Source organism: Oncorhynchus gorbuscha, linkage group LG01 (assembly GCF_021184085.1).
Source record: "Oncorhynchus gorbuscha isolate QuinsamMale2020 ecotype Even-year linkage group LG01, OgorEven_v1.0, whole genome shotgun sequence".
Lineage (NCBI taxonomy): Eukaryota > Metazoa > Chordata > Actinopteri > Salmoniformes > Salmonidae > Oncorhynchus > Oncorhynchus gorbuscha.
Window position 1 is genome coordinate 84,704,467 of NC_060173.1, and position 453,816 is coordinate 85,158,282.

General features: G+C 42.8%; 9 protein-coding genes across 46 annotated transcripts; 4 read left to right on the forward strand and 5 right to left on the reverse strand.

The window, feature by feature from the left end:
- The first annotated feature begins 12,260 nt into the window (after positions 1-12,260).
- caska (calcium/calmodulin-dependent serine protein kinase a) lies at positions 12,261-221,256 on the forward strand. 20 transcript variants are annotated; one of them, XM_046363152.1, is made up of 30 exons: positions 12,261-13,111; positions 98,391-98,503; positions 118,738-118,843; positions 123,040-123,117; positions 123,916-123,988; positions 166,903-167,005; positions 178,985-179,163; positions 179,301-179,423; positions 180,177-180,260; positions 180,378-180,477; positions 181,114-181,131; positions 181,457-181,578; positions 185,372-185,449; positions 189,094-189,141; positions 190,066-190,146; positions 192,167-192,355; positions 193,986-194,064; positions 199,028-199,113; positions 199,205-199,273; positions 204,023-204,097; positions 204,977-205,012; positions 208,556-208,600; positions 212,767-212,963; positions 213,211-213,326; positions 217,025-217,090; positions 217,198-217,278; positions 217,591-217,793; positions 217,908-217,991; positions 218,183-218,209; positions 218,484-221,256. In XM_046363152.1, the coding sequence occupies exons 1-30, from the start codon at positions 13,053-13,055 to the stop codon at positions 218,658-218,660; spliced, it is 2,895 nt and encodes a 964-aa protein (XP_046219108.1). In that variant the 5' UTR covers positions 12,261-13,052; the 3' UTR covers positions 218,661-221,256. The 20 variants fall into 20 exon arrangements, with proteins under 20 accessions (XP_046219108.1, XP_046219161.1, XP_046219092.1 ...); XM_046363136.1 differs by having other exon boundaries at positions 12,264-13,111; positions 217,010-217,090; XM_046363144.1 differs by having other exon boundaries at positions 12,264-13,111; positions 178,985-179,160; positions 217,010-217,090.
- On the reverse strand, positions 158,763-163,669 carry gpr34b (G protein-coupled receptor 34b). Its single transcript, XM_046363321.1, has 3 exons — positions 163,242-163,669; positions 160,532-161,157; positions 158,763-160,396 (listed from the first exon to the last, which is right to left on the reverse strand). The coding sequence occupies exons 1-3, from the start codon at positions 163,257-163,259 to the stop codon at positions 159,829-159,831; spliced, it is 1,212 nt and encodes a 403-aa protein (XP_046219277.1). The 5' UTR covers positions 163,260-163,669; the 3' UTR covers positions 158,763-159,828.
- A 9,624-nt stretch (positions 221,257-230,880) lies between the features above and the next one.
- On the reverse strand, positions 230,881-253,737 carry LOC124044022 (ATP-dependent RNA helicase DDX3X-like). Of its 7 annotated transcripts, none has more exons than XM_046363360.1 (20): positions 253,429-253,737; positions 249,625-249,673; positions 249,451-249,498; positions 245,568-245,627; positions 242,935-243,045; positions 242,295-242,421; positions 242,081-242,188; positions 241,740-241,839; positions 241,461-241,596; positions 241,144-241,238; positions 240,883-240,981; positions 240,280-240,440; positions 239,921-240,065; positions 239,683-239,827; positions 238,765-238,812; positions 235,455-235,636; positions 235,156-235,273; positions 234,287-234,443; positions 234,022-234,158; positions 230,881-233,837 (listed from the first exon to the last, which is right to left on the reverse strand). In XM_046363360.1, the coding sequence occupies exons 1-20, from the start codon at positions 253,471-253,473 to the stop codon at positions 233,740-233,742; spliced, it is 2,169 nt and encodes a 722-aa protein (XP_046219316.1). In that variant the 5' UTR covers positions 253,474-253,737; the 3' UTR covers positions 230,881-233,739. The 7 variants fall into 7 exon arrangements, with proteins under 7 accessions (XP_046219316.1, XP_046219290.1, XP_046219325.1 ...); XM_046363334.1 differs by having other exon boundaries at positions 242,866-243,045; XM_046363369.1 differs by lacking the exon at positions 245,568-245,627.
- Positions 253,738-257,695: 3,958 nt separating this feature from the next.
- Positions 257,696-259,523, forward strand: rpl8 (ribosomal protein L8). The gene is made up of 5 exons (XM_046363468.1): positions 257,696-257,859; positions 257,993-258,134; positions 258,300-258,518; positions 259,047-259,162; positions 259,336-259,523. The coding sequence occupies exons 1-5, from the start codon at positions 257,722-257,724 to the stop codon at positions 259,492-259,494; spliced, it is 774 nt and encodes a 257-aa protein (XP_046219424.1). The 5' UTR covers positions 257,696-257,721; the 3' UTR covers positions 259,495-259,523.
- A 589-nt stretch (positions 259,524-260,112) lies between these two features.
- Positions 260,113-346,109, reverse strand: LOC124044045 (probable ubiquitin carboxyl-terminal hydrolase FAF-X). Of its 7 annotated transcripts, none has more exons than XM_046363428.1 (50): positions 345,632-346,109; positions 329,774-330,065; positions 327,831-327,976; positions 327,622-327,701; positions 321,814-321,926; positions 317,410-317,628; positions 315,708-315,823; positions 311,799-312,050; positions 311,461-311,599; positions 311,150-311,302; positions 310,151-310,255; positions 309,876-309,974; positions 307,033-307,140; positions 306,727-306,863; positions 306,027-306,065; positions 304,962-305,095; positions 302,764-302,854; positions 302,294-302,407; positions 301,883-302,111; positions 296,460-296,555; positions 295,966-296,177; positions 295,605-295,845; positions 295,324-295,473; positions 294,975-295,095; positions 294,591-294,721; positions 294,178-294,456; positions 293,908-294,033; positions 293,572-293,709; positions 293,008-293,174; positions 292,564-292,672; positions 291,952-292,098; positions 286,933-287,079; positions 286,482-286,689; positions 285,949-286,169; positions 278,759-278,949; positions 278,258-278,431; positions 277,420-277,561; positions 277,006-277,209; positions 276,153-276,723; positions 274,875-274,998; positions 274,380-274,614; positions 273,981-274,110; positions 273,653-273,838; positions 273,315-273,535; positions 272,017-272,105; positions 270,694-270,850; positions 265,015-265,227; positions 264,081-264,191; positions 261,777-261,881; positions 260,113-261,613 (listed from the first exon to the last, which is right to left on the reverse strand). In XM_046363428.1, the coding sequence occupies exons 2-50, from the start codon at positions 329,876-329,878 to the stop codon at positions 261,422-261,424; spliced, it is 7,917 nt and encodes a 2,638-aa protein (XP_046219384.1). In that variant the 5' UTR covers positions 329,879-330,065; positions 345,632-346,109; the 3' UTR covers positions 260,113-261,421. The 7 variants fall into 7 exon arrangements, with proteins under 7 accessions (XP_046219384.1, XP_046219375.1, XP_046219366.1 ...); XM_046363419.1 differs by having other exon boundaries at positions 272,017-272,102; positions 302,258-302,407; XM_046363410.1 differs by having other exon boundaries at positions 260,113-261,610; positions 302,258-302,407.
- A 5,408-nt stretch (positions 346,110-351,517) lies between these two features.
- On the forward strand, positions 351,518-386,091 carry LOC124044078 (mediator of RNA polymerase II transcription subunit 14-like). Of its 2 annotated transcripts, XM_046363482.1 has the most exons (29): positions 351,518-351,949; positions 352,089-352,115; positions 352,232-352,337; positions 352,565-352,738; positions 353,122-353,251; positions 353,520-353,648; positions 356,300-356,407; positions 356,949-357,081; positions 357,207-357,357; positions 357,455-357,566; positions 357,705-357,830; positions 357,958-358,036; positions 359,604-359,763; positions 359,945-360,139; positions 364,285-364,419; positions 364,716-364,792; positions 365,644-365,804; positions 365,934-366,172; positions 368,070-368,222; positions 368,375-368,644; positions 368,753-368,996; positions 372,870-372,992; positions 373,536-373,715; positions 374,902-375,140; positions 376,881-377,060; positions 380,412-380,519; positions 382,237-382,362; positions 384,825-385,014; positions 385,132-386,091. In XM_046363482.1, the coding sequence occupies exons 1-29, from the start codon at positions 351,777-351,779 to the stop codon at positions 385,203-385,205; spliced, it is 4,302 nt and encodes a 1,433-aa protein (XP_046219438.1). In that variant the 5' UTR covers positions 351,518-351,776; the 3' UTR covers positions 385,206-386,091. The 2 variants fall into 2 exon arrangements, with proteins under 2 accessions (XP_046219438.1, XP_046219445.1); XM_046363489.1 differs by lacking the exon at positions 372,870-372,992.
- A 304-nt stretch (positions 386,092-386,395) lies between these two features.
- On the forward strand, positions 386,396-395,890 carry si:ch211-218d20.15. 3 transcript variants are annotated; one of them, XM_046336460.1, is made up of 8 exons: positions 386,396-386,683; positions 386,976-387,046; positions 387,251-387,311; positions 387,448-387,515; positions 391,210-391,312; positions 394,636-394,754; positions 394,933-395,078; positions 395,279-395,890. In XM_046336460.1, the coding sequence occupies exons 1-8, from the start codon at positions 386,620-386,622 to the stop codon at positions 395,379-395,381; spliced, it is 735 nt and encodes a 244-aa protein (XP_046192416.1). In that variant the 5' UTR covers positions 386,396-386,619; the 3' UTR covers positions 395,382-395,890. The 3 variants fall into 3 exon arrangements, with proteins under 3 accessions (XP_046192416.1, XP_046192346.1, XP_046192278.1); XM_046336390.1 differs by having other exon boundaries at positions 386,397-386,683; positions 386,928-387,046; positions 387,454-387,515; XM_046336322.1 differs by having other exon boundaries at positions 386,399-386,683; positions 386,928-387,046.
- Positions 395,891-411,139: 15,249 nt separating this feature from the next.
- Positions 411,140-421,395, reverse strand: prmt2 (protein arginine methyltransferase 2). 3 transcript variants are annotated; one of them, XM_046363524.1, is made up of 9 exons: positions 421,084-421,395; positions 416,529-416,750; positions 416,135-416,296; positions 415,707-415,871; positions 415,068-415,243; positions 414,194-414,323; positions 413,400-413,536; positions 413,138-413,309; positions 411,140-411,516 (listed from the first exon to the last, which is right to left on the reverse strand). In XM_046363524.1, the coding sequence occupies exons 1-9, from the start codon at positions 421,195-421,197 to the stop codon at positions 411,484-411,486; spliced, it is 1,311 nt and encodes a 436-aa protein (XP_046219480.1). In that variant the 5' UTR covers positions 421,198-421,395; the 3' UTR covers positions 411,140-411,483. The 3 variants fall into 3 exon arrangements, with proteins under 3 accessions (XP_046219480.1, XP_046219469.1, XP_046219459.1); XM_046363513.1 differs by lacking the exon at positions 411,140-411,516 and having other exon boundaries at positions 412,432-413,309; positions 413,400-413,533; XM_046363503.1 differs by lacking the exon at positions 411,140-411,516 and having other exon boundaries at positions 412,432-413,309.
- A 13,111-nt stretch (positions 421,396-434,506) lies between these two features.
- LOC124044094 (UDP-glucuronosyltransferase-like) lies at positions 434,507-442,774 on the reverse strand. Of its 2 annotated transcripts, none has more exons than XM_046363538.1 (5): positions 441,667-442,774; positions 440,056-440,187; positions 437,965-438,052; positions 437,573-437,792; positions 434,507-436,312 (listed from the first exon to the last, which is right to left on the reverse strand). In XM_046363538.1, exons 1-5 carry the CDS (start codon positions 442,672-442,674, stop codon positions 436,027-436,029), a joined length of 1,734 nt encoding a protein of 577 aa, XP_046219494.1. In that variant the 5' UTR covers positions 442,675-442,774; the 3' UTR covers positions 434,507-436,026. The 2 variants fall into 2 exon arrangements, with proteins under 2 accessions (XP_046219494.1, XP_046219504.1); XM_046363548.1 differs by having other exon boundaries at positions 441,736-442,772.
- Between the last annotated feature and the right edge of the window lie 11,042 nt (positions 442,775-453,816).

The following is a 453,816-nucleotide window of genomic DNA, read 5'->3' on the forward strand; positions in this document are numbered from 1 at the left end:
TTTTCTAGATATTATAGTTCTATGTTGGTGTGTGAGTATGATTCCCAATTGGAGGCAGCTGAATATTGTTGCCTCTAATTGGGGATCATACTTAGTGTGTCCCTTTTCCCACCTGCGTTGTGGGATATTGTTTTGTTTAGTGCCTATGTGTGCTACGTATGGCACGGTCGTTAATTCTTTGTTGTTTTGAAGTTGCACTGTAATAAATATGTGGAGACTCTACTCACGCTGTGCCTTGGTCCGATTATTTAAACGATGGTCGTGACAGAATATCCCACCACTACAGGAACAAGCAGCGTGCCCAGGAGGTAAAGGAGAGTTGGACATGGGAGGAAATACTGGGTGGATGCGAGACCCTTCCTTGGTGGTAGTCGCCAAAGAAGTATAGGAGGACAGCGATTTTTGTGGGGGGGCGCAAGGGGCAGTCGGCTGAGCCGGGGAGAGAGCCAGAGACCGTCTGGGAGTCAATGGAGGAGTTTGAGGAGGGATACCGGAGAGCTGTGTTGGCTAGTAATATGCTGCACACGTTTTGAAGAGCGTGTCATCAGTCCGGTGAAACCTGTGCCGGCTCCACGCACCAGGCCTCCAGTGCGCCTTCCCAGCCCGGTACGTCTTGTGCCGGCTCCCCGTACTCACCCTGAAGAGCGTGTCATCAGTCCGGTGAAACTTGTGCCGTCTCCACGGACCAGGCCTCCAGTGCGCCTTCTCAGCCCAGTACATCCTGTGCCGGCTCCCCGCACTCGCCCTGAAGAGTGTGTCACCAGCCCTGAGTCTCCAGCGATGGTCTACAGCCCGGCATCTCCAGCGACGGTTCACAGTCCGGAGCTTCCAACGACAGTCCATGGCTGGAGCCTTCCTCTGAGCCGGTGCCCAGTCCAGGCACGGCGTCCAGTCCCGCTCCATGGCCAGAGCCTTTCTCTGCGCTGGTTCCCAGTCCAGGCACGGTGCCCAGTCCCCCTCCATGGCTGGAGCCTTCCTCTGTGCCGGTGCCCAGTCCAGGCACGGCGTCCAGTCCCGCTCCATGGCCGGAACCTTTCTCTGAGCCGGTTTCCAGTCCAGACACAGCGCCCAGTCCCGCTCCATGGCTGGAGCCTTCCTCTGTGCCGGTGCCCAGTCCAGGCACAGCGCCCAGTCCCGCTCCATGGCTAGAGCCTTCCTCTGCTCCGGTGCCCAGTCCGGGCACGGCATTCAGCCCGGCTTCATGGCCGGACGCTAGTTGCCCACTCTAACCCTCCCATCTAGGTTCAGGTTTTGCGGTCGGAGTCCGCAACTTTGTGGGGAGGTACTGTCACTCCCTGACCATAGAGAGCCCTCGGGGTTCTCTATGGTGTAATAGGTTAGAGCGTGACTGGGGGGGTTTCTAGTGTTTCCCTTTTCCCACCTGCGTTGTGGGATATTGTTTTGTTTAGTGCCTATGTGCGCTACGTATGGAACGTTATTAATTATTTGTTTTGAAGTTGCACTGTAATAAATATGTCGAACTCTACTCACGCTGCGCCCTGGTCCGATTATAGAAACGACAGTCGTGACAGAATATCCCACCACTACAGGACCAAGCAGCGTGCCCAGGAGATAAAGGAGAGTTGGACATGTGAGGATACTGCTTAACAAGTTACATATGTTGCATGGATTCACTCTGTGTTTATCATGATTTTTGACTTACTACCTCATCTCCCTACCTCACACATTCAATTATCTGTAAGGTTCCTCAGTCGAGCAGTGAATTTCAAACACAGATTCAACTACAAAGACCAGAGGTTTTCCAATGCCTTACAAAGAAGGGCACCTATTGGTAGATGGGTAAAAATAAAAAGCAGACATTGAATATCCCGTGAGCATGGTGAATTTTTTAATTACCCTGTGTTTGGATTACCAGTCAATACAAAGATACAGCTATCCTTCCTAACTCAGTTGCCAGAGAGGAAGGAAACTGCTCAGGCCAACTGTGACTTTAAAACAGTTACTTTTAATGGCTCTGATAGGAGAAAACTGAGGATTGATCAACAACATTGTAGTTACTCCACAATACTAACCTAATTGACAGAATGAAAAGAAAGAAGCCATGAAATTAATAAAAATATTCCAAAGCATGCATCCTGTTTGCAACAAGGCACTAAAGTAATACTGCAAAAAATGTGGCGAAGCAATTCACTTTTTGTCCTGAATACAAGTGTTATGTTTGTAGCAAATCCAATACACCCTCCATATTTTCAAGCATAGTGGTGGCTGAATCATGTTATGGGTATGCTTATCATCGTTAAGGACAGGTGAGTTTTTCAGGATAAAAATGAAACGGAATGGAGCTAAGCACAGGCAAAATCCTTGAGGTAACCCTGGTTCAGTGTGCTTTCCACCAAACACAGGGAGATGATTTAACCTTTTAGCAGGACAATAACCTAAACCACAAGGTCAAATCTACACTGGAGTTGGTTACCAAGAAGACAGTAAATGTTCCTGAGTGGGATACCTAGTCAGTTGTACAACTGAGAGGTGTGGGGGGCTGCATTAATCAACAGCTTCAGTATCCAGGTTAACTGCCTTGCTCAGAGGCAGAACGACAGATTTTTATCTTTTTAGCTTGGGGAGTCGAGCCAGCAACCTTTCAGTTACTGGTCCAACGCGGCAAACACTAGGCTACCTGGCCGTGTTACATTTGGATTTAAATCTACTTTAACATTTATGGCAAGACCTGAAAATGGTTGTCTAGCAATGATCAACAACCAATTTGACAGAGCTTGAAGAATTCTTGAAAAGAATAATGGGCAAATGTTGCACAATCCAGGTGTGTAAAGCTATTAGAGATTTATCCAGAATGAGTCATGGCTGTAATCGATACAAAGGTATTGACTCAGGGGTGTGAATATGAGATATATCTGTATTTAATTTTCAATAAATTAGCAGACATTTCTAAAAACACGTTTTCACTTTGTCATTATTATTGAATTCCCTTTTGAATTCAGGCTGTAACACAACAAATTGTGGAATTGTTTATTTTGCTAGGCAAGTCAGTTAAGAACAAATTCTTATTTTCAATGACAGCCTAGGAACTTTGGGTTACCTGCCTGTTCAGTGGCGGAATGACAGATTTGTTCTTTGTCAGCTTGGGCGATGCGAACTTGCAACCTCTCAGTTACTAGCCCAACGCTCTAACCACTAGGTTACCCTGCCGCCCCATAATAAGTAATGGTGTATAAACACTTTCTGAAGGCACTGTATGTTGTAGTATGCATTTTATATACATGTGCTATTCATATATTTACATGTATTTCTTGAAACTATATTTAACAGTATGCATTCTAGCTTCCGGTTTGGAGCGAGTGGTCGCATCGGCGCTTTGCTCCCGCAGGTAGTATAACTTTTTACATTTCATTATATTTCATTATAGCACAACGGTTTGATTTGTCTAATCTTAGCAATTTCTTCTCAGCTAGCTACATAGCCGTCTTTGTATCAAAGATAATTGCGTAATTATCGTATTTCGCCGTCCTAACGTAGTCTTCACTAGCCAGCTAGCTAACGTCCACTGATTAGCTGCACTGGGAAAACTATTACACTCAACTGAACGACTTGATCAGTGTAGTGTTAGCTAGCTACATAGCTGTCTTTGCTGTCTTCGTATCTTCGTTCCAAGATAATTGTGTTGTTTAGGTTTAGAGTGTGTAGTCTTAGAGTGATTATCTTAATTTACCGAGGTTAGCTAGCCAGCTATTTGTCGTCCTTAACGTAGGAGACTCTGCTAGCTAGCCAACAGCTAGCCAACGCTAGCCAACGTCTTCTGAATAGAACTCAACAACCCGGTCTCATTCACAGGTAGTATCACATTTTAATTTCATTTCATTACAGTACAACGGTTTGATTTGTTTGATCGTAGCTAGCTACATAACTAGCTACATAGCCGTCTTTGTATCAAAGATAATTGTGTAGTCTAGAGCGATTTTCTAGGTTAGCTAGCCAGCTATTGTCGTTCTTTTAACGCAACGTAACGTAAACAACACTACTAGCTAGCCAGCTAGCCCCCGAATAGCAGCACTGTAGAAACTATTACACTCAACGGAACGACTTGATTAGTGTAGTGTCAACAACGCACCCACTGCCAGCTAGCCTACTTCAGCAGTACTGTATCATTTTAATCATTTTAGTCAATAAGATTCTTGCCACGTAGCTTAACTTTCTGAACATTCGAGACGTGTAGTCCACTTGTCATTCCAATCTCCTTTGCAGTAGCGTAGCCTCTTCTGTAGCCTGTTAACTATGTGTCTGTTTATCCCTGTTCTCTCCTCTCTGCACAGACCATACAAACGCTCCACACCGCGTGGCCGCGGCCACCCTAATCTGGTGGTCCCAGCGCGCACGACCCACGTGGAGTTCCAGGTCTCCGGTAGCCTCTGGAATTGCCGATCTGCGGTCAACAAGGCAGAGTTCATCTCAGCCTATGCCTCCCTCCAGTCCCTCGACTTCTTGGCACTAACGGAAACATGGATCACCACAGACAACACTGCTACTCCTACTGCTCTCTCTTCGTCCGCCCACGTGTTCTCGCACACCCCGAGAGCTTCTGGTCAGCGGGGTGGTGGCACCGGGATCCTCATCTCTCCCAAGTGGTCATTCTCTCTTTCTCCCCTTACCCATCTGTCTATCGCCTCCTTTGAATTCCATGCTGTCACAGTTACCAGCCCTTTCAAGCTTAACATCCTTATCATTTATCGCCCTCCAGGTTCCCTCGGAGAGTTCATCAATGAGCTTGATGCCTTGATAAGCTCCTTTCCTGAGGACGGCTCACCTCTCACAGTTCTGGGCGACTTTAACCTCCCCACGTCTACCTTTGACTCATTCCTCTCTGCCTCCTTCTTTCCACTCCTCTCCTCTTTTGACCTCACGCTCTCACCTTCCCCCCCTACTCACAGGGCAGGCAATACGCTCGACCTCATCTTTACTAGATGCTGTTCTTCCACTAACCTCATTGCAACTCCCCTCCAAGTCTCCGACCACTACCTTGTATCCTTTTCCCTCTCGCTCTCATCCAACACCTCCCACACTGCCCCTACTTGGATGGTATCGCGCCGTCCCAACCTTCGCTCTCTCTCCCCCCGCTACTCTCTCCTCTTCCATCCTATCATCTCTTCCCTCCGCTCAAACCTTCTCCAACCTATCTCCTGATTCTGCCTCCTCAACCCTCCTCTCCTCCCTCTCTGCATCCTTTGACTCTCTATGTCCCCTATCGTCCAGGCCGGCTCGGTCCTCCCCTCCCGCTCCGTGGCTCGATGACTCATTGCGAGCTCACAGAACAGGGCTCCGGGCAGCCGAGCGGAAATGGAGGAAAACTCGCCTCCCTGCGGACCTGGCATCCTTTCACTCCCTCCTCTCTACATTTTCCTCCTCTGTCTCTGCTGCTAAAGCCACTTTCTACCACGCTAAATTCCAAGCATCTGCCTCTAACCCTAGGAAGCTCTTTGCCACCTTCTCCTCCCTCCTGAATCCTCCTCCCCCTCCCCCTCCTCCCTCTCTGCAGACGACTTCGTCAACCATTTTGAAAAGAAGGTCGACGACATCCGATCCTCGTTTGCTAAGTCAAACGACACCGCTGGTTCTGCTCACACTGCCCTACCCTGTGCTCTGACCTCTTTCTCCCCTCTCTCTCCAGATGAAATCTCGCGTCTTGTGACGGCCGGCCGCCCAACAACCTGCCCGCTTGACCCTATCCCCTCCCCTCTTCTCCAGACCATTTCCGGAGACCTTCTCCCTTACCTCACCTCGCTCATCAACTCATCACTGACCTCTGGCTACGTCCCTTCCGTCTTCAAGAGAGCGAGAGTTGCACCCCTTCTGAAAAAACCTACACTCGATCCCTCCGATGTCAACAATTACAGACCAGTATCCCTTCTTTCTTTTCTCTCCAAAACTCTTGAACGTGCCGTCCTTGGCCAGCTCTCCCGCTATCTCTCTCTGAATGACCTTCTTGATCCAAATCAGTCAGGTTTCAAGACTAGTCATTCAACTGAGACTGCTCTCCTCTGTATCACGGAGGCGCTCCGCACTGCTAAAGCTAACTCTCTCTCCTCTGCTCTCATCCTTCTAGATCTATCGGCTGCCTTCGATACTGTGAACCATCAGATCCTCCTCTCCACCCTCTCCGAGTTGGGCATCTCCGGCGCGGCCCACGCTTGGATTGCGTCCTACCTGACAGGTCGCTCCTACCAGGTGGCGTGGCGAGAATCTGTCTCCTCACCACGCGCTCTCACCACTGGTGTCCCCCAGGGCTCTGTTCTAGGCCCTCTCCTATTCTCGCTATACACCAAGTCACTTGGCTCTGTCATAACCTCACATGGTCTCTCCTATCATTGCTATGCAGACGACACACAACTAATCTTCTCCTTTCCCCCTTCTGATGACCAGGTGGCGAATCGCATCTCTGCATGTCTGGCAGACATATCAGTGTGGATGACGGATCACCACCTCAAGCTGAACCTCGGCAAGACGGAGCTACTCTTCCTCCCGGGGAAGGACTGCCCGTTCCATGATCTCGCCATCACGGTTGACAACTCCATTGTGTCCTCCTCCCAGAGCGCTAAGAACCTTGGTGTGATCCTGGACAACACCCTGTCGTTCTCAACCAACATCAAGGCGGTGGCCCGTTCCCGTAGGTTCATGCTCTACAACATCCGCAGAGTACGACCCTGCCTCACACAGGAAGCGGCGCAGGTCCTAATCCAGGCACTTGTCATCTCCCGTCTGGATTACTGCAACTCGCTGTTGGCTGGGCTCCCTGCCTGTGCCATTAAACCCCTTCAACCCATCCAGAACGCCGCAGCCCGTCTGGTGTTCAACCTTCCCAAGTTCTCTCACGTCACCCCGCTCCTCCGTTCTCTCCACTGGCTTCCAGTTGAAGCTCGCATCCGCTACAAGACCATGGTGCTTGCCTACGGAGCTGTGAGGGGAACGGCACCTCAGTACCTCCAGGCTCTGATCAGGCCCTACACCCAAACAAGGGCACTGCGTTCATCCACCTCTGGCCTGCTCGCCTCCCTACCACTGAGGAAGTACAGCTCCCGCTCAGCCCAGTCAAAACTGTTCGCTGCTCTGGCCCCCCAATGGTGGAACAAACTCCCTCACGACGCCAGGACAGCGGAGTCAATCACCACCTTCCGGAGACACCTGAAACCCCACCTCTTTAAGGAATACCTAGGATAGGATAAGTATCCCCCCCCCCTTTAAGATTTAGATGCACTATTGTAAAGTGACTGTTCCACTGGATGTCATAAGGTGAATGCACCAATTTGTAAGTCGCTCTGGATAAGAGCGTCTGCTAAATGACTTAAATGTAAATGTAAATGCATGAGTAAAACATGAGTAAAACATGAGTAAAACATAGCTCATGATATATGGTGATACTGTATATGTGCAAGAAATGGAATGGAATGCATGTCAAGTGCATCAGAAAAGAGGCACACAACACAGACAATTAAGACTCAAAAATGTATTGTTTCCCTTTGTGAGCTCAGAAAGTCACTGGAAGATCACATCTGAAAAACGAAATATAATGAACAAATTACTTTTGTGCACTTATCTGTATTTGAAAAGAAGGTATTTAAACAAGTTCACAGTTACCCTGAGGATAATGCGCCAGAGAGCAAAAAGAAATCCACACAAGATGAAGAATTAGGGATTAATGTGTCACTACCCAATGCCGTCGGTCTACCTGATTTGTTCGGGCTCCACTGTTAGCAGAGTGATACGAATTTGTGCTTCAATAAGTTTGGCTTCTTAGCATTCATTGTCATGGTTATCAACTGTACCGCAGAAATGTAAATCCCAGAAAATAGATGTTGTGGTGGCAGCTGCAGAGAAGTACTCGGGCGTACGAGATTTTACTGCAGGAGAGTTACAAGGTGTTTGAAATAAATAGTCCCGTCCTCCCATGCCGTCGCCCTGGTGTAGGATCAGTTAGCGTCAAAGAAGTGGAATGGGGTGCTGTTTTATCTCTTTATTGAATTTCAGTGTTTTATGAAATAGTGGTGTATGGCTAGTTGGTGGTGCACTTTTTTTCATTTCCCCATTATTTTTCAATTTTGTTTCACAAAATGTAACGTGATCGACCACACACTCCCGCACAGTAGGTGGATCCACGCAGAAGAAGAAGAAGAATAATAAGAAGAAGGCCTATCTCAGGTGTTCAACTTAACTTTGGGCTCTATTCAGATAGACATTATTCAGTCTGAATTGGGGAATTTCAGGTTTACAGCGTGATTGAAATTTAAAGGCAATGTTCCAGCTTTATCGAAGACTGCATCCCATGGTAAACGCAGCTTATGTCACTCAATCGGAAATTGCTTATCAATTTCTATCACGGAATCTGTAACACATCAGCTTTACAGATTGAATAGGGCCCTTGATCATTCCTGTGTCTGCCAGACAGGGGGACATGTTGGTGTGCTGCCAGGTTTATGGCATGAAAAAGCCTGGGTTTTCTTTTGAGAGCACTATTAAGATTTGATGTCCTTTATACCATGTGCTGTTTGTTAGTTTTGTTGTATATATTTTGTACAGCTCCCAGATTTATTCCTCCCACTGTTAATAAAAACCCCATCCTGAGCATTGCACCTGGGGTGTATTCATTAGTGCACACCAGAGCAAAATGTTTTGCACGGTTGCACCATGGCAAAATAAAACTTAAAGTAAGTGTCTGTTATTGGACGAATTTAAGTCACAATTTCTGCTTGTTTACCTCTGTTTGGTTCCTAATGTGTGTGTGTGGCGAGGGGTGATATAGGCTTGTTTTTCGGGACAATGGTAGTTGAGGAAACAGACGCAATTTCACAGGCAATTCAACACAGGAAGCAGTGACCTAAATTCTCCAGCTTTATACATAACCATAAAAAATAACCTACTGTATACATCAGCAGCGGTCAGTGCCGTTTAAGATGAGGGAGGACAACTTTTTTTTTCATGAGCATGGCCTTATTTATTTTACAGCATATTGGATGACGCTCATTCATATGCCATTCACCCAGTTCAAAGTAACTGGTGATTGGTTTATGCTAGTACATGATGCACACAAGTCTAGAGACAAATTTGAGGTGACAGACAGGGACACATGGACAGACAGTGACATTCAATACCGCCTTGAACACTCTTGCCTGCATCTAGCTGATATAGAGTGTAATCATTAGTCCAACAGTTGCAAACAAGAGTTTATATCGGACAAATTCAGGTATGTTTATCTCTGTTTTATTCTGTTTGCTTCCATTTAAGAATTTGTTTTCAACAGAATTGGCAGAATGAATACACCGTTCACTTTCATAGCAGCCATGTTTGTTAAAGAATGTCTAGTTGATAGGTAATCAACTAGCCAGACTGTTCCCCGGACTCCGCGTGTAGGGATTTGTACAATGCATGAACAAGGCTATTGAACTTGACATTGGTGTCTGTCTTTATTCCTTTATCCAACACATCATACTGAAGCAACGTTGTATTGCTATGCTCTCTCCTCCTGGACTTCAATGTGGACTTCAATGCACAAGACATTAGCTACAGGCGAAAAAACCTTTCCAAGCCAAACCACTACACACAGCCTACATTTTTGTCACCGTATTAGCTAAAGTAACATCATAGTCAGGATAGCTAATAGAACTAACGCAATAGTAAACTCTCTACAATCATGCAGTAACGTTACAGTGTAAAGCCAGTAAGCAGTTACACCGGCAGGCCCCAGTGGCAGTAAATGAATAAAAACCAAAAGCTTACCTTGACCTGGAAGAGTTCCAGTGTTGTGTTGGAAAGTCATAGCCAGCTAGCTAAAATAGCATCCTTTTGAGCAGGGTGTTTCATCTCTTTGAGCAGGGTGTTTCATTAGGCTAAACTAGCTAGGTTAATTTGCTGGCCAAGTAAGTGAAACTGAAAGCGAAAAGAAATGACAATCTCTCGCTCTTTCTCTCTTGCTTCTCCTTCATTTTGGAAGAAATGAATTTGTTCAAAGCTGTTCAACTATTGTCTTTCTCTCTCTTTGAGACAACTACTCACCACACTGCAGTGCTAGGTAGCAGTAGCTTATGCTTTCAGTACTAGATTAATTCTCTGATCCTTTGATTGGGTGGACAACAAAAGTCAGTTGATGCTGCAAGTACTCTGATAGTCTGGAGGACACCCTCTGGAAGTTGTCATGGTTACTTGTGTATGTCTATTGAAGGGGGTGAGAACCATGAACCTCCTACGTTTTGTATTGAAGTCAATGTACCCAGAGAACAGAAGCTAGCTGTCCTCCGGCTACACCATGGTGCTACCCTACAGAGTGCTGTGGAGGCTACTGTAGACCTTCATTGCAAAATAGTGTTATTTAATCAATTATTTGGTGACATGTGATTATATTTAGTATAGTTGTATCTAAAAGGAATACATTTTAAAATATTTTACCGTTTGTATTGTTATGAAATGGTCCTCCCCTTCCTCCTCTGAGGAGCCTCCACTGGTATACATTACCTGTCTTGCCACCAAATGAGTATCAATTCAGAATTGGCAGCAAGGTTATAGCATGGGCAACCACAGAGAAAGAGAGACAAAAATGATTTATATTTCATCATTCTCCTTCAATTCGCAGAGGCTGAATGTATCTCACCAGACAAAGCATCCGAGTGCGTGAAACAGCGCCCCCTTGTCTCTGTATGTGTAGCCCATGTATCGGATACTGTGTAGTCCTAAAGAGTATGGCATTGTTGCCGCCTGTAGCACTGAATGCATGGGAAGCCAGAAAGCATTTGGCCTCCCTTGATAACAAAAAGCAGAAAAGAATAACCAATCAGCATTGAGATAAACTGAGTGAGCTGAACTGTGAATTGTACTGGCACACCAAAAAAAAGGGTCAAGGGATTTGACTTGAAACCAATCACATCATATCAAGAGCAAAAAGTAATTGACAGAAAAAACTAGAATTTTTGCATCTTGTTGTGTTGTTGTCCTCTGCTGGCTAGCTAGCTAGCTAGCTAAAATTGTCCCTTTCCGAAATTAGCCATGGATGGTGAGAGGGATTTGGACTTGTGGTTTTATCTAATTCTCCGTACTGGCCAATGATTATAATGGCGATTCTGATCCAATCATAAATTCATACGTTAGCCTAGGACAACAGAATCTAAAAGCTTGTTCTCTAATGACAGCGGATTGCAAGTATATTGAGTCAACATGTTTTTTTCTACTTGCACTAATGCACGCACGCACACACACTAACACAAACACACAGATATATCAGAACCATGGACAGCCACATCATATTTAACTGACTGTTTTTGGTATCTTTTAGTTGTCACAATATTAGACTAAGCATAGGTGATTTGATGATGTTGAAATGTTGAAGTTGAAATGGTGCTGGAATAGTGGAGCTCCTGTTTTCTTTGCGACTTGCTGTAACTCTCCGTGGTTCTAAATCAATATGGGTTTAGTAGTCCAAAAATGTCATAAACATTAACTTGCTTGATTATGCTGTAGGTTATGTAACTGTTTGTTACGTGCAAAATGCTTTGTGGACTCCACCGGACAGATGATGCTCTCCGGTTTTGTGATGAAACAAAGGTGTGTTTGAATTTATTCTGCCACTGTGTCTTCTTATTGTCTCGGCCTTAAGCTTATTTATCACGGTCGCAAGGCATATTACCTAACAGTTATAGAGCAAATAACCAATTATCACAACACATAGGTTGTAATATGGCAATTTTTTTCTGGCTTGCTTTCCTCTGAGACTTTACCCACACACCACTACTGCCATTCAATAGCACCGAATGAGTTCTGTTTGAGTTAAATAATGAATACTGCTGTGAAATATATTTTCCATAACCAAAAATATTTATTTTCAGCTGTTGTACAAAACCGAAAGTAAAAGACACAAAAATGTAATTTAAGCAGAGGAAGCATAGAAATAGTGCACATAGAACAGCTCTACTGCTTCTTAGACTTGCTTTCAATGAGAATGACAGATCTATAACACACATTTCTATGTTGATTTGGTTGTGTCGCCAAAAAAGTGGCATATAGCAGGTTTACATGCCTAAGTGTGCATGCTGTGTTGTCATTTGCACTTTGAAAAGGTACACCTTGTTGTGATTTATTGTTATTTAAAAGTGAATCTGGAAACTGCGACTCGAAAACTACCACAAAGGCGCTCTTGCTACGTCATCTTGGCTCAAGCACCGTGTGTTTCAATTGTGGGATCCCGGTACGCAGCCGCTCCTGCGGAACCATAATGGTGGTTTGCTGGGCAGTTTCATAACCTTGGGTGGGAGGAGCTTGGCTATGCTGGACGAGGAGCAATGAAGGAAGAGAGGAAAATTGGAGCAACGATAAAGTGAAAGGGCGAGAGAGAGAGGATTAGAGCACGCCCCTGAAGCCCGTTTTCAGTTAATAGTTTTACCTTCCCGATCGAGTCGCGTGTGCACGGGAACCATGCGCGCTTTTCAAGGGGGACGAAACTAACCTTTTCACCTCTTTTGGGATGTGAAGAATGTAGCTAGACTACACGTATGTGTTATTTACATTAAACAGTATTTTGAGTAAATAGTTCGTTTTGTTGATGAACTCTGCAAGATACACAGAGTATAGCTGTAGTTTTTGCAGCGGGTTGTAGCCTACGTGCGTTCTGGACGGTTGACTAATGTGGATCAGCGGACAGGGCACGCGACTCGAGTTGTTTATTATAACGTTTTACAATACCACCGTAGGCTTCGAGGAGGAGTAGCCTACATAGGAAACCGGGAAACCTGGGCAAGGTGGGGCAGAACCGGAGACCGTAAACGGGATTATTGAAAAACTCACGTTGCCTTGAAGCTTCGCACAGTAGTTGAACCACCGCAGCTACGCAGCGTTTTGGGGAAAAAATATTTTTCTAACCCATTGGAATTGGGGAAGCTTTATTCCCAACTCTTTGATGATTAGTCTACGCTTCAAGTAGCCTAGGCTACAGAGAGCAGAACAGTTTGTATTCACAAAAACGTCCATTTGTTGTGATTATTTGCTTTGGAACATACGTTTCAGGACGGATTTGGGGGGAATTATTTCCCCAGCCTCGCTGGACCATGGCGGACGACGACGTACTGTTTGAAGATGTGTACGAGCTGTGTGAGGTCATTGGAAAGTACGTGTAATGTTTGTTGCCTTTTATTACACGATGCGGTTACATTGTATCTCCCCGAATGTGTCCCCTGTCTAGAGTATTTTCTCTCTCTCTCTTTCTTTCTCTCTCTCTCTGTGTGTGTGTGTGTGTGTGTGTGTGTGTGTGTGTGTGTGTGTGTGTGTGTGTGTGTGTGTGTGTGTGTGTGTGTGTGTGTGTGTGTGTGTGTGTGTGTGTGTGTGTGTGTGTGTGTGTGTGTGTGTGTGTGTGTGTGACAACATGCACGGGAGACACTTCACAGTTCATCATGGTGTGGTGGAGAGTGAACACACACCCTGTATCGGTCATGACAGCTGAGCTGTAGTGCATATTACCACGTCTTGAGTTGCAGATTTTAATTCATAGCCTTCAATCTCCTGTGCAAGATGCAAGTCTCCCATGTTACACATTCCTCCATTAGCAACGTCAGATAGGTAATAACCTGTGATTTCTTATAGGTATGAGACGATCGCATGAGTCATGTGCAATCAATGTGTCATGTTGTACTAGAAGGCTATCTGCATATTGTCACTTGCGGTTGTGACTAGGCTACATGCAAATGTGACAATATAATCTTTCCTCATTTGCTCACTCCCAGGAAATCCAATTATTTCAGAGCCAATGAAAATGCATGATTACTTCTCTGTGGATGAATTTATCTTCCTTCTTATGTTGTGGGTGCATACTTCTTTCCTGCAGTGACAGCAAATGTCTGTTCTATGTTCTTTATTCTATTCTACATGTTGTAAGTGAGCCTCCTCCACAGCTGCTGTGTGGGTCTGATTCTCTCAGCCTGGGATGATGAGGACACATCAGAATGATGATTATGGTGAATGAATAGGGATTCGGCAGGCTTCAAGTCCCAATGCATTACAACCCTGTCGGTCTGTATAGTCAATCATTGGTGTCCTGTTTAGATGTAGGCTATTCCACTCTAATTTGCATAATAGTTGCACTGTAATTACATAGTCATTAGGTTGAGTGTAATTACACAATTGGAAAGGGACTTTTATATTACTCTAAACAACAGCAAAACGCGGTTTCATAAATACACTATACAGAAGTCTATCCATGCATTAGATTTAGTACATTGGATAGTAGGTTTTCAGGCAGTTAGCAAGAGCCTCTCCCTGAAAATCAGGTCTTGAAAATCAGGTGTAAAACCAAAGGCGGAAACACATCAATCATCATATTGACGGGGATCCGGGCTGGGTTGGCTTTGTTGACAGTGGCCACTGTGTGTGTGTGTTGTGTGTACTGACACTGTGTTTTAGGGTTGGGCGGTATCCAGATTTCCATACCTTCACAACGTGACTGCCCCCCCCCCCCCCCCCCCACACACACACACACAAAGAAAAATGTCACTTACCAGTATACTAACAACACACTAACAAGTACTAAGGAATCCCCAAGTACTAAGGAATCCCCATAGCAGATGCAAGGTAAATGCTAACGAGCGCATGCAAACATTTACCACTAAGAGAGACGTGACCCAGCTTATAAAGTTATCCAAGTATATAAAAAGGCAGTTTGCACCATGCACAAAACATATATTAGACAGCAGGATCTTTATCCAGGAGGCGATTGTCTCTGCTGCTCTTACGAAAAAGCTTGATCTTGCAAGCTAACATTAGCCACTTATGTTAGCAAAATCTAGCTGTAGAGAGTTTATTTTACACACCGTAGATAGTTAACTTAATGGTTATATGATATCTAGCTGGCAAACTTTAGTAGTGGATTTCAGACAAATGTAACTTGATCACCTCACTAAGTTGCGCTGCAGGAGTGACTCCCCTCACAGAGCTCCCGTTTTGCTTGTCCCTCTTTGTAAAAAAAAACACATGTGACTGGCTCAAACATCTGTTTTGGGAAACTAGTAACGGAACGCTTCATAATGAAAAATAATCTAACAGGCGAAATGTTGAGAGCAATCTACTTGATGTTTTACCTAGTGCACAAGTGGACTGCAGGTATTTCTGTAAAAAGTTTAAATAACGTCAAAGGCGGTATTGGAAAAGTCATGCCGAGGGTTTTTCAAAATACCCGAGTTACGGAAATTAACGCCCAACCCTAGTGTGTACTGACTGGGCACTGGGCCTACTGTAACATGTTTAGGCAGGCCTGAAACCTGTGTGAGAAATGTAAAAGACACTGACAGACAAAATACCTGTCTCTGTACTTGATATCTGGGGGAGTTAGGTACACAGACATTAAACAAACATTTGTAGGGTGAAGTTTCCCCTAGACACTGGTATATGGTCAGTTAAGCATTTTACCCCCGATGGTTAAGGTCAGGATTGGGGATAGCGTTATCTGATCCACGATCTGTGTTTTGTGGCAGCTGCTATCATACCAGCCTAGTCCCAATCCTGCCCAACAGCCGATCGGTCAGAACAGATATTGAAAGAGACAAGACTACAATAGTAAAGTCGAACACTTCAAATCTCCGCTGTTAGCTGCACTCACAGACACACACTCATTTTGTTTCTGTCAATTCCTGTGTGGTTTAAAACACTTGAACAACATTTGAATAATCAACATCAGTCTTTGGTTCCTGCTAGACTACAGAGCTTTGTTTAATGGAGCGGTGAAGTAGACTGTTGATTTGATCCTGTGAGAAAAGAGATTAACAAAGGGAATGGGGAAACCCTAGCAAATAACCACACAGCCGTTTGCAGAGGCGTCACTTTAAAAGCCTAATGCTCCAGATCGGCAGGGTTTTATGTCGAGGTTAGATGCACAGTGATACTATAGGCCTATATATAGGTCAGCTTAACGCTGGACTGTGTGTGGAAGAGTAGGGTTTTTGCAGTGTGCTTTCCCAGAGTATGTGTGTGAATGAGATTTTGGCACGTGTGTGTGTGTGTGTGTGTGTGTGTGTGTGAGCGGGATTTAGGCCTAAGCTCTCAATTTTAGACCTCAGGCACAAATCCTGTCTGTCTGTCAGCGAGTGTGTTGGTGTTTGTATGTGAGAGTGCACGTTTGTGTGTGCATGTGGCATGTTGCTGTTAGATTGATTCACTCTGTTCCCAAGGCTGCAGGGGAATGGGAGGTGAAGAAGGGAGAAGGGAGGGAGGGAAAAGGGGGATGTGCTGGGAGTTTGTAGCAGAAAGAAGTCCAATAGTTTTACTTTGAGATGTACTCTTCCTTCAGGCTACTCTCTTTTATTATCAGGCCTCTGATCAACTCAGAACAATGGATGGGTGTGAGCGTGCGCATGTGTGGGTTGTGTGGTGAGGGGCCATAATTAGTGCTCTGTAATAGAGGTCGACCGATTTATGATTTTTCAACACCGATAGCGATTATTGGAGGACCAAAAAAGCCAATACCGATTAATCAGCCGTTTAAAAAAATAAAAAAGTTTTTGTAATAATGACAATTACATCAATACTGAATGAACACTTATTTTAACTTAATATAATACCTCAATAAAATCAATTGAGCCTCAAGTAAATAATGAAACATGTTCAATTTGGCTTAAATAATGCAAACATGCTATGTAAGACAGCTAACGTTTCAGTTCCTTGCTCAGAACATGAGAACATATGAAAGCTGGTGGTTCCTTTTAACACAAGTCTTCAATATTCCCAGGTAAGAAATTTTAGGTTGTAATTATTATAGGAATTATAGGACTATTTCCCTCTATACCATTTGTATTTAATTAACCTTTGACTATTGGATGTTCTTATAGGGACTTTAGTATTTCCAGTGTAACAGTATAGCTTCTCCTTGCTCCTCACTGGGCTCGAACCAGCAACACAACGACAACAGCCACCATTGAAGCAGCGTTACCCATGCAGAGCAAAGGAAACAACAACTAGAAGGCTCAGAACGAGTGATGTTTGAAACGATATTAGCGTGCGCTAACTAGCTAGCCATTTCACTTTGATTACACCAGCCTCATCTCGGGAGTTGATAGGCTTGAAGTCATAAACAGCGCAATGCTTGACGCACAACGAAGAGCTGCTGACAAAACGCACAAAAGTGCTGTTTGAATGAATGTTTACGAGCCTGCTTCTGCCTACCACCGCTCAGTCAGATATTTAGATACTTGTATGCTTGTATGCTCAGTCAGATTATATGCAACGCAAGACACGCTAGATAATATCTAGTAATATCATCAACCATGTGTAGTTAACTAGTGATTATGATTGATAGTTTTTTATAAGATAAGTTTAATGCTAGCTAGCAACTTACCTTGGCTTACTGCATTCTCGTAACAGGCAGTCTCCTTGTGGAGTGCAACGAGAGAGAGGCAGGTCGTTATTGCGTTGGACTAGTTAACTGTAAGGTTGCAAGATTGAATCCCCTGAGCTGACAAGGTGAACATCTGTCTTTCTGCCCCTGAACAAGGCAGTTAACCCACCGTTCCTAGGCCGTCATTGAAAATAATAATGTGTTCTTAACTGACTTGCCTAGTTAAATAAAGGTTTAATTGTTATTATTATTTTAAATCGGCAAACAAATACTGATTTCCGATTGTTATGAAAACATGAAATCGGCCCTAATTAATCGGCCATTAAGGTTTGTGTATGGTTGTGGCTGTGTCTGGTTATGGGTGGGCCAGTTGCATGTGACAGCTCAGGGAGATGATGTCAGTGTCAATATGGACTGTAGAATAAGAGCTTGCATACAGTTCTGCTTATCCTGCTGTTTGGACCTCAGCCTTATTTCATTAGAACAGCCTTTATTTACAAGTGTTGCGTGATGCCTACATGCTACGCACTATCTCTTTCGCACTCGCTCACAGACAGACAGACAGACAGGAGTCAGTAGTCAGTAGGCCATGCAGTAGTCTCAGGCCTCGTACAGTAAACTATAATCCGGTGTAGTTCAACCCAGCCCAGCTCCATCAAGCCTCTTATCCATCTCAGCATGGGCAGCTTCAAAGGAGACTGAATAGGAAGTAATATACTCCTCTCAATGAATCAATGCACTCAAAGGCCTGCCTACAGTCTCATTGTATATTTAACAATGTCCTCATTGTGGATTTAACAATGGGGCGTGTCCTTTACCGCACAGTGAAGTGGGTCTACTTTAAATTGAATAGTGAATTACTGTCCATTTGCATTACCTTTAGTCAGGGACTCAGACAGGCTTAATAAAGAGCCAATATGTAATCACTTTGCAGGGTGTGGGCACGAGTGTGGAAGTGTGTGTAATGGGAGTCAGTAATGTGTGTGTGTGTGTGGCCATACAATAGCCTGCCAGTCCTGCCCTCGGGCCCTACTCCACAAGGGGCTAAAGGGGGCTTACCCTCTCAGTTCAACTTGAGCCCCCTCAGTTGTAGTTTTATGTCCCTATTTAAGGACTCCTGAGTGGCACAGTGGTCTAAGGCACTGCATTACAGTGCTAGAGGTGTCACTACAGACCTGGGTTCGATCCTGGGCTGTATCACAACCGCCCGTGATCAGGAGTCCCATAGAGCGGCGCACAATTGGCCAGGCCACCTCAAACCACCTAATCTGCCACAATGGATATCAGTAATGAACTTTGCCAAGTACCCCCAAAAAAAGAGAAGGAGAGCAACAGCAGCAGCATCAAACCACTGAGGCTGCCGCCAAGCTCAGCAGCGATGATGCTGTGTGTGCAGTGCCTACAAACCCTTCCACAAGCGGCGCAAGGATAATGGCTCCACAGCTGCCTTCATCTCCGACTGTTCATGATGATCTTGGAACAGAGGAGCCAGCCCAGGTTAAATCCTACCCTAGCCACAGGTTTTCTGTCCAAAAACATTCATTGAATAACAACTGGTTCATAGGAAGAGAATGACTGGAATACTTGGTTACTGCTGATACAGCATTTTGTTTCTCAATGTCGAAAGTTTTGTGTTTACCAATGCTAACACAGACAAGGCCTTCACCCAAGCTGGCTATTCTTACTGGAAGAAAGCTGTTGATAGTACCAAAGGATTTGCTATGCACGCATCAAGCAAAGAGCCTTAGAGGCGGCACTTGGATGCTGTCATCGGTGAAATGTCAGAACGATTCAGGGAGGCCATGTGTGCCCTTGACCCCGAGAGTTATGACTTTCCAGATGTTGAAAAAGGTGAAACCATTGCTGGATCTAAGCAAAATAGATTTGGTGGAAGCTGAGATTGGTGTTGCTCCGCCCCTCTGGCTCCGATGAGGACAAATGGACCCCACTTGATATGCTGCAACGATTCTCTGAGCCTCTCTCCTCTATGCCGACCGTGCTTACTGCACTGAAACATGGACTGACTTTTGGGGTGTCCACAGCTACATGCGAGAACTCATTTTCCACTTTGACAAACGTGTTCAGTCAGCACAGAAGAGGCATGCTACACCCGAGGAAAGCTCAACAAATCCAACTGGCATTTGAGGGGGATATTACAAGAAGATTTCAGGGAAAATGGAATGATCGATTACTCAGGAATTTCCACAGAGCATCAAGGAGGCTGCTACCCTTTTGAAAAGGTAAGATTGTTTCAATCTAGCTGTTTGTTTATTATAAAAATCTGTCTTTTAGTGTGTAGTCCGCTGTCCATGGTGCTGATAGAGCGCAGTGGCAATTTCTTGCCATTGAACCTGTCACTTCATAGTCAAAAGCGTTTGAACTTTTATGTTTATTGTGGTATAGTGTGATATAAGCAGAATTCAATATAATTCCAATGAAGAACCCAAATGATGTCCCTGTGTGTAGCTACAAATGTACATATGTTTCATTATAGAAATGGATACATTCAATTATGGTTTACTTGATAGCCTATTGGTTTTCGTTTCTGTACTTGTAGGAAGCGTGTTTATGGTAGGCTGGCATTGCTTAATTAATTAGGTGGTTTCAAATTTGATTCACATAAGTGTATTGTGCCGTATGACAACATGTTGAACTCATGAGCGAGCTGAATGATTTTCCATGTTTGCCTTTATAGGGTTATTCATTTGGCAAGCAGCTGTGCATGGCTGCATCTCATTGTAGTAGGCTGTAGGCTATTTGGATCTCAATTCTCCTTTTGTTTACTGCGTTTGTTTATTGTTAATGTAACTAGCCTACATATAGATTGTGTCATGCATTTATCGATCTGATATTTTGTTTACTAGGACTACTACTTGGTACCACTGTTTTGTTCTGTTCTCATTCATTCGTTCACATTTGCAGATGTTGGTATTCTAAGCCAAAACTGCTATTTAGTATATTTGTTTCCATGCATGAATAACTAGGCTACTAATTTTAGCATCAAATTAGATGCCATGGTTGCCCTTAGTTTGAAGATGTAATCCAGAGACAGGTGTTGGACCAGCCTGTCACTCAATCAATGTAATTTTTTTGCTATTTTTATATAGGGACAAAAAAATAAAACTGAGGGAGTAAGCACCCTTGTGGTGCCGGCCTGAGGGCAGGACTGACAGACTTATGTATGGCCACACACACACACTCCTTCCTACTATTAACACACACTTCCACACTCGTGCCCACACCCTGCACAGTGATTACATATTGGCTTTTTATTAAGCCTGCCTGAGTCCCTGACTAAGGTAATGCAAATGGACAGTAATTCACTCTATTCATTTTAAAGTAGACCCACTTCACAGCGTGGTAAAGGACAAGCCCCATGGTTAAATCCACAGTGAAGACATTGTTAAATATACAGTGAGACTTTAGGCAGGCCTGTGAGTGCACTGATCCATTGAGGGGAGCATATTACTTCCTATTCAGTCTCCATTGAAGCTGCCCATGCAGAGATGGATAAGAGGCTTGATGGAGCTGGGCTGGGTTGAAATAGTGACTTGCGACATATGCCTAGCTTCTTGAAATGGGTCACGTATTCATTACCAAAAGGGGCCTTGCTGTAGGACACTGTCCATTGTGCTGGTACAGCGCAGCAGAGATAGGCTACAGATTTCAAAAGCACTCAATGATCTTGGAGTCTTGGCATTTGAACTTTATGCTGCAGCCGAACACACCATTGGGTGCACACTGCCTGCCCTACAGGACATCTTCAACAGCAGGTGTCGCAGGAAGGCTAAGAAGATCATCAGGGACCCAAGCCATGCCCTGTTCTCCCCACTTCAATCTCTGCACACAGGCAGTGCAGGAGCATCATGGCAAAAACTGAAAGACTGGCCAATAGTTTCTACCCTCAGACCATCAGGCGGCTGAATAGCCACCACTAGTCAGCTACTGCTCCACCCTCCCCTGCTACTCCCCCTATGGACATGAATCTGAACCAGATTTTTTTGTATAGTGTGATTATATAAGTAGAATTCAATATAATTTCAGTGCAAGAATCCCCCTAAAAATGGACCTCTCGCTGATTAAATTAAACATTTAAAAAACACCCACACACCAACATTTTCTGGGGATCAAAAAGGGGCTTAGGTGGTGGGCTTGGCAGGGGGCGTGGCAATGGGTGTTGTCGGCCCGGGTACATTTTTGAGAGATTTTTAGTAGTCCCAATCTTAATGGTGTAGAGGAATTTTTGCGTTTTTAAGTAAATTTCATGCAATTTTACACATTTCTCTATGTAGCTCAGATAATTATATTGTGGTTTTAAAGCTAATTTCCTGCAATTCCTGTGCCAAGTGGAGGGTCAGAGGTTAGCTTGGTATAAACAGTGTTATGGAAGAGCAGAAGTCCATTTGCATTAGCATTAGTGTAGGTGATTAGGTTAGCAACAATATTATGACTCAAAGCAGACATGTGTCCCCCATTGAATGCATAAGATTCCTTGCTGACAGCAGGAAAGCTGTGAACAGCTTGTTGACGGATGTCACTATGGTGACCCAAGGCTCTTTGGCACTGGGATCCAGTGGGATCACTGGCACCACTGGGATCCAGGCCCTACAGATAATCACATGATAGTTAAGAGAAACCAAACGTCTCTTGCATTGATAAGAATGCACATTTCTTGTGTTGTGCATCTATTATTTGCCATGCAATTAACATGCCCATATTGGAATTGATTGAATATGTGACCCATTTCAAGAAGCTAGGCGTTGAAAGATATAACTTTAGCCATCGGGAATTTTACGACTTTTCTCAAGAACGTTGATGCCCTGAATTTAGCAGACACTATCGACAGATAAGTTGGGAAGGTTGTGGTGGGCTACTTTCTGCACACGGTCAGCGTGAACCGGAGTGACTTGGCACAATGCTGGCCAAAGAAGATGTAGCTACAAACATAACTAGAGGTCGATCAATTATGATTTTTCAAAGCCCATACCGATTAATCGGACGATTGTTTTATTATTATTATTTTTGTTTTCTTGTAACAATGACAATTACAACAATACTGAATGAACTCTTATTTGAACTTAGTATAATACATCAATAAAATCAATTTAGCCTCAAATAAATAATGAAACATGTTCCATTTGGTTTAAATAATGCAAATTAATGTTGAAGAAGAAAGTAAAAGTGCAATATGTGCCATGTAAAAACACTAACGTTTAAGTTCCTTGCTCAGAACATGAGAACATATGAAAGCTGGTGGTTCCTTTTAACATGAGTCTTCAATATTCCCAGGTAAGAAGTTTTAGGTTGTAGTTATAATAGGAATTATAGGACTATTTCTCTGTATACCATTTGTATTTCATATACCTTTGACTATTGGATGTTCTTATAGGCACATTAGTATTGCCAGTGGAACAGTATAGCTTCCGTCCCTCTCCTTGCCCCTACCTGGGCTCGAACCAAGAACACATCGACAACAGCCACCCTCGAAGCATCGTTACCATTTCACTCCACAAAAGCCGTGGCCCTTGCTGAGCAAGGGGAACAACTACTCCAAGTCTGAGCTTAGTGATGTCACCGATTGAAACGCTATAAGCGCGCACCCCGCTAACTAGCTAGCCATTTCACATCGGTTACACCAACCTAATCTCGGGAGTTGATAGGCTTGAAGTCATAAACAGCTCAATGCTTGCAGCATTGCGAAGAGCTGCTGGCAAACCCACAAAAGTGCTGTTTGAATAAATGCGTACGAGCCTGCTGCTGCCTACCATCGCTCAGTCAGACTGCTCTATCAAATCATAGACTTAATTATAACATAATAACACAGAGAAATACAAGCCTTTGGTCATTAATATGGTCGAATCCGGAAACTATCATTTCGAAAAGAAAAAAAAGTTTATACTTTCAGTGAAATATGGAACCGTTCCGGGTGGCATCCCTAAGTCTAAATATTCCTGTTACATTGTACAACCTTCAATGTTATGTCATAATTATGTACAATTCTGGCAAATTAATTACGGTCTTTGTTAGGAATAAATGGACATCACACAGTTTGCAACGAGCCAGGCGGCCCAAACTGCTGTATATACCCCGACTGCTTGCACGGAATGCAAGAGAAGTGACACAATTATAAGAAATTCATGTTAGCAGGCAATATTAACTAAATATGCAGGTTTAAAAATATATACTTCTGTATTGATTTTAAAGAAAGGCATTGATATTTATGGTTAGGTTTGGTGCAACGACAGTGCTAAATCATCACAAGTAGGCTGTGATTCGATGAGAAATTAACAAATCAAATCAAATCAAGTGTATTTATATAGCCCTTCGTACATCAGCTGATATCTCAAAGTGCTGTACAGAAACCCAGCCTAAAACCCCAAACAGCAAGCAATGCAGGCGTAGAAGCACCGCAGACACCGCATCGATTATATGCAACGCAGGACACACTAGATAAACTAGTAATCATCAACCATGTGTAGTTAACTAGTGATTATGTGAAGATTGATTGTTTTTTGTAAGTTTAATGCTAGCTAGCAACTTACCTTGGCTTCTTGCTGCCCTTGCGTAACAGGTAGTCAGCCTGCCACGCAGGCTCCTCGTGAAGTGCAATGTAAGGCAGGTGGTTAGAGTGTTGGACTAGAAACCGGAAGGTTGCAAAAACGAATCCCTGAGCTGACAAGGTAAAAATCTGTCATTCTGCCCCTGAACAAGGCAGTTAATCCACCGTTCCTAGGCCGTCATTGAAAATATGAATGTGTTCTTAACTGACTTGCCTAGTTAAATAAATGTGTTTAAAAAAATTGGGTCAAATCCGTGTCCAAAAATACCAATTTCCCATTGTTATGAAAACTTGAAATCGGCCATTCCAATTAATCGGTCGACCTCTAAACAAAATGGTTAAAGGGTTCCAGTCTGCCGTGATTCGTTCAGCCATGTATACTGGTAAGAGTCTAGCTACATTTTCAGATATTATTTGTTTATCATTTTGTGAAAGTCGTTTTCATTGCAAGTTAAAGCGTACTGTTAGCTAGCTAGCGAGCGTTAGCTAGCTAACATTGAACCTAGTTGGTTAGCTTTAGATACCTGCAGATTCATACTACAGCTATGACAATGTTTGTATTGGTAGTAGTATGAGTTGGGATTATGCTGGTTGATTGTTTCACTTTGCCAGATGATTACGACCCATGAAGTTAGCCAGGTATGTGTGTCTGGGGGTGATTACGGCCATCTATTGTATTTCATGAACATGTGTACAAGTCTAGACAATAGTGACCCATATACTTAGCAAGATGTGGCTGGGGGATGGTTATAGCATTTCTTTCACGTGACCCATCAATTTAGACAAATGTGTCGGGTAATCATCTAATAATGATAAAATACTTGTACAATATTTTTATCTGGACACTTTGTTTGTGATATTCCTACTATGCAAGTAACCGTTTCACTGAACCATTTACACCTTCTGTATCCTGTGCATGTGACACATAAACATCCATTTTATTTTATATGGTGTGTGTTTAGCAGAGATGATAATGTGAAGAACAACATGACCTGCACCAAAGTCGTATTAGGATATAGGCCAAGGACTAGAAAATGTATATTTTTATCTGGAGTTTTTCCTTATTGTAGGCTACACTTTTACCACTTTTAGTCTTGAAGTCTTTGGTTGTTTACTACACTACTCACTCTGTTTAGCACATGGCCTCTCATGTGAATCCTTGAAGAGATGGGTGGGGCTAAGGCTTAAGCGGGTGTGAACGATGCTGAATGGGTGTAGACAAAGAAGAGCTCTCCAGTAGGTATACCAAAATATTAAAGGCAAATGTTCTCAATAGTGGGGTCACGAGTTTATCAACTTTCAAAGCAGAATTACTTTCCCATTGTTCCTCAACTGCAGTGTATGATGTACACTTTTCTAGCTTTGAGTCTCTACTTTAAAGTAAAAAAACCATTTAAAATCTTGCTGCATTATACCGAATTTAGGTGGTGGGTCACATATGGCCCTTAGCCTAGAGTTCAGGTGAATTTGTTAATATTTTTTATTTATTTAACCCCTATTGAACTAGGCAAGTCAGATAAGAAAAAAAATCTTATTTACAATGACGGCCAAACCCAGACAACATTGGGCCAATTGTGCACCGCCCTGTGGGACTCCCAATCACGGCCGGATGTGACGCAGCCTGGAATCGAACCAGGGTGATGCCTCTTGCACTGAGATGAAGTGCCATAGACCGCTGCGCAACTCGGGAGCTCAACATCCTCAAACACACAGCCTTTATAAGGGGCCTTCATCCACACTGTGTGCAGTTGAAGTCGGAAGTTTACATACACCTTAGCAAAATACATTTAAATTCCCTGTCTTAGGTCAGTTAGGATCACCACTTTATTTTAAGAATGTGAAATGCTTTGTGATGGCCACTCCAATACCTTGACTTTGTTGTCCTTAAGCCATTTTGCCACAACTTTGGAAGTATGCTTGGGGTCATTGTCCATTTGCAAGACCTATTTGCGCCCAAGCTTTAACTTCCTGACTGACTGTCTTGAGATGTTGCTTCAATATATCCACATAATTTTCCATCCTCGTGATGCCGTCTGTTTTTTCTGTCCCTCCTGCAGTGAAGCAAATCAAATCAAATTTTATTTGTCACATACACATGGTTAGCAGATGTTAATGCGAGTGTAGCGAAATGCTTGTGCTTCTAGTTCCGACAATGCAGTGATAACCAACAAGTAATCTAACTAACAATTCCAAAACTACTGTCTTATACACAGTGTAAGGGGATAAGGAATATGTACATAAGGATATATGAATGAGTGATGGTACAGAGCAGCATACAGTAGATGGTATCGAGTACAGTATATACATATGAGATGAGTGTGTAGACAAAGTAAACAAAGTGGCATAGTTAAAGTGGCTAGTGATACATGTATTACATAAGGATGCAGTCGATGATGTAGAGTACAGTATATACATATGCATATGAGATGAATAATGTAGGGTAAGTAACATTATATAAGGTAGCATTGTTTAAAGTGGCTAGTGATATATTTACATCATTTCCCATCAATTCCCATTATTAAAATGGCTGGAGTTGGGTCAGTGTCAATGACAGTGTGTTGGCAGCAGCCACTCAATGTTAGTGGTGGCTGTTTAACAGTCTGATGACCTTGAGATAGAAGCTGTTTTTCAGTCTCTCGGTCCCAGCTTTGATGCACCTGTACTGACCTCGCCTTCTGGATGATAGCGGGGTGAACAGGCAGTGGTTCGGGTGGTTGATGTCCTTGATGATCTTTATGACCTTCCTGTAACAACGGGTGGTGTAGGTGTCCTGGAGGGCAGGTAGTTTGCCCCCGGTGATGCGTTGTGCAGTCCTCACTACCCTCTGGAGAGCCTTACGGTTGAGGGCGGAGCAGTTGCCGTACCAGGCGGTGATACAGCCCGCCAGGATGCTCTCGATTGTGCATCTGTAGAAGTTTGTGAGTGCTTTTGGTGACAAGCCGAATTTCTTCAGCCTCCTGAGGTTGAATAGGCGCTGCTGCGCCTTCTTCACGACGCTGTCAGTGTGAGTGGACCAATTCAGTTTGTCTGTGATGTGTATGCCGAGGAACTTAAAACTAGCTACCCTCTCCACTACTGTTCCATCGATGTGGATAGGGGGGAGTTCCCTCTGCTGTTTCCAACATGATGCTGCCACATCTGTGCTTCACGGTCGGGATGTTGTTCTTCGGCTTGCAAGCCTCCCCCTTTTTCCTCTAAATATAATTATGGTCATTATGGCCAAACAGTTCTATTTTTGATTCATCAGACCAGAGGACATTTCTCCAAAAAGTAGGATATTTGTCCCCATGTGCATTAGCAAACCGTAGTCTGGCTTTTTTATGGCGGTTTTGGAGCAGTGGATTCTTCCTTGCGGAGCGGCCTTTCAGGTTATGTCAATACAGGACTCGTTTTACTGTGGATATAGATACTTTTGTACCTGTTTCCTCCAGCATCTCCACAAGGTCCTTTGCTGTTGTTCTGGGATTGATTTGCACTTTTTGCACCAATGTATGTTCATCTCTATGAGACAGAATGTGTCTCCTTCCTGAGCGATATGACGGCTGTGTGGTCCCATGGTGTTTATACTTGCTCCCACGGATGAACCAGACTTGTGTAGGTCTACAATGTTTTTTTCTGAAGTCTTGGCTGATTTCCCCTTGATGTCAAGCAAAGAGGCACTGCGTTTGAAGGTAGGCCTTGAAATACATCCACAGGTACACCTCTAATTGACTCAAATTATGTCATCAGAAGCTTCTGAAGCCATGACATCATTTTCTGTAATTTTCCAAACTGTTTAAAGGCACAGTCAACTAAGTTTATGTAAACTTCTGACCCACTGGAATTGTGATAAAGTGAATTATAAGTGAAATAATCTGTCTGTAAACAATTGTTGGACAAATGACTTGTGTCATGCACAAAGTAGATGTCCTAACCGACTTTCCAAAACTATATTTTGTTAACAAGAAATCTGTGGAGTGGTTGAAAGATGAGTTTTAATGACTCCAACCTAAGTGTATGTAAACGTCTGACTTCAACTGTATGTGTCAAGCACAGCCTCTCTGTTAGTTGTTTTCTGATGGGATAGGGGAGAATTCTGCTGAGAGGGTAGTTTTAGCACGCACAATTACCCAAAGACACTAGTGCAGTGTTCTCACATTTAGCTCCTGAAATCTTTATCCCTCATGTCAAGTCCATGAAAACATGGTCTCTTGCAGCTCTATGTGTGCCGCCGACAAGAAACATGCTCCTTCCATCATGTTCACACATCCCTCTTAGGAACATATTAGGAAATTAAAGGTCCAATGTAGCCATTTTTATGTTTTTTGCTTCCATCCAGCTACAAGGATTAGTGAGGTGGATTAGGCTGTTAGGCGATTAGGCTCGCAGTTGACGTTCCAATTCATCCCAAAGGTGTTTGATGGGGTTGAGGTCAGGGCTCTGTGCAAGCCAGTCAAGTTCTTCAATACTGATCTCGACAAACCACTTCTGTATGGACCTCGCTTTGTGCACGGGGGGCATTATCATGCTCAAAAAGGAAAGGGCCTTCAGCAAACTGTTTCCACAAGTTGGAAGCACAGAATCGTCTAGAATGTCATTGTATGCTGTAGCGTTGAGATTTCCCTTCCCTGGAACTAAGATCTCCCTTCACTGGAACCTAGTACGAACCATGAAACAGCCCCAGACCATTATTCCCCCTCCCCAAAACTTTAGAGTTGGCACTATACATTGGGGCAGGTAGCGTTCTCTTGGCATCTGCCCCACCCAGATTCGTCCATCTGACTGCCAGATGGTGAAACGTGCTTCATCACTCCAGAGAACACGTTTCCACCACTCCAGAGTCCAAAGGTGGTGAGCTTTACACCACTCCAGCCGACACTTGGCATTGCGCATGGTGATCTTAGGCTTGTTTGCGGCTGCTCAGCCATGGAAACCCATTTCATGCAGCCCCCGCAAACAGTTTTTGTGCTGACGTTGCTTCAAGAGGCAGTTTGGAACTCGGTAGTGAGTGTTTCAACCGAGGACAGACAATTTATTCGTGCTGCGCACTTCAGCACTCGACAGTCCCGTTTTGTGAGCTTGTGTGGCCTACCACTTTGCGACTGAACCGGTGTTGCTCCTAGACGTTTCCACTTCACAATAACAGAACTTACAGTTCTAGCAGGGCAGAAGTTTGATAAACCGACTTGTTGGAAAGGGGGCATCCTATGACGGTGCCACATTGAAAGTCACTGAGCTCTCAGTAAGGCCATTCTACAGCCAATGTTTGTCTATGGAGATTACATGGCTGTGTGTTCGATTTTATACACCTGTCAGCAAGGGGTGTGGCAGAAGTAGCCGAATCCACTCATTTGAAGGGGTGTCCACATACTGTTGCATAACATAGTGTATATATAAAACATGAAAATCAAGTTTTGGACTGCACTTGGCCTTTAACATTGATTAAACGTTTTTCCAATTCCCATCATAATGCTTGAGACAGTCTGACAGTTGGCTACGTGATTTAGCTTAGCAGCTAGCTTAGGAAGCCAGTGAAGAAATCCCCCCCTCCCCCTACTTTCAGTTTCAGTGAAGAAGACACAATCATTACTGTCTGTCTAGCCAGGCTGAACTGAATGCTAGGCTAATGCAGACAGACAGCAGCACTTTTTCAGGTCACTAACCTCAACGCTTCATTACAGATAACGGCACACACTGTCTGATTGCTTTTTGCCGACATGATCGGAATTTGGAATTTTTATAATTTTTTAAAATTCTCCGGAACTTACAGAAGTATTTTACAATAACATCACAGGACTAGTTAGGAGGGAGGGAAGTGACAAGGCTGTGTCCTGATATTGTAATATGTTTTTTCTCACTTGTCTGCTGAGTGAAAAAACTTTGTCTTTATACTAAAGTGCATCATAGTGCATTATAGTTCAGTGGAGGTAAAGAAAGGAAAGGAGGCTTTTTAGGAAGGGACAGGGATTACTTCAAGGGTAAATCCAGTTGAATTCAGTCACTTTTTGCCTGTGGAAGAAGTGAATTCATGTTTGCCTGTGGAAGAAGTGGTCAGAAAGTGACTTTTTGGACCTGAATGTCAAAACATTTAGTTGATAAAAATGCTAAGAATTGACCCATTTTGCATACTCCACCATACCACGAGACATCCATGTCTTTATCACTGGAAAATATAACAGTTGAGGTTGATGTAATTTAGAAGCTAGAGGTCTTCACAGGTTCAACAAGTTGGATAATAGTAATGGTCATACCACACCAAACCATCACAAAAGTTTCTTAAAGCCATTCCAAATTCACTTAAAATGTGAGTTATAGATTTGTCATTGAAAGCAAGTCTAAGAAGTGGTAGATCTGGTTTGTGTGCGCTATATCTGTGTGTGCGCTATTTCATCTTTTTACTTTTTGCTTTTGTATAATAGCTCGAAACAGCTGAAAATACAATATTTTTGGTTGTCGAAAATATTTTTCACAGTGGTTTAGATGGTACAATTATTTTGTCACAAACTGTAATTAGACACTATTATTTGCAACCAGGAAATGGCGGAGCGATTTCTGAATATTGTTGTTATGTAGGTGAATGAGGACCCAAAAGCGACTTGGCGAAAACAGAGTCTTTATTCCAGTAAAGGATAAAAGCAATACTCCTGGACAAACAAAGCAGAAAACAAAACATGAAAAAACTTAAATCCACTCGTAGTGACGAGGACAGACTGGAGACTCGACCATTAACTGCAGGTTGCCTCGGGAAGGCACCGACCGTAGCAGACTCAGACACCTGCTCACACGCAGCATCTGAAGGAGACAAGACACGACAGGGCGAGACAATGACACAGCACAGCGAACATCATACAAGGATCGGGACTCTAATCAGACGACAAAATAGGGGACAGGTGTGAAAAGACTAAATGAGTGAGTTAGGAGAATGAGGAACAGCTGGGAGCAGGAACGGAACGATAGAGAGAGGAGAGAGAGGGAGGGGGAGAGAGAGGGATAGAAAAAGGGAACGAACCTAATAAGACCAGCAGGGGGAAACGAACAGAAGGGAAAGCATAATGACAAGACAATATAAGACAAAACATGACAATTGTACCTTTACTTTATTAGGGTTATATCAAAGTAAGTCAAGTCATTATTTATAGGGAAAAAATCGAATAGGTTATTATATTGAGTCATTACATTATGTTTTTCATCTTGCCCTCTTTGGTTTTTCCTTTTCATGGTTTGAGTGTGAGTAGCTAAAAAAAGTACGCCTACATGTAATTCTATTCTGTTGAGGCAAAACAGTTGGAACTTAATTTTTCCAATTGTTTCCAGAATGAAACAAAACACATTATTTAAAGAACTGGTTTAAACCTTCACAGCAGCAATTTCCAACACAGGTGAGCGTTCTACCGTAGGCCTACCCAACAGATGACAGTAATAGGTTAATGTTATTTATTTTACAAAAGGCCTGCTTTTAACCTATTTTAAACTAAATACGGAGAACAATATTAAAAAGACAGTTCAAACTTAATTTAGCCAACAAAAATGTCTCAGGAAAACAGATCCTGCTTATTGTTTGAGAATTAAAAAATGTATAAGCACCACGCAACCACACGTTGGATGAACAATTTCAGAAATTCAGCTGTTTTTCATCTTTATGCAGTAATAAAGGTTTTACACTATTCTTTGTTGGAACAGCCTCTCTGGTATTGCTTATAATTTATTTAGTGTTTACACTCTTCCAAATTGTCTGAAATTATAACACTCCTTTTTCTTGATCTTCCTGTTGTTGTTATTATTATGATCATCAGTATCATCAGGGCTTTCACGGAGTGGACGCGAGATTGCTCGGGGAGGTGTGTAGGGGTTTCCGTTGGTGCTACCACGGTGGAAAGTCCAGACCAGGTCTCCACCGTGCACAGTAGCGTCTGTCTGTTTTATTTGCCTCTGCCTTAATAAAGTGTGCGCCTGTTCACAACTCTCTGCTCTCCTGCACCTGACTTCTACACTAGTAGCGCACACCTTGACAGTACTCTTTCTCCTCTAACTATTGTTTTACTTTAATGTAAAATGCCTCCATGTTTGCAATCAACAGTAGCCTAGGCTCCTTTCACTCGCTCTTTGTTGCGCCTCTGATTTTTTTAGATTAGATTTTTTTTTTAGATAATTCACTTTAAAAGTTACATTTGTTTTTATTTAACACCATTTTTCCCCTTCAGAAATGTGAAAATAGTTTCACAACCCTGCTTGTAAGCTTTTAAATGATATCAATCTCAACTGTTTATCTTTTCCGGTGATGAAGGCTCATGGTCTGCAAAATTGGGAGTGGGGAAGAAAGTACCCAATTGTCATACTTGAGTAAAAGTGAAGATGCTTTAATAGAAAATGACTCAAGTAAAAGTTACTCTGTAAAATACTGCTTGAGTAAAAGTTCAAAAGTATTTGGTTAAAAATATACTTAAGTATCAAAAGTAAATGTAATTGCTAAAATATACTTAAGTATCAAAAGTAAAATGACAAGTATAAATAATTTCAAAGCAAAACAGACGGCCACATTTTCAACTTTTTTTATTTATTTACGGATACCCAGGGGCACGCTCCAACTCTGAGACATCATTTACAAACGAAGCATGTGTTTAATGAGTCCGCCAAATCAGAGGCAGTAGGGATGACCAGGGATGTTATCTTTCTTGATAAGTGTGTGAAATTGACAATTTTCCTGTCCTGCTAAGCATTCAAAATGTAATGAGTACTTTTGGGTATTAGGGAAGATGTATGGAGTAGAAAGTACTTAATTTTCTTTACGAATGTAGTGAAGTAAAAGTTGTCAAAAATATGAATAGTAAAATACAGATACCCCAAAAACCTTTTAAGTAGTACTTCAAAGTATTTTTACTTAAGTACTTTACACCACTGAAATAGATCACCTTTATATCTTGAATGTTTTATCATTCAGGTCCAAAAAGTCACTTTCTGAGCACTTATACAAAGGGCAAATATGTATGGTAGGTTTCATTCAAATCAAAAGGGATGCTGTCATAGTGATTGAATTCAAATAGATTTACCCTCAAGGAAGGGATGAAGGATGGGCCATTGTCACAGATTCAGACCAGTGAAGCATGGAAGACGGTGGCAGGCAGAAACAGGCCAGTGTTCTTTTGTCTCTGTGTGTCTGTGGGTGTGTGGTCCAGAGACTGCATGCCCAGCAGGTCCTGTTGTCTGACGAGATGATTCATTTATTCATGAATTATTAATTCATTATCTTCCAGCTGCTCTAACAGTGTGTCATATGTGCATAATCTACAAGCAGATCACCCACATACCAGGAGTAAAATGTGGGGAATGAAAACATACACATACACACATTCCCATAAAGACACACTTACACACTCGTGCCCACCACCTAAGGTAATGCCAATGGACAGACAGACAGACACACACTGTGTCACTAAGGACCACCTCCCAACTCCTTGCATACTATCTATCCCATGCCTGCTGTTCTCCCATGGCTCAAACATTGAGATCATTCCCTGCTCTCGTGTCCGGCCTCATCGTCCCTCAATGACAACTCAGACTTTGACGCCTCGTCCATATGGACAAAATGACATAATCATTTGGGGACCAAAATGGCACTTTATCCTGAGTGATTCTGGTGGTGTCTGGCTCGGAGTAAAATTGGGCAAGACATCCATCTGTCCAAGCTGCTAATGCAGCCAGTTGTATTTTAGGAATAATTTCCCCTCCTTTCTTCCATCCCTCTCTGTTTATTTTCTTTCTTCCATTTCCGGTGGGCCCTTTGAATCTCAAGTCATCTCCTCCCTCCCTGCCAAAACACACAGTAACCTGGGTTACCACCCTGGCTGCATACACACACACCCTAACTAACCTCGAGAAGCCATTTCCAAGGAAACCATCACTTTTCAGGATTGGAGCTATAATTCCCCTGCAAAAACACAAAAACACCAAATCACCATCCCTACAACCCACACAGATTTTGAAGGACATTCAGACCACTCCTTATAAATCCACATGGAATAAAGAACGTTTAAGTGCATTCCCAATTCAACTATTTTTTGTTCCCTGATATCTGCGTAATCTGATTGAGTTTACTCACATTCACAACGATCCTAGACATTCATTGTGTAGCCTACATCATGAGTTGCCTGTGTTATTGTCATTGATTGGCCATCTTGGAAAAACAACCGGCTGGCGGCCACCCGGCTCAAAAGCCCAGTGTTGGAGTGAGCTGCAGGAGTAAGTAAGAAGGCAGTGAAATAAAAATTTAGCAAGTTCAGTTGTTTTTTGAGTCATCATTGTCGTGCGTGTCAGTAAAGGCTTCCGAGGGCAACAAAAAACAACATGTGGCTCCAATCAGCGAGCTATTTGTTTATGCGGAGTGAGAAGAGGAAAGTGAAAATATGTGCTGTGTTTGAGAGAGGCTTCCCAGTTCCCACACTAGTGATGGTGGCTTTCGGGTTCTGAGAAGAAATGCAACAAGTCCATCTGCATAGCCTCAGCTCTGTTTAGAGTTACTTCAAAATCTAAAGTGATAAGCTAAAGGTGTTTTAAAATAGGGTATGCGTGTGTCGTGACGTGACTATCATTAATTATTTCATAATCATTTAACTAGGTTGCATTATTACGTGGTTACATTAATCATGTTACAATTAACTCATTAGTAACTTGGGGCACCACAGAAAAACGTATTTAGCGGGTTACTATCTTCGATTTAAACTCTTAAGATATATTCATATCTATAGATAACAGTCACTTATTTATGTATTATTACCTCATCAGTCTCATTCTGAATGTTGTTGACCTCATAAACCTGCACAAACCCTAGCCTTAGTGATGATTCAGCGATACACAAATTGTCTTAATTATTTATTTACTAACTAAATGATCACACAGCAATACATAAACACACACACAGTATAGATGGTTGATTACTAACGTAATGCAATGAAACACAGTCCCTAGTGGACTAACCCGATATCAGGGCTTGTTACACAATAGAAAGGGGGTGTGGAAAGACAAGGAGCGGGAGAGAGGAAGAGAGTGGACTTATCATACATACAGTTGAAAAATACGCTCACCGTAAATATGGATATTTAGCACCCTAACAACTGCTCATTCAGAAAAGGAATGCAATAAATATTTACGCATAGATGTGTTTCTCTGTCGTCTCTCTGTTGAACTTGATTGTTCAGTGTGATGGTTCAATGTAAGTCTCTGGTGGTCCACCAGAGGTCACAATGTTCTTCGTAGTTGTAGGCTTCTTCTGTTCGGGAGTGTTCATTAGAATGGTTCCATCAGAGGTGTATCACACGGTGGTGATAGGGAACAGTTCTTCTTTCCTGTCTGGGTTAATTGTTCTAGACTACTCTACTTTACATTACATTAGCTGCAGACTGACAATGTTTGGTATAGTCTTTGCCTTCAGAGGGTCTTACCATTTCCTGGTCTTGTAGTTTTAACCATTTCCAGCCATTTAGCCACCGCTCCACGCTGTCTGGTCTGTAGAGATTTAACCATTGGTAACGTATTCAGCTCGCACTGCACGTAGACTGGTCTCAGTGGCTGATTATTCAAGGTACAGCTAGAACCACTTTACACACCAGCAGCAACCTGGCATGTGTTGGTTTAATGTAAATTCTTCAGCGCCGACACAATGTCTGTGCTCACATGGGCGTGGTTACTGACTGGATAAAACTTTGACAACAATGATCTAATTTAGAAGGCTAAAATCACATTGTTATCACAAAAGTATTCTTATACTTAATAATTTATTTTATACAACATTTAGATGCAAACCTGACAACTCGGATGTGTACACTTTCAGAGTTACAGATATCGTCTTATACCATCCTTAAAACCTCTTTGGGCTGCAATCCCGTTAACGGGATGACATGACAACAGCCAGTGAAAGTGCAGGGCGCCAAATTCAAAACAACAGAAATCTCACAATTAAAACTCCTCAAATATACATGTATCTTATACCGTTTTAAAGGTAGTATTGTTGTTAATCCCACCACAGTGTCCGATTTTAAATAGGCTTTACGGTGAAAGCACCACAAACGATTATGTTAGGTCACCACCAAGCCACAGAAAATCACAGCCATTTTCCCAGCCAAAGAGAGGAGTCACAAAAAGCACAAATAGAGAACATGAATCGGTAACCTTTGATGATCTTCATCAGATGACACTCATAGGACTTCATGTTACACAATACATGTATGTTTTGTTTGATAAAGTTCATATTTATATAAAAAAATCTGAGTTTACATTGGCGCATTACATTTACTAGTTCCAAAAACATCCAGTGATTTTGCATAGCCACATCGATTCAACAGAAATACTCATCATAAATGTAGATCATACAAGTTAGACACATGGAATTATAGATATACCTGTCCTTAATGGAACCGCTGTGTCAGATTTCCCAAAAACTTTACGGAAAAAGCAAACCATGCAATAATCTGACACGGAGCTCAGAACAATCAAGTCAAATTAGCCGTCAAGTTGTAGTCAACATAAACCATAAATTACATGAAGAAACATTTACACGAAGAAACATTTCAAACTAAGTACAGAATCAATCATTAGGATGTTTTTATCATTAATCTTCAATAAAGTTCCAACCGGAGTATTCCTTTGTGTCTTGAGGAGCCAAAGAACGCAGGTCGCTATCATGTGAAATGCGCGTGACCAGGAAATGGCTGACTGCCAGACACCTGATTCATTCTGCTGTCATTCAGTCCCACAACACAGTAGAAGCCTCTTTCAAATTTCTATAGATGGTTGACATCTATTGGAAGCCCTAGGAAGTGCAACTTCATTAATAGCTCAAGGGGATTTGAATGAGAACTGTGTTGAATACATACCAACCTCAGTTTTCTCACTTCCTGTTTTGATTTCTCCTCAGGTTTTTGCCTGCCATATGAGTTCTGTTATACTCACAGACATCATTCAAACAGTTTTAGAAACTTCAGAGTGTTTTCAATCCAATACCAATAATAATATGCATATATTTGCAATTGAGACTGAGGAGCAGGCCATTTACTTTGGGCACCTTATTCATCCAAGCTACTCAATACTGCCCACCAGCCATAAGAAGTTAATGACATCACAAAATACTAAATGATATGACATGATTATTGTTTGGATCCCCACCAACTATTCCAAACGTTTGGACATTGGAACATTAGTTTTGAAATCCAATCTTTTGATGTTGACGGCACAGTCTCTGTGACACTCAGACATTCCATTCTCAATACTGCAGAGCCAATGGCAGCGTTTCTGCAAGGTATTTACGATCTTGTTGTTAAGTCATAAAACCAGACCAACTCCCCCAGGAGAGAGAGATAGTTTGGCTATCTGTCAGCCATTGGCCTGGTTGATCCAGCACCTTTGATCCTCACCCAGCAAAGAGAGTCATGACACGTGCCTTCACGTACGCAAGTTTGTGTGTGCTCGTGTGTGTGTGTGTCCGCGTGCATGTGTGCGTGTGTGTATTGTATTGGTGTAGACAAAGCCACCGCCTAAGCAGGTTTGACAGAATCCTGTCCTGAAGGTAGTTGTCCCTAACCCCTGACTGGCTGCACAGTGGCAGCCTGTCTGCAACTGCCTCCAGGGAAGGAAGTGCTAGCAGTTTATCCACAGCAACACATCACACTATCTGTTGTATCCTAGGCCTGGTTCTTACACTGGCAGCCAGATAACCAGTAGTGGATTGTTATAATGGATGGCATTTATACAAAGGCTCAATGAGGTTTACATAACATTATATACCGTGCTTCTACACCTGCATTGCTTGCTGTTTGGCGTTTTAGGCTGGGTTCCTGTACAGCATTTGGTGACATCAGCTGATGTAAGAAGGGCTTTATAAATAAATGTGATTGACATCTATAGGCTTCGGTAGATACAGTGAGGGAAAAAAGTATTTGATCCCCTGCTGATTTTGTACGTTTGCCCACTGACAAAGAAATTATCAGTCTATAATTTTGGTTTATTTTAACAGGTTTATTTGAACAGTGAGAGATGGAATAACAACAAAATATCCATAACAATCCATGTAAAAAATGTTATGAATTAATTTGCATTTTAATGAGGGAATTACGTATTTGACCCCCTCTCAATCAGAAAGATTTCTGGCTCCCAGGTGTCTTTTATACAGGTAACAAGCTGAGATTAGGAGCACACTCTTAAAGGGAGTGCTCCTAATCTCAGCTTGTTACCTGTATAAAAGACATTTGTCCACAGAAGCAATCAATCAGATTCCAAACTCTCCACCATGGCCAAGACCAAAGAGCTCTCCAAGGATGTCAGGGACAAGATTGTAGACCTACACAAGGCTGGAATGGGCTACAAGACCATCACCAAGCAGCTTGGTGAGAAGGTGAAAACAGTTGGTGCGATTATTCGCAAATGGAAGAAACACAAAAGAACTGTCAATGCAAGATCTCACCTCGTGGAGTTGCAATGATCATGAGAACGGTGAAGAATCAGCCCAGAACTACACGGGGGGATCTTGTCATTGATCTCAAGGCAGCTGGGACCATAGTCACCAAGAAAACAATTGGTAACACACTACGCCGTGAAGGTCCCCCTGCTCAAGAAAGCACATATACATGCCCGTCTGAAGTTCGCCAATGAGCATCTGAATGATTCAGAGGACAACTGGGTGAAAGTGTTGTAGTCAGATGAGACCAAAATGGAGCTCTTTGGCATCAACTTAACTCGCCGTGTTTGGAGGAGGAGGAATGCTGCCTATGACCCCAAGAACACCATCCCCACTGTCAAACATGGAGGTGGAAACATTATGCTTTGAGGGTTTTCTGCTAAAGGGACAGGACAACTTCACTGCATCAAAGGGACGATGGATGGGGCCATGTACCGGCAAATATTGGGTGAGAACCTCCTTCCCTCAGCCAGGGCATTGAAAATGTGTCATGGATGGATATTCCAGCATGACATTGACCCAAAACAGACGGCCAAGGCATCAAAGGAGTGGTTCAAGAAGAAGCACATTAAGGTCCTGGAGTGGCCTAGCCAGTCTCCAGACCTTAATCCCATAGAAAATCTGTGGAGGGAGCTGAAGGTTCGAGTTGCCAAACGTCAGCCTCGAAACCTTAATGACTTGGAGAACATCTGCAAAGAGGAGTGGGACAAAATCCCTCCTGAGATATGTGCAAACCTGGTGACCAACTACAAGAAACGTCTGATCTCTATGATTGCCAACAAGGGGTTTGCCACCAAGTACTAAGTCATGTTTTGCATAGGGGTCAAATACTTATTTCCCTCCATTAAAATGCAAATCCATTTATAAAATTTTTGACATGCTTTTTTCTGGATTCTTTTGTTGTTATTCTGTCTCTCACTGTTCAAATAAACCTACCATTAAAATAATAGTCTGATAATTTCTTTGTCAGTGGGCAAACGTACAAAATCAGCAGGGATCAAATACTTTTCCCCCTCACTATACATACATGGACTCATCCCTAATCTCCATATGAATATTGTCTCCCATATCTCTCTCTCTTGCCAGGGCTGTAGTTTAAGGAGCTCTCCTACCAATATGTCATCATCACACCAAGAGAATATACTCAATGTGCTCCTCTACACACACACACACACACACACACACACACACACACACACACACACACACACACACACACACACACACACACACACACACACACACACACACACACACACACACACACACACACACACACACACACACACACACACACACACACACACACACACACACATCTGTGTTAGCAGTAGGCTGGGACAAGCCAAAACCCCCTCCAATTATCAGGCAATAATCTCCTTTCCTCTTATCTCTTCTCCCCATCCTATCTTCCTGTCCCCTGTACGTCTGCCAATAACCCCTTTAGCAACCTCATAAAAGTTCCTTGTCTGTCAGAAGCTATTACTCCATTACAGCTCATATTAAACCTCATATTGCCTGGTAATTACTACTACCACAGACCTTTGTGTGTGTATGAGGCAATGAGGCCCATAGATCCTCTTACTCAGTTCTATATACTTCATCCAGTATTTGTAAAGTATCTAGCTGTGTTCGAATACCCATACTAACATACTACATACTTCATGAGTTTAAACTATATACTAGTAGTTAATTCTAGTATAATGTAAACGAATGGTATCCTTTCAGTTGAGTGTACTAGCGCTTCGCCTGTCTACCGGAAGTTGATGCTGTTGCTATGCAACGTCTTGCTAGCCATTACTAGCCAAGTAGCTTACGTCATCACCGCTAAGCTAAGAATGATGTGAATAAATCAAGTTAATATATGGGCAAGTTCGATGTATTAGTAGCCAACTAACGTTCGGTATCTAGCTAACATACCGGTACATATGTAACAGTGTTGCTTCCGTCACTCTCCTCACCCCAACTTGGGCTTGAACCAGGGACCCTCTGCACACATCAACAACTGCCTCCCACGAAGCATCGTTACCTATCGCTCCACAAAAGCCACAGCCCTTACAGAGCAAGGGGAATAAATACTTCAAGGTCTCAGAGCGAGTGACGTCACCGTTTGAAACACTGTTAGCGCGCATCCCACTAACTAGCTAGCCATTTCACACCTGCTGTAATAGTATGCTATGTCATTACTTTATTGCATTGCTCATTATTTTCTTAACATATGTCGTAATTATTTAAAGCAATGAATTTGTATCCGCTCTTCTCGGATGTCGACTGCATATTTTCCGCCATTTTCTTTCAATCTGAAAATGTTCTTAATTATGCCATGCCATTTTCGGAAGAATTGCATAATACGCTTAAAAAATGCACAGAAATAGTGTCCACTTGTAATTTTGGCAAATGTTGTACAACATCTGGGAACTTTTGGCATACTAACTATTTATTTTACTAGGCAGGTCAGTTAAGAACAAATCCTTATTTTCAATGACAACCTAGGAACGGTGGATTTAACTGCCTTGTTCAGGGACAGAACAACAGATTTGTACCTTGTCTGCTTGGGGATTTGAACTTGCAACCTCCCGGTCACTAGCACAACGCTCTAACCACCAGGCTACCCTGGCACCCTATATCCATACTATGACCAATAGGCATACTACCAGTAGGGATCAGTGCAGTTTAAGATGGAGAACATTTATTTTAATGAGCATGGCCTTATTTCTTTTACAGCATATTGGATGACTCTCTAACATATTCCATTCACCCAGTTCAATGTAACAGCGATCGGTTTAGGCTACTAATCACACACATGTTTTTTCCCCCATTTGCTTCCATTTAAGAAACATTTTTCAACAGAATCGGCGGAATGAATACACCCCTGATCACGCTTTAACAGAGGACACACTCATAACAGCCACATTGTATTCCTTCTCTTCCCTTCACTTGTGGACTTCAATGCACAACAAGTCAGCTGTATGTGACCAAGTGAAAAAACCTTTCAGAGCCAAACCTCTATAAACAGCCTACTGTCACCATATTAGCTAAAGTAACGTCATAGTCAACATAGCCAATAGAACTAATAAATAAATCCACAGCCGTACACACAGACTCAAATCAGTTGATGTTAGGACTTAGACAAGTTGTAAATGCAACAAGTACTGATCATATAATGTATCATATAATAGCACTCACAGCTTTATAAAAAACTAAATCTGAGACATTTATAGTCTGTTTACATATATTTTAGAGGCTATTTATACAGGAATTTGGTATAAAACCTGTATCAACTGTAAACTGTATTTATCATCCTATGACAATATTTTTATAATCTATAATTCCATTACATCATTTAGGATACATCGCATACGTGCATAAATAAAAGCAGGAAATGCATCACCTATGTCTCTGCTGCCATTCATTCCAATTAGACTGGTTTTGGATTTCTCCCTGACCAAGATGCTGCCATTCATTCCAATTAGACTGGTTTTGGATTTCTCCCTGACCAAGATGCTGCCATTCATTCCAATTAGACTGGTTTTGGGTTTCTCCCTGACCAAGATGCTGCCATTCATTCCAATTAGACTGGTTTTGGGTTTCTCCCTGACCAAGATGCTGCCATTCATTCCAATTAGACTGGTTTTGGGTTTCTCCCTGACCAAGATGCTGCCATTCATTCCAATTAGACTGGTTTTGGATTTCTCCCTGACCAAGATGCTGCCATTCATTCCAATTAGACTGGTTTTGGATTTCTCCCTGACCAAGATGCTGCCATTCATTCCAATTAGACTGGTTTTGGATTTCTCCCTGACCAAGATGCTGCCATTCATTCCAATTAGACTGGTTTTGGATTTCTCCCTGACCAAGATGCTGCCATTCATTCCAATTAGACTGGTTTTGGATTTCTCCCTGACCAAGATGCTGCCATTCATTCCAATTAGACTGGTTTTGGATTTCTCCCTGACCAAGATGCTGCCATTCATTCCAATTAGACTGGTTTTGGATTTCTCCCTGACCAAGATGCTGCCATTCATTCCAATTAGACTGTTTTTGGATTTCTCCCTGACCAAGATGCTGCCATTCATTCCAATTAGACTGGTTTTGGATTTCTCCCTGACCAAGATGCTGCCATTCATTCCAATTAGACTGGTTTTGGGTTTCTCCCTGACCAAGATGCTGCCATTTTTGTCCCCTTATGGAACTTTGAGGTTTATCCCCTCTCGTAAATTAATAGGATCTCTATGGTGCTGTGGCTGTATCACCTCCTCTGATACACACACACACACACACACACACACACACACACACACACACACACACACACACACACACACACACACACACACACACACACACACACACACACACAATTCCTAAATCAGTGTTACACAAGCATTTTATTTTGGGTTTGTTGTGCTGATTCACTCATGACTGCCTATTGAACCATGCACATACTACTACAGGCCATGTAGTAATACATGGCCTGTAGTAGTAATGGCTCCTCTGTGGCAGGGAGATGTATGTGGGAATGAGCTGAGAATATTGCAGACAGTAATCATTTTGTCCCCGCATTCTCTCCCAAATAAAATTTCCCTTGGGGCCCCTCAAAGGCTAGGGCCGACTCTGTATGGATGTGGGTACGCAGACCCGCGAGCCCCTCATGAGTTCACATTTTTTTGTGGCCCCTACCCCCATCAAAGTTTCCTGTCCCTTCTCTATTGTCTCTGTGGTTATCCGTACCATCGCTGATGGTACGTATCCCTCTAAGAAATTCCCAACAGCAGGAATGAGAAAACAGGATCGAGCAGGGAACTGAGTTATATTGACGGTGTAAGCCTCTATCTGATGCAGTGCGACACACATCATGTTGTTTACCAGGTCATTTTGTAATGTGACAGGCCGTTATGACAGAGAGAGAGAGAGAGACAGATGGACGCAGGGCTTGATGTGGCTCCTCTGTGGTGAGCTGAGAGGGAAGTCACAATTCAAACCACACAGGATTCACACAACAATACATTGCAGACTGGAAACAGCTCTCTGTGTTTGTATCTCCCCATCTCCCCATTTTCTTTGTCCCCCTAGCACTCTATTGTCGCTGCCTCTTTCGCTCTCTTTATTCCACCCTATCTCTCTTTCTCTGTTCCGTGCATCTTGTCCACCCCTGCAGAATAATCTGAGCAGTGAAATCCTAACTCTGTATTACCATATCAGCATCATTAGACTGAGAGATAGACAGAGAGACAGACAGAGAGACAGACAGAGACAGAGAGAGAGCGAGACAGAGAGAGACAGACCGACCATTTCTCACCTCGCTCTCACCTACTGTCTTTTCTCTCTGCTCCCTTCTCCTTTTTCATTCCCTTTTTCACTCTTCCACTCGTTCTTCCTTTCCTCTCTCCTGTTGAGTTGTTGCAGAGCCCCAGGCACAGTTCATCCATGCAGACAATGGTGTGTGTGTGTGTGTGTGTGTGTGTGTGTGTGTGTGTGTGTGTGTGTGTGTGTGTGTGTGTGTGTGTGTGTGTGTGTGTGTGTGTGTGTGTGTGTGTGTGTGTGTGTGAGCGCGAGCGAGCATAGCATGCTATTTCTGATCTGTGTGAGTTGCTCCCAGGCCCCCTCTCCCTGCCTCTGACGAGCTGCAGTGTGTGTTTGCACGGCCACCTTTGCTGTTCCTGTCATGACCATGCAGAGCTGTGCCTTTGATCCTGGTGCTGATAGCACTGGCCACACGCACGCCCATACCTGCACATTGGTCAATTCACACACCCAGTTAGTGTTATCGCTTTCCACCCTGTGTGTCAACACACAATAAATGTACCATACGTAGACAGACTTGTGTCCGCCCTGAGATTGTAAGGTTGAGAGGTTGGTCATGCCAAAGACTGTAAAAATGGAACCCGATGCGTCTCTGCTTGGCACTCAGCATAAAGAGAAATAGAATGGGTGTAGAGCCCTGCGATAGACTCGTGTCCTGTCCAGGTGGTGTAGATCCAGCTGCCTCACGCCACAGAAACAGGATATGCGTTCAGGCTGCTTACAGTCAGACAGAACACAGACCTTTGGTTCTTTTTCTATCTCTCTCTACACACACAGGTCATGCAGTCTTTACTCTATTTATTTTCTAATAGCAGCCCCTCGCTCTCTCTCTCTCCCACACACTGGCTACTGCCACGTCTCTACAGCCGGTCTTCTCTCAGCCACCCACACATAGAGTTAGGACATGGACAGACATTCCAGTCTTTCCACACACAGTTCCAGTGACATATTGACTCTGTGGAGGGAGCCCTAAAGATTGGGCCTCTCAATCCAGTCTAAAGGTTAATGCAAGTGATGGGTCATGTCTTATTAGCCTGCAGTCCTCTAGTTCCTCTGCAGGTTTATTTCTTCTAGGGCGCCTAGGCATTCTTTGTCATGGTTGTCAGTGTGCTGACTGCTTGCCCTTTGGGGATCTGAGCTGAGTTACTGAAAAGCACTTTGTGACAAATGTTGTAAACAGGGCTAGATACAAATGTGATTGATTGGGCCTTGACAGCCTGCAAGCTATGTTCTGTTTCTCAGGACAGCATGGCCATCCTTCTCTCACGATGGAGGGATGAAGAAAGGGCAATGGGGGAGGAATGGAGGGATAAAGGAGGAGAGGAACTGTTCTCACCTCTCTGCTGTGTCTGCCCCTCCCTCCATCTGTGTCACTATAGGGGAGAGGGGGCAAGTTGTTGTTGTTGGCCTCAGTGAGCATATGGGTATGTGTCTGTGTGCACGCATGTGTGTTATTTTAGCAGTGTATGTTTTGTCTAGTATTGTCTTTCTGTTGGGTTTTAGCCCACACTGCAGACGGTCAGCCAACAGCATGCAGGGATGTGTGTACTATAGGCCTGCTCGACTCTGCATTATTGTATGAACACACGCACACACAAACACTCAGCCGCCTCAAATATTTACAATCCAATTCTGCGGATGGACATTATCTGTTTGTTTCTGGGACTGAATGAGGGAGGGAGGGTGAGACGGTTATGAGTCAGCTATTCGAGTTGTTTGGGCACATTTTGAATCGTTGACTTGAGTACATGTTCATATTGTAAGAGCAAGGTACTGTCTACTGACACACACACAAACCAGGGTTTCCGTTAGACAACGCCGGACAACGTGACTGGGAAGATGTTAACTTTACCGTACCCATATTGTTACGCCTGCTCCCGCTCTCCCGTCTCTGGCGCTCGAGGGTGCCAGGCTGCCCATTACGCACACCTGTCACCATCATTATGCGCATCTGTGCTCATTGGACTCACCTGGACTCCTTCACGTTGTTGATTGCCTCCTCTATCTGTCTGTTCCTCAGTTTTATTCCCCGTGTCAGCATTGTTGTCGTAATGTCGTTTTGTTCCCCCTGTCCTTCCTCTGTTTGATGTCCGTTTTCCGTTAAATGTTCACTCCCTGTACTTGCTTCTCGTCTCCAGCGTCGGTCCTTACACTGGGCGCATAACCCATTAGGGCGTCTACCCACGGGGCTCAGAATGACAGAATTCACATTTACATTATGGTAATTCATATTTTTTTATTTACATTTTATTTAACTAGGCATGTCAGTTTAAGAACAAATTCTTATTTACAATGACAGCCTACCCTGGCCAAACCCGGACGATGCTGGGCCAATTGTGTGCCATCCTATGGGACACGGCTGGATGTGATACAGCCTGGATTTTAACCAGGGACTGTAGTGACGCCTCTTGCACTGAGATGCAGTGCCTTAGACCACTGCTCCACTCGGGATCTTAACAGAACATACAACTTATGTAATGTAGTAGCCAATAAAATGTCATTTTAAAACGTGTGTCAAAATGGGGGAAACACCATTCTAAACAGTGTCCCTGGGAAAACACCATTCTAAACAGTGTCCCTGGGAAAACACCATTCTAAACAGTGTCCCTGGGAAAACACCATTCTAAACAGTGTCCCTGGGAAAACACCATTCTAAACAGTGTCCCTGGGAAAACACCATTCTAAACAGTGTCCCTGGGAAAACACCATTCTAAACAGTGTCCTTGGGAAAGCACCATTCTAAACAGTGTCCCTGGGAAAGCACCATTCTAAACAGTGCCCCTTGGAAAGCACCATTCTAAACAGTGTCCCTGGGAAAGCACCATTCTAAACAGTGCCCCTTGGAAAGCACCATTCTAAACAGTGTCCCTGGGAAAGCACCATTCCAAACAGTGTCCCTGGGAAAGCACCATTCTAAACAGTGCCCCTTGGAAAGCACCATTCTAAGCAGTGTCCCTGGGAAAGCACCATTCTAAACAGTGTCCCTGGGAAAACACCATTCTAAGCAGTGTCCCTGGGAAAGCACCATTCTAAACAGTGTCCCTGGGAAAACACCATTCTAAGCAGTGTCCCTGGGAAAACACCATTCTAAGCAGTGTCCCTGGGAAAACACCATTCTAAGCAGTGTCCCTGGGAAAGCACCATTCTAAACAGTGTCCCTGGGAAAGCACCATTCTAAACAGTGCCCCTGATAGCGGTTCCATATGTGACTGAGATGAAAATCTCTTTTAGAAACTTAGAGGGGGGGATCTAAAGATGCAACAACTAGGATGGGTTGCTAATATAATTAGGATTGTGCCTCTGACTTCTGGACAACAAAAGGAAGTTGATATGAAAAGCAACAGAACGGGGGAGAAATGGCATAGCTGTGGGTCCAATAGGGAAGGAAATGGAAATACATTTGCCAAAATGATATAATACCTCCAGTCTATACAGAAAAAAATCAAATACTTAGAAAGCATAACTTGGCCACAGAGGAATTGAAGATTATTAGCTTCTGTGGATTGTTTCAAATCACAAGTTTGTAGACCTATGCCTGTTTGGAAAGCCCACAATGTGGGCAGTGTGCATGGCAATAGGCCTAGCTCAATACTCAGTTGTGGCTGTCAGTGAAAATAATCTAAAATACATTGCATTCGGAAAGTATTCAGACCCCTTCACTTTTTCCACATTTTGTTACATTACAGCCTTTTTCTAAAATTGATTAAATTGTGTTTTTCCCTGATCAATCTGCACACAATACCTCATAATGACAAAGCAAAAACAGGTTTATATACATTTTTGTGCATTTTATAAAAAATAAAAACTGAAATATGACATTTACATAAGTATTCAGACCCTTTACTCAGTACTTTGTTGAAGCACCTTTGGCAGCGGTTACAGCCTCGAGTCTTCTTAGGTATGACACTACAAGCTTGGCACACCTGTATTTGGGGAGTTTCTCCCATTCTTCTCTGCAGATCCACTCAAGCTCTGTCAGGTCTGATGGGGAGCGTCGCTGCACAGCTATTTTCAGGTCTCTCCAGAAATGTTAGATCGGGTTCAAGCCCAGGCTTTGGCTGTGCCACTCAAGGACATTGGTGAATGGGAGGCACGCTTCAATGACCAGTTGAGAAATAAAAATAGTAGCTATTTTTAATCGCGCACCAAAACTGTTTTTAACATGCAATTACATTTAGAATTGTTGCGCAATGAATGCACATGTTTTACTCCAGCAGCAACCAGCTGAGGAGCTGCAGGACAAATCCCCTTCAAAATAGGCTCTGTATGCTGTGCACATGTGATTAGTTGTGTTGGATAAATAAGATACATGATGACTAACAAAAATACACAGTCCAATTTAATTCCACTAAATTATGAACATTAACCTATAGACCGATAAGCATGACGGTCAAATGTATTTACATCGCCTGGTATTTCCATCAATGAATAAGAAGCATTATTTAGCAATGGGATTTTTTTTCTCCCGGTGATTTATTATTATTGGTCAAAAGCCGGCAATTGCCGCTAAGGGAAACCCTGACAAGCACATATACATACACATACTCCCTCTCCCTTTCTCTGTTTGCAGCTCCCAAGCCTGGGCTTATTTATCTAGAGTAGTGTGTGGCACAGCTTAGCCATGTGCCACGTGTGTAGTGCTGTAAAATGCTAGTGTCAGTGTTTTATACACTCGGCAACCGTAACACAGTGATAACAGGAACACTCACACACACAAAACACATACACAGTGATAACAGGAACACTCACACACACAAAACACATACACTGTGATAACAGCTCCTCAGCAGTTTTCACAAGCCCCTTTATAACAGCATACTGAGCTCTCTGCTACCTTCTGCCAAAGCAACACACCACGCCAAGCTCAACGCTCTATCTGTCAACACACACGCACGTCCTGCTTTTCCTTATATTTCAATGTAATTTCCAGTTACTCATACTGCATGCTATGTGCTGGCAACTTACAGTAGGCCTAGTCTGAACATATGGCTGTCAGTGTACATAAGTACACATATTGTAAACCCAGTAAAACTGAAGGCTGAGTGGATATTGAGTTGACTGAGAGGTCAAGTTTGGTTTACACACTTCTTTACAACCTCCTCTCCTCTTCCTCTCCCCTCTATTTATTTAGAAAGTAAACAACAGGCACATTCTGTTGAATTGGTTTAAACCAACACCGGATTCCAAATGGTTGCCCTGGCAACCTCGTTACATCTCGTTTACCTTTATGTTGACTCGGATGTCATCGCGTGCACGTGCATGTGCTGATGCAGGCGCTAGGCAGGATGGATCGGAAAGTGTAGTGGCTTCGCACTCTGGGCTAGAATTCAAAACCTCTTCTTTGCGACAGGACAGAGAGTGCTGTGACAGCGACACACACACACACACACACACACACACACACACACACACACGAGAGAAAATCTTGGCACTGAACTAAATGTTCCCGGGATAATGTGGAACAGAGGAGAAGCACTGTCTTGTCTTCATTATGCACTCAGACTGACACACACACACACCCCTGGTTGTGGGAATCATCTAATGACTCTACTGACCGTTTATAGTACTGATGGCAGTGCCACTAGACAAACTTTCTGATGGTGTGTGTGTGTGTGTGTGTGTGTGTGTGTGTGTGTGAGGAGGTTGGAATCGCACTGGGGGTGTTTTGCTGTACTGCCGTTTTGTTTACTCAGATGTTGCTGTGGCTCCATTTCATTAGCATTGCTAAACGTGCTAGGTCCCACCACTACTTTGTGTGTGTGTGTGTGTGTGTGTGTGTACACGTTTTACTATACTTGGAAGTACCAGAAGTCTTCACAAGAATAGTAAACCAATAAAAATTCAGAGAAGTGTGGACATTTTGCCAGTTCTCACTTGTTAAAAGGGTATTTTAGGCTTAGGGGTTAGAGTTAGTGGTAAGGGTTTGAATGGGAATCAATTATTGGTCCCCAAAAAGTCTAGCTGTGTGTGTGTGTGTGTGTGTGTGTGTGTGTGTGTGTGTGTGTGTGTGTGTGTGTGTGTGTGTGTGTGTGTGTGTGTGGTATCCAGATTTCATCATACCATCCTTCTCTCATCCCGGGATTTGCGGTATTACTGGGGCGGCAGGGTAGCCTAGTGGTTAGAGCGTTGGACTAGTAACCGGAAGGCTGCAAGTTCAAACCCCCGAGCTGACAAGGTACAAATCTGTCATTGAAAATAAGAAAATAAGAATTTGTTCTTAACTGACTTGCCTGGTAAAAATAAATAAAAAATAAGTACACAAGGTGCCATAAACCCACAAAAAAACAGAAATTACCAGAATGCTAACTACATTTGCACAAGAAATGGTGCATTTCCAGGAGGCTGCTAACTAATTATACTAATGAGTGCAAACGAAAATAAACTAATTTCAAAGACCGTCAATCTAGCTCTTAAAGTTGTACATACATTTGAAGTTGGAAGTTTACATACACCTTAGCCAAATACATTTAAACTGTTTTTCACAATTCCTGACATTGAGTCCTAGTAAAAATTCCCTGTTTTAGGTCAGTTAGGATCACCACTTTATTTTAAGAATGTGAAATGTCAGAATAATAGTAAAGAAAATTATTTATTTCAGCTTTAATTTCATCACATTCCCAGTGGGTCAAAAGTTTACATACAATCAATTAGTATTTGGTAGCATTGCCTTTAAATTGTTTAACTTGGGTGAAATGTTTCAGGTAGCTTCCCACAAAAAGTTGGGTGAATTTTGTCCCATTCCTCCTGACAGAACTGGTGTAAATTAATCAGGTTTGTAGGCCTCCTTGCTCGCACACACCTTTTCAGTTCTTCCCACAAATTTTATATCGGATTGAGGTCAGAGCTTTGTGATGGCCACTCCAATACCTTGACTTTTTTGTCCTTAACCTCTCTGGGATATATGGTACGTTAGAGTCCCACCTCGCCAAGAGCCAGTGTAAGTGCAGGGTGCCAAATTCAAAACAACAGAAATCTCATAATTAATATTCCTCAAGGATACAAGTATTTTACACAATTTCAAAGATAACATTCTCGTTAATCCAGCCACAGTGTCTGATTTCAAAAAGGCTTTACAGCGAAAGCACCACAAACGATTGTTAGGTCACCACCAAGTCACAGAAAAACACAGCCATTTTTCCAGCCAAAGCGAACAAATAGAGATAAAAATTAACCACTAACCTTTGATGATCTTTATCAGATGACACTCATAGGACTTCATGTTACACAAGACATGTATGTTTTGTTCGCTAAAGTGCATATTTCTATAAAAAAACACCTCATTTTACATTGGCGCGTTACGTTCAGTAGTTCTAAAACATGCAGTGATTGTGCAGAGAGCCACATCAATTTACAGAAATACTCATCATAAATGTTGATGAAAATACAAGTGTTATACATGGAATTAGAGATATACTTCTCCTTAATGCAACCGCTGCGTCAGATTTCAAAAAAACATTACGTAAAAAGCAAACCATGCAATAATCTGAGTACAGTGTTCAGACAACAAAGCAGCCAAAAAGATATCCACCATATTGTGTAGTCAACATTAGTCAGAAATAGCATTATAAATATTTACTTACCTTTGATGATCTTCATCAGAATGCACTCCCAGGAATCCCAGTTCCACAATAAATGTTTTATTTGTTCGATAAAGTTAATAATTTATGTCCAAATAGCTTCTTTTGTTAGGGCTTTTGGTAAACAAATCCAAATGCGTGTTCAGGTCTCGCTTAACGTCGGACGAAAAGTTCAAAAAGTTATATTACAAGTCGTAGAAACTTGTCAAACTATGTATAGAATCAATCTTTATGATGTTTTTATCATAAATCTTCAATAATGTTCCAACCGGAGAATTCCATTGTCTGTAGAAAAGCAATGGAACAAGAGCTAACTCTCTCGTGACCGCGCGTCACTAACCTGTGGCACTCTACCAGACACCTGGCTCAATCCCCTCTCATTCGCCCCCACTTCACAGTAGAAGCCTCAAACAAAGTTCTAAAGACTGTTGACATCTAGTGGAAGCAATATGACCCCATTTACAAAGAGTTGAAAAACTACAAAGCTCAGATTTCCCACTTCCTGGTTCGATTTTTCTCACATTTTGCCTGCCATATGAGTTCTGTTATACTCACAGACATCATTCAAACAGTTTTAGAAACGTCAGAGTGTTTTCTATCCAATACTACTAATAATATGCATATATTAGCATCTGGGACAGAGTAGCAGGCAGTTTACTCTGGGCACCTTATTCATCCAAGCAACTCAATACTGCCCCCGTCACCAAGAAGTTAAGCCATTTTGCCACAACTTTGGAAGTATGTATGGTGTCATTGTTCATTTGTAAGACCCATTTTGGTGACCAAGTTTGAACTTCCTGACTGAAGTCTTGAGATGTTGCTTCAATATATCCACACAATTTTCCCTCTCATGATGCCATCTATTTTGTGAAGTGCACCAGTCCCCCCTGCAGCAAAAAAACCCACACAACATGGTTCTGCCACCCCCATGCTTCATGGCTGGGATGGTGTTCTTCGGCTTGCAAGCCTCCCCCTTTTTCCTCCAAACACAACGATGGTCATTATGGCCAAACAGTTCTATTTTTGTTTCATCAGACCAGAGGACATTTCTCCAAAAATAACAATCTCTGTCCCCATGTGCAGTTACAAACCGTAGTCTGGCTTTTTTATGGCGGTCTTGGAGCAGTGGCTTCTTCCTTGCTGATCGACCTTTCAGGTTATGTCGATATAGGACTCGTTTTACTATGGATATAGATATTTTTGTACCTGTTTCCTCCAGCATCTTCAGAAGGTCCTTTGCTGTTGTTCTGGGATTCATTTGCAATTTTTGCAAAAAAGTATGTTAATCTCTAGGAGACAGAACGGGCCAACTTCCTGAGCGGTATGACGGCTGTGTGGTCCCATGGTGTTTATTCCCGTCTACTCTTGTGAATTGTGGTACCTTCAGGCATTTGGAAATTGCTCCTAAGGATGAACCAGACTTGTGGCGGTCTACATTTCTTTTTCTGAGGTCATGGCTGATTTCTTATGATTTTCCCATGATTTCAAGCAAAAAGGCACCGAGTTTGAAGGTAGGCCTTGAAATGCATCCACAGGTACACCTCAAATGGACTCAAATTATGTCAATTAGCCTATCAGAAGCTTCTAAAGCCATGACATAATTTTTTTTTTTTTTACAAGTTGTAAAGGCACAGTGAACTTTGTATGTAAACTTCATAATGTAACAATATGACAGATGAAATGAACACGACTGGCTTTATCTCTTAACGTATTGCACACATTGACTGCAGGTCAATACTTAAAAAGTAGCTACAAGTAATACAAAATGAATTGAAACACTTCAAATAAATAGTTAACGGTATTGACGGTATTGTGAAACCATCCTGTGGCTATTTCCAAATACCCCGGTATAAAAGCCTAGTGTGTGTGTGTGTAGAGGTTTATTAAAGGAATCCCATTCACTCTCAATGCACATCAGGCTGTTGACTAATTGTATCAGGTGTGCCAGTTTAGGGTTAAAAAAAAGGTGAAATGTCTGAGGGGCCTGAGGAGAGGGTTGGGAAACCCTTAGAGACAGTCCCTGTATTCTAAAAGTGTAGTAGACTAGTAGTAGTAGGTGTGGACAGATCATGACAGCTACAGTCTAGTTGCTGACTTTGATTGACATATGTCATCTCCTCAAATCCAGCAACCCCAAGCGTGCGTTTGTGTGTGTGTGTGTGTGTGTGTGTGTTTTATGTCATCGTTGGCCAGTGTGAGAGAGCCTATACATCAGTATATGAGTAATATTTGGTGCTAGCTCCAGCCAACTAGAACAGATTAAAACAAACAAGCAGGCAGACTTCTGCCTCCATACAGCAATACAGACTGAGCAATGAGTCTGTCCGTCATGTATTCCCTTATTCAAACATGGATCCCACTAACTACCTCTCTCTTCCCCACACAGCTCAGTGTTTCTCTTAGGATTTGTTTCAGCAGTGGTGGAAAAGTTAGCCGGGGGAGGGGGGTAATGGGCGGGCGGGCAGGCATGCTCAATGGCACTGTTACGAATCCCTTTTGGCCCGACAGTCTAGGGGGGATGGTAATGAGACCCGTAACATAACTCATGCAAATTATTATTGTGACAAAGTAAAAGTGTGCACGAAATAACCACGACAACAGAAATCTACCGTCAAACTCTAGGTTTATTTATAAACACACGGTAATGGGGGGAGCAGAAAAAGGGGCTGAGCTGGACCCAAGGAAAGAAACAATAAATATACAAAAACACACCCCTAAGCTAGACTAGCCTACTTTAACAGCTAACTAACTAACCAAAAATACAGTGGGTGGTCCGCCCAGTTCTACCTAGTGTATTTAACAAAGTTCACCTACGGGTAGTGTATGCCCATGGGCGACTTGTCTTGGTTTCCCCTTTTTCCCACCAGCAACAAACAAACACCATAACCAAAAACAATACTCACAGGTGATGACAAAGTGCTATGGAGGTGCTTTAAACAAAAGAGAGGTTAAGACACAAAGCGAGAGTGAAACACAGAGACCTACAGACATGGCATTTACAGAGAGATTGAGCTAGAGATTGAGCTCTCAAACCAATGATGGGGTTTTTAAACCATGGGGAAGGAACTGTGATAGGTCAGGAAATAGGAGGAGGTGTGTCTTCTGATTGATGATTGATTGTTGACTGCTTGGGGAGTGATGGTTTTCACCTGTGAGGGGAGAAGGAGAGAAAAGAAACACACACACAGGATACACACACACACAGGATAACTGTATCCATAACAGGCACGGTTTTAGAAGCCCTCCTTTTGGCAGCAGAGACAACATTTTAAAGCTATTTTTTTTAAAGCTAATTTCCTGCAATTGTACATGTTGATTGTTAGTTCTCAAAGATCTTGTTTAAAAAATATACTGCACCATTTTCTTTTTTACGTACTTTATATCTGGTTTTCGTCATTTAAGTTTACAGTAAAAAAGTTTTATCATCCTGAAAAGTAAAATATATATATATATATAAAACATGTAATTGTGGCCGCTGCTAAGTGCATATAGGGGAAACACTGATAGACATACAACTGTAGGCTGGTGGTATCTCCTACATGCTGCTGTATGGCACCTAAGGCATTTAAGTTCATTCCATGTCATTTCAGCAAGCCATGACACCCACCATCTCAGATTGTTCTGAAAACGTTTCAGTAGTTAGAAACAGATAAGATTAGTGTTCCTGAAACATTTTTTTTTTAAATATAATTTGGTCTCTGAGAAATTAAGCAAATTGATCGTACACAAATTTGCCATTTGAATATATAGGATTAAAATGATCTTCAATAAATATAGTACCTCACATCCGGTTTGGATGTGAGGTAAGACATGAGGAATCAAGTAAAATTGTCAAAGCCACCCACGGACCCCCCACAATCCACATCAATAACACCCCAACAACCAGTATATACTGCATTGGGAAAGTATTCAGACCCCTTGACTTTTTCCACATTTTGTTATGTTACAGCCTTATTCTCCAATTTATCAACAATCTTTTTTTCAGCAATCTACACACAATATCCAAAATGACAAAGCGAAAACAGTTTTTTAGAAGAAAAAAAACAGAAACCTTATTTACATAAGTATTCAGACCCTTTGCTGTGAGACTAGAAATTGAGCTCAGGTGCATCCTGTTTCCATTGATCATCCTTGAGATGTTTCTACAACTTGGATTGGAGTACACCTGTGGTCAATTCAATTGATTGGACATATAAGGTCCCACAGTTGACAGTGCATGTCAGAGCAAAACCCAAAGCCATGACGTCGAAGGAATTGTCAATAGAGCGCCGAGACAGGATTGTGTCGAGGCAGAGATCTGGGGAAGGGTACCAAAACATTTCTGCAGCATGGAAGGTCACCAAGAACACAGTGGCCACAATCATTCTTAAATGGAAGAAGTTTGGAACTACCAAGACTCTTCCTAAAGCTGGCCAGCCGGCCAAACTGAGCAATCAGGGGAGAAGGGCCTTGGTCAGAGAGGTATCAGAGAAGATCACTCTGACGGATCCTCAGAGTTCCTCTGTGGAAATGGACGACCATCTCTGTAGCACTCCACCAATGAGGCCTTTATGTTAGAGTGACCAGATGGAAGCCACTCCTCAGTAAAATAAACATGACAGCCCACTTGGAGTTTGCCAAAAGACACATAAAGGACTCTGACCGTGAGAAACAAGATTCTCTGGTCTGATGAAACCAAGAGTGAACTCTTTGGCCTGAATGCCAAGCGTCACACCTGGAGAAAAACTGGCACCATCCCTACTGTGAAGCATGGTGGTGGCAGAATCATGCTGTGGGGATGTTTTCAGGGGAAGGGACTGGGAAACTAGTTAGGATCGAGGGAAAGATGAACGGAGCAAAGTACATGATGAAAACCTGCTCCAGAGCGCTCAGGACCTCACACTGGGGTGAAGGTTCACCTTCCAACAGGACAACGACCCTAAGCACACAGCCAAGACAACACAGGAATGGCTTTGGGACAAGTCTCTGAATGTCCTTGTGTGGCCAGCCAGAGCCCGGACTTGAACCTAATAGAACATCTCTGGAGACCTGAAAATTACTGTGTAGTGACACTTCCCATCCAACCTGACTGAGCTTGAGAGGATCTACAGAGAGGAATGGGAGAAACTCCCCAAATACAGGTGTGCAAAGCTTGTAGCGTCATACCCAAGAAGACTCGCTGTATCCGCTGCCAAAGGTGCTTCAACAAAGTACTGAGTAAAGGGTCTGAATACTTATGTAAATGTGATATTTCCTTTTTTTTTTTGTGCAAAAATTCTAAAGACCTGTTTTTGCTTTGTCATTATGGGGTATTGTTTGCGGATTGATGAGGGGAAAATACTATTTAATACATTTTAGAATAAGGCTGTAATGTAACAAAATGTGGAAAAGGTGAAGGGGTCTGAATACTTTCCGAGTGCACGGTAGAGTATCAGTTCTCTCTGTCTGACAAGTAGTATGGAGCTGCTGCTTGGAGTATTGCTTCTTCAACCTTTGATATGCTCTCTGTGATTCTGGTTTTGTTTATTTATTTCTGTTCAGAGAAATTAGCCATTGAAGTCTTGCATTCTATACCATAAATGAGTGTGAAGGTGCCAATATTTGCCCAATAGATACAGCTCTTCCTGCTACTGCCACCACACCATATTACCCATGTTGCTGGTCTCTTGTGTTTATTCAATGGATCACAACATTTTCTTTGCAACTTTGGGTAGAAAACCAATAGCTTTTGCTCACGATGAAAATGAATGTTGTGGTGGAATCAATTAGCTTACTTTCTCAGAGTTCAAAATAAAGTTTCAGGAATGCTAATCTTATCTGTTTCTAACTACAGAAACAATTTCAGTATAGTCTCTCCCAGTGTGCTCTGCTGTACCATACAGTAATATTAACATAGGGAGTAATCCTAGATACGTCTGCCTACTGTTACTGTATGGCTTTAATGGGATCCTATAGACACACTGACTGACAGTGGAAAACCAGTCCCCCAGGGGGTGGGGGGTGGAAAGGGAAGAGAAAAAGGGATAGGGAGACTGGAGAGGAAGAGAGACCTGATGAAGGAAACAGGAGAGTAGAGAAGGAGAGATGTGGAGAGAGAGAGTATGTATTGATGGGTTTATCTCCTCTCTTCGTCCAGATGTCTGTGTAGAGCTGAAGGGACTATTACTACAGGTCTGTCTGTCTGTCTGTCTGTCTGTCTGTCTGTCTGTCTGTCTGTCTGTCTGTCTGTCTGTCTGTCTGTCTGTCTGTCTGTCTGTCTGTCTGTCTGTCTGTCTGTCTGTCTGTCTGTCTGTCTGTCTGTCTGTCTGTCTGTCTGTCTGTCTGTCTGTCTGTCTGTCTGTCTGTCTGTCTACTTTAAAAAAAACATTTTTAGGTATTTTCTTAAAACTGCATTGTTGGTTAAGAGTTTGTAAGTAAGCATTTCACTGTAAGGTCTACCTACACCTGTTGTATTCGGCGCATGTGACAAATAAAGTGAGTGTGTGTGTGTCTGTGTTTAATAAGCTGCTGGTTCAGTATCCCAGCAGGACAGCAGGGTGATGGGAAAGACATGACCTTCTTGGTTGTTAAGAGGGAGACACAGAAACAAACGAACGGACTGCCTTTCCCATCACCCTGCTGTCTTGCTGGGATACTGAGTCTAAACCAGCAGCTTATTAAACACAAACACACACACTCACTCATACAGAAAAACATATACGCATGCACACACACAAACAAACACACACATCCACACTTTTCTTTCTAGTGGCTAGAGTAGTAGATGGCCTATATAGTCACAGAGGAGCTCATTGTGTAAAATAAAGGCCTTGCTGAGAGCTTTCTACTGAGTATTGAGTTTCCTTACACACACACACACACACACACAGAGCAGACTCCCCAGTCAGACTATTGACTGTGAAGAGCTAGGGATCAAATAAATAAATAATTTGTCACATGCGCCGAATACAGCAGGTGTAGTAGACCTTACAGTGAAATGCTTACTTTACAAGCCCTTAAACTTCTTGACGCTACCCATCCCTGTAGCGGGATCATTTACGTCAGCAACCGCTGAATAGCATAGCGCAACAGTCAAATAATATTACAAAAAATATTCATATTCATGAAATCACAAGTGCAATATTGCGAAACACAGCTTAGCCTTTTGTTAATCACCCTGTCGTCTCAGATTTTGAAATTATGCTTTACAGCGAAAGCAATCCAAGCGTTTGTGTAAGTTTATTGTTAGCATAGCATTATCTACACCTAGCATCAGGAAGCTTGGTCACGAAAATCAGAAAAGCAATCAAATTAACAGTTTACCTCTGATGATCTTCGGATGTTTTCACTCACAAGACTCCCAGTTACACAGCAAATTTGTATACCCAAAATACCGACGTTTGTTTGTCGCGTTATGTTCAGAAATCCACATGAAAGAGCGGTCACGAAAACGCAGACGGAAATTCCTAATAGTCTTCATAATGTCCACAGAAACATGTCAAATGTTTTTTATAATCATTCCTCAGGTAGTTTTTAAAATATATATTCGATGATATATCAACCGAGTGTGTAGCTTTTTCCATAACAGCGGGAGGAACAATGGCGGCTTTACTCAATTGCGCACAAACTCTCTCTGAGAGCCCCCACCTCTCCACTTACGCAATGTGATCTTTCACGCTAAGTTTTCAATATAAAAGCCTGAAACTATGTCTAAAGACTGTTGACACCTTAGGGAAGCCACAGAAAAAGGAATCTGGTTGATATCCCTTTAATTAAATGGAGGATAGGCATGCATAGGAACACAGAGGTTTCAAAATAAGAGGCACTTCCTAATTGGATTTTCCTCAGGCTTTTGCCTGCAATATCAGTTCTGTTATACTCAGACAATACTTTTACAGTTTTGGAAACTTAAGAGTGTTTTCTATCCTAATCTGTCAATTATATGCATATTCTAGCATCTGGTCCTGAGAAATAGGCCATTTACTTTGGTGGGGGGGGGGTGCAAATAGTGGGTCAGTGAGAGTTTGAACAGGGCAAATCAAATAAAATAACATTTTATTTGTCACATACACATGGTTAGCAGATGTTAATGCGAGTGTAGCGAAATGCTTGTGCTTCTAGTTCCGACAATGCAGTAATAACCAACAAGTAATCTAACTAACAATTCCAAAACTACTGTGTTATACACAGTGTAAGGGGATAAAGAATATGTACATAAAGATATATGAATGAGTGATGGTACAGAGCAGCATAGGCAAGATACAGTAGATGGTATCGAGTACAGTATATGCATATGAGATGAGTATGTAAACAAAGTGGCATAGTTAAAGTGGCTAGTGATACATGTATTACGTAAGGATGCAGTAGATGATATAGAGTACAGTATATACGTATGCATATGAGATGAATAATGTAGCGTATGTAACATTATATTAGGTAGCATTGTTTAAAGTGGCTAGTGATATATTTGACATAATTTCCCATCAATTCCCATTATTAAAGTGGCTGGAGTTGAGTCAGTGTCAGTGTGTTGGCAGCAGCCACTCAATGCTGCCAGAGTGTCTACCACAGGGGTCTCCAACCTTTTCTAGCATGAGAGCTACTCATATATATTTTTATATTGCTTTCATTTAGGCACATTCTTCTCTTCTTTTTTCATCTACCCTGCTTCTCTTTCCTAGGTCCTTGATGTTCAAGAGCTATGTTTTCTGTCAGTATACCCTTCCCCCAGTATACCTGGTACAATACTGAATAATAAACAACTCACATTTTATTGGGTCCCATTATAGGTTCTTTTTTTTACTCTCAGTATTGCAATTATTAATAGAGAAACAACGAAAATTGATCTTCTGAGTCCATGACAATGCTTTAAATCCCATCAGAAAACAAAACTAAAACAAAAAAGATTTTTGAACAAAACCTGACAAAGCTTGAGAGGATCTGCAGAGAATAATTTGATGGTAAATAATGTAAGCTACTTCAATGACTAATTTCGCTGCACAGGGGGGAAAACATCCCCAGATTCAGAGGGAATACATTACATAGTACGGAAAAGCAATACTTCAAGCCACAGCTTCATACTACTTGTCAAACATGGAGAACTGATACTGTATACTGGTTGTTGGGGTGAGATTGGTACAGTATGGAGTGTGGGGTTCTGTGGGTGGCTTTGGCAAAACATTTTTGATTCCTCATCTTACCCATTCCAACCATTCCAGTGTTTTACTTGCTATATTGTATTTACTTTGCCACCATGGCCTTGTTTTGCCTTTACCTCCCTTATCTCACCTCACTTGCTCACATTGTATAGACTTATTTTTCTACTGTATTATTGACTGTATGTTTGTTTTACTCCATGTGTAACTCTGTGTTGTTGTTTGTGTCGATCTGCTTTACTTTATATTGGCCAGGTCGCAATTTTAAATGAGAACTTGTTCTCAACTTGCCTACCTGGTTAAATAAAGGTGAAATAAAAACAATTGGCAGGAATTGGTTTGGTCCAGATTGGATGTTGGTACAACATTTATTGAATATTATCTGAATCCTATACATTTAAAATTGCCAGTTTGGGTGCAATTAATTAGCTTAATTTCTCAGATATTACATTTCAACCAAATGATGTTTCAGGAATGCCAGTCTTAACCTGTTTGTAACTACAGAAACATTTCCAGAACAATCTGAGATGGTGGGTTTCATGGAATGACTCAATGGTAAAACGTTTGATATAATTTTTTTCCTGATTCGATCACTCTTTTTCGACCAACTCTGATGGGTGTTTTTAGAAGTAGAATTTTGACAATATTACCGTCATATCAACGCACTCATCACTCACGTTAAACTACTCTAAATCGCTTTAGCACAGTAGGCATCAAGTCACTTGCCGATAATGTTGCAAACAATGTTTGAAAGGTTGTGTCATTTTCATTGAACACATTCAAAGTTAACATAAGCCCTAGATGCCAAACTGATAGCCATGTTCAATTTAGTCATCTTTTTAACAATGTGAAGTTGCTCTCCAAAGGGATAACACGATGTAGGTAATTGAATAATCGAAAGAAAAACTTGTTTATTTGTGAGCCAAGTGGTTCTAAGTATTTCTGCATATCATGTGAAATTGGTCCAGAGATAGCGCAAGAGATACTGTTGCATGAACTGTAGGTATAGAACTATCAAAACGTTATTTGAACAACTCCAAAGAAATTCCATGTGGCAAAGGAACCACTGGCTCCCTGCAATTTTCTATTATCAAGACACCTGCTGCCAACTCTTCACTAGTTAGGACAGCTCACGAGGGCTCCTAAATATCGGTTGACTAGGTGGGACTCTTATGATTAGAGAGGTTTCATGCATAGCTTTCATTTCTACCCAAGTAGGAGTAAAATGTCTCTATTCTCAGCACTTGCGACCAATTTCTTACCCCGAGAGACTTTGTGGCTACGGGCCTAGGCTTCTAGTAACCTCAGGGTTAAGCTTACGACTTGACTCGACAGAATCTGGGGAAACTCTGACTCATACTATATGTTGCCACATGCTGTCCCGTCCTGCTCCTAGCCAGCTCCAAGCCACTGGCCTGAGCAGCCTTTTACACTAGTCAGGAACAGACACCACGGAGCCGGTACTGGTACTTCCCTCCCCACAGCTATCCAGTCACAGAGCCAGGCTTGGAAAAGGGTTCTCACTAGATCTCCTGCCAAGTCAACATGGGCTATATCGGCAGAATTGATGAGGAACTAAATCGGCTATTCGTTTTTGATTTATGGTTCAGGATAAGCATAATGTTACCATTAGTTGAAAGGTCTGTGGAGTGGAAGACCAGGGAGCCATACTAGCTGACAGACATGTCATCCGTTCTGACTTGCAGAATCAGCCATCTTGCGTTGCTGTAAACGGGTTGCTTTACATTGGCTTTGAGCAGAGCATTTGGGGGCTGAGAAGGACATGTGTATTGGCTACTTTTACTTCTCTTTGGGAGGTCCAGTCAGAGGAACAAACATCTACAGGCAATTTAAACTTCTATAAAAAAAACCTCTGTATTTATCTCTAAGAGTGCAGCTGCATGGCTGGCCTGACGTTGACCACTGGTTTGGAGTTTGTACAGAGAGAGAGAGTTCATGCCAGTATAATTCTACAGTCAGTGCTATTCTAGTTCTGACCTCCCACAGTAATCCAATGACATCATAGTTTAAACCCACAAAGGAAACTGTTGGTAGAATAAGCATTTTACTGGGTGGTAGCAGGCCTCAGGTTCTATAGTATCTTCGCTACACTAATGCCAGCTAGCTCTACTATGCAATACTGCTTTACCTTTGACCTTAAAGCGCCGTAGTGCATTGATTAGAAATCCTATATACGCTGTTAAACAAATCATGTTTACCTGAAACTTGACTTTTCTAGTTGGACCTGTGTGTGTGTTCAAACCCAATATACCAGTTTTACCATTCATCCAGGGGTCTCTCTCTCTCTCTCTCTCTCTCTCTCTCTCTCTCTCTCTCTCTCTCTCTCTCTCTCTCGCTCTCTCGCTCTCTCGCTCTCTCTCTCTCTCTGTGTGTTTGTTTACAAGGACGTAAGACTCTTGACCCCTCCTAGATCAATATAGAATGTTTGTTTTGTGTGTGCAGCAAAGTGAGTAGCATTTTTTTAGTATGCCTGTCCTACAAATAGTTTAAGTCAGAGACTGTATAAAAAGTTCACAATCGGGATACCACCCAAGCCTAGTGGGTGTGTCAGTGCCAGAATCCCTAGCCTAATAGCCCCTCTCCCACAACACAGAGCGGTGTCTCATTATGGCAACCAACCACAGTGTATTTTAGAGACACACACACACACACACACACACACACACACACACACACACACACACACACACACACACACACACACACACACACACACACACACACACACACACACACAGTTTTGATATGCCCCCAAGATAGAGAAAGAGTGAGTAAGAGTAGGGAACGGGAGAGATGGAGTGTATCTGTGTGTGTGTTGTCTGTAGTGAGAATTTGTGATGTATGGATAGTAGATGGATGGTATTGCAGATCATCGCCTATTTAACATAATCATGCTGCTTCTCTGTGTGGAGTTAAATGCTTGCTAATGCCCCCCCCCATGCTCTCTGCTGCTCTGCCGTGGTTATGGGCCTGCAGCTTATCAATGATTTACTAGGGGGAGAATGGGAGGAGGGGAGGATTGAGAGAGGATGAGAGGGGAACTAATGGAGCATTGTCTATTCTAAACCATTAATGTTTCATCTGCTTGGCAGCAACACTGGTAAAATCAGTGAAGAGTTTGTGTTATTGTGTCACTGACTGTACAGTGTTCTCCTGGTAACACTTTACTAAATGCAAAATGTCAACTTACTGTATGTCAGCGACCCCCTAGTTAATTTTGTCATTATGTCTTGCGGTTGTTGACATTATGTACAGTACTGCTGATGAATGGAGGTCTGGACCTTTATGGCACAGGAGGCTGTGTTTTTGCATTGCAACAGCAGGACTGCTGCTTCAAGCCCCACTCCGGCTCTTCCCCCTCAATCACTACATATACCAGTGACCCTCAGACTTTGTGTGTGGTGTGTGAATCTATTCTACTAGTCACAGAGGAACAGTAGTGCCAATTGTCTGATGCGTGGGACTTGGAATGGAAGATAGAATGCTGGTGGATTCTTTCTTTTATGGCCTTACAGATTTCATCCAGTCCACTGCTGAGGTCTCTCTCCAAAGTGTCAGCATTCTAGCATTAACACTGTTTACAATGTCTATACAATCACTTGTGATTCAGAGTATCTGCACTTTTGTATACTGTACTGGTGAATATACACACTGGTGGAGTAGCAGAGATACTGTAGTGCAACTTGGAGCTGTTGGTGTGCGTGATTAAATGGCAGCTAGTGACACTTTTTGGAGAACACATGTCAGGAACGAGGGAGGGAGAAAGGGGAGGAAAAGAAAGAATGCATTGCAAGGCATAGTCTGAGTGTAGGGGTAAATTTGCAGAATTAGCCGTCTTGCTGTTTTTTAGTGACATACAGACAGACACTTGGTGGATTAGCTAGTTGATTTGGTACCTTACATTAGCCAAATAGCTAATCAATTCTCAGCCAACGCTCTGTTCAGTTAGCGTCGTGCCATATGACTGATGGGAACCTTTAGCTGATAAATCCATCCGATGGAATGACTCTTAACGGAAGCACAGAAATGTGTAGGCTGAGGAGAGGGACCATATCTCAATGCATCCTCTATGGCTTGTAGCTCCCTTTCTCTCTCTGGAGGAAAACAAGGGAATGCATCCTTATTGATGTTTAAAACCCACTGCTCTGTTCTCCTTATTGATGTTTAAAACCCACTGCTCTGTTCTCCTTATTGATGTTTAAAACCCACTGCTCTGTTCTCCTTATTGATGTTTAAAACCCACTGCTCTGTTCTCCTTATTGATGTTTAAAACCCACTGCTCTGTTCTCCTTATTGATGTTTAAAACCCACTGCTCTGTTCTCTTTATTGATGTTTAAAACCCACTGCTCTGTTCTCCTTATTGATGTTTAAAACCCACTGCTCTGTTCTCCTTATTGATGTTTAAAACCCACTGCTCTGTTCTCTTTATTGATGTTTAAAACTCACTGCTCTGTTCTCCTTATTGATGTTTAAAACCCACTGCTCTGTTCTCCTTATTGATGTTTAAAACCCACTGCTCTGTTCTCCTTATTGATGTTTAAAACCCACTGCTCTGTTCTCCTTATTGATGTTTAAAACCCACTGCTCTGTTCTCCTTATTGATGTTTAAAACCCACTGCTCTGTTCTCCTTATTGATGTTTAAAACCCACTGCTCTGTTCTCCTTATTGATGTTTAAAACCCACTGCTCTGTTCTCCTTATTGATGTTTAAAACCCACTGCTCTGTTCTCCTTATTGATGTTTAAAACCCACTGCTCTGTTCTCCTTATTGATGTTTAAAACCCACTGCTCTGTTCTCTTTATTGATGTTTAAAACCCACTGCTCTGTTCTCCTTATTGATGTTTAAAACCCACTGCTCTGTTCTCTTTATTGATGTTTAAAACCCACTGCTCTGTTCTCTTTATTGATGTTTAAAACCCACTGCTCTGTTTTCCTTATTGATGTTTAAAACCCACTGCTCTGTTCTCCTTATTGATGTTTAAAACCCACTGCTCTGTTCTCCTTATTGATGTTTAAAACCCACTGCTCTGTTCTCCTTATTGATGTTTAAAACCCACTGCTCTGTTCTCCTTATTGATGTTTCAAACCCACTGCTCTGTTCTCCTTATTGATGTTTAAAACCCACTGCTCTGTTCTCCTTATTGATGTTTAAAACCCACTGCTCTGTTCTCCTTATTGATGTTTAAAACCCACTGCTCTGTTCTCCTTATTGATGTTTAAAACCCACTGCTCTGTTCTCCTTATTGATGTTTAAAACCCACTGCTCTGTTCTCCTTATTGATGTTTAAAACTCACTGCTCTGTTCTCCTTATTGATGTTTAAAACCCACTGCTCTGTTCTCCTTATTGATGTTTAAAACCCACTGCTCTGTTCTCCTTATTGATGTTTAAAACTCACTGCTCTGTTCTCCTTATTGATGTTTAAAGCCCACTGCTCTGTTCTCAGCAGAGATTGCATTCATTAATTAATTAATTGAATAATTGAATGAGTGAATGAGTGAATGAGTGAATGCGACTGAGCTATTTAGTACCATCCGCCTTAGAAATTCATACACATCTATTATGGGCCTGGCTGAATATGAGTTTAGTTCATTACACTAAGTAATGCTGCGTTGTCAGTTTAGGGAGAGATTCATTTCATATTAAATGCCAAATATGTTTAAGGGATTGAGTACACCACTGTAGTCTAGATCAGAGGGGAAAGCCAGAGAGGAGCAGGACATTGAGGAGGGGGTAGACAGGGTAAGGGGTGGTTGGAGGGTTGAAGACCCTGTCACATTCCATAGAGGCTACAGTGTCCCCTCTCTCCCCCTCTGTGTTCCCTCTGGGGCCCGGCATAGCGGTTAGGGGCCAGCTCTGGACCCCCGTGGCCCTGGCGCTCACTAATTGTGTGTTTGTTATTGTTCTGGTCCCATTCCCAACAGAAAATCTCCCACTTCCTCAGCGTGTGTGACAGGTCGGATAGAGGCAGGATCAGACAGGGTTAGAGTTGGTTTTAGGTTTCGGGCTTTAATTCCAGAGAAGACATAATCGGCAGCAATCAATCATTAGAAGTAGGTCTCCTGAAAATATTCTAAAAACAAATTTTAGACATGTAACTGCGTCTAAATGGCAGTTATTTGCCCCCTCACATCTCTCTCCAGTGTTTGTTTGAGTTTGGTTTGCTCTGTGGGGTTTTGTGAGTTACTGTGCTGTCCAGACTTGGTATGCTGGTCCACTGGCTGAACCCAAGCTGTATTTTACATTTTTTTAAATTCAGAAATGTTCAGAATCAAACACATTTTACATAGAAAAAAGACACTTGTTAAAAGAAACAGGCCAAGGATGTTGTACCCAACAAGATAGTTGAAATAATATCAGTGCATATCTGGGCAGATGCTGGTGAGTGTCAGGCGTTTAATTGAATTTGTAGCACTGTTGGAACCACTTAGACTGATCAGCAGCAGCAGAATACTGCATCACACACACAGAGATGCATCAGATAGATGTGACGTGATACTGAGTGTGTGCGTGGGTATCTGAATGGGCAGAGAGTGACGTGTGTGTGTGTGTGTGTGTGTGTGTGTGTGTGTGTGTGTGTGGTGTGTGTGTGTGTGTGGAGGTGTGGCTCATGTGTGTGTGTGTGTGTGATAAAATGGAATGTGTATCAAACACCCCTGTGTGTGTGTGTGTGTGTGTGTGTGTGTGTGTGTGTGTCGCTGGTGGTACCTTATTTGGGAGGGCTGGCTCATAGTAATGGCTGGAACGGATAAAATGGAATGGTATCAAACACCCCTCAACAGCTGTGTGTGTGTGTGTGTGTGTGTGTGTGTGTGTGTGTGTGTGTGTGTGTGTGTGTGTGCGTGCGTGCGTGCGTGCGTGCGTGCGTGCGTGCGTGCGTGCGTGGACTAATCGCAAGGCTACTCTGCCACTGTTACCTAGGAGAAACGTGTTTGTACTATACACTCAGTCAAGGGCAAACTGAGGAGAGGAGAAGAGATAGACACTCTCCATGCAGTCTCAGATGGTGCTTTGATGTGCCCCACGCACCTGTGTGCACACACAAAATCTCCTTCCTCTGATACCCTACTGTGTGGATTGTCCTCAATGACCTCACTGGATTAAGAATGTGCTATTTGCAATGCACGGTATTCACACACCAAGGCCTCTTAATTTAGACCTGCTTACTTCTCCCCGAAATATACCTTACCAAAGTTCTCTCTCTACCTCTCTCTTCTCTCACTTTTCTTTTTCTCTCTTTCTGTTCTTAATTCATTAGAAATATTGCCTTGGGCCTTGAAATTCCGTTACCAAAAAGGCACATATCTTTAAGTTGTTTTCTAATGAAATTTCACAGAAGTAACAGGTAAAGGTAAACCTATCAATGAGTTATTTTGTTTTTATTGATATCAGTTGTGTTTATGATTTATTAAGTGGTTAAAACAAATTCTGTTACCAAAAATCGGTAACGGAATTCCTGCAATTGAATTGGCTATAATGGGAATCATTGTAGTCACAAACCACAGTTGGGTTCACAAGTTCGGACCTTACAGCACAGTAGAATACAGTAAACAAAAGTATAGTTTAGTACAGTATACAGAGCACACTAGAGTTGTGTACACTATAATGTATTGTACTGTACTAAACTATACTGTACTCTACTTTGATGTCCAAACGTGTGAAACATAGACTCCTATGATTGGTTCAGATTTGGTCTGGTCCGCACCAACCACATTTGGTCTCGGTTGGGGGTCAGAGCTCATTAAAAATAATAGCCAATATGTAGAATAATACCCAAATATGCAAAGGAGTATATCGCATACAGTTGAAGTCGATATCATAACTGCCATCAATAAGAGACATTACTGTGCAGCAGTAACCATCGACCTGTCTAAGGCTTTCGACTCTGTCAATCACACCATTCTTATTGGCTGACTCAACAGCCTTGGTTTCTCAAATGATTGCCTCGCCTGGTTCACCAAATACTCCTCTGATAGAGTTCAGTGTGTCAAATCGGAGGGCCTGTTGTCCGGACCTCTGGCAGTCTTTATGTGGGTGCCACAGGGTTCAATTCTTGGACAGACTCTTTTCTCTGTATACATCAATGATGTCGCTCTTGTTGCTGTTGGTTCTTTAATCCACATCTACGCAGACGACACCATTCTGTATATCTCTGGCCCTTCTTTGAACACTGTGTTAACTAACCTCCAGACAAGCTTCAATGCCATACAACCCTCCTTCTGTGGCCTCCAACTGCTCTTAAATGCAAGTAAAACTAAATACATGCTCTTCAACCGATTGCTGCCCGCACCCGCCCGCCCGTCCAGCATCACTACTCTGGACGGTTCTGACTTGGAATATGTGGACAACTACAAATACCTAGGTGTCTGGTTAGACTGTAAACTCTCCTTCCAGACTCACATTAAACATCTCCAATCCAAAATGAAATCTAGAATCGGCTTCCTATTTCGCAACAAAGCATCCTTCACTCATGCTGCAAAACATACCCTCGTAATACTGACCATCCTACCGATCCTCGACTTCGGCAATGTCATTTGCTAAATAGCCTCCAACACTCTACTCAACATATTGGATACAGTCTATCACAGTGCCATCCGTTTTGTCACCAAAGCCCCATATACTACCCACCACTGCGACCTGTACGCTCTCGTTGGCTGGCCCTCGCTTCATACTCGTCGCCAAACCCACTGGTTCCAGGTAATCTACAAGTCTCTGCTAGGTAAAGCCTCGCCTTATCTCAGCTCACTGGTCACCATAGCAGTACCCACCCGTAGCACATGCTCCAGCAGGTATATCTCACTGGTCACCCCCAATGCCAATTCTTCCTTCCGCCTCTCCTTCCAGTTCTCTGCTGTCAATGACTGGAACAAACTGCAAAAATCACTAATGCTGGAGACTCTTATCTCTCTCACTAGCTTTAAGCACCAGCTCTTGTCAGAACATCACTACCAACCAGTGCCCGGTTAGCCAATGTGCGGGAGCACTGGAAAACGTGGTTACAGAAAGAACTGAGGGAGATTTTACTGAAATTATCATATCAAAAGTTGCATCTGCAGAGTACTTCCAGTGAATGTGGTTTTGTAAAAGTTAGGGCTGTCCTCGACCACAAAAAAATAAGTTGACCGAGAGTCGTTTAAAATGTTTAAACGTGTATTTTTCCATATATAGACACAACCTATGTTTGAATAAAATCTTGTCTGATGCTTTAAGCAATGCGATTAAAAATGAAGACACACAAATTACTGAAGAATAATAGCTTATCCAGAAGGAAAAAAAACGGTTCCCAACCCGAAACAACCCTCCTCCTCTCGCAGCCCGCTGCTGCTGGCCTTTGCAGATGCTGCCTTTATGCTTCTGAAGTTGCTGGTAATAGGCTACACCAGCGATCGGGAACCTTTTCCATTTGGAGTGCCAAGTTATTATACCATTTCTACATTTCTTTCATTTAATTTATAATAAAGTCTTTATCTCAAAATCAACGTCTTATAAGAAAACAGAATTCCGTAACTTCCATTGCCAATATGTAGAAATAGCCTACTTAAAGCCAGCAAATTAATAAAAACCTTGCAGCCCGCAGGTAGAAAATATCCTGATAAAAATAAATATTCTATCAACTATAAATTTGGTCCGGCTCAAAGCTCCTGCTAGCAGACTTGCAGCATTATATAAAATATTCTGGGCTCTCGGTTTCTTGCACCAGTGGGCTCCGGACAAACAGACACAGCTGTAGGCCATTTGCGCAAGGGATAAGAAGTAATCAGGTAGGCCTATCTTATGATGTTTCCACCGGATCAGAGCACAACATTTTTTTTTACTCCTTTCATGCTGAGTGGTTATTGAAAGGGAAAGAGTTGGAAAGATTTTTCAAATAGGCTACATTTAGGAACTATTTTCAATGGATGTAAAAACAGACTTTGTTGACTTGCTGTTTGAGGCAAAGAAAAAATATATTTGAGAAGCTCCACGGTGATGGTGAGTTAAGACAATCAGGAATAGTGTCAGATCCCCAAATGGGCACGTTTATAGGCCTACATTTGCACGCAGGTCAGGTAGCCTCGGCCTACTTCTGTGCATAATCAGGAGCACGTCCTTACTCAAGATTGAAAGGAGCGCTCCAAACAAAAGACAATGAATAAATTGACAACTCGTAAATAGAGTGAAATAAACCACAACTTTCTTCTCACATGTGTAGCTACAAACAACGTGTCCACTCCTACAATGAAAACGGTAAGACTGTCATAATAGTATATTGAATGCATTAACAGAAATGACCGTAACCAAACAAATTGTAGATGAGAAATGATGGTTATTAAGGGTAAATGTACTACTGGTGATACTGGTGTGCCATCCCCGCAGCCTCCACGCAGACAGGCGTGAATCAGACAGATGTGCCATAAATGATTTTTTATATGTTTGTTACACTTTGAAATTAATAGATTTTAGTTGACATATCATTTTTTTGTGAATATCAGCGCATTCCTTTGCCGTGGATTTGCTCAGTACTGGCTGGTTCTTCGATTGCTCTAATGTTGTTAAAGAGCTACACTCACTGACAGAGAGGTATGTTAACCTTCACCTTGTCTGCTGGATAGATCACAATCACACACAGACAGCTACCTACCTCTGACCAGGTGTTATGACCAGCTAATGTTTCCTGCTACATTGTGTTCCTTAAGGTGAAAGGTCATGGCCTTTCCTACCTGTGTGTTACTATGGGGTGGTGTTAAGAGATATGACAGTTATATAATATCCTGTAAGAAGTGCAGAAATAGACCCTCCAGACTGGACGGGGTGTGTATCACTGGGAGTAGCTTAAAAAGGATTTGAACAGAGGCAGAATCTCAAGATGGGGAACTCTTTGATTTAAGTAGGCTAGTCTCTTAACAGTACTGGGGAAGGCATGATAAGAATTAAACAGTCATCACTAGTCGGCCACCACACGGTTAGGGCCCTGCACTGGCATTAATTTTAAGCCCGAGCCCTACTCATGTCTGTGATGTTCAGACCCTAGAATATAACACATTCGATCTGGTAAAAGATGATTAAAAATAAAAAACGTTTTTTTTTTGTACTATCTTTGAAATGCAAGAGCAAGGCTATAATGTTTTATTCCAGCACAGGCACAATTTAGATTTCGGCCACGAGATGGCAGAAGTGTATGTGCAATCTGTCAGACTGATCAAATGAACCATTGCATTTCTGTTCAACATTTTGTATCAAGATATGCCTAATTGGAATATTAATAACTGTGCACTCTCCTCAAACAATAGCATGATATTCTTTCACTGTAATAGCTACTCTAAATTGAACAGTGCAGTTAGATTAACAAGAATTTTATCTTTCTGCCAATATCAGATATGTCTATGTCCTGGGAAATTACTTACAACCACATGCTAATCGCAGAGAAAAATAAGAGTTAAGAAAACGCAATAAAATAACAATAACGAGGTTATATATACAGAGAGTACCGGTACATAGTCAATGTGCGTGGGTATAGGTTAGTCGAGGTAATATGTACATGTATGTAGGGGTTAAGTGACCATGCCTAGATAATGAACAGCAAGTAGCAACCGTGTAAAAAAGGGGTAGGGTCAATACAAATAGTCTGGGTAGCCATTTGATTAACTGTTCAGCAGTCTTACCGCTTGGGGGTAGAAGCTGGCGCTCCGGTACAGCATGTATTGGGTCTTACGCACTACCTTCTGTAGAGTCTTGGGGTTGGATGCAGAGCAGTTCCCATACCAGGAAGTGATGCAATCAGTCAGGATGCTCTCGATGTTGCATCTGTTGAACTCTTTGAGGATCTGAGGACCAATGATAAATCTTTTCAGTCTCCTGAGGGGGAATAGGTGTTGTCGTGCCCTCTTCCCAACTGTCTTAGTGTGTTTGGACCATAGTAGTTTGTTGGTGATGTGGCCCCATTAGAATGGCCCTCCTTTTCCTGTTGTCCACGATAATCTCTTTTGTCTTGATCACGTTGAGGGAGAGGTTGTTGTCCTGGCACCACACTGCCAGGTCTCTGACCTTCTCCCTGTAGTCTCATTATTGTCGGTGATCAGGCCTACCACCCTTGTGTCGTCTGCAAACTTAATGTTGGTGTTGGAGTCGTGCTAGGTCACGCAGTCGTGGGTGAACAGGGGGTACAGGAGGGGACTAACCATGCACCCCTGAGAGGCCCCTGTGTTGAGAATCAGGAAGTCCAGGATCCAGTTGCAGAGGGAGGTGTTTAGTCCCAGGGTCCTTAGCTTTGTGATGAGCTTCAAGGGCGCTATGGTGTTGAACGCTGAGCGTTAGTCAATTAAAAGTATTCTCACGTAGGTGTTCCTTTTGTCCAGGTGGGAAAGGGCAGTGTGGAGTGCAATAGAGATTGTGTCATCTGTGGATCTGTTGGGGCGGTATGCGAATTGGAGTTGATCTAGTGTTTTTGGGATGATGGTTTTGACATGATCAGTGCCAAGCCTTTCAAAGCACTTCATACAGATGTGAGTGCTATGGGTTGGTAGTCATTTAGGCAGGTTACCTTGGTGTTCTTGAGCGCAGGGACCATGTTGGTCTGCTTGAAACATGTCGGCATTACAGACTCGGTCAGGGACAGATTGAAAAGGTCAATGAAGACATTTGCCAGTTGGTCAACGCATGCTCTGAGTACACGTTCTGGTAATCCGTCTGGCCCTGTAACCTTGTAAATGTTTCCCTGTTTTAAGGTCTTATTCGCATCGGTTTCGGAGAGCAGAATCACACAGACGTCCAGAACAGCTGGTGCTCTTAAGCTTCAGTGTTGCTTGCCCCGAAGAGCACATAGAAGTCATTTTGCTCGTCTGGTAGGCTCGTGTCACTGAGCAGCTCGCTGCTGGGCTTCCCTGTGTAGTCCGTAATAGTTTGCAAGCCCTGACACATTTGACGAGCTTCAGAGCCGGTGTAGTAGGATTCAATCTTAGTCTTGAATTGACGCTTTGCCTGTTTGATGGTTCGTCAGAATTTTGCGGAATTTCTTATAAGTGCTCTTGTTCTTGAAAGTGTCAGCTCTACCCTTTTAGCTCAGTGCGGATGTTGCCTGGTTGGGTTATGTACGTATGGTCACTGTGGGGACGACGTCATCGATGCACTTATTGATGAAGCCAGTGACTGATGTGATATGCTACTGTTTGCTTCTGCAAAATTAAAGGCCCGAGCTTTCCCAAAACCTGAAACAAAAATAACTTCTTCCGTTAGTAAATCCATTAGCTGCTCCTCTCTGTCTGTCACTCAGTCGCTCCCTGCATGCAGGAGCTCGCTGTGCATGCACTCTGCTCATGGCGGCTCTGAGTCTGTGTATCCATAGCATCAGTCCCGCTTGGGCTGCTCTGCCAGAGATATTAGAGACGGGAGGAGATCGGAATCCCATTGGGCAATGAACGAAGGAACATATAACACCCCATCTAGCAGACAGTCGACCAATCACATTTACGTTATCATACTGTGTCATACGGTTGCTAAGCTAATCGTCACGCAATCCCATCTCACAGTAAGGGTATGCGTCGAGAAACGTGTCTATTTTCCTCTAAAGTATGTAATGTTACGATTCCAAAGCTATACCGTATTACAGGGAGCAATTTAACTATCTCAAATCTTGGAAAAAATGTGTAATGTTGTGCTCCTTGTTGACGAAATTCATGCTAATGTTGGGTTTTTGAGTTAGCGCCTGACTCCCATTCACTCTTTGAAGGAGAGCTCCAAAATTGGCCAGAATGCACCACGTGGTCCGTTGTCATAGCATGGGCAATGCACACAATGGGTGTTATTACGATTCCAATGGAATTCTCTCCTCAAAAGTATCTCTGGCTCTGCTCAGTGAACGAATAGACACGAGATAGCAGTTAGCTGTTAGCTACTTTTGGTCGGTAAATGCTGACAAAACTCAAGAAACAAACTATTTGACACAGTTGAAGCACTTCTGACACAATGTGATGGACCTAGATATTACTGTACTGTGCAGCAGAGCACAAGCAAATGGCTCAGCTGATCAATTTAGTGATATCCGAGCCCTATCCGTACCCTAGTTATTGATGAAAAAACAGGCCCCACTGGGCTCTAACCCGATGCATAATGTTGAGGCCCGTAGGGCGCGGGTCAGGTAGCAGAGCTCTACAACCGGTATCCTACCTTACTTGATTAAGTGAGTGCTACTTGCAACTCACAGTACACAAACACCAAGGCCTCTCAATGCAGACCTGCTTAACTCCCACCTCCCCTTCCTCCACCTCATCTTCTCTGTGTTAATGGGACTTCGTTCTACTTTCTCTGCTCATTAGCATCTGACCTCTAATGGACAGTGACCTGTGAGCTAGACAGGCAGAGAGGGGGCTTGGGGGCTGGGGCATTAACCCTTGGCCTTCTGTAATGGGTTAGTAGTACTGGCTGGATCTTATATAGCTCAAATGGTGTTAAAGAACTACGCTCACTGACAGGGAAGTATGTTAACCTTCACCTTGTCTGCTGGATAGATCACACACACACATCGTCATCATCATCATAATCAAGACTGGGTGAGTGGTGGGCCTTAGAACTAGAGGTTACAGTTCAGACAGATGTCTACGTGTGACCAGGTGTTATGACCAGCTAATGTTTCCTGCTACATTGTGTTCCTCAAGGTGGAAGGTCATGGCATTTCCCACCTGTGTTACTATGGGGTGGTGCTAAGAGATATGACTGGGAGTAGCTCATAAAGGATTTGAACTGAGGCAGAATCTCAAGATGGGGAACTCTTTGATAGCCGTACTGGGGAAGGCAGAGATGAAAGTTTTAACTTTGCATGGTAAGAATTAAACAGTTATCACGAGACGGCCTCTGTGCAGTACCCTGCCCTGAACCTTAGACACGGTCACTTTCCAGCTACTAGGGATGTAAAGATTCACCTATACACATCGGTCCTGGTTCAAATGTTCAAGTTGTAAGTGCATCGGTCCGCGGACCCCAAACCGATCCAAATGTAGCATGCATCGGTCAGAAAATCTATTCAAGTGTTACAAATCGCCGGTTCACTAAAATGTTTTGCTCATATTGCTTTCTTTCTAACTTCCGAAAATACCTCATCTTTTGTGACAACTGATGTGTCCTCTCCTTCAGTGTGGAACTAAGCATATAACTGTGCTGACAGTTATTGATCAACAAGTCATTTGACCGAACCACCCAGGCAATGTCAGTAGCCTAATCAAACTGCACAAACTGCACTGCTTTGCACAGTGAGGTAGGCCGCACGTCAACATTCAAATGTTTGTAAAAATGGTTTGTGCAATATAAGGCTTTATTAGTTGAGTGACAGCCAGTGTAATTGGGCTATTGTTATCAAATGCCCTGTTGAAAATGATGTTCTACCTGAATAAAGTGGCCTAAACAACCGCCTGAGACACGACTCTCATCTGGCTACGTAGCCTACCTGCTGATTGGGGCTCAGGCTGCATTAGATTTTACTTCAGTTGTTCAGGTTCCCCATCAGCAATAGTTTTGGTAGTTTTGCTTTAAACAATCAGTGTATATGGTCACTTTTAGATATACAGGATAAAGTTGATACATTTCATAACGAGGACCACAATTGCTTTCTTTACCCACACTGCCCTGTTGAAGCAGGAAGAACTTCCAAATGTCTGAACCATACCATTTTGATTTGGGGAGGAGGGGTGAAATCCAAGTTGTGCTATATATTCATTGGCTATGTCATGCATCATAAATATTGATACATTGCTGGCTCACTACTTTGAATCTGCAAACATGACATTCATTAGTGGGTGATGGTGATTTCAGATCAAAAGTTGGGGTCGAAAAAGCGAACATTGCCCCCGTTATCTGATAGTGTGTTTGTAGATGCCCAGTTTCCCTTATGTCTCAGCTCAAGTGCCTACATAAATCATTTACACACACACACACACACACACACACGCACACACACACACACACACACACACACACACACACACACACACACACACACACACACACACACACACACACACACACACACACACACACACACACACACACACAGGGAAAAGTCAGCTCAGACAGATCAAGCTCAGAGCGGCCCAGCTCATGAGCTCCATCAGCAGCATATTTGAATTTAGGATGGAAAACGAATGTGTTTATGCAACAAATGTTAGTGCACCAACTGTATCGCATTGATTTGTTCCTCTACTCAAACCGAATCGCTCCGACTCGTTTCAAACTAAAACTTTTTGTTACTGAATCGTATCGTAGACCATGTGTTTAGATACGTATCGAATATTCTTGAAAGGGAAAGATGCATATCTCTACCGGCTACCGGCTACTCTACCCTGAACCTGAGGCTGCTGTCCTATGTATATAGTCATTGAACACTGTTTACTTGAATTATGTTTACATACTGTTTTACCCACTTTATATGTATATACTGTATTCTAGTCATGACTCATCCCATATACAGTTGAAGTCAGAAGTTTACATACACCTTGGCCAAATACATTTAAACTCCATTTTTATTTTATTTATTTTTTTATATTTATTTTTTACAATTCCTAACATTTAATCCTAGTAAAAATTCCCTGTTTTAGGTCAGTTAGGATCAAGAATGTGAAATGTCAGAATAATAGCAGAGAGAATGATTTATTTAAGCTTATTTCTTTCATCACATTCCCAGTGGGTCAGATGTTTACATACACTCAATTAGTATTTGGTAGCATTGCCTGTAATTGTTTAATTTGGGTCAAATGTTTTGGGTAGCCTTCCACAAGCTTCCCACAATAAGTTGGGTGAATTTTGGCCCATTCCTCCTGACAAGAGCTGGTGATTCCAAGAACACAGGATGAGATGTTACTATCCTTTGTGCAAGCACTTCTAAGAGTTAATGAACAGTGAGCGTGGTGAAATTTGGGGAGCGCATCGTCAGTAGTGTACCTTTGGTTCCTAGGGTGTTTCGGCCTTTCACACTATACACCCTCCTCAAAGGCGGCCAGCGACAGGGTGATCAATCCTACGCTTGCGTCCCATTCCCAATTAGTCATAGGAGTTGCCTTGTTGTTGATAGCAAACATCCCATGGGACTATGCATGGCAGGGGCGTCCTCCTCCCTGAGTCAATCATTGTTGACCGCATACCTCCTGGCCCTCTCACTTCGGGGCCCAGCTGGGGTCTTTCCTCTTCATCCAGAGCCACTGACTGCTGCCTTCTGCCGCCTCTGATACAGCTTTGATTGCCGAACGCTGGCTCTGGCCCTTAATTCCCAGGTCTCTAAGCAGTCTGGTTGTAGATGTTGCCACAAAACCTCTGCAGCCCACCTCCACTGGTCGGACTTCTGTGTTCCAGCCATGATGCCGTGCTTCGGCAGCTAGATCAGCATAGCGCAGATGTTTTCGCTCATAAGCCTCATCTACTGAGTTTTCCCAGGGTACTGTGAGCTCAATGATGAAGACCTTATTGAGTGAACGGGACCAGAGCACCATGTCAGGTCTTAGGGTGGTGGTTGCGATCTCCGGAGGAAACACAAGTTGCCGGCCAATGTCAGCTAGCATTTTCCAGTCGCGGGCCAAGCGCAGCTGGTCTCGCTCTAATGGTGTAGAGCCGCTCTTCGGTGGTTTAGCCCCTTCGCGGACAAAGTTTGTCCGTAAGGAGTGTGATGCTGCTGTGGGTGGTAGGGAGTTGGTGGCAGCTCGCTTGTCCTCCAGGGCAGACGCAAGGTTTTTAAGGACTTGGTTGTGACGCCAAGTGTAGCGTCCTTGGGCGAGGCTTGTTTTACAGCCTGTGAGAATGTGTAACTGAGTCAGGTTTGTAAGCCTCCTTGTTCGCACACGGTTTTTCAGTTCTGCCCACACATTTTCTATGGGATTGAAGTCAGGGCTTTGTGATGGCCACTCCAATACCTTGACGTTGTTGTCCTTAAGCCATGTTGCCACAACTTTGGAAGTATGCTTGGTGTCATTGTCCATTTGGTGTCCATTGTCCATTTGATGTCTTGAGATGTTGCTTCAATATATCCACATAATTCTACTTCCTCGTGATGCCATCTATTTTGTGAAGTGCACCAGTCCCTCCTGCAGCAAAGCACCGCCACAACATGATGATACCACACCCCGTGCTTCATGGATGGGATGGTGTTCTTCAGCTTGCAAGCCTCCCCCTTTTTCCTCCAAACATAACGATGGTCATTATGGCCAAACATTTCTATTTTTGTTTCATCAGACCAGAGGACATTTCTCCAAAAAGTACAATCTTTGTCCCCATGTGCAGTTGCCAACCGTATTCTGGCTTTTTTATTGCGGTTTTGGAGCAGTGGCTTATTCCTTGCTGAGCGGCCTTTCAGGTTATGTCAATATAGGACTCGTTTTACTGTGGATATAGACACTTTTGTACCTGTTTCATCCAGCAACCTCAATAGGTCCTAAACTTAGTGTATGTAAACTTCTGACCCACTAGAATTGTGATACACTGAATTTTAAAATAAATAATCTGTCTGTAAACAATTATTAGAAAAATGACTTGTGTCATACACAAAGTAGATGTCCTAACCGACTTGCCAAAACTATAGTTTGTAAACAAGAAATGTGTGGAGTCGTTGAAAAACAAGTCTTAATGACTCCAACCTAAGTGTATGTACATTTCTGTACATAACTTTTCTATTGACATACTGTCTACAGTATACACACCATTCACATACATATAGATTTATATTCCGGACTCTAGTCCACATATAAATACCTGCAATTCTATCCATTTTGCCAGCGGTTTTGTGCTGTTTATTTAAATTGTAACGGTCGTCGTCGTCTGATGAGGAAGAATCGGACCAAAGCGCAGCGTGGTAAGTGTTCATGACTTTTATTAAACTGAACACTGAAACAAAAATAACAAAGTGCAAAACGAAACCGAAACAGTCCTGTCAGGTGCAGAACAGAAAACAACTACCCACAAAACATAGGTGGGAAAAAGCTACCAATCAGAGACAACGATAGTCAGCTGTCCCTGATTGAGAACCATACCCGGCCAAAACAAAGAAATACAAAACATAGAAACAAGAACATAGAATGCCCACCCCAAATCACACCCTGACCAAACCAAAATAGAGACATAAAAAGCTCTCTAAGGTCAGGGCGTGACATAAATACTATTTTTTCGACCACACTTTTATTATTTCTACTACTGTTCATTTTAGTTACACTGTTTGTACACACCATATTCATTTATTTATATACTGGATTCTTGACATAGCTCATTCCAATATGTCTACTGCTGTACATATAAGTAAGTCTTGTTTTAAATCATCCAGTGTATGGCATTTGGATTACTGCTACAGTGCTATTTGGGCTAATTGGATTCGTTTCGACGTTTTCAAGATTCTTTTTGTATTATTTGTGTACTTGTTTGGCATTTTTCTGCATTGTTAGGAGGATTTTGCTGCACCAACAGAACATCTCAGTAGGAGGCAAAATTATGGCTGCACGATATGGGTAAAAATTTAAATAGCATTTTATTTGTATTACCAAATATTGCGATTGAAATTTGACTTGCGAAATAGATCAAAACACTTGGGTGAACTGTTGGAATCAAATAAACAATATGATTTATATTAAGAAGCAAAGTGGAAAGCGGCTTGGTTGTTTGGAACAATCTGTTGACTGCATTGTTCCAAACAGCATGCAAATTTACAGTGAATCTAAAAGCGGGGGCTGGGGCTTTGTGTGTGGAAAGGAGAAGCAAGAGGAGTGAGGGAGAGCGCAGACAATCAGAATAAGCTATAAAAAACGAACGTTGTTGTTTCAAAATATTGCATGCTATATGGATCTCTTGCGATATGGATATTGCACAATATTGCGATTTCGATGAGAATTCTATACATTTTGCAGCCCTAGTGAGAATGACATTAGAAATGCAGCTCTGAGAATTGAGGACACACACACACAAACACACACAAACAGGGCTCATCATCACAGTCTGACATGGTCGTGACCTGTATCTGAAGAGCAAAGTGGAGAGAGAGGGCAACACACACGCACAAAATCTGGTACAGGATCAAGTGTAGGTTATTGAAGAGAGTTGTCATACATAGGAAACCGTTTCTGTACTATACTGTACTATACTGGGGTATATGGTATTACCAGAAGGACACACTAAGGGCGCTATTTCAATAAAAATGTTGGACATACAAAACTATTTAGGTTGTGTCTGTAGTCTGGGTAACAGACCTTTTAGCTAACATTCCGCTCCTTGTGTCTGTAGTCTGGGTAACAGACCTTTTAGCTAACATTCTGCTCCTTGTGTCTGTAGTCTGGGTAACAGACCTTTTAGCTAACATTCTGCTCTCTGCTCCTTGTGTCTGTAGTCTGGGTAACAGACCTTTTAGCTAAATCAAATCAAATTGTATTTGTCACATACACATGGTTAGCAGATGTTAATGCGAGTGTAGCGAAATGCTTGTGCTTCTAGTTCCGACAATGCAGTAATAACCAACAAGTAATCTAACTAACAATTCCAAAACTACTGTCTTATACACAGTGTAAGGGGATAAAGAATATGTACATAAGGATATATGAATGAGTGATGGTACAGAGCATCATAGGCAAGATACAGTAGATGGTATGGAGTACAGTATATACATATGAGATGAGTATGTAAACAAAGTGGCATAGTTAAAGTGGCTAGTGATACATGTATTACATAAGGATGCAGTCGATGATATAGAGTACAGTATATACGTATGCATATGAGATGAATAATGTAGGGTAAGTAACATTATATAAGGTAGCATTGTTTAAAATGGCTAGTGATATATTTACATCATTTCCCATCAATTCCCATTATTAAAGTGGCTGGAGTTGAGTCAGTGTCAGTGAGTTGGCAGCAGCCACTCAATGTTAGTGGTGGCTGTTTAACAGTCTGATGGCCTTGAGATAGAAGCTGTTTTTCAGTCTCTCGCTCCCTGCTTTGATGCACCTCTACTGACCTCGCCTTCTGGATGATAGCAGGGTGAACAGGCAGTGGCTCGGGTGGTTGATGTCCTTGATGATCTTTATGGCCTTCCTGTAACATCGGGTGGTGTAGGTGTCCTGGAGGGCAGGTAGTTTGCCCCCGGTGATGCGTTGTGCAGACCTCACTACCCTCTGGAGAGGCTTACGGTTGAGGGCGGAGCAGTTGCCGTACCAGGCGGTGATACAGCCCGCCAGGATGCTCTCGATTGTGCATCTGTAGAAGTTTGTGAGTGCTTTTGGTGACAAGCCAAATTTCTTCAGCCTCCTGAGGTTGAAGAGGCGCTGCTGCGCCTTCTTCACGATGCTGTCTGTGTGAGTGGACCAATTCAGTTTGTCTGTGATGTGTATGCCGAGGAACTTAAAACTTGCTACCCTCTCCACTACTCTTCCATTGATGTGGATAGGGGAGTGTTCCCTCTGCTGTTTCCTGAAGTCCACAATCATCTCCTTAGTTTTGTTGACATTGAGTGTGAGGTTACATTCCGCTCCTTGTGTCTGTAGTCTGGGTAACAGACCTTTTAGCTAACATTCCGCTCCTTGTGTCTGTAGTCTGGGTAACATACCTTTTAGCTAACATTCCGCTCCTTGTGTCTGTAGTCTGGGTAACAGACCTTTTAGCTAACATTCCGCTCCTTGTGTCTGTAGTCTGGGTAACAGACCTTTTAGCTAACATTCCGCTCCTTGTGTCTGTAGTCTGGGTAACAGACCTTTTAGCTAACATTCCGCTCCTTGTGTCTGTAGTCTGGGTAACAGACCTTTTAGCTAACATTCCGCTCCTTGCCATTCCAAAGAGACTGGCCTTTCGCCAATCTCAATGTTCAATATGCAGTTGGATTTGGGGCAGAGTTGCTCATTGGTTGTTGGAAATAACATTAATATATTCCATGACAATTTATAGAGCCTTGAAAATAGAATCAGAATTATAACAAAGTCAAAAAGAAACATTTAGCTGTTAGCTTGGCAAGTTGTTGTATTTTGAGGCTTAAAATCAAAGAGGTTTTGTGGTTGGAATTGATGGTACTCAGGCTAGAACAGCATTTCCCAAGCTCGGTCCTCGGGACCTCAAGGGGTGCACAGTTTGTTACCTTAACACTACACAGCTGATTCAAATTATCAAAGTTTGATGATTAGTTTGTTATTTGAATCAGCTGTGTAGTGCTCGGGCAAAAACCAAACGTGCACCCCTTGAGGTTCCGAGGACCGGGTTTGGGAATCCGTGGGCCAGAATGTCTCTGACGTAACCAAGAAGCTTAATCTTGACATCTAGCCGCTTAGTTAGCATGTTAGCAAACCAAATGCAAAGCTGGAGCCCTAAGCTGGATATCATTTATTTGACACATCTTAGATTTCTTATAGTTCTACTTAATGTATAGTTAGCCTAGTCATTATTCTACAGTGGAGGTATGGTAATAGTATGATAACTAGAGGGTTCATCTTGCATCAATGTCTGTCCCTTGTAAAGTCTGTCCCCATCACCAAATTACAGTATCCTCTTCCTGTCTCTCCTCTCTTCTTCACTCCTCTCTCTCCTTGTCTCTCGCTCTCATTGTAGAGGGACCTCTTTCTCTCCTTTAACATCTGTGACTGGACTTGACAGACTGTATTAAAGGCTTGTATTGTTTTATGTTCCTTTTAGTTCATAAACAACTTGCCCCTTTCCTGTCTCCCTTTGTAGTGAAATAAGTCTTTTCTTCTGTCAATTTGAATTTCTTTCCAAACGTACTCATTTTATTGTGTGTGTGTGTGTGTGTGTGTGTGTGTGTGTGTGTGTGTGTGTGTGTGTGTGTGTGTGTGTGTGTGTGTGTGTGTGTGTGTGTGTGTGTGTGTGTGTGTGTGTGTGTGTGTGTGTGTGTGTGTGTGTGTGTGTGTGTGTGTGTGTGTGTGCGCGCGCGCTCCTCAGCATGGCTTAGTCAGGCTATAGCTGACTGAAACCTGACGTCTGACTGCTTCCCACCAAATCCCTCTGGATCATAGCTCAGACACACTCCTAACCAACAGCCTTTACACAATACCACTACTTACTCTATCCCTTTCACGCTCTCTCTCTCTTTTTATCTCTCGCTATCTCGCCTCGCCCTCGTTCTTTTTCACTTTCTTTTTCTCTTTCTCTTACTCATTCCCTCTCTCTCTCTCTCTTGTCTCTACCTCCAGTGTTTTCTAAACGGTAGGGAGAACAAGAGGGAATTATACTATAATGCATTGAATGACACTTGAGAAACACACACACATACAGGACACAATGTTGATGCCACCACCAACAACAGGGTTAAGTCTCCTGGGCTTCTCTGTCTGTCTCTATATCCACAGAATCAGACCCTATCATAGTTGTGTAACAATATTCTCTACTTAACTTCTACATAGAATTAGTTTAACTGATGTTGGCTTTAGAAAGTAAAGAGGATCACATGGACTGTACTGGCAGAGACCATACACAGGAGCTTGAATAGAAATCTATCAATTTAATTTGCATTTATTAAGGATCTCTGTCAGTTCCTGCCAAGGCAGCAGCTACTCTTCCTGGGGTCCAGCAACATTAAGGCAGTTAAATACAATTGCAAATATTACATGACATTACATTTTAATAACGCTTTTCACAACACTTGAAGTGTGTTCCCTCACGCAACTACTCACTCTACTACTACATGTCTATCTCACACGCACACACACACAGAGACACATCGATAGCCCCAACCTACCATAGATCTATTATAATGTATAACTGCTCTTTATATTGATAGACTGATCCTATACTCTAAATGTCAGAAAGGGATTCGGTTGGAAGAGTTTAGCAACCGTGACTGAATGACTGCAGTATCACAGATCCACAAACACACACACACACACACACACACACACACACACACACACACACACACACACACACACACACACACACACACACACACACACACACACACACACACACACACACACACACACACACACACACATAATAACATGCTCATGCCGTTTATACATATTTTACCACGCACACCCATATTGAAACAAGCTCTCTTCCACACATACACAGAGGGTCATCCTTTCCCTAGGGGTTAGCCCATTATGTGAAGTAATGAGAGTATGTGAGTGATGTTGGTCACGCTTGTGTGCATTTGAGGGTGTGTGTGTGTGTGTGTGTTGTAAAACTGCTGACATTTACGGAATGAGATCCAGAGTGATGGATGCACTCTGAAGTAAGTGAGGAGTACTGACTGCAAATCACCTTCACTACACGTACATACTGTACACACATGCACGCACGCACACACACAAACACGTACATACACACACACACTTGTTACTGGCTCTGTTCTGTCGTACTAGGAGTCTGTTTCCTGACGGGTCAGGGGTCATTACAAAGGTCATCGGGAGGTTAAAGTGGGTTTTGGTTCAGCTTGTCAAACACATGTCCTGTCCCACACTACTACTTTTACATTTAAACAGACATACGCACACACTCCTCTCTGCAGCTGCACATCACCTCTCCTTTCTCTCGCTCTACTCACTCCCGCTCTTCTCCCTTCCTGTCTCCTATGTGAAGGAGGAGGAAGAGTATAATTCCATCTGATAACAGTTATACTGCATCAATTAGACCTGAGTCTGTGTGCAGCTGAACTCTATCCATTCAGACCTCTAATGGCTGGCTCTGTACGCAGCTGCACTCTATTCAACCCCAGAGTGGTGGACTTTCTGTGCAGCTGAACCCCATTCAGACACATAATGGCGGCTTCTATGTACAGTCAGTCTCAAAGTCTCAAGGATACAGAGTTCCTGCCTCTCAATCTGTTTAAGATTCTCTTTTTCCATCTCATTCTCTTCCTCCTTCGTTTATTCCTTCTCTCTCTCTGATTTCCTCTCCACAGACCAATTTTGAAAGTTGGGCTAATCGTGTGTGAATGTGAAATGAAGATTTGAAGATTGAAATGAAGATTTGAATATCATTTTGAAGATATTTACATGAGAGGTTCTCTCAATGAATCCTCCTCTCCTCTGCTTTCACAGTTCTTCACTCAACACACACACAAACAGACACACACGGTTTACAGTTTCACTTTTCTCTCTGGGTCTGCGTGTGAACTCACTCTTATCTGTCTGTATATCACTCAGTCATCTTTGTTTTTGTCTTGCCTACTTCTCTCATGAATAAGAGATATAACGCTACTGGTGTTTTTTCCCAGAGACAATTCTATCCTTATTGGTATGCTGAGGTTTCTCTTGTGCACCCTTTCGTTTCTCTGTTGTTTTTCTGTCCAGAGTTGACATTTAGCGTGTAGCTCCAGCAGACCTCACAGTCAGACAGTGAGCGAGGGACGGCCGGAGAGGGAGACTGAGACAGAGAAGGGGAGAGACGTGCCTGTAAAGGTAGACTGCATCAGATAAGGAAGGAGGACACAGCATTTGTCTTACGAAGCTGTGCCACAAATGCCCCCCCCCCCCCGGCTCTCTTTGTACCATTCCCTCCCTGCTGGATATTACCTGCACGATCCCAGTGAGATATCAGGAACATTGTCTGTTTTCTCTGTGTTTCAATAAAGCATGATACGAGTTACAGATTGATTGTAAAGCAGACTGACTGTATTGTTTTGTAGTTGAGAGGCCGTGTGGAGGGCTCTGTCCTTACTTATTTTCTTGATTCTTTCCTTGGTCTTTTCTTTCAATTTGTTTTTCTATGGTGGAGGGTTAAAGCACTGTTAGTTTAGCGGTACCCACAGATCTTTTTTTAAGTTAGGGAGGAAGAGGAGAGTTTTAGTTTCCTGGGGTTTGAACGGTGTGGTTGGCGCGATGGCTTCACAGCCTAGCGCGGGGGAGACGCTGTTGTTACAGCACGGATTCAGGTGTGTTCCTGAGATTGGAGTTAAGGTGGAGGAGGTTCTGCTCGCGAATGATGTTGCCGATTTCTCCTCTTTCGACACCTTTGTCTAAGGTGGTAGTTGCAAAACTGCCTCTGTTTATTTTGGTTGATCAAATACGGAAAGAGAGGAGTTGGTTTGGTAAGCGGTTTTGTGTGCTGTCGGAAGGTTTTCAGGCAGATGCCTTTAAGCATGTTGTTTCGTTCTGGAGGCAAGTGTTCGTGTTTCTGAATAACAATGACCAACAGCTAAATGTGCATTTTAAGGTGAGGCATGGGGAGGGGCTCTGTGCGTTGTTTGCCAGCACAGATAGCCTATGGTGCTTTGAGTGTGGGGATTTGGGGCATAAATGCTTTGTGTGCCCATATAAAGGCCATAAACAAGGTGAGGATACAAGCGCCAGTGGGGGAAATCGAGGTCACCGTGCAGGGGGTCATGAAATGCAGGCAGCAGAGGCTGGGCCTAGTTATGCTATGGTGGTGTAGTTGAGGCCCGGGTCTAGTCATGCTATAGATGGTGATGTAGATGAGGCTGGGTCTAGTCATACTATAGATGGTTGTGTAGATGAGGCTGGGTCTAGTCATGGTATAGATGGTGGTGTAGTTGAGGCTGGGTCTAGTCAGGTTATGGATGGTAGTGTAGATGAGACTGGGTCTAGTCAGGTTATGTATGGTAGTGTAGATGAGACTGGGTCTAGTCAGGTTATGTATGGTGGTGTAGATGAGGCTGGGTCTAGTCAGGTTATGTATGGTGGTGTAGATGAGGCTGGGTCTAGTCAGGTTATGTATGGTGGTGTAGATGAGGCTGGGTCTAGTCAGGTTATGTATGGTAGTGTAGATGAGACTGGGTCTAGTCAGGTTATGTATGGTGGTGTAGATGAGGCTGGGTCTAATCAGGTTATGTATGGTAGTGTAGATGTGGCTGGGTCTAGTCAGGTTATGTATGGTGGTGTAGATGATACTGGGTCTAGTCAGGTTATGTATGGTGGTGTAGATGAGGCTGGGTCTAATCAGGTTATGTATGGTAGGTGTAGATGTGACTGGGTCTTATGTATGGTTAGATGTATGGTGGTGTAGATGATACTGGGTCTAGTCAGGTTATGTATGGTGGTGTAGATGAGGCTGGGACTAGTCAGGTTATGTATGGTGGTGTAGATGATACTGGGTCTAGTCAGGTTATGTATGGTGGTGTAGATGAGGCTGGGTCTAGTCAGGTTATGTATGGTAGTGTGGATGAGGCTGGGTCTAGTCAGGTTATGTATGGTAGTGTAGATGAGGCTGGGTCTAGTCAGGTTATGCTTGTGAATGAGGAGAGTATAGTGGGGAAGGGCAAGTGACTAGGGGGGAGGAGGAGGGAAGAGCGGAAGAGGAAAAAGGGGGAGAACAAAGTTTTATTTGTCACATGCGCCAAATACAGCAGGTCTAGTAGACCTTACAGTGAAATGCTTACTTATAAACCCTTAACCAACAATGCAGTTTTAAGAAAAATAAGTGTTAAGTAGATAAGTAACATTTAAAAAAATAAAAGTAACAATAATGATAAAGCAGCAGTGAAATAACAATAGTGAGGATATATACAGGAGGTACCAGTACAGAGTCTAAATATGTGGGGGCACCGGTTAGTCAAGGTAATTGAGGTGATATGTAAACTCAGCAAAAAAATAAATGTCCTCTCACTGTCAACTGTGTAAATATTATAACTGAGACATAAACTGAACAAGTTCCACAGACATAATGTGTCCCTGAACAAAGTGGGGGTCAAAATCAAAGTAACAGGCATTTCGCTACACTCGCATTAACATCTGCTAACCATGTGTATGTGACAAATAAAATTTGATTTGATTTATCTGGTGTGGCCACCAGCTGCATTAAGTACTGCAGTGCATCTCCTCCTCATGGACTGCACCTGTCGTTCCGTCTTCACGACTGTCTTAGTGTGTTTGGACCATCATAGTTTGTTGTTGATGTGGTCACTACAGCCCTGTCGATGAGAATGGGGTGTGCTCGGTCCTCCTTTTCCTGTCATCCACAATCAGTACAACACGCTATGAAAAATGAGGGGCATGGTGTCCTCTCACCCATGAAACATTTTAGGTTGAGGAAGTTGGTCACAACCTTGCGTAAGGGTCTTCCTTCAGATGCTGTTTAGATGAATGTTATTTTTTCTGGCACTAGGGCTTTGCTATTGGTCTCTTTCCTTGATGGCTTTTCTCCCACTTCTTATGGAAACTCTTTGGGTATGCTCGCTTAATATAAATGGCACCAGAGATGTGGGAAAGAGGAGTCTGTTGGGTGAATATGTAAAACAAAAAAAGTACAGGTGTTGTTTCTGCAAGAGACGCATAGTGATGTGGTGAATGAAGTCGTTTGGGGGCTCCGGTGGAAAGGGGAAAGTGTGCTGAGCCATGGAACAAATGTTAATGCAGGGGTGGCAGTCCTTTTTGCAACGGGTATGGCCGTAAAAATGTGCTCCTCAAAGGAGGTGTATAGGAGTAGACTGCTTGTAGTAAAAGCAGAAATTAACAACGGGTTTTGTCCTTAGAAACGTGTAGGCACCTAACACAAGGAGAGAGAGGGGTCGTCTGTTTGGGTGTATGTTAAGGGAATTTTTTATCAATGATGACTAATTATGTATACATTTCAATCAGGACTGACTAATCAGAATACTATTATGTTACTGTATATGTACTAATCAGAATACTATTATGTTGCTGTATATGTATGAGTTTTCTTTCTTGATCCCAGTACTGAATATAATGTGTGTGAATGTGGTCAAGAATTAGAACAATGACTGTCTGTTCCTTGGTAGGAATGAATGAACGATATCTTCAGACTGGCTAGAATGCTTATCTACACGTAAATTATATTTAATTGGTAGGGAGACGGATGTGGGAAGGCTTGAGATACAGCCTTTGTACTGGAACGGAGATGGCACGGGTTGGTGCTGAAACTAATGACGTCATTTTCAGTTTATAATCTGTGGTAAACTGTATCGTATTCAGTACTCTCGTGAATAAACTCTGCTGATTGACTTTAAGACTGGGCTCTGTCCATTATTATAGAATAAGGGTCTTACAAATCCTTATGAATTGACAGTGTTTAATTTTAATTGGGTATTAAAACAGAGCAATTTAATCCCTGTAACAGTGTATCAGGAACTCTCACAGGTAACGCTTGAGGAGACGCCGGTGGTCGGCGGGGACTAGAACTGTACAATGTATTTTACGAAGATTGAAATGGGGAGGAGTGTTATGCAGGTGAATGAGGACCCAAAAGCGATTTAACAGAAACCGAGTTTATTCCAGTTTTAACAAAAAACGATTAATCCTGAATTCTTTCACTGGTAATGTCCAAACAGGAATAACTGAAATCCTCTAGTCAGTAGAGGGGAACAACAGGAGATGTGACCACAGACTGCAGGTCGCTTCGGGTTGGCGCAGGCCGTAGCTGATAGAGACACCTGCTCACACGCAGCATCTGAAGAAGGCAAAAACACGACAGGACGGAACAAGGACACAGCACAGCAAACAAGGATCCGACACGGACAGAAGCGGAAACAGAGGGAGAAATAGGGACTCTAATCAGAGGGCAAAATAGGGGACAGGTGTGAAAGAGTAAACGAGGTAGTTAGGAGAATGAGGAACAGCTGGGAGCAGGAACGGAACGATAGAGAGAGAGAGAGAGAGATAGAGAGAGGGAAAGAACCTAATAAGACCAGCAGGGGGAAACGAATAGAAGAGAAAGCACAGGGACAAGACATGACAATCTATGACAAAACATGACAAGGAGCCTGATTCAAGCTCAGTGAGGGGTGTTAAGGGACATAATTAAGCAGTTTGACCGAGTGGATGTTTGAAGAACTAGACATCACAAAACAGTATACATGGGTGAAGGTTTTTGGGGCTAAGGTGAGTGCAGCCAGACTAGATCGGTTTTACATGTCCAAGAATCAGAGCAATAGGCTGCTGAGCGCTACCATTCTCCCAGTGGGTTTTTCGGATCACCACATAACCACGGCTCGGCTCTCTATTTCACCAGGGCCTCGGCAGATATCCTATTAGAAGTTTAATGTAAAGCTCTTACAAGATTCCAGTTTTTGCTCAGGTTTCCAGACTTTTTGGGGGAAGGAGGGGGCAGCTAAGAGAGTATGAGTCTGGGTCAATGGTGGGATGTGGGAAAATTCCAAATGTGGTATACAGCTCTCTCATCCTCAGAGGCTAGGAGGGTATTGGGAGAACTCGAGCACAGTATCAGTGAAGTGGTGGTAGAGATGGTGGGGCAAGGCAATGTAGGCCTCAAGGCTAATTTAGCTGAATTACGTAGGGACCTGGGCAGTTTTTTCCCAGGTTAAAGCAAAGGCAGCACTTGTAAGAGCTAGGTTCTCCATGCTCAAGGAGATAGATATTCCCAGATCCTTCTTCTTTGGTTTGGGAAGACAGAGCGGTGAAGCTAAGGGTATGCATTGTCTGTGGCTGTCGGATGGGCGGGTGACCTCTGAGGTGGGGGAGATGCGTGATCAGACTGTGGAGTTTTATACTGAGTTGTATAGAAAGCAACTGTGTGATCCTATGTGTGCTCAGGTTTTTTTTTTTTACCTTTATTTAACCAGGCAAGTCAGTTAAGAACATATTCTTATTTTCAATGACGGCCTGGGAACAGTGGGTTAACTGCCTGTTCAGGGGCAGAACGACAGATTTGTACCTTGTCAGCTCGGGGGTTTGAACTCGCAACCTTCCGGTTACTAGTCCAACGCTCTAACCACTAGGCTACGCTGCCGCCCCGTTTGCAGAACTCCCTCCCTAAGCTCTCTCTGACACAGAGGGATGAAATGGATATTCCCCTGTTGCACCATGAACTAGCAGAGGCTGTAACCCAGATGTCCCAAGGCCTTGCACCGGGGGTCGATGGACTCCCAGTGGAGTTTTATAAAAACATCTGGGTAGGAGAGTTGCCGATAAGCTGCCGTCGGGCGGCTCTGACTCTCCTGCCCAAAAAGGAGACTTGTGTGAACTTAAGAATTGGAGTCCTGTGGCATTGAACTGAAGGTCCATCTGGACATAGTACACAAGGACCAGACATATTGTGTACCGGGACGCTCAATCATGAACAACTTTTTCTTAATCAGGGACATGTTGGACTTGTTGAGAGTTTCTAATGTGAACTTTGGACTGGTCTCTTTAGACCAAGAGACGGCTTTTGATAGAGTGGACTGTGAGTATCTGTTTGATGTGATGTTTGGATTTGGGGAAAGGTTTTTGGCTTGTGTGAAGATGTTGTATGCTGGAGCGTCATGTATGGTCAAGGTGGGAGGGGGCTTAGTAGGCCAGTCTGGGAGAGGCGGGGTATTAGACAAGCATGCCCTCTATCTGGGCAGTTATGTACACTAGCCATTGAGCCCTTTATTGGGCCAATTTATCGGCTATTAGTGGCCAGGGCTCCATGTTGAACCCTCCACTGGAGGTCCCCTGACCTCTTTGGTACTGGGGCTTTGTAGAGCCCCCTCCATCTAAAACCGACCATACTCTCCTCCCCACATATAATAATAAAATAATAAAAAAAATAATCACCTACCACTGATGTGTATCACCTACCACTGATATCACCTACCACTGATGTGCCTTCACTCTTGTTAGGTTCCTAATGTTCCTCACCTTAATGGAAAGGTTGTAGAGGGCTTTACCTCCCACCCCCAAAACTTCCCCAGGCTCGGAGTGTAAAAGTCCAACAAGTCCTCCAGACCCCCTTGCCAGTCCCCAGTCTCTGCCGTCACCTGCAGTGGCGGAAACAGTGGTGGCCGCTCAAACACCCGCCTTACCGGCTCAGACACTGCCTCCTCGACCTCGCCCAGGAATCTCTCCAACAGCCTAAGAGATGTTAGTCCTGTTTGTTGTGCCAGGACTTCCTGGGTTTTCAACCCCTCCTTCCCCAGCAGCCGCAGGTTACCCGGCCTTAGTAAACCCGCTGCCATCAGTCGCTTCTGCAGGGGGGCTGATTGAACCAATCTCAAAAGAAGGGCTGGATTGTGGATGATTATAGGCTCCTCCCACAACCACAGCCCAGTCTCCCCCTTCTCGTGTCGGCCTTAGCATCTTCCAGGTCCTCAGCACTGCAGAGTAAAAATCAGAGAAACCTGCTGTACTCAGCCTCTCCAGCCTCATGAGGAACAACTGCCGATCCAACCCTATTCCGCCAGCTCTCCTCAGCAGCACGCATGCTGGTGACCAGCGCGAACCCCTGCATTTAACCAGGGCAAGGTGACCGGAAACATGACCGAATACAAACAGTGTAGCTATTCCCTCCGTAAGGCAATCAAACAAGCGAAGTGTCAGTATAGAGCAGAGGTCACCCGACTGTGATTTTTCAACGCCGATACCGATACCGATTATTGGAGGACCAAAAAAGCCGATACAGATTTATCGACTGATTTTAAAAATAATAATAAAAAACAGCAAAAAAAAATGTATTTGTAATAATGACAATTAGAACAATACTGAATTAACACTTTATTTTTATTATTATTATTATTTTATTATATTAACACCATAATTTGCAAATAAATTAATAAAAAATCCTACAATGTGTTTTTCTGTATTTTTTTCCTTCTCATTTTGTCTGTCATAGTTGAAGTGTACCTATGATGAAAATTACAGGCCTCTCTCATATTTTTTAAGTGGGAAAACTTGCACAATTGGTGACTGACTAAATACTTTTTTGCCCCACTGTATTTCACCCAATAGATATGGGAGTTTATCAAAATTAGATTTGTGGGTCTGTGTAACCTGAGGGAAATATGTGTCTCGATGGTCATACATTTGGAGGTTAGGATGTGCAGCTCAGTTTCCACCTCATTGTGTGGATATAGCCTGTCTTCTCTTGAGAACAAGCTCTGCCTTCTGCTGCCATTGATAATAATAATAATATATGCCATTTAGCAGACGCTTTTATCCAAAGCGACTTACAGTCATGTGTGCATACATTCTACGTATGGGTTTCTCAATAGCAAGGCTATGCTTTGTACTGAGTCTGTACATAGTCAAACATTTCCTTCATTTTGGGTCAGTCACAGTGGTCAGGTATTCTGCCACTGTGTACTCTCTGTTTAGGGCCAAATAGCTTTATAGTTTGCTCTGTTTTTTTTTGTCAATTCTTTCCAATGTTATCTTTTTGTTTTCTCGTCATTTGGTCGGGTCTAAATGTGTTGCTGTCCTGGTGCTCTGTGGGGTCTGTTTGTGTTTGTGAACAGAGCCCCAGAACCAGCTTGCTTAGGGGGTCTTGTCCAGGTTCATTTCTGTGAAACTGATGGTTTGGGAATCGCTTCCTTTTAGGTGGTTGTCAAATTTACGTTTGTACATGGAGGATATTTTTGAAGAATTATGCATGCAGTCTCAATTTGGTGTTTGTTCTGTTTTGAGCTGAGGATGATGTTAGAGTTTAAGTATAGCTCTCGCTCGCTCCTCTCTCTGGCCACAACATTAGAGCACATCTGCCTGGTTTCAGATGCATGAGCTGAGCTGAGGAGGAATTTACAGTGTGTGTTTTCAGTGGCTAACACCGTTGCTAATTACCGATCAAACAACCGTTAAATCCAAATGTCTTTCATGTGACTTCAGCCGTGGAAACCTCGGAATGTTTCCTTTCGCTAAGCTGTTGACCCAGGAGCTCTGCCAGGAGTTATGCTGTGTGTGTATTTATATTCTTTATTTATTGCATTATAAATGTCCCTGTTATGCTCAGAGAGACTTCTGCAGTACCCTCGGTCTCACCAGCTCTCTCTTGCTGTCACACACACACACACACACACACACACACACACACACACACACACACACACACACACACACACACACACACACACACACACACACACACACACACACACACACACACACACACACACACACACACACACACACACACACACACACACAAATGTAGACTTCACCATCCCACTTCCTCAGAGGATGTAGGCGTTTCTGTCTCTGCTCCCTGACCAACGTCCAAAGGGAGCAATCCTATACACTAATCCTCATCTTCCCCTCTATCTCTCTCTCTCTCTCTCTCTCTCTCTGATTCTTTCTCTTCCACACTCCCTACTCTCTCTATTCCTTCCTCTCTCCTGTAGGCTATATCTCCTTTCTCTTGGAGGGGAAGCTGTGGTCATTGTTTATTCATTAACTGTAACTGTATGCTATTGGGTTTCTCGCTTTCAGAGAGAAGGTGCTGCCTTGTTTCTAAGGGAACTCCAGCAGAGAATAAAGAACTTGAACAAATGCACTAACTCTACTTCTCATATACAGTGTTCCTGTGTGCCTGAATGTGCACGCGTGTGTGTGTGTGTGTGTGTGAGCGTGGTTATTGGAATGGATTTTGACCTCCATAAAAAATGACAGACAGCCAGGTCAAAATGATTACACTTTACTCAGCGTTATTGCTATCTAAGTGTGTGTGTGTGTGTGTGTGTGTGTGTGTGTGTGTGTGTGTGTGTGTGTGTGTGTGTGTGTGTGTGTGTGTGTGTGTGTGTGTGTGTGTGTGTGTGTGTGTGTGTGTGTGTGTGTGTGTGTGTGTGTGTGTGTGTGTGTGTGTGTGTGTAGCAGATGGTTGATCAGATTAACGCTGCTTAGCTTCAGAGGGGTGATGTACAGAGAAACACTGCCCAGAGATGGTCAGACACACACACACAGGCAGGCTGGAGAGCTGTTCATCGAACTAGTTTTGACTGCCGCTTGGTGATGACATTGATTGTGTGTGTTTAGTAGAATATTCCCAAATGCTCAACGGGAAATATGTGTCAATAGGTTTTCTCTGTCCCCTGGTTAAAAGCTCACTAACAGTTCAGACAGATGGGGGTAGAGAGAGATGGTGAGGCATAGAGAAAGACCCCTTATTTTCCCATTCGTTTTGCACATCGTTACATTGCACATTGTTACATTGGACATTGTATATAGTCAATAATATACCATTTGAAACGTCTATATTATTTAAAAACGTGTGTGTGTGTGTGTGTGTGTGTGTGTGTGTGTGTGTGTGTGTGTGTGTGTGTGTGTGTGTGTGTGTGTGTGTGTGTGTGTGTGTGTGTGTGTGTGTGTGTGTGTGTGTGTGTGTGTGTGTGTGTGTGTGTGTGTAATGTTTACTGTTCACTTCTGATTGTTTGTTCATTTATCTTATTTCCCTTTTGTTTTGTTGATTTCACTTGCTTTGGCAATGTAAACATATGTTTCTCATGCCAACAAAGCCCTTTTAATTGAATTGAATAGATGGGAAGTGGAGGGGAGGAGGAGAGAAGTGGGGAGAGGGAGAGAGATGGGGGAGTCGGACAGGGAGGGAATATGAAAGGAGAGCGACAGCAATACGCTCAAACTGTCCCACACGCAGCACAAACGCACCCACCCATACGCACTCACACTCATATTCAGTCTCTTTGTATTCTCTGAGGGTGTGTGTGAACTGGGTCATCTTTAATCAGACGTTGTCTAGCATACACACACCTGAGGCAGGAGAGGCTCTGCTTTCCAAGGAATGTGTGTGTGTGTGTGTGTGTGTCTCTCTCTCTGTGTGTGTGTGTGAGGGTGTGTGTGTGCCTTCTGCTCTGTGCCAACTGCCAAGCTACTGTGAGAGGTCTGCGAGGGCAGTGGAAACCTTGTATTCACTAAACACCTCTCACTGACTCAGGGTCAACTCCATCTGTGTTAAGATCACTGGTGTGGTTTACATTTTCCTCATCTTAGAATGATTCAACATCAGAACTGACTGAAGCTGATGGAACTGACCTCAACTCTCTTATCTAAACTAGAGCGCTTGGGTTGTGTGTGTTTTATATAGTGTAATCATATTCAGCCTCAATGTCTTGCTTTTGGGTACTGCAGAGATGTTAAGGAACAATTGAATGAATACATTAGTCTGTTAAAGACTATACTTGTACTAGGGTCTTTCTATTTGATTTCAATCACTTTTTGACCGCACTCCTTCAAACTCAAACATTTCTCTTTTCCAGTGTTGAAGACATGGATGTCTCATGGGGTTTGCAAAATTGGTCAGCTTTGAGCACATCTATCTCCTAATTGTTTTGGCAATAAATGCTTCACAGAGTTCAAGTAACAGACACATCTCAACATCAACTATTCAGAGGAGACTGCGTGAATCAGGCCTTCATGGTCGATTTGCTGCAAAGAAACCACTGCTAAAAGACACCAATAAGAAGAAGAGACTTGCTTGGGCCAAGAAACACAAGCAATGGACATTAGACCAGAGGAAATGTGTCCTTTGGTCTGACATTTGAGATGTTTGGTTCCAACCGCCGTGTCTTTGTGAGACGCAGAGAGGTGAACAGATGATCTCCGCATGTGAGGTTCCAACCGTGAAGCATGGAGGGAGAGGTGTGATGGTGCTGATGGTGACACTGTCAGTGATTTATTTAGAATTCAAGGCACACTTAATAAGGATGACTACCACAGCATTCTGCAGCGATACTCCATCCCATCTGGTTAGAGCTTAGTGGGACTATCATTTGTTTTTCAACAGGACAATGACCCAACACACCTCAAGGCTGTGTAAGGGCTATTTGACCAAGAAGGAGAGTGACGGAGTGTTGAATCAGATGACCTGGCCTCCACAATCACCTGACCTCAACCCAATTGAGATGGTTTGGGATGAGTTGGACCACAGAGTGAAGGAAAAGCAGCCAACAAGTGCTCAGCAAATGTGGGAACTCCTTCAAGATTGTTGGAAAAGTATTCCATGTGAAGCTGGTTGAGAGAATGCCAAGAGTGTGCAAAGCTGTCCTCAATGCAAAGGGTGGCTACTTTGAAGAATCTCAAATCTAAAATATATTTTGATTTATTTAACACTTTTTTGGTTACTACATGATTCCATGTGTGTTGTTTCATAGTTTTGATGTGTACACTATTATTTTACAATGTAGAAAATAGTCCAAATAAAGAAAAACCCTTGAATGTGTAGGTGTGTCCCAACTTTTGACTGGTACTGTAAATCAAAAGGGGTACAGTTAAAAGGCTCTTACAATATATGCAAAATGGAACAACCCACTATTTGTGTTTCTTTTGTATTTAGTGATGAGATGGTAAGGTGTTCAGTCCTATGTATAAAGGTATGAGATGTTAAGGTGTTCTGTCCTATGTATAAAGGTATGAGATGTTAAGGTGTTCTGTCCTATGTATAAAGGTATGAGATGTTAAGGTGTTCTGTCCTAGGTATGACGGTATGAGATGTTAAGGTGTTCTGTCCTATGTATAAAGGTATGAGATATTAAGGTGTTCGGTCCTATGTATAAAGGTATGAGATGTTAAGGTGTTCTGTCCTAGGTATGACGGTATGAGATGTTAAGGTGTTCTGTCCTAGGTATGACGGTATGAGATGTTAAGGTGTTCTGTCCTAGGTATGATGGTATGAGATGTTAAGGTGTTCTGTCCTATGTATAAAGGTATGAGATATTAAGGTGTTCTGTCCTATGTATAAAGGTATGAGATGTTAAGGTGTTCTGTAGAAAGGGAAAAAAGGTATGAGATGTTAAGGTGTTCTGTCCTAGGTATGACGGTATGAGATGTTAAGGTGTTCTGTCCTATGTATAAAGGTATGAGATGTTAAGGTGTTCTGTCCTAGGTATAAAGGTATGAGATTTTAAGGTGTTCTGTCCTTGGTATAAATGTATGAGATGTTAAGGTGTTCTGTCCTAGGTATGACGGTATGAGATGTTAAGGTGTTCTGTCCTAGGTATAAAGGTATGAGATTTTAAGGTGTTCTGTCCTTGGTATAAATGTATGAGATGTTAAGGTGTTCTGTCCTAGGTATGACGGTATGAGATGTTAAGGTGTTCTGTCCTAGGTATGACGGTATGAGATGTTAAGGTGTTCTGTCCTAGGTATGACGGTATGAGATGTTAAGGTGTTCTGTCCTAGGTATGATGGTATGAGATGTTAAGGTGTTCTGTCCTATGTATGATGGTATGAGATGTTAAAGTGTTCTGTCCTAGGTATGATGGTATGAGATGTTAAGGTGTTCTGTCCTATGTATGACGGTATGAGATGTTAAGGTGTTCTGTCCTATGTATGACGGTATGAGATGTTAAGGTGTTCTGTCCTTGGTATAAATGTATGAGATGTTAAGGTGTTCTGTCCTAGGTATGACGGTATGAGATGTTAAGGTGTTCTGTCCTAGGTATGACGGTATGAGATGTTAAGGTGTTCTGTCCTAGGTATGACGGTATGAGATGTTAAGGTGTGTGTGTTCTTTCCTGTGCAGGGGTCCGTTCAGCGTGGTGAGGAGATGTATCAACAGAGACACAGGACAGCAGTTTGCTGTGAAGATTGTAGATGTGGCCCAGTTTACCTCCAGCCCTGGACTCAGCACAGAGGGTAAGAAAACACACGCACACACTATATCACTCTCTCTCTGTTGTGTGTGGATGCTGATGGTTATAGAGACAAATGTACACACTTATCAGCTGGGTGTAAGGTGATGTGGGAGGCGTGTGTGTGTGTGTGTGTGTGTGTGTGTGTGTGTGTGTGTGTGTGTGTGTGTGTGTGTGTGTGTGTGTGTGTGTGTGTGTGTGTGTGTGTGTGTGTGTGTGTGTGTGTGTGTGTGTGTGTGTGTGTGTGTGTGTGTGTGTGTGTGTGTGTGTGTGTGTGTGTGTGTTCTCACTCTGAATCTGTACTCCAAATAACCCTTTAGCCCTGCCTCTGAGGTATAAAAAAAAAAAAAATAGGCATAGACATCTTGGTACTTTGTTTTGTTCAGAAAGCAAACTAATCACAAAGAGGCCAGTGAGTCATGAAATTGTCTGCACAAAGCACCAGACGCAGGGCACAGGCCTCATATCAAATCTAATGTTATTTGTCACATGCTTCGTAAACAACAGGTGGAGACTAACAGAGAAATGCTTTCTTACGGGCCCTTACCAACAATGCAGAGAGAGAGAAAATAGAGAAATAATAGAAAAGTAATAACCCATAATAATAAAAGTAATAATAAATGCACAATGAGTAATGACAACTTATATACACAGGGTACCAGTACCTAGTCAATGTGCAGGGGTACGAGGTAATTCAAGTAGATATGTACTGTACATATAACTATGAATAGAGTGACTAGGCAACAGGATAGATAATTAGCAGTAACAGCAGAGTATGTGATGAGTAAAACAAGTTAGTGCAAAAAAGACAATGCATATAGTCCGAGTAGCTATTTGGTTGACTGTTTTTCCAACTATTTAGCAGTATTATCGCTTGGGGGTTGAAGCTGTTCAGGGTCCTGTTGGTTCCAGACATGGTGCATCGGTACCGCTTGCCTTGCGGTAGGAAGGGGATCAGTCTATGACCTGGGTGGCTGGAATCTTTGACCATTTTTAAGGCCTTCCTCTGACACCGCTAGGATAGAGGTCCTGGATGGCAGGGAACTCGGGCCCCAGGATCCAGTTTCAGCGGGAGGTGTTCAGTCCCAAAGTCCTTAGCTTAGTGATGAACTTAGAGGGCACTATGGTGTGGAACTCTGAGCTGTAGATAATGAACAACATTCTCACATAGATGTTCGTTATGCCCAGGTGTTAGATGGTAGTATGTAGTGCAATAGAGATTGTGTCATCTGTGGATCTGTTGGGGCGGTATGCGAATTGGAGTGGGTCCAGGGTGTCTGGGATGATGGTGTTGATGTGAGCCATGACCGGCCTTTCAAAGCATTTCATGGCTACAGACGTGATAGTCATTTAGACAGGTTACCTTCGCATTCTTGCAGTGATGTGTCCAATAAGAAGCATTGGTGGCAAATCTGACCACTGCCAGTCACGTTCTGTTAAAGGTCCCCACAGCACACACATCCCCGGGTCACTCCTCTTTTCAGTTCGCTTCAGTTAGCGACTGGATCGAGCTGCAGAAAACACTCAACCTGGGCAGCTTTTATCTCCCATCTTTTCATTCAAAGACTCAATTATGGACATTCTTACTGACAGTTGTGGCTGCATTTTTGCAAATGTATCAACAATAAAAAACGGAAGTATTACATTTATATAAGTATTCAGACCCTTTACTCACTACTTTGCACCTTTGGCAGCGATTGCAGTCTCGAGTCTTCTTGGGTATGACGCTACAGGCTTGGCACACCTGTATTTGGTGAGTTTCTCGCATTCTTAATCGCAGATCCTCTCAAGCTCTGTCAGGTTGCATGGGGAGCGTTGCTGGACAGCTATTTTCAGGTCTCTCCGATCGGGTTCAAGTCCGGACTCTGGCTGGGCCACTCAAGGACATTCAGAGACTTGTCCCAAGCCACTCCTGTGTTGTCTTGGCTGTGTGCTTAGGGTCGTTGTCCTGTTGGAAGATGAACCTTCACCCCAGGCTGAGGTCCTGAGCACTCTGGAGCAGGTTTTCATCAAGGATCTCTCTGTACTTTGCTCCATTCATCTTTCCCTCTATCTTGACTAGTCTCCCAGTCCCTGCCGCTGAAAAACATCCCCACAGCATGAGGCTGCCACCACCATGCTTCACCATAGCCATGGTATTGGCCAGGTGATGAGCGGTGCCTGGTTTCCTCCAGACGTGACATATTCAGGCCCAATAGTTAAATCTTGGGTTTCATCAGACCAGAGAATCTTGTTTCTCATGGTCTGAGAGTACTTTAGGTGCCTTTTGGAAAACTCCAAGCGGCTGTCATGTGCCTTTTACTGAGGAGTGGTTTCCGTCTGGACACTTTACCATAAAGGCCTGATTGGTGCTGCAGAGATGGATGAGGATTGATATTTCTTTCCAATAAGTAGTTTTCAAAATGCTTGCCATTGTGATTTTTCCTGAAAGGGTCATAAGGGAGATAAATAACAGAAAACAGAAAAATGTAGTATTGTGGTTGATATGTACTTTTTTAAAACAGTATTACCATTTCTAAAAAAAATCCAGTGAGATTGTCCTTTCGTGATCCGTATTAAGTTTTACATAGAGTTTAAAACGGCAAAGCTGACAAATTGCACTCAGTGCTTTGAGCAGCGCTCTCCATAGACAGACTGGGGAGAGCAGAGTACCGACCACCCTACTAAGGCCAAGGTTAGCAGAGTAAAAGTGAAATAAATGAGCCCATTTGGGGATCTGTGTCAGATTTGTGTCACGCCCTGACCTTAGTATTCTTTGTTTTCTTTATTATTTTGGTTAGGTCAGGTTGTGACATGGGTGATATGTGTGTTTTTGTCTCATTCTAGGGTGTTTGTGCTGTCATGGAGTTTTTGTAGATTTATGGGGTTGTTTTCATCTAGGTGTTTATGTTGGTCTATGGTTGCCTAGATTGGTTCTCAATTAGAGGCAGGTGTTTATCGTTGTTTCTGATTGGGAGCCATATTTAGGCAGCCATCTTCTTTGGGTATTTCGTGGGTTATTGTCTATGTTATGTTGCATGTTAGCACATTGTTTATATCACGGTCGTCGTCGTCTTCGTTTTGTTGTTTTTGTGTAAGTGTTCTTCGTGTTCTTCATTAATAAAGAAGAATGTATTCTAACCACGCTGCGCTTTGGTCTACTCCATACGACGATCGTGACAATCTGATAGTATTTCTGATTGGCATAACGCCCCACCACTAATGAGCTGTGGCGCTTCTCAAACTAATGTTTTCTTCACCTCAAACATCAAGCAAACTGTTTTTTCCTCCTCAATGTATTTGAAAATCTTTCCAAGTCTCCGAGGGCGCAGGATATTTGATAAAATATTGCAAGTTTGCTAGTTCAAGCTTTGGGCCGGACCAATTAGTAAATAGTTTACACAATGTTTCAAGTTTGTTGCAGACAGGCCATGCAAAGCCAATGTGATTGATAGGAAATACATTTTTATCAGGATAATTTCTACCTGCAGGCTGCAATGTTTTTAATTGTTGGCTTTATATGCTATTTTTACATAGTTGGCAACAAACGTCACTTTTTAGGTTTGTAATCATTTTCTTTTAGGTTTGGATATAATTTGGATTAATTACAATCATTATACAATGGATATAAATAAACAGATGCCTCACAAGTCCTCAACTGGCAGCTTCATTAAATAGTACCCGCAAAACACCAGTCTCAACGTCGAAGAGGCGACGGGATGTTGCCTTCTAGGCAGAGTTGCAAAGAAAAAGCCATATCTCAGACTGGCCAATAAAAAGAAAAGATTAAGATGGTTAAAAGAACACAGACACTGGACAGAGGAACTCTACCTAGAAGGCCAGCATCCCGGAGTTGCCTCTTCACTGTTGACATTGAGACTGGTGTTTCGCGTGTACTATTTAATGAAGCTGCCAGTTTAGGACTTGTGAGGCGTCTGTTTCTCAAACTAGACACTCTAATGTACTTGTCCTCTTGCTCAGTTGTGCAGAGGCTGTCTTTAACACAATGGACTTCTACTGTACCTGGGCTCTGGGGGACTGGCCTGGGATGGGTGAGTTGGTGTGACCACTGATGGGGCAGCTGCCATGACGGGAAAGCACTCCAGAGTAGTAAAGCGAATCATTGAGAGAGCACAAAGTGCGAAGTGGAACCACTGCTTCCTACACAGGGAGGCATTGGCAGCTAAATACATGGTGCCTGACCTCCACGCCACTCTCCAGGATGTGATCAAGTGTGTCAACTATATCAAAAACAGTTCCACGAAAAGCAGGTGTTTCCAGGCCTTCTGCAGGTATATGGGGAGCGAGCACCAGCAGGTGTTTCCTAGCCTTCTGCAGGTATATGGGGAGCGAGCACCAGCAGGTGTTTCCAGGCCTTCTGCAGGTATATGGGGAGCGAGCACCAGCAGGTGTTTCCTAGCCTTCTGCAGGTATATGGGGAGCGAGCACCAGCAGGTGTTTCCTAGCCTTCTGCATGTATATGGGGAGCGAGCACCAGCAGGTGTTTCCAGGCCTTCTGCAGGTATATGGGGAGCGAGCACCAGCAGGTATTTCCAGGCTTTCTGCAGGTATATGGGGAGCGAGCACCAGCAGGTGTTTCCAGGCCTTCTGCAGGTATATGGGGAGCGAGCACCAGCAGGTGTTTCCAGGCCTTCTGCAGGGATATGGGGAGCGAGCACCAGCAGGTGTTTCCAGGCCTTCTGCAGGGATATGGGGAGCGAGCACCAGCAGGTGTTTCCAGGCCTTCTGCAGGGATATGGGGAGCGAGCACCAGCAGGTGTTTCCAGGCCTTCTGCAGGTATATGGGGAGCGAGCACCAGCAGGTGTTTCCAGGCCTTCTGCAGGTATATGGGGAGCGAGCACCAGCAGGTGTTTCCAGGCCGTCTGCAGGGATATGGGGAGCGAGCACCAGCAGGTGCTTTATCATGCAGAGGTCCGCTGGCTCAGGGGTAAAGTGTTGGGTCGCTTTTATGAGCTTCACGTGGAGATTGCTTCGTATCTTTCGGAAAACAAGTCACCTCTGGCCGAACATGTCGATTGTGAGTTCTCTCAATGTGTCAATGCAAGGGAGGGGGCACAATCAATTTGAACAGATGGATAAAGTGGATGCCTTCAAATGAAGCTTACCGTTTTGTCAAAGCATGTTCCTAACGGGAAGATTGACATGTTTCCAAATGCTGATTTTGAGATTCAGAATCTGATCAACAAGTTGCACGGCGACACACTTAAAAACAACATTAAACAGTATCTTGTCAAGCTGCAGGGAAAGTTTTGCGACTACTCCCCGGAGGAGAACAGGAGACAAGATGACTGGATGCGTGACCCCATTTTGAATGGGATGCGTCATGTTGCCAAGCAATTAAGATGACAGCTGTTGGAACTGTCATTTTGATCGCGGACTGAGCATGTGCCCTGGAAATGACACTGCCACAGTTCTGGAGCAGCGTAGTGGGAGAGTATCCTGCTCTTGCCTGTCGTGCAATCAGAACCTTGCTATCGTTCAGCACTACATATCTGTGTGAAAGTGGCTTCTCTGCTATGGCCATGCTGAAAACTAAAAGAAGAAACAAACTGGACAGCCAGAATGACCTCCGAGTGTCCCTGTCAACCCCGGACTTCAATAAACTTATCAAACTGAAGAAACACCCCCAGTTTTCCCACTGATAGGCCCCGTACACAATAAATAAACAGGTTCATGAGTTCACTATGTCAATTGTTATTGTTAATTAATTATGACATTCATATGACATTTTATTGAACTGGTTAACTTACACCTTTTAAAAAACTTCAAGGTTGTGAAACTATTCACATGGTAATTGATTGTTTTCTATTTTAAACACTTATGTGTTACTGTTCATTAACATTATTGGACTGGTGTGTGTTACTGTTAACATTATAGGACTGGTGTGTTACTGTTCATTAACATTATTGGACTGGTGTGTGTTACTGCTCATTAACATTATAGGACTGGTGTGTGTTACTGCTCATTAACATTATTGGACTGGTGTGTGTTACTGTTAATTAACATTATTGGACTGGTGTGTGTTACTGTTAACATTATAGGACTGGTGTGTGTTACTGTTAACATTATTGGACTGGTGTGTGTTACTGTTCATTAACATTATTGGACTGGTGTGTGTTACTGTTCATTAACATTATTGGACTGGTGTGTGTTACTGTTCATTAACATTATTGGACTGGTGTGTGTTACTGTTAACATTATAGGACTGGTGTGTTACTGTTCATTAACATTATTGGACTGGTGTGTGTTACTGCTCATTAACATTATAGGACTGGTGTGTGTTACTGCTCATTAACATTATTGGACTGGTGTGTGTTACTGTTAATTAACATTATTGGACTGGTGTGTGTTACTGTTAACATTATAGGACTGGTGTGTGTTACTGTTAACATTATTGGACTGGTGTGTCTTACTGTTAATTAACATTATTGGACTGGTGTGTCTTACTGTTAATTAACATTATTGGACTGGTGTGTGTTACTGTTAACATTATTGGACTGGTGTGTGTTACTGTTAACGTTATTGGACTGGTGTGTGTTACTGTTAACATTATTGGACTGGTGTGTGTTACTGTTCATTAACATTATTGGACTGGTGTGTGTTACTGTTCATTAACATTATTGGACTGGTGTGTGTTACTGTTCATTAACATTATTGGACTGGTGTGTGTTACTGTTAACATTATTGGACTGGTGTGTGTTACTGTTCATTAACATTATTGGACTGGTGTGTGTTACTGTTAACATTATTGGACTGGTGTGTGTTACTGTTCATTAACATTATTGGACTGGTGTGTGTTACTGTTAACATTATTGGACTGGTGTGTGTTACTGTTCATTAACATTATTGGACTGGTGTGTGTTACTGTTCATTAACATTATTGGACTGGTGTGTGTTACTGTTCATTAACATTATAGGACTGGTGTGTGTTACTGCTCATTAACATTATTGGACTGGTGTGTGTTATTGTTAACATTATTGGACTGGTGTGTGTTACTGCTCATTAACATTATTGGACTGGTGTGTGGTACTGTTCATTAACATTATATGACTGGTGTGTGGTACTGTTCATTAACATTATTGGACTGGTGTGTGTTACTGCTCATTAACATTATTGGACTGGTGTGTGTTACTGTTCATTAACATTATTGGACTGGTGTGTGTTACTGTTCATTAACATTATTGGACTGGTGTGTGTTACTGTTAACATTATAGGACTGGTGTGTGTTACTGTTCATTAACATTATAGGACTGGTGTGTGTTACTGTTAACATTATAGGACTGGTGTGTGTTACTGTTCATTAACATTATTGGACTGGTGTGTGTTACTGTTCATTAACATTATTGGACTGGTGTGTGTTACTGTTAACATTATAGGACTGGTGTGTGTTACTGTTCATTAACATTATTGGACTGGTGTGTGTTACTGTTCATTAACATTATTGGACTGGTGTGTGTTACTGCTCATTAACATTATTGGACTGGTGTGTGTTATTGTTAACATTATTGGACTGGTGTGTGTTACTGCTCATTAACATTATTGGACTGGTGTGTGTTACTGTTCATTAACATTATTGGACTGGTGTGTGGTACTGTTCATTAACATTATTGGACTGGTGTGTGTTACTGTTCATTAACATTATTGGACTGGTGTGTGTTACTGTTCATTAACATTATTGGACTGGTGTGTGTTACTGTTAACATTATAGGACTGGTGTGTTACTGTTCATTAACATTATTGGACTGGTGTGTGTTACTGCTCATTAACATTATAGGACTGGTGTGTGTTACTGCTCATTAACATTATTGGACTGGTGTGTGTTACTGTTAACATTATTGGACTGGTGTGTGTTACTGTTAACATTATTGGACTGGTGTGTGTTACTGTTCATTAACATTATTGGACTGGTGTGTGTTACTGTTAACATTATTGGACTGGTGTGTGTTACTGTTCATTAACATTATAGGACTGGTGTGTGTTACTGTTCATTAACATTATTGGACTGGTGTGTGTTACTGTTCATTAACATTATTGGACTGGTGTGTGTTACTGTTAACATTATAGGACTGGTGTGTGTTACTGTTAACATTATAGGACTGGTGTGTGTTACTGTTCATTAACATTATTGGACTGGTGTGTGTTACTGTTCATTAACATTATTGGACTGGTGTGTGTTACTGTTCATTAACATTATTGGACTGGTGTGTGGTACTGTTCATTAACATTATTGGACTGGTGTGTGTTACTGTTAACATTATAGGACTGGTGTGTTACTGTTCACTAACATTATTGGACTGGTGTGTGTTACTCTTAACATTATAGGACTGGTGTGTGTTACTGTTAACATTATTGGACTGGTGTGTTACTGTTCATTAACATTATTGGACTGGTGTGTGTTACTGCTCATTAACATTATTGGACTGGTGTGTGTTACTGTTAACATTATAGGACTGGTGTGTGTTACTGTTCATTAACATTATAGGACTGGTGTGTGTTACTGCTCATTAACATTATTGGACTGGTTGTCCGGATTTGGCCAGGGTTGTTCCGGTTTTTGGTCACTAGATGCCCCCATTGTGCCTTTTGACCTTTTGTTTTCCCTTGATCCTCATTATTATTTGCACCTGTGCCTCGTTTCCCCTGATTGTATTTTAACCCTTTGTTTTCCTCTGTTCTTTGCTCTATGTTTGTATGTTAGCACCCAGCCCTAGTACTCTGAGAACTCTTGTTGATCCCGGTGGACTCTCTTGTGGAATTCTGTTTTTTGTTCTTGTTTGTTTGTTTTTTGAGTATCTTTTGAAGCTTTTTGTGCTTTACCTTCCACCTTGTGGATTTACCTTTTTTGTCTTGGAGGATTACCTTTGTTCTTGTAGGATTCCTTTTGAGGTTGTGGAGTTACATGTTTTCCTGAAGAACTTCACTTTTTACTTCATTAAATACACCGTCTCAAGTACTGCTGTGTCTGCCTCATCTTCTGGGTTCTGCCGACTATTCGTGGCTCAGTTGGTTAAGTGACTGTTTCTCACTCCGGAGACCCGGGTTCGTAACCGGGTTCTGACACTGGTGTGTGTTACTGCTCATTAACATTATTGGACTGGTGTGTGTTACTGTTAACATTATAGGACTGGTGTGTGTTACTGTTCATTAACATTATTGGACTGGTGTGTGTTACTGCTCATTAACATTATTGGACTGGTGTGTTACTGTTAACATTATTTGACTGGTGTGTGTTACTGTTCATTAACATTATTGGACTGGTGTGTGTTACTGCTCATTAACATTATTGGACTGGTGTGTTACTGTTAACATTATTTGACTGGTGTGTGTTACTGTTCATTAACATTATTGGACTGGTGTGTGTTACTGTTCACTAACATTATTGGACTGGTGTGTGTTACTGTTCACTAACATTATTGGACTGGTGTGTGTTACTGTTCATTAACATTATTGGACTGGTGTGTGTTACTGTTAACATTATTGGACTGGTGTGTGTTACTGTTCATTAACATTATTGGACTGGTGTGTGTTACTGTTAACATTATTGGACTGGTGTGTGTTACTGTTCATTAACATTATTGGACTGGTTTTAATGTCATGTTCTGAGTCTGATCATTTATTACACCCCACCCCTGAACTGGTCGCCTAATTAAAAGGCTTATTCTCTTGAATTGGTTAGAAATGTTTTCTCAGCTAATATGTCTGTGTAATGATTTTCTTTAATACCATAATGGTAGCCCAGTGAGACAGAGTCTATTTTGCAAGTGAAGCCTGCCCAAGAAGGCAGCTGCAATACAACATTACAAAATGCAATCATTAACAGTCCATAATATTGGTTTGTGAATAAATTGTCCTTGTCAAATTTGGGGCCCCAGGCAAAATCAGTTGAGAACCACTGGTCTACAGCTTATCTAACTCAAAGGGAGCTCGTCCAGTTCTCCAGTGATTGCACATTGGCGATTTATTTACTCGCCGACGTAGTTTCGCCTGGGTGCCCGCACGTTGGCCTCTCTTACACCATCACTTCCTGTTCCTGAGTGTCGGGGATAGTCCACCATAATTTGCAAATAAATTCATTAAAAAATCCTACAATGTGATTTTCTGGATTTGTTTTTCTCATTTTGTCTGTCATAGTTGAAGTGTACCTATGATGACAATTACAGGCCTCTCTTATCTTTTTAGTGGGAGAACTTTCACAATTGGTGGTTGACTAAATACTTTTTTGCCCCACTGTATGTACAATTCAGACCAGTTCAGACCAGTGGAAAAAAACCCACAACATCAGAATTGGTCAGCAGCTCATAAAACTGCAGCACCATTCATCCACTCTGAAAGAGAGAGAAATAGAGGTGTTCTATTGTTTTACCCCCTTCTCATGGTATCCTATTGTTAGTAGTTACTATCTTGTCTCATCGCTACAACTCCTGTACGGCTCGGGAGAGACGAAGGTCAAAAGTCATGCGTCCTCCAATACACAACCCAACCAAGCCGCACTGCTTCTTAAGACAGCACGCATCCAACCCGACCAATGTGTCGGAGGAAACACTGTGCACTACCGGCCAAACCCTCCCTAACCCGGACGACGCTAGGCCAATTGTGCGTCGCCCCACGGACCCCCTGGTTGCAGCCAGCTGCGACAGTGCCTGGGCGCAAACCCAGAGTCTCTGGTGGCACAGCTAGCACTGCGATGCAGACCACTGCGCCACCCGGGAGGTTCTATTTGTTTTTAAGAGGGGAAGATTGCAGGGTTCAATCTCGGTGAAGTCTGCCACTTTATTTTAGAGGAGCACATATGGACTGTAGTTACTTCAACCACCCATTATGATATATCTTCCTTTTCTTGTCTCAGGCAAACACACACACACACACACACACACACACACACACACACACACACACACACACACACACACACACACACACACACACACACACACACACACACACACACACACACACACACACACACACACACACACTGAGCCAATTGAGGGTAAATTGGCAGCAGAGTATGTGCCTATTCTTTGCATAATTGCCTAACACACACATAGGTAACTGATGGCATCTCATCTGCAATGGAGACTCATACATCTACATTATATTACATTACCACTGTGTTCTGCCTTACCATTACCTCAACCACTGGCACGTTATACTTAGTGACCATTACAGCTCTAACGCCTACCTTCAATGAGAAGGAGAGAGAGAGACAGGCAGGCAGACCTGTAGAGTGAGAGATTAGGAAATGGATAAAGAGAGCGAGGGAGAAATAATGGTTTGAATTTGGAGGGCGAGAGAGAAAAGGAAACAAAGAGGGAGGTTCTGTGAGATCGGTCTTTCTGTGCTCTATGAAGGCTGTCTAATGAGACTGTTCTTTCCTGTCCGCTGAGCACATCCTCTGCTCTGTCATTAGGAACCTTCTTGAAAAATATAGGCTTTTAATGCCTGATTCTGATCTCAAAGCACATTCCACATTCATGTAGGCTATCCTGGTACTAGCTGCTATGTTTAATTTACACATTTAATTTACACATTGCTGGAAATATATCATTTTTTGCTGAACAATTACAATGAGAAAAGTGAAACAAGGTTATTGATTTATATTGCTGGGCCCTCAAGTCCCGTCAGTAATGAATCAAGTTGATCAGAACTGCCATCTCTAAGTGTGTGTGGTCTGCGCGTGTCAGACTCAAGCTTTCATACGTGAATACTGACAACAGTAAAACAATTGCACTGTCCAATATCTCCGGAGAAAAACTGGGACGGTCCTCTTGTCTTTTGTCTGTTGTCTTGAGTGTCATACAGTTGCACATTTTGTCACTCCACTCTCACGTTTCCATCTCCAGTCTCATTTCTTCCCACTGGGGTGAATATGGACTAGCAGGAGATTTGACAGAGAGATATGTGTGGCTCAGTATAGTCACAGATGGGTGTTGAATGGTAGATTTCACTACAGTGAAGTATGATATGTCACTGTGTTGTTAGGTAGCTGATCCGGCCTGTTCTCCTGATGCAGGACACATCTGTGGTTTCCCCAGACAACACTGCTCCCCTCCGTGCTAGTCGGTTTGGCATAACAATTCCAATTGTTATTACTAGTATTATTTCTTATTTCTGTAGTAGTGTGTGTGAGTGAGTGTGTGCGTGCGTGCGTGCTATGAAAACTCACTGTCAGGTTAAGTCCTTTTCTAAGTCTGCATGAGTATTTGAGCTTAGCTTCTCTTCCTACCACACTCCACAGACAATCCCCTACAAACCCCTTCTGAACGAGGGACCGTGTACCCCGGTCCGCGGAGGAGAAATATCTTTTTTCTACCAGAGCCAGGGATTTCTGTCATCCCTCCCTTCTCATAAAGCGAGTGATGGAAACGACTGAGAAAAACACAAATGAAACGTTCACTAGGCCTCCCATTCCTCTCCATCACCCTACCACCTGTTTGTATCCAATCACAAGCCTTGGCTGGAGCTCTGAGAAATCTATCGACCGTACACTCACACACACACACACACACACAACACACACACACACAAACTCTAGATGGCAGTAACACTGTTCCCTTTGTTGATTTGTTTTTATATTTCACATTTGTTGGGTGATAGAAAATAGAACAGTTACTCTTGAACAAGCAGCTTTAATACAGGAGAGTAGTCACACACACTGCTGCACAACAACTAGGGACGGGCCTGAAGGACCCAGAAATGGTGTGGGCCGGCGATCGATTGGCCAGCAGGGGTCAGACACACACTAAAGCTTTCACACACACACATGCTTACACATTTTCAACCTCTACAAACACACGCTTGCTGAGGCCCCCTGTCCCAGTGGTGTGTGATGAATAGGTCAGACTGCAGAAGAGATAAGAGAGAAAAGCAGCCCTGAGAACCAGAGATTCATCACTTTCAGTCTCCCCATCCCTCTCCCCATCCCTCTCCCCATCCCTCTCCCCATCCCTCTCCCCATCCCTCTCCCCATCCCTCTCCCCATCCCTCTCCCCATCCCTCCCTCCCTATCTCCCCATCCCTCTCCCCATCCCTCTCCCCATCCCTCCCTCCCTATCTCCCCATCCCTCTCCCCATCCCTCTCCCCATCCCTCCCTCCCTATCTCCCCATCCCTCTCCCCATCCCTCTCCCCATCCCTCTCCCCATCCCTCTCCCCATCCCTCTCCCCATCCCTCTCCCCATCCCTCCCTCCCTATCTCCCCATCCCTCTCCCCATCCCTCTCCCCATCCCTCTCCCCATCCCTCTCCCCATCCCTCTCCCCATCCCTCTCCCCATCCCTCCCCCATCCCTATCTCCCCATCCCTCCCTCCCCATCCCTCTCCCCATCCCTCTCCCCATCCCTCTCCCCATCCCTCTCCCCATCCCTCTCCCCATCCCTCTCCCCATCCCTCTCCCCATCCCTCCCTCCCTCCCCATCCCTCCCCCATCCCTCCCCATCCCTCTCCCCATCCCTCTCCCCATCCCTCTCCCCATCCCTCTCCCCCATCCCTCTCTCCCCCCATCCCTCCCCATCCCTCTCCCCATCCCTCTCCCCATCCCTCTCCCCATCCCTCCCTCCCTATCCCTCCCCCATCCCTCTCCCCATCCCTCTCCCCATCCCTCCCTCCCTCCCCATCCCTCCCCATCCCTCCCCATCCCTCTCCCCATCCCTCTCCCCATCCCTCTCCCCCCTCCCCCATCCCTCTCCCATCCCCTCTCCCCCTCTCCCATCCCTCTCCCCATCCCTCCCTCCCCATCCCTCCCTCCCCATCCCTCTCCCCATCCCTCTCCCCCATCCCTCCCCATCCCTCTCCCCATCCCTCTCCCCATCCCTCTCCCCCATCCCTCTCCCCATCCCTCTCCCCATCCCTCCCCATCCCCATCCCTCTCCCCATCCCTCTCCCCATCCCTCTCCCCATCCCTCTCCCCATCCCTCTCCCCATCCCTCTCTCCCTATCCCTCCCCATCCCTCTCCCCATCCCTCTCTCCCTCATCCCTCTCCCCATCCCTCCCTCCCTATCTCCCCCATCCCTCTCCCCCATCCCTCTCCCCATCCCTCTCCCCATCCCTCTCCCCATCCCTCTCCCCATCCCTCTCCCCATCCCTCTCCCCATCCCTCTCCCCATCCCTATCTCCCCATCCCTCTCCCCATCCCTCTCCCCATCCCTCTCCCCATCCCTCTCCCCATCCCTCTCCCCATCCCTCTCCCCATCCCTCTCCCCATCCCTCTCCCCATCCCTCCCTCCCTCCCTCTCCCCATCCCTCTCCCCATCCCTCTCCCCATCCCTCTCCCCATCCCTCTCCCCATCCCTCTCCCCATCCCTCTCCCCATCCCTCTCCCCATCCCTCCCCCTCTCCCCATCCCTCTCCCCATCCCTCTCCCCCCATCCCTCTCCCCCATCCCTCTCCCCATCCCTCTCCCCATCCCTCTCCCCATCCCTCCCTCCCCCATCCCTCCCCCATCCCTCTCCCCATCCCCATCCCTCTCCCCATCCCTCTCCCCATCCCTCTCCCCATCCCTCCCTCCCTATCCCTCCCCATCCCTCTCCCCATCCCTCTCCCCATCCCTCTCCCCCATCCCTCTCCCCATCCCTCCCCCATCCCTCTCCCCATCCCTCCCTCCCTCTCTCCCCATCCCTCTCCCCCATCCCTCCCCATCCCTCTCCCCATCCCTCTCCCCATCCCTCTCCCCATCCCTCTCCCCATCCCTCTCCCCATCCCTCCCCATCCCCCTCCCCATCCCTCTCCCCATCCCTCTCCCCATCCCTCCCTCCCTATCTCCCCATCCCTCTCCCCATCCCTCTCCCCATCCCTCTCCCCATCCCTCTCCCCATCCCTCTCCCCATCCCTCTCCCCATCCCTCTCCCCATCCCTCTCCCCATCCCTCTCCCCATCCCTCTCCCCATCCCTCCCTCCCATCCCTCCCTCCCCATCCCTCTCCCCATCCCTCTCCCCATCCCTCCCTCCCTCCCTCCCCCATCCCTCTCCCCATCCCTCCCCTCCCCCCCATCCCTCTCCCCATCCCTCCCTCCCTCCCTCCCCATCCCTCTCCCCATCCCTCCCTCCCCATCCCTCCCCATCCCTCTCCCCATCCCTCTCCCCATCCCTCTCCCCATCCCTCCCTCCCTCCCTCCCCATCCCTCTCCCCATCCCTCCCTCCCTCCCCCATCCCTCTCCCCATCCCTCCCTCCCCATCCCTCTCCCCATCCCTCCCTCCCTCCCCCCCATCCCTCTCCCCATCCCTCCCTCCCTCCCCATCCCTCTCCCCATCCCTCCCTCCCCATCCCTCTCCCTATCCCTATCCGTCCCTCCCCCTCTCACCATTCCTCCCTCCCTCTCACCATCCCTCCCTCCCTCTCACCATCCCTCCCTCCCTCTCACCATCCCTCCTCCTCCTCTCCAGGTGGTAGCTATAGTAATGGGGCACCTGGCACCTAGAGCTCTACTACATGTACCAAGGCCTCTCTCTGCTGCCCCTTTGGAGCAGGTATTGACTACCAGCAGCAGCAGAAACATCACACAGCGCCCGTGCGCACACACACACACACACACACACACACACACACACACACACACACACACACACACACACACACACACACACACACACACACACACACACACACACACACACACAGACACACAGACACACATATCAGGGCCTCCTCCAGAACAGGCTTTAACTCCCAGCTGGAGAAACTGGGACCTCTATTGAGATCTCCCCCTCTCCTCCCCTCCCCTCCTAACTGCTTTATATGTGGTGAGTCATTGAACATGGCACTGTTTGACATGCCCCCTGCAGTGTGCATGCGTGTCAAAGCCATATGGAGGTTTGTGCTTTCCTCTTATGGGTTTTGATCTGGCTTTGAAGAAAGGCCTTGTTGTGTGTGATCTATATCCATCTCCCTCCCTCCCTCCCTCTCTCCCTCCCTCCCTCCCTCTCTCCCTCCCAATTTTCATTCATTTAATCTCTTTCATTCAACCACACTTATGCAATCTCTCTCTCTCTCTCTCTCTCTCTCTCTCTCTCTCTCTCTCTCTCTCTCTCTCTCTCTCTCTCTCTCTCGCTCTCTCTCTCTCTCTCTCTCGCTCCCTCCCTCACGCTCCCTCCCTCACGCTCCCTCCCTCCTCATTTATTACCTCTATTCTGAGGTCAGCTGTAATACTGATGCAGTGATCTGAGAATAATTTCCATTCAGTCACTTCCAACACACACACACACACACACACACACACACACACACACACACACACACACACACACACACACACACACACACACACACACACACACACACACACACACACACACACACACACACACACACACACACACACACACACACACACACACAGAGAGAGATCGAGAGAGAGAGGATGAGAGGAAGGGAGGAAAAAATCTAGCTGGGAGCTGAAACATTGTTTCTTTTGGTATTTGTTTCATTAGTCCACACATCATACTGTTTCTCTATATCTGTAAATCTTGATTGCTGACATGCAAAACATTTTGCGACTGTATCAACAGTGGACGAGTGAAACAAATACCAAAGGATATCTTTTGAGCTGTATTTCGCTATTATCTTAATCGTTATCTTAGGACAAACAGTGAATTATCTTCGGACAAACACTCCCCGCTAGGCTAGCGCTAATAAACGTTTTACTAAACCCACCAGGAGGCCTACAAGAGCCACGTGTCTCTCTGATTCTCACAGTGAAGCCATTTAGTGTTGTTATTCCAAGTTCATTCTCTGATTATATAGCACGATGTAATCACGAGTCCTGTTGCTATTAAATTCCCTTCTTGTCATTAGCCTACGTTTGCTGGTCAAGTGAAGTCATTTTCCTTCAGTTTGGGGATTTATTTTGAGTGCTTACTGTATGTTTGTTCTTGTTTGTGTCCGCTTCTCACTCCCACTGACATTTCCTTGTAGATGTGGGTTTGCTCAAGAGGTGTGCACCCCTTTTTCCTGCCAGTTCTGTCATTTTGTTTATCTGTTCATTGAGATCACGGCTATTGAAGATGTGGACCGGTTTGATTTGAAGGCCTATGGATAATGTGATGTTATGGTGGTCTGTTTATTAGACGTTTCTATAGCCTCTGTGTTGTGTAAATACATGTTTAACCAGTTTATGTGCAGTGTGCGCCCCTACTCATTGTGGCTATGGTTTAGCCTAGAACATGGCCCAAGGTATTTCTACCTGGCTTTGCCAGAGTTCTGTAAGCTTGGAAGTGGAGCGTGTCCGCGTTGGTCTTATTTGGTTTTCTCAGTACCTGTAGTCTTTTAGATAAACTACTACCACTTGAATAAAGAACAGTATCATCTGCATAAAAAGGAACATTCGCTGTTTCAATAAGATCCCCAATGTTGTTGATATACAAAATGAACAACAGTGGGCCCAAAATAGAACCTTGCAGAACACCTGAGCACACCTTTATGGACTCAGATTTACAACTATCCACCATTACACGTTGTGTACGATTTGATAGGTACTTTATAAACCAATCTAGAGCATGACCAGTAATTCCACAACATTTGAACCTTTGCACTAACACAGCGTGGTCCACGGTGTCAAAAGCCTTCGACAAATCAATAAAGACAGACAACACAATGTAACTTCTAAATCAAGAGCACAGTGGATGTCATTTAAAACCTTCAATGTTGCTGAAACAGTGCTGTGGCCAGACCTAAAACCTGATTGCATTCCATTTAAGAGGTTGTTTTCTTGGAGGTAGCCCTTCAGCTGCCTACTAACTAAGGACTCCAGTACCTTTGACAGTACAGACAATTTTGCTATGGGACGGATAGTTGACAAGTAGCGAAGGATCTCCATTATTATTTCTCCAGTGTACGGAATGCCAACCACACTATCCGATATCTCCTTTCACATTGCGTCCTTTCCTTGCTTTCTTTCTCCTGGAGCTCTGACATTGGCACTGCTGATGAATGTTAAATGTCCTCCGGCTGCATCAAAATGTATTGCAGGCTGTACTGTATGAATGAGAATTTGTGTGTAGCGGTATTTGTGTGTCTGCATAGTTTGGTTTTATGTGTGTGATAGTGCAGAGAAGGATATTAAAAGTGAATGCTGTTAAGAGTGAGGAGTAATGTGTTTTCCTGGAGTGTGTGCATAAAGCTGAAAAGTTAGGTACTCGTGTGTGTGTGTGTGTGTGTGTGTGTGTGTGTGTGTGTGTGTGTGTGTGTGTGTGTGTGTGTGTGTGTGTGTGTGTGTGTGTGTGTGTGTGTGTGTGTGTGTGTGTGTGTGTGTGTGTGTGTGTGTGTGTGTGTGTGTGTGTGTGTGTGTGTGTGTGTGTGTGTGCACAAGATTACATATGATATCTCACTCGTCTTGCTTCAATATTCCCTCCCAGAATAGCTGTTGCCTGGAGGTGGGTGGGTGTTAAGGTAAGTGCCTGCTGTAGGGGATGGATGGATGAGGAGAGGAGCTGAGACGGGGCTCTTCAGTGCGACCATTTCCACCCGCATATGTGCCTAAATATTATGCTGTGCGACCTGTCATTTTTATTTAGGAGCACCAGAGTGAGTACCTAGAAACATTTAAAGGATTTTAGCTTTATTACCTCAAATATGTTTCATTGTGCTCCTAAATATCTTTGAGTTGCATCTACATTTTCCAATGTAGGTGCACACGTGCTCCTTGTTGAAAAAGGTTAGCGTGGAGCCCAGGGCAAGGCAAAAACAGGAGAGGGAAAGGGAAGAAAGAGGAGAGAGGAAAATGGATCAGAGCAACGCTGGTCCATTGTGTCTGTAGAACCAAGAAGTTCTACAGTCTAACAATCCAGTGCTTGATGAAGATGGTGCTGTGGTCAAAGCAACATGCAGCATGTTTGTGTTGATCTATTGGTTCTATCACTCTGTAGTATACACTGAGTGTACCAAACATTACGGACACCTTCTCTTTCCGTGACATAGGCTGACCAGGGGAATCCAGGTGAAAGCTACAGTGTGATCCCTTACTGATGTCACTTGTTAAATCCACTTCAGTGTAGTTGAAGGGGAGGAGACAGGTTAAAGAAGGATTTTTTAACCTTGACACAATTAAGATTTGGATTATGTATGCCATTCAGAGAGTGAATATAAGAGAAAATATTTAGGTGCCATTTGAACGGGGTATGGTAGTCGGTGCCAGGCGCACCCATTTGAGTTTCAAGAACTGCAACGCTGCTGGGTTTTTCACACTCAACAGTTTCCCATGTGTATCAAGAATGGTCCACCACCCAAAGGACAGCCAGACAACTTGATACAACTGTGGGAAGCATTGAGTCGACTTGGGCCGGAGGGAGGGGGGGAGGGAGGGAGGGAGGGAGGGAGGGAGGGAGGGAGGGGGAGGGAGGGGGAGGGAGGGAGGGAGGGGAGGGAGGGGGAGGGAGGGAGGGAGGGTGGAGAGGAGGGGAGGAGGAGGGAGGGAGGGAGGGAGGGTGGGGAGGAGGGGAGGAGGGAGGGAGGGAGATGGCACGGTAGGACCTCACATTGGACACAGGGAAGGCGTGGCGAGAGTAACAGTAACACACATTGCCTGTTTGGATGAAGCTTCATGTAAGCTCCTGATAGCTCCCCTAGTGTTGGCTAGTCTTAACAGCAGACACACACACTCATTCACTCAGGCTTATTTCATCAAGGCACGAGAGGGTGTGAAATATGGCCAATATACCACAGCTAAGGGCTGTTCTTATGCACGACACAGCGATGGGTGCCTGGATACAACCTTTAGCCGTGGAATATTGGCCATATACCACAACCTCCCGAGGTGCCTTATTGCTATTATAAACAGGTTACCAGTGTAATATATAAATATTTTTCATACCCGTGGTATACTGTCTGACATGCCACGGCTTTCAGCCAATCAGCATTCAGGGCTCGAACCACCAGGTTTATAATACCTGTTTGAGTTTATACCTTCAATTCATCTTGTTTAGGGTGACAGTGCAATACCCCATTTGCATCCCTGTTGAAGAATCAGAATATTGATTTGTTCAATCAATCAAATTTTCTCCCCGTGCACCTCACTCTCCCCAAAACTCAAGCTCTCACATGATCTTCACCACATGTATTTTTCAGATTGAATGGTTCTAGTGATGAGGAGGCGTGTCTACTGATCTAGCCTAACGTAGAGCATCGTTTTTTCCTCTCATTTACCGTCCATGAGTTCTTCTGATGCTTTTCTCTCGAAAGCCAGAGACCGTGAATTCTAACCCCTGACCTCTCTCCTTTCCCTCTCTCCTTCACTTACCTCCACAGATCTGAAGAGAGAGGCCAGTATCTGCCACATGCTGAAGCACCCTCACATCGTAGAGCTGGTGGAGACATACAGCTCAGATGGCATGCTCTACATGGTCTTCGAGTTGTAAGTCTGTCACACACTCTGTAACTTATGACTCAAATGTATGATGATCACACACACACACACACACACACACACACACACACACACACACACACACACACACACACACACACACACACACACACACACACACACACACACACACACACACACACACACACACACACACACACACACACACACACACTCATTCACTTATATGTTCTGCAAGCATTTTTTTTGTGACATCAAAGTATTTTATTTTGTTGCAGCGCAGTCATGCTAGAATGGTATTATTGATGTGACAGCTGGTAATGGGATTCCTACTGCTCTCTAACGCCAGCATAGTTATGCTAGTTATCAGGCCAAAATATGGGTACAGGGTAAAGAGGTGTGTGTATCAGTCTAGGAAGTTGTTCTAGAATGTGTTGGAAGTGAGTGGTGATAATAGGAGTGGAGAAAGCAGAGAGAAGGACGGAGTAAGAAGAGGGAGAAAGAGATGGTAGAGGGCTGGAAGGATGACGGAGCCCGAGCAGGTGGTAGAGGACAGGTGGTAGAGGAAGTGATAGAGAAAATAAGAGAGGGAGAGATGGAGAGAGAGGGAAAGGGAGTGAGCATTAATGCCATAATACTGGGTTATTTCAAAATACAGACAGTATGATTTTCAATACCGTTTAAAAAAGATATATTGTGGGTTGGGGGGGTTTATACCATTTCTTAGAAGTTAAGTAGAACTATAAGAAATCTAAGATGTATCAAATAAATGATATCCAGCTTAGGGCTCCAGCTTTGCATTTGGTTTGCTAACTTGCTAGCAAAGCGGCTAGATGTCAAGATTAAGCTTCTTGGTTACAGCAGAGACATTCAATCCCCTCCTGGATCTAGATCCCTGTTGTCTAAATTGTCTTGTGCTGTTTGTTTTAAATAGAACCCCTTGTGGGCACTTCCGCTAATACCGTATACCCCGGTATGGTACAGAAACAGTATGACTGCATGAACATCTGGATACCACCCAGCCCTAGTGAGAGAGGCCGGGCTGTAGAAGAGACAGTGTCAGCAGAAAAATAAGAAAGAGAGAGAACGAGAGAACGAAGACAAAAAGCACAACCAATGTGGAATATGAAGAAACAGAGATAGAGACAAAGATTCCACACCAGAGGAGCCTCCCCTTAGGTCCCTGAAGACTCCACAGACACACACACACACACACACACGCGTGCACGAACACACACCATGGCAAATTCCTTTATGTGAAATCAGAAATATGAAATGTCCTGTTTCACATCTCTCTCATGTGCGTCAAAGAAATTGATTAAAAATGAACAAGTTTCATTTTGGGGAACTTCCATAGCTTTATCACACACAAATATGCAGACCCACAAACACATGCGACAGACACACAGCTTTCAAACCGGCTCATAGCAGTGGTGTCTATTGAGTATTGGATAGATAAAGTAAAGAAAGTAACAGTAAAGATAAAGTAAAGACAGTAACACACACATCAAACTGTAATAAGCCTTTTCACCTCCTGAAGTCTGGACATTTACATTGACCTTTATGCTAAACTGACCTCTCTTCTTCCCCTCTCTCGCTCTCCCTCCCTCTCCTTCCCCCTGTATCTCCCTCGACCTCTCTCGCTCTCCCTCCCTCTCCTTCCCCCTGTATCTCCCTCTGCCTCTCTCGCTCTCCCTCCCTCTCCTTCCCCCTGTATCTCCCTCTGCCTCTCTCGCTCACCCTCCCTCTCCTTCCCCCTGTATCTCCCTCGGCCTCTCTCGCTCTCCCTCCCTCTCCTTCCCCCTGTATCTCCCTCTGCCTCTCTCGCTCACCCTCCCTCTCCTTCCCCCTGTATCTCCCTCGGCCTCTCTCGCTCACCCTCCCTCTCCTTCCCCTGTATCTCCCTCGGCCTCTCTCGCTCTCCCTCCCTCTCCTTCCCCCTGTATCTCCCTCGGCCTCTCTCGCTCTCCCTCCCTCTCCTTCCCCCTGTATCTCCCTCGGCCTCTCTCGCTCTCCCTCCCCCTCTCCTTCCCCCTGTATCTCCCTCGGCCTCTCTCGCTCTCCCTCCCTCTCCTTCCCCCTGTATTTCCCTCGACCTCTCCCTCCCTCTCCTTCCCCCTGTATCTTCCTCTACCTCGGCCTCTGTCACTCTCCCCCTCTCCTTCCCCCTGTATCTCCCTCGGCCTCTGTCACTCTCCCCCCTCTCCTTCCCCCTGTATCTCCCTCGGCCTCTGTCACTCTCCCCCCTCTCCTTCCCCCTGTATCTCCCTCGGCCTCTCTCACCCCCCCTCCCTTCCTTCCCTGTATCTCCCTCTGCCTCCCTCCCTCTCCTTCTCCCTCCCCCTCTCCTTCCCCTGTATCTCCCTCTGCCTCTCTCGCTCTCCCTCCCTCTCCTTCCCCTGTATCTCCCTCTGCCTCTCTCACTCTCCCCCTCTCCTTCCCCCTGTATCTCCCTCGACCTCTCTCGCTCTCCCCCTTCCTCTCCTTCCCCCTGTATCTCTCTCTCCCTCTGCCTCTCTCACTCTTCCCCCTCTCCTTCCCCCCCTCGGCCTCTCTCACTCTCCCCCCCTCCCTTCCCCCTGTATCTCCCTCGACCTCTCTCGCTCTCGCTCCCTCTCCTTCCCCCTGTATCTCCCTCTCCCTCGGCCTCTCTCGCTCTCCCTCCCTCTCCTTCCCCCTGTATCTCCCTCGGCCTCTCTCGCTCTCCCTCCCTCCCTATCCCTCTCCTTCCCCCTGTATCTCCCTCTCCCTCGGCCTCTCTCGCTCTCCCTCTCCCTCTCCTTCCCCCTGTATCTCCCTCTCCCTCGGCCTCTCTCGCTCTCCCTCCCTCTCCTTACCCCTGTATCTCCCTCTCCCTCGGCCTCTCCCTCTCGCTCTCCCTCCCTCTCCCTCTCCTTCCCCCTGTATCTCCCTCTCCCTCGGCCTCTCTCGCTCTCCCTCCCTCTCCTTCCCCTGTATCTCCCTCTCCCCTCGGCCTCTCTCGCTCTCCCTCCCTCTCCTTCCCCCTGTATCTCTCTCTCCCTCTGCCTCTCTCACTCTTCCCCCTCTCCTTCCCCCTGTATCTCCCTCGACCTCTCTCGCTCTCCCTCCCTCTCCTTCCCCCTGTATCTCCCTCTCCCTCGGCCTCTCTCGCTCTCCCTCCCTCTCCTTCCCCCTGTATCTCCCTCGGCCTCTCTCGCTCTCCCTCCCTCCCTATCCCTCTCCTTCCCCCTGTATCTCCCTCTCCCTCGGCCTCTCTCGCTCTCCCTCCCTCTCCTTCCCCCTGTATCTCCCTCTGCCTCGGCCTCTCTCGCTCTCCCTCCCTCTCCTTACCCCTGTATCTCCCTCTCCCTCGGCCTCTCTCGCTCTCCCTCCCTCTCCCTCTCCTTCCCCCTGTATCTCCCTCTCCCTCGGCCTCTCTCGCTCTCCCTCCCTCTCCTTCCCCCTGTATCTCCCTCTCCCTCGGCCTCTCTCGCTCTCCCTCCCTCTCCTTCCCCCTGTATCTCCCTCTCCCTCTGCCTCTCTCGCTCTCCCTCCCTCTCCTTACCCCTGTATCTCCCTCTCCCTCGGCCTCTCTCGCTCTCCCTCCCTCTCCTTCCCCCTGTATCTCCCTCGGCCTCTCTCGCTCTCCCTCCCTCTCCTTCCCCCTGTATCTCCCTCTGCCTCTCTCGCTCTCCCTCCCTCTCCTTACCCCTGTATCTCCCTCTCCCTCGGCCTCTCTCGCTCTCCCTCCCTCTCCCTCTCCTTCCCCCTTTATATCCCTCTCCCTCGGCCTATCTCGCTCTCCCTCCCTCTCCCTCTCCTTCCCCCTGTATCTCCCTCTCCCTCGGCCTCTCTCGCTCTCCCTCCCCCTCCTTACCCCTGTATCTCCCTCTCCCTCGGCCTCTCTCGCTCTCCCTCCCTCCCTCTCCCTCTCCTTTCCCCTGTATCTCCCTCTCCCTCGGCCTCTCTCGCTCTCCGTCCCTCTCCTTCCTCCTGTATCTCCCTCTCCCTCCCTCTCCTTCCTCCTGTATCTCCCTCTGCCTCTCTCGCTCTCCCTCCCTCTCCTTCCCCCTGTATCTCCCTCGACCTCTCTCGCTCTCCCTCCCTCTCCTTCCCCCTGTATCTCCCTCTCCCTCGGCCTCTCTCGCTCTCTCTCCCTCTCCTTCCTCCTGTATCTCCCTCTCCCTCGGCCTCTCTCGCTCTCCCTCCCTCTCCTTCCTCCTGTATCTCACTCTCCCTCTACCTCTCTCGCTCTCCTACAGTATGGATGGAGCAGACCTGTGTTTTGAGATCGTGAAGAGGGCAGATGCTGGCTTTGTGTACAGTGAAGCAGTGGCCAGGTAAGACCACTTCCCATGATTCTCTGCCTGAAGAGTTCCGCCTCTCAAGGCCATACTTCGATGTGGCATTCAGCATTTCAAAACACAGCACTAGTGAAAAATACATTTGGAGAAGAATAGAAAAACACACGATACTAAAAACAACAGTATCCACTTGTTGCTATTACAGTGTTGACATTATAACCAGTGGTGGAAAAAGTACCCCATTTTCATACTTGATTAAAAGTAAAGATACCTTAATAGAAAATGACGAAAGTGAAAGTCACCCAGTAAAATTATACTTGAGTAAAAGTAAAAAAATATTTTTAAATATACTGAAGTATCAAAAGTATAAATAATTTAATATTCCTTATATTAAAGGCACAATTTTATTATTTTTTTATTTACAGATAGCCAGGGGCACTCTCCAACACTCAGACATAATTTACAAACGAAGCATTTATGTTTAGTGAGTCCGCCAGATCAGAGGCAGTAGCGACGACCAGGGATGTTCTCTTGATAAGTGTGTGAATTGGACCAGTTTCCTGTCCTGCTAAGCATTCAAAATGTAACGAGTACTTTTGGGTGTCAAGGAAAATGTAAGGAGTAGAAAGTACATTATTTTCTTTAGGAAGGTAGTGGAGTAAAAGTAAAACTTGTCCAAAATATGAATAGTAAATTACAGATACCCCCAAAAAACAACTTAAGTAGTACTTTGAAGTATTTTTTACTTACTTTAAGTACTATACATCACTGATTACAACAATGTTGTATCGAATCAACAGTCATGGTGTTTTATTGCTCTCTATCCCTCTCCAGTCACTACATGAGACAGATCCTAGAGGCACTACGGTATTGTCATGACAACAACGTCATCCATCGAGACGTGAAGGTAAGCCGGAGTGTCTCTTTGATAGTGTGTGTGTGTTTACTCTGAGTTGGGAACTTGCTCTGATTTTACCGACAGTGCTAAACTCACCCCAGTCCTCTCCTCAGCCATCATGGCCCAGACTACAACAGCTAAGGAGGGAATTCTCTCCGTTTTCCCGTCTTGGCCCAGACTTTTGAGTCTCTGTCTGAACAATGAATAAGTGATAAGTTGTGCTTCTTGTCTTCTCGATATTTTGTCTTCTGTCTGTCTGGCGGCCTTGTTCTGGGTCTGTGATGTGCCGGGCAGATTATTTGATTTTTCAGGGATTTTCAACTCCACTCCTGGAGACTTAAAGCAAATATACCTAAGCCAAAAACACCAGTGCAGTTCCTACTCTCACAGCATGCTATTGCCAGTATCACTACTGTTTCATACAGTTAGTTGTTTTTGTATTTCATAAAAAACCTTCTGTGACAATATTCCTGTTATTACAGAAATGAATATAAGTGTTAGTTTGATCAGGCTCGTTAATGGTGAACCACACAGCTGGTGTTATCTGGTCAGGGTGGAAGCAGTGAGAAACCAGGCAGCTAGCTGGCACCCTGGGTGAGAACGTGAAGGCGCAGTGGTTTTATTAGGGTTGAAATGTAGCTGCTAAAAAGCACTGCATCCTTTACGTCTCATGTGAGCTGATGATATGGTGGAGGTTTTGTTGTTGTTATTGTTGTCCTGGTTACATGATGAACTTTTCAACATTGACTATATTGCTCCATAACCATGAGTCAACGTCAGACATTTTATCTTTGGAGATAAATAGCAATAACTATGAGTAGTGTGTAGTCATGGTACGAGCTTCCTGAGTTGAAGCTGGTGTAGTTATGTTTGAAACCCCAAACAGTCTTATCATATACACTGAGTATACAAAACATTAGGAACACCTTCCTAATATTGAGTTCCACCCACCTCTACCAGGTGTATAAAGTGTTCCACAGGGATGCTGGCCCATGTTGACTCCAATGCTTCCCACAGTTGTCATGTTGGCTGGATGTCCTTTGGTTGGTGGAAAGTTCTTGATACACACAGGAAACTGTTGTGCGTGAAAAACCCAGCAGCGTTGCAGTTCTTGACACAAACCGGTGCGCCTGGCACCTACTACCATACCCCATTCAAAAGCACTTAAATATTTTCTCTTGCCAATTCACCCTCTGAATGGCACAGATACACAATCCATGTCTCAAGGCTTAATACTTCTTTAACTTGTCTCCTCCCCTTCATCTACACTGATTAGAAGTGGATTTAACAAGTAACATGGATAACGGATCATAGATTTCACCTGGATTCACCTGGTCAGTCTAATTCGTGGAAAAGAAAGTGTTATTAATGTTTTGTATACTCGGTGTATATCCCTTTCAGAGAAAGAAGTAGTTTTCTCAGCAGGCACAGACAGAGTGAGACGGAAATAGCCTAAAGCACAGGCTGTTAAAACACTGCTGACAGTTTCCACACCAGACACTGCTGGGTACTGATATAGATCCCCCCCTTCTATCTCTCTCCCCTTCCTCCTCATCTCTCTCTCTCTCTCTCTCTCTCTCTCTCTCTCTCTCTCTCTCTCTCTCTCTCTCTCTCTCTCTCTCTCTCTCTCTCTCTCTCTCTCTCTCTCTCTCTCTCCTCTCTCTCCTCTCTCTCTCCTCTCTCTCAATCTCTGTTAAAAAGCTTGACAAACACTGTTCTCTACACATTGGCCATTATATATCAGCACTGATAAAACATTGGGGTTTACAAGATCACAGCATAGTTTTAGTCCGCTACGTCTGTACCCAGTCTGCATGAAGATGCTCAGATATGTTATATACATACATTTCTTTGTTTGTAACCATGTTTTGAGGGTGACCCAGCTTTTGGCTCAATGGCTATGGGTTGTGATTAATGCCAGACGAGCACAGATCAGAGACCTAGACCTATCTCTGGTTTCTCATTGGTGGAGATTGGTATCGAGTAGCTCTTACTTTATCATATGTAGCTTACGCTCTGATTAAGGGTTAACTCAACAGGGGTCACACACACGGGTTGTATGGCAACGCTGTCCTTGTTGTATAGGGAGCAGCCTGTGCGCCTCAGTGTATCGTGTGTGTCCCCCATGTGTGAAAGTCAAAAGTCATTGAATTCATTTCAATCCCAAGAAGCATAAATCACAGAGCCTCTCTTTTTATCTCCTATTATTCACAATAACCCCTTCTACTCATCACGCTGCATGTGTGCGCGAGTGAGAGATTGGAACCACAGACGAGCAGTCACATGCCTGATTACAAAGAATAAGGCATTCTGAAAAGGAATGTTGACAAAATGATGGGAATGTGAATTTTGTGGAGAGAATCCGGAATCTTGATGTTGATGTTTTCATTCTAGTTCTGGAAGCAGAGATAATAAGGCAGTTTGGAATGTCAAATTGATAACCTTGTGATAATGGACTAGATTACAGGCTATTAACACTTGTGGACCTACTCAGATAAATGTCTACATGTTTCAGGTAGGTGCAGTCGATGGAGGGATGCCTTACTGTATATTTACTGTGGAAGGGTCCAAAAACATTATCAGACACAGTGTCTTCAGAAAGTATCCACACCTCTTGACTGTTTATACATTTTGTTGTGTTGCAGCCTGAATTTAAAATGGATTTACATTTAAGATTTTGTGTCAATAGCCTACACATAATACCCCATAATCTCACAGTGGAATTGTTTTTCGACATTTTTACAAATTAATAAAACATGAAAAGCTGAAATGTCTTGCGTCAATAAGTATTCAACCTCTTTGCTATGGCCAGACTAAATAAGTTCAGGTGTAGAAATGTGCCTAATAAGTCACGTAATAAGTTGCATGGACTCACTCCTTGTGCAATAATAGTGTTTAACATGATTTTTGAATGACACCCTCATCTCTGTATCCCACACAATTATCTGTAAGTTCCCTCGGTCAAGCAATGAATTTGAAACACTGATTCAACCACAAAGACCGGGGAGGTTTTCCAATGCCTCGCAAAGAAGGTCAACTATCTGGAGATAAAACGTCTTCTTTTTTTTAAAGCAGACATTGAATATCCCTTTGCGCATGGTGAAGCTATGAATTACATTTTGGATGGCGTATCAATACACCCAGTCACTACAAAGATACAGGCATCCTTCCTAACTTAGTTGCTGGAGATTAAGGAAACGGCTCAGGGATTTCACAATGGTGACTTTTAAACAGTTACAGATTTTAATGGCTTTGATAAGAGAAAACTGATTATGGATCAACAACATTGTAGTTACTCCACAATACCTAAATGACAGAAGGAAGGAAGGAAGCCTGTACAGAATTAAAAAGAAAGATGCATCCTTTTTGCAAAAGGCACTAAATTAAAACTGCAAAAAAATTATGCTAAGAAATTATCTGTCCTGAATACAAAGCATTAAGTTTGGGGCAAATCCAACACATCACTGAGTACCACTCTTCATATGTTCAAGCATGGTGGGGCTGCATCATGTTATGGGTATGCTTGTTATAGAGTTAAGCACACTGGGAGATAAATTCCCCTTTCAGCAGGGCAATAACCTCAAACATGAGGCCAAATTTTGCAGGAAATGCTTACCAACACGGCATTGAATGTTCCTGAGTGGTATAATAACTGTTTTGACTTAAATCGTTTTGAAAATCTATGGCAAGACTTGAAAATGGCTGTCTAGCAATGATCAACAACCAACTTGACAGAGCTCGAAAAAAATGTCAAATTCAATCCAGGTCTGAAAAGCTCTTAGAGATTTACCCAGAAAGACTCACAACTGTAATTGATCACTGCCAAAGGTGATTCTAATATGTATTGACTCGGGTGTGAATATTTAAGTACATTTTGTTTTCACTTTGTCATTATGGGTTTTGAATTCGGGTTGTAACAAAATGTGGACTAAGTTAAGGGGTATGAATACTTTCTGAAAGCATTGTATCTCTTGCAATCAAACAGTAGCTACGTCTGCGTTCCGTGTGCACTCTATGCTATAGAGAGAAATAGTAGCGGCGTCTTTTTTGTGGGCACAAACTCCGCCATGGTTCGTTGGACAAAGTCTATAGGGAAATGAATGCCGTTTTTGAGTAAACGCCGAAATAAGGTCTATGGTAAACACAGGCTTAGGAGATCTTATATGTTTTGTTCTACGAGATAATCTTCATCAGCTAATGTATTTTCTTTGTGCATTTTGAAGCATTTATGTAATTAAAAAAAGCACAAAAAGGCTTGTGTTAATTAACTGATATTATCGCATAGAACCAAACGTATTAGATCTCCTTGTCACGTCCTGGCCATGGAGAGGCTTTTTATACTCTATTTTGGTTAGGCCAGGGTGTGACTAGGGAGGGCGTTCTATGTTCTTTTTTCTATGTTTTTGTATTTCTTTGTTTTTGGCCGGGTATGGGTCTCAATCAGGGACAGCTATCAGTTGTTGTCTCTGGTTGAGAACCATACTCAGGTAGCTCTTGCCTACATGGGTTTTATGGGTAGTTATTTTCTGTTTCGTATCTGTACCAGAGAGAACTGTTTCAGTTTCATTTCGTTCTCTTGTTATTTTTGTTTTAGTGTTCTGTGTTTAATAAATTCATCATGAACACGTACCACGCTGCACATTAGTCCTCCGATCCTTCCTACTACTCCTCCTCAGAAGAGGAGGAAGACGAGCGTTACAGAATCACCCACCACCAAAGGACCAAGCAGCGTGGTGAGGAGCAGAAGAGCTATCTGGAGAAAGGGACATGGGAGGAGATACTGGAAGGCAAGGGACCCTGAGCACAGGCTAGGGAGTATCGCCGTCCACAGGAGGAACTGGAGGCAGCTTAAGGCTGAGAGTTGACACGGCGGGCAAGGAAGCCCGAGAGGCAGCCCCAAAAATGTATTGGGGGGAGGCACACGAGGAGTGTGGCAAAGTCAGGAGTCAGACCTGAGCCAACTCCCCGTGCTTATCGTAAGGAGCCAAGGATGGAACCAGAGCCGGTCAGGGCGAAATTGGAGGTGAGCGACGGGAGCGAAGAAGAGACGGTGAAGGAGTTAATGGGGAGATTGGAGGAGAGAGTAATGAGGGAGTTGCTGTGTTGGTTTTGAGGCACGGCATCCGCCCGATGGAGCGGGTCTGGGATTTGATGTCACCTGAGTCAGCTCTCCATACTCGTCCTAAGGTAAGTGCTAGCCGTCTGGTGACGACTGTGCCAGCCCCACACACCAGGCCTCCTGTGCACCTCCCTAGCCCTGCACGTCCCGTGCCAGCTCGGCGCTACAGCTCTCCAAGACGTGCTTACCATGGCTGGTCAAGCACCGTGTTATGCGGTGAAGCGCACGGTGTCTCCAACACGTGTTCTTAGCCCGGTGCGCTACATCCCAGCTCCCTGCATCTGCCGGGCTAGGGTGAGCATCCAGCCAGGGCGGATGGTGCCAGCCCTGCTCTCCAGACCTCCAGTACGTCTCCTCTCCATGAACACGTACCACCTCAGAAGAGGAGGAAGACGGGCGTTACACTCCTAAGCCTGTGTTAACCTCAGACCTGATTTTCAGAGTTTATCCCAAAACTTTCCACAATCATTTTCCCCATAGGGATGGCTGAACAAACCAGAGGTAACTCCGGGTTTTAGGGCTACAAGCTCTATTTGTTGTAGAGTAATGCAGAAACAAGCCATATGCATTGTTCCATGGCAAGCACTGTCTCTTTCCCTTCAAATACTGCATACTCGCTATGTCCACTGAACTGAATAGTTTATTGTCGAAACTGTAACTGTATGTTGTCTCTGGTTTGTGTTCTTTGTGTGTGTGGTGTTATCTCTTCACAAAGACCAAACATACGCACGCACACACACAACAAAGCCTTCACCTCGCTATGTGTGGTGTCAGCACTGTGGGCAGTGAGCCACTGAGGCATAGACTATACACGTAATTACTGGATCAGCAATATAGTGGTAGGCAAACAAGCTCTGTTGATATACATAACAAAACTGAACTCTACTCTTCAAACTGTAGCAACAGAGAGAAGTGAATGTTTGCTGCTTCCGAAAGTTATGTTATTTCTATTCACTAGGCTGTAAGAGGGGCCAGTGGGACTAATCTACACTCTGATAAACAACCAGACAGTGAATTGAAGAGAGATGGGTCTTATCTGTAACGGCTGATAGCTCAATATGGAGGAAATGTCACATTCTCCATATGAATGGAGAGAAGAAAGAGACTGTGAGAGGGATGGAGGGACGAAAGAGAACGAGGGAAGGACGAAAGAGAACGAGGGAGGGACGAAAGCGGCAGCACTAGCAGAGCGATCTTAATAGGCTTTTCCTTTTCCTACTGTATACATTAGCTGGTAGAGTGACATTGACCCTCTCAGGTCTATGTGTGTTAGTGGCCACAGAAGCTTCTTAAAAGTATGATTCATGTTGTTTATGACTGGGTGGAATGGGGTGTGTCTACTGATCACTATCATGTAATGGGAACCGAGGGTTCCTGGCATTTGGATATAGACAATCCAGCTCTGATAATGTGCAACAGCCACTGTAGTGGCGCACACTAGGGCTGGGCAATATGGCCAAAATATCATATATGAGTAGTGTGTGACCACGTTGGCACTTTGAATACGGTGTTGTTTGACATGATAACGAATGAAAATTCCATGGGCGAGTTATTGTGACACGGTAAGAACCAAAGTGATGTTCAGTGTTTTCCTTGGGGACCCTATAATCTTTGGCTACATTAAATCTTCATTCATGTAGCCAACATATTCATGCTTCGCCTATTCCTCTTTGATTTAGAAGATACTGTTGCACCGTGCTGATTTAGGCCTCCACCAGCACTGGTATCAGGCTGTATTAAGCCCCCACCCCCCCCCAACCCCTCTTTTTACGCTGCTGCTACTCTCTGTTGATCATATATGCATAGTCCCTTTAACTATATATTCATGTACATACTATACTAAATATGGTACACCACCCAGTCCTAACGCACACTCACTCTCTCTCTCTTTCTCCCCCCCGTGGACCACTGGCATAGTTAATGAGTGTGAGCCATGGTAGAGATATTGTGAATTACAGCCCTAATCTGCTATAAACAGCCAGGATAAATCAGGTTTAAAGTGGAGCCAAAATAAATGCCTTTGATTAAAATGCTGTGTTGGTTACCTTAATTGAGCTTAATATGTGTGAAAGTGTATATGCTTGACTGAAGGACACTTTTCTATTTTTTTTTAAATCACAGGCTTGTATGCACACACATACACACTCACGTGTGCGACCGTACACATTCTGTAAGCAGCTCTGGATGTACAGAAGTGTCTGCTGAATGACTCAATATCAAGTGTCAATGTGGTGGTCACTCTTTTTAGCATAAACTCAGAGACGTGATTATTGTTGTTTGAAAAGGTAGCACTTTGACTATTATATTCAGACAAGGAAATACAAACAGTGTGCACTCTGCATAAAGGGTACAGGTTATTGAATTGAAGAAGGCAGAAGTCTTCTGCTGAAGCTAGTGTAGGTTAGCAATTATTGCTGCCTCTGGGCAATACCAGTGGGGATTTTTTCCTCCCTTCCTCTCATCCTCTCTCTCTCGATCTCTCTTTCTGTGTGTGTGTGTGTGTGTGTGTGTGTGTGTGTGTGTGTGTGTGTGTGTGTGTGTGTGTGTGTGTGTGTGTGTGTGTGTGTGTGTGTGTGTGTGTGTGTGTGTGTGTGTGTGTGTGTGTGTGTGTGTGTGTGTGTGTGTGTGTGTGTGTGTACAGTGGAGTGTGGCAGATTCTCTCGCCTGTCTGCCTTTGTCTAGTCCTCCCAGGGCACAGCCATCTGCAAGACCCACACTTCACAGAGCAATACACACTCACATCCTGCAGGATTAAACACATACCGCTTTACACCTATAAGATTTATAATACACATTTTTACATATGTATTACACAAGCACACCGCACACTGTATAAGTCACTCCTGCTCCCCCTCCCTGGCACTCGAGGGCCCCCGTCATCATACACACCTGTTACCATCAGTACGCGCAGCTGCACTCATTGGACTTACCTGGACTTCCTCACTTTGTTGATTGCCCCTGCGTCTATGTCTGCTCCTCTGGGTTGTTCCCTGTAGTAGCATTGTTTGCCGTGTCGTGTTTATGTCCAGGCGCTGTTCCTGTTCCGCTGCATGTCCGTCTGTATTAAATGTTCGCTCCCTGTCCCTGCTTCTCATCTCCTGTGTTGAGCCTTACAGTATCAGTTCCACATTTATTCTCCCTAATAAATATACAAGGTTCTCTTTGAATAAAGTAGGAAGAAAAAAACCAGCAGCACATGGTAAAAACATTGGTCTCACTTCTCCTGAAGTGATGAAAGTGGTCAATGTAACAAGTCTTTACAGAGCACTGCCCAGACTCCAGTTCCCCCTGGGTGACTCTTTCCATGGCCCCTGACCCTTATGACACAGTCACCTCCAACCCCCCACAATTCGGATTGACTCTGGTGGTGGCCTGCATGGTAGGCCCGCCTGATGATTGTTTTCTGGGCTTCTGTGGGCGGGTCTTGTCCAACAGGAAATACATTTACGAGTTGGTGGCACTCCGCAGCGCAGCGAGACAAAGCAGGAAGTTCTTGACCTGAATCAAAAATCAACATACTGTTTCGATGTTTGACGGCTTCAAACTTTCCTTCATGTATACCTATGACTGATGATAACTCCACAAAACATGATGTTCTTCTGGAAGTGCTCTTGAACCGAAAATAAAATGTGACAAATATTGCCTATAGTTATCTAATAGTCTATTGAAAATGCTGCGTAGTGCACCTTTCATTTAAAGGATAAAAGATGATGGCAGAGAGAGGATGGCAGGGCCCCCTGGTGGCGGTGGTGGCTGGGTCAACTTTGTGCTGGACCATAGAGATAAAGATTAACTTGTGATGAGGAAGCAGGCACACTATCAGAACCACCTGAGAGGAGGAAAGGAGAAAAGGGTTTAGATGAGACGTAAAAACCCTGGATAAAACCGGTCATAAACTAAACAACTATATCAGTGAATTGAAGTCTACTTCATTTGTAAAAATTAAAACCAAAACAAACAGAAAACAGAACTCCCACCTGGATCACTACAATGTTCCGAAACACTTTTCCCAGCAGCCTCTGGGAGTCGTTGATGATGGTGCACCGCCGCGACCTCCATATGCTTGGCCACGTACAAAGTCAGCACCAGCAGGAAACACACAAAGAAGATCACAATGGCCGCCACCATCGTCCCCATCGACAGGCTGCCCCGCACCTCCACCGCCACACTGGAGCATATTCCCCTCCCCTCCTTCTCTCCCTTCATCCTCGCCCCCTCCCTCCACCTCTGTCTCTCTCACTAAACAGTAAACTGCCACGGGTACTCTGGCCAGCACCACCACCCGGGTGCACACGGCCTTGGTGAAGCCCACCCTCCTCAGTCTGGTGAAGAAGGCGTGGGGAAGCAGGGTCGGTGCAGGTGCTGGGGCGGGTGGCATATGTGTGCTAGATGAGGATGGCGAAGCGGGTGAGCGGCACCCAGGTCAGGATTAAGACACTGACGTAGATATTGATATTCTGGACAAGTGTGACCCCGTGGAGGACTAGGCAGACCAGGCTCTGGGAAGGAATTGACGAGGGATCTTTTGGTGCTTTTCTTCCCTTTAAAAACATTTTAAGATTATTATTATTTTCGTGTCTTGTCACATACAGTATATGACCAATCCCCTTTGAGAAAAATAAGAATCAATCCAAATGTCAGTAAAAGATGGATGTACCTGTGAGCAGTAGTTGGCCAGGAAAGAGGTGGTGAGGGAGAAGAGTAAGTTGGACAGGTAGAAGTCTGGGTCGGGATACACCTCAGGAACACACAGTGAGAAAGAGCATTGCCCAAGAGACCTGTGGGGAAGAGGAGGGCGTAGAGGGAGGCGCGGACGAAGCTTGGGAGGGGAGGATTAAGTGTGTAGCGGAAGGAGGGAGAAATGGAGGTGGGAAAGAGGTAGGAGGTGTTGGACACAGATGAGAATGGTTGGGATGTGTTCTCCATCGATCTGTGAGACTAACTGAGACTGGAAGCATTAAATACGAATGTTGCACCAGAGCTAGACAAGATAACCATTATGGCTATAAACACAGTGACACTTCTTGTATCACTAAGATAATAGATTGCTGCAGGGACTTTCTTCCATTTAGCCATGAGCATTAATGAGGTCGGGCACAGACGTTGGGCGATTAGGCCTGGTTCACAGTCGTCGTTCCAATTAATCCCAAAGGTGTTTGATGGGTGTTCGATGTAATTTTATGCTGTAGAGTTAAGATTTCCCTTCCCTGGAATTAAGGGGCCTAGTTCGAACCATGGAAAATAGCCCCAGACAATTATTCCTTCTCCTCCAAACTTTACAGTGTGCACTATTCATTCGGGAAGGTAGCGTTTTCCTGGCATCCGCCAAACCCAGATTTGTCCATCGGATTGCCAGATGGTGAAGCATAATTCATCACTGATTGATGAGGGATTTTTTTTACATTTTTAAAATCCATTTTAGAATAAAGCTGTAACGTAACAAAAAGGTCTGAATAATTTCCAAACGCACTGTATTTCACATTTCGTTGTGTTACAGCCTGAATTCAAAATATAAATACATTTAGTTTTCTCTCCCACATCTACACACAACACCCCATACTCACAAAGTGAAAACGTGTTTTTAGACATTTTTGCAAATGTATTGAAAATTAAATACAGAAATATCTCATTTACATAAGTATTCACACCCCTGAGTCAATACTTTGTAGAAGCACCTTTGGCGGTGATTACAGCTGTGAGTGTTTTTGAGTAACTCTCTAAGAGCTTTGCACACCTGGATTGTACAATATTTGCCCATTATTCTTTTTAAAATTCTTCAAGCTGTGTCAAGTTGATTGTTCATAATTTCTAGACATCAATTTTCAGGTCTCGCCATAGATTTTCAAGCTGATTTAAGTCAAAACTGTAACTAGGCCACTTGGCTAACACAATCACATTCAGTGTCGTCTTGGTAAGCAACTTGTGTATATTTGGCCTTGTATTTTAGATTATTCTCCTGCTGAAAGGTGAATTCATCTCCCAGTGTCACGTGGAAAGCAGACTGCACCAAGCTCCGTTCTTTTTTATCCTGAAAAACACCCCACTCAGTAATGATTACAAGCATTTCAATAACATGGTGCAGCCACCACCATGCTTGAAAATATGAAGCTGTACTCCATGATGTGTTGGATTTGCCCCAAACATAATGCTTTGTATTCATGACATAGTTAATTTCTTTGCCAATTGTTTTGCAGTTTTACTTTAGTCCTTTATTGCAAACAGGATGCATGTTTTGGAATATTTTTATACTGTACAGTCTTTCTTCTGTCATTTAGGTTAGTATTGTGGAGTAAATACACTGTTGTTGATCCATCCTCAATTTTCTCCTATCACAGCCATTAAACTCTATAACTGTTTTAAAGTCACCTTTGGCCTGATGGTGAAATCCCTGAGTGGTTTCCTTCCTCTCTGGCAACTGAGTTAGGAAGTCACCTGTAAAGTGTAATTAATAACTTCACTATATTCAATATCTGCTTTCTTTATTTGAATAATCTACCAACAGGTGCCATTCTTTGCGAGGTATTGGGAAATCTCCCTGGTCTTTGTGGTTGCATCTGTGTTTGAAATTCACTGCTTGACTAAGGGGCCTTAATTGTATAATTGTATGTGTCGGGTACAGAGATGAGGTAGTCATTCAAAAATCATGTTAAACACTATTATTGCACACAGAGTGAGTCCATGCATGGGGTATTGTGTGTAGGCCAGTGACACACAATCTCAATTTAGTCCATTTAAAATTGAGGCTGTGACATTACAAATTGTGGAAAATGTTCAAGTGGAGTGAGTACTTTCTGAAGGCACTGTAGTTGTATGATATGTTGAAATAAGGAAGGTGTATGTGTAGCATCCTTTTTCCTGTTTGTCGCTTTTGCGTTTGTATTATTGACTGTGTTTCTATGGTATTACATTTGAGGAGAGGAAGTGTGTGAGAGAGTTGGTGTGTTTGAGTTTGTGACTGAGTGTTTCTGACGCTGTTTGCATGCATGGTTTGTGCGAGTTATTTTCAGTTGTCTGGGTGAGAGGTGGTGAGAGGAAGACCGTAGGGAACCAAGTTACAGGCTGAGGGCCACCGACGTCTGCTGAGAAACACTCATGTAGCTGAAGAGAAAATATAGCCAAATAATGCATGTTGTTGTTGTGTTGAAAATGTATATATTGTTAAAAGATCCGTGTTACATTCTTATGTGTTTTTGTGATGTGACAGCTATTATCAGCTGTGTTTGTGCTGTATATCGGTCAGAGGCAGTACTCCCAGATAGCACATAACGTTCTGAGAACCATATGTTTCTTAGAGCTTGGTGAGAGTGTGGATGTCCTATGGTTATTTTGCATACAACCTTCCCACAACTTTCTGGGAATGGTGCAGGATAGTTGCTTGCGGTGGTGATTTTAGCATGTAAATCTTGATTGGCCAGACTTCCCCAATTTGTTTTCGATGCATGCCAGCCAAGCCACAGCACAACACTAAACAAAACACGAATTGCACTATAACGGACCATGTTTGTATGTGGCTTTGTTAACCTGTTGCGATGAGCAATCCCGTATCCGGGATCCTATTTATAGCCTCAAGCTCATTACCATAACGCAACGTTAACGATTCATGAAAATCGCAAATTAAATGAAATAAATATATTTGCTCTCAAGCTTAGCCTTTTGTTAACAACACTGTCATCTCAGATTTTCAAAATATGCTTTTGAACCATAGCTAAACAAGCATTTGTGTAAGAGTATTGATAGCCTAGCATAGCATTAAGCCTAGCATTCAGCATTCAACATTTTCACAAAAACAAGAAAAGCATTCAAATAAAATCATTTACCTTTGAAAAACTTCAGATGTTTTCAATGTGGAGACTCTCAGTTAGATAGCAAATGTTCAGTTTTTCCAAAAATATTATTTGTGTAGGACAAATCGCTCCGTTTTGTTCATCACGTTTGGGTAAGAAAAAAAAAGAAATTAAGTCATTACAACGCAAACTTTTTTCCAAATTAACTCCATAATATCGACAGAAACATGGCAAACGTTGTTTAGAATCAACCCTCAAGGTGTTTTTCACATATCTATCGATGATAAATCATTCGTGGCAGTTTGGTTTCTCCTCTGAAGAAATGGAACGCGCATGGACCTGGAGATTACGCAATAATTTCGACGCAGGACACCGGGCGGACACCTGGTAAATGTAGTCTCTTATGGTCAATCTTCCAATGATATGCCTACAAATACGTCACAATGCTGCAGACACCTTGGAGAAATGACAGAAAGTGCAGGCTCATTCCTGGCGCATTCACAGCCATATAAGGAGACATTGAAACACAGCGCCTTCAGAATCTGGGTCATTTCCTGTATGCAATTTAATCTTGGTTTCGCCTGTAGCATTAGTTCTGGGGCACTCACAGATACTATCTTTGCAGTTTTGGAAACGTCAGAGTTTTTTCTGTCCAAAGCTGTCAATTACATGCATAGTCGAGCATCTTTTTGTGACAAAATATCTTGTTTAAAACGGGAACGTTTTTTATCCAAAAATTAAAAGAGCGCCCCCTATCTCGAAGAAGTTAACTTAATTATTATTTTTTTTTTACAATGTTTGCAAACTGATGTGTGACACGTATTAATGACAAAATAACACGCAGAACAGGCAAAACATTTTTAAATAGTAATAATTACATGTACAGGGCGTTTAGAACATATTCAGATGCCTTCACTTTTTCCACATTTTGTTACTTTACAGCCTTATTCTAAAAGGGATTATATTGTTTTTTTCCCCCTCAATCTACACACAATACCCCATATTGGCAAAGGAAAAACAGGTTTCTATAAATGTTTGCAAAAAGAATGACAAAGTATTACGACTTTTTACAACGATTACAGCCTTGAGTCTTCTTGGGTATGACACTACAAACTTGGCACACCTGTATTTGGGGAGTTTCTCCCATTCTTCTCTGCAGATCCTCTCAAGGTCTGTCAGGTTGGATGGGTAACGTTGCTGCACAGATATTTTCAGGTCTCTCCAGAGATGTTCGATCAGGTTCAAGTCCGGGCTCTGGCTGGGCCACTCAAGGACATTCAGAGACTTGTCCCAAAGCCACTCCTGCGCTGTCTTGGCTGTGTGCTTAAGGCCATTGTCCTGTTGGAAGGTGAATCTTCACCCCAGTCTGAGCTCCTGAGCACTCTAGAGCAGTTTTTTATCAAGGATTTTTCTATAATTTGCTCCATTCATCTTTCCCTCAATCCTGACTATTCTCGCAGTCCCTGACGCTGACAAACATCCTCACAGCATGATGCTGCCACCACCATGCTTCACTATAGGGATGGTGCCAGGTTTCCTCCAGGCATGACGTTTGGCATTCAGGCCAAAGAGTTCAATCTTGGTTTCATCAGACCAGAGAATCTTGTAGAAAATACTGTTCTTTTTGCAAACTCCAAGTGGGCTGTCATGTGCCTTTTACTGAGGAATGGCTTCAGTCTGGCCACTCTACCATAAAGGCCTGATTGGTGAAGTGCTGCAGAGATGGGTTGTCCTTCTGGAAGGTTCTCCCATCTCCACAGAGGAACTCTGGAGCTCTGTCAGAGTGACCATTGGGTTCTTGTCTCCTCCCTGACCAAGGCCATTCTCCCACAATTGCTCAGTTTGGCCGGGTGGCCAGTTCTAGGAAGAGTCTTGTTGGTTCCAAACTTCTTCCATTTAAGGATGATGGAGGTCACGGTGTTCTTGGTGACCTTCAATGCTGAATAATTTTTTAAGCACCCTTCCCCAGATCTGTGCCTCAACACAATCCTGTCTCGGAGCTCTATGGACAATTCCTTCAACTTCATGGCTTGGTTTTTGCTCTGACATGCACTGTCAACTGTGGGACCCTAAAAAGACAAGTGTGTGCCATTCCAAATCATGTCCAATCAATTGATTTTAACACAGGTGGACTCGAATCAAGTTGTAGAAACATCTCAAGGATGATCAATGGAAACAGGATGCATCTGAGCTCAATTTTGAGTCTCATAGTAAAGGGTTTGAATGTAAATAAGGTATTAATTTGATTTTATATAAATTTGCTAAAAAAATAATAATTAAGTTTTTGCTTTGTCATCGTTGGGTATTGAGTGTAGATTGATGAGGATTTTTTTTTATTTCATACATTTTAGAATAAGGCTGTAACGTAACAAAATAAGTCAAGGGGTCTGAATACTTTCCGAATGCACTGTGTATATATACAGTACCAATCAAAAGTTTGGACACACCTACTCATTCAATGGTTTTCTTTATTTTTACTAAAAATATGAAATGACACATATAGAATCATGTAGTAACCAAAAAAGTGTTAAACAAATCAAATATATATTTTAGATTTTAGATTCTTCAAAGTAGCCACCCTATGCCTTGATGACAGCTTTGCGCACTCTTGGCATTCTCTCAACCAACTAGGCCTCTTACAGTTGCCCACAGCAGTGAGTGGCTGGGTGGGTTCGGTCTGTATCTTTTACTGTAGTCTTCTGCAGCTGGCGCAAGGCCAACTGCACGCTGGACCCAAAACATGCCACAAACACCACAACCACAGCTAGGATCTTCCTTCGTACTCTCAGACTACCACACTTAATTCTCTGCCTCTCTCCTGCCCCTGAATGCACCTGTTTACACCCTTATGTTCTCCCCCCTGCCCCCGTCTCCCCTAAACTTAACAAGCAACCACACCTACCTTAGGCACATGTCCCCTCAGATTTTTCCTGTTTTTAACATTTACAGGTGTTAAATTAATTAATTAATGTTTTAAATAATTATTCATAAAAATATCTGTCCGCTGTATTTTGCAGAGGGGACACACTGACTGGACAAAGCAAAGAGTACAACCCCCCCATTTTCCCTAGTAAGTGGTTCCTTCCAAGGTGCACCATGGAACAAAGATATGCTAGGCAGGATGCTATATACTCTAGTCAGTGCATGCAGACAGTATTGTCAGTGGAGGACAAGAGAGAGAGTGTCGAGTGACACAGCATTTTAATTGATTTTAGCTGCCGGTGATGGGCAGGACTTGCAGGGGGAATGTTTGTAAATTAATTTGATCAAGCTGTGTAGCCTATTGATTCCTTTATTGATGAATAAATAAAATACTAGCCACCTAGCAATTATATGAAGTTGGCTTTAGCTAGTCAGCTAGATAGGTTTGTATTTATTTTCCAAAGCAGCAGCTACTCTTCCTGGGCTCCAGCAAAATTAAGGCAGTTTATACAATTTTGAAACTTTACAATACATTCACAGATTTTACAACACACTGTGTGCTCCCAGGCCCCTGTTCCACCACTACCACATACAGTTGAAGTTGGAAGTTTACATACAATCAGGTTGGAGTCATCAACCACTCCACAAATTTCTTGTTAACAAACTATTGTTTTGGCAAGTCGGTTAGGATATCTACTTTGTGCATGACACAAGTAATTTTTCCAACAATGGTTTACAGACAGATTATTTCACTTATAATTCACTGTATCACAATTCCAGTGGGTCAGAAGTGTACATATACTAAGTTGACTGTGCCTTTAAACAGCTTGGAAAATTCCAGAAAATTATGCCATGGCTTTAGAAGCTTCTGTTAGGCTAATTGACATAATTTGAGTCAATTGGAGGTGTACATGGATATGTATTTCAAGGCCTACCTTCAAACTGAGTGCCTCTTGCTTGACATCATGGGAAAATCAGAAGAAATCGAAGAAAAAAATTGTAGACCTCCACAAGTCTGGTTCATCCTTGGGAGCAATTTCCAAACCCCTGAAGGTACCACGTTCATCTGTACAAACAATAGTACACAAGTATAAACACCATGGGACCAGGCAGCCATCACACCGGTCAGGAAGGAGACGCGTTCTGTCTCCTAGAGATGAACGTACTTTGGTGCGAAAAGTGCAAATCAATCCCAGAACAACAGCAAAGGATCTTGTGAAGATGCTGGAGGAAACAAGTACAAAGTATATATATCCACAGTAAAACGAGTCATATATCGACATAACCTGAAAGGCCGCACAGCAAGGAAGAAGCCACTGCTCCAAAACAGCTATAAAAAAGCCAGACTACGGTTTGCAACTGCACATGGGGACAAAGATCATACTTTTTGGAGAAATGTCCTCTGGTCTGATGAAACAAAAATAGAATGACCATCGTTATGTTTGGAGGAAAAAGGGGAAGGCTTGCAAGTTGAAGAACACCATTCCAACCGTGAAGCACGGGGGTGGCAGCATCATGTTGTGAGGGTGCTTTGCTGTAGGAGGGACTGGTGCACTTCACAAAATAGATGGCTTCATGAGGAAGTTAAAATTATGTGGATTTATTGAAGCAACATCTTAAGACATCAGTCAGGAAGTTAAAGCTTGGTCTCAAATGGGTCTTCCAAATGGACAATGACCCCAAGCACTTCCAAAGTTGTGGCAAAATGGCTTAAGGACAACAAAGTTAAGGTATTGGAGTGGCCATCACAGCGTCCTGACCTCAATCCGATAGAACAAGTGTGTGCGAGCAAGGAGGCCTACAAACCTGACTCAGTTACACCAGCTCTAGCTCTGTCAGGAAGAATGGGCCAAAATTCACCCAACTTTTTGTGGGAAGCTTGTGGAACGCCACCCAAAATGTTTGACCCAGGTCAATGCTACCAAATACTAATTGAATGTATGTAACATTCTGGCCCACTGGGAATGTGATGAAAGAAATCAAAGATGAATTAAATAATTATCTCTTCTATTATTCTGACATTTCACATTCTTAAAATAAAGTGGGGATCCTAACTGACCTAAGACAGGGCATTTTACTAGGATTAAATGTCAGGAATTGTGAAAAACTGAGTTTAAATGTATTTGGCTAAGGTGTATGTAAACTTCCGACTTCAACTGTATCTACAGTACTAAATCCCTGTGTATATAGTTTGAATGTTATCGGGTGTGTGTGCTGATGTTTGTAAGGTGTTGTTCCACAAGGTGTTTTTTCATCTGTTTTTTTAAATCTAGTTTTACTGCTTGCATCAGTTACTGGATGTGGAATAGAGTTCCATGTATTCATGGCTCTATGTAGTACTGTGTGCCTCCCATAATCTGATCTGGACTTGGGGACTGTGAAGAGACCTCTTGTGGCATGTCTTATTGGGTAATCATAGGTGTCCGAGCTGTGTGCCAGTAGTTTAGACAGTAGTTTAGACAGACAGTTCGGTGCTTTCAACATGTCAATAGTAGTGATGAAGTCAATCTCTCCTCCACTTTCAGCTGGAGAGATTGACATGCATATTATTAATGTTAGCTCTCTGTGTACATCCAAGGGCCGTGCTACCCTGTTCTGAGTCAATTGCACTTTTCCTAAGTCCTTTTTTATGGCACCTGACCACACGACTGAACAGTTGTCAAGGTGCGACAAAACTAGGGCCTATAGTACCTGCCTTGTTGATAGTGTTGTTAAGAAGGCAGAGCATCGCTTTATTATAGACCGACTTCTCCCCATCTTGGCTACTACTGCATCAATATGTTTTGACCATGACAGTTTACAATCTAGTTTTTCTCCAAGCAGTTTAGTCATCTCAACTTGCTCAATTTCTACATAATTTATTACAATATTTAGTTGATGTTTAGGGTTTAGTGAGTGTTTTGTTCCTAATACATTGCTTTTAGTTTTAGAAATATTTAGGGCTAACTTATTCCTTGCCACCCACTCTGAAACTAACTGCAGCTCTTTATTGAGTGTTACAGTAATTTCAGTCGCTGTATTTGCTGACGTGTATAGTGTTGAGTCATCCACATACGTATAAAATCTGGCTTTACTCAAAGTCAGTGGCATGTCGTTAGTAAAAATTTTAAAAAGCAAGGAGAATTCCTTAAACAGCTACCCTGGGGAATTCCTGATTCTACCTGAATTATGTTTGAGGCTTCCATTAAAGAACACTGTTCTGTTAGACAAGTAACTCTTTATCAACATTATAGCAGGGGGTGTAAAGCCATAACACATCAGTTTTTCCAGCAGCAGTCTATGATCGATAATGTCAAAAGCTGCACTGAAGTCTAACAAGACAGCCCCCACAATCATTTTATCATCAATTTTTCTCTCATCCAATCATCAGTCATTTGTGTAAGAGCTGTTCTTGTTGAGTGTCCTTCCCTATAAGCATGCTGAAATTCTGTTGTCAATTTATTTACTGTAAAATAGCATTGTATCTGGTCAAACATAATTTTACTAAGGGTTGGTGACAGGCTGATTGGTCAGCTATTTGAGCCAGTAAAGGGGGCTTTACTATTCTTGGGTAGCAGAATGACTTTACCTTCCCTCCAGGCCTGAGGTCAGACATTTTCCTGTAGACTTTGAAGAGGTGACAAATAGGAGTGGCAATATTGTCTGCTATCATCCTCAGTCATTTTCCATCTAAGTTGTCAGACCCTGGTGGCTTGTCATTGTTGATAGAAAACAATACTATTTTCACCTCTTCCACACTGACTTTATGGAATTCAAATGTTATTTAAGGTGCCACAAAGCTTTTTCTATCATTCTTTATATAATTGATTTGGTTCATAGTGTAGTTTCTTTTTATTTAGTTCAGTCACATGATTTCTTAATTTGCAGTACGTTTGCCAAACAGTTGGGCTGCCAGATTTAATTGCCATACCTTTTTCCTCATCCCTCTCAACCATACAATTGTTCAATTCCTCAACAGTCCAAGGGGATTTAACAGTTTTTACAGTAATTGTTTTAATGGGTGTGTGCTTGTTAGTAACTGGAATAAGTAGTTTCATAAATGCGTCAAGTGCAGCATCTGGTTGCTTCTCATTACACACCACAGACCAGCAAATATTCTTTACATCACAAACATATCAATCACAACAACACTTCTTGTATGATTTCTTATACATTATATTAGGCCCAGTCTTTGGAACTTTGGTTTTCCTAGATAAGGCTAATTATATTGTGATCACTACATCCTATGGATTTGGATACTGCTTTAAAGCAAATATCTGCAGTGTTAGTAAAAATGTGATCAATACATGTTGATGATTTAATTCCTGTGCTGTTTGTAACAACCCTGGTAGGTTGACTAACAACCCGATTCAGGTTGCAGGCACTGGTTACAGTTGGAAGTTTTTTCCTGAGTGGGAGGCTTGATGATAGCCAGTCAATATTTAAATCACCCAGAAAATATTATTCTCTGTTGATATCACATACATTATCAAGCATTTCACACACATTATCCAGATACTGACTGTTAACACTTGGTGGTCTATAGCAGCTTCCCACCAGAATGGGCTTTAGGTGAGGCAGATGAACGTGTAGCCATATTACTTCAACAGTATTTAACATTCTATCGTCTCTAAGCTTTACAGGAATGTTGTTCTGAATATAGACCGCAACACCGCCTCCGTTGGAATATCTGTCTTTTCGGTAGATGTTATAACCATGTATTGCTACCACTGTATCATCAAAGGTATTATCTAAGTGAGTTATAGAGAAAGTCAGAATATGAATCTGTTACAAGCAAGTTGACTTCATGGACCTTGTTTCTTAGGCTACATATGTTAATATTGACTATGTTTTAGCACTTTTCTGGGTTGCTTGATTGTTTTTAATGCTGTTATTTACATTGGAGCTGATAGTGTAGGGTGAGCTGCATGAAGTGGTCTTCCTACTATTGCACACCGCCTCAGTGCTAACAGTGTAACTCTGGTTTATAGGCTCATAATTACTGCTTACAATAGCTGGAGGATAAACAGATGTATTCGGTGCAATTAGGAGTACATCAATTAAATGTGTTTACCAATGCCCTTAAGATCATGTACATTTGGTGCAGCATTATGACGACTCATTGTCGCAATGGTATGGATTAACTGAGCTGGTCTTGGATCATTTACCAGTCGTTGTTTCAACGCAGCCTTGAAATGTGTGGACAGAGTCCAGGAGGCCAGATGATTTGGATGGACTCCATCAATCATGTAAAGTATCTTCTGTTTCCAGAAGGTGACAAAGTTATCAATAAAAGTGACTCCAGCAGAGATACAGTAGCCTTTAGCCAGATGTGTAATACCAGTAGTCTGCTGAATCTTTCACACCCACGAGGGTACTGGACCTAAAATGATGGGCCGTTTCTGTTCCGAGCTAGCCCCTCTGATGTCGTTTGACCCCACATGGACTACGCAGTGTCAGGTCAGTCGAAAGCAGCCTTGTTATGTCCTGTACTCTTGCTCTTAGGTAGCACAGGGTTTTTTCCTTGGCGACCGAGATGTTTCTCTCACCATAGAGCTGCCTATGATGACAGCTGGTGATGTTGAATTGGGCCGGTCTCTCAGGCAGCCTCGCAGTCTGGTGAGGCTGGGAGCTCCGGGGATCTGAACCCGAGGAAGAAGCCACCGGAGAGGGAGACAGAGCCGAGGACGAAGACACAGGTACCTCCGGATCCGATCTTGATTGGGAAGCCACCACTGACGAAGACGCCGGAACCTCTGGATCCAGGGCGGCAAAGCTGTTTCTGGTCTGTGTCAGTTCCGGGCTCAACATCTCCATGGAGACCCCCGTTGCCAGAGGACGCCTTCTTCGACTTCCACGGTGAGTGATGTACCTCCATGGCTGGTTGGTTGGATCGAGATCAACTCCGTTCTCCAGGGAAGGGGGAGACCGCGTCGGGGATGGAACCCTGCCTAGCACCGGCCAGTCGGCTGTGGAGAGCCGAAGCGACGGTGAAACTTCCACCAGACCAGAGTGGCATCCGGCTCCTGGGTTGGAAGAAAAATAAAAAGTAGGTGGTCGTGGGTTCCCCAGTAGCTTATGTAGATTAACTACTTGCTTGCTAAGAGTAGCTAATTCGCTCCTGTAGTCCTCCACAAGCAAGCAGTTGCTACATTGAAAGTCAAGGAGGTCCAAACGAGGTCCAAACGAGGTCCAAACAAGGTCCAAACGACGTCCAAACGAGGTCCAAAAAGCAAAGTAAACAGCTCCTGCAACGCTGGAAACGTTCAATAGCGGCCTCCATTTGAGACCGCCGAGCCAGCTAGGCTAGCTGGGCTTTCACGTCTCTCCCCCTATATGGAATCTGGTAGGACAGATAGCAGCGCTCACAGCAAATTTAGCCCAACAGAGCCGCAGGATTCCAAATAAAATAAAAGTATATAAAAACACTGTCAGCTTTTAAACCGAGGTCTTTAATTCAGGTTTCAGCGTTCAACAGCAAACATACGTCGCGCTCTGATGTCAGATGATTGTTACTGAGGTTGAACAGGTTCCCAACCTCAACTACAGTGTATCTTTGCTGGCATGCCTGTTGGCAAGGTTGATAGCCTTTAGAAAATACAAAAATTGCTTCAATTATTGGGATATGATACTATATTCCAGTTGTACTAAACTCCTAAGGCATAACAGTTCTTAAAGAATCGATGTGCATGTCCTAAATTGTCCTAAATGTCCTAAATTCAAATGACAAATGAACAGGTTAAAAGGTATGCTTAGATAACATGCAGAAAAATGTACGTATTTATTTACATAGAATCAGGCATAAGGATGGTGGCTCTAGGTTGCAGGAAAGGTTGTTTCAGGTGCATGACGCCCTGGTACCATAGGCAGGGAAAGCTAAACTTTCCTTAAGTAAATTGAATTGCCAAAATTATATAGCCTAATTAGCCTACTCCTGTCTATACAGAAATAATTACAATTATTAAAATAGGCTAGAAAAGCATGATTTGGCCACAGAGAATCATTAGCTTCTTTAAAAAACAACAACAATTGGTTACAGTCGGAAGGAAAGGCAGCGCTCGCAATTTGGGCAGCACGCGCAGCAAATACCAAATACATGATTGTTAAGTTGCGACTATTAGTGAAAAGTAGAGGCCCAGCCAGGGATATCACAATATTTCAAAATGCAATCGCTGGTAAACATAGTTTGAAAAGCAAATGGTTATTGCTGTAAATAGAAGACAATTGCACCAGCGGAGAGCATCGGCAATATCCCGATTGAGTGCACACAATACATATTCACTCTTTATCATTGACTGGTTAGTGCCACTTAAGTAAGTTTTTGTCCAATAATTTCCTTCTCTAGTTTAGATGGACGTCATATTCTATTTGTGTCTCCCCTTCTCGTGGGCCTATTATATGGGCAATGTTTTGTTTTATTGATATGTTTGTAATTGTCAGCAGAGTTGGCTACCCAGTCATTTGTCGTATAAAAAAACTGTCTGCTAAGGTCTCCGATCGTACACTGCTCAGGGGAACACTAAAATAACACATCCTAGATCTGAATTAATGAAATATTCTTATTAAATACCTTTTTCTTTACATAGTTGAATGTGCTGACAACAAAACCACACAAAAATTATCAATGGAAATCAAATGTATCAACCCATGGATGTCTGGATTTGGAGTCACACTCAAAGTGGAAAACCATACTACAGGCTGATCCAACTTTGATGTAATGTCCTTAAAACAAGTCAAAATGAGGCTCAGTAGTGTGTGTGGCCTCCATGTGCCTGTATGACCTCCCTACAACGCCTGGGCATGCTCCTAATGAGGTGGCGGATGGTCTCCTGAGGGATCTCCTCCCAGACCTGGACTAAAGCATCCGCCAACTCCTGGACAGTCTGTGGTGCAACATGGCGTTGGTGGATGGAGCGAGACGTGATGTCCCAGACGTGCTCAATTGGATTCAGGTCTGGGGAACGGACGGGCCAGTCCATAGCATCAATGCCTTCCTCTTGCAGGAACTGCTGACACACTCCAGCCACATGAGGTCATTGTCTTGCATTAGGAGGAACCCAGGGCCAACCGCACCAGCATATGGTCTCACAAGGGGGTCTGAGGATTTCATCTCGGTACCTAATGGCAGTCAGGCTACCTCTGGCGAGCACATGGAGGGTTGTGCGGCCCCCCCAAAGAAATGCCACCCCACACCATGACTGACCCACCGCCAAACCGGTCATGCTGGGGGATGTTGCAGGCAGCAGAACGTTCTCCACGGCATCTCCAGACTGTCACGTCTGTCACATGTGCTCAGTGTGAACCTGCTTTCATCTGTGAAGAGCACAGGGCGCCAGTGGCGAATTTGCCAATCTTGGTGTTCTCTGGCAAATGCCAAACGTTCTGCACAATGTTGGACTGTAAGCACAACCCCCACCTGTGGACGTCGGGCCCTCATACCACCCTCATGGAGTCTGTTTCTGACCGTTTGAGCAGACACATGCACATTTGTGGCCTGCTGGAGGTAATTTTGCAGGGCACTGGCAGTGCTCCTCCTGCTCCTCCTTGCACAAAGGTGGAGGTAGTGGACCTGCTGCTGGGTTGTTGCCTTCCTACGGCCTCCTCCACATCTCCTGATGTACTGGCCTGTCTCCTGGTAGCGCCTCCATGCTCTGGACACTACGCTGACAGACACAGCAAACCTACTTGCCACAGCTCGCATTGATGTGCCATCCTGGATGAGCTGCACTACCTGAGCCACTTGTGTGGGTTGTAGACTCCGTCTCATGCTACCACTAGTGTGAAAGCACCGCCCGCATTCAAAAGTGACCAAAACATCAGCCAGGAAGCATAGGAACTGAGAGGTGGTCTGTGATTACCACCTGCAGAACCACTCCTTTATTGGGGGTGTCTTGCTAATTGCCTATCATTTCCACATGTTGTCTATTCCATTTTCACAACAGCATGTGAAATTTATGGTCAATCATTGTTGCTTCCTAAGTGGACAGTTTGATTTCACAGAAGTGTGATTGACTTGGAGTTACATTGTGTTGTTTAAGTGTTCCCTTTATTTTTTTGAGCAGTGTATAAAGTGTAGTAGAATTGCATGAAATGTGTTTTTAAAATGCCACATTTTTCCTGCACAAAGAAAGAAGAGACATATCTGGTATAGCCTATACTAGCCTAGGCCTACTCTACACGTGCTCAGCTATGCATTGAAATGTATTTTTTTGCAAACAGTGTTTGAGTTATATTATTAGCCTAAATGATGACTATCCAATTTACTCATACTACTCAATAGTAGGCTATCTTGCAGTCTGAAAATGCAATGATGCATGGAAAGCATGGTGAAAATGAAGGTCCCCAAACTTGACACTCATGCGCCTCCTATGCCTGATACCAACTGTAGATGTGTTGAATATAGAAATCTTACCTTTGTGAATCGTTGCTGGTTCCGTTGAGCCAGTGAACAGATGTGTTGACGGAAGACATTTGTTGTATATCATGTGTTGTTATATTCATCTTTCACTAGCATCAGACATGAACACTTCCTTTTAACTTTGTCTATCCGTCTTCCGGTTACGACCTCTCTACCTCACTCAAGGTCTCTCTCTCTCTCTCTCTCTCTCTCTCTCTCTCTCTCTCTCTCTCTCTCTCTCTCTCTCTCTCGCATCCTGTGTTGATAATAGTAATTTGTTGCATTTATATAGTTCCTCTCCAGATTCTCAAAGCTCTGTTAGGGAGGAGGAAAATCACCTCATCCACCACAAATGTGCACCCACTACACTCAAAATAATGCTCGATTAAAAAGCAACCCAGTGCTGGGTAAATAGTGGACAGAACACATTTTGGGTTATTCTTGACCCAGCAGTTGGGTCACATAGTTGGGTTATTGAGCTATGACCATATGGACAGTATTTCTGTTGCATGTATTGGAAACGCATGTTTTAATTACTTCTAATGTATTTTGTAACAAGATCATTTCGAAAGCTGTAATTTATATTTTCAGAATGCAAAATACTTTTCTATACCATTTCTTTATAGTGGTTCACAATGTTGTGGCCCCCTTTCACTACATTGGTATCAAAGTCTGATGGCACTATGGTGTGGTAAAAGTGTCTGTAAAAATTAACAATTGCAAAGCGTGTGGAGTTTTATTCTAATGAGCTCCACCCTGAAACAAGGCAAATGACAATACTAGTGTTAGCGCAAGTATTAGAAGTCTATGGGTATCTACTAGCATGCTAGCAGATACCCATAGACTTCCAGTCATTGCGCTAACCCTAGTTAGCACTGGTAGCACTGGCTCGTGAAACTACCTCTGTCTTCCTTCATACTGGACACAGAGACATAAAACATATCCACAAGTTTGTCTGACTCTGGGAAGTAGATAAAGGGACTAATTGTCAAAATCCAGAAGTATTGCTACTGCTACAGCACTTTGCTTCAGTGTCTACTTATTGTATTCTCATTCTATGATGTAACAGGTCGTGTGTGTCAATGTGCAGGTCTTTGTGTGTGTGTGTGTGTGTGTGTGTGTGTGTGTGTGTGTGTGTGTGTGTGTGTGTGTGTGTGTGTGTGTGTGTGTGTGTGTGTGTGTGTGTGTGTGTGTGTGTGTGTGTGTGTGTGTGTGTGTGTGTGTGTGTGTGTGTGTGTGTGTGGTGTGTGTGGTGTGTGTGTGTGTGTGTGTGTGTGTGTGTGTGTGTGTGCTTGCATGCATGCATTCATTGGTTGACCACCTTACAAGCTGAATACTCACCCACTGACTTCTGCTGAGAAACACTTATGTAGCTGAAGAGAAAATAAAGCTTATTGTTGTGTTGAAAATGTATTTATTGGTAGATCAGTACAACACAGCTCAGCGCTGCTATGGTTATGGTTGCGTTTGTCACACTCCATCATGTTTTCCCCTTCTCACAGTCGCCCCTGTGTGGTGAGAGCAGGGTCACTGCACACTGGACATGGTAGGGAAGGAAACACGCCACAAACACCACAACCGCTGCCAGGATCTTCCTTCGTACCCTCAGGCTACCACCCTTCACCCCCTGCCTCTCTCCTGCCCCTGAATGCACCCCCAAGTCTACACCCCGTCTGTTCTCCTCCTGCCCTCCCTCTCCCCTAAACACACCACACACCTCTCTTCCACCCCGCAACTCAACCACCTCCGTCACCCCTCCTTCACTGGTGTGTTTGTTCCTGGCCCCCCTGACACTCTGTAGATACAACACTAGTCCCCCATAGCCGACCAGAATAAAGGTGAGAATCATGAAAAACAGCACCACCCTCAGGCAGTGTTGGTTGTTGAACTCTTCTCTGTGGTGATTCTCCAACATGTCAAAGCAGCTGTCTCCTCTTCTTCCAATCTGAACTACCACACTGGCACTCACCACCGTTGCCACAGTTACCCAGGTGATGAGGCAGAGTACCCAGCATCCTCTGGACCTGGTGAGGAGAGTAAGGAGGGCAGGGTGAGGCCGCACCTACAACCAGGGAAACATTTTAGAGCAAAATTGAGTGGTTGAGTAATTTATTAATTTAAAAATGTATTTTAAAACAAGAGGTCAATTAAAATAACCTCATTAAAAATCTATCAATTTCAGTTTGAAGACTTGTTGTTGTAGGTATCCATACCACGGTGGCGTAGCGCATCACACTGGTCCAGAGAAGCAGCATTATGTTACAATAGAGGTTGACGTAGAAGACTGTTATCATGGTTAGCATGGCGGCCTGACACACCTTGTCCCCTCCAGACCAGATATGACCCCTCCGGTAGTATACCACCCGGAACAGGAAGCTGGTGCACAGCAAGAGGTCATAGGTCACCATGTTGAGGGTCAGGATGATGGTGGGGGTCCACACCGACCTCCAGAGTTCATGCAGGGTCAGGCTGTTGGCTAGGAAACCCAGGAGTGACAGAGCCTGGTAGAGCCAGAGTTTGACTTGTATGACAACAAAATCAGGGTATAGCCAACACTGTCTGGAAGAGGAGAGAGAGGAAGGGAGGAGGAGGATTTGAGAGAGAGGAAAAGAGGAGGATGTAGTTGGAGGGAGGGGATATGTAGGGAGTAGGGAGGTAGATGAGCTAAAGGTGTGCGTGCGTGCTTATGCTTGTCTGAGTTCTCACATCACATTTTTATCTGACATGGCGCCACAAACAAAACCAAGTAGAGTTCAAATAAATGTCTCCACTTATTAAGGTCTGGAGAAAACACCCAGGTTTCTTTGGAATTATCATTCATTTAATAATATCAAGGAATAAAGTTAGCAGATGTACAGTAAACAATGCATCCAGTACAATATCACACTGCATGTAGATAACTTCCACATGGGGAACTCTGTATTTGTATGGACAAACAACAACACACAAAAAACTATTCTCACGTTTCATAGATTTGTAAGATCACACAGAAATATCAGCATCATTAGCATCATAGCTCAAAAACTATTGATGGCAGGATTATTTTGTCACTGGTCTGCACAAAATACTCCATAATGTCAAATTAATTAATAATGAAAAGCTGAAATATCTTGAGTCAATAAGTATTCAGCCCCTTTGTTATAGCAAGCCTAAAAAGTTCAGGAGTAAAAATGTGCTTAACAAGTCACATAATACATTGCATGGACTCACTCTGTGTGCAGTAAGTGTTTAACATGATTTTTGAATGACTATGAATGAATCTCTGTACCCCTATACTGTCACGTGTGCTCCCTCTCCGGTCTCTAGGTCACCTGTCTGCTCGTCATGGCGCACACCTGTCACCATTGTTACGTGTAATTGCGCAATATGACACACACCTGGAGGCCATCACCTCCTTGATTAAAACACAATCCCTGAACTTGCTTCCCGACTCTCAGCTCACTCGTTACACATCTGTAAGGTCCCTCAGTCAAACAGTGAATTTCAAACCAATTTAACCACAAAGACCAAGGAGGTTTTCCAGTGCCTCGTAAAGAAGGGCAGCTATTGGTAGATGGGTAAAAATAAATACATTGAATATCCCTTTGAGCACGGTAAAATGATTAATTACACCGCAGGGATTTCACCATGAGACCAACGGTGACTTTAAAACAGTTTGAATATAATGGCTGTGATAGGAGAAAACTGAGCATGGATCAACATTGTAGTTACTCAACAATAGTAACCAAATTGACAGAGTGAAAAAAGGAAGCCTGTACAGAATACAGGGCACTAATGTAATAATGCAAAAAATGTGACAAAGCAGTTGACTCCTGAATATAAAGTGCTTGGGGCAAATCCAATACAACACATTTCTGAGTTCCACTCTCCATATTTTCAAGCATGTTTACTTTGCCATTATGGGGTATTGTGTGTAGATGGGTGAGAAAACAAATCAATGTAATCAATTTTCAATTCAGTCTGTAAGACAAAATGTGTAATATGTCGAGGGGTATCAATACTTTCTGAAGACACTGTAGAAATCATACCTGTGTGGATGATTGCTGGTTCCATTGAGCCTGTGAACAGATAGATTGACAGAGGACATATGTTGGGTATTATCTATTGTTAGATCCATCTTTGACTAAAATCAGACATAAACACTTCCTTTTAACTTGGTCACCCTCTCTCGATGCTTATATCTAATTTCCTGTTACTAACTTCAGATTCTCACCTAAAACTCAGTCACTCAGTCTCTCTCTCTCTCTCTCTAATTCAGTTCGAGGGCTTTATTGGCATAGGAAACGTATGTTTACAATGCCAAAGCAAGTGAAATAGATCAACAAAAGTGGAAAAAAAAAAAAAAGTACAGTAAACACACTTCAAAAAGTTCCAAATATTATGTATACATACAGTGATGTAATGATGTGCAAATAGTTAAAGTACGAAAGGGAAAATAAATAAACATAAATGCAAGTTGTATTTACAATGGTATTTGTTCTTCACTGGTTGCCCTTTTGGATTGAGTAGAATGTAATAACTTTATTGTGCCAAGGACGCAAGTCCTATATACTGTAGTTATTACCACGCATGAGATTCCCACATTGTAGCCTGTACATTTGAATGTATTCACTGATTATGTACTCTTCCTTGGTGCAGTTCAGGTATGAATCTCTGAGACATTGTTTTTCAGTCATATCAAACTCCATTTTTTGAATGATGCTGTGTCTGCATGTAAACTCAGCAAAAAAAGACATGTCCTCTCACTATCAACTGCATTTATTTTCAGCAAACTTAACATGTGTAAATATTTGTGTCAACATAACAAGATTCAACAACTGAGACATAAACTGAACAAGTTCCAGGGACATGTGACTAACAGAAATGGAATAATGTGTCCCTGAACAAAGGTGGTCAAAATCAAAAGTAACAGCCAGTATCTGGTATGGCCACTCGCTGCAAGTACTGCAGTGCATCTCCTCCTCATGCACTGCACCAGATTTGACCGTTCTTGCTGTGAGATGTTACCCCACTCAGACATTTCTGGTGGGAATGGCCCTAGCCCTGATCCTCAGATCCAACAGTTCCCAGACGTGCTCAATGGGATTGAGATCTGGGCTCTTCGCTGGCCATGGCAGAACACTGACATTCCTGTCTTGCAGGAAATGACGCACAGAACGAGTAGTTTGGCTGGTGGTGTTGTCATGCTGGAGGGTCATGTCAGGATGATCCTGCAGTAAGGGTACCACATGAGGGAGGAGGATGTCTTCCCTGTAACGCACAGCATTGAGACTGCCTGCAATGACAACAAGCTCAGTCCGATGATGCTGTGATATACCACCCCAGACCATGAAGTACCCTCCACCTCCAAATCAATCCCGCTCTAGAGGACAGGCCTCGGAGTAATGCTCATTCCTTCGATGATAAACGCGAATCTGACCATCACCCCTGGTGAGACAAAACCACGACTCGTCAGTGAAGAGCACTTTTTACCAGTCCTGTCTGGTCGAGCGATGGTGGGTTTGTGCCCATAGGCGACGTTGTTGCCGGTGATGTCTGTTGAGGACCTGCCTTACAACAGGCCTACAAGCCCTCAGTCCAGCCTCTCTCAGCCTATTGCATACAGTCTGAGCACTGATGGAGGGATTGCGCATTCCTGGTGTAACTCGGGCAGTTGTTGTTGCCATCCTGTACCTGTCCCGCAGGTGTGATGTTCAGATGTACCAATCCTGTGCAGGTGTTGTTACACATGATCTGCCACTGCGAGGACGATCAGCTGTCCGTCCTGTCTCCCTGTAGTGCTGTCGTAGGCATGTCACAGTACGGTCATTGCAATGTTTTGCCCTGGCCACATCTGCAGTCCTCATGCCTCCTTGCAACATGCCTAAGGCACGTTCTCGCAGATGAGCAGGGACCCTGGGCATCTTTCTTTTGGTGTTTTTCAGAGTCAGTAGAAAGGCCTCTTTCGTGTCCTATGTTTTTATAACTGTGACCTTAATTGCCTACCATCTGTAAACTGTTAGTGTCTTAACCTCTCTGGGATATTCGGGACGGTAGCGTCCCACCTCAACAACAGCCAGTGAAAGTGCAGGGCACCAAATTCAAAACAACAGAAATCTCATAATTAAAATTCCTCAAGCATACAAGTATTTTACGACGTTTTAAAGATAAACTTCTTGTTAATCCAGCCACAGTGTCTAATTTCAAAAAGGCTTTACGGCGAAAGCACACCAAACAATTATGTTCGGTAAGCACCTAGTCACAGTAAAACACAGCCATTTTTCCAGCCAAAGAGAGGAGTCACAAAAAGCAGAAATAGAGATAAAATGAATCACTAACCTTTGATGATCTTCATCAGATGACACTCATAGGACTTCATGTTACACAATACATGTACAGTGGAGCAAAAAAAGTATTTAGTTAGCCACCAATTGTGCAAGTTCTCCCACGTAAAAAGATGAGAGAGGCCTGTAATTTTCATCATAGTTACACTTCAACTATGACAGACAAAATGAGAAAAGAAAATTTAGAAAATTGTAGGATTTTTTATGAATTTATTTGCAAATTATGGTGGGAAATAAGTATTTGGTCACCTACAATCGAGCAAGATTTCTGGCTCTCACGGACCTGTAACTTCTTCTTTAAGAGGCTCCTCTGTCCTCCACTCGTTACCTGTATTAATGGCACCTGTTTGAACTTGTTATCAGTATAAAAGACACCTGTCCACAACCTCAAACAGTCACACTCCAAACTCCACTATGGCCAAGACCAAAGAGCTGTCAAAGGACACCAGAAACAAAATTGTAGACCTGCACCAGGCTGGGAAGACTGAATCTGCAATAGGTAAGCAGCTTGGTTTGAAGAAATCAACTGTGGGAGCAATTATTAGGAAATGGAAGACATACAAGACCACTGATAATCTCCCTCGATCTGGGGCTCCACACAAGATCTCACCCCGTGGGGTCAAAATGATCACAAGAACGGTGAGCAAAAATCCCAGAACCACACGGGGGGACCTAGTGAATGACCTGCAGAGAGCTGGGACCAAAGTAACAAAGCCTACCATCAGTAACACACTACGCCTCCAGGGACTCCAATCCTGCAGTGCCAGACGTGTCCCCCTGTTTAAGCCAGTACATGTCCAGGCCCATCTGAAGTTTGCTAGAGAGCATTTGGATGATCCAGAAGAAGATTGGGAGAATGTCATATGGTCAGATGAATCCAAAATATAACTTTTTGGTAAAAACTCAACTCGTCGTGTTTGGAGGACAAAGAATGCTGAGTTGCAGCCAAAGAACACCATACCTACTGTGAAGCATGGGGGTGGAAACATCATGCTTTGGGGCTGTTTTTCTGCAAAGGGACCAGGACAACTGATCCGTGTAAAGGAAATAATGAATGGGGCCATATTGTGAGATTTTGAGTGAAAACCTCATTAGCAAGGGCATTGAAGATGAAACGTGGCTGGGTCTTTCAGCATGACAATGATCCCAAACAAACCGCCCGGGCAACAAAGGAGTGGCTTCGTAAGAAGCATTTCAAGGTCCTGGAGTGGCCTAGCGAGTCTCCAGATCTCAACCGCATTGAAAATCTTTGGAGGGAGTTGAAGGTCCGTGTTGCCCAGCAACAGCCCCAAAAAATCACTGCTCTAGAGGAGATCTGCATGGAGGAATGGGCCAAAATACCAGCAACAGTGTGTGAAAACCTTGTGAAGACTTACAGAAAACGGTTGACCTCTGTCATTGCCAACAAAGGTTATATAACAAAGTATTGAGATAAACTTTTGTTATTGAGCAAATACTTATTTTCCACCATAATTTGCAAATAAATTCATTAAAAATCCTACGATGTGATTTTCTTGATATTTTTTTTTTGTCTGTCATTGTTGAAGTGTACTTATGATGAAAATTCCAGGCCTCTCTCATCTTTTTAAGTGGGAGAACTTACACAATTGGTGGCTGACTAAATACTTTTTTGCCCCACTTTATGTTTTGTTTGATTAAGTTCATATTTATATTAACAAAATATATTTTAAAAAATATTTATATTGGCGCGTTTGTTCAGTGATTTTGCAGAGAGCCACATCAATTTACAGAAATACAGAAAAACAGCCAAACAGATATCCGCCATGTTGTACAGTCAACATAAGTCCAGACCAGAATGCCTCTCCATAGGAAAACAATGGGGGCAGCTCAGTGTTCCAAGGGAAAAAAGTATTTTAGGGCTAGCATTTGATGACAACCAAGCTAGCTGCCCAGGCTTACATAATTAGAAAGAAGAGATTCTCATGGTTAAAATGGCGTCCGACTTGAAAAAAAAAAGAAATATACACATTACGGGATATTTGGCGGAATAGACAGACATGCCTATATTTCCTTCCCCCTTAGGAAACAATGGGAAGACCGCAGATCAAATGTTCCAATCAAATGTTTTTGTGTTTACATTTTAACTAAAAAACAACATGAGCAGGTCTCATTGCCAACAATAGCGAAGCAGGCATTGTGACGTTGAACAATAAGCTGGGAATAGAACATTCGGAAGGTGAGTTGTTGCCACGTTGCTCAATAGAAATAATAGGAGCTGGCAGGGTGAAAAATGCTCTAAAATAAGGCCTGTTTTTTGCAATTACTTCAAAATGACAGCAAGCAGCTAGGAAATATGGTCATATTATGAAACTGGGCTCCACGGCGGATGCAATTAACTAGTTTTTATCAGCAAAGAAAATGAAAAATGTCATGTGTCCAGCCTACTATCTATATGGATTTCAGAGCACTCTCGTCTGAGTGTACCAGAGCGCAGAATAATTCATTAACGAGCGCCCAACACCCGTTGAATATGACCGGTGTCAGTAAATGTCGGAAAAAAAGATAATTAAATTGTTTCCAGCAGCACATTTACAGTCACCAACGCTCTGGTTAACACAAAAACTGCCTTACCACTTCTGCTAGGCCGAGTAAAATGGTCAGAGTGGTCTCATTTGTGTCTGGAAGTAGCTAGCCAAGCTTGGGTGCTTGACTGCTGTTGTAAGGCCAGAACGCTCAAATCAACCCTACTCAGCTCGAACGTCCAGTGTGCGCTCCGAGAGCGAAACGGTCTGAATTTACAAACTGACAATGCTCTGAATTTATGAGCCTCACGTTGTACAGCGCCATATTTTCTGTTCCATCCTAACGGAAACCTAGAGGATTTTTCATTATTCATGGAATAGAAACACCATAATATTAATCAAATGAATTTAGCAAGTACCAGTCAAAAGTTTGGACACACCTACTCATTCCAGGATTTTTCTTTATTTTTACTATTTTCAATATTGTAGAATAATAGTGAAGACATCACAACTATGAAATAACACCGGTCTCCTGCGTGCCCTGCATTCTGTAGTACAGACATGGCCTGCTCTCCCTTATGTAAGGAATTAGACACTTTCCCATGTTTACTACAGTATATATTCTCTCTCTCTCTCTCTCTCTCTCTCTCTCTCTCTCTCTCTCTCTCTCTCTCTCTCTCTCTCTCTCTCTCTCTCTCTCTCTCTCTCTCTCTCTCTCTCTCTCTCTCTCTCTCTCTCTCTCTCTCTCTCTCTCTCTCTCTCTCTCTCTCTCTCTCTCTCTCTCTCTCTCTCTCTCTCTCTCTCTCTCTCTCTCTCTCTCTCATGCATCCTATGTTACTGTCGTCAAAGACTTTAAATCTTCTTATCATCGCTGGTAATACCATCGCTACACACTCCACCTTAATGAATAATAAAGTGGAGGGCGCCTTATAGTGGCCTCATACAGAGGTTGTTGTACTCTTCCCTGTCCATGCTAGACCTGCCTGACCTGCCTGAACTTGGGATTTTGCTATTCAGCACTTTCAGTGTCTACTTGTTTTAGTCTGTAATTCACATTGTCTGATGTAACAAGTCTTTATAAATCCATTCATATGAGTACATGACAAATCAATGCTTTGGTTTTTACTGAGGGCCAACCAAGGCCCAATGTTGCAATATGTACAGTATACCAGTAGTATAACAACAATGCCATTTTCATTACATTGTTCAGTTTATTAATTTTTTTATGTTAATTATTCAATATAGTTTCTAATGTCTCAAAATGTATCTGTTACAGGCAATATATGAAACATTGAAACAGGCAAAAGCTGTTACAAAACCACTCAACAACCATCCAGTAGCCTCTTCACAATGAATAGTAATATTTGATGTTTTGTTATCATAGTCCCACATATTTTATTTTAGCATAGCGTGTCTTCATGGCTTTTATAAGTGAGATTGGGTATTGTCTTTGTTGTTTTCCACCAGCATGTCATGACCAAGTGATTCAATTTCCTCATTTATAAAAGTCCCATTATGCTCTCAGTAATGTCACTGTGGTGTCTGTATGGTCCTCTTAATGTCTGTGCAGTCCTTTAACATGACATATACCCTGCAAAAACTGTCATCTGACTGGATGCTAATGCTTCCTTTATGATAAAGAATCTAATAGTTAATGCCCCAATTCCACGGAGTCGTGTTCATGCTCTCCCGGACTGTCCCTCTTCAAGTTGTTCTTGGCACAAAATGGCTTATGCTGGCTGGTCCTGATACCTGAAGGAGGATGGACTTTGCTGCTATTTTGTGGCCCAACAAAGTCCAAAACTGACCTCGGATCAGTGTCTAGTGACAACTTCATCTTATTTATATCTGAAGGAGGGAGGGCTGGACAGTTATTTTTCTCCTCAGATTACTGATGAAACTAACGGTTGGCTGCTCCTCAAGGCTCCTCCCACAATCCACACTGGAGCCACTCCCACTGCCACCCGAGTCACTCAGTCGGAATATGTTATTGACCAATCGGAGTGTCTCTTTCCTCACGGACTCCGACAACAGGAAGTACATCACGGGGTCTAGGCAACTGTTGAGGGCAGAGAGTAGCAACACCACTTCGTTGGCTTGGTCTACCACACCCCTCCAGAAGCAGGAAGTTTCGCTGATCTGGGAGACGACGTAGAACACCCGAACCATGTGATAGGGTACGAAGCAGATGGTAAACAGAAAGAGGACAAAGAAGGACTTCCTGGCAGTACGGTTGTAGCGGGTCGCGTTGGGGAGGTCCGGTTTATCTCTCGACGCCCTCAGCAGCTTGAGTGCAATTTTCCCATAAGACACCACAAGGCAGACAAACACAAACCAGAACACAGCAACCAGGAAGAGGTTGAAATAGGCCTTCCCCTGCGCATGCTTTCGCTGTTTATACTGGAAACACCTGGGGGATTGGGAGAAAATAAAATTACTATTAGTGTAATTGTTCAAAATGTTGGACCCTACTCAAATAAAGCATATCAACAAAGTTCTCCTCGAAAAATTTGTAAATTCATTTTTCTTGAAAAATAAAACCCACTTGTTCAATTCCTCGTTGCCCTCGGAGAGGAGGATCATGGGTATGACAGAGGCGAGGGCCAGGATCCAGATGGTCCCACAGACGGTGGAGCTCCATTTGGTGGCCTGGAGGCGATACTGCCCCACGACGGTACGCTGGATCTTCAGATAGCGATCCACACTGATCAACCCTAATAAGGTGATACTGATATACATGTTCATATAAAAGAGGTTTCCCACGACCTTACAGAGGGTGGGGCCCATGTCCCAGTGGTTCCCTTTACTGTGGTAGAGGACTCTGAATGGGAGACAGATGACCAGTAGCAGGTCAGCTAACGCTACGTTGATGAGGAATACTCGGACAGAGTTCTTCTTGGAGTGGACGTATAGAAAGACCCAGAGAGCCAGTATGTTGCCGGCCAGGCCCAAGACGAATAGGACAGAGTAGAGGACTGCTAGAGGGATCTGAAGGGAGCTGTCGTCAAGTTGACAGTGTTCCCTGGGGTCAGGGGTTGTGGCGGTCAAGAGGTTCTTGAAGGTAGTCTCCGTGGCGATGAGTGAGTGGGAGGACTTGGGAAAGGGAAAGAATGTGATGTTGGTAGGGAAGTTGGTTGTCATAGCATCGGTTTCCCTCTTCAATCCCGAGTCCTGCATAGGGGGGAAAGTCAGGGAAAATAACATTTCATTCAGAAACTTTGTCTACTTCCTCGAATCATAAACCATCATAATAAAGTCAGACACATTCCATATAGTGCACAAGCTCGTTTAAAAAAAATCTACTTCCTTAAATCAACCAAAAGTGTTTCTTGGTTCTTACAGAATGTTCTCTTGGGAAAGTTATTCGCTCTAATTAGTTCTGGTCTGTTTTGATGGCAGGAGGCCAAGCTGGATGATTTAGGTCCAGATCAGCACCTAATCCACGAATAATTAATTATACTGTACATTACTCAGGTCCTGTACAAATCTCTGGCCAGCTGATTGACCACCTGACAAACAACTACAGACTACACTACCTGGCCTACATTATAGAGGAACAAACAACTACAGACTACACTACCTGGCCTACCTTATAGAGGAACAAACAACTACAGACTACACTACCTGGCCTACCTTATAGAGGAACAAACAACTACAGACTACACTACCTGGCCTACCTTATAGAGGAACAAACAACTACAGACTACACTACCTGGCCTACCTTATAGAGGAACAAACAACTACAGACTACACTACCTGGCCTACCTTATAGAGGAACAAACAACTACAGACTACACTACCTGGCCTACCTTATAGAGGAACAAACAACTACAGACTACACTACCTGGCCTACCTTATAGAGGAACAAACAACTACAGACTACACTACCTGGCCTACCTTATAGAGGAACAAACAACTACAGACTACACTACCTGGCCTACCTTATAGAGGAACAAACAACTACAGACTACACTACCTGGCCTACCTTATAGAGGACCAAACAACTACAGACTACACCACCTGGCCTACCTTATAGAGGAACAAACAACTACAGACGACACTACCTGGCCTACCTTATATAGGAACAAACAACTATAGACGACACTACCTGGCCTACCTTATAGAGGAACAAACAACTACAGACGACACTACCTGGCCTACCTTATAGAGGAACAAACAACTACAGACTACACTACCTGGCCTACCTTATAGAGGAACAAACAACTACAGACTACACTACCTGGCCTACCTTATAGAGGAACAAACAACTACAGACGACACTACCTGGCCTACCTTATATAGGAACAAACAACTACAGACGACACTACCTGGCCTACCTTATAGAGGAACAAACAACTACAGACGACACTACCTGGCCTACCTTATAGAGGAACAAACAACTACAGACGACACTACCTGGCCTACCTTATAGAGGAACAAACAACTACAGACTACACTACCTGGCCTACCTTATAGAGGAACAAACAACTACAGACTACACTACCTGGCCTACCTTATAGAGGAACAAACAACTACAGACTACACTACCTGGCCTACCTTATAGAGGAACAAACAACTACAGACGACACTACCTGGCCTACCTTATAGAGGAACAAACAACTACAGACTACACTACCTGGCCTACCTTATAGAGGAACAAACAACTACAGACTACACTACCTGGCCTACCTTATAGAGGAACAAACAACTACAGACTACACTACCTGGCCTACCTTATAGAGGAACAAACAACTACAGACTACACTACCTGGCCTACCTTATATAGGAACAAACAACTACAGACTACACTACCTGGCCTACCTTATAGAGGAACAAACAACTACAGACTACACTACCTGGCCTACTTTATAGAGGAACAAACAACTACAGACTACACTACCTGGCCTACCTTATAGAGGAACATGCAGGGAATAACAGACTTTACTTTTCAAATTAACTCAGTGATACTTTTCCACTTTGCTAAATACTTCAGAGACCTGCCAGTTAAACCTTGATTGGAAATGTTGCGGGTGGTATTTTGTAATTCCATCACTCAGGGCTCTATCCAGTATATGGAAATCATTTTGTCTTTGCACTGTGAGAATATGATTTAGAATTTACATAATCAATACGATCGGTTTGAAACAAAAATGGCAACACAAGAATTCACAACACAATCACTCACAGCACATAAAATTATTTTGCCTTACCCTTAATCTGGAAACAGCTTTTCATTGAATACACACTGTACTCACCCAGTGAATTGTGACCATTGTAGATGTTGTTTCTCTTCACTCTTTGTGAATGTGCTTGTGTGGCACATTCATGTGTGGCACATTCTCTCCCTCTCTTTCATTCTCTTTCAGATTTGTAGTTCTGTTTTTAGCATAAATTGTATTTTCTTAATCCAGTCTGTTTTGCTCCAGCTTTTCTCCCCGTTTCATAGAAAGTTGGAGCTGCCATAAATAGATGCCTGTAGATGAAGGTTCCAGGTCTCTAGGTTCTCAGTATCTGCCTTTCTACGACTTCAACTATTCTCTGGAGAACTGTGACTAACAGGTCGTAAAAGCCTCAGGATGCCCAGAATCTCTCTCACTTTCTCTCTATTTCCTCTCCTTCTCTGCATTCCCTTCAGCTGCGATCTACTCTCGAAAGCTGTGAAATGCCAAAGTACAGAGTCTTAACTGAGAAAACTTCAAGGAAAAAGGGGGGGGGGGGTTGACTACAGCTTTAAACCACAGTGACCGAGATACAGGGCAGAGCGCGCGCACACTTTTGCTCACACGTACACACAGGGCAGGGCCCAGCCCACTGCTGATGACACATGCTAGAGCAACCGCTAGGACCACAGAGCATAGACCGCCTGTGTATACAGGGAACTCTGCATGAACACAATTTATAAAATGTATACACTGATTATATAGCATACCTGAATTATACATGTTACCTATATAGGACAGCGGTTGACCCACGTACAGGCTTTCTCATTTTTATTAGGTTGTCAAAAAAATGTTTCTGTAGCCACTATGGTTCAAGCTTCAACCTGATTTTAATTTACCACTCAGGAGAACTATCTTCGGCCTAACCCTTGGCCCAACCCAGCATTTTGGGAAAAACTGAAAACTAGTAATATATGGAGACAAAAGTAACTTCAGAATGTGTTCAGAATGAGACAGGAAGAGTCTGTGGTGGTGGTGGCGTCATGTACAACTCTTGTTAACAGATTTACACATGTATGTGTCAGCGATTCATTGGAGCAAGTCTTCAAACTGTCTTTGATGTGTAGGTTTCTGTAATGATGTTTTCATGGCTGTAGCCCTACTCAGACCATAGTAAATTAGACACACACACATACACTATATATACAAAAGTATCTGGACACCCCTAATTTGAGAAGTAGAGGAAAATCTGTTCTTCCCCACATGTTGCTGACAGGTATATAAAATCGAGCACACAGCCATGCAGTCTCCATAGACAAACATTGGCAGTAGAATGGCCTTACCGAAGAGCTCAGTGACTTTCAACAATTGCACAGTTATAGGATGCCACCTTTCCAACAAGTCAGTTTGTCAAATTTCTGCCCTGCTAGAGCTGTCCCGGTCAACCGTAAATTCTGTTATTGTGAAGTGGAAAGGTCTAGGAGCAACAACGGCTCAGCCGCGAAGTGGTAGGCTCACAGAAAGGGACCACTGAGCACTGACCACTGAGCGCTGAAGAACGTAGCGCGTAAAAATCGTCATCCCTTGGTTGCAACACTGACTGAGTTCCAAACTGCATCTGGAAGCAAGAAGAACTGTGTCATTAAATGTGTTTCCATGGCCGAGCAGCCTCACACAAGCCTAAGATCACCATGCGCAAAGCCAAGCGTCGGCTGGAGTGGTGTAAAGCTCGCCGCCATTGGAACAGTGGAAACGCGCTCTCTGGAGTGATGAATCACGCTTCACCATTTGGCAGATCCTGACTGACAAATTTGGGTTTGGTGGATGCCAGGAGAACGCTACCTGCCCCAATGCATAGTGCAAACTGTAAAGTTTGGTGGAGGTGGAATAATGGTTGGGGCCTGGCCTGGGCCTTAGTTCCAGTGGAGGGGAATCTTAACGCTACAGCATACAATGACATTCTAGACGATTCTGTGCTTCCAACTTTGTGGCAACAGTTTGTAGAAGGCCCTTTCCTGTTTCTGCATGATAATGCCCCTGTGCACAAAGCAAGGCTGGCATTTTCGAGATCGGTGTGGAAGAACTTGACTGGCCTGCACAGAGCCCTGAGCTCAACCGCATCGTACACCTTTGGGATGAATTGGAACACCGACTGCGAGCCAGGCCTAATCGCCCAACATCAGTGCCCGACCTCCCTAATGCTTGTGGCTGAATGGAAGCTGGTCCCCACACGAACAGCAGTTGTCCACATACTTCTGGTCATGTAGTGTACATACTCAAAGGATTTAGTTAGGCAGCCAAACACCCACACACACACACATCACAGAACAGCACAGGAGTCAGTAGTCTGCCAGACAGGGTGGAGGGATAATGGATTTACCAGGGTGTTTTGCAGTGTTTATGATTATGTTGTTGTTTTAATATGCTCATATTAAAAGAGCCTATTTTATTGGAAGTAAGATGTTAACCCTACAGATACACTTGTAGATTGCGCTTACAGCTTGACAAGAGCTGATGGAATTCTTAGCAAGTCCTATACCTAGATCCTATACCTAGATCCTATACCTAGATCCTATACCTAGATCCTATACCGAGATCCTATCCCTAGATCCTATACCTAGATCCTATTCCTAGATCCTATCCCTAGATCCTATACCTAGATCCTGTACCTAGATCCTATACCTAGATCCTATACCTAGATCCTATACCTAGATCCTATCCCTAGATCCTATACCTAGATCCTATCCCTAAATCCTATACCTAGATCCTATCCCTAGATCCTATCCCTAGATCCTATACCTCGATCCTATCCCTAGATCCTATACCTAGATCCTATACCTAGATCCTATACCTAGATCCTATCCCTAGATCCTATACCTAGATCCTATACCTAGATCCTATCCCTAGATCCTATACCTAGATCCTAATACCTAGATCCTATACCGAGACAGCTTCTCATTTGCTCAAACTTTTTTCTTTGTTTCCCGATGTACAATATTATGTCTGACTTTCCACTGTAGTGGGGTACTTCTGGGTTTCAGGGTGGGTGTGAGGGTGTGTCTTGTATTTAGATTATATTTTATTGGTGGGTGTCTCCTTTAATGGTTTAAAATAGAACATCCTTCTGAGGTCGCTATGTGTGTCTTTAAGCGTCATTGTGAAGTCAAAGGCAATTTTTGGGATTGTGTGCACAATTACTTATTTTATTTGACCAAGGCCTCTTTTTCAAGAGAACCCTTCATGAACACAATGTATAAAAAATGTACAACATGCGAACATACAGCACAATACAAACATACCATACTACAAGCCGTTTCAGAACAAACACATTCTTCAACAATGAGGACCTTCATTAGCAACTTGAACTGCCCTTTGATGCGCCAGAGCATCTGTAGATCATTCCATTTACGGAGCGATTTCCCTAATTCTGTAGTGGTCAACAGGACCTCTAGAGTTATAGCCATCCCTGTGATCAGGTCTGGTGGCTCGTATGTCTGTAATTTAAAGTAAAGTCAAATATGGCGGAAGTTTGCACAATTGGGCTTTATGAACCAAAAAGAGAGCTGTGCATGATCTGCGAGACTTAAGCGATGTGCGATGTGTACTGAACCTATTGCCAATAATGAAGCGTAGATCACTATGATAAGCCATTGGATGCATTTTAAATATCATACTGGCTATTTCATCAAAAATGTAATATATTGTTCTCTCTCTCTCTCTCTCTCTCTCTCTCTCTCTCTCTCCATTTGTCCTCCAGCCCCACTGTGTCCTCCTGGCGTCTAAAGAGAACAGCGCTCCAGTGAAGCTGGGAGGGTTCGGCGTGGCCATCCAACTGGGAGAGTCAGGACTGGTGGCTGGAGGTACACAACACATTGCATGCTGGGAATGTCCCTGTGCATCACTCAGATGTTTGCAGATCTGAATTGGGACTGGCTGTCAGGCTCCGTCCAATATCCACACTAAAATACCACATGGAACCAAGCAGAATGTACCGGCCATGCATTCTACATGGTTTTCCTACTATGGATATTGGAAAAGAGGCTATATCGAGTTAATGTTCCACAATGCTCTCTTACCCACTAACACAGGATACACAGCTGCAGTTGTTGCGCTCTATCCAATCCTACCGCAGAACACACAGACAGTGAGACAAACCTGCCCATCAGCGCAGAGGATCAGACTTTGTTTACGTAAGACAACAGGTCTCACATTTTTTAGTTGAGAAATACTGCACCAAACACCTTAGCTAGATGTACAATTGCATGACTTAAACCTCCTTGGCGAAAACGTTAAAATGAATTACAAGATTTCTTAAATTAGATTCATTCAGAATATTCTGAGGAAGTAATACTGGCTTTGTTCCTATGGTGTCTCATGGGGGACAGATATCAGTAACTGCCACATTGAACCACACCAAGACTTAAATCAAGTTGTTTTTAATGAGCAACAGAGAAACACATGCGTAATCAGTGTGTTCAGTCGCTCCAAGGGTAACGCCACATGTAGTGTACCAGATGTATGAATGAATTGTTAGGTTAACATTTCATTTGAATGAGTGTTTTCACAGCAGACAAGATAAACCAACAAAATATGCTCCCCGGTGCCTGAATCAGGGAGGGAAATATATTTATCTTCATCCCTGATGCATTGTAATGCATTACTCATGTTTTTGACACATCAGCCATCAGCTTTCGTCACACATTGGTTTGACCCAACAATCAAATTTCCTCTTACTAACAAATCAAATTGTATTTTTTCACATGAGCCAAATACAACAGGTTCCCTACACCTTACAGTGAAATGCTTACTTACAAGCCCTTAACCAACAATGCTGACACGTGTGTTTTAACAGGACGTTGAAACTACACACCTGTGTACGTGGGCTGACCTTAAAATAGGATTTAGACCTGACTTTGTCTGGTCAATCATGTTAGCACACACAAACAAATTGCCAAAGACTCCAGCCACCCAAGACTGTTCACCATGTTCCGTCCAGCAGGCAGTACCGGTGCATCAAGGCTCAGTCCAACAGACTCCTAAACAACTTCTATCCCCTGGCCATAAGGCTGTTAAATGGCTAATAACTACTGCTCTCCCTCTCCCACAGACTATCCACACGGACTCTATGCCCATCCACAGGCTCTACCCACTCACTGCCACTCTTACTCACACGCACCTACTCACATACACACACCCTCACTCACAGACTCATTACTAATTACCACATGCTTACACCCAGTAAGCAGGACAGGAAAATTGTACAATTCACACACAAAATAGTACAATTCACACACTTGTCAAGAGAACATCCCTGGTCATCCCTACTGCCTCTGATCTGGCAGACTCACTAAACACAAATGCTCCGATTGTAGATTAAGTTTCACTGTTGAAGTGAATTTAAAAAACAAGAAAACCCTTCCGTCTGGGTTGCTTAAAAGGATCGGACCCTTTGTTTCAATTTTCACCTAAAATAACATATCCAAATCTAACTGCCTGTAGCTCAGGACATAATGCAAGGATATGCATATTCTTGATACCATTTGAAAGGAAACACTTTTACATTTGTGGAAATGAGAAATGAATGTAGGAGAATATAACACATTAGATCTGGTAAAATATAATACAAAGAAAAAAACATGCTTTTTTTAATCATCTTTGAAATGCAAGAGAAAGGCCACAATGTAAACTCAGCAAAAAAAATAAACGTCCTCTCACTGTCAACTGCGTTTATTTTCAGCAAACTTAACATGTGTAAATATTTGTATGAACATAAGATTCAACAACTGAGACATAAACTGAACAAGTTCCACAGAAATGTGACTAACAGAAATTGAATAATGTGTCCCTGAACAAAGGGGGGTCAAAATCAAAAGTAACAGTCGGTATCTGCTGTGGCCACCAACTGTATTAAGTACTGCAGTGCATCTCCTCCTCATGGACTTCACCAGATTTGCCAGTTCTTGCTGAGATGTTACCCCATTCTTCCACAAAGGCACCTGCAAGTTCCCAGACATTTCTGGGGGGAATGGCCCTAGCCCTCACCCTCCGATCCAACAGGTCCCAGAAGCGCTCAATGGGATTGAGATTCGGCTCTTCGCTGGCCATGGCAGAACACTGACATTCCTGTCTTGCAGGAAATCACGCACAGAACGAGCAGTATGGCTGGTGGCATTGTCATGCTGGAGGGTCATGTCAGGATGAGCCTGCAGGAGGGGTACCACATGAGGGAGGACGATATCTTCCCTGTAACACACAGCGTTGAGATTGCCTGCAATGACAACAAGCTCAATCTGATGATGCTGTGCCACACCGCCCCAGACCATGAAGGACCATGAAGGACCCTCCACCTCCAATTCGATCCCGCTCCAGAGTACAGGCCTCAGGGTAACGCTCATTCCTTTGACGATAATTGCGAATCCGACCATCACCCCTGGTGAGACAAAACTGCGACTCGTCGGTGAAGAGCACTTTTTGCCAGTCCTGTCTGGTCCAGCGATGGTGGGTTTTTGTTGTTGCCATCCTGTACCTGTCCCACAGGTGTGATGTTCGGATGTACCGATCCTGTGCAGGTGTTGTACACGTGGTCTTCCACTGCGAGGACGATCAGCTGTCCGTCCTGTCTCCCTGTAGCGATATTTTAGGTGTCTCACAGTACGGACATTGCAATTTATTGCCCTGGACACAATTTATTGCCCATGCCTCCTCGCATGCCTAAGGCACGTTCACGAAGATGAGCAGGGAACCTGGGCATCTTTTGGTGTTTTTCAGAGTCAGTAGAAAGGCTTCTTTAGTGTCCCTAATGTTTTCATAACTGTGACCTTAATTGCCTACCGTTTGTAATTTGAAGGAGTTTGAAATGATTTATACTTTTACTTTAGATACTTAAGTAGATTTTAGTGATTACATTTACTTTTCATACTTAAGTAGATTTAAAATCAAATAGTTTATACTTTTACTCAAGTAGTATTTTACTGGGTGACTTTTGCTTGAGTCATTTTCTTTTAAGGTATCTTTACTTTTACTCAAGTATGACAATTGAGTACTTTTTCCACCACTGCTTACACCACACGCACACAACCCCTCACACCTACACTGCTGCTAAAATTATTATTGATTAGATGTATTACTACCATTAAGCTGCTGTTAATTGGTTATTGATTGCCATTTACAATTGCTTCTATCTATTTATCCTGCTCCTGGTCACTATTATTCCTGTTTATATATTAGTATCTACTGTATCTACCTCAACTACTCCAGTGTCCTTGCACACTGTACATTTGGTACTGGTACTCACCCTGTATATAACTTACACTGTCTTTATTCTTCCTTTCTTGTCTCATTTTTGGGGGGGAGGTGCAAGTAAAGCATTAAAGCATTTCACTGTACTTCAAATCAAACTTTATTTGCCACATGCGCCGAATACAAGTGTAGACTTTACCGTAAAATGCTGAATACAACAAGTGTAGACTTTACCGTGAAATGCTGAATACAACAAGTGTAGACTTTACCGTGAAATGCTGAATACAACAAGTGTAGACTTTACCGTGAAATGCTGAATACAACAAGTGTAGACTTTACCGTAAAATGCTGAATACAACAAGTGTAGACTTTACCGTGAAATGCTGAATACAACAAGTGTAGACTTTACCGTGAAATGCTTACTTACAAGTCCTTAACCAACAGTGTAGACTTTACCGTGAAATGCTTACTTACAAGTCCTTAACCAACAGTGTAGACTTTACCGTGAAATGCTGAATACAACAAGTGTAGACTTTACCGTGAAATGCTGACTTACAAGCCCTTAACCAACAGTGTAGACTTTACCTTGAAATGCTGACTTACAAGTCCTTAACCAACAGTGTAGACTTTACCGTGAAATGCTTTACTTACAAGTCCTTAACCAACAGTGTAGACTTTACCGTGAAATGCTGAATACAACAAGTGTAGACTTTACCGTGAAATGCTGAATACAACAAGTGTAGACTTTACCGTGAAATGCTGAATACAACAAGTGTAGACTTTACCGTGAAATACTTACTTACAAGCCCTTAACCAACAGTGTAGACTTTACCGTGAAATGCTGAATACAACAAGTGTAGACTTTACCATGAAATGCTTTACTTACAAGTCCTTAACCAACAGTGTAGACTTTATCGTGAAATGCTTCCTTACAAGTCCTTAACCAACAGTGTAGACTTTACCGTGAAATGCTGAATACAACAAGTGTAGACTTTACCGTGAAATGCTTTACATACAAGCCCTTAACCAACAGTGTAGACTTTACCGTGAAATGCTTTACTTACAAGTCCTTAACCAACAGTGTAGACTTTACCGTGAAATGCTTTACTTACAAGTCCTTAACCAACAGTGTAGACTTTACCGTGAAATGCTGACTTACAAGCCCTTAACCAACAGTGTAGACTTTACCGTGAAATGCTTTACTTACAAGTCCTTAACCAACAGTGTAGACTTTACCGTGAAATGCTTTACTTACAAGTCCTTAACCAACAGTGTAGACTTTACCGTGAAATGCTTTACTTACAAGCCCTTAACCAACAGTGTAGACTTTACCGTGAAATGCTTTACTTACAAGTCCTTAACCAACAGTGTAGACTTTACCGTGAAATGCTTTACTTACAAGTCCTTAACCAACAGTGTAGACTTTACCGTGAAATGCTTACTTACAAGTCCTTAACCAACAGTGTAGACTTTACCATGAAATGCTTACTTACAAGTCCTTAACCAACAGTGTAGACTTTACCGTGAAATGCTTTACTTATAAGTCCTTAACCAACAGTGTAGACTTTACCATGAAATGCTTACTTACAAGTCCTTAACCAACAGTGTAGACTTTACCATGAAATGCTTACTTACAAGTCCTTAACCAACAGTGTCGACTTTACCGTGAAATGCTTACTTACAAGTCCTTAACCAACAGTGTAGACTTTACCGTGAAATGCTTACTTACAAGTCCTTAACCAACAGCTCAGTTCAAGAAGAAAATATTTACCAAGTAGGCTGAAATAAAAAGTAATAATAAAAAGTTACAAATTAAGAATATAAATAACGAGGCTATATACAGGGGGCAGTGATAACGAGTCAGTGTGCAGGGGTACAGGCTAGTTGAGGTGATCTTGTAGGTGGGGGCGAAGTGACTGCATAGGTAACAATCAAACAGCTAGAGGCAGCAGTGTACGGGGGGGGGGGTGTCTATGTAAATTGTCCGGTGGCGATTTTTATGAATTGTTCAGCAGTCTAATGGCTTGGGGGTAGAAGCTGTTGAGGAGCCTTTTGATCCTAGACTAGGCGCTCCAGTACTGCTTGCCGTGCGGTAGCAGAGAAAACAGTCTATAACTTCTGTGACTGGAGTCTCTGACAATTTTATGGTCTTTCCTCTGACACCAACTATTATATAGGTCCTGGATGGCAGCAAGCTTGTCCTCAGTGATGTACTGGGCCGTTTGCATTACCCTGTGTAGCACCTTACAGTCAGATGCAGAGCAGTTGCCATACCAGGCGGTAATGCAACCGGTCAGGATGCTCTCGATGGTGCAGCTTTTGAGGATCTCATGACCCATGGCAATTTTTTTCAGGCTCCTGAGGGGGAAAAGGTTTTGTCATGCCCTCTTAACAACTGTCTTGGTATGTTTGGACCATGATAGTTCGTTGGTGATGTGGACACCAAGGAACTTGAAACTCTCGACCCACTCCACTACAGCCCCATCGATGTTAATGGGGGCCTGTTCGGCCCACATTTTCCTGAAGTCCACGACCAGCTCCTTTGTCTTGTTCACATTGAGGGAGAGGTTGTTGTCCTGGCACCACACTGCCTGTTCTCTGACCTCCTCCCTATAGGCCAATAATTTTGCACGCCCAATTTGTCATTTTTTGATTTGTAAAAAAAGTTTGAAATATCCAATAAATGTCGTTCCACTTCATGATTGTGTCCCACTTGTTGTTGATTCTTCACAAAAAAATACAATAATGTTTGAAGCCTGAAATGTGGCAAAAGGTCGCAAAGTTCAAGGGGGCCGAATACTTTCGCAAAGCACTGTAAATAGTCATATTAAACATTCATGAAAATACAAGTGTCTCACATGTATCGAAAGCCTAGAATCTTGCTAATCCAACTGCATTGTCAGATTTAAAAAATGATTTACTGCGAAAGGATACGATGCGATTATCTGAGCATAGAGCCCCATAAAAAAAATAAAACATTTAAACAGCACAGGCGTAACATAAGCACAAACTGCATTAAAATCAATCGTTTACCTTTAATGATCTTCGTCTGTTTGCAATTCCAATGCTCATTGTTACACAATGAATGATCTTTTGTTTGATCAAATTTGTTTTTATAGCCTAACACGAAACATTTTGTGAACCGCTTGTGTCGTGAATTCCGTCTCATTCCATTTTTGACGACACATTCCAGGTAAATAACGCACACAGAACGTGACTTTTCCAGTCATGTTTGGTTTCACTGCAATCAACTGGTTTGTTTGTAACACAATCAAACCTGATGGGCCATTTCGAGGGACGTATTGACTGAAAGAAACCGATTTGAAGACAACAAGTCATGACATCATTGTGCACCAATGATTTGCCCGCTGTTTCGTTGATTGACTGTCTTTTAACCCAATGACCACAGATCGTCTTGAAATCTAGCTGGGTAGATAGCCAATGAGTTGAGCTAAACGGCAATACGCCATGTTTATGTGTTGCAAGACCAACCCATGTAGTAAGCTTCAGCGTAAAGTGAGTCATTCGCTATTGAAGTTTCATACCGGAAGAAGCTGCGCATATTACACACTGCAGTGTTTGGTGAATGTGCAGATTCAGCTGTTTATATATCAATCAGTATGGCGACTAAGTCAAGGAAAGCTAAATCTAAGTCTAGATATACAGATGTACACACCATTTTTGAATAAATTGATTGGGAAGGTGAGACAGAGATTGTTGTAGGACGCTTCATTTAGAGATTGTGGAGGAATATTTTTTGAACGGGAGAGGACATCGTTTCGGACTGGTAAGTTCTTATCATGCTAATGCCCTTGTTTGAAAATAATAATATAAAATATTATTTGTGATTTATTTTATTTTATTTAGAAGCAATATATAAACATGCAATGTCATGAAATGTGAGATGCGTGTGTCTGCCGCCCCACCCCAACCCACATGACATAGCCTATTTGAGGCTGTTGAGGAGAGGGCAGGACCACATCAATGGCCAAAGTGAAATGGCGACAGTAGATACAGCTGGTCTGTTGTAATATAATAAAGCAGTAGATCTAGCTGGTCTGTCATAATATAATAGAGACAGTAGATCTAGCTGAAATGTCATAATATAAAAGAGACAGTATATCTAGCAGGTAACAATAATATTATAATATATTCAACTGTCAACCTTCAACTCTCTATATATATATCTGTTTATTATACCTGTTGATACAGGGCTCATATGTGAAACTATTCTAACTGAACTTTTTCTTTCACAGTGACACTGACTCCGAATGGGAGTCTTATCCGGTGTCCTGTGTGAATTTAGGTATGCTCTCTCTAATTCTCTCTTTCTCTCTCTCGGAGGACCTGAGCCCTAGGACCATGCGTCAGGACTACCTGGCATGATGACTCCTTGCTGTCCCCAGTCCACCTGGCCTTGCCGCTGTTCCAGTTTCAACTGTTCTGCCTGCGGCTATGGAACCCTAAACTGTTCATTTTTACTCTTGAGGTGCTGTCCTGTTGCACCCTCTACAACCACTGTGATCTCCACCCGGCACAGCCAGAAGAGGACTGGCCACCCCTCAGAGCCTGGTTCCTCTCTAGGTTTCTGCCTTTCTTGGGAGTTTTTCCTAGCCACCGTGCTTCTACACCTGCATTGCTTGCTGTTTGGGGTTTTAGGATGGGGCTATATAAATAGATTTGATTTGATAGACGACTGAGGGTCTTCCAAATATTGAAAGTGTGTAAATAGTTACCCATTTTATTTTGTAAATGTATATATATATTTTTTCATATATTTTTTAATCAATTATTTATTTTTTTCAACCAATTTTTTTTCTTCATATTTTTTCTCAATTCTTTGGGTGGGGGGGTGTTAGAATACCATTTTGGTATTTTGTATATAGTTATTTGTTTTAAAATGTATACCTTCACCAATTTGGCCACTTGGGTACATTTGGGCTACTTGTGTGAGTACTGTTGCCCTCTTATATTTTTCACTGAAATTGTCCCCATCTGAATGTTTGTTTTATCTTGTTCATTTTAAAGATGATGATACAAAAATAAATGTAAAAAACGTATGGTTTCTTTCATTGTTTTATCTAAACCAGATGTATTGTGTGTTATTATCCTACATTGAAATCACATTTCCACAAACTTCAGAGTGTTGTCTTTCAAATGGTACCAAGAATATGCATATCCTTGGTTCTGTGCCTGAGCTACAGGCTGTTAGATTTGGGTATGTCTTCAGGTGGAAATTGCACAAAGTAGGAGGGGAGCTGCAATAGGTTTTAAGAGACGGTATCAGCAACATTATGCACACAATAAGTTAAAAATAACGTATACCAAATACTTAATTTTTTTACAAAATTGCACAATTGGTTGGGAGAATGTAGAACGTCAGCCATGTTCTTCGGCACCATCTTCCAGTGTGCATGTGACATATAACTTCAAACTTGAAAACGCACACTCAGAAGCGTAGTAAAGAGTTGTAGTAGAATATTAATATCAATGATGTTCCAATTTCTTTGGTAGTTTGTGGCTTCTGAAGCCAGAAGAAAGACCACTTCTTCTTTCCTATTCAGTAGAATTGACATTCTGTTCAGAAAAAAGAAGTGATATTCTGTGTGTGAGCATGTGTGTGTGCGCATTCATGTGTCCATGACTTACTTGACTTAAAGGGGAACTGCACCTGCTGATTTGGCCTAGTTTTTTTTTTGCTTTCTCCTCAAGAAATGGGGGTGGCCAGCAAGAAATGGGGGTGGCCAGCAAGAAATGGGGGTGGCCAGCAAGAAATGGGGGTGGCCAGCAAGAAATCCTTGCCAACACCAAGACACACCCATCTGTCAGAACCTTGCCCGCAGCTGTTTCCCCCGACTCAATCACAGCAAACAAACCTCCTGCCGGTTGAGTTCATTTAGATTTTCTAAACTAAGTGTTTTGATAGCTTCCTGACCAGGTTAGGTGGTCTTTTTGTGATGTTTCGGGGATATCCTAGCAAATAATTGTTGTTGGCAGGGCTGTTGCTGGCACAATGTCTGTGGTTAAGTCAGGTGGAGGCTTGTTTGGAATTTCCTCAAAGTGTTATCGCCAGCACTCCATTTCTTGGGATTTTTTGGTAAGAGGGTTTCCCGTTTATCTCTAATGGGGTGGCTTCGGCTCCTGTTCTTCCCAGCCAGCTGTCCGGTGATCTTGTACAGCTCCTTGGAATTTTGTTGCTTTGGCTGCTGCCTCCACCTCGCTAGAAAGCTGTTCCTTGTGTGCTTTCTTTTCCCTCTTTCTGACCAACTTATTTCTATGTCTGTATTCCTGCTGCAGACTTCCTCTCTTGGTGCCTTCCATTTCCCATTTGAGTTTGGTCTCCCTCCTTGCCTATTTCTATCCAGGTGTCATCTGACACTTGTCTTTTCCCACTAAAACTGACTTTGCATAGATCCATTGTTGAGGGAAAATGTTGATACGATTGGGATGTTTTGTTGTCTCACTTAGCTATCTTAAGATGAATACGCTAATTGTATGTCGCTCTGGCTAAAAGCGTCTGCTAAATGACTAAAATGTACCTGTGATTGTCTTTTCTCCTAACTTCCCTGTGGCCTTGTACTTCTTCACCAGTTCTTGTGATGGCATTCTTGCATCTTGACCACTTGTCATCTATGTTTTCTCCCAATACTCAAAATATTTGACATACGCCAGGAACGGGGAATACTGTATCTGGCTATTTTGTACTTTTCTCATCTCAAATCGCCCCTGTGTCCAACTGCCAACTTCATCCTGAATTATCCTATCAGTCGATGTCGGCCCCTCTTTTGACTGACATCCAGGAGCAGTCTCCCCCATTTCCTGGTTATTGTTATGTGATCAATCTGTTTTTTTGTGGGCCAGGCATACCCATGTGGCTTTATGGGTGGGTTTTTGTGGGAAGAGACTTCCGCAAATTGTTCATTAAAAGTAATTTCCTCAGCATCTTAAATAAGCATGCCCCTTTCAATAAAATGTAGAGCTAAGAACAGATTTTGCCCTTAGTTCACTTCAGACCTGATTGCCCTTGACCAGCACAAAAACACCCTGTGGCGTACTGCACTTAGCATCCAATAGTCCCCACGATATGCAACTTTTCAGGGAAGTCAGAACCAATACACACATTCAGTTAGGAAAGCAAAGGCTAGCTTTTTCAAACAGAAATGTGCGTTCTGTAGCTCTAACTCCAAAATGTTCTGGGACACTGTCAAGTCCATGGAGAATAAGAGCACCTCCTCCCAGCACTAAAGCTAGGAAACACTGTCACCGCCGATAAATCCATGATAATTGAGAATTTCAACAAGCATTTCTCTTCGGCTGGCCATGCCTTCCTCCTGCCTACCCCAACAGCTCCCCTGCAGCTACTTGCCCAAGCCTCCCCAGCTTCTCCTTCACCCGAATCCAGATAACTCATGTTCTGAAAGAGCTGCAAAACCTGGACCCCTACAAATCAGCTGGGCTAGACAATCTGGACCCTCTCTTTCTAAAATTATCCGCCGCCATTGTTGCAACCCCTATTACTAGTCTGTTCAACCTCGTCCAAGATTCCTAAAGATTGGAAAGCTGCTGCGGTCATCCCCCTCTTCAAAGGGGGTGACCCTCTAGACCCAAACTGTTACAGACCTATATCCATCCTGCCCTACCTTTCTAAAGGCTTCGAGAGCCAAGTTAACAAACAGATCAGTGATAATTTTGAATCCGTTGTGCAATCCGGTTTCCGAGCTGGTCACCGGTGCACCTCAGCCACGCTCAAGGTACTAAACTATATCATAACCGCCATCGATAAAAGACAATACATAACCACCATCGATAAAAGACAATGCTGTGCTGTCAGACTTCAACAATGCTCAGGTTGTATCTTCTCATCTCTCTAGCTAGTTGTGACAGCTTTCCTGTCTGGTAAAATGTTCTGACATTCCAGCATCCAATTCTCATTCTTGACTGTTCTTTCAGTTGAGTTTGGGCACCCTTTTAGAGTAGTCTGTTCGGCTAAGGTGAGGTGAGGTTGTGTTTCCGTAGTTTTGCTTTCTGAAATAGTTTTTGAACTGAATGGGTGACTAGAAATTTTCAAACTACCAGATCTTTGGTAACTTTCAAGGATTTTATGCAATCTATCACAAGACGGGTACTTCAGATTTTCACAGGTGTCTGTAATTACCTCTAACCCTCTGTGGCCTTTTCACATGTAAAATATAAGTAATTAAATAAGATTATCCCCAAAATTACCAGTTACAATAGATTGCCATAGATTTTCTGTTAATTACCAAAATAACCAAAGATTCCGGTAACTGTGGTAAATTACCAGTAGCTTCGCAACCCTTTCCAGGCTGCTGTGCCCACTGTTATCTTCAGTGGTCGTAGATCATTTTCCTTTGTAAGGCTCCATGATCAATAGGCGGACTGTGCTTCGTCTGACCCCTCACCCTAGACCTGTCCGGTTTGGTCAGAACTGCTGGGAGTTACCTCCCACCTGCATAGCTCTGAGGGGTCATTGAGGTACATAAGCCCCCTCACCACGACAAGGTGACAGTCCCAGAGGAGGGCCACTTGTCCACACGTGTGTATGACTGAATGCGTGTCTACCCTTTGTCTCTTCCCTACAGGTCGTGTAGGAACACCCCACTTCATGGCCCCAGAGGTGGTGAAGAGGGAGCCTTATGGTAAGCCAGTAGATGTGTGGGGCTGTGGCGTCATTCTCTTCATCCTGCTCTCTGGCTGCCTGCCCTTCTACGGCACAAAGGAACGCCTGTTTGAAGCCATCTGCAGAGGCAAATACAAGGTAGTAGTTGATTTACAAAACGCCACCACACAATGATGTGTACAATAATAACTCCAGTCTGTGCCTATGGTATTAGTAGCCTTACCCCACCTGAAAACGTGTGTGTGCTTTTCTCTCTCTCTGTGTGCGTGTCTCTCCAGTTAAACCCCAGGCAATGGGGCCATATCTCGGAGAGCGCTAAAGACCTGGTGAGACGGATGCTCATGCTGGACCCTGCAGAGAGAATCACTGTCTACGAGGCACTCAACCACCCCTGGCTCAAGGTACACACACTATCTGCCTCAAACTCCACTGGATCACAGCATACTGTAAATGATGGTGCATTATGTGAACATTTTGGGGGGGGTGTATTTCAAATGGTACTGTAATTCCACCCCACAGAATACAGTACCGTATTTTTACAGTAGCAAACATGTTTTGACCACGAGTGGATGCATCGTACTCTTGTGTGGCTCGAGGCTGTATCTGTTGCACCCATTCGGGAAAGGGCTGTACAAAGTTAACTGGTATGTTGTATTATGGGAGCATTGATGTTTTTACAGTACTTTTTATAAGGTATTGTACTGTTCCATTACACGGTACTTGCTTTGGTACTGTAATATGGAATACAGTCACTTGCCAGTGACCTGCCTGTAAGTTACTGTCAAATTTACTGCAACCCCTTTTACAGTGTACAAACACACAATTCATTCCCATTCAAAACCCTAACCTGTACTCTTACCCTAACCTTACCCCTAACCCTAGATCCTAACCCTAAAACTAACCCTAGCTCCTAACCCTTAAAGTAATTCTAACACTAATTCTAACCTTAACCCTAAACCCACTAGAAATAGCATGTTGACCTCATGGGGACTAACAAAATGTCCGCAGTTGGTCAAATGATTGTTAGTTTACTATTCTTGTGGGGACTTCTGCTCCCCAAAATAATAGTTAAACATGTCCACACACACACACACACATTGTCTTCTTGGGATACCGAAAGGCTAGTAAAGTGAGATTGTGATTGTATTGATCAGGAGAGAGACCGTTATGCCTATAAGATCCACCTGCTAGAGACAGTGGAACAGCTGAGGAAGTTCAACGCCAGGAGAAAGCTCAAGGTAAAGCTCCCCAAATTCTACTCTCCTTTTCTAGTTGGAATGACAATAGGAGTGTTCATGTTTTAAAACATTTGGTGCTGACAGGGAAGATGGTTTGTCTAACTGTCTCTGTCTCAGGGAGCCGTACTGGCAGCAGTCTCCAGCCACAAGTTTAACTCCTTCTACGGAGATCCACCAGAGGAGATGCCTGACTTCTCTGAAGACCCCACATCCTCGGGTAGGAGTAACATACACACACACACACGTTTGCATGTGCGCACACACAATTATTTACAACTCTGGGTTCCTGTTCCCCGGGCACCGATGATGTCGATTAAGGCAGCCCCCCGCACCTCTCTGATTCCGAGGGGTTGGATTAAATGCGGAAGACACATTTCAGTTGAATACATTCAGTTGTACAACTGACGAGGTATCCCCCATTGTCTTATGTCTTTTTCAATGTATTGTTTTCACAAAGAAAATATCTTCTCTAGTGCTCTAACTCTTACACCGGCTTCTGAAACGTCATCCTGGAGAGCGACTGTACTGGGCTTGCAGGCTTTTGTTCCAGCCCAACACTTGATTAAACATTATCTGTAAAACATGGACTCTACTGAAGACATACACACACACACAGTTTAGAATTACTCTAACCTCTGACACAGTACTGCTGTTATTTTTGTTGGACTAACAAGTCAATTCAGCACCTCTGAAATCTTTGGATGGGCTGCACTGTTTTCAGACAATGTTTCAGCCACAATTCTAGTTATTCTTTACCTTTGTTGTGTCCATGTAGTCCCTATATGAGGATGATAACTCCGTTTGTCTCACCGTAAACTCTGTATTGTTTGTGTTAATGCTGCCTTCCTGATAGGACTACTTGCAGCAGAAAGTAGGTATCCCTCCTCTAGGTATATACTGCTCTGTGTCTGTGTTGTGTTGTCCCTAGTTCTCCAGCAATCAACTCTCACACACCTAGATCCTGCCTGCGTGCGCTTTGTGTCCATTTGTTGTTTTGTCTTGCATTATTTGACACTTTTTTCCCCCATTTCCAGTTCAATGTATTCTTTTTTATTGTACTGTTGCCTACATAACTGTCTTACTGATTATGGATTGTCTGGTTTGACGTGTGTGTGTGTGTGTGTGTGTGTGTGTGTGTGTGTGTGTGTGTGTGTGTGTGTGTGTGTGTGTGTGTGTGTGTGTGTGTGTGTGTACAGGGGCTGTGTCTCAGGTGCTGGACAGTCTTGAGGAGATCCATGCGTTGACCGACTGCAGTGAGAAAGATATGGACTTCCTACACAGTGTCTTCCAAGACGAGCATCTACACACACTACTAGATGTGAGTAGACCACACACACACACACACACACAGAATGAGACCAACACATAGGCAGACATACTGCTAGTCGGGCCACTAAAATGTAAGTCAGACAGATGTGGTGTTTCTGTCATTAGATGACGATCGGCACCAGCTGTCATTGAGTCATCTTTAACCTCCTCTCTCTGACTGACTGACTCATGTCTATGGCGGAGGGGAGTTTAGCTGGAGGTCAGACACTCAGAAACTTGATCAGCTGACTCCCACGGCTCTGTCTGCCTCTGACAGTTAGGCTACTGCTCCATTCCAATACTCTTAACTCTAGCTGACTACATTAATGGCTCATTTCCTTTAGCTAGCTAGCTATCTAGCCCGTTTGTAGACACCTTCCCTTGTTGACATGAAAATAAGTGAATATATGTGGGAGAAAGATTGTGCAAATCCATATAGTTTATCAGAGGGTTATGTGGTGTTATACGCATGTTGTCATGTTGTTCTTACAGAAAGAGAAGTGGAAGATGGACAGATTAGTCTCTCACTCACTCTCTCTGTCCCTCTCTCTTGCCAGTGTTTTCTGTGTTTTGTCTGTCACCCAGAACTCAGAGCAGCCAGCCAAACACCAAACCTCTCTGCTCCAGAGGGCACCAGCAGCTCACTGCCAAAACACACACCCTGCAGAGGAAACTATGCTGCACTCATGATTTCATGCCACATTAGGAGTGTGTGTGTGTGTGTGTGTGTGTGTGTGTGTGTGTGTGTGTGTGTGTGTGTGTGTGTGTGTGTGTGTGTGTGTGTGTGTGTGTGTGTGTGTGTGTTACTGAAGGCTATCTGGCTGGGGGAAACCGGGTTTTACTAAAGGGCTTACTTTGAGGCCTGTTGACTCTAAAAGCTCTTATCTTAATCCTGAAGGGGTCTTGGTAACACTTGAATCACACCCTTCATCACAAAGTATAACAGCTTATGCAACTTCTGGAAACTGACTTGACAGTCATAACACAAACTGTTATCTAGGTTGGTTGTGTGTGTGCGCACGCATTCATGCGTTTTATGAACTTATAAGGCCTACAATATCTTAAGTTGAGGATGTGAGGTTTGGAGGGGGTTGGGAAAGGGAGTTAACAAATAGAGTGTTAGAAAAGGGTTAGTGGAAAATGAAGGAAGGGGGAGGATGAGGCAGTTGCTTACGGACCCTGCCCCATTTGCCAGGGGCTGAATGGGTCAAGAAGAGAAAGAGGGAGACTTGTCTCCAACTCTCTCTCCCTAGGAAGGCCTTTCACTAGAAACCTGTTGCTGCAGATGCCCATTAGGGAGAGCAAGAGAGATCACACTGCTTCACTGAAAATTGAAAGAAAGAGGAGACCCAGACTCCATCACTGAAGAGAGAGAGAGACCCCCACAATCCAGCTCTGAAAAGCGACAGAAACAAGGAGAGCGAGAGAGACCCAGACTTCTGCACTGAAAAGAGCGTGAACAATGGGTGCTATTGTCAGGCCTTAGCCCCTTTCACTGCTGTGTGACTCCAGACTCCTGCAGTAGGCTGTGAGTACATCTGTAGGGCTGATGTTACCATCCTCTCCACTCATACACAGAGAGGCTCAGGGAAACTACAGATCCACGGGAAACGGAATGGATGTACTGTAACGGTAGCCTAGTCTGGATGCTAAGCTAGCTTAGAGCTTGTTGTGCATATTCTCTTCTGGGTTAGGGTGTTTGGGTACTGCTTGGGACCTAGTTGGTAAGTCGGTCTTGTTGTTTCAGTGTGTGTCTGTGTGTCTGTGAGTGTGTGTCAGTGGTCCTTACTTGGGATGGAGTAAGGCTTTTATTTCACTCCTTTTAGGGAGAACTGTAACTTCAGACAACAGTTTGACAGTTAGGCAAATGAGTGATATGTTAAATGACAATATTTGAAGGTATGCATATACACTTGATTCTGAAAATGTCAAGTTTTAATAAGCAATCTGTAAGATCTTTTTATAATGGTAGCATTAGTAGTTTGAAGTAAGTGCCAAGTGTAAAGTTCATCCAGTATGTCCTACAGTCTATACTTAAGGCAGTTTTATAAGACCGTCTGTATCGTCACACCTAAACATTGCAAGCAGATCTGAAAATAGAATTTCCTGTTAGCTACCGAGACTTCATACACCTACTCAAAATGAAGCAGGCACTGTGTGTGCCTTGGTGGGTGTCATTGTGTGGGTGGGTGTGGTTTCTATGACCCTGCAGATGGCTATGTCAGGAGATGTAAAACCACAGTGCAGTCCTTTTATCATTTTATCGTTATTATTTGAATTGATTTATTACTTCAGATTTTTCACCCCAGCACCCCTACTTCCCGCAGCTATGCCCCATGTCATGACAAAAATATTCCCGAATGCATCTTTTTTTTTTCAATTTTAGATTCTAGCTTTTGTTTTGGTTATTGTTAGTTCTCAAAGATCTTATTGAAAAAATATACATGATCCTTTCTACATACTTTATATCTGGGTTTTACTTGTTTAAATTTACACTAAAAAAAGTTGTTCCATCACTGTACTGTTGGAACATGGGTGGCCCAAAGAAAACACTGATGCGGACCGCCCAAGACTTTTCTATGCAGAAAAAACCCTGGACCCTGGTTCTCATGTCAGCCTCCCACAGTAGGAGCGGACAGAGAAAGACAGAGCCTCTGAACTTTCCCAGGAACAGCAGGTGTCTAGTGCTCAGCCTCCCCATGCACTCCCCACACATACATCACACAGGCATCTGTCCAAACATGGTTGACTCCCACTGCAGACCCAGGCACCACAGACATCTCAAACATTCAGAATATTCTCCTCCTTTTCCCATCACATACTCAGGAAGGACACACACAGCAGACTTAGCATGATAATACTGTCTGAATATCACTGTGTTAGTGTTCATACAAATAACACACACATTTAGTCAAATAAGTTCACGGAAGGATAGCCACAGAATGTAAGTTTCTAGACAAACGGGACCGTTCCCAGCTGTAGTTTCGACTTCTAAATGAGGAATACACATTAACTAAATGTTAGCTGTTTTCGTACCATGTTTCTGATTGTTGCCTAAACCAGCGGCTGAGAACTGCTACTTGTGATAGTACTATTGGTCTGCCTTTTGTCTCTGGCCAGGAGCTATGGGGAAATGCCTCTTTTGAAAGAGAGGTGTGTGTGTGTGTGTGTGTGTGTGTGTGTGTGTGTGTGTGTGTGTGTGCGTGCGTGCGTGCGTGCACCTGTACATGTACGTGCTGTCTTATGTCAGCTGCTCTCCTTTGATGTCCAGAAAAATATGTACATTATCCAACACACATTCTTATGAAGATCATGAGTTACATTTTTCTATCCTAAGTTATTTTATCGCTGACTTTTCAACCGAGCTCTCTTTTTCTCCTCTCAATAGTGTGAACAATGAACCCGACTTTTATTTGTGTCTGACACACAACTCCTCTGCTTGTCTTGGTTGGTTAGTGGAGACTACTCAACTGTGTGTACATTGTGTTTACACACTGATTCATACGCACACAACCTCAACAGTTGATCTTGTATAGTCAGCTGGTTCATTGCATACAGAACCAAAGTGTTGCTCCTCTTTCAGTCTGCATCATAAACTATATAATAAATGTTCCCTACATTGTAAATCTTCTGTAATGCTTAAATGAAAGCAAGCAATTGTCCACATTGACGAGAGCCTGGCACTAAAGACAACCGGTCATTCTGAGTACAGAGAGAAGGAACAAAATGTATCATTCAGCCATTGAAATGATTCACCATGAGCCATTCATTGTTGTTCGGTGTTGTGTGTCGTGTTGTTTCAGCTTTACGACAAGATCAACACCAAGTCCTCCCCCCAGATCAGAAACCCCTCTAGCGATGCTGTGCAGAGAGCCAAAGAGGTGAGCGCACACACGCACACACTGATATGTTGTGTGCTTGTCACCATGCTTGTGAAGACCTATATGATTGATCACATGATCAACTCTCTATCACATGCTGCTTCCTATGCCTCTGCCCTGATCAGTCTTCTTTACCAACACAGCTCTAGTTATTAACACATCTCTCATCACCATCATTCTACTATTCATTATGTTCACATCGCAAATAACTCCCTATTTTCCATATAGTGCACTCCTTGGACCACAGCCCTATGTGGCTCTGATCAGAAGTAGTCAAAAGTAGTGACCTATATGGGGAATAGGGTGTAATTTGAGACATCCTATCTAACTCTTCAATGCTGTTATCTACTTCCTAAGCATTCTTTGGGTATCTGCTGTTTGTTTAACATTGGGTCAATCTGGCCTGGGGTCAGGTTTTGAAAGAAACAGATTAAGAAGGTATTGACCAGAAGGGTCTCTCTGATCTTGAATCAGATTCTAGGGGTCAGGTGTGTTTATAAACTGGGTCTATAGTAGGTCAGCCAACATGGCTTATTTGTTAAGAAGATTGAAGGAACAACAGCTAGTCAATATCGGAGGTAGTCATTTGATCAAGACAGTTTGAAACTACTAAACTGTCAAAGAGTGAGGTCCTGTGTTTCATTCTAAACGGTTTCTACCCTGAAAGAAAAGTGGACAGGGGCAGTCCGAGTGGGGGATAACAGTTTTGGAGTGGAATGCATTCTATTAGATAGAGTACAGTGCATTCGTAAAGTATTCAGACCCCTTGACTTTTTCCACATTTTGTTACGTTACAGCTTTATTCTAAAATGGATTAAATTGTTTTTTTCCCTCATCAATCTACAATTTTTTTTGCAAATGTATTACAAATACAAAACTGATATCACATTTACATAAGTATTCAAACCCTTTATACAATACTTTGTTGAAGCACCTTTGGCAGTGATTAAAGCCTTGTCTTCTTGGGTATGAGGCTATAAGCTTGGTTCACCTGTATTTGGGGAGTTTCTCCCATTCTTCTCTGCAGATCCTCTCAAGCTCTGTCAGGTTGGATGGGGAGCGTCGCTGCACAGCAATTTTCAGGTCTCTCCACAGATGTTCAATCAAGTTGAAGTCCGGGCTCTGGCTGGGCCACTCAAGGACATTCAGAGACTTGTCCCGAAGCCACTCCTGCGTTGTCTTGGCTGTGTGCTTAGGGTCGTTGTCCTGTTGGAAGGTGAACCTTCGCCCCAGTCTGAGGTCCTGAGAGATCTGGATCAGGTTTTCATTAAGGATCTCCCTGTACTTTGCTCTATTCATCTTTCCCTCGATCCTGACTAGACTCCGTCCCTGACGCTGAAAAACATCCCCACATCATGATGCTGCCACCACCATGCTTCACCACCATGCTTCACCACCAAAAATGGATTATTCCATCAACCTCATGGCTTGGTATTTTCTCTGACATGCACCGTCAACTGTAGGACCTTATATAGACAGGTGTGTGCCTTTCCAAATCATATCCACTCAATTTAATCGACCACAGGTGGACTCCAATCAAGTTGTAGAAACATCTCAAAGATGATCAATGGAAACAGGATGCACCTGAGCTCAATTTCGTGTCTCATAGCAAAGGGTCTGAATACTTATGTAAATAACAATTTTTTTAAACATTTTTTTCTTTGTCATTATGGGGTATTGTGTGTAGATTGATGAGGTAAATGTTTTATTTAATACATTTTAGAATAAGGCTGTAACATAACAAAATGTGGAAAAAGTCAAGGGGTCTGAATACTTTCCGAATGCACTGTATGTAGCCTTTTCCACAAACTTAAAAGACCTATTAATTTTGCGGGTTTTCCACACCCATTGTTAGTGAAGCTATTCCACAGTCTGTTTGACCATTTATAGACCGTATTAAAATAATAACGAGCTCAGTGCTTGTTTATTTACACTTTCTCAGTTGTGTGTGTGTCAGAACTACACACACATATACATCAAAAAGACACCCACACACACATTTCCCTGTTATTTGTTGTCTATGCTGTAGTTGTTTGTGGAACAGTGGAGTGTATTGGGGTGGGCTGTTTTGTGACCTCTGGCGCCATTACTTCCTTTATACACCATTGGTACCAAACAGCCCAGTGGCCTCGCATACTCTGGTGCATAGTGTTTACCTCAAGCCAACTAGCTGCACTCACACACTCTCAATGAACCAGCCTAGAGTGGAAGTAGCTACTTAACAGGAGATGGCGAGCCGGGGGTGTGCATCACTAGCTTGTGTATGGACTTTGACAAAACAAGCGCACGTTTTGTAAGTGTGAAATGTTTGTATTAGGCTCTTTTGTATGTGGAGGGCTATTAAAATGTATGTCTGACTAAGAAGAAGAGGAAGTGGATGTAAAAACAACACCGCTCTATTAACACTGGAAAAGACCTTTTAGAGCAGTGTTAGGACTCTTTATGTGGCGTTGGAGTCTAAAGGACTTCAGTAATGAACCAACTCGAGTTGACCCAGTCTGGTCCTGGAGGGGACATAGTCATGGCCTACTTATCATTGTGTCTGGGTCATAGTTTTCCCTTTTTGAACTAGTCTAGTTGGATTAGGTTATATGGAGGGAGACTGAACAGATGTGTGGGCGAGTGCATGCTTGTGTGTGTCTTTTTTTATGCACGTGTGCGTGTAATGTTTCTTTAGTTGCCATACTTCCTCTAGAAGTGGGTCCTTTTATTTTGTCTATGCTGAAATCCTTACTTTTTTCCTGAGTTCTGATCTGAGTGTCTTTCTAGTCAATGTTGTACACATTGATCCAGTATTTCACCACAGAACAAAACCTCTCTTCTTTCTTTCCCACCGTTGACTTAAAGGGACTTCCGCTGAAATACTCTGCTTGGCTTCCTGCTACTGATCCCCACTGGGGACGTTGAAATACTCTGCTTGGCTTCCTGCTACTGATCCCCACTGGGGACACTGAAATACTCTGCTTGGCTTCCTGCTACTGATCCCCACTGTGGACACTGAAATACTCTGCTTGGCTTCCTGCTACTGATCCCCACTGGGGACACTGAAATACTCTGCTTGGCTTCCTGCTACTGATCCCCACTGGGGACGCTGAAATACTCTGCTTGGCTTCCTGCTACTGATCCCCACTGGGGACACTGAAATACTCTGCTTGGCTTCCTGCTACTGATCCCCACTGTGGACACTGAAATACTCTGCTTGGCTTCCTGCTACTGATCCCCACTGGGGACACTGAAATACTCTGCTTGGCTTCCTGCTACTGATCCCCACTGGGGACACTGAAATATTCTGCTTGGCTTCCTGCTACTGATCCCCACTGGCGACACTGAAATACTAAATACTCTGCTTGGCTTCCTGCTACTGATCCCCACTGGTGACACTGAAATGCTTTAAAATGATACTATACTAGCACAGATTTGACCCTCGTCTCTGTGGCTCTACTACGCGTATAGACACTAACCTTTCACCCCCCCCCCCCTCGATGCCATCATCTTTTACCTTTATCAAACTTTACTCCCCCGACCCTCCTGACATCCCCTGATCTTTGACCCAATCACCCCTGACTCCTCCTATGAGGAGCAACAACGTCATCAGAGGTCACATGTATAACTGTCCCTCCCTGTGTCCTCCTCCTGGTCTAAAGAGCTCCACCCAAGACGACGCAAGTGCCGCTTTGAAACACCTGGAATATGTAAGCCCCCCGACGTCTTTCACAACCCAACACAAACACAAACACAAACAAAATAGACAGGAAAACCAGTTGGTTTTGTTTTAAAGCATTTTGGTATTTGACAGAGGGAGACTGGGCAAAGCGTAGAGCTGTCTGACTCTGCATACGTGAGGCTGCAGCTCGACCCATGTAGGCTGTAGTTCAGTGTGTGAGTCCATAAAGGAGTCTGTAGTGTGGCTGTGAGTGTGTTCTCTCTAAAAGAGGTTGTAAATTGTTCTGGGTCTGTTCGTGTTTTAACTCAGAATGTTGGTAATAGCCTACTAGTACTGTATGTAAACTGTTTGTATCTGTTGATTTTAGGTTTGGGTCTGAGAGGTGTGAATGTCTTTAAATTGATCAGAGATGATGAGTCAATGGATACAACAGTATTGAACACACACACACACACTGATTGATCAATGGCGATGGCACTGGATTCATGTTTTGCGATGAATACAAATGTCATACACCTTCCATTTGCCACACACACACACACATACGCACACACCTCTATGCGCCAGGCCTCTCCATCACCTCATTCAGCAGGCAGATGGGACATAGCAGATGCCAAATCAAGTCACTCAGAGAAGCAGGGGGCGTGATGAAGCCCTAAGGTGGACTCTGATTGGTTAAGAGAAGCCATGAGGGGGGAGTTCATGGACTGCCATATTTCAAAGTGACGATTTTACTGGTTGAAGTGATTCTAAAGGGGTGTGTTTTAGGAACTGTTGAGAGGGTATGTATGTGTGTATAATCAGGTCAGAGGTTGATGTACTGTGTCACTCAATAGTCCACACATATACTCTCCTGCATTTGTGTGGTTGGAACAGGCATTGAGCAGGACTACTTTAACTCTACAGAAAGGCCACCTGACTGACACCCTGCGCTGTTGTCTCTACCTTACAGGTATTGGAAGAGATCTCTTGTTACCCGGAGAACCACGACGTCAAGGAGCTCAGACGGATACTGACCCAGCCGCACTTTATGGTCAGTGAAACCCCACACACACACACACCTCGACTTGGCTGTGTTTAGGCGCCATGACTGAAGCTATAGCAGAGAGGGGGGAGCAGATGAAGGAAGATGGACAGGGAGGGAGGGTGGTAGAGTGACCGAAAGCAAGAGAAAATATAAAAGAAAGAGGAAGGTTTATTTATGTCAATCCCCCTGTGGGATGCCGTAGGCAAGACTGAAACGCCATGCAGACAGACAGAGAGAATAGTGTGCTAAATCAGGTCCTTTACATCTCTAGAGACCCTCACAGAGAAAGAGGGGAACAGAAGAGATAGGAAGACTCCATAGGGACGTGTGTGTGTGTGTGTGTGTGCGTGTGCGTGTGCGTGTGTATGTGTTCCCAGTGTTAAAGACAGAAAAACAGTCTCACTTCTCAAGGTGCTTTAAAAGCTTCACTGTTAATCTCATCACGTCACTGTGTCTTATCCTCCCCTCTGATCAATGAAGAGGTCAATACTACAAAGAGAGAAGGGGGTGGGGGAAGCGGAGGAGGGAGGAGTCATCCTCTTATCACTGAGGCATTATTAATCACACACTTCCACAGGATGGATAGAGAAAGGAGAGAGAGAAAGAGAGAGAGCGGTGTATATGTTGGAGTTGAATTGGGACATTTGGAGGAGAAGAACATTAGATTGCAGTTGGAACGGGGGTAGAGTGAGCGATTAGTCAGAGAGAGTAAGAGAAAGAAATGGGGAGAAATAGGGGTGGAGATTTTGGGGGAGAATGTGTCTGATGTAATGTGTCCATGTAGAGCGGAGCCTGTCGTGGAGGCAGGAAGAGAGAAAGTTGGGGCCTAGCACTACAGGCTGTAGTGTGGAGGGAGAGATGGAAGGGACGTTTTGGAAAGAGGGAGAGATTATGTGAGAACCAGAGCGGTCAGTGAGTCGTATCTGATTTGGGGCCATGCTTTACCCAGTCTGACAAGAAGGGAGAGGGGATGGAGAGAGGTGGGGGTGGGGGGGCAGAGGAGGTGAGACGAGGGAGGGAGGCACCATTAGGTACAAGCAGCCACATTCCTAGAGACACACACACACAAAGGGAAAGGTATGTGTGTCCCCAGCCTGCCACCAGTCTCTCAGGAGCATGCTACAGACAGCCCAGCTTTTTCACTTCGTCTACCAGCTATTAAGACTGGTGAGGAACTAACATTCTCATTCTAACTGTTGAATTACATTTTTCTATTTTCCTCAAACTCTACTGTTGACCAGATATTCTAGAACTCTGGGTTTGACTTCAGAAATGCTTTTGTTTGGGAATTCTGTTTTTTTCTCTTGTAACTTGAGTATAGGAGTGTCTAGCTTTTAAGTACCTGTTGTAGTAGCGTAGTTTGCTGAAGGTATAATCATTTTCTGCTAACCTGAATCCTGCCTAATATAAAGTAGTTATTACACTGTTACAGCACTCGTCTATGTTGTGTCCATAGCATTGTTCGACTGAAGTTAGCATGCACTTTATAACTGTGCTGAAATCACCTCTGACCTGGGTGTTGAGAAAGTTAGTGGTGGAATGTCACTTTAAAGCCTATCTGCGGGTGGGGGGGGATTAATTCTCTTCAAACCCATGAGCCTGCTCTCATTAGTGGGCTCTTGTGGTAAAGTGTGTGTGTGTGTGTGCGCGTGCATGTGTGTGTTTTTAAACTTTCGATGAGTGTATGCACTAGGGGAAGCCAGAGGCAGGTTAGTCTTTGTTGGGGTTTTATGCTTGCATGTCTTATGACGTTCCTAGTTTTTTGGTAAAGTACTTCTCTGTCATTGAATAAAGCTATCAGTCTGTGATGGGTGTCTGTATATAGGTTTTTAGGAGGCGGTAGGGTTGGCTTCTCCTGTCTGTGGTATGTTATGAAGCCTTCAAGAAAATACTGTTTGTGTGCGAGAATCTATTACTTGCTGGGTGTCTAGGTGAGCCTTGCTGCAGACCCTTGATGACGTTCTGTCTTGCTCCCACTCCCTCCCTCCATCTCCCAATCCCCCTTTTTCTGTTCCCCTGCCTCTAGGCCTTGCTCCAGACCCATGACGTGGTGGCCCATGAGGTGTACAGTGATGAGGCTCTGAGGGTTACGCCCCCGCCCACCTCGCCCTACCTGAACGGAGAATCGCCCGAGAGCACCAACGGGGACATGGACCTGGAGAACGTGACTCGAGTACGACTGGTGCAGTTCCAGAAGAACACTGACGAACCTATGGTACGACACGATCACGGGCTATATACACACACATTGGGTCATTTGGGTTGACGTGCTCAGTGAGTAGATATATTTACTAGTCTTGATGATCCACTGATGAAAGCTCCATATCATATAAAATATTAAAGTAGATTTACCAAATATACACGGAGAACAGCCCAAAAGAAAACAAGTCTATATCAGACTTAACTTGTCCTATCTTAACGGACACAGGTAGAGGACAAGACTGTAGTCTCCCCTTGAGAAACCATATTGAAGCTATCTAACAACTTGCTCAGTTGTGCACCTGGGCCTCCAACTCCTCTTTCAATTACGGCTAATGCCAGTTTGCGCTGTTCTGTGAAGGGAGTAGTACCCAGCGTTGTACGAGATCTTTAGTTTCTTGGCAATTTCTCGATGGAATAGCCTTCATTTCTCAGAACAAGAATAAACTGACGAGATTCAGAAGAAAGTGCTTTGTTTCTGGCCATTTTGAGCCTGTAATCGAAACCACAAATGCTGATGCTCCAGATACTCAACTAGTCTAAAGAAGGCCAGTTTTATTGCTTCTTTAATCAGAACAGTTTTCAGCTGTGCTAACATAATTGCAAATGGGTATTCTAATGATCAGTTAGCCTTTTCAAATGATAAACTTGGATTAGTTAACACAACGTGCCACTGGAACACAGGAGTGATGATTGCTGATAATGGGCCTCTGTACGCCTATATAGATATTCTATAAAAAAAATTATCAGCTGTTTCCAGCTACAATAGTCATTTTCAACATTAACAATGTCTACACTGTGTTTCTGATTAATTTTGTTATTTTAATGCACAAAAAATGTGCTTTTCTTTCAAAAACAAGGACATTTTTAAGTGACCCCAAACTTTTGTGTGTCTGTGTGTACAGCAAATCAGGAATCTGTTCGCTAGCTTACCTGACCTGTGTTGATTGACAATTTGCAATGAGAGGGCCAAGTGTGCGTTTCGCTAGCCAATCTGTTGTTGAATTACACATTTTTTGGCACGGGTGATTTTGAGACTACTATCTCTGGCTGCGTGGAGAGTAATCCACGGATTCTGTGCCACAAAATGAGTGACAAAACATTACAAAATATGGCCAGACAATTTCAAGTCAAAGTCGAGTCTTGAGGCTCCAAGTCCTAGTCAATTCTCAAATTATTTTCTATCAAGTCGAGTCTCAATCATCAAATTGTGACTTGAGTCCACAACTCTGCTAAACCTATGGACAATATGAACACATCTATAAACAAGTAATACTTTATATGAAAACCTTTAAGTTATTCAAGTACAAATGACCAAAGTTACCATATTACAATAGATTTTCTGTTCATTACCGAAGATTCTGGTAACTTTGGTAAATTACCGGTAGCTTTGCAACCTTAGACACTGCAATTACACGCTCAAAAGCTGACTGTATTTATTATCCCGCACAGCAGTCCCACAAGCATAGTCATACACCGTCTGTTCTTACACACACATTCTATCGACTCTAGCTTTTTCTCCCTTCTCTTCCCTGTCTGTGTGAGATCAGCCTAGCGCCTCAGTCCCTGAACCTGAGCTTAACCCTATACGACCTTTCCATGACCTCGATGTTTGCTGACCTCTGACCCCTGTCCTCTCTCTCCAGGGCATCACGCTGAAGATGAACGATCTGAACCACTGTATCGTAGCCAGGATAATGCACGGAGGAATGATCCACAGACAAGGTAGCGAGCCATCTCTTTCTATTACACTAGCAGCTATTACTGGTTATCAGACTATACTATTATAAATTATTACTGCATATTATCACACACACGGTTCAGAAAGTCTCCCCAATATGTGCACGTAGCAGGGGATATCTGGACATTACGTTAGAGCTGGGACGGTAAACCGAAAATAATGGACACAAATGACCACTTATCGTGAACATTTCGCTGATATCGTTCACCACGATAAATAGCCTTTAGGGCCCTACTAGAGGAATGTGTTTACATGAAATAAGGTTGCTAATATGGGGATTGTTAATGGGACAATTGATAGTGTGATCAGTCCAGAGAAGTTCCGATCTATGCAGTAGCGAGGTGTGCCGTAAGCAGAGGAAGAGTCGTCTTTTTTAAGTTGTAGAAATTATATATTTACTGTTCACAGAATGGCACTCGGGCCGGTTCATATATTTACTGTTCACAGAATGGCACTCGGGCCGGTTCATATATTTACTGTTCACAGAATGGCACTCGGGCCGGTTCATATATTTACTGTTCACAGAATGGCACTCGGGCCGGTTCATATATTTACTGTTCACAGAATGGCACTCGGGCCGGTTCATATATTTACTGTTCACAGAATGGCACTCGGGCCGGTTCATATATTTACTGTTCACAGAATGGCACTCGGGCCGATTCATATATTTACTGTTCACAGAATGGCACTCGGGCCGATTCATATATTTACTGTTCACAGAATGGCACTCGGGCCGGTTCATATATTTACTGTTCACAGAATGGCACTCGGCTGGTTCAAGAAAGGGGAAACAAAATCCTAGCTTGGTTTAGAGCACTTCACTTATATACCAAAGAGTCTTTAGATAACAAATTAAAATACTCTTTTGTGGCTAGGCTAGGCGTTGGCTCTTCGCTACGGGCATTATTCATGCATGTTATTCGTCTCTTAATCCGTTCTTTGTCTCTCAATGTCGTCCTCGTTTCTTTTTCTTGTTTATATTCCTCCGTGTTTCTTTGTCCATGTGTTTCTCTCCTCCCGCGTCTCCCTTCTTTCCCTTCTGTCCGTGCGCAATTGCCCTGTTCCTTTTTTTAGTAAGGTGTGTGTTTGGGGAGTCCTGTGATGTCGGCCAGGATTCCCTACACCCCTCTGACTCCCATTAATTCCCGCCCCTCGGGTTGGTTCACAATAGCTACAACATTCAAAGTAGTAGATTTAAGGGTGATATAAAAAACAACTGTGGTGCACATTAATGTTATAAACGTACCGTTATCGCGATAATTCAGTCAATTTATTGTGATACGTTTTTTTTTTGTCCATATCGCCCAGCTATACATTGCATTGTCCCAATACTGAAGCATTAGCACCAGTCTACCTCACACACACATACAGTTGAAGTTGGAAGTTTACATACATCTCAGCCAAATACATTTACACTCAGTTTTTCACAATTCCTGACGTTTAATCCTAGTAAAAATTCCCTGTCTTAGGTCAGTTAGGATCACCACTTTATTTTAAGAATGTGAAATGTCAGAATAATAGTAGTGATTTATTTCAGCTTTTAATTATTTTATCACACTCCCAGTGGGTCAGAAGTTTATATACACTCAATTAGTATTTGGTATCGGTGCCTTTAAATTATTTAACTTGGGTCAAATGTTTCTGTAGCCTTCCACACGCTTCCCACAATAAGTTGGGAGAATTTTGGCCCAATCCTCCTGACAGAGCTGCTGTAACCGAGTCAGGTTTATAGGGCTCCTTGCTCAAACACACTTTTTCAGTTCTGCCCACAAATGTTCTATAGGATTAAGGTCAGGGCTTTGTGATGGCCACTCCAATACCTTGACTTTTCTGTCCTTAAGCCATTTTGCCACAACTTTGTAAGGATGCTTGGGGTCATTGTCCATTTGGAAGACCCATTTTCGACCAAGCTTTAACTTCCTGGCTGATGTCTTGAGATGTTGCTTCAATGTATCCACATAATTTTACTTCCTCAGGATGCCATCTATTTTGTGAATTGCACCAGTCCCTCCTGCAGCAAAGCACCCCCACGACATGATGCTGCCACCCCCGTGCTTCACTGTTGGGATGGTGTTCTTCGGCTTGCAAGCTTCCCCTTTTTCCTCCAAACATAATGATGCTCATTATGGCCAAACATTTCTATTTTTGTTTCATCAAAGCAGAGGACATTTCTCCAAAAAGTATGATCTTTGTCCCCATGTGCAGTTCCAAACCGTAGCCTGGCTTTTTAATGGCGGCTTTGGAGCAGTGGCTTCTTCCTTGCTGAGTGGCCTTTCAGGTTATGTCGATATAGGACTCGTTTTACTGTAGATATAGACACTTTTGTACCTGTTTCCTCCAGCGTCTTCACAAGGTCTTTTGCTGCTGTTCTGGGATTGATTTGCACTTTTTGCACCAAAGTACGTTCATCTCTAGGAGACAGAAAGCGTCTCCGTCCTGAGCGGTATGACGGCAGCATGGTCCCATGGTGTTTATACTTGCGTACTATTGTTTGTAAGATGAACGTGGTACCTTCAGGCGTTTGGAAATTGCTTCCAAGGATGAACCAGACTTGTGGTCTACATTTTTTTTTCTGATGTCTTGGCCGATATCTTTTTATTTTCCCATGATGTCGAGCAAAGAGGCACTGTGTTTGAAGGTAGGCTTTGCAACACATCCATAGGTACACCTCCAATTGACTCAAATTATCAATTAGCCTATCAGAAGCTTCTAAAGCCATGACATAATTTTCTGGAATTTTCCTAGCTGTTTAAAGGCACAGTCAACTTACTGTATGTAAACTTCTGACCCACTGGAATTGTGATACAGTGAATTATAAATTAAATAATCTGTCTGTGTCATGCACAAAGTAGATGTCCTAACCGACTTGCCAAAACTCAAATCAAATCAAATTTATTTATATAGCCCTTTGTACATCAGCTGATATCTCAAAGTGCTGTACAGAAACCCAGCCTGAAACCCCAAACAGCAAGCAATGCAGGTGTGGAAGCATGTTGGCTAGGAAAAACTCCCTAGAAAGGCCAGAACCTAAGAAGAAACCTAGAGAGGATCCAGGCTATGAGGGGTGGCCAGTCCTCTTCTGGCTGTGCCGGGTGGAGATTATAACAGAACGTGGCCAAGATGCTCAAATATTCATAAATGACCAGCATGGTCAAATAATAATAATCACAGTAGTTGTCGAGGGTGCAGCAAGTCAGCACCTCAGGAGTAAATGTCAGTTTGCTTTTCATAGCCGATCATTAAGAGTACCTCTACCACTCCTGCTGTCTCTAGAGAGTTGAAAACAGCAGGTCTGGGACAGGTAGCACGTCCGGTGAACAGGTCAGGATTCCATAGCCGCAGACAGAACAGTTGAAACTTGAGCAGCAGCACGGCCAGGTGGACTGGGGACAGCAAAGAGTCATCATGCCAGGAAGTCCTGAGGCATGGTTCTAGGGATCAGGTCCTCCGAGAGAGAGAGAGAGAATTAGAGAGAGCATACTTAAATTCACACAGGACACCAGAAAAGACAGGAGAAGTACTCCAGATATAACAAACTGACCCGAGCCCCCGACACACAAACTACTGCATCATAAAAACTGGAGGCTGAGACAGGAGGGGTCAGGAGACACTGTGGACCAATCCGATGATACCCCCGGACAGGGCCAAACGGGAAGGATATAACAAAAAATTTGTGGAGTGGTTGAAAAACGAGTTTTATTGACACCAACCTATATGTAAACTACCGACGTCAACTGTACCTCACAAACACGTTATACACAGGAAACAAGCCACGTCTGTATCAAACACTCGCTTAGAGCAAGGCAGTTAACCCCTCCGGGTCTCTAGACCTACAGACGAGAGTTAGTGTGGGTTCATTATCAGCTCTGTACAAAAAAATAGAAACATGTCGTCAGACATGACACCTTGGACACTGTGCCCCTGTCCACATATCACAGAGGGTTAGTTGGAAGTAGTGTCACTGGAGTTGTTCCAGGTCATCGTCATGGCGGTCTCTGTAGATTGCTAGATCATACTAATGTGGCTCTTGAGCAGTCAAACACTTCTCCAGACTTTGTGAAATCTGGGCCTACTGTGCATTCGGGAAGTATTCAGACCACTTGACTTTTTCCACATTTTACTACATTAGTCTTATTCTAAATTTGATTAAATTGTTTTATTCCGTCATCATTCTACACACAATATTCCATAACTACAAAGCCAAAACACGTTTAGACATTTTTTCAAATTTGTTAAAAATAAAAAGCTGAAATATCCGTATATTCTTATCTAAAAAGGCAGAACTGATCCCAGTCGTGGCCAAAAGTTTTGAGAATGACACAAATATTAATTTTCACAAAGTCTGCTGCTTCAGTGTCTTTAGATATTTTTGTCAGATGTTACTATGGAATACTGAAGTATAATTACAAGCATTTCATAAGTGTCAAAGGCTTTGGTTGAAAATTACATGAAGTTGATACAAAGAGTCAATATTTGCAGTGTTGGCCCTTCTTTTTCAAGACCTCTGCAATCCGCCCTGGCATGTTGGTGGTGCCACATCCTGACTGATGGCAGCCCATTCTTGCATAATCGATGCTTGGAGTTTGTCAGAATTTGTGGGTTTTTGTTTGTCCACCCGTCTCTTGAGGATTGGCCATCAGTTCTCAATGGGATTAAGGTCTGGGGAGTTTCCTGGCCATGGATCCAAAATATCGATGTTTGTTCCCCTAGCCATCATACACACTGAGGCAGCAGACTTTGAAAATTAATATGTGTCATTCTCAAAACATTTGGCCACGACTGTATTCAGAGTCCATGTAGGAGTGCTGATCTAGGATCAGTTCTGCCTTTTTAGATAAGAATATATGGACAGTGGGAACCTGATCCTAGATCAGCACTCTGAGACTCATAATGAATACTGCAATAAGGACAAACTGTAACAAAGATTGTCTGCTGTGTGTGTTGTAGGAACACTGCATGTAGGAGATGAGATCCGAGAGATCAACAGCATCAGTGTGGCCAACCAGACCGTAGAGCAACTCCAGAGGATGTTGGTGAGTGGACATTGTGTATGTACGTGTGTGTGTGTGTGTGTGCTGCGTGCCTGTGTACTTAAATGCTGAGTATGTATGTTTGTGTCCACAGAAAGAGATGCGAGGCAGCATCACCTTTAAGATAGTGCCAAGCTACCGGACACAAGGATCCTCCTGTGAGGTAACGCACCGCCATTTCCCCCTCCCTTCTCTCTTTACCCACATCCTCTGTTGATGTTGTGAATGTTTAAATTCCTGACAAGTTGACTAACCAACCGCCTGCCTGGTGGCTGTGTGTGTGTGTGTTAACGCTTTCTCTCGGGTGAGGTTCTGTGTGCTCTACTGTGTTCTGCTCAAGGCTGGGTCAGACCTGCTGCACACCAATTTCACAACCAAGATACCGGAACTCCCCATAATGCCCCCCACCCTGAACCCTGGAACTCTGTGATCTTGCACCAACCACGCACACACACAGACCCCGCACCGCTGGCCAGTCAGTCACACAGAGACCAGAATTCCCTGTTGATACTCTGTAATGCCAAGTGGGAGCTAGTGATGATTTAGCCTGGCAAATAACATTCCAGCCTGACCTTGATGAGCCAGTCTTTGTGAGTCTACTGCCCCTCTGTGGCGAGATAGGGATGTGCAGGGATCATTGCTATTACGATTAGTAAGTAGGATAATCATGTTGATTTGATTGCACATCCTATGAGCTCATTGAAGACATTGATGATGGTAATTTGGACTTGTTTATTGTGGAGTGTGAAATGTGATTTTTATTGTATTGGTGTTACTAGATGTTAACTAGATGATGTGTAACCCCATCTCTAATGTAAGGCTGTTGTCGATGTGTAGTACTTTTGACCCCAGACTCCTCTCCTGAAATAGCAACAGTTATGTTATGGTGGCTTTGGTGTCTGTGTGTCTGTCTGTGTGTGTGTGTGTGTCTGTCTGTGTGTGTCGGTCGTATATTTACGAAATGTGCGCGCAGAGGCCTCGTGCCCATAGGGGGCACAAGGGCACGTGCTCCCTCAGATTTGTCCTGTTTTTACATTTTTCAGACATAAAATGAATTACTAAATTCTATTTTAAGGCTAAGTTTTATCATAATTTTTGAGAAAAAGTTGGTTTGCGGAGGGAGCACACTGACTACAAGACCAGGCAAGCAGAGTACCCTCCTAGTGCTGTGACTATTACCACACCGGCAGTCATGAGTCATGACCGCAGAACAATTCCACATGATGTAATCTCCTTTTATATCCTCTGGACATACCTTTGTAACTAGCTAACTACCATCAGCTCTTAATGGCCTGCTACTCAGGGCTCTATTCTTCCTCGAAACACTCTGACATCAATGCAAATGCCATTGAAAATCACATCAAACACTTATCAAAACAGTAGGCATATCATACTTTTAAAACTCACCTCACTGTGATGATAAAATTTAAGAACTTCAGCAGCAGGTTGAAACAGTGTAAAACATAGTGGTTGTGGATGTTTTTTCAAAGCCTAACACAACGAAATGGACTGAGCTTTCTAAGGGGATGATGATGACTCATTCAAATCGCTTATGAGCCCGAGCCCCCCCCCTCCCAAAAAAACAGATTTAAAATTGTGATTTTGCTGTTATACAATACAGAGCATACTACCGCATATTAGGCATGGCATAAAAACATAAAACAAAATATATTTAAGATGTGGTACATAATTGGTCTAGCCTATACTTAAAAATTAAACAAATTTGAGTAATCGACGGTTGAGTGTGGGGTTGTATAATTATTCATACTGGATGGACTGGTTATCTTATGCTTTGTCACATCCGGCCATGATTGGGAGTCCCAAAGGGCGGTGCACAATTGGCCCAGCGTCCTCCGGGGTAGGTCGTCATTGTAAATAAGAATTTGTTCTTAACTGACTTGCCTAGTTAAATCAAATAAAATGAATATGCTATGCTACAAAATGTCTGTCCATGAGTCTGGGAGAGAACGTTTAGCCCTAGGCGATGCTGTTGGTTCATTGATTGTGCAGGGCGGCTTACAGTTAGCCTACAATTATAGTACATTTGTATTTGATTTTGAATAGCCTAGTAATAGGACATTTTTTTGTATTTTCAGAATTAAGTGAGTGACACATTACATTCAGCTATACAGACTATCACCACCATGCGTTTCCATCTCCTCTCTCTCCTTTACTCCTTTCTGGAGCGTGCAGAGGGGCTGTCAACAGTGTAGTGAAATATGTTTTGTTGTTACATGTTACTATTGATGTTACCGCACAGATTTAACCTGGTTTCCCAATTTGTTTTATTTATTTAACCTTTATTTAACTAGGCAAGTCAGTTAATAACAAATTATTATTTACAATTACGGCCTACCTTGGTTAAGCCCAAACCCGGACGATGCTGGGCCAATTGTGCGCCGCCGTATGGGACTCCCAATCACTGCCGATTGTGATACAGCCTGGAATCGAATCTGGGTCTGTAGTGACGCCTCTAGCACTGAGATTCAGTGCCTTAGACCACTGGGCCACTCGGGAGCCCACTCGGGTAGCTGAAGGAGCAAGGTTGGAGAGCCCATGGCACACAGTCGGACAGCGAGCGCATGCTCCTCAAACAGTGGTTGATGCGTGGAGTGAAACAAGTATTATATTTATACAGAGCCTTCAGAAAGTATTCCGACCCCTGGACTTTATCCACGCTTTGTTACGTTACAGCCTTATTCTAAAATGTATTCAATAGGTTTTTTTCCCTCATTAATCTAAACACAATACCCCATAATGACAAAGCAAAAACAGTTTTTTAGAAAATAAAATTAATCTATTTAATCCATTTTAGAATTAGGTTGTAGCGTGACAAAATGTGGAAAAGGGGAAGGGGTCTGAATACTTTCAGAATGCACTGTATATGTTTTGATTTTCTAAGACTTTCTAAGATTTGTATGATTCACAAATAAAGTTGCTAAAAAACTCAATCTAGCATATAGGACCTGTTTCAAATGATCACTTTTATGCTCAACATAGCCACTTCATATGTGCACTCGCTTAAAAAAAATATTTCAAAAACTTTTATTCAGCTAAATTCAATTATATTCTTCTTACTAAAATCAGATATAATCAAATTAATGGCATGGGACTTATCTTGTCAACTAAATGAACAAGCCTAGGCCCATGTGGTTTCCACAGAGTTGGGTATGGCTGCCTTTTCCTGTTACGCTACTTGCCTATGGAATAGCCTGCAGACTAAACTTAAACATGAGACTCTTGTCGCCCATTTTAAACATTTATTGGAGGATTTCTATTTTTGTATTTCTTGTAACTTTTTCTGGTAATGCAAGTTATTGTGCTGTTAGGGGAATTACCTGTTAGGTTATTCCACTAACAGGTTATTCCACTGTGTAAATGTAACAATCTGTTGCTGTATTTTTTTGTGTTATCTGTGATGGTTTTGTTTGTCTTCTATAGTTTCTTAATCATTGTACCTAAACTGTACGTGTAAACAGGAATATGCAGGGCCCAGCTGTAAAAGAGAACTTGGTCTCAGTCTGTGTTCCTTGTTGACATAAAGGTGTAATAATAGCATGGAGACGAGTAACATGGGCCTACAGTAGGCCAACTTATATTCTGTTCTTCTGGAATAAATTATCTTCATATCATACAGTTTCTTAAGACCTGACTAAAACACATCATGGATTTATTGTGACTGTGTAAATTAAACTGATTTTATTAGACTTTTAATGTAGATGTCCCAAAGGCGTGCATCAGCGGCTTGTATCCATGGAGCTCTGGAGATGCTAAACCCGTTTATGTTAATTAAAGGTCCATTACTGTGAGACACGCCTTTATGTGACGACAAACGTCTGGCAAAATGTCATGACTGCCACAGCCCTATCCCAAGTTAGAGTAGCTTGTCTAGCTTTCTTAGCTGGCATGCCTGCTGGAAAATGGCTTTACTTCTTGGGTTATGACACCCTATACCAGTGTGGTAGGATGTAAAGATTTATTGATACACATTGGTCTCCATTTTCAAATGTTTAAGAGAAAAGTGCTACGGTCCGTGGACGCCAGACCGATCCAAGTGGAGCATCGGTCAGAAAATCTATTCAAACGTTATGAATTGTCGGTGCACAAATATTACATTATTTTTACCTTATGAAAACACCATCTTTTGTAACAACTGATGCGTCCTCTCTCCTTCAGTGTCAAAATGCATTTGTTGACAGTCATTGTTCCACAAGTCATTTTGCATGCCAAACAACATGAGGCAATATCAGTAGCCTAGTCAAACTGCTCACTGTGCCCAGCTTCGCACGCTGACCAACGAGCTGTTCCCGATGTTGCACATCTGCATGACAACTTCAGCATTCAAATACTAAAATGGCTAGCGTGATATTAGGCTTTATTAGTCGAGTTCCGGTTCACCATCAGCAATAGTCTTGGTAGTTTGGCTTGATAATTTCACAACGAGGACAGCAATCACTTTTACAATGCCAAAATCATTTGATTTTTGATATTCAAAGTTGTACTTTGAGTATCAGGTTACATCCCCCCCAGGTCTGATTGTGGTAGTGGGTTGGTTGATGCCGAGTCTTCCTCATGGTTCAGCTCAGGTGCCTACATAGTACATGCACCATAGACATGCATCATTTAGTCTACTACACCTGTTATTTATGAAGCATGTGTCAAATATGTTAAGTTTATTTGAAACTCCTAAGGCATAACAGTTCTTAAAGAATCAGTGTACATCATTAACGTGACAATTGAACAGGTCAAGAGATGACCTATGTAGAGAAATATACCTGCTAAATCTGGACCCCCCTCCCCTTATTGTCCCCTCTAAAATAATGGGTGCATGTAGCCCCTGTGCGCGCACGTGCACACGCGTTTGTGTGCTTAAGTTTGTGAGTGTGTGTCTGACCTGTGTGTCTTGTTACAGAGAGAGTCCCCCTCCACCTCCAGGCAATCCCCTGCCAATGGCACTGGCCACTCCAGTGTTAACAGTTCTATCTTGGTAAGGACCCCCACCCCTAAACACCCAAGCAAACACCGAAACTGTCCCCTTCTCCCTCAAGTCGACCGACCCAGACCTTTCACTCTCTTCCCCCAGCTGTTGTCTATTATCATTGTCCTGTATATCTTTTTTCAGTTTGAAACCCCTCTCCCATATTTTATGTATTTTTCTTTTCAGTTGTATATCACATTAAGTTATGATGCTGGTTGTTCAGACCAACCTTTGACTATGACCACATTTCCGATATCTCTGTTTACAAATTGGTGTGCTGTAAAACGCTGCCATGTGCTGTAAAAATGCTGCTGTGTGCTGTGCCTTTCTGCTGGCATCCTTTTAGTATGCAGAGGAGCTGGGAATCCTCAGTCAGTCACAGAAAAGGCTCCGGTCCTTTACAACTCTGTTCCTATACAACTACCTCCAACCTTATCCACTGCTAGACCTACTTACCTAACTACCTACTCACTCACGTACTTGCCTACCTACCCCGTACTTCTTACTTACCTACCTATTTATGAACCTACCTCTTACCTACTTCTTACATACCTACCTACTTACGAACCTACCTCTTACCCATCTAACTATGAACTTACCTACCTACCTACTAGCTGTACACCTTGGGTATTGAAGCTGCTTTGCTTGCTTTCTGCTTCCTCTCTCTTTGAGTGTGAGAGAGAGAGACTGCCGATGCTCTTCTCGAACACTCATTAAAGTGCAACTCTGTTTGACTGTACCCTCTCTCTCTCTTTAAAACGTTGACAGGAGTGGAGGGAATATTTATGTCTGTATGTGTGTTGTGTTCCGTATACAGTGTTATGGTTGTCTACATGCCTGTCTCTGGTGTAAACTCTCTCTCTGTCACTGGTGGGCTTTTCTCTACAGGATCTGCCGTCTACCATCCAACCCAAAGGTCGACAGGTGAATACCAGTGCTCTCTACCCCGTAAAACAAACACACACTCACACACACACACACTGAACTGTAACTCACAACCCCTCCATCCCTTCCCTAACATTTAACTTCTACACCTGTGTGTGTGTGTGACGTGTGTGTGTGACGCGTGTGTGTGACGTGTGTGTGTGTCGTGTGAGTAAGTAAGCATTTGTGCACACGCGCAGTGTGCTTGCGAGTTCACATGCCGCCCTCCATTGACTAATTGCCCAGATCAACCCATATGAGTACACTCCGTTCACTTACAATGTTGTTCATATTCTGTGGCTCCAGATCTCCAAGCTGTTCCTGCATGTGTTTAGAGCAGGATAGTGCCTGCTGTGTCGGAGTCTGGCTTAGTGGTTAGCCCACCAGACTCTGGACCATATATATATATATATATACACACACCCGGCGACATGGGTACGAATCCCGTCTAAGCCCTTTCTCTGTCTCCCTCTGTATCTGTCTACATTCCAACTTTCACTGTCTGTAAAACAATCAAATACCCCCCAATATATATTTTTTAAGAATAGTGTCTGTTAGACTGGATAGTGGAAAGTATGTAGAACTACTGTAAGCTATGACCTCACCCGAAGACTACTGGATATTGGCCTCAATCCAAAACACATTAGACTCCGAATCTGCTCCAGCTGCTCAAACATGTGTGACCTAAAAAGAGCACAGACTGAATTCAAATTGATTCAATCCGATGCTTTTTGCCGAGTTTTTATTAAGATTTTGAAAGATTCCACCTGGTCCCATAACTCTGAGTTGAACTCCCCTGTGGTAGAGAAAATGTTCTGTCTGGAAAGGCTGATATATTTCAATGAAACTAGACTTCAAATATACTGTCAGGTCCATAATTATTGTCACCTTTGATAAAGATTAGCAAAAATCTTTGTTAAATAACATTAAAATGTGGCACTTAATTCACTGGTCGTATGGCAAATACAGCTATTTGCCGTGACCATAAATAATACAATGCTGAGCTATATTGTACGCTACAAAATATATATAATATCATTAAATACTAATACAATTGCTCAAGGTAATTTTTTTCCCTCAAAATTTAGGTGTCAAAATTATTGGAACCCCTCAAGTTTGAATGAATCTCAGTTTATGGAACTGTATAATGTCCTTCCATGGCTTCTTGTGTCACTGGGGTATAAAAATGAGGTAACATGCATGTAAAATCCCCTTTTCATCCATCACCATGGGAAAAGGCAAAAAAAACAGAGACAAATGGTTGTTGACCTTCATAAATCAGGCAATGGGTACAAACAATTGCTAAAAAACAAATACCACTTACCATTATTATGGCAACAATTAAGAAGTTTAAAACCACTGGGACAGGGGTAAACTTGCCTGGTATTGGACGCATGTTTATCTTATCTCCACAGTGAGGAATATGGTTTGCGAGGCAAAGAACAGTTCAAGGGCCATAGCTGGAGAATTAGAGCACTTAGTAACATCTTCGGGTCACCAAGTCTCCAAATCTACAATTAGATGCCACCTCTATGCCAATAGGCTCTTTGGTTGCCAGAACAAAATGCCTTTATTGTGAGCAACCAACAAATGTAAACTGTCGTTTGTTAAACGACATTGGCACTTGGATTGGAGCCGGTGCTATGGTCAGATTACATGAAAATACAGCTCTTTGGTCACGCATAACCAATAGTGGGTTTGGCGTCAAAAGAATTTGATAAATGGCATTTATTATTATTATTATTATGTTATGGGGTTATTTTGCTCCACTGGTCATGGGGCCCTTGTTAAGGTCAATGACATCATGAACTTAGCCACAAACCTGGTTGTCTCTGCTAGGAAGCTGAAACTTTGCCGCAAGTAGATCTTCCAGCAAGATCAATAACCTGTGATTGGAGGAATGGTCCCTGCCAATGTGTTCTCCAGTCTCATTGAAAATGGGTGATAATATTTTTTTGTATTACTTGTAAAACAAATCTCTTTATCTGAGCAATTTTATAATATAATTGTCCCTTTTTTTGCATACATAATATAGATCAGTATTTGTATTGTTAATTTGATACTTTTTTCAAATGGTGCAAATAATTTTGGACCTGACTGTAAATGAAAATATTGAAATACAGCTATTCTTTCCTAAATCATCTCATATTCTATTCACATTCTGTTCATATTCTCCTAGATATTTTTTTATCTTCCAATTAAATCATAATATAGTCGCATGGAGGAGTGAGTCCCCCCCCCCCCCCCCACCCTGGTTCCTCTCGCTCCCCAGCTCCCCTGCCTAGCCCAGGGACTCAGTGGCATGTCACCAACACCCAGATCCTCCCCTTAAGAGTTAACAGATTGTGATTGGGCATCCCAAAATCAGATCACTTAGTAGACTGGTGATCACCAGCCCTGGTCCTTGATGGCTATAGGGTAGTACAGGCTTTTGTTCCAGCCCAGCAATAACACTCCTGACTCTACTTATCAAGGTGTCTATGATTATTGTTGATGGCTAGTAGATATAGTACATGCTGGTTTGGCATTTAAGTCTGCTCACCCTGTGGGCCTATAGGACGATAGCTGGTGACTAACTGTAACTGTGTAACTCAAGAGTATATACCCAGTTAGTAAGGGCAATCCTAGCTGTAAACTAAGGACAGAGGCATTGTTAAAACAGTGGTCATAACCCTCCATCACCCTCTATTGTCATCTTTGTGAACCCCAAACCAAAAGAAACACCATCACTGTCAAACACCCATCCTAAACCCATAAACCAACGGAAACCCAACAAATAACTTGACTTTAGCTTAATCTAATAAGGCTGAACCTAACCAAGGATAGTGACATTGCGTACATGCAGTGTGTAGATTCCACCGGTAGAGGCCGCCCACAGTAGCACTATCTCACAGAGACATGGCTGCAGTTACAGCACTGGACTGCAGTCACACATTAAACAGCATTACACAGTCATTCTCTACTCAGATAACTAAGATGCATGCATAGGTGGGATTGGGGGGGTACTGATCCCCCCCCCCAAGCCTCCTATAATCTCGCCCATCACCATGTAATATAATCATCAATTATGACCATTCTGTTTGAAAAACCCATAACATAGATCACTGATCTCCGTGTTGGATAGGTTAAAGCTCTTCCATGTCTTTCACCAATCCAGTCATTCCAGATCTTTTCAAATCAAGCCAGGAAGAAATGCGTGTTAAAAAGCATTCTAACGGACCTGTCTTGTCGTCATAACCAGGGTTGGGGTCAATTCCATTTCATGAATTGAACTTTTTATTTGCGAATTGTACAATTGTCATCGACAGCAATAGCCTATTCATGAAATGAAAACTTCAATTCATCGCAATGAACTGAAGTAAAGTTGAATTGACCTCCAACACTGAAGTGGCATAATCCACGTCAATCCCCTCCCATCACCATCACAAAAGTAGAGTTAACGCTTAAGTCTCCATCTCCCCCGCGCTCTGCTCACCATGCTGTGTGTGTAGACACTCTGTAGTCATTTTACTGCATGATGTGTGTGATGCTTTCACATCCTAGATGGTCGTACCCAGACCTCCAATCAAGGATAAAATGTCCATCAAGGTAAGATATAATGTAGCCTCCATAGTGCTAATCCATAGAGATAAAAACAGCAGACATCCTAGGAAATGTTTATCTCTATGGCTAAACCATAGATATTCCCTTTAGATGACCTGTAATGGCAATAGTTGGTAACCAAAACACCATCCCATACAGAACAATCTAACTTAGACTAAGACCACTAAAACTACAATGCAAAAACCATAGTGTTTGGATTGTTGTAAAAAGTCTAGTCAAACTGTATTCAAAATGCATTATCATACAATTCTCTGAGAAAATGAATGAAATCAACATATTGCCTCATACATTATTTTATCAGACATACTTACTTTATCAGACATACTTACTTTATCAGACATACTTACTTTATCAGACATACTTACTTTATCAGACATACTTACTTTATCAGACAAGAATGGTAGCACAAGACTGGTTGTCAGTTTGTAAAGGTGCTAAATCAGTCAGTGATACAGAAAATGTAGATTGTGATTTAACAAGACCTATGGCTAATTCTAAAGAGTAACCTATGGCTAATTCTAAAGAGTAACCTATGGCTAATTCTAAAGAGTAACCTATGGCTAATTCTAAAGAGTAGCCTATGGCTAATTCTAAAGAGTAACCTATGGCTAATTCTAAAGAGTAACCTATGGCTAATTCTAAAGAGTAACCTATGGCTAATTCTAAACAGTAACCTATGGCTAATTCTAAACAGTAACCTATGGCTAATTCTAAACAGTAACCTATGGCTAATTCTAAAGAGTAACCTATGGCTAATTCTAAAGAGTAACCTATGGCTAATTCTAAAGAGTAACCTATGGCTAATTCTAAAGAGTAACCTATGGCTAATTCTAAAGAGTAGCCTATGGCTAATTCTAAAGAGTAACCTATGGCTATGGCTAATTCTAAAGAGTAACCTATGGCTAATTCTAAAGAGTAACCTATGGCTAATTCTAAAGAGTAACCTATGGCTAATTCTAAAGAGTAACCTATGGCTAATTCTAAAGAGTAACCTATGGCTAATTCTAAAGAGTAACCTATGGCTAATTCTAAAGAGTAACCTATGGCTAATTCTAAAGAGTAACCTATGGCTAATTCTAAAGAGTAACCTATGGCTAATTCTAAAGAGTAACCTATGGCTAATTCTAAAGAGTAACCTATGGCTAATTCTAAAGAGTAACCTATGGCTAATTCTAAAGAGTAACCTATGGCTAATTCTAAAGAGTAACCTATGGCTAATTCTAAAGAGTAACCTATGGCTAATTCTAAAGAGTAACCTATGGCTAATTCTAAAGAGTAACCTATGGCTAATTCTAAAGAGTAACCTATGGCTAATTCTAAAGAGTAACCTATGGCTAATTCTAAAGAGTAACCTATGGCTAATTCTAAAGAGTAACCTATGGCTAATTCTAAAGAGTAACCTATGGCTAATTCTAAAGAGTAACCTATGGCTAATTCTAAAGAGTAACCTATGGCTAATTCTAAAGAGTAACCTATGGCTAATTCTAAAGAGTAACCTATGGCTAAATTCTAAAGAGTAACCTATGGCTAATTCTAAAGAGTAACCTATGGCTAATTCTAAAGAGTAACCTATGGCTAATTCTAAAGAGTAACCTATGGCTAATTCTAAAGAGTAACCTATGGCTAATTCTAAAGAGTAACCTATGGCTAATTCTAAAGAGTAACCTATGGCTAATTCTAAAGAGTAACCTATGGCTAATTCTAAAGAGTAACCTATGGCTAATTCTAAAGAGTAACCTATGGCTAATTCTAAAGAGTAACCTATGGCTAATTCTAAAGAGTAACCTAAAGAGTAACCTATGGCTAATTCTAAAGAGTAACCTATGGCTAATTCTAAAGAGTAACCTATGGCTAATTCTAAAGAGTAACCTATGGCTAATTCTAAAGAGTAACCTATGGCTAATTCTAAAGAGCAGCCTATGGCTAATTCTAAAGAGCAGCCTATGGCTAATTCTAAAGAGTAGCCTATGGCTAATTCTAAAGAGCAGCCTATGGCTAATTCTAAAGAGTAGCCTATGGCTAATTCTAAAGAGTAGCCTATGGCTAATTCTAAAGAGTAGCCTATGGCTAATTCTAAAGAGTAGCCTATGGATAATTCTAAAGAGTAACCTATGGCTAATTCTAAAGAGTAGCCTATGGCTAATTCTAAAGAGTAGCCTATGGCTAATTCTAAAGAGACAACCCTGTGTTAACGATCCCTGTGCGATTTACAGTGCCTTTGGACAGTATTCATACCCCTTGACTTATTTCACATTTTGTTGTGTTACAGCCTGAATTCAAAAGGGATTAAATAGATTTCCTACCAATCTACACACAATACCCCATAATGACAAATGAAAACATGTTTTTAGACATTTTTGCAAATGTATTGAAAGTTAAATACATAAATATCTAATTTACATGAGTATTCACAATACTTTGTAGAAGCACATTTGGCAGCGTTTACAGCTGTGAGTCTTTCTGCTTTCCACACCTGGATTGTACAACATTTGGCCATTTATTATTTTCAAAAATCATCAAATTGGTTGTTGATCATTGCTAGACAACCATTTTCAGGTCTTGCCATACAGTTTCGATCAAATCTACTTGAAAATGTAACTCGGGAACATTCACTGTCTTCTTGGTAAGCAACTCCAGTGTAGATTTGGCCACAAGGTGAATGTGTCTGGTGGAAAGCAGATTGAATCCGGTTTCCCTCTAGGATTTTGCCTGTGCTTAGCTCTGTTTCTTTTTTTACCTGGAAAAACTCCTCAGTCTTTAACGATTACAAGCATACCCATAACATGATGCATCCACCACTATGCTTGAAAATATGGAGAGTGTTACTCTGTAATGTGTTAGATTGGATTTGACCCAAACATAACATTTTGCATTCAGGACAAAAAGTGAATTGCTTTGCAAAATGTTTTGCATTATTACTTTAGTGCCTTGTTCCAAACAGGATGTTTGGTATATGTGAGTTATGTACAGTCTTCCTTCTTTTCACTCAGTCAATTAGTTTAGTATTGTGGAGTAACTACAATGTTGTTGATCCATCCTCAGTTTTCACCTATCACAGCCATTAAACTCTAACTGTTTTAAAGTCACCATTGGCCTTATGGTAAAATCCCTGAACGGATTCCTTCCTCTCTGGCAACTGAGTTAGGAAGGACACCTGTGTCTTTGTAGTGACTGGGTGTACTGATACAACATACACAGTGTTATTAATAACTGCACCATGCGCAAAGGAATAATCCATGTCTGATTTTTATTTTATTTATGTTTTACCTCCCTGGTCTTTGTGGTTGAATCTGTTTTAAATTCACTCCTCGACTGAGGGACCTTACAGGTGTATGTGTGGAGTACAGAGATGAGGTAGTCATTCAAAAATCATGTTAAATACTATTATTGCACACACAGTCCATGGAAGTTATGTGACCTGTTAAGCAAATGTTTACTCCTGAACTTATTTTGTCTTGCCATAACAAAGGGTTTGAATACTTATTGACTCGAGACATTTCAGCTTTTCATTTTTAATTCATTAAGTAAATATTTCGAAAAACATTATTCCACGTTGACATTATTAGGTATGGTGTCGGCCAGTGACACAAAATCTCACAATCTATTTTAAATTCCGTCTGTAACACAACAAAATGTGGAAAAGGTCAAGGGGTGTGAATACCTTCTGAAGGCACTGTATATCAGTATACTGCCTCAGAAAAGAGAGGCTCATTTATACCACAACTTGTGTTTTGTATTATTCCCCTGTGAGATACGAATAGGCAGCGACATAAGCACACTACTGCCCACAGCCATAGGGACAGGTGTCCAACCTGGCAACCGGAGAGAGAGGCTCATATATAGCACTCAGCTATTTATATATTTTGTCGCCTGTGAGGTAGAACTACCCATAAAGAAAGGTCTCCAATCTGGCAACACATTAGTCTATATAGCCACACGTCACTCCTCCGTCTCCAGGTCTCCAACCTGGCGACCGGGCGTCACAGGAAATAATGCCCATCTCAACACAACTGCTCTCTCTCGCTGTCTCTCTCTAGCCTTCTCTACCTCCCTCTTTTTCTCTACCTCCCCCTCGCCCCTACCTCATCAGTGGCTAATTTACCCCATTCCGTCGTGAACTTTAACCTCTTACCCCTGTCTGTGTGTCACAGATCTATGTGAGGGCCCAGTTTGAGTATGACCCCTCCAGAGATGACCTCATCCCATGCAAGGAGGCCGGGATTCCCTTCCGGGTCGGTGACATCATCCAGATCATCAGTAAAGATGACCACAACTGGTGGCAGGGCAAACTGGAGAACACCAAAAATGGAACTGCAGGGCTCATACCCTCACCAGAACTCCAGGAGTGGTGAGGAGACACACAACGTGATATAACCCAGATCTCCATCTAGAGAATCATTCAGACTTACAAACAAGCTCCAGAACTGACAAGCTAGAGCCTTTTAGGATGTAGGGTAATTTAACACACATAACCCATATTTAGAGAGAACCTGATCTAAGCTCCCAGAATGCACCCTCGAAGAACCCAAAGAAAACCTTGAATGTTTGAGCAGATGATTGAGTTTTAATGGGTGTATTTCCTGCCGTGTTTACAGGCGTGTGGCGTGTATAGCCATGGAGAAGACTAAGCAGGAGCAGCAGGCCAGTTGTACCTGGTTTGGCAAGAAGAAGAAGCAGTACAAAGACAAGTACCTGGCCAAGCACAACGCAGGTACACACACACACTCTCTCTCTCTCACAAGTACCTGACCAAGCACAAAGAAGGTACATACTCACTCGCATCCATTCAAAATGTTCCTCAGCTGTTACTGCATGAATTGTGAGAGTCTCACGTGTGTGAGAAGGTGGCATGCGGGTCTGAGGGAGGGAATCTGGGGGCAGGGAGAGCAGGGAATTCAGGTAACAGAACCGTGTAACCTCTGCTGGCTCCAGTGACATAGTCATAGCAGTGAGACCTGGTGCTAGGGCACAAGGGCAAGCTTAAATATGAGGGTGAGTGTGCAGTTATCAAGTTGGCATGTACAGTACAAGTGTGTGTGCTGCACGTGTGCATCACAGGTTGGTGGCACCTGAATATGGTTTCCATGTGTTTGATGCCATTCGATTTTTCCCGTCCCGGCCATTATTATGAGCCGTCCTCCCCTCAGCAGCCTCCTGTGGCGTGCATGCACATTCATGTCTTGTTCGCATGTGAATATACATGTGTGGTTGTGTGTGAGAGGATTTGTGATTGAGAGTGTGTTCCAAAGTGCCTTAGACACTCCCCACATTAAAGACAGTAGCCCACATTGAATGCCTCAAACCTACTTTGTGTCTCCACCACAGCCTCTTGTTTCCTATGGATAGTTGAACACAGTGTGCGAGATGTAGAGGGCAGCAAACATTGTGTCTGTGGATCTCGGGTGTCCGTGATCGCAAGGTGGCTGTCTCAACAGACCAGGCCAAGGCCAATGTGCAGGAGAAACTGACACTGCCATGTGTGTCTGTGTTAGGACTGCAGTGGCTCAAGTGACACCAGTAACCAGTAAGAGGGGGAGGGAGGGAGGGTGGAAGGAGGGTGGAAGGGAAAGGGCCATGGAGAGGACTTGCAGAGTTAAGAGGGGTTGGGAGAAGGAAAGGGAGGGTTAGGGGAGGTACTGGGGAAGATGGGAGCCGAGCTGGCTGGAATGAGATGGGGGGGGGGGTAGAGGAAGGAGTATCAGGCCACTGGTGTATTTGGCAGCATGAACTGTCTGTTGCAGATAGACACAGCCCTGACCTGCCTGCCCCACATTAAGTTTCATGACTGCTCAATCTTTGCCCTTTAACTGGGTTTCAAATGATGGTGAAGCCTGGGCACTCAACTCAGGCTTACACCTGGATGAGTGTGTCAGGTCCAGATCTAGATAAAGCCCACTTCTCTTGACTAACTTCCCTACGTATTTATTTGGACAGTGAAGCTAAACCTTTTAATATTCGGTCCTGTATTCCTAGCACGCAATGACTACATCAAGCTTGTGTTAGATTCATTTGCTGTTTGTTTTGGTTATGTTTCGGATTATGTTGTGCCCAATAGAAATGAATGGTAAATCATGTATTGTCATTTTGTAGGCACTTTTGTTGTAAAAAAGAATAGAATATGTTTCTGAACCCTTTTACATTAATGTGGGTGCTACCATAATTTAATGAATGAATGGTGAATAATGAGTGAGAAAGAGAAAATATCAACTCCCTCCCCCCAAAAAAGATTCTAACCTCCCGGTAATGGTGAGAGGTTAGCCTGTTTTGAGGGCATGATCTTTGTGCATCTGTACTAGATACTAGTATGATGCATGCAAGTGCATGATACTAGAAATGCATGCAAGCTGTATGTGTAAAGAACCAACTGTGACTGTTCATATTGCTTCTCTGAGTAACAGCAAAGCATGCTATAATTTTGCTTTACATTTTGTGCTTGCTCTCTAAGCATTCAAATCGGAGTCTCTCATATAGTTTGTTTTGCATGAACTATAGTCTGATTTTTAATGTAGTGTCATTCTCCTCAGGTACAGTTAGTGTGAGGATGAGAAGTGATGTGGTGGATAGCTAGCACCATGTTCATGGTACAAGGCCTATGACTCCAGGCCCATTCAAATTTTTGAAAGATGCATCTTTCCTACTTTCCCTCCTCAAGAGGCCAGTGTGGTGCTCTGGGTAGAAGTTGCCCTTTAGACACAGACCTCAGGTCAATATGTCCTGCCCAAATCTGAACCTTAACCATTAAGGGGAGAAATACAATACTGACCCTAGATCGTCGTCTATGAGCAACTTCATCCTACTCTGTTGGGTGACTAATTTAAAGTAGTCCGTGCGTCAGCGCTTCGCTGCTGCAGTGTTGTATTGTTGTATTGCTGTATATGTAGTAACTACTGTATTGTTGTGTAACTGAACCATGTTATGACCCTGTCCATCTCTCACGCTGTCCCCCTCAAAATGGCCTCTCTGCATGTAAGTAACAACCAGTGATGGTATCTGTGGCTAGCTAACGCCTCCTTTGGTTTGGTCTGATTCTCTTTCACTCTGTTTCTCTTTTTCCATTTGCGTTGTTATTAACCCTTGAGTTCACCAGGTGTCAGTCCCAGCGTTTCCGTTTTGTTTCTGTTTTCTCGCTCAGAGCAAAGAAATCCAGCACAAAACGGAAAGAGCATAGATCGGTTTTTGTTGTTGGTTTTCTTCCTCACCCATATATTTTGTTTACTTTGGTGTTGTGTGTTTCAGATCTAGTCAGTTGTATTTTAAAATGGTACATTTGCCCCGGAGAAGAGTCCCCATTTGATCCCCCAGAATATCTTTCTCAGAATGTGACACATGGCGCACAAGGTTATAGGTATAAGAAAAAAAGGAGTGGAGAGAAAGCAGGAGAGACCATTCTATTCCAGAGAGAATACATGGTACTCCTGGTGTTGTATTTCCCATGACACACACACACACACACACACACACACACACACACACACACACACACACACACACACACACACACACACACACACACACACACAGCTGTTCGGTTCATGTCACCGTAGAGGTGACATTAGCAGTACCCTGTGTGCAGTACTCTCCACTGTAGGTAGGTTAAGGACACATGCTAATGCTGTACAGACTCCTAAGAGTGTCCAGTACTGTGTCCGACTGTGCTTTGTTCTCTCCTCCATCTTATTCAGCTCACCCCATTCCATCTGTCCATCCATCTATCCCATTGTTTATTTCCAAAAATGTAAAAACTTAACACACACATACATTGTGGCATCAATGCATTATTCACTTCAACATAATGGTCGTTCACCAGCTCTGCAGTTTTACCCTAACAGCTACAAAGTCTGTGTAGCCTCAGAGTAGAAGCAAAACAATGAGAATATTCTCCCTCCCCGTTTGCCAAATGTAAAGTCTTATCCCAAATCTCATTCGATTAGGGTATTCACCTGGGTTAGGATAAATTACTCCTCAGATTTAGCTATTTGATTTAATGGTGTCAGGTTTAAGGACATACACGCCATTGAACTTATACGACTCCGAGGAGAGGTTCAGACTCTATCTATCCTTGTAACATCATAGTTCATTTATCTCCCAACTGTCAGAGACAATATGTCTACTCCTTCATCTCATGGCTAGCCTGGGTGCTAGTCTGTTCCTCTTTTTGCCACCTTGTCCTTGTCATTCCCAGATGTTGATATAGTGTTGTTGAAACAGGAACCAAGGCTATAATTTTCCTCCATTAACAACGAACTGTCACAGACATTCTCTCTGTCCCATAGCGCCACCTCACTGTTAGGGCCCTGTGTTCTCCCAGTGTAAGTGACTACTATGGAAGTCTGTCTGCGCCTCTCCTTCACGGTATCTCACTATCCCTCTCTTTCCTCCATCCTCTTTTTCCAGTATTCGACCAACTAGATCTCGTCACGTATGAAGAGGTTGTGAAACTGCCTGCGTTTAAGAGGAAAACACTAGTCTTGTTAGGTAAGTACAAGTATCCATACTAGCATACTATAGAGGGTTGTGACGTATTTGCTAACGGTATTAAGTAGTGTGCTCGTATTGCATTCTGACTGCTCTCTCTTCCAAAGGTGCCCATGGAGTGGGCAGAAGACACATCAAGAACACACTCATCACAAAACACCCGGACAGATTTGCCTACCCCATCCCACGTAAGACACACACACACACACACACACACAGATTTGCCTACCCTATCCCACGTAAGACACACACACACACACACAGATTTGCCTACCCCATCCCACGTAAGACACACACACACACACACACACACACACACACACACACACACACAGATTTGCCTACCCCATCCCACGTAAGACACACACACACACACACAGATTTGCCTACCCCATTTCACGGACGACACAGTCACTGACTCACTTCGACCATCCATTGTGATTATTGTTCTTACTCAACCCCCCCTACCCCCTTTCATCTCTCCCTTCTTCCCTCCTCAGATACGACCAGACTTCCTAAGAAGGACGAGGAGAACGGGAAGAACTACTACTTTGTGTCACATGACCAGATGATGCAGGACATCAGTAACAATGACTACCTGGAGTACGGTAGTCACGAGGACGCCATGTACGGCACGCGGCTAGAGACCATTCGCCAGATCCACGAGCAGGGACTCATCTCCATACTGGACGTAGAGCCACAGGTGGGTGGGAGGGTGTATTTTCCACTTGTGCTTGTGAACACGGAGGGTCTTCTCAGGCATAATACACAGTCACAAACACACAGTCCAGCTGACCTGGAACCTGTTCTCCATTAGGCCTTGAAGGTCCTGCGGACAGCAGAGTTTGCTCCCTACGTTGTTTTCATCGCCGCGCCAACCATCACCCCTGGCATCAACGAGGTGAGACGTACACACACACAGATTGTCAACCTTTTTGTTGTAATATTGGAACGATCTGCAGCTGTAGCCACTTCTTTTTTCTGCACTCCTCCATTTTCTTCTCTCATCACTTTCTTCATTCATTTATTTGGCATGCTGTGTGTGAGATTCAGTTTTTCCGTTTCTCTTGCGTTCCGTTGCATGGCTCTCAGCTCCCCAGGTGGTGCAGGAAGCTGCCAGTAAGTATGAGTGGAGGAAACGCTGGCCATAGTCAGTAGTGCTCTATTGTGTTGTACAGTATATTGCCTCAGTAAACCAGCTCACTCCTTTCTCTGAGTGAGGGTTACTATTCCTTCTTTAACACCAGGCCAAGCAAATAACTGTCCTGAATCCCTACCCATCCACTCTATACCCTCCCTCGTTCTGTCAGTTTAATTTAATGGTGCTTTATTGGTAAGACATCTGTCTCTCTCATTAAGTCTCTGCCCCCCCCCCCCTTCTCACTCTCTGTAGGATGAGTCATTGCAGCGTCTTCAGAAGGAGTCAGAGATTCTTCAGAAGACCTATGCCCATTACTTTGACCAGACCATAATCAACAACGAGATAGACGAGACCATCAGACACCTAGAGGAGGCTATAGACCTGGTCTGTACCACTGCACAGTGGATCCCTGTGTCCTGGGTCTACTGAGGATAGGAAGGAGCACCTTCTCTCCTCCCCTCTGTGTCTTTCTGGGTCCACTGTACCTGTATAGACACCACCCTCTTTCTCTCCTCCCTCCGCCCTTTCTCACTGGGGATGCATCTCTGCGATAACTCCCATCATTCCTTCGGAAAAGAAAATCACCTCAACCAATCAGAAACCTCTGTGTACTGCACATGACCTTCAGCAGCCAATGAAACTCTGCCCTTACAGACTACCTAGCCGTAGTGTTGTATAAACAAATAAGTATTGTCATGTCTGTATTATCTAGGAGGCAACATTTTTGCAGATGTTTGTTTTAAAGAGACAGTACTGTATCTCCTCCCCGGTAGTGCACTGCAGCCTTCTACATCATGTGCCCCCATCAGCCCATCCATCATGGATGTTGTAGTGCTTAGCTGTCCCTCTGTTGTAGTTTTTCCCCTAATCTACAATTGCTGTTTGCGGGTATTCTCTTCCTCTCTCTCTGGACAGACTGAAGAAAATCACCACAGCCTCCCTTTATCTGGATCTCATCCTCAACTCCTTTTATTCATCTGCTCATTAACTCCTCTCCATTATTAGCCATTATCGTCTACTTCGTTCACATAATCTTTCTGTCACTCTCTTATTGTTCATGTAGTTCAGTTTCATCTTGGTTCATTTCGACTGTACATGTTATTACACCCGAGTGGCGCAAGCTACTGCATCTCAGTGCTAGAGACGTCACTACAGACCCTGGTTCGATTTCAGGCTGTATCACAACCGGCCGTGATTGGGAGTCCCATAGGGTGGCCCACATTTGGCCCAGCATCGTCCAGGTTAGGCTGTCATTGTAAATAAGAATTTGTTCTTAACTGACTTGCCTTAAAAAAATCTCTATATATAAAAACCCTAGCCACCCCCTTCTCCCCTTCATACACACACTCAGACGGGGTACTGTCTCTTCTAAATGAATCCATAAATGTTTTAGACATTTCAATGAGGTCCCATGCATGTTGGACATTCGCAAGCTTCCATGCCGTCTGTCCGTGTTCCCCCAGTGTCCTGCTGTAACATCCTCCCAACTGAAAACCAACATTCCACACATCTGGAAGACTCCACTTGACCAAGGGAGGAAGCAAGGGGAACAGGAAATAACCAACAAAAAGAACCTTGACACCTATGCACATACCTTGGCATTTCAGATGTTTCTAAAACCAGATTTTTCCAAATTGACCATGGTATCAATGTGTTTGTAAAAACAAATGTGTGGTAGAGCTTTATAATTACTCCACATAATAAACATTTAATGGATTAGTAAATAGTATACAAAGGTGGGAGTAATGATTCACAAATGAATAAATGTAAGTAACCTAGTTATTCATACACAACTTTAAGTATTTAATGATTCATAAGATCATAAGTTGTTTTAAAATAGGACCATATAAACCATTTACTAATTATTAGTAACTCTTTTTGCGTGGCCTCATCTAAAGTGTGGGCTATTGATACTTCATAAATACTTTAATGTTTTGAGTGCAGTATAATTTCTCACAAGAAGATGGACATTGGTAGAGACATTCCAGCAGTATCTGATGCTCCTCAAGGCCTTAAAATGGCCCCTATAACATATCAATGGTTAAACAATAAGCACACAATAGAGAGAAAATATATTGAACATTTTATTCCATCTATTTATCCATCCACGTATTAAATATTGCGTAATTTCGTCAGCTGTGTGAATAAGTTCTGGGTTTATATGTATTAGAAATTGGGAGTACCGGTTTGCAAAGTCTCCACCCTGGCAAAAATAAACTTGGTTTGCATTCGCAAGCTTAACAATAGCAAAATATTCACAATACAGCTCTTCCTCAAGTCCTTGCAACGGTTGTGTGACAACAGTTCTTGTGAATAATGTTCAATATAGTTATTTTAACATCCCTTTGTTTTATGCCTATTCTTTTACCATTGATATGTTCTAGGCTATTTTGAGGCCTTAAGAAGCATCAGATACTGCTGGAATGTCTCTACCAATGGCATGTCCATCTTCTTGTGAGAAATTATACTGCACTCAAAACAAAGTATTTATAAAGTACAAATAGCCCACACATTAGATGAGGCCATGCAAAAAGACAAATTGTTATTAAAGTGTTCATAAGGACCTATATTAAACAGCTTATGAATGGATTAATGATGAATAAACTATTTACTAATCCATTAAATGCTTTATCACATGTAGATATTATAAAGTTCCACCAAAATTGTCTGTGATTTGTTGTATAAGATAATCAAGAGGGGAGGGGATAAAATTACAACTGATTGCTGATTTGCCATTTCAGAAATGTTGTCTGAGAGTATTTCAATTAAGTTTAATCAATGAAAGATGAATGCTGATTTGTATTCTGCAACTGTATAACTATATGGAAAGGATATTTACACTACGTTTTGCAAGGTGAAGTCTTTGCACCAGAATAGCAGGTAGTTTGTGCATCTGAATAACTGTGTATATGAAATATGACTGATGATATGATTGCCCCAGTGTAAAATAGTCTACAATGATAAAGTTCTTCAGTATGAACAGTTTTTTTCACATATATTTCCTTTTATGTGTTGGAAAAAGTAACCTGTGTCTGGCTCTTGTCTTTGCACGCACACACTCAAGTAGTCTCAAAACATGTTTATTCAGCCAGAAGACTTTCAGGTTCATAAGCAGCATCTCTCCGTAATGTCATTCATATTACTGTAATCCCCACAGTGCATTTCTAGTCACACTCCAGTGGCATAGTGCAGTTTCGCGGGGCCCCTTGCAAGGTCCGTAAGCCCTCTGACATTTTGCAATGAGGCTGAGAGAAAATGTTGCTGTTGTAGAGTTTCAGGATTCCTGAAAGCCGGGACAAATATGTCTTAATATGAATCATTTTCTGTGAATTTTGATAGACCAAGGTATAGTGCATACAGAAAGTATTCAGACCACTTGACTTTTACCACATTTTGTTACGTTACAGCCTTATGTAACGGCGTTCTTCGTTTGTCGAAAGAGAGTCGGACCGAAATGCAGCGTAGTGGTTACTCATGTCTTTAATGAAGAGATCGTGATACATGAAATAACTTATACATATACAAAAACAACAAACGGAACGTGAAACCTATTACAGCCTATCTGGTGAAACTGCACAGAGACAGGAACAATCACCCACGAAGTACACAGTGGAACCCCGGCTACCTAAATACGGTTCCCAATCAGAGACAACGAGAATCACCTGACTCTGATTGAGAACCACCTCAGGCAGCCAAGCCAATACAACACCCCTACTCAGCCGCAATCCCAAATACTACAAACCCCAATACGAAATACAATATATAAACCCACGTCACACCCTGGCCTGACCAAATATATAACGAAAACACAAAATACAATGACCAAGGCGTGACACCTTATTCTAAAATGGATTACATGCATTTATTTCCTCATCACAGTACCTCATAATCACAGTACCTCATAATGACAAAGTGAAAACAGGTTTTTAGAAATGTTTGCAAACAGATGAAAAACAGAAATACCTTATTTACATAAGTATTCAGCCCCTTTTCTATGAGACTCAAAATTGAGTTCAGGTGCATTCTGTTTCCATTGATCATCCTTGAGATGTTTCTACAAGTTGATTGGTGTCAACCTGTGGTAAATTCAATTGATTAGACATGATTTGGAAAGGAACACACCTATCTATATAAGGTCCCACAGTTGACAGTGCATGGCAGAGCAAAAACCAAGCCACGAGGTCGAAGGAATTGTCCATAGAGCACCGAGACAGGATTGTGTCGAAGCAGAGATCTGATGAAGGATACCAAAACATTTCTGCAGCATTGAAGGTCCCTAAGAACACAGTGGCCTCCATCATTCTTATATGGAAGAAGTTTAGAACCCACAAGTCTCTTCCTAGAGCTGGAAGCCCGGCCAAACTGAGTAATCTGGGGAGAAGGGCCTTGGTTGGGGAGGTGACCAAGAACCCAATGGTCATGACATTGCTCCTGAGTTCCTCTGTGGAGATGGGAGAACCTTCCAGAAGGACAACCCTCTCTGCAGCACTCCACCAGTCAGGCCTTTATGGTAGAGTGGCCAGATGGAAGCCACTCCTCAGTAAAAGGCACATTACAGCCCGCTTGGTGTTGCCAAAAGGCACCTAAAGACTCAGACCATGAGAAACCAGATTCACTGGTCTGATGAAACTAAGATTGAACTCTGGACTGAATGCCAAGCGTCATGTCTGGAGGAAACCTGTCACTATCGCTGTGGTGAAGTATGGTGAGACTAGTCAGGACTGAGGGAATGATGAATGGAGCAAAGCACAGAGAGATCCTTGATGAAAACCTGCTCCAGAGCGCTCAGGAACTCCAACTGGGGCAAAGGTTCACCTTCCAACAGGACAACGACTCTAAGCACACAGCCAAGACAACGCAGGGAGGCTTCGGGATAAGTTTCTGTATGTCCTTGAGGTGCCCAGCCAGATCCCAGACATGAACCCGATCTAACATCTCTGGAGAGACTTGAAAATAGCTGTGCAGCGACGCTCTCCATCCAACCTGACAGAGCTTGAGAGGATCTGCAGAGAAGAATTGGAGAAGCTCCCCAAATACAGGTGTGCCAAGCTTTATAGCATCATACCCAAGAAGACTTGAGGCTGTAATCGCTGCTGAAGGTGCTTCGACAAAGTAGAGTTAAGAGTCTGAATATTTATGTAAATGTGGAATGTCATTTATTTTTTATTATAAATTTGCAAAAATATCTAAACCAGTTTTTGCTTTGTCTTTATGGGGTATTGTGTCTAGATCGATGAAGTGGAAAAAACAATTGAATCCATTTTAGAATAAGGTTGTAACAAAATGTGGAGAAAGTAAATGGGTCTGAATACTTCCGAATGCACTGTATCGGCTATCACACCATGTAAAGGAACAACAACCTCTTATTTGTTTTCTATAAAACGCAACTAACTGGATTTGTCAACTTCTTCAGACACCATAAAAGGCATTTCATTTTTCCAATTATTGTCCAAGTGTTAAGGCTTCAGTTGTTTAAATCTAACATTATATTATTCAAATTTGTAATACAATTCTCCAAACATGCACTATTAAATTTCTCCAGGGCTAATTTCCTTAGAATATGGCATGTTTTCTAGATTTAGACCACAACATTTATAAAGCAAACATTATCCCTTAGGTCTAGCATAGCAAATACTGACATTTGTTTAAAGCTGCAATATGTAACTTTTTGGGCGACCTGACCTAATTCACATAATGTGAGTTATAGATCTGTCACTCATTGAAAACAAGTCTAACAAGTGGTAAATCTGTTCTATGCATGCTATTTCTATGCTTCCTGTTCATAAGTTTCATTTTTGAGTCTTTTACTTTCGGTTTTGTACACCAGCTGAACATTTCTGCATTATTGCACCTTTAAGCACATGTTGCAGAAGAGTGATTTCAATATGTTTTCAGAATATTGACACAAAAAAAATATTGATCTTAAGGGGGTTAAACATCAATGGTGGAGTTGACAACAAATACTCAAATCAGTTAAGTACAAATATTTGTAAAATATGGAAAATTACTCATTTAAAAATCCCCAATAGAAAAAAAAACATTCTATCAGATCTTTCGGAGTTGACAAATTGCATTTTTCTGCATACAAGTGGTATACACAAGCAATTTTAGTTTTGTCCTCAGTTGCTTTATGGCTCTAAAACCAAATTAAATGTAACATATTTGAACCAAAATGTATTTTAATCTATCAGGTAGATACTTGACAGTTTATGGTTGTGACCATGGTGACTTCAATATTGTTTGTTTAAATCTATCAAAATCGAGAACTTTACAGACCATGAGTGGTCTTGTTGTAAATTAGGATATGAGGACATGAATAAGAGGGTATTATTGTCATGCGGGACTAGGTGGATGCAGGAATCAGATGCAGAGAGAGAGAGAGAGTAACTGAAGTGATTTTACTCCTGCACACCAAAATAATAAGCCCAACAAAATACAGGGCGCAGGACACTATACAAGACGACCCAAAAAAACACAGGGTGTAAAGAAAAGAAAATACACCTCTACCTAACATGCACACACGTAACAGAAAGACAATCCCGCTCAAAACAAGGGTGGGTCAAACTACTACATATAGGGAAGCTAATTAAACCAAAATAAACACAGGTGAAACTAATAAGACAAAACCAACAGACAAACGAAAAAGGGATCAGTAGTGGCTAGTAGGACGGCGACGACGACCGCCGAGCACCGCCCGAACAGGCAGGGGAGCCAACTTCGGCTGAAGACGTGACAATTATGGTATAGCCGACCGATCTGTGCGTGATTTCCTGCAAGACAGGAATGTCAGTGTTCTGCCATGGCCAGCGAAGAGCCCAGATCGCAATCCCATTGAGCATGTCTGGGACCTGTTGGATCGGAGGGTGAGGGCTAGGGCCAGGGCCATTCCTCCCAGAAATGTCAAAAGTAACAGTCAGTATCTGGTGTAGCCACAAGCTGCATTAAGTACTGCAGTGCATCTCCTCATGGACTGCACCAGATTTGCCAGTTCTTGCTGTGAGATGTTACCCCACTCTTCCACCATTTCTGTTAGTCACAAGTCTGTGGAACTTGTTCAATTTATGTCTCAGTTGTTGAATCTTATGTTCACACAAATGAAAATAAATGCAGTTGACAGTGAGAGGACGTTTCTTTTTTTTTGCTAAGTTTAGTTACGTTCTAGCTGCGGGTCCAGTTCTGACATTGTGTAGGCCTAGCTGAGGCGACCCCGAATTTTGGCTCGATAGGTCATTCGAAGCTCGAGCAACGACCTTAATTAGTGCTAAAACTTTTTCCGGGCGTTGCTATGGGGTCCCTGAAAGAGCTATCAGACAGAAACATTAGGATCTGTCACTATGGGCCAAGGCGGTTTCAATGCACTTAATCTTGTGATTCTGTGACTTTTCTAAATGTCGTAATTCTCGCGACGTTAAAAATGATTTGAAGTTATTGCAAATGGACGAGGCTGTTTCTTGGCCTGAGAACATTCTAGAGCCACATAACTCACCGTGCACTATTGAGTCAAGCTCTAGAAGCTCTAGAAAGTTTCAGAGCTCTAGGGCTGATGGTTCTTTGATAGTTCGAACGCAGGTAACTATTGCCGGCTCTGTGTGTCTGTAAGCCTCTCACTGTGTCACTCCCCATTGTGTGTGTGTGTGTGTGTGTTTGTGAGTGAGTACAGAAAAATCACAGAAATCACGTAGAGCTCCGAAATCCGCCTTAACGGATTTGTCTGAACACGCCGCAACTGGATCGATAACTTTTTGGGAAAAAAAAAACATTTCTTTAACCATCACCAAATGGACGTTGTACGATTTCTCTTAAATTACGATAGATAAATGGCTGGTTCTTTTTGACGTGACGCGGTCAAATTAGCACTGTATTACAATTTTTTACCTTTAATCCCAGAAAATGGGCATTAAGTGAAAGAGCGTTGAGGCCTTGACGCCATCTTTTTTTTCTGGACTAAATGCACATTTGGCCAAACCAGTGCTCATCGAGTTGTCTTCGAAGTCTTTTCCGTTTACGAGAAACGACCATGTCCATTTGGTGATGTTTTGTCCATTTTCAATGTAGCCAGTCGCCATCTAGTGGAATTTTCCAGTACAGATGAAAAATGTCCAAAAAATGTTACATTTTGTAACGCGGAAATCAAATGTCCGAGAGACTTTATTTGATGACTTCCCGGAACACCGGGCCTTGGGTGACAACCTGAGGCCGTCGGCCTATTTTAATAACACCCGCGGACGTCTAATAAGGGACTGTACATTTGCAATATGGAGACCCTCATCAACCATACGGGAAATGCCACTCGCATCCCTTATGTAGGAAAGAGCTGGATGGGTGCAAGTAAATGGGAAAAACTCCTAGCTCATTATCATTATCACGGTCAGGCCATACCATCATTCAGTTATTTCAGATCAGTAGTGGTGCAATCCAAAAGGAAATTATAATCCCTAATTCTTAGTTTATGTATATATTTTTGATCAACCAACATAAATACATTAAATAATACATGAATACATGAATGCATTAAATACATGATAGTAATAGATCATATAAATCAGTTATGTAATATGACACCATGGCCTTGCAGCCTCTATCCCAGCCCAGGGGTTTGTCACCCCTAGTCCGCCTCCTAATCTCACATTAAAAAGTTAACAGCAGGCTCAATTCAATCCGTATCTGGGAAGATCCACATTATAGTTCGATTGAAATGTAAAGGCAATGTTCCCACGTTCGCAGAGACTGCATGCACAGTAAACAATGCAAATGTCGGCTCATGTCTGTGTGGTTGATCCCGATGGTCTCTAGCAATAGTGGATCATATTTAATTTATCACGTTGCTCAATAATTTTGGACATCTAGCCCACTTCATGGAATCATCATGGAACGCAGACTAAGTCTGGCAGTTTAAACCTGGAGCATGGTTTACATTTATGATGACTGGACCGTTGTCATATCAGTTCCATGATTAGGGAAGATTTATAGGACAATTGGTCAACCCTTAGTTACAGTTTTCTGCCCTTTCAAAATTGAATGGAAATTTAACTGAAAACCCTTTTGAATGAAAACAGCCAGCGCAATCCTAGGATCCTTGGGACATCCCTACCCTAAACCCTAACACGAAACAAACCTTTTAAAATGTCAACTTCAATGGGGTAGGGATGTCCCAAGGATCCCGAATTGCTCGGACTGAATGAAACTCTGTAAGAAAATATGTTGGCCAGCAAGTGTGAGGGCCCATTACATTAGACAAGAGGGAGGTGTACAGGGTGAAGAGGCACACACGAGCTGCATGTCGTATGTCCGACCATCCAGATAGCTTGGTCCAGACGGCCTGAGGGCCAGACAGGTAGGTTGGTCCGGCCGACCAAGTAGGTTGGTCCGGCCGACCAAGGACATTCAGAGACTTGTCCCGAAGCCACTCCTGTGTTAACTTGGCTGTGTGTTTGGGTCGTTGTACTGTTGGAAGGTGAACCTTCGCCCCAGTCCGAGGTCATTCCTGAGCAGGTTTTCATCAAGGATCTCTCTGTACTTTGCTCCGTTCAGCTTTCCCTCGATTCGGACTAGTCTCCTAGTCCCTACCGCTGAAAAACATCCCCACAGGATGATACTTCCACAAACATGCTTCACCATAGGGATAGAACCAGGTTTCCTCCAGACATGACGCTTGGCATTCAGGCCAAAGAGTTCAATCTTGCATTCATCAGACCAGGGATTTTTGTTTCTCATGAGAGTCTTTAGGTGCCTTTTGGCAAACTCCAAGTGGGCTGTCATGAGTGTTTTACTGAGGAGTGGCTTCCGTACACAGCCAACACAGGAGTGGCATCGGGACAAGTCTCTGAATGTCCTTGAGTGGCCCAGCCAGAGCCCAGACTTGAACCCGCTGAAACATCTCTGGTGAGACCTAAAACTAGCGGTGCAGAAATGCTCCCCATCCACCGTGAGAGAGCTTGAGCGGATCTAGAGCAGAATGGGAGAAACTCCCCAAATACATGTGCCAAGCTTGTAGTGTCATACCCAAGAACACTTGAGTAATGATTAAAGGTTTTGAATATATAAGTAAATGTGATTTCAGTTTCTGTATACATTTGGAAAATGTTCTAAAACCCCATAATGACAAAGTAAAAACAGGTTATTGTGTGTAGATCAACGAGGGGGGGGGGACAAATCAATCAAATTAAGAACAACACGGAACGTAATGTATTTTGTCCCCTCACACCAAACGCGATCACGACACGCAGGTTAAAATATCAAAACAAACTCTGAATCAATTACATTAATTTAGGAACAGGTCAAAAAGCTTGCACTTGCTAGCTATTTTGTCCTGAGATATAAACATTGAGTTGTTATTTTACCTGAAATGCACAATGACCTCTACTCCGACAATTAATCCACACATAAAAAGGTCAACCAAATCGTTTCTAGTCATCTCTCCTCCTTCCAGGCTTTTTCTTTTTTGGACTTCCAAAAACTCCAAAATTAAATTAGGTGCATACCACCACCGACCTCGTCACCCACGTGGGTATAACCAATGAGGAGATGGACGTGGGTTCATTATTCTTTTGGCCAAATTTCATATACACAAATGTAAATTTACAAACAGAAAACCACATTTTCGTATCCTACAAAAAGAAATTGAACTGTATTTTAAGACGGTTAAATGCTCTACTAACAAAAAAGTTGTTAGAATTTTAAGTATATATAAGGTCCTTGTGTAATTGTAATGTGATATTGTACCCCCTAGCTCGATTGTCCATTGTTTGTAATCTATGTATGCTTGTGTTCCCTCATGTGCTTTATGTATTGATTTGTTGTTAATAAATAAATATATAAAAAAAGAGATGGACGTGGGTACCTGCTTCTATAAACCAATGAGATGGGAGAGGCAGGACTTGCAGCATGATCTGCATCAGAAATAGAAAGGCGTTCTATTTTAACCCTTGGCATCGCAGACGCTCGTTGACGCGCTTGAGCAGTGTGGGTGCAATAATTGAATAACAAATGTCTACATTTATTTTGCAACGCAAGCGGTGTGGTCAGTCTGTTTAAGGCTGTAACGTAACAAAATGTGGAAAAAGTCAAATGGGTCTGAATACTATTCAAATTCACTGAATATTGGCTACTGCCTAAAATTAGGTGACTCGTTTTATAGTGTTTGCTAGTGCTGTCTGCATTTCGTTTTGCTGGCTAACAAGTAATCTAGCTACGTTTAGCAGGTAGATTCCACTCAACGGAAGGTATAGTATACCTATTGTAATTTTTACCCCAATTAATTTTGTTATCAAGCTGCTGTGTCTCTAAAATCGTTCGGCGATTACTGATCAACCCGGCGAGCTAGCTAAACAGTCCGCTATGCAGCGCATCGCTAACAGAAGGCTCATTTATAGCCGATCACAACACTGGATTGGCCTATGGCAGGAATTTGTTAGGGCGCCCGTCACTCCAGTGAATGTTCCCAAACCAAGGTTTGTAGATTTGGTTTTGACACCAGACATTTTAAAGATCTGAAACCATGCACACCAACAATGCAGGATAGGTCTGTTTATAAACGGTTCAGACCGCGTATAAATGTTAATAGCGTTATATACATGGAGCTTGTTAATCATAAAAGTCATGTTTTTCATTGACATGACTACAGGCACCTTACTGGATAGTTTAGTATTAAGTGTGAATAAATACATGAACTATTGATATACAAGGATTCAGTTTCACGAATGGTTAACAAAATACCTAGTAATGTATTTGCAGTTTATAAGTAGTGTTCTGAAAACTGTTTTGAATTTTAGTCATGGGCAAAAAAAAAAAGCATAAAAAAAAAAAAAGGTAACAAGCACAAGACCCTTCAAAATCAACACAATGTAACGAGGACATGTTGCATTATAACATCACCATGGAGCCAACACTAAAATGCCATTTCGGAATTCTGAGAATAAAAGTCTGACAGTCATAATTATAACTGGACATATATATATTTTTTTATATCATAAAACACAGTAAACAAACGCTGTGTTCTTACCTGTCGATCATGTATGACATGTCCATGTGTCTGTCCTGCCTGTTAAGCAGAGCACACTCACATATAGGACTGAACAGGCTAATAGGTTGTCTGAGAGGCAGTGTGTGCATATCTGGTAGAACAAGTGTGCAAGTACATTTGCATGAATAATGTGTTAGTGTGTGAGCGCACCAGTGTGTGTTCCTGCACAGCAACCCCCACTAAAACCTGTATGTGCGTGCAGGGATCATCAAGCATGCTCTTAACCTCAACCACTGATTTGTGGTCAGATAATCCTAAATGCTTCTGGTATTCAACTCAATAACCAGTGACTTGATCACAACAGGGTTGTGTTCAGTAGGAATGTTGAAACAGAGCACAGGTGTACTACCCAAACTTGCCCATTAAGAATGTGCATCTTCATTTTAAATTGCAAAACATTTGGCGAAATTGTGCACTATTGAACACAACACAACCCTGATATGATAACAGAAGAATTTCATAAATGAGACAAGTGAAACATGGTGTTAACAATAAAATCTCTCAAATGAACTGAAGCCCATCAAATCAACGCCAACTTCGCTGCACCTCTCCACAGCCACTCCAGGATCTAGTCTGTCCTAGATGTATAACACAAGTCTTAAGATATGCTTGATTTTTATAATATGGTACTTTTGCATTCAAACTTTATTTAGGTAAAATCATACAATAATTACACAGCTGAGTCTTTTCCCATGCTGTGCATTAGCCTCTAAGCTAGTACAGAAAGCAAAGTCTAAGTCTAAAGAGCTCTGGGTTGTTCTTCCTCAAGGCACTGAGCAAGTGGTGCTTGTAGCCTATTCTTCCTGTGGCCAGGCTAGCAGTTGATGTGCTGCTACTGTGGGTAACACTACTGCATCTGAGACCTGCTCAATACTCTGAGGGAACAATCCCCAGAGGTGCCATATGCAAATGCAACAATAGAGAATAAACCACATTGTTTTTTAAGATTGTCATGTGCCAGACATACACTGGATATTTTTATAAATATAAATCAGGTCAAATTAGAATAAAGAGTTATTATAAACAATGCATACAATTTGAGAATCCCGAACAGTTCTGCACTGATAGATTTAGGAAAATTAGATTTCGCTCTTTTAACAACTTTAATTCCAAACCTTGGCATGTTTGATTAATTCCATTTCTCTTTTTGAAGGCCAATTTGACTATATAATATTTAGAGATGTTTCAAGGCCTCAGGCCCTGACGTCTGTGGATATTATTATTTTTGACTGAGTCCAATATGTCTTAAACATTAAAAAGCTCACACTACCCCGAAATATATAATTTTTTCACGCATACAGGTGACATTCAACATTCAAGTGCCAGTGTTTTTGTTACCGTCTTTTGGTCAAGTTTCTTGTAACTTTCAAAGAATCACTTTGAGGCTTACAAAAATAAATATCTCTCAGAAATGCTTAATAAATTACACAAAACTAGCAGCAAAAGTAGAATCTAGAAATCTGTGTGCAAATGGCTAAATTCCCAACTGCTAAATCCCCTGGTCCCAAATAAATCCTGTTTAAATGTTGAGAACCCTTCCCCTTTGTAAACAAGCTGCGTTTTTCCCCACAATCTCCTCACACACAATATTTGGAAGCTTAAGGACATGTATTCAAGACATTTATATAAAACTCTAGATGTGCAATAAAATAACTTTTGTAAAACTTGATGGGCACGACAACAAACAAGGGCCTACACACAAACTCAAGTAGCACCTTTCAATCCAAGTTCTCACTGTCAGTGCATCCGCTTTTAAAGTGAATACATTTAAAAAGTTCAAAAGGCACAATACACTTAAGAAACGTAGTGCACTTAGAGATACTCCAATGCCCCATCTCTCCTCCTCTCGTTGGCTGCTGCTCTTCGAGGGGAAAAGCCTTGTCTGGCCAGTCAGAACCAGAGCTTCATACACATCTAAAGCTGACTACCTCCCAGAGTTGACAGTACACATGTACCATAATGAAGGGGACAACAGTCCCCAGTCTTTGGCCACCTTCACAGCAAGGAGCAATGGAAACCAAAGCGATGGCAGTACACTGATAACCCTTGACCTTCACCCCATAACCCCAGCGACAACTGTCCTGCTGTCCAGTCCCTTTGCTTTCTGACTGGTTAACCCTTAGTGATGGTCCTCCTACTGCTTGTCTCAGATGAACCATGCCCCTCCAACACAGCTTGAAAAGAGAAAACGTTTGTAATTAAGTTAAGCCTGCGACTCGGTTCATTTGTCTTATATCTCCTTGACCAAAAAACAAAACACTAGCATGCGTAGAATACCGGCTCGGCGGTCAACGGTAAGACTGTTTAATGTTAACGCTGCACCACACCGTGCCTCCCCGACGCTATCGTTCCCCCCTGCCCCCCCCCCCCCAGACGCTGTGGTCCTTGTGCAGCCATTTTGAACTTCACTTCCAAGATGGCGGGCATTTTTTGTTTTGATACATGTTTATAGAAGAAACATTTAACTCAAAACTGCCAATTTTACAATACCACGCGCATGCGCCCGCTCTTCAAATGTAAACAAACCAAAAAACACTGCCCAGTTAATGTAGCTAGTGGCAGGTAACTTACTAGCTGCCATAACACTGTCAAGTCAAGTCATTGAGTGTTTGTTTGAATTAAACCCTAGTGTGTGTTTGATAGCATTGATTTTAACGACTTTCCGTGTTAAGAGATCACAACTGGAATGGCTATTGGAAAGACTACCGTATCTTTAGAGGAGCCTATCCAGGATAGAGTGAGCGAAAAAATTAAAAAGTAATCGAACTCTTCGTCCTTTAAAGATTAGAATACAGTTATTGGCCAAACTAGGAGTACGGCCCAGTGAGGTCGGACGCTACAGTGAAGTTAGCTGTTTGAACTCGATAAAAGGCTACATGATGACCCTGCGACAATTTTGAAAGGTTCAAATGGATTCATGACTCGAGCGAGTCACAATGCCCCCAGTGTTTGCCAAGGTTTGATTAAGTACAAGCTTTTTTTTTCTGTTTCTTTTTTCACCCCCAAAATAAAATACAATTTAGAGCTCTTGGCCACATTCATTTGGTGAAATGACAACAGAATTAGTCCTGTCTAAATTCAAAAGGCACAGTACATTAACATACAAATGATCCTCAGGTTATTCTTTTAGGTTCTTATTTTTGTTTATACAAAGAAAAAAGGATGTGCTGTTTTGAACAACGAAAGTCTAGAGTTGCTATATCAGACAATACATGTCAGCATCCTTACATGCGCACTCTTAATCTTAAGTGTGCAAATCTCTGCTCTTCTCCAGTGGATTGGCATCACGCTGGTTATATCTTCGCGTTGCGTCGTTCTCCATGTGAGAGAAGCGAAGGGGCAGAGAATCGCAATGTGTGTAATGTACTGTGTGTCAGTGAAAACTACACAGGGTTGAGTGAGCGGGGGTATTTTAGTCTGGCGTAGTCAACATGTGGTTTCCGTGAGGGGATCGGTTTGGTTGGCGTGGCAACCGGGTTTCTATGACTAGTTGCCCCACCAGTCTGTTCCACTACCGGAGTGGCTGTAGTTGCCACCGTAGCCTGCATCGTTGCCACCATAGGAGTTCCCGCCTCCAAAGCCACCTGGGAAGGACAGAGGTCATGGGTCAGTAGATTGTTATGATAGCTGTATGTGAGTTACTGAATTAATCTATATGGATGACCCCTCACACATGATTGAGTCAGGAATTCCAAATCATCATGGATAAAAATTAAGGGACATTTAGAGTGGCTCTTCAAATGGTTCTGAAAAGGGCCTAGCGCTTACCTCCACCAAAGCCGCCACGGCTTCCGCCTCCTCCGTAACCCCCGGTGCGTGGGCCTCCGCGCCCACCACCACCGCCAAAGCCGCCACCACCGGGTGTCTGACGGTAGTCCCTGGCACCAAATCCACCAGAGGAGAACCTAGCGGAGCGAGAGAACAAAAGTTGATACACTCAGAACATGTAGCTCTTCTCCTTTCTTGACAAGCTCCTTTCTGATCTAAAACCATTGGTGGGACATTAACATCCCTGAAAAAGTTGTGCGTGCACCTCTTGGAGCGTCCGCGTCCTGTGTTGCCCTTGTGCTGGTTCTCATAACCCAGGCTCTCCAGCCAGGATGGTACCTCCTGCTTGGCCTCCACCAGGATGTCCAGCAGGTCTTTGGTGATGTTGCTGTTCTTGTCGTTGAAGAACGACGTGGCCAGACCTACAAAACGCAGACAGCTCTCAATACGCTACACACATATCATGCAGCGCAACTCTCCAGGGCATGCGGTGGAATGAGCAACTTCAGTTCTTGAAAGACTTTAGGCTTCTTAAAAAGACAATTCATGAGGTGTGAGATCTTAAGTAATATAATAGTGTAGTTTTACTGTTTATCCTCAGTTATTCTCATGTTTCTACAACATGTTGCTGAGTCTGTTCAGACTAGCTACCATCCCAGTCGTATCAGATGTAATACACAGAGGCGCATGGCCAACACAAACACCGTTATTCAACGGCACCAGTGTGGTAATGCACTCTCCAACACAACGGAACAATCTACTGTTGTGCAGAGCTAAGCACACCATTCTAATTATACAACTAACCGAATGTCAGACAGACAACAGAACCTGATACACAAGGTGAGTGACGCATGTGACCTAGCTATCACTAACAATATGTGAATCCAATAATAATTTGGTGATTTATCTGTTTAGTCCGAGTCATGTTAATTATGCAGCAAACAAGAAAAAAGCTCATTCTTGTTTTGGTATCAAAATGTTCTAAAACGTTTTCCTTCGCATGACCTCGAACACAATCTTGGTGTGTTAGAGCTGGGTCAAAATCCCACACACACACACACACACACACACACACACACACACACATAATGGGTCATGATAGGAGAACCCCCCTCAAACACTAGTCCCACTCACCCAGGTTCCCCACGCGGCCTGTACGACCGATACGGTGGACATACTCCTCTATGTCGCTGGGCAGGTCAAAGTTGATGACGTGCTTGACGTTAGAGATGTCCAGACCCCGCGCAGCCACCTGGAGGAGAAGACAGAGGGAAACATGATGCAACCAGCAATGGCGAAAACCTTTCAGGTGGTGATCATCGTTACGATTGTAGTAGCTTCAATACAAATCCCGATACGTTTTAATGCGTGTAGGATAAAAAGGGGGAAATGACATCACTGTCTAGACAGAAGGGGTGTGTGTGTTGCCGTACCGCGGTGGCCACCAGGATGGGGCAGCGGCCAGAGCGGAACTGGTTCAGCGCCTCTTCTCGGTCTCTCTGGGAGCGATCACCGTGGATACTGGTGCAGGCGTAGCCCTCACGATACAGGAAGTCCTCCAGGGCGTCTGCTCCCTTTTTGGTCTCCACAAACACCAATGTCAGAGACTCCTTACCTAGACAGAGTGAAGAGGAGACGTAGCGAGAGCGCGCGAAAGAGATGAAAAGAAAATCAAGCAAACGTTGAGTACTTAGTGCACAGGCTATGAGCAGGATAAAGACTTCAGACAATGAGAGGGGCGATGGGATCAGAAAAAAAAAAAATGGTGCTGCGCTAACAGAGCAGGTGCTGATAGGGTGACCACATGTCCCAGATGGTGCAGGACAGCCCTGCATTATGGCCCTTGTCAGACATTCCAACACGTCTCTTCTACAGTCACATTGCACTTATTACAATATATATATATATATATATATATTGCACTTATTACAATATATATATATATATATTGTAATAAGTGCAATATATATATATATATATATATATATAAAAATATAAAAGATGTGGTACTGGTGATGTTAAACACTTCAATTGTTGAGATCTGATATTCTGATGTAGGCCTACATCATCTTCAACCAATCACATTTATCAGAACCTTTCGTGCTAAATTGCAGCTAATCTTTGAGTGGACAGTAACTTGTGCTTCTAATGAAGCGCTACAAAAGGAGGTGGGCCAAGGCCTAAATAGCCGTATTATACTGAAAGGTAATTTTGTCAAACTTGTGAGGGTCTCAATTCTCATAACATGCTTATTCAGCATACAAAAGTATGTGGACACCTGTACATCGAACATCTCATTCAAAAAATAAACAGGCATAAATATGGAGTTGGTCCCTACTTTGCTGCTATAACAGCCTCCACTCTTCTGGGAAAGCTTTCCACTAGATGTTGGAACATGGCTGCCGGGAATTGCTTCCATTCAGCCACAAGACCATCAGTGAGGTCGGGCACAGATGTTGGGCGATTAGGCCTGACTTGCAGTCGGTCGGTCGTTCCAATTCATCCCAAAGGTGTTCAAATGGGTGGTGGGGTCAGGGCTCTGTGCAGGACAGTCAAGTTTCTCCACACAGATCTTGACAAACCATTATGGCCCATGCTTTGTGCACGGGGGCATTGTCAGGCTGAAACAGGAAAAGGCCTAACCCAAACGGGTGCCATTGAGTTGGAAGCACTGAATCATCTAGAATGTCATTGTAGAGTCAAGATTTCCCCTCACTGGAACTAAGGGGCTTAGCCGAACCATGAAAAACAGCCCCAGACCAATATTCCTCCTCCACCACCTAGCCTTCTCCAGATTTGTTGGTCAGACCGTCAGATGGTGAAGCTTGATTATTCACTCCAGAGAATGTGTTTCCACTGCTCCAAAGTCCAACGGTGGCAAGCTTTATGCCACTCATAGTGCATAGTGATCTTAAGCTTGTGTGTGGCTGCTCGGTCATGGAAATCCATTTCATGAAGCTCCCAACGAACAGTTCTTGTGCTAACGTTGGTTCCAGAGGCAGTTTGGAACGCTGTAGTGTTGCAACCGAGGAGACCATTTTTAAGCGCCATTCTACTGACAATGTTTGTCAATGAAGAGTGCATGGCTGTGTGCTCAATTTTATACACCTGTTGTGACTGAAATAGCCAAATCCGCCAATTTGAAGGAGAATACTTTTGGTCATGTAGTGCATTTGCACTCACGGTAAATGCCGTGAAGCCTGGCAGTGAATGCCACGGTAGATGCAGACAAAGTTCAAATATTCAAACTTTTGTCAATCAATGCGAACACTTTTTAAAATGTTTTCTACCCGATGTTCATTAGCATTCTTTGTTTACTGAAGTCACCCTAGCAACGCATACCATTGTGCTGGCTTTTGCTGTCACCATATTTTTTAATTTCTTGTCCCGCTATGCCAACTGGTATGATGGTTTTCACTGACAAATTATTAAATGCAAATGGTTCGGTTTTGCAGAGTTATGCCAAATGTCCTCATAACAGAATTAGCCAGATGTCCCATAACTCAAAATGTACTCACAGCCATTTGGAATAGTACTAGTAAATGAGTAGTCTCAGTTTTGTCAGCAGTGGACCAACACTGCTTTAATGGCTATCGGCACAAACGGTCAAGTGTGAAACTGGATGGGGGCATGTGGTGGTGTCATTGTTGACATTCTCTGATGACCCTACGTCTAATTCAACAGCAGCAGCATTCAGTAACGGGTAGGCAGCAGGCTGCATTAGGGTAAGGTTGGCATGGCAACACTGAGCGATGAAGAGAACAGGACCAGGTTTGAGTGTCTTAAAAATGCATCCTGCCTTCCTTGGAATAATTGCTGATTTCACATGTTTGGATAGGTGAAGGCTAGTAGCATATGGCAAAAACATTCACCTATACAGTCATAATATCTGTGCTAATGTCACAGAAGGCATTATGTCTATTCTAAATATTCAAATCAGGGCTTAGTGTTCACAAAACTCAAGACCTCAAGGGGTGCACATTTTGGTTTTTATCCTAGCACTACACAGCTGAATCAAATAACCAACTAATCAAACTGATTAGTTGAATCAGCTGTTTCTAAAATGTTTAACTTCATATTCATCATGTTTTGTCATAAAAAAACATAGAAGTGTTTCCTATGACAACGCCTACTCATAATTGGTTCAACACCGATGAGGTCATTGGAAACTCATCGTCTATCTTTCCCACCACAAAACAGTTAATTTATATTTTTTCCCCCTTTAACATAGATGGACTAAACCTGCTTTTATAGGAGACGTAGCTCCTTTAGACAGTTGACTAACAGAGTGTAGCTCAGTTTACAACGGCAACAGCCCAACGTGTCCTTAAAATCTCCCACACGTGTGTGTGTGTAACACCCAGACAGTAACACCAAGCCAAAAACACCAAAGCTGTGCTCCAATTAACATCCTTCTTTGAGGATGGTAAGCGTTACTGCTGGTTCTAATGACAGGGTTTGCAAACCCTGGTCCTGGAGGGCTGTAATTTAGTCTTCGTGTTGGGCTGGAACAAAAGCCTGCACACCACAGTTCCCCAGGCCTCGAGTTGCCCACCCCTGACCTAAGGGTAGGATTCCCCGGGCCCTGAGACTACAACCATTATGTCTGGCCCTAAAGCTCTTTTGAGAAATTATGAAAGGAGAAATAGAGGGTTGGGGACCAGGGAAGGGAAAAGGATGGAGTGGGATGTTTACCAGTTGGGAGGGTCAGACTGGGGGTTATAGTACCATAATAATACTTACCGGGTGTCACTGCAGCCTCCTGAACATCAGGAGCATCACTGGGTATGACTAAATAAAACCAAACCGCCCAGTAGAGTAAACCAAAGGCAGTGTGGAGTAACTTAACAGTTCTTAACAGATATGTAATAACTAGCGCTTTCCCAATCATCCACCCTCCGTTTCACCCAGGGGAGAATGGTGAAGGTTCATTATGTCAACTAGTTTAGGAGACACATGTCCATGGGGCAGTTCATTTACTTTGGGCATACAGACTAACAGGTGTTTGGGGGTGGGGGCAAGGGAAAAGGCTAACAAATGTACCCTTTTAGATAAACACCGTAGCAAGTATCATCAATTAGTTTCAATACATCTGTGACTAAACCAATGATTTAGATCTACACATATACACACACTAGTTAACCAACTAGTGTTGAAGCCACCGTGTCTCCATCTTGGCACTGCCCCACTATTGTAAAAAACATTTTGGAAGCTATAGAAATGCATTTCTTAATGTCTACATTTATGTTTTCCACATTTAATTTTATTACTGACCACCTTAATGCACACTTAATTATATTTTGAGACAAAATATATAAAAACATCTTTAAAGTAAACATTTGACTTTACTAATGTTACTGTGCCCAATACAACACAAAATAATTAAAAACATGTAATTTCGTCCTGGAAACATGAATTGAAATAGTGTAGAATTGCATTAATTCCTATGGAGGACGGCTCCTACTGGGGAGTGCCAATATGGCCGACCGGTGGCTTCAGAGCCTCTCAATGACCAATACATATCAGCAGCAATCCAGAGCTAATATACATCATTGGATTGAACGTTATACCTGTGTGAATGATGGAGTTTGGTGTGAGAACGTGAGCGTGTGTAAAAGGGTTTGAGGGTTATGGGGTAGAGTTGATGTGTGCGTTCCTTACCTGTAGCGTTGAGCAGGTCCAGGAGGAAGGATCTCTTGTCACCATCCTCCACCCACACTACTTTCTGGGTGATGTTTTCTGAGGTGGAGCCCACGCGGCCCACGGCCAGGAAGATATAGTCCTCTAGGAAATCACGCGCCAGCATCTAACAGTCAGAAATACACACAGTCAGAAACACGCACCCAGGATTTTACTCTATTTCTCAAGCTTGCATCACTACTGGTGCATGCTTGTGTACCTGGATCTCCTTGGGGAAGGTAGCACTGAACATCATGGTCTGACGGATCCCTTTAGGGGGCATGGTGTCCTGCTCCACGATGCGTCTGATCTGGGGCTCAAAACCCATGTCCAACATCCTGTCAGCCTCGTCCAGCACCAGGTAGCTGACAGGGATGACAGAAACAGCTCACTTAGCACTTTGGTCACTCACTTATGTTAGTGTTGGACAAAACATTAGCCAACTCATTATCATTAACACTAGCCAACTCGTCAGCACTAGTTAACCAGTGCTAATGAGTTAGCTAACAAGTTCTCGTTAGCTTTAGCAAACTCTTTGGCGTTAGCCAATTTGTTAGTGTTAGCGCCTGCCCCACTCACTTGCAGTAGTCGAGGCCAATCTTGCCCCTTTCCATCATATCCACCAGGCGCCCGGGTGTGGCCACCAGAAGGTGGCAGCCTCGCTCCAGGTCTCTGATCTGCTGACCGATGTCAGCCCCCCCGTACACCACACAGGGACGCACACGGGAGCGGTACGCAAACTAAGAGATACACAGGACAGTTCAGAACACTAGTACAGCCATAATTCAAGTTTCAACCATCACCTTTTCATTGTCTTTGGAGTATCGTTCTATAACAGATGTTACCGAGATGAACACTTATGTTACATAGAACTTGATGCGCATTCATTTTGACACGGTATAAGATTGTACCAGTGATTAAAGATGGAACCAGAAGACATGGCACAGGGCATTTTGCCCCTCCATAACACACACAGTACAGGGAAAGTGTGCATGCCAAGAAAATACATTTAATTTATCTAGTTGCAATCAATCAGCCTGTTGGGAATCAGTAACATTCAGTTCACCATCTTCCTTAGCCGCAACAAGGCTACTCTACTATACTGGTGTCACTACAACACCATTCATGGTCTGTCCATCGTGTATGGTTTTGTCTGTCTGTGGGTGGAGTTTTAGCCCACACCTTTCTGGACTCTTCGTAGATCTGCAGGGCCAGTTCTCTGGTGGGAGCCAGGACCAGGGAGAGAGGATACTGCTTACGGCGCCCATATTTACCACTGTCCTGTGGAGGGAAGCAACAAGTGTTGGTCAACCTCAACACACCACATAAATAAATAGCACACCTGCAAGTCGGGAGGGGGCAATTTAATTGCTTTCACAGAAAAGCAGCGTTTCAGATTTATTGAAAAGCTCAACGTTGCAGGATGCTCGTATGCGAGTGTACCTGTCCGTTCTTGCCAGCCGCTGCAGCGTCTCCAGGCCCCTGTGTGTAGATCTGGCTCAACACTGGCACCAGGAAGGCTGCAGTCTTACCCGAGCCTGAGGAAAGGAAAAGTCATTCATTTACTCAATACAATAATCATTCATTTTTGCGGGTCTGAAAGAAAATCCCCAAACATGTTTTAAATATTTAGCTAAATTTGTAATGCAAGAGAATCAAATTAAAGTCCCTAAACAGGCTCAATTCCATTTTATCCTCTAGCGAATCCTTCCGCTACCGTCTCTCACCTTGAAGTAAAGCTTCTTCATTCATTCTCTTACCAGTCTGAGCACAAGCCATGAGGTCTCTCTTGGACTTTATGACCGGGATAGCGTATTTCTGGACAGGGGTGGGCCGCGTGTAGTGGGTCAGGGCAATGTTGCTCATGATGATCTCACCCATGTCCACATCATGGAACTGAAATACCAAAACACATGCGCTGTTAGTTTTGGATCACTTCTACTCTTAACTTTTGTCAACAAGAGTTACTTGAAAGTGTTCCATAGCGTGTTTCCCTTGATCTACAAGACAATTGTTGCCTGTAAAGCCACGTGACTTACACTATCAATGTGTGGCGGGCAGTTGGATCCAGTGGCCTCCACCGGAATGTCGTCGTATTTCTCAAAGTTAATACCTGTGTTGCCGCTTGAGAACAGCTCCCTGGATGAGCGGAAAAAGATTGGGTTAGAGGACATCACATTAGACAACACCTAACATGACTCATTAAAAAAGTTACCCAAAATTGCTGAACACTCCTATTGCACACTCCCAGCTGTAAGAGTGAGTCTAAGATCAATATGGTGGGGATGCTTATATAAAATGGCACACTTAAAGTTGCAGAACTCCTAGACACACTGGTTTTGGCCAATGTAACAGTTGAGAGGAGAAGAGTGTGACTCACGCTTCCAAGCGTTCGTTGGCGGGGCTGGGTTTGGACCAGTCCTCATCGTCCCTGGAGTCTTCCTGCCAGCGGTTGTTGCCTCCACCGCCATAACCTCCACGCTGATAACTACAACAGACACACAGATACACTGCTCAACACACTTCACAATCATCAGCTGTCTGAACACACACCTACTTGTATAGCAAAATACATTCCGCTGACTGGTACGTACCCTCTGCCCCCTGATGATCCACGGTCGTTGTAGAAAGAAGACTTTCCCCTCCCGCCAAAGCTGTTATAGGCCGCGTCTTGTCTGGGAGTACCTCCCCAGCCGCCACCATCCTGTCCACCACTAAACCCTAGCGAGAGAGAGTGGATAGCTTAGTGAGTACCACCATTCAAATATTGCCTGGGAAGCAAACAGCCATTTTGGTAAATGGATATGATCGAATGATTGGAGTATAGGATATACTGAATCTGCAAGGGCGTTTTTTTTCTGTATCTTTCAAGTATTGTCTGCGTATTTTATCAATAAAACATAGCTATACCCGTCTTAAGTAAAGGAGTCTTATTTGTATTAAGTATTTTATTCTTACATTATTTCAGTTACTGGTGACTCAAGGAAATTCTGCCTCTGCAGATAGTCTATTAGTAGTCATTACTAGTATTACCGAGTAAAGATGTGTCTATATGCACAGTAGGACCTAGAGCATAATACAATATCTACTACCTGCATTAGTCTAATAGTATTGGTTATTACTGCGGAATAGATAAATACAATTTGGCACAGTAGGTTTCCCCACCTGCGATGTGCATTGGCTGACTAAACGAGGCGCCACCCATGCCGTTACCGCGGTAGCTGCCACGCCCACCTCTGTCATTTCGGGGAGGCCCGCCGCGTCCCCCGAAGCCCGTATTGCGGTTGTCGTGGTAACCATTGGCAAAGCCGTTGCTGCGTCCGCTGTCCCATCCTCCTGGAGAGTCTTCATGGACAGGGTGAGGGGAATGAAAGGAAGAGGGGGATGATGAGACGGAGGTAGAGAAAGTGTACTATGGGGTTGTCATGTTCAGAGACTACGAAGGGGATAGATTGGACTCCCAAGCCCACAGACAAAGGAAAATACTCACATCACTATTAAAATATCAGTTCCATCACCCTCCTTTCAAATGGGATTTGGAAAAGCTAGTGACTATTGATCAAAGGACTTCTAAAACTATATTTTAGAGATTCAACCTTGTAAAAAGGGAGGCCAACTGAATGAACTTGGCAGTATGAGTTCACAACAGAACATCTCTGCAGAAAACCTATACTTCCAAAGAATCCTACAATACAAGATCAGGCCCCCATCTGAGGTGGGGACATTCACGACAGCGATATGCCCAGCTCTGCATGCTGACCGTCTCATCTTTCCCATTGGTGGCAACACCATTATGAGTGCAGGCTAGGCAGCAGGCTGGTCAGGGGACCGTTTAGGGTTTCACCACTGCCAGACGTGACAAACAGCCCCAACCCATAGGGTTTTTCTTTCACTTCAAGGTGGTAAAGCTTCAGATAAAAGGTAGCCTAAATATGTAGTAAGCAGCAGCTTCCACATCCACCTGTGGGTCCTCAGCGGCTCCTTCAACACCAGATTTCTCACACACAGGGCAAACCTAATGTGGTGAATACACACACCAGCTGAGGCTTCAGACCAGGCCTAGTGCTGTGCACAAACACACACTGTTCATATCCCTGTGCACTATGCACACAGCGCTAGCCAGTAGCCACATTCTGTAGGATCAAAGACTACCATTCAGAGGCATTGCTAAGAAACTGAGTCAGCTAGTTTCATGTTGGACAAGGGGTCCAGAAATACTTGTTCATTTAGCCTAGTCCTCTATTGATGCAAATTGTGCATTAACACAAGGGATGCAATAACGTGTAATTCAGATTGGTGCAGGCTGAATGAGCTACATTAATAAAAGACAATTCTGTCTAAATTACTTGAGTTGAAGACTCCAACAGTAAGCAATATACTATATGAAAGTATAGAGTCGCTTAGCCAATGTTCAATCAGACAGTAAAATTAGCAGGTCTGCTTACTCTTTATGGAGGGACTATTTTTGGACAGTAGAGTTAACACAGATTAAGGTGGAAGGATAGAGGAATCACATAACCAATCAGGATTCAGATCAGTCACCCCCTACAGCAGCACAGTGCAAGCTCTGACATCAATACGCATGGCACAATGCTAAAGACAAGCGAAGGCCTTACATCTAAGCCGCACAATTTCAGACCCCAATAAGTTACACAAGGTTTTCCTTGGTTAATTACAGTGCCTATTGGAATGATTCCAAAGTAAAGGCTAATAGCTATTTAAGCTCATCAAATGTGCAACATTTCCTTCATACAGGAGTCCCTGCTTTGATTCCATTCAATTTGTATACTCCTAGAATGTCCAGAAGGTAGTAAATACTACATACCAAAGGTTTGTTTTGATACAGCTGTATTCCTACTGCAGATACACAACATAAGGATGTTAGCATTGAGCATACTGCAGCTCCCATTGGCATTAGTAATACAGCCATTCTAGCGACGCAGGACAGAATCTCACAAAAAAAATCAATTTTAAACAACCATGCAACAGAGGCAAGCTACTGCATACTAGAACACACAGCTTTGATACCAGTCCATGGCTGCATATTATCAAGTGATACCCTATTCCCGGTAGTGGGAATTGGGTGTGGTGTTCTCTTAGGGGAATAGCCTACGTGGCATGCAGGTACACAGGTATACCATTTCTGTCTGACCAGACCCCATTGTTAAAGTGGTAAAAGTCTAGCTCCCGAGAGGCCAGTAACCTAAGCAAAGGTACAGGGGAAGGAGGCTATAAAAACAGGTTCTCCTTCCATAAGTTGGCTGATGCAAGAGTAGTTTGACATGACACTAATAGTTACCGGCTATACAGTTATCCCAACCAGGTGTATAGTTATTTTTGTGTCTTTGGTGGCATTGAGGGTACTGCTTAAATAAAACTTTCAGGGACACTACATATTGTAAGGCTTACAATATGGAAAATACTGTGGGTTAGAACATGTGCAAGATGGCGCACACACACACACAAAACAAGTTCTCAATACGGATAGCTCATCATTGAAAGCAGCTATAATAAGATGTTAAAATGAGATGTTCTGCAATGTCAGCAAAATAATTTCCAAAATCTAATGCATTGGCCTAGATGGAGCTATCATATCCTGTTCCCTCACATATAATTTGTAAGCAGCATCTGAGCAAAACCAGCAGAAAAAAAAGCAAATCCGTTTCAGGTTTGAAGCTGGGTGTCGCATTGTTTTTCAAAAGTCTAATCCCCTTCACATTGGGTTCCATATACACAGATTCAGTTTACGCTGGTGGAATCTGTGCACCTGGAAAAACCCACATTGGTGTTTCTGGTGTGTAAAAGGCCATTTCATGCAACTACAAATGCAGGGTGCCCTCAGCACAAAGGAGACGGAAGGCACTTACAGAAGTTCACTGGAGGTGGCACTGAATAACCGTACTGTCTACCAGAGGAATAAGCATTTTCTGAATGTGGGATAAAAATAAAAAACAATGTCACAAAAGTGTGAGATGAAGCTAACCCAAGAAACGCTTTACCATGATTAATGAGATGTTCATTGGGATACACTCTGGCATTTAATGTGTACAACTTCTCAGAGGCAAGTCAGTGCTAGCCTAGTTAGCATGAGAATGTTTTCTTAGGACACCGGCTTGTCTTTCCCTTAAGAATATTGTGATCTGTTGGACCCAGTGGCAGCGAGCAGTAAACACAACTGGTAACTTTCCAAATCCAACAATCATGCAGATTATTCAGAAATGGCAGAGAGAATGTTGATGATTTCTCTTGTGCATTAACTGGAAGTATTTTTGTTGGGCCAGGTCTAGAAAAAAAGTTGCCACGATTGAAACAATTGTACAGTATCCTCTGCAATTTTTGGTGTATGCATCTCAAGGGTTTCCAGACTTTTGACACATGCCCCGAAAAAATAATCACTGCCCCACCATGTTAAAAAAGTCATGGCCTCCCGGGTGGTGTAGTGGTCTAGGGCACTGCACCGCAGTGCTAGCTGTGCCACCAGAGATTCTGGGTTCGAGCCCAGGCTCTGTTGCAGCCGGCCGCGACCGGAAGGCCCATGGGGCGGCGCACAATTGGCCAAGCATCGTCTGGGTTAGGCCGGCAGGGATATCCTTGTCTCATCGCGCACTAGCAACTCCTGTGGTGGGCCGGGCACAGTGCAGTGTAGCTTGACTGGGTTGTGTTTCGGAGGACGCACGGCTCTCGACCTTCGTCTCTCCCGAGTCCGTACGGGAGTTTTAGCGATGAGAAAAGACAGTAACTACTAATAATGTGATACCACGAAATTGGGGAGAAATGAGGGGTAAAAAAAAGTTATGAAATAAACAATCAATGTTAACTTTTTTTCTTCTTCTTTGAGCTATGATAGTAAAATTGATTGACTGATTTGTAATAATATTTAAATCAGAAGGAGTTATGGTTTGAAATTCATTAGAAATGTATTGGGAAGTTGAGGAAAACAGGCAATTGTGTATAATCTTCTGTGTAGAAGAGATCAGATGTTTTTTCCACCAGTCTGGTTTACAGCCTGCTCCTGCCCAGTCTGTTCTAAGACATTCTGAGGGAAACAGAAGACAATGTTCCTGAGAGACTCATCTTTCAGTCATGGGGTCACAATATTTTGTAGCTTAAACCGTTAGATCAACATTTCTAGGAAGAAAAGAGACACCGCTCATTTTATTACAACCGCTTTTAGCAGCTAAAAGCTGTATGAACCAAACGTAGTGAGCAATACGGACCCCATTCCAGTGTTGTGTCACCCCCGGATGGTCGGGTGACATGTAGAAATGACTTGTCAACAAGTGGCAGCTTTACACGACGATCAATAGGACCTCAGGCGGCACGTTTCCTTATTTGTTAACCTCTTCCTCCTACCCCCTAATTTTTCTAACATTCTGTTAAAAATCGTGCAACATTTCAGCGCCCTGCTACTCATGCCAGGAATATAGTATATGCATATGATTAGTATGTGTGGATAGAAAACACTCAGACATTTCTAAAACTGTTTAAATCACGGCTGTGACTATAACAGAACGTGAGTTTCATCGAAAAGCGCAGGAAAACCTGATCACTGAAAATGGAAATAAATATCCTTGCGCTACTTCCAGGAATTGTTCAAAGTGAACCGAATTACATGAGACCGAGGTTTCAGTGCCTACAGCTTCCACACGATGTCTAGAGTCTTGTCATTTGATTCAGCTTTGATTCTTGGTTGAACCGAATCAAGGGAACTCCTTCCCTCCGGTCTCCGACCAGATGTTTTTCCAGACGACACCTATAGAATTTACATCGCCTCCTGATGAATTTTATCGTTTATTAACGTGTACTAATACCTAAAGTTGCATTACAAAAGTATTTCAAAGTGTTTTGTGAAAGTTTATCGTCGACTTTTTGAATTTTAAAAAATGACGTTACGTTATGAAACGCTATTTTTTCCCCGTTTATCATACAGTCTACATAGAACGATATCTAGGCTATATATGGACCGATTTAATCGGAAAAAAGACCCAATAGTGATTATGGGACATCTAGGAGTGCCAACAAAGAAGATGGTCAAAGGTAATGAATGTTTTATATTTTATTGTGCGGTTTGTGTAGCGCCGAATATGCTAATTATTTTGTTTACGTCCCCTGCGGGTCTTTTGTGGTGTTACATGCTATCAGATAATAGCTTCTCATGCTTTCGCCGAAAAGCATTTTAAAAATCTGACTTGTTGCCTGGATTCACAACGAGTGTAGCTTTAATTCAATACCCTGCATGTGTATTTTAATGAACGTTTGAGTTTTAACTAATACTATTAGCATTTAGCGTAGCGCATTTGCATTTCCAGAGCTCTAGATGGGACGCCTGCTTGCCAAGTAAGAGCAAGAGGTTAAGAACGCCATTACGTTTATTGAGAGCTGTAGAAACATTGGCTTGCGGTAAACTCCTTACACAGGTAGAAGGGCGACATTTGTACATTAAGTATTCCAGGTCATGTGAACATAATTTTATTATTTACACGCCTGTGAGCCAAGAGTTGTTAGTCAAGAAAGACACAAATCAGGTTGTACATCATTGTAGGGCTGGGCAATATGGCTTAATATATTTTTTGTTGTTCTCCAAATAGGCGTTGTTGTACAATTAAAAGTAAAATACACTACATTTGACAGTCCACAATAATCTAATTAATTTGAGGCTTGTGAAAATACCAAGGCTAAATAGATGAATAAAAAAAGTTACATCTGCTTTTCTGATGGACAGCGCATTGAAAATGCAGACTTCGGAATTCTAACGCAACCCCTGGGTTTATTTTCTTTCCAAAACTTCTACAATAGGGAACTGTATTTAACAAAATGTAATTATTTAGTCTAAAACGGTGTGTGTGTGTGTGTGGGGGGGGGGCTAAGCTGACATATGAATTGTTTTACGACAGCTACATGACCCATAGTCATACTATTTGATTACGAATGTTAAGGCCCCTTTGGGTATCAAAAAAATATTGATTTTGGCCTCTATTTCTAAAACCCATAGAAAACACACTCATAAAAGGACACAGAAAATGAATCACAAGATACAAGGTTAACGCGCATCTTAAATCTAGGAGATATGTTTTTAAAAACTAAAAACTTTTTTTTAAAACACACATTTAACCCCTTTTTTGGTGTCACAAAACTACCTGTAATATTCAATTATTATTCTTAAAAGTGCTACCGGTTATCTTCAGAAGAGTCCCGTGACCCTTGTGGGGGTCCTTGAGAAAAATGGAGAACGCCATAGTGTTTGTGAGAATTTCTCCTTTCCATAATGTGGTCTCATTAGTTTGTAGCCCAAACGGTTCAGAGACTTGTGGGGGTCGTAGAGCAAAACACCATTGTGTTAGTGAGTCTCCCCTTTTCATAGAGGGGTCCGAAATTTGACGGTAAAAAAAATGTAACTTAGATTGATGCAACAGTGCTTCAATTAACTTGGAGATTAACTGACAAATGCATGGAATTCTGGTCGAAGTTGTAATTTCAACATGTCCCGAACCCATTAAAACACTAGCCAAAACGTATTGCACACCTTCATTAACGACAAGTCCTTTGTTATCCATCCATATTTAAATGGAGAGCATGGGAGTTTTTCGGGGGGGGTGCAAGCCTGAAACAAGCAGACAGGCAGACCTATAGAATTGGGAACTGGTAACAAATCGGCAGAAGACCTCGCTCAGAGTGAGTCTGTACCCTGGTAATACAAGTCGGGGCTGATGTCTTGTATGTGATTTATTGGGTGTCAAAGATAACGCTTACCGTTTTTGGAAACTTCTTTGTTCCTCAAGTGAGGTGGAATGTAACGCCCTAGGAAGTGGAAAATGGTAGGACTATCAGTTCACACATTTAGAAACAAATAGTATGGTAAAGCCATCAATGAAGATCGCCACAATGAGCTACACTGAAAGCAAATTATTATCTGTTAATACTTACTGCCTGTGCCTCCTCCCTGTCCGTCAGAGTTCAAGTCTAGGCCAGCAAGCTGAAAACACAAATATACTGTTGGAGTGCATCAAGTGATTTTACCACAAGCATGGTCAAATACAACCACGGGGTGAATTAATGCTTCCAAATATGATGGCGCAAAGTGCCAAAAGTCTGATCCTAGCACTAATTGGACAGTTTCAAGTTCAGTATGAAGGATAGCCTGTACCGTGCATTCAGAAAGTGTTCAGACCCCTTACCAGGTTCCACATTGTTACGTTACAGCCTTATTCTAAATTTGATTAAATTGTTTCCCCCCCAATCTACACACAATACCCCATAATGACAAAGTGAAAACAGAAAAAAACAGAAATAATACATTTACATAAGTATGCAGACCCTTTACTCAGAGCATCGTTGAAGCGCCAATGGCAGCCTGGAGTCTTCTTGGCACCCCTGTATTTGGAGAGTTCCTCACATTCTTCTCTGCAGATCCTCTCAACCTCTGTCGGGTTGTATGGGGAATGTCGCTGCACAGCTATGTTCGGGTCTCTCCAGAGATGTTGGATCTGGTTCAAGTCCAGGCTCTGGCCGGGCCAAGGATATTCAGGAGACTTGTCACGAAGCCATTCTTGCATTGCTTTGGCTGTGTGCTAAGGGTTGTTGTCCTGTTGGAAGGGAAACCGTCACCCCAGTCTGAGGTCCTGCGCACTCTGGAAGAGGTTGTCATCAAGGCTCTCACTGTACTTTGCTCTGTTCATCTTTCGACTACTCTCCCAGTCCCCGCCGTTGAAAAACATCCCAACATGATACTGCCTCCCCGCTTCACCATTGTAATAGTATTGTCTAGGTGATGAGTTGCGTGGCACTCAGGTCATCAGACCAGTGAATCTTGTTTCTCATGGTCTGAGGGTTATTTTAGGTGCTTCCAAGCAGGCTGTCATGTGCCTTTTACTGGGGAGTTGGTTCTGTCTGGTCACTACCATAAAGGCCTGATTGGTGGGGTGCTGCAGAGATGGTTGTGTCCTTCTGGAAGGTGCCCCCATCTCCACAGAAGTATTCTGGAGCTCTGTCAGTGACCATCAGGTTCTGGGTCACGGGCCCTTCTCCCCCAGCTGTTCAGTTTGGCCGGTCAGAGAGCTCGAGAAAGAGTTGTTGGTTCCAAACTTCTTCCATTATAAGAATGATGGAGGCTACTGTGTTCTTGGGGACCTTCAACGCTGCAGGCATTATTTGGTACCCTTCCCCAGATCTGTGCCTCGACACAATCCTGTCTTGGAGCTCTACAGACAATTCCTTAAACCTCATGGCTTCGTATTTGCTCTGACATCCACTGTCAACTGTGGGACCTTATATACAGATGTGCACCTTTCCAAATCAGGTCCAATCAATTGAATTTACCACCGGTGGACTCCAAGTTGTAGAGACATCAAGGTTGATAAATGAAAACAGGGTGCACCCTTGCTCAATTTCAAGTCTCATAGCAAAGAGTCTAAATACTTATGTAAATCTGTATACGTATGTAAATCTATATTTTATGAATTGGCAAGTGTCTACAAACCTTTCCTTGCTTTGTCATTATGGGGTATTGATGAGGGGGGAAGTATTGAATCCATTTTAGATAAGTCTAAAATAAAGTGTGGAAAAACTGAAGGGGTCTGAATACTTTCCAAATGCAAAAGTATACTAAGGGCCAGCCCTATTCCCCGATCATCTTTCTTCTGCTGATTTGATCAGCAGTCGGCAACCAATTGAGACGCATTACAAGTTCTATTTTAGCGCCTAGCTACACAGACGCACGGAACGCTACAGGTTTGATCAGCCTGTTAAATGCTGACCAGACCACCCAAGTTGCTTGTGCTGCAAAATAAATGTACACAAACACATTAGTCAATCATTTCACCCGAACTGCTTGCCAAGCGCCAAAACAGAAATTGATTCTATTTTAGATACTTTAGGCGCTGTGGGTCCCACATTTCCCATTTCCTCATTAGTTTTTAAGAGCATAACGTGGGAGATTGAAAGATGAACTTGGTACACACTCTAGTCGGTGGTAATGCACCTTAAAAAGTTTGCTTCCAAACGCCATATAAAATCCACAGAAAACCAAACTAGGTTTCCCCTTTATATTTATGGTTAAATTGTCAGAGTAGAGAACACACGGTTTTGTATGAACCAACATGGGTCAAGATTCTACAAAGATCCGGATAAAAAAAAAAGAGCCATATGCATTCCAGCTAAAATAACAACCCAATGTTTTCCCACAGCAAATTAGCTAGCAACAGCACACTAGCTACATTTCTATCATTGTTTCATGTGCATTTTGACCTGTCCCCAAAGTAATATAGTTGGTTCAGGTATTTTAATCTGCTTGCCATGATTGTGTCTCGTGGGGATAGACACATGCACTGAACAGGTCATTGCATTTTGGTACACCAGAAGTACATAAAGTTGCAGAGGCAGTGCATATGTTGGATTTATCGAATTTTCACCTTCGTTACGTTTCTGTCAAGCCCTTTATTTAGATAAATCCAGCACATGCACCAAATAGGACGCACTACAACATAATGCTGCAAGGCAAACAGTGCGTTCCGTTAGACTGTCATGTACTTCTGGTGTAACAAAATGTAGTGACATTAAAGGTGTGATCAAGGCTTTACCACCATAGTGAATCACGTGCAAAATATCCAAGACTAACGCTTCCATCACACCAACAGTGGTGGCATTTTGGTACACTAGAATTATATTCATGTCCGATGAAACGCTGCGTTTGCCTTGCAGCATTGCGTTGCAGCAGCAGTTGCAGTGCACAAGTTGGATTTATCGACCGTATGCGTCAAACTGTATGAGTAGGTGGCTTGACAGAAGTGGCAGCAGCATAAAGTGAATGTTTAACTCTTGCTGCATACAAATCCAGATGATACTGTCGGTGTGATCGAAGCGTTGTTCTGCTGACTAACGTTATATCCAAACACGATTATACCGGCGAAGTAACGTTATATATATAGACCTATATCCACTTAACATGTATTAAAAGAAAGTTAACTAGCTGTGTTTTACACAACTAAAACCCGACATTAACTCACTAGCTAGTCAATGGTAGATTGGCTTTGTAAACGCAGTCTGGAGTAGGTTACTTTATTCACCTACAGTACTGGCGATTGTTATTTCCTGCGCCACGTTTCAAGACTCAGCAGTTACTTTTACCGGCCGGTAAAATGTAATCAATCCAACCAGCTAAGATAGCTAGCTAACGTAAACTAGCACGCTAAATGTATCTGAATATCAAATGTCACCTAGGTAGTTATCTATGTTGCTAACAAGTATTGGTTCTGTAGCTAGATAGCCAACATTAACCAAGGCCTAAGCACGCCTGGTTAAGATTGCCGTGAGATCAACTACGCAATCGATACCGACCTGTTACGTGTAGCCAACTAGCCTGGCTAATTACACATTAAAACACTAAAATATGTATTTTCGACTGTCAGCTAGCGAACTACATTAACATACAGTTATTGATAGCAAGTGTTCACTATATGTAATCGTTGAAACAAATAAATTGTCTAACTACCCAAAACTGAATATTGCTAGGCAGCATCCGCCATCGCCACAGAATGTCACCGGCGACACACCAACCACCATTTTACCAGCCACATCCACGCAGTTAGCTGGCTAACATTAGCTTTGCTACGAACCGCTTTAGCTTGGTAGCTTAGCATACGCTTCGCTAGCTGACGGAACGTTATTTTAGCTGTCCTAACTCCATATTTCCTAAGTTATAATGTTATTAAATAAATTAAGTAAAACACTCACCTGCTGATCTAGACCGTGTTGATTATCGACGACCACATGACTCATAACTAAAGAGAATAGAGAGGGTTATTTGTCAAGAGAAAGTATTTTCTTTGTTAGCACACTAGCTAGTTTCTTTGAAGATCACAAAATTCTTCCTAGATTCCAGTCCGTAATATGTTGCTAAATTTATGTCCTTTCAGTCAATAAAACAAGTGTATATAAATGTTCCTTTCTGTCAGTTTCTACGTGGTTGCAAATTAAAGTATCCACTCGAGCTGTAACCGTAACCTTCCACTGGCTTCTCCGTGGTGGAATGAAGCTAAGTTACGCGCACAGGTACCGCGAGATAACACTATTTTAGAACAGACATCGCGATGTTCTAAATTTTGTACATTTCCGCGCGGAAATATTAATCTGCATTATTTTTGTTCAGGTGAAGTGCGTAAGATAGTAAAGTAAATAATATTGCTAATAGCAAGCATATTAAATCGTAGTAAACATCTATTATGGTAGGACATAAGAAAAGGAGACAAGGTGAAGGAAAATAAGCAAAACCTTGTGCCGCGGCACTTTGGGTATTGCTTAATTGTCTGAAATGGCCTCTTCTCCTTGTATCAATCATCTGCAATTCAACAGTGTAAGTGTTGGACAGGTTAAGCACACCATACTAAGTAGGTTCCACAAGGCAAAAGCGTCAATACATGACTAAGATCGAATCGTACTTCACCGGCTCCGACGCTCCTCAAATGTGGCAGGGCTTGCAAACTGTTACAGACTACAAAGGGAAGCACAGCCGAGAGCTGGAGCCTACCAGGTGAGCTAAATTACTTGTGTACTAGCTTCGAGGCAAGTAACACTGAAACATTCATGAGAGAATCAGCTGTTCCAGACGACTGTGTGATCACTAAGACCTTTATTTTATTTATTTATTTCAGTTAAAATGACAGCCTACTCCGGGCAAACCTGGATGACACTGGTCAAATTGTGCTCCACCCTATGGGGCTCCCACTCACGGCTGGATGTGATACAGCCTGGATGCGAAACCAGGTACTATAGTGATGCCTTTTGCACTGAGATGTAATGCCTTAGACCGCTGCGCCACTCGGGAGCCCAGGTCAACATTCAGGACGTGTACTCCGAGCATGCGCTGACCAACTGGCAAGTGTTTTGTGTTAAAAGTGTTCTGACACTTTCAACCTTTCCCTGTCTTAGTCTGTAATACCAACATGTTTCAAGCAGACCACCATAGTCCCTGTGCCTGGGATCACTAAGGTAACCTGCCGAAATCACCACACACATACCCTCGTATGCTGGCCCTCGCTTCATATTCGTCGCCAAACCCACTGGCTCCAGGTCATCTATAAGTCTTTGCTAGGTAAAGCCCCGCCCTTATCTCAGCTCACTGGTCACCATAGCAGCACCCACCCCTGGCACGCGATCCAGCAGGTATATTTCACTGGTCACCCCCAAAGCCAATTCCCCCTTTGGCCGCCTTTCCTTCCAGTTCTCTGCTGCCAATGACTGGAACAAACTGCAAAAATCACTGAAGCTGGAGACTAATGTCTCCCTCACTAACTTTAAGCATCAGCTGTCAGAACAGCTGACAGATCATTGCACCTGTACATAGCCCATCTGTAAATAGCCCATCCAAATACCTCATCCCCATATTGTTATATATATATATATATTTTTGCTCCTTGTCACCCCAGTATCTCTACTTGCATATTCATCTTCTGCACATCTATCACTTCAGTGTTTAATTGCTACATTGTCATTAATCCGCCACGGCCTATTTATTGCTTTACCTCCCTAATCTTACCTCATTTGCACACACTGTATATTGATTTTTTGTATTGTGTTATTGACTGTACATTTGTTAATTCCATGTGTAACTTTGTGTTGTTGTTTGTGTCGCACTGCTTTGCTTTATCTTGGCCAGGTCGCAGTTGTATATGAGAACTTGTTCTCAACTGGCCTACCTGGTTAAATAAAGGTGATTTTTTAATATTTTTAAATAGACTGTTCTCTCTGCTACCGCATGGCAAGCGGTACCGGAGCGCCAAATCTCTGTTCAAGAGGCTTCTAAAACAGCTTCTACCTGCAAGCCATAAGACTACTGAACATCTAATCAAATGGATACCCAGACTATTTGCATTGCATTGCATCCCCCACCCCCCCTTTTACACTGCTGCTCCTATCTGTTATTATCTATACATAAGTCACTTTAATAACTCTACTCACATGTATATATTACCTCAATTACCTCGACTAACCGGTGCCCCCGCGCATTGACTCTGTACCGGTACCCCCTGTATATAGCCTCACTATTGTTATTTTACTGCTGCCTTTTAATTATTTGTTACTTTTATTTATTTGATTTATTTGGTATTTTTCTTAAAACTGCATTGTTGGTTAAGGGCTTGTAAGTAAGCATTTTACTGTAAGGTCTACACCTGTTGTATTCGGCGCATGTGACAAAAACAATTTGATTTGATTTCCCCCTTGCCCTGCCAGGTCAGTACAGATAAGGAGAGGACGAAACACAACAAGAGGCTATTTTCTTACATGGCCTAATGCCTTCTTCAGACCCCTCTCTTGCTCTGCCGCCCCAAATGTGTTAGTCAGGCCCTGTGTTGAGGGGATCGGGTTAATCAGAGTTAATAGGCTGTGTGGCAGAGTTTGGCTGTGGAAGATTTGCATAATAGAAAGCCACAGACAGGGATGAAGGGAAGTAGCATGAGTTGGGAAGAAGAAATCATTGGCCATGTTCCCTTAATCAGTTGTTTCATGCATCACCCAATGATTGCATGCCATGTCATTGACTGTGCGGTTGCGCACAAGATTGCTATACCATATGATGTGGTTTGCTGATGCGTAAAATACCTATCCAGACATTGTAAGATATGGCATGAACGCAAACCTTGTCTGTCCCACAGGTCAATCCTCCAGACCAGGCATTTATTTAGCCTACCTCTTTTTGGGAATGTCAACAACCTTATTTAACCTGGCAGTGAACTCAGTGTTAAAAAAAGTTCAAAAAGGGCAAAAAATTGGGAAATTGTATGTGTTTAGATATTCATATTTTCTGAGGAGTGGAACACCGCTCTTTGTTCTACTTTATGTTCTTTTTAGTACTACATTGATATTGATTACGATATTGTTGGGTTTAGCGCTTGCAAGTAAGACATTTCACTGTACTTTTGTACATGACATTAACACTTGAAAATGAGTGTAATTACTGAGGTGAAAAGGAATTAAATCGTGAAGTTACATGATGAGACATTCCTGGATGCGTCCTGCTCTGTACTCCGTGTGTGTAAAGCAATGGAAGCTTTATCAAGCACAATAGATGTCTGCTAATGATCTGCTGCCATCTGTTGGGCAATCTAATTCACAGCAGCAAAAAAACAAACACGTGCCTACTGTTCCCATCAGCCCCACGGTATATTTCACCGGAAGAAATCGTCGGACTCTTCCTCTTTCCGTCATCGGGGTTTAGGTAGGGGAATGGCGATTTTATTCTCTTCACATAATCCGAGTTAAATCTGTTTTAAAATCCTATCATCCTCTCGAAAATGTAACCATAACATATACAATAAACACTGCTAAGTATAGTCGTTTTATTATTTAAGCGACAAAATGTGATTATTGCGTTTTAATTATTGGATGAGTGTTGTGTGTATGGGTGTGCAGTGACATGGCCTGTCGTTTTGGTGTACCTTACAGTAGTTGGTCACTAGCCGCTGGTAGCTCGATTTTCTGGTTCGGTGATTTGTTCAGACGTTCTGTATTTATCACGACCGTAGAGCCGCCGGGCAGTTGCTGTAGAATAGTTCACCATAGCTTTTACCCAACGTTTATGTGCATGGTTTCTAGTTGGATGAACTTGTATAGTGTAGTGAGTGTCGGCGTCTTAAGTTTTAGTGGTAGCTAACTAGTGTTGGCATGCTAGGAAAATCCGCATGATGGCTGGCTAGCAACCATACACGCAAGTGTATTGTCCATTTTTATTATATAAAGTTTTCAGTTATCAATTCACCTTTCTTGCAGAACAGGATCCCTACTTGATTTCAGAGTTCGTTGGTTAACTAGCTAGGTAGATACTGTACATTTCTTCAGTAGCTAACTGCGGCAAGTGGCAGGTATTTGTTGAGAAAATAAAAATAGTAGCTACATAACGTTACACACTCATGAATGTGGCGTAACTTGCTATCATGTAGGCTATTTCTAGTATATCTGTTGAACTGTAGAAATCTCTACTTTTATCCTGGCTCTAACAGAATACTCTCTCAATTTTTCTTTCCAGTCACGATGGGACGTGTTATCAGGGGACAGAGAAAAGGTGCCGGCTCCGTGTTCAAAGCCCACGTGAAGCACAGAAAAGGTGCTGCTAAACTCAGACACATTGACTTCGCAGAACGTCATGGTTACATCAAGGGAATCGTGAAGGTAAGCGCTCTCACAATAGCTTTTGCTGTTAAAAAGTTTTCTACAAGGTCCAAAGTTGCGTTTGCTGTGCATTCTTTTAGGTAGTTTTTGTGTAACATCCATCTGCTTTGGACCTGACCTTTGTCTCTCTCAGGACATTATCCATGACCCTGGCCGTGGTGCTCCCCTTGCCAAGGTGGCTTTCCGTGACCCCTACCGGTTCAAGAAGAGGACTGAGCTGTTCATTGCTGCTGAGGGCATCCACACCGGACAGTTCATCTACTGTGGCAAGAAAGGTAAGGAATGGAGATTGACATGTACTTGGCAGCCTACGGGTTAACAACCCTGTGTCTCTAACACATTCTATGGTATGCTGGTTAGATGGCAGTTGTCATCTCTTAGGATCTAATCTCCAGCTACAATGTGAATACCTGGTACCTTAATAAATGTTCCCTTCTCAGCTCAGCTGAACATTGGTAATGTTCTGCCTGTGGGCACCATGCCTGAGGGAACCATCATCTGCTGCCTGGAGGAGAAACCTGGCGACAGGGGCAAGCTGGCCAGGGCGTCTGGGAACTACGCCACAGTCATCTCCCACAACCCAGAGACCAAGAAGTCCAGAGTCAAGCTTCCCTCTGGCTCCAAGAAGGTCATTGCTTCTGCTAACAGAGCTGTCGTTGGTAAGAACACAAAATATGACATGTTTGCTGATGCTTTCTGATTTAATAGGGAGAGGTGGATGCATGACCTACATTTTGATCTTTGACCACAAACCTTTGCCAGTGATTTAAACACACGAGCTGACATGGTACAAATCTGTCGTTCTGCCCCTGAACAGGCAGTTAACCCACTGTTCCTAGACAGTCATTTAACAATAAGAATTTGTTCTTAACAGGCTTGCCTAGTAAAATGATATTGGATCCAGTTAATGAGAAATTGTCAAGTTAACGACCTTCTCTTGGATCGTTGAAGTGTAAGGAATCTGCTCTGATTTCCAGCTGCACTGTATGCAGTATTTTGGATCGATTTGGTGACTGATTGTTTGTAGGCAGATGGTTAAGCTAGAGACCAGAAACTTAAGTGGCTACAATTCTGATTTGCTGTTAAGAATACAGGTCATCGCATGTGACATGGTTGCTTTCAGAGCATATTGCCTGGTTAGGAAATCCTGTCCCGTGCTTAATGGTTCTCTCTCCTCTGGGCTTCAGGTGTGGTTGCCGGAGGTGGACGTATTGACAAGCCCATCCTGAAGGCCGGTCGTGCCTACCACAAGTACAAGGCCAAGAGGAACTCCTGGCCACGTGTCCGTGGTGTGGCCATGAATGTAAGTGGACATTAAATCTTCTGCATATTTATTTTTGGGTAGGTTCAGGCATTTTCATCCATCCCTGTTTAAGAATCTTATGTTCTACCTCAATATCTGGAAAAATAATGATCTCCTCTGCACCTGATGTTTGTAAATGGCCCTTTGCTAACATGTTTCTAACTTCTTTCTAGCCTGTTGAACATCCCTTCGGTGGTGGTAACCACCAGCATATTGGAAAACCTTCAACTATCAGGAGGGATGCACCCGCTGGTCGCAAGGTCGGTCTCATTGCTGCCCGTCGTACAGGCAGACTGCGTGGAACAAAGACGGTCACGGAGAAGGAGAACTAACTCCCTTTACAATAAAATGTTCCAAGGAAGCTGATCTTTGACTCCTTTTGTAGCAATGGAGTTGGATATGAGGACAATTCGCTCTGTTTTTGGTAGCACTCATCTAGCAGTGAGGGTTACATTTGATAAAAGTGTAGTAGATTTGAGTGCGGTTGATGGGGCCGGATCACCATAATTCGTCTGCTTAATGGCATTTATCCCAACAATTAAGACATGGTTAAAATAAAGGGAGCTTAATCATGGTATCACAAGGTCCGATCTAGTATGCTACATTTTATAAGCCCAAGTTCAATACACTGCAAAGCATGTAAGATCCTGCAGGTAGGTATTGGCCATTTAGTTTTAGGCACATCCTGAGCACCCAGAAAGTAAATAGCAATTTCAATGTGCATCATGTATTTGCATATATACAAAAGACAGTCAAGATTCCATGTTCTTTATGTGCTAAGGGCAATGCTTTTTTTATTTTATATTTCTGTGCACAAAACCTCCTGAAAGTTCACATCGCGACTGTAGCTCCAGAATTCAACGTCACACCATGGCCAAAACAAAAGTCGGCAAACTGGGCGCAGAACTCTGTTCAGTCAAAATCTCCATTAAAAATAACACGGACAACTGTTCCTCAAATCAAATTTTTTTTTTTTGTGAAATACAACAAAATAAATTCTATAAAATAAGAGCAAAATATTTAAATATAATACGGTGTGCAGAATATTTTCATTTGCAGGAGTATTTGGTATTTGACAAATCCAAAAAATACACGGTTAAACTTACCAATTAAATACAGTATTTACTGATGTTTACGTTTAGCTCAAGTTGCAACATGACTAACCAGCCGATATCTTCTAACCCTACTGTGTTCCCATTTTCCCTGGAGGGAGAGGTCTCCGATGCTGCCGCCCGGTGAGCTCCATGAAAGAATGGTAGCGGTCGTCTAAGACTAGGCTCTACCAAAAAGATACAGAAGCAAACCACAGTCTAGTACACATCAGGTAGCCTGGCAGAGCAAATCTGTTGCATATGTTTTTAATTCCTATAAACTAAACTGACCGCCGAATGTGAAGTTGGAGGATTTTAACAATGAGCAATTGAAAAGCCACTTATTCTTACATTGGTTCAACAAGGGGTAGATGAGCATTAAAAAAGCCTAAAGGAAGTGTCCTCTAGGATTAAGGACGTCAGTTGGGATGACATTTCCCCTTGCGCTATGCTATTCTGGTGAGAAGCCATGCTAAATGTTACAGCATATTATCTATAGCTTCTGAAAGGATTGGATTACCAGAACAAAAAAGGCAATGAGTGCCAGAACAATTTTGCATCACTTTCACAACCAAAACACAGTAAAAGTTCACCCAACCATTCCATGTCTCACACTAAAACCCCAGCACGTGAGTTGATTTGGCATGGGTCAAGAGGTTGTCAAGGAGCTTTGTGTCCTAAAGGTGAATGACCAGTAACTGATGTCAGACCAAATCGCACTGCTGCGCATGGGTGATAAAACAAAAAGGAGTTCTCTTAAGCGTTTTATTTTTTTGTTATCTCCCAACAGCAAACCTGACAGAGTTACGCTATTGCGGGGGATTAATTTTTTGAACAGTCAAAACATGAACATATTATGTACACCTTTCCGTCATGTAGACAAGCGCATCAGCATCGTCAGGCCTGGGTCATTATGTTTATTACCCGACTGCTGTTGACAGCAGCCAGGCTCCAGTCTGCAGAGCATAAGAACCCAGGGGAGAGCCCCCCCCCCCAGACAGGCAGCACAGGAGCAGGCTGGAGGGGGAGAGACTCACAGTAGGGGCCTGGAGAGGAGCTGTGAAGCCTGGCCCTGCCGTGCCCTTGAGGCCCCCGATCAGGAGCTCGGCCGGTCGGCGAGAGGAAAGAGAGCAGGATGATGGAGGCACAGCAGAGGGGAGGGCCGGTGTTACTCCTTAGGCGGAGCAGGGGCCAAGGAGGTGGTGGAGGGGACCTCCTCAGTGCTCTCCCAGTTGTCTTGTGCTTGTGGGCCTGTGCCGGGCGCAGGGCCTGGGGCAGAGGAAGGGACAGGGCGCTGGGGGTTGTTCATGTGCTGGGCAGCTGGGCCTGTGTACGGCTGCCCGTGGGGGTGGTTGTTCTGCTGGGGAATGAGAAAACAATCAGTTTTTTGTTAAACTACTGATATGCGGTGGAACTTGACACAAAATGTCTGCCATTGGTTCTTCAAGTACATGGCTACTTAAAAGTCTAAATATCATGCTGCTTCTACAATGTAGTAGATATACAATATAGTGGGTGTGTACCTGCTGAAACTGTGTTGTAGTCCCCGGAGACAAATGAGGGTAGAGGGAGATGTCATCTGGAGGGGAGGTGTCCTGATCTTCCGGGGCTTCCTGGTCATCGGGCTCCTGGGAAATGAAGTCAAAGAATAAATCAAATCAAATTTTATTTGTCACATACACATGGTTAGCAGACGTTAATGCGAGTGTAGCGAAATGCTTGTGCTTCTAGTTCCGACAATGCAGTGATAACCAACAAGTAATCTAACTAACAATTCCCAATGCATTTTTCTACCAACACCAACATTCACACACAGCTAAAGTCCATGGACCCAATAGCAGACCAAAGAGTCTGTTAATATGCCTTTGCACTGGATGGGAACGTTGTCCTACTTTAGCCTATTTTAACTGAATGAGATGAAAGCGAGGCACATGCTGTGTAGGAGAGTGTGACAGCCTTGGATGTAATAATATCAACTGACAGAGGTATAAATAGAAAAGAGACTTTGTTATGTGAGTGGGTGTTATTCTCCGCTAGCGAGCTTCTCCACAGTGTGGTGGGAGACATGCTTTTAACGAGCTCATGTTTCCATAGAACACCAACGGGACTGGGGCCAGAGCTGTTCTTATAATGTTGATATGGGCTAATTTGAAGGGTCTAATACTAGATGCGAATGCACTGGATCCGAGAAAAACTGAAGGATTTAAACACATGCTTTCAGTTTGTTTAATCCATGATAGTTCTGTGGCGGTTAGGCCAGTGTTATCTTTAGAATAGAATCTTTGTGCTTGCATCAACTGGCCCTGTGTCTATCATGATTCAGTCTGCTTATAAAGACAGACTGACACACTACAACATCCAGCTGAACACATTACAACATGTGACCAGACAAACCAGGGATAGAGAACAGCTACCCCTAAGTGGGGTAGAGGTAGGTTGATGGACATGCATATAGATGGGTTACAATTCTAACTGTATGCAAGGCAAAGTTTCCGATAAAAACAATCAACATGGGCCTCCCGAGTGGCGCAGTGGTCTAAGGCACTGCAATGCTAGCTGTGCCACTAGAGATTCTGGGTTAGAGTCCAGGCTCTGTCGCAGCCAGCCGCGCCTGGGAGACCCATGGGGCGGCGCACAATTGGCCCAGTGTCGTCCGGGTTAGGGGAGGGTTTGGCCGGCAGGGATGTCCTTGTCCCATCGCGCACTAGTGACTGCTGTGGCGGGCCGGGCACAGTGCATGCTGACATGGTTGCCAGGTGTACGGGGTTTCCTCCGACACGTTGGTGCGGCTGGCTTAAGGTTAAGTGGGCATTGTGTCAAGAAGCAGTTGAGTTGTGTTTCAGAGGACGCCCGGCTCTCGACCTTCGCCTCTCCCAAGTCCGTACGGACGGGAGTTGCAGTGATGAGACAAGACTAACTACCAATTGGATAAAACGAAATTGGGGAGAAAAAGGCGTTTAAAAAATGTATATATATATTTTTTTAAATAGATCAACATTAAGACGTGAACTGTTCAATGAGTCCTGTTGATTAGCGATATATTAACACGTGCCATTACATGGCTGATGCACAAACCACAGGTTGCCCCTATGTAGACCTAGTCTCAACACAAAAACAACATCACTTGAACACACAGTAAGTACACTACATGACATCAACACTAGGCTAGCACCTCATCATCCACTATAGCCAAGGCTAAGAGTTTTCGATCAGTTGTGTCATATGGCCAGTCACACCGCAGGTTGAGTTTGCTTTGGGGAGGAGGAACAAACGGTATCGATTGGATTAACAGTGTTACGTTGAGATGGAGAACCAAAAAAACGTAAGTGAAGCCAGGAAGTCAGTGCTGCTTTAGGTAACCAATGGGACACTGCTACCGGACTGGAAAGAGGAAACGTTTGCTCTCTGTTTGCTGCTCATAGTTGATGGTTCAACATTAGAATTCACCTGTTGGAGTTTGGCTCTATTAATTCTCTACTAGGATACATTCATCTCCAGTCTCTGCCTACGAACCTTGAGTTGGCTGCATTGTCAGTTACTGGATACTCAGAAAGGATTTTTTGGTTGAATCATTTGCACCATCACTAAATTTCAAAATCACTTTTGGGAGCAGCACGCAAACAGCCGAGCAGACATCTCGTCACTGCCATCTGTTATTGTCCTGCTCCAATACTCCAGACTGTGTGTGTGTTGTTACTGCCCGGGCTACTCTCCTCGTGTCACTGTGCTAGTGGACAGCAGTAACATCGCCCTGTATGGAACATCTAGAGAGAAGTCAGAGTGGAGGAGGAGAAGGGTGGCTGTGGCGGTTATATCTGAGGGCTTACAGTGTGCTGCTGTCCTGTCCCTTCCCCTGGCAAAAGCTGCTGTGGCGAGGACGATTTCCGCATGGCAGCATCTTCTTCAGACACCGCCTCACCGTGCTTCGTTAAGTGACACTAGTTTGAAATAGCATAATTGATATCATTGCATAATATATACAAGTGTCAATAAACAATGCTTTCAAGTGGATTTCTTCGTTTAAAAAAAAAAGTTTTAAAGTAGCATATCATTTCGCTATTTATGATAAGGATCAATTAGGCTGAATATAATGTACACCGAGCTTCAGCAAATACAACTTTGTAACACAAATAAGGGAAATTATAGAAAAAAAGTATTGTAATAATGTTAGCTTACAATATACTATGGGCGTATAAAACTGGAAATAAAATGTGTCAAAAACTCAAAGCCCTTACCTATAGTAAAAACATGTATAAATTCTGAAGATTACAAAAATACTTAAGAAATGATTTCCCAGCAGATTACAGTTTACAGTTTCCAAAATAACCTTTGCGCTAACTTGGAACTCTCAACTGTAGCTTTAAAAACATTCAGTTCCAGTAACACTTGAAAATACTTGAGACAGAGAAGAGTGAAAAAACAGATGGTTAGCGTCAACATGTTAACAATACATCACAAAGAAAATTGTATAGTGTATGTATTGCTGCATATTGAGGTCCCACATAATCAACACTGCTCTGTTTTACAAATTCATAAACACTATTATTACAACAGGCAAGCTTCGAGTCTCCACATTACATCATTTTAACTCTGTAGGTCAAAATGATGCATCCTTCAAAAAGACACCACTTTTTTGGAGGGACTTTCCAATACGGACCTTTCTCTACCTCAACTACTACCATTTCGGCCATGCATCCAAGTTAGATACTACTGTATTACCTTTGTGTTGTGTGTGTGTGCATCATTTGGTGTGAGTCTTACCTCCTCAGGGCAGAGTTCACAGGCCTTGGCCAGGGTCATGCGTGCGGAGTGCGAGCGCTCCAGGAAGTATCCGTTGGAGGTCTCGTTGCTCTGGACTGGGGGAGACCAGTTGTTGTAGGTGTACTGAGGGTTCCCTGTGTAAGGCCTCCTCTCCAGCTCGTCACCGAGCCACTCCACTGCCCACGTCCACTTACGCTTCAGGTCCCCGTTACTCTGCAGGACAGAGAAACACATACGATGCTTATGAATTACCTTTTTCCTTCCGTTGCAATTCTGAATCCTGAAAATATGATTTCATTTTAAAAAATAAAATGAAAAGATCAATGAAGGGCTATTTACAGAATAAAATGACTCCTAGATTCAGACTAGAGATGGGCATTTGACATTCAATAAATTAATTAAGCCCTAATCTATGGGCAGGGGCGCAGCCATGGGTGGGTCTTGTTGGGCACAGGCCCACCCCACTGGGGAGCCTGGCCCACCCCACTGGGGAGCCTGGCCCAGCCACTGGGGAGCCTGGCCCAGCCACTGGGGAGCCTGGCCCAGCCACTGGGGAGCCTGGCCCAGCCACTGGGGAGCCTGGCCCAGCCACTGGGGAGCCTGGCCCAGCCACTGGGGAGCCTGGCCCAGCCACTGGGGAGCCAGGCCCAGCCACTGGGGAGCCTGGCCCAGCCACTGGGGAGCCTGGCCCAGCCACTGGGGAGCCAGGCCCAGCCACTGGGGAGCCAGGCCCAGCCAAACAAAATGAGATTTCCCCACAAAGGGCTTTATTACAGACAGAAACACTCCTCAGTTTCTGGGCTCCCGAGTGACACAGTGGTCTAAAACACTGCATCTCAGTGCAAGAGGCATCACTGCAGTCCCTGGTTCGAATCCAGGCTGCATCACATCCGGCTGTGATTGGGAGTCCCATAGGGCGATTGGCCCAGCGTCGTCCGGGTTTGGGCGGAGTAGGCAGTCATTGTAAATAAGAATGTTCTAAAAAAAATATCAAGTAATCAGAAAACCAAGACAGCTAGTTCGGGAAAGATTTCAGGAAAATATTCACAAGCATGTGTTTGCGGGAAAAATAAGCTGACGTTTTATTACATACAAATCATTAAAATCTAGACAGAAAATATTTACACAAGAAGCAATCTAATATCACACACAGTCAAAACTCTCCGTCGTTTAGTTCACCATTCTGTTGGGTTAGAATGGGCGTGCAAAATTATTCGGCCCCTTTACTTTCAGTGCAGCAAACTCTCTCCAGAAGTTCAGTGAGGATCTCTGAATGATCCAATGTTGACAAATGACTAATGATGATAAATACAATCCACCTGTGTGTAATCAAGTCTCCGTATAAATGCACCTGCACTGTGATAGTCTCAGAGGTCCGTTAAAAGCGCAGAGAGCATCATGAAGAACAAGGAACACACCAGGCAGGTCCGAGATACTGTTGTGAAGAAGTTTAAAGCCGGATTTGGATACAAAAATATTTCCCAAGCTTTAAACATCCAAAGGAGCACTGTGCAAGCAATAATATTGAAATGGAAGGAGTATCAGACCACTGCAAATCTACCAAGAACTGGCCGTCCTTCTAAACTTTCAGCTCATACAAGGAGAATACTGATCAGAGATGCAGCCAAGAGGCCCATGATCACTCTGGATGAACTGCAGAGATCTACAGCTGAGGTGGGAGACTCTGTCCATAGGACAACAATCAGTCGTATATTGCACAAATCTGGCCTTTATGGAAGAGTGGCAAGAAGAAAGCCATTTCTTAAAGATATCCATAAAAAGTTTTGTTTAAAGTTTGCCACAAGCCACCTGGGAGACACACCAAACATGTGGAAGAAGGTGCTCTGGTCAGATGAAACCAAAATTGAACTTTTTGGCAACAATGCAAAACGTTATGTTTGGCGTAAAACAACACCCTGAACACACCATCCCCACTGTCAAACATGGTGGTGGCAGCATCATGGTTTGGGCCTGCTTTTCTTCAGCAGGGACAGGGAAGATGGTTAAAATTGATGGGAAGATGGATGGAGCCAATTACAGGACCATTCTGGAAGAAAACCTGATGGAGTCTGCAAAAGACCTGAGACTGGGACGGAGATTTGTCTTCCAACAAGACAATGATCCAAAACAAAGCAAAATCTACAATGGAATGGTTCAAAAATAAACATATCCAGGTGTTAGAATGGCCAAGTCAAGTCACTGGACCTGAATCCAATCGAGAATCTGTGGAAAGAACTGAAAACTGCTGTTCACAAATGCTTTCCATCCAACCTCAGAGCTCGAGCTGTTTTGCAAGGAGGAATGGGAAAAAATGTCAGTCTCTCGATGTGCAAAACTGATAGAGACATACCCCAAGCGACTTACAGCTGTAATCGCAGCAAAAGGTGGCGCTACAAAGTATTAACTTAAGGGGGCTGAATAATTTTGCACGCCCAATTTTTCAGTTTTTGATTTGTTAAAAAAGTTTGAAATATCCAATAAATGTTGTTCCACTTCATGATTGTGTCCCACTTGTTGTTGATTCTTCACAAAAAAATACAGTTTTATATCTTTATGTTTGAAGCCTGAAATGTGGCAAAAGGTCGCAAAGTTCAAGGGGGCCGAATACTTTCGCATGGCACTGTAAATCATAATTGCTCAATTGCTCCATATATACACAGTGTACAAAACAATAGAAACTTTCCATGACATGGACTGTCCAGGTGAACCCAGGGGAAAGCCACGAGCACACCTTTTTAAAACCACTTCAATCAATGATGGGGGGAGGAGACAGGTTGAAGAAGGCTTTTTAAGTCTCGAGACAATTGAGACGTGGATTGTGTATGTGTGCCATTCAGAGGGTGAATGGACAAGACAAAATATTTAAGTGCTTTTGAACAGGGTATTGTAGTACTTGCCAGGTGCACCGGTTTCAGTGTGTCAAGAACTGCACCGCTGCTGGGTTTTTCACGCTCAACAGTTTCCTGTGTGTATTAATAATGTTCCACCCAAAGGACATCCAGCAAACTTGACAACTGTGGGAAGCACTGAGGTCAACATGGACCAGCATCCATATGTAATGCTCGACACCTTGTAGTCCAGGCCCTGACAAATTGAGGCTGTTCTGAGGGCAAAAGGGGGTGCAACTCGATATTAGGAAGGTGTTCCTAATGTTGTGTACACTCAGTGAATATTCAGTCAATAAATAAGCGAGTGCCATTTACAGATACACTATGCAGAATTCGCTACGCCATTTCCTGGTTGTTAAAATTAGAATAGTTCCTAATTCGAGTTTGTGAGACAAAACAAGCAAGTATAGTGTATCAAAATGTTTACTTATTAAGTATTCAACCCCTTTTCTATGGCAAATCTAAATATGTTCAAGAGTACAAATGTGCTTAACAAGTTACAATAAGTTGCATGGACTCGCTGTATGAAATAATAGGGGTTAACATTATTTGTTTTTAAATGACTACCTCATTTTTGTACCCCACACATTCAGTGATCTGTAAGGTCCCTCAGTCGAGCAGTGAATTTCAAACACATACTCAACCACAAAGACCAGAGGTTTTCCAATGCCTTACAAAGAAGGGTACCTATTGGTAGATGGGTAAAAAATAAAAAGCAGACATTGAATATCCCTTTGAGCATGGTAAAGTTGTAAACTACACTTTGGATGGTGTATTAATACACCCAGTCACTACAAAGAGACCGGCATCCTTCCCAACTCAGTGGTCGTAGAGGAAGGAAACTGCTCATGGATTTCACCATAAAGCCAATGGGGACTTTAAAACAGTTAGTTTAATTACTGTGAAATTAGAAAACTGAGGATGGATCAACACCATTGTAGTTACCCCACAACAGTAACCTTATTGACAGAATGAAAAGAAGGAACCATGTGCAGAACAAAAATATTCCAAAACATGCATCCTGTTTGCAAAGTGTTATGTTTGGGGCAAATCCAATAAGATATTACTGAGTACCACTCTCCATATTTTCAAGCATAGCTGTGGCTGCATCATGTTATGGGTATGCTTGTAATCGTTAAGGACTGGGGAGTTTTTCAGAATAAAAAATAAATAAGAAAGAAACGGAATGGAGCTATGGGGTTGAGATCTGGAGACTGGCTAGGCCACTCCAGGACCTTGAAATGCTTCTTACGAAGCCACTCCTTCATTGCCCGGGCGGTGTGTTTGGGATCATTGTCATGCTGAAAGACCCAGCCATGTTTAATCTTCAATGCCCCTGCTGATGGAAGGAGGTTTTCACTCAAAATCTCACGATACATGGCCCCATTCATACTTTCCTTTACACGGATCAGTCGTCCTGGTCCCTTTGCAGAAAAACAGCCCCAAAGCATGATGTTTCCACCCCCATGCTTCACAGTAGGTATGGTGTTCTTTGGATGCAACTCAGCATTCTTTGTCCTCCAAACACAATGAGTTGAGTTTTTACCAAAAAAGTTATATTTTGGCTTCATCTGACCATATGACATTCTCCCAATCTTCTTCTGGATCATCCAAATGCTCTCTAGCAAACTTCAGACGGGCCGACATGTACTGGCTTAAGCAGGGGGACACGTCTGGCACTGCAGGATTTGAGTCCCTGGTGGCGTAGTGTGTTACTGATGGTAAGCTTTGTTACTTTGGTCCCAGCTCTCTGCAGGTCATTCACTAGGTCCCCCCATGTGGGTTTGGGATTTTTGCTCACCGTTCTTGTGATAATTTTTACCCCACGGGGTGAGATCTTGCGTGGAGCCCCAGATCGAGGGAGATTATCAGTGGTCTTGTATGTCTTCCATTTCCTAATAATTGCTCCCACAGTTGATTTCTTCAAACCAAGCTGCTTACTTACCTATTGCAGATTCAGTCTTCCCAGCCTGGTACAGGTCTACAATTTTGTTTCTGGTGTCCTTTGACAGCTATTTGGTCTTGGCCATAGTGGAGTTTGCAGTGTGACTGTTTGAGGTTGTGGACAGGTGTCTTTTATACTGATAACAAGTTCAAACAGGTGCCATTAATACAGGTAACGAGAGGAGGACAGAGGAGCCTCTTAAAGAAGAAGTTACAGGTCTGTGAGAGCCAGAAATATTGCTTGTTTGTAGGTGACCAAATACTTATTTTCCACCATAATTTGCAAATAAATTAATTTAAAATGTGATTTTCTGGATTTCTTTTCTCATTTTGTCTGTCATTGTTGAAGTGTACCTATGATGAAAATTACAGGCCTCGACATCGGTTTGGTGAGTAGGCCTATGCTTAATGATTCTGATGAAAATATGCTCTTTGTCTTAATAAACAAATAGTTTTAGTGTATTTTCAGTGTGGAACCTGTCTAGGGGGTTATAGCCTAGACTAACCAATTATATACTAGAAGTTTGCAAAGTAGCCTAAGCGGAAAATAGACGGGACGCAATTATTGTGCAAAGAAATTGTGCAATGCTTGGCTTGGTCTCTTTTTTGTTATGCCCCGCAAAGGCACAAATGGAACACTAGAGTCAAAGCAAATTAATGTCGTCTTCAAGACAAAATGTAATTTGCCCATTCGGGCAGCCACAATGCACATTCCACTAAATAGTTTGTGTTTGAAAACATTTAGATCTTTGGTTAAAGATGGAGCTTTGAAGTCGGTTTGAGTACTAGATTACTCATGCCCATCCCTAATTCAGATGGTAGCATAGTGTAGTTGTGTCTCTTATACCTGTAGTATCTGGTAGGCCACAGAGCAGTTGCTGAAGAGGGCTACCATGCACTTGATACACTGGTAGGCCCGTTTCTGGTAGTGGTTCTTGGAGCGCTGGATGGTGTCAAATAGGCCATCCCTGTCATCTGGTATACCCTTCAGCACGTTGTGGATCCTACACAACCAAGCAGGGAGAGAAAAAAACAGAGCAGGGATGATAATGTTGGCACAACAGAAAATCAACCAGAGACAAAATTCCAAACAGGGAAACCAGCCATTTCTAGATGAGTTTAATCAGATGTGTTGACATTAGAGCTGTCAAACAATTAAAATAATTAAAGATTGAGGTAATTAGTTCATCACAAATGTTGAATTTGCTCAAATTTTGCCCTAGATAAAGATATATTCTATTTTAAAAGCAGTGCATTGAATTACAGGCAAACTATGCTTTGATTGTAATGGATGGAAACACAAAATTATGTGTTAATAGCATTTTCAACATAAACACCAAAAAAAGTCACTAACATACAATGCTCCCAATGTTTAAGTAGGCCTATTCCCTCTTATCAATGCACACACACCCTCTTATCACGCACACCGTTAAGTACTGTTAAAGCTTCAGGCATTCTAAATGAGTGTAACTATAGGAAAAAATAACCGTCTCTATGGATACAAAGAACAAAGAGATTTTAAACTTGTCCAACAATGTTATGAAAACCCTGTACTGTTCAGATAACTTTACACACATAGGCCTACACTCTCCCTCCCACACCCTCACACACACCCCACTCTTGCATATGCAGCCTACCATTGAAGCATCTCTTTGAGTAGCCTATTCCTTTTCAGTTTTTCCTGTGCCATCCAAATTTGTGCATAGCCTAGACAGTGGTCAAGTTATCCGGTTGGTAGCAAGCTAGCAAGGTAGCAAGCTAGCTAGCTATCATGACTAGTTAGCTAAACAATGTTATAAAACCAAAAAAATTGTGTCCTGCGAGTAGGTTAAAAAAGCCTGCGATAGGCGCACAAATCTGCAGCAGAAAGAAAAAACATTCTACATGATTTTGGCTCGAGGCACACGGTCTTCAGCTATGTAAAGGCGCAACCATTGATTGTAGATGTGTTCCGTGTGGAAACACATGCACCTTAAATAAAAGGTTCCGAAATGGAGACGTGATTAATGGCGCACATTTTTTTTTACGACAATTAACATGTCCCATGTTAACGCATGATAAACTGACAGCCCTAGTTCACACTAGGTTGGGACAAAAAGTCCACTGAGTGACCCTTTCCAGATCAAAGTGAGGAGCAAAGATATGATGCTGCCCCCTGGGTCTGACCTACCTGTGAGTCTGCCAGGAGTCCTCAATGAGCAGGATCTGCAGCAGCAGGTCCAGGTAAGGCCTCAGCTCGTAGGTGTACGAGTACGCCACCTGGGGGATAACAAAACACACACTATCAATAAGATCTAGCACACATCTTATTAACGGATATATGTCCAATATGAAGACATAAAGACCAGTCGGAGAAATTGATTGTAGGAGGAGGAGACTTGGGGCTTCTGAGATGCAATAGTTAAACCACCTCCTTATTGTATGGGACACTTCTAAATGTGACTTTAGAGGCAGCTTCACGGGCAGCTTCATTAAATAGTACCCGCAAAACACCAGTCTCAACGTCAACAGTGAAGAGGCGACTCCGGGATGCTGGCCTTTTAGGCAGAGTTCCTCTGTCCAGTGTCTGTGTTCTTTTGCCCATCTTAATCTTTATTGGCCAGTCTGAGATATGGCTTTTTCTTTGGAACTAGAAAGCCAGCATCCCAGAGTCACCTCTTCACTTGGATCAGTTAACACAATGTGCCATTGGAACACAGAGGTGATGGTTGCTGATAAATGGGCCTCTGTACGCCTGTATGTAGATTTTCCATCATTTAAAAAAAAAAAAAATTCTCCAAATCTGCCGTTTCCAGCTAGAATAGTAATTTTCAACATTAACAATGTCTACACTGTGCTTCTACACCTGCATTGCTTGCTGTTTGGGGTTTTAGGCTGGGTTTCTGTACAGCACTTTGAGATATCAGCTGATGTACGAAGGGCTATATAAATACATTTGATTTGATATTTCTGATCAATTTGATGTCATTTTAAAATGGACAAAAAATGTGCTTTTCTTTCAAAAACAAGGACATTTCTAAGTGACCCCAAATTTTTGAACAGTAGAGTATATATTTACAAAAAAAGATACGGGGGATTGGAAATGATGCAGACAATTACAGTGATAGAAGCCACAATCTATCTGTAATATTAAAGCTGACCTACCCCCTAAAAATATATATACTTATATCTGTATAACCTGTCTAGTTTGTGTGGGTGTGTGTGTGTGTGGTCTTGCTCTTCTACCCTCGTGGGGACCTGAAATCCCCAAAAGTCCCCACAAGGATAGGAAAACAAGGAAAATTATCCCTTGTGGGGACTTCACACGCCTCTACGAGGACAAAAGCTAAGGGGTTAGGTTTAGGGTTAGGTGTTAAGTATAGCAAAAATAGGATTTAGAATGGAAATAAATTGTAGGTCCCCACGAGGACAGAAAAACAAGTGTGTGTGTGTGTGTCCATCTGTGTTTTCACCAGTTTTAACACTTACCTGCCAGAGCAGCTCTGATAGTACAGTGGAGGAGAACTGGGGGTTTTCCCAGCAGCTGAAGCGCAGCAGCTTGACCGTCTCCTCTGAGTTGCTGCAGTCCTCAATGATCTTTTTCACATAGCTGGTCCTTACGAACAGGATCTCTCCCACCAGCTGCTGCACGGGCATCACCGGGGTGGTCTGGTTGGCATCACCATACGGGTTAGGGAGGGGGGGGTTACCTGGATGTAGAGAGAAAGAGGGAGAGAGAGAAGGACAATGAATATGACTCAGGTGTTACTGGTTCGTCTTTGTCCGTTGACCATAGGTCACGACCCCTCACCCCTGAGTGAACTCACCATTGATGGAGGACTGCATGCGCGCGGCCACGTCACAGCAGCGCACCAGTTGGGAGACTACGGTGTACAGTTTGCCTAGTTCAGCATACTGGTACTTTATGGGAGGGCCAGGCCCCTCGTCTAAAGCCACCAGCATGAAGGTAGCTGGGACACTCAGCTTCAACAACTGGGTCTTCTCTGCCAGCCCTGGAGAAGGGTGGGAGGGAGGGTATAAGGAAGAGAAGGAGAGCGAGGCAAGAAGAGAAATTAATAGCCAGTGAGCCATACTCTTCCTCAAGGGGTTGAGAGAGCAGGTGTGTATGGCAGGCTGTGTGTGTGTGTTCCTTACCCAGGTTGGCATACATAACGAAGAGGTTGAAGTACTGCTGCAGGTGTCGGCCGTGCTCTGACACCTCTCTCCTGAGCAGGTTCAATACAGTCCTCAACAGGTGGTCACTGAGACTCAGGTTATCACATGCCTGACACACACAGACAGAGAGACAGAGAGACAGAGAGAGAGAGAGAGAGAGAGAGAGAGAGAGAGAAGTTAAAACATATTCGAACAGAGAAAAGTTGCTTTGTATGGGGTAATGCTCAGTATGCATGAAACGGGTTCTGAAAACAAGAGTTCTTATTGGACAATTCCAGGTAGTACCTGCTCTGTTTCAAACTGTTTCACCCATTTCATGCCTACTGAACACCATCCTGATAGTTTGTGTTTTAGGAATAGGAGAACCAGCCCATTCACCTGTGGTTGGGTGGAGGCTCCGACAGGAGAGGCAGTGGGGGAGGGGCATGGTCCGTCTTGCAGGGAGAAGTGTGCAATGAAGACGATGAGTTTGGCAAATGCGCCCCGGACCTCGGCACTGGGGCACTCCAGCAGGTACTCGGAGAAGCGGTTGGTGTAGGCAAACAGGAAGTTGTGTGCAAACCAGTAGCGTACATTCTTACTGTGTCTCAGCAGGACGCAAAGTGCATCATACCTGGGGATGGAGAGAGAGAGAGATACACACGTGATTAGAGAAAGGGGAGAGGAGAGAGGGATGCGTCAATGGATGAAGGAAGCAGGGGTAGTTTCAGAAAGGGAGAGAATGATGCAAGGGAGAGTGGAGATAAAGAGTGAGGAGGAGAAAGGGGAGACTGATGAGACAGGGATAGAAAGGAATAACAAAACAAACATCCTTCACTCAGGTCAACATCTGAGCACAGGTCAAAGTTGAAAGGTTAGACAGACAGTACTCACCAGTCACTGGCGGGCCCCCTCACTACTTTCTTGGTGTGGAACCCAGTGCTGAATAGGAACTTAGCAGCCAGCTGAACACTAATCATAGCCATCTCCTCCGCCTCAGGCAGTAGATGGTCTTGTCCTGAATCAACCAAACAACAAACATTGCTTCAGACTTTAGTCACAAATTAACATTAAAGTTCCAAATGACACATTTCAATGAAAAAAGGAAAAGAAATTAATGTTTCTTCTCTAAATGCAAATTAGTGAAGGATTAAGTTGGTATTGAATAATATTCAGCAAGAGACTATTCCTGAGCTTCACAGAGCGAAATATTTCAATTTCAAAGTTAATGTGTGAGTCAGTCACTGGAGCCGAATCCGAGAATCTCATCACTGTTCAAATAGAGCCGTAAGACCTAATTTGCTGCTTACTCCTAAATGAGAGGCTGAAATTGGGGACATTGACGAGAACAGTTATCCGTTTGCACACAAAACACTAAAAAGAAACAAACACATCCTAACAAACCTCACCCCCCTTCACAAACACACACACACGCGCGCACACACGAGCTGAAGCAATTCATCCTGACCAAGTGCTTTTACACTGATGGCTAACCCTGCAGTAGTCAGTTAATTTCCCTGTGCCTGTCGTGTAACAGACAGACAGACAGCAGTACACTGTGGCCTAGCTGGCTGCATTAATAATGCAGAAGGCAGAGGAAACTGCTGCAGTTTAGTCAGCCAACGTTACGTTACGTTCAGCTCTGACATCCTACACGTTCCTTCTTCATACAACTCTCTACGGGGGCGGTGAAGCTGAATACATCTCCAACACAGTGTTACCAGTGGTAAGATTAAAACGAAGGGGGCTTTGTCATCTTTTTAAATATTGAGAGGAATGAAAGTATCTGCTATTAAAGCAAAAGTCATGTCGCTGTTATGGTGATTAAAAGCCTTGTTATGGTACTAATTTGAGAGGTTGGGTCATTCACAGTGCACAAATGAAAAAGGCAAATCACAGTAATATCAATCTCACTTCTTGGGTTGTACACATTAGCAGGGGAAATAACAGGGGAGAACAAAGGAGACAAACAAAACCTCAGAGTAGCAGCAACACCCACCCCGAGAAGAGCTCTAAAACTCAAAAGGAGTTATTCTGAAGCGTGTGTGTGTGTGTGTGTGTGTGTGTGTGTGTGTGTGTGTGTGTGTGTGTGTGTGTGTGTGTGTGTGTGTGTGTGTGTGTGTGTGTGTGTGTGTGTGTGTGTGTGTGTGTGTGTGTGTGTGTTCCAGTTACCTGGCGGAGGGTTTAAATAGACACTGTTACAGGTCAGAAGTTTCTTAACAAACTGGAAATACTCCAGGCTGTACTGCATACGGTTGTGCAGGAACTGCACATTCTGCTTGCGCACACTGCACTCGATTACACCGGGCATCTTGACCTGGTGCGACGGCTTGTTGTTGGACGAGGACGAGATGGTCAGCTCCTGAATGTACTTGACCAGCTCGCTGTCCTTGTCCAGTGAGTCCATCCGCTCATAGAAGAGGATGTATGCGTTCCACCAGCGCTTCTGACGCCGGTACGACATCCTCTTCATCATGTGGTCAAACACCTCGCCCATGTACTCCCCTCCGAAGCACTGGTTCTTCATCTCCTCCTCGTCGTCCATCTTGCACTCCGTCACGTCGCCGTCGTCAAACTTGTACCAGCGGTTCCGCTCGCCGTCTGCCCCGCCCACGTTCCTCTGTGTGATGTAGGAGTAGTAGTGTCCGCCGCTGGCCTGGCCTGAGTGGACCAGCACCCCCACCAGGCGGTACTTGGAGCTGCCTGGGGGCTCTGGTTCAGAGGGCTCGTTCTGCTGGATCACCTGGTGGCAGGACACAATAATTGATGTTTTATTAATTGGTTCGTTTAAAGGGGCAGTTCACTCCAAAGTGAGGTATGAAGACATCTGACACTGATTTTTTGGAGTGAATTGTCCCTTCAAATGGGATCCCATCTGAATTTATTTGCATAAAATATTTCTCATTTCAACTATCTGAAATGTTAGAACGACAACTACAACATTATGAAATCATGAAAATAGACATTTACTCCGTATTTCTACACACAATGTAATAATCTGTGTCATCTTCATGCCATCCCTAACCTGGTTCTCTGGGTTGACGTCGTCCCCCTCCAGCTTGGCCACCCCGGCTACAGTGTAGGGCTCCATGTCCAGCTCCCTGGGGAACTCAAAGTAGTCGTTGAACTTGATGGCACACTCCCTCTCCCAGTCGTAGTCAAACCTCTTCAGCTGGATGGCCAGCACTGGGGGAAGCTTCTTGATCAGCAGACGCTTCACTGTGTCCACCTGGAGGGTGGGGGGGGGAGACGAGCAAACACGTTACTGCTACTATCCTTCTGGTCAGGGTGCCTAAGCTAACCCTCCTCCCGGAGACCTACTGGGCAAGCAGGCTTTTGCTTACAACCCTGGAAGGCCTATAGGAATGTAGCTAGTTAGGAAAAAAGGCTATTGGTCCATTTCAATTGTAAGATCTGATAAGAAAAACATTATTCTCACCTTCTTGTTGCACTTCTCACAGTGGTATGCGTTAGCACCCTCCAGCAGGTCTCCTTTGACGTACTGCTCCATTGAGTCCAACAGGTTCTGGTGGTTCCTGATGTCTACATTCAGAGTGGTGAACGACTCCTCACACTCATACCTGTAGCACACACAATATCCACATTCAATTCAACCAACACTGTATAGTCTCATAAACCCGACTCTAGGCAACAGCAGTGACTAGGGTCTGGTTTCACTCGCCAGGTTTCCATCCAATTGGTGACGGATTTTCATGCAAATATTCACTTGGTGAAGGCCATAGGACTGCAAATGAAAGACTTCAACAATGTCTCTGTCACTAACAAATATAGTACTGGGGGTAACTCCATAACGCAATTGAAAAAGGCAAGGCACACTGGGAAATTATTAGAGGCGTGGATTGTGGGGGCGTTAAATTTAAGTATACCTTAATCATAACCTCTGGTCTCCATCCTGCTATCCACTTTGTATTTTATTGAAGCAGATAAGGTTGTGACGTAGTTAGTGACAAAGACATGTTATGCTGGAACATGTCAAGACAGAACATTTGAAAATGGTGAGAGGCAACCTGGATGTTTAGGGAGACTAAACACTGAAGCAGCCTCATATAAAACCACTACTAACAAATCTCTCTCTCTGCCGAAATGGACATCTTCAAATCAATTACCCTGAGATGCGTGAACAATAAGCATTGGTCCATTTTGCCCCTAGACCAGATCTCAAGTCAGTTTCACATTCTCCCCCATAATGGTTGACATTATGAATTGCCAAGATATCCCTGATCTTAGACCTGTTCCTATGGAGGTGTGTGAGTTACCTATGTGGGCACCCCTGGCAGATCTTCTGGTCAGCAAAGGATCCACCCAGCACCTTACTGAGCATGGCTGGGTGACCCAGGGCTTTCAGAGCCTCATCCAGACTGTCCACTAGAGAGTTGAAGAACTCCAGGGCATCGTGCTGCTCTCGCAGGTTCACAGGCTCGCCCCATAACCTATAGGATGGGATGAGGCTTAATCATTAAGGGGTATTGTGTGTAGATTGATGAGGGAAAAAAACGACTTAATCAATTTTAGAATAAGGCAGTAGCGTAACAAAATGTGGAAAAAGTCAAGGGGTCTGAATACTTTTTGAATGCACTGTACAGTGTACATTTGTTTATTTTTGACCATTTTGATTAAAAACAAATCACGGTACGGTACTTAATTGTTAACCAGATGATTTGATATTGAGATAAACACAGCTGCATTGGGCCTTTAAAATACTGGTATGTATGACCCATCTGGTTTTTCCAGGTAATCATTCTCTTCCCTCCACTGACCTGAACTGTTTCCAGAAGCCTCTCGGTACGTAGTACTGCAGTCTGGAGGAGGCCAGGTGGCCAAAGATGACCTGCAGGTGGCGCAGCACCCCGATGTTGTACTCCTTCCTGTCCTCCGATTTACTGAGCGATGGCTTGTCGTCAAACTGGTGGTGGTAGTTGAACACCTCATCTCGCGGGTCCACATTACTCTGTAGGGGCAGATGGACACATAGGGTTAAGCTGGGTCCTGGTCATTAGGACACACAATGGAACAGGTTTTAAACCACATACTCTGTTACCGCAACACCCCACATCTTCATGAAAGTGCCATAAAAAAAGCCATAAAAGTGTCTCAGCTAAGGAGCTAATATCAACTGCAGCTACCAATGGAACTAGAGCTCAGCCTTCAACACCATAGTACCCTCTAAGCTCATCATTAAGCTCTGGGCCCTGGGTTTGAACCCCGCCCTGCACAACTGGGTCCTGGACTTCCTGATGGGCCGTCCCCAAGTGGTGAAGGTAGGAAATAACACCTCCACTTCATTGATCCTCAACAATGGGGCCCCACAAGGGTGCGTGCTCAGCCCTCTCCTCTTCTCCCTGTTCACCCATGACTGCGTGGCCACGCACACCTCAAACTAAATCATCAAGTTTGCAGACAACACAACAGTAGTAGGCCTGATTACCAACAACGAGTCAGCCTACAGGGAGGTGAGGGCCCTGGCGGAGTGGTGCCAGGAAAATAATCTCTCCCTCAACAAAACAAAAGGAGCTGATCGTGGACTTCAGGAAACAGCAGAAAGAGCACCCGCATATCCACATCGACAGGACAGCAGTGGAGAAGGTGGAAAGTTTTAAGTTCCTCGGCGTACACATCACAGACAAACTGAAATGGTCCACCCAACACAGACAGTGTGGTGAAGAAGGCACAACAGCGCCTCTTCAACCTCAGGAGGCTGAATAAATTTGGCTTGGCCCCTATGACCCTTACAAACTTTTACAGATGCACCATTGAGAACATCCTGTCGGGCTGTATCACCGCCTGGTATGGCAACTGCACTGCCGGCAACCGCAGGGCTGTCTGCCAAACGCATCATCGGGGGCTCACTGCCAGCCCTAAAGGACACCTACAGCACCCACAGGAAGGCCAAAAAGAGCCACGACCGGAGCCACGACCTGTTCACCCCACTATCATCCAGAAGGCGAGGTCAGTACATGTGCATCAAAGCCGGGACAAAGAGACTGAAAAAGAGCTTCTATCTCAAGGCCATCAGACTAAAATAGTCATCAATAGCCAGACTCCACCTAGTACCATGGTCTGAACTTAGTCACTGTCACTAGCTGGCTACCACCCGGTTACTCAACTCTGCACCTTAGAGGCCGCTGCCCTATATACATAGACATGGAATAACTGGTCACTTTAATAATGTTTACATATTGTTTTACTCATTTCAAATGTAAATACTGTATTGCAGTCTATGCCACTCCGACATTGCTCGTCACACACACACACACACACACACACACACACACACACACACACACACACACACACACACACACACACACACACACACACACACACACACACACACACACACACACACACACACACACACACACACACACACACACACACACACACACACAGTTGAAGTCAGAAGTTTACATACACCTTAGCCAAATACATTTAAAGTCATTTTATTCACAATTCCTGACATTTAATCTTAGTAGAAATTCAGGATCACCACTTCATTTTAAGAATGTGAAATGTCAGAATAATAGTAGAGAGAATCATTTATTTCAGCTTTTATTTCTTTCATCACATTCCCAGTGGGTCAGAAGTTTACATACACTCAATTAGTATTTGGTAGGATTGCCTTTAAACTGTTTCGGGTAGCCTTCCACAAGCTTCCCACAATAAGTTGGGTGAATTTTGGCCATTTCTCCTGACAGAGCTGGTGTAACTGAGTCAGGTTTGTAGGCCTCCTTGCTCGCACATGTTTTTTCAGTTCTGCCCACAATTTTTCTATGGGATTGAGGTCAGGGCTTTGTGATGGCCACTCCAATACCTTGACATTGTTGTCCTTATGCCATTTTGCCACAACTTTGGAAGTATGCTTGGGGTCATTGTCCATTTGGAAGACCCATTTGTGACTAAGCTTTAACTTCCTGACTGATGTCTTGAGATGTTGCTTCAATATATACACATCTATTTCCTACCTCATGATGCCATCTATTTTGCCATCTAAGTGCACCAGTCCCTCCTGCAGCAAAGCACCCCCACAACATGATGCTGCCACCCATGTGCTTCACGGTTTGGATGGCAATTCTTCGGGTTGCAAGCCTCCCCCTTTTTCCACCAAACATAACAATGGTCATTATGGCCAAACTGGTCTGATGAAACAAAAATAGAACTGAGGACATTTCTCCAAAAAGTACGATCTTTGTCCCCATGTGCAGTTGCATACCTTAGTCTGGCTTGTTAATGGCGGCTTTGGAGCAGTGGCTTCTTCCTTGCTGAGCGGCCTTTCAGGTAATGTTGCTATCGGACTTGTTTTACTGTGGATAGAGATACTTTTGTACCGGTTTCCTCCAGCATCTTCACAAGGTCCTCTGCTGTTGTTCTGGGATTGATTTTCACCAAAGTGCATTCACCTCTAGGAGACAGAACGCATCTCCTTCCTGAGCGGTATGACGGCTGCGTGGTCCCATGGTGCTTATACTTGCGTACTATTGTTTGTACAGATGAACGTGGTACCTTCAGGCGTTTGGAAATTGCTCCCAAGAATGAACCAGACTATATATATATATATATATATATATATATATATATATATATATATATATATAAAATGAAATATAAAATAAAAGAGTGTTTGCTTCTCCAGAGGAGTGGACGTACCTTTCGGAAAGGAGAAGGGGATACATCATCTCTTGGGAATGGTCATCGTGGATCCGGATGACCACCCGAAGGGAGCTCTCCAAGGAAGGATTGTGAAGGAGGTGACACACCCGTGATTTTTGTAAAAACTACCTCAGAGGTAGAAAACCTGCTCCTGACTCGTTTATTCCACCTTTCCGCTTTAGAGGAAAGTAACCGTGTCCTGTGTCCATGGAGACCCACCATTACCCCACCATGAGTCTGTCCATTCTCACCCCGAAAGTAAGGTGTACAGTCAGGACGGGGAAAGTACCCCAGCTGAAGGTGCCATTATTGATCGGGAGAGACACTGTCCCCTATATAAGAAGCTTCGGCAGATGACGTTACGCACCTGACAAAGGGGATCAGGTCTCTATTACACCTCTATTACCCCAAGTCTATCACACGCCAAGAGCCGGGCCACCGGAGGGGTGCAGGAAAGCAGAGGAATAAAAAGACCAAGTCCAAGCTTGAGGTAGTAGCCCTACAAGGAAATGTAGCCTCAGCCTCGTCCTCTGGAGCAGAGGAAGAAATACAGACCCAACACCTCAGACAGCTATTCCAGGAATTGGGTCATGCAATGAAGGGGTGAAAAACAGGAATTACTAATGGTGCCTAAACCATACATGGATACTTCCCCGACAGCTAGCTCATTCCCACATCCTAGGAGGACACCTGGCATGGGACAAAACAATCGACAGAATTATGCAGAGGTTCTATTGGGCCCGTGTTACCAGAGATGTGGCCAGGTATTGCAGGACGTGTGATCAATGTCAGCATACAGCTCCACGGCCACAACTGCGTAATCCTTTGATTCCTCTCCCCATAATAGAGACTCCCTTAGAACGCATAGCTATGGACCTCGTGGGACCCCTCCCGAAATCCGGCAGAGGACACGAGTACATCCTGGTTGTCGTAGATTACGCTACCAAGTTCCCAGAGGCCATACCCTTCGCAACATGTCAAAGGAAATCGCCAAGGAATTGTTCATGCTGTTCTCCCGGCTGGGCCTTCCCAAGATGATCCAAACCGACCAGGGGACCACCGTTTATGTCCTGTTGATGAAGGACTTCTGTCGGTTATACCAAGTTCAACAGATACGCACCAGCATATTCCACCCGCAGACAGACAGTTTGTGCAAACGCCTGAACAAAACGATTAAAAGCATGTTGAGAAGAGTGGTGTCCAGAGACGGAAGAAACTGGGACATGCTTCTGCCCAACTTAATGTTAGCCCTGCGAGAAGTACCCCAGGCGTCCACTTCGAATTGCTCTACGGCAGGTCATGTCGAGGGATCCTCAACTTAGCCAAGGAGACCTGGGAAGCCCAACCATGCCCATTCCAGTCGACGATAGAACATGTTACCCTGATCAGGGACCGACAGGCGGTCTGGCCCATAGGACATTTGCATTTGAAGAAGGCACAACGGACTCAAATCATAGGCCGGGTGTCAGCAACACCCAGGGAGTTCACCGTGGGAGAGAAAGTGATGGTACTTGTGCCCACGGCCAAACACAGCTTGCTGGCGCAGTGGAGGGGCCTTACGAGGTAACGGAAAGGGTATCACCGGTCAATTACCTCATCAGCAACCGGACAGGAGGAAGAAGGTCCAACTCTATCATATCAACCTGCTAAAGAAGTACCATGGGAGAAAGGAGGGTGTGGCTTTGATGGCCGTGGAGGACAAGGAAAAAGGAGGCCCTGCTACAGGTGCGCCATGGCCGAACTCTCCTGCCAGAGGAGTCGAGACAGCTAGCCATGCTGATTATGCAATTCGGCAGGGTATTCTCGCCCTTAACAGGACAAACAGATGTTCTGTTTCATCATATCCACATAGAACCCGGCAAGAAAGTGCATATCCGGCCTTACGGGATTCCTGAGGCCCGCAGAGTCATCGCAAAGAACGAGGTAAGGGAGATGCTAAGGTCGAGGGTGATCAAGCCATCTACGCGTGAGTGGTCCAGTCCCATAGTCATGGTCCCAAAACCGGACGGCAGTATGGGGCTCTGCAACAACTTTAGGGGTGTAAACGCCATCTCTACATTCAACGCGTATCCCATGCCCCACGTGGATGAACTCTGAGCGCTTAGGAAAGGCCAAGTTCATCACCACCCTGGATTTGATGAAGGGATATTGGCAAGTGCCGGTGGCTCCGGAGGACCGCCCAAAGACTGCTTTTGCCACATCGGGACTTTTTCAGTATGTGAGGATGCCCTTCTTGCGGCAACTTTTCAACGCCTCATGGATGCCGTTCTACGGCCACATCAAGAGTATACGGTGGTGTACATAGACGATGTGGTCATCCACAGCAAGGACTAGGATAGCCACCTCCTGTGACAACGGTCGCTGCTCGTGTGCCTGGAGGCTACAGGGCTGACGGCCAATTCCAAAAAATGCTGCCTGGGTCTGTCCGAAGCGGAATACACCGTGGGGAACGGAAAATTATGTCCACAGGCACAAAAGACCAGGGCCATTCGGGACTGGCCGCGGCCCCAGACAGAGCAGGATGTTGAAGCCTTCTTGGGGATAACGGGATTTTATTGCCATTTCTTCCCTGGGTATTGCCAAACCCCTCACAAACCTCATCAGGAAAAAGAGAGCCTGTGCGCTGATCCCGTCCTGCATGCTCCTGACTTCTTCCAAGAGTTCATTGCGCAGGTGGAAGCCTCAGATAAGGGGCGCAGAGCCGTCCTAGCTCAGGGTGAAGGCAAAGCAGAGAGGCCTACTCTCTTTATATGTAGGAAGCTCAGTGTTCGGGAACAGAGATATGCTCCCATAGAGAAAGAGGCCCGAGCCATTAAGTGGGCCCTTGATTATCTCTGGTACTACTTACTCGGGCGTAGGTTTGCCCTCGTTACTGACCATGCTCCCCTCACATGGATGGCCGGTAAGAAAAACAATAACAGAATAGCCAGATGGTTTCTTGCTTTACAACGGTTCTCTTTCCATGTCATCCACAGGGCTGGATCGAGGAACGGGAATGTGGACACGCTGTCCCGACGTGACCAAGACGGTGCGCCTGGCGCCCAGCCCTCCAGTCCGGTCCTGAGGGGGGAGGTATGTGGAATGACCACCAGAGGGCAGGCTGCTCCCAGGGACAGTAGCCCAGTCTGGCATGGCAGTCAAGGTAATCAGAGGCAATTAATCACAGCTGAAGGTACTCATGAGATATTCTCTTTCCCCTACAAGAGACAGGAGGGAACCGGCAGAGAGGGGAGAAAGAAAAGAGTGTTGGCTTCTACAGAGGAGAAGACGTACCTTTCGGGAAGGGAGAAGAAAAGGACACCATCTCTTGGGAATGGTCACCACGGATCCGGACGACCACCGAAGGGAGCTCTCTAAGGAAGGATTATGAAGGCGGTTCCACGATACTACTCTCTACTGCATTACCTGCATTACCCATGATTGTTATAGTTTAAAGATACTCACCTTGTGTTTCTTGTTCTTGTGAAGAAGAAGATTTATGTTCCTCAAGAGAGAACTTTGTTCAATTTAGAAAACCTGCTCCTGACTCGTTTATTCCACCTTTCCGCTTTAGAGCAACCTCCAAGTACTTGGTCCGCTCACATATATTTCTTCATTTCATTCTTTTACTTTGAGATGTGTATATTGTTGTGAATTGTTAGATACTCCTGCAAATGTTGGAGCGAGGAACATTTTTCACTACACCCACAATAACATCTGATAAATATGTGTGTGACGAATTAAATCTTATTTTAACGAAACATGGATTAACCAACAAACGCAACATCACCATATGACTAAACCCTAGTATTTGTTTTCAGACAATTCTAAATTCCAGGGCCTCCAGAGTGGTGCAGCGGTCTAAGGAACTGCAGTGCTAGAGGAATCACTACAGACCCGGTCCGATCCCGGGCTGTGTCGCAGCCGGCCACGATCGAGACACCCATAAGGTGGTTCACAATTGCCCCAGCGCCGTTCGGGTAAGGGGAGGGTTTGGCCGGCTGGGATGTCCTTGTCCCATCGTGCTCTTGTGGCGGGCCGGGCTCATGCACGCTGACTTCGGTCGCCAGCTGTACGGTGTTTCCTCCGACACATTGGTGTGGCTGGCTTCCAGGTTAAACGAGCGGTGTGTCATGAAGCAGTGCGGCTTGTCGGGGTTGTGTTTCAGAGGAAGCATGGCTCTCGACCTTCGTCTCTCCCGAGTCCGTAACGGGTTCTGCAGCAATGGGACAAGACTAACTACCAACTGGATATCATGAAATCAAATAATATCATTCCATATTCTAAAGTCGTTCCTCGATACTGCTCTCTCCTGCATTACCTCATTCTCTTGCTTCTCATCACCGGACATGTCATCGTCCACATCGGTGCCGGTGCCCTCGATGGCCAGAATGCCGTTGCGTATGGGCGGGATCATGTAGAGCTGCTGGATGACAGAGTTCATGTAGCAGGTGGCTCCTGCGTTCTTCAGTCCCACAAAGCCTTTAGTGGGCCTCGGTCCCACCGGGGGGAGATACTCCCACTCTGTCAGAGCCTCACAACCTGGGAGATGGGGTGGGGATATCATTTGGACATACACAATAACACAGGTGGGTAGGGTCTGTGCCTCACAACCTGAAGGGAGGTAAATCTGGGAGTGAGTTCTTATCACTTTAGATTGTATCACTAAATTTAAGCATAGAGTTGCAGGGATGTGATTGCCCCCAATATAAATTGAGAAGAAAGACTAATGTAATGATGAGATACAGATCAAGAGTAAGTCATAGTATTTCTGGCATTCTGAGGTGCAAACATCGATCAGTGAAAGTTAATGGAGAACACAACTCTGTGTAGTTTTCCTCTTAGAGTTCCTACCTAGATAGTACATATCAGTGAGCGTGTCGACCATCTGCTTTAGATTCCGGACACAGCCCACAGCCAGCGCCACCAGCAGCTCGAAGCCTGCGTTGATAGAGGCGGGGCTGCTACAGACAGGGATGGCTTGCTCCGTGGGGAACTCCCCACTCTTCATGTACTGCAGGTACACGTTCGATGCTGGGAAAATGAAGTCATCTATCAACTCCTGGACAGAGGGGGAGGGAGAGTGAGTTAATACAGGGTAAGAAAGTAACATTTACTGCGTGCAGCACATTTATTACAGCCACATACAGATATGAAGGTCACAGCTAAAATGTTAAATATTTATTACCACATAAGATCATTCTAGAAGCTTCTGGTGGGCCAAATCAAATGTTGTCGAGGGCCCCACTAATGTCGATGAATAAGTAAAAAGATTAAATTCAATACAAAATGGATGCCACCATACCTTGATGAGGTTGGCCCCTCCCTTCTCACAGCCGATGTAGTATTTCTTCTCTGATGTCTGAAAGGCCAGCAGCTCCTTGGTGATCCCGATGTGGCCCTCCAGGATGGTTTCCTCTACGCCCGTCTCCCCTGTCCTCTTTACCTCATCCTGGGACACACACACACACACACACAGTACTAACAACCAGGGTCCTATTCATTAAGCACCGAACAGTACACAACAGAAAAGGACTACATGGACTTGTCCAATAACAAGTGCTTGCTCGATTCCCCTCCCCGTTGATTAACATCTTGTTACGGTGTGTCCTAATGAATACAACCTAGCTCTGACTAGGGCTGTGGCAGTCAAGAAATTTCATCAGCCGGTGATTGTCAAGAAAATAATGGTCGGTCTCACGATAATTGACCATTAATTAACATACACATTTAGCATCTCCTGGCTTCCATACATAGCCTACAAGTTACTGATGCAGACATTTGGAACATCTACATTTTAACAAGTCTATTACATTTACATTTAAGTCATTTAGCAGACGCTCTTATCCAGAGCGACTTACAAATATTAAATCCATGTAATAAAGCTTACACCTTCACAATGAATCCATTATTTATTTTATACACAGGTCTAAAGAAACATGATATGAAGAAAACATAGTCTATTTCAGAATAACAGAATAGGCTACTCTGAGTTGTCCTTATGATTGGCCCTGAGCTGGCTATGCCATATGACTGTGGGCTACACTAGTACATTTACCAGACAAGATCTGGTTGGAATTCCATGGCATTATTTTAGAGTAGAAGAAAACAATTGAACAAAGCTGAATCAAACAGTAAGGATATTTTCTCCAAAAGATTTGAGGGAGTGCACACATTTGGCTATTCTGTGTTAAGTGGTTAACAAAGAAATAGTTACTCCAATATGCTTAATTTAAAGTTAATGTAACTTTAGTTGCCCTACAAACGTTGGGCTACATGTTCAGATTTATAACACATTGTAACACATTGGCTCTGTCATAACCTCACATGGTCTCTCCTATCATTGCTATGCAGACGACACACAATTAATCTTCTCCTTTCCCCCTTCTGATGACCAGGTGGCGAATCGCATCTCTGCATGTCTGGCAGACATATCAGTGTGGATGACGGATCACCACCTCAAGCTGAACTTTGGCAAGACGGAGCTGCTCTTCCTCCCGGGGAAGGACTGCCCGTTCCATGATCTCGCCATCACGGTTGACAACTCCATTGTGTCCTCCTCCCAGAGCACTAAGAACCTTGGCGTGATCCTGGACAACACCCTGTCGTTCTCAACTAACATCAAGGCGGTGGCCCGTTCCTGTAGGTTCATGCTCTACAACATCCGCAGATTACGACCCTGCCTCACACAGGAAGCGGCGCAGGTCCTAATCCAGGCACTTGTCATCTCCCGTCTGGATTACTGCAACTCGCTGTTGGCTGGGCTCCCTGCCTGTGCCATTAAACCCCTACAACTCATCCAGAACGCCGCAGCCCGTCTAGTGTTCAACCTTCCCAAGTTCTCTCACGTCACCCCGCTCCTCCGCTCTCTCCACTGGCTTCCAGTTGAAGCTCGCATCCGCTACAAGACCATGGTGCTTGCCTACGGAGCTGTGAGGGGAACGGCACCTCAGTACCTCCAGGCTCTGATCAGGCCCTACACCCAAATAAGGGCACTGCGTTCATCCACCTCTGGCCTGCTCGTCTCCCTACCACTGAGGAAGTACAGTTCCCGCTCAGCCCAGTCAAAACTGTTCGCTGCTCTGGCTCCCCAATGGTGGAACAAACTCCCTCACGACGCCAGGACAGCGGAGTCAATCACCACCTTCCGGAGACACCTGAAACCCCACCTCTTTAAGGAATACTTAGGATAGGATAAAGTAATCCTTCTCACCCCCCCTTAAAATATTTAGATGCACTATTGTAAAGTGGCTGTTCCACTGGATGTCATAAGGTGAATGCACCAATTTGTAAGTCGCTCTGGATAAGAGCGTCTGCTAAATGACTTAAATGTAAATGTAATGTAAATGTAATGCTGCATGATGCGACTCTATTGATGATTTGAAAAAAAAGTCTCTTGGAAGGCATGAGCTCTGCTTTGTTTTTTTGCGCAGGCTGTACACACTTCATCAGTCTCTCATTCACAATTTGACAAGCACTTGGTAATGCTTCGAATTTCCCGGCGTCATTCCCTTTGTTTGGCCGTAATGCACCCTAAAAAAAATCCATGCCTTTTGTGGCCATTGACCGTTGTGCCCTTCTCTCTGAGTGCTGTGCAATTCATGATCTAATCTGGTCTTCTCACTGGCTACAAGGGAAGCCAGACTTGTCTGGGATGCAACTGCGCGTCCTTATCCAATTCAGAAGATATTAGAAGAACTGTTCACAGCAAAACAAACAGCAAAAACACTAGCCTATGTCAATCTACGATTCCCCACAGTACAAAAGTTGAACTATTCTATTCTGTGCTAGAAATAAATATCCCAGTATGGGACAGTTGTGGGCTGCGTTAGATCCCAAATGAATACAACCAATAGCATCAAAAACACTTTTTTACACAGTGAGGCTGACGCAATAGATCAAAACGTTTAGCTTAAAATGTTGATAAACTATTAGGCCATTTTTTCACATAAGGACGCATGCAGTTGCGTCCCAGACGTGTCTGGCTTCCCTGTGAGAAAGACCAGATTAGGTCATGAATTGCGCAGCACTCAGAGAGAAGGGCACAACAGTTACTGGCCACAAAAGGCATGGATTTTTTTAGGGTGCATTAGGCTATAAGTGTGAATGTTCCATTTAGCGAGAAAACACCATTAAAACCTGTTAAGACTCTAGGGGCAGTATTTCATTTTTGGATAAAAAGACGTGCCCGTTTTAAGCGCAATATTTTGTCACGAAAAGATGCTCGACTATGCTTGGAATTGTTAGTTTTGGAAAGAAGACACTCTGACGTTTCCAGAACTGCAAAGATTTTCACTGTGAGTGCCTTAGAACTAAAGCTACAGGCAAAACCAAGATGTTTGAGCGACCAGGAAATGAACAGGATTTTTGAGGGTACGTTTTCCATGATCGCCTTATATGGCTGTGAATGCGACAGGAATGAACGGACACTTTCTACCGTTTCCCCAAGGTGTCTGTAGCATTGTGACGTATTTGTAGGCATATCATTGGAAGATTGACCATAAGAGACTACATTTACCAGGGGTCCTGCACGGTGTCTGTGTGGAAATTGGTGCGCAAAAGTCACCTACCAGTATTTTTCCATCCGAATCAGAGAAGAATGCAGGCTTCTAGGACTGGCATTTCAATGAAGAGATATGACAAAACACCTTGAGGATTGATTCAAACAACGTTTTCCATGTTTCAGTCGATATTATGGAGTTAATTCGGAAAAAAGTTCGACGTGTAGGTGACTGAATTTTTGGTTAGTTTCGGTAGCCAAATGCATAGTAACAAAACGGAACGTTGTGTCCTACACAAGATTCTTTCAGGAAAAACTGGACATCTGCTATGTAACTGAGAGTCTCCTCATTGAAACATCTGAAGTTCTTCAAAGGTAAATTATTTTATTTGATCCCTTTGCTGGTTTTTGTGAATATGTTGCGTGCTAAATGCTAACGCTAAATGCTAAGCTAGCTATCACCACTCTTACACAAATTATTGATTTTCTCTGGTTCTAAAGCATATTTTGAAAATCTGAGACGACAGGATTGTTAAGAAAAGGATAAGCTTGAGAGCAGGCATATTTATTTCATTTCATTTGCGATTTTTAGAAATCGCTAACGTTGCGTTATGGTAATGAGCTTGAGGCTGTAGTCACGATCCCGCATGCGGGATGGGGTGGACTATGAGGTTAATCAAAAGTGACCACAAATGCAATTATCCCCAAACTTGAAACTCACACGCTGCTTGTAAAGCAGAATAATGTGCTCACATTTTACGAAGTTATTTGACCCCTTAAAACATATACATTTTGGGGCGGCAAGTAGCCTAGTGGTTAGAGTTGGACTTGTAACCGAAAGGTTGCAAAATCGAATCCCCGAGCTAACAAGGTAAAAATCTGTCATTCTGCCCCTGAACGAGGCAGTTAACCCACTGTTCCTAGGCCATCATTGAAAATAAGAATTTGTTCTTAACTGACTTGCCTAGTTAAATAAAGGTCAAATTAAAATATAGGCCTATAGGCTACAGGAGTTGACTATTATTCCAAGAATGTGCAAAGGCAAGAAGAATCTCAAATCTATTTTGATTAACACTTTTTTGCTTACTACATGATTCCAAGTGTTATTTCATAGTTTTGATGTTTTCACTATTATTCTACAATGTAGAAAATAGTCCAAATAAGGTGTGCACAGACTTGACTTGTACTGTATGTGTGAAATTTGTTTTGATTTAGAATGGACCATTATCATGCAAACAAGGGCAGGGGAAACACGTCATCTACGCATTTAAATAGCGAATGGAGGATGCTTTCCCTGTGATTCATTTTCATGTCAGCCATGTAGGCTATACTCCTGTTCCTTAATATTAGGAAAGTTGAGAAGCAAATATAGTAGGCCTATAGGAAGCTGATGGGATCCTTTTTAACATCACTCTCAGGCCATCACTCTGTTTTATCACGCAATTGCATAGCCTATAGAAATGTTGCGCAACAGGAGCTCATGTGCTCTCATGAAGAGTTTGATTAGATTTTAGATGACATTTGCATTGATGTCAGAGTGATTAGAGGGACAGTAGAGTGCAGAGTAACAGGCAGTTAACAGGTTTGGTAGGTTACTAATGACCATCAGCAGCATCAGAGCTTGGAGAAGCCTAACTACTGTGACTCAACGGTCACGTGGAATTTGACTGCCTTCATGACTCGTGACCGCCGGTGTGACGGTAATACGGTCACCGCAACAGCCCTCTGACCAAGGACTAGAACCTCAGCCATGAGCTGCAATTAACTCAACACAAAGCTCAGGGGCATTATTCATGACAAGATCTGGATGAAACATGGTCATACCCTGATCCTCTTGAGCCAGTCGATTTCATTGTTGAGCAGCACCTCTGCGTTGGGCAGGTTAATGTTGCTGTTGTAGGCATAGTTCAGGAGGTGCCTAAGCAGGGTGAAGTAGTCCCCAGCATGCTTGGCCCGCTCCTTAGCGGTGCTCTGGAACACAAACAGAGAGCATGTACATTCACATTAGTACTGTATTACCTGGAGCAGCAAGAGATCAATGTTTGAATACCTAATAGGGAATGTTTTTTTTAAAGCTGTTGAAAAGCCATGAAAACCAGTTGACAGCTTACTTAACACTGCCTACTTTAAGCAGTACATGCGTATCTTCTCTTTCCTTCCTTGAAATTATCACTGCTCTCTCCTGGCTGGATAGCAGAAATAATATGATATGATATAATACAACCGTAGCTTATTCTGATTTGGGAGATCAGTGAGAACTTCAACAAAGGCAGGCAGTAAGAGTGCAAGTTCAATGTATTTGAACAGGGCCATGATTGCAGTGAAAATAATGTAAAACCCAAAAGCACTCATGTATGAGAGGTGCTGTACGTACCCCCAGCACAGTGAGAGGTGCTGATATGTACCCCCAGCACAGTGAGAGGTTCTGATACCTACCCCCAGCACAGTGAAGAGGAGGGTGATGAAGAAGAGAAGGGGTCGATGGCCCATGCAACACCTGGTGGCCATGAGGAAGAACTGCTCCTGGGCCATCTGACGAACTGACCTGGAAACAGATCAGAAGACAATTATACTACAGACAAACTAATCCATCAATCCACCAACTGACCTGGGGACAGATATTACCATTACCATAGACACAGACCATCCCACATCTCATCCACTACAAGAAGCAGTTACAACACAGAGACCATTGTGGTACACCAGCAGCAACCAGCCTTGAGGTGTGGCAGGCTGCTCTTCCAGCCTAACATGAAAACATCTACATTTAGGTTATTTAGCAGACGCCATTTAGAAGACGCTCTTACTGTCAAGTGCACATCTGATGCTGATAGACAGGCAAACTGGCGCACACACACACACACGGCGGGGGGTACATACTTGCTGTGGCAGTGCATTAGCAGGTCTATGATGAAGGTCTGCCAGGCCTTCTCCTTGCTGAGTGTGTCCAGAGCGGTGGGCAGCAGGGAGAAACACAGGGTCATGATCTCCAGGGCCTCACAACACACCTGCTCATCCTCCTCGTCCGGCTCCTTAGCCGCATTCGTCTGTAGCGGGGGAGGACACACACACCGCTGTGACTTTATAAACACACACTTCTCTGTTTTTCAGGAAGCAGGTGCACACAATTAACCAATTAGTCCCTTCGGCAAGCACCACAGAGAGACACAGAAAGACAGACATTAAACAGACGCTCAACACACACAAAAACAGATCTGTGACTGTAAAGGCTAACCAATACACACTAGCCTCATCAAGGTAGAAACTATACTAACAACAAACAATTGTGAACTATTAATAGAAGGAAAATCCATGAGTGTAGTGGCCTACACAACACCCCACTATAGAGCAATGGGATCTGCACAGTCTCCTAAGACTGAGACCAAAATAAAACAGATAATCAATCAATGGACTGATGATCAAAGGATAAGCGGTCATGCGTACCTTCTCGTAGACCTTGCTGATCTCTTCGTTGGAGCTAAAGACTAGCTGTACGGTGCCACAGCCCGACGCCCACACTATCTTCTGCACCGCCCGGATCACACAGATGTCTGGGATGTACTTGGACGCCTGGAAGAAGTTCTGGAAGAGACGAGAGGGAAAAGGAAGGAGAGGGAGGGAACAGTTCAATTAAAGCAGATGATGTCACAGGCATCAACATAGTTGCATACGTACAGTCTGTCCTTCTACCCCATCTCTCCCCACTTCTTTAATTCCCAAGTTGTCTTTCCTCTCTAGCTAGCTCCTTCCTCCCTCCCCATTTCTCTCCCTCCCTCTCACCTCGTCAGAGATCTGCTGAGCCAGGCGTATAGCTACGTTGCGGAGCATACACTCCGAGGCAGGGTTGGGGATGTTTTGCAGGGCACTCTGGAGGACCAGGGCTTGGTCATGAGTGGCCTGGTTGATCTGAAGAAAGAGAGAGAGGATGTTAGCATTAACATGGCCATCACAATCCTAGTTCGACTTCGCATGCACGCGTTTGTGTGTGAGTATGTGTGTGTGTGCGCATGTCTCAGTGTACATGCGCTTGTGTGCGTCTAACCAACGAACCGGTGAGACTGGTATGGTCCCCTCAGCATTGGGCTGGCAGGCCTCGGCCACAGCTTTAACGTGTCCGAACCCCACAGCGGTGAGCAGCAGCTTGGCGATCTTCAGAGCGTTGAGGTACGCCCCTCGCCGTGTCTCCATGTCGGCCGAAGGCAGGAAGTTGTTCCGTGTGAGCATGCTCAGTACAAGAGGCAGCCCGCCACTCTTCAGGAAGTTGTACTGGAAGTCGCTGGCATCCTCCCCCAATGTGGCGCTGGCTGGCATGAGTAGGGCATACACCACCTGAGGAAGGGAGGGGGAAAAGAGGTATACAAACACACACAGAGTGGAAGTGGTCAACAGAGAGCAAAGCGTACACCACCCAGTATGGTAATGATGAGACAGTCAGCAGTGATCACAAACAAGAGGAGACCCACCTCTATGAGGTAGAGGACTTGTGATGGTGAGGGGCCAAAGAAGCGCGAGTCCAGTGTGGGGCTGAGGCTGTTCTCTCCCAGCTTGGCATGGTCCAGACACATGGCACGCAAGATCTCCACGGTACTGTTATCTACACAAACCCAATCAACAGGCCATTTACACATCCCACATGTATGTTTCGTTTTAACCATGTTTTGATGCTATAAACCATTTTATTTTACAATTACAACCTTATATTTTGTGTTCTGAACTATACCCATGAGGCATTTATAGTTATATTCAACAAATGAATGGCATACCACTCATTTTAAAGTTTAAAAGAATGGATGTAGGAATTCCAGATTGCCCCTATAAAGTGAGTGAGTGCCAGAGAGAGTGAGTACCTGGAGGCATTAGCTTCATGAGTACCCTGGCTCCATCTCGTAACAGAGGCATGTTAATGCCACAGCCCAGGTCCGCTACCTGCCACAGGAAAGATATGTAGCGCAGGTGGAGAGACATGATCTGGAGACAGAGAGAGGATCGAACAGACAAGGGGTTAACATTGTTCCATTTACTCATCTGCAGTCATGCATGAGATAGGAGTCTTTCCTACTAGCTTGATGCTTTCCTAGGCAAAGGCAACATTTTGAATTATTTTCTAGGCAAAGACCAAGAGAGCTAGGAACCCTTTCTGATGAGGTGAGAGGTGAAGCGCCACTCCGGGGAAGTTTGTGTGTGTGTGTCGCTCACCACTCCAGGGAGACAGCTCTCCACCTCTGGGTTGGGCCCGTCGCTGAAGTGGTTGCCGTGGTTACCCGGTGAGCCGGTGGAAGAGTCCGAGGAGCTGTCTGGGCTGGACGGCATGTTGGCACTCACCTGGGTCAGCTTGGCTGTGATCAACTACAGACACAACACAACGGGAGAATAGAAGACATCATACAAACCATTTCCTATAAATGACCTATACAAACAAGATGTAAGGAACCCACCGGTGACATGAGGCTTGTCAAAACACAGCTCATCACGCTTACCGTTTTGTCTTTGAGGTTGAGCTGGCCAATCAGCTTTCTGTCATCGGCTGGGTCGACGACATCCCCGCCAATGAAGAGCTCTATCTTGGTGTGCGTGGCGTTGGCCTTGATGCGTGTAAGGATGCCACGGCGCACCGAGCCGATGGTGTCGTTGGTGTGAGACCAGATGTCCAGGTCATCTACCTGACGGCCCTGGTTAGGAAAACGCACGGTCAACGTGATGTGCTTCCCCCGGAACGCCCTGAGAGGTAGAGAGGAGAAAAGAGGAAAAGGGAGCGAGGACAGGTTAGGGTGAAGTGGTTTGGGGGAAGAAAAAGGTCAGGACAACAAGCTTAAGCTCAGTGCTTGTAGGCTCCCCTACCTGGACATGGGCAGTATGGTCCTCTCCTCGTGGTAGTCGCTGTCACACTCGTTGATGTACTCCTTGAGCACAGTGAGCACACGGACCATGCGGATGGCTTCCTGCCGGGCCGAGTTGATGCTGTCCTTGTCCCCGTCCAGGACACGCAGCGTATCGTACGACGCCTTCAGACGGTCGAAGCACGACTGGATGAAATCCTCGTGGATCTCTACCTGCATGGGGGACAGGAGGGGCAGTGAGTTCAGGAGAAGGGCATTCATGTCTAATGGTTGACATCCTGTTTGTCTGGAACTGCAGTGTTCCAATCCATCCCTCAGATAATAGAACCAACATGTACATCAGTGATCCCAGAAAAACGGATTGGAAAACATTGTGACGGTACCGAGGTATCACATATATTTAGGTGGTCATCTCAAAACGGCTAGATGATTTAGGTTGATCTAATAGCAGATTGAGCTGTTATTGTTACCGGGACAAAGGGCACCGATGGTTACCTGATTGACTTGTAGTTTTGGTCCGAGGTTGGTGTAGATCTCTTTCAGCAGGTCTATGGCTCGACTGGCGATGTCATCGCTCCCTTGAATTACGACCTGGCAGGAGGAAATAACAGACTGATTCAATAGACGCCTACCGCCCTCTCCATCAAACAGCCCTGGAGACAACACTGAAGAGACTGTGAGTGGTATGACTCATCATCCAGACTAGAGGTTCATTAATAAGCACTCAGCGGCAGCACACAGAAACATAACCAGTCACAACCACTGGCCTTGAGCTGCCCTCACACACTAACATCAGTACATTAACCCAGACTCAAATACGGTCTGTGTATCTGTGTGTTTGTACCACGCAATGCTTACCAGCCAAACCAATAACATCAGTGAATGAGCTTTACTTAGGATGCAATCAAATTAATTATTCACAACCAAACATTGTATACAAGGAAATCATATGACCACAAATGTAGCCTCGGCCCCTACCGCATAAACAGATCTAATACCCAAATATACAATAACAACTCCCAAATCAGCTATTCATTGCAAGTGGAAACAAGGTTTACAAATCCCACATCTAAAACAAATGAAGCAAATCATCTAATATGCCCAGAGTGTGAATAACAATGTCAGAATAACACTTGAAGCCAATGCAGGAAATGCAACAGATTCTCCCATTGAGGGATTATTGGACATGTAGGTAACTAAAACAAACAGATAGGCCACTGATGCTAATTAACTGGGTCATCCACCCCCCCCCATCCATAGTCTAAATATATCAGTTCAAGCAGCCCCTGAAATAATCCCACAGAACCCAGAGGTTTATATACACATGGAAATATATGTATGGTTGAGCGTCACCTCAAATAGAAGCATTCAAGGATATGGTCTTTGAAGTTGTGCATTTTTAAACGGTGAGACAATATTTTTTCACCGATTATTTCCACAACTGATGAAAACGAGTTCTCATGGCGCTCTCTTGTCCTTCTGCATATGGTTGAGCTATATGTTTGGAACATCGAATGGCAGTATCGAATCGCTATACATATAGAGTAGAGGTTGGCCGATTAATTAGGGCCAATTTCAAGTTTTCATAACAATCGGTAATCAGCATTTTTGGACACCGATCATGGCCGACTACATTGCACTCCACGAGGAGACTGCGTGGCAGGCTGACTACCTGTTATGCGAGTGCAGCAAGGAGCCACGGTAAGGTGCTAGCTAGCATAAAACGTAACTTATAAAAACAATGAATCTTAACATAATCATTAGTTAACTACACATGGTTGATCCTATTACTAGTTTATCTATCTTGTCCTGCGTTGCATATAATTGATGTGGTGCCTGTTAATTTATCATTGAATCATAGCCTACTTGGGTGATGTAACAAGAACATTTGCGAAAAAAAGCACTGCCGTTGCACCAATGTACCTAACCATAAACATCAACACCTTTCTTAATACACAAGTATATTTATTTAAACCTGCATATTTAGTTAATATTGCCTGCTAACCTGGCTCGTTGCGAACTCTGTGAAGACTATTTCTTCCTAACAAAGACGGCCAACTTCACCAAACGGGGGATGATTTAACAAAAGCACATCTGCGGGAAAAAAACACAATGGTAGCACGAATGTACCTAACCATAAACATCAATGCCTTTCTTAAACTCAATACACAGAAGAGTATATATTTTTTTAAACCTGCATATTTAGTTAAAAAATAAATCCAGGTTAGTAGGCAATATTAAACTAGGGAAATTGTGTCACTTCTCTTGCGTTCATTGCACGCAGAGTCAGGGTATATACACAACAGTTTGGGCCGCCTGGCTCGTTGCGAACTAATTTGCCAAAATGTACGTAATTATGACATAACATTGAAAGTTGTGCAATAGAACAGGAATATTTAGACTTGTGGATGCCATCGTTAGATAAAATACGGAAAGGTTTTTTTTTTTATGAGAGTTTCCGGATTTGACCATATTAATGACCTAAGGCTCGTATTTCTATGTGTTATTATGTTATAATTAAGTCTATGATTTGATATTTGATAGAGCAGTCTGACTGAGCGGTGGTAGGCAACAGCAGGCTCGTAAGCATTCATTCAAACAGCACTTTCGTGCATTTACTTTCGTGCATTCGCTGTGCTTCAAGCATTAAGCGGTTTATGACTTCAAGCCTCAACTCCCGAGATTAGGCTGGTGTAACTGATGTGAAAAATGGCTAGCTAGTTAGTGGGGTGCGCGCTAATAGCGTTTCAAATCAGTGACGTCACTCGCTCTAAGACCTTGAAGTAGTTGTTCCCCCTGCGCTGCAAGGGCTGCGGCTTTTGTGGAGCGATGGGTAAGGATGCTTCGAGGGTGGCTGTTGTCGATGTGTTCCTGGTTCGAACACAGGTAGGGGTGAGGAGAGGGACGGAAGCTATACTGTTACACTGGCAATACTAAAGTGCCTATAAGAACATCCAATAGTCAAAGGTCAATGACATACAAATGGTATAGATTGAAAGAGTCCTATAATTCCTATTATAACTACAACCTAAAACTTCTTACCTGGGAATGTTAAAAGGAACCACCAGCTTTCATTTGTTCTCATGTTCTGAGCAAGGAACTTAAACGTTAGCTTTCTTACATGGCACATATTGCACTTTTACTTTCTTCTCTAACACATTGTTTTTGCATTATTTAAACCAAATTGAACATGTTTCATTATTTAATTGAGGCTAAATTGATTGTATTGATGTATTTTATTAAGTTAAAATAAAAGTGTTCATTCAGTATTGTTGTAATTGTCATTTATACCATTTCAAAAAATATATATTTAAAAAACATTATTATTATAAAATATATATATATATATATATATATATAAAAATCGGCCGATAAATCGGTATCGGCCTTTTTTGGTCCTCGAATAAAATCGGTATTGGCGTTGAAAAATCATAAACGGTCGACCGCTAATATAGAGCATTCGGAAAGTATTCAGACCCCTTTACTTCTTCCACATTATGTTACGTTACAGCCTTATTCTAAAATGGATACAATCGTTTTTTCCCTCATCAATCTACACTCAATACCCCATAATGACAAAGCAAAAAACACAAAACTGAAACATCACATTTACATAAGTATTCAGACCTTTTACTCAGTACTTTGTTGAAGCACCTTTGGCAGCCTCAAGTCTTCTTGGGTATGATGCTACAGCTTGACGGACAATTCCTTTGACCACATGGCTTGGTTTTTGCTCTGACGTGCACTGTCAACTGTGGGACCTTATATAGACAGGTGTGTGCCTTTCCCATCATGTCCAATCAATTTATTTTAAAACAGGTGGACTTCAATCAAGTTGTAGAAACATCAAGGATGATCAATGGAAACAGGATGCACAGGAGCTAAATTTAGAGTCTCATAGCAACGGGTCTGAATACTTATGTAAATATTTTTATTTTTATTCTCTATAAACCTGTTTTCGCTTTGTCATTATGGGGTATTGTGTGAAGAACGATGAGGAAAAATACAAATGTAATACATTTTAGAATAAGGCTGTAACGTAACACAATGTTGAAAAAGGGAAAGAGTGAATACTATCCGAATGCACTGTATATACAGTGCCAGCCAAAAATGTGGTGACACCTACTCATTCAAGGGTTTTTCTTTATTTTTACTACATTGTAGAATAATAGTGAAGACATCAAAACTATGAAATAACACATATGGAATCATGTAATAACCAAAAAAGTGTTAAACAAATCAAAGTATAGTTTAGATTTGAAATTCTTCAAAGTAGCCACCCTTTTCCTTGATGACAGGTAGTCACCTGGAATGAATTTCAATTAACAGGTGTGCCTTCTTAAAATTTTATTTGTGGAATTTCTTTCCTTCTTAATGCGTTTCAACCAATCAGTTGTGTTCTGACAAGGTAGGGGTGGTATACAAAAGATAGCCCTATTTGGTAAAAGACCAAGTCCATTTTATGGTAAGAACAGCTCAAATAACTAAAGAGAAATAACAGTCCATCATTACTTTAAGACATGAAGGTCAGTCAATACAAAAACATTTCAAGAACATTGAAAGTTTCTTCAAGTGCAGTCGCAAAAACCATCAAGCACTATAATGAAACTGGCTCTCATGTGGACTGCCACAGGAAAGGAAAACCCAGAGTTACTTCTGCTGCAGAGGATAAGCTCATTAGAGTTAACTGCACCTCAGATTGCAGCCCAAATAAATGCTTTACAGAGTTCAAGTAACAGGCACATTAACTGTTCAGAGGAGACTGTGTGAATCAGGCCTTGATGGTCAAATTGCTGAAAACCAAACCTCTACTAAAGGACACTAATAATAAGAAGAGACTTGCTTGGGCCAAGAAACATGAGGAATGGACATTAAACCGGTAGAAATCTGTCCTTTGGTTTGATGAGTCCAAATGTGAGACTTTTGGTTCCAACCGCCGTTTCTTTGTGAGACGCAGAGTGGGTGAACGGATTATCTCTGCATGTGTGGTTCCCACCATGAAGCATGGAGGAGGTGGTGTGATGGTGTAGGAGTGCTTTGCTGGTGACACTGTGATTTATTTAGAATTCAAGGCACAGAACCAGCGAGCCTACCACATCATTCTGCAGTGATACGCCATCCAATCTGGGACTAGCATTTGTTTTTCAACAGGAAAATGACCCAACAGACCTCCAGGCTGTGTAAAGGCTATTTAACCAAGAAAGGAGAGTGATGGAGTGCTGCATCAGATGACCTGGCTCCCACAACCACCCGACGTCTACCCAAATGAGATGGTTTGCAATGAATTGGACCGCAGAGTGAAGGAAAAGCAGCCAACAAGTGCTCAGCATATGTGGGAACTCCTTCAAGACTGTTGGAAAAGCATTCCAGGTGAAGCTGGTTGAGAGAATACCAAGAGTGTGCAAAGCTGTTATCAAGGCAAAGGGCGGTTACTTTGAAGAATCTAAAATCTTAAATATACTTTGATTTGTTTAACACTTTTTGGGTTACTACATGATTCCATATGTGTTATTTCATAGTTTTGATGTCTTCACTATTATTCTACAATGTAGAAAATAGTAAAAATAAATAAAAACCCTTGAATGAGTAGGTGTCCAAACTTTTGACTTGTACTGTGTGTGTGTGTGTGTGTGTGTGTGTGTGTGTGTGTGTGTGTGTGTGTGTGTGTGTGTGTGTGTGTGTGTGTGTGTGTGTGTGTGTGTGTGTGTGTGTGTGTGTGTGTGTGTGTGTGTGTGTGTGTGTGTGTGTGTGTGTGTGTGATAAATATAAATACACACACACAATTGTGTGATTCACAATACATATCGTATCAACACCTAAGTATCGTGATAATATCGACATTGAGGTCCCTGCCAATTCCCAGCCCTACTTACGAGTAACAACAGCTGTCTGTTATAGTGAAAAAGCTAATAACTCACCCTCCAGAGGTAGTCCAGTCCTATGAGCTCCAGGTCGTCCATCATGTAGGCCCTGCGTTTGGCCACCAGCTTTCCCTCCCGACAGTTGACAGCCTTGAAGAACCTCTCGAAGCACTTCATGCCGTTCTCTGTGAGCAGAGATGGGTCCAGCTGGAGGACGTTGTTCTCAAAGAAGTCCTTGTTAATGTCTGGGTCCAGGTCTGGCTCATCTCCCATCAGCTTGGAGTACCTGGGGATGAACAACAGAGTTGAGTGGGTGTTTTTTTGTCATTGTTGAGAACATTTAATTTGAGAAAATGTTGAATATTTGACTTGTTCTCCATGACAGAGAGAAAGGAAATAACATAAATTGAAACATGTTGGAGCCATATTCACCCTTTCGAGGTGATAATATTGATGATGGCAGCGTACCATTTGAAGCAGGCCTCTCTATCACATAGGAAGACAGCGTTTTCGGCCAGGCACTTCCAGATCTGTTTGGCCTGAGGAGCACAGAGCCACAACTGGCCATCCTTCAGCAGGAACCTGGGGACAACACAGACACATACATTAACCATGAAGGTCAGACGACAGTGGCTTAGTTCATGGCTCAATTCCATGAAGGTCAGACGACAGTGGCTTAGTTCATGGCTCAATTCCATGAAGGTCAGACGACAGTGGCTTAGTTCATGGCTCAATTCCATTCATTGTATTCATGAAGATGGAGCTGGGTCGTATTCATTAGGTCACACAAAGGAAAACATTTTAAAAGTGTTTTGCAAAGTAAAATAACAATTAGTTCTTCTTATTGGACAAGTACAGACAGTGACTCATGCCTGTTTCAGTGTGTTTTCTTCAGTTTGGTGCCTAATTAATACAACCCCGCAGATGTGATGTCATACCTCAGGAAGTTGAGTCTCTCCTGGACTTCCTGTACGTGGCTGTAGCGGCTCCCTGCCCTCACCGTCTGGGGGTCAAACTCTGCCTGCTCGGCTACATAACACACAGGACCATCTACATCAGGGTATCTTTAAATATCACGCAAATACTGATGTTTTTCAAATGGAAAAGTAACATGCTAACTGCCCAGGGTTAGATACAGAGGGTAGAGAATGTAGAGAAACACAGTGTACAAAACGTTAGGAACACCTGCTCTTTACTTTCCATGACAGACTGATCAGGTGAAAGCCATGGCCACTTGCAAAATCCACTTCATATCAGTGGTCACCAACCGGTCGATCGCAATCAACTGTTCGATCTTCAAGCATTCCTAGTCGATCACCAAACATTTCTGTAGAAAAGCCAATGATAAAGGCTTGCACACCTTTTTGTATTGTTTCACTTTTGTCGGTAGGTGCACTTGATTCAGAAGCCCTGCGCACCGGGGTAGGCAAAGTGTTGCCATTTTGAACAATTGAAATGTCTGGAATGACTAACTTCTCCTACCCGGCAGACTTGGAGATCTATGGTTAAATCGAGCGTGTCCACTGCGCTGGCCAATCGAATAGCTCAAATCACAGTGCCTACAGGTTGGATACTAGCCTATGTAAAATATCATCACTTTTAAAACCATGACCAGAGAGACTCAAAGAATATAGCAAAGAGCTGCTGTTATGATTTCATGTAAAAAAATATATATAAATATATATATATATATATATAAATATATATATATATATATAAATATATATATATAAATATATATATATATATATAAATATATATATATATAAATATATATATATAAATATATATATATAAATATATATATATATATAAATATATATATATATATATAAATATATATATATATATATATTAAAACATAAAAGCTCTTCTCCCTATTCCCACTCACGCTGAAATGAATGAGTAGCCCTGCATTTGTATAATTATTCGAAGCTCATCGTGTTCATTTTAAAATCGAGGAATATTTCACTTTCACTGAAGACTGTCCCCTCTCTCTGCTCAGTCTCACCGTGAGAGGATAAACCTCTGCTGATCTCTCCTTCCCTTCGCTGAGACTAATGCAATGTTCAAAACATCTGGGAACTCTGACATCTCCGACATTCGCGACAGCTAATGATCCTAATAAAATACCAAATACCAAGACAACAGGGAATTTGAAAAAAGAAAAAAAAAACTAGATCCGACTGGGAAAAATAGTTTTAAATGGTCATCCAACCGGAGCATCACGGACGTTGTGATTTGACCTAGTTTTTTCACCCTGTGTTCCCAGTTGTCTTGAAAGTACCATGACCATGAAATGCAGGTACCATCAGTCCAGTAAAATAAAAGCTAATTATTTGATAATTATTTCAATTTATACTTCAGCTGTGCCTCATAAGTTGTACACCAACTACTGATCTATTTTGTTATCAAAGCTAGAGTTTTGAAATATAATATGGTCTGTATAGAAGAACGATATTGGCAGGACAGGCATATAGCCAATATGCTGTGATAATGTATTAGGCCTGCCTATTGCAAACTTACAGAACCTACAGAACTGTTTTTATTGGGTTAATGTTACATTTGAGTCATGTTGAAAAAAAAACAGATTGGTAGATCTCGGCTTGCTTTTTGACCGCGAAAGTGATCTTTACACAGAAAAGGAAGGTCACCACTGGTGTAGATGAAGGGGAGGAGAGAAGGATTTTTTAAGCCTCATGACAATTGAGACATGGATTGTGTATGTGTGCCATTCAGAGGATGAATGGACAAGACAAAACATTTAAGAGCCTTTGAACAGGGTTTTGGTAGTAAGTGTCAGCCACACCAGTTTGACTGTGTCAAGACCTGCAGCGCTGCTGGGTTTTTCACGCTGAACATCAAAAATGATCTACCACAAAAAGGAAGTCCAGCCAAATTGACACAACTGTGGGAAGCATTGGAGTCGACTTGGGCCAGCCTCCCCGTGGAACACTTTCGACACCTTGTAGAGTCCATGCCCCGACGAATTGAGGCAGTTCTGAGGGCACAACTCAATATTAGGAAGGTGCTCCTAATGTTTTGTACACTCAGTGTAGTATTTCTGAAGAAGTCTGAAAGTCAAGAATGAGGCAATTTTGATTAATGAGAAAATCGAATCCACTGTGTCAGGTACCTTTAGAGAACTGCCTCATGGTCTCCATGTAGGCAGAGAGGTTCTCAGCCACCAGCGTGACCAGGGCATGGTTGTGTTGGAGCTGGTTGATCAGGTCATGACGATAGAACACATGAGGACTCCTCTGAGTCTGACTGTATAGCAGAGAGTGAGGTGGAGAGAGATATGAAGAGAGAAAGAAATGGAGAGAGAAAGATAGTTGGAGGGAGAGAGAGATGGAGAGAGAGGGTGGAAAAGAGAGACAAAAGTTCAGAGACTTAGCCACCATGTCTATGACAAGTAGACAACTTCAACTTATACTCCCACTCCTACTAATGAAATGATTACAATGATTTGCGTGTACAATTAGTGGAATTTTGTTGCTTATCTGCACCTGTAGCTTAAAGAAATCCATTTTGGTATATCGACTGTTCTAACCAGTAAGCCATTATCTGTGTGTGTGTGTGTGTGTGTGTGTGTGTGTGTGTGTGTGTGTGTGTGTGTGTGTGTGTGTGTGTGTGTGTGTGTGTGTGTGTGTGTGTGTGTGTGTGTGTGTGTGTGTGTGTGTGTGTGTGTGTGTGTGTGTGTGTGTGGCAAGAGAAATGTTGAGGAATTTCAGTCTTAAAATTACTAGGATGTCGTGTTGTTCCGGAAATGTGAGTATGCAGCACACTCAGAAATGCCCCCCAAAATGTCACCCTGCAAACAGTCAGTGATTGGAGCTAAGAAGAGCAGGTGCAGAAAAAGACGCATTTCAGTGTGACACCCTTTTCCCTTGGTATTGAAATACTTTTGCACCCAATTCCCCAAATAATGCACTACTTGACAAGAGCCCTGTGTGGCTCTGGTCAAAGGTTAGTGCACTGTTTGTGGTCATTTGTGGCTCTGGTCAAAGGTAGTGCAGTAGTGTATAAGGAATAGGGCGTAATTTGAGATTTACCCTGAAAGAGGTTTGCTAAAGCAGATTAATTAATGAAAATAAACATTACAGATCTGTTGTACCATCTGAGAGAGAGTAAATTAGAAATGATTTACAATTTATACAAAATATTGCCATAATATCCCCCAAATTAGCTGTCAACTTACCCCGCTAAGTTCGTTTGTATGTTAATAGGAATTTTCTTTCTGAAAAACAACAGGCATGTGGTGTGCTACATATTTGCTGCATTTACTTGTACTATTTCAGTCAGTACAACTGCACGTTGTTATTAAAAGCAGCACCTTATTCAACAATCTCCATGCTACTTTGAGAGCTCAGCGTTTAAGAAGCAAGATACATTCGCTCAGTTTTAGTCTTCAAGAATGCTCCCAGTCTAAGCGTTAGTGAAAACCTGGTCAAACTGGGTGGCAAGGTCAAGTCACAGACTGTTGACAGAGAATCCCTGTTTACAAAAGAGTTGGCATGCCTCAGCCTCTCTGGAAATGTGATTAAAATGCCAGAGACATCTGTGTCAGCTATGTGAAAAATCAAAGCCATGCTTTAAATGCGTAGAGTAAATGTATAACCAAGCATAGCATTCTGAGCACAACAAAAATTAGCCTTTTTTAAGTGGGGTGAAATATTTAACGATTTAAAATGTTGCAGATAGAAACGTAAAGTATTGAGCTGACAAATCCCTTTTGTACATAACAAAAAAAGTCTGCTCTACACTGTGCATTTATATCTGTTACGCCCTGAATAATACTCCATTTGTACTCATTCTGTTTCCATTCCTTTGTCAATCACTAGCATGTTCAACTATGTCCCTCCTCCAAGCCCGTAGTTGAACTCTGACCATCTCCTTACCTGAGATTCTGAGGAGCCTCTCCGAACAGGCTACAGATCTCTCGGATCTGCTTTAGTGCAGGAATCACCCATTTGTCATTGGTGCGCAACTCTTCTATGAAGCGATCGATCCACTGGATCTTCTGCGTGTCTCGATCCTGAAATGAACACGAACATCCGTATTCAAGGAACACACACACAGCCATAAGCCAATTCTTCTGAACACTCCAATAGACCGCTTCAAATAAATCTTAATTGATTGGTTTTCAGTACCTTGAGCCGTGTGGGAAAGCAGTTGCCTGGCTCTTGACTGGTACTTAGTATTACCTGAGAGCAACTGTAGTCCAGTATCTTAATGTGAGCACTGAGGGCCTGGTCCATGATGTCTACAGGCACGTCATCGCTGTGAGCCAGGTTCCACAACAGGTTCAGCACCTTGTGGTGAGAGGAGGAGAGGAACCTTCAGTACTTCTATCCAAACAGAGCACAAGGAGCTGGAATAAGACATCTCTTTAACCAATGCTTGACATTCAGGGCTGCCCTCGAGCCAGGGGAGGTTTAGGAAACCCCCCGGGCCAGGGGAGATTTAGGAAACCCCTCGGGCCAGGGGAGGTTTAGGAAACCCCTCGGGCCAGGGGAGGTTTAGGAAACCCCTCGGGCCAGGGGAGGTTTAGGAAACCCCTCGGGCCAGGGGAGGTTTAGGAAACCCCTCGGGCCAGGGGAGGTTTAGGAAACTCCTCGGGCCAGTCTATCATCCCAGTCAGTGGTCCGCTTGGGCCAGTGAAAAAAAGGTTAAGGATATATAACTGTTTAAAAAAACATGAATTCCCTAAACTGCTAGTTCATTATGTATACTGAACAAAAATAAGTGCAACATGTAAAGTGTTGGTCCCATCTTTCATAAGCTGAAAAAAAAAAATCACAGAAATGTTACATATGTACAAAAAGGTTTCTCTCAAATGTAGTGCACAAATTTGTTAACATCCCAGTTAGTGAGCATTTTGCCAAGATAATCCAGCCACCTGACAGGTGTGTCATATCAAGATGCTGATTAAACAGCATGATCACGGGGACAATAAAAGGTCACTCTAAAATGTGCAGTTTTGTCACAATACAATGCCACAGATGTCTCAAGTTGAGGGAGCGTGCAATTAGCGTGCTGACTGCAGGAATGTCCACCAGAGCTGTTTCCAGAGAATGTAATGTTAATTTCTCTACCATAATTTCTCTACTGCCTCCAACCGTTTTAGAGAATTTGGCAGTCTAACCAGCCTCACAACCACAGACCACGTGTAACCACGCCAGCCCAGGACCTCCACATCCGGCTTCTTCACCTGCAGAATTATTTGAGGGGGGGTATTTCTGCCTGTAATAAAGCCAATTTGTGGGGGAAAAACACATTCTGATTTGCTTGGCCTGGCTCCCCGGTGGGTGGGCCTGGCTGCCTTCCAAGGACCACCATGGCTGCACCCCTGCCTAGTCATGTGAAATCCATAGATTAGGGCCTAATGAATTGATTTCAATTGAAGTATTTCCTTATTAGAACTGTAACTCACAAAAATCTTTGAAATTGTTGCATGTTGCGTTAATATTTTTGTTCAGTTTAAAATGCTTAATCGCTCAGCGCCGCACACAGCGTAGTTTGAGATAATCTGTTGGGCGGAGAGAGCACACAGCCTAGTTTGAGATATCTGTTGGGCAGAGAGAGCACACAGCCTAGTTTGAGCTAATCTGTTGGGCAGAGAGAGCACACAGCCTAGTTTGAGCTAATCTGTTGGGCAGAGAGAGCACACAGCCTAGTTTGAGCTAATCTGTTGGGCAGAGAGAGCACACAGCCTAGTTTGAGCTAATCTGTTGGGCAGAGAGAGCACACAGCCTAGTTTGAGATATCTGTTGGGCAGAGAGAGGCTATTTGGTCCTTGAAAAGTCCTTGACATGCTGGTAGCCAATTTAGAAGTTCAACGGCTCCAATATAATTAGGCCGATTCACGATTTCCTTTATGATCCGTTTTTATGAGAGATGTAGCCGCTATCATTTGTTTCAAGCCATTTCAATTGATAGGTGCTGCGCTATTCGGTTGCTTTTGTTGGGGTAAAACCATGTACGGAAGGATATATTATTACAAAGGGAACCCGTTTTTTGCTCACTTTCTCGTTTTTTAAAATGTATTTTATTCATCCGTTATTTTACCAGGTAAATTGACTGAGAACATTCTCAATTACAGTAACGTCCTGGGGAATAGTTACAGGGGAGAGGAGGGGGATGAAAGAGCCAATTGTAAACTGGGGATTATTAGGTGACCGTGATGGTTTGAGGGCCAGATTGGGAATTTAGCCAGGACACCGGGGTTAACACCCCTACTCTTACGATAAGTGTCATGGGATCTTTAATAACCTCAGAGAGTCAGGACACCCATTTAACGTCCCATTCAAAATACAGCACCCTACACAGGGCAGTGTTTTTTAGACCAGAGGAAAGAGTGCCTCCTACTGGACCTCCAACACCACTTCCAGCAGCATCTGGTCTCCCATCCAGGGACTGACTAGGACCAACCCTGCTCAGCTTCAGAAGCAAGCCAGCAGTGGTATGCTGCTGGCATGCTGCTGTTTCAAGCATACAATAACTCTTCAACATCTCAAATGGCGAGACTGACTAGCTACTACATGGACAGACTTCATGTTTATGTGTCAGGAACATCTATTGCTGCATGCAGTCTATTTAGTCAGGCAATGCCCACATTTTGACACATTTATGAATAAATAAAAATACATGTCAATGTCAATGCATAATGCTGTTAAGAAGAGCCAATAAAATAAAACAAATTATGCTAATGTATACTTTTTTCAAACATTTTTGGGGGTGAAGTTTTATTTCTTTCGTCTATTACAACAATGAAATATAACATGTAGGTCCTTGAAAATTACAATGAAGTGCTTGAAAAAAAGTCATTGAAAGTCCTTGCATTTGTCTGTATGAACCGTGTATAGGATACTTGCTACAAACTAATGGAAGATAAAATCACCTGCTATTGAAATTATGCTCGCATCATTCACTTTACTGATAGATCTTGACCTGGTCAGTATTTTGTTCCATTCGGGCCCAGTAGCTTTCATTTGTCACTGACCCCGTCTGGACTGGCAAATTGACCTGAATGTCGAGCCCTGATTACCTTGTGGGCCATCACTCCATCCTTGTCATCCTCCGCCAGACGACGGATCAGCTCCAGCAGCTTCTCACGCTGCTTCTTACTAGCGTTCGTCCAACTCGCCTGCAGGCCACAAACACCACCACGGGGGTTAGGAGAGCAGTGTGTGTGTGTGTGTGTGTGTGTGTGTGTGTGTGTGTGTGTGTGTGTGTGTGTGTGTGTGTGTGTGTGTGTGTGTGTGTGTGTGTGTGTGTGTGTGTGTGTGTGTGTGTGTGTGTGAACGGAGAGAAGTCTCTCACCTTGAAGCAGTCAAAAAGGTGGTCGAGCTGCTCAGGGGAGAAGTCCCAGGCCAGCTTGGCCAGGAGGTCGTGGACGTTCTTCACGATGGCCTCATGTTTACCAGCCTGCAGGTGGAACAAAGTGTCAACAAACATGTAAACAATCACATTTCCTATTTCCAGCCTCCGATAGACAATGCAGGAGCACATAACCATAATTTAATGGACCGAGCCATGCTTAGGAAAGGGCGTCAACCGATCAAACCCAATGACCTGGAAATGCCCCAGCTAAGACAAGGGATTTCCCATTCTGCTTTTAGAGCCGTTACGGGTAGAACCATGCTTTTGGTGCACTTTTTGAGGCACTGTGCTTTTACCGGTATTTCCAGCATTAACCACGAGTGTTGCTGCAGGTAAGAAATCCTAGGAATTATTTTGTAATTGACACAAGCCATCTCCAAATCAATCAATCAATGTCTGGTTGTGTGTTTGTGTTTGGCGGAGGGATCAGAAAATGCGTAGCTCTGCCACTTAAGGTGTTGGCTTGACAGTTGCTGGACCCAGGTTCGAGTTCCAGTCTGGGCTACCCCCCAAATTCATTTGAATACAATTCCATGGTTGGTTTCATTGACTTTCCCCTTTAACTGCACTGAATTTAACATATTTTTTTGCTACAACTTCTGAGTCTGTTGGAGAAGTATAGAATCACTGATCTACAAATCGTATTCCCTCACAAATAATAGGTTTTGTGAGATTAAGATTCACAGAGCTACGCCTCCCGACTCAGCCAATCACGCAAACAAACACGCAAAACCAGACATTGACTGGAGACAACTTGTGTCAATTACAGCACATTTCCTAGGATTTTTTATCTGCAGCAATTATTGTGGATAATTCTGGAAATACCTGCTAATAAGTACACAAAAAAAGCTTTGCCCTAGTTATAGGTCATATCCCTTTCACCTGAACCATGCACGATGTGTGTGATAATCAATGGCTCTCTCTTCAAACACACAGTACCTGTGCAGCCCAGATGTTGTCCAGGTCCTGCATGGTAAGAGCTTTCTCTTTGATGACGAAGCGAAGTATCTTCTCTAGTTTTTCTACGTACTGAGGCTGGTGCAGACTGTCCCTCAGCACGATGGACAGGATGTGGTTCTGCTGGATCCACTCCTGAGAGACAGAGGCATCTTTCAATCTCCACTCAAACACCAACAGTTCTGCTGACTATGCCACCAGAAACAACACCAAGGTACACTCTCTATATTACGCACTTTGTGACAAAAGCGCTCGTTATAAAAATACATTTGATAGGCTGGTGGTTAACTCACCGCCATGCGCTCTGCAGTAAGCCACTCCTCTTCCTCAGGGTTGCCATGTCGATGTGTATAGTAGGACACACTTGAGATTACCTTGTTTACTTCATTTAGTGCATTCATTTTGCCATTAAAAGAGGAAATTTGCAATAACCTGTGGATGAAAACAACCACCACAGATTACTATCAACAAATAGTTCACATTGGGGCAATCCCTAATGAAAGACTACAAAACCCTTATTGACATGAATACATGTTTTGTGCACATCTCAGGTTAGCATTCAGCCAACAGTTTGAAAGGCAGGTGTTTTAAAACAAAAGCTTTAAGACAGTTTGTTCTGAAGCGAACTCACCTAAGAATCATTTTTAACCTAAAAATCTCTAAACTCTTCACGGTCTCCTCCTGCCCAGGCACCCTGGAGGCCAGGTTCTTCAGGGACTTGATGATCATGGACAGGGCGTCATTTTTGGCTTCGTTCTTGGCCTCCTTCTTCAGCTCCTCATCTGTCAGGTTCTCCAGAAACTGAGGAACCATCTCGATGACAGGCAGGAAGTACTTCTTCACCGTGTGCAATGTGAGGAACTCGTAACACTGCCCAAAAGGCCTGGAGGACAACACAAAACAGTCGCAACACGTCCAGTAGACCAAGTCATTCCCATAGCTCTATATAGGGTTCATACACATTTTAACCGATGGAATTCTATGAATTTTCCATTACTCTCCATGACTTTTAACCAAATTTCCATATCCAACAATTGGCGGTATCTCCACGTACGTTTAAAAAAGTATGCCTAATGTGGTATCGATACTGGGAGGATGTTCTCTGATCCCATGTACCATCTTCTGTCGGTGTGCAAGGAACTTAACCCCCCACATAGAATACCTGTTAGGCAACTGTATAAAACACATGGTCAATCCTAAATCTGGAGGGCTACTGTGTGTGCAGGCTTTTGATCAAGCCCTGCTCAAACAGTTCATCAAGGTCTGATTGAGCAGTTCATTTCTAAAATATGATTAGTTTTAAGGGGACTGCAATAAAAGTCTGCACACCCATTAGCTCTCAGGGAGGATGGTTGACCACCCTTGATGTGTAACATTGCAACATTACAACCAAATACGTTTGCCTTTTGAAAACAATTTGCCTTTTCAATATATCAAAGAGCAAATGGCCACGTTAGGCTACAAATCTTGATATTCAGTTGAAGCAAGCCCACATACTTTCTTTGACATTTTAGTCATATATAGGTTTTGTCATACTTATCTTAGAAGTGTTTACTTTGCAACTCAATAGATACTAGTTAGCCTGCAATGTCCCATACATTGGATGCACAAATCAATTGGAAGCATCTACAACACAAGTTGAAGCCACATAATCCTAGACTACATCAAATATTATTTCTTAAAATTACAGTTCCCGATTCAACAATTTTTTTTTGATTCACATTACTAAATTCCCTGTAATTGAACCAAATCCCAACTAATATAATGGCGGAGTGAATTGTTAGTTAAATCAAAAATAATAATATCAATTAATCATATGAATCGTAAAAAAAAAAAAAAAAAACTTTGAATGGCCTTATTCGCAAGTGTTGGGGGAAAGTTTTTTGGGACATGAATACATGCTAATAATAGATAAAATGGTAAACTAAAGGCTACAATTAAATGTTTTGAATTGGCTACCTAGTTATTCATCTGTTCTTTATCATATTTTATTGGCCTACCTGCTGCTGCAATGTCCTACTGTCTCTCCTTTAGTTATGGCCCACTCGTCTCGCACACATGCAGGTGATGCACGCAAACAAAGACGCGCTAAAGTGTCATTCCGATCCTGGCTGGTATGTGGATTTTTATTTGATTGACAAAATATTTAAAAACCATGGCTAAATAACTTACATTAACCAAAATGATTAAATACATTTCAATTACTTTCCAAAACTTTTCGGATTTGATCATTTTCCAAATATTTTCCAGGCCTGTAAAACACCATTATAAAACTCCATGAGTTTTCCAGGATTTTCATGACCATATGAACCCAGTCTACATGTTGAAGCATGTTTATTAAAAAAAACAAGAGTTGTGGGTTTGATTGTTCTATGGGCCACATTAAAGCATCTTCATCAATCCAATCATGAAGACAGCTATCAGAGCAAGAACCTAAGGCCTTCTTTACTGGTGGGATGATATACACTGGTGGTGCATGGAGTTGAGTTAGCCTTCGGAAGTATTCAGACCTGGACTTTTTCCACATTTTGTTAGGTTTGGTGCTTATTCTAAAATGGACTAAAATCGTTTTCACCCCCTCAATCTACCCACAATACCTCATAATGACGAAGCAAAAACAGATTTTTTGCAAATGTATTAAATATGAAAAAAAACATAAATATCACATCTACATAAGTATCAAGACCCTTCACTCAGTACTTTATTGAAGCATCTTTGGCAGCAATTACATCCTCGAGTCTTCTTGGGTATGACACTACAAGCTTGGCACACCTGTATTTGGGGAGTTCCTCCCATTCTTCTCTGCAGATCATCTCAAGCTCTGTCAGGTTGGATGGGGAGCGTCGCTACACAGCTATTTTCAGGTCTCTCCAGAGATGTTAGATCGGGTTCAAGTCCGGGCTCTGGCTGGGCCACTCAAGGGCATTCAGAGACTTGTACCGAAGCCTCTCCTGCGTTGTCTTGGCTGTGTGCTTAGGGTCATTGTCCTGTCGAAAGGTGAACCTTCACTTTAGGCCAAAGTGTTGAATCTTGGTTTCACCAGACCAGATAATCTTGTTTCTCATGAGAGTCTAAGTGCCTTTTGGCAAATTCCAAACAGGCTACAGAGATGGTTGTCCTTCTGGAAGGTTCTCCCATCTCAACAAAGGAACTCCGGAGCTCTGTCAGAGTGACCATCGGGTTCTTGGTCACCTGACCAAGGCCCTTCTCCCCCGATTGCTCAGTTTGGCCGGGCTGCAGGCTCTACGAAGAGACTTGGTGGTTCCAAACTTATTCCATTTAAGAATGATGGACGCCACAGTGTTATTGAGGACCTTCAATGCTGCTGACATTTTTTGGTACCCTTCCCCCTTTTCTGTGCCTCGACACAATGTTAGCTAGCAAGTCTGTCTACACAAATAGTGAGTTAATGTTACCTAGCTAGCTAGCTAAATATCCCTTCACTGGTGGGCTAAAGCTAGCATGTCACCATGTGAAAAGGTATGACTACACAAACTGTGTGCTAACGTTAACTAACTGGTTAGCTCACTAAAGACACAAATCTGGTATCCTTCCCCAGATCTGTGCCTCTATACAATCTTGTCTCGGAGGTCTATGGACAATTCCTTCTGCTCTAACATGCACTGTCAACTGTGGGACCTTATATAGACAGGTGTGTGCCTTTCCAAATCATGTCCAATCAATTTAATTCAACACAGGTGGACTCCAATCAAGTTGTAGAAACATCTCAAGGATGATCAATGTAAACAGGAGTGCATCCTGAGCTCAATTTCGAGTCTAGCAAAGGGTCTGAATACTTGTAAATAAGGTCTCTTATTTAACTTGAATACATTTACAAAAATGTTCTAAAAACCTGTTTTCACTTTCTCATTATAGAGTAGTGTGTAGATTGCTGAGGATTTTTTTTTAATGGATTCCATTTTTAAATAAAGCTGTAACATAACAAAATGTGGAAAAAGTGAAGTGGTCTGAATGTTTCATATAAAGTGAATTTGTGGGGGGCAAGATACATAAAGTGCTTTCATTTCTAAGCTGTAAAACATACGTATGGAAATACCATTGAGTAAAAGGTGACATTATGTACTGTCGCCTCGTATATAAATACTAGAGTATAGAGCTACATTGAACAAATGTAGATTCACTGTCCAAATAAATACAACGGGGAGTGTGATGTAGAAAGCACTTGGAAATGTAGTGAAACATGCTATTAAATGTAATCTATTAAAGCAGGAGTTCTCAACCTTTTCTTGCCCAGGGACGCCCACCCAGGCAAACCAGGGACACCCATATATGTCAGCAACAACAACAACAAAAATAATGTCTTATTATCAGGTGGATGGTAATGGCAAGTAATCAACATTTTAAAATGAATAGATTTGGTAGACTCACCATGTTGACCTCACTACAGCTCTAACAACTAGAAAGGTATAAGAAGATTGTGCAGTTTTGAAGCCAATTTCACAGACCCCCTGCCCTAAGGGGCCAGTGACCAGTTTGAAAACCCCTGCATTAAAGCGTGTGTGTTCACAGGCCAACTCACTTGATAAGTGCGGCGATGATCTGGACGTTCAGTGCTTGGCCACCTATGAAGCGATCGTGCAGTGTTTGAAACCCATTTAACGAGCCAAATTTGTTTATTAAATCCACCAACCAGCCCTGTAAACAAAGAGCAAAAAAAGAACACATATGGTAAAGACACTCACCATCCGACCACTATTCACTCAAGTTGTTGAGCTATACAAATATATCCCTCTCGTCTCGCAGCTATTACACAGAAAGGCTTGGGTTGATTGAAGAGAAAATCAGAGGAGAACTGGTTGGCTTCTGATTCAACCCACATGCCCATAGAGGCTGCAGCAGTGTTCATATTGGGCTGCCTGCCATCTACAGCAGACAGGCAGCTGCCGCCTTTGCTTCCCTCCGCAACAATGTTCACATTGACCACCCCGGCCCACGCTCCATTCATCGCACTTTTCATAGAAGAAATCACACTCTCCCTGGCATGGCCCACTCTCATTTAAACTCCACAACACTCGAGTGCATCCTTTTATTGTATTTTCATCCCTCTTCCATTTTCTATGCAGTGCACGGAGGGATCCTCCTCTGTTTCTGTGCGCTGGCCCTAAGGCGGCAAGCCCAGAGCAAACAATACTGCTCTGTAGATTTGTTCCAAGAAAATAAATTGCAGGCCAACAGATGACTAAAAAGACTGTTCTCTGTTTCTATGGCAATCGCAGATATCCAGAGGATATTTTATTTAGTCTCAATTCAAAAAATGTATCCGGACATTTCTCATTGTGCAGATATGAAGAGATTAAGATGGGAGAAAAAGAGACATTCACACAGTATCCCCAATATCAGTCCCAGCACATGAGTTTATTAAAAAATCCTCATTATGTATTTTAGTTGATCCACCTGGCTACAGGTAATTTATGTTTTATTTCACCTTTATTTAACCAGGTAGGCCAGTTGAGAAAAAGTTCTCATTTACAACTGCGACTTGGCCAAGATAAAGCAAATCAGTGCGACACAAACAACCCAGAGTTACACATGGGATAAACAAACGTACAGTCAATAACACAATAGAAAAATCTAAATACAGTGTGTGCAAATGTAGTGAAGTGGTGTTTATTGGTGATTTAGGAAAAAGATCTTGGCGAACAGGAGTAAGTTGTAGTGGTAACAGTCCTTGGAACCAGAGATGGGCATTTGAAATGTTTGACTGTTCCAGTACCCACGTGATATTTATTTGGAGTAATTGAATGGAGAATTTTTTTTTTTTTTTTAGAACAACGGATTTGTACTTGCAAACAAATCGCAAAAATAGCAAATTTATCACAACCATCATAGATAAATACTAATTGATAAATTTCCCCACATATAAATGCAGTCAATAAAAAAAGCAAGTGCCATTTAAGATTAATTTATTGAAACCGTAATATCAACTGGTTATATTATATTGTGGAACTCAAGCTTAAAAAGGCAGTAACCTCAGAAGCGGCGCTTGCTTCTAAAAGCCTATGGCTGTGTAATGGCATTGCTCTGTTAATTTAGCAGACAAGACGCTCATAACAGTAGAACCGCCTGGTCTTTCATCCTGCAAGTACCCGGTAGAGAACATTGCCGGGCATCCCTTTAGCATATGCATCAGATGCATTTCAAGGAGTACTATGGGAGAACAACTTGGGTGAGAAATAAGAAATATTTTTTTTGGGGGGGGCTACCTTGAATTCGGACCCTACCTTGGGGGAGCGAGGGTCAGGGGGGCGGGCGAAGAGCTCGTCATCGGCCAGCTGCACCCCGGCAGGCACCGTCTCAGAGGGCCGTGTGCCGTTGTAGATGTGGAACTTGCAGTGGGGGTTGGTGGCCATGGCCAGCAGCTCCAGCAAGGGGAACCAGTCCTGAGAAAGCTTGGCCACACAAAGCTCCACCAGCCGGTGTGTGTTGTTGATGATACACCTCTGGACAGGGAGAGAAAGCGAGATAGAGCGAGAGAGAGCGTCAACATCAGTTAGTTTAATAATTTCAAAACAATCAGTGAGGTGATTTGCACTCTAACAGCACAAGAGGTCTATTTCAATCTTAACATACAAATGTAAGCAGTAATAGTTCTCTGATACACAGAGAACATTTTGAAAAAGCCTTGAAGTATAGTCTGGTGCCCAGAGAAAACCCACACCCTACTATAGCCCCTAATTCTTCAAGTCTTTGTAGACCTGGAGGAATCAGAGTGGCACAGCGGTCTAAGGCACTGCATCTCTGTGCTAGAGGCGTCACTACAGACACCCTGGTTCGAATCCAGGCTGCATCACAGCTAGCCGTGATTGCGAGTCCCGTGTGGCGGCGCACAATTGGCCCAGCGTCATCCAAGTTTGGCCGGGGTAGGCAGTCATTGTAAATAAGAATTTCTTCTTAACCGACTTGCTTAGTTAAATAAAGGTTCAATAAAAAAATACGAAAAATGTATTTAACTAGGCAAGTAGCTGTCAGCAACATGGTGACGGCTCCACATAGCCTGGTTGACACTAGTTACCACAGCCATAAAGTCAAAATTGGTTACACCACAAAAATTCATGAAAACAAAAATTATCTTTGGTCTTAATTTAAGGTTAGGCATAAGGTTAGCAGCAGGGGTTGTAACCGGTTTAAGGAACAGAAAACCAGGATCTATTTTTTTGGAGGGAAGGAAATGAACAAAAGTGATCTCTAACGTTCCGGAAGATAACCATTATTGTAAAAGCACCCCTCCCGATAAAAAACATTAAGGTGCCTATGCAAAGCACTCACTCTGTCACTCAGAAACTTATCCTTCAAGTGTCTGCCGGCCAGCATGATTTCTAGGTTAAGGACACTATAGTTATCATGTTTCACATTAGATTTATTAACAACAACAAAAAAAGGTATGACGTGTTTTGAAGTCTGGTTTCGCTGCACACACACACACACGAGCTTGTTAGCTAGCTCTGGTCCAAAGCATTGAGCCAGCCTCGGTGATGAGCCAACTATCAGACGTTCAGATGTCCTCCATATTAGCCGCTTCTCCTCAGGTATCTAGCTGGTACTATGTAATTGATAGGCTTCCTACTAATATCCTAAAAAAACAGTCAAATGCACATTATATCACGATGCCCAGTTTTTCAAGCCAAGCCTCAATGTCATGTCAACCCCGCAAAACTTCTGACAGATATATTATTATATTATATATTAGATCTCGCGCCCTACACTGTCCAAGCATGTAAACTAGCTTGTCCGGTCCATAGCAAGCAGCTCTATCCGCAGTGATTGATAGAGTTAATTAATGAGCTAAATGTAAAAACTGTTGATTTCACAGGTTTAAAAAGGAACAATATAAACAGGTAGTTTTTTTTCCGTTCAAACCAGTTCAGAACTTTATAATGCTGGTCGGAACAGAACAAAACAAATGTTTTTATTTTATTTAACTAGGCAAGCCAGTTAAGAACAAACTCCTATTTACAATGACAGCCTACCCTGGCCAAACCCTAACCCGGACAGCGCTGAGACAAATTGTGCGCCACCCTATGGGACTCCAAATCATGGCCAGATGAGATACAGAATAAAATCGAACCAGGGTCTGTAGTGACACCCCTAGCGCTGAGATGCAGTGCCTTAGACCACTGCGGTTCTGTTCAGAACAAAAACGAATGGGAAATAATTTTGGTTCCAAACCCTGGTTAGCAGGGTGGTTAGGTTTAAAAATCAGATTTTAAGAAGAGAGATTACAGGAAAGGGCAGGGTTTAGCCATAATTATAACTTTGTGGCTATAGTAACTAGTGCCAGAAACAATGTACACTGCTCAAAAAAATAAAGGCAACACTTAAACAACACAATGTAAATCCGAGTCAATCACACTTCTGTGAAATCAAACTGTCCACTTAGGAAGCAACACTGATTGACAATACATTTCACATGCTGTTGTGCAAATGGAATAGACAACAGGTGGAAATTATAGGCAATTATCAAGACAACCCCAATAAAGGAGTGGTTCTGCAGGTGGTGACCACAGACCACTTCTCAGTTCCTATGCTTCCTGGCTGATGTTTTGGTCACTTTTGAATGCTGGCGGTGCTTTCACTCTAATGGTAGCATGAGACGGAGTCTTACAACCCACACAAGTGGCTCAGGTAGTGCAGCTCATCCAGGATGGCACATCAATGCGAGCTGTGGCAAGAAGGTTTGCTGTGTCTGTCAGCGTAGTGTCCAGAGCATGGAGGTGCTTCCAGGAGACAGGCCAGTACATCAGGAGATGTGGAGGAGGTCGTAGGAGGGCAACAACCCAGCAGCAGCACCGCTACCTCCGCCTTTGTGCAAGGAGGAGCAGGAGGAGCACTGCCAGAGTCCTGCAAAATGACCTCCAGCAGGCCACAAATGTGCATGTGTCTGCTCAAACAGTCAGAAACAGACTCCATGAGGGCCCGACGTACACAGGTGGGGGTTGTGCTTACAGCCCAACACCGTGCAGGACGTTTGGCATTTGCCAAAGAATACCAAGATTGGCAAATTCACCACTGGCGCCCTGTGCTCTTCACAGATTAAAGCAGGTTCACACTGAGCACATGTGACAGACGTAACAGAGTCTGGAGATGCCATGGAGAACGTTCTGCTGCCTGCAACATCCTCCAGCATGACCGGTTTGGCGGTGGGTCAGTCATGGTGTGGGGTGGTATTTCTTTGGGGGGGCCACACAGCCCTCCATGTGCTCGCCAGAGGTAGCCTGACTGCCATTAGGTATCGAGATGAGATCCTCAGACCCCTTGTGAGACCATATGCTGGAGCGGTTGGCCCTGGGTTCCTCCTAATGACAATGCTAGACCTCATGTGGCTGGAATGTGTCAACAGTTCCTGCAAGAGGAAGGCATTGATGCTATGGACTGGCCCGTCCGTTACCCAGACCTGAATCCAATTGAGCACATCTGGAACATCATGTCTCGCTCCATCCACCAAGGCCACGTTGCACCACAGACTGTCCAGGAGTTGGCGGATGCTTTAGTCCAGGTCTGGGAGGAGATCTCAGGAGACCATCCGCCACCTCATCAGGAGCATGCCCAGGCGTTGTAGGGAGGTCATACAGGCACGTGGAGGCCACACACACTACTGAGCCTCATTTTGACTTGTTTTAAGGACATTACATCAAAGTTGGATCAGCCTGTAGTGTGGTTTTCCACTTTAATTTTGTGTGACTCCAAATCCAGACCTCCATGGGTTGATAAATTTGATTTCCATTGATAATTTTTGTGTGATTTTGTTGTCAGCACATTCAACTATGTAAAAAAAAAATAATAATAATAAGAATATTTCATTCATTCAGATCTAGGATGTGTTATTTTAGTGTTCCCTTAATTGTTTTGAGCAGTGTATATTGTCTAGTTTGATATCTTATCCACCCTACCCCTGACATTTCTCAAATCTGAAATTAGCCCCACCTTTGATATTGTACTCCGTCAATCCTTTCATGTCTAAATCAAGTCCCAAGAAGTAAGTGTGAGGCATAGGAGCTGATTTGAGACTATTGGGGGGGACCTGAGCCCATAGCTAGAGATAGAGCTGGGCTGTCAGAGTGGGTGGCTCACACTCTACTGAGAGCGGCTATTCAGGATCAATGTTACTGAGTTAAACAGAACAGCCAAACCAAAGCCCCCTCCTCCAATAAAAAGAGCATTGATCACCCCTGGGATTCTCCGTTTATTTTTCCTTCTTTGCTCCAGCTCAAGAGTCCAGATAGCAAACTGTGTTGACCGACAAGACTGAGGCAGAGGAACATAAGCCACTTGCTTTGCTTTCAACAGATGACAGAAAATAAATTCATCGGATCTCAACAGGAGGGTGCTTCTGGTGATGTCACTCCCCTTAGCAAGGCCCTGTTTGAATACTTCTAAAGAAATGCATCCTTCCCTTCTTGAGTTAATCACAATTAACACAATTGGATTCAACACAATTGGATTGGTCAAAAAACAGGATTTCCACTGGATAGGTTTCACCAATCCAATCATGTCAAATTAGTGATTACCCTAAGGAAGGGACTGGGAGGAGGAAGGGTTTTCAAAGTTTTGGAAGAGGGTCCGTGACTTCTTAAAAAACAATGACCATTATCCTGATTAAATTGTATACAATAAAGAAGAAGACTCACATGGATCTCAAACTTCCACCCGCTGACGGCCTCGTCTGTAAGGATCTTGGTGAAGGAGATGGTCAGGCCATCTCGGAAAAACCTCTGGCACGCCTCACACTTCACATCGAGTCCTAAACAGAGAGAAAAGAATTAGGTGCATGGAGATATTGTACTCCCACATCAATGAAGGCTCCTCAGGAGGAAGGGAAGGACCATCCTCCTCAGTGAATTTCAAAAATGTAAATAGTTTAACTATACTTAATATATTCACATCACAAAATAATGTATTAAAACACACTGTTTTGCAATGAAGGTCTATAGGGTAGCACAATGACACTGTTTTGCAATGAAGGTCTATAGGGTAGCACAATGGTGTACCCGGAGGACAGCTCGCTTCCGTCCTCCTCTGGATTCAATGACTTCAAAACACAACCTAGGAGGCTCATGGTTCTCACCCTCTTCCATAGACTTACACAGCAATTACGACAACTTCCGGAGGGCGGCCACCAGCCTATCCAAGCTCTTGCAGCATGAACTGACATGTTATCCACCCAAGGATCAGAGAATGAATCTATTACTGAAAGCATAAGCTACAGCTAGCTAGCACTGCAGTGCATAAAATGTGGTGAGTAGTTGACTGCAGCTAGCTAGTTTAGCCTACTCAAACACCCGGCTCAAAAGAGAGAGGGATATTATGTTAGCTAGCAAGTCAGGGTAAGCTTTTGGTTTAATTTATTTATTGCCACAGGGGCCCTCCGGTGTAACTGCTAAACTGCTTGCTGACTGTATACTGTACTGCATGATTCTAGTCAGTTTACTAACCTGTTCTAGTAATTATGTGGTCTATGAAGTGTGCTAATATGGTGTCATGACTTTACCTCCTTGGTGAGGATCAAAGGTGCCAGATCAACTGGCAATGGCAGACAGATAGCCAAATCCCTTTGTTACCGAGAGACTTTTTCCGCCCCGAACGTCAACATCAAACAATGGACACTGGGACCACATATTTCAACATCCGAATGTTGGAAATAATGAGAGATGGAATATGGAAAATGTATGTCTATTTTGTTGTCTTTAAAATAGTTATGAAGACACTATAACAAAAACATTGCAACTTGAAGAGCTTTAACACTGTGTATATCAGGTTTACATTATTTATGTTGTGTAGAAAATATCAAGGGTAAAGGGAATGTTTTTGTGACGATAGGATTGTTTTTAGTTCCCTAACAAGATCATAGTAATTATGATGCCTTGCTTCGTAACTAGCCATGCCTCAGGGAGCGTGTCACGTAAACGCCCCTTTCCACACGAGGGTATAAAACGATTAAGTTCAGAATTAATATAATCAGACTAGATGGATCAAAAGCTGCAGCTTGGTCCACATTAGTCACGAACCCGAAAACTCCAACACTAGGTTGAAGAAGACAAAGGAACCTCAACTTCTTAAGGTATAGGGGGCAGCATTTTCACTTTTGGATAAATAGCGTGCCCAATTTCAACTTCCTGCTACTCATGCCAAGAATATAAGATATGCATATTATTAGTAGATTTGGATAGAAAACACTCAGAAGTTTCTAAACCTGTTTGAATCATGTCTGTGAGTATAACATAATTTATGTAGCAGGCAAAACCCTGAGGACTAACCGATCAGAATTTTTTAATTTTAGGTCTCGGTCTGTTCGGTGAGTTCTCATTGGGAAACAATATTTCTTAGGAACTTGTTTTCAGTTCCTTCCACTGGATGTCACCAGTCTTTGGAATTTGGTTGAGGTTATTCCTTTGTGCAATGGAAGTAGTAAGGCCATCTAGGAACTGCATAACACTGTTGAGAGTTGCGCAAGACTTGAAAAGTAGCTTGGTTTGTTGTCTTCATGTATTGAACACAGATAGACCAGTCTTCAATTTGATAGATTATTAACGTTTAAAAATACCTAAAGTTGTATTACAAAAGTAGTTTGAAATGTTTTGGCAAAGTTTACAGGCAACATTTGAAATATTTTGTAATGACGTTGCGCAATTTGGAAGCTGTTTTTTCCTGGATCAAACGCGCCAAATAAATGGACATTTTGGATATATATGGACGGAATTAATCGAACAAAAGGACCAACTGTGATGTTTATGGTACATATTGGAGTGCCAACAAAAGAAGCTTGTCAAAGGTAAAGCATGTTTTATATTTTATTTCTGTGTTTTGTGTCACGCCTGCAGGGTTGAAATATGCTACCCTCTTTGTTTACTGTTGTGCTATCATCAGATAATAGCTTCTTATGCTTTAGCCGAAAAGCCTTTTTACAATCTGACATGTTGGCTGGATTCACAACGAGTGTAGCTTTAATTTAGTATCTTAAGTCTGTGATTTAATGAAAGTTAGATTTTTATATCATTTTATTTGAATTTGCCGTGCTGTATTTTCCCTGGCTTTTGGCCAAGTGGGACGCAAGCTTCCCCTATACCATAAGAAGTTAACAGTTAGTTGAGTAGCTGTATCTAAGAAGATGAATTTAACCTCTAGCGACGAACAATCCCGTATGCGGGAGCGTAATCATAGCCTCAAGCGCATTACCATAACGCAACGTTTCCTATTCATGAAAATCACAAATTAAATGAAATAAATATATTCAAACACAAGCTTAGCCTTTTGTTAACAACACTGTCATCTCAGATTTTCTAAATATGCGTTATAGCCAACGCTAGACAAGCATTTGTGTAAGTTTATCATGGCATAATGCTATGCTAGGCTCTACTGGCAGCAGGCAACATTTTCACAAAAATAAGAAAAGCAACCAAATTAAATAATTTACCTTTGAAGAACTTCAGATGCTTTCACTCAGGAGACTCCCAGTTAGATAGCAAATGTTCCTTTTTTCCAAAAATAATATTTTTGTAGGCGAAAAACGTCCCGTTTCTTCACCATGCTAGGCTGAGAAATCGACCGAAAAAAGCTACAACTACAACGCCAAACTTTTTTCAAAATTTGCCCCATAATATCGACAGAAACACGGCAAACGTTGTTTAGGATCCATATGTATTCGATAATATATCCGCCGAGGCAGTTGGTTTCTCATAAGAAACAATTGGAAAAATGGCTACCTCAGTATTTTACGCAAGGTTTTCTCCGGGAGACACCATGCGACCACTCGCCCTATATGGTCCCTTACTGCCATTCTCCAATGGAAATCCCTAAAAAGACATCACAATGCTGTAAACACCCTGGGGAAAACGTAAGCTGACTCCTAGCCCCTTCACAGCCATATAAGGAGTCATTGGCTTGAGGCGGTTTCAAAAAATGCGGCACTTCCTGATTGGATTTTTATCTGGGTTTCGCCTGTAACATCAGTTCTGTGCCACTCAGAGACAATATCTTTGCAGTTTTGGAAACGTCAGAGTGTTTTCTTTCCAAAGCTGTCAATTATATGCATAGTCGAGCATCTTTTTGTGACAAAATATCTTGTTTAAAACGGGAACGTTTTTCATCCAAAAATTAAAAGTGCGCCCCCTATATCCAACTGGTTAAGTAGGACCATCCGGTTATTCTCTTCAAATCATCGTCGTATATGCATATGATTAGTATGTGTATAGAAAACACTCAGATGTTTATAAAACTGGTTAAATCACGGCTGTGACTATAATAGAACGTGCGTTTCATCGAAAAGTGCAGGAAAATCTGATCACTGAAAATGGGAAAATATATCCATGCGCCACTTCAACCAATTGTTAAACGTGAACCACATTAAATGGGGCCGAGGTTGCAATACCTACAGCTTCCACACGATGTCAACAGTCTTGTCATTTGCCTACTATTTGTTTCCTGGTCAAACAGACACAAGGCAGCGCAGGTCTTCCGGTCTCTGACCGGATATTTTTGGTTGAGATTTACCCGGACATTATTTCCAGACGTACAGCTATAGAATATACATCGCCTCGTGATCAATTTGATCGCTTATTAACGTTTACTAATACCTAAAGTTGCATTACAAAAGTATTTCGAAGTGTTTTGTGAAAGTTTATCGTCAACTTTTTTAATTTAAAAAAATGACGTTACGTTATAAAACGCTATTTTTTTCGTTGATCACACAGTCTTCATAGATCGATATCTAGGCTATATATGGACCGATTTAATAAATAAAAAAAGACCCAATAGTGATTATGGGACATCTAGGAGTGCCAACAAAGAAGATGGTCAAAGGTAATGAATGTTTTCTATTTTATTTGTGCAGTTTGTGTAGCGACGACTATGCTAATTATTTTGTTTACGTCCCCTGCGGGTCTTTTGGGGTGTTACATGCTATCAGATAATAGCTTCTCATGCTTTCGCCAAAAAGCATTTTAAAAATCTGACTTGTTGCCTGGATTCACAACGAGTGTAGCTTTAATTCAATACCCTGCATGTGTATTTTAATGAACGTTTGAGTTTTAACGAGTGCTATTAGCATTTAGCGTAGCGCATTTGCATTTCCAGATGTCTAGATGGGACGCCTGCGTGTCAGGTAGGAGCAAGAGGTTAAGTTTTGACTTGACCTTTAATAACAGTAATTCAATGTTTGGTTTGTTAAATGTGATACTCAACTCCGGCTTGTATAATGTTAGTTTTAATAGTTTACTCCATTTACTACTTGAGTCATCTCTCTCCCTCTCCTCCTGCTGCTAACCACACAAAGCCCTGCCCCATCACTCAAGGAGAGAGCATTTGTTCAACCACGGAGTCACGAGCCCTTTCTTGCCATTCACTCTGCATGGTCAGATGGACGCAACAATATTGCTGACATGCTGATTACGCAAGTATTCTATAATTACACTATTAGTTTGTGCACCTTACTGTCTGCCAACGACTGTTTGCTAGTTTGTATTTTCTTAGCTAGGTGTTGCTAAAATTATTTGTTAATGCTAAATCGCATTTAGCAAGCCAGCTAACAGTCAAAGCAAACGTGGCTAGTTGGCTAATACTGTCTGGTACCAGTACTGGTGTAGGCCTAGATAAGCATGTTTGTGCAATGGTATCTTATCAGAGAGAAAGAGGTGAAGAATGAATATGTTGGCTAGCTAGCTACATGAAGTAAGAAAGCATGTAATGTAACGTCTAATTAGGGTGACCTGGAAACATTGACCAACGCTTTGGTTCCTACCCTGTCAATAATTCCTCACTGGCTTATTAATTTGTTCGTTACCATGTCAAAAAACAACAATGTATTCAAGGTGCTGCCCATTATATTCCAACTATAGAATTGGAAAAAACATATTTCCATGATTCCAACAGTTAACTAGACCTAGATTTTCTTGCTCATATTATGCTGTGTGGCACAGTTTAGAAATTATAATAAAAGATGCAGAATTTGACGAAAATCATTTGTTTGACGGATTCAACAATATAAAATGGAGAAAGTCCCATTGAAATCACAATTTATTGTGATAATGGGTATAGGTAAAATTTTAGTATCATGTAGTAGCCTAAATCTATCAATTCTACATGAATGGAATATAAATGACAGTCAGCCAACATGCTGTAATAGAAGTAAGACCATGCTCATAAAAAATAAAATCACCCTCCCTCATCTTAAAAGTCAACGACCGCCACTGTACCACAGATTTTTTGGGAAGGGCTGCAAGTCAAATATCAATCTAAAGAGAAACTAAGTGGAGTCATTGACAAAGCGAAAGTAGAGTGAGTCAGCTGCCAAGCAAGTCTAAACCCCATATACTGTGGGTGAAATACAGTGCAGTAATAATATTTCAAATGTGTACATAGCCAAGCTTGCTATACCATCTCGCTTGCCATAGTTCAAAGTATTGAGGAGTGTTTTGAGGAATAGAATGAATCAACATTCTTACCTTTTTTACTAAGCTCTATAGCAGCTTCTAGAAGAACCTCTAACTCTCCCTTTGGAAGAACTGGAACCACCCAGCGGGGTCTGGAAACAAAACATCCACATGAATACAGATACACACTCATTCCTTCTCACAACCACACACCTCCTTATATTAACACACCCACCCACAGAACTCAATGCCAAACATACATACACCTGTTGTGTTTGTACCTGTTGATCATGTCATCCAGCTTGGCCAGGTCTGTGTGAGGGAAGGCAGGCTCCTCCTCCTCCAGCTGGGGGGGGCCATCCCCCTGACCCTGCTCATCCGGGGGGCTCACTGGAGAGTTCTCATTGGTGGAGTTAGGGGACGCCGTCTGAAACACACCATCAAATAACAGAATTTAGGGCAGAAATTCCCCAAATCCCAATTTCGCAATAACCCGCCTCGAAACTAGGGGAAACACTGACTCATAATATATAACAGGAGAGCCAGAGAGCCTAGTGACAGTCATCTGGACAGAACCAGTCTATTCCCAGTTCCCACCAACATTCACTCTTGAACACAAGCTCACATCATTCAGTCCTAACTTGGGATCTGCACCAGTCACTCAGACTTTCACTCAAAATCATGCATTGATGACATTGGGAGATTTGCATTAAAAAAAAGAGGTCCAGCACATAAAGAGCTGAGAGACGATTTCACAAGGAGGCACTGCTGTGATAGAAAGATCTTATCTGAGGCCCCTGTTGCAGCCAGGTCTCAAAACCCGTGACTGTACTCGAACAATCTACAACAAATATGGGATTTTTACAAACAGTAGCACTGTAGGATAGAAATGATCAGCTATAGAAACATACCCATGTGTTTTGTTTTCCTAATGTAGCCTAAGCTAAAGCCAATTAGCCAAACCTTGAGGTACAAACAACATACACAAGCGTGCACAAAATGCACATTGCACACACACTAGGGGAGGCATGGAAAATACTTGACACCATGTCAGTGTGTGTGTGTGTGTGTGTGTGTGTGTGTGTGTGTGTGTGTGTGTGTGTGTGTGTGTGTGTGTGTGTGTGTGTGTGTGTGTGTGTGTGTGTGTGTGTGTGTGTGTGTGTGTGTGTGTGTGTGTGTGTGTGTGTGTGTGTGTGTGTGTGTGTGTAATATATTAATGTGGCATATGCAGTTGTTAAGGAGAAATGCAGCATGACTGTTGAATCTTAAGGCTGTGAAAATCCACAGATAAATTATTCTTTATTCCCATCATGTCTTCAAGAACTTAGTGTGTGTGTGTGTCTGACATATGTTAATGACTGTTCGTATGTATGAGCAGCAGTGGTAGCAGCAAGTGTGTGTGTCTGATGCGGGTAGCGGAGATGCAGAACTTGGGAAATGTGGGGGTGTGTGGAGAAAGCTCTTTCTGCTTGGTTGACCTACATAGCCAGCTTGCCTCTCAAGTCTGGGTGCTACTCATCCCTAGCCCACACACTCTGTCCCTAGCACACACACTCTGTCTTTATCTATTACTCTGGGGCTTGTGTTCGTTGATTCCTACCTCCTCCTTTCAAGTCTCCCTGCCTTCTTTCTCTCTCCCTCTGTGTGCCTAGGTGTGAACACTGACTGTCACCCCCCACAGTTTGATTCAATTAGATGCGTCTCTGTGCTGCTGCTGTAACAATGTGGGCCACTGGTGCAGTATTTGTAACAGAACAACACTCAAGTCTAAACAATACACCAAAACAGCATCCATCAAACACACAACTTGTGTTATGGTTTCAAAGGCCAATACAGGTTTGATTTATAGTTACCGTTAAATGAATCAGGACAGCTTTATGCCCCACAGGGCACGAGGAGGACGTTCATGTCATGCTATGTGCTTTAGCACAAAGAGGAGCAGGAGGAGAGGATGGGGGCAACGAACGGCAGAGAGGAAAGGTGAAGAGGGGAGAGTGAAAGGCGAGAGATAGAAGAGGATGTTGAGACATGAAGAAGTGAGAGGATAGAGAATTGGGAGGATGGGGCAGAGTAGAGGTAGAAAAGGGAAAGAGGACTAGAAGAGGACAGGGCAGAGTAGAGATAGAAAAGAGAAAGAGGACTAGAAGAGAGCACAAGTCAAAAACAGGATGTTGAGGTGAAGGTCAGAAATTAAAGAAGAGGATGGGACAGAGAGGCTTCTGACCTGGTTCTGTGGCAGCGGGGGCTGGCTCTGACTCTGAGCGTCGGGGGCCTGGCCTGCCTGGTTGTCGTTTCCCCCAACAGGAGAGCCACGCGTGGTGGCCGTCATGCTCGCTACGGGGCAGATCTTGGCAATCTTGGCCTCTTTTAGGGAGCACTGGCCAGGAGGGAAATCACAGGAGGCGCCTCAGCAACCTCAGAGGCAGAGCAGAGGGAGGAGAGCAGCGGCCGTGGTACGAGAGAGAGGGACAGAACCACCTGGAGATCTGGACGGGCCGCTGAGACCATTGCATAACCTGGAGAGAAGAGGGTTATAAAGTGTATGGGTTTTGTTGACTGTAGACAAAATACTGCATGGTGGGCTCACTCACAAAAAAGTACAAACATGATAGGAGAGATTTCATGGGTCCATTCAATCAATGGGATCACATCTCCGTTTAAGGTCCGTTTGTGTGTTATATACAAGGTAAGTTTTTTTTTTTAAAGGCCATTATGCATTGTCAAATCAAACCACAACTAGCTTGTTTGGGGGTCTCAGTGACCAACTTTGGCAGGTGAGCCTGGTCAAGTTTTTTGTACGCAAAATAATAAACATACACCGAATTAGAAATGTGAAGACGAGCAGGTTTAAATTCTGAACGGTTCTCTGGGACCCATCAGATTGGAAGGGAACACACTTTTGTATTTTCCCCCGACATTTGCTTGATTGGGTTCCATTTTTGCAGTTTGGAAGCTTTGTTGTAGAGACAATGTGCGGAAGTAAGAGATAAACGCTAGAGCGCTGACCCGATAACAGGGAACGGTACAGAGAAACCTGTTAAGCATGCACCCTATGGCTGGGCTGCTCCTGAGTCTGGGTGTATCCTTTCCAGTCAGATAAGCTGAGAGCTTGGCATGGATTGGCCAGGTTGTCAGTATGACCATTAGTGAAGCATAATATGACCTAGCTGCCAATCCAGTACTTGTTAGCACCACTAGACATCTTTGCAAATCCTACTTTTCTAGCATTCTGGCCTGGTCTTGTTTCGTGTAAACACCCAGACATAGCTAGGCAGGCAGTGGAATCAAATGTTTGTCAGAGGTTCAAATAAAATGTAGATAATTTCCTACAATGATATTGCTAGCAACAAAGAGGGGTAAGACAGTGGGAAAGATAACAATCCTCAACAGATGGAAATAATCTCTCTGTTCATCAGTGAGGCTGCCAACTAGCACGTATCAAGGGCTGTAGTGAAGTCGGAGAGAGCAGGCAGCAGCATCTCCAGTTAAAACAGCATGACATTGACACCATTGGCCTGACTCTGGAGAGGAAGAAGCCTGGAAGACATCTGACTGCTCGTACCGCATGGATCCAATTAAGGTTAGTAGTGGAAATGCCACTACTATTGCATAAGGAAATCTACAAGTGCACATTTTAGTCCCTCACTTTGTTCACAAGCAAAGTTGTAGGCTATTTTACACAAACAAGCAAGAGAACAAGACAAACAGTTGTGGTTCAAGTCTTACTATATGACTACAGTGGAGTGGAGTGTTACCTAGGGATGGCACAATTATCATATAAATCTTGGAGCTGACAATTATGGATAACAACCGTGAACAAACCAAACAAAAAACATAATCGTCATACTGTCATTCATTTCAGGAGAAAGGGGATTCAACTTCATATTTAAGTAAACATAGTTTATCTAACAGCATTTCATTTTTGAATGTATTATAACACATGAAGTGGGTAAAGTTGGTAATCATTTTACATGCAGAATAACACTTTGGTCAGAAGTTCCAGGTGAAAATCATTCATTTTTCAACAGGGTCGCCACCAAGGCTGGTTGTATTCATTAGGTACTGTATGTCACATCCAATTTTCAAAGATGCATTTCAAGTAAAACATTTATTTTTATAAATAACATTTCTATGACAATTAATCATTACCCAAAATTCCATAACAGCCCTAGTGTTATATAAACGTGCTCATTCAGACAGTATAACGATCATCATGCACGCAGCATAACCGACATGCCAGCAAGAAAAACGATCAATAGTCAAGTGGATCATTAGCAAGATGGAATTGCCTGTGTTTCATAGTGCTGTTATGTCACCTATGACCCTGTCCACATTGTTCAGATGTTGGAATCAAGTGGGCTACCTTTGAGTGCACAAAACATTAAGAACATTAAGTTCCTAATGTTTGGTATACTCAGTGTATATTTCCCAGAATGAGAACGAGTTGCAAAAATCCTTATATAAATGTATCATGCTTATTGCACATTTATAAAACAGACTAGACAGCTAGTATAACAGTCTATGGCTAAAATGCTCCAAGCAGAACGTGACGCAACAAACTGAACATTCATTTTCCAGAATCATTGTTCATTGATATTCACATTTTAGCAGTGTCTGCTCTGCACATAATTTGTGTAGTTAAAACATAAAAAGGGTATCATTAGAAAAGATCACTCCTCCTCTACTACAGTAAAATAATGTCTCTGTGTGTTTCGGTGTCCACAGTGCATTTGGAAAGTATCCAGACCCCTTCCATTTTACCACATTTTGTTATGTTGCAGCCTTATTCTAAAATGTATCAAATTATATTTTTTCCTCAATCTACACACAATATCCCATAATCAGAATGGAAAAACAGGTTTTTAGAATTTAAAAAACATATTTATATAACTATTCAGACCCTTTGCAATGAGATTCGAAATTGAGGTTAAGTGAATCCTGTTTCTGTTGATCAACCTTGAGATTTTTCACAGCAAAAATTGAATGGAAGAAGTTTGGAACCACCAAGACTCTTTCTAGAGCTGGCCGCCTGGCCAAACTGAGCAATCGGTTTGAAAGGCCTTGGTCAGGGAGGATGGTTACTGACAGAGCTCCTCTGTGGAGATGGGAGAACCTTCCAGAAAGACAACCATCTCTGCACCACTCCACCAATCAGGTCTTTATGGTAGAGTGGCCAGACGGAAGCCACTCCTCAGTATGTCACGACAGCCTGCTTGGAGTTTGCCAAAGGGCACCTGAAAGGTCTCTCAGACCATGAGAAACAAGATTCTCTGGTCTGATGAAACCGAGATTGAACTCTTTGGCCTGAATGCCAAGCGTCACGTCTGGAGGAAACCTGGCACCATCCTTACAGTGAAGCATGGTGGTGGCAGCATCATGCTGTGGGGATGTTTTTCAGCGGTAGGGACTGGAAGACTAGTCAGGATCGAGGCAAAGATGAACGGAGAAAAGTACAGAGAGATCCTTGATGAAAACCTGCTCCAGAGTGCTCAGGACCACAGACTGGGGTCCAACAGGACAATGACCCAAAGCAAACAGCCAAGACATTGCAGGAGTGGCTTTGGTACAAGTCTCAATGTCCTTGAGTGGACCAGCCAGAACCCGGACTTGAACCCGATCTAACATCTGTGGAGACCTGAAAATAGCTGTGTAGCGACACTCCCCATCCAACCTGACAGAGCTTGAGAGGATCTGCAGAGAAGAATGGTGGCATACAGGTGGCATACATACATGTGTGCCATACCCAATTAGACTCAAGGCTGTAATTGCTGCCAAATGTGCATCAACAAGGTACTGAGTGAAGGGTCTGAATATTTATGTAAATGTTCTGTTTATTTTTAATAAACTTGCAAACATTTCTAAAAACCTGTTTTTGCTTTGTCATTATTGGGTATTGTGTGAAGGTTGAGGGGGGAAATGATTTAATCCAGTTTAGAATTAGGCTGTAACGTAACAAGATGTGGGAAAGTTAAAGGGGTCTGAATACTTTCTAAAAGCACAGTATGACCGATTCTGTTGGACCAAACCTCAAATGCTAATAGCAAGTTGAAACCACTTTTCAAAGAAGAAGTAGTGATCTCTCATCTTTGTTGTGTGAGTGGCAGGGGGGATGGGCATGGTGTGTGTCTGTGCAAACAGAGAGGAAGAGGTGAAGTGAGAGGCTTCACGCTCGCCAAGAAAAGCCCAATACGTTTCTATTTGCTTATTTTGGACCTAAACTTCTTGCCTGCCTTTTCCCACCTTTGGGACAATGACTCCCATTGTTACGGTGGCGACATGAGCATCTTGCTATAATACAGATCTCTGGTGTAAATGGGAAGGTGCAAACAGCACACTAGGAGGATAGGAGACGAAACCAAAAAGACAACATGAGAGCAAGCCGGACATAAATGCTCATAAAAACGATTCTTGTGATAAAGGCATCTGGAATATCGCGCAAAACCATTCATTCAATATAGTCGCCCTACACTCCACTTGGAATAAATCACTGAACAAGGAATAAACCGCTTAGTGACCAAAAGCCACAGGATGGAAACTCTTACAATGTGTGCTTAGCGTGCAAGACTCATTTAGACAGGTAGCCCAATTCTGATCTGATATTTTTTTCACTAAATTGGTATTTTGACCAATCAGATCAGCTCTCAAAAATATCTGAGGTGAAAAGAATCTGTGATCAATACCAATTAGGTGGAAAGAATATCAGAATTGGGCTGCCTGTCTAAATGCAGCCAAAGGGTTATTCCTACAAGACCACTGCACTCAGTATTCTCCTCCAAATCCCATAGCATTGGCCATCCAGACAGACCTCTCCTAATGTTTTAGATTGAGCAACAACAAAAGCCATTGTTCAGAAAAAAAATCCAATCCTCGGTTTAATATTCATCCGATTGAGATCAGAAGGAAAACAAAGGAATAGCCTAGGCCTAAGCACTCAAAAATATTGAACAAAAATAAAAAGATTTTACTGAGTTACAGTTCATATATAAGAAATCTGTCAATTGAAATTCATAGGGGCCTTAATCTATGGAAAATAATATAGATATGCATCTGTTGGTCACAGATTTTTTTTAAATTAAGTAGGGGCGTGGATCAGAAAACCAGCCAGTATCTGGTGTGACCATTTGCCTCATATAGTGTGACATCCTCGCATAGAGTTGATCAGGCTGTTGATTGTGGCCAGTGGAATGTTGTCCCACTCCTCTTCAACGGCTGTGCAAAGTTACTGGATATTGGCGGGAATTGGAACACAACGATCCAGAGCATCCCAAACATGCTCAATTGGTGACATGTCAGGTGAGTATGCAGGCCATGGAACTGGGAGATTTTTAGCTTCCAATCATTTTTGTGTACAGAACCTTGAGACATGGGGCCGTGCAGTATAATTCTGAAACATAAGTTGAAGGTGGTGGATGAATGACATGACAATGGGCCAGGATCTCATCACCGTATCGCTGTGCATTCAAATTGCCATTGATAAAATGCAATTGTGTATGTTGTCTGTAGCTTATGCCTGCCCGTACCATAACACCACCGCCACCCTGGGGCATCCTGTTCACAACTTTGACATCTGCAAACCGCTCGCCCACATGACACCATACACGTGCTCTGCGGTTGTGAGGCTGGTTGCACGTACTTCGAAATTCTATAAAACAAGGGGGCTTATGGTTGAGAAATGAACATTACATTCTCTGGCAACAGCTCTGATGGACATTCCTGCAGTCTGCATGCCAATTTCACATTCCCTCAACTTGAGACAAATGTGGCATTGTGTGTGTTGTATGACAAAACTGCACATTTTACAATGGCCTTTAATTGTCTCCAGCACAAGGTGCACCTGTGTAATGATCATGCTGTTTAATCATCTTCCTGATATGCCACACCTGTCAGGTGGATGGATTATCTTGGCAAAGGAGAACTGCTCACTAACAGTTATGCAAACAAATGTGCACAACATTCAATAGAAAAACGTTTTTTTGCACATATTGAACATTTCTGGGATCTTTTACATCAGCTCATGAAACCAGAGCGTTTATATTTTTGTTATGTGTAATTAAAATTAAAGCCTGATATCATATGAAAACATTTAGGCCTAGATTAGATTGGGAGAAGACTGAAGTTCATACAGTGCATTTGGAAAGTATTCAGAACCCTTTACTTTTTCCAAATTGTGTATAGAATAAGGCAGTAATGTAACAATCAATACACAATACCCCATAAGAACAAAGCAAAAACAAAACTGCAAAACTTAAACACAATTTCAGACCTTTTACTCATTACTTTGATGAAGCATCTTTGGCAGTGATTACAGCCTGCAGTCGTATTGGGTATGACCCTACAAGCTCGGCACATCTGTATTTGGGGAGTTTCTCCCATTGTTCTCTGCAGATCCTCTCAAGCTCTGTCAGGATGGATGGGGAGCGTCGCTGCACAGCTATTTTCTGGTCTCTCCAGAGACGATCGGGTTCAAGTCCGGGCTCTGGCTGGTTCACTCAAGGACATTCAGAGAAGTCCCTGCTCCCGAAGCCACTCCTGCATTGTCTTGGCTGTTTACTTAGGGTCGTTGTCCTTTTGGATGGTGAACCTTCGCTCACGTCTGAGGTCCTGAGCACTGTGTAGAAGGTTTTCATCAAGGATCTCTGTACTTTGCTCCGTTCATCTTTCCCTCGATCCTGACGAGTCTCCCAGTCCTTGCCGCAGAAAAACATCCCCACAGCATGATACTGCCACCACCATGCTTCACTGTAGGGATGGTGCCAGGTTTCCTCCAGACACGGCGTTTGGCATGCAGGCCAAAGAATTCAATCTTGGTTTCAGACCAGAGAATCTCGTTTCTCATGGTCTGAGAATCGTTTCGGTGCCTTTTGGCAAACACCAAGCGGGCTGTCATGTGCCATTTACTGAGGAGTGGCTTCCGTTTGGCCACTCTACCATAAACGCCTGATTGGTGGAGTGCTGCAGAGATGGTTGTCCTTCTGGATGGATCCCCCATCTCCACAGATTAACTCTGGTGCTCGGTCAGAGTGACTATCAGGTTCTTGGTCACCTCCCTGACCAAGGCCCTTCTCTGTAGTTTGGCCAGGCAGCCAGCTCTAGGAAGTGTCTTGGTGGTTCCAAACTTCCTCCATTAAAGAACGATCGAGGCCACTGTGTTCCTGGCAATGCTGCAGAAATGTTTTTACCCTTCCCCAGATCTGTGCCTCAACACTATCCTGTCTCGGAGGTCTACGGACAATTCCTTTGACCTCATGGCTTGGTTTTTGCTCTGACATGCACTGTCAACTGTGGGACCTTATATAGACAGGTGTGCCTTTCCGAACCATATCTAATCAATTGATTTTAACACAGGTAGACTCCAATCAAGTTATAGAAACATCTCAAGGATGATCAATGGAACAGGATGCACCTGAGCTCAATTTCAAGTCACATAGTAGAGGGTCTGAATACATGTAAATAAGGTATCTGTATATTTGTAATACATTTGCAACATTTTCTAAAAACCTGTTTTCACTTAGTCATTATGCGGTATTGTGTGTAGATTGATGAGGACTTTTTTTATTTAGTCAATTTTAGAATACGGCTGCAACGTAACAAAATGTGGGAAAGGTCAAGGGATATGAATACTTTCTGAATGCACTGTATGTAATGGAAATGTGTGACATACTGAACTTGCTGCCTGCTTTTCCTACTGCCATAAACCCTGACCTGAGGAAAACTTGTCAATTATTCTACAAAACCACATATTCTGGAAATGAGTCGTACATCATTTCCAGTTGGGTCTTATTCTAGACATGTAGGCCTAAAGTGATGGTGGTTCACATGGTGTTGTAGTATTTCTGGATAAGAGCGTCTGCTAAATGACCTAAATGTAAATGTAGTATTTGAACTCTGGGCACCATACAGCAAAGACAACATGTCTTTCTGAGTTTCAGACAAGAGAGGAAAGGATTTCCTTAAGTAACCATGGGATTGGTTGGCCAGGAAGCCGGAGGTCTTTCATCCCTTTCGCGCTCACTCTTCAAGTCATTCCACCTCGAAAAACACAAGTAAGAGGATTTACACCCACCATCTCAGATAGTTCCTGTAGTTAGAAATATAAGAATGGCATTCCTGAAACATTATTTTGTATAGGATTGACTGACTGCATTGGTTATTTTTATAAGAAACATTGTGTTGAAAATCCAAAAATGTTTGCATAGTCAATTTACACACAGTCCTGACACACACTCTTACCCCACCAGACATGCCACCAGGGGTCTTTTCACAGTCTCCAAATCCAGAACAAATTCAAGAAAGTATACAGCATTATATCTGTTCCATCTCATATTGCTCAAATGAAAAGCAAACCTGGTTTAAAAAAACTGATAAAGCCAACATTAACTGCACAACGCCTCTCCCCTATTTGACCTAGATAGTTGTGTGTATTGATGTGCATGCTACAGCGAGTTAGGCCAGGGCGAAAAATACCATATACCGGGGTATTTCTATCCAGCTCAGGGATCCAGCTATGCATTTGATTTGCTAACTCGATAGAGCGAAGTGGCTAGATGTCAAGATCAAGTAGTATTTTTATTTTACCTTTAACTAGTCAGTTAAGAACAAATTCTTATTTTCAATGACGGCCTAGGAACAGTGGGTTAACTGCCTTGTTCTGGGGCAGAACGACAGATTTTTACCTTGTCAGCTCGGGGATTTGATCTTGCAACCTTTCTGTTACTAGTCCAACGCTCTAACCACTAGGCTACCTCCCGCCTGCAATGGAGCTGCTGCTTGGAGTATTGCTTTTTCAACCTTTGTAATGTATTCCTTTGAATCTGGTGATGATTTTTTCTCTTGTTCAGAGAAATTAGCCATTGAAGTCACTTGCAGTTTTTACCATAAATTAGTCTGAAAGTACCAAGTTTTGCCCACCGATGCCGCTGTCCCTGCTACTGCCACCACACCCTTTTATACATTTTACATGTTTATTCAATGGATCACATCATTTTCTTTGCAACTTTGGGTAGAAAACCAACAGCTTTTGCTCATGATGAAAATAGATTGTGTGGTCAAACCAGTCCTCCAAGGACTCAATTCAGTTTGTATTTCTCTTAGCAACCTAATGCGTCAACCCAAGTCTCATTGAATAGTCCCCCCAAAAAATGGCAGCTCTGAGAGGGCTATCCGTATGGTGAAAGTATTTTCCTACAAGCACAAAACCTTGATAGAGAAATGGACTAGTGACAAAAAAAGTGACAGCCCTAATAAAATACAATGTGTTTTTCAATAAAATGATTAGAAAACGTCTCTATACGTACTGTGGTTAGTGATATTTTCCATTAAACCCAACATCATTGCGAAACACTACACAGTGTGTGTTTGGGCCTTTTTTGGGATTACTGTAATAAAACACAAGACACCATTAAAATGAATAAAAGGGTGTGGAGGCAGTAGCAGGAACAGTGGCATCTAGTGGGCAAAACTTGGTACTTTGACTACTGTATGGTTTAAAATTACAAGCGACTTCAATGTCAAATCTCTCTGAACAGAGGACAAAAACCATCACCAGATTCAAAGGGAATGCGGTAAAGGTTGAAGAAGCAATACTCCAAGCAGCAGCTCTATACTACTTGTCAGACAGAGAGCTGATCCAGTATACTGGTTATTGGGGTGGGGTGATGTTGGCTTTTTACCATTTTATTGGGTTCTTCACAATTATGGTCGAAATCAGATGTTAGGTGCTATATATTTACTGAAGGTTATATCAACCCTATGAATTTAAAATGGCCAATTTAGGTGTAATCAATTAGCTTAATTTCTCAGAGATGAAATTATATTTCATATTTCAGGAATGCTAATCTTATGTTTCTAACTACAGAAACGATTTCGGCTGAAATGACACGGAATGACCCCTTTACGATTCTGTTCCAGACCAGCACAGAACGTCTGGACGAGATACGCCTTTTTTTCTCTGTCTTTGGGAGACCTGCTCAACTACTTCGCAAATCAAAATAAACTTCCTCAAACATAAAGCCAAACTGCAGACAAATATAATTTCAATAACCAGCCTACAGAAAGACATAACTTTATCATAGCTTCAACTTCATAGAATGTCTAGCTCCATAACTTTTATTCTCCCTCCAGCTGGACCGTACAATCTGGTTTATAACCACACACACTGACCCTGTATGAGCCAACAAAGGCCAGCCACAGCTCCAGAGGACACATAAGGCCATGAGCCATAATGATGAGTATTGTTTACTCTCTCGGTCCTCTCCGTCCAGCTGGAAGCCCGGGCACTGGCTAGTGCTCAGTCTGGCACAACTCAAATATAAATATATTGATTAGAATAGACAGACATGCCTTTCTTTGACATGTCAAATACTGAATCATGTCTGATTATCTATTCATGGCATTTCGATCTGCAAAGTGCAGTATGTTGCATCCTCCTGAACACAGGGACAACACCAGTCCTGCCTGGCAAAGATAGACAATATGACTGGAAATCCAATCCACACAAGTATTGGAACATGAGGGTTTGATCATGTATTCTAACATGATATTTCCTTCATAAAGGCCACCCCCGCTAAGTCATCGTCAACATCCCCCCAAAAAATATATTTACATTTTTTGTACATTTTCTACCAAGACACCCTTTAAAAGGGACAGTGTGAGATTTTGGCATTTCGGTCCCTTTTTTCAAATTACCCAGAGTCAGATTAACTCATGGATACAATGTATTTTTTACAGTTCTAAGTTGCCAACTAGTGTTAAAGCAATCGCTAACTAGGGTTAGCGCAATGACTGGAAGTCTATGGGAACAGTTCATGTTGACTTCCAGTCATGGGAACAACTAGCATGTTGGCTGTTCCTGTAGACCAGGGGTCAGCAACATAAGGCACACGAGGGAATTTGCCTTGGCACGCCAATGCTTGGCAAGTCACCCCATCCCACCCCCCAAAAAAAATAATACAAATAATTAAATGATATAGACGGCACTGAAGATGAGAATAGTTTTCACATGGCTAACAGCTAGAAAATCTTAATTATTATTTTATTTTTTAAGTTCAGGACACAAAATGTCATCAGCAAAGAAAAATAAGGCAAACGTCCGCTCATTTATTGCCTTCGATTCTTTTTACTTCAGGGCCAGGCTGTTTGCTCTCTGTTGTAAAACTGCTGTTTGTCAGACATCAAGTGCACATTTCATTTTGAAACAAGACATGCGGACCAGGCTGAAGGAATCAAGAGGTCCGTGCCCAGGTAAGTAAAGCAAGGCACTGTGTTAACAGTAAAAAAATATATTTTAAAAAATTGTGCAGTGCATTGCTAAACAAGTAACCATTTATTGATGGGGAATATATCAAGGATGCTTTCCTCAGTAGCTGACAGGCTTTATTTGAAGGATTGCCGAACAGACACAATCTTCTCAAAGATAAGACATGCACGTGTCTGCCAGAACTGTTGAAAGGCATGTTCTCAAAATAGCTGAAAAGGTAAAGGAGTTGCAAACTGTAGAGTTAAAAGATGCACCTTTGTTTAGCGTGGCTCTTGATGAGTGTGGATGTGAATGACATTCCACATCTGGTAATTGTTGCAAGATACCGTGACAGAGCAGGTACGCAAGTAGCTGCTTTGTCTAAAACCCATACATGGTAACACTAAAGGGGAAGCTGTAGCAAAAAAAGCCTTCACGGGTCATTTTGAGGTGTCAATATTAAGAACATATTCACTATTACAACTAACTGTGCCCCCACTATGGTGGGGAAACAGGATTTGTAAAGCTGATTGACGATATGATTGGCCACCCAGTGGTTAAATTTCACTATCATTCACCAAGAGAATCTGTGTTCCAAGAATTCAAATTCCGATTTAGGTACTGTAATGGCTACTGTAATTAAAATTGTCAATTCCCTTGTTGCTCGCTCATGTCACAGTGTCAGTCACTGCTGGAAGAGCTTGAACAAATCCACAAAGACTTTCCTCTCCACTGCAGTGTCAGGTGGTTAAGTGGAAGGAAGGTTCTGGAACGGTTCATGGAGTGTTTGAATACAGTTGAAGCCTTTCTGGCTACAAAAAGGGCCAAAACTACCCAGTGCTTGAGGATTGGCTTGTAAAACTGGATGTTTCTCACTGACATAACAGGTCACCTCAATGAGCTCAACCTGTGCCTGCAGGGTGCAGGCCAGACAGTGATGGATCTGTTCCATGCACGTAAGGCATTCCCTGCCAAGCGAGACGTCTACTTGCGGGATATTCAAAGTGGAAAGTTCCGCTACTTCAAGCAACTCAAAGGGCGGTCAACGCGGCACACTATCAGTACATGGGGATGCTGTACAAGGGGGTGCTGAAGTCAGAGTTCTATGTCCGATTTTCATTCAAAATATTTTTTGATGAAGCCAGAGAACTTTGAGGAGAGCAACTTGGGTCTGTCTGTGTTTCAGTGGATAGGGACCGAGGACTCTGAAATGCAGCTGTTCAAGCTCAAGGCAACCTCCCTTTGGTCATCAAAATTCACAGCGCTGCGCAATGAACATGAAGACAGAGAAACCAAGAGGCCTCCATTATCTACTGTTGGGAGAGCCTGCCAGTGAAAGATGACAGTCTGCAGAAGGTTGCATGTGTAATGCCTTCAGTATTTGGATCCATATATCTTTGTGAACATATCTTTTCACACATTAAGTCGATCCCTTCACGCAGCCGGCTGACAACAGACCACTCGGAAGCCTGTGTGCAGCGAAGTCTCCAAATATGGCGCAGATATGTGGCTCAGCAATGGGAAGCAGAGACAAGAATCACACTATAAAATCCATTTAAATCGGTACGATGGGATGTTCAGTACAAAATTATATAAGCTTGTGATGTTCATGGCAGTAAATTTCAGTAAGTAGTAATGTGAACATGTGTGTGTTGCAGAGGATTTGGAATAAGAGACTGGGGAGACAGGAGACTGAGTAGGCTACGATTCTCAGCAGCAGATATGGACTTGATAATACGGAAATAAATCCATTTTTATTACATTCAGTTATGTTTAGGGCTGTTGGTAGGCCTAACAGTAATCTCTGTCATTTTTATTAACTGAACCTTGTATTTTGCAATAAATTGTTATTTTTAAATCACATTTATTATTCAGCCTTTTAGTTCTGTAGCCTGTTTTAATGGAACGGTTCTACAAAAATGCAAGTAATGAGGTTCTATTTATACACATTAACAGACGTATAACTCACATTTCCAAGTGTTGTAACAAAATGTCCATAGAAAAACAATTGAAACATCTGATAAATGCAATTGAAAACGGCAAGGAAGAGTCGCATAACAACGAAATGATGAATCCATCTTGATGAAAACGCAAAGGAATATTGTCCAGAAATCAAGACACTAAACATATTAAAGCCACTAAATTCAGGCCATCAAGTCAAAATAAGGACAACTTCAAATGCAGATATCAAAATGACCATTGCATTAACACTGCTAGCCACAACAGCATATTTCAGGCAGATATTCATAATGCACGAAGAGGCAAAACATCAAAGGAATTGCTTACAATCATCAAGGATGCATGTGAAACAGATTCAACCAAACAATGGCAAAAATCCCTAAGTACAATATAAAGATCTATAAATGCATTTTAAAGGAGTGAAGACCACGCTGGATTCAACACCTTGGACAGAGCCCTGGTGCGGCTTTGCTCATCTGGGCTTCCGAGCTGTCTAAGACACTGCATCTCAGTGCAAGAGGCGTCACTACAGTTCCTGGTTCAAATCCAGGCTGTATCACATCCGGCCGTGATTGAGAGTCACAAAGGGCGGCGCACAATTGGCCCAGAATCGTCCGGGTTTGGCCGTCATTGTAAATAAAAATTTGTTCTGAACTGACTTGCCTAGTTAAATTTTTAAATCTAATGTAGGGAGGCCTATAGTTGAGCTCTGTGGTGCTAATAGAAAGGTCCTCTGTTTAACAAGCTATGGAATTATCCCGTTTCTGGGCAATTAAACATTCAATAGACAATTAGTTGTACTGCACATATCATAACTGGAATGCAGATCAGTAGAAATGGTAGGATAAATTCTAAAATTGGCACTAGACAAGAGGTTGCTGTAGATTTAGTCATTACACCAACGCTAGATAGTAACGGGTTGCAAAACTACCTACAACTTCCTTCAATCTGCACACAGAGACATAAAAATAGTATCCATGAGTTCATCTGACTAAGATGAAAAAAGGGCTAAGTTGCCAAAATCTTGCACTCTCTCTTCAAGATAGGAGTGACAAGTTGCAACTTATGTATAGCAAACAGCAAGCAGTGGCACAAATGAGAGCCAGGAGCACACAGCTGTCAGCCCAGCCAGTAAGGATATTTTGAGGATACTGAAACATTTTCTGTGCTTTCTGCAGGTGGCCACTGACGTCAGAAACATACCATTAAACTGCTTCTACTAAAATATATTTCCTAGCCTAGAAAGCCCAGCTCAAAACAACATTATGTAGGCTACATTGGATTACCATTCATTTCAATCAGTAACTATGTATTGAAAATGAAACCTAACTGAATGGCATTGTTAGACACGGTGGTCATCCTCTGTTCAACATCCTTCAGTCTCTCACTGGAAGGCTAATAGCACTAAACATCACTGGCTGGCTATGCCATGTTATGAAATGGGCCATTAACTACAGCTATATCACGAATGACATGGGCCAAGACAAGACAGTAATGGTCAAACTGACAGTCTACTCCTAAATCAAACTCGGATATTAGCTATGTCCATGATGACATTGGAGGTAACAAATAAATAAATAAATGCTACTGATCTAGTTAGCTAGCTGATTAGCCATGTATGTCTTCCATCATTATGGTAAGATCACTAGCTACGAAAACAATCACTGGATAGGTAGTATAACTATACTTTTTCAAGGACGTTGACCAGTAATTGATAAGCTTGTTGACGCACTCGTTTACAAGTTATACAAATAAATATCACAATTGACCCTACACGTCCATGATTATGCTGCTTCATCTTTGCTAGCTAGCTATCGAGACACATAAAAATACTTATTACACGATCAACATGTCAACTTACCTAGCTAGCGTTAGGTTGTCTCTGATCTGAGTTGATTCATAAAGGAAATAAATATCTTATTCTGAAGTCAGAAATAGCATATCTTTAAACAACGCAAATCGAAAACGTTGGTAAAACACAGCTAGCTAAATTAGGAAGCTAACAACACTCTTTACGGCTAATATGACTTACAGAAAGCCTGATATCGCAGTGCGAACTGCCCCTTGAAGGCCTAGTTTCCAATCGCAGTCTTCCGGGCCTTTGGCCTGACCAACTAGCGTTAACTAACCGTTGACGCAAGTTCTCTTGGGTACGTATAGGTAGCTAGATATCTGGCTAGGTTTACAGACACATTACGAACTGCTCGTTAAGAAACATTTGCATTCAGCAGAGAAGGGGCTAGTTAGCTAACTCGATAACGTGAGCTAGCTAGCTGAGCTAACTGTAGGTATGTAGCTAACGTTAGCTACTGTGGTTGTTTTGGAGTAGGCCACGCAACCAAGTCCATAGAGAAATAATTTTATGCGGTACTAGCTAGCGTTAACTTGTCAATGTTGGCTTGGTGAGCTATCTTGTCACTGTGCAACATTTCACGATTGAAACCATATTAAAACTCAGACATTAAGGTTCCAGGTGAGGAAACGCCTGCCATTAACTAGATAAAAACGTCAACCAACTAGTAAGCAAACGAACATGATCTGGCTGATATCGACCCGGCTTTCAACAACGTTAACTATTTTGATCGCTAAACAACTAGCTAACTCCACATTGAAGACCCATTTCCCTGCTCTGACAGTGGGTGAGTCAGTAAACTTGGCTAACTAGCTAGCCAACGTTAGCTACCTTCTGCCAGAACCAACTAACGTAGCATGTTTCCAATCCAAATTGAATTATTCAATGATTAGACGTGTATCAATGTATTTCAGTACAATAAAATTTCAAACAAAATAAATAGCTAGCTAATGTTACTGCCATACCCACACTACACCAGTTGACACGGTTAAGAGCGCAAGCTAAGTTAGCTAGCAAACTAGCTGCTAACAACTTACCAGGAATTTGATAGGACTTCTCTATTCACGAACTACTCCAGCCTTGACGATTGTGTCGTGGTTTATGACATAAATGTGTCCTATATACTGCAATTTCATAATAAGCTCAACTGTCTGTTAGAATAGCCTGTTTTTTGGTCATATCTTGGGTGTTTTTCCTGCGTCACCAGCGCGGTAGCAGCCCCCCCGACTCTATCTAGTCGGTCCTAGCCAGTCAGTCACAACTTGCTGCTAGCAGAGAGCCGCTTCAACATGGCGGAAGCACAGCCCTGAACAACGTCGCTGGTGAAAACAGATGCCGAACTCCAACCGTCAACAGTAGTTAGAGAGCCAACTACTAGCTCCTCTGTAGAATCACTTTGCAAATGGAACCCGTGCTGAATGGTCAAAAATCCATACAATGTAGATGGTTGACTCTAACCCCGATGTTGGATTCGCTTATCCAGGATTTTATTTAAACCCCGATTTCAACGCTTGTTGAACCAAAAAGGGGTTTTGTAGGCCTATATATCGCCTCCTACTGTCATGGATCTGTTGTTGAGTCTGTTGGTCAGATATTCAACAACAAAAATCAGCGGACATTGAAAACATGTCAATTGGTCAGAGATTAATATGATCTATCATAAATTGTGTATTATTGGGCTAATAAGACATTTCAATTGGCCCAAGGAGTAAAAACTAAGGCTCTGTTCAAATACCAGTAGGACACTTTGAAATACATCCCTTCCTTTATTCTTTCATTTGGGTGATTACTGATCTGACATGATTAGTGAAATCAATGCATTCTTCAATGAAGCAATTATTTTAATTTGAACAAGGCCCCCAAAAGGTGTCCCCTTCCAGGGGCAGCGGATCCCCTTGGCCCTTCCCAAGAGTGGGTGCCAGAAGATACCAAACCTACCTTTACTATTTTTTATACTGTGTTGCACTGAGGTTGGAACGCACTCATGGTTACATTAAAACACTGTTTGTAATGGCAGTGTCAGCTAATCAGCTCCTTTGTTGTTCAACACGACGTGCCATTCCATATTTGCTGCTGTGGCTACTGCTCGTTAGCGTGAGGACGAAAATGTCAGTTTTCTGGGGAAACTAGCAGTATTTCAATCTTCTCGGTAGAGCAAGGTGGATAAAGGTCAAATTTGGAGTCCAGTGGCATATCCCACCTCTGCATTGAGGTACATTTTCTTACCCATATCTCGTTCCAACTCCACAGTGTCTTAATGTAACCATGATTGCATTCCAACCTCAGTGCAGTTCAGTGTAAACAGTCATAAAGATAGGTTTGTTATCTTCTGGCAACCACTCTTGGGAAGGGCCAAGGGGTCCCGCTGCCCCTGGAATCATCTGGCAACAAGAGGGCTAGCCCTTCCAACACGTATCTGCAGAATGTGAGGAGGATGCTGGTACATCAGCTCATAGACAGATGAGGAGGGGTCAGGTTACTAAACTTTGTCTCTCACTCTGTGTGAAAAAGGCAAATGTTTAGATAGTGTTCACCTCATTTGCTTGATGTATTGAGCCCCTCTAAATTGCTGAAGATCCCTAGGTTACAGTTCATATAATGAAATCAGTCAATTTAAATCAATTAGGCCCTAATCTATGAATTTCACATTAATGGGAAAACAGATATGCATATGTTGGTCATAGATACAGTACCTAGGGCGTAGATCATAAAACCAGTCCGTGTCTGGCGTGACCACCATTTGCCTCATGCAGCGTGACACATCTCCTTCACATAGAATTGATCAGGCTGTTGATTGTGGCCTGTGGAATGTTGTCCCCCTCTTCAATGGCTGTGCGAGGTTGCTGGATATTGGCGGGAACTTGAACACTCTGTCGTACATGTCAATCCAGAGCATCCCAGACAAGCTCAATGGGTGACATGTCTGGTAAGTATGCAGGCATGAAAAAACTGGAAAAAATGTTGCTTCCAGAAATTGTGTACAGATCCTTGTGACATGGGGCCTTCCATGAAACATGAGGTGATGGCGCAGATGAATGGCACGACAATGGGCCTCAGGATCTTGTCACGGTATCTCTGTGCATTGAAATTGTCATTGATAAAATGCAATTGTGTTTATTGTCTTATAGCTTATGCCTGCCCACACCATAACCCCACCACCGCTATGGGCACTCTGTTCACAACGTTGACATCAGCAAACCGCTCGCCCACACAACGCCATACACGTACTTTGAGGTTGTGAGGCCGGTTGGACGTCCTGCAAAATTCACTAAAACGACGTTGGAGGCAGCTTATGATAGATAAATTAACATTAAATGATCTGGCAACAGCTCTGGTGGACATTCCTGTAGTCAGCATGCCAATTGCACATTCCTTCAAAACTTGAGACATTTTGTTGTGTAACAAAACTGCACATTTTACAGTGGCCTTTTGTTGTCCCCAGTACCAACTTCTTGATATGCAACACTTGTCAGGTGGATGGATTATCTATGCAAAGGATAAATATTCACTAACAGGGATGTAAACAAATTTGTGCACAATATTTGAGAGAAATAAGCTTTTTGTGCGTGTGGAACATTTCTGTGATCTTTCATTTCAGCTCATGAAACATGGGACCAACACTTTACATGTTGCGTTTTTGTTCATTGTAGAAGAAGATGAAAGGAAACACTCATAGACTTGAAGTCCAGTGTACAATTACCTTTGGTTAGGATCAGAGACCTGCACGGCATGAATGAATGAACTATGAACTACTGTTGGGAGACAACAGCTAGAGAAAGCACTCAACTGCTGACTCACTGGACAGCCATAGTCCAGCGGCTAGAGCGGAATTAACCCCTACACACACATTTTCCCTCTACAGCTGTGTGTGTGGATAATTGTTTGTGTGTGTTCCAGCACTTTCCCTTTATCTCCTCCTTTGTGCATCAACCCTCATGCCTGTCCTCTGTCATGTCAGTGGGCTGAAATTTCAGCCAGGGCACAGTTGTTCTTGAAATCTACAAGTAGGTGAAGAAATCTGGTAAATCCATAATCTGACCATAATCTGCTTTCTCTGTTCTCCCCCGAGCTTCGTCACTTTTCCAGACAAGGCAGCCATGTAATGCAATAAGAGACTTTGATAGTTATTTGAAGAGTTTATTTCCAAAACACTATGTCCATTTTTAGTAGGTATCAAATAGTTGATTTGGCCACATACAATGTTTTTGCTATCTCTCTGATGGGTTTGTTTATATTTTTCAGCCTATTGATGGCTTGTTTCACTGGCAGTGACAGCTCTTCGGACTTCATGTTGAGGGTTAACAGTAACAGATTCCAAATGCAAATGCCACACTTGAAATCAACTCTAGACCTAGTAACTGCTTACTTGTAAATTAACTAATGAGGGAATGATACACACCTGGTCATGGAACAACTGAGCAGCCAATTGTCCCATTACTGTTGGTCCCTTAAAAAGGGGAGATCACAAATAAAATGTGCTGTAATTCCTAAAATGTTCACCCGATTTGGATGTAAAGTTGAAGTCGGAAGTATATCTACACTTAGGTTGGAGTCATTAAAACTCATTTTTTAACCACTCCACACATTTCTTGTTAACAAGCTATAGTTTTGGCAATTCAGTTAGGACATCTAGTTTGTGCATTACACAAGTAATTTTTCAACAATTGTTAACAGACGGATTATTTCACTTATAATTAATTGTATCACAATTCCAGTGGGTCAGAACTTTACATACACTAAGTGCCTTTAAACAGCTTGGAAAATTCCAGAAAATTATGTCATGGCTTTAGAAGCTTCCGATAGGCTAATTGACATAATTTGAGTCAATTTGAGGTGTACCTGTGGATGTATTTCAAGGCCTACCTTCAAACTTAGTGCCTCTTTGCTTGACATTATGGTAAAATCAAAATAAATCAGCCAAGACTTCAGAAAAAAACATTGTAGACCTCCACAAGTCTGGTTCATCCTTGGGAGCAATTTCCAAATCCCTGAAGGTGCCACGTTCATCTGTACAAACAATAGTACGCAAGTATAAACACCATAAACACCACTCCAAAACTGTGATAAAAAAGCCAGGTTACGGTTTGCAACTGCACATGGGGACAAAGATTGTACTTTTTGGAGAAATGTCCTCTGGTCTGATGAAACAAAAATAGAACTCTTTGGCCATAATGACCATCATTATGTTTGGAGGAAAAAGGGGGAAGCTTGCAAGCCGAAGAACACCATCCCAACCGTGAAGCACGGGGGTGGCAGCATCATGTTGTGGGGGTGCTTTGCTGCAGGAGGGACTGGTGCACTTCACAAAATAGATGGCATCATGAGGTAGGAAATAGATGTGGATATATTGAAGCAACATCTCAAGACATAAGTCAGGAAGTTAAATCTTGGTCGCAAATGGGTCTTCCAAATGGACGATGACCCCAAGCATACTTCCAAAGTTGTGGCAAAATGGCTTAAGGACAACAATGTCAAGATATTGGAGTAGCCATCACAACGCCCTGACCTCAATCCTATAGAACATTTGTGGTCAGAGCTGAAAAAGCGCGTGCTAGCAAGGAGGCCTACTAACCTGACTCCGTTACACCAGCTCTGTCAGGAGGAATGGGCCCAAACTCACCCAACTTATTGTGGTAAGCTTGTGGAAGGCTACCCAAAATGTTTGACCCAAGTTAAACCATTTAAAGGCAATGCTACCAAATAATAATTGAGTGTATGTAAACTTCTGACCCACTGGGAGTGTGATGGAAAAATATACAATTTGAAGTAAATCATTCTCTCCTATTATTCTGACATTTCATATTCTTAAAATAAAGTGGTGATCCTAACTGACCTAAGACAGTATTTTTACTAGGATTAAGTGTCAGGAATTGTGAAACTGAGTTTAAATGTATTTTACTAAGGTTTATGTTAACTTCTGACTTCAACTGTAAATATCTTCAAATTAAACCTGAAAGTCTGCACTTTCAGCTCATATTCATTATTTAATTTGAACTCCAATATGCTGTGGTAGACAGCTAAAATGATAACTTGGTCAATGTCCAATTTATGGACTTGACTGTATATAGCGTTTGGCAAAAAAACCCCACATTTTAATTCAACACTAAAATCAATTAATAAAGATTCTGAGAACAGTAATATATTACACACACATGACGGTACCCATAAGAAATAGTTTCTGATGACAAAAAAAACCACAAAGTTGAACAATTTGTGGATGTAGCATTTTGGAAATAAACATATTTGTTTATGATTATCTTGTTTCACAGTTAGATTGTGTTAATGTTTTGATTGCCATGTCATTTGCAGCCATGTCATATTGACATAAAGCTATGTATCATCCTGTGAAAATGAAATGGAAGGGAATGGAAAAGTCATCCCTATTTCCTGCCTCTGGGAATTGAGGATTCAGCAGTTATTCAAATCAGAATTCAACCCTAATACCTTTACCACTGACCCTGCCACTGCCAACATAATCCATGTCTTGTCATGCTTTTCTTTATCACCAGACAGTTTCCGGTCCACGAGGAATTGAAATTAATTGCATCACATATACATAACTTTTATTACATTTATTTTATAGGGACAATACACATCAATCTTCAAATATCAAACATTTATACCAAGTGTGTGTCTTTTGTTTTGTCCTGTATTTTTTTTTTTTCTGTGTGTTCTCCTCGGGGACAAATACTAAAATGTCTTGCACAGTATCCCATACGAAATGACAGGGCATCTTATAAACAAACAAAATAACTTAATTTTCGCTCACGAAAACACAGGCGCTGATCGGGGGCCAGTTTGATTGTTTATGGTCTAACCTAATTGACAAATCTAGTGAATGAATACTGATCTTGGAACAGAAGAGTAAACTCTTACGAGCGACTCCTTATATTGTTTCTTTAAAATCCGTATCCGGGTCTTCCTTTCCACCAAACCGTGATCACTTCCCGTCAGACTGCAAAGATGGCGGTTGAACAGCGTTGAATCTTGTCTGTAATAAGCAATTAAAACGCGGGTATTTGCGACTTTTTTATGGGGCGAAGTCGCCGAGCCCCTACTAAATAACTATTTTGCGCGAAATGGTGTAGAATACGTGTAAGATTGGTACCAGTTCAAAGTTATTGCGAGTCGATAGTTTTACATTTTTTCGGTCTCCATCCGTGGAGCTTGCGTTATTTTAAAATGGCTCCGGTGCAGATTGGATCAGATGGGCAACTGGTCCCTATCGGGGGTCCCACCTCGGTCACCCAGCCGCCACCTCCCGGACCCCCTGCCACCCAAGGGGTCCGGCTGAGCCTGCTGATTGAGTTTCTCCTGCAGAGGACCTACCATGAAATCACCCTGTTGGGTGAACTGTAAGTCATGACGAGACCCCGTTCAATGCAATGGGTATTTATTAGTTGAGATTCTTTCATTTTCATAGTGATTTCATAAATTGTGGTAAAATGACGTAATACCTGAAAGTTACCAATACTGTTTCTGTCTTTCTTGCAGTCTTCCCAGAAAAACAGACATGGAAAGGTATGCTCGTCTCTTGGTTCACTGGGTATACTCACTGATGAAATTGACTTGTCAAATTAGGAATGTTGTTGTATGTGACATCTATTTTTGCCTTTATTTTCTACTGTTTCTAACAGAAAAATCGAGATTGTCCAGTTTTCTAGTCGGACCAGACAGCTGTTTGTGCGTCTCCTTGCCCTAGTGAAATGGGCCAGCAACGCCGGGAAGGTGGAGAAGTGTGCGGTATGTGTGCTAGAATACAGTACTCTACACCAAACACTCTCAAAGTGGGCATAGACAACCAGATATATTTCACATAAAACGTTTCAGGATTTTCCACACTGACATCAGTGCAGTGTTTATGTTTATCTTTGAGTTAGGCCTTCTTGCACATAATTCAAAATAATACTGAGTACGGTCATAAGCTAACCTGACCTTTAATCCCCAACCTTCTGTTTTCACGGTCACAGATGATCTCCAGCTTTCTGGACCAGCAGGCCTTCCTATTTGTGGACACGGCTGATAGGCTGGCATCGCTAGCAAGGGACGCCCTGGTGCACGCCCGCCTGCCCAGTTTTGCCATCCCGTTCGCAATCGACGTGCTCACCACCGGGTCATACCCTCGCCTGCCCACCTGCATACGGGTAAGACACTCCTAACTGGTCTGTGTTCATTTTCATTTTTTTCTCGTAGTCTATTGTTTTGACCTCTTGACCTGGCCTGTCTTATTTTAATTGAAAGCTGGTTCTCAGTTGACTTGCCTGGTTAAATAATGGTCAAATAGAATGAGACACCTGGTGCCTTTGTGTTTGTAAGCCACTATGATTGAAGTAGCCTCGGTGCCTGTCTAGTTTGGCCAAAAATGCTGTTCATGTATGTACTCTGTCAGCTATGTGCGATGTACATTATGTGCACAAACACAGAAATCTTTAGTAGTGCGTTACTGCCAACTGGACTGGAGTGTGGAATAGGGACGGAGAAATCTGAAGCCCTGTTTGGCCCAGTGCATTGACCGCTGTGTGTGTAGGACAAGATCATTCCTCCAGACCCCATCACTAAGGTGGAGAAGCAGACAACCCTGAACCAGCTCAATCAAATCCTTCGACATCGTCTTGTCACGACAGACCTACCACCCCAGCTAGCCAACCTCACCGTGGGTAAGGATCACACACACGTGTGTGTGTGTATGTATGTATGTATGTATGTATGTATGTATGTATGTATGTATGTATGTATGTATGTATGTATGTATGTATGTATGTATGTATGTATGTATGTATGTATGTATGTATGTATATGTGTATATGTATGTATGTATATGTGTATGTATGTATGTATATGTGTATGTATGTATGTATGTGTGTATATATATATATATGTATATATATAAATAAAAGCTGGCCAACCTCACTGTGTGTCTCGTAGCTAATGGGCGTGTGAAGTTCCGTGTGGAGGGGGAGTTTGAGGCCACACTGACGGTGATGGGTGATGACCCAGATATTCCCTGGAGACTGTTGAAGCTGGAGATACTGGTGGAGGACAAGGAGACTGGAGGTAAGATATACAACAGCTGCTTGACCAAGCACCAAACACACAGAACCCGCTACTAACGCACCAAACACACAGAACCCGCTACTAACGCACCAAACACACAGAACCCGCTACAATTAAAAAACATAATTGGGAGCACTGATACTACGAACTTAAAAAGTTACGAGCACCACATAACATTTAGCATCACCAGAAAAAGGAGAGCCTACATTGGGCATATATGAATCTTAATTATTTGAAGCACATCATCTGAGAATATATCCTTTTTTGTTTCTTTGCCACCAAATGTTTGCATAATGGTAAAGTTACCAGGTTGTTAAGGCGATATGGGCAAAATCATAGAAATAGAATGATTATTCTAATTAAGTGATTGGTGTTGTTTGACATGATGTTAAATGATAAGCCAGGTAAGAGTTATGACATGGTAGGAACCAAAGTGCTGGTCAGTGTTTCCTAGGGGACCGTAATAGCATTTGAATAGATGCATAGAAGTTGCATTTAGCCTACTCTAAAATATTTGTCTATCTGATTCAGAACATGCTGTTGCATGAACTGTAACACGGGTCAATTGTAAGGTAACTTGGGGTAAAACTCCACCATATCTCAATCTGTTTTTTGGAGTGACTTACATATTTATGATGAGATGGATACAAATTTTAGTTGAGCAAGAGTAGTGGTAACCAGGGAATGGGTTGGAGGGGGGGGATTATGGCATAAAGTAGTTTCTGTGAGAAGTACAGGCAGTGTTAACCCTGGTGGCGGTTTACCACAAGTTACCCTAACATTATTTTTACTATGTTTATTCAAGTTTTTTTTAGACATAAAATTCATCAATAGGATGCTAACTAGTTAAAAGATCACATTTGGGATCTAACTAGTGATTAGCCCAACAGGGTAAATGCAGATAGGCAACCCCATGCTTCAGCCTATTTATTTATAGCCACTGTGCTGCATCAGTTGGGCTAAACACAGATCCCGCTGCTGACGCGACACAGACACAGATCCCGCTGCTGACGCGACACAGACACAGATCCCGCTGCTGACGCGACACAAACACAGATCCCGCTGCTGACACAGACACAGATCCCGCTGCTGACGCGACACAAACACAGATCCCGCTGCTGACGCGACACAAACACAGATCCCGCTGCTGACGCGACACAAACACAGATCCCGCTGCTGACGCGACACAGACACAGATCCCGCTGCTGACGCGACACAGACACAGATCCCGCTGCTGACGCGACACAGACACAGATCCCGCTGCTGACGCACAGACACAGACACAGATCCCGCTGCTGACGCGACACACACACAGATCCCGCTGCTGACGCGACACAGACACAGATCCCGCTGCTGACGCGACACACACACACAGATCCCGCTGCTGACGCGACACACACACAGATCCCGCTGCTGACTGACGCGACACAGACACAGATCCCGCTGCTGACGCGACACAGACACAGATCCCGCTGCTGACGCGACACAGACACAGATCCCGCTGCTGACGCGACACAGACACAGATCCCGCTGCTGACGCGACACAGACACAGATCCCGCTGCTGACGCGACACAGACACAGATCCCGCTGCTGACGCGACACAGACACAGATCCCGCTGCTGACGCGACACAGACACAGATCCCTGCTGCTGACACAGATCCCGACACAGACACAGATCCCGCTGCTGACGCGACACAGACACAGATCCCGCTGCTGACGCGACACAGACACAGATCCCGCTGCTGACGACACAGACACAGACACAGATCCCGCTGCTGACGCGACACAGACACAGATCCCGCTGCTGACGCGACACAGACACCCGCTGCTGAGATCCCGCTGCTGACGCGACAGACACAGATCCCGCTGCTGACGCGACAGACACAGATCCCGCTGCTGACGCGACAGACACAGATCCCGCTGCTGACGCGACAGACACAGATCCCGCTGCTGACGCGACACAGACACAGATCCCTGCTGACGCGACACAGCTGACGCGACACAGACACAGATCCCGCTGCTGACGCGACACAGACACAGATCCCGCTGCTGACTCCCGACGCGACAGACACAGATCCCGCTGCTGACGCGACACAGACACAGATCCCGCTGCTGACGCGACACAGACACAGATCCCGCTGCTGACGCGACACAGACACAGATCCCGCTGCTGACGCGACACAGACACAGATCCCGCTGCTGACGCGACACAGACACAGATCCCGCTGCTGACGCGACACAGACACAGATCCCGGCTGCTGACGCGACTGCTGACGCGACACAGACACAGATCCCGCTGCTGACGACGACACAGACACAGATCCCGCTGCTGACGCGACACAGACACAGATCCCGCTGCTGACGCGACACAGACACAGATCCCGCTGCTGACGCGACACAGACACAGATCCCGCTGCTGACTTGTGAGATGTTTGAAAAGGAAAAGTCCAGTGTTCAATTCTTACAATATGTACAGCAAATTATAATTATTTTGGTCCTGATGCTCAGGAGTAATCCAACTTGAATGAAATACATACTAAATACTAATACAAGCTAAATTTTAAGATTGCATTATTATTATTATTATTTTTTGATAACTCCTTTTTCAATATTTTCCCCTCTGTCTTCCCCCCCGCCCCCTCCTTCCAGATGGCAGAGCTCTGGTCCACAGTATGCAAGTGAACTTCATCCATGAGCTGGTGCAGTCACGCCTGTTTGCAGATGAGAAACCACTGCAGGATATGTACAGCTGCCTGCGTATCCTTTCACTGTGTGTGTGTACTGTTTCTGTGCAGACAGTGAGCTGAGGGCCATGTCTGGCTTGAGCTGCTGCAGTGAATATAATTGTGTATGTGTGTGGTCACATACAATATTGACCAACAGTGACCATGCGTACAGCAAGCCAAGGGACCAACAGCATTTCAATGAGTGCCACAGCCAACAGTCACACTGTCTTTCAGTTTATCAGTTTGTTTCCATGAACCAAGCAGAAATATTTAAATTTCAAATAGTATTTAGTGGGAAATAAGTGATGCTACATGTATTTATAATACTGTTATGCTCAATAGAACGCCAAGGATTTGTTTCTCATTCATTTGTTGTATGAACCTCATTGTGACTTCATAGCAAGTATAACTGCCAGGCGCAGTCTGGTTTCATGGCTGAAGTCTGTCACCACACGCCCACAGCCTGGGTGTGTATGTATCACGTGTGCTGTATTTCTATATCTGTGTGTATTGTGAGTAAGTGTGTATGCCATCTTCCTGGACTATCCCTTCCTTAACCCCGTCCCTTCTAGACTCATTCTGCCTGTCTCTTCAGCTGGAGGTCCTCCACTCCCAGACCCTCATGCTGGTCCGAGAGCGCTGGGGAGACCTGGTGCAGGTGGAGCGCTACATGCCTGCCAAGTGCCTCACACTGGCCGTCTGGAAGTAAGAAACACACAACTACTCACTAAGAAGTTACACATTAACAGGCCTGATTGATTGGTTTGTTGAATGCATATACTTTTGTCGTCCATCATTTGACCTTTTTCTTTGTCTCTCCCCCTCTCCAGCCAACAGGTCCTGGGAAGGAAGACTGGCACTGCGTCGGTCCACAAAGTCACCATCAAGATTGACGAATCGGACTGCTCCAAGCCTCTGCAGATCTCCCATGATCCTCCGCTCCCTGCCTGCGACTCTAGACTGATGGAGAGAGCCATGAAGGTGTGCCAAAGCCAAGTTCCTCACAGATATGGTGCTATACAATATTTGTTGTTGTGATGACCTAATTTCCTGTCTTTATTCCTGCCCCCTCCTGTAGATTGACCACTTGTCAGTGGAGAAGCTTTTGATTGACAGCGTGCACGCCCGCTCCCATCAGAAGCTGCAGGAGCTGAAAGCCATCTTGAAGAGCAGCAACCCCAGCGACAGCTGTGAGTCTGTCCTCTCTGACTTAGCTAGACACTGACTAATCCAACCACACTGACCCAGAATGAAATGAACAATGTTGCGGAGAGAAACAACCATGTTGTCAGTGTGTGATGTTGTTATTGTCCCTACCTGTGTTTCAGCGTTCATAGAGACAGCTCTGCCCACCCTGGTCATTCCAATCCTGGAGCCCTGTGGACGCTCAGAGTGCCTGCACATCTTTGTAGACCTGCACTCAGGGATGTTCCAGCCCATGCTGTATGGAATTGGTAAGCAGGGAGGTGCACATACACACATGTGCACACACTCATACATACACACATACACCACATCGATAAGCTGGGACACCAATACACATACAACGTACTCACTTCCACTGTGCCTGTCTGTCTCCAGATCAGTCCATATTGGACGACATCGAGAAGACCATCAACGACGACATGAAGCGCATCATATCCTGGCTGCAGCAGCTCAAGTAAATCCACTTCCTGTCTCTCTGTGACAACTGCCTGTCATGTGTCACATCACTACTCCTCAGAAGGCCTTCATACCACCAAATCCACACTAGCACACTTTAGTATGCCAAGTGCTTCACTCTAGTACCTTAGTAGTGTATACTTTGTATACTGAACAAAAATATAAATGCAACGTGTAAAATGTTGGTCCCATGTTTCATGAGGTTACGTAAAAGATCCCAGAAATGTTCCAAATGCACAAAAGCGTATTTCTGTACAATGTTGTGCAAAAATTTGATTACATCCCTGTTAGCGAGCATTTCTCCTTTACCAAGATAATCCATCAACCTGACAGGTGTGGCATATCATGAAGCTGATTAAACGGCATGATCATTACACAGGTGCACCTTGTGCTGGGGGAAAATAAAAGGTCACTCTAAAATGTGCAGTTTTGTCACGCAGCACAATGCCACAGATGTCTGAAGTTGAGGGAGCGTGTATTTGGCATGCTGATTGCAGGAATGTCCACCAGAGCTGTTGCCAGATAATTTAATGTTAATTTCCCTACCATAAGCTGCCCCCAATGTTGTTTTAGAGTATTTGGCAGTACATCCAACTGGCCTTTCAACTGCAGACCACGTGTAACCTTGCCAGCCCATGACAACGAACACAATTACTTTTTATCAATGGCAATTTCAATGCAAAGAGACACCGTGACGAGATCCTGAGGCCCATTGTGGCGCCATTCATCCTCCGCCATCACCTTATGTTTCAGCATGATAATGCACAGCCGCATGCCTCAAGGATCTGTACACAACTGGAAGCTGAAACTGTCCCAGTTTTTTCATGATCTGTATACATACCAGACATGTCACCAATTGAGCATGTTTGGGATGGCAGCTTGTTCCAGTTCCCGCCAATATCTAGCAACTTCATACAGCCATTGAAGAGGAGTGGGACAACATTCCACAGGCCACAATCAACAGCCTGATCAACTCTATGTATGAGGCAAATGGTGATCACACCAGATACTGACTAGTTTTCTGATCCACACCCCTACCTTTTTATTAAAGTATCTGTGACCAACAGATGCATACCTGTATTCCCAGTCATGTACATTTGTAAAAATCTATGAAATTGTTGCGTGTTTATATTTATGCCCATACGGATATGAGAACAGATCTTGTGCCCTTCCATGGAAATGTGCTTCTATGCAGGTGAATCGTTTCTGAAATGGCTTAGGGTGTCTGTGTAAATTCCGTAGACCAGCACTCTACTGTGTGTGTGGTTGAGTATGTCATTGTCTGATATGCATAGAAATGTAATTACTGGAACAGGGATTGCAGTCAATGTTCTGTGAATTTATTTCTATGTTGTGATCTGGCCAGGAAATGGTTTGTTTGTCAGTCAGGGAAAGAGTGTTAGCAGAGTGATAATGATGTCTCACTGATGTGTGAATGTAGGACTGTGAAATAGCTGCTCATTGGCAGTCTGGTCTATTTGGAGAATGTCGAATTTCAGTTTACTTATGTTTTTCTCTCTCTCTCACTCACCCCTCCATCTCTTTCCTCACCATTCTTCTTCCAGGTTTTGGTTAGGGGAGCAGAGGTGTAGACAGTCGGTGAAACACCTCCCCACTGTCTGCACAGACATACTACACCTCTCCAACTCCATCTCCCACCCTGCCGGCAGCCTATCAAAACACAGGCTCTTCATCCGGCTAACCCGCCTACCACAGTATTACATTGTAAGTGCCTCCCACCTTATCCCAATTATTTGTCCACCAAAACTGTTTGTTTATTGCAAACACAAGAAAATATAAAACAATATACAGTACATTAACCATGCACAACTTTCCCACTCTTCCTCATTACTGTTTTCTCCCATCAATCTCTCTCCCTCTTCTCTCCCCTTCCCTGTCTCTCTAGGTGGTGGAGATGCTTGACGTGCCTGGCTGTCCCACGGAGCTCCAGTACAAGTACTCCTTCCTTTCTGTGTCTCAGTTGGAAGGTGAGGAGGGACCTCCATGCGCCCAGCTCCTTCAGCACTTCAAACCCAACCTGGAGCAGCTCGTCTTGGACAATTGCTCCAGCCGTGGGGCCCGCCATGGCTCTAAGAGAAAAGTAGGAATGGATTGCAGAACTGCTTGTACGGGTTACAATCAGGGCTGTTGTGTGACCGTATTATCGCCACACCCGGCGGTCACGAGTCATGAAGGCAGTCAAATTCCACGTGACCGCTTAGTCACGGTAATTAGGCTTCTCCAAGCTCTGATGCTGCTGATGGTCATTAGTATCCTACCAAACTTGCTAACTGCCTGGTATTCAGCACTCCATTGTCCTTCTAATCACTCTGACATATATACAAAAAAAAAATAGAAAATCAAATCAAAGATGTTGGGCGACATTTCAATAGGCTATGGCAGTATAATCCCGTACCTCTTCAAACATTCAACCTCCAGCTGCGTACCCCCTCTAGCACCAGGGTCAGCACACTCTCAAATGTTTTTTTTTTCTGTCAATGTAAGCCTGCTACACTATACAATACATTTATTAAACATAAGAATGCGTGTGAGTTTTTGTCACAACCCGGCTCATGGGAAGTGACAGAGCTCCTATATGACCAGCCTGACCAGGGCACAAATAATATAATAATCAATCATTTTTTATCTTTATTTAACCATCTTACGCATAAAACCTTATTTGTTCATTGAAAATGTTGAATAACTCACCACAGGTTAATGAGAAGGGTGTGCTTGAAAGGATGCACATAACTCTGCAATGTTGGGTTGTAATTGGAGAGTCTCAAATCATTTTCCACACACAGTCTGTTCCTGTATTTAGTTTTTATGCTAGTGAGGGCTGAGAATCAACTCTCACATAGGTACGTGGTAGCAAAGGGCATCAGTGTCTTAACAGCGCGATATGCCAAGGCAGGATACTCTGAGCGTAGCCTAATCTGAGCGCAGCCCAATCTGAGCGTAGCCTAATCCAGATATCTACCAGTGGCTTCTGATTAAATTACATTTTCACAGAACCGCTTTTTGGGTTGTCGATGAGGCTCAATTATTCAGATATCGGAAAGTGGACAGGAGGCAGGGCATGAAAGGGATAACGAATCCAGTTTGTGTCATCCGTTTCGGGAAAGTACCAGCGTAAATGCTCACCCAACTCACTTCGCTATATCACATATGACATTGTCTGTAAGCTTGAGTTCATTTGCACACAAAAATCATACAATGATTGAAAGGCCTGTGTGTTGTCCTTATTAATGCAGACAGAGAAAAGCTCCAACTTCGTAATCATAGCATCAATTTTGTCTCACACATTGAATATAGTTGCAGAGAGTCCCTATAATCCTAGATTCAGATCATTCAGGCGAGAAAAAACCATCACCCAGATAGGCCAGTCGTGTGAGAAACTCGTCATCATGCAAGCAGTCAGACAAGTGAAAATTATGGTCAGTAAAGAACTTTAAGCTCGTCTCTCAATTAAAAGAATACGTGTTAATACTTTGCCCCTTGATAACCAGCGCACTTCTCTATGCTGTAAAAGCATTACATGGTCACTGCCCATATCATTGCGTAGTGCAGAAAATACACGAGAGTTCAGGGGCCTTGCTTTAACAAAGTTAACCATTTTCACTGTAGTGTCTTTCAAGTTGTCAGGCATTCCCTTGGCAGCAAGAGCCTCTTGGTGGATGCTGTGGTGTACCCAAGTGCCGTCGGGAGCAACTGCTTACACACAAGTTACCACTCCACTATGTGTCCCTGTCATGGCTTTACAGATACCAACATGAGCAGCAGCTACATACGGTTCATTAGTGGAATTCCTGTGAGAGAGTAACGGTTAATGTGATTGGATGTTAATTATTAGACTAGGCTACCTGTATTTGACATTGTGGTGTTATTTCGCTGAACAGTAGATGGTTGAATTTTATTTTTGGCAGTAAAATGAGGGGGGGGGGGACTCACAAATGTATAGCCCCGTTGGAAAATAAAAGCGGACTGTTTGGATGTAACCTTTGTTATTTTTACCCCTGACGGCAGGGGTACGCGCACCCCGGTTTGGGAATACCTGGGCTATGCAATTGTGTGAGAGAACAGAGTGATTGCCTCTACTGAAAAGAGGATCAACTTTCTATAAGCTAGGCCTACTATATTTATTTTTCAACTTTCCTAATATTAAGCACATTGCTACTCTTTACAACAGCCTACCTGTCTAGCATGAAAATAAACCATGGGGAAAAGCGTCCCCCATTTGCTATTTAAGTGCATAGATGACATGTATTTTTTCCCACTGCTCCTGTTTCGATACAGGTGCATGATAATGGTCCATTCTAAATCATAACAAATCTCACACATTATTTAGTATATCTAAAGACTAGATTAAATCAAGAATAGTCTGATGGGTGACAATATTATTATATCATCACTTACATATATCATCACATGTGCCGGATACAACAGGTGTAGTAGACCTTACAGTGAAATTCTTACTTATGAGCCCCAAACCAACAATGCAGTTTAAAAAAAATATGAATAAGAAATAAAAGTAACAAGTAATTTTAAATATCAGCAGTAAAATAATAGCGAGACTATATACAGGTGGGCACCGGTACAGAGTCACTGTGTGGGGGCACCATCATGGGAGGTGATTTGACAAAAGCGTTTTTGTGAAAAAAAGCACAATCATTGCACGACTGTACCTAACCGTAAACATCAATGCCTTTCTTAAAATCAATACACAGAAGTATATATTTATAAACCTGCATATTTTGCCAAAAGAAATCCAGGTTAGCAGGCAATATTAACCAGGTGAAATTGTCACTTCTCTTGCGTTCATTGCACGCAGAGTCAGGGTATATGCAATAGTTTGGGCCGCCTAATTTGCCAGACTTTTACGGAATTATGACATAACATTGAAGGTTGTGCAATGTAACAGCAATTAACAGCAGAACCGTTCCGTATTTTATCTGAAAGAATAAATGTCTTGTTTTCAAGATAATCGTTTCCGGATTCGACCATATTAATGATCTACGGCTCGTATTTCTGTGTGTTATTATGTTATAATTAAGTCTATGATTTGATAGAGCAGTCTGACTGAGCGATGGTAGGCAGCAGCAGGCTCGTAAGCATTCATTCAAACAGCACTTTCATATGTTCTCATGTTCTGAGCAAGGAACTGAAACGTTAGCTTTTTTACATGGCACATATTGCACTTTTACCTTCTTCTCAAACTTTGTTTTTGCATTATTTAAATCAAATTGAACATGTTTCATTTTATTTGAGGCTAAATTGATTTTATTGATGTATTATATTAAGTTAAAATAAGTGTTCATTCAGTATTGTTTTAATTGTCATTATTACAAATCAAATAAAAATACCTTTTTATTTTTTTATTGTCCGATTAATCGGTAGCGGCATTTTTTTTGGTCCTCCAATAATCGGTATCGGCGTTAAAATCATAATCAGTCGACCTCTAGTATGTACGTGCGGTCACTGTGGGGACGACACCATCGATGCACATGTTGATGAAGCCAATGACTGATGTGGTGTACTCCTCAATGCCATCGGTGAAATCCCGAAACATATTCCAGTCTGTGCTAGCTGTAAACACTTTGTCAGTCTCTCATTCACCATTTGTGAAGCACTTGATAATGCCTCGAATTTCCTGGCGGCATCCCCTGTGGACATAACGCACCTAATATTATATATAATAATGGCAATTAATTCTAAGCTAATCTTGTCTGCTAAATGAACTAGTGTTGCCCACAGCGATGTGACATTGCCAGATCAGGGCCTAACGTACCGTAAGGACAACTCCGAGTATGCTTTTCTGTTCTTCTGAAATGCACTACATTTTTTTCTTTAGACCTGTCTAAAATAAATAATGGACTTATTGTGAAGGTGTGTAGGCTATATTACATGAATTTATTAGACGTTTTAAAATGTAAGCCAGGAGATGCTACATGTGTTTGTTAATTAACGGTCAATTACCGTAAGACCAACAGTTATTTGCTTGACAATCACCGGCTGACTAAATTTTGTGACCGCCACAGTCCTAGTTGCAATGAATTCAAATATTGATGATCTGAAACCATGCCCTAAAAGGAGTAATTGAAGGAAAAATACTTACGATATACATATAAACCCTGATATTTTCCTGAATAATGAAATAAGAAGTGTTATAAATTAAATATATTATTTATTATCATTAGATGGTCAGTTATCTCACTGTATATCTCATTTCTCTTCTCTGTCCTCCAGTTGTCAGGAGACCAGGGGGCTCTGGAGCCCAAAAAGCCAAAGCGCTCAGGGGAGATGTCTGCCTTCAACAAGGAGCTGGCTCACCTAGTGGCCATGTGTGACACCAACATGCCCTTCATAGGCCTCAGAGTGGAGGTATGGATGGAGGGAGTACCCACTTTTATTCTCTTTATCTTACAACTTTTACTCACTCTTTACTTTTCTACAACTTCCCATTCTACTATTCATATCTTTCTTCATCATTCCTCTTCCTATCCATCCCTCTCATCCTCCTTTCCTCTCCTCATCTATCCTTCCTCCTCTGTCCCTCCTCTATCCAGCTGTCACACATGGAGGCTCCTCACCTCCTCTTTTCATCCTCTCCTCATCCCTCGCTTTCTTCCCCTCCATTCCTCCTCTGTCTAACATGTCTCTCTCATGTCTTTCTCTAGTTATCTCAGATGGAGATTCCTCACCAGGGTGTGCAGGTGGAGGGAGACGGCTGCAGTCACGCCATCCGCATCCTCAAGTAAGGCCAAAAACTCCATCCCACCTGAACAGGCTGAAATTCCAGGCGTTTTTTCACAATTTCAGTGTTATTTCGAATACAAAAAAAACAAGTAAATCACATTTGACCGCATTGCCCCTTTAACATTCCCATTGCAATTATGTGCAAGAGCTTTAAAAAAGGAAAAACGCCTGGAATTTCAGCCTGTTCAGGTGGGATAGAGTTTTTGGCCCACAGCATGACATCACAATCTGATCTGATTATTACCAATGACCAGTCATCTTTTATTGGCTTATGTATGCTCCTACTTTAAAGGGGTTAGCAGGGTTTGCTTTAAAGTCTAGACTACACATGTCAAACTCATTCTAAAGAGGGCCGAGTGTCTGCGGGTTTTCGTTCCTCCGTTGTACTTCATTGATGAATTAAGGTCACTAATTAGTAAAGAACTCTCCTCACCTGGTTGTCTATGGCTTAATTGAAAGGAAAAAACAAAACCCTTAGACACCCCTGGTCTCGACGGTCCTATCCACCAAGTAGGGCTGTGTTTGTAATATATTAACATTTTATCAACATGCCCACCCGAACCGACTGAGCATTTCAATGGCAAAAGGAAGCTCAGGGGAAAAAATTATAAGAAAATATATTTGGAGTGATAATAGATACAGTGATAAAGATGATACTAAAGTCAGAAAGTGTCTATGATTGCAATTTAGTTTCTACTGATTTGAACTGAAACGTTCTCACAGCGCACTTGGACACATGCCTACAAAAAATATATATATATAATAGATTTATTTTAAATGTTAGTTTATACCCATCATTTCAGTGATAGATATATACCTAACCCCTTGTGGTCCTGTTCCTCTCCCTAGGATCCCTCCCAGTAAGGGCGTAGGGGAGGAGACGAGGCAGGCACTGGAGCGCTCTCTACTGGACTGCACCTTCCGTCTGCAGGGTCGGAACAACCGTACCTGGGTCGGGGAGCTGGTTCTGGCCAACTGCCCGCTCAACAGCACACACAGCAAGGAACAAGGTACATACTAACACAAACACACATGAGCACATACAACACACACAGAAATGCACATGTTGTCACACATACATACTACCCAAACTGAGTTTAATGTGCCCTTCTCTCCCTTTTCTCTGTGTGTGTGTCCAGCCTCTACGCGCCACGTGTACCTAACCTATGAGAACCCTCTGTCTGAGCCTGTGGGAGGGAGGAAGGTGGTGGAGATGTTCCTCAACGACTGGAGTGCCATCAGCCAGCTTTACCAGTGTGTCTTGGTGTTCTCACGATCACTACCAGAGATGCCATCCTACCTGAGTCTGTTCAGTGAGATCCGGCTGTATAACTACCGCAAACTGGTTCTGTGCTATGGTAGCACCAAGGGTAGCTCGGTGAGTAACGTCTAAAATCTAACCTGCGTCTATTACCTCTCTAGACATTCCTTTACACCTAGGGAGTGTTTGGTCCCCTGCAGGGGTTGACATTAACGGTTGCCTGATTGCCGGGGGAAGGTGAACTGAACAGTCGGGCAGGTGGAATCTGCCTTGTGGCTTCCTGAACAGACAGGTGACATTCTGTCCCAAAGACAACCTTTAAGTTGACTCTAGTGTTTTAATTTGTGCAAAAGTGACTCGTAACAAAAAATAAACTGAGCCAAGTGATCATAGTTATTCTCCCTACATTCTCGTTTCCCTCCGTTACGTGTCTGACTCAATTTCGCAAAACGTATTTGACACCTTTATGTTCATGAAAGAAGGCACGATTTTACATTTGTTCTGCCTGAGCAAGTCTGACCACAAATCAGAAACCACTATGATGAACCATCATATGCGTTTAATGGATTGAGGGAAAATAGCAGGAATAGGCCTTTGTAGGCTACAGTCAAAGCTATGTCTTCCAATGGTGCGACTGCTGTTGGCATCCAAAGATAATTCAACTTGAATAAACGCTTGAAGATAAGGATGACAACAGTGGTACTGATATCACTTGTTATTGAATCACACTGCTGCTCTTCCATTTATTTGAATCTTACGCATTGTCTTTGTTGTGGGTGGCTGTTTACAAATGTATATGTATTTTAACCCCATAATGGTGGAATTGAAGATGTTTAAGCTGCCTATCAATCATTGTTTTTGTGTTCAGGGCTGTGGTAGAGCATGGCGCTTGTAACCAGGGTAGTGGGTTCGATTCCTGGGACCACCCATACGTAGAATGTATGCACACATGACTGTAAGTCGCTTTGGATAAAAGCGTCTGCTAAATGGCATTTATTATTATTATTATTATTATTCATTAGAACCAAACGGACGCAAACAGAACGTTTCATTCTGTATGTGAAACGTTTTACAACAGAATTGGAGTAATGAATATGTCCTCCCTAACGGACTGCCAACTACAAATATTAAGCCAATTTTACACCTGTTTCAGTAGTGCGATTTGCGGGCCAAATTGTGCTTGCAGTCCATTTAGAAAATTCTCACAACTCAAGTAGTCCTAAGTGTTTTTCAGATTAGACAGAGAAGATAGGCTGAAACATCTGATTTAGTTGTCCCATAGTGTAGCCATTGTTAACTGTTTCATTAATTTGCCATGAGAAAAAGGCTTGTGGAAAATGCTACTCCCTTGCCGCCTCATCATTAAAAAGGAGAGTTCGTCAAAAATAAAATGTCATCTTTGTTATCCCCAGACATGGCTGGTTCCCCAAAAAGTACCTTTCGTGCCCCCAAGTTACTGTTTTCTGTGATTATTACTTCCTTTCATATGTATAACTAGCGATGTGACAAATGTAATAAAAAATCTTAGGCTGACAAAAAAAAGTAACTACTGTCGACCTGTGGTATTTCGGATCCAGTAATTGCGGAATAACTGAAATTACTGCAGTAAAAAAAATGTTGGGACGCAGTATTTGCAATGTGCTCTGACTGCAATATTTTTTCCTAAGGGCAACATTTAAACAACAAAAATTCATAGTTTAAACGATACCATTTAAAAAATGTACATATAATTCAGATATGGTCCTTCATATGACTGCTAAGGAGCGATGCAGTTCAATCTACCACAGAGGTACTTGACATTTTACCATTTGTCTGTCTAACAGACCGTTCAATTTTTTGGGGGCGAGTGACCATGACAATTGCGCAAGAAAAACATGACATATTGATTTACAAGTGCCTTTGAGAGCTTAGTGTCAATCCCTGCCTTGCATGTTTCCTTACTGTTTGTAAAACGTACTATATAAATATATGTGATTGATTAAGACTCTCTCTGCCGCCTCTCGTTCCCCTCTAGGTGACCATCCAGTGGAACAGTAGCACCCAGAGGTTTCATCTCTCTCTGGGGACAGTAGGACCCAACTCGGGCTGTAGTAACTGTCACAACATTATACTGCATCAACTGCAGGAGATGTTCAACAAGACCCCTACTGTGGTCCAGCTACTACAGGTACTGCACGCATACACGCATACCTGGGCTTGAACCTAACTATGCAGGGGCAGAACACGCACATACTCTTACATACACTGGAACCCTCCACCAAAGTGGCACATTCGATTACATTTATTTTGTATTCATTGTCTAACTTCCCTCCCCCCAAGGTGCTGTCGGACACCCAGGCCCCTCTGAATGCCATCAACAAGCTGCCCACAGTGCCCATGCTGGGGCTAACGCAGCGCACCAACACAGCCTACCAGTGTTTCTCCATCCTACCCCAGTCACCCACACACATCCGCTTGGCCTTCCGCAACATGTACTGCATCGACATCTACTGCCGCAGCCGTGGGGTGGTGGCCATACGAGACGGGGCCTACAGCCTCTTCGACAACACCAAGATCGTAGAGGGCTTTTACCCTGCCCCGGGACTCAAGGTACAAGGGAGGAGAGGGCTTGGGTGGGTTTGTGTGATTGTATCAGGAATTTGAAAGTGCCTAGATTCTGTTGTCTAGTTCCCCTCAATGATTCTCTCTCTCTACCAGACGTTCCTCAACATGTTTGTTGACAGTAACCAGGATGCTCGGCGACGCTCTGTCAACGAAGACGACAACCCGCCCTCGCCCGTGGGCGGTGACATAATGGACACCCTCATGAGCCAATTTCAGGCCCAGCAGCAGACAATGAGAGGGGGTCCTGGGGGGGTGTACCCTCCCCTCACCTCCCCGCCCACCCCTTACCATCCCAACGTGGCACCCTCGCCATCCATGATGCCCACACAGTCCCCAGGTGAGAGGGATGTGTGTCCTGTGTGTTCCCTCTTTGTGCCACTTGTGCTTGGCAGCCCACTATGGAGCAGAGGAAAGAGACCAAATGCTATCTGGTCCTCTCCTCACCCATCATCCACCCGCTAAGTGATATCACTCTCTTTGTGTGTGTGTTCATCCTGCCACTGCTGTCATGCACATGGCAAACTGTGTGTGTGCGAAAGTTGGCAAACTGTGTGTGTGTGCGAAAGTTGAGTCCAGAAGGGAGAAAGCATGTGCACCCAGTCCTGCTCACCCATCTCAGCCCTAGAGCCGCTGCCCAGCTTCAGCCTGTGTTTGCGTGTGAGTGAATGTATGTGACAGGGTTTCTGGTGGGAAAACGTGGCGCCAGACAAGATTTTAATTTACCGGCCATAAAACGTTTTTTCTTTCTGGGTGCATTGCCCGCTAGGGCGGCTACCCACGGGGCTCAGAACGAGTGAAATCACATTTAGAATGAGGTAATTCATTTTAAAACAAACTAAATGTAATCTATGTGATCTCCAAAAGTAATTATTTATCATCAACAATAACTAGTAATGCTGCATACTATAAGAAAGGTTCAAATCTCACCTTTCTGGTGAAAATAGTTATAAATTGCTGAGGTGTAATTACATTTGAGGATACAACTGCAAGTACACAGTACGAATATTATGACAATATTAAATATTTTATGATGTTCTTCCTATAAAAAAACGATGAATAATACTTAATAATACTTAATAAATTACTTATACTTTCTAAATATAGTATAATCAAATTGTAAAATTACTAGCTATAAGAATTCACCTTCCTTATAACTGCAAAATATGCATTTGTATGTTTAGTGTGCGTATTTGCCTAAGGTCTCGCTTGAGCCAAACCTCTGCCCCCATCGCTGTGAATGTCTCACAGAGCTCTAGCTTGGCTTCTTGAACTCGTTAGGAACTCTCCTTTCATCTCATTAATCTTATCCGTCAATGAGTGTTTAAAAAAATAAATAATAATAAATAAATTATTTTATATTAATTGCTATAAATTGATGTCTGAATATATTAAGGAGATGAAACCACTCTCTCCTGCTACGATGTAATGATTGCAGGCATGTGCTTTGTAAGTGGCTTACGAAATGACACAACGAGAAGGTTACAATTGAACAAAATTTACTATACTGTATGAACACACAAGGTAGCCATTCCACTCAAGGCTAGGTCCATCAACAACCAAACCTCCTGCGCAGGCGCACTCTTGACAGAGTGATAGCCCCGTAATGACAGAAATATAGGGATACTTAAAACATGAACGTAACAGCTGTGATGCAGGGTTCAGCCAGGAGTTGATGGATAGTCGGAAGAGCGAAAGAAATGGTAAAAGGGACATCCCAGTTGTTTCAGATGTAACATTCTATGTTACACAAATATACTACTGTTCCGTGGGAACCAGGGCTATCACTCAATGCAAGCCATTTCGATCTATGGTGTTCACAGATCGATTTATAAGCAAAAATGTTCGGTAGGTACCGGTACCAGGCCGGTCTCCTAAACAGGGGACTTTACATCTAAGAGTAAATTATTAACAGAACATGTAATGAAGCAGCCAATTAAACTTAATTTTCAAACATTTGCCAAAATGTAATTCGCGGGAACACCATTCTAAGCAGTTTCCCTGGGAAAACACCATTCTAAGCAGTGTCCCTGGGAAAACGCCATTCTACGCAGTGTCCCTGGGAAAGCGCCATTCTAAGCAGTGTCCCTGGGAAAACGCCATTCTAAGCAGTGTCCCTGGGAAAACGCCATTCTAAGCAGTGTCCCTGGGAAAACGCCATTCTAAGCAGTGTCCCTGGGAAAACGCCATTCTAAGCAGTGTCCCTGGGAATTCTAAGCAGTGTCCCTGGGATTCTAAACAGTGTCCCTGGGAAAGCGCCATTCTAAACAGTGTCCCTGGGAAAGCACCATTCTAAGCAGTGTCCCTGGGAAAGCACCATTCTAAGCAGTGTTCCTGGGAAAGCACCATTCTAAACAGTGCCCCTGATAGCGGTTCCATATGTGACTGAGATGAAAATATATTTTAGACACTTAAGGGGGATCTAAAGCTGCAACAACTAGGATGGGTTGCTAATATGATTAGGATTTACCAAAATATATTTACCAAAATTATATAATTACTCCTGTCTATACAGAAATAAATAAAATAATTCAAAATACTTCACCAGAAAGCATGACTTAGCCACAGAGGAATCAAGGATCATTAGCTTGTAGTCTTATGCCTATTTGGGAAGCCCGCAATTTGGGCAGCGCGCATAGCAGTAGGCCTTGTTGATTATTGACTTGCGTCTGTCAGTGAAAAGCATCTAAAATATGTATCTGAGTAAATTATTGAGTATAATTTAAAAATGTTGAGACAAGGAGAGAGGTGTGTGGCCAAGATATAGCCTAGTCTCTCTCTCTCTCTCGCTCAGCTGTCTCCCGACAATTCTTGGGCATTCATTGTGTGAATTGTTTGCCCTTGTGCGCAATTAGCATGTGTTGGTTTCTATGTCTGTGTAATGTTGAGGGAGCGCGCGCCACTGAGCACACAGAAGTACCTGGCCTACTACGCAGAAATGTAGGAGTGTTTTTACTTTTTAAAACTTTATTTTTTACATCCATTGCACATGATAATTTATTAACTATAGTTCCACACAGTAAGCTATTTGAAAAATCAGTACAGCAATCTCCGGTGTGAATGAGCAATGGGCCTAGAGCAATGGGCCTAGAGCAATGGGCCTAGAGCAATGGGCCTAGAGCAATGGGCCTAGAGCAATGGGCCTAGAGCAATGGGCCTAGAGCAATGGGCCTAGAGCAATGGGCCTAGAGCAATGGGCCTAGAGCAATGGGCCTAGAGCAATGGGCCTAGTGCTGCATTGGCCTATAGGCTCTGAGTTCCATGTGCTCATTTCTTTCGTCGCTAATGGATCACGTTGTATCAATGTGTCCGTATGGCAGGGGATGGTGATCTCCCTTTAGTTTACTTTTAACTTTGAGATTTTTATCATTTAATTCAGATTTTTATGATTAACCACCTGACAATGATTTTGAGAAATTTAAACTTGTATTTAATTAACAGTTCCATGAAAATGCTCATATGATAATCATAGATTGAAATGGTAGGATGAATTTCTAGGCTTCACCGAACTTGAAACTCACGCACCGGCTATGAAGTCTTTATAAAATAATTGCTATTCGGGTTGTAAACGATTAAGTATGTTTTCAAAATTCATACGGCCTCCAGCTCATTTTGTGAAGTGGTGGGTGATGCGCTGATAGCATGTTGCCTGCACTTGAATGGTGAATGGGAGTCGCGCTTCAATTACCAGTTGAGAAATACAAAATAGTAGCTATTTTTAATCGTGCACCAAAACTGTTTTTAAAACTCAATTACATTTAGAATTGTTGCGCAATGAATGGGTTTATTAAAGCACATGTTTTACTCCAGCAGCAACCAGCTGAGGAGCTACAGGAGAAATCTCCCTCAAAATAGGCTCTGTATGCTGTGCACATGTGATTAGTTGTGTTGGTATTTGCATAATAAGATACATGATGACTAACACAAATGCACAGTCCAATTTAATGCCACTAAATTATGAACATTAACCTATAGACCAGCAAGCATAACTGTCAAATGTATTTACATCGACTTGTAATTCCATCAATGAATAAAAATAATAATTTTGTAATTGGTGATTTTGGCCGGCAACAGTTTTTAAAAACTGGGGGGGTGGCAAAAGCCGGCAATTGCCGGCTAACGGAAATCCTGGTATGCGAGTGTGTGTGAGCTGATCCTATTGGCTCGTGTCTGACGAGCCTTATTGGTCGGTGTGGTGTGTGTGTGTGCGCAGGGACCATCCATGCGTCGGGCTCCCCTAGCGGAGCATTGAGGGCTCCCTCTCCCTTTGGGCCCACCCCTTCTCCCTCCTCTCTTGGCATAGCTATGGGCCCAACCAGCTTTGCCAGCCCGCATGGTAAGTGGCGCAACGCACTGACCACAGGGGCAGACCGGGCTTGGGTTAGAGGATAGTAAGGATGAGGCTGGACTGGGGTAGAGGGGGCTGAATGGATGGGTCCTCCATGGAATATAACCATAGCCAGACCCTGGTGCAGGTTGAGAAAACGCTGTCTCTGGGTAGGCTGAGGATGGGACTGGGCAGGGCTGTAAACCAATCTCCCAGCCCATGGACCGGGACTTGTCCCTGGGATGTTGCTCACCGGTCTCTCTGATAGTTCTGACACCTGTTTAGTCCATTTTGAAGTGGTTGAGAACCCCATGTTGACTGGGCAGTGGGTCACGTTGGTGGTTTAACTGTGGAGAGTTTTTAGAGTTAATGGGAGAGAGAAAGTTCTGTCAATCAGTGAGCGTTTGAGAGAATAAAAAAATGTCGTCTGTGATTGTCTGAGTACACTGTAATGGGTTCATGACAATGAATGATAAAGATGATAAGAATGATGATATCAGTGGACGCTACTGATGTTGATGGTGTGCGTCTGGCTACGTGTCTGTTTCCCAGGTGCTCTGGACCCCAGCTCCCCTTATGCCATGGTGTCTCCCAGCCAGAGGGGCCAGTGGCCAGGCTCTCCCCAGGTATCAGGGCCATCTCCTGGGGCTCGTATCCATGGCATGTCCCCTGGAAACCCTTCACTCCACTCACCCATCCCCGACGCCTCACACTCCCCACGCACTGGCTCGAGTGAGTATCACATAAACACTTGACTGACTGACAATCCACTCCACTGAAAATCGAATGTTTTTACAAAGATTGAAGGGATGTTAACCTCTAGGGGGTGTGGGACGGTAGCGTCCCACGTGGTCAACATCCATAGAAATTGCAGAGCGCCAAGTTGAATTAAATTACTATAAATATTTAACTTTCATGAAATCACAAGTGTAATACATCAAAATAAAGCTTACCTTGTTGTTAATCCAGCTGCTGTGTCAGATTTCAAAAAGGCTTTACGCGAAAGCAAACCATGTGATTATCTGAGGACAGCACTCAGCACACAAAACATTACATACAGATACCAGCCAAGTAGATTTGTCACGAAAGTCGAAAATAGCAATACAATTAATCACTTACCTTTGATCTTCGTATGGTTGCACTCACAAGACTCACAGTTACACAATAAATGTTTGTTTTGTTTGATAAAGTCCCTCTTTTTATCCAAAAACCTCAATTTTGTTGGTGCGTTTTGTTCAGCAATCCAATGGCTCAAATGCGTCACAAGAGGCAGACAAATTCCAAATAGGATCCGTAACGTTTGTAGAAACATCGTCAAACAATGTTTATTAATAAATAATCGATCATATTTAAACCGGACAATAGCGTCGTCAATATAAAAGAAAAACAAGAAAGGCGCCCTCTTGGTCGGGCGCAGGAAACAGCTCTGGGGACATCCCACTATCCACTGGCTCAAAGTTGTCATTCTCCCTCATTTTTCAGAATAAAAGCCTGAAACAATGTCTAAAGACTGTTCACAACTAGTGGAAGCCACATGAAATGGAATCTGGGTCCTATCCCTTTAAATGGTGGATAGGCATTCATTGGAAAAACAGCCATTTCAAAATAATTAAACTTCCTGGATGGATTTTCCTCAGGTTTGCACCTGCCATTTCAGTTCTGTTATACTCACAGACATTATTTGAACAGTTTTAGAATTCTATGTTAATTAAACTAATTATATGCATATCATAGCTTCTAGGCCTGAGTAGCAGTTTACTTTGGGCATGCTTTTCATCCGGAGGGGAAAATAGTGCCCCCTACCCTAGTGAGATTTTAAGACCGTTGCACGAATGTATAATAAAAAAGAATCATCTTTAAGGACGTGTTCAGTCTCACCATTCCCTAGGGTAACGGTACTGTCCGCTCCTCTCTCCAGGTTCCGGGGCCATACCCAGCAGTATGCCCCCGCCCCGTAAGCTACCTCAGCGTTCCTGGGCTGCCTCCATCCCCACCATCCTCAGCCATAATGCCTTGCACGTGTTGCTGCTGCCCTCGCCCACACCCTGCCTGGTGCCGGGCCTGGCAGGAAGTTACCTCTGCTCGCCGCTGGAGCGCTTCCTGGGCTCGGTCATCATGAGACGCCACCTGCAGAGGATCATCCAACTAGAACCCAACGTGAGTGGTGGAGATCTGCGGTTGACTCATCTTGGTTTAGTCCATCTGTCTGTCTTGTTCTGTGTGTGTGTGTGTGTGTGTGTGTGTGTGTGTGTCTGTGTGTGTGTGTGTGTGTGTGTGTGTGTGTGTGTGTGTGTGTGTGTGTGTGTGTGTGTGTGTGTGTGTGTGTGTGTCTCTCTGTCTATCTCTTCCTCACTCTGGTTTTTGTTTTGAAGATATTTCTGGCTTTCCTCACACTTCTCCTTTTCATCCTTCCATTTCTCTGTCTCTCTTCATCTCATCCAGTTGGAGGTTAACGTGAGTGTTACCTTTGTAATCAAATGTTTGTTCATACCCCATCTCTTCAGCTTAACCAGCTATCTCTCTCATCCAGTTCAAATTCATCTCTGTCATATTCCTCTGTAGAGGCTCTCAGCAGGGCTGTCCCTTATTCCAAAGCTTTTATCCAACCTTGGATCTCTCAAACCCTCAACCCAAGCAGTCTGAGTTGAGATTGAATGGTTTAGGGTTTTATGGCGGGAACCCATTTACCGAGATTTACCGTCCAATACAACTCCCTTTTCCTGGGATAAATAAATCAGAGAAACCGGTGTGAAGTCTCACTGTTAAATGATATGCGATGTGTAAATCTGGCTTCTCTACAGCCTCTGCATGATGAATCATCACCGCTCAGGTTGGGACAGGCAGCTCACAATGCATGTAGACCTATCTCATGGTAACTTTTTTTTCTTTCTTGTAAAAGTCTATGCTACAGTAATATAAAGACCGAAGGCATGTCTAATTTACCCATCTCAATCTGGCTTTCGGGGTCACCTTATTTTTTTAAATTTGTAAATCTTTTTTATTGCAGCAGCAGAGTTTTAAAACAGCCTATCACTGGAATATTGTTGCTTTAAGTCAGTGCTCTCTCTCTCTCTCTCAACAATAGAGAGCGAGAAAGGGGAGGTAGGCTAATAACATCAGAAGAAATATTATTAAAGGTATACACTATATATATATATGTGTGTGTGGACACCCCTTCAAATGAGTGGATTCGGCTATTTCAACCACACCCGTGGGTCAACCACACCGGCTGGAGTGGTGTAAAGCTTGCCACCATTGGATTCTGGAGCAGTGGAAATGCGTTCTCTGGAGTGATGAATCGCACTTCACCATCAGGCAGTCTAACGGACAAATCTAGGTTTGCCGGATACCAGGAGTACGCTACCTTCCCGACTGCATAGCGCCAACGGTAAAGTTTGGTGGAGGAAAAATAATGGTCTGGAGCTGTTTTTCATGGTTCGAGCTAGGCCCCTTAGTTCCAGTGAAGGGAAATCTTAACGCTACAGCATACAATGACATTCTAGACAATTCCGTGCTTCCAACTGTGGCAACAGTTTGGGGAAGGGCCTTTCCTGTTTCAGCATGACAACGCCCCTGTGCACAAAGCGAGGTCCATACAGAAATGGTTTGTCGAGATCTGTGTGGATGAACTGAAAGTGATAAATCACAAAAGTGATTTATTATCGGGATGGAACATTTGATAATACAGGGAAAATATGCAACCCAAGTCTCAGTAGATGGAGGCTAATATCCTACTCCATTATAATTTGACCTTCTGAAAAAGTCCATACCTCTTTGTAGATTGTTCCACATTGTTACTTTATGGAACTAAACTCTCCCTTGTATTTATCTTTAGTTTTTTTGTCTTTTTTTCTGTTATAATCATCTTTTCTCTCCTCTCCCCCTCTCTCTTTTCAGCTGTCCATCGTGAACTCTAATGAGCCGGGTGTGATCATGTTCAAGACAGAGGTGTTGAAGTGTCGCGTGGCGCTCAACCCAAAGACCTACCAGACCTTGCAGCTCAAAGTCACCCCCGAGAACGCCGGGCCCTGGTCACAGGAGGAGCTACAGGTCTTGGAGAAGTTCTTCGAGACCCGGGTAAGACTAGTGACTAGCATCTTTGGGTCCTTTTAAGATTGCTATTTAAAAACCATGTATTATTATTATTGTTGGGCAATTCCACGGTAAAAGAGGGAGGTTGAGACTCACTACTTCACTTTAAAATGTATGCCAAACAACAATCATTGATTGCAAAATTTAACAAGCCATACTCCTATATACAGAAGTCTACTTTTAACAATATACATTTTTACTAAAACACGTTTTTGTTGAGGAACAGTGCAAACTTTAGTAAGAGATTTACTTTAAAATCTTCCTCAGTTTTTTGTGACTACGTTTTCCAAAATATACTAATCAGAAAAACTACTCCGAATTAAGATTCAAAGATGACTGCAGAAATATACACCATGAGTTGGTAAGTGAAGTGGATCAACACCCGGTAACATAATGACAATTGTCCTTGATCTGTACTATACAGAAATGCATAATTATGAATGTCATTCTCTTCATGGTGATGTATTCTGAATAAGTACACAAAGGTAGAAAGTAGAATATCCTCAATTGCATATTATTCTAATGAGCTCCACCCCCAAACAAGACCAAATCTGGTTGGTCAAGAATGGACCAAATCTGTACCAATCAAAGACATCTATGTTTCACAAGTTTGGATATCAAAATACAGCAGAGTACAGTACAGTTCAGAAATGTAGAGTACAGTAAAAAAAAATATATATATAAAAATGGAGTATTGTACAGTCCATTAGAGTAAAGTATATTACATTACCTCTGCTGTACTGTGCTCTACTGCAACTGTGGTATGTGACTACTATGATTTCCCATTGTGGGAAAGTGACAAGTTTTAGTCACTTAATAATTCATAAACAAAATTGTTAACAATAGAAACAATTAATTGGTAGGTCTACCTTTTATTTGTTACTTCTGTTAACTTTCAGATTCCTCCCTCATGAGGGAGAGAAATGAGAACATATATTAAAGATATGTGGGTTTTTGGTAACATAATGACAATATACTAGGCTATATTTCTTAAACTTACAGAAAACAGAATTATTTCCACAAAACTAAATATAAATGTTAATATTAGTTGGCAGGGGCCTTTACTTCAACATTATTTCTAATACCTTAAGACTTTTTCTAGTAGATGTTGTTTAAGACCCCTTTTCCATCTTTGTGCCCAGATATCAAACATGGATTTTTAAGATGGAAAATGGCTGGGAAAAACATATATATTTTGCGAAAATATAGACTCTTAGCTTTCATTTGACACTACATTTCATATGCTCCTATAAATGTCACGTTGGTGCTCATGGGTCCTTTTACATGGGAATGACCGTATACATACACACGCACACACCCTTATTCAATAACCAATTTGCTAAGAAGTAACACCTTTCAGTATTTGTTGTAAGAACTGCTATTCCTTAACAGAGAATTGTGAGGCTTATTTATTGGTTAGAACCATGTGGACTTTACATTGGGAAGAGCAGGAAACGCATCCTGCCTGAGGGGAGACTCATGTATACCACATTTCCTTGCTCCAGCTCTAAAGTCAATACATTAGAAATATACTGATGGTGGCCTTGATGGTGAATGTTTTACACATTATCCATAATTCTCTGCTCACTACTAAAGACAATATAAAATAAACATAGTGAACATCATATTGAGAGTTATGTAACATTTCTTCTATATGTGGGCCATTCTGCCGAATCGGTGCCACTTGCATGTAACTTTTCACAATGAAACTTAGTGCTGAAAAAAGACAAAGAATTATCTAATAACACACATGTTTAACTATTCAAAATGTGTAATGGTCAATCTCGGGCAATTAAAAAAATATATATATATTATTATTTTTTTTACAAGTTTTCTAAATGGAAGATGGTTGCATTTTTCTCAGTCCTGTTACCAAAAGTATAACTGTTTAAATATCAACTAAAAGGCATGCCAACTTGTTTTTGTTTTTCCATAAATAAATTATTGGTTTCATTTTCAAAAAATATATCTGTAGCTAAAAAGTCAAAACTTATGCAGGCTAAATGTAGGTTTTTTTTATGCTAATGATGTGCGCTGAGAGTCTGGAAGCAAGGGAGTGAATATTTAATTAATAAATTAAACTTAATACAAAACAAGAAACATGAACAACACAGACAGGAAACTGAAACAGAAACAATAACGCCTGGGGAAGGAAGGAAGGGAGTGGCATAATCACAGAGGTGAAGGAGTCCAGGTTAGTGTCAATAAGCGCTGCTGGGCGTGACGATGATGACAGGTGTGTGTAATAATCAGCAGTCTGCTGACCTAGAGACCAGAGGGAGTATACGTGACATTTTTTTATTTTTAAGGGAGACCCCAACCTCAATTTGATCAGAAATCTATCATGTGATTTATCAAACAATTGTTTAAATGATGGACCAAACATAATTGAAAAATAAGTGGTTTCATCTTTATTTTTTAAATAAAAACAATTAAGTAACAGGAATGAGCGCTGAGTAACGAATGAGTGCTTTTGTGTAAGAGAAACTGGATGTCACAGAACTTCCTTCAATTAAACAAAGATAAAACAGAGGTCATTATATTTGGCAAAAAAAGATCGGAGTCTAAATAGCAACTTTTTTATTACCTTTATATAACTAGGCAAGTCAGTTAAGAACACATTCTTATTTTCTAAGTGGGTTAACTGCCTGTTCAGGGGCAGAAAGACAGTTTTGTACCTTGTCAGCTCAGGGGTTTGAAGTTGCAACCTTCCGATTACTAGTCCAACGCTCTAACCACTAGGCTACCATGCCGCCCCTGTAACATGAAAGCAGTAACAATTGTGTGCGCTAGAGGCGCCACTACAGACCCTGGTTCGATTCCAGGCTGTATCACAAATGGCTGTGATTGGCGAGTTCCATAGGGCGGAGCACAATTGGCCCAGCGTCTTCCAGGTTCGAGTTTGGCCGGGGTAGGAAGTCATTGTAAATAAGAATTTGTTCTTAACTGACTTGCCTAGTTAAATGAAAATATGGGGTATAGTGTGTAGATGGATGAGGAAACGTGTTTATTTAATCTATTTTAGAATAAGGCTGTAACGTAACAAAATGTGGAAAAGGTTGAGGGTTCTGAATACTTTCCGAATGCACTGTACAAACACACACAACTAAGTGAGTCATTGCATTGGAATGCAACATATCTCTGGCAGAATAGGATCTGATTAACACTGGGTGAACTGACCTCATAGCAGGTCATTTGAATCTGAAGCTGGAAAAGGTGCAAGAATATACATGTGTAGTGACTGGCTTTGACTAAAGTCAAGTCTCCCATCTTCATGTCCTTTTCCTCTCGCTTTCCCTCACTTTGTCCCTTTATCCTCCCTCATCTTCTCTTCAGGTGGCTGGCCCTCCGTTCAAGTACAACACGTTGAATGCCTTCACCAAGCTGCTTGGGGCCCCCACCAACATCCTCAGGGACTGTGTGCGCATCATGAAGCTCGAACTGGTGAGGCCTTTACCTCTGGCTGTGGTTGTCACTTGGTGGGTGGTGCTGCTCCATAGATAACTTTGTGTCCGTTATGAATGTGAGGGGCAGGCGATATGTTTGTCTGTGTTTCTGCCTGTGTGTGAGAGACAAATATATGAGCGACCGCCTCGGCTCCATCTTATGTAGCAACATTTTTATATTGTGCTTTTTACATTGGATAAAAGTAGAGACACGGAACTAGAAAATGGTACATGCTTTGAAGTTGATAAACTTGTAACCCCGCTTTTGAGAAAATGGCCCTTGAATGTTTTGGTACACCAACTGGAGGGCTCTTTGTCTACACCCATTCAGCATGGTTCACACCCTTAGCCCCACCCATCTCTTTAAGGATTCACATGTGAGGTTGTGTGGTAAACACAGGCTATATCAAATAAAATAAATACATAATTTAAAAAGTATTTGTCACATGCACAGGATACAGAAGGTGCTTTTTGTTCTATGTTGCTCTGTCTGTATGCTATGTCTTGCTTGTCCTATGTTGCTATGTCTATGGTGCTATTGTCTATATTGTAATTGTTTTTAATAACCTGCCCAGGGACTGCGGTTGAAAATTAGCCGGCTGGCTAAAACCGGCACTTTTACTGAAACGTTGATTAATGTGCACTGTCCCTGTAAAAATAAAATAAACTAAATGGTACAGTGAACTGGTTACTTGCATAGTAGGAATATCACAAACAGAAAGTGTCCAGATAAAATATTTGTATCTTTATTAGATGATGCTTAACTGACACACTTGTCTAAATTGATGGGTCATGTGGAGGAAATGCTATAACCACCCCACAGACACACCTGGCTAATTTTTAATGGGTCACGTAATAATCCATCCAAAGTGGAGTCTTTGTTTAGACGTGTAGCTAGGTAGTTAGCTAAACAATGAACTGGCATAATCCCAACTCATACTACTACGAATACAAACACTGTCATCGCTGTAGTATTAATCTGCAGGTAGCTAAAGCTAACAAACTAGGTTCAATGTTAGCTAGCTAACATTAGGCTATAACTAGCAATGCAAATGGATTTTTATTAACTTGCAATAAAAATGACTTTCTGACTAAATTTGAAATCTGAAAATGTAGATAGACTCTTACCTGTATACATGGATGAATGCTTCACGGCAGACTGGAACACTAACTGTGTTTTGTTTGTAGCTATGTCTTGTTGGCCAGCATTGCCAAGTCACTCTGATCCACAATGACCGTGGCGTGTGCAGAAAGTAGCCCATAACGTTTTCCAACTGATCTGTCGATAGTACCTGCTAAATTCAGGGAATCAATGTTGTTGAGAAAAATAGCCAAACTTTTGTAGTTCTCAATCATCTCCCGGCATGTCCAGCCCATCCAATATCATTTACATTTAAGTCATTTAGCAGACGCTCTTATCCAGAGCGATTTACAAATTGGCTAGCGGGAAGGTTCCTGCCTTTTTCCGTGGCTAATCCAACTAGGCTCATAATTTAACAATTGTATTATTCTTTATCGATGAAACACAAGTTTGTTATTAAGGCAAATAAAAGTTAACGTTGCAGAAGGCATTTCTGCCAAAAAACACAATTATTTTTATGTTCAAATGCCGCTTCTGTGAAGTAGTGACGTGCGACATATGCTTAGTTTGCAGAAACGAGTCGTGTTATGGTTGTGATGGTCTCTCTCACTTCTCTTCATCCTTTCCTCTTCAGTTCCCTGACCAGGCCACCCAGTTGAAGTGGAATGTCCAGTTCTGTCTGACCATCCCTCCCAGTGCCCCTCCCATCGCCCCTCCAGGAACTATTGCGGTGGTGCTCAAGTCCAAGATGCTCTTTTTCGTAAGTACTGACCTTTTGACAAGGGTTGTTACATACAGTACCAGTCAAGTTTGGACACCTACTCCTACAAGGATTTTTCTTTATTTTGACTATTTTCTACATTGTTGAATAATAATGTACACATCAAAACTATGAAATAACCCATATGGAATCATGTGGTAACCAAAAAGTGTTCAACAAATCAAAATCTATTTAAGATTTTAGATTCTTTAAACTGTTACTCCTACCCCCTACTTTTTTGAATATTCTGTTAAAAATCGCTCAACATTTCAGCGCCCTGCTGCTCATGCCAGGAATATAGTATATGCATATGATTAGTATGTGTGGATAGAAAACACTCAGACGTTTATAAAACTGGTTAAATCACGGCTGTGACTATAACAGAACGTGCGTTTCATCAAAAAGCGCAGGAAAATCAGATCACTGAAAATGGAAATATATATCTATCCGCCACTTCAACCCATTGTTAAGGTGAACCACAATAAATGGGGCTGAGGTTGCAATACCTACAGCTTCCACACGATGTCAACAGTCTTGTCATTTGCCTAGGCTTTGTTTCTTGGTCAAACGAAGAAGAGACCAGCCATTTGTTCAAGTCTCCGACAGGATATTTTGGTTGAGATTTACCCGGACATTATTTCCAGACGGACAGCTAAAGAATATACTTCGCCTCGTGATCGCTTATTAACGTTTACTAATACCTAAAGTTGCATTACAAAAGTATTTCGAAGTGTTTTGTGAAAGTTTATCGTCGACTTTTTTAATTTAAAAAAATGACGTTACGTTATAAGACGCTATTTTTTTCAGTTTATCACACAGTCTTCATAGATCGATATCTAGGCTATATATGGACCGATTTAATCGGAAAAAAGACCCAATAGTGATTATGGGACATCTAGGAGTGCCAACAAAGAAGATGGTCAAAGGTAATGAATGTTTTTTTATTTTATTTATTTTATTTGTGCGGTTTGTGTAGCGACGACTATGCTAATTATTTTGTTTACGTACCCTGCGGGTCTTTTGGGGTGTTACATGCTATCAGATAATAGCTTCTCATGCTTTCGCCGAAAAGCATTTTAAAAATCTGACTTGTTGCCTGGATTCACAACGAGTGTAGCTTTAATTCAATACCCTGCATGTGTATTTTAATGAACGTTTGAGTTTTAACTAGTACTATTAGCATTTAGCGTAGCGCATTTGCATTTCCAGATGTCTAGATGGGACGCCTGCGTGTCAGGTAGGAGCAAGAGGTTAAAGTAGTCACTCTTTGCCTTGATGACAGCGTTGTACACGCTTGGCATTCTTTTCCAACAGTCTTGAAGGAATTCTCACATATGCTGAGCACTTGTTGGCTGCTTTTCCTTCACTATGCCGTCCAACTCATCCCAAAACATCTCAATTGGGTTGAGGTCGGATGATTGTGGAGGCCAGGTCATCTGATGCAGCACTCATCACTCTCCTTGGTCAAATAGGCCTTACACAGCCTGGAGGTGTGTTTTGGGTCTTTGTCCTGTTGAAAAACACATGATAGTCCCACTAAGCGCAAACCAGATGGGATGGCGTATCGCTGCAGAATGCTGTGGTAGCCATGCTGGTTAAGTGTGCCTTGAATTCTAAATAACTGACCATGTCACCAGCAAAGCACCCCTAACTCTTCAGACCAAAGGATAGATTTCCACCGGTCTAATGTCCAGTGCTCATGTTTCTTGCCCAGGCAAGTCTCTTCTTATTGATGTCCTTTAGTAGTGGTTTCTTTGCAGCAATTTGACCATGAAGGCCTGATTCACGCAGTCTCTTTTGAGCAGTTGATGTTGAGATGTCTGTTACTTGAAATCTGAAGCATTTATTTGGGCTGAAATTTCTGAGGCTGGTAACTCTAATGAACTTATCCTCTGCAACGGAGGTAACTCTGGGTCTTTTCTGTGGTGGTCCTCACGAGAGGCAGTTTCATCACAGCGCTTGATGGTTTTTGCAGCTGCACTTGAAGTAACTTCAAACTTCTTGAAATGTTCCACATTGACTGACCTTCATGTCTTAAAGTAATGATGGACTGTCGTTTCTCTTTACTTATTTGAGCTGTTCTTGCCATAAAATGGACTTGGTCTTTTAGGAAATTTCAGGTGACTACCTCATGAAGCTGGTTGAGAGCTGTCATCAAGGCAATGGGTGGCCAATTTGAAAAAACTCACATAAAATATTTTGATTTGTTTAACACTTTTGGTTACATGATTGCATGTGTTATTTCATAGTTTTGATGTCTTCACTATTATTCTACAATGTAGAAAATAGTCAAAGTAAAGAAAAATCCTTGAATGAGTAGGTGTCCAAATGTTTGACTGGTACTGTAAGTCTTATAAAAGAGGGTTTATGTTACCATATATTTGTTTTAATGCTTTACAATTGAATTCCAGTGAAGTGTACTAAAGTTGTGTAAAGTATAGCTAACCATGTTCTCTCCTCAGCTCCAGTTGACCCAGAGGCTGCCGGTGCCCCAGGAGCCGGTGAACATCATTGTTCCCATCGTATACGACATGGCCACGGGCCTGACCCAGCAGGCAGACATCCCGAGACAACACTCCTCCTCTGGGGCTGCAGCGCTCATGGTCTCCAACATCCTCAAGCGATTCAATGAGCTGCACCCCGCACGACAAGGTCAGTGAGATTATCGATACACAAAAAATAGAATATGAACAGGAAATAAGATGCACTGTGAAAGATTTGAATGGTTAGGATTATACTAACATTGGATGTGTTTTTGTCTCCTTTTAGGTGAGTGCACTATCTTTGCCTCAGTTCACGAGCTCATGGTCAACCTTAACCTGCCCCCCGGTGGTCGCCAGTAGCAGCCGCACCTCCCTGGTCAGAAATGGAACGAGAACCAGAACCCAACTCAATGCGGTTCCATTCTCGAACAGGGATACGTTCCTTTCCGGAGTCTAGTGAACGGGAGACAGTGTGCCCACTGGATTTCCTAATGCAACATATCTCCTCTCTGCCTCAGCCAACTGACTTAAAACTGATTTTTTTTTTTTGTTGAAAAAAGGTAGCAGAATTATGCAGAAGATCGTTTATTCTTGATAGAACACATGACTCCAATTAAGGAGTGTATTTTGTTTTTGATATAAAAATAACTTCAAAGGCTGCTTTTACACAGGCTGCCTAATTCTGATGTTCTTTTCCAGTAATTGGTCTTTTGACCAATCACATCCGATCATTTTCAGAGCTGATCTGATTGGTCAAAAGACCAATTTGTGAAAAATATATAATAATTGGGCTGTGTGTAAATGCAGCCAAAAATAAATATTTTTGTCTTTCTCCAGATGCACTTCTTTTCAAAGGATTCAGATATTAAGAATATGGGTGTTTACCTAAATATGTACATTGTTGTATATTTCAGCATTGAAAAGAATAATAAGCCAGTTGGATAAGTAAGACTTTTACTAGTGTGAGACTTCACATTCTTTCTTTTTTTATAATCCAAGATATCAATACTGTTGTGGTATTGGGGATGTATTCTTTCTTAATAAACTATTTAAATGTCTTTTTCCTTGGTTGATGTCAAGACCTAGTCCCTTTTTAGTTCAAATGTGTCACTTTGAAATACTGTTAAACTGTGACAAACTTTAAGCCAGCTGTATTTTATTATGACTGCTTTTGAGTCCCGAATGAAGAATCGAAGACCCATTGTCTGTCTTTGATCACTATTTAATAAACCAGTCAAAAACGTGAGTTGTCCATTTCTGTTTTGACCAGTCTCTGGTGATTCACAATAAGACGAAATAAAAACATCCACTTTCGCCTTGCGAAATCATCGATTTACGATGACATCATCCAGAAAGCAGACTGGTCTTCAATAGAGGTAGGTTCAAAACTTCAAAGCTGCTGTTCGATCTGAAATGGTAGGCTATATCTACTGTTCTGATGTATATTATATCAAGCGTTCTTCTAGTTGTGTGTGTGTGCTGTATTTCCAATGCATACTTGCTTTTGCTAGTTTTCATTTCTCATGATGTACCTTATTTCACATTGCTGAATGTTTTCATGGATTGGATCTCAACGATGAACTGATCTTGAACCGTTCAAAAATACCTCAGTGATCTTGAACGCACCCCTTGTCAGACAAAAATCATTCCGATCGGCAATGAGCGCAAATGTTTTCCGCAGCGATACACGGCCACTAACACACACCAACGGTATTTTTTTGTGGATGATAAAGGTCGGCTTGTCAGATAATAGGTTGATAACGCTAATCGAGATATGGCAGCAGTCAGCTTCTCCGAGGCGCTCTGTCAGCCGTGCATTTATCACGAGAAATTCAAAGGTAAGTCGAGCATCATTGACACATTATTTAGTTCATTCATTGCATGTGCGATTTGACTGGTTATCACACGACGTACAATGGCGTACTGCTTTGATTTGAAATGAGTTATGTTGCATTGTACACAGATTGTCGCGTACAATAGGGATTCCTCAATTCTACACATTGCATTCCTAGCTATCTGTTCTGATCTAAACGTTGCAACCCTCTTGGGGGGAACCTTATATGCTGAAACCCCTGTGGTCAGTTGAGCTGAATGTAAAGAGACCCCTGATGCCTGTCCACCTGAGTCCAGAGCAGGTAGGGCTGGAGATGCTGTATCTCTGTGGACAACTGGACCTTCTCATCAGAGCACAGGTACACCAGGTGAGAACTCATGCATCCCATCTGAGTATACCCTTCCTCACCAGAACTTACTGACACTTGAGTATGAGAGTACTGTAATGGAGAACTTGAGACATTTTGATATTGTGTATTTGGAAATAAACTGTATTATGTTTAGTAGACCTACTCTATTTGTGCACATCCTCTTTTGAAATGTATTTTCACTCCCATTCCCCTGTATTACAGTTCCAGGAGCAGCTGAGACAGGACTGTAGCCCTGAGGAGTCGGACACTTTCCAGGAGCAAGGTGAGTCTCAATCAGAACAAAACAGATGCTCTGAAGTAGGCCTAACCCTAACTGCAGCTCTTGTCACCTTGCCTATTGCACCACAGACATGTGATACCTACTCTGAGTGTCTAATGTCCATTTTGTATTTACCCAGGAGCAGAGATTATTGATCAGATGCTCCAATGCTTAGAACACCTGCCAAAACCTATGCCGCACCTGGAGGTAGTACCACATCAACCTATAACAACATATACAGTTGAAGTCGGAAGTTTACATACACTTAGGTTGGAGTCATTAAAACTTGTTTTACAACCACTACACACATTTCTTGTTAACAAACTATAGTTTTGGGAAGTCTGTTAGGACATCTACTTTGTGCATGACACAAGTCATTTTTCCAACAATTGTTTACAGACAGATTACTTCATTTATAATTCACTGTATCACAATTCCAGTGGGTCAGAAGTTTACATACACTGAGTTGACTATGCCTTTAAACAGCTTGTAAAATTCCAGAAAATTATGTCATGGCTTTAGAAGCTTCTGATAGGCTAATTGACATAATTTGAGTCAATTGGAGGTGTACCCGTGGATGTATTTCAAGGCTTTCAAACTCAGTGCCTCTTTGCTTGACATCATGGGAAAATCTTTTAAAAATCAGCCAAGTCCTCAGAAAAATAATTGTAGACCTCCACAAGTCTGATTCATCCTTGGGAGCAATTTCCAAATGCCTGAAGGTACCACGTTCATCTGTACAAACAATAGTATGCAAGTATAAACACCATGGGAACACGCAGCTGTCATACCGCTCAGGAAGTAGACGCTTTCTGTCTCGTAGAGATGAATGTACTTTGGTGCGAAAAGTGTAAATCAATTCCAGAACAACAGCAAAGGACCTTGTGAAGATTCTGGAGGAAACGGGTACAAAAGTATAAATATCCACAGTAAAACGTGTCCTATATCGACATAACCCGAAAGGCCGCTCAGCAAGGAAGAAGCCACTGCTCCAAAACCGCCATAAAAAAAGCCAGACTACGATTTGCAACTGCACATGGGGACAAAGATCGTACTTTTTGGAGAAATGTCTTCTGATATGATGAAACAAAAATAGACCTGTTTGGCCATAATGATCATCGTCACGTTTGGAGGAAAAAGGGGGATGCTTGCTTGCCGAAGAACACCATCCCAACCGTGAAGCACGTGGTGGCGGCAGCATGCTGTGGGGGTGCTTTTTTGCAGGGGGGACTGGTGCACTTCACAAAATAGATGGCATCATGAGGAGGTAAAATTATGTGGATATATTGAAGCAACATCAAGACATCAGTCAGGAAGTTAAAGCTTGGTCACAAATGGATCTTCCAAATGGACAATGACCCCAAGAATACTTCCAAAGTTGTGGCAAAATGGCTTAGGACAACAAAGTCAAGGTATTGGAGTGGCCATCACAGTGCCCTGACCTCAATCCCATAGAAACATTGTGGGTAGAACAGAAAAGCATGTGCGAGCAAGGAGGCCTACAAACCTGACTGAGTTACACCAGCTCTGTCAGGAGGAATTGTGTGAAGATTGTGGAAGGCTACCCGAAACATTTGATCCAAGTTAAACAATTTAAAGGCAATGCTACCAACTACTAATTGAGTGTATGTCAATTTCTGACCTACTGGGAGTGAGATGAAAGAAATAAAAGCTGAAATAAATCATTCTCTACTATTATTCTGACATTTCACATTCTTAAAATAAAGTGGTGATCCTAACTGACCTAAAACAGGGATTTTTACTAGGATTAAATCTCAGGAATTGTGAAAAACTGCGTTTTAAATGTATTTGGCTGAGGTGTATGTAAACTTTCAACTGTAAATATAGCTGCATGCAACAAGTTTCAAGTTTTATTAGTTGTAGGTAAGGGATACACAGTCCAACGAAATACTTACTTGCAGGTTCCTTCTCAACAATGCTACCACAATAAGAAATAATTAAATATATGAATACAAACATGAAGTAAAGGTCTCAGTAGAATAGAATTAACATTTTAGCATAAGAATATGACAGGAAGGCACAATTTATAGTCCAATATTTACACACGTTTTGGGGAAGGGCAGGGTTCAAGCTATGGCCATACAGTGCAACCATCTGGACAAATTGGACACATCATTTTAGGATTAGCTATTTCTGTACTACTTATCACGCTTGCCAAATATCAGAACTCAAAATCAAACAGGTCGTGCAATATGCTTTTGATGTTTTTGACTTTAAACGTCTCCAGAACCGCTAGACCAATCGGCAAGCCTCTAGCTCAATTAATATGGCCGCTATAAGCCAATAAGCTTCTATGAATGGCTTTTCCTGTCCAACAGCGCCCGCATGCAGCCAAACAGTACCATACTATACAGGTTAGCTAGACTCACATCCCTGCTGCCGGAGTGCAACTTTTTTTGACTTGATAGTACATGGAGCTGGTAAAAATATTTTGGGAAAATAATTTCTGAAGCTGAACAATTGAATTGATGAATGATTATTTTACATAACAGAACCAAATCTAATATCATAGCATAGTTAGGCCTATAACATTAAAAACACTAAAAACACCTCATTTCTAGTGAGATTTTAAGAGCTGAAGCTAAATAGTCACATTGCTTTTCGCATGCGGCCAAAACTCAACAGCGTACGCCACTCGGCAGGATATCTGCTTTGATTGAATCAAAATACAACAAAGGCTAATAGTTTGTTAACACCATCTGCTCTAATTCGCTCACGAAACAGTAATTTAATATTTTAATGCATATTCCCATGAAGACCAAATGATTGGCATGCAGACACAGTTTGGACATTTCGCCGGTAAAATGTGAAGAATTATCATTCATGATTGTCAGTGATGAATGCCTATTTTTGAAATGAGGTATCGCTAACTTGGTGTTTGAGGGTATCAAAAATATACAATTTTCCTGAGATGAAATGTGTGGGCATAGACAGACATTGAAATTGTAGGATGCATTTTATGCACATTCTATACAAATATTCAGTAGACTACATCTGTCTGTACAAACTTTGATTGAGAAATAATGATGTAACAAAACAATAAATGCTCTCCTGTACCTAAAGAAATGGCACTACACCACTGCACGTGGGCCAAATTTCAGGACTGTGGGTCAAACAGATCTAGAGATAAATATGTGCCCATTATAGCACCACAATATGGTCAATCTGCCTGAGTTTGCATATGTTTAGTCTTTACAGTGTTTAACATGTACATCAAGTTATATGAATAACCATGCATGATTTACATGCATTTGTCTTAAATCACACCCACTTGAATATTTATTGGTCCATAGTGGCCATGTTTGAGATATTAGCCTGGAAAATATTGCATTGAGAGACCTTGGTTCATAGATGCTAAATATCAAGTTTCATGACAATTGGTCATTTGGTGCCAGAGTAGCGTTGTGTATTTCACAAAATTAAAAATAGCGGACATTATGGTTCCTTGAGGCAAATGTGTTTTTTGTGAGGAGAGTAACTTATTTGCTGACTTGCACTCTAGGTCACACAGGGTGAGGGGGGTAAGCTTTCAAAGTTAGCATTTTCAATCACTTGTTATACCGCCACCATGTGGCCAATTGGCATGGCATTGCATTAGAGGCTGTGGCCCTTTGCCCTTTACCATCATGCAAGGTTATATCCTCCTCAGCCTTCTAATCTCACATTAAGTTTTTTCACCAAATCTGTGGAGAACCTGAATAATGAACGCCAACAAATTCAACAGGGTTTCACCCAGCTTTACTGCTTGAACCCCTAAGAAGTATTTAAATCATCAGTTGAGCTCCTATGCCAAATATATTCTCAAGTATTTTTAAGGGGATGTTACATTTTTTAATTCGTGTGATTTGTCAGAATTGTGAAAGATGTGGGGTTTTTTCAGGACTATCTTGACATGGTGGGTCTGTCGACCATGTACCCTCGCGTGGAGGTGTTCCTCATCCAGGGCAGTCCAGTAGACATGCTGGAGAAACCCCCAATGGATGGTAAGATCAGGGGTTAAAGCAGCCCAGTAGACATGCTGGAGAAACCCAAAATGGATGGTAAGACTGGGGAGCAGCCCAGTGGAGACATCCCTATTGATGGTATTGAGTTAGGGTTTAAGAGGTCAGTTCACTTCATCTTTATTTAAACAGGATAGTCCACTCAGCAATCATTTTTGTACTAGTTGGGGGTTAGGGAGACCAAGCACTGACACCTGATTCAACCTATCATGTGTTTGTTTTTTTGTTAATTTTATTTTATTTTTACCTTTACATTTACATTTTACATTTAAGTCATTTAGCAGACGCTCTTATCCAGAGCGACTTACAAATTGGTGCATTCACCTTATGACATCCAGTGGAACAACCACTTTACAATAGTGCATCTAAATATTTTAAGGGGGGTGAGAAGGATTACTTTATCCTATCCTAGGTATTCCTTAAAGAGGTGGGGTTTCAGGTGTCTCCGGAAGGTGGTGATTGACTCCGCTGTCCTGGCGTCGTGAGGGAGTTTGTTCCACCATTGGGGAGCCAGAGCAGCGAACAGTTTTGACTGAGCTGAGCGGGAACTGTACTTCCTCAGTGGTAGGGAGGCGAGCAGGCCAGAGGTGGATGAACGCAGTGCCCTTATTTGGGTGTAGGGCCTGATCAGAGCCTGGAGGTACTGAGGTGCCGTTCCCCTCACAGCTCCGTAGGCAAGCACCATGGTCTTGTAGCGGATGCGAGCTTCAACTGGAAGCCAGTGGAGAGAGCGGAGGAGCGGGGTGACGTGAGAGAACTTGGGAAGGTTGAACACTAGACGGGCTGCGGCGTTCTGGATGAGTTGTAGGGGTTTATTGGCACAGGCAGGGAGCCCAGCCAACAGCGAGTTGCAGTAATCCAGACGGGAGATGACAAGTGCCTGGATTAGGACCTGCGCCGCTTCCTGTGTGAGGCAGGGTCGTACTCTGCGGATGTTGTAGAGCATGAACCTACAGGAACGGGCCACCGCCTTGATGTTAGTTGAGAACGACAGTTTGTTGTCCAGGATCACGCCAAGGTTCTTAGCGCTCTGGGAGGAGGACACAATGGAGTTGTCAACCGTGATGGCGAGATCATGGAACGGGCAGTCCTTCCCCGGGAGGAAGAGCAGCTCCGTCTTGCCGAAGTTCAGCTTGAGGTGGTGATCCGTCATCCACACTGATATGTCTGCCAGACATGCAGAGATGCGATTCGCCACCTGGTCATCAGAAGGGGGAAAGGAGAAGATTAATTGTGTGTCGTTTACCTTAATTTAAGTAAAAATAAAATAAATCATGGTCTTGAATTTAAACTACAGTTATTTGAACCAGGTGTGTAAAAACTGGTCTCGAACAAAAACCTGCCCTTCAGAACTAGAATTACCCACACTAGACACATATCTACACTGAACAAAAACCTGCCCTTCAGAACTAGAATTACCCACACTAGACACATATCTACACTGAACAAAAACCTGCCCTTCAGAACTAGAATTACCCATACTAGACACATATCTACACTGAACAAAAACCTGCCCTTCAGAACTAGAATTACCCACACTAGACACATATCTACACTGAACAAAAATATGAACGCAATATGTAAGTGTTGGTTTCATGAGCTGAAATAATAATATAATAATAATATATAATATAATAATATAAAAGATCCCAGAAATGTTCAATATGCACAAAAAGATCATCCATCCACCTGACAGGTATGACATATCATGAAGCTGATTAAACAGCATGATCATTACACAAGACAATAAAAGGCCACTCTAAAATGTGCGGTTTTGTCACACAACACAATGCCACAGATGTCTCAAATTTTAAGGGAGCGTGCAATTGGCATACTGATTGCAAGCATGTCCATCAGACGCCTCCAACATCATTTTACAGAATTTGGCAGTACGTCCAAACGGCCTCACAACCGCAGACCACGTGTAATCACCATCCCAGGACCTCCACATCCGGCTTCTTCACCTCCCGGACAGCTGATGAAACTTTGGGTTTGCACAACTGAAGAAGTTTTGCACAAACTGTCAGGAACCGTCTCAGGGAAGCTCATCTGCGTGCTAGATGTCCTCACTAGGGTCTCGACCTGACTACAGTTTGGAGTCGTAAATGACTTCAGTGGGCAAATGCTCACCTTTGATGGCCCCTGGCAGTGTGCTCTTCACGGATGAATCCTGGTTTCAACTGTACTGGGCAGATGGCGTGTGGGTGAACAGTTTGTTGATGTCAGTGTTGTGAACAGAGTGCCACATGGTGGCGGTGGGGTTATAGTATGGGCAGGGATAAGCAACGGACACAATTGCAATTATTGATGGAAATTTGAATGCACAGAGATACCGTGACGAGATCCTGAGGCCCATTGTTGTGCCATTCATTCAGAATGTCCCGGTTCTTCCATTGCCTGCATACTCAACAGACATGTCACCCATTGTGCATGTTTGGGATGCTCTGTTCGATTTCCCGCCAATACCCAGCAACTTCACACAGGCATTGAAGAAGAGTGGGACAATATTCCACCAGCCACAATCAACAGCCTGATCAACTCTATGCAAAGGAGATGTCATGCTGCATGTCACAGGATGTCACGCTGCATGAGGCAAATGGTGGTCACACCAGGTACTGACTGGTTTTCTGATCCACATCCCTACTTTAAAAAAAAATATGGTATCTGTGACCAACATATGCATATATGTATTCCCAGTCATGTGAAATCCATAGATTTGGGCCTAATGCATTTATTTCAATTGACTGATTTCCTTATATGAACCATGGCCAGCGAAGAGCCCGGATCTCCATCCCATTGAGCACGTCTGGGACCTGTTGGATCGGAGGGTGAGGGCTAGGGCCATTCCCCCCAGAAATGTCCTGGAACTTGCAGGTGCCTTGGTGGAAGAGTAGGGTAACATCTCACAGGAAGAACTGGCAAATCTGGTTTTGTCCATGAGGAGGAGATGCACTGCATTACTTAATGCAGCTGGTGGCCACACAAGATACTGACTATTACTTTTGATTTTGACCCTCCCTTTGTTCAGGGACACAATATTCCATTTCTGTTAGTCTGTGGAACTTGTTCAGTTTATGTCTCAGTTGTTGAATCTAATGTTCATAAAAATATTTACACATGTTAAGTTTGCTGAAAATAAATGCAGTTGACAATGAGAGGATGTTTATTTTTTTGATGAGTTTATAACTCAGTAAAAAAAATGTAATTGTTTTTGTTCAGTGTAGTATGCAATGATTATAAGCAGTTTATAAACAGACACTTCACCTTTATAACCGCTTATACCTAAGATTGTGTCTCTGTTGCAGAATACTTCTCACACATCGGGAGGCTCAATCAGCTACTAGTACTTAGTCAGCAGCTAGAGGAGGATGTAAAACATCTCGGGAGCCACAAATACATCGCCCACCAGCTGTCAGTTATATATGTAAGTGGTCTACTCATTTCTATTTTGTATACTCTATTCTATTGGTAGCCGAGTAGTCTGCTCTCTATGTTTATTATATTCATAGGTCAAACTCGACGGTACAATAATCATTTCCCCCATTGCACATTCACGGTTTCACAGTGATTTACAAACTTTATCTTACCTTCATGTGTTGTAGCAAGTGCTCAGCTCATTCCGAGGTATCCAGCCACTGTCGGTCCTGAAGAAAGAGATTGAGGCCAACTTCAGACAGATGAAGACATCTTTGCTGACAGAGGAGGGCTCCAGGCAGGAGCCTCAGCTCCCAGCACACTACATCAGCTGGTGAGAGCAGGAGCTACTGCTTTAAATTATGGACTGCATTCAATCACACTTTCCTTGCAGTGCAGTGAATGCGCCATGTTTCACTATCAGGCTAACCTAATCGCAACCTAACTCCAAACCCAGTTAGTATTCATTGGTTTAATGTGATAACTTTACGGTTACAATCATAGTCTACTCTTTTTGAATGTGTGTCCCTGCAGGATATTGGAGCTGACTCTTAGTATAACGTCAACAGTCTCCTCGCTACCCGAGGAACTCACTGAAGACCTGAGTCCAGCCATGACCTTTGTGTCCCAGCTATGACATCAGACCTGACATTGAGCCCATGTTACATATTACCAACCCGTGGAGCTGAGGGTCAACAACATTTTTATTTTTCATTTTTTTTATTAATGTCCGACAGACCAACCCGGTGATTCAAGAATGATGTTTTGAGATGTCACTGTCATTTTATTGAATAGGGTCCTGAGCTCTCATTGGTTAAGTGGATGAATGTTAATGAATGTGTTAGGCCAAATGTCTAAAAAGAGGTGCTAAATAATGTTACTGTATGAAATTGCATTTGAACAAATTGTTTACATTGGCCAATAAATTAAATTGAGAGATAAGCCTATAGACTGAAAATCTTCTGAATTTCAATAACAGAAATTGACCACGAGTCATAGATTTGAAAGAGAACAGGCTAATCGGGCAAAATGGCCACAGAAGTTCAAGGCCTACCGTGGTAGAGCATACATTGTTAGCGGAAAACAGGATAGTGAATGGAAAAATGGAAATCCTCATGGTCAATCATCGTCTTAATAAATATACATTTGAAAGAATACCATTGTACCAATACTTGCTTCTAATACACCAGATATGTGTCATTGAACCGATTATTTGGTTAGATTATTTGATTGGCTATCAACTTGTGTTACACAGCTAGCCTGCACTTACGCAGTGTTGCCAACTCCTCATTAAGGAAAGTAGCTATATTGTGATGGACGCTGTAGGAGAGAGGAATAACCTCGTGGGAGAGACAAAAAGTGAGTAAAAAACATCCTAAATATGTTTAGAACTACAAATGTACTTTCTTCTGTTGATTCTTGGGTTTTTTTATGTCACAATTCCAACCATCCTCCAATTTGGGACTTCAAAGTATTTTAGTGATTGGGACCGGGAAAAGTGACCCAAAAGAGACACTCCAGCAGAGTTACTTTGTTTTTCAGTTTAGTTTTTTAATTTGGTTTGGTTTTTAACCTTATGGTCCACTTAGGAGCCTACAACAAGTCACAGTAAAACATGACAATTTTTAACCATAACAATTTTTTTTGTATACATTCTACATTAACAATCTAAATGGACCTAAAAGAGACAATAGAAAAAACTGTCAATGGCAATGTGAGAAAATTATGGTAACTAGTCTGGCCCTAATTCAGGTTCGTTTAAACAAATGTAAACCAGGGCGGGATCAGCCCGCGGGGCAGCTTCCAGCATTCACGATTCATTTGCAGTCTGAACGTGGAGTGGTGAACATCTGCTCTGATTGCAGTTGGGAGGGACTGCTGCGCGAGGACTGAGTGCTTTGAGACAGGGGTGGGGCCCCAAGAGTAAGAACGATACGTGCTTTGGGGTGGGGCCCCAAGAGTAAGAACGATACCTGCTTTCCCGTCTGTGTCTCCAATAACACCAGAAAAAGTCGCTAGATTTGTTGCGAGTCGCTTTTTAAAAAATGTGTCGCTAAAGGGGTCCGAATACTCGTTAAATATAGCGACAAAGTCGCTAAATTGGTAACACTGCGATGTCCGCGTCTTCTTCGGTGGGGTTAATCGGCGGGTGGCATCCAACGTTATGGTGCATTACGTCCACCTACTGTACTGGAGTGAAGGCCAGAGAAAGCGAGAACCCTAAATCTACCTGCCAGCCCCGTTGCTTAAAAAAGCTAACAAAATATTTGGGACTATATCTAATGACGTTATACTCAATATACTCTTGAAACTAATTTCCTGTATCTCCTTCTCCCTCATACTAGATCTCATCTCTTTCCCTCCAATAATGACCACACTGTATCAATACATGCTCCACGGTCTCTTGTTTCCTGGCAATACTCACATTTTCCTGTTGGATGCTTTCCTATCACATGTAAGGTCTTATTCAACTGGCTATGTCCCACCCTTAATCGTGTACATATAGCCTCCTTTCGTCTGTCCCTTCCTGCCATTCTCCCCTCCCCAACTTTCCTCTGTACTTGAAATAAATACCTTCCCTAAGTATCTCTATTCCACTGCTCCTGCCATTTCTCCTCCATCACTCTCCATATCATGCTTTTTGCCTCTGCCTTGCTCATTGAAACTAGCACATCAACATCCCCACTACTTAGTGCTTGTTTAGCCAGTATATCAACTGCCTTGTTCCCCTCCACTGTATGACATCTAGCCTTTCCATGGTTCGGCAGCCCGTACAACAATACGCTATCTTTCCGTAGTCTATTACAGATCTGATCAATGCAACATATATGGTCTTCAATGAGGCACGCCCAGCCCCCCACTCCTTCCCTGTGTTGATAAAAGGATATGTAGAAGGATGAGCCGGTTAAGGATCGATTCAGACAAGGTGGTAGATTGTACGACAAGCGACAGGTTTATTCAGAGTGAGAATATCTGGTACACGTATATACGGCTCTCCCATTCGCTCGCACAGAACAGCAGGAAAAAAAGAAAGAGTGAACCGTTACAATACAATTTATACAAAACAGAAAGTAGGTTGATCCTGGGAGATCGGATCTTTGGATTGGTTCAGCTGGGCCGTCCGTCTGTAGTCTTCCGCCATTGGCTCAGCTGGGCCGTCCGTCACTCTAGAATCCCTCCGTCACATCCGTTCAGCTAAAGGAGGAAATTTGGTGTGTGTGTGCTGGATGGGGGTGTGTGTGCGTGAGTTATCCTGTAGGGGGCCCCACATCCTTTACTGTGAGTTGTAGCCATGTATTTAGCAGTAGGCTGATCACTTGCATAAGAGAATAGCAATTCTTTACACCTGTCAGACAGCACAAATAACGACCTCCCAATATCTGTCGGTACCTGAGAGTAATCATTAATCATGATTGAGGACAACAGATGACTAATCACGCTCCCCTGTGGTGTACCATTATCCACTATGTAGCTTCCTGAAAGAGACTTACTCACCTGGGTAGACCTTCCAAACAGGAGATCCTTTATCCAATTGTACGTTCCTCTTCCAACCCCCATAATATCAAGCTTGATTAACAACCCCTCCTTCCACATCATACGCCTTCTCCACATCAAAAAAATGCAGCTTCAACAGTCTCCTTGTGTAACGGATGTGAAACGGCTAGCTTAGTTAGCGGTGTGCGCTAAATAGCGTTTCAATCGGTTACGTCACTTGCTCTGAGACCTTGAAGTAGTAGTTCCCCTTGCTCTGCAAGGGCCGCGGCTTTTGTGGAGCGATGCGTAATGATGCTTCGTGGGTGACTGTTGTTGATGTGTGCAGAAGGTCCCTGGTTCGGGCCCGGGTATGGGCGAGGGGACGGTTTAAAATTATACTGTTACACTTGTTCACCTGAGCCTTCCTGTTCTCTGCTTCTAAGCAGAGCACTGGGTCCATTGTTCCCCTACCCTTCCTGAATCCGCTCTGATGTGGCGATACTAACTCACTGCTCTCCAGGAAGGAAGTTAGCCTCTCCGTTATCATACACTCCATAATCTTACATACATGTGATGTTAAGGCCATTGCCCGATAGCTTGTTGGCCTCGTTGGGTCCTTTCCTGGCTTCCGGATTGGTACCACTACTGCCTCCTTCCAGCTGCCTGGTAGTTTCCCCTCCCACACTCTATTGTACAACACCAATACATTATCCAGTGCCTCAACACTAAGATGGGCCAACATAACATAGCACACCTCATATTTCCCAGATGAAGTTAACCCAGCCTTACCTATTGCCCTTTTCACATCTGCCATGGTAAATGGTGCATTCAATGCATAATTTACATCCTCCCTCCTATCCAGAAATCCAGGATGTTCCTCTCTTGTTCTCTCTCTCTCTCCCTCTGCCCCTCTGACAAATTTACAGAGCTATGCACTTAGACAAATGCTTTGGCCATCATCTCTGCCTTCTCATCTGTTATTGCCACATCCTCCCCACTCATCAACACTGGATAATCCCACTCCCTTCTGACCCCACTCATTCTGGTAATCATGCCCCAAACTTTTCCCACTGGTGTCGCCCTTCCAATGGGGTCACAGAACCAACGCCAACATGACCTCTTTGCCTGACGGATAGTTCTCCTCAGAGCCTGGGCCTGCTTATACTGAATCAGATGTTGGAAGTTATGTGTCCTTTTCAGTACTGTAAATGCGCTGTTCCTACTCCTCACCATTGCCCCATACGCCTCCGTCCACCACGGGACTGCTTTCCTCCTCCTCCTCCCTGAACTCTTAGGTACTTCTGCGTCTTTCTTTTCCCAAATGCAGTTAAGCCAATTTTTCAGTTTTTGAATTGTTAAAAAAGTTTGAAATATCCAATAAATGTCGTTCCACTTCTTGATTGTGTCCCACTTGTTGTTGATTCTTCACAAAAAAAAACGTTTTATATCTTTATGTTTGAAGCCTGAAATGTGGCAAAAGGTCGCTAAGTTCAAGGGGGCCGAATACTTTCGCAAGGCAATGTATTTACTATATATATTTATCATTTCTATACATTACTATTTAGAGTTGGCTACGCCCCGGTTACAAATATCATATTTGTTCACTTGTGGAGAGACCTACCCATAGAGAACACTCAACTTTTGAATTAAGCCTATGCCTAGGCGTGAATTCTGTTGAAGAGTTACAAGAGTGGCTTCTAAAGACTAGAGACACTGGAGTGCCTTGGAGGGTCAGCATAACAATACCCAGGAAAGGACATACAATTATTCTCAAGGTAATGATTGAAGTTTGTAAAATGAGATTTTATCAGTGGGATAGAGCAAATGTAAGGCATGCAGACATTCAGATAATTAATACAATACACCTTCAGTTTAGGCTGATTACAGATGCCGTCACAAGATTTATAGTAGATCCCCCACTACGGACAACAAGGGAACATCAAAAAACACTTGCTGGCCCCCCAAAATGAGTATCACTCTGATACGCTGTGTCACCGGAAAGGGGAGGCTGAGCAGGTGTGTGAATGGTTTATTTACATATAGCCTGCCCATTGTGGTTAATCATTCTCTAACTTTGATTTAGCTGAACACAATCAAATGTTTGTTCTAGGAGCAAGGACCCACATCTTCCTATGTATCCAGCCATGGTGTGTGTATCCAATGTCCACAACCACAATCTCTTTGTGGCTGATGCACTTAAACACTGGGATGTTGAGGCCAAAGCCACAGAGACCTTGTCAAGGCTATTTGAGATTGGGCACTCCCTTTCATCAGCTTTGGATGTGCTAAAAAGTGATCTGCAGATGAAAAGTTCTGTTACCAGTACATATGTCTTATACCCAACATCTTCTCTCTTTCTTGAACATATTTAAGGTAATTCAGATGTACTCTGTACTCTGATTGGTCTCACCCACAGACATCTCATATACACTGCTCAAAAAAATTAAGGGAACACTAAAATAACACATCCTAGATCTGAATGAATGAAATATTCTTATTAAATACTTTTTTCTTTACATAGTTGAATGTGCTGAATGTGCTGTCAAAATGAGGCTCAGGCGTGTGTGTGGACTCCACGTGCCTGTATGACCTTCCTACAACTCCTGGGCATGCTCCTGATGAGGTGGCGGATGGTCTCCTGAGGGATCTCCTCCCAGACCTGGAGTAAAGTATTTGCCAAATCCTGGACAGTCTGTGGTGCAACGTGGTGTTGGTGGATGGAGCGATACATGATGTCCCAGATGTGCTCAATTGGATTCAGGTCTGGGGAACGGACGGGCCAGTCCATAGCATCAATGCCTTCCTCTTGCAGGAACTGCTGACACACTCCAGCCACATGAGGTCTAGCATTGTCTTGCATTAGGAGGAACCCAGGGCCAACCGCACCAGCATATGGTCTCACAAGGGGTCTGAGGATCTCATCTCGGTACCTAATGGTAGTCAGGCTACCTCTGGCGAGCACATGGAGGGCTGTGCGGTCCCCCAAAGAAATGCCACCCCACACCATGACTGACCCACTGCCAAACCGGTCATGCTGGAGGATGTTGCAGGCAGCAGAACGTTCTCCACGGCGTCTCCAGACTGTCACATGTGCTCAGTGTGAACCTGCTTTCATCCATGAAGAGCACAGGGCGCCAGTGGCGAATTTGCCAATCTTGGTGTTCTCTGGCAAATGAAAAACGTCCTGCACGGCGTTGGGCTGTAAGCACAACCCCCACCTGTGGACGTCGGGCCCTCATGGAGTCTGTTTCTGACTGTTTTGAGCTGAAACATGCACATTTGTGGCCTGCTGGAGGTCATTTTGCAGGGCTCTGGCAGTGCTCCTCCTGCTCCTCCTTGCACAATGGCGGAGGTAGCAGTCCTGCTGCTGGGTTGTTGCCCTCTTCCACGTCTCCTGATGTACTGGCCTGTCTCCTGGTAGCGCCCTTATGCTCTGGACACTACGCTGACAGACACAACAAACCTTCTTGCCACAGCTCGCATTGATGTACCATCCTGGATGAGCTGCACTACCTGAGCCACTTGTGTGGGTTGTAGACTCCGTCTCATGCTACCACTAGAGTGAAAGCACCGCAAGCATTCGAAAGTGACCAAAACATCAGCCTGGAAGCATAGGAACTGAGAAGTGGTCTGTGGTCCCCACCTGCAGAACCACTCCTTTATTGGGGGTGTCTTGCTAATTGCCTATAATTTCCACCTGTTGTCTATTCCATTTGCACAACAGAATGTGACATTTATTGTCAATCAGTGTTGCTTCCTAAGTGGACAGTTTGATTTCACAGAAGTGTGATTGACTTGGAGTTACATTGTGTTTAAGTGTTCCCTTTATTTTTTTGAGCAGTGTATTATCTGTGTTTAAGAAAATGACTGTAACAGTGCATTTTCATATCATATGCAGTGTAAGATAGCAAATCTTGGGAGACTACAGAGCCAAAATAAAATTTAAAAAATATACTTTTCTGTAGAATATATTTGAGGCAAAGTTTATTTGACATTTTCACCATGTATTTGGCACAGATTGTATCAGAAAGACTTTAGGAAAGAGTATGGAGTGCAGAGTGGGCCTTCCATGGTGTCAGCACTAGAGAGGCAGAGAGTACAACCTCAAATGCAGCAACACCTGGAAGCACCAGGCTGCAGTGGTGCAGAACTTTGGATGCTTCTCCAGCAACTTCCTTCCCACAACACCAGAGGTGCTGAGCTCTTTAAAATAACATCAGGAGGTAATACAGTGCAAACAAAACATTATAAAACCCAACATGAAATGAATGTACTGTTAATGTACATAAATACATGCATCCGTGTTCATTGTATGCACTTTGAATACCTGTTGTAGCTAACATTTCCCTGGAGTTCCTGCAACCCCTGAGGGACAAACGTCAGCCAAGAGGTAAGTCATGCCTGTACTCAACAAGTAGGGAGTTTATGAAAAGTATGATTTAAAAAGTATTTACCGCTGTCAGTCTGCACTTTCTTGGGTGCTCCTCCTTCTTCCAAGATAGAGTCAAAGGCCCAGGTCACCTCTGCCCCACTCTTATTTTTTTAAAGACCCTTACAAATGCTATTTTAGAGAAAATATCTATAACCGTTAGCATGTATCGATTTCCATCATTTTTATCTGCAAGTGCCTGCATGTCACATAGATCCGCCTGAAACTGGGACAAGGGATGAGTAGAAAAAAACTATTTTGTGGAAATTGTTTCCGCACAGGTTTATGCAGAGGGTAAGCATCCTGCTCTGTTAGCTATTCATTCACTAGAGCATCGCCTAACCTGCTACCTGTTTCTTCAGCTATGGCTCTCTGGAGCCTCTCCTTCCCCCAAAAGACCCTGGGTTAGAGGGGGTATAATACATGTTTTTCAGCAACTGCTCAGCCATCCTTCTTTCCTTTCCGATGTACAATAACATTAATGAGCCACTTTCAAATAACGAGAACATTTCATTTTCGCATAATTTTTAAAAAGTATTACGTATCCATACAATTCTGGATACGTTGCAAGATTTTAGTACCCGTTTTCTCAATGACCCATTCATGCAACACATGGTATACTTGTTTTACATTTACAAGCTTATATCTCTGAATTTTTGAAACACATACATCCGTTATAAGTATACAAACAAAAAATATAACACAGTGGGGAGAACAAATATTTGATACACTGCCGATTTTGCAGGTTTTCCGACTTACAAAGCATGTAGAGGTCTGTAATTTTTATCATAGGTACACTTCAACTGTGAGACTGAATCTAAAACAAAAATCCTGAAAATCACATTGTATGATTTTTAAGTAAATAATTAGCATTTTATTTCAGGACATAAGTATTTGATCACCTACCAACCAGTAAGAATTCCGGCTCTCACAGATCTGTTAGTTTTTCTTTGAGAAGCCCTCCTGTTCTCCACTCATTACCTGTATTAACTGCACCTGTTTGAACTCGTTACCCGTATAAAAGACACCTGTCCACACACTCAATCAAACAGACTACAACCTCTCCACAATGGCCAAGACCAGAGAGTTGTGTAAGGACATCAGGGATAAAATTGTAGACCTGCACAAGGCTGGGATGGGCTACAGGACAATAGGCAAGCAGCTTGGTGAGAAGGCAACAACTGTTGGCACAATTATTAGAAAATGGAAGAAGTTCAAGATGACGGTCAATCACCCTCAGTCTGGGGCTCCATGCAAGATCTCACCTCATGGGGCATCAATGATCATGAGGAAGGTGAGGGATCAGCCCAGAACTACACGGCAGGACCTGGTCAATGACCTGAAGAGAGCTGGGACCACAGTCTCAAAGAAAACCATTAGTAATACACTACGCCGTCATGGATTAAAATCCTGCAGCGCACGCAAGGTCCCCAGGCTCATGCCAGCGCATGTCCAGGCCCGTCTGAAGTTTGCCAATGACCATCTGGATGATCCAGAGGAGGAATGGGAGAAGATAATGTGGTCTGATGATACAAAAATATAGCTTTTTGGTCTAAACTCCACTCGCTGTGTTTGGAGGAAGAAGAAGGATGAGTACAACCCCAAGAACACCATCCCAACTGTGAAGCATGTTCACAGAATTGAGGGGAGGATGGATGGGGCCATGTATTGTAAGATCTTGGCCAACAACCTCCTTCCCTCAGTAAGAGTATTGAAGATGGGTCGTGGCTGGGTCTTCCAGCAACCTGAAACACACAGCCAGGGCAACTAAGGAGTGGCTCCGTAAGAAGCATCAAGGTCCTGGAGTGGCCTAGCCAGTCTCCAGACCTGAACCCAATAGAAACTCTTTGGAGGGAGCTGAAAGTCCGTATTGCCCAGCGACAGCGCCAAAATCTGAAGGATCTGGAGAAGGTCTGTATGGAGGAGTGGGCCAAAATCCCTGGTGCAGTGTGTGCAAACCTGGTCAAGAACTACAGGAAACGTATGATCTCTGTAATTGCAAACAAAGGTTTCTGTACGAAATATTAAGTTCTGCTTTTCTGATGTATCAAATACTTATGTCATGCAATAAAATGCTAATCCATTACTAAAAATCATACAATGTGATTTTCTGGATTTTTGTTTTAGATTCCGTATCTCACAGTTGAAGTGTACCTATGATTAAAAAAATTACAGACCTCTACATGCTTTGTAAGTAGGAAAACCTGCAAAATCGGCAGTGTATCAAATACTTGTTCTCCCCACTGTACATGTTACAATTAAACGATGATTCAAACAAATAAACTTGTTGGGGTATATGTTTTGATTATTAATACATTCGAAGGCTGCAAGATGCGAGTAATGATGATTTGAAAAAGGTTGCATGAAAGGCATGTGTTTTTTGCACAAACTGTACAAACTTCCTCAGTCTCTCATTCACAATTTGACAAGCACTTGATAATGCCTCAAATTTCCCGGCTGCAACACCTTTGTGTGGACATAATGCCCCCGAAAACAATCCATGCCTTTTGGGGCCAGTGGCCGTTGTGCCATTGAGCTGAATATAATAATTATAATGGCTCTCAGTCACATGATCATGTCTTTCTCACAGGCTGCAAGTGAAGACAGACACATCTGGGACGCAACTGCGCACATCCTTATCCAATTCGGAGGCGCATATGGAAGATATTAGAAGAACTGTCCACATTTACTTTCCATCAGCCAACAAGATGAGTAGGCCTAACGAACAGCAAAAACACTGGACGAAGTCAATCTACTATCTCCTATAATACAAAAGTTATTCTATTCTATTCTATAAATAAATATTCCAAACGCAGTCTGGGACAGTTGTGGGATGCGACAGATCCCAAATCAATACAATCACTAGCATCAAAAAAACTGTTTTAAGCAACAGATGAGAATGTTTATATTAAAATGTTGTTAAATTAGGCTATTTCTTCACATTAAAAGCGCAGCAAAGTGCACATGGCAGTAGGCCATAAGCGCAAATGTTCCATTAGCAGGAAAACACTTATCAAAAGTGGCCACAAATGTGATTATTCATGTAATGCTTTTATTATAACGGTGCATTTTTATAGTGAAAATGATCTTCTCCAAACTCTATGTATAGTATGCCAGTTAGGCTCTACACCCATATTAAAGCAATTAATGTGCTTACTTTTAAGAAGTTATTTGGCCACTTTAGTTGTGATACAAACCTTATCAAAACATACTGTATAGCAAATAGGCTAGGCGACATGAGGTGTGCAACTATGATTTGAAATAGTTGCAAAACAACATGCTGTTTCTTTCCTTAACTTTTTATGGCTGGGGGTCAGTATCGAGTAGCTTGGATGAATAAGGTGTCTAAGGTAAACGGCCTACTCCTCAGTCTCAGCTTCTAATATATGCATTTCATTATTAGTATTGGATAGAAAACACTCTAAAGTTTCTAAAACTGTTTGAATGATGTCTGTGAGCATAACAGAACTCATATTGGCAGGCAAAATCCTGAGTTGAAATCAAAACAGGAAGTCAGAAATCTGAGCTTTGTATGTATTCACCAGAGTCCCCAATGAAATTCCCTTGAGATATGAATGATGTTGCACTGCCTAGGGGTTCCACTAGATGTCAACCATCAATAGAAATTATAATGAGACTTCTATGATGTTGTGGGAGTGAATGATAGCAGAATCAGTCAGGAGTCTGGCAGTCAGCCATTTTCTGATCATGTTTATTCCTCGTGGTAGTCACTTGCATTCCATTGCTCACGAAGACAAGAAGGAGTACCCCGGTTGGAACTTTATTGAAGCTATATGTTAAAAACATCCTAATGATTGATTCTGTACTTAGTTTGAAATGTTTCTTCGACCGGTAATATCACTTTTTGAAGTTTTTGTCCGATATAACGCTGACCAGAATTAGCGTTTGGATATGAATACCAAACGTGCTAACAAAAGAAGGTATTTGGACATAAATAACGGACATTTTCGAACACAACAAACATTTATTGTGGACCTGGGATTCCTGGAGTGCTTTCTGATGTAGATCATCAAAGGTAAGGGAATATTTATCATGTAATTTCTTGTTTATGTTGACTCCATCTTTGCAGCTGTGGTGTTTTTACTTTTGAGCGCCGTCTCAGATTATTGCATGCGTTTCTTTTTCCGTAAAGTTTTTTTTAAATCTGACACAGCGGTTGCATTAAGGAGAGGTATATCTATCATTCCATGTGTATAACTTGTATTATCATCTACATTTATGATGAGTATTTCTGTTGAATGATGTATCTATGCAAAATCACTGGATGTTTTTGGAACTAGTGAATCTAATACACCAATGTAAACTCAGATTTTCTGATATAAATATGAACTTTATCAAACAAAACATGCATGTATTGTGTAACATGAAGTCCTATGAGTGTCATCTGATGAAGATTATCAAAAAGTTAGTGATTCATTTTATCTCGATATGTGCTTTTTCTCTCTCTCTCTTTGGCTGGTAAAAATGGCTGTGTATTTTAGTGAGTTGTTGGTGACCTAACATAATCGTTTGTGGTGCTTTCCCCGTAAATCCTATTTGAAATCGGAAAATGTGGTGGGATTAACAACAAGACTACCGTGAAAACAATATAAGATGTTTGAGGAATTTTAATTATGAGATTTCTGTTCTTTTGAATATGGCGCCCTGTACTATCACTGGTTGTTATATTGCTCCCGGTAAACGGGATCTCAGCCATAAGAAGTTAAACTGGGCATCATTCACAAGTGATAATATATCATTCACAAGTGATAGGCTAATATTGTCATCCATCACACTATTCTTGATTTAATCTTGTCTTTCCATATACTAAATAATATATGATGATAATAATAAATGTTTTGATTTAGAATGGACCATTATCATGCACCTGTCTCAAACAGGGGCAGCGGAAAAAACACATGGTATCTACTGTGCATTCGGAAAGTATTTCGACCCCTTCACTATTTCCACATTTTGTTACGTTACAGCCTTATTCTAAAATGGATTCAATCGTTGTTTTTCTTCCTCTCATCAATCTACACCCAATACCCCATAATGACAAAGCAAAAACAGTTTAAAAAATAACAAATAATTCTAATGTATTAAAAATAAAAAACTGAAATATTACATTTCCATAAGTATTCAAACCCTTTACTCAGTACTTGAAGCACATTTGGCAGCGATTACAGCCTCAAGTCTTCTTGGGGATGACACTACAAGCTTGGCACACCTGTATTTGGGGAGTTTCTCCCATTCTTCTGTGCAGATCCTCTCAAGCTCTGTCAGGTTGGATGGAGAGCGTTGCTGCTCAGCTATTTTCTGGTCTCTCCAGAGATGTTAGATCGGGTTCAAGTCCGACTCTGGCTGGGCCACTCAAGGACAGTCAGAGACTTGTCCCGAAGCCACTCCTGCGTTGTCTTGACTGTGTGCTTAGGGTCGTAGTCCTGTTGGAAGGTGAACCTTCACCCCAATCTGAGGTCCTGAGCACTCTGGAGCAGGTTTTCATCAAGGATCTCTCTGTACTTTGCTCTGTTCATCTTTCCCTCGATCCTGACTAGTCTCCCAGTCTCTGCCGCTGGTCAAGATTACAAGAAAGGGGCTCTGGGATTGTTTACTTTAGAAGGTGCCTATTCCGCTTAACGGGACCCTATGTCTCAAGTATGATTCTGGAAACTCATGGTTTCATCAAGGCCTCCTGCCCAATATGCAGTAAGATCGATTAAGATTAATCCATTTTTGGACTGATTAAAATGTAGCATAGGGGCGGCAGGGTAGCCTAGTGGTTAGAGCGTTGGACTAGTAACCGGAAGGTTGCAAGTTCAAATCCCCGAGCTGACAGGGTACAAATTTGTCGTTCTGCCCCTGAACAGGCAGTTAACCCACTGTTCCTAGGCCGTCATTGAAAATAATCATTTGTTCTTAACTGACTTGCCTAGTAAAATAAAGGTTAAATAAACATACATGTTTATTTCATTCTTCCAGGACTGATGGAATATTTGCTACAAAGTTTTTTTGACATATTTACTAATTATTCTGTATCCTGGGGCAGGTGCCTTTGGATAGAAGTTATTGAGACTATACAGTATAAAGGTACCCCGATCCGGTTGTTATGGGAGCTTCCAAATTAAGTAAGGCCTGGCCATTTTGTTTGTTTTTACCCTACGTTTTACCACACACGCCAGCACCCACACATAACCCACCTGTTATTAATATTTATTAGTGGTGTTAATACCGTGTTTGATTTATTGTGTACATGTCCTTTTATTTAGATTTTAGTAGGTTTAAGAATGCACTTTAAAGGGCACAGAAATGACATTTTCTGAAGTATCGATTGTCCGAGTTTTGGTTGCACACGTAAATTCTCTTGATAACCCAATGTAAACCTGGTACACAAAATATTTGGAATGTCTTTGAATAATGAGTCTGAGGTACAGGAAAAGAAAAGGGAAAGTAACACTCACTTAATGGGTTTGAATGACCTCAGACCTCTGTTCTGACTTTCTGGTGAGCCCTGATCACCCTCACTAGAAAGGTTAGAGATATTGGGTGAGATTTAAATGTAATATGTAAACACTGATAATTAGGAAGAAGTTTATAATTTATCAACAGTCATATTGTGATTTGGACCACAAGAAAGAAAGAGAGAGCGCTGCCCCTGAATGAGGGAAACCTGTCGCTCGTCTATTTTACTATTACCTTATGGGATCCAACTATTTCCTTTTGGAGTCATCAAGAGTTGTAATTCTAATTTATGGTGTTATTCCAATTCGTTGATTTTTTTTATTTAACCTGTACTGTTGTGTTTTTGAGATGCATGAATCCCGATGTGAGTTATGTGTCCAAAGGGGGAATTACCAGTCCCCTGAGGCCCTTTGGTAAATATGCAAATTAATTTTGTTCAAATGCCTGCCTGTAAAAAGGAAAAATATATTTTTGGGATTTTTGGAAATGGATTAAAATTTTTCCCCGGGTCAAACACTTTCTTACAAATAGCTAGTAATGTCTCTGTACTACAGAATGTATCAGATCGTTGGATTTGTGGATTGTTACCAGATAGTGCTAAGACTATGCCACGTGAACCAGGCAATCTTATAGACAGAGAGCTCGGTTGAGTAAAGGATAAGGTGTTTTATATGAAGAAGATTGTTGTTGTTTTCATCTTGCTTCAATACAAATCTCACTAGGTTGGGTCTGATGGATGGGATTTCTCCCTCCGGACCCTATTACTCTGCAGGTGGGATCGCCAAGATTATAGGGGAGTATAAGCCAATTTGCAAAAATGGATTCAACTGTGTGTTGTTATTCTTTTTAACATTTATCTTACACATTTGTATTAAGCATTTTGGTAGAAGTAATAATTTGACATACAGTGAATAGTTTGTCTGGATTTCCTTAATCAGAAATGCCCTAAACTAAACAGAGATTCGTCTGTCCTCTCTCGAGGTAATTGCGAAGGTGACAACCGATGGTATCTACAGTAGATGCATAGAAGGAATCATTTGTCTGAGAACATTGTGAGCCTCACTCCTTCTAACCGGCTGAAGTGATGGTGACAATGGCATTTAATATGGTCCTTCATCACTTCTACCTGAAACTTGAGTCAGAGCCAGCAACCTGTGCACAGCATCCAATCGAAGCTATCAACTGCCTTTTATCTCATGCCTTTTCTCCCAGGAGTGCAACATGGGTCCATGTGGAGTGAGCATGGAGAGAGATCCCATCCAAACTTCTCTCATGCTGCTGTTGTACTGGTCCAAAAATGGACAAGATGCAATGGTCGGTAAAGGATGGTGGTAGCTCAGGTGCTAGGTTTAAATCAGAATTATTCCCCAGATATTGAAAACATCATCAAGGGCCATCCACTTTGCACATTTGCCATTGGGAGGACAAACACTATCCGAGGAAGAAAATGAAGAAACGCCTGTAAATTAAATTAGGCTTGTCCAAAATTGTTTATTTCAGGTATCAGGTTGATTGTGAAGGTCTGCACACTGCAAAATGTATTATAATTTAGACAAATAAATGCATTGAACATGCCACTCGCGACAAAAGCTCCAGCTGAAATGTCATTGACAGAATCCCTAAATTAAATTGTGCAATGAAGTATGTGTGTAACTGTTTAGATTGTACATCCCAGAATGAAGGGTTTGAAAAGATGAAGTATATGGTTTTATGTGTTGATTTCACTTAATTTAATAGAAGTATAGAACCTTTTGATAGAAGCTATAATCTAATGCTTACCTTAAAATTAAGGCTAACTTTTATATAAGAGGAGAGAATGTGAAGGAAATGTTTGTTTGTGCTTTTCTAATAACCTATTCGACTGGGTTCATACAAGTGACTGATTGATCCGTATCAGTATAAGCAATTTGTCAGTATGCCCAGAACATTGTTTTGAGAACCGAAAAGGATATATCAGTTTCAAGGTCTCAGCTTGGAGAGAAGAAGCCTCGTGAGGTATTGGTCGGTCACATGCATGAACCAAACGTCAATGATGAATTCAAATATTTAATCATGTAAATCATGCAAATATAACTTGTCTGCAAAAGCAGTATATAAGAGAACTAACAGGACTTCTCTGACAGAGCTCCTGACAGACGTGTACTACTTGGTGCATTATGTTTGTTGGAACCTTTCCAGCTTGCTGATAATAAAGTATGATAATTTAAGTTTGACTTGGAGTCCCTGGTGGTCATTTCCACAACACTCCTTATGGAATTGTCATGTTTGGCTTGACAATGACAATGGAGTAGGCAAAGCCACAAACAGATCTGGGACTAGGCTAATATCAGAGAGGTCTGGCTGCTATATCCTTCAATGACAGCCTATGATGTCATCATCTCCACATAGGGAAACTCTTTGTCTGGACCTACAGGGAGAACAGAGCAACAGGTGAGGTGACAAGTCTATAACTTCCTAGATATCTAGATCTACAAAAACACAGTAGAATCCGTCATTATATTCATGTCAGAAGACTGAGAAAGTATCCTTAGTAATGAAGTTACTGTACACACTTCAGGGGGAATCTTTACTTCCACTTACAGTACCAGTCAAAAGTTTGGACATTCAAGGGTTTTTCTTTATTTTGTACTGTTTTCTACATTGTAGAATAATAGTGAAGACATCAACACTATGAAATAACACATACGGAATCATGTAGTAACCAAAAAAAGTGTTAAACAAATCAAAATATATTTTATATTTGAGTTTCTTCAAAATAGTCACCCTTTGCCTTTGACAGCTTTGCACACTTTTGGCAATCTCTCAACCAGCTTCATGAGGTAGTCACATGGGATGCATTTCAATTAACAGGTGTGCCTTGTTAAAAGGTCATTTGTAGAATTTATTTCCTTAATGCATTTGAGGCAATCAGTTGGGTTTTGACATGGTAGGGGTGGTATAAAGAAGATAGCCCTATTTGGTAAAAGACCCAAGTCCATATTATGGCAAGAATAGGTCAAATAAGCAAAGAGAAACGACAGTCCATCATTACTTTAAGACATGAAGGTCAGTCAATCTGGAAAATGTAAAGGACTTTGAGTTTCTTCAAGTGCAGTCACAAAAACCATCAAGCACTATGATGAAACAGGCTCTCATGAGGACTGCTACAGTAAAGGAAGACCCAGAGTTACCTCTGCTTCAGAGGATAAGTTTGTTAGAGTTAACTGCACCTCATATTGCAGCCCAAAGAAATGCTTCACAGAATTCAAGTAACAGACACATCTCAACATCAACTATTCAGAGACTGTGTGAATCAGGCCTTCATGGTCGAATTTCTGCAAAGAAACCACTACTAAAGGACACCAATAATAAGAAGAGACTTGCTTGGGCCAAGAAACACGAGCAATGGACATTAGACTGGTGGAAATCTGATGAGTCTACATTTGATATTTTTGGTTCCAACCACACTGTCTTTGAGACGCAGAGTGGACGGAACGGATGATGAACGGATGACCTCCGCATGTGTGGTTCCCACTGTGAAGCATGGAGGAGGTGGTGTGATGGTGTCGGGGTGACACTATCAGGGTTTTATTTAGAATTCAAGGCACACTTAACCCGCATGGCTACCACAGCAAAACGCCATCTCATCTGTGGGATTAGTGGGACTATCATTTGTTTTTTAGAAAATAGTAAAAAATAAAGAAAAAAACCCTGTGAATGAGTAGATGTGTCCAAACTTTTGACTGGTACTGTAAGTTGAATTTTCACTTAGTCATGCATTACTGTCAATGGGAAACTAAGTGAAAAAGTTGAGGTAAACAAACAGGCCCCATGGTTTAACAACACCCCCCACTCCACCCAATTTTCCAGTTACTCACTAATATGTATAAAAGGGGTAAACCTGCAAATAAGTGGTAAATAAGGGGCTGTTTGAAAGGGGGTCATTCTTTACAGGTAACATACCACATCTTCTGTCTGAAATGGGTATAAGTGAACATTTGAGGTAAGTGGGAATTACGATTCACCCGTAAAAGATAGAGGATACTTGCCATGCAGTTTCCTGTTTCCTCTGTGCTGCTGATTCTCCATTGGATGGTAACAGTCATGTGACGTCTCCAGACGGGGTTCCGGTGTAGAAGGATGATTCCAGACACCGTCTCTCCACCGAGCAGCGAGATCGGCCCATCCAGCATGAACAGAGTCTGCTTCCAGTGGGTTGGCCTGATGGAGAATAGAGGGAGGAGCTGATATCGCATTGGCTGTACTGATTGTGAAAGCTGCTAGGGCCCAATGTCTACCTCCACTACTTACTCAGAGTAGGGCCCAGTGTCTAACTCCAATGTGGTTTTGTCTCTCTCCAGGCTCTGGAACTGAACTTTGAACCAGGAAGTGAACCCGTGGAACGTCCCAGCCTTTTCCACGATGAAGGTAAACTGGCCCCTCAGCTTCTAGACAGGGAACTCGTTGACTTATATGTATGTGTGTGTAAATTACATGTTATTATATTGTTTTACACCATGGCATTGTTGAATACTCCTTTCTGATTGGCTTGAAGGGCATTCTAGAGTGCGTTATTTTCCTATAGCACACAGTATATTTGCACGTCAGAATTCAATGTCTATAGTTCATTTTTACATGTTTTGTTTGAGCTGCTTTTTACAGAAAAAGTCTAATTGAAAACAGTATTGCTATTGTTGAATTCAATTTTCATAATAGCAAGCTAGGTCTGATGGTTTGGTTAGCTAAACTAGCAAGTCTGTTTGTTTGGTTACGACGGCAACTACTGTAGCTATCTAGTAAACTTGCTAGCTACTTCAGTGGATGTTGAACACATTATCCTGTCAACTTAACACATTTCTAGTGGCAAATGTATTAAATTATAGCCATGGTATAAAAAGGATAATTAACTCGGGGCTCCATACATTCTCTGGAAAATAATGCAACTCAGTGGAAGTTCAGTTCCACTCTGCTAGTGCGTCGTGGAACACACCTTCCACTTCGTTCATTATTTTCCAGAGAACGCTTAGCCCCTTGTTGATTATCCCTTACATTTACACTCTGTATATAATCCAGTACCAGATCTGTGAGAACCAGACGTACTGTACCTCTAGATCTGTAACATGCAGCGTGAGCATGTCCAGAGTGATGACATCACAGGGGGTAGCCAGGCAGTCTTCAGGCTGGAGGAGGTGGCTGAACCTGGGCCTGGAGAAGAACTCTGACTGGGCCAGGGATCTGGAGGGTGGTGGCAGTCACATTAACTAGCCACTCAATATTGTTCAATGACAGACTTACCCGATTGGTTTGGTTGTTTAATTTGCACTGTAAAGACTGGAGCATAGCTGACACAGCAATTTTAAGTTTGTTGTTTGACTTTACCATAGATGTTACGCTTACCACTTCACACCAAACTACACCCTCGCCACCGAGAGACAGCTTGCCAGAAACATTTTAAGCCTAATCCTGGACTAAAAAGCAAGTGCTTCTTAATTCAGGATTTGTATAGGCTTCATCTATATCTGGGAAACTGACCCCAAAGGTATGTAGTTAAAACTTACTGTCCATAGTGTTGTCCCTACTGTAGTTGCATCACTGTGACATCACACCTGACAGACAGTCTCACTACTGAAACCCTCCACATTGGAAATAAACAAACAGTTACATACACTCCTGGTTTACACTTGACAAACACCTCAGGACAACTCATGTCATTTAAAATAAATGACAAAATAGACAAAAGCATCATGAAAAACAAACTAAGAATACTTATATAACAACTACAGCTCCATTAACCGATCACATCAGGGATTACATTTAGAGAACTCAAATGGACATGGTCAGTCAGACCCATAGAAATAGAATCATCATAATACAATAATAATGAAATAGAATCACCATGGTCAGAGGCTCCAGGTCTGTTCTAGTGATTCTATTTCTATGGTGTGACCACTGGGGCTGAACCCCAGCTTTGGATCTTACTGGAGGGCAGTGAAGTCCAGTCCGTAGGGCTGCTCCCAGAAGCCCATCCTCTCTGTGTAGTAGTCCAGGGCCTGACAGGGGACCAGGCAGAGAGAGGCCCCAGAGGGCCACATCATCCCCCCGTCTCTCAGCCAGCGGTCCCGCGCCTGCAACACTGACTCTATCATGAACTCAAACTAGAGGAGAAGAGAGACAGTTGTTATTTAAACACCTGAGGCAGAACAGGGTCGTATTCACTAGGAAGCAAATGGGCCAAAACAGGGAGGGACTACCTGAATTTATCCAAAAAGAAATGCTTGTTTTCATTTTCCATTGCAGAATGCTTTGCTATGGTGGAGATCAGAAGCAAGAAGGTTCTCAATCACAGAAGTCTTTATGAAACAATGGTGTTAGTGGATTCAGAGGTTAAAACAATAACGCAGGGTAGCCTAGTGGTCAGTGTTGGGCTAGTAACCGGAAGGTTGCAAGTTCAAATCCCCGAGCTGACAAGGTACAAGTCTGTCATTCTGCCCCTGAACAGGCAGTTAACCCACTGTTCCTAGGCCGTCATTGAAAATAAGAATTTGTTCTTAACTGACTTTCCTAGTTAAATAAAGGTCAAATAAAAATAAAAAGTCCTAGCAGCATACAGTTCCCTACCAGCAGACAGTTGCCCATCCACTCTGAGATCAGGATGTCTACTGTGCCTGGTAGCTCCAGCTCCTCAGCCCGACCCTGGAAGACTGTCACAACCTCCTCACAGCCGTTCTGCCTCACCAGGGTCTCAGTGTGTTCTGCTATGGAGCTGGCCTCCACTGCATAAACCTACAGAACAACACAACACAGGACTTAACACACTTACAGGACAGAACAGGAGTTTCATACACCTACAGCACAAATGCATGGTGTTTGAATGTACATTGTTCACTAGATGGAGATATAGGCATTGTAATATAAAGGCTCAAAATAAAAGTTGACTGCTATCTGGCACTAAACATGAATTTAATAAAATATCTTAGACTTTTATCTGCAATATGAATTGTTACTGATTATAATTATATATATATATATTATCTTGATATCCTTACAGCTTTGGGCTGGGCCAGGCGGGCACAGAAGAGGCTGATGACTCCGGTGCCACAGCCCAGGTCCATAACCACCTTGCCCCTTAGGGGGGCGCTGTTGGTCAGAATCACCTGGCGGTACGTCTCCGTCCTCGCTCGGTCACTCAGCATCTCCAGTTGAAGCCTCTGGGTCGGCAGAAACATAGACAACATGTTGCATAGGTCACCTCCCAAATGGCACCTGTTTCCCTATATACTGCACTATAGGGAATAGGGTGCCATTTGGGACACATCTGGGCCCTGGTCAAAAGTAGTAAAAATATATATTTAAAAGAATGCCATTTGGGATGCAAATAATAGCACTGTGTAGAAATGTATGTATTGTTAATTAGGAAGAGAGAGAGACAAGAAGCCAAACCAGTGTTCCATAGCTGCCAAAGTACTCTTCATCCTGCCAGGGGTCCTCTGAGGTTTCCTCTGAGGTGTCCTCCTCCACACCTTGTTTTAGGTAACTGTCCTCCACATCTTGTTTCAGGTAACTAGATGGAACGTAGCCACAGAGGCCTCCTAACTCCGCCCACCACCAGTCAGCTGATGTCTTGGTGTGGACCAGTAACCTGTCTCCAGCTCTGAAACTCAGCTGTGGTCAGAGAGTGTTAGGGTTAAGGTCAGATGGGGTCAGAGATAGACATACACACATAGTCAAACAGCTGGTGTAAGAGACAGACATACACATACTGTAGACATACAGCTGGGGTAAGAGACAGACATACACACAGACAAACAGCTGGGGTCGGAGACAGACATACAGTATAGGTGTCAGGGACAGACATAGACAAACAGTATAGACATACACTACCGTTCAAAAGTTTGGGGTCACTTAGAAATGTCCTTGTTTTTGAATGAAAAGCACATTTTTTGTCCATTAAAATAACATAAAATTGATCAGAAATACAGTGTAGACAATGATAATGTTGTAAATGACAATTGTAGCTGGAAACAGCTGATTTTTAAAATGGAATATCTACATAGGCATACAGAAGCCCATTATCAGCAAAAATCAGCAACCTGGGCCTCCCACTCCTCTTTCTATTCTGGTTAGGGCCAGTTTGTGTTGTTCTGTGAAGGGAGTAGTACACAGCATTGCACAAGATCTTCAGTTTCTTGGCAATTTCTCTCATGGAATAGCCTTCATTTCTCAGAACAAGAATAGACTGAAGAGTTACAGAAGGAATTCTTTGTTTCTGGCCATTTTGAGCCTGTAATCTAACCTACAAAGTCTGATGCTTTAGATACTCAACTAGTCTAAAGAAGGCCAATTGTATTGCTTCTTTAATCAGAACAACAGTTTTCAGCTGTGCTAACATAATTGCAAAAGGGTTTTCTATGATAAACCTGGATTAGCTAACACAATGTGCCATTGGAACACAGGAGTGGTTGCTGATAATGGGCCTCTGTACACCTATGTAGATATTCCATAAAGAAATCTGCAGTTTCTAGCTACAATAGTAATTTACAACATTAACAATGTTTACACTGTATTTGTGATCAATTTGATGTCATTGTAATGGACAAAAAAAGTGATTTTCTTCAAAAACAAGGACATTTCTAAGTGACTCCAAACTTTTGAATGATAGTGTGCATATAGGTGTAAGAAAAAGTATGTGAACCCTTTGGAATTACCTGGATTTCTGCATATATTGGTCATAAAATTTGATATGATTTTCAACTAAATCACAACAACAGACAAACACAGTCTGCTTAAACTAATAACACACGAATGATTGTATTTTTCTTGTCTATATTGAATACATCATTTAAACATTCACAGTGTAGGTTGGAAAAAGTATGTGAACCCCTAGACTAATGACTTCTCCAAAAGCTAATTGGAGTCAGGAGTCAGCTGGTCCTTCTGTAGCTCAGTTGGTAGAGCATGGCGCTTGTGACGCCAGGGTAGTGGGTTCAATTCCCGGGACCACCCATACGTAGAATGTATGCACACATGACTGTAAGTCGCTTTGGATAAAAGCGTCTGCTAAATGGCATATATTATTATTATTATTATATTATTATATTAGCTAACCTGGAGTCTAATCAATGAGACGAGATTGGAGATGTTGGTTAGAGCTGCCTTGCCCTATAAAAACACTCACACAATTTGAGTTTGCTATTCACAAGAAGCATTTCCTGTTGTGAACCATGCCTCAAACAAAATAAATCTCAGAAGACCTAAGTTTAAGAATAGTTGACTTGCATAAAGCTGGAAAGAGTTACAAAAGTATCTCTAAAAGCCTTGATGTTCATCAGTCCACGGTAAGACAAATTATCTATAAATGGAGAAAGTTCAGCACTGTTGCTACTCTCCCTAGGAGTGGCTGTCCTGAAAAGATGACTGCAAGAGCACAGTGCAGAATGCTCAATGAGGTTAAGAAGAATCCAGGAGTGTCAGCTAAAGACTAACAGAAATCTCTGGAACATGCAAACATCTCTGACGAGTCTAAGATACATAAAACACTAAACAAGAATGGTGTTCATGGCAGGACACTACGGAAGAAGCCACTGCTGTCCCAAAAAAAACATTGCTGCACGTTTTGAAGTTAACAAAAGAGCACCTGGATATTCCACAGTGGTACTGGCAAAATAGCTTATGGACAGATTAAACTAAAGTTGAGTTGTTTGGAAGGAACACACAACACTATATGTGTAGAAAAAAGGCACAGCACATCAACATGATAACCTCATCCCAACTGTAAACTAAGGTGGAGGGAGCATCATGGTTTGGGGTTGCTTTGCTACCTCAGGGCCTGGACAGCATGCTATCATTGACAGATAAATGAATTCCTATGTTTATCAAGACATTTTGCAGGAGAATGTTAGGTTATCTGTCCGCCAATTGAAGCTCAACAAAAGTTGGGTCATGCAACAGGACAACGACCCAAAACACAGAAGTAAATCAATAAAATAATGGCTTCAACAGAAGAAAATACACCATCCTGGGGTAGCCTAGTCAGAGTCCTGACCTCAACCAGATTGAGATGCTGTGGCATGACCTCAAGAGACCTGTTCACACCAGTCATCCCAAGAATATTGTTGAACTGAAACAGTTTTGTATAGAGGAATGGTCAAAAATTCCTCCTGACCGTTGTGCAGGTCTGATCTGCAACTACAGGAAACATTTGGTTGAGGTGATTGCTGCCAAAGGAGGGTGAACCAGTTATTAAATCCAAGGGTTCACCCTGCACTGTGAATGTTTACATGTGTTCAATAAATACATGAAAATGTATAATTGTTTGTGTGTTATTAGTTCAAGCAGACTGTTTGTCTATTGTTGTGACCTAGATGAAGATCAGATCAAATTGTATGACTAATTTAGGCAGAAATCCAGGTAATTCCAAAGGGTTCACAAACTTTTTCTTGCCACTGTACATACTGTTGTTGGATTCGGGGTAAACTTTGAACATTGTTATAAGCACAGTACATAAAGGAGTGGAAGATACTTTTTTTGTCAGGGGTTAATGGTTTTCTGTGGAAAGAAAGATGGCTTTGGAATGTGTTGGGTGGATGGGAGGAGGTCACAGGATTGCTATAAGGGAAGCGGATAGACATCTGTGGATGAGGCGAAGGAGGGGTTGAGGTCAGATCCCCTGAAGGGAGAAATGATGGTTTATTATCCGATTACCAACTTCCTGTCGAACCATAAGATGTAAGGATTGGAGAGAAGGAGGAGTGCCTAAAGTGGAGTATATACACTTGTAGTGGTGGAAACATGTCTTTGTCTGAATTAAAGCTGTATCGACCCTTTGGGAAGAACTAAACTTGGTTAAGATTCTCTACTATCCGTGAGTTATTTACTCTGAAAAAATGAGAACTTAACACTGTATACACATATAGATAAACATACAGTATAGACGTACATACAATGTCTGAGGGGACTTCTCAGGCATTCTAGTGTATTTAGTATGGTCATCTAAAGCCACACCATTAAAGAGTGGACCATCTACAAAATTTAAAAACAATGGAGCAAATGCATCCCAATTATACTGAACAAAAATATAAACGCAACAATTTCAAAGATTTTACTGAGTTACAGTTCATAAAAGGAAATTAGTCAATTTAAATAAATTCATCAGGCCCTAATCTATGGATTTCAAATGATTGTGCAAGGCCACAGCCATGGGAGGGCATAGGCCCACCCACTGGGTAGCCAATCAGAATGAGTTAGTCAGCAATAAAAGGGCTATATTACAGACAGAAATACTCCTCAGCTTCATCAGCTGTCAGGGTGGCTGGTCTCAGATGAGTCGGGTGTAGAGGTCTGTGGCTGGCGTGGTCACACGTAGTCTGCAGTTGTGAGGCCGGTTGGACGTACTGCCAAATTCTCTAAAACAACGTTGGAGGCAGCTTATGGTAGAGAAATGAACATTAGATTCTCTGGTAACAGCTTTGGTGGACATCCCTGCAGTCAGCATGCTAATTGCACGCTCCCTCAAAACTTGAGAAATCTGTGGTGTTGTGTGACAAAACTGCACATTTTAGCGTGGCCTTTTTTTCAGCAAAACGTACATGTGGAATAATCTGTTTAATCAGAATCTTGATAAACCACACCTGTCAGGTGGATGGATTATTTTGGCAAAAGACAAATGCTCACTAACAGGGATGTAAACAAATTTGTGCACAACATTTGAGAGAAATACGCTTTTTGTGCAAATGGAACATTTCTGGGATCTTTTATTTCAGCTCATGAAACATGGGACCAACACTTTACATGTTGCGTTTATATTTTTCTTCAGTATACATTGTCACATGCCTACTTGATTTCTATGATACATCTAGTTCACGGAATGACTTTACACAAGAGCAAGATCTTTTTTTTTTCTTTCTTTTTTTTCTACGGGATGTGTCTTAAAGTGAACTATTCTACTACACTACTTTATAAAATCGATAATAAAGTGTATCTCCAGACAGTCACCCACCTGGTCGCTGCCGCAGCTCGTGAAATCAGACAGTCCTATAAACTCCTCTGGCGGATTGGTGTAATCTTCATCCTCCTGATGCATCCTGATCGAATCATCAACTTTCTTAAACATCAAAACTTCAGGCTGGAGGTTGTGTCCACAAACTTCTAATAATTTAGCTATAGTCAGTCATTAATTTAATTTGCTAGTCTCGGGCAGAGATATACTGGTATTGCGATCTAAAGGTAATAAAAAGTAGCACGATATTTCATATTTTTATGTTAATTTAGTGTAGCCTACAGCCAGCTGTGTTTATTTCCGGTTCCAGGATTTCATGTCTACGTATGTGTCGGTTGGAAACATAGGAGGGACCTACCTGAATTTGTCCAATTGAAACTTCCGTGGCCTCTCTTCCTATACACCGCACACTGACGTCACGTACAGATGCGTGCGACTCTTGTCAGTAACAGCCATTGACACCAGCGCACATTCGACATAGCCCAGACGTACGTTTTTATTACTTCTGAACGAAACATTTTTGGGGTGGGGTGGGTTCTCATACGCTTACAATGATGTTTTCATTTTTGCTTGAACAGTCGCTAATATTATGTCTGGTTGTGATTTTTGCAAAATAACTATTTTGGATGCAGCAGTTGTTAGCTAGAATGCTAACGTTCATTGATAAATAGGCTGTAGCCAAGGCTTGCCAAATAGCCATTTTACTGGTTATAAGTTCAAGTGTTTTTAAGTAAAATAAATAAAGTTGATTTGCGATGATGACAAACATTATATGAAGTAAAAAATAAATATATAAAAAAAGGAAATGAATACCAGCCCTTAAATTAAATTAGAATCCAAAAGTGTCACAGCGGCTTAAAGTACTGCATTGCAGTGCTTGAGTTGTCATTACAGACTCAGGTTTGATCCCAGACTGAGTTACAGCCAGTTGTGACCGGAAGACCCATGAGGCAGCACACAATTGTCTCAGCGTCGTCCATGTTAGGGGAGGGTTTGGCTGGTCTGGATTTCCTTGTCCCTAGGGACTCCTTGTGTCGGACCGGGCACCTGCAAGCTGATTTTGGTCGCTAGTTGGACGGTGTTTCCTCTGACACATTGGTGCGGCTGGCTTCCGGGTTAAGCGAGGAGTGTGTCAAGAAGCAGTATGGCTTGGCAGGGTCGTGTTTCGGAGGACGCATGGCTCTCGACCTTTGCCTCTCCCGAGTCCGTGGGGGAGTTGCAGCGATGGGACAAGACTAACTACCAATTGGGGAGAAAAAGGGGTAAAAAAACAACAATAATCCAAAGTAGTGTGAAATGCACTCATAAACTACATGTAAATAGTCTCTTTTTTTGCTTCTATAAGAACTCCCAACTTAAGTGCAATGCCCTCATGAGGCAATATTTGCAAACACAGAAAGGGGTATTTGGTTTTTAAATGGTAAAAGGTTTCCGTAATGAATAGGGGTCCCAATACGTTTTGTTATTGGAAATCGGAAATTAATTTGTTTTCTAATTTATTGTGTCACAATTTGACATGAAATAACAGAAAACAAATAACATTCAAATCTATTAAATGTTTAGATTTTTGTTTTTCATACCCAGAAGTACACGCCCCCTCATGGATGGTCAGATTTCTCTTACTTTCTGTAGCTATACGGAACAAAAATATAAATGCGTGCTCGTCGTCCTCACCAGGGTTGTAACTGACTTCAGTGGGCAAATGCTCTCCTTCGATGGCCATTGGCACGCTGTAGGAGTGTGCTTTTCACGGATGTATGCCATCATGTGGACGAGTAGTTTGCTGATGTCAAAGTTGTGAACAGAGTGCCCCATGGTGGCGGTGGGGTTATGGAATGGGAAGGCAGAAGCTACGGACAACGAACACATTTGCATTGAGATACTGTGGCGAGATCCTGAGGCCCTTTGTCATGCCATTCATCCGGTGCCATCACCTCATGTTTCAGCATGATAATGCACGGCCCCATGTCGCAAGGATCTGTACACTAAAAATGTCCAAGTTCTTCCATGGCCTGCATACTCACCAGATGGCACCTATTGAGCATGTTTGGGATGCTATGGATCAACGTGTATGACAGCGGGTTCCAGTTCCCGTCAATATCCAGCAACTTCATACAGCCATTGAAGAGTGGAACAACATTACAGTCCACAATCAAAAAAAGCCTGATCAACTCTGTGGAGGAAATGTGTCGCGCTGCATCAGGCAAATGGTGGTCACAACAAATACTGATGGGTTTTCCTCATCAATACGGCATAATGACGAAGCAAAAACAGTTTAGACATTTTGACAAATTTATAAAAAATCAACTGAATCACATTTATATAAGTATTCAGAACCTTTACTCAGTACTTTGAAGCACCTTTGGCAGCAATTACAGCCTCAAGTCTAATTGGTTATGACGCTACAAGCTTGGCACAACTGTATTTGAGGAGTTTCTCCCATTCTTCTCTGCAGATCCTATCAAGCCCTGTCGGGATGGATGGGGAGCATCGCTGCACAGCTATTTTCAGGAATCTCCAGAGATGTTACATTGGGTTCAAGTCCGGGCTCTGGCTGTGCCACTCAAGGACATTCAGAGACTTGTCCCAAAGCCACTCCTGCGTTGTCTTGGCTGTGTGCTTAGGGTTATTGTCCAGTTGGAAGGTGAACCTTCATTCCAGTCAAAGGCCCTGACCGCTCTGTTACAGGTTTTCATCAAGGATCTCTGTACTTTTCTCCATTCAGCTTTGCCTCGATCCTGACTAGTCTCCCAGTCCCTGCCGCTGAAAAACATCCCCACAGCATGATGCTGCCACCACCATACTTCACAGTAGGGATGGTGCCAGGTTTCCTCCAGACGTGACGCTTAGCATTCAGGCCAAAGAGTTCAATCTTGGTTTTATCAGACCAGAGAATATTGTTTCTCATGGTCTGAGAGTCTTTAGTTGCCTGTTACGTACACCTCTAGGAAGAGGGAATGCAACACCCTGCTACAACTCAACTCCCCGTTAAGTGAAAGAGGTATGGAGGACTGTAGGTGCGAGTAAGGATGACAAAGGCAGAGAATGTTACCGTTTACAGGGAATTTATTCCGTCACACAGTAATGTTGGGGAAAAGGGGCTGAAAGGAACCAAATCAAAGAAAGTAAATGTCAAAGCCCCCTCTCCTACCTTACCTACCTACCCCCTACGTACCTAACCTACCCTCTCCTACCTTACCTACCTACCCACCCACAACTTACCTAACTAGCACCACCTGGCACTCGAACCAAAATACAGGGGATGGTCCACCCAGGTCTTCCCTAGTGTGCATAGACAGAGTATATACTATGGGTATATGTATGCCCGCAGGCCTCTTGCCTAAGCACTCCCAAGGAGCCTTCCCCTTCCCTCTGGGAACAAAAACTATTTCAATAATCAAAACACTGCATCCTATTTACACACAGAACATACTAATAAGCTCTCTCATGTATATATACAGTGCCTTGCGAAAGTATTCGGCCCCCTTGAACTTTGCGACCTTTTGCCACATTTCAGGCTTCAAACATATAGATATAAAACTGTATTTTTTTGTGAAGAATCAACAACAATGCGACACAATCATGAAGTGGAACGACATTTATTGGATATTTCAAACTTTTTTAACAAATCAAAAACTGAAAAATATTCAGCCCCCTTAAGTTAATACTTTGTTGCGCCACCTTTTGCTGCGATTACAGCTGTAAGTCGCTTGGGGTATGTCTCTATCAGTTTTGCACATCGAGAGACTGAATTTTTTTCCCATTCCTCCTTGCAAAACAGCTCGAGCTCAGTGAGGTTGGATGGAGAGCATTTGTGAACAGCAGTTTTCAGTTCTTTCCACAGATTCTCGATTGGATTCAGGTCCAATGACTTGACTTGGCCATTCTAACACCTGATTTTGCTTTATGTTTTGGATCATTGTCTTGTTGGAAGACAAATCTCTGTCCCAGTCTCAGGTCTTTTGCAGACTCCATCAGGTTTTCTTCCAGAATGGTCCTGTAATTAGCTCCATCCATCTTCCCATCAATTTTAACCATCTTCCCTGTCCCTGCTGAAGAAAAGCAGGCCCAAACCATGATGCTGCCACCACCATGTTTGACAATGGGGATGGTGTGTTCAGGGTGATGAGCTGTGTTGCTTTTACACCAAACATAACGTTTTGCATTGTTGCCAAAAAGTTACATTTTGGTTTCATCTGACCAGAGCACCTTCTTCCACATGTTTGGTGTGTCTCCCAGGTGGCTTGTGGCAAACTTTAAACAAAACTTTTTATGGATATCTTTAAGAAATGGCTTTCTTCTTGCCACTCTTCCATAAAGGCCAGATTTGTGCAATATATGACTGATTGTTGTCCTATGGACAGAGTCTCCCACCTCAGCTGTAGATCTCTGCAGTTCAACCAGAGTGATCATGGGCCTCTTGGCTGCATCTCTGATCAGTCTTCTCCTTGTATGAGCTGAAAGTTTAGAGGAACGGCCAGGTCTTGGTAGATTTGCAGTGGTCTGATACTCCTTCCATTTCAATATTATCGCTTGCACAGTGCTCCTTGGGATGTTTAAAGCTTGGGAAATCTTTTTGTATCCAAAATCCGGCTTTTAACTTCTTCACAACAGTATCTCGGACCTGCCTGGTGTGTTCCTTGTTCTTCATGATGCTCTCTGCGCTTTTAACGGACCTCTGAGACTATCACAGTGCAGGTGCATTCATACGGAGACTTGATTACACACAGGTGGATTGTATTTATCATCATTAGTCATTTAGGTCAACATTGGATCATTCAGAGATCCTCACTGAACTTCTGGAGAGAGTTTGCTGCACTGAAAGTAAAGGGGCTGAATAATTTTGCATGCCCAATTTTTCAGTTTTTGATTTGCTAAAAAAGTTTGAAATATCCAATAAATGTCGTTCCACTTCATGATTGTGTCCCACTTGTTGTTGATTCTTCACAAAAAAATACAGTTTTATATCTTTATGTTTGAAGCCTGGAATGTGGCACAAGGTCGCAAAGTTCAAGGGGGCCGAATACTTTCTCAAGGCACTGTATTAGCCCTCTGACGACAATGAAGAGCAAAATGTGCCACTCTGTCCTGGGCCAGCTGCAGCTTAATTAGGTCCTTTGCGGCACTTGACCAGACGCCTGGACAATAATCAAGATAAGATAAAACTAGAGCCTGCAGGACTTGCTTTGTGTAGTGTGGTGTCAAGAAAGCAGAGCATCTCTTTATCACAGACAGAGTTACAATCATTCAATATTTTCTGACCATGACAGTTTAGAATCTAAGGTAACACAAAGTAATTTAGTCTTATCAACTTTTTCAACAGCCACACCGTTCATTACCAGATTCAGCTGAGGTCTAGAACTTAAGAATTATTTGTACCAAATACAATGGTCTTAGTTTTAGAGATGTTAAGGGCCAGTTTAGTACTGGCCACCCATTCTAAAACTGACTGCAACTCTTTATTCAGGGTTGCACTGATTTCACTAGCTGTGGTTGCTGACGCATATAGGGCTGAATCACCAGTATACATGGACACAGAGGCTGAAATATAACAGTATAGCTCCCACAATCTTCTTCTTATGAATTTATTTCAACCAATCATCATTCAATTGTGTAAGTGCAGTGCATGTTGAGAGCCTTTATCTGAAAGCATGCTGGAAGTCTGTTGTTAATTTGTTTATGGATGAATTGCATTGCATTTGAATGATTTTGGCCTCCCTCCAGGCCTGAGGACAAACACTTTCTTTGCATTAAAATCCAGTCTGACTGATTTCCAGTCATTCCCATTAATTTAATACCCTTTGATCTTCAAGAATAGGATTTGGAAATCAGTGGTGGAAAAAGTACCAAATGTTCATTCTTGAGTAAAAGTCAAGAAAACTTCAAAGATAATGACTCAAGTAAAAGTGAAAGTCACCCAGTAAAATACTACTTGAGTAAAAGTCTAAAAGTATTTGGTTTTAAATGTATTTAAGTATAAATAATAAAAAAATCCTTTATATTAAGCAAGTCAGACGGCACAAATAGTTTATTTATTTATTTATTTATTTACAGATTGCAAGGGACACATTACAACACGAAGACGTCATTTACAGCATTTATGTTTAGTGAGTCCGCCAGATCAGAGGCAGTAGGGATGACCAGGGATGTTCTCTTGATAAGTGTGTGAATTAGACAATTTCCCTGTCTTGCTAAGCATTCCAAATGTAACAAGTACTTTTGGGTGTCAGGGAAATTGTAAAGAGTGAAAAGTACATTATTTTATTTAGGAATGTAGTGGAGTAAAAGTAGTCAAAAATGTAAAGTAAAGTACAGATACCCCAAAAAACGACTTAAGTAGAACTTCAAGTACTTTTTAAAAAGTACTTTACAGCACTGTTGGAACTATAGATTGGCCAAATTGTTTTACCTGAGCATAACCCAAAACAAAGGACGTATTAACCTACTCTGTTGTTTATGCTGCGCTCATGGAATGGCATGCTTGAACACTCCTCTTAGAAAGAGGATTCCAAAAGGGTTATTTGGCTGTCCCCGTGGGAGAACCCTTTTTGGTTCCAGGTAGAACCCTACGTGGAAAGGGTTCCACATTGAACCCTAAAGGGTTCTACCTGGACCCAAAAATGGTTATTCAAAGGGTTCTCCTAAGGGAATAGCTGAAGAACCCTTTTAGGGTCTAGATAGCACCTTTTTTGTACGAGTTTACCGAAAAGTGCTATATGTGAAAAATTCATGCCATATGCTGCATTTACTATAGGCCTATTGTTTACATTGTTATTGGTGACACATTGATATCTCAATAAGCTGTTTAAGTCTAGCAAATGTGGACGAGTTTGAGCATTATCTGTTAGGCCTGTGGACAGTTTTTTTTTTATCAGCACAAATGAGATTGAGCAACAAAAGCCCCACTCGTGGTCTTCTTAAATTAAACTTGTTTTTAACAATATGGAAGAAAATATCACTGAGGAGTTTAGAAAGGAAGAACTGACTCAAATTCTTATTCCATAGGCTGGGATCTGTACTATGCAGCTGTTGCAAGAGCGTATTTTTCACTGGCTGTCCACAGGTCGCTAAAACAATGATAAGGCAGCTTAAAATAATTGAAAAGTAATCGTAGAACTAATCATCTAGTTTTTCAAACGTTTCTGTAATATGATTACATTTTTTTGCTGCTGGTAACAGATTACAGATACCTGTAACATATTACAAAAAACATGTAATGGATTTCATGTAAATCATTAGTCCCCAACTCTGCCTATATGGTTAGCAGTGTGCTATTACAAACTAACATCTCAACTAAGCTAACAAATGGAATTGTTTTAAGATGGTCATACTATTAATCATTAGATTTTGAATTTCATGACCCCATTTGGTATTAAAAATATATATAAAAAATGTTATTTGATAAAATATTGAATTTGGCCTTTACTACTACAGCCCATAGAAACGCATTCATTCATAAATATCAAAAAAGACAGTAAAAACATAAATCATAAGGAATAAGGTTTTAAAGTGTCTGTCCTATATCTAGGAGATGTAAGAAAGCTCAGGAAATATGTTGTCAGTTGTTGATGTCTACAGAAGACGTAAAGACTGTATACTTAAAGATAGTGTTGGTCAGAAATGGTTAACTGTGGGAAACATTATGTAATAAACAGACGATGGATGCGTTCCAAATAACACCCTATTCCCTATATAGTGAACTACTTTTGACCAGCTGTGGTCAAAAGTAGTGTAATATATGGAATAGGGTGCCATTTGGGCCAGCATCGAGGTGTCTTTACCCTCTGAGGGATCTTGCTGAAGGCATCAAAGAACTGCTTGGCTTTCTCCTCAGGCATCTGAGAGATCATAGAGCCCAGGGTGAAGACCACGAAGCCATCCTCTCCTGACTCATCCACAAACTAATCCAGGTCTTGTTGAGGCACGGTGGAAGAGTTAGTTTACAAAAATATTTTACATTTACACTGAACAAAAATATAAACGCAACATACAACAATTTAATGATTTTATGAGGAAATCAGTCAACTGAAAAAAAATAATTAAGTCATAATCTATGGATTTCATGTTACTGGGCAGGGGTGCAGCCATGGGTGGGCCAGGTCCAGCCAATCAGAATGAGTTTTTCACCACAAAAGGGATTTATTACAGACATAAATATTACTAAATTTCATCAGCTGTCCGGGTGGCTGGTCTCAGACGATCCCGCAGGTGAAGAAGCTGGATGTGGAGGTCCTGGGCTGGCGTGGTTTCACGTGGTCTGTGGTTGTGAGGCCGGTTGGATGTACTGCCAAATTCTCTAAAATGATGTTGGAGGCAGCTTATGGTAGAGAAATGAACATTAATTTATCTGGAAACAGCTCTGGTGGACATTGCTGTGGCATTGTACTGTGTGAAAAAACTTTACACTTTGGAGTGGCCTTTTATTGTCCCAAGAACAATTACTTGTTCCTTATCTTTTATTTCTTATTCTTGATTAGGGGCTTGAAGGTAACCACTTCACTGTAAGGTCTACACCTATTGTATTCAGTGCATGTGATTAATAAAATGTGATTTGATTTTAAGGTGCACCTGTGTAATGATCATGCTGTTTAGTCAACTTCTAAGAAGTAAGTAAAAACAACCACATATCACAGTTATTGCAAGTAGACAAACAAAGATCATCTGCTGTGTGAAACCTTACCTCATGGGGCTCATCAATATTTCACATTGAACAATATAAACAGACAAGGCATCAAATTATTTAACTCACATTAAAAAAATGTATGTCTAAATTCCACACATCAGTATTAGAACAGTCTTTGGTCTGGTTAGCAAAACATTAACTGAAGGAGGGAGGGTGAAGTTGTGAAAGGATACCATACCTTGATAACACACCCTGTATTCATAGAAGATAAAGGCATGATAAACCCAACAACAATCACAGCTAACCCCAACCCTTATCCCACAGAACAATCCCTGCAGAGTAGTTTATCTTCCTGTGGTTGGTAGGGTAGGAACTAGAAGGGCCCCCCAGTTCCTCTGTTAGATTATAGTGGCCACATTCCAGGAAGAAATAACATGTCTATCATAAATGGCACCCTATTACCCAAATAGTCAACTACTTTTGACCAGGGCCCAAAGGATTCTGGTCAAAAGTAGTTCACTATATAAGGAATAGGGTACCATTTGGGACATATCAATGCTGTTCCTGGCTCAGGTTTCACTGGCTGAACACAGTGTTTAGAAAAAAAGAGAGAATGGGGGGTAGTACATAGAGGGACATTCCCAAACATTCCCAAAGTGAATGTTGAGCAGAAACTCTATTTGAATGTTTTTTCTTTGTATTTTTTGGGGTGTGCGGGATGGGGGTATAAATGCCACAGTAGTGAATCTATCCCTTGAGGTTTCTGGACCTGGTTCCATATTGGTTGCACAGCTACGCACAGTTGAAGTTGTTTGTTTTAAAACACACTCTTATGAGACACTGCTGAAAGTGGAGCTCTTTTACCACAGTTGAAGTTGTTTGTTCTAAAACACACTCTTATGAGACTCACTGCTGGAAGTGGAGCTCTTTTACCACAGTTGAAGTTGTTTGTTCTAAAACACACTCTTATGAGACTCACTGCTGAAAGTGGAGCTCTTTTACCACAGTTGAAGTTGTTTGTTCTAGAACACACTCTTATGAGACTCACTGCTGAAAGTGGAGTTCTTTTACCACAGTTGAAGTAGTTTGTTCTAAAACACACTCTTATGAGACTCACTGCTGAAAGTGGAGTTCTTTTACCACAGTTGAAGTAGTTTGTTCTAAAACATACTCTTATGAGACTCACCGCTGGAAGTGGAGCTCTTTTACCACAGTTGACGCCTCCAATAATGACCATGTTGGGCATCCTGGGTTTGGGATACTCAAAGGAGTAGTCATACCTCAGCAGCCAGATCGCCCCGTGACCCAGCAGTTCCCTGTACGTCATGTCCTTATCTAGGTACCTACTGGTCAGCTCTTCAAAGCTGGCAAACATCAACCCTCCCTAGGAAATCCATGTGGTCAGTGTTGCAGGAGAATAAGCATGGTACATAGGATGGGGGAGTGGGGCACTGGGCAGCCTTCTCATCCAGCCCACAGGGGATCCCCCTCAAGAAGTACATCGCTGGGATGTTGAAGGAGTCAGCGATGATGGATCCACAGGGTAGGAAGGGGTCGGTCAGCATCAGCTGAAGTATTTCTCCTCTCAGTTGCTGCATCAGGAGCTTGTCATACAGCAGACCCTCACAGCCTTTCACCTGCATGGTGGTGAAGTGAACCAGGTGCTGCTCACGAATATGTCCATTACATCCGGAGCCTTGAGGAATGCAGCGTCCTTCAGTTTGTTGACGTTCTCGTCCAGCTGTGCCTTGCTGTAGGGGACCCTGAAGGTATCAGCCCTGGATGAGGATGGATGTGTCAGGGACCAGCACAACCATCTCATGGCCTCTGGCCGCCAGCTCCTTCACCAGCAGCTTCATGCTCAGCCAGTTGCTCCCGTCTACAGGCATCACCAGGACCTTGTCCCCCTGGACAGGTGCTGGACACAGGGCAAGGCAGCACATCAGAATCAGCAGTCCCAGCCTAAGCCCCTGCATGATGCTGCCTCCACCCATTATGATGTCACCACCATGCTTCACCATAGCAATGGTGCCATGTTTCCTCCAGAAGTGACACTTCTCTTATCAGACAAGAGAATCTTGTTTCTCGTGGTCTGAGAGTCTTTAGGTGCCTTTTGGCAAACTCCAAGCGGCTATAGTGTGCCTTTTACTAAGAAGTGGCTTCCGTCTGGCAACTCTACCATAAAAGCCTGATTGGTGGAGTGCTGCAGAGGTGATTGTCCTTCTGGAAGTTTCTCCCAACTCAACAGAGGAACTTTAGAGCTCTGTCAGAGGGTCCATCGGATTCATGATCACCTCCCTGAGCAAGGCCCTTCTCCCCTGATTACTCAGTTTGGCCAGGATTCCAGCTCTAGGAAGGGTCTTGGTGGTTCCAAACTTTTTCCATTCAAGAATGATGGAGGCCACTGTGTTCTTGGGGACCTTCAATGCTGCAGAAAGGTTTTGATACCCTTCCCCAGATCTGTACCTCGACACAATCCTGTCTAGGAGCTCTACGGACAATTCCTCATGGCTTGATTTTTGCTCTGACATGCACTTTCAACTGTGGGACCTTATATAGGCAGGTGTGTGCCTTTCTAAATCATGTCCACTTAATTGAATTTACCGCAGGTGGACTCTAATCAAGTTGTAGAATCATCTCAAGGATGATCAATGGAAACAGGACGTACCTGAGCTCAATTTTGAGTCTCATATCAAAGGGTCTGAAAACTTATGTAAAAAGGTATTTCTACAAACATGATTTCAATTTGTCATTATGGTGTATTGGGTGTAGATTGCTGAGAATAATTTTTTAACATCCATTATAGAATAAGGCTGTAACGTAACGGAATGTGGAAAAAGTCAATGGGTCTGAATATTTTCCAAAGGCACTGTATAGATATAGGATCTTAATTTGACCATTTTCTCACAGCAGGAAAATAATCCCGTAGCTACCGGAAATTAGAATTATTGAATGGATTATAATTTATATTTTTGTAGAGACATTTTAGGGCAAATCAAGTCTGACATTTTAAAGTGTAAACTACAAACTTTAGAAGCTTTTTTAAACCTTGAATACACTACAAGTTTGCATTTCCTGCAACAACAGGCTGATCAAATTAAGATCCTAGGCCAATTTTCGTAGCAGTAGTCGTGTTCACAACTGAAGAGTATAGCCTGTTTGCCTTTCACTATAGCTTAATTGGATATTGTTGTATGTGTAAGCAATACCTAAGTTAGCTATATAAAGTACCAGATAGACCATTTACAGTAACTACTGTTCATTATTGCTCAGTAAATAAACACCATCAGCTGACTGAAGATCTAGCTAAGTAGCTACAGAAAGTAATGGAGAAATTTGACCTTTCCGCAGCAGGTAGCTCTGGTCTGGCAGCTTCATCTTATAGCAGGCTGAGGGACTAACTTACTTCCACTAGCTACAACTATCTAACATGAGTATAGTCAGAAGCCAGCAAGTGTAAGCCAACTTTGTTCAGTTGTTGTTCAGTTTGTTCTATTGGCATGCAAACTTCCTGAAAAGTTCTGCATCTTAGCTAACATTAGTATTTTTATCTTCCAGTATTACTCAGTCTAATCCGTGTACTTCCGGGTATTAACAAAAAACAAAAATTGAATAAAAGTGGTTGTGTTTCCCGTTATTCCATGTACAATTTTGATAAAATAAATTAGAAAATAATGCAATTTCAAATTCAGAAACAAAAAATAAATATGGAGCCATTTTCCGTTTGTTTTTTTAACTCTCCTTTTTTGACTTGGAAATAATAATACCCTAACTAATACAGCCCCAGCCCACTTCCTTTCCCTCTAACCTAACAGCCCCATAAATAATAATACCCTAACTAATACAGCCCCAGCCCACTTCCTTTCCCTCTAACCTAACAGCCCCATAAATAATAATACCCTAACTAATACAGCCCCAGCCCACTTCCTTTCCCTCTAACCTAACAGCCCCATAAATAATAATACCCTAACTAATACAGCCCCAGCCCACTTCCTTTCCTCTAACCTAACAGCCCCATAAATAATAATACCCTAACTAATACAGCCCCAGCCCACTTCCTTTCCCTCTAACCTAACAGCCCCATAAATAATAATACCCTAACTAATACAGCCCCAGCCCACTTCCTTTCCCTCTAACCTAACAGCCCCATAAATAATAATACCCTAACTAATACAGCCCCAGCCCACTTCCTTTCCCTCTAACCTAACAGCCCCATAAATAATAATACCCTAACTAATACAGCCCCAGCCCACTTCCTTTCCCTCTAACCTAACAGCCCCATAAATAATAATACCCTAACTAATACAGCCCCAGCCCACTTCCTTTCCCTCTAACCTAACAGCCCCATAAATAATAATACCCTAACTAATACAGCCCCAGCCCACTTCCTTTCCCTCTAACCTAACAGCCCCATAAATAATAATACCCTAACTAATACAGCCCCAGCCCACTTCCTTTCCCTCTAACCTAACAGCCCCATAAATAATAATACCCTAATACCTTTCCCTCTAACCTAACAGCCCCATAAATAATAATACCCTAACTAATACAGCCCCAGCCCACTTCCTTTCCCTCTAACCTAACAGCCCCATAAATAATAATACCCTAACTAATACAGCCCCAGCCCACTTCCTTTCCCTCTAACCTAACAGCCCCATAAATAATAATACCCTAACTAATACAGCCCCAGCCCACTTCCTTTCCCTCTAACCTAACAGCCCCATAAATAATAATACCCTAACTAATACAGCCCCAGCCCACTTCCTTTCCTTCTAACAGCAATGAAAAGGGACAAAGATGCAACTTTGTATTACAATTTATCTGTAGATTTTCACAAAAGGTTTTTTTTGTCACTTGAAACATTATTACAAACATAATGAAAAAGTACTGTACAACAAAAAAACAATCATTACTGAAATGAAAGCTAGACAGTCAGGGAGCATTGGAAATTCCAAAAACGATGGATAAAGGACTACCAAGGACTACATTTAGCTAATTTTGACGGCGAGGAAATATTTAAAAAATGTCAGTGGTGCTCTCTGGACCTTGATGAAGACCGAATGAGGCCCAGGCAAAATGACACACCTACCATAGCTTTGTACTGTCAAAATGCCTTTCAAAGACAAGGAGAAATTCTCTCTTGCCACTATATTGTCCCGGATCCCTCCGGAACATTCATTATGCACACCTGTCCCCTATTCCCACTGATTAGTACTTGTATAAAGTGTGCCCTTTGGTTTATATTGGGCTGTCGATGATTGTTCCTGTGTCCACTGGTGCTGTGAATACCTATGCGTTGGTGCAGCTGTTATGCTATATATTGTGTATTATCGGAATCGTCCTGTGGCGTTCAACAAGGTTTACCCTCGCTCTTTTGTTTGGGTACAGCCCAGTGTTTGTGTATACGTGTTTGTTTTGGGTGTATTAAAAACCCCTATTGTGTATTCCTGCACCTGTCTCCATAATTCTTTATTCCAGCATGACATATATTGGTTGTGTTACCAGGATCTTAAATTGTATAAAAATAAAGTTGTACACTCAATATATATATATATATATACACTCGAAACAATTGATTAAGTAAACCTAATAACCAACGTTTTGGCAACTCTGACTGTGCGACTTTATTTTTATACAGTTCGATCTTTGTTGGTTAGCGCCTCTACAAAACAATGTGGGTGTGCGTCAGCTCATGCTTTTTACTAAACAGGATCTTAAATTGGCATCACACATGCTAGGCAGGCCAACAGTTTTGAAGTCACACTCCTCCAACAGTCTGTGGCTGACTGTGGAATAAATAGGAGGCTGCGAAGGGGAGGACGGCTCATAATAATGGCTGTAATGGAACAAATGAAATGGCATCAAACACATTGAAACTACATGTTTGATGTATTTGATACCATTCCACTCATTCCACTCCAACCATTACCAGCAGTTAAGGTGCAACCAACCTCCTGTGGTGGAATGAGACTGTCTTGCTGGCGGCAGGCATTAGGCCTTATTGACAACAGATACATGAAGTTACTCTGACATTATCCTGAGATATCAAAACAAACAAACATAAAAATGTTATACACAGGGCCTAGAGTGAGCAGTATAGTTACTCTGGACTCTAAGGCCTGATGGCTTGGGCTGGGATTCAATCTGTAGCGCACTTGAAATTTTTTAAGTACTTTCTGATTGAGCCAACATCTGCAGCGTTTACTGTGAATGTGATCTCAGCAAACACAGGAACATTGCCTTTAAAAGGCACATTATCGTCGACAGCGCTCTACAGCGAACCTTGGATTGAATCCCGGCCTAGGCCACAGGAAGGACATTCATTCCTTCTTCTTCTTCATAGTCTTCTTCGTTCCACAACACTTGCGGAAGCAGACTTTGCAGCATTTAACGGTGACCATGACAACAATGAGAACTATAGTGAGTAGCAGAGTGAACACGTCCAGACTGTGGTACTGGATCCAGTTGAGGTCGTGAGCGGCGGGTCTTAGGTGTTCCGCTCCGCCGTGGCGCATAACAAACTCCGCCCAGAACACTGCCAGGTCCAGGGGCTCGATGGGACGGTCCTTATGTACCGCTGACAGCTTCAGCATCTTCTCCTTGTAACTGGGGCAGAAGGACAGATGCAACAGGGTTTCCAATCTCCTCATAGACTGGGGCTGAATTTTAATGAGGAACTCAGATGTTTATTTAAATCATGCATTGTTGACAATATATTTGCACTGAAACTCAATATGTAGATCTCAAGTTAGGATTTGGTCTCTGTACTGTTTGTACTGCTATATTTTTATCCTACTTGTCCTGTTTATTTGAGCTTGTGTCCTAAAACGTGTCTACACCTCAACAATTTATAACTATTTTAACCAGAAAGGTGACATTTTAACCTATCTTGGAGAATGCAGCATTACTAGTTATTGTTGATGGTCCTCTCATGATAAAAAATGACTTTCAGGGATGATGTAGATTCCATTTTAGATTACATGGAGTTACATTTAAGAGGTTAATAGTTAGTATTTTCAGTGTATAACATGTCCTTGTAACATTATTATGCTGAAAAAAAGTATAAAACGCAACATGTAAAATGTTGTTCCCAGAAATGTTCCATATGCACAAAAAGCTTTTTTCTCTCAAATTTTGTGCACAAATTTGTTTACATCCCTCTCAGTGAAGATTGTCTTTGCCAAGATAATCCATCCACTTGGCAGGTGTGGCATATCAAGAAGCGAATAAAACAGCATGATAATTATACAGGTGCATCTTGAGCTAGGGACAATAAAAAGCCACTCTAAAATGTGCAATTTTGTCACAACACAATGCCTCAGATGTCTGAAGTTGAGGGAGAGTACAATTGGCATGCTGACTATTGGAATGTCAAACCAGAGCTGCTGCAAGCTAATTTAATGTTAATTTCTCTACCATAAACTGCCTCCAACGTTGTTTTAGAAAATTTGGCAGTTTGTCCAACTTGCCTCACAACCACAGACCATATGTATGGCGTTGTGTGGGTGAGCGGTTTGCTGAGGTCAATGTTTTGAACAGAGTGCCCCATGGTGGTGGTGGGGTTATGCTATGGGCATAAGCTATAGACAACAAACACTATTCCATTTTATCGATTGCCATTTTGAATGCCCAAAAATATTGTGATGAAATCCTGAGGCCCATTTTCTATTAAAGATATCTGTGACCAACAGATGCATATCTGTATTCCCAGTCATGTGAAATCCATAGATTAGGCCCTAACTTATTTATTTCAATTGACTGATTTCCTCAATTGAACTGTAACTCAGTAGAATCGTAGAAATTGTTGCATGTTGCGTTTATATTTTTGTTCAGTATACTTCCTTGTATTACGTTAACATGTCTGACCTCGTGTCGTTGATGACCTTGTTGAGAGCCTCCACCAGTTTCTCTGGGGTGATATCGAACAAAGTGAGCACTTCCCCGACACCCCTCACCGCCATGCGATGTACGTTGTCACTCTGGTCACCGAACAACGGAAGCATCACCATGGGAACACTGTTACAGATCCCCTCGTAGATACCGTGGGTTCCTCCGTGGGTGATGAAGGCCTTGACCTTGGGGTGGCCTAGAACATGGAACATAGAACATTCACCACGAAGAAGATGTATTGTTTCTCTTGCAAAATGGCAACAACAGTAGCATGTGTTTACTGAGAAGAGTACCCCTCTGTAACCCAGGTGGTGTTCATCATAACTATATCATTGTAACATTATCTCTGATGAGGAGACGAAACTAACCCAGCAGATCATTCTGAGGAAGCCACTTCATCAATCTGACATTGTCTGGAATGTTCTCAGGCACCACTCCTGTGTACCTCCACACCACCTGAAAACAGAGAACAGTTTACTTAGCTTATCAAGTCATATAGAATCATCTGCCAATTCTGGATATAGTGGTGAAGGTACAGCACTTTGTAGTGGAATATAAATGTGTGTCTGGAGAGTTAAGGTATAGCTCCATTGTACGCCACACAAACTGAACATAGAACAGCAGCTTGCCATGACCCTTGCCGTAGTATATGAAGAATGGAGAATATGCAAATGTCATTGAAACTTCATGTAATTACAGCATTCCTCAGAGTTAAGTACAACGGGGGACAAAGGACTTGTTCTTAGTCTAGATTAGATTAATGGTGGATTGGAGATTAGGCCTATATGCAGCGTTGGGTAGGTAATTTTCTAAATGTAATCTGTTACAGTTACTAGTTACCTGTCCAAAATAGTCATCAGTAACGTAACTTTTAGATTACCCAAACTCAGTAACATAATCTAATTACTTTCAGATTACTTTCTCCTTAAAAAGGCATGAGAAGAAGACAAAAATGAATATTACAAATTGAATGACATCTATTGCAGGATAAATCCGTGTTAGAGTTTACATATCTGGCCATAAATGGATGTTGCATTTTACATTACGGGTTGGTTATGTAGGCTTCTTCTAACCCATTGCTTTCTACTATATTTGTTCCCGACCTGGGGACTGGTGGCATGTCTGGTGGGGTAAGTGTGTTTATCAGTGTTGTATGTTAGTTGACTATGCAAACAATTTATTTCTTATAAAAACAAGCGATGCAGTCAGTCTCCTCAACTCTTAGCCAAGAGGGACTGGCATGCATAGTATTGATATTAGCCCTCTGACAACAATGAAGAGCAAAATGTGCCACTCTGTTCTGGGCCAGCTGCAGCTTAACTAGGTCCTTTGTAGCACTTGACCACACGACTGGACAGTAATCAAGATAAGATTAAACTAGAGCCTGCAGGACTTGCTTTGTGTAGTGTGGTTGCTTTGCTTGCATGGCTGCGTTGCTTGCTGTTTGGGGTTTTAGGATGGGTTTCTGTACAGCACTTTGAGATATCAGCTGATGTACGAAGGGCTATATAAATAAAGTTGATTTGATTTGGTGTCAAGAAAGCAGAGCATCTCTTTATCACAGACAGACATACAATCATTCAATATTTTTTGACCATGACAGTTTAGAATCTAAGGTAACACCACGTAATTTTAGTCTCCTCAACTTGTTCAACAGCCACACCGTTCATTACCAGATTCAGCTGAGGTCTAGAACTTAGAATTATTTGTACCAAATACAATGGTCTTAGTTTTAGAGATGTTAAGGACCAGTTTAGTACTGGCCACCCATTCTAAAACTGACTGCAACTCTTTGTTCAGGGTTGCACTGATTTCACTAGCTGTGGTTGCTGACACATATAGGGCTGAATCACCAGTATACATGGACACAGAGGCTGAAATCTAACAGTATAGCTCCCACAATCTTCTTCTTATTAATTTATTTCAACCAATCATCAGTCAATTGTGTAATTGCAGTGCATGACTAAGCTAACATATGGAATTGTTTTAAGATGGTCATACTATTGATCATTTAGCTATTTGATTTGGAATTTTAGGACCCCATTTGGTATTAAAAATATATATAAAATATGTTATTTGATAAAATATTGAATTTGGCCTTTACTACTACAGCCCATAGAAATGCATTCATTCATAAATATCAAAAAAGACAGTAAAAACATAAATCATAAGGAATAAGGTTTTAAAGTGTCTGTCCTATATCTAGGAGATGTAAGAAAGCTCAGGAAATATGTTGTCAGTTGTTGATGTCTACAGAAGACGTAGAGACTGTATACTTAAAGATTGTGTTGGTCAGAAATGGTTAACTGTGGGAAACATTATGTAATAAACAGACGATGGATGCGTTCCAAATAACACCCTATTCCCTATATAGTGAACTACTTTTGACCAGCTGTGGTCAAAAGTAGTGCAATATATGGAATAGGGTGCCATTTGGGCCAGCATCGAGGTGTCTTTACCCTCTGAGGGATCTTTCTGAAGGCATCAAAGAACTGCTTGGCTTTCTCCTCAGGCATCTGAGAGATCATAGAGCCCAGGGTGAAGACCACGAAGCCATCCTCTCCTGACTCATCCACAAACTCCTGCAGGTCCTGTTGAGGCACGGGGGAAGAGTTAGTTTACAAAAATATTTGACATTTATACTTTTCAAAAATATAAAACGCAACATGCAACAATTGAAATGATTTTATGAGGAAATCAGTCAACTGAAATAAATTCATTAAGCCCTAATCCCGGGATTTCAAGTTACTGGGCGGGGACGCAGCCATGGGTGGGAGCCACGCCCACCCACCACTTGGGAGCCACGCCCACCCATTGGGGAGCCAATCAGAATTAGTTTTTCCCCACAAAAGGGCTTTATTACAGACATAAATAAACCTAAGTTTCATCAGCTGTCCGGGTGGCTGGTTCCAGATGATCCCACAGGTGAAGAAGCCAGATGTGGAGGTCCTGGGTTGGCGAAGAAGCCCCAAATTCTCTAAAATTACGTTGGAGGCGGCTTATGGTAGAGAAATTAACATGAATTTATCTGGAAACAGCTCTGGTGGACATTTCTGTGGCATTGTACTGGGTGACAAAACTTTACACTTTGGAGTGGCCTTTTATTGTCCCAAGAACAATTACTTGTTCCTTTTCTTTTATTTCCTATTCTTATTCTTGATTAGGGGCTTGTAGGTAAGCACTTCACTGTAAGGGCTACACCTATTGTTTTCGGTGCATGTGATTAATACAATTTGATTTGATTGAAGGTGCAGTACATCCAACTGGCCTCACAACCACAAATCACAGTTATTGCAAGTAGACCCTTCTCCGAAATATCTGCAGAACCACACACACGATGAACCAAACACACAATGAATTGTGGTCCTTCACTATTCAATGGAATTGTATGTACATACAGGCTGTACATACAGGCAGAAAACAAACAGAGATCATCTGCTGTGTGAAACCTTACCTCATGGTGCTCATCAATATTTCACATTGAACAATATAAACAGACAAGGCATCAAATTATTTAACTCACGTTTAAAAAATGTACGTCTAAATTCCACACATCAGTATTAGAACAGTCTTTGGTCTGGTTAGCAAAACATTAACTGAAGGAGGGAGGGTGAAGTTGTGAAAGGATACCATACCTTGATAACACACCCTGTATTCATAGAAGATAAAGGCATAATCAACCCTACAACAATCACAGCTAACCCCAACCCTTATCCCACAGAACAATCCCTGCAGAGTATTTATCTTCCTGTGGTTGGTAGGCTAGGAACTAGAAGGGCCCGTCAGTTCCTCAGTTAGATTATAGTGGGCCAGCAGTAATTGCCACAGTAGTGAATCTATCCCTTGAGGTTTGTGGACCTGGTTCCATATTGGTTGCACAGCTACGCACAATTGAAGTTGTTTGTTCTAAAACATACTCTTATGAGACTCACTGCTGGAAGTGGAGCTCTTTTACCACAGTTGAAGTAGTTTCTTCTAAAACACACTCTTATGCGACTCACTGCTGGAAGTGGAGCTCTTTTACCACAGTTGAAGTAGTTTGTTCTAAAACACACTCTTATGAGACTCACTGCTGAAAGTGGAGCTCTTTTACCACAGTTGAAGTTATTTGTTCTAAAACACACTCTTATGAGACTCACTGCTGAAAGTGGAGCTCTTTTACCACAGTTGATGCCGCCAATGTTGACCATGTTGGGCATCCTGGGTTTGGGATACTCAAAGGAGTAGTCATACCTCAGCAGCCAGATCGCCCCGTGACCCAGCAGTTCCCTGTACGTCATGTCCTTCTCCAGGTACCTACTGGTCAGCTCGTCAAAGCTGGCAAACATCACCGTACACAGGTAGCTCTCCAGACTGTACATGAGCATGTTCTTAACCCTCCCTAGGAAATCCATGTGGTCAGTGTTGCCGGAGAATAAGCGTGGTACATAGGATGGGGGAGTGGGGCACTGGGCAGCCTTCTCATCCAGCCCACAGGGGATACCCCTCGAGAAGTACACCGCTGGGATGTTGAAGGAGCCAGCGATGATGGATCCACAGGGTAGAAAGGGGTCAGTCAGCATCATCTGAAATCTTTCTCCACTCAGTCGCTTCATCAGGGGCTTGTCATACAGCAGACCCTCACAGCCTTTCACCTGCATGGTGGTGAAGTGAACCAGGTGCTGCACGTTCACGAATATGTCCATTACATCCGGGGCCTTGAGGAATGCAGCGTCCTTCAGTTTGTTGACATTCTCGTCCAGCTGCGCCTTGCTGTAGGGGACCCTGAAGGTCTCAGTCCTGTAGTAGTCAGAGCCCTGGATGAGGATGGATGTGTCAGGGACCAGCACAACCATCTCATGGCCTCTGGCCGCCAGCTCCTTCACCAGCAGCTTCATGCTCAGCCAGTGGCTCCCATCTACAGGCATCACCAGGACCTTGTCCCCCTGGACAGGCGCTGGACACAGAGCAAGGCAGCACAGCAGAACCAGCAGTCCCAGCCTAAGCCCCTGCCTCAGTCCCAACCCTGGCCCCAACCTCAGCCCCGGCCTCAGCCCCTGCCCCGGCTTCAGCACAAGAACACCCTTCCACCAGCCCATGTCTCTCTGACTCTCTGCTCAGTTACACAAGCTGTTTTGAGAGAAGGAAACTACCTCCCTGAAGTCTGGCACTGAATGCTACTGAGAGGGGGCTGGACTTCAGACTAAACTGTGTGTGTCTGGGTCTGCCTTTGCAGGCAGGCTGTTATATAACCCCAGTCAGTCCTTCCTGTTGAATAAAGTCTATCAGCAGGCTGAATAGTTCAGGTTATTGATGACATGGAGAGGATTAGCTCGCTAGTAATTTCAGTGTGACAGCCTTAACATATAGCGCTGAGTTGGTTCTGGGTGCCGATATTAGCTGCCTATTGACTAGTGACTTTTTGTGAAAGTATAACAGTTATACTTATGATCAGTAAAACATTGTATTAACAAGTACTGAAACCAGAAAAGTAAGCATCACTCATTTAAATGGGCTCTGTAAAAATAATACATCATTCTACTTTTTTCCAATAGTCCTCATATTGCTATAGTTGAATTGATGGTTTTCTTAGTTCTACAAAATAAACTGTTGTCTGTTATTCATAAATGTCCCATTGAGTAACATGACATTAGCTATGTTTACAATAACTTGTCCAGTGATTTTTTGTTGTTGTCTGCATTTAAAAAGTTCGCATCGAAAATAGATGCGACAATTGCCTGGTAAGGTGCTTTTCCATTTAACTACCTTGTCGATAAAAACAACTGGACATAATGGCGTCACACCTACACATTTAAAAAAAAACACGCAAAAATCTAGTGTTCAATAATAATGTAATGGTTGTTTTCATTACCCATTTAAGGCAAATTGAGCATGAATAAATTGGCGACAGCCTGTATGCCCTCCTATTGGATGTGGCTACAGAATGCAATAATGTACTCATATGTGCCATATTTGAACAATTCTCATGTGCAAACGTATCGCCAAGGTCCATGCCATGTTGAAACGTCCACTCTTGTAGATCTGAAATAAGTGGATGTTGAAAGTTGCCAGCCAACCAGAAAAGTATGGGGCAGCAATTTAGGCATTCTGGGAAGTCAGGACACAGTCCTGCACAGAAACATAATTTTATAGCTGACATTTTTTATTTAGCATGTAGCAGACATTTAGAATGAAATGAAAAGTGAGGCGTTATAGTTACTGATACATCACGTACACGGGGTACCTTCAAAATTATTATATATTATTATATTATTATATTATTATATATATCATAATATATTTTAAGAAGAAAACGTTTCCATGATCATTTGTCGCAATAAAGAAGCTAGACAAAATAAAAATACACTCCTGTCGAATGGATAGGAAATGGATTATATTGCTGCCGTTTCCATTACACATTTTGTGGGACAATTCTTTTGTTGAATAAACCTGGGTCAATGGAAACCTGCTTAATGAAAAACAAAAGTAACGGGAAAGGTCATTACAGAGCACGCAAAATGCAAGTCATAGTTAACCCTTACACCAATAACCCTGCTCTGGGAGGAGTCATGCTGGTATTCTAACCATTAAGCTATACCCTAAATCTCAAAGTATTACCTCATATCTCGTGAGGAATCCAGGTCATTACCCCTTCAACTCCTCCCACCCAAAACACTGACACGCAATCTTAAACTCTCAGTGGCACGCCAACCTGCATGCACACATACTTTCGCAACCACCGTTACATGCACAGACGCTCACACACTTTTCACACGTTGATATACACACACACTTCAAAAAAGACCAGTGGCGTGCGAAACAAGCTGCCTTGGAAAACAGACATCCACACCTCCAGTCCTGGGGAGATAACATCAAACATATCATATATAGAAAGGAAGTTCACCTACAGTTATTGACACCACGGTTGATAAAACACCTTCAGCAGAGTGACACAAATACGTTACATTTGTCCTACACTATGGTAATGAAGAATATAATATTAGATATCCTTGAACATTCCATTCTATGGAAAGAATAAATCTGCATTGAAATCACACTACGTTTTAAGCAATCAATACTTTCAATCACAAATTACTATGCAGTAAACAGTGCTAATCAAAGATTTGGAGGTGAAATTACTGCGATCAACAACAATATAATCCTGAATACAGTCTCACCCACAGAGAGCTTTTCTTCACCACCTCCTATTTGCTCTCTACTCAACAGAAACTGTTGAGGTGATCAACTCACAGTGAAGGTTTCTGATTAAAGAAACTAAATATGAAGTTACTGTACTTCCAGTGATCGGACAGTTTTCTGTTTGTTGTTACCATGTTTGTTTTCCCATCTTCACTGAACAAAAATATGAACGCAACATGTAAAGTGTTGGTCCCATATTTCATCAGCTGAAATAAAAGATCACAGAAATTTTCCATATACAAAAAGCTTATTTCTCTCAAATTCTGTGGACAAATTTGTCGACATTCCTGTCAGTGAGTATTTCTCATTTGCCAAGATAATCCATCCACGTGACAGTTGTGGCATATCGATAATCTGGGTTAAATAACATGATCATTACACAGGTGCACCTTGTGCTGGGGACAATAAAAGGTCACTCTAAAATGTGCAGTTTTGTCACACAACACAATGCCACAGATGTCTTAAGTTTCGAGGGAGTGTACAATTGGCATGCTGACTGCAGGAATGTCCACCAGATAATTTAATATTAATTTCTCTACCATAAGCTGCCTACAACGTCATTTTAGAGAATTTGGCAGTATGTCCAACCAGCCTCACAACCGCAGACCACGTGTAACCACACCAGCCCAGGACCTCAATATCCAGCTACTTCACCTGGGGGATCGTCTGAGATGAGCCACCCGGACAGCTGATAAAACTGTGGGTTTGCACAACTGAAGAATTTTTCCACCAACTGTCAGAAACCTTCTCAAGGAAGCTCATCTGCATGCTCGTCGTCCTCACCAGGGTCATGACCTGACTGCAGTTCGGCGTCATAACCATAACTTGTTGCCAGAAGTTTGCAAATGTTTACCAATAGTGGTGAATCTGCGGCAAACGTTTGGCAACAATAATAATTTTTTCCACTAGTGGCAAACAGTTTGCCAGAGATATCTTTCTGGCAAACAATTGTCTCAAGGATCTATTTCAATCGGTGGCAAACCTGTGGCAACAATATTTATTGACATAAGTGGCAAACAGTTGACCAGAAGCTATTTCTGGTGAATACACGAGTTCCAAGACCCGTAACCGTTGAGGACCAGTCAGGGGGAAAATGGAAACCAAGCTATCTAGCTACCTACTGAAGTTGTCTGATGAGTGTCTAACTTACACTATTAATTACATTTCCGTATAAACTTAAAAAATGTGTTAGCTTGCACAACAGCTCGGTTGGCAACATTATGAGCTAACTTGGGCTTCACTTTTGCAGATGGATACCCATCGCCTACCCGTGGTGTTGGAAGAAGCTGCATTGGAAGGAGGATGCATCAACACCCTGGAAAGATGTCTGTGGTACACTCACCACATAACACCTTTTTTGAGTGATAAATGAGTGCATTGTTTTCAAGCTTGATAAGGTAAATCATGTACTTATTATTCTCCTACATGTACCTATACAGTGCATTCGGAAACTATTCAGACCCCTTGAACCTGATGAACATCTCTGGAGAGACCAGAAAATAGCTGTGCAGCGACGCTCTCCATCCAACAGCAGAGAAGAATGGGAGAAACTCTCCAAATACAGGTGTGCCAAGCTTGTAAAGTCATACTCAAGAAGACTCGAAGCTGTAATCTGTGCCAAAGTTGCTCCAACAAAGTAATGAGTAAAGGGTCTGAATACTTATGTAAATATGATAAATCTGTTTATTTTTAATACCTTTGCAAAAATGTCTAAAAAAACATTTTTGCTTGGTCATTATGGGACATTGTGTCTAGATTGATGAGGGGGGGGTTATTTAATCCATTTTAGAATAAGGCTGTAACGTGACAAAATGTGGAAAAAGGAAAGGGGTCTGAATAATTTCAGAATATTCTTTGTAACAATTAGATGAGATTTTTTTATTAGATTTCCCATTGCTTTATACTAGTAGCTAGCTCATCTTCATCATCTGTTGTTCCTTCTTTCTTTCTAGAGGCAATCAGGTACAAGGCAAAAATACAGATTGAGGACTTCAATTCAACTGAGGACAGAGAAATATGTGTGCATCAGGTCAAGGCTTCTAGCATGCGTTGCTGTGAGTTAACAAGAATTCATTTTGGAAAATGAATATGAATTGCCTTATTATAGGCATAACTAGGGTTGCAAATGGAGGGTATATGACTGGAAACTTTCAAAGTTTATCAGTAAACTCCCAGAATTTGGGTATTTTACAAGGATTTGATGTATTCTACCACTTGACATGGCCCTCTTGGGTACTTCAGATTATCGCAGATGTTTGTAATTATCTCTGGCCCTCTGTGTGGCCTTATCACATATAAAATATAGGGGGAAAGAAAAAATATATATATTTTAAAATAAAAATAGAATGACAAACTGCAAAACATTATCCTAAATATAACCCATCAACTTAGTGAACACCATTGGTGTTTAATAGGAGAGTTTCAGCATGAAATATATCCTATAAATTTTTTTTACACACTTTTATTTATTTTACTATGTCATTATGTATTTGTTTGTCAATGTTTTGGTGTAAAATTGGTATCAGTTGTGAAAAAAGTTAAGTTGGAAGAGTTGCAGAGTTAATTGAAAATAATGCCATTGTTGATTAAGTTGTCAGGCTATTTTCTCTTGAACCATAAAGTCTATCTGTTAGAAACAAAGATTTGCCAAAGTAAGATATTTACATTTTGACTCCATCCAAACAGATTCACAGGAGATTGTAGGAGAATTTCCATGACATTATGTAGGATTTTCAAGTATCTATATTGTTTTCTTAGATGTAGGGAGCATAATTACTATGGGGTTATTCATTAGACATGTGTAAGCATAACGTAGACTGGATCCATGTGAATGTATAAAGCTGGACCAAATATAAGGCTAACTGTTAGACATGTAAAAACAGAATGTGAGCAGAATCTATGTGAATGTGCCAAGCTGGAACAACATAGACCTGACCGTCTTGGACCATGTCTGATCTTGCGAAGGCTATCACTCATAGCCAACATAGGTCTGAACTTGTGAAGGCCAGCGACTGTGTACTTTAGTTAATCAATTATAGAACCACAAGCCATGTGTATGTATTGGGGAGACATGTTACATACTGGAAATATGTTTTTATTAATCAAGTACTATTAGAAATGCACTTATACTAGGAACATATATATATGCAATAAATGTATTATTTTTTTGATTTAGAACTGTGGTGTCGACACCAATATAATCTAAACTTGAACAAGATAAGTCAGATGTGGGTGTTAACAGAAAGATAATGGTGGCGCAAGGCCAAGGGGTGTTAATCATTTACATAGAGATGAGTGACTATGTATGTTATGCAAGTTTGGAAAGGTATAAAAGTTGAGTACTGAGACTGGAGAAATCAGTTCTTCCATGGAATTGCGTGGCTTCTGTTACTTTTGTAATAAAGTCTAATTGAATTTACAAGTATATCTGAGAAATATTTGATTCAATATTTCCACGACAAGATCTGACTGTAGTTTTTTTGTATTGCTTTTCTTGTTTTATTTTCCAATCACGAAAATGATTGTGGTCCCTGAAGGATCTACAGTGGCAAGAAAAAGTATGTGAACACTTTGGAATTACCTGGATTTCTGTATAAATTGGTCATCAAATTTGATCTGATCTTCATCTAAGTCACAACAATAGACAATCATAGTGTGCTTAAACTAATAACACACAAACGACTGTATTTGTCTTGTCTATATTGAATACATCATTTAAACATTCACAGTGTAGGTTGGAAAAAGTATGTGAACCCCTAGACTAATGACTTCTCCAAAAGCTAATTGGAGTCAAAAGTCAGCTAACCTGGAGTCCAATCAATGAGATGAGATCGGAGATGTTTTAAAAAAAATGTTATTCTTAGGAGTGGATCAGCTCACTATTGCGGAAAGATTGCTGTTTCCATCAATGTAATTGTCTTCATCATTTCCATTCCCCCATATATTTCTGGGGTAAATATATATATCCATATACATACCCATAAATATACATATGCATACATGAACATTAATACATATACACATATATACATACACATACCCATATAGATATACATATATATTTTTTAGAATATACCTTTATTATTCCCCACAAACCCTACCACCCTTCCCCCAATTGGAGTAAACTAATAAACAATAACACTTAGGCTTCTACCTTCAGTTTACACACCTTAAACACATTGTACAGCCAAAATCTATTTCACAATAGTTATATTTGGTTTGTTTTTAGTCCTTCCTCTATTTCTGATGTCCATTCAGTTTGATTTCTATTTGTAACTGTGCCATTTCACAACATTTCTGAACCTATAAACATTTTACATTGGTTACCTTGTTATTAGTCCCACCCTTCAGCTCCATTCAACCCCTCCCATCTATCTCTTAACACCATCCATTTTGGATGTATATTTGCCATAGATTTTTCAACTCTGCTGTGATGCTTCACAAAAGTACTGAACCTTTCTCTTCTCATAGCTTATGTAAATTAAAGAGAAACATTTTTGCTAAAATAATTATTATATTATTGATTGATTGACGATGGCTTTTCAAATCACCCAGTATTGCTATCTGCAGGGTTAGTTCTAGGCAAATGTTGCAATGTTTCAGCCATTCCTGGACCTGTAACCAAAAACGAGCTACATATGGACAATACCAAAATAAATGATCTAATGACTCTGCCTCCTCACAGCAAAATCTGCAGAGCTGGGAATATTTTATCCCCCATATACAGTTGAATTCGGAAGTTTACATAAACTTAGGTTGGAGTCATTAACTAGTTTTTCAACCACTCCACAAATTTCTTGTTAACGAACTTAAGTTTTGGCAAGTCGGTGAGGACATCTACTTTGTGCATGACACAAGTAATTTTTCCAACAATTGTTTACCGACAGATTATTTCACTTATAATTAACTGTATTACAATTCCAGTGGGTCAAATGTTTACATATACAGTGCCTTGCGAAAGTATTCGGCCCCCTTGAACTTTGCGACCTTTTGCCACATTTCAGGCTTCAAACATAAAGATATAAAACTGTATTTTCTCGTGAAGAATCAACAACAAGTGGGACACAATCATGATTTATTGGATATTTCAAACTTTTTTAACAAATCAAAAACTGAAAAATTGGGCGTGCAAAATTATTCAGCCCCTTTACTTTCAGTGCAGCAAACTCTCTCCAGAAGTTCAGTGAGGATCTCTGAAGGATCCAATGTTGACCTAAATGACTAATGATGATAAATACAATCCACCTGTGTGTAATCAAGTCTCCGTATAAATGCACCTGCACTGTGATAATCTCAGAGGTCCGTTAAAAGCGCAGAGAGCATCATGAAGAACAAGGAACACACCAGGCAGGTCCGAGATACTGTTGTGAAGAAGTTTAAAGCCGGATTTGGATACAAAAACATTTCCCAAGCTTTAAACATCCCAAGGAGCACTGTGCAAGCGATAATATTGAAATGGAAGGAGTATCAGACCACTGCAAATCTACCAAGACCTGGTCGTCCCTCTAAACTTTCAGCTTATACAAGGAGACGACTGATCAGAGATGCAGCCAAGAGGCCCATGATCACTCTGGATGAACTGCAGAGATCTACAGCTGAGGTGGGAGACTCTGTTCATAGGACAACAATCAGTCGTATATTGCACAAATCTGGCCTTTATGGAAGAGTGGCAAGAAGAAAGCCATTTCTTAAAGATATCCATAAAAAGTGTTGTTTAAAGTTTGCCACAAGCCACCTGGGAGACACACCAAACATGTGGAAGAAGGTGCTCTGGTCAGATGAAACCAAAATGAAACTTTTTGGCAACAATGCAAAACGTTATGTTTGGCGTAAAAGCAACACAGCTCATCACCCTGAACACACCATCCCCACTGTCAAACATGGTGGTGGCAGCATCATGGTTTGGGCCTGCTTTTCTTCAGCAGGGACAGGATGGATGGAGCCAAATACAGGACCATTCTGGAAGAAAACCTGATGGAGTCTGCAAAAGACCTGAGACTGGGACGGAGATTTGTCTTCCAACAAGACAATGATCCAAAACATAAAGCAAAATCTACAATGGAATGGTTCAAAAATAAACATATCCAGGTGTTAGAATGGCCAAGTCAAAGTCCAGACCTGCATCCAATCAAGAATCTGTGGAAAGAGCTGAAAACTGCTGCTCACAAATGCTCTCCATCCAACCTCACTGAGCTCGAGCTGTTTTGCAAGGAGGAATGGGAAAGAATTCAGTCTCTCGATGTGCAAAACTGATAGAGACATACCCCAAGCGACTTACATCTGTAATCGCAGCAAAAGGTGGCGCTACAAAGTATTAACTTAAGGGGGCTGAATAATTTTGCACGCCCAATTGATTTGTTAAAAAAGTTAGAAATATTCAATAAATGTCGTTCCACTTCATGATTGTGTCCCACTTGTTGTTGATTCTTCACAAAAAAATACAGTTTTATATCTATATGTTTGAAGCCTGAAATGTGGCAAAAGGTCGCAAAGTTCAAGGGGGCCGAATACTTTCGCAAGGCACTGTACTAAGTTGACTGTGCCTTTAAACAGCTTGGAAAATCCCAGACAATGTCATGGCTTTAGAAGCTTTTGATAGGCTAATTGTCATCATTTGAGTCAATTGGAGGTGTACCTGTGGATGTATTTCAAGGCCTACCTTCAAACTCAGTGCCTCTTTGTTTGACATCATGGGAAAATCAAAAGAAATCAGCCAATACCTCAGACAAAAAATTGTAGACCTCCACAAGTCTGGTTCATCCTTGGGAGCAATTTCCAAACGCCTGAAGGGACCACGTTCATCTGTATAAACAATAGTACGCAAGTATAAACACCATGGGACCACACAGCCATCAGACCGCTCAGGAAGGAGATGGTGCAAAAAGTGCAAATCAATCCCAGAACAGCAAAGGACCTTGTGAAGATGCTGGAGGAAACAGGTACAGATGTATCTATATCAACAGTAAAACAAGTCCTATATCTACATAACCTGAAAGGCCGCTCAGCAAGGAAGAAGCCACTGCTCCAAAACCGCCATAAAAAAAGCCCGACTAGGGTTTGCAACTGCACATGGGGACAAAGAACATACTTTTTGGAGAAATGTCCTCTGCTCTGATTAAAAAGAAAATAGAACTGTTTGGCCATAATGACCATTATGTTTGGAGGAAAAAGGGGGAGGCTTGCAAGCCGAAGAACACCATCCCAACCGTGAAGCACGGGGGCAGCATCATGTTGTGGGGGTGCTTTGCTGCAAGAAGGACTGGTGCACTTCGCAAAATAGATGGCATCATTCGGATGGAAAATGATGTGGATATATTGAAGCAACATCTCAAGACATCAGTCAGGAAGTTGAAGCTTGGTCGCAAATGGGTCTTCCAAATTGACATTGATCCCAAGCATACTTCCAAAGTTGTGGCAAAATGGCTTAAGGACAACAAAGTCAAGGTATTGCAGTAGCCATCAAAGCACTAACCTGTGCACCTGGATGTTCCACAGCGCTACTGGCAAAATATTCTGTGGACAGATGAAACTACAGTTGCATTGTTTGGAGAAGACAAGGCACAGCACCTCAACTTCAAAACCTCATCCCAACTGTAAAGTATAGTGGAGGGAGCATCATGGTTTGGGGTTGCTTTGCTGCGTCAGGGCCTGGACAGCTTGCTATTAACGATGGAAAAAAATAATTCCCAAGTTTATCAAGACATTTTGCAGGAGAATGTTAGGCTATCTGTCCGCCAATTGAAGCTCAACAGAAGTTGGGTGATACTACAGAAAACATTTAGTTTTAAATCCAAGGGTTCACATACTTTTTCCACCCTGCACTGTGAATGTTCACTGTTTGTGTTCAATAAAGACACAAACACATATTATTATTTGTGTTATTAGTTTAAGCAGACTGTGTTTTGACCTAGATGAAGATCAGATCAAATTGTATGACCAATGTATGCAGAAATCCAGGTATTTCCAAAGGGCTCACATACTTTCTTGCCACTGTATATGAGATACCCCTCTTCTTCCTTCATGTTTACTTCCTAACATTCCAACACCACTCTTTGAGAGCTTACTATGCCCTCTATTGGTGGAATTGTACATTGACACACAAATATATGAGAGATATGAAAAAATATAAAAATATGCACATCCAACTTATCAGGAGCAGGACAGAAGAACATATCAAAGAAAAAAGGAAACCCCGCAACTGGTATGCTCCCAATGTGATTTAATAAGACACAAAAAAGACAACGATTCGATCCAAGTTGGCTCTTTACAGGTCAAACACCACTGTGAAACACACCCACTTAAATAACATCTCGAGGCATTTACATTGGGTCAATTGAATACATACGATACATTAAAGTACATTAAATATTACTGACATATAGACATATGGAAAAACCATGAATACAAGTAATATTGGTGTGCAATAAATATTATAAACACATGAGAAAAATTAATCAATCATTTTGCATACAATATTATATACAGATTTTTTTTTAAAGCCGCCCCCTGACAGAAGGACACATTTGATTAAACCACATGGTGGTATTGAAGACACACCCAGATCTAGTTTGATCATGGCTATATCTCATTATTTTTAAATTAATTAACCTTTATTTAACTAGGCATGTCAGTTAAGAACAAATTCTTATTTACAATGACGGCCTACCCCGGCCAATTCCTAACCCGGACGACACTGGGACAATTGTGTGCCTATGGGACTCCCAATCACGGGCGGTTGTGATACAGCCTGGAATCAAACCAGGGTCTGTAGTGATGCCTCTAGCACTGAGATGCAGTGCCTTAGACTGCTGCGCCACTGAGGAGCTCAACAGTTCATACACTCTAAAAATAAAAGGTTCCTGGAGTATCCTTTAGGGGTTTTTCAAATTGAAGAACCCCTAAAGGAACCCCTATAGGAACCCCTATAAGTTCTTAGAAGAAGCCTTTTCTTCATCAAATAACCCCTTTTAATGGATCCTCAAAGAACCTTTAGAAGAACCGGTTGGGGTTCATTTTTGAACTGCCCCCCGTTATTATTTTTA

Bases quoted from the DNA above. Each gene is read 5' to 3' on its own strand.
- caska (XM_046363136.1), top strand. From the start codon at position 13,053: ATGGCGGACGACGACGTACTGTTTGAAGATGTGTACGAGCTGTGTGAG. The intron at 167,006-178,984 runs GTACACAACACA...TCTTCCCTACAG, and splicing joins GTCAGGACTGGTGGCTGGAG to GTCGTGTAGGAACACCCCAC. The intron at 189,142-190,065 runs GTAAGCCCCCCG...TCTACCTTACAG, and splicing joins CTTTGAAACACCTGGAATAT to GTATTGGAAGAGATCTCTTG.
- gpr34b (XM_046363321.1), bottom strand. The intron at 160,397-160,531 runs GTGGGTTTTATT...CCAATCCCCCAG, and splicing joins GGCAACGAGGAATTGAACAA to GTGTTTCCAGTATAAACAGC.
- LOC124044022 (XM_046363334.1), bottom strand. From the start codon at position 253,473: ATGAGTCATGTGGTCGTCGATAATCAACACGGTCTAGATCAGCAG. The intron at 240,441-240,882 runs GTGTGGGCTAAA...TGTATCTCTTAG, and splicing joins TCTACGAAGAGTCCAGAAAG to TTTGCGTACCGCTCCCGTGT. The intron at 235,274-235,454 runs GTACGGCAACAC...CTTCTCCTCCAG, and splicing joins CCATCCTGGTGGCCACCGCG to GTGGCTGCGCGGGGTCTGGA.
- rpl8 (XM_046363468.1), top strand. From the start codon at position 257,722: ATGGGACGTGTTATCAGGGGACAGAGAAAAGGTGCCGGCTCCGTGTTC. The intron at 257,860-257,992 runs GTAAGCGCTCTC...TGTCTCTCTCAG, and splicing joins ACATCAAGGGAATCGTGAAG to GACATTATCCATGACCCTGG. The intron at 258,519-259,046 runs GTAAGAACACAA...TCTGGGCTTCAG, and splicing joins TGCTAACAGAGCTGTCGTTG to GTGTGGTTGCCGGAGGTGGA.
- LOC124044045 (XM_046363401.1), bottom strand. From the start codon at position 329,878: ATGACGGCCACCACGCGTGGCTCTCCTGTTGGGGGAAACGACAACCAG. The intron at 306,066-306,726 runs GTAAGGAGATGG...GTTGTTTTTCAG, and splicing joins GAGGCTCCTCAGAATCTCAG to AAAGAAAATTCCTATTAACA. The intron at 293,710-293,907 runs GTGAGAGGGAGG...CGTCTCTTCCAG, and splicing joins CTCAGCAGATCTCTGACGAG to AACTTCTTCCAGGCGTCCAA.
- LOC124044078 (XM_046363482.1), top strand. From the start codon at position 351,777: ATGGCTCCGGTGCAGATTGGATCAGATGGGCAACTGGTCCCTATCGGG. The intron at 351,950-352,088 runs GTAAGTCATGAC...TCTTTCTTGCAG, and splicing joins ATCACCCTGTTGGGTGAACT to TCTTCCCAGAAAAACAGACA. The intron at 356,408-356,948 runs GTATCCTTTCAC...CGTCCCTTCTAG, and splicing joins GGATATGTACAGCTGCCTGC to ACTCATTCTGCCTGTCTCTT.
- si:ch211-218d20.15 (XM_046336322.1), top strand. From the start codon at position 386,620: ATGGCAGCAGTCAGCTTCTCCGAGGCGCTCTGTCAGCCGTGCATTTAT. The intron at 387,312-387,447 runs GTGAGTCTCAAT...GTATTTACCCAG, and splicing joins GGACACTTTCCAGGAGCAAG to GAGCAGAGATTATTGATCAG. The intron at 391,313-394,635 runs GTAAGATCAGGG...TCTCTGTTGCAG, and splicing joins GGAGAAACCCCCAATGGATG to AATACTTCTCACACATCGGG.
- prmt2 (XM_046363503.1), bottom strand. From the start codon at position 421,197: ATGTTTAAGAAAGTTGATGATTCGATCAGGATGCATCAGGAGGATGAA. The intron at 416,751-421,083 runs GTGGGTGACTGT...CTCTGACCACAG, and splicing joins CGAGCTGCGGCAGCGACCAG to CTGAGTTTCAGAGCTGGAGA. The intron at 415,244-415,706 runs GTAGGGAACTGT...CTTCTCCTCTAG, and splicing joins GGATGGGCAACTGTCTGCTG to TTTGAGTTCATGATAGAGTC.
- LOC124044094 (XM_046363538.1), bottom strand. From the start codon at position 442,674: ATGGGCTGGTGGAAGGGTGTTCTTGTGCTGAAGCCGGGGCAGGGGCTG. The intron at 438,053-440,055 runs GTAAAGACACCT...CTCTGTTTTCAG, and splicing joins TCAGAAAGATCCCTCAGAGG to GTGGTGTGGAGGTACACAGG. The intron at 436,313-437,572 runs GTCAGACATGTT...CTTCTGCCCCAG, and splicing joins AAGGTCATCAACGACACGAG to TTACAAGGAGAAGATGCTGA.